The sequence below is a fragment of the Rhinolophus ferrumequinum genome, chromosome 5, assembly GCF_004115265.2.
Source record: "Rhinolophus ferrumequinum isolate MPI-CBG mRhiFer1 chromosome 5, mRhiFer1_v1.p, whole genome shotgun sequence".
NCBI lineage: Eukaryota > Metazoa > Chordata > Mammalia > Chiroptera > Rhinolophidae > Rhinolophus > Rhinolophus ferrumequinum.
Window position 1 is genome coordinate 58,739,559 of NC_046288.1, and position 452,465 is coordinate 59,192,023.

At 38.1% G+C, this 452,465-nt stretch overlaps 9 protein-coding genes, 1 long non-coding RNA gene and 1 pseudogene across 19 annotated transcripts; 6 read left to right on the forward strand and 5 right to left on the reverse strand.

The window, feature by feature from the left end:
- Positions 1–967: 967 nt before the first annotated feature.
- On the forward strand, positions 968–84,432 carry SEC24B (SEC24 homolog B, COPII coat complex component). Of its 5 annotated transcripts, XM_033106356.1 has the most exons (25): positions 1,046–1,158; positions 5,112–5,158; positions 22,834–23,580; positions 29,622–29,795; positions 39,343–39,444; positions 47,951–48,031; positions 50,945–51,168; positions 60,184–60,368; positions 63,300–63,402; positions 65,344–65,470; positions 66,195–66,304; positions 68,020–68,132; positions 70,804–70,922; positions 71,268–71,323; positions 71,568–71,774; positions 73,736–73,859; positions 74,268–74,426; positions 75,075–75,248; positions 75,877–75,987; positions 77,335–77,510; positions 78,261–78,398; positions 79,315–79,419; positions 80,250–80,342; positions 83,231–83,334; positions 83,564–84,432. In XM_033106356.1, the coding sequence occupies exons 2-25, from the start codon at positions 5,149–5,151 to the stop codon at positions 83,676–83,678; spliced, it is 3,657 nt and encodes a 1,218-aa protein (XP_032962247.1). In that variant the 5' UTR covers positions 1,046–1,158; positions 5,112–5,148; the 3' UTR covers positions 83,679–84,432. The 5 variants fall into 5 exon arrangements, with proteins under 5 accessions (XP_032962243.1, XP_032962244.1, XP_032962245.1 ...); XM_033106352.1 differs by lacking the exon at positions 5,112–5,158 and having other exon boundaries at positions 968–1,158; XM_033106353.1 differs by lacking the exon at positions 5,112–5,158 and having other exon boundaries at positions 968–1,158; positions 60,187–60,368.
- Positions 84,433–87,316: 2,884 nt separating this feature from the next.
- MCUB (mitochondrial calcium uniporter dominant negative subunit beta) lies at positions 87,317–173,740 on the forward strand. Its single transcript, XM_033106063.1, has 8 exons — positions 87,317–87,560; positions 156,543–156,618; positions 157,143–157,313; positions 160,804–160,907; positions 169,443–169,604; positions 170,788–170,991; positions 171,572–171,688; positions 173,140–173,740. Exons 1-8 carry the CDS (start codon positions 87,465–87,467, stop codon positions 173,215–173,217), a joined length of 1,008 nt encoding a protein of 335 aa, XP_032961954.1. The 5' UTR covers positions 87,317–87,464; the 3' UTR covers positions 173,218–173,740.
- A 4,632-nt stretch (positions 173,741–178,372) lies between these two features.
- Positions 178,373–191,469, reverse strand: CASP6 (caspase 6). Its single transcript, XM_033106060.1, has 7 exons — positions 191,024–191,469; positions 187,669–187,711; positions 186,997–187,143; positions 186,183–186,259; positions 183,968–184,143; positions 180,281–180,440; positions 178,373–178,998 (listed from the first exon to the last, which is right to left on the reverse strand). Exons 1-7 carry the CDS (start codon positions 191,310–191,312, stop codon positions 178,760–178,762), a joined length of 1,131 nt encoding a protein of 376 aa, XP_032961951.1. The 5' UTR covers positions 191,313–191,469; the 3' UTR covers positions 178,373–178,759.
- Positions 191,470–193,911: 2,442 nt separating this feature from the next.
- Positions 193,912–209,426, reverse strand: PLA2G12A (phospholipase A2 group XIIA). Its single transcript, XM_033106062.1, has 4 exons — positions 209,052–209,426; positions 198,040–198,116; positions 196,886–197,051; positions 193,912–194,880 (listed from the first exon to the last, which is right to left on the reverse strand). Exons 1-4 carry the CDS (start codon positions 209,257–209,259, stop codon positions 194,762–194,764), a joined length of 570 nt encoding a protein of 189 aa, XP_032961953.1. The 5' UTR covers positions 209,260–209,426; the 3' UTR covers positions 193,912–194,761.
- A 2,890-nt stretch (positions 209,427–212,316) lies between these two features.
- LOC117022213 (uncharacterized) lies at positions 212,317–268,697 on the forward strand. Its single transcript, XR_004423005.1, has 5 exons — positions 212,317–212,410; positions 252,939–252,992; positions 256,632–256,780; positions 267,679–267,862; positions 268,170–268,697. It is a non-coding gene; the product is annotated as an uncharacterized LOC117022213 (long non-coding RNA).
- CFI (complement factor I) lies at positions 216,801–261,689 on the reverse strand. Of its 2 annotated transcripts, none has more exons than XM_033106059.1 (16): positions 261,637–261,689; positions 261,206–261,340; positions 251,745–251,792; positions 241,057–241,336; positions 239,422–239,575; positions 236,345–236,547; positions 235,399–235,512; positions 235,141–235,251; positions 230,923–230,946; positions 230,739–230,759; positions 228,061–228,096; positions 226,122–226,225; positions 225,853–225,956; positions 222,186–222,463; positions 218,546–218,650; positions 216,801–217,132 (listed from the first exon to the last, which is right to left on the reverse strand). In XM_033106059.1, exons 2-16 carry the CDS (start codon positions 261,260–261,262, stop codon positions 216,915–216,917), a joined length of 1,857 nt encoding a protein of 618 aa, XP_032961950.1. In that variant the 5' UTR covers positions 261,263–261,340; positions 261,637–261,689; the 3' UTR covers positions 216,801–216,914. The 2 variants fall into 2 exon arrangements, with proteins under 2 accessions (XP_032961950.1, XP_032961949.1); XM_033106058.1 differs by having other exon boundaries at positions 261,529–261,661.
- LOC117022209 (heterogeneous nuclear ribonucleoprotein C-like) lies at positions 249,646–250,711 on the reverse strand. Its single transcript, XM_033106061.1, has one exon. The coding sequence runs from the start codon at positions 250,528–250,530 to the stop codon at positions 249,646–249,648; it is 885 nt and encodes a 294-aa protein (XP_032961952.1). The 5' UTR covers positions 250,531–250,711.
- Positions 268,698–270,976: 2,279 nt separating the features above from the next.
- LOC117022632 (H/ACA ribonucleoprotein complex subunit 1) lies at positions 270,977–298,780 on the forward strand. 3 transcript variants are annotated; one of them, XM_033106764.1, is made up of 11 exons: positions 271,505–271,623; positions 271,989–272,235; positions 273,732–273,886; positions 274,800–274,859; positions 278,211–278,349; positions 289,452–289,642; positions 291,814–291,913; positions 292,446–292,599; positions 293,503–293,671; positions 296,890–297,068; positions 298,319–298,743. In XM_033106764.1, the coding sequence occupies exons 2-11, from the start codon at positions 272,001–272,003 to the stop codon at positions 298,431–298,433; spliced, it is 1,497 nt and encodes a 498-aa protein (XP_032962655.1). In that variant the 5' UTR covers positions 271,505–271,623; positions 271,989–272,000; the 3' UTR covers positions 298,434–298,743. The 3 variants fall into 3 exon arrangements, with proteins under 3 accessions (XP_032962656.1, XP_032962655.1, XP_032962657.1); XM_033106765.1 differs by lacking the exons at positions 271,505–271,623; positions 289,452–289,642; positions 291,814–291,913; ... (2 more) ...; positions 296,890–297,068; positions 298,319–298,743 and adding exons at positions 270,977–271,463; positions 279,865–279,945; positions 280,316–280,620; XM_033106766.1 differs by lacking the exons at positions 271,505–271,623; positions 271,989–272,235; positions 273,732–273,886; positions 274,800–274,859; positions 278,211–278,349 and adding an exon at positions 284,050–284,302 and having other exon boundaries at positions 298,319–298,780.
- A 1,693-nt stretch (positions 298,781–300,473) lies between these two features.
- On the forward strand, positions 300,474–316,210 carry LRIT3 (leucine rich repeat, Ig-like and transmembrane domains 3). The gene is made up of 4 exons (XM_033105371.1): positions 300,474–300,589; positions 303,346–303,818; positions 313,308–313,613; positions 315,048–316,210. Exons 1-4 carry the CDS (start codon positions 300,474–300,476, stop codon positions 316,208–316,210), a joined length of 2,058 nt encoding a protein of 685 aa, XP_032961262.1.
- A 31,144-nt stretch (positions 316,211–347,354) lies between these two features.
- On the forward strand, positions 347,355–436,672 carry EGF (epidermal growth factor). 3 transcript variants are annotated; one of them, XM_033105271.1, is made up of 24 exons: positions 347,355–347,881; positions 366,245–366,444; positions 368,488–368,669; positions 369,078–369,305; positions 370,065–370,267; positions 383,008–383,130; positions 384,197–384,319; positions 393,974–394,096; positions 394,967–395,092; positions 396,236–396,372; positions 398,046–398,194; positions 402,799–402,903; positions 404,284–404,507; positions 407,940–408,107; positions 408,801–408,950; positions 411,668–411,784; positions 415,750–415,866; positions 416,578–416,703; positions 419,940–420,062; positions 421,934–422,078; positions 426,191–426,358; positions 429,697–429,814; positions 432,601–432,706; positions 435,236–436,672. In XM_033105271.1, the coding sequence occupies exons 1-24, from the start codon at positions 347,752–347,754 to the stop codon at positions 435,484–435,486; spliced, it is 3,642 nt and encodes a 1,213-aa protein (XP_032961162.1). In that variant the 5' UTR covers positions 347,355–347,751; the 3' UTR covers positions 435,487–436,672. The 3 variants fall into 3 exon arrangements, with proteins under 3 accessions (XP_032961162.1, XP_032961163.1, XP_032961164.1); XM_033105272.1 differs by lacking the exon at positions 366,245–366,444; XM_033105273.1 differs by lacking the exons at positions 366,245–366,444; positions 368,488–368,669 and having other exon boundaries at positions 347,750–347,881.
- On the reverse strand, positions 391,585–393,197 carry LOC117022576 (60S ribosomal protein L30-like; annotated as a pseudogene).
- Positions 436,673–452,465: the final 15,793 nt, after the last annotated feature.

Genomic DNA, 452,465 nt, shown 5'->3' on the forward strand with positions numbered 1-452,465 from the left:
AATGTTTCTGAGCAATTTCATTTCTAACACAGGACAATGGTGACATACTCAAGATTCCAAGACTGAAAAACCACGTGGGTAAAATGTAGTCCAGGGCTTGCCTTCCTGTTAGCATACTAGTACAGGAAGGAGATTGCAAGATCAGTAGCTTCGATAAAGCAAGCTGAGTTCTGGCTTTGGATGTTACAGCATCTTCTGAACACCAATCAGATGGGCCAACCCTTGGCAAAAATCATGAGGAAGATAGTTTGTCTTCTAGTTTTCCTTACTCTATTTTTCCCTTCCACTTACTTAGATTTATGTCGGTGGGAAAAAAAAGTTTTGACTAATGCAATTCTTATTGAGATTCTTGTCTTTATCATAATGTTTCCTCTTCTTTTGCCCAGAATTATAATTCCGTACAGACAGGGGGCTTGAATGCCCTATTTCCTTTGGAATTAACATTAAGAGGGAAAACATTTCAAGATTCAAAACCAAAACCAAACCCAGGGTTCTTCTTCCGAGTAAGGGTGGGGGGGGTCACTCCGGTCTGGGCTCCGGATGTCACCACGCAGCCGTCGGATCCCCTATCAGCACTGCGGATACCCGGCACTGCGCGTTCCAGCCTCCGACCCGGGTGCAGCGGGCCCCATAGCCTCTTCTCCCACGGTGCTCTGTCCCTACGGTCCCGGGTGACAGTGAGGCCCACGCCCCGCCCCGCCTCGGGCATCGGTGAGCGGGCTCCCGCCTGCAGGGGGCGTGGCGGCGGCGGCGCCGGCGGCGCGAGGCCTGCGCCCACGGGAAGCTACCGGGGGTGGTCCCGCGGCTCGGGGCTCGGGGCCGGACTGGGGCAGGCCGGGTGGGCCAGGGTCCCGGTGCCTGCGGCGGCCGAGCGAGGCTCAGCGGCGCAGCGCGAGGCCCCCAGCCGCCGCCCCAGTTGCCTCCCTTCGTGACGCCGGCGCGTTCCTTCCTCTTCCTCTCGCCTCGCCAGCCCCGCCTTCCCTTCCCTCCGCCCACCTCACAGCCGCGGAGCCGCCGCCGCCGCCAGTAACTCCGTCATGTCGGCTCCCGCCGGCTCCCCTCATCCGGCCGCCAGCACCCGCATCCCGCCCAAGCTTGGCGGAGCCGCTGTCTCAGGAGCCGCGGCGGGCCCGGGCCCGGCGCCGCACCAGCAGAACGGTGAGGCGAGAGGTTGGGCGGAGCGCGGGGCCTAGGCCGGCGGGGCGGCCTGCACGACCGGATCCCCGGGGCGGGGCAGGCGGGCCGGGCCGGGGGCGTCGGGGGCCTGGGCTGCGGGGTCTGGGGGCGCCGGACCGGGGCCAGCGGGGCGCGGGGGGAGGGACGCCCTGAACAAGGGAGGGAACCGACCTAAAAAGCCGGGGCCGGGGCTGTTTACGTAATGTGACCCTAGGCCCGAAACCGCCGGGGGCAAGGAGGAGCCGGGAGCGGTATACAATCCCTCCGATCCGGCCCGGGCGCGGTGAGTTGCCTCGAGCGACCCCTGCCATGAGAGACCCGGGCGAGAGCCGAGGCCGCCGAGTGCGTGGTCTAGGGAAGGCTGGAGTGGCCGCCGAGCTGGGTGCATTGTGCCCTTTCCGACTCAGGAAAACTGCTTTGGTTTCTGCAGTCCAGCGAGCACGCTGCCTTGAAGGGAACCGAAGTTAGCGCTCAAGTTTGTAGACAAAGGGAGTAAATATGCAACCTAAGTGTAACTGTAACCCTGACCCAATTCAGCCTCGAGATCTGTCATTGCTACTGCGGCTGCTGCTCGAGGGTTTGGGGGTTTGGAATTCGCTTGTCTTCGTGTTTGAAAGGGGAGCAGGTGTCTAACGGATTTAAACGAATACCTTTAGATTGGATGTTTTTCCCCCCCACCTTCACTTTCAGAAAGAGAAAAACGTGCCAGAGTTGGCCCTGCTTTGAGGGCAGGCTTTCATACAGGCAGCAGCCAATGCAACGTGAAAGCCGCTTGGCTTTGAGTATGCGGGAGTTTCGGGTGAAAAATGATCATCTCTAGGATATCCATTCTCTAATCTTGAGATGTGGAATGTTCGTGGATGGGGCCGAGGAAGGGGGAGACTCTCTTTATAGAATTGATAATATTTCAGAAGAGAACCCTCGAAAGTCATCAACTGAAAAGTTTAGAAAGATGTCTGTCCTGTGTTTCTAAGAGAACAAAACTACACTAGTACTCTTAAAACAATTGTCGGGCTGACCTATTTTATCCAAGTTGTCAGTGAAAATTCACTGGGCTTTATGAATCAGTTCAGCCAACATCTAATTTTTACCACTGATGGCTTTTCTCTTTTTTTTTTCTTTTGTCAAATTCTTTTTTTTTTAATTTATTGGGGTGACAATGGTTAGTAAAATTACATAGATTTCAAGTGTACAATTCTGTAATACATCATTTGTGTATCACATTGTATGCTCACCACCCAGGGTCAGTTCTCCTTCTATCACCATGTATTTGACCCCCTTTACCCTCTTCTTCCATCTCCCCTTCCCTTCTGCTAACCACTAAACTGTGTCTATGGTTTTTTGGTTCTTTGTCTTGTTCCTTTGTTGCTTTCAGTTTTATATCCCACATAGGAGTGAAATCATATGGTTGTCGATTTTTTCTGTCTGACTTATTTTGCTTAGTATAATAATTTCAAGATCCAACAACTGATGCTTTTCAAACATGAAGTTTATCGTTTATCCCGAGAATCAGAGGTTGAATTTTTTTTCTAAGTCAAAAGTGATGGCTTAGCCTTAATATCCTTTGGATCAGCCATACTTGTCAGTATTGCATGCTTTAGTTCCATTAGTTGTCGTTTAATGGGTTTGAATGTGAACAGTGTGTTAGGTTTGTTTCTTACTCCTGTCCTGAACATAAACCTATAGATAATTGTGAGCATTTTTTCTTCTTGTAACAAATTCTTGTTTTTGTTTTGTTTTTAAAATAGCTTTGTGTATGAAGGAACTGGAACACGATAATTTAAGAAGCAATCCTAAGCCTTTCAGAATATTGTAAACCCAAGTGGTCCAAGGATCGTGTCTTTTCTTGATTTTCTGAATATGCGTTATTGTCTTAGTGAACACGTTTTAAAGTGGCAAATATTTATCTTAGCCTTACAGATATTGTGAATGTTCAAGGAATGCCAGGATATCAGTTGTAATCAGGATGTTAAATCTGTAAGAACCAATTAATATATGTAGAAGCCAAACATAGGTGATGCTTGATTTCTAATATTTATAATCTTTCCTTTCCTTTCAGATAATCAGTTCATTTCAACATTTTTGCCTGTTTACCAGTTGGGTACTCAAGATCACCCCAGTAGATACGACAGAGTCCTTTCTCCTAAATTGACGTATTTTTTTGGTGACATTCGAGCTGGGTTTGATCTTGAGGGATTTGATAGGTAGGGGTAGGAGGGCAATGTACTCTCCATGAAGTTTACATTATGAACAAAAGGAAGTATGAAAGTGCAAGGCATATTTAGCAACGAAGCAGTCAAGAGGCAAAAAAGGGTGTTGGGTGGTAGGGAAAACCCAAGGCATTGGAGCTGAAAGGAATACTTATAAGGGCCCAGGTTGCAAAAAGCCCTTACATGTCATGCTAAGGAAATTAAGTAAAGAATTAGGGTCAGTTTGGTTTTTGTTGTTGTTGTAGAAGGAAGTAGTTTAAGCAGAAAAATAATAAGATCAAATCTGTTTTTGTTTTGTTTACTAATCTTAGGAAAAAAAGTTTTTGCTACATGGTGTTGTCATCTATAGATAAGTATTAAGCAGTCATTTGTGTTTGTGGTTTATTTTTTTGCTCTACATAAACTAATTTGCCTTTCAGTATATCTCTGTAGAATTCCAGACATGGTGAAAAAGAAATAGGTCAAAAGTATGAAACATAGAAAACAGAATTGTAAAACTGGAATGGTACCTACTGATCACTTAGTTCACTGGTTATCAAACTTTTCTAAAAACAGATTTATTTTCCCACAGGAAATTGTGTATAGAGCCCCGATTGAGAAAGCAATAAAAAGCAGAGCTGTGGTTAAAATAGAGGTGGAGGTCCAGGGGTTTTTGCACTGCAGTCTGAAAAACACCTAGTCTACTTCCCTAATTTTACAGATGAACTTATGATCCAGAAAGGTTGGTGGGTGTTTTTCACCAATTCCTGTATAAGCTTCATGAGGGTAGCAGTTTTGTCTGTCTCTTGTTCACTGCTATATATTCAGGGCCCGGAACAAATTATAGGTATTCATTAAACATTTGTTAAAGGAAGTCTAATTCAGTCTTCCTAATCCCAAGTTCAGACCTATCAGCGGACCATAAGAATTTTCTTTTTAAACACTTTTAGAAACTTTGACATTGGAAAGTGTAGGGAATAGATAGGCAGAAAACTGAGACTTCATTATAACTTTAACTTGTGTTTTAGTTTTAAAACAAGTTAACATGCTTTCCCCCACTTATTTGAAGATAGAAGTTGACTTTTTTGAATCTGTAACGTGTTTCTCTTAAACGTCCTTCCTTGGAGTTGTAGTGCTATACTTTAGTTTTTTATTGAGCAGAATATGGGCTTTTATTTGTATTTCCATATGAAGTATTAGATGAATATTTTTCAAGTTTGACTTTTGAGAGTCCTTCCAAAAGTGAATCCTCAAACAAGGGAAGATTGAGTGAAACAATATCCTGGTAATGATAGTGTTAACTCCAAAATTTCTCCTAATTGACTTGAATTGAAAGGGGTCTTAAAAATTTTTTTTTTTGTGGGGGAGACACCCAGATTTAACAATAAACCACGGCTTTTTAATTCTACTTTTAGGAAGCCATTGGTGCTTATTTCCAAATGAAGATGTATTTTCTTCCTTCCATATTCCTTTTCCAAGAATGGTGATCACTGACAGCGTTATCATTTTAATTGTCAACAATGTGAGAAAGATGAGATAGTAATGGGAATTATTGGAATTCATTATGGAAGAGATAAATAAACATCCCATTCACTTAACAATACTACCTGGTCAGTTATAGGAAACCCGTAACTTTGAGAGCACATGCAAAATTTAAAATGATACACATCTCCCTAGTGTGTGTGAAGTAAGTTCCTTTTGATCAGAGTGGCACCTGTGTCTCAAGTTTCTCGTCTTCCTTTATAGCAGCCAGAGCATCAGGTCCTGTCTTGAAGATATTGCCATGGTATTATGTAAGTCTGAATACATAATTTCCTTCTAAGTTGATTAATAGATACCTCAAGAGTCTTAAAAAATATTCACTCCCCTATGTAAACAAATGTCTTTCATCTAGGTTTAATTTTTATTTTGTGTTGTTATACACATTGCTTTAGTTATTTGGAGTGTCCTTTCATTTCTACCCACTCCCTCCCCTTCGGGTTTCTGAGATTGTATCTGTAATAATTTTTGTAAACCATATTCATTGCCACTGATCCAAGTATTTCAGTTAACTTTATCTTTCTAATCCATCTGTAAACCCTGAAGTGTGAGAGCCTAAAGTCATTGGAATAGAACAGATTTCGAGCCAATCTTCAATGGACTTTCCTAGAAATGAGAGCATCTTCACACTCAGCACTGGGTTTAGAGCAGATCATGTTATATACAGCCTCAAGGAAGCCACTGTTTGCAGTAGGCTAAGCATACTCAGAAATGTCAGAAGGTAGGGGCTAGTGAAAAGGCTGTAGGCTTTGATACAGCCTGAGGTTTTGTGGAGAAAATCATTTAACATCTCTGAGCTTCAGGGGATAATAATACCTTCCTTGTAGGATTGTTGGGAGAATTACATTAAATAAGGTACTATTTTTAACTCTTTTGCCGCCAGGTTCGTTTATATCCAAATGAATATATCTAAAATTTTTATGCATAAAAATAATGTCATTTATATACAAAGCAGCTTAAATTGTTTTTATTAAATGCATAAAATAGTCAAAATATCAACTTTTTGGTTTTTGTGGATTTCTGATACATTTTGGGGAAAAAAACTTGAAATCAACGCAGCGAAAGAGTTAAAGGACCTGGTGCTTAGCAAAATGAGGTGCTTAGCAAATGAGTGCCCTTTCATTCGGTTTCATTCAGAACACCAGAATATAAATTCTTCGTATGGTAGGAACCATGTGAGTTTTCCTCATCATATTCCCAGTGGCAGCATGCAGTAGGCTCTCAATTGAAAAGTGAACTTGGATTCCTATTATTACTTTTTAAGATTGGCCACTGAAAGGATCTGTGTATGGCCAGCTCTCCCTATCCCTTTCTTGTATTGAAAGCTCAATGACTATTTTAGTCTTTTGTTATTTTCTTAATGTTGTCCAGCTCTCTGTCCTTCCGACTAATCCAACTCTTGGGAGGTTTCCTTTAATAGGCCATCTACCTCAGCTAGCTTGCTGGCTTGCTAGCAGATGGATTTAATAGGGTTCAAGTTTTCTAAAATTGTGTGCGGAAAGCTGCTTATACTAGTGACTGAGCAAAAGCAGAATGAAGTAGGGAGGGGAGAGGGAGTAGTGAAATGCCTTGCCTAGGCGGCAGCCAAGTCTTAACTTGCTTATTTTTCCTAGTGTTTCTGAGAAACGGGTATTGTGAAATGAGCTTTGGAACCCACAGTGCCTGGCTTCTATTCTACACTACTTACTATTTGAATTTGTGTGAATTAGTGGTAAGCTTTCATGCCCCCATTTACTTGTAAAATGACGACAGTGATACTTCACAGGATTGTTGTGAGAATTATCTAAGATTATGTAGAGACAAAGAAAGTCCCTGGTGTGTATTAGGTTCTCAACCAGTATCAGCTTTCTTTTGGCCCCTTAACTCTTAGTATTTGTTACCATGGCATCCAAAGAGGACCAACTGATGTAGTGGCAGGAAAAATCTAAATGCAATGAGATTTTATCCAAATGGTTGCATAGGCTGTATCTGTAGGCTCTTGTCTGCCAGCAGTGACTGGATTAGTCTTCGATTAGACAGAATAATCCAGGGTATCCAGATGTGATTGGAGCTCCCCATTTTTAAAACATCACTAGGATTTCTAATTGTAGATTTCCTTCAGTCTGTGTGTACATATTTTTATGCTTGTAAAATCTGTTTTAGCAATATTGATACTTTATTGGCAGTGGTAGTGTATTTCAAAATATTGATTAACCAGTACTTTGTGCACTGACTACTGAATGGATACCAGCCTTGATACTAAAGCAAGATTCAGTTAACCTGTAATATGCCAAGCATTAGTCCTGTAGTTGCTGACATGAGGTCTTATAGGCCCGGGGGAAGGGGCCAGCATTGTGGGGCATACTAGGGAGGCAGTGTCAGGGCTGTGGCTATTTACTAACTGGTTCAGAAGTATTTCAGTATTTTATCAAGAATGATTGTTAAAATGCATGCTGGCTGAACACTGACCTACTTCTCGGTAGTTCAGTAGTGAATGAATTACAGTCTTAAATCTGAGTCTGCCTCTTTATAGGATAAAGGAGCTTGACTTTGTTGCCCTGATGTTCTTTTGAAGGTAATGAAAACCTTTAACTTTTAAAAAAAGTATTGAAATTTAATTCAGAAAAAGAATGAAACAAATATTTTTGATATTAAAAATACCAGGGGTGCCAAAAAAATGTATACAAGTGGACACTTTGGTCAACATTGCTCAAGCAGTTGTTTGCCGTAATCAGAAGTGTCTGGTGGTAACCACTTTGAGCACCTCTTGTAATTGCAGAAGTCAAACATGATTTGTATTCATCTTTTGTTACCGGTATATATTGAGTATTACAATTAGTAGTTTTCCTTTCTTAAAATGTGGATACATTTTTTTGGCACCTCTGTATTGCTTCTCTGTTAAGTGTGGGTGGGGTGAGGAAATTCATTTATTTCAAGAGATCCTATGATAAATTTTTTGTATAGTGCCTAGATGTTCCATTACATACTTGCCTTGTAAATTTTGATTTCCATGTCAGGTTTGCTTAAAGCAGGAATAGAATCAATTTTCTTTGACGGAAATCTAGGCTCTGGAAGGAGATTATGTCACTGAGGCAGATAACCTTTGGGTAGATCTTGTGATACTGAGTTTCGCCAAGGAGGATACCATGCTAATTGAAAATCAGAGGCTGTGTCTAGTGCTGTGTGGTATCAGGCTGACCAGCCGTGCAGCTCCATTGAACAAGTATAATAGACTATTTGTTAAAAATCTATTGTTTGCTTCTGAAGTCAGATTGGTACCAGTAAGTAGATAAGGTGTTAGAATCTGTTTCCCTCTTTTATACAGACATACCCAACGTGAAGCTAAGAATTTAAAATTATTTCAGATATTGTATATAACCTGATTTTTTGGGTGTCACTATTTAGGCTGTTTGGTGGATGCAATGATTAAATTACTTCATTGATTCTTAACACTTGTTTTTTTTTTTTTTACATTTTTACCTCTGAAATTGGGGTGCATCTTAGAAGTGGTGGAATTTCAAAGGTGGTTTTACTGAAGTGGAAGTCATAATATAATTGTGTGAAAACCTGCCATGTATACTTGAGTAATGGCCTCCTCAGATATGTCCCCATTCTTCTAATCTCTGAAAGCATTGCGGCTGTGATTAAGAGTTGGGATATTATCCCGGATCTCAGTGGGTCTTATAAAATCACAATAGTCCTTATTAGAAGGAAAAAGGAGGCGTCAGCGCACAGAGAAAGTAATGTGACCACAGGAACCAAGAGGTTGGAATGATGTGCTTTGAAGATGGAGAAAGGGGCCAGAAGCTTAGGAATGCAGTGGCCACTAGAAACTGAGAAGGCAAGAAATTGAATTTCCTCCTCAGAGCCTTAAAAGGAACTAGCTCTGCCCATGACACTGTGACCTTAGTTCAGTGAAACCAATTTTGGGCTTTTGACCGCCAGAACTGTACAAGAAGAATACATTTGTGTTATTTTAAGCCACCGAGTTTGTGGTAATTTATTAACTAGCGGTAGGAAACTAATACACTTGGTAAGATTAAAAAAAGGTGACAGTATCAAAACACCTTAGATATAGCGATATAGAGTAGATTTTTTTTGTTTCCTTTTATTTCAGATTTTTTATACTTGAACTACTACAGAGGGTAATGTGTAAAATGCTCAAGAAAAAAAAAATCAGACCTATTTGTTGTACTAGGCATAAATTACTTTTCATAAGTGGAAGCTCTTAAAGTTTTGTGTTCTTTCTTTTTAAGTGTCATATAGTGTTTGTTGATACATTATGATGAGGTAAATGCCTGATGTAGAAATATTTGATGATGATTTACTAGGCTGCTTTTTCAGAATATGGTTATGGTTTCCATGAACGAGGCACTATGCTAACCCTTACAGATATGATAAAGCTGAGAGCAAATTTAGACCCAAGTTTTTCACTTACAGAGTTTGCAATTAGTCATTTACAGTTCATGTGAAAAGTGCTGTCGCAGTAGTTCAAGATACTATAGATGCAACATTAAGCAGGCATTCACTTATCAGGTTAGAATGTTTTCTAGAGGAAGAGCTGAGTTGAAGTCTGAAGAATGAGTAAGATTTGGTTAGATGAAGGGAGAGGAGGGGATTTTTGAAGTCTCCGGGTAAAGGGAATAGCCTGTTTGAAAGCTCAGAGGTGAAGCATGCCTTGAGAAAAATTTAGTGTGGTAAGAGTGTGTGCAATAGTGCTTCTCGGCCTTTCCATACTCAGAGCTACTTTAGTGCTAACATTTGTGATGGCATTCGTAAAGGAATTAAACTTTGAGCACCTGTATTTACAAAAAAAAAGTAAGTTTCAAAAAAGAATCTTAACTGTATTCTGCCCTAACCAACTTCTTTGATGGCTTCTTGAGGCAAAGCTCTAGCATACACTCTTACCTAAAATTGTGCTGTGGCTTCTTTGGTTTTATTTATTTTATTTATCTATTGGTGTCAAGTTATACCTCTTCCTACCAGGTCGGCATTCAGTGTCGCTTCACCATAACAATTAGCATCCTTAGTTGTAGCAAAATTATATTTCGTTTACTGATCAAAACTTTGGTAGCTCCACGTGAAGGACTTGCAGTATACAGTATATGAAGGCACGCCTGTTGAAAATCATTGTGAGAAGGAGTGGTGAGCAATGAAGCTGGGGAGGTAAGTAGGGGTCAGATCATGAAGGGAAGGGCCTTTACATTAGTTTTCTCTTCTCTATTGTAACAAATTGGAGGCTTAAAACAACATGAACTTATCATATGTGGGTTAGAAGTCAAACTGGGCTAAAGTCAGAGTGTCAGTAGGGCTCCATTACCTTCTAGAGGTTCTAGGACAGAATCCCTCTCTGCCTTTTCCAGCTTTCAGAGGCTGCCCCCATTCCTTGACTCCTGGCTGCCTCTTTCCATCTTCAAAGTTAGCAATACTGCATTTCTCTGAGAAGTCTTCTATAGTCACATCTCCCTCTTCCACTTTTAAGGACTGTGTTGATTACACTGAGCTCACCTAGGTAATTGCAGGTAATCTTCATCTTTTAAGGTCAGCTGATTAGCAACCCCAATACTATCTGCAACCCTAACTCCCCTGTGCCCTGTGTCCTACTGGTAACATAGTCACAGGTTCCAGGGATTAGGACTTTGTGACTATGGGGTGGGGGAGATGGGATGGGGGAGGGATTGTTCTGCTTTCGATTGTCTTATTGGCCATGTTAAAGAATTTGAATTTTTCCTGATGGCAAAAGAAACCATTAACAAGCCTTAAACAAGGAAGTAACAATCAGATTTGCTTTTTAGGAAAATCACTCTGGCTATGTTTGGTATAGTCATTTGTTTAAAAAATTGTGTCATACAATCAATTTAGCAGTTCATTTCCAGCACTCTTTTCTGGTGTTTTAAAAACTAATGTTGCAGTAATTTTAGATTTGCAGAAGTGATGCAAAGATGCAATACAGAAAATTGCAATACCCTCACTCAGCTTCCTCTAAAGTCTTTTATCTTTTATCTTCTTCTCATGTCTTAATATCTTACAAAACCATGGTATATTTATTAAAAGTGGAAAATTAACACTGGTGATATACACTTAACTAAACTGTAGATTTTATTTATATTTCACCAGTTTTTCCAATTTTTTTTTTTTTCCTGTCCCTGAATCCAATCCAGGATATCATGTTGCATTTAGTTGTCATGTTTTTTTATTCTTCTCTGGTCTGTGACAGTTTCTTAGTGTTTTTTTTTTGTTTGTTTGGGGATGCCTGACAGTACTAGCTATTTTATAGACAGCCCCTCACTTAGACTTGCTGACGCTTTCTGATGGTTAGACGGGGATTATGAACTTTTAGGAAGAATGCTACAGACGTGAGGTGCCCATCTTACCGCATCAGATCAGGGGTTGCACGACATCACCTTGTTTCATTGTTAGTCATGTTAACCTTGGGCACGTGATCCAGGAGATGTCTTAGCTTGAGTTGCTGTGACAAAATACCATAGATGGGGTGACTTGAACCATAGACATTTTATTTTTTCACAGTTTTGGAGGCTGGAAGTCTGAGATCAGGATGTCAGCATGGTTGGGTTCTGATGAAGATCCTCTTCCTGGCCCGCATATGACTGTCTTCTCGCTGTATTCTCACGTGGCTTTTCTCGGTGCATGCGTGTAGGGAAAAGAGATCTGTTCCTCTTTTATAAGGATACTAATTCCATCATGAGGGTCTTACACTCATGACATAATCTAGACCTAATTACCTCATAAAGGCCCTCCCTCTTAATACCATCAAGTTGGAGTTTAGGACTTCAAAATACAAATTTTGGGGGGACACATTCAGTTCATAATAGGGGCAGCCCTCCCTGCAGTTTCCCCTACTGGAAAGTTACTGTTTTTTTCTTTTCCTACTGTGTTTATTAGGAATAACTCACTTCAGTCTACATTTAATGGAAAGAGAATTAAGCTCTACCTCCTAGAATGAATATATCAGTTTGTGGCCATATGTTAAAATCAGCACAGTAATTAATAATTAATAAGTATGCTTGGGGAGAAACTTTGAAATTACTATCCTGTTTCTCTTTAAATTTTTACCCACTAATTTTAGCGTTCTTCAGTGGCTATTGCCTGCAGTAATTATCACTGCAATTCTAACGGTGATTTTTCTCTTTCCCTCATTCCTTCTACATTTATCATTTGGAATTTTTCTGTAAGGAAGATTTGTCCCTTTTCTCCTATTATAAAATTTATTAAGTCTTTTATATTATGGACTCATGGATATTTGTTTTATTCTTTGGATTATCATCATTTATATCTGCTACTCAAATTGTTACAGCTCTGGCCATTCAGAGCTCTTTCAGATTGGCTCTTGTGCACCTTAGCTCTCATCCTTTTGGGTTTTGAGCACTTCTGTACTTTCTTGCATTTATAAGAGTCTTCATCTTTTACTTGCCCTACCTTAGCACTAGAATCAGCTCTTTGTCCAAGGAGCCCTGATTCCTTTTGTTGGGGCTTACTTAGTATTTAGAAACCAAGAACTGTGCCTTGGATGTGCTCAACTGCCACCAGGTGTCACTGCTTCTAGGCTCTCGCAGTAGACAGCTAGGAGATGTATATACTCGTGTGTATACTATTAATAATTCATATATGTAAATGTGTCTAATATGTCTGCATCTGTCCATCTTGCATGCGTTTTACCTAAATATTTTTCAGGTAGTTTATCATACTGATTTGTCATAGTCTGTATTCCACTGCATTCTATCGTAGATTTTCTTGAAATCCTGGTTGATTTTTTTAAAATAAAAATTTGCATATAATAAATTTGCATTTATTCTTTGTAGTGTACAACTCTGTGGGTTTTGGCAGATGCGTGCAGTCAAGTATCCACCATCATGCTACCATATAGAAAAGTTCCATTACCATAAAAAATCCTCATGGAGTCCCCTTATAGTCAACCACTCCCTTGTCCTCTGAATCCTGGCAGCCATTACTCTGTTTTCCATCCCTGTCATTCTACCTTTTCCAGAGCATCACATAAGTGGAACCATAAAATATATAGGTTAGATTCACCTACAAGTATTTATTATCATGTGGCTTAATGTTTTAAAAAAATTGAAAACAACCAAGTGGCCAATAATAGAGAATTTATTCAATAATAGAGAATTTAAATCCATGAAATGAATACTATTCAGACATTAAAAATGATAATGGAAAGATATTCAAGTCATGCTAAATACAGAAATCATATAAAAGCTCATTAAATTAAGTAGGTATATGCAAAAAGTAAATTCTGGGTATATATACCCGTACATTAAAATGTTACTAACAGTTATCGCAGGTAGTAAAATATAGATGATTTTTATGTGATCATTTTCTATACCTTTTTGCAATGACTATATCACCTTTGTAATAAGAAAAATGCTTATAGAGTTTTTTTCAAAAATTTGACTATTCACATCTGTAACTAATTTATTCTCTCCTGCACAACTTTTGTTGCTGTCCATTTTAGAAGTATTAAAATACCAGCTGTTTTCCTATATGCTGTAAAATCATTTTGAATCTAAAGAAAGATCCTAGAAAGTGTTGTTTTTCCCTTTTTCTTAGAAATTAGTAGCATTAATGAAATTTGGCAGTACCTCAAAATGCTTGTGTAATTCATGTTTCTACTAATGTCTACTTTAAATATTTTGGCCTAAGTTGCTGTCATTAATTCCTTTTATCTTTTTATATTTTTCTGTCTTATAGCAGCGTTCAATAGGAATTTAATGCAAGCTGCATATGTAATTTTAAATTGTCTAGAAGTCACATTAAAATATCAAAAAAAACCAAGTAAAATCAATATATCCAGTTATCCCAATATATACAAAGTAATATCATTTAAAATGTATTCAGTATTTAAAAAATGATGAGATATTTTACCTTTTTACATAGTATTTATTCAAAACCCATTGTATATTTTATACTTAGAGCACTTCTCAATTCTGATTAGCCGTATTTCAAGTGCTCAGTAGCCACATGTGGCCAGTGGCTGCCCTGTTGGAAAGTGCAGGTCTGTAGCACATGTTATGATCCCCGTTGTTTTTACCTCTCATGATAGACACAATTTTCAGCTCTCAGTTTTTTTCTTTCATTTTTTTCTAGCATATCTTTCAATTCTTTTTCCATATTTTACTTAGACTATACAGCTCTCAGATTGTATTCTAGAAAGGAACTATTTTTCTAACAGAATAGGACAACTTAGTGCATTCTGCATATACATACGTGTGTGTGTGTATATATATACACACACAGACACATACACACGTATATATGTATGCATGTATATGTACATATATATGTATCTATATGTTATATTTAACTTTAAGATAACATGTAATAATTGAAACTGATGTCTAGACTTTTAAGAATATAATACATCTTTATGTTAGGTAAAGATGGATGTATTTGAGTTTTAGAATCTGGATTCTGAATATTTAAAAATAGTAATTAATTGCTGTTTCAGTTGCTATTGCTACATAACAAATTACTCCAAAGGTTGATGTTTTAAAAGACAATTTTATTATGCTCACAGATTCTGTTGATACAGAATTTGGACAGGGCACAGCAGAGATGGCTTTTCTCTCCTCTAGGAGGTCTAGGGTCTTAGCTGAGAAGACTCAAAGGTGATTCAGTGGCTGGAGATTGGAATGACCTGGAAGGCTCACTTATTCCCATGTCTGGCACCTGGACTAGCATCAGAGAAGGATTTCAGACCAGAGCACCTGCCCATTACCTCACCATGTGGTTTGGCTTCCTCAGACCATGGCAGCTGTGGAGTAATTGGACTTCTTATGTGGCTGCTCAGGGATCCACATGCAAATGTTCCATCAAACAATTGTACGACTGGTTTGCCTGTGACTGAGCTGGGAAGTCCCACAGCTTTGCCCCTGCCATTCTTTATTGGTGGCAACTGTTGCCTGCTCATATTCAAGGGGAGTAGACTTAGATCTCTACCTTTAATAGCAGAGTACCAAAGACTTTGGGCGCCGTGTTTTAAAACTGCCTCAATTGCTCAGGGAATTATAGGAAACATAGGCAAATTAAAATGCTAATATTAGTAAAATTCCCATGGTTTACAGTACTAATTTAAAAAAAAAATGAGTATAGGTGTATGTAAACTACTCATTTGTAATACTTGCCATGCTCAGTTTTTAGTATATGCAGAAGAAGTAGAACTTTAATTTTAGTTTGGTATTATGTCCTGAGAGAAAATTAGGAGAGTTAAAGTTGAAGAAAAGGAAATGCATTTCTTGTTAGGTAACAGTAAGACAAAATTTTTTAAAGACTTGTTCTAGATGGTATTTTCTTTCAATTCAAATTGAATCTTACGTTTACTTATGTATTTTTTTCAGTTCAGGCTTTAAAAAATTCGCTTAAAATATTTGAGAGGAAACATTTTGCTTTCAAAGGAGTCTTCATTTATCATTTTTGGTGAAGTTATTTTCGGATCTTCATGCTTTTAGAACATTTAAATATTAATAAAGAGTAAGGAATGGTAAGCATCGACATATAATCCCCCCTTCCACACCTTCACCCCCGCTTACCCCCTCCTAAAGTAATACCTTTCTTTTCTTTGATGGACAGAGAATAGGCTTCCTTTGATGGGTAAATTCACTTCTGGTAAATTTCAGCCAATAAAACATTTCTATTATTTTTAGAAGAATGACATTTGAGTAACTTGGTTGTTATGGTTATTTCCCTATTTTCAGATCAGGCATGCATGCGCCAACTAATTCATTAAGTGGGAAAATATCTAAACAGATTTATCCAGCTCTGACTTGGATCTCCTCTTGATTGATAAATTCATACCAGTAGAATTTTCTGAGACTGTAGTGAAGAGTAGCAAATCCATCTGTTTATATATTTAAGTGGGGGACGGAGAACATTGCACTTTTTTTTTGCCATGTTAACGAAAGATTCCTATTAGACTTTTTTCCTTTTAAGTAAGTAAATTCTTTCAGGTGAACCACGACCATGTAAAATATCCTGTAAGAAAAACAAAATTTTTTTTACAGTTTAATCTGAGTTTTCGTTCTCTATATACTTCTCAGAATAGTGTGAGTATTCTTTCCTTACGGCTTGATTGTGTAAGTTATCTTTGTGTCTGTCATAGAATATATATTTACATGATCAAAGATCAAGGTTCCACTATATTATTTAGTAGAAATTGAAAGCAAAATAGGAAATATTAAGCTTTATTCATATGTCTTTTATAAGTAAATATTCTTGTACTTATTATGGCAGGGAATACAGTGACACTTCTCTGGTGTCATTGAACTTGAAACAGCTTGTGAATATTTGTTTTTGTTTTCCTTTCATTTGAGTATGGCACAGATACCTATTTCCTCCACAAAATAGAAAAATTAGATTTTTGGATAAGGTTTGCCCTTAGTTGGAACTGAGGCTAGAATTCCATTGTTTGGGACAATTGGCTAATATTTGCTGGGCTAAAGAAAGCCAGCTGGATATTAGCTTAGTGAGGGGCGGCTGATCATTGTTTAAAACTATGGACTTTAGCCAGATTACTTGATTCATATCCCAGACCAGTTACTTCCTAAGATGGTGACTGTATTAAATGACAATATCTGTGCCTCATTTATCTTATTTATAAAGTGGGTATTATGATACTGTTTACTTCTAGAGGCTATGAGGAAGATTAAAGAAATTAATATATGTAAAGCATTTAGTGAGTGGCAAATAGTGTAAAATGTTTAATAAACTATTAATAAAATTAATGTTATGATTAATGTTGCTTTTAATGATATTTGTAAAATAAATACCTTCTGATTATTGATCAAAGATATAAAAATATAAAAGTGGAAATATAAAACTGGAATGGGGAGGGTTCTAGTAAGAATGATTTTAAAATTTATCAAGCATGAAAGATTTTACTAAATAATGAGAAACTATAGCAAAAGATACCATGAACAAAGTCAAAAGACAAACAGTAACTTGAAGAAAAATATATACATCGTGTAAAAATAACATAAGGTTAAATTTCTTAATATACAAGAACATTTATAAGTCATTAGGGGAAACAACGCCCTGTGGAGAAATGGCAGATAACAGAGGGAGACACCCAATGTGTAAGGAATATTTGAAAAGATTCTCAGCATCAAAGTAAAGTACTGCAAACTGAAATGTTTTTCATTTATCCGATTGGCAGAGATTAAAATGTTACTCAATGCTGGGAAGATGAGGCATTATTGAGTCTTATTGTTGGGAGGTATAAATTGATAGACATTATTGGAGAGATATTTGGCAATAATGGTCAATTTTAAAAGCACAAACCCTTTGAACCTGCAGCTTCACTTCTAGGAACTTTCCCTGCAGATTCATCACAGATGTTGACCTCGTTAATACAAATTAGTTCACTCTCTGAAATAAATACTCATCAATGGGGATTTAGTAAATAATGTTATAGCTCTACATGAAATACTGTAGGTTTTTTTTTTTAGAAGAATAATGATTTATTTATGCTAACACAGAATGATATCTAGGATAGAATAAGTGAAAGCCAACTGTACTATGATCTTTGTATGTTTAAAAAAAGTGTGTGTGTGTGTGTGTGTGTGTGTGTGTGCGCTTATATATACACTACATATACACATAGGTATACAAAGGATACAAAAGAAACCATTAGCTGTAGCTGCATTTGGGAAGTTTGATATCAGAGAGAGAGAGAAGGGGACTTGTACTTTTCACTTTTTTTTTTATTAGTTTCAGGTGTACAAGACAATGTAATAGTTAGACATTTATCATTTATATCCCTCACACAGTGTCAACCCCTCTCCCTCCATCTACTACCCCTCTGACATCGCACACAGCCATTACATTTCCACTGTCTCTATTCCTAATGCTGTACTCCACTTCTTGTAACTATACATATACATAAAATTGTAGTTGACATTCATTATTGTTCAGCTTCAGCTTCAGGTGTATGGACAGTACAGTGATCAGGCATCTACATCATCCCTGAGGTGGTCTCCCTAACGACACAAGTGTCCACCAGATACCCTACAAAATCTTTACAACATTATTGATAACATTCCCCAAATTGACTTTCGTATCCCGGTGGCAATTTTGTGGTTACTGATTGTGCTTTCTAATCCCCTCACCTTGCCTCTTATCCCCACCCCCGCTTCCATCTAGCAACCCTGTTTTTCCTTTATGTCTCTGAAACTGTTTCTGATTAGTTCATTCATTTATTCTATTCTTTAGGTTCCATATATAAGTGAGATCATATGGTACTTATCTTTCTCTGTCTGACTTATTTCACTTAGTATAATCTCTAGGTCCATCCATATTGTTGCAAATGGTAAGATTTCATTCTTCTTTATGGCTGTGTAATACTTCATTGTATAAATGTACCACAGTTTCTTGATCCAGTCATCTACCGATGGGCGTTTTGGTTGTTGCCATGTCTTGGCTATTGTGTATAGTGCTGCAGTAAACATAGGGGTGCATAAATTTTTTTGAATTAGAGTTTTGGATTTCTCTGGATAGATACCTAGGAGTGGAATTGCTGGGTCATAAGGTAGTTCCATTTTCAGATTTTTGAGATACCTCCATCCTGTTTTTCATAGTGGCTGCACCATTTGCAATCCCACCAACAGTGCACAAGGGTCCCCTTTTCTCCACATCCTCGCCAGCACTTGTTTGTTGATTTATTGCTGATAGCTGTTTTGACTGGGGTGAGGTGGTATCTCATTGTGGTTTTTATTTGCATTTCTCTAATGATTAGTGTGGTGGAGCATTTTTTCATATGTCTGTTTGCCATCTGTATGTCCTCTTTAGAAAAATGTCTCTTCATGTCCTCTGCCCATTTTTTAGTTGGGTTGTTTGTTTTTTTTTGGAGTTGAGTTGAGTTTTTTATAAATTTTGGATATTAAGCCCTTATTGGATATTTCATTGGCAAATATCGTCTCCCGTTCATTAGGATCCCTTTTTGTTTTATTGACAGTTTCCTTTGTTGTGAAAAATCTTTAGTTTGATGTAATCCCACATGTTTGTTTTTTCTCTTAACTTCCCTTGCCTGAGGGGATATATCAATAAAGATCTTACCCCGGTAACATCTGTAAACTTTCTTCCTGTATTTTCTTCTAGCAGTTTTATGGTTTCAGATCTTACATTTAAGTCTCTAATCCATTTTGAATTTATTCTTGTATATGGTGTAAGGAGGTGGTCCAGCTTCATTTTTTACCATGTGTCTGTCCAGGTTTCCCAGCACCATTTATTGAATAGACTGTCTATGCCACTGTAAATTCTTGCTTCCATTGTCGTAGATTAAATGACCATATAGGCATGGATTTATTTCTGGGTTCTCTATTCTGTTCCATTGATCTATATGTCTGTTTTTATGTCAGTACCATGCTGTTTTGATTACTGTAGCCTTGTATTATAATTTGATGTCAGGTATCATTATACTTCCCACTTTGTTCTTATTTCTCAAGATTGTCGAGGCTATCCGGGGTCTTTTATAGTTCCATATAAATTTTAGGATTATATGTTCTATTTCTGTGAAAATGTCCTTGGTAGTTTGATAGGAATTGCGTTGAATCTGTATATTGCCTTAGGCAGTATGGACATTTTAATGACATTAATTCTTCCTCTCCATGAACAAGGTATGTGTTATGTGTTTCCATCCATTTGGATTTTTTTTTTTTTTTTTTAAGATTTTATTGGGGAAGACGAACAACTTCATTGGGGAACAGTGTGTGCTTCCAGGACTTTTTCCAAGTCAAGTTGTTGTCCTTTCAATCTTATTTGTGGAGGGCGCAGCTCAGCTCCAGGTCCTTTTGCTGTTGTTAGTTGCAGGGGGCGCAGCCCACCACCCTTTGAGGGAGTCGAACCGGCAACCTTGTGGTTGAAAGGACGCACTCCAACCAACTGTGCCATCCGGGAGCTCAGTGGCAGCTCAGCTCAAGGTGCCGTGTTCAATCTTAGTTGCAGGGGGTGCAGCCTACCATCCCTTGCGGGAGTTAAGGAATCGAACTGGCCACCTTGTGGTTGAGAAGACGCAGTCCAACCAACTGAGCCAGCCCGGAGCTCAGCGGCAGCTCAGCTCAAGGTGTCATGTTCGATCTTAGTTGCAGGGGGCGCAGCCTACCATCCCTCGCAGGGGACGAGGAATCGAACTGGCACTCTTGTGGTTGAGAGCCCACTGGCCCATGTGGGAATCAAACCGGCAGCCTTCTACGTTAAGAGCATGGAGCTCCAACCGCCTGAGCCACCGGGCCGGCCCTAATTTGTATCTTCTTTAATTTCTCTCTTCAGTGTCTTATAATTTTTTGAGTACAGATCTTTTACTTCTTTGGTTAAATTTATTAGCAGGTATTTTATCGTCTTTGAAGCAATTGTAATTGGGACTGTTTTCTTAATTTCTTCTTCTGATATTTTATTATCGGTATATACAAATGCAACTGATTTCTGAATATTAATTTTGTATTCTGCTACTTTACTAAATTCATTTGTCAGTTAAAATAGTTTTTTGGTGGAGTCTTTAGGGTTCTCTATATATGGTATCATGTCATCTGCATAGGATGACAATTTTACTTCCTCCTTACCAATTTGGATGCCTTTTATTTCTTTTTCTTGTCTGATTGCTGTGGCTAGAACTTCCAGCACTATGTTAAATAGAAGTGGAGAAAGTGGGCAACCTTGTCTTGTTCCTGATCATAAGGGGAATGGTTTTAGCTTTTCCCCATTGAGTATGATGTTAGCTGTGGGTTTATCATATATGGCCTTTATTATGTTGAGATATGGTCCCTCTTTTCCCACTTTCTAAAGAGTTTTTATCATAAATGGCTGCTGTATTTTGTCAGATGCTTTTTCTGTGTATCTATTGATATGATCATATGATTTTTATTTTTCATTTTGTTAATGTGGTGTATCACATTAATTGATTTGTAGATGTTGAACCACCCTTGCATACCAGGAATGAATCCCACTTGATCATGGTGTATGATCTTTTTAATGTATTGCTGAATTCTGTTCACTAATATTTTGTTGAGGATTTTTGCATCTATGTTCATTAGGGATATTGGCCTATAGTTTTCTTTTTTTGTAATGTCTTTGTCTGATTTTGTGATCGCGGTGATAGTGGCCTCATAAAAAGTGTTTGGGAGCCTTCTCTCCTCCTGGATTTTTTGGAATAGTTTGAGGAGAATAGGTGATAATTCTTTTTTGAATGTTTTGTAAAATTCACCTGTAAAGCCATCTGGTCCAGGGATTTTGTTTGTTGGGAGCCTGTTGATTACTGATTGAATTTCCTTGGTGGTAATCAGTCTATTCAGGTTTTCTGTTTCTTCTTGAGTTAGCCTTGGAAGGTTGTATGCTTCTAGAAAATTGTCCATTTCTTCCAGATTGTCTAATTTGCTGGCATATAGTTGCTCATGGTAATTTTTAAAAATTTTTTGTATTTCTGTGGTGTCTGTTGTCACTTCTGTTTCATTTCTGATTTTATTAATTTGGGTCCTCTCTTTTTTTTGATGAGTCTAGCTAAAGGTTTGTCGATTTTGTTTATCTTCTCTAAAAAACAGCTGTTGGATTCATTGATCTTTTGTATTGTTTTTTTGGTCTCTTTTTCATTTATTTCCACTCTGATTTTTATTATCTCCTTCCTTGTACTCTTTTTGGGCTTATTTTGCTGTTCTTTTTCTAGATCTCTTAAGTGTAAAGATAAACTGTTGATTAGTGATTTTTCTTGTTTTTTTTTTTTTTTGGTAGACCTGCATTGCTATGAATTTCCCTCTTAGGGCTGCTTTCGCTGCATCCCATAGGTTTTGGGCTGTCGTGTTTTCATTTTCGTTTGTCTCTGAGGTATCTTTAGATTTCTTCCTTGATCTCGTTGACCCATTCATTGTTTGGTAACATGTTGTTCAGCCTCCATGTATTTGTGTGTCTTCCAGTTCTTTTCCTGCAGTTGATTTCTAATTTCATAGCACTGTTGTAAGAGAAGAGAATTGGTATGATTTTAATTTTCTTAAATTTATCAAGAATTGTTTTGTTGCCTAACATGTGGTCTATCTTGGAAAATGTTTCATGTGTACTTGAGAAGAACGTGTATTCTGCAGCTTTGGGGTGAAATGCTCTGATAATATCGATTAAATCCAGCTAGTCCAATGTGTCATTTAAGGCTGTTGTTTCCATATTGATTTTCTTTCTAGAAGACTGTACTTTTCACTTTATATTTTTCATTGTTTGAATTTTTTTTTTTTACACTGAGTATATTATCACTTTTGTAGTTTTTTTTTTTTTTTAAAGCTAATAAAAAAGGTTTGAACTTCTTCCATGCTGGGTATGTTAGTTATCAATTGCTGCATGACAAAGTACCACAGAACTTAGCAATTTAAAAGAGCAAATACTTAATCTCAAAGTTTCTGAGGGATGTGAACTTGGGAATGGCCTAGGTGGGTGGTTCTGGTTTAGGGTCTCATGAGACTGTAGTCAATCTATCGATTGGAGCTGTAGTCATCTGAAGACTGTACTAGGTATGAAGGATCTGCTTCCAAGCTCATTCATGTGGTTGTTGGAAGGCCTCAGTTTCTCTTGGGCCAGAAAATTCCATTCCTCACTCCATGGAGCTCTTCACAATTTGGTAATTTGTTCTTCCAGGCTGAGTGATCTAAGAGAGCTAGCACCCAAGACTGGGCAACTCTTGGAAGTGATATATCACTTCCTTTGCTATGTGCTATCGGTCATGTAGACCAATTCTGGTACATTTTGAGAGGCTGTGAATACCGGGAAGTAGGGGTCATTGGAGGCCATCTTGGAGACTAGTATCACAGTGGGCCTATAACAGTATATGTCTTTTGTAACAATTTGGGATTGTAGAGAAGCAAATTAATTAGAAAACAGTTGGGTGGGAACTGTGCTTAAAAATTAGTTATCTCCTTATCAATCCCTGTAAATATTTGCTTTTCTTTTTCAGGTCCAGCACAAAATCAAATGCAGGTTCCACCTGGGTATGGATTGCATCCTCAAAACTATAATGTTCCCTCAGGACATTACTCTCAAGGACCTGGGAAAACGACCTCATTGCCATTGGATAGCCAGAGTGGTGGTTACTACTCTGGTGTCTATACGATACCAACACAAAATGTGGTGACTCCTAACACAGCAAACCAACAATCAGGAGCACAGCAGATCTATGGCAGGGGTCCTCCTGCCCCTCACATTGTGGGATCCACTCCAGGATATTTCCAAGGTGCCGCATCATCATCATCCCATTTGCATACGAGTGCCTCCCAGCCATACTCCTCTTTTGTGAATCACTACAATAGTCCAGCCATGTACTCTGCCAATTCTCCTGCTGTTTCTCAGGGATTTCCCTCTACTTGTGGTCACTATGCTGTGTCAACTGTTTCTAATGCTGCATATCCTAGTGTTTCATATCCCTCTCTGCCTGCTGGTGATCCATATGGGCAACAAATGTTTACCTCACAGAATGCTTCAACTATCAGGTCGGTTAGAGAGAATTCATTTTCTGGTCAAAATACCGCTGTCAGCCATCCATCACCACTTCCACCTCCACCTTCACAACAGTACCACCAGCAGCTGAGTCTTTCAGGATACAGTCCTCTCTCGTGGTCAGCTTCAGGCCTTCCATCAACCCAGGACAATCTCATCCGAAACCACTCTGGCTCCCTGGCTACAGCCAACAACAACCCAAATGCTGGTAGGTTGCATGAAAAGTTCACCAAAGCATGGCTGAAAATCAGTGCATTTCCCATCACATTTTTATTTGCATCAAAGTTAAAATGATATTGCCAACAGAAAATTGGAAATTAGCTTACTTTTGTAATTAATTTGCTTTATTTATTGTGGTATTACGCATCACTTCCCTGGGCCATTCCCCTTCACTTATTCACAATTAGCCACCCAACCATCTGCCTCATAAAGCCTAGTTCCTTGCCATGATTGGGATCTCAGTCAATATTTTTTGATGTTTTGTGCCTCTACAATAGTTGTCTTTAATGTGAGTTAGGTATAGAGCAAATGGAAGGGTCCATTTGACGATGTGCTTTGTTAGCCATTACTTTTATCTTAATACTAGCTCCACTTTGGGATAGTTACTATACCAGCCAGAGCCCCACTCACTATAGGAAAGATGATGGCCTGCAGTATAACACTGGTTTCTCTAAGTTAGCTCCTACTAGTGACTTTGACAGAAGACCTATTTCCTATACATTAAAGCTGATGTTTTCTTATTCCCAAATTGGTAAGTTAGGATGAAGGATGGGGAAGGGGAGGAAAGATGCATAAAGAATAATACCCTTGTAGTTAGTCTTTGTGATCTTCCTAAACCAAGATGTTAGATTTATTCGTTGAAAAATTATGAGTGTAAGCATATAGTTTTTTCAGTGGGGGGTTCCTATAGAATATGCTCTTTTTCATTTTTACTTTTATTTTTTTATTGGGGATCAGTGTGTTTCTCCAGGGCCCATTAGCTCTAAGTCATTGTCCTTCAATCTCGTTGTGGCAAGGCGCAGCTCAGCTCCAAGTCCAGTTGCTGTTTTCAATCTTTAGTTGCAGGGGGCGCAGCCCACCATCCCTTGCGGAAGTCGAACTGGCAACCTTGTGGTTGAGAGGATGCGCTCCAACCAACTGAGCCATCCGGGAGCTCAGCGGCAGCTCAGCCCAAGGTGTCGTGTTCAATCTTAGTTGCAGGGGGTGCTGCCCACCATCCTTTGCAGGACTCCAGGAATCGAACTGGCAACCTTATGGTTGAGAGCGCACTGGCCCATGTGGGAATCGAACCGGCAGCCTTCGGAGTTAGGTGCATGGAGCTCCAACCGCCTGAGCCTCCGGGCCGGCCCTCTATCTTCACTCTTAATCCCAATACTGTACTGTGAAAGCCATAATAAATATAATTTTAGAAGTTAATTTGTTAAGAAATGTTTTTTGTGTTTTTTTTACCTTTAGGTTGTTAAATTACTTTTAAATTGTATTTTAGAAGTTGACAAATATATCTCAGGTTAATATGTCAGATGCTCTTCGCCATTTCAAAAGAAATACAGAGGTTCCTTAAAATCTACTTTAAAATTAAATATTACAGAAGTTCCCAAACTTTCTCAGTTGATGTATCTCAGTGTTTTTTCACAGTACCCCAGACAACTTAGTAATAATAGTTCAGGTGTTTGCCAGATGTCAAGAAACTCTGTTTCTTTTGAAAATTTAAAATGTCCTTTGGAACCCTGTGAGTTTGTTACAGGGGCTTCTTGTATACCTAAGTACAAGGTTTGGGAATCATGGGAATATTGATTTTAATTTTTTAGGAAGACAGGCAACTTAATTGCTTTCTCTTAAACTGTATTGCCATATTAAAATGAGAATCTTAGATATTAAACATAGTTTTGTGTGAAATTCATCCTTTGAGGAATAGAAAAAATGGTTGCATTTTTTATTGCTTGATTATACTGATTTCATTTTCAAGTATAATAAAACTTCTTAAGCAATTTGTAAAGGCCTGGAGATCCAGAAGCATAAACCTGAGTTAAGTGATTATCAAAAATACTGTGATGGATACAAGCTGTTATTTTTTAGGCAGTTGATGAATTCAAACTCAGAAACATGGTATAAAAGACCTTCAAATGTTACCTCATTTGTCTCTTTATTGTAGAAAAGCATATTAGTATAATTTAGTACTAGAACTTCAGATTATTTTATTAGAAAGCATCCAAGCATGTATATTTTAAGTGCTATATTTGGTTGTTCACTCGGTAAAATTTTGGCTACTGTTGAAAAGATGTCATTTCATTAGGCCATTTAAAAAATTTTAAACTGTCACTGTAGTTAAATCTCTCAAGGTTTCAAAACTCTGTTTTAGATTGAGGTGAAGTTGGTTGAGTGTGTGACTTTGGGATATAAAGGTACCAATCTTTGATAGTAAGATAAGTACTGAAACTCGAGGTTAATTTAAAGCCATTTTCTTAAAATTTTTACTACCCTTTGTTTTGAAAAGTACATAATTTTAAAACTTAGCAAGATAAATCTTGTTGCCAAGATCTAGAATTTTGTCAGAAAAAATATATATTTAAAAAATTTTTTTTAAATTGGGGAATATTGGGGAACAGTGTGTTTTTCCAGGACCCATCAGGTCCATGTCAAGTCTTTCTTTTCAATCTAGTTGTGGAGGGTGCAGCTCACTGGCCCATGTGGGAATTGAACTGGCGATCTTGGTCGCCAGCAGTGTGCTCTAACCACTGAGCAACCAGCCGTCCCAGAAAAAAAAAATTTTATTAAAATTATTTTTACTATTCCTTGCTTAATAAGGATCACATCTTAATAGCATATTACACAATAGTACTCTGTAATTAGTAATAGTACTATCTGATTATTGCTGTTTTACTATGTATAATTTTATAAAACAAGAAGCATTTAAAAGGCTACTTATAAAAATAATAATAATAAACATTTATATAATCATTGTATAAAAATCCACAACATAAGTGACACTAACACATAGTCACTAAGTCAATATTATATGTATTATGTCAGGGTGGTGATGTGCCTGAGGAAAAGCAAAATAAATACTCTGTAGGAGATGATTATCTGGACAAAGAAATACAAGCAAGTTAGAAATGAAGTAGAAAACTACATTGGAGGTGCAAATAGTACAGTAGAGAAAAGCTTTGGAAGCTTGTAAGGTTGCAGAATTGCAAAATAGGAATAACATAATTTAGCTCCCTCACATTCATACTCCTTCAGTTTTTCCAAAGCTACTCTTGAACCTTATCATCTTCTCTCAACTTTGTACCTCCCACTTGTAAATTTTTCTACATTGATTCCTTCTCTAAACTCCTAAGATAAGATGTTCGTCTTTGTGATCACTTCCTTCAGGTCTTGGCTTTATCAGGTATCCCTTTTCCTGTGTTAACAATTTCTTAGGTTCTATCAGGCTATTATAATACTATCAGAAAGGTGAGAGGAATTGATGAAGGAAAAACATAAGCTTGGTCCTGTGTGGTCCAGCAGCCATCAAAAGTTTTTAAGCAAGGGGTGACACTATATGATTTATGTTTCAGAACTTTATGAGCAGTGTGGTAGGTAGACTGGAGGAGGAAGAACTTGGAGACAGGAAGACAAGCTAGGATGGAATCACTACAATTATCTACATGCAGGATGGTGACTTGGGCTGGGACTTGTTTAGACATAAGACAGATAACAGAGATGATTTTGGGGATTTGTTGATTCAGTTTATGAACCAAAAGGAAGAATAAAAGATACCTTTTAATTTTTCTAGCTTGAATAACTTGAATGTGTTTGTGGTGCTATTAGCTGAGGATTATTTAATCTCTAGTAGTTCTGAAAGAATTTTGTACACAATTACTAAGGAGCTACAAGAACGAAGTAGGAACTACCTTAATACAAGGGGGGGAAAAGACATGATTTATTCTTGAATCGTGAGTTCTGTCTCTAAACATCCCATACCTGCAGAAATACAGCTGTTCATTTTTCATAATGCCAGTTTTATATGTTATTCTATCAAATTCTTTGTGAAAGGGGCACTTTCTTTTTGGCTGGCATGCTTCTATGGTCCTTAATGTTCGTAGAACTTTTCTCCATTCGTTTGACACATTTGAAAGCCATCTATGACAGGCATTGTTTTAATGCTGGGAGATGAAATAGTGAGTAAAAATACTTGATCCTTGTCCTCATGAAGTTTGCAAATCTATGTGGGGAAGCAAACATCCAAATAAACACACATGAATATAAAAGTTATTTAAGTATTGTGAAGCAGAGATATATGGTGCTTGGCCAGCGCACTCTAGGTATATCTATTAGTCATGACGCTTGGAGAAATTTTCCCTGATACTCAACATCTGAGCTGAAATCTGAAGGATGAGTTCTCTTATGGCTTCATTCACATGTCTGGCAGTTGGTGTAGACTGTTGACGGGGCACCTAAGTTGATTTCCACTTGACTAAACTACCTTACACACCTTACACGATGTCGGCACATTGCAAGAGTGGAAAGGCATAAGTTGCAAGGCCTCTCGAGACTTGAGGTATGGGACCTGCACACCATTACTTCTGCCACATTCTGTTGATTAAAGCTAGTCAGGGTTAGCCCCAAATTTGGGGATGGGATAATAGAATCCCCTTCTTAAGGAACAGCAAAATAATGCAACTGTGTTTTTAGTCTCCCACGATGACGTTTGTTCTTCCTGAAAATGATGACGTAATCAGCATACTTAGACTCCCTTCCACCTTCTTTCCCCATTCCCCATGTTTATATCATTTGTACATTATAAGGACACATTTTGTTCTGTCACTGTAGTTCTACATTTGTTTCAGTCTTAGACCATTTGTTTCCGTCTTAGACCACATGCACCACACACACACATCATGCATATATACACATACATAACGTGTCTGTCTGTATATGTGTGTATATACATACCTATGTATGTATATATTTAGTATATATTTATCCAATGCTTACTACTAGTCTTTTGCCTTAGGTTTTTTACCCCAGATTTGAGATATAATTGACATATAATGTTGTATAAGCTTAAGGTGTACAATATGATAATTTGATATACATATGCTATAAAATGATTACCACAGTAGAGTTAATTGATACATCCATCACCTTCACATAATTACCTTTTTTATGCGTGTGGTGATAATATTTATGATCTATTCTCAGCAACTTTTAAATATATAATACAGTATTGTTGGCTATAATCAACCGTGCTTTACATTAAATCCCAAGAATTTATTCATTTTACCAGTTTGTACCCTTTGATTGGCACCTCCACATTCCCCTCCCCTCTAGTCCCTGGCAACCCAGTCTGCTGTTTCTGAGTTCAGCTTTCTTAGATTCCACATATACGTTGGATAATACACTATTTGTGTTTCTCTGTCTGACTTAACCTCACTCAGCGTAATACCTCAAGGTCCATCCATGTTGTTGCAAGTAGCAGGATTTCCTTCTTTTTTATGGCTGAATAATATTCCTCTCTGTGTGTATCTACACCACATTTTCTTTATCCATTCATCTATTGTATGTTTACACATATACACACACAATGTGTATATGTACCATATTTTCTTTATTCATCCGTCGATGGACACTTAGGTTGTTGCATAGATTTTTCAGTTATCTCTTGGTTGGCTGAAGATTACCCTCTAGGTCAGGCAATTGGAACTATCACAAAGGCCCACTGTGAATCACATGTACTTTATTCCACAAGTCCAACCTAGTGTTACCATCAGGCCCTTTGTTAAATGTGAAATAAAGTGTCTGATTAGAAACAGCAAATGAGAAGTGTTTATTCTACACTGGTGCAGTTTACAATACAAAATGAGATCTGAGCTGATACTGGGAACGTTTGTGGAGTTCATGAACCACATTACTGCAGAAGCACATGCCTCTATTAGTCGTCTTATCTGAAGTACCATTGCATAGTATAGTAATTAATGACAGTGATTACCAGTTAGTAAAGAAAATCTGTTTTGAGTTTATTTTAAGAAAGTAAGGAAGCTTGTGAAATGTTTTAGGACATTTTCTATTAAAGATTATCAAAACTTGGGTAAGTTTTTGGTTGTTTTGAAAATAATTTCTTTGGACCACCTTATTTTCTAGATATAGATTACTAGGTAAATGTGTTGCTAGTGAAGTTTCTACAAGAACTTCAAATAAACTGTATTCTGTTGGGTTTTAATATATTTCAAGTGTATCACTGTGGGTGAGATAGTTTCTTGTCTTCAGTTGCAGAGTCTTCATCCTGTCCTGTGATGCAAACTGTTCAGCCGCCCGAGTCCAGCCCAGTGGTATCCACTGTGGTGTCAGGAGCCTCATCAGCAAGAGCACCTCCCACTGCAAATCACCTTGTTGAGACTGTGGCCTCAGTTACCCAGCCATCAGAGCTGTTACAACAGAAAGGTACTGGAGAACTTCATTCTACTATATGTGTAGCACATATGTACACACATACTGGATTCAAATTGCTGTTTCTCAGAAGTCAAACTGTGTAACCATAATTTTTAGAAAATACGAAAAAAGTCATTTGCCGTATTTCCCCGAAAATAAGACCTATCTGGAAAATAAGCCCTAGCATAATGCTCGTAATAAAAGTCCTACCCCAAAAATAAGCCCCAGTTAAGATCGTCAGTCAGATGGACACATTTAGTCCGTCCATTGCAACACACGACAGACCTATTGAATTATAAAATAATATATAATTAAATACAAATAAATAATAATATTGACATTAATACTTAAAATAAATGATAATATAAATTATAATTAAGTATTTGTAAATACCCAAGCGGGCACATTTGGATGAGAGGTAAATGCATATGTAAACAGATGAACTCGAGACTTAATGCCGAATGACCAATTGGAGTACAGATACAACGCACGAATAATATGCGCACTGATAATGAATGGACGTGGTTGTGTCTAATCTGAATCTTCATAATTCAGTACATTGTGTGTTGTAACAGACATACTTAATGCACTTGTGTGAAATAAACGTTTTCTGAATTTTGGTGCCTGCAATTTTTCGTTGCTTTTGTGTGGACCACCATTCTTAACTGTCATCCCTTTTTGTTGCCATTCCTGTCTTGTAAGTCTTCAGTTAACACTTGATTTAGTGGTAGATTTAAAGGGAATAATATTTTGACCCCCAGACAAGATGAGTGCAAAAAGAAAGAGCTATTCCGTCGAGTACAAGAAAGGAATTGTGGAGGACTCCCGGGGTAAGAATCTTAGGGCTTTTTGCAAAGAGAAGAAGTATCTCTGAATGGTCCGAAAATGGCGAGCAGAGTACGATAACCTCAGTCAACAGTTGGACGAGGGAAACGCTAAGAAGCGCAAGTGTGGATCAGGTCGGCAACCATTATTTCCTGAGCTGGAAGACATCATCTGTGAATGGATTGCTGACAGGAGAGCAAAGCCTTTGGTTGTGTGCAGGGCTGATATTCAAGCATTTGCCCTTGCAATGGCACCACAGTTAGAAATATCCCAGAAGAATTCAAAGCATCACAACACTGGCTGGATGGCTTCTTTCGGCGATATGAATTGTCTCTAAGATCAACAACACTGTTCAAGCTAGAAGATACTGAAGTTATTAAACGTGCACTTGCATTCAAGTCCTTTGTTGATGGCATCGACTTTTCTAAATACCAACTCTCCAACATGATTGCTATGGATGAAACTGCAGTGTTTATGGGCTAGGGATCTCAAACGACAATTGAGCAGAGGGGCGCCTCGTCAATCTGCATTCACTCCACTGGTTACGGAAGTGTACGTGTTACCTGTATTTTGGCAATTCGTCTGGATGGAAAGAAACCTCCACCTCTAATCATCACTAAGGGCAAGAAAGATAAGGTTAAATGTGTTTCAGGCATTTATGTTCTTGAAACTGAAAAAGCCTGGTGCACATGAGCAGTTATAAGGAAGTGGGTCGATTTAATGTTGCCACTTGTTTCGTGAGGTGGCCAAAGAGGTCTGCTAGTCTGGGATTCAGCCAGCACTCACCGCACTAAAGACATGAAGAACTTCCTTGCAGAGAGAAGAATAGATCAAATAATGATTCCTGCAAGAATGACTGCCTATCTCCAGATTCTTGATATTGCAATAAACAAGCCATTCAAGGACCATTTGCGCATGGAAATCAATGACTACATTGAAAACAGAATGGAGAGAAATCAGTGTAGAAACTTTGTGAAGCCTAGACTGCAAGAGGTCGTGACTTGGGTGAAGAATTCATGGGATAAAATCACTGACAGCTGTGTTGCCAATGCACTACGAGCAGGCTACATGGACGAGAAGTACTCATTTAAGGAGAGCTCTATTGCTGGACATGAGAGATTGGGGCCAATGGTTCTACAGGAAATGGAGTCGCAAGAAATTCAAGCCGGAATTTGGGGTTTGGAGAGTTACGACAATGTTCTAGAAGAAGATGACATGACTGTATTTGAATAAATGTAGATTGTTGTACATGAATAAATGAATAAATGTAGATTGTTGTACATGAAAAAATAAGGCACCCCCTGAAAATAAGCCCTAATGCATCTTTTGGAGCAAAAATTAATATAAGACCTGGTCTTATTTTCGGGGAAATATGGTATAATCAATTCAAACATAACTGTTTTCTTTTTTATATATTAACTTCCAGTCTCTAATTATGAGTTTATATTTTACGTAATTGCAAGCATAGTTTAAATACTATTTTGTATTTTGCTTTTACATTTATTGAATTATTCAGTTCTTCATCTATCTACATAGCCTTTATAGTCATTTTCCTGACTAACAATTCATTGTGTCAGTGTATTATATATTATAATGTACTAATCTATCCCTCTACTATGGATCATTTGTTTCCTATTTTTTAAAGATTATAGCTTCTTTTAGGATAATGTACCCAAGATTTCCTGATTTAGCGTATCTCCATATCCTATTTGATGATTTCTGTGCTTGTCATCATTATTAATGGGAAGTAACCCTATTTTGGGAGTGAAATTGTAAACCACATTCACAGCATTGACAAACAATACAGTTTATTTGTTTGCTTGTTAATATTCTCATTGTGCTAAATAAGTGACAGGCAACTAAAATGTGTTGTTTTGAGCTTGTTTCCCCACACTGTCATTTTTGGGGGCAGTATTCATGGTTATTTTCTGTCTAGCTAAAATTCCAAATCTATGGATGTTTCAGATTAATATACTGAATTTTTCATTTGATGAGAGATACCTGCTTTTAGAAACCTATAGTTTATATTTCCAGAGCAACCAGTGTTTTTAGGGACTGTTCTCATTGTGTAATGACAACCTGACCTTGAATATGAAGAACTCTCTTATGTTCTGAAACTTGGAAAAAGCATCATAAATCCATAGGCTCATTTTGCTGCCTGTTACCTGCTGAGTGTTTATGTGATCAACAGAAGCCTTTCTGTAATTTGATCAGATTATACATTATAAATTTTCTTGTTTGGATTTATAGGAAAACCAACTGCAGCACCCAGGAGTGTCCATTGATTCCCAACCAGCTATATTGGGACTAGAATCTAGTTATTATAAGTGTTTACCTTCAAAGTGAAAGGCTGATAGGAAAGTTTTGCTTGTCATGAGTAAGGGTAGATTGAAGCCCTAACTGAATGAACGGTGTCTTTCCTCTTCATTTATGACTCCTTCCATTTTTTTTGGAATACCTTGCTTGTTTTGACCCTATGCATTGCTCCTGCTGATTTCTTTTTTCCTATAGTATTTTTCTTTTTGACCACTTTAATACACTTAAATACCATGTTGCCACCTTACTGTAAACTCTCACTCAATAATCATAATTGTTTTATTTTTTCCTTACTAAAAAGATAGTTTTGAAAAGAGAAGGAGCTACCATTTATTGAGCACTCACAATGTGCCAGATACTTTATATTAATTATTTTATCTAATCCCCATATCAATCCTACGATGTAGATATTATTTCTGTTTTATAGAGGAGGAAAATTAGATTCACAAAAATTAGGTAACCTGACCAAATGATAAATTAGTAAGTAGCAGACTCAAAGATTTTAACTCAGGCCTTTTTATCTTGTGCTGTTTCTGTAAAATGTGGCTGAATTTTTTGTTGTTGGCTGATAATAAACTCTTGATTTACCTAAGATAAACTGCTTAAATAAGTTACAAAAAGACAATACTGGAGACATTTGAATTGTTTGAATTGTAGCTTTTATTATTCCTTTTTCTAAAGTAGGGGTTTGGCTTCTTTGTGGCATCTTTGCTTTTGGATAGATCTGGGGTATACGCCTGAATGTTTGTGTGAGTTAGGGCTACCATGTATGCTGTGCAAGTTGTAGTTTGTGTGAATGGTGCCTCTTACAGTTGTGCGGTGTATGGCCTGCATAGGGTATGCTATGGGTCTGATGTGACTACTAAAATAGTACTACTTAAAAGAGGTAAGTCTTTTTGTCCCAGCTTCAGAGACACCCTTGTTTAGTTATTCTCTCAAGGACTCAGCATTTTTACTGGTTTTTAGAGGAGAGGCTTTAATTTTTTGCTTGCATATCTCCTAAAATTTTTTTTAGAAAAACTCTGTAACTACTTTAACATTTTTCAAATTGACATCTAAAATTTTTCACAAAAAGTTTAAATAGTTGCAGTTATATAATTTTCAACATATTATATATGTTGACTTAAAACAAAGATATTACATTATTCTTTGGATCCACTGGAGTGATACCTACTATCCTCCTTTTAAAAAATACCCAAATGAGACCTTCTTTAACATTTGGAAAGTTTACATTTTTCCTTTTTCTCCTTAATGTCATATGCCCTCCCCTGAATGTAATAATATATTCTTAAGCTAGAAACGCTTTTATCACTCTTATCATACTTCTCTTTCACAATTTTATAAGTTGAAATTTTAACATTTGTTTTATTGTCTGTGACTGTAAGTCTAAGCATTAACATTTTTTCTTCTGGGTTAAGTAATCAATACAATTACTATTAATATATAGTTGGTCAAAACAACATAAACATCATGACTTTTGGTATTTTTTAATAGAAAGTACATGTTTATTGAAAATACATATTTCAGAGAGATGGGTGCCTCTCCCTCCTCCCCACCACAGTTTTGTGTCCCTGAATTGCATGATTCATTATTAGAATAAGATAAACTGAACTAAATTTCATTCATAGTTTTATTATCATACATATAACTGCTGAGAAACTTTGTTCACGTAGATTGTTGAAGGGTTTTATTAAACAATAAAAGGAGGCCTACCTTGACCAATTGGGTTTTATAGAGATATTACCCATAAATAAATGATCTACATCACAAGTTGAAGTTTTGACAAAAATACATTGAAAGGATGTGATAAGATATTGGCAATGGTATAATGAAATTCACAATATTTTGAATAATTACTGATTCAGTAAAATGAGCGCTGGGTTTGGAGGCAGGAGGTCTCCATTGGGTCTTGCTCCCACCTTGGGAGTCTGTATGTCCTCATTTTCAAACCAGTGAGACAAATTTAATTTTTTGTTGGAAAGTTTGGTGTAATTTTTTTGATTCAAGGAAATCTATTCCTAGCATTTCAAGGGGTATCATTAACTCCAGAGAAGTAAATTGTAGCATATAACTTTTAAGCCAGATTACTAAATTCAGTCAAATTTAAATGTCAAAGATTTAATACGATTTATCTTTTTTATAGTATGTTATAAAAAACTAGGTAATGAGTTTCTCATTACCAAATTTGAAATAAAGTAGTACCTAATAGTATGCTATTTATGAAGCGTGGATTATCTTGAAAAGTATTGTATTCTTATGGTAAATATATGTATTGTGTATATCAAACTCTGATATTTAACTTTTTAAAAATGTTTATATAGGAATCAAGAATAAAAATCATAAATAACTTAATTTCATTACATATGATAAAAAGGAATGTTCCCATGTATAAAAAACAAAAAAGAAAAGCATACACTAAGTACTAATAGGTTTACCTGTCAGTAAATTTTTTGTTGTTGTTAAGAGAAGGTAAATTAAACATTGCATAAAATATTATAAGGTGATAGATAATCTTTATAAATATGTTATGATAAAATAGGCTGTAAAGTACTTTATTGAGCATCTCATATTGATTCTGAAAGAAGTCATGTAAACTATTTTTCTTACGAGTTGTATCCAGTGTATCTTGAAAAAAATTAGTGGTTACAGAAAACATTCTGCTTATTTTAAAAAGAATTAATGTTACTGAGAACACTACTCAGGTTGGTGAAAGGTTTTTTTGTTTGTTTGTTTCTAACTAATTATTTGCCCTATCAGGAATAGCTGAAAATAATTGTTTTTAATTAAATACATATACACAAAGGTATATTTTAAAATAATAGCTAATACTTATATCGTATATAGTATATTTCAGGTACCATTCTAAGCTATGAAATATGTATATTAATTCATTTAATCCTAAAACAACTATATGAGGTAGTTATTACCCTATTTACAGATGATGTAAATGAAGAACAGGAAAGTTAGTAAGTAGAACCTAGAATTGAATCCAGAGTCTCCATCTTTATCCACAATGTGCTGCTTCTTGTCTAGTCAATATTTCTTAATGTTTTTGCTTTGTTCTCATGGGACTTTTTCAAAAGCAGTGGGTTTTTTGACAGTAGTGATTGGGGATCACATATATGCATATATATATGCAGAATTAGTAAATAAATTCATCATCATCCCCACCACTCTACTTTTTAATATTTTTGAATTAAGAATATTCCAGTGAGACCCAACCCTGTTTCTAACATGTTTCATCTTTAACTGAAACGTGTGGCAAGGTCAAAGAAAGTCTATAGATTTAGGATGCCTTCATTAATCATTTAACGAAGGGACAGTTTCCCTTTAGCACCCGAGAGATTTTTATACCTCAGGGCCATGTGTTACAGTAAAATTCAGGATAAGTTAAGGGAATGTGTTTTCTTTGTGATGTGAATGAAAGGCTGTTTTTAACACAGGCACTTTCTTAGGTGGGTAAGTTTTAGGAAAGAAAGGACTGTGGAAATTGATTCCCTTCAAACCATTCTTTTGTGAGAACCCATGGAAAGTTTTCTAGTATGTGTACCTAGTTTGAAGACCAGCTTAGGAAAGACAACAGGCAGAAGTCTGGACTCTTGAATTTAAGAAAGCTAACCTCCACATGAGGTTTGTTCTCTTAAAACTAGTTTTATTTATTCCCAAGGTAGCTGTATCTAGGGAACAGGGAAGATGCCTTTTCTTAAGTAGCCCAAAGCATATGGTCTCTTGGAGAGTTTTGCCTGAAGGTACTTTAATAATGGGCAGTTTAAACCGAATGTCTTTTTTAAAATATCGGGGCCCTGTTAAGTGCAGAACTCTTTATGATGTCGGATTCTACCTATGAAGTGTTTTTTGCCTCGTGGCTTACGTACCTTGGAAGCTCTGATTAAGAGAAAGTTGAATATAGCAGTCCCTTCCCATTTGGTGGTGGTGGTGGTCGCAGTTGGAGTGGAAGGTACTCCATGTACATTTTTACAGTGGGTTTCAGGCTGAGCTCTGGAGGACATGTCCTATTCTACCACCTTATAGATGCACCCTGTGTATCTCTTACATAGGTTCTGGCTCTTAAAGAGAGTCTGAGTAAAGGCTCTCAGGAAGCTCTCACAGCCGTTCACATACGGTAGAGCTGATCTTTGGCTGTTAGCCTGTATCTGACCATAGCTCAATTGTTGCGTTTTGTCTGTACTGGACCCAGTCTAGAGCAGGCCACTTAAATATGGATTGATGGTTACTCTGGAGCTCTTACCATTCCACTGTGGATTAACTAAAATGTCATTTTCTTGTGCCATTAATGTTCTCAAGCTTTTAACAAAGTTTACTTGAACAAGCAAAGAAAGGCTAAATTCTGAGTCTATTAAGAGTCACATTTGGGGAAGGGCTTAAATCTTGACACTGTTTATTTCTAGCACTTCTCAAAAAGGATTGCGTCTTTTTTCAGGAAAGTAAAATTTTGAGGATGTTGTGTGACATTCTGTTAATATAGTACATTGACAACTGCAGTATAATAAATAATATTACTCTATTCTGTCTTATTCATAGATTTGTTCGAGTGTGTTAAGTAGTTCTATAAATTTTTTTTATTATTGTATAGCCATCTCATTTGCTTCCAGTTAAGCATGGGATATTTTTCTAATAATAAGTGAAATAAATCTATTCTTATTCAGTAAATCTGGAGAATATTTATCTTATAATACGTATGGTGTGCCCTGTACTTGGGCTCTTTTGATTAAGTTACAGAGTCAACAACTTGCATATTCATTCAGTCATGGAAAGAATGGATTCTCTGATTTTTCCCCCCTGCTTATTGGCATCTCTTAGCTCAGCACAGAAAATGGAATTTTTCTTGTTTCTTCTTAACTATATGCATACACATATGTGTGCTTATTGAAGTACAATGCTAATTGCATTTTGAGAAATACTTCATTTTTAAGGAAGTCCTTAAATTGAAGAATTTCTTTTCTATAAAATCTTTTTACAGTTAACTTATTTTTAATTGTAAACATCTTAGTTATCTAGCCTAAGGTCTAATAATAGTCAAATTTTCATTTTAACTTGGCTTTTGTTGGAGGTACATGCCCCTCTGAATTTGGTCTTTCAAGGTATCAAGTTTATTTCTTGTATTGTCTGAATTTATTTAAATTGATTTTTATTTTCTCAGATGAATTTGTCTTAACTACCATTTTATATATATGTAGAAGATGTTTCAGTAAAGCTAGAAATTTTCCCATGACTTTTTTAGTCATAGTGAGGAGATCACAGCTTCACTCATGTACCCTTCTAAGCTCAAATTTTACTTTTTAATAGCTTTTTTCTTACTGCAGACATGAGTTGTGTTTATCCATGCTAATTTAAAAGGTCAGCTGAAAAAACAACGAAGAGAGCATCAGGGGACTGCCATGTGATTTTCTTGAGACTGGGCTTCATTGTGCTTCCAATATTGTGAAATGTTCTTGAAAATTTACACAGTTTCTGGGTTTTTCTTTTTTTTCAAGCTGAGTTATAAGATTTTCCTTATAGGAGGTTTATTCTTATTTTAGAAAGTATTTTTATTTTTAATTAAGATTATTTTCCCTCTTAAAATTTCTGTGGATGTGTTAATTTTTTGTCTTGATTGTATCAGATTAATTAAATAAAAATACCCAATCAAAACTTTTAAAGGGAAGTATTATACAGTTACCAGCTGCTGTGTCTTTTCTACAGAATCAGCCTTGTCTTGGTGTATTTTACAGAGGACCAGTCTCATTCACCTACTTGAGACCTACATGCAGGCAATAGGCTGAAGCTGAGATGATCAGCCATCTCAGAAAATTCACTTTTCTGTTATTGTCGCACTTGTAGAGCCACAGTTAATAAACCCTTATTTGAGCATCTACTGTGTGAACAGAAAACTATGCTGAATATAGTTCTTTTCTTTAACTGTCATTCTTTTTCCGTTATGAGAACTGAGTTTCCATTGAGGTAGCATTAGCAGAAGGAAGGTATCAAATCTCTCTGTGTGTGTTATATGCTGTATAAATTCATGTCAGTAGAAATGATCACTGCTCACCAGGAATGCACAGTCCCAAAGGAGAAGTATACCACAGGGGCCCTACAGTTAAGGAAGGGAGACGTATAGAGAGCCCAGTAAGATTTTCAGAGAACATTGTTATAGTTTCCTAAATATTCTTAGTGTAATACATGGTACTTTTTTTCACATTTAAATTAGTTAGTTCATATTAAAGCTGCTTTTACTAAAGTGCTTTGCAGAGATTTTCTAACGGTTCCAGTTTTGATAATAAATTTGTTAATATTAATATGCATGCGGGAATGCTCTTTGTAATGTCAGAGTTCTTTCTCACTTTTAATGCAATGTCAAATTTTACTTCTCATCTTTCCTGTTGGTTTGACTCTTGTGTTTGTGCTTTCCACTTTACAGGCATGCAGTATGGTGACTATGTTAATAATCAAGCTAGCTCCGCACCAACTCCCTTGTCATCAACTTCCGATGATGAGGAAGAGGAGGAGGATGAGGAAGCAGGTCTGCTTTAGCTTTACACCAGTTCTTGATCTTTTCCTATTCAAGTTTTTTTTTTTCTTTTTTTTTTTTAAATAATGTCCACAGTCCTATTAGCCTTTTTTAAAAAAGTATCTTTGCAGATTTAGCTCAATGAACTTGCTTGGTTTGGGTTATAGAAGGTTGGGGTCACTTGAAATTAGGTGTTTTGCTTATTTGTTTTGTTTTTCTTCCTTTGGACATCTTTACCATTTCATTAAGTAACGGTACATCTTTCATGATGTTAGAGTGCTTTCTTCTTTCAGAAAAGTGTTTCCTGTCATGTCACGCTAAAGAATGAGCACTGACTGAAGCTTTTCGCTGATGATTGCTCTAACAACACACTTTTAGGAATAACGTTTTATTTTCTGCTTTGCATGCTACTTTAGTCTAATGAAAATGAACCATTTGGGTTTTATAATAGTGATAGAGAAATAGGATGTTTCTTTGAGGTCCTTTTGGCACTTACATATTTAGAAAGCTCAAAATTTGTAGTTGCTTCATGAAGCAACTGCTTCATGAAGTAGTTCCCATCTTGCTAGTTGAAGAAATTGTTCATAGGATTATGTGTTGCCGCCTTTTTAATATCTTTTCTGCCTTTAGTAGAACGCTGCTGAACATTAAGCAGTTCAATTCAGTTCCTCCATTAATTCTAATAGTTTAAGACTGAACTAATAAGTTAATGATCTTTTCAAGTTATTATATAGGACCATGATTCTCCTGCTATTTTTATTATTGAGTGGAAGGATTTGCTCTATAACCAGTCCATTTGACTAAAAGTTTCTATTACCTGTGGATTTTTAATTTCAAATTCTTATGCATGATGGGTAGGGGGTGAAAAAAGAGGTTTCCAGAGGAGGAGTAATTTTTCTTATTCTAAATATGTAAATACCCGTTTACTTTTCTGAACTTTTTTATCTTAATACAATTTCAATTTATAGAAAAGTCGTAAAAAGAGGAAGAGAAACTCCCATATGCATTTTACCTAGACATTTTTGCCCCACTTGCTTTATAATTATGTATTTTTTTTCCTACATCATTTGAAAGTAACTTGGAGATATCATGAACCTTTGCCCCTAAATAATTCAGTACATATATCCTAATTATAAAGACAATGTCTTATATAACATAAACACAATACAGTTTTCAGGAAATTGGACACTGATACAATAATATCTGCTACATAGTCTGTAGTCAAATCTCAACAATTAGCTTCAATAAGGTCATTTATAGCTGTTTTCATGGCCCAGGATCCAGTGAATTTAATTGCATTGAATTTAGTTGTCATTTCTATTTAGACTAAAGGAATAATCCCTTAACCTTTCTGTTTCTTTCTTCACTTTGATATTTTTGAAGACTATAGGCAAGTTATTTTGTACAGTGTTGCTCAGTTTGGGTTTATTTGATGTATCCTTGTGATTAGATTCAAGTCATGCATTTTTGGCAGGATTACCACTGAAGTAATGTGTTATCAGTGCATTCTGAGGCACATGATGTCAGTTTTCAATTTGTTTCCATATTGATAATGTTAACTGATCACTTGATGAGATATGTCTCCCAGAGTTCTCCAGCTTGTCCTACCTCTTACCCTTAAAATTACTAAGTAATTTTGAGAAAGATTCTTTGATACTATGTCTATGTCCTGTTCTTTATTAAACTAATGCTAAACATTAGTTTTAGCATTCATTGATGATTTTCTAATTCCAGTATTTCTCCTATATTTATGAGTTGAGGTTTCATTTTAGGGGAGCATTTCCTTCTCCCTTATCATCTTTGGGTTCATATTGACTTGTGAATTCTTATTTTATTCAGTGGGTTATAATCCATTACTATCACTAGTTATTTTGATAGCAACTTGTCCTAGACATGGCCATTGGCAGCTCCTTCTAACTGTTTTTTTAAAATGTTCCCATGAATCTTTAAGCACTTACTTTAAGTACCCTAAGGCCTCAATAAGATCTTCCAAGCTCATCTTGTACTTACGTTGCTGCAACCCTTGAATGAGGCATTTCTCTAAGAAGTCCTGGTTCCTTTAGTGGAGAAGGGTGTTTTAGAAGCCAAGATCTGATTGTAATGTGTGGTCATTGCTACTGGTGGGTCATTCTTCCCAGGCCACGAATTAGTATTATTATTGAATGTATATATTACTCGGTTCTTATTGTACTTGTTGTAGATTTTCATTTGTTAAAGTTTGTGATTTCCTTGACAGCAAGTCTATCCAGCAGTCAAGTACAGGAATATTTGTTTTAAACTTTCAGTTTTAAAAGAAAACTATTTGATTGCAATTCCAATTTTACATTAAGCCATCTAATTAGATTTTTAAAATTACGTGCTACAAATAGGCTTCCTTTTTAAACTTTCCTCATGAATTCATACTTGGAAGTAAAATAGGATTTCGTATTAGGGACAGTGTTATATTTTGTTGGAAGCTTCTTAAAGTTCAGAATTGCTGGAAAATAAAATTAAAGAAAGGTTGAGCAAATAACATGCTATCAGGTTTCCATAATGGTTCTATCTTAAGTTCTTCTCTCCTTTTTGAGCTTATTCAGTCACAAGTATTCGTTCCTTTAGTTAGTGCTAGAGTGGAATTTATACCAGTTTTAGGTACAGTAATGCAGACTAGTATTGTTATGCTTGTAATAGTAATGAATACTGACTAGAAAATGGGAAAGGGAATAAGCAGTAAGAAAAATTGAGAAGTGTAATAAAAGGGGGGTGTGGGGGACAAAGTCTAATTCAAACTCCAGGCTGTGATCAGCTAATGTTCTGTCACCTGCTGTACATCTTCCCAATCACCTTTCCTCTAGGGAATTTTCAGGTTGGGAAGAGGCCAGGCAACAGGAAGCTATTTCCCATGACTCTGGTAATGAGATAGCTTGATGCTATATTTTGTGATGTTGGAAAGAGTACTTTTTTGATTTTTCATAATGAGTTTTAAGGTGCTGGTCAGTTTTTGCTTGATTTTCACACAGATTAATAGTAATTATTCAGTGCCAGGCACTACATCAGAGATAATGATATGTTTATGGTTTGCTTGGGTATGTTTAAAGGTAATACAGTTTAATACAGAACAAGTGAATCAACTCCTATAGATAACAAGACAATATTGGCGTGCTTAGCTTCAACTTCCAAAGAGAATTCTTTTATTTTTAAATTGAAATAAATAATATAGTAGTATTAAGTACAGCACCATGCTGTACATTAGATTCCCCCAAACTTACTCATCTTATAACTGGAAGATTGTACTATTTGACCAATTATCTCCTTTTTCCTCCAGCCCCCAAGAGAATCCTTAAAAGGGTTCAAACATATTTTTCCTTTTAATGAATATACTATTTTATTAAGTAAATATCTTTCAATTGAATTCAATACATATTTAATATAGTTTTAAAATTTTACAAATTTAATACATATTCTGGGTCTATGAAGCATATAAAAGGGTTTCTATGCCATCAAGAAAAGTATTAGTCGGAGAGTTTTTGGTATTCTTACACATTAAAAAGAAAATGTAGTGTATTTGTAGGTGTACCTGTTACCTGAACATCCAGGTTGTGAACATCCTGTATATATAATTTGCTATAGCTGGAAGCTCCACCTTTCTGTACAGCAAGAGGCAGCAGAGTATTTGGAGCTATAGTGGAAGAAGATTTGGTACCAGTGTTTAGAGTTAGAATTCAAAAGGTACTTTCAGATAGCAATAGTGTTCAAATGGTGATTGGATGCCTAGGCTAGTCCCAAATTTAATTTACTGTGCTTTATTTTTTCTAGCCTGTTGCAGATATATAGTATTTAATCAGTAATAATGGATTATGGATTTTATAAGTGTCTGTAAACTAACCTGGTATAACAAATACCAGTTATTTCATTATTCTCTGAAAAAGTATATCTGAGTGCTGAATAACCAATTTATAAACATTATTTGATAATGCCCCATTTGTGAACTTCATTAAAGAAGCTCACAGTCTAGTTTGGAATATAGAACAAAATTACAGTGAGTCCTATGTTAATCATAGTGTTTTCTAGGAATACATGGGAGAATCTGGAACCAAATGTAGCGTGGGATGATGGAAAATTCTCCAGTGGTTATCTGAGCTGAATCTAAAAGGAGAAGTTAGAATTAGCGAGGTGAGAGATCCGGGGAGAGGCAGAGGTATTTTTTAAAACAAAGCAAGAAGCATGAGAGAAGATGGCATATTTGGGGAACTGGAGTGAATTTGGGACCTATGGTCTGCAAAGGACAGTGGACAGAAGAACTGAGTTAGGTTGGGTAGGATGGCTGGGTAGGATCTTTAAGAACCTTGCACAAGCGGTCCTCGAATAACATCATTTTCTTATATTGATGAGATGCCATAGGAACTTAACTCTAATTTATATCCATTAGCCTGTGGTCAAATTGATTTCATTACATATACGTTGTTTCACTTAAAGTCGTTTCTTAAACTTAAAGTTGTAGAAGCTATCACCAGTGTTAAATAAGGGCTTACAGTATTTCAGTAAGTTAAGGTGTTTGGATTTAACCTTGAAGGTAGGAGGAGTCATTTAAGGAGTTTACATGGGAAAAACATAGCCAAAATTGCATTTTAGAAAGATCTCTTACAGAAGAATGCATTGGAGTATGTTGAAACTTGAGGCTCTTGGAATAATCCACTGAGAAAAATGAGTTCTTAGGCCTAGGTAGCAGGAAGGTTGGAGAGGGAGAGTATAGCATAGCATTACCAAAAGAAGGAAACCGTTTTTTACAAATCCAAGGTAATTGTATTAGCAGTGATAAATGTTAAGGAATGTTTGGTTGGAGTCTGGGAAAAAACAATTGGCTTTATCAGGAGGTTCTTGTCTTGTTTTTTCTCTTTTCCCCCATTTGTAGCATTGTTTGAGGAGAGAAGGAGGGAGGGAAGAGAGAAAATGAATATTTCCTGAGTGTGGCCAGTATCTTGTTTATTTATGTCTGTTATATCAGTTTAATTTTAACAGTAGCCCTGTGGAGTAGGTGTTGTTTTGAAATCTGTTGTTAACAAGTAAGAAGTGATTGAGAGATGTTAGGTGTCTTGTCCATTTTCTCTCAACTGATAAGTGGTGGAGATGGAATTTGAATTAGACTTTTTCCACGTTTTATGCAGGTTATGAGGAAATAAAATTTCAAAATATCTGGTTAATTTCAATTTACGACATACCAGTAGGTGCATTGGACTTCGTTGGCCCATGTTGCTTATCTTTTAGAGAGAAAATATTTAAGTCTTTTTTGAAAGGCTTAAAAGCATCCTGTTACTTTTCCCCAACTTTAAGGATTCTGAGCTATTCTTATGAACTGTTCTCCCACTTGTTACTTCCTCAGATTTCAGCTCCTCTCTTCTTCCTCCTTTTCTTCTTTCAATGTGCGACATAGAAGCCTGCAAAAGAATGAGGGAAAATTCTTCCCAAGTACTACATTCAGACTCATCCCTCCCATTTGTTCTCAGAATATTTATTATCACTAATTATAGCGTGACGTGACTGAGGTAAACTGTGCCTATGTAAGGTTTAAGAGTGGGGACAAGTTCCAAAGCTGTTCGTTCAACTGAAACCAGCTTGTATGCATGCAGAAAGCAGGATTTTACTTGGTATAATGGTTCCAAAGATCAATACAATAGTTTAGCTGTCTTCATATACTTATAATGTGTTAGGGAAGCAGATACATACATGATTACAATACAACTTGCAAAGTGCAATAATTCAGGGTTGAGAAAATGTCCCTACGTAGGAGAGGAAATGATTTTCTATGACCATGTCAAAAAGGTTTCATGGAAGATTTGAAGAATGAGTTGTAACTTGCCATATGGTGAAGGGAAATCTAGGCTATTGCGCCAACCTGTATTGTGCGTAAAAACAGGAAAAAATGTTGTGTTGGGTGTAGAGTGAGAAGTTTGGTGTGACTGAAGTATAAAGTGTTATAGAAGGGAAGATGGTACAAAAACAGGTAAGAGGGAGGTGAAAAGGACAGGTGGAAGCCGCATTTTGAAGTTATTTCATGACAATGCAAAGGCTGTTAGACCTTATTCTGTAAGGTGGTAGGGGAATTAATGAAGCTGTTTTTAAGCATGGTCAGAGTATTAACATGTAAGTTTCATAATATACCTTTAAAAAAAAGTACCTATTTGATTTATGTTGGCAATGATGGTGTGACCAAATTAGAATTAATCTGAACAATACGTTTTAGCAAAGTGTGAGTCCATTTGTTTAGTTTAGTGGTTCATCTGGATTTATAACTTTTATTATTGCTTTGATGTTTTAACAAGTCCAAAATAGAGATTTGCATTTATTCTTTTCTTCCGAAAGTGAATTTTAAACTAACAGATTTCAAATTGTTCAATAAATAAATCAGAATATTTCTATGAAAATAATACTTTAAAGCTTATTGATTATAGCATTATTATTAAAATGAGCAGTATTTTTTGAGCATTAATATTTGATTTGACATAGAAGAAGCTAAGCAGCATAATTAAGTAGCAGTATGTTTTCTTGAAATAATCTGATATGTAAATAATCTTTTATCTTTGTACTTAATTTTTTTCAAGAATAAGTATTTCTTGATATTTACATGTAAAAGTTTTTCTTGATCAGAGAGAATGCTGTTATTTTTTATAAGAGCTTATTGAGATATAATTCACAAACCATAAAATTCACTCATTTAAGTTGTACTGTTTAGCAGTTTTTATTATATTAACAAAGTTGTGTAACCATCACTGTATGACTCCAGAACATTTCATCACCCCCAAAGAGAAACTCCAGTCACTTCTTATTCCTACCCTCCTACACACACACACACACACACACACACACACACACAGCTCTAGACAACCACTCATCTACATTTTGTCTCTATTGATTTGTCTATTTTGATCATATAATATGGGATAATATGGGATTATTTGTGACTGGCTTCTTCCTCTTAACATAATGTTTTCAAGGTTCATTCATGCTGTGGCATGTATCACTACTTCATTCCTTTTCATTGACAAATAATAGTCCATTGTGTTCATATGTCACATTTTATTTATTCATTCATAAGTTGATGGACATTTGGGCTTCCACTTTGTGGCTATTATGAATAATACTGCTATAAGCATTCATGTACAACTTTTTGTGGGGGGATGTGTTTTCATTTCTCTTGAGTGGAATCACCAGGATGTATAGTAACTCTACGTCTCACCTTTTGAGAAACTGTCAGACTGTTTTCCAGTGTGGCTGTACTATTTTACAGTCTCATGATAGTTCAGTTCCTCCACATCCTTGCCCAAACTTGATGTAAACTATCTTTTTAATTATAACCACCCTAGTGGGTGTGCAGTGGTATCTTCTCATTGTGGTTTTGATTTTCATTTTCATAACGGCCAGTAATATTGAGCATCTTTTCATGAGCTTATTGGCCATTTGTTTATCTTCTTTGGAGAAATGTCTGTTTAAATCCTTTGCCCATTGTTAATTTGGTTATTTGTCTTTTTATTGTTGAGTTATAAGAGTTCTTTATATATTTCAGATACTAGACCCTTATTAGATATATGATTTGCAAATATAGTCCAAAATATATTCCATTCTGTGGATGTCTCTTTACTTTCTTGATGGTATCGTTTGGAGCGCAGAAGTTTTTAATTTTGATGAAGTCCAATTTACCTCTTCTTTTGTTGCTTGTGCCTTTGATGTTGTATCTAAGAATCCATTGCCTAATCTAGGGTCATGAAGATTTACTCCTGTATTCTAAGAGTTTTATATATAGTTTTAGTGATTACATGTAGGTCTGTGATCTACTTTGAATTAATTTTAGTGTAAAGTGTAAGGAAGGGGTCTAACTTTACTTTTCTTGTGGCTATCTTGTTGTCCCAACACCGTTTGTTGCAAAGAATATTCTTTCCCAATGGAAATTCCTTGACATATTACATGAAGTTCACATAATATAAAATTAATCTTGTAAAAGTTTCCAATTCAGTATCATTTATACATTCACAATGTTTTGCAGCCACCATCTTTATTTAGTTCTGTCATTTTGATTGTTGTGTATCCCAAGCCATAGACTTCTCTTTTATAAGGAATTTATACAGCTGTACTGTTATAAAAGTCATTAAAATTTAATTTATCTTGCAATATCCTAAAACTGATAAATTATATTTAATAGCTTGTAATTTGATAGATGCAGTTTTTAAAGTGTAACTGTATTAATACTTCTATCAGTCTAAAAGTTATATTTGTGTACTTGACTATTTTGAGTAGTTTGATATCTGTTCTTCTCTCAGATGCCATCACGTGTTTGATTAAATTTTATTTCACTCATCAGCTCTATATTCTCCCTATTCTTATGCCCTATTCTTACATTTATACATGTATTTTTTAAATGTCTTTAAACATCCGTCATTTTACTCTTTTACTAGAGTCAGCAAAAAGTCTTTTTCAAAATTGCCTAAGGCTGCTCTGGGATACATTATCATTTTAAATTTAGTTGATGCTTTGGTTTTCCTTTTAGGTGTTGACAGCTCTTCTACCACAAGCAGTGCTTCTCCAATGCCCAACAGTTATGATGCCCTAGAAGGAGGCAGCTACCCAGGTAATTTGTTTTGTGCTTATTTGATGTTTATTTGAACGGTTACTATCAGTTGCTTTTAAACACGAACATATAATATACATAATTAGTAAGCTATATTTTTAACAGGAAAAAAGGGGACATTTTCCTGGTATTTCTCAGCCTTAATTTAATAGTGTTAATTATTATATAATAACTATGAATGTTGTTTGTGGGAGGCCTAAGAAAATTATTATTTTTGTTATCAGGCTCTATCTTTTTCCTCCTTCTAAAAGACTTTTAATAATGAATAATTTTTCTCTTTTCCTTTCAACTTTTATGCTAATAACTCCTTAAATAAATTTTATATTTCTGTTCTCATGCTTAGGTACTTGAATTCCTTCCAACTAGCCTCTGAATATAAATATTCTTTGACTCTTTACTCCCCCTATGGCTCCTGGCTGCCTCCACCAGGTAAATAGACTAACCAACTTGGGTGTAGTTTTTTGGAGGCATTAATTTTAACCGTATCTGCAAATAACTTCGGTCATTACATACAAACAGGAATAGTGGATAGTACTGAAAGAAAAACAATACAAACTTAACTTTTATAATTAATAATCATTTCATTATAGTATCATGTACTGTGATTTCCTGATTCGCCTGTCTCCTACGTATCATTCCTAGCACTTCTGTCACCTGAAAACCACACCTGACCTTTCTCGTTTTCTCTTTCTTTTTCTAATGATTCCAAACTTCAGGACTAACAGAACAAGTAACTTTGCCCTTCTCTTTATTTCTTGTCACTTTGGTAATAATCCAGGATGGAAGTTGGATTGTGCTGTACTTAACTAAACACACTATCTTGCTGTCATTATCCTATGAATCAGTAAAAAACTTTAATCTTCTCAGCTTAGTGTAGAATTCCCTTTTAATATTTCAGAATACTTGAATAAACTACTTAGTTTTGTGTGGTTAAGGATATTTTTCCCTAGGGACCTGTGTGTGTGTGTGTGTGTGTGTGTGTGTGTGTGTGTGTGTAAGAAGTTGTGGACCATTCCAGGAGCAATCACAGTCATCAAAATAGGGGATAAGAATTACTTCATTCACTAAAAGATGAATGCTATAACTATATAGTATTTCATGCACTTCAAATTAACCCGAAGTGACATGTCCAATGTGCTGTAGTTAAAAGATCATGGCCTTGGAGTTAGACCTTGGTTTGCTTGTCTGTATTCGTTTATCAACAAATTTTAATCTTATGAACTGTGCTTTGACAGTACATGAGTGAAACAGCAAGTTTTCTAGCTATTTATACTGCACCAAAAATAAACAGATGTGAACATCTGTAACAGTAAGATTAAATGAATTGAAATTTACTATATATCAGGCACTAGGGTAGATTTTAGGGCTGTAGAAACGTATGAAATGTTGTCCATTTCTTAAAGAAGGGGAAAAGTTTTAGACCTCCATGTTTATGACTCTAGTTCTTTCTTATAATCTTACACTGATGACTATTGTCATGTTAAGAGACCTTCTTATTTATAGTCCCCATCACCATGAGATGGAATAAGCAGACGATCTAAGGATACGACACTGCACTGCACTGAAGCTCTTGTCCCCTTAAGAAGTCTGGGAGGTTACCAGAAAGCCAAGCCTTGCTTAGTTAACGCAAGATAATAGCAGAATGTCTAGGAATGTATGTTCAAAATTAGAGCCAATAGAGTCAGTAGAAAGATGTGATCCCTCAAGAAACTTTTAAAAAATAAATTTTTTAAAGTCGGATGCTTTTGAGAACATATTTTTTGCAGTCTGATTGCTGGTGAAGACTATAATTTTTATATGAAAAACATAAGTATTTTTCAGCAAATCTATAAAGACATCTATATAATAGATTTGACTTGAAGAAAAAACTAAGTCAGTATACCAAAATGTTCATAATGGTTACATATAGTAGAGTAATTTTTAGGGTTTCTTCTTATTATTATTCTTGTATATGATTAGTTTTTTTTGGAGTTTTAATCAAATTTTAGTTTTTATTTTAAATTTAAATAAAGGAAGAACATTCATTCATTAAATTTTAATTAGCGTCTGTTACACACCAGGCATTGTTTTAGGAGCCAGACACTATTCTAGATACTGTCCTTCATACTTTCACTTTTTTGCCTCTGCAAATAATGCAGACTTCTAGGGGACTATAGAAATATGCCACTCTTTCCATGGACTTTTTTTAATAGACAGCAGGGTCAGATAAAAGGCACGTCAAAGAGTAGTTGACACCCTTTTTATTGCTTTGCTTCATTTCCTGCTTCTAAGCCCCATTCCTGTTTAAAGAATAAAAGGGAAAACAACTATTTATTTATACACACACACACACACACACACACACACACACACGTACATACAGAGAGTGCCAAAAAATGTATACACATTTTAAGAAAGGAAAAAAACTGTATTAAAATTGTAATAGTCAATATATACTGATAACAAAAGAGGAATACAAATCACGTGTATACATTTTTTGGCACCCCCAGTAGATAAACAGATACATGGTTTTTATATTTATTATATATAGATAAGGTTTTTACATTTATATCATATTTATATATATTTATATATATGGTATAAATATAAAAACCTTATCTATTAAAAATGCAGACTTAATGAAGTATTTGTCGGTGAAATGATACAAAATATGAGGTTGTCTTGTAAATACTTCATTATAAAAAAAAGATGGGGTGGAAACATATAAAACAAGATTAGCAAAGTATTGATGATTATAAAGCCAAGTGATGGGTGTGTGGGGTTTATTATTCTGTTCTTTCTACTTTTATGTATGTTCAAAGTTTCTCATAATAAAAAGTTGGAAAAAAAAGTGGGAACACCAAAGGAGTTCCAGGAGTCAAGTCTTTATAGAGTCAGGTTTTCAGGTGTTAACCATGTTTTTCCCTTTGTTAGATATGCTTTCTTCGTCAGCAAGCAGTCCTGCTCCTGATCCCGCTCCTGAATCTGACCCTGCTCCAGCTCCAGTGCCTGCTGTCCCCCAGCCTTCAAAAACGACTAAACCATTTGGGTATGGTTATCCCACTCTTCAGCCTGGTTACCAGAATGCTGCGGCACCACTGAGTTCTGGAGTACAGCCCAGTAGCCCAGTGTATTCTGGATTCCAGCCGTATGCTCAAGTATGTATGTAGTTATAGAAAGACATTGCATTTCTAAAAATTGTGAAACTTAATCAATTCTAACAATCCCTGGTGATTCAAATGGATCATAGGTATAAATATAGATAAGCCTAGATCAAACATATGTAGAATTTGATTCCAGTGTTTCTTTGTGTGTGCATACATAGAAAAAGATAAAAAGAAATATAGGGACTGGCCCTGTGGCTCAGGTGGTTGGAGCGCTGTGTTCCTAATGCAGAGGTACTGGTTCGATTACCACCTTCGGCCAGTGAGCTATGCCCTCTACAGCTAAGATTGTGAACAACAGCTCTCCCTGGAGCTGGGCAACCAGAGGTTGGTGTGAGCTGCCGAAGGCTCCTGTGTGCTGCTGTGGGCTAATGGCCGGCAGCCAGCGACTGCTGTGAGCGGCCTATGACTGGCGACCGACTGCCTCAGCCTGGGGGTAGCGCAAGGCTCATAATACCAGGATGGGCCAGGGAGCTGTGTCCTACACAACTAAACTGAGAATGGCTTGAACCGGAGTTGGAGGTGGGAGACAAAAGAAGGGGAAAAAAAGAAATATAAATATCAAGTTTTTAAAGAGGTTATATTTGAATCAAGATATTAGCTGTGATTTTTCTTTTCTATGTTGTATTTTTATTTTCAGAGTCTCTGCAATGCACCAGTATTAATTTTATAATCAGGAAATTAAACTGGACTTTTTTTTTTTTAAATTCTATATAACTAAGCTCATTTTCTCCTAAAAAAAAAAAAAAAAAGGTATAAATGTGGTTTGGGATTTTGCTTCCCACTTTTAACTTGAAGAAACCTCCATGACCTGTAAGTGAGCTGGTGAAAGCCTCCACATACATAAATGCTTGTTAATGATTATGTTCATTAACTACTGTTATGACCCATTCTGGCGTGACCTTGTTTGGAGTCACCTCTTAACTGCCGTCTCAATTTAGTAATACAGAACAGAAGGTACAAATGTAACAGGTATTTTTAAATAACTACTTATTTTAAAAAACTGCTCTTAGTAGACTAACCTTACAGATATTTCATCTTATGGTAAACTAAGAATAAATATTAGAGGGAAATAGGAATACCATTTGTTTCTGGAGTTTAATCTTAGAATTAAGGCTATGTAGGAAGAAGAAAACTGGGCGAGCCACTGCAGAAATAAAGTTGGTTAGTACAAACTTCCCTACCTTCCATTTTGTTAGATTTTTCTTTATAGCTTTATTGGTCCAGATTAAGCACTTTTTTAGTCATTCTTATCTGACTCATGTGCTTTAGGCAAATTACTGTTTGGGATTATAATATATCATTTATTTTAATGAGAAGAAAACCAAGTTCAAAGAAAAAATCTGGTTCTTGGAGGAAGTGTTGGGCAAGGAAAAAAATTATTTTGAAATAGTAAGTGGCTTTGTATATTGATATCAGGAAAAAGTCCTTTGGGCCAACTCTGGCCTGCTCCCGTTTTTGGTAAAAAAAAAAAACAAAAAACAAACAAAAAAACCTTTTATTGGCACCCAGCCATACGCATTCTTTTATGTACGTATTATCTATGGCAACTTTGGCATTACAAGGGTAGAGTAGAGTAGTTGCAAAAGAGACCATGTGGCTCTTAAAACTTTAAAGTGTTTACTGTCTGACCCTCTACAGAAAAAGTTTGCTGACCCTTGACAAAGGAGAGGTTAAGAGATTGTCTTTGGAATAAAAGTAAAAGTTAATTTTTAATATACTAGATTTTTAATATAGCCTCATTCTATCCTTCTGTTATCACAATCTGTTTTATACTCTAGCTTTAGATTAGAGGAGTTTGGATAAAGGGGACAGAGACAGACTGAAAAAGAACTTGAGTTATTAATCACAGTTGAAATGAGCCTCATAAAGCCAAAGCTTTAGAAGTAGACTGTTAAAGATCATCTACTCCCAACTCTTATTTTTTAAAACCTTTTATTGAAATATAATCCATATTATGTAAAAGTATATAAATTAACAGCATACAGCTTGATACATTTCTACAAATTGAACACACTCCTGTAACCAACAGCCAGAAGACTCTGGTGTCTTTTCTAGTCACTAACCCTCCAAACAAGTTGACAACTGACAGTTGATTTCTGATCCCACAGATTAGTTTTACCTGTTTTTAAACTTTATATAAGTGGAATGATACTATATGTGCTGTTGTCTAGACTCTTGCTCAACAGTATGCTTATTGTATGCTTGTAGTTCATTTGTTTCATTGTTGTAAAGTGCTCCGTCATGTGAATATACCACTTTGTTTTATTGTTGATGTGCATTAGGGTAAATTTCCAGTTGGGGACTATTACAAATAGTACTGTTGTGAATATTTCTGTTCATGTCTTTTAAGTAAATAAGTATATATCTAGAAGTGGAGTCACTGGGTCATGGGGGTGTCCATATGTGCAACCTTAGCAGTTAATGCCTAACAGTTTTCCAAAGAAGACGTTCCAATTTATGCGTCACATTAACAGTGTGTGAGAGTTCCAGTTATTTCTCATCCTTGGCATCACTTGGAATTTTGACTTTTTATACTAGTCACCTTCCTTTCATCATTTAAGTAAAGAAATGGAGACTCAGATAAGGAAATCATCTCTCCAAGACCAGGCTTAGTTCTGAGAATACAAGAGTCCTTGCAGTTTAGAATTAAACACTTTTTTCCTTTCTTTAGCTGGTAGGGACTTGTGCAGAAGAAAATCAAAGGCAGATTTGATATATATATCTCTCTAAGGAAGATTACGCAGCAGCATTTTTTGTCTAATCCGAATTTAAAATAGTTTTTTGGACACTACTGCTTCAGGATCAGTGAGCAATAATGATTAAAGCTCACAGGTAGGACGTACATTTAAATTCTTACCTGTTTACTACCGTGTTTCCCTGAAAATAAGACCTAGCCAGACCATCAGCTCTAATGCGTCTTTTGGAGCAAAAATGCAGGTAAGCAAAAAGAGGAAAATAAGTATCAACCAGTATTCCAACCATTAAGATGTAAACAGCAACACTAGGAATCTATCCTTTCAAGTTTCATGCTGTGCATTCCAGGGGTGGAGTGAAAGCTAATAAAGATGCTTGTCATCCAAATGACTTGTTTAAACAAATAAAAGAAGTTGATAAATATAGATATTGTTTTAGAAATTTTTTATTCCTTTAATAGCATAAGAGGCAACCTTTTATATTATTGCATATCCTTCATCTGATAGCTGCATAATGTTTTATAATCAACCATTATTGGGCACAACTGAGTAGCAAAATCAACACACACACACGCCTTTGTGCATGTGTTCTATTCCTTAGATGCAGTTTCTTTAGGTGGAATTACTGAATCAAAACACCTAATTTTACAAGACTTTAGAACTTCTCTTTACCTATTCATTGTAGAAAAACTTATTCCATTCCTACCATGTGGCAGCACTATTCTAGGCACTGAGGATACAAGAGGAAACTAAACAAAATTCCTGCTCTCAAGAAACTTGGGGGAGCTGGATTGATGGAACAATAAAAAGTAAATCAACAAATTCATGAGATATTTCAAATAGTTACAAGTGCTGTAAAGTAGGCATGTAGAAGAAATTGCTCAGATTGGAGATAATGCAATAGGAAAGTAGAAGTTATGTTTGAATTAACATTTAAATGACAAGAAAAGCTAGGCATGGAAAAATGTGGGGGGATAGAGCATTTCAGGCTAAGGAAACATACCTGCAAAGACTTACGGCAGAAGCAATTTTGACGTTAGAGGAATAGAGGCCCAGTGTGGCTGGAACTCATCAGCAATGAGAAGAGTAATAGAAATGAGATCAGTGAACTAGGGAAGGACCATAGTCAGAAGCTTGGGTTTTACCCCAGGGGCAGAGGGGAGACACTGAGGATTTTATGTAAAGGAATGATATCTGGTTACATATTTAGAGAATCATTTTGGGGGCTGCTGTGTGAAGAACGGATTAGGGATAGAAAGTATCTGAAAAGACAAAAATGGAAACAGGGAGACAAATGGAAGCTTTGCTGTAATCCTGGAAGTAGATGATTGTATTAGGTTGGTGCAGAAGTAATTGTGGTTTTTGCATTGTTGAAATTTGCCGTTTGATATTGGAATACATTCTTAAATAAATGTTGTTATACATCATTTTGATGCGCATTTCTTGCTTTATGTTTTTTTGCTAATGACTTACTACTTGCTGTTTATTTTAGACTATGGAAAGGATGTTAGGCAAAAAGCGAATTCAAACTATTTTCATATTCGAGTTCAAAATAGGTCATAAAACAACTCACAACATAAACACATTTGGCTCAGAAACTGCTAACGAACGTACAGTGCAGTGGTGATTCAAGAAGTTTTGCAAAGGAGACAAGAGCCTTGAAGATGAGCGTAGTGGCCGCCCATCAGAAGTTGACAACAACCAATTGAGAGCAATCATCGAAGCTGATCCTCTTACAACTACACGAGAAGTTGCCGAAGAACTCAACGTGGACCATTCTACGGTCGTTCGGCATTTGAAGCAAATTGGAAAGGTGACAAAGCTCAGTAATTGAGTGCCTCATGAGCAGACCGCAGATCAAAAAAAAATCATTTTGAAGTGTTGTCTTACCTTATTCTACCCAACAACAACAAACCGTTTCTCGATTGGATTGTGCCATGCGACGAAAAGTGGATTTTATATGACAACTGGTAAAGACCAGCTCACCAGTTATCATGTAAAATCTACAGCGAAGCAGCTCCAAAGCACTTCCCAAAACCAAACTTGCACCAGAAAAAGGTCATGGTCACTGTTTGGTGGTCTGCTGCCAGTCTGATCCACTACAGCTTTCTGAATCCCCGCGAAGCCATTACATCTGAGAAGTATGCTCAGCAAATCGATGAGTTGCCCTGAAAACTGCAACACCTGCAGTTGGCATTGGTCAACAGAAAGGTCCCAGTTCTTCTCCACGACAATGCTTGATCGACAACGCCTGAATGCACGTTGCACAGCCAGTGCTTCAAAAGTTGAACGAATTAGGCTGTGAAGTTTTGCCTCATGCATTTATTCCCCTGACCTCTCTCGCCAACCGACTACCACTTCTTCAAGCATCTCGACAACTTTTTGCAGGGAAAACGCTTCCACAACCAGCAAGATGCAGAGAATGCTTTCCAAGAGTTCATCGAATTCTGAAGCACAGAGTTTTATGCTACAGGAATAAATAAACTTAATTCTTGTTGGGAAAAATGTGTTGATTGTAATGGTTCCTATTTTGATAGAAAGATGTGTTTGAGCCTAGTTATAGTGATTTAAAATTCATTGTCCGAAACCGCAATTACGTCTGCACTAACCTAGTACTTTGTTCTAAGGTAGTATTAGAGGAGGTAATGAAAAGTGGATGGATAGGGATATTATTTGATTTGTTGGATCAGATGTGGTGGGTGAAAGAAAGGAGGGCATCAAGGATAACTCTTAGGTTTTTGGCAGAGTAACTGGGTAAAGGGTAGTGTACTTATTTAAAGGGTGAAGACACAGGAATCGTCTGGGAATGAGAATCGAGTTGGCCATGTTAAGTTCAATTGCCTGACGGTAATGTTGAGCAGTAGTTGATCAGTATTTGGTGGTCTGATATGGAGAAATAATGTACCAATTTATAATTTCCAGTAAAAGTGTATATTACTGCCCACTTCTGAGTATGCCAAGAATTAGTCATTTGTTTCTTTACCAAAATCCATCCCTGTTTAGATTCTTTCACCATTCTGTTCAGTCCTTCTGGTTTGTACAAGCTATCTGTAATATTAAATAAAAAGGTATAAAAGTATATTAACCTTTTGTCTCATATATATTGCAATATCCCTGCCAGCTTTACATTTGTTCTTAATTTTAATGGTATTTTCTTGGCATTGGAGAAATACTTAAATTTTATATAGTGATAATTTGTTTTTATCTTTGTATTCTTTAAATGATCTTTTCTTTTTTTTCCCCCTGTTTCTTCCACCTCCCTCCCCACTCCGGTTCAAGCTGTTGTTTCTCATTCTAGTTGTGTAGGACACAGCTCCCTGGACCATGCTTGTATTTTGAGCCTTGAGCTCCCCTCTCCCCGGTTGAGGCTGTCAGTTGCCAGTTGTTAGTTGGCCACTCCTGGCAGCTCTCACCGGCAGCTGGCCGCTGGCCACTCATGGCAGCACAAAACAGCCCATGGCAGCTCACGCTGGCTGGGGGCCACTCACGCCTACCTCTGGCTGCTCACGGGCAGCCCAGCTCCAAAAGAGCTGTTGTTCACAATCTTAGCTGTAGCGGGCACAGCTCACTGGCCCATGTGGGAATCGAACCGGTGACCTCGGCGTTAGGAGCACAGAGCTCCAACCACCTGAGCCACTGGGCCAGCCCCTAAAAGATCTTTTTAACCTTTACATTAGGAAAATATTCCAGCTGTATATTTTTTTAAGTTCTTTTGTGATTTCAAATTTGCATCTTTCATCCATTTAAGGTTTTATTTTGGTACATAATATAAATAATAAATCTCATTTTTCCACCGGAAATAGTTAGCTCTAACTTCACTATAATTTATTAAATTTGTCTTTTCTCATTGAATATATATTCCACCTTTATTTTATATCTTAAAGTCTTATAAAGTTTGTTCTGTTTTGGGTTTTCTATTATATACTATTATTGAGCCATGCAGTTATTTTTCTCTTATCCTTTACAGCTCTACTGAAAATTCAGAATCCTTTTTATTATCTAGTAAGGGGGTTTTTTTTTCCCCCTTAACTTCATGAGCTTCAATTATTGTCAACATTTTGCTATACTTATTTTACCTACCTCACCCCACACATACACCTTTCTTTGCTGAGGATTTAAAAGCTAATCTTGGGCAGAGGAGTTGGGATGGAAAAAGAGCATTTCTTGCATAACCACACTGTCATATCCAACAAAATCAACAAGAATTTCTAAATGTCATTTAAAGTCTAGTCTACATTGAGATTTGCCCAATTGTTTCAGAACTGTTTTTCTAACAGTTGGTTTGTTCAAATCAGGATCCAAACGATAATTGTATTTGCTTATCTCTTAGTTTTTCTTTTTAATTTTAGCACAAGCCTCCAGTCCATTTTTTCTTGCCTTCAATTTTTTGAAAAAACTGGGTATATTTTACTATAGAATGTCCCACATTCTGAATTTGGCTGATTGCTTCGTATGGTGTCATTTAACTTGTTTCTCTATTCCATTTTCTATGGATTGGAAATTAGATCTAATGACTTGATTATATTCAGGGTTATTACTTCATTTATTTATTTACTTAAACCCAAGTAGGATATATTTTGGTTCTGCTTACCTCATAATAATATCAGGTGGTCTCACTTTTAGTGGTGTGAGGATTGATTAATGGGTTCATAGCTTGACCACCTGATGCCTTCATTGTGAAGTTCCTTATTGAGCTTTCACCTAGTGGCTTTACCATCTATTGATACCTGTTTATCATCTGTTCCAGGTGACCATTACCTGAATCATTTATTTCAATATGGGTTGTAAAATAGTGCTTTCCTGAATTTATGATTCTGCATTTATTAGCAGGAATTCTGCAGTGCAGTCATATATAGAGTGCTTGATAACTGTAAAAATGGATGTAGAAAATCTGTGTACAACATAAAATTATTGCCCCACTTTTTTGGGGTTAATAAAAAGGTCAGGTTTAGAGCCGTGTATACATTATTTTATATTTGTAAACAAACAATGGGAGAATTAAAACTAGTAAAAATAGATACAGGCATAGAGATCAAGAGTGAAACAAGATATCTTTGAATATACCTTATTGGAAAGTTTTGGCATTAGAATTACATAAATATTGTATTTGTTTAAAAAAACATTAAGTCAAAAAAGATAAAAGCGATCCTTAAAATGAAAAGCAAACAAAAACAAATGAACGTGTTTATCAAGTTGATACAGTCTGATACAAAGAAAAGCATTACTTTAGTTACTCTTAAAACCCAGTATTTGTATGTTCTCAGTGGGATATAATCTAAGTACAAAAAAACTGCAAAGAAATCTTGCATTTAATTTAATAACCTTACATTTATAATAATATGTTATTTTGAAACGTATTTTAGTATGTTACAGGATAAAACAAGTAATGCTGTTACCATTAAGAATCAAGATTTTCAGCAAAAGAGATACAGGTGTAAAATGAAAGAAGATAAATTAAAACTCCAACGTTTTAAATTTGAATAGGAAATGCCACTGTGAACTTATTTTTTCCTCTCTGTTTAAAAATGTATGTTTTGTATCTCTACCTGTTGTAAAATTGGAAGTAATAAAGAACACACTAGCAGTGAACACTCTTATTGCTCAGATTACAATCTCTAGATACCATCTCTATTTAAAAGGAACCAAGTTTCCTGTTTGGTATATGACTGATTTGAAGTCTGAAGGAGGAATAGTAAAAAATGTGATGCCAAAAAGCAAGGAAACAAAGATTGATAGGTCAATTACAAAAAGACACTGAGGCCAGCTTGAAGGGGCTCTCACTGGCCAAAGACTGGGTAGTATGAGCATGAAAATGAATAATTCGGTAAATCACTTGATGTTAATAAAAAGCCATGAATTCATAATACTAAAAATACAACAAAGGAAAGAAAAGTGAGCAAGGCAAAATTCATTGAACATCACTGTACATTTCTATGATACCAACTCATTATTCTGAAAATTGACAGTTGAAAAAACTTGAAAACATAAGCATTTTATCCTGCCTTTCCACTGTGAACTGTATTCAGAGAAACCAAATTCTTGATGTTGAAAAGCATTGTTGCTAAAATTTTGTTGTGAGGTTTAACCATGCTAATATGATTTTAATTTATTCAGTATTTTTGCTTTGAGTGTCTTTTTTTTATAAGAATGCTCTAAATTGAACTGCCCTGTTAAGTCGTTCTATTACCAAGCCAGATTTAAATTTTCTTACCTTCTTTTTCTATATGTTACAATCCTGTATATTTAGTCTCATAAATTTTATTCATGTTTGTTATATTGTTTTGTTTTGTTTTGTTTTGAATTGCTCTCTCAGCAGTATCCTGGTATGAACCAGCTGTCCTCCAGTTTCGGAGGACTGAGTCTTCAGAGTTCTGCCCAACCAGAAAGCCTAAGACCTGTAAACCTCACTCAGGAGAGGAATATTTTACCCATGACTCCTGTTTGGGCTCCTGTACCTAATTTGAATTTAGACCTTAAAAAATTAAACTGTAGCCCTGAGTAAGTATTTATTTTATAATCTTTAGTAAGTAATATACTTTGTCGGAAGCACTGTATATCTCTCAAAAATAGTAAAAGTAATATATTAATTCCTTGATTGGAAGTTTTGTTAATGTGGACACTTCTATTTTAGTTTGTATAGAAGTTCTGGATGTAAAATTCAATGTAAGTTGTCTGTTCCTGTCCCACCTCTGTCTCTCTCCCATCCCATCCCCATCAACTAATGCTAGGGACTTTTTTTTGTATTTGAGTGAAGGGTTTCAGGAACCCAAATATAACTATGTTTTTCTTTTTTTTAATTTTTTTCCCTCACTTTCCACCAGTAATAACTTCTGGTGTCTTTTAAATAAGGTGGCATCTTTAAAAGTTTATGCCCTTTTTCTTTGCTTGAAAAGGATACAAAGTTATGTGATCTAAAGAACAGGTTTAGATAAATGGTTTATCTGTGAATTTTCTTTTTCCACTTAGTAATGGAATGTGAAGACTGTTACTTACCGGCTGATTTATCCAGCTGGATTTAGATTTGGATTTCCTTTATTGAGTGTTTCCTCACTTGATGGGGAAAGTTTGGCTGGCAGCCTACATCTGGTGGCCATCAAACCCTGGTATATCCCCTGGGAGGATGAGCTGTTACTTACCTCGCAGAACTTTTGGCCTCCCGGACCAAAAGTTCTCTGTTCTTCCTGCTTGCAGTGCTTCTGTCCCCTAATAGGATAACTCTCTGCACCCAGAAGGCATCCTCATGCTCCTGGTCTCTCCTCTTTACAAACTAAACTCTGATTCACAAAACAACATTGTCTTCTTCCTTGCATTAAGAGTTGGTATTTTTCTTTAGAGCCAGTATTTTCCTTTTTTAAGGCAACAGATTTCTAGCTTTTTAGTAAACTACAAGCTTCTCTTTTTTCAGCCAACATCTTAGTTTCCAACACAGAACACAGAAAATGGAGTTGCTCTGAGGGTTCCCCTTCCTCTGCCACACTCTACCACCAATCCCCTATCAGTGCCTAAGGCAGTGCCAAGATCGTTTCTATAAAAATACAGAATCATTGATTCCAGATTGAGAACAACTGCCTGTCTTGAGTGTGTAAGCAGCTGTCAGGTCGCTAAATATATGCATTTATAGCCTTGTCCTATGAATTAGACGTTCCCTAAGTAGGTGAATGTAGTATATGTATATGTGTTAGAGAGTCCATAGGTAGGGAATGGTGTGTGCGTTTCTACGTTTGTGTTTTCTGTGAAAGTATCTCTCTTTTTTTATTAACTAAAGTTTACGGGGTGACAATTGTTAGTATACTTACATAGGCTTCAGGTGTATAATTCTCTAATACATCATCTATATATCACACTGTGTGTTCACCACCCAGAGTTAGTTCTCTTTCCATCACCATATATTTGATCCCTTTTACCCTCATCTACCACCCCCCGCCCCCTTACCCTCTGGTAACCACAAAACTATTGTCTGTGTCTGTGAAAGTACCACTCGTTTCAAAATAGCAAAGCAGAGTAATTAGGAGAACAGGCTTTAGAGGTGGACATACCTAGGCTCTTACTATGATTTCACTGATAAGTATTTATGAGATTTTTATGCCAATTATGTAATCTCTCAAATTTTTGATATTGTTAACTGTAAAACAGGAATAATAATTATGCTTACTATTAAGATAGCCATTCAAAAAATATTGACTGAATGCTTTAAGTGCCAGGCATTGTTTCTGGTGCTGGGAATGAAGCAGTAAATAGGACAAAGCTCTCAATCTCTTGCAGCCTATGTCCTATTAGGGAAGACATACTCTGAGCGGCCAAACCAATGAATATATAATGTAATGTCAGAGTATTACTGTGAAGTAGGGAATAGTAAGTGTGGAGGGTGACTATTTTTAATTGAGGAATCAGGACAGGTTTTCCGAAGGAGTTAACATTTGAGTAGAGATCTGAATGAAGTGAGAGCAACAGCAGAGGTCCCAGAGCAAGAACCAGCGTGGTGTGTTCAAGGAACACCACTAGCCTGGATCAGGACATACCTGGCTATCTATACATGCTTTCAACCACTCTTCTTAAAATTCCTTTCCTGGTTTCCCATACTTCTCCTTCTTACCTCTTTGGTTGCTACTTTCTTGATTCTGTGTCCACTGACCTTAACTTAGAACTTAATAAGTTATAAGCACGTACTCTTTGAGAGGAGTAGTGTGACGGTGACATAAGGACAAAATAATCTCTGATCTCAAGTAGAAAAGACAGACAAGGTACACAACCAACTAAAGCAAATCAGACTAATTGATACCATAGAAGCATAAACAGATCTCAGAGCACAGAAGAAGTCATTCCTTCTGACTTGTGATCAGGGTTGAGGGTGGTTTTAGAAGAAGCCATAACTTTGATGAGTCTCGAGTTCATCAGGTGAAAAAGGGGCAGGAACAACATTTCTAAAGATGCAGAGGTATGCCTTTTCTTCATTCAAGTTTTCTATTCCCTCCTATTTATGCCCTACATGCTAGTAATAATGGAGTAATTGTTCTTCACCATGAAAGTGCTGAGTCTGTAATTTAGGTCTTTCGACATGTAGTGTGTGTGTGTGTGTGTGTGTGTGTGTGTGTGTACATGTACTGTGAGTACCAAACAAATGTATACACATGACTTGTATTCATCTTTTGTTATTGGTATATATTGAGTATTACAGTTTTAATACAGTTCTTCCTTTCTTAAAATGTGTATCCATTTTTTTGGAGATATATATATATATATATATATATATACATGTATGTATATATACACATACCTGTTTAATCAGGATCTTCCTAGTTATAGTTACAGAACATACCCAAATGGTTTTCACTACTGCCTTTAAATGTTCTTATAATTATCAACCACAACTATCTTCAGGATATTTTTTCTGATAGCTCATGTAGTCTTTGTTGTCTATATTTTTTGCAGCTCATTTCGGTGTACTTTGACAAATATTCCACAGTCACAGGTTTTACTGAACAAAGCTAAGCTTCCTTTAGGATTGCTGTTACATCCCTTCAGAGACCTAACGGTAAAGTAAAATATTTTAAAATATTTGTGGGTACTGATGTGTGCTTATGTGCAAGGTGTTTAGATTGCATATTTTCTTAGAATTCTTTTTATGTTCTTTTATTTGAAGTTAGAAATCATTATTTCTGTCAGATTCAATTCAGCAAACATTTTCTGAGCACCTGCTTTGTGACAGGGCCTAAACCTAGCACTGATTGACCTTGCTCCAAAGAAATTCTTACCTAACAGAGGACAAAGATGTAAGAACAATTACAATGCAGGATAATTAGCACATGTAACTGATCAAACACTATAAGGTACGTAGGTAGTGAGTATAGTTTGGGCAGTAAATTCCTCTGGGTACCTACCAAAGATTTTCTACGAGTGGTGAAGTCTGAGCTGGATTTTGAAAGATTAGTAGGAGTTTTGGAAGTTGGAAAAGCCATACAGGGTTAATAAACTTTACAAATCCTTTGTTAAACATAAAGAAAGCACCAATAACAATGTCCAGTTAGGGAGGAAAACTGTATGATTGTTCCTATATTAAACAAATAACCTTCATAATAGTAATGTCTGTTGAGATAAAACATTACTTGTTTTGAGTTTCCACAGTCTATTTAGTGTAATATCTAGCTTGCTGGACTTTTACACATAGTTCTGGCATTTTATGCAAATATGTTATATTTAAACTAAAATTTCTAAACTTCAGAAATAACATGTATCCCGATACATTGTATTTATACTTTATAAGCTTCATCTCTCCCTCAAACCTTTTTACTCCTGTGGTTTCCTATCCTTCTTATTGCTACTAAGTTGTTTGTTTTGTTGTTTTTTTGCTCTCATTCATCCAAAAATATTGATTGAGTACCTATCATGATAGATGCTGAGGATATAAAAGTCAGTAAGCTTCCTCGTGGAGTTTACTTTCCTACTAAGATGTATATAAAGGAGCAAAGTGAATAGAAAATAAAATAATTATAATATGCAGTAAGGATCTTGAATTCATTCATTCATTCATTCATTCAGTGAATACTATTTGATAACCTGTAATACTATTACAACTTTTATCTGTAAACCAAGATAGTTAATTTCCCATGTACGTAAGTGAGAATTTTAATCTAAACACAGAAGCCATATGTGATACCTTCTGGAAGTGTATACACTCAATTGGCAACAATGGCTTCCTCTGGGATATAGAATTCTGAGGCGTTTTTTATTTTCTTATTTTAGTAAACTGTATTTCCTAATTTTTCCACAAATGATATGGAGTTACTTGTATAATAAAAAATGAATATGTAAAAAAAATTAATACAAAGATATAAATATTTATGTATAGATAGACCCAAAATAACCAGAAGGAAATACACTAAAATGTTATCAAGGGTTAATTCAAGGAACTGGAATAATATGTGATTTTGAAATCGTATTTCGTATTTTCTAAGTGTCTTACATTGAATATCAAGTTCCTTTCCCAGACTAAGCATAAAGAGATGTATTTTTTTAAAGGCACTTTGGGGTTGGTTTCTTGTGGCCGTGGTTCCCATCAGGATTGTGTGATTGTCTAATGAGCAGTGCCTGAGAGTCCACACCAGGTGCCATCAGGCAGCAAAGACAGAGGTGTCTTTATGTGGCATGTGTGTCTTTCCCACTGTTACTGAGTCTAGCTGATGAGTTCTGGGATATACTATTTTCTTGGCCAACTAGGCTTTTTTTGTCAGCCAATAACTTTTATTACATTTGGTTTGACTGTATTTTGGTGTGATTTTGTATATATGAAGTTTATGACAAAAGAGGGAGAAAACTTGATAGCTGCTTGTGTTGCTGAGCATATCACTGGATTTCATTAATGCTTCAGTTTCAAAACACATTTATGGTTTTGTTTTGAATATGAACACAGCAGTGTGTGTTCCATTTTTTTCCTGGAATGCTTTTTCTGCTACAGCGTCTATATTTTGCTTCCTAGCAATTACCAGTGATAACATCAAATACCATTGTGAGGTGCCGATCTTGTCGAACATATATCAACCCTTTTGTATCCTTCATTGATCAACGTAGATGGAAATGCAATTTGTGCTATAGAGTCAATGATGGTGAGTTTTAGATTCTTAAAATAAGTGTGCTTAATAATAATTTTACATTGTGACATTTTTTTCATTGTCTGATCCTTCTCTTTGCTTTAAAGTCTTTCATATCACTTTTAATGGAGAGAATATAGGCTAGGGACACTTAATTTTGGGTTAGGCAAAAAGAGGATAATTGATAATGAGGAAAAGTGACAAGGCAAAGTGAAAAGTATTCATAAAACAAGCAGTGGATGGTCAGTCACATGGGTGAGGTCATGCAGACTAATTACATGTGACCCTGACAAGTTAAGATTGTCTTCTGTTTGTACATTTGGTTCATTCACCTCAGTGTAAACCTTTGCCAGTATGTGTGGACACATGCATGCACTTGTGTCTGTTGTTCCCGTTAGTCATTTCTTAGGACATCTTAGTATAATTGTTATCAAATTTGTGTTTCTGTCTGATTTTTTTTTCCCATGTCATAAGATGTAATAAATAAAACACAAACCTAAAAAGCAAGGTTACCTGTGTTCTGGTTTCTTCAACTGATTTCAGAAAAGTTTTAATTCTTCTGATATATTTTTTTAGAGAGGGCTTAAGAAGTTAGTTTGTATCATTAGATGTTCACAGAACTATTATAAATGTCATATAAATATTGGTGATAGAGGTGTTTATTTCTAGGCGTATGTATGTGTGTTTAGTTACAAATTGTGTTACTAAATTTGTACTGGATTCCTAATTCTTAATCTAGTTCCTGAAGAATTTATGTATAACCCCCTTACCCGATCTTACGGAGAACCTCATAAACGACCAGAAGTTCAGAATTCAACAGTGGAGTTCATTGCTTCTTCAGATTACATGGTAACTATTCGGTGTTAAAATTAGTCATGGGATCAATTGTATTAGTCATTTGTAATTTGCTGTTAAGCGAATTCTTGTCCAAATTTTGAAATTGTCCATAGAATGAATTTTTTAAAATAATGCTGAAAGTTTATACTTAACAAATAGAAAACTCTTTGTAAGAGTTACTTGATCTCCTAGAAGAATGCATGTATATCACTAACAAACGTTGTAATGGTTTATGATAAGCACTAACATCTGCAGTTTGTTGCCATTCTGATTATATTACTTGCATGGAATAAATATAAATATTCTTTTGCCATTTAATATTTAAGACCATCCAACAGACAAACGCTATGTTGTTGCCAAAAACTGCTCTTAGAGATGATCTTGCTGGTTCACCCAGTACAGATAATCAAGATCAGTGGATATTGACTTCACTTTAATTTTTCTCTTTTCAGTTCATCGTCAGATTCTACCTATTCTTTAATTATACTGACTTTAAGATTTCATTCTATTTTCTACTTATAAAAATGAATTACTGGCCTAAGTTCAGCTCATCTTCTTTATCATATCTGCTCATTTTAAATATATTTATAATAACTTAGAATTCCTTTGTGTCCTTATTTCTAATCTTTGTTGTCTGCAACAATATAAATTATTGCTGGTGGGAAAAAGGTGAACATGGACAGCTACTGTGCATTAAATTTCTAATGAGTGGCCCATTTCAGTTTTATAATTTTTATGGTCCTTTGTGTCAATACAGCATCTGCCCACTTAACTATTATTTTCTTGTCTGTTTCCATATTAACTATAGTAAACTTTTTCTTGGTTACTATTACTCTCAACTTCTTACCTTGTTTACAACTTACTATGTTCCCAACTCTGTTCTAGCTCCTTAGAAATCTAATCTAATTGGAGTGATGTAGCAAAAAGTCATCTTTAATTTTTGTTGTGTGGCCTATATGATCCCTGGTTGACATTTTTTTTAAAAAAGACTGTATATCCTTGTATTTTAACTTTCTATAACAGTAGTTTTCAAGCATACTTCAAAGTAGAGAAGATAGTATAATGAGCCATCATTTACACATCACTAAGCTTCAACAATTATCAACATTTTGCTCTATAGGTTTAATCTACAGTATCCTCAGTCCACTCCAGTCCCTCGTGCCCTCACCCACTGAGAAGATTATTAAATGCTAATCCTAGCATCATATCACTTAGCCCATTCATACTACAGTACATATCTCTAGTAGATAAGGACTAAACATACTGAGACGACCGTCGCAAGGACTTCGTTTCCACTTAGCACTTAACACTGGGATTCAGCCACCACCTGGTGACTCCATAGTTAATGGTGGTCAGGTTTTAAAATATAAATTAAAAAAAAATGTTTTTAGGATTAGTGAAGGGGATATAGCGGTTGGTATTAAATAATAAATAAGATTAATTTTTCTTTGAAAGATAGCCAATACTCTGTCAGGAAAACATTTAGCCCATCTATTTAATCATTACTGTGTAATGACTGCCTCATCATACTTACTCCACAACCAGCTTTATAAGAAAAAAAGTTAAAGGAATGTCATTTTCCTTAGCACGTAAAACTTACGGAGCATCAATCCTATATGTGTGTCTTTTTTGGTATAATATACTTAGTATAATATCCAGGAGTATGGTGATATAAAAAGAATAAATTGTACCTACTAAATAAACTACATTATTTTTATTTCTTTCAGCTTCGTCCTCCTCAACCTGCAGTTTACTTATTTGTTTTAGATGTGTCTCATAATGCAGTGGAAGCTGGATATTTGACAATTTTGTGTCAGTCACTGTCAGAAAATCTGGATAAGTAAGAATTGTTTTTACTCATAATGTGTTTGTGTGTGTGTGTAAATGTCAAGTGTTTATTAGCAGTTTATGGGGCTGGTTTTTATTAAGTTTGATTTTGTTTATCATTAAGAGTACTTCCAGTCCACCTAAATAAGGGTACTGCTACTTGGATTATTATGATTTATGACACAGTGTCTGAATCATAAAATGATGAGCGTTTTAACACTTAGTAAGGAATATGGATATCATCTAGCTATCCCTCTGACTTAGCGGATCTCAGTACCGGGGCCCAAAGAACTTGACTTGCCAGGCTGTCAAGAATCTCAAAGAGAGAAATCTAGTTATAATTTATGTCTGAGCAAGTTGTTTTTCATAAAGTAGTTTTAAAGGTGCTAATGAGAGAATGAGCCAAGTAAAGGGAAGGAAGGAATTGATTTTGTGATGAATATCTTCCAGGAAACCATAAACTGAGCTGTTCATTTTGTCCCATTAGTAATGAGCTGTATTGTGAAAGTGGAAACAATACTGGATAGGTTGCTTATATCTCACTCTAATCTGCCTATGTGTCTACCAATAATAGTCATGAAGAGACCCTCAACTAGCTTTAAAAATGAACCTTCCAAATCTCTGAAAAACAAAATTCTTTGTACATTTCTTTTTTTACTCCCAATACTCACAGGAGATAAGACTGTTAGTAAGAGTGGTGCGCTACTGCAGTGGTTTTTGACATGTGCAAAGGTGTAGGATGGTTATATATGAATACTTTCTCAGAAGTACTCATGGTGATTCCAGACGGTTCTCTCCCATGTTCCATTTGAGTTTGAGAGTCCCTGCCCCTGCTCTGTTGAGTACTAACTAGTTCCCATCGCCATAGTCTACATGTCACTGGTCTTGGCCTGTGAATAAAACTGTAACAGTGAGACCTTTGAGATTAAAAAAAAAAAAAAATCCAGAGATATTAAATGATTTGCTTTTAGTTTCTGTTAGTAACTTAGAGGTTTCATATTTCTTTCCTTGATTGTAGCATTTGCCCTATTTTTAGTTACAAGTGCTTACTTCAGATACAGCTTTAGCAGTGAGGGGCAATGGAAGACCCTATGCAAAGAAATAGCTTTTAAGACTGAAGTATTAGTTTACTGGAAAAATATGAGGACAGAGCGCTAGAAATAGGAGCCAGTCCAACAAAGATGAGTGACTATTTGTGAATTAAATAGACTACCCAAAACAAAAAGGATAAAATTGGGAATGGAAAATAGTTTTGTTTTATATATATATATATATATATATAATATATATAGGTAGATGGATAGATAGATTTGACTACAGTGGAAAATAGAAGCCTTAGGAAAGTAAAGAAAAGTAGAGGTAATAGGATAGCAACAGTATAGTAACATGTCTTTGGAAAGGGCTATGGAAATAACCCTAAAGAAAGTGGAATTTGATGCTGGAGCAGTTCCAGCTCAATTCTGTGTATTTTGAGTTTGGGGTAGGGTAGGTAAGTCGTTTGCATTTTAATGGGTAATAAATGATCCCAGTATTCAATGACCTTAGAAATCTCAAAGAAGTTTAGTCTGTAGAAATATCATATATATTGATAGTAGTGATAATCTAAACAGCCACATGTTTTATTTTGTTCTATGAAATGATGTTAGACCTAGCTTGTAGACTATATCTGAGTAGCCTAATTGATCATGCATAATGGTAATAATTCTTCTTGCTTTGATGCACACTATTTTGGCATTCTGTAATAATCAAAAATATCTTAAAGGCATTACTAAAACAATAAATTACAAAACAGCAGTTAACATAGTTGGTGGTTCTTAAAAATACACTTCTATAAGGTGCAGCATTCATCTTATTCATAAGGAAAAGTTTGATGGCAATGAAATGGTAAGGCTGCAGCATTGACTTTTGAATACTGAATTCTAGCAGAAAATTAAAAAAAAATTTTATTACATTTATTGGGGTGACATTGGTTAATAAGATTATATAGGTTTCAAGTGTACAATTCTATAATACATCATCTATATATTATGTTGTGTGTTCACCACCCAGAGTGAAATCTCCTTCTGTCACCATATATTTGACTCCTTTTTACCCTCTCCTATCTTCCCCCCACCACCTTTTCCCTCTAGTAACCACCATACTGTTGTCAAACAGAAAAATTTTAAAAGATAAATGATAAAATGTCTGGATCTTCTTCAATATGCTTTTTATTTAAAACTTTATACATTAAAATCTGATTTACATTGCATTCAGTCTTTTCTAGGAAAGTACCTATTCATCATTCTGCCCTTAAAATGTTTAAACAAGATGTACTATTTTTTGTAATATTAGAACTGAAAATAAGAGAAATTATTCACTTAAAAGAGTATGTTTCAAAGGAAGATTAGCAAGAAGTCTGTTTTTTATTTTTTAATCCTGACCTTTTTAATTTTGGTTGATTATTTGAATATAGTTCAGTTTTCTAAAGTATAAACCAAAAGTGGCAGTGGTTTCATCTGAAGATGGAAGTTTCATCCTTAGTGTTCTCTGATATTGGTTTAGATAGAGATGAGAGATGACTTTTCTGTCCTCTATAAAAAGGCGTATGTAATTATTCTTAGACTTAGTTTACTATTTTATTTTTATTTTTCCATCAAATATTTTACTGAGCACTTTAAATTTAAAATTCTCATTTTTATCTTTAGGCTTCCTGGAGATTCACGAACAAGAATAGGATTCGTGACCTTTGATAGCACTATTCATTTCTACAATTTACAAGAAGGATTATCACAGCCTCAAATGTTGATTGTATCTGATATAGATGGTAAGCAGTGAATAAAATAAAAGTCTTTCAAACTACAGATTTTGGAATTAACGCAATTTTATTTGCCAATACATTTTCTCATAATGCTGGAAGAATAATTTGGTGCACTTTGACATTTGTTTAAAAATAATTGTTTCCTAGAAAATACTTGATTTTAAGTTTTTTTGCCCCTGTGTATGTGTACTTATGCAAGTACACACACGTATATAATACATACAGAGAATATATATTTATTAAAGCAGTATTATAGTACCCATTACATGTATGGCCTGATGAAAACTAAGATTTTTTTTTTATATTCTTCTGACTTGATTTATCAGTTAATTAAATATGTTTTCCCTATAGATGTTTTTCTACCTACACCGGATAGCTTACTTGTGAATCTATATGAAAGTAAAGAGGTGAGATTGATTTTTTTTTCTTAAAGTGTTAAAATATTTCTGTTATTTCAACTGTTTAGTAAAATAAATTTAACGTTTACTTCGTACATTAACATTTCAATAGACAATATAGGTAGTGTACCTATTGACTCCTCAGTTTACAGTCCCCCAAATGTAGAGGCACATGTTACACTCTGAGATATTTTAAAGAGGAATATTGCCTTGCCTTCTCAGTAATTCTACTTTTTAATCTTTGTTTTCCCAGCTTATAAAAGACTTATTGAATGCGTTACCAAATATGTTCATCAATACAAGAGAAACTCACAGTGCCCTTGGTCCTGCGCTTCAGGCTGCCTTTAAATTAATGTCTCCAACAGGTGGCCGTGTGTCTGTATTTCAGACACAGTTACCTTCCTTGGGTGCAGGACTTCTGCAGTCCCGAGAAGATCCTAATCAGAGATCAAGCACAAAGGTATTTTATGTTTCTCTGTCATATTCAGGATGGTGTTTTCTGCCTCTAGAGATTGTGTAATTTTTTATTCATACCACTTTTCTACTTCATTAACTTAAAAAAAAAAAACTAGTAAGAAAGTTAAACTCAAATTACTTGGTTTTTGTATTGCAGTGTGTTCTTTTTATTACTTTGTTTGCAAGTCATAGAAATTTAGGAATCATTTACTCCAACCCTTTCATTTTACAGATGAGGAAACAGATTTAACTATCCTGCCAAAGGTTAAATAACTAATGGTATTTAATGGTAACGATGTGACTACCTTTTCTGACTCCAGTGCTCTTTTTTGTTGCACAAGATATAACACTTACTAAATCTGAGGTATTATAATTTAAAATGCTCATACTAATAAACTTTTAATTAAAAGGTAGTACAAATCATTGTATGAAACTTGGAAAGTGGAAACAAATCCTTAATAATCTCACTATCAAGATAACAGCATTTAGTTGAACAAACACACAAATAGGCATAATTGAGCATCACACATATAAACTGTATTTTTTAACTGACTGTTTTTATTGGAGAGTATACTGGGAGCATTTTCTGAGGCCCCCTAAAAATACATTTTAGTAAATGTGGAAGTACTTGGTTTAATTAATTACCTCCTAACTATTGAAAAGTTGTCTCCAGTATTTTAACTATTAAAAACAAAAGACTAAGAGGCTGAATATTACATGAAGATTTTATCAGCATATTTTAATCCCTATTTCACATAATAAATTAACTGGAATAATCATTTTTGTTTCGGACATAAATTTTGTCTGGCTTCAACTTATGTATGAGAAAATGCCATTACAAGTAATTATGAGTACGAATTAAATCGTTTTAATAGTGTCAGAAATATTTAGCCATATATTCAGTTTTTCTTTTGGATACATTTAATTATACAAATTAGAAGTAAAATTACTGGGTCAAAGCGTGTAAACTTTAAGTTATTAATGTATTTTACTTTTTATCAACTTGTACTCTTAAAGACTCTCATCTTCTAGCCACTATTAAATATTCTTCACCAACTTGCTTGAGAAAAAATAGCACCATATTTTACTTTTTACAGAAATTGTATTTTTAAATTGTTTTTGAGAAAGAAGCTAATTTTAAAATAAATCGGGGCAAATATATTTTTTTAAACTCATCAACAAGCACAGCTAGCATTGAGCTCTTTGATCCATTGCAGCCCATTATGGAATACTGAGGTGTTTTGAACAGTGGAAGGTGTTACGTGTTTACTGAATTTTTTAATACAGTTTTGTTTTCTCATTTAACTTTTGAAATATTCTGTATCTGCCTGGGACTCAAAAGCTTAAATATCTGTGGTGTACATATTCCTTCACATCTGAGTAAATTTTAATGTAATAACCATGCACTATAATTGAGAGGATTGAAACATTTTGTTAGTCAGTGTAGCGTAGTGATTAAGAAGGTGGAGTCTGGCTCTCCCATTTTTAACTGTTTCTCCAGTGCCACCTTCTCAGCTAAATGTCCTCATACCAATAGGAGAAACCTTCCTTAATCTAGTATGCTATCCTATCGTTATGTAATAATGGTTAACAGCACTCACTCGGGAGCCAGACTTCTTGGGTTTATATGCCAGCATCCACCACTCAATAACTAAGTAATCGGTCAAGTTACTTAATCATTTTATTGCCTCAGTTTCCTCATCTATAAAATGTAGATAACATAATATGTCATGATGAGGGTTAAATAATTTATATAAACTATACTGAACAGTGCTGGCACATAATTGTTTTGTAAATATTAGCAGTTGTTATTCTTATAGGTAAATCTATACCAACTGCCTAGACATTTTTTTAAAAACTCCTAGTTTGCTAGGGGGAGAGAGGATATCCTCTTCTTTATTATGAGAGAGACATATGTGCATAATTCAAGGTTTCTAGCTCTTACTTTATGACCTGTTGACCTAGGTTGTACAACATCTTGGCCCTGCAACTGATTTTTATAAGAAGCTCGCTTTAGATTGTTCTGGGCAGCAGACTGCAGTGGATCTGTTCCTTTTAAGTTCACAGTATTCTGATCTTGCTTCTCTAGGTAAGGAGATACCATTGCGTTTATCTGTTCACATAAACATTTTTGGCATATAAATTAAATCTAATCTCTTCAGTAAGAGTTCTCAATAATTGGGGGAGAAGGACATGTGAATTAGATAGATGATATCTAAAAATTACCAGTAAACTTTAAAACACTATAGATATATACAATGCTGTTACTATTTTGTTTTTGAAATATGATTCCTTTGACATTCTGCTCAACAATAAACCTTGTCATATATTTTTTAAATATATGTTTTAAATGTTTGTGTTTTCTCAGATTTCTGACAGCTTTGGTTATCTCATTATAACTACTTAGATTTCTTTATAATATAGAATCTGTACTACTGTTGGACAAATAGGATATTATTGTTTCTGTAACTAATATTTTTTGTTTTTCTCTCTAAAGCTTGCATGTCCAAGTACTCAGCAGGGTGCATTTATTATTATCCGTCTTTCCACTATACTCACAATCCTTCACAAGCAGAAAAGTTACAAAAAGACCTAAAACGTTATCTCACAAGAAAAATTGGATTTGAAGCTGTTATGAGAATAAGGTGTACTAAAGGTATGAAATTATAAAAAAATTATGCTCCATAATTAAATTAATAAAGATTCATATACTGACTACCTATGACTACCTGTAATGGTTATTCGTCATTAAGAACGTTATGTGTGATCCAGTTAGTTATACCCTGTTTTAAATTTATATGTAGTTATTCAATAATCATTGCCCAATTTTTAAAGTAATTTGAGTAAGGGGGCAAAAGTCATGTTTTGCCTTATTAGGAAGAAGCTAAGAGAAAACCCATATTGGAGATGATTTTAGAAGGAAAATTAGAGGAATAGGGAAGATTTTACGTGAAAATGGTCAAATTAATGATTTTTGCCTTCAAAATCATTCAAATAGTCTTCCATTTACATTACCTCAGTTTTATGTGAATGTTTGCTAGAGGGATTCTTATCCATTATTTTAATTCTTAAATGAGTTTTACAGTAATCTTCATTTGTTCAATTTCGTATGTTAGATCTTTCACATAATCTGCATTGGTTCTTTTGTATTGGTATTTTAGAACCTCTACCAACCTCCAATCCTACTCCTCAGTTATCCTTTTGATTCAAAATCAGAGACATCTGTTACTTTATAAAGTAGCTTAGCCTGAGGTAAAGATACTACTGTTACTTCATGTTTTATAACAAGTGTTCTCTTCCCTAGGTCTTTCAATGCACACTTTTCATGGAAACTTCTTTGTTCGTTCCACTGACTTGTTATCCCTTGCCAACATCAACCCTGATGCTGGATTTGCAGTACAGCTGTCAATTGAAGAAAGTTTGACAGATACTTCCTTAGTGTGCTTTCAGACAGCCCTATTATATACGTCAAGCAAAGGTAATGTTAAGAGAGATGAAATACAACCTGCAGAAGTAATTCTCCCATCCTTTCACATTCTGGGGAGAATGAGAAGAAAGAATGAACATGCAGTGGGAAGTAATGGGATTTTTATCAGTTAATCAAATATATGTTGTTTTTTTCACTCATGTTTGAATCTTAAATAATATCTCCTTTGACCTGTGGAAGACTTGTATCCTCAGGATCATAGGTATCTGGTAAACAACCCATGCTAAATCCACTATGCCACTTTTAGCATTATTTCATGCCCCATAAAATAAAAAATTCTGTCTACCACTTAAGGCCTACATTTGTTAGTTGACACTCCATGTTTTCTGACATTTTACAATGTTGGATATAATTTAGAATGAGTGGTATTAAAATAAAAACCAGAACCTAATATTCAGCTATATTCAAAATATAGTATGTGTTCATAGTGTATTTTCAGATTTGGAGAGTATTTAGTTTTCTTTAAAACATGGTCATTGTAAAACTTTAGTTTTACATTTCAATATCCTGTTGGTGATTTAATCCAATCAAAACGAGAACTTGAATAATATTTTGACCTGTTTATTTCCTTCTTGATCTAATGTATTTTGCAATGACATTTGTTCATCACTCCGTTTAGGTGAGCGGAGAATTAGAGTGCATACACTTTGTTTGCCGGTGGTAAGTTCACTAGCAGATGTATACGCAGGAGTGGATGTACAAGCCGCCATCTGTCTTCTGGCAAACATGGGTGAGTTAAAAAGTGAGGGAACAGGTGAAATGCATTTTTGTATCCTAAAAACTGAAACCTGGGGTGTTGTTTTTTTTACCCTAGAAATCCCTTATTTAAAAAGTTTTACATTTTCATTTACAGCAGTGTGAATTGCTGTTTTTATATTTCTTATTAATTCTTCAGTTTAAGAATCCTTCAAGGGATTCATAATCACCAAAAGCTGGCAACAACCCAAATGTCCTTCAGCTGGTGAATCTTTACAAATATGATATATCCATACAATGGAATACAATTCAGCAATAAAAAGGAAAGAACTGTTGATATGCCAACAGATGTGGGTGACTCTCGTAATTCTTATTATGCTAAGTGAAAGAAGGTAGACTTAAAATACTACATACATATGATTCCATTTATATGACATTCTGGAAATGGGAAAATCATAGAGGTGAATAGATTAATGATTATCAGGGTTGGGGGCAGGGGGGGATTTTACTACAAAAGGACAGCACAAGGAGATATTTTGAGGGTGATAGAACTCTTGTGTTTCTTGGTTGTGATAGTAATTACATGGTTATGCGTTTGATATGGAATCACTATAGAACTATGCTCGAAAAAGTGAACTTTACTGTATGTAAGTTTTTAAAAATCCTTTGGGTATTAATATAACATTGAGTGTTTTGCTTTTAATGAATTTATCTTTTAGATGAATTTAGATATGAAATGAACCTTATTATCTCCGTTATTAAAATTGTATTTTTAATACTTGTGCATATGTGTAGGTTATCTCTATTTTATTAAAATGTATACTTGGAGGAAAATAAGTTGCATACTAAATTCCAGCTCTTTGCTGTCTGCATGAGGACCTATGTTGAGTTTGTTCTTTTTTTTTGTTGACATGGGAATGCTTTGACAAAGAAGATTATAGAGAATCACGAGGGTTAACAGATTGCAGAACTTACATTTTTTTCCAATTCTTTTTTATTGGAACTTACATTGTTTATAAATGATACTTTATACATGTGACTTTTATTTGAGTAATGGAAACATCCCCAGGGCTTTCTCAGGAGTAGGTGGATGGTATATGTCTCTTAAACCAATAGGGGGTTAGTATTTTTAAACTTGAAGACATTAAAATAAGAAGGTCCAAAACAATCTAGATTTGTTCTAATTGTCAGGTTTATTCAGATTTAGTTCAGAAAAAATATGCAATGAATCAATGCTTTTAAAATGAGGTAGGAGATGAAATGTATTTTTCTGTTGTGGAAATGGAATTTTTGTTGGTTTCTTAAATAATTCATGTAAATCTTATCTTTTACAGCATGCATTAGAATCTAATGGTTAAATACGTTTTCATTTTGATTCTAGCTGTGGATCGATCCATTTCGTCAAGCCTGTCAGATGCAAGAGATGCCTTAGTGAATGCTGTAGTGGATTCATTGTCTGCATATGGCTCAACTGTCTTAAATGTACAGCACTCTGCGTTGATAGCACCTACCTCCCTCAAGTTGTTTCCTCTCTATGTTTTGGCCCTTCTCAAACAGGTATTTCTCTATACGTTTAATAAAGTCTTTTAAAATTCTCATTATGTAGGTGAAGAAGTGAAATCTAGGTTTTCTGTGTTTTAAAAACTTATTTAACTAGAGGCTTATGCAGTTTAGCATTGAAAAGGTTTTGAAGAACAGAAAGATCAGTGGGAAATGAAGGTATACAAATATGACTCTTGTAAAACATTATGTTCTCACTCCTTAATATGTGGGAGAAGCTTGAATAATGGTGTACTGATAGCATACTCTTAATATACGAGTATGCTTCTAAAAAGAGACTGAGGAAAGGATGTAATATTCATTGAATATCTTTCCATGTCTCAGGGACCGTGATAGATATTACATATACATCATCTTAATTAACTCTTACAGCAACCTAGAGGTGAGTATTTCCCTCTTAGTATAAGAGTATACTTCTGAAAAGAGACTAAGGAAAGGATATAATATGCATTGAATGTCTTTCCATGTCTCAGGCACCATAATAGGTATTATATATGCATCATCTTAATTAATTCTTACAGCAACCTAGAGGTATTTCCCTGTTTTTATTATGATGACAATATAGGTTCAAGAAGCTAAGTAACTTGCTCATATACCTATCTATTAAATGTCAAGAGTTGAGAATTGAATGCATGTCTGTCTGATTTGAAGGCCTTGCTTTTTCCATGATGATGGTATGTATTTGCTGTAATATTTATTCACTGTATTTATGTTTTACTTAAAAAATGTGTATCTTTTTTTATGTAGAAAGCATTTAGAACTGGTACAAGCACACGCCTGGATGATCGTGTGTATGCCATGTGCCAGATCAAGTGTCAGCCACTTGTTCATCTAATGAAAATGATTCATCCCAACTTATACAGGATAGACAGACTAACAGATGAGGTATGATTTCTTTTAGTGCATTTGGAATTTTTAAATTTAAGTATATTTGAATGTCTTGATTCTATAGCTAAGGTAGCAATACATTTATTAACAATTTTTTTATCTGTTTTTCCTTTTTGGTATTAATACATTAAGGACACTAGCGATGGATTTGATTGGACAATAGGTCTATCAGATACTATATGGTTATGGAGTTTTCAAAAATAGTTTCATATGGGAAGTAAACTGTCTTGTGGGTTTTATTATAATGTTTATTACAAAGCTAAGTTGTGGAGTGGACATTTCCATTCCTGTTTTGTAACTATTGATTGTTTCTCGTATGATCAAAGCAGTTTTGATTATATTGTAAACTGGATCTAATATCCAACATGATTTTTTTCTTTTAATTAAAGTTTATTGGGGTGACAGTTGTTAGTAAAGTTACATAGATTTCAGGTGTACAGTTCTGTATTACATCATCTATACATCCCTTTGTGTGTTCACCATCCAGAGTCAGTTCTCCTTCCATCACCATATATTTGATCACCAACAGTATTTTTAATACGCAAATATGTAGTGTGTGTTTTCTTCCTTTTGTTAAAACTACTTTTTGGAATCTTCTCTGTTTAGGGAAATATAAAAAGGTAGCTTGCTTTGCAGCAGATTTAGTAATCATGCTTTTAATATAAACTGATCTCAAAAGGGGAGGAAATGGAAAGATTGTTTTACATATTTGTGTTTCACCCTTTTTAATTTGAATATATTTGAGGGTTTTGCTTCTATAGCCAAGGTGGTAATGTATTATCAATAATTTTTTGCATTCTGCAAAATTCTCAAGTGTCATTTTTCAGTATTTCTTAAAGAGCTAGTGTCCATTAGCTTCCAAAGTGTGATGATAGCAGTGTAAGCTTGTTCACGTTCCATCTTTTTTTTTCAGGGTGCAATACATGTTAATGACAGGGTTGTACCTCAGCCACCTCTTCAAAAATTGTCTGCAGAGAAGCTAACAAGAGAAGGTGCTTTCCTTATGGACTGTGGCTCGGTAAGCACACTCTACTGACAAGCCTAACACTGTTCCAACAAAAAGAGACACTTACAGCTCTGTTATCACAGAGCAGGCAGTGAAAGGTGGATTAGGAGCTGAGAGGCAGTACATTGGTAACTGGCACAAGAGGTCAGATTGTTTTAGACTTTTCTAGTTGGACATCATTTTATTATCATAGATTAATAAATTTCATCATTGTGGATCATTTACTGTCGTATATTATGTATACCTGATAAAGAGAAGTGATAAATTCCTGTCTGCAAGGACTTCACCACCTAGGATTATAAAATTCAAAGGGACCTCCAGAGTTTATCTAGTTCAACTTATATCCCTTGTCAGAAATGCCATTAATGATTAGGAGTTCAGGAAAAGTCACTGGACAGGGTGGTGGGGAGAGGTGTTAGAATGGTCAAGATGGCTTCATAAATGATACCTTATGATCAAGAAAAGGATTCTGATAGCCTGAGGAGAAGGGGTGGGAAGAGCATTTTAAAATAACAGAGGCAGTCGTAATAGAAATAGTGGATGGGAAGTATAGTGAGTCAGTTATCCTGGTTAAAATGTTACATTCCTTTTGGGGAAAAGATAAGGAAAAAGGTAAAATATGTTTTATGGGAAACCTTCAAATTGAAGCAAAGAAGATAAAAACCAGTCTAGATTCCTGGATGTAGATTCTAAGTGTACCAATTATGTTTCCTTATTATGTTTGTTCCTACTTTATTTGAAAATAGTATACATTACCTCTATTATGCTTGATAATTTTGAGAAAATAAGCTATAATGGGTTTCTGGTTAAGGAGTTTTAATATCTTGTATTTTTGTTTTTAGGCTTTTTACATTTGGGTTGGAAAAAGCTGTGACAATAACTTCATAGAGGATGTGCTTGGGTATCCTAATTTTGCATCAATACCACAGAAAATGGTCAGTAGGTTCTATACCGCTTTTAACTTTTGTGTGCTTGTTTGTTTTATAATTTTTATTAAGATAAAATTCACATAAGATTCACAATTTTAACCATTTTAAAGTATACAATTTGTTAGTTTTTAGTATATTTATAATGTTGTACAACCATCATCAGTATCTAAGAGCACTTCCATCACCCCAAAAAGAAACCCGTATCTCCCAACTCTCCCCACCTTCTTTCCCCTTCCAACTATTAATGTCTTTTCTATATCTATGGATTTGCCTGTCCTGTACAATTCATATAAATGGAATCACACAATATGTGGCCTTTTGTGTTTGGCTTCTTTCACTTCTCACAATGTTTTCAAGGTTCATCCATGTTGTAGCATGTATCAGTATTTCATTCTTTTTTATGACTAAATAATAGTCCATTGTTTGCATATACCACATTGTGTTTATCCAGTCATCCATTCGTGGACATTTGGGTTATTCCCACTTTGGAGCTATCGTGAATGGTGCTACCATGAACACTTTGTTTACAAGTATTTGTGTGAACATGTTTTCAGTTCTCTTGGGTGTATAACCTAGGGTTGAAATTGCTGGGTCATATGGTAAACTCTATGTTTAACTTCTTGAGGAGCTGCCACACTGTTTTCCAACAACTTTACCTGCTGATTTAAATTATTTTGCTGATAATAAACACATTTTTCAGTTGGCCTTTACTTATATATGTGTTAACTAATACCAAAGAAATACAATTCCAAAAGCAGTTCTCTATATTTAATTATCTTATTCTTGGATATGTAAATATGTCATTTTTCCTGAAATTAATATAATGTCAATATAATTCTCACTATGTTCTGTTGTTGTTTGAATGATTCAACAAATGAGGATAATAAGGAAAAGTTTAAAAAAAATAATATCAGCAAAGGGGAAAAGCATATGAAAAATAAGTTCTAAATAAAATTGTAGACTTTATTTTAAAGCTGTGCTTATTTAAGCACTATGATAGTAGCATAATAAACATATCAGTGGAACAGAATAGAATTCAGAAATGGATGTAATTCCTGAAAAATAGAACATGGTTAAGATTATACTTCAAATCACTGTGAGAAAAATGGAATATTAGAAAGAGAATCTTGATTATATTAAAATGGGTGAGAACTTTGTAAGTCAGTGATGAAAAAGATTAATAAATCTGAGAGCATAAAATTAAAATATTTCTATCTGGTAAAATAAAACCAAAAGACAACAAAATGGGAAAATTACCTATAACTCATTAGCCTGATAAAGGGCTAATTTCTCTGGTATGTAAAGTTCTTTTACAAACTTTTATTTTAATTTTTTTTTTTTTATTGGGGAATAGCGTGCTTTTCCAGGACCCATCAGTCGTCCCGCAAGCTCCAAGTCCAGTTGCCATTTTCAATCTTTCATTGTAGGGGGTGCAGCCACCATCCCATGTGGGAATTGAACCGGCAACCTTGTTGTTGAGAGCTTGCTCTAACCAACTGAGCCATCCAGCCGCCCCTCCAGCAGCTCAGCAGCAGCTCGTTGTCTTCAATCTAGTTGTGGAGGGTGCAGCTCACTGGCCCATGTGGGAATCCAACCGGTAGTTGTTAAGAACTCATGCTCTAACCAACTGAGCCATCTGGCTGCCCCTACAAACCTTTAAGAAGAAGAAACCCCTGTCCCTTCAAAACAAAAGAAAAATAAAAATGGATAAAGGATTTGAACAGCCAATTCATAGGGAGAAAATATAGTAGTGGCCATATGAAATGATGTTCAGCCTCGCTCATTATTAAGAAAACAAAATAAAACAACAGCATAGCATTTCTCTAATTTTCCAGATTGGCATGATTTTTAAATTTAATTAATAGGCAATAATGCAAAGGTCAACAGGCCTATCAAATACTGTTGATTGGAGTATACATTTCTACAGTCTTTTGGAGGGCCATTTGACAATATCTGTTAAAATGAAAATCACAGAGTTCATGACACAGTAAATTATTCTACTCCAAAGAATATTCCCCATAGATTTATTCATAAAAGTGTTTTTGTACACGCATGCTTGTAGCATTAAATAATGTCTATGTATTTATTAAAAATAACAGTCTGAAGAGAGAAAAGTATGCATAATATGATTTTTTTAATGTATATATATATAATAGTAGCTATACTTTTAAAATATCTGAAAAAACTCATTAAAGTAGAAATGTTTTTTGTTTTTACTGTTTAAATATTCACATAAATTACAAATATAATTAATCCAAACTTTTAAAATTTTTTACATACTGTATACTTTGAATTATTTAGTTTACTATTAAGTTGGCTTTGGGAAAAAAATACATTTTTAATATATAAAAGAGTAGACTTTTGGGGTATTTAAAAAAGTGTTTCCTATAGTTTTTAAATATATTTACACATCCACAGTGTTCTTTAAAATTTCTTTCCCTTAAATTTTAAGAACTGAAGAAAATAGGAAATTCTCTGAGAATGGCTATTATTATAATAGGCGATATAATGTATAATTGTTAAATGAATTTGGAACTTAGTGATAACCCCGTTCATTTGAATATTTTCTTCAGAAGAAACGTAAAATTGCAACACAATACCAGTGACATGCTAGTAGTCATTATGTTTTATTAATTTATCCAGGAAAAAAAAAAAGTAACATACAGGTAAAATGTCAGTGACATACTTACCATTAAACATGTTTTATTGACTTATCCAGAAAAATACACAGATTCACCAACAATTTAAATTTCATTTGTTTGGTTTTGCTGCTGTTGGAGCTGGAAATAGAGTGCTGGCAGTTTGTTGGTGGTTGTGGGAATCATGATTTAGTTATAATACTACTAAAGTCTATGAGAAAGGAAATAATTTCCTAATCATATTTCCTTTACCAGGCACATCTTCCAGAGCTAGATACGCTTTCATCAGAAAGAGCCAGATCCTTTGTAACTTGGCTTAGAGACAGTAGACCTTTAAGCCCAATTCTTCACGTGGTAAAGTAAGTATCTGTAAGTTAAACTATAAAATTGTCATATCCTGTGCAATCTATATGAAATTGCTCGTTTTCAAGCAAATTTTAAATAACATCAAACTATATACTGTTACTTAAGTAATATCCCTTATGTTCCATTTTCCTAAAGTCCTCATGTATTACATATTTTTAAATGTATAATTATTCCTGTTAACAATAAGAATTTTTAGGTAAATATCTTTTTCTTTTCTTTTAGAGATGAGAGTCCTGCCAAAACAGAATTTTTTCAACATTTGATTGAAGATCGGACAGAAGCCGCATTCTCGTACTATGAATTTTTGCTTCACATTCAGCAGCAGATTTGTAAGTGAAGTGGAATAAAATTGAGTAAGAAGAAAAAGATCCATAACCTAGGTAAAGCATAATCTGTCAGAGAAGCACATTGGAAATTTGAAACAAAGGCATTTGTTGTTACAAGACTTAATGCATAGCATAGCACCCTGTTTGAGGCTTTAGCAAAAGCTAAAGAGGAGGAAAAAGCTTGACAGATTTTCTTCAGCCTAAATTGATGGTAATGATGATGCTGTTTCACCAAGTATATTTTGAATTGGTTTCTACACATTTCCAGTAGTACAGTAGTACAGTGCTCTGTTCATTGCAAGCCAGCAAATTTATGTAGCTAATGTGGAATGGTATGTCATAATGTAAAATTAGATAAATTCTTTTTTCTTATAATATGACATTTCTGGACTTGAGCTCTGACAAGAGATGCCAAAAGGCAGTGGGTACCATGTTATTTATATGAATTACTTTTTAACAAGGAATGATTCGTATTCATTAAATGAATTCAATATTTTCCCTGTAAAAACAATAGAGTTTCAATACATGAACTATAGAAAAGATATATATATGTATAATGTACATAAATGTTACATTTGTAAAGAAAATGTAAAAATGTAACTACAGAATATGAATTGCTTAAACTGTGCTACGTTGTTGGATGACAACTCTTTTTGTCGCAGTTAGAGAATGAGGTTGACTAATGTGTATTATGAATTGAGTCCACAGAAGAAACACAAAACACTTTGTAATTCTGTTAAATCTTTTATGTGGATTTATTTATGATCAGCCTACTAATTAAAAATATTTTGCTTGACAATATGGTTTGGTGTTATTTTTGTGAGGGGGCAGTTGGCTTTCTTTGTCATATTTTTACATATAGGATATATTGAATTTACTACTTGGGCAATGATATTGAATCTATAAGTCTTCATTAGTTTGTGGATATTACTAAGTACTTACTCTGTTTATATTCTGGAAACAAATGGTACTTTCAGAATACGTATGAATATTGACTAAGTATAATCTTACTATGTCTTTCTCAATTAAATTAGGTATTTCCTCTGCACATTCATAACAAGAAAATTATCATAACATACATGACTATTCTATCCTATTTAATTGACTTTAAGATTACCATCTTGAATTTTGAGGGAGATTTTATTCTGATGAAAACTCATTTACTAACAGCTTATTTACTATAAAAACTGTTAATGATCCATTAGATTGTGGGATAGAATTTTATTTTATACGCTGTGAAAGTCCTATCGATGAACTTTGGAAGGAAAAATGCTTTTGATGTGTGTGGTAAGTGATTTTTAGTGGTTTTATGCTTTGTGGATCTCTTTTCTTTAGATAAAAATAAAAGTACTCTCTCACATTCCCTGATGGAAATGAGAGGTTAAATGACTCACCCTAAATGACATTACTAATTAGAGACAGAGCTAAGAGTAAAAGCCAAATGTTCTCCCCACCCACCGCCTACTCCTACCACACCCCCACCCCAAGACTGTACTTATACCATGCTGCCTGTATCAAGTGGGAATACTTTTAAAGTCAAACAAACAAACAAAAAACAAAACAAAGCTGGGATGATGTAGGTGGAATCACTAATAACTGAAAAAAGACAGAGGTTAAGGAAAAAAACATGCTTTGGCACATGAAACTGGAAAATAAAAATGGAGGTAGGTATTTTAAACATGAAAAAGCGGGCAGGACATGTATGTGTATATAGCTTGAGGAGAGAAGGTAGCCGTATCTAGGGGACACGAGGCTATTAACGCATTGCCTTCTGATGGGTCATGAGCTGATCCAAAAGTGAAAATGCTTTCTTTTCATGACTAAAAAGGGAAAACTCAGTTCAGTCTATCTCCTGTTTTTTCCTTATATTTCTCCTTTCCTCTTGCAGTACCACCACACTCAACATTTCTGACACCAGATGTGTTGGGGTTTTCCCCACACCAAGCAATTCTCTGTGACAGCAACTCAATCCTGACACTACCCAGAGATAGCATCAGATCCCAGACTTTAAAGGCTCTGTCGCACAAGATTGACCCCATCCTTCCTTCAGACTCCAGTTGCAAGCTCAGGTGCTTCTGACGGCTTCTTCATAGCTCCTGGATGTGCTTGTAAGGGCCCATCTTGGCTTCCCTGATGCACCAGACGGAAATGCTATCACATTTCTTTCCCCATTCATCCTTTGATGGACACTTAGATTGTTTCCATACCTTAGCTATTAGAGAAAAGGGAACCCTTGTACATTGTTGATGGAAATGTAAATTGCTACAGCGATTATGGAGAACACTATAGAGGTTCTTTAAAAAATTAAAAATAGATCTACCATAGACCCAGCAATCCGACTACTGGGTATATATACAAAAGAAATGAAATCAGTACGTTGAAAAGTTATCTGTACTCCTGTTCATTGCAGAATATTCATGATAGCTAACATACCTGTAATAAAACTCTTCTTTCATTTGGAGCACTAGCTAATAAAAGGAAAGGACTCAGGCAAATTACCTTCTCATGTGGACTGAATGTTTAATGTGTCACTATCTATCCAGGGCAATTATATTTTGAAATGCAGATGCTAGCTAACACATGAATCTGTCTTTGGTCATGATAAAGCTTTTGCTGTCATGGAAACCTCCATCTTTTTTCAATAAAGAAAGGAGATCATCAAGAGAGATTTGCTACTTGTTGCATTGTTTGCCAGCTTGGATTCATTAACTCAAACCTCTTGCGGATTTAGCAAATAAAAATACAGGATGCCTGGTTAAATTTAAATTACAGATAAACAACAAATGATTTATTATAAGTACACCTCAAATATTTCATATTTTTTTTAAAAAAAATGTGTGACCCATGTAATATTTGGGACATAACACCAAAAAAAAATTACTAGTTGTGTATCTGAAATTCAAGTGTAACGGGGCATCCTGTGTTTTATCTAACTATTGTAAGTAAGCTACGTGAAACCTTGGATTAGGTTGCTCTTAAATGGTTTGTGTTTGTTCTTGTAAACAAAAAGTCTCGAAGACAAAGCAGATTTTCCAGTTAATGGAAAGACTTAAGTTCCGTTTCCCTAGCTCCTTCAATTAAGCGTAAGAGAAGCCAATTCAGCTGTGGGAAATTGTCCCGAAAAGCTCCGGGTGGGCCACCATCTGGTGAGTAGTTGTCCTCGGGCAGGGCCGGGCCTGGTGCTGACCCTCCATCCGGCCCCTCCGCGCTTCCCGGCAGCTGAGGCCCGGCCATCGCATCCCCAGCACAGCCTCGGAGCCGATAGAGAGCTGGCGCCTCGGCCGACCCGCTTCTCTCCCTCTTTCCCGCTCTGTCGCGGGGCCCAGTTTCCCGAGGGACCCCGTTCCGCTTCCCCCCACACCCTTGCCCCGTAGGTAGGGGTGGGATGGCGAAGGCTGCTCTCATTGAGCACCAAGTGCCGGGAATTAACAGCAAGTTCCGACCTCAAGAGCTCGCCACATGCGGGTGGCCGGCTGTCGCTCACTCCTGCAAGGTCTTCGGCGGGAGGAGGGGAGGCCGCCGGCAGCGCGCCGCCCTGCAAACCGGCGGTACGGAGGGCGTTTCGCTCGCGCTCTTTCTTTTTCTTTTTTTTTTTTTCCGTCGGAGGAGAGAAAACAGCCTCGCGCCGGAGTGTGTGCACAGACCAGAAGTGGAGGAGGGACACACCCTCCTCCGCCCGCCCAGCCCGCGCCTCACAGGGAGGCGTCGGGAGGCGGGCGGCGGCGAGGCGCAGTGGTAGAGCCGGGGCGCCCGCGCTCACTAGGCCCGCGGACTGGGGGGAGCCCTGCGCCGGCCGGATGATGCTCCTCAGGGGACCCCGACCGTGGCGCCCGCGGCGGCCGCCAACCCTTAGCATTCCCGCCCGAGCAGGTCCGCGGCCGCCGACGCCCCAGGTAAGACAGTGGGCTCAGGGACAAGGTCTAGCGCGCCGGGGGCGGTGGCTGGAAAAGTTTTCGGGGGACACTTCGGCGAAACGGAAGCCGGGCTGTTGGGAAGTTCACTTCGTTTCCGCGCGCCAGGGGATCCGACAGTGGTCGCCGGGCTGCAGACGTGGGCCCGGGGGCCGCGCCCGGGGCCGATGACAGGAAAGGCCAGGGACGGTGAGGGTCGCGGGCCATCACCCGGGCCGGGGTGGGGTGCGGGGACTCCGGGGCTGCGGCCGGGGAAGCAGCAAAATACCCGGCGAGGCGGTTTTTCCGCGTCCCCACCAAGGTCCGGAGTAAGTTTCCAGGGCCGCTGTGCCGCCGGCTTGGTGACCGATGCTCGAGGGGGCTAAGAGAAGGATGGAGTCGAGCGGAGTGCCTGCCCCGAGTGTGGACTGTCTGTCGTAAGCGAGTGACATTGCCGTCCTGCGAAGTGCGAGCCCCTCCCCTCCCTTGAAGAGGGAAGAAAAACTCGTGTTTCGTTCCAAGAGCCGAGCCGGGTGAATCATGAGCGTGTGCTTGAGTAACAGTTGGCCTGACACAGCGGTACCGTGGTCTGCGTTGGAACCGTTGCTTGGAGAAGGGAGGAGGGAGGGGAGTGGATGTGCACTGAAAAAGACAGAGAAAGCCGGGGAGGGTGCTACGTGTGACTGGGGCTGTGATGGAGCCTGGCCGGAGCCTCGGCAGCGTCGCTGTCTCAGCGCGCAGAGGAAAGGGCCTTTTGAACAGAGCCTTCCAGGTGTGTGGTTCGGGAGGGCGTAGTTTCTGAGTTTTAGTTTCTACTCCCATCCCCCACTGCCCCCATCCCCTTAAATTAGTTTTAGATTGGTAAAGAGAAAAATATATATTTTTAATCTTTTAGTTGTGTTGTTGAAAAGAAAAGCGGAAAGTAAGGAATGCCCTGATATTGTCACTTTCACTTCCTGTTTATTTTTTCCCCTCTATCTCAGGGCTTCAGAGTTTACATTGATGCAGGAAATATTTAAATGCATTGATGCAGGAAGTATTTTAAATGCATCAAACACTCCCCTGAGTGTTTCAAAGAGAACGAAGAAGGGCATTATGTTACTAATACCTAGGAAAAGGGACAAACTCAAAAATGTAAAATGGTTGATTTAATAGAGTAATTGGAGAGAGACGCTTTTTCCACTTTGTAAATTGTACTTTTATTATAGGTGTAACACTTTACAGTCAAACATACACCGAACAGTAAAACAACCCAAGACAAGGAAATCCCTTTACCATACGATATTTAAACAATATATGAATGATTCAGGTTTTTTAAAAATTAAATCCATTTAACATTTTGATTAGAATTTTTATGGATCCCAAGAATGGCTGCCCTTTCTCAAATGATCAACTCTAAGCTCTTTTTTTCAGATTTCCACTTGATGCTCCCTAGGGTAGTGCCATTGCAAACCCTCAGGGAGGTGGATGCTCTTTTAACAGAAGTAAAAAATGATACAGTGGGGCCTAATGATACTTACTAGGCCTAATCATAGGGGAACAGTGGTTAGTACTTTGCCCCTCAATAATCATCTTGAGAAGCCTTACATTTGACTGTTTCTAATTTGCTGATTTTTGAATCTTGACTGTCCATACAGTTAAGTCAATTTGCTAGACTTTAGAAGTGGATATGCTTCCATCATTTTATTTGTCTGATAAAAGACCCCCAAGGAATTAAAGACAAACCTGTGAATTTGCTCCTTTACGTGCCTCTTTGAAATTGTATGAAGAAACTGACAGAAATATTTTGGCTACCTAAGAGTTTTAGCTAGATTGCTAAACCGTATCATGGAATCAAATTAACTGGCTGTAGAGACATTTTTAATTCTAAAGTCTCACTGGTTTGTGGTTGCCTCATTTGATATGAAAAGTCCTGTGGCTAAAGGCAAGTATTATTTCTATATATTTTGCCACAAATTCTGAGCCCCTAGAGCCTATGAAAACAGCAGCATGACAGTGATGTTTGCAACCTGACAGCTCATAAAATCCTAGCCTCGCAAGGACTTGTGATTAATAGTATCTCAAGTGAGTATTCCAAATTATATTTGGCCTTTTCTGAAATTATGAGTGTGCCTTGTAGGAATTTAGTAACTTTGAAAAATTGTACAATTCTCATCCTTCATATGGTAGGTAAGTGATTGTCTGCCAGTGTTTCGTGGGGAAAGAAATTGTCAAAATGGATATGTTTGGTGTAGCAGAATTGCGTTTTTAAAGAACATATTTCATCTGAAGCTTAAGAGAGCAGGAGCATGTTATATTACCTTTGGCCAAGGCTGGCCTGGTGTACACAGTCACGTTCTGGTGGCGGCATCTCTGCTTGTCAGTACTCTGGCTGAGCGGTTGTCAGGGCAGTCTGTGGCTCCCGGTGGTCTCTCTGTACTCCAGGACTCAGCTTTGTGAGCTCATGGTGTCTCTAAACAGAAAGCTCTGGCCTCCCTGTCTTAGTTTTAATTTTTTGCTGCTTAGTTTGAGAAATTCTCTGATATGATTTCAGGCCCCCCGTATAGCATTTGAGTCCCTATGTAAGCCATGTGTAAAGCTTTAAAAAAATCAAGTTTACTTTGCAGAGAAGTCTAAGTATCGAGTATTTTTTTTTAGCTTCTACAAAAAAAGCATATACCTGTTTGAATCCTACCACTAAATATTAATTTAAAAATTGTTTCATTTTTTGGAATTTCATAGACATGTCGTTGTTTGACACTTTCCTACTCTACCTCATATTTGTAATTGGTGCATTGCATTCTCATCTGAGGAGAGCGAGCGGTTGTATGTTGGCAATTGTACTTACACTATAGAAAAGACATTGAGGCTGTGGTTTCAAAGTAATTCTAGACAAGTTTGTCTATTAAATATTAAGCATTACCATCCTCCCAGCACTTAGGTATTAGTGCTGGGTGTTTTGTTTTGGGTTTTACTGTTTATTGCAATTTAATAGTATTAGTGCTGTTTTATAGCAAACTTGCAGCTACGAAATCATTTTGTATCTTGGCAGATAAATATTTGTTGAATGAGGTACCAGTGAAACTAGGATAGAAAACCTGAGGCTAACATTGGTTGATCTAATAGCTGTGTAAACTAAATGTGTTTATGTCATAGAATAGAAATAAGCAACTAAGTTAATTGGTGTTAGGCAATGGGATCATCTGAGTGCTGAACTGGCCTTGTCACCATTTACCTCTGTGAACTTGTCAAGTCTTTCAGTCTATCTGGGCCTGTTTTATCCCCTTTTCAAAAATAACGGGACTTGGTTAATTGGTCTCAAAAGCTCTTTCTATCTCTAAAATTGCCATTTTGTTATTTTACCAGGGGAGATACGTATACCGTTAAATAAAATATTGTCAGTGTCAGAATGGTTGCCTGAATGGTTGAAAAGTCCTCTTTTATGATCTTATGCAGTCAGTAGAGTGGCAGTTTTACCTAGTGGTTGTAATAATTTTTCCCGTACAATAGAAATTGAAATTTATTTGATGGGGTGAGCATGTCATAATTGAATAAATTGTCTCGTTCTAATACTTCATTCTGTCATTACCAGTCTTTTCTTCTGTGAATGTTGCTTATTCAAGAGTATCTAGCATTAAAATCCTAAAACCGTAGTATAATAGACATCTTGAGCTATCATACAGGCTATAAACCAAAGGATAATTAAATAGCATTATCTCAGACATATTCTAGTATCTTCTTTTGATCCTGTTTAATTTACAACAGGATCAAAATGCTCTGGTTTTAAAACACATACTAGCTCTCTGTTCTCTGAGCTGTGCATTTAGACTATGTAGTATGGGATCCCCCACCCAAATGTTTTCACTGAATTGTCCACATTGGCATACCTTCTAAGAAACAGCCCTATGAAACACGGTAGGCAATTAAAACGTGCTTTTTAAAAGGATTCATGGGAGAAATTGCTGTCTAGTATTAGAATTGTTGCGTTTCTCCTGAGCAGATGTGGGGTTTATTGAAAGAGATGGAGCTAGAGTTGAAATTTCTGTAGTCTGTGAGCAGAAACAAAAAGGGACATAAAACATTAGACCTCATGTCAAGAAACTGACAGGTGTGCAAAGCTTCATTGTGTCAAACTTCAGGGAGGAAAATCTTTCAGATGGGCAAGGGTCACCCGCAATGTGAGTTCTACCTGAGGGTCTTAGGATATTTACTAGATTGAGTAGATGGTTTGATTTGTACAATTGCTGTGGACACAGATGGTAATCCTATTATATTCAATTCTACTGGGAACTCGCAATTATTTGGTTGTGATAGTGTTTTTATAATGACTACATTTCTCAAATCACATCTCTAGGACCTAAAGATGAATTAGCTTATTTTCAACCTCTTAGGAATAACAGTAAATAATAAATGCCCTGAGCCTGACTGGAGGAAGGAAGAAGGTGTCATTCTTGACAATTCCCTGTTGTTGTTTTCCTGATTTGTGTACGCATGCACGTGAGTACTCATGTGTGACTCTTTTTTTGCTAAATATTTTGTTTGTTTTTGGCATATGCATTTCCCATAATAGGCTGAATAGGATATTTAAAGAGGGAATTTTAAAAGGTGTTGATAAGTAACTGCTCTTTTTTGCCGGTAATGCAGCTAGAATACAAGCATGCATTTTTATTAGAGAGACTGATGGTAACGTGACCATAAACCTTGAACACAATTTGTTTTAGAAAATGTTTCCCAAACAGATCAACATGGCATTGGCTTTCTAAGCCCTTGCCAGAGGATATTTGTTGTAACATTTTATAGTCTGATAATTCATTTCTGCAACTCTGCTTTGGGAATGTTTCAAGTAATACATAATAAAGCAGTGTTTACTTTTCGGGAGAAAGTATGGTTTCTTTTGATCTTGTCAATATCCTGTTATGGGTTTGTTATCAGTGAAACCAAGTAAGAAAGCTCTGAAACAAGCTACAGTTGATCCAGAAATCATGTTCCGGCCTCATCCCTCCAGTCCCACTTTCTGTTTCAGGCCTATGGGTCCCACTCAGCCATCATACCTCTCCTTGTGGCTGATGATGTATTTTCACCCCTTCCTCTTGTTGTTTGTGCTGTTCCCAGGCAGCATTGTCTCCCTCCCGTCACTCTCTTGAATTCTATTCAAAGTCCCAGGCTGAATTCCAGTACCCACCCACCCCACCCCACCCCAGTTTTGATGAAGTCTCTGCCAGCAGAATTAATTACACACTTCCTTTTTCACAGCCACAGCACTTACAGCACTTACCTCATTCTATACCATGCATTAGAGGTAGTTGTGCTGGTCTGACTTTCCCACTTGGATTCTCTCAGTACCCTGTAGTCAGAACGATGTCTGCTCATCTCTGATGACCTCTGACCTGCTACAGTGGGTGCATAATAAACTGTTGTTGGGAAGAGGAATGAATGAATGGGTGAGAAAGAACCAAATATTATCTAGACTTCCTTAATGGTGTGTCTCCTTCAGATCTGACCTTCTCAATTTCCTCTTCTCCACATACTCGAGCCATGGGATCACCTGAAGCATTCTTATCTACTTTTTGTGATATGAGCCTTGAATAATTGAAGATCTTTAAGAAGTTAACCAACATAATCTTTACACGTATTGTGTTTTCTATTAAAAGAAAGCAGTAGTTTTAAATCATATTTTGGTTAATTGCTTTATTTCCACATCAGGATTTTGGAAGACATAATTAACATTATTTAATGCAACAAATTCTGTAAGGACAACTTTTTGGATGAGTATTTTCTTGGCTGTTTTAAAGTGTGATGTTGATTTAGGATGGTTGCTCACTTGTGGGAAAGGCAGCACTTGTCTCCATAGATAAGGACTTCTCTCAATGGGATTCTCAGAATATTAGATCATATTGGTTGTAGATTTGTGAAATGCTGTCGTGATTGCCAAAAATTATTTGTGTTAGTACTAAAAGCTTAACCATTAAAACTTAAATAATTTAGAACATTAATTTAAAAATCAATTATAAAAATGTTTATTTATAAGATACAACTTCTGGGCAAAATATAAAATTAAGCTTATGGAAAATAAACCAAAACAGGAATATAAAATTTGATATTAGGAAACATGCAGGTCTTTCCCTGTAATAATGCCTCCATTATCGTACAGCAGTGGGACATACTCTCCTGTGGCGCTTGGAATGGCCATGAGTGGGATTATCATCCATTGGTCCTCCAGTGCTTGGGAACCGTTAAGGGAGGTCCTTAAGTGTGCCCCACAAAATTTGTCAAACACTACTGAATGTTCAACTACTGGATACACAACCTTGTACAGAAGTTGCCATTCATCCATTTTACTTATACAGCCTAAAATCTGAGGTCTTTGAGCATGAAGAGGGACTTTATGTAAATCTAGAAGGTTCATGCAAGTACCGAGGCCATTATGCCAATATTTCTGGACTTTTGGGGCAGAGTAGATAAGCAGGATGATAAAGGAGGTTCCAGCTGCTCCCTGAGCCTTGCTGCTACTTGTGCTGCTATCACCCTCACCAACTCCAAGAGCTGGTTCTAGCTTGATTCCTAAAACTGTTTCAACTGCAAGTTTGGCTTCTCTTTCCCTCACCCTGGTTAGGTTGGTCTATTCTGACATGTAGACACCACTCCTCATGTTTTTGGTGTTTCATACCTAGGTCCTCGTCTGTGACGTTTTAATTACTCGTAGTTCCCTTGCCCCTAGAGTGGGTTTTGCCGTTTATCTAAGCCCTGAGACCTTAGTTTCAGTTGACTCGTGAGAGTTAAACAAATATCAGAGACAGTAACTACTAAAAAAATTCAGAGAAGGAACATTAGAAATTGAAAAGATGAGAAGTGAGATTTCATCTAAGCTCAGATAGTAGACTAAGGGGTTAGCAGACATATTTGAGTGGGAAGAGTGAGCATAAGCACAGAAAGTGGAGTCTGAAAGGGGTCTAGTAAGAATTCTGATCAGGTTGCAGGAAGTATTTCCTGTGAAGTGTGCTCCTTGATCTGACTGGGATTAGAGTTTTATGCATCATATTAAAATCTTACAGGAGTTATGTTTATTGAATTAAACTCTGTCACAAACTACTATCCTGCAAAGCATTGTTTCCAGAAGAAACAATTCTCTGTTCTTACAAGTTGGAAGAATTCTGGGCTAAGCCATACCAAGTTAAATGGATTCCTTTCCTACAAACTTTTGGGAACTTTACTTTGCTAATAAGCAGTGGGACAATCTGAGAGTGGGAAAGAGGTTGATCATAGACCTCTTTGGTTCTGCGCATTGCCAGTAACTTAGCCTAGAATACTGGTCCACAGAATACAATTTGGGAAACACTGCATTAACAAATTAGATTGGGGATGGATTATGTTGAAAAATACATGAACTCCTATTGTTTTCTAGTTTATTTTCCCTGGCATAACTAGTATTGCCACTCTGGCTCTACTGTATTAGACCATTCTGAAATGCTACATTCTTCAGCCTTCTTTGGAGAAAGCATGCGACCAAATTCCGGATATCCTATATGATATGGAAGTACAACTTCTACTCTCATCCTTAAGTAGGAAACTGATTTCTCTCTTCTACCCTGTTCTCACTCCCATGGGCTGGAATGCATATGTGGAAGGGGTGAGCCAGCCTGGTCCCTGCAGAGGCAAACAATTCTCTAGTTCGTGGTGGAACAAATAGACGAAGGGCCCTGGATCCCGGGATGACCTTAGTGTCATCTTACTCACCTTCAACTGCCTACCAACTAGAAAAGCAAGCACGTCTCTTATTTAAGTCCCATGTATTTTTAGGTCTCTTTGTTAAAGCAGCTTGGCCTCTTCCTTATTTTTTCTAGTGGAGGACCAACCAGCCCAACCACAAGTCTCTGAATAGAGAGATTAAAGCAGAAGAGCAGATATATTATGAGGTGGATGCTATTGGCGCTTCTCAGAAAGCAACACTACAGAAACCACAGGCATGAATCTGAAAAAGGAAAACAACAAATACCTGGATTTAATGTCTTGTATAGAGCATAACAGTTCACCTTGTGCTATCTCCACCTGTCATCCACCCATTCTATTCCCAGTTAAAGCCTTGATTTGACTTTACCACTTCCATAAATAAATCCTTTCCTGATTGCTAGACAGCAATCATCTTTCCTTCCCGTGTCTGCCTATAGTTCACTCATTTTACTCTTCGTTTGGTACTTGTGTACTCCCTTGTATTAGGGCTTTTGTGTTTCTGTCTTACCAGCGAGCCTGCCTCCCCCATGAATATTCTCTTTCTCTGTACATTGTTTAACTCCCAAAGAGCAGGACTTTTTGGCGTTTATATTTGGGGGCATATTATGTCTTTGTGTTTCTCATTCTGCCAGTACAGGTGCTTGTCATAGTGCTAAATGAATGTGGTATAAGAAGATAGCTGCCATTGACTTGATGAGAGATGATGTTGGTCTTGTAAACGTCTCCTGTAAAGATCCAGATAGTACACGTTAGGCTGTATAGCCTAAGGTCTCTGTCACAACTACTCAACTGCCATTGTAGTGAGACAGCAGTTTTAGACGATACGTAAATGTATGGGCGTGACTGTGTTCCAAGAAACTTGATTTACAAAAATGATAATAGACCAGATTTGGCCCATAGGGGGTAGTTTGCCAAGCCCTAATCGATAGACTCTGTACCAAGGTTTTGTCAGTAGTAGCAGATTCTGTTCTAGAAGGTGAATCTGGATCGGGCAATCCCGTGAATCATGGTCACTATACATGGACCTGGAATAACAGAAATGGGTACAGTTGAAAATCGAAAAGAAGAATGTGAAGATGTATAGGGATTTCAGCAGATCAGGGTTATACCTGACCATGGGGCCACAGTGCCTAGCAGGTATCAAAGAAGGAAGAGAATGGGAAGGCTGGGACTAAGAAAATAAGTTGCTGCCCAAAGTCAGAGGAAGAATCAGAATCCTATGGTGAGTTCTAATTACTGTGGGAAAAGTGACATCACGATGGGTATAAAGGTAAAGACTTGGGTAAAGACTGTTAAGAGGCAGTACACTGGCATGGACATTTATTCCAATAGGTTTATTTCTCTTTGGAATTGTCACTAAATTATGGAACCATTTGTTTTTCATCTGAACCCAGCATTAGAACTTAGTGTGTATGTTTTTCCTCCCTTTTCCTTTCCCAAACCTTTTTATAAAAAATGAATTTTCTGGGAGCATTTGACATCTTGCTTCCCGGCATATGTCATCAGTTTGGTTCAAATACTCATAAAAATTTTTTAAAAAAGAATTTTCTATTTCTATTGGTTAAGAGTACACTATGTCACTGAAACAAAAGACACATCAATAACTAAACTTCCATAGTCTTTAAAGCCAGGTTTTTCTCTCAGGAAGTAGTTCTGAGGTGAACTTTTCAGATCAGCAGGAGCTGTGCTCCACACACTAATTCAGGAATCTAAGCTGATGAGTTACTCTGTCATCTTCAGTACATGCCTTCCAAAGTCAAAAGAGCATAGAATATTTTTTTTAGGCTTGCAAGGTGTTATGGGCTAAGCCTGGAGATGTGCTCATGTTTCATTTTATATTTCATTGACTATGTCAGATGGCCACATTTAGCTGCAAGGGGGCTAAGAAATGTAGTCCTGGCTGGGAGCCACATTCCAGCTAAAACTTAATTGCTGTAGAAGAGAGAATGGATTTTAGTGGAATTGAGCTGTCTGCTGCAGTCCCTTTGTCCAGAAACAGGACAGTTTTGCTTTTTGTGGGCATTGAATTTCTACGACTCCATTGAGCTTTGTTTATATGTGTTCCTTAGCAATAGAGATTGGGAAACCAGGTAAACTTTATTTCTCCCTCAGAAACTTAAAAAAGAAATGGTGGAAAAGCAGCATTTTTAATTTGGGCTAGAATAGGAACATTTGAAGCCTTGGTGGGTTCATTATAAGCTGCCCTCCAGGCTGTAACTTAATTAGGACAGGGTGTAGTCTCACTTGTACACTTTAAGCTAAGAAAGAGAGAGAAATAAATTCTAATGCTTCAATTAGAATTTGAAGCCAGAATTCAAATTTATGTAATGACACCTGATAAGTAGGAAAAGAAATATAGTTGAGAGAAGATGCTGACTATATGGTTTTAGGGAAGGATTTACCTTACAGGAATTGTGGTGAGAAATAAAGGAGCAAAGTAAAAGTTAAAAATGTATCATGCATATCTAGTATATGAATTTAGTGGCAGTTTGTAGGCTAGCCCATTATAAATATGGTCTAAGAAAAAAGGAAAACTTAGGATGCTTGAAAGATGCTACCTAACTGTGTCTTAGGAGAAATGGTGCCTTACTATTTAACATAGTACTGAGACTAATTCACTGTAGTTAAGGGCATATTCAGAAAGATTTATTAATATAATCTTGTATAATGTCTCTTCATCACATTATTAATCACATCCTTTTGGCTTATACACAGGCTTTTTAATTTTAATTTTGCCAGACTTTGGTATCACTATTGATCAGATTTAAATACTTAACTTTGATTGACTTTGAGATACTAGAAATGTTTTCCTTTCCATTGCTTTTCATGTACTTCAGTATTATTGTTTTATATAATGAAATGGCCAGATTGCCATAAATACATTCCTTGAACTTGGACACTATATGTAATTGTCCATGAGACATTTATAGACTTTAATAAAAGAGTTGTCCAAAGGGCTATTTTATTTACACACACACACACAGACACACACACACACACACAAACACACACACACACACACACACACACACACACGAGTCTGACAATTAAGTTCGTGAACTTGTCCTAGAAAAAGTGCTACATATCATTGCTGAATATCACTACGGTCACCTTCAAAGTACTCCCCTTGGGAAGCTACGCACTGACACCAGCGCCTAGTCCACCCTTTAAAGCAATTTTGAAACTCTATTTTGGAATGGCCATCAGAGCTGGTGTCATATTACCCTTGATGTCCTGATGTCATCAAAATGTCTTCCTTTCAATATTTCCTTTATCTTCAGGTAAAGAAAGAAGTCTTCTGGGGCCAGATTAGGTGAGTTGAGTGGCTGTTCCAATATAGTTATTTGTTTGTTGGCTAAAAACTCTCTGCTTTTGTTTGTTCATCAGTAAGCTGCTTCGGGACCATTTTTGCCCACACATTTCTCATGCCAAGATTTTCAGTTATGATTTTCCTGTTTCTCAGTCAACGTTTACTTGCTCTGCTATGTTTCTCACAGTCAGCTGATGGTTTTATGCACAATTCAATGAATTTGTGCAATGTTTTCATCAGTTTTGCTGGTTACTGGCTGCCCTGATCTGTCTTTATCAGTGACACGTTCTCTCCCCTCAGAAAAACGTTTAATCCATTTGTACACTGCCGTTTTCTTCATGGCATTATCCCCATAAACTTGGACTAATATGTCCCTTATTTCACTTCCACTCTTGCCAAGTTTAACAAGAAATTTAATGTTTGTTTGTTGCTCTAATTCAAGCTCTGACGTTCTCCCGACGGCACACAAAAACATGCAACAACAATAATGAACGCCACGCAGCGAGACAAGTCAACAGGAACACAGCTGTGAGACACTGATATACCCAGGTTATGAAACCTCACCGAGCTGTTCGTACAGTGCTGCCAGTGTAAGCGCACGGTGGCAAGTTTGTGAACTTAATTGTCAAACCTCGCGCGCGCATGTGTGTGTGTTCAGTATTACATAAAATATATAATAGGAAATACAGTGGTTCCTTGGTTTTCCAATGTAACCCGTTCCGGAAGACCGTTCGAGTTCTGAAATGTTCGAAAACAGCCGACAGCTAAGCCTCAGGATCTTGCACTCAGCGGAAGCCACGTGACATGTTCGACTTCCGAGGTGTGTTCGAAAACCAAATCATTTACTTCCGGGTTTATGGTGTTCGTAAACCAAAATGTTCGTCAATGGAGACATTCGAAAACTGAGGTACTACTGTATATATAATTGGAAATATGTAATATTTTTACTGATATGAATGTATTATGATCTTATGAACTGTGCCTGGTAATGTAAAAATATAAAAGATTATGCTAGATCCCATGGAACTGTGTTTTTCTGAGGCATATTATGCTCATTCCATACCCCAGCAGATTAATCTGGCCTTGGTAAGCATGTATCACCATTGCTGTAAGAGTAGTAGAAGAAAACCAAGTGAGCAATGTTAGGAGAAGGCAAAGTGTCTCTTAATCAGGGGAAAAAACTACAGGATGAGTAAATCCTATCTTGGAAGTTAGTTGTGAGCAATCTAGAAGTTTCAGTTGACCCACAAGCCACCTATGAACGCTGGATTTCCAGAACACTAGTGTGACTCCTGATTGATTGAAGGGAGATGCAACATCCTGATCAAGTAATAGTCCCATTACATGGTATCTGGATTGTCACATATATCAGGGTCGTTATGTTTTGTGACTGGGACAGCACTTTAGCAGGGACTCTGACAAGTTGGTGGGGAGGGAGGTGCATCCAGAAGGCAATTAAGATGTTAAGGATTTATGTAGGAGAAGATTAAAAGTGGCAGGATATTTTTTAATCTGATGAAAAGAAGGCAAAGAAAAAGCAAAATATTTGTTTGCAAATATCTGAGAAGGTATCATGTGAAAGAAAGTTGTCATTCTGTGTTGCTTCAGAGCACGGATATCACTCCTAAGATGGGGCAAAATGGGTAGGCAGAAATTCAGCTCAGTTTAAGAAGCTATTAGTGTACAGCCCTTTCACCAACTGATAGACTACTTCTTAAACCACAGGACTCTTAAGTTACTGGAAGAACTCAGGGAGAAGCTAGAGAAGCACAGGAGAAGTCTCCAGTCCTGCAAGAGCTCTCCCAGTGAATGTAAAAGAACCAGAGCAAAATTCTTTCCCTCTTCAGTTTCTCTCCAGTACCCGCTAACGACAAAACTTTAGTGCCAACCAGAAAAGGGAAAATATTAAGGGGCCCAGATCCTTTTTCACAGAGAAGTCAAGAGGGGTGGATTTGAAGCTTACAGGGAGTAAATTGATAACCATCACGGGAGGGCTGAGGGAGCACCTGTGCAGTACTTGGAAGTGGCAGCTGTGCTCATAAGCACGGCCAGCCTGGGCCGGCCACAGTGGGATGGGAGACAGCGGCCGGACTGGCTGGGGCACAGGTGGAAGAGTGGTAATTTTGAATACAGTGCTGTAGTCTAGACCAGAAACCAGGGAAGCCACACTTGACTGTTCCAGGAACAGAGAATCTAATCTAAAGGGAGAGAACTAAGATAGAGATTAAAAAACAAAAAAGATACGATACGTATAAGTGCATGAGGAAGTTAGACTGAGTGGATAGGAAGATAAGGGGTGGATCCCTAAGAGGCCAGGTAGTAGGCTTAAGTAGGTGTCACGCCGGGTGTCATGCAGGGTCTCAGCTCCCATTCCCCACATGACGCAGGATATGGTGAGACCAAAAAGGAACACCCATGGAGCCATAGATAGGGGAGTCATACCATTATATACTCGCTGGCGGCTGGGTTGGAGACACAGGAAGCAGGAGCCACACGTCCGCTTCTGCCGTCCTCTTCTCTGCCACCGACCCCACTTGCTAATTGCAATCTGCGCCTCTCTGCAATCTGCAATCCACGCTTGCTAGTGTAGCCACAGCAGTTATATCAGTGGCCAATGGCTAACTGGTAACAGCTGATGGCCAACTAGTCACAGCTGGTGGCCATCTACTACCCAAGCAGCACCTTTCCATGTGAGGCCGAGAGCCTGGAAACTGCTCTCTGGGACTCTGTCCCCACAGTACAGGTAGTGGGGACCTGGGTCAGCGTCAGGTCAAAAATGGGAGGTTAGCTGAGTGACCTCCGATTCTTTTCATCTCTTAATGCTCTGGGAGGTCTCGTAGGGACAAGCCTTTGACATCCATCACAAAGTGAGACACTGCTGAAGTCGTGATGGATAAACTCATGAGCTGGCTAAAACTTAGTCACCTGCTGTAAGTCCCTTTCTGCCCACCCCTTACCGTCTGCCTCCCCCATTAAGAAAAAGCTTTGGATTGTTTATGGCATAATAACTATTTAAATGGGGTGGTTTGTGTTATAGCCTTTTATTTATATACTTTCTGTCAAAGTTTGGATTTAGAGTGTTTGCTGTGAGGTTTTGCCTGAAAGTGACACAGGCGTGTTTCTCATAACTGTTGTCCATTTGAGCTTAAGCACAGGTGGTCTGCATATAAAATTCACTTTATAATGAATCCAAGCAGTTTTCATTTAATTTGTTTATTCCTCTTAGTGGGATTTAATTAGTGAAATCTGAATTTGTGCCAGTAACTAAGCATTGTAATCAACAGTTGTTGTTATGCTTGCAGTTGGTGTGGAAATACCAAAGTCTAACTTCTCTTGGACAGAAATTATATTACTTGAATAGACCTTTGGAACTAAATTAGGATTAAACGTCTCAATATTTATAATTATCTTGCTTATTTAAAGCTGTTAGACATTAGACAAGGTCTTTCATAGGCACAACAGTGACCATTACAACTATTACATTTTAGCATAGTAATATTCTTGGTTGTGAAACTTTAGAAAACACCTTTGTGGTCGCTACTAGTCATCTTGCTTTTTCTAGTAACTTAACCTCTCTTACCGTGTTTCCCCGAAAATAAGACCTAGCTGGACAATCAGCTCTAATGCGTCTTTTGGAGCAAAAACTAATATAAGACCCAGTCTTATTTTACTATAATATAAGACCCGGTGTTATATAATATAAGACCGGGTCTTATATTAATTTTTTCTCCAAAAGACGCATTAGAGCTGATGGTCCAGCTAGGTCTTATTTTTGGGGAAACGGGGTAGATACATGGTTACAGCAGAATTGGCCATCTTAGTAGGATATGACTTTCATTCAACTGGCCACCTGACCTTAAAATTTGGAGTTGGGTCTAGGATTGCCATCTCTGCGGGCTGTTCTTTTGAATAGTGGAGTTGTACACTTGGAGCTGTGTCCTGCAAGATCTCAGCTCCCACTCCCCACACAAGAACACAGGACATGATGAGGCCAGAAAGGAACACCCACGGATCTATAGGTAGGGGAGTCTTAACCACTATATTCTCGCTGGTGGCTGGGTTGGAGACACAGGAAGCAGGAGCCACACGATCCGACCCCGCCGTCCACTTCTCTGCCAACCAGCCAACCCCCTATTGTAGCCGCAGCAGTTATATCAGTGGCTAATGGCTAACGGGTAACAGCTGATGGCCAACTAATCACAGCTCATGGCCCTCTACTACCCGAACCAGCACCTTTCCATGTGAGGCCAAGAGCCTGGAAACTGCTCTCTGGGACTCTGTGCCCACAAACTATTTGGTAATGATCACTTTCCACCTTGTGGACCGGGAAGAAATGCAAATCATGTTGTAGTGATCAAACAGAATAATGTTAACATGCAGAAAGAGGAGAAATGAACTATGGATCAAGAGGACTTCCTAACCTCAACATGTCACTCCATTACCTAGTTCCAGCCCATTGCTGAGGCTTAGTTGATCCTTCCATTTAGGTTCCATGAAAGACGCCCCTATGTCCTTCAAGTAAATTTCCATTCTTGCTTAAACTAAGTCAAGTCGGTTTGTTCCTTTCATCCAAATAACAAATATGTATGAACATCATTCAAACTTATTTAAAAAAACAGCTCTTGGTAGAGAAATAGACAAAGGGCATAAGTGGTTCTCAGAAAAGGAAATTAAAAATGCTTAATAAAGGTATGAAAAATAGTTTAAGTATCACTGATAGTCAAAGAAATGCAAAAACAGTGCAATAGATTCCATTTTTCTTTTTCTTTTTTTTAACCTATCAAATTGTCAAAGAAAAACAAAGATAATACTCAAAGAATAAAGCTTGTCATGATGTGGGAATGCTTCTGGTCTGGTAGTGAGAGCGTAAAGTGATTGTGTGATTCGTAATCCTAACAGGAAACATATGGGTCAGTCAGATAAGGATAATCAGAGGAGCGTTTATATACAAAGGAGGATTTCCAGAGGCACGGGTGCAGGGGAACCACAGGGTGGTGCAGGAACCTGGGGTGTGGGTGGGGGTAATGGATCCAAGGCCACCTCGAGGGACACAGAGACCCTGAGTTGAAGGACCCAGCCAGATAGGCACTCAGAAATCATTTCCTTATTCTTCCTTTAAATGTTAACTTTCATTAAAACTGAAATTGCAAAGTCCAGGTGTCGGGACCCTGCTCGCTGCGCCATGTGTCGTGCGGGGTGGCCTGCGGGGTCTCTGCTCCTGCTCCCCACATAAGAACGCAAGATATGGCTAGGCCAAAAAGGAACACCCACAGGGCCATAGGTAGGGGAGTCATACCACTATAGTCTCACTAGAGGCTGGATCCATACGACCCACAACCTGCTGTCCGCTTCTCTGCCTGCCAACCAACCAACCAACCAACCAACCAACGCAGCCGTGGCAGTTATATCAGTGGCTAATTGGCTAACTGGTTACAGCTGATGGTCAGTTAGCCACAGCTGATGGCCATATACTACCCGAGCCAGCACCTTTCCATGTGAGGCCGAGAGCCTGGAAACTGCCCTCCAGGGCTCTTTTCCCACACCAGGTTAAGACTTTACTTTATTAAATCATTTTTAATGAAGAAGTGTGGGGACAGATCCAGGAGAACAGTTTCCAGGCTCTCGGCCTCACATGGAAAGGTGCTGGCTTGGGTAGTAGATGGCCATCAGCTGTGACTAGTTGGCCATCAGCTGTAACCAGTGAGCCATTAGCCACTGATATAACTGCCGTGGCTACACTAGGAGGTGGGTTGGTTGGCAGAGAAGCGGACAGCGGATTGCGCATCGTGTGGATCTTGCTTCCTGTATCTCCAACCCAGACACCAGCAAGAATATAGTGGTATGACTCCCCTATCTATGGCTTCGTGGGTGTTCCTTTTTGGCCTCACCATATCCTGTGTTCTTGTGCGGGGAGCGGGACCAGAGACCCCGCATGACAAGAAGCTAATTTTTTCAAAGTCAAACTTCTAAGATTGTTTTTCCTTTTTCTTTTCATACCAGCAGCTATTAAGGTCAGTTCTCCTTTCATTTGATTAATATACCTAATGATAGCTAATGCATAGCGTGTGCTGGACACTGCCATCTTTTCTTTCCAGGAGTTACCTCCCTCAGTTTCTGCAATAAGGATCAAAACTCAGTTTTCCACCTTCCTATGTAAGGAAACACCCAGTTCTTCCCTACTGTGTGTTTTTTCCCTGTGACTCACCTTTAGTACTGCTGACACAGAACTTCATTTCTGACACTTATGGTCTCCAAATGTGTGGGGTTTATCCCCCCACAATGACAAGCAAGTCTCTGACACTAGCGGGGTGTCCAGTTTAACTCAATTCGGACACTCTCTTCCCAGAGATAGTGTCAGACCTCACAGGTGAAGGGCTCAGCCGCATAAGGCTGCCTCCCGTCTCCCTCCACAGACACTTCAGACGCCATTCACAAGCCTCTGTTATCACCTGTGCTGCTGACCACCCGCCTACAGGTCAGAGGCGTCAAGCCTACGCTCCTCAGCTTTGATTAATTTGTTAAAGCAGCTCACAGAACTCAGGGAAGCACTGCCTTATGTTTACCAGTGTATTAAAGGACATGGTAAAAGGTACAGATGAACAGCCAGATGAAAAGAAACATAGGGCGAGGTCTGGGAGGGTCCCGAGCACAGGACTTTCTGTCCCCATGGAATTGAGGTGTGTTATCCTCTCTGTGGATGTGTTCACCTCTCTGAACCTTGTACTTTTGGGAGTTTATGGAGGCTCCTCACGTACTACGATCAGTTATCATCTCCACCTCCTCTCCCCTCTCTGAAGTATGGGGTAGGGTTCTTGGCTGAAAATTTCAAGCTTCTAATCATGGCATGGCCTTCTTGGTGACCAGCCCCCATCCAGAAACCATCCAGGAGCCTACCCAGAGTCGCCTCATTAAAACAAGGGATGCTCTTAGTGCTCGTGTCACTTAAAACTTTGCAAGGGTTGTAGGAGCTCTGTGCCAGAAACCAGGGACAGAGACCACTGTACGTATTGTCATGCAGGGTGTAATGCTGGGTTTCAGCTCCCGCTCCCCACATAAGAACACAGGACATGGTGAGGCCAAAAAGGAACACCCACGGAGCCATAGATACGGGAGTCATACTACTATAGTCTTGCTGGCAGCTGGGTTGGAGACACAGGCAGCAGGAGCCACACTATCCGCAACCTGCCGTCCACTTCTCTGTGCCAACCAACCCCACTTGCTAGCTGCAATCCGCCATGCTAAATGCAATCCGCGCTTGCTAGCTCGGCCACCATCTTCTTGCTAGCCCCCCATTTTCCTGCTAGCATAGCCACGGCAGTTATATTAGTGGCCAATGGCTCACTGGTTACAGCTGACGGCCAACTAGCCACAGCTGATGGCCATCTAATCACAGTTGATGGCTAACATTTACTACCCGAGTGAGCACCTTTCCACGTGAAGCCGAGAGCCTGGAAGCTGCACTCCTGGCTCTGTCCCCACACGTATATATTATACTTCCTGTTATCTGACAGCCCCCTCACTGAAGCCCTGGGAGACAGGTGTCCACATTACCCATTTACTGACGGTAAAGCAGAGGCTCATTCCAGGCCTGTTGCCTCTAAGGCCTGTGCTGGAAACAGCTCAGCTGCTTTATTGTTGGTGTATCTTCTCTCTTACTTTGAAAAAAAATTATAAAACAGTATCTTTTTAGGCTTTCATTATGCTGACTCAGTTGAAAAAGAGCTTTGAATACACTTGATTGTTTCATGGTCTGCAGTGGATACTTGAGTTCTGTAAGAGCTATGAGATTAAATTTTAAAGTGTACCACAAAGTTGACCTAGCCATACTAGTTTCACATGGAAATTTGTTTGTAATGTTAAAGCATATAGTTTTCTAAAACATTTTTAAAAAAATTTCCAAGTAAACTTCTGAAAAAAGTTCCAAATAAACTGCTTTTTTCCCCCCTCCAAAAGAAGCAGTTGGCTTTCAAAAGAGGAAATTAAGTTAGTTCAGGAGACTTGTAATGCTTTACAAAGTCAGTCAGTGATTTCAGATAATCCAGGAATATTGGGCTAGGAACTCCAAAAGACTATTTGGGTCAGCATCATGGTTTGGAGCAAGATTATAGCAAAATTATAAACTATAGTGCATAGCTATCTCCTGTCACTTAAAATCAATCAGTCAATCAATTTCCCTCCCCCCAAAGGAAATAGTCTAGTGTCTTAAATTTTAAAGTTATTCTCTTAAATGCTCGTAAACTAATGCATAGTAAATAGTTATGGAAATCTTAATTCCAAGATGGTTGATGTATGAAAATTTGATAACTCATTAAGAATAACTTATTACCTAAAAGTTTAAAAGTACTTTGTATATACACAATCTCATGTAATTTCTATAGCCTTGTAATACAGGTATTACTCTTGAAAATGGGAACACTGAGGCCCAAAAAGGTTAAATAAATTATTCACAATTAGTGGTGGAGCTAGGACTTAGATTTCAGGTCCTCTTGCTGATGAATCCCATACTTTTAGTAAACTATACTGCCCCAGTTTTTTCCTCTCTTTTGGAGCATAGAAATAATAAACTAGACTTGGGCAAAGCCAAGATTAATCCTAAAAAGGAAATTCTCAATTTCTGGATGGTAAAAGTGAACAAAACAAGTAGCAAAGAAAAAGCACCTTGATGTTTGAAGGTACCCGGATTTTTGCACCCTAGTTTCCCTCCACTTGCTTATCTAACTCCTGCCCAACTGGTGTCCTGCCGCCAACATTCCTTAACGGTTCTTTCACACATCTTAGCTTTTGTTGGTAGAATGACACTTACCACTTGATTACACTGTTTTTATTGTTGTTGATGATATTATACAGAGTCTCGATTTTCCCCAGGATTCGTACCTGTTGTGTGGCACTTTCGTACCTTGAAATGCATTGTTCTGGGTTAGAAACAAAGTGAGTGGTTGAGTTCCAGTTTTCCTCTGTAGCAGAGTTTATGAGGTGTTGGCACTCTGATTAAAACTTACGTTTAAAGCAAAGCAGGACCACCATGTAGACTTTTGGAGGCTTTGTACTTAGTCAAGGATGCTGCATCCAAGAGGTGGATGCACACTGGAGATGCTGTGGACAGGTAAATTTATGGCGAGTGTTTCTGAGGAGGGGGAGCTGACTTCTAAATTTACTCAAAGGCAGCCATGTGCAAAAACCTCACCACTGCCACAAAGAAGAGATTTATGTATTTTAGTCAACTTGAAGTTTATTCAGAAATTGAGTCAAAATAAAAATGATACTTAAAGCTGCTGAAACGGCAGATCAGAGGAATAATGAGCCACATCCCTGTAAAGAAACAGACAACTTTTTAAAAATTACTTTCACAACAAGTTTGAAAAAGTTTATGGGTAAAGAGAGTATTCTCTTATGATAGAGTTCTAGATTTTAATAAGAAACGGTGATTAAATGACTAATCTATCAAGCTGTTTTAAGTGTTGCATAATTTTTGAGATCATAGTCTTAACTTTTTTCTAAGAAATGAGCACATATGAAAATAATAGATATAAACGTAGGTTGGAAGCTTTGTAATTAAATTCAGAAGTATTTCTTTCTCAATAGAAATGAAAACTTGTTAGCTATTTCTTGTTAGTAGATTTGAAATAATTAGAAACAAAATCCTACGGGTTAATGGCTATTATATGATCTAAAATACAGAAATTTTTAAACAGTTACATCCTATACCTAAGGGACAGATCTAAAAAGTTCATTTCTCATTTAAGGAGTTGCTTTTTTAAAAACTACTTAGTTTAGCAGTAACCTTTACCTTTGCAGTCGTAGAAACCAAATTACAATTTTGTAATGGCCTCTTCACCTTAATCCCTTAACTGTAGGGCAAGGTGGAATTGTGGCTGAACTGGCAAGAATACGTCTTAAAAATTTATCATTTAATTCTCATCTTTAAATATATTCATGCTAAAGGATGACAAATCAAAGTGAGGGTGAAATTTTGCAGCCAATAGACGTGTGTTTCTCATTTTTGCTATGGCGATGCAAATCGTAAGGTAACTCATTCTGTTTCTTTGGGTAGCAGCCAAGCAGTTGCTGTGTGACTGCAGTGACAGTGAGCTTGGGGTTTGAGTCACTGAACTCAGCTGTGTTTTACTATGTTAGCTAAACTGACATTCCTGTTTTCTGTTGAGCTTTTGATGTTTGCACTCTGATGTGAAATCATCAACATTTAGCAAAGCTTGATGTTGGAAATGGCCAAGTGAAAGAAAATCTTGTTTTACCCCACCTCCTCAAATTGAAGATTCCATCTGCTATTTTTATCCTTTATGGAAGGTTACATTTTTCATTTCAATACTAGCAAAATTTCTCTCCTGACAAACTGATGCCTTTCTGCTAGGTAATGAGTGCAAAGTACCGCATTTCCCCGAAAATAAGACCCGGTCTTATATTAAGTTTTGCTCCAAAAGATGCATTACGGTTATGTTATCCTGAAAAATCATGCTAGGGCTTATTTTCCGGTTAGGTCTTATTTTCGGGGAAATACAGTAAGTCATCCTGACCTTTTTCCCTGTCATGCCTATCAGAAAAGATAAGGGCCACGTTTTATGCCTCTCTCTGTGAGCTTTCCATAGCCCACGCCACCATTCTTGTTTCGTTTTCTAACACCTGTTTTAAGTTGTATTGTTTTTGGTAACTCTGTATATTTGTGGGAATTGAATGGGATATATAAGAATGCTTGATAAATATATAAAGTCAGGGCAATAAGATTTTTCATGGAACTTGGTAACTAATTTTGAAATTCATTTGGAAAAGGGTCAAATAGTCCAAAATTTGAAAAAGAACAATGACAAGGGACTTGTCCTAATTAAGACTGTGTGGTATCAATTCAGGAATATCTAAATAGATATGAGTAGATAAAATGTAATGAGCAGAGAAACAGACTATATGTTACTGGGAATTCAGTATTTTATAAAAGCAGCATTTCACACCAGTAAGAAAAGGATAGATTATTTGGTCAGTAATTTAGGGGCAATTGTTATCCATTTGGGAAAAATAAGTGTAAGTTTGTATTTCATATAGTCACAAAAATTAATTTCATATGATTTAAAGAACTCAATATGAAAAAGCTTTGGAAGTACTAGAAGAAAACGTAGGAGAATATTGATAATCTTGAACATGAGATATCAATGAAAATATTGATGTTTCATATTAAACTGGTTACACCAAAGTAATCATAAAGTTTTTTAAAGATTTGTGCAGTTATCAGTATGTTAGTAAAACTCTTAAACAGTTTATAATGGTTGCATAATATTCCATAATGCAGCTGTGCCACTGTTTACATAACAGTTCTCACTTACACTTCAGGTTCTCACATAAAATTGTTTAAATCCTTGAATGACTTATATTTCTTAACAGATGAAACTCTGAATTGATTCACGTCATCCAGGAAAAACATTAAATTATATCCTCTTGATTCAGACACTTTTCTACCTTGGAATTTCATATTTGATTCTGATTAACTTAAAAAATGCCCTTTTACATTTGTTCTTTTTAAAAAGTGACTTGTTAAAGTTGCATTTTAACACCACTCTTTTAAAGTTAGTTTGTTTTTAGAATTATTACCAATTTGTTTGCTCCCCTACTTTTCTTGTGACTTTATGGTAAGCCATCAGGAATCTAACAAGGTATAAACAACCTAGAATTAAAAAATTTTCAGATTTCAGTAGTAGAATCTTGTTTTCAAGGGCTGTGTTTGGATGAAACCCAAAATATAAAACTTAAAATGGACATTTGTGGCAAAAGGTGTTGAGATTCCACCGTCCCCACCAGGTTTGTGGGGCTCCTCTGCAGGTTTCTTGGAACACACTTTGAAAACCTTTGATTGATGGTAACAATGCTTGGGTGGAAAAGCAGAAAGGTGTAGTGGTTAGAGTAATAGACATAGTGAGATTTCCAGAATTTAAGTGCCAAGTCGTCTTAAATGTGAATATATTGTGATTTCAAAGTTATTTTTGTGTACGTAACATTATTTTAATAGTCTCCCAAATGACAGCTACTGATGCTCGTAAATGTCTTTGGAAGGAGGAGACTAAAGTATCAGGTCTTGAGGTACTTTTCTGCTTCAAGGTGAAGGCCGTGCCTGCCCAACAAGTCCTCCTGTGTGAATGAAGGAGCAGGTCTGATGTTCCCGGAGAACCCTGTTTGTCAGAAGGCCCGACAGAGCCGGTTTTACTCCTTGGTCTAGCTCGTTGTCTACACACTGGCATATATCTCCCTTCTTTCAGGGGAGTCTATCTGCAGAAAACACTTGGTTCACTCTAACCCAGGAAGTGCTCAGAGCTTCTTCAGTAAGTGCTTTCTCTCTCCCTGCAGGTATGGATCCTGAGCTGGATACCTCTGCTTTCCCTCCACTTGTTTTAGTTTAAAGCAGTAGAGAAAGCCCTTAGTTTAGGCATCTTGGGCAGAGTTCTACAAATAACCTTCATGTTAGTCACCATCCCCCATTCTGGGATATGGAAACAGACATAGGCACCTACTCTCTTAATGCATTGAGTCTCTTCACTGGTGTTGCCCAGATTAATTCCTGGGTGAACGTTAATTGCTGCTTACTGAAATCAGCACATTTCAGATGGTGGTTTCTTTCTTTTATCTTTGCTTATCAGTAAGGTTGATAAGGGTGGGGATTATGTCCCTTTTGTATCCCCAGGGTCTGGCATTGTGCCCAGCACATAGTAGGTGCTCAGTACTCATTACTTACCTGACTGACTTCTGTACATCTGCCTGATCGTGTAGGAATCCTCATTTTTCTTTCTTAGGCATGGCCTGTATTCAGAGCTGCCTTATATCTTAGATAAAAAAACGTTAGGCACATCTTGTGTTTCTTCCCTCTATACAGATCCAAAAAATTACCATCAACCAGTTTATCTGGTGGTAGAGTCCCTGCATTGCTTCTTTCTTTAACAATTGAGGTAGAAGTACCCCGCAATTAAGATAAATTAACATCAGTTGTCTGTTTTTTTGTTGTTGTTGTTAATTTTGTGAGGAGAGCATATTCTTAAAAGATTTTCTTTTGGAAGGCTATTAGAATTATGCTACAAGTAATATCATAAGTCTCTTTTTCCTCACAATTCTAAGAGTAAGTTAGTAACCTTCTGATACTCAGTTTCTTTACCTATAAAAAGACTTTGGAGATATATAAAAATAGGAGTACATTTGAAAGTATTTTGTAAGCAGTAAGTTGCTTACATTTTTGTTGCTCTGTAATTGTCTTCCTTTTGCTTTTGTTTGCTTGTAGTGTAAGTCCTTTCTAATCCAGTTTTTAAATATGGTTTGATCAGAACAGTGAAAACTACATCTAATATATTAGTTGCCATCTTTTTTTTAAAAAAAGATTTTATTGGGAAAGGGGAACAGGACTTTACTGGGAAACAGTGTGTACTTACAGGCCTTTTTTCCAAGTCAAGTTGTTGTCCTTTCAATCTTAGTTGTGGAGGGTGCTGTTCAGCTTCAAGTTGTTGTCCTTTCGGTCTTAGTTGTGGAGGGCGCAGCTCAGCTCCAGGCCCAGTTGCCAGTTGCAGGGGGCGCAGCCCACCAGGACGCGCTCCAACCAACTGAGCCATCCGGGAGCTCAGCGGCAGCTCAGCTCAGGGTGTCGTGTTCAATCTTAGTTGCAGAGGACACTGCCCACCATCCCTTGCGGGACTGGAGGAGTTGAACCGGCAACCTTGTGGTTGAGAGCCCATTGGCCCATGTGGGAATCGAACTGGCAGCCTTTGGATTTAGGAGCATGGGGCTCCAACCGCGTGAGCCACCGGGCCAGCCCTAGTTTCCATCTAATCTAGCTGTTTTATGGGATTTAAAAATAGAACTTCTTTTTTACCGGAAAGGCCATATAAGAAGAGTAAAGGGGAAAAAAAAACAAATTTTTAAAATTTAGCTTTTATTTTGGATTCATTTTGGTTTTTATTTATTGGATTCATAGGTACATACATTATGAATCAGTAGTTTTACAAATTGCTATGAAAAGCAAGCTTTGTCACTCCCTAAAAGCAAGCACTTAGTACTCTTAGCTGATAGGTTATATTTACCAACATGGCTCTAAATGATACGCTTATACTGCTGTCACTTGGTATTTCAGTTTTAGACAATGTGTTGACATCTATGAAAGATGAGGATTTAGGTCCCTTTACTCCTTCCCCATACTTCTTGTCTTCCCATTCTCTCTATAAAGTTACAGTCTTAGCTCAGTATTCAAGGTTTACCTTTTTGTGACTACAGAAATGCTATTCACAGTTGAGCCATGTTCAAAACCTTGATTACTTCTCCTTTTCTGTATAAGATTCATCTTGTCTGAAGTTAAAATTGTTGGCCTATGTACAACTGTGCATGCACACACACTTGCTCTTAGTTTTCTTTGTACCACTCAGGAATTCAGTCTCGGGCTTCCCTTCAGCGTGTAAATCTTTTCCTAGTGCATTGAAACTAATTACAAATCCTTTCAATCCTATCATCATGAGGAAGTCTTTCCTGGAGGCTCTGCCTGCCCTGTCTGCTGCTGCACAGCTGCCTGTGATCTCTCTCCTGTTGTATTTTGATACCTGGAGAGCTTTCGTCGTTTATTCACTCAATTTGGTAGAGCGCCTCTTACAGTAGATTGGGGGAAAGAGGGTTAGCTATGTGAATGATGTATGTTTTAAAGACATCACATGGGGTAGTTTGGTTGCATTGGCTGCAGATTGAACTCTAGATAGCAGAACATTTTCTTTGCAATTTTGGAGATATATAGATATAGATATAGATATATCTATATCTATCTATATATCTATCTATATCTATGTATCTATCTATATATAGATATAGATATATAAAATACGGTGAATGCTGCTGCTGAGTGTCATCCAATGGAAAGACAGGGATATTCCATCCGGGAAGCGGCACATTGAACCTTAGTAACAGTGTGTGACAAGTTTCAACTTGTTCAGTGCAGTCTGTCCAGGTGTGAGCTATGGTTGAGCGAAGATGTGTTTTAAAGGGTGCCGTAAATCATCCTCCATCATGACAACTCTCCGTGTCACACATCGCTTCTGGAACACGGCAATTTCTGTCAAATAAAAATATTACAGTGTGTCCTCATCCACCTGATTCACCAGATCTGGCACCATGCGACTTCTGGCTCTTCCCCAAAGTCAAAATGATTCAGGACATTGAGGCAGCCATGATAGCGCAACTAAAAACACTCACAAAAGGACTTCCAGAACTGCTTCAGAAAGTGGTAAGGACATTGGGATAAATGTGTTTGAAGTGAGGGGGTGTATTTTGACGGGGATTAATGGCAGTGTGTCTTTTTTTTAATCACACCTCGTATATATATTTAAATGTTATTTAAATGTATTTTGTTTTATATATTATGTATATTTTATAATTAAAAATATATTTAAATATCATTTTTGTATATTTTATAACACACTGTATATAGTTTATAACACACTGTATATATTTTATGTAACACACCTGCCATGAGTTCATATTTGATACCAGCCATTTCAATCCAACACCAAAGTTTACATCTCTAACAGTGCAGAAATTCTCTGCGTTATTTCAATATATTTAATCATTTGCTCAAGCCTGGAATATACAGAAATAGTAGTTTTAAAAACAGTATTCTGTGCCACTGCAAAGCTACTCACTAGAGTTCAATATTTATTTATAGTTTTTTCATATAAAATTTACATACAATGAAATACACACATCCTGTGTGCACACTTTTGTGAGTTTTGACAGTGCCCAGACCTGTGTGACCTATACTCCTACAAAGATATAGAACATTTCATCACACCAGGAAATGCACTCTTGCTTTTTCTCCATCAATGATGGGAAGAATTTACAAATATATCCATGTATGTACATGGATATATTGAAAATAAGAGAGTCAGGGAAAAACATTTTTAAGGTATGTTCTGTTATAAATTTAGTCCTTTTTAGGTATTTACTTGGAAGGTTCCACTCATGGTTTAATTTTTCTTGAGTTATTTCTACATAACCAAACTAATGTTTCTTTTAATGCTGAAAGCACCAATATCACTTCAAGGCTAGAGTAAGTTGGCTCTTTATGCGTATACAAATATAAACACACATCTTTCTCGTCGGAGGGTGGCATTCAAAAGGGGCAGTCTGGATAATACCCAACAGTATCTCAGAAATATTATTTCATGTCAATCAGTATTTCCCTACATAATAAAAAATGGGTGTTTTTCCTAAAGATTGGGAACAGTGCGCAGGGAGTCACTAGAGTAATAAGAAACACTGTCGTCAGTCTTTTGTTGAAAAGCAGACTTGGGGAAAGATACCCAACGCCCTTTATTTCCAATTTTCACAGAGAGTTGGGTAAAGTATTGGAACTTTAAGTCCCACTTGGTGTGGCCCTCTTGGCTTTTCAAGCACATTTAAGACGGAGAGACTAAATGATTATTTGAGGTCACTTAGGGCATTCTGAGAAGTATGTCCCATTTTTTTCTATGTCTTCATGTATAATGATCAGCAGGTAAAGTGCCCAAATTATGAAATGATTATTTTTAGTAGACTTTATTTAGAACACCAAAGTGAATGTTCTTACTCAGAAAGATGGAAAAGACTTATTTGAAAACTGGCTCTGTTGCGAAAACTTGATTATCTTAAAATTGTCTATGCAATATACACTTAATATTTCCTATTTTGGATCTAGGCATAAAGTAAGCTAATAATGCCACAGAAGTTTTAGCCATTTTGAATTTTTTTTTAATTTGTCATCTTTAATAGTAAATATTTACAGTAAATATTTTTTCTAGATCGTTTACCTCAGTTACTTCCTGGCACTATATCAGAGAGATGAAGTCTGGGAGGCAGAATTTGAGTCCGTGTAAGTTTCCCTGGTGCTGCCTCTCCACCTTTTGAATGGCATGGTCAGTCCAAAGGTAATGTCAGCCCTCTAGAAGTACTTGTCAGCTTGACTTATTCCCAGACACTGTTACTGGCCAGGTGTAGCTCAGTCACTGCATGAGAAAAGCCTGAGGAGAGAGGTGTAGCCTTACTTCTTCCATTTATAGTTAATGGCATCTGCTGCTTAGTAGCCTGCCATTTCTAAATTCAGCACATCCCTGAGAATTTCTAAAACAGAGTACTGACCACAGGACACAATTTTTGTGGATTTTGAGCCCCCAGTAAATATCTGCTTAAAAATTGCTTCATAGATTCTGTGCAGGTTGTTTGAAAATGTGGTTCTGTTTTGAGGGTTAGAGTGGGGTGCAGCTTCCATGCGTGCTTCAGGAATGTCACAGCCCTCTACGTGGTGTCCTATTTGCAGGAGATTCCTAAGCTTTTTAGAACTGGGAGAGGTGCTGTGGGGCTTTTTATCAGGTTACTAGACATTGGCATTAAAGAGAGATGGAAAGGCAGCCCCCTGACTAGCACCTGAAGAGAATGCCTCACGATGACAGAGCAGCTCAGCCTGAAGTGAAGGTAGGGGACGGACAAGAAGAGTGGGCCGGATGGGGACAAAGACGGGGGTGCTGACGGAGGAGTGCCACTGTAGTAAATATGGAAAAGAGTCCTCTGGGGTGAGTTTAAACCTCAGGAAAACTGGGTCAGTTCCCTTTTAATGATGGTCTGGGCCCTTGATTTCCCATATTGCCAGGGAGGCTTGATGAAGAAGGAGATTTGTTTGAGAACTCAAACTGACATTTCTCTCATTGAATTCCTTTTACTGTTAATATATATATATATTATACGCAGTTTTCTTTCCATAGCCAAATGGTTAATTTTATTTTGTTCTCTGAATTGGCATCAAAAGAAATAATTGTGCAAGTATTTTAATAGACGAATATATATTCAGCTGTTCGGAATATAGTCAGTCAGCTTTCCTAGCTCAGCCAAAAGTTGTGTCAAAATAAATAGGCTGGGCATTTATCATCTCTGAGGAATGCTTAAATTTTAACTTTTGGATGAAAAAGCATTGACTGTCCTTGACATTTAACAAGTTTTTCAAAAAGCACCAAAAAACCAGCTATCATTTCATTTGAGGGGAAATGTGAAAGGAGAGAAGGTAGGGGCACTCTTAATGATGGGTATTTAATTAAGTCCTGTGGTCCAAGAACAGAAATGAATATGACGGCTGACAGTGAAATGTGAAGCCTTGGTTAAGTGCTGAGCTTTGCTTGGGATTGAATGTCAAGTTTGGTGAAACTTGTTTTACATAGTTTCTTTCAAAACCCCCTCATCCCTGCCAGCTTTGTGTGATCTTCTTCAACCTCTTTGGCTCTATGTCTTATGAGATAGGAAAACCTTGGGAATTATGGAAACTACAGGAAACTACAGGAACTACAGGAAACAACTTTGTAGACTTTACTCTTTTTCTCTGAAGTGAAGTATTTTTAGAGTAGCTAAGGTCTTACACTATGGTGGTGTTGACGGAATGCTGTCTAGAAGGTCCTCGGAGGTGGCTGTGCACTAGCGTGTTTTTCTCTGCAGCATCCTGGGAGTGGTCTCGAGGATTCAAAATGCTGGCTTTGTCAGTTCACAGGGCTACTCCAGCCCTAGGGAGACCTGAGCTGTGCTGGCCACACTCATACCTCTTATTAAAAACATGTTAACATCAATTTGCAGTTGGAAATATATGTCACATGCAGGGCAGTCTTTTCCTGGTGTGGAGGCATCTTGGAGGTGATCGTTGGATAAGAATTTGGGGGTGTATTATCTAGGTTGTGATGAACAACCCATTTCTAATATAGGAAATGCAAATTTTTACTGATTAAATAGCAAAGAGACTTTATTGTGATTCAAGAGATCTGGATTCTAGATCTGGTTCTGCCCCTGCCACCTTAGCAGATCTTTTACTTTCGGGGGCCCTTGTGCCCTCGATCGAAAAAAAAAGGGGGACCCAGAATCTGTAAGCCTTTGTACCTCATGCAGAATTTTCCTTTCCTTACTAGTAGTGCTCAGTGTCTGTGATAAATCCCAACCCTCAGATGCCATGAATATCCTATATTTTTCACTTTCTACTTTTCTGTGCTGTTTTAGTGAAATGGTAGATTCATAAATTCAAAGCTATTTTAGAGATAAGTCCAACACAATCCTTTATCTGATGCTTGGGGGACCCACACTGACTTATCAGTGATCAGCTCTTTGGGTCTGAAACATATGTCTTCATATGTTTCATATGCCCTTGGACATCCCTGGGTCCCCGTCAGCTAGTGGTAGCAGAAGGTCTGAGAGGGCACAGAGACAAACCCCAATTCCTGAACTTAGCTTGGAGAACAAGATCGAGTTAAGATGGGCTAGAATTGAGAGGCCAGTGGTTCCTCCATCGGGGAACTTGCGGAGTTTTGATACATGTTTTTTATTATATCCTTTAATCTCATGATCCCATGTGCATCTCTTCCTCTGAGGAGGCTTTTTCTCTAAGACTAATCTAAAATGTATTGAGGAGTCTTGTTTGCTTCCTAGTGGCTATTCCGCTTCTAACTTGCTTGTTTGCGCTTATGTTTGCTGTTCCCCATTGTTTTGTCAAGAATTGTGATGGGTTTAAGATGTTAGCCGACTTGTACAGGTATGTGATTGATATACTGGCTCTCGTTGGCGATATTGTGGGTTGGGTTCCACAATAAAGCGAGATGTGATCTTGTGGTGGAGGGTTTTGCCTGCGATTTTCTTAAAAAACAAACAAAAACCCACAACATCTGTTAAATGCAGTAAAGTGAAATGTGATAAAACAAGATATGCCTGTATATACATGTACATATACATACGTGTGTGTGTGTGTGTGTGTGTGTGTGTGTGTGTAGATGAGTACTATAGAAAGATGAGGCATCTGGTTCAGGGAAAAGAGTTCTTTATTGATACAACAGATCAACGGGTAGAGTACCATCGCAGCATTGGTCCCCCATACCTGCATCCACAGGCAACCCGAGGAGCACTTACGGAATTTCTCTATGCAGATATCAGGTTTTACTCCATAACCAAGAAACAGAGAACAATGTTTTTCTCCATTTGTATAAGAAAAGGGAGGAGAAAAACCTCTGCTCCTTTGAGATAGGATGGAAAGGATCCTGGGTTCTTACCCTAACCTTTTGGAATGCAAATACATCTTTTTGAGGGCGAAATAAACATCCCTGTCTTCAGGTTTTTATGACTAGGAGATGTTTACAAGCTCTGGACTCTGTAACTACCTAGGGAAATAGCTATTGTTCTGTGCAGATAGCTCTCCAGTCTTCTTCGCACTTTGGGAACTTAGCCTCAGGGCCCAATCTGGGCTGTAACCATGGGCCCTCTGGTGGAGATAAGAGAAGTTTTATTATCCTAATCTAATCAGAGCAATAAACTAGACAAATGGCTGTAGATCTAATCCTCAGGGTATGTGAAGAGTAAAAGGCATCTAGGGGAAGGGAAAGCAAAAATTCTTTGTATCTATCTTATATGTATTTCTATGTCTCAGGAGGCAAGGGCTTTTTACAGGAGCACTGAAAAATTCAGGGAAGTTTTATTTCCCCATATCCACCAAAGATGCTTATATAATTCTGACATTCTCTCTCTCTCTCTTTTTTTTTAAAGTAGCAACTTAATAGAGAAGCAAAGGGGGTAATTTAGTTGCTTACAGATCATATGAGTGAGGATTTCTGGAAATTAGGGCCAAACCTCACTATGACTCAAAGAGAACACAGTCCAGGCATGTATTTCTTTTTTTCTGTGTTAAAAAAAGGCCAGTGGTTTGAAGACTATTTCTTTTTATTGGTATCACTCATGCTGGTACAAATGAAGCAGATGGCAAACGGGAGCGTTTTAAATTCCACTGCTCGCGAAAACGATAAGAAGATAAAACCCTGTGATGCTGCTGCATTGATCAAGCGATTAAAATGAAAAGAGTGCGTTTTGTAACAGACATTCTCCCCATCTCCTTGACTAGACTCGTGATGTGAAATTAAGAAAAAAAAAATTAAATTGCTATCATTTAAAAGAAACTGTTCATTAATTTTGTTCGTCTGGTGCTATGTTAGTCTTTTCTGGCTGCTATAACAAAATACCATAGACTGAGTAACTTAAACAGTAGACATTTATTTCTCACAGTTCTGGAAGCTGGGAAGTACAAGAGATTTGGTAGATTTGGTTCCTGGTGAGAGCCTGCTTCCTGGCTTTCAGACAGCCACCTTCTCACCATATCCTCAAGTGGTGGGGAGGAAGCTGTTGTCTCTTCCTTTTCTTACTAGACCCACCGTAGGGTTTCCACCCTCATGACCTCATCTAAAGCTAATTACCCCCCAAAGGCTGCACCTTCTAGTAACATCACGTGGGGGCTAGGGCTTCAATGCATGGATTTGGTGGGAGAGACACACACATTCAATCTATAGCAGAAAATTTGAGGGCGACTTCCAGTAAAAGACGGAAGGTTCAACAAATGCATATGCTTTCCTTCCTGAAACCGTAACAAAACAAGAATACAGGAATAAAAAAGATATATAAGCCTACAAGAATAAAGAGTTTGGGAAAGAGATACCAGGAATAAAATATTGAAGCTCGAAAACAGAGGGATAAATAAATAAGCCTGTATCAGTTATCTACTGTTGCATTACAAAATACTCTAAAATTTATTGGCTTAAAATCACGCAGTTTACATGCGTCAGGATTTCAGGCATGCTTCAGAGTCTTTCTAGGCTGAAGGCATGGTGTTGGCTGGAGCTGTAATCATGTCTCAAGGCTTCCAAGCTCACATAGTGTTTTTTGGCAGGATTCAGTTCCTTGCAGGGGAATGGGTTTTGGGCTTTGCTTCTCACTGGCTATTGGCCAGACGTTACGCTCAATCCCTTGCCACATGGGCCTCTCTAACGTGGCAGCTTGCTTCACCAAAGCATGCAAGCTGAGAGGCTGCAGGGCCAGCCAGTCCAGCAGACAGAAGTCAGTCTTTTGAAACCTAATCACAGAAGTGACATTTCACTACTTTTGCCATCTCCCATTTGTTAAAGCAAGTCACTGGGCCCTGCTCACACTCAAGAGAAAGAGTTATACAAGCGTGGAAATGCCAGGAACAGGATCACAGAGGACCATCTTTTTTTTTTTCTTTTTTCTTTTAATGGAAATACTGAGACAATTGCAGAGTCACAGGTAGTTTGTAAGAAATAACACAGAGAGATCTGGTGTACACTTCACGCATTTCCCCCTAAAGGTAATATTTTGCAAAACTAGTGTAATAACACAACCAAGATATTGATATTAACATTGATACGAGTACACTCCATCAGCCTGTTCCTATTTTCCAGTTCCACTCACATTCATTTATGTTTTACATGTAAAATGATGAATGATAGACCCACAATGCCTTGTCGTTCTCACTCAGCAAACGTTTTCGGAATTAGTAAATGAATGAATATTTTCATATATGTTTTTCCCCTTTATTGCATATTTCTAGATTATCTTTATAATTAACTTATTTCCTTTCCCAGTAACCAGCTTTGCTTAAATTGTGACTACCTTGTGCTAGAAAATGTTGTGCTATTTTTACTGCTTTAATTAGTAGTGAAAAAAACTTTTAGGTCTTTATTATGTATACTGCCCTAATAAATGTACCTTTTGCTTCTATGGATCTTGCAAGCCATGAAGGCAAGCTTTTGTAACACCTCACCTCTAGCAGAGTGTGCACCGTGGGTCTGTACTGTCCACTGCTCAGCCATTTATTACCCAACAGAATAACCAACTGAGAGGAAATAACATAGCCCTAAATTTTACTGTCCTTCCTTTCATCAGGCCCAGCTTTGTTTTGCTTTCATTGGAACCTGACACTCACCTTAAATATGTGTGACTTAGCCTCTTTTGCTGACTTTTAGATTTTCTTTAGGGAGTTGCAGATTTATGTCTTTTTCATTTAAGGCACTAAAATTTCAATAAAGAAGACAATGAAAACCTCTGGTAATTCCTCCACTAAAAAATAACCATACTAATATTTTGATATTTTTTTCCTTTCAGTCTTTTCTTTGTGCATAATCATGTTTGCACATAGTTGTTCTTAAAAATATGTACCAAAGTCAAATTGTAGCCATGTACAATATGCTTTATGTAGATTTGTTCTCCTCCAAAAAAGCAAGAACATGTTATAAAATTGCAAATGATACCTCATTTTTTAAACATAGTGTATGATTTCCAATATTTAGAACACGGTCTTTAATTTTGTTCTTTTGATTCATAATTGAATATATACTATTCAGTTGGCAAATACATACGTATTCAATTTTAAAAATACAATTTCCTATTAAAATTTCACCACTCTTTGCACTTCTGTTGATGTCCTTCTTTATCCCAACCATGTTGTTGTATTCTCTCTGCTTTGTAACACAAGTTATTAGCATTTTGATGTACTCACCTTAATGCAGTTTTATAAAATAATAGTGATATATGCCAATTAATAGTTCAAATTTGCTTCAACTTTCTGGCACAGATGTTTGCAAAACTGAGCTGTTGTCTGGCATTAGATAATTCTAGGTGTTTATTCCTTAGTTTATCATTTTTACTGTTGGCATTTTGGTAGGGAAATTTTTTTGTTGTTGTTCTGCTTTGTCTATCACAGAATGTTTAACATCTCTGGCCTTCTTCACCCTATGTTTGTAGCACCTACCAGTTAATATGACAACCCAAAACAACACCTATTCTTTAATTCTATGTCAACCTGTGAGGTAGGCACTTTTTTGTGAGGCTATCCCCTTTGTATAGATGAGGACACTTGAGGTTGTGAAAAGTGAACATACCTACATCACATAACTACTGAGTGAAGTTTGGATATACATCCCTGTCTGCCTAACTTAGTTCTGCCTTTAAATACTTCATACTTTATTTCTCACCAGACAGTTTCTGAGGACTTTAGGGACTGACATGATATCCCTGAGGTCAGTGTTACAGCCACTGCTGGATAAATTCATGGTCAACTACCAAGCATTCTGTTCCTTCACTTTTTGTGAACAGATGTCCGGGAAATGCCAGACAGATGCTTGATAACCTCTAACACCAATGTAAATTTGAATTCTGGAATCCCACAGCGGAGGTTTATACAGTGACTCCTTCTGGCTCCCCATCCCCAGTAACACATCAAGAGTGAGGTTTGCCCAGGCCAATATCCCTGATGACTGAAAATGCAAAAATCCTCCATAAAATATTAACAAATTGAATGCAGCAAACATTGAAAAGATCATACACCATGATCAAGTGGGATTTATTCCTGAGCTATAAGGCTGGTTCAATATCCACAAATCAATTAACATGGAAAAACACATAGATAACAGGAAGGATAAAAATTGTATGATTATATCAATAGATGCGGGAAAAGCATTTGACAATATAGAGAATCCATTTATTATTAAAAACAAAACAAAACAAAAAACTCAGGAAAGTAAGAATACAGGGAACATACCTCAACACAATAAAGGCCATATTGACAAACCCACAGCTAACATCGTACTCAATGGGAAAAGCCAAAAGCGTTGTCCTTAAGATCAGGAACAAGACAAGATGTCCACTTTCATCACTTTTATTCAACATAGTATTGGAAGTCCTAGCCACAGCAATCAGATAAGAAACAGAAATAAAAGGCATCCAAATTGGAAAGGAAGAAGTAAGACTGTCATTAGTTGCAGATGACATGATACTATATAGAGAGAACCCTAAAGATCCCACCAAAAAAACTATTAGAACTGATGAATTCAGTAAAGTAGCAGGATATAAAACTAACATTCAGAAATCGGTTGTGTTTTTATACACCAATAACGAACTATCAGAAAGAGAAATTAAGAAAACAATCCCATTTGCAATTGCATAAAAAAATAAAAACAAAAAACCCCTAGGAATAAGTGTAATCAAGGAGTTCAAAGACCTGTGGAAAATTATAAGACATTGAAGAAAGAAATTGAAGAAGATACAAATAAATGAAAGGACGTATCATGCTCATGGATAGGAGGAATTAATATTGTTAAAATGTCCATGCTACACAAAGCAATCTACAAATTCAATGCAATCCCTATCAAAATACCAATGTCACTTTTCACAGAACTAGAGCAAATAATCCTAAAATTTATATGGAACCAAAAACCTTGAATAGTCAAAGCAATGTTGAGAAAGAAGAACTTTGTTCTTTCTCATGCTACCTGATATCAAACTGAACTACAAGGCTATAGTAATTGAAACATCATGATACTGGCATAAAAACAGATATATAGACTAATGCAATAGAATAGAGAACAGAAATAAACCCATGCCTTCAAGGTCAATTAATTGATGACAAAGGAGGCAAGAATATACAATGGGGTAAAGACAATCTCTTCAATAAATGGTATTGTGAAAACTGGACCGGCGCATGCAAAACAATGAAACTAGATAATGTTTTACACCATATACAAGAATAATCTCAAGATGGATTAAAGACTTAAGTGTAAAACCCCAAACCGTAAAACTCCTAGAAGAAGACATAAACAAAGGGGCTGGCCCGGTGGCTCAGGTGGTTTGAGCGCCATGTTTCTATCACCGAGGTCGCTGGTTCAATTCCCGCATGGGCCAGTGAGCTGCGCCCTCTACAGCTAACATTGTGAACAACGGCTCTCCCTGGAGCTGGGCTGCCCTGAGCAGCTGGCGGCAGCTGGAGGTCGGCGTGGGCTACTGTGCACTGCCATGAGTGGCCGGTGGACAGCATGAGTATGGCCAGTGTGAGCGGCCACGAGCTGCTGTGAGTGGCCGACCGGCAACCGACTGCGTCAGCCGGCTCATAATACCAGCATGGGCCAGGGAGCTGTGTCCTACACAGCTAGACTGAAAAACAATGGCTTGAACCAGAGGTGGGGGGAGGCGGAAAAAGGGGGCCAAACAAAAGAAAAAGAAAACATAGGCAGTAAACTCTGACCTGGCTCTTAATAATATTGTTTGGATATGTCTCTTTGAGCAAGGGAAACAAAAGAAAGAATAAACAAATTAGACTACATCAGACTAAAGAGTTTTTGCACAGTGAAGGAAACTCCATCCACAAAATGAAAAGATAACCTACCAAATGAGAGAAGATACTCGCCAATGGTACATCCGAAATACGGGGTTAATATTCAAAATATGCATACAACTTGACACCAGGAAAACACCAATCTAATTAAAAAATGGGCAGAGGACCTGAACAGGCATTTCTCCAAAGAGGACATACAAATGAAAAGATGCTCGATGTCACTAGTCATCAGAGAAATACAAATTAAAACAATGAGATATAACTTCATGTCTGTCAGAATGGCTGTCACCAATAAATCAATAAACAAGTGTTGGTGACGGAACCCTCGTGACCTGTTGGTTGTAAATTGGTGCAGTCACTATGAACATCAGTATGTAGGTTCCTCAAAAAATTAAAGAACTACCATATGATCTAGGAATGCCATCCTGGGTATTAATCAGAAGAAACCCAAATCACTAATTCAAAAAGATGTATGCATCCCTGTGTTTGTTGGGAGCATTGTTTACAAGAGCCAAGATATGGAAGCAACCTAAGTGTCCATTAATAGACAAATGGATAAAAAAGTGGTACATATATACAAAGGAATATTACTTGGCCATAAAAAAAATGAAATTTTGCCTTTTGCAACAACACACATAGACCCAGAGGGAATTATGCTACCGTGTTACCTGAAAATAAGACCTAACCAGACCATTAGCTCTAATGGATCTTTTGGAGCAAAAATTAATATAAGACCTGGTCTTATTTTAATGTAATATAAGACCAGGTATAATATGATATATGATATGATATGATATGATAGAATATAATATGTAATACCAGGTCTAATACAGTATAATATAACATAATATAATACCGGACCTTACACGTATGAAAAAACAGTCATGGGGACATAAGTACAGCATAGAGAATATATACCCCCAATAATGTATAACTACAGAGGGTGCCAAAGAAATACACATTTTAAGAAAGGAAAAAATTGTATCAATGTATACCGATAACAAAAGATGAATACAAGTCACGTTTGGCTTCTGCAATTACAAGAGGTGCTCAAAGTGGTTACCATCAGCATCCAGACACTTCTGATTTCTGCAAATTACTACTGCTTGAGCAACGCTGACCCAAGTGTTAACATCTCTTAAAATGTTTTTACATTTTTTTGGCACCCCCGGTATATATGGTGTCAGATGGGACTAGACTTACCAGGGTAATGACTTCGGAAGTTATATAAATGCCTAATCATTATATTGTACATCTGAAACTAACATAAAATTGTATGTCAACTGTAATTGAAAAATTTTTTAAAATATTTAAAAATGATGGCCGCCCATATCCTACTGATTTGTTTCTTTATTGCACATTGGGGACAGGAAGCAATTCACTATTAGTGCTAATTATGATAAGTTATTGTATAGAATTATCTTTCTTTCCTGGCTTTTTATTCAAAGTTATATCATCGGGAGATTTTAGTTGGAAGAACAAATCCAATGGAAGAACATTTTTGTAGCTTCTAGAAGGAATAGATGAATGCTTGTCTTCTGGAGAGTTAGGAACCAGAGCCACTTTTTTGTGAACTCAGCAACAGGGATTCATCTGTCTCTCTAGGGCACCACCATAAAATGATTCAGCAACTTTAGTCACTTCCTACTTGTTCAGGTTTTCAAATTCCCAGGAGAAGTTGATTGGCCCAGCTTGAGTCTGTCAGCACTGGCCAGCTAAAAGGACCAGAGAGTCTGACCATTGGGAAACCACTCTAGACAGGACAGCTGCCAATTTGTGTCTCTTCTGTATAACATTTGAAGTAAGTTTGATTACAAATAGTCCCCCAATATAATTTGTTCTTTACTCCCCCCACCATCCCAATTTTCTTAGAAGAACTCTACATCTCTTTTTTTATTAAGTGATGGTTTTATTTATTTACACTGTGTTTTCTGTATCTATTTGTAGTATTGTAATTATTTGGGAATTTTCACAAGGACAGAATTTCAAAGATTATAGTAATGTTAGAAATCACTTTGTCCCATTCCATCTTCTTCGCATAAATAAACTGAGGCCCAAAGTGGTTAGGCGGTTTGTCCAAGTCATGCATTTTGCCTCAGAGTTAGGATTGGTGCTCAAGCTGTTATTTATTTCAGTCCAGTCTCTTTCAGAAATTCAGCCTTTCCTCCTTCATATATGAAAACTTTTAAATAGTTTGGGATAAAGATATGTGGAGCATGAATGAAAGACCTGAAATAAGTAGGTATAGCAGATACTGAATTTCTCTGGAAAAATGCTTATACCATTCTTAGCTACTATGATTAAATGGTCACCTCATTTTTTAAAACTAATATAAGCTTTGATCTTAATACCTGATATTTTCTTTAAGAAATCATGACCGTAATACATGTAAATGACATTATATTATTTACCAAATAGATGTGTAGTTATTATTTCAGGTGCTCAGACTTAACTATGCTCTCAGTGTCGTATATGAGTGCTTTAATTCCTTTTCATTTTGTAAGCTAAAGTTTGGGTTTCAAAAAACAGCTAAAGTAAAGAAAGGGTGGATGCTCTTGTTTATAGCTATTGGAAGTAAAGCTGGATTTTAACGTAAAGTAAAATGGAAGCTGGCAGAAGTGTTAGGAATTTGCTGTTAATTGTGTTTCCAAGAATTCCATTTTGAGGAAGCCTGGGGCACATTCATACTTGGAAGATTGTACTGAACAGTTGAGGTGCATTTGCTGTATTTATTATGTTGTGATTAAAACAGGCTGAATTTTTTCCCCCTCCACAACAAATCCTTGGGGATATTTGTTAAACATTAAAAGGTAAAGAAGAGAAAAGAAGAAAGAACCATGAGGGTTACTATATGAAAAAATAATGCTAATGTTACATGTTGAAGTAATGGTGAATGATTCTATTATGCAATTTTCTAGGGAAATTAGTGATTTTTATTTAATTTCTGATAAAATTAACATAGCTCAAGCTACACCACAGCTTTCAATTCTAATCTCCTAACCATTATGTCTAAATTTAGCTTTTTCAGATTTTAAAATTTTTCTTCAAAAGATACAAAGTTCATCCTCTAACCTTAATTCTTCAAGTTTTTCTGTGACTGATAGAAGATGACCAGTGTTTACTGGCATGTATATGGAAACATTTTGGAAGGAATGACAAAAGAAGTTAATTTTTCTTTGAAATATTTAGCATATCTAACAATGCCTAAGCGTGTTAAGGAAGAATTAAATTCATTTCAATAGTTATTTAAGTACAAGGTGGCATGCTGCATGATTTGGGAGAATTAAAGAGTCTAGGCTTTGCCTCCTGAAATGGAATCCATCAAGTAATTTAGAAAATGAGTAGCTTTTGATGCTTTTTGTTGACCCCGAGAAGGAAAATACCTGCCAAGAAGGACTCTTGGTGGTTAATGGGCCCAAATTCATAATTGGAGCCTAGCAACCATTGTTTGTAGAGACCTGTCATGCATATTGCGTATCAGAAAAGCCACAGGCTGAGCTGTGAGCCTGCTCACTGTGCTTCTGCCTTCTGGGTTGATCCTTATAAGAAAGCCATTAGGATCTTACTTCAACCAACAGGACTAAGACTCTCCCCCATCCATTCAGAGCTGTACAGCTATACCCTTGTTAGCATCTGCACTGACCAATCAGAGTGGCTCCATTCTGACCAGTCAGGACAGTGCTTTTTGGATCAATCACACTGAGGATTTGAAGTCCTCCTTTGCATGAGAATGGACCAATCAGGGACTGGGGATGGGCACTATTCTCTATATAAACCAGCTTTACCTCTGCCTCATTGGAGCACACCTTCCCTTTCCACGAAAGACTGTTTCCCCCGCTGGAGCTGTAACACTAAAGTCTCTCTGGAGCGGAGGGGAGTGGAGTGGACTGGAGCTATCGAACAGGAGAGGACTCAAGCTGCATCACTGGGGTGGAGCTCTGCCTCCACAGAGCTGTTCCATAGCCGAACTGTATCATAGCTGAGCTGTTCGCACTGAAAAAAGTCTCTCCCTTCACATCTCAAATTGGGGATTCCTGCTTTGCTTTGAATTGGTGGAAGTGACCTTTGATTGACAGATTTATGACACACTACTCCAGAGATGTGGCACCTTGGATTAAATATCTTTATTTTTTAAATCGTAAATGGATGTTGTATCTTGTCAAATGCTTTTTCTGCATCAATTGATATAATCATATGATTGTTGTCCTTTATTTTCTTTATGTGGTGTATCACATTAATGGATTTGCGTATGTTGAACCATCCTTGTGCCCCTGGGATGATTCACCACTTGGTTGTGATGAATAATCTCTTTAATGTATTGTTGCATTCAATTTGCTAGAATTTTGTTTAGGATTTTTGCATCTGTATTCATCAGAGATACTGGTCTGTAGTTTTCTTTTTTTGTGTTGTCCTTACTAGGTTTTGGAATCAGGGTAATGTTGGCCTCATAAAATGAGTTAGGGACTATTGTCTCTTCTTCAATTTTTTGGAAAAGTTTGAGTAGGACAGGTATTAGATCCTCTGTGAAGGTTTGGTAGAATTCACTAGTAAAACTATCTGGTCCCGGATTTTTGCTTTTGGGAAGGTTTCAGATGACTGATTCAGTTTCCTTACTGGTAATCGGTCTATTTAGATTTTCCAGTTCTTCACGATTCAGCCTAGGAAGGCTATATGTTTCTAAGAACTTGTCCATTTCTTCTACGTTATTGAATTTGGTGGCATATAATCCTTCATGGTATTCTAGGATAATCCTTTGTATTTCTGTGGCATCCGTGATAACTTCCCCTCTTTCATTTCTGATTTTGTTTATTAGTGTCTTTTCTCTTTTTATTTTAGTGAGTATAGCCAAGGGTTTGTCAATTTTATTAATCTTTTCAAAGAACCAGCTCTTTGTCACATTAATTTTTTTCTATTATCTTTTTTTCTCTATTTCATTTAATTCTGCTCTGATTTTTTATTATTTCCTTTCTTCTGCTGACGTTGAGTTTCATTTGCTCTTTTTTTCCCTAGTTCTTTAAGGTTTAACGTGAGGTTATTTATCTGGGATTTTTCTTGTTTCTTGAGATAGGCCTGTAATGATATAAATTTCCCTCATAAAACTGCTTTCGCTGCATCTCAAAATTTTTGGTGGGATGTACTTTCATTCTCATTTGTTTCTATGTATCTTTGGATCTCTCCTCTTATTTCTTCTTTGATCTTGTCATTCTTTAAAAGTGTGTTGTTTAATCTCCATGTATTTGTGGTTTTTCCTGCTTTCTTTTTGCAGTTGTTATCCAATTTCAAAGCCTTGTAATCAGAGAATATGCTTGTTATGATTTCAATCTTCTAAAATTTGCTGAGGCTAGTTTTATGTCCCAGTATATGGTCTATCCTTGAGAATGTTCCGTGTATACTACAAAAAATTGTATAGTCTGATGTTTTAGAATGAAGTGCTCTATAAATGTCAATTATGTCCATTTCATTTAATGTGTCATTTACTCCTGCTATTTCTTTATTTATTTTTTGTTTGGATGATCTATCCATAGCTGTCAATGATGTATTTAGGTCTCCTACTATAATTGTGTTTTGGTCAATTTGTCCCTTTAGTTCTGTTAGTAGTTCCTTGGTATATTTCAGTGCTCCCTGATTGGTAACTCCCATAAATATTGATGACTGTTATGTCTTCTTGTTGTATAGTTCCCTTTATCATTATGAAATGTCCATCTTTGTCTGTCGCTACCTTTTTTATCCTGGAGTCTGTTTCATCTGATATCGGTATGACTATACCTGATTTTCTCTGGATACCATTTGCTTTGAGTGTCAATTTCCACTCTTTCACTTTGAGTCTATGTTTGTCCTTGTAGCTGAGATGTGTCTCTTGGAGGCAGCATATGGTTGGGTTTAGTTTTTTGATCCATTCTGCTATTTTTTGCCTTTTTATTGGTGAGTTCAGTCCATTTACATTTAGGGTGATTATTGATATGTGAGGATTTCCTATCATTCTATCTTTAGTTTTCTGGTAAGACTGTGTTTCCATTGTTTTTCTGCCTTTTTGTTGTTGTCTAGTATTTCTGTGTGATGGTAGTCTAGAAACAGATTTTTCCCTCTGTTTCTTCTTTTATTATGTTATATATTTCAGTTCTGGATTTTTTTTTTTTAATGTTTACCATTAAGTTTATGTAAAAGAAAGTTTGATATTTAGAGTCCATTTTCTTCAGCATGCTTACTTTCTCCATTCCTATATTACGGTTCAGGCGTTTAATCTTCCCCCTTTTATGTTTTGGTTGCCACAAATTATCCCTATTGATGCTGGTCAAATAGCCTCCTTCAGTATTTCTTATAGTGCAGGTCGTGTATTAGAAAATTCCCTTAGCTTCTCTATGTCTGGAAAGATCTTTATACCCCCTTCATGTCTAAAGAATATGTTTGCTGGATATATTATTCTTGGCATAATTTCTCTCTTTCAATAGTTTGAATATTTGGTTCCATTCCCTCCTGGCTTGTAGAGTTTCTGCTGAAAAATCTGATGATATTCTAATGGGCTTTCCTTTGTAGGTTACCGTTTTCTTTTTCCTGGCTGCCTTGAGGATTCTTTCTTTGTCATTGATTTTTGACAGCTTCAATACAGTGTGCCTTGGAAAAGGCCTGTTGGTGTTGAAGTAATTAGGTGTTCTGTTTGCTTCTTGGATTCGAGGATGCAGTTCTTTCCACAAGTTTGGGAAGTTCTCATCAACATTTGGTTGAATATACTCTCTGTTCCTTTTCCCTTTCTTCTCCTTCTGGTATGCCCATCATTCTTATATTGCTGTTTCTGATGAAGTCAGAAAGTTTTTGTAGAGGTTCTTTCATTTCTTTTAACTCTCAAGTCTCTCTCTTCTTCCATCCGTGTCATTTCCAGGTTTGTATCTTCGATGTCACTGATTCTTTCCTCCATCTGGTCAACTCTACTTCCTAAGCTGGCTATTTCATTCCTTATTTCTTCTATTGAGTTCTTAATCTCCAGAAATTCTATTTGGTTCTTTTTTAAAATTTCAATCTGTTTGGTGAAATGTTCATTTTGTTCTTTGATTGTGTTTCTGAGTTCATTAAACTACCCATCTGTGTTTTCTTGCATCTCATTGAATTTTTTAAGAACTGCAATCTTGAATTCTCTGTCATTTAAGTCACATATTTGCATATCTTTAAGTTCATTTTCTGGAGACTTTTCATTTTCTTTCTGAGCTGTCTTGTTGCCTTAGTTATTCATGGCAATTACTGATTTATTATTTCTCTTCCTAGACATCTACAGGAGTGGGTTCTGCAACAGGTTGATAGAGGTCTTTCTTTTGTTTTCCAGTAGGTGTTGGTAGAATGTTTTATTTTCTCTCTGACTGAAACCTTTTTTTCTCTCTCACACTGTAGTGTCATGTTTTCTCTGCACTATTCCAGCTTCTCACACAATGGGGGGATTCCCTGGAAGGAGGGGTTCTCCTCTGTGAACAGTTCACCTGTGTCATAGGGTGCCACGTCCATGTGGGTATGTGGAGAGCTTCTGAAGTTCGAAAGTTCTTCCTGCACCAGATTCAGAGCCCGTATGTTTCAGCAGTTCTGTTTACTCCTGCAGTGTTCCGCCCAGATAGGTGGGGCGAGGGGTGGGGTGAGTTGTGAGAGGTGGCCCAAAGCAATGGCGGCGACCACCACCACAGCCGGTCCTGCTTCCACGTCTCCCTCCCCTTTGCTGGAACTAGTTGGGCTGCGAATCTGGGTCTGCGGTCCACAGTTCTCAGAACTGCAAATATTCTGTTCTTTGATCTGACACTGCTACTGCTCCGCTTCTAGCACCGGGCAGGTGGGGGCGGGGCGAGCTCTGGGAGGGCAGGGAGGGGGCGGCTATTCTCAGTGCCTAAGGCTTCCGTTCTCTGCTCGGCAGGGAGGCCTTAAACCACCGTTTTCAGCCTTCTCCCCTCAGTCTTTGCTCCGAGGTCTCTGCCGTGAGTGTTGGGTTCAGCCGTGTTATATGCTGCCCCCTCAGCCCTGTGGGCCATAAAAAGAGCCCTAGCAGTCCGAGTTCTTCCCTCTCCCGCAGCTGCGGTCGTTCCGGGATGCAGCGAGCTCGGAGCACTGAGCTGCATGTATGTGCTGCACCTGCCTGGCCCCGTCTCCGCACTTCTCCCTTCCTTACTCCCCCGCTCGCGCAATTTGCCAACCTTTAGATGATTTCAGTAGTGAGACCCTTCGTCTTGCCTGTCTGCTGTGCAAGGAGTCCTTTGTAGAGTTCTAGTTATTCAATTCGTTGTAAATTCCAGGGTAGATTTCAAGAGGCTCACCTCACGCTGCCATTTTTATGATGTCTGGATTAAACATCTTAAACCGAAGAATTTTTTTTTTAGATGGCAGAAGCGGAAAGGTCATGCTGACCTCCTCCCTTCCCCCTTTTTGTCTTGTCATAAAATTCCCATATGAAAGGTATCTTCCCTGTACAAAAGGAGGGAGGACATTCTTATGACCAAAAACTGGAAATTTGGAGGCAGGAAATCTGTACAAACAAACCATGTTAAATTAATCTTTATCTTCCCAGTTACTTCTTCACCATTTACCACCCCTAGTCCAAACCCTTTTATCTAAAAGGTATAAAAGCTTCCTGCTCTGGTCACTTCTTTGGGTCTTCATTCTCTTGTGCAGGTTCCTATGTACATGTAAAAATTAAATACAATTTGTATGCTTTTCTCCTGTTAATCTGTCTTTGTCAGTTTAATTTTCAAACCCAACCAGGGGCCCTAAGAGGGCCAAGGAAAGCTTTTTGCTCTCCTACACTTTCTCCTTTTGCTCCCATAGCATTTCTTTATAACTTTATTAGAACAGCTATCATGTTGTATGATAGTTGTGTATAAAATCACTCATTCATTTAACATATTTTTATGAGTTCCAGCCACGTGCCAGATGAGGTCCCTTGTTCTGGAGATAGTGGTGAACACAAGAGAACACAGGAGTCAAGATCCCTGCTCTCTCGAAGCCTTGGTGGTGAGAGGCCGTAAAGAAGAGAGTACACAAATAACTGATGTAATTGCAGATTGAGATAAGAACTAGGAGAAAGTGAAAACGGGGAGTGGCATGGGACAGTCATGTGGCAGGGACAGTACTGGCTGGGGTGACGGGGAAGGCCCCCTGGAGGAGGCAGCAGTTGATGAGAAGGAGGCTGCGGTGCAAAGACTCCATACAAAGGTATTCTAGGCAGAGGAAGTGGCAAGTGCAGAGTCCCCAAGCAGGAGTGAAATTGCTGTATTTCAGGAACCGAGAGGAGGCCTGTGTGACGAGAGAGGACAGAGTGAAGGAAAGGAAAATAGGGGATGAAGTCGGAGAAGTACTAGGCAGAGGCCAGACAAGGGAGGAATTTAAATTTATTGTAAGTGCAGTGGTTGTTTCCTGAGGTTTACCAGGGGATTAACAAGATCGACTTTATGCTTTTAGAAGATCACTTTGGCTCTTACATGGAGAATAGATTGCAGAGGGCAGGAGTAGAAGCCAGGAAACAAGTTAGGAGGTGCTTACAGCAGCCAGGGAGAGCTGGTGGCTTGGAGCAAGGTGGTGTCAGTGGAAACAGAGTTTGATCGATTTGAAGTTTGGAAGTAGAGCTGATAGCACTTGCTGAGGGAGTGTATGTGTGAAAAGAAAGAGGAATGAAGAATGACTCCTCGGTTTTGACTTGAGCTGCTGAGTGGATGGTGGGACCATTTACTGAGATGGGAAAGAGTCGGGAGGGACTGATATGGGAAGAAAAACAACTTCTGCCCTTCTGCTAAATTGGGGTTTTCTTGAGGGAGAAGGAGAGGAAGGTGAGGTTCAGAAGGCAAAAGAAGCTGGCCCAGGGTCCTGCAAATAGAACCAGGACTCAAATTCAGGTGGTCTGGCTCTGACCTTTGCACCCTTGTTTGGCTTTTGTGGCCAGAATTGTAATAGGACAGAGCCTACGAAGAGGGCAGTGGAGGCAGAGGAAACCGAGGGCAAAGGTGTAGAGCCAACAAAGGGGGAAGCACGTGGAGCGCCGTCTGAGACTTGTTGCTGCAGAATTATCTGTGGGTCCTGTTTGGTGGGGTCTAAAAGAGACTTAGACCCAGTTTCCTTCTTGGTCTCCCTAAGTTAAAATTCAGTCTGTCCTCTTGAGAACTTTTAAGAGCTTAAGCTCGATTTTTTTTTTTTCCAGCTGAGACTGTTTACTAGAAATTTGATTCAGGGAGCATGGCTTCTTTTTTTCTTTCATCAGATTAAAAAAGAATCTTCTAAAAACTTTCTTCTTAAATGTTATTTTCAGTCAGAAGATGCAATTTTCAGATGCAAAAGCTGTCCCCTTTTTCTCTGCATTATATGAACTGCCTTCCCTGGACTCTCCTATTTGATGAGTGAGCTTGTTATTTGACGAGTTACTAAGCTTCACCATTTCACAAATTTCAGAGCATATAGAATTTCTTTTAATTCTTTATATAATAGTTTGTTCTCTTTATCTTTTCTGCCTAATATTCAATCTCCAGGTAGAGGTCAGTGGCATCACAAATGGGACCAAGCTGGTATAATTTGCCATAGTGGATATTCTTTCAGAGGAAGCATGTTGTATAAATAATTTCTGCTAAGTAGCTGAGTGCACGCCCAGTCTGTAAAACTGTTTGGTATAGTGTTTACGACCACACTACACACAGGCACTTGATTTGTGGTTTTTGATGATGAATAGTACATTTCTAGTTTGTGAGTGTTATCCAGTTTCTTATTCTTTGGGACTCAGGAATTTGGTTTTCATCTATCACACTTCCTTTTTTGTTGTTTTCCCACATTGGATAACTAGATGGGAATGTGAAATTCCTTCAACTCCCTATAGGTCTTTTCTACTCAGAAAATAAGTTCCATAATAGAATGAAATTGAGTGTCTGGCATGTTTGCTAAATATAGTGACAAATACTGAATCTCATCCTATACTTTGGACACAGCACATGCTTTTCCTTAAAAAATGCAGGACAAAATGGATGAGAAAAAGGAAGTATAATGTCAGTTATTAATTTATTATATCTCAGCTCCTATATCTCAGCTCCAAATCGACCCTTCTTTGCTCTGTGATGTTGTAATTGGACCCTGTAAACATTTCCCTTTTGCCAGCTGGTGCAATGTTAGCCTTTGTCCTAACTGGGGAGACCCTGCAAGGGGACAGCAGCAGGAAGTACTCCCTTCCCACTTCTGGTTCTCCTGCCTCAACGGAGAGCCCAGTGGCCCTCACACAGCCTAAGCAGCACTCTCAGGCCGTTCTGTCCCCACGTGCTGGCTGTTCTGAGGTAGCTCCCGCTGTACCCTCGCCTGCCTTCTTCCCACCGAGAGTGCTGGTCTCCAGACTGGCTCACACCCTTGACAAACAGTCCCTTGTGCAGCCCAGCGCTGGCTGGAGCTGTCCTGCCAGTTTCTGTGCCACCCGCTGCGTGTTTCTTGTGTAACCAACAGCTGCACCCTCTGCAAAGGCATCTGAATCTCAGCCTTTAGGGAGAGAAGCCTAAGTCTTCTACTCTTTCTCAGCCTAGATAAATGTTATCAAAGGACAAGCATGAAAGAACACCTCCCTCTGTTATTGGAGTTTGTTTAGAACAGAGATCAGCACACTTTTAACAACCTTTTAAATGTGTACAAAACATTCTTAGCTCATGGGTCGTAGTTTGCTGACCCCTAGATTTGGAGTACGAATAAAGTAAATTCTTGCTTTTTTAAACTGGGGAAGTCTAACCTAAAACAGACCTAAAACAGCAAGAAGTCTGAATTGTTGCATAACAAATCACCCTAAAACTTAGTGGCTTAAAACAACAGAATTTATTAACTTTAATAGTATCTGTGCGGCGGGAAGTGGGAAGCAGCTTGGCTGGGCAGCTCTAGCCCGCGTGTCCTGTGAGGCTGCAGAGCCGGCTAGAGCCATAGTTCCCGGAAGACGCGCAGAGCTGGCCGCTGCGGGCGGCCTCCGTTCCTTTGTACGAGGGCCACTGACCTGCGTTTCTTGAATATCTTCATAGCATGCGACTGGCTTCCCCCAGAGAGTGACTCAAGGGACCAGAATGCCTTTTATGGCCTAGCCTCATATGTTTCACACTGTTACTTCTCTGCTTTTATGTTGGCCACACAAATCAGCCCTAATTCAGTGTGGGGGGCGTTACACAAGAGTGTGAGTACTAGGAGGTACGATTATTGGGGACCATTTTGGAAGCTAGCTAGCACAGACTTTTACATGTAATTGCTTTTAAATGTATTTGGTGATGCTTACTAAGTTAATAAAGCATTGGCAAGTAGAGAATCTTAAAAACCCAGTGCTTCAGAAATTCGATTAATGAAATAATGTATAATTAACACAAAGTTACATATAAATGGCTTCTAAAATGCTTCAGTTAGGTAGAATTATGTACAGTAAAAATGATCTCTACCATCCATTTAATCAAATTCCTCTTAACCAAATTCCACTTAAACCTCTTCCTTCCATCTGTAAAACATCCAAGCATACTAAATTATTAAGGCTGTTCTGTCAGTCGAATTGTCGTCTTACCAAGATTCTACTGTTGGTTCCCAAGCATGTTTATATTAGTTGTATGTGTTATTGTAATTGTGTATTTTAAATAGTATATAAACCAAAGAAATGTTAATATAAGAGTTATCTCTGTGAATGTTAAGTGAAGTACTTTAGATAATTTGATAAATGAGCTACTCAAATTTATTGAATTAGATGTGAGCGATCCAACAGTGCAAGTCCAGGAACAAAAACTATAAAAATCTAGAAAGATTCTGAACTCAGATTGCTTCTCAAGTGTTTTAAAGGTCTTTCTCTAAAGAAACAGAAACTGGAGATGCCAGGTGATCCCTTATGGATATGTTCTTTTTGCGGAATACCAATCAATGGATTTCCTCTCAAAAATAAAGACTTGAACCTTAAAACAAAATAATGGCCAATGAATGAACATTCATTTGTTTTGGATTAAAATTAAAATCTCTAAGGTATGTTTGCATTACTTAGCATGTTTCCTCTCATTACCAACTAACTACTCGTCATAATTGCATTTAATAAGACAAACCCGTCCTTAAACTTGGCAGGTCTTTGGAAATGTGTAGTACAAGGATTTGTAACTGGTGTTCTGGAAGGCTCTGGAGGTTTGGAAGCTGTTTCTGGGGTTACATATCACGGGGAGGGGAAGTGGTGATGGGTGAGGAGAGTGGCGGGGCGCCCCTGGGACGGTGGTCTTCCATAGCAGCTTCTCATGTGCCTGTCTTATATTTTACTCCTGTGGAGGAGTGCATTTGGGTATTCAGGGGTTTCACAGGGAAGAAAATATTTGAACCCACTTTTTAATTCAACTTCTCAATTATGCACTTGGACAGACACTGGAAACGCTTGTGGGATTTGCCCGAGAGACTATAGCTGGAGTCAGTTATGAGAGAACCAACAGGGTGAAAGGCTCAGTGAACTAATGCCCCCACAATATTTTCTTGCTTCACTGTGTTCTCAATAGAATATTTTCTGAGAAAATTGTTTGTTTTTGCCATTCTTTCCTTTGCAAACCCTTTAATCTTATGTTGCATTTAAATGACTTTAACTGAATCGTAGTAAATAAATTCAAAATGAAAGAAATCTAATGAGCTTTTACTATACTGAAAACATTAAGTTTCTGTTGTTTAAAACTGCTCTTTTGACCTATGATAGATGAAACTTAAAGTTGATTATATTTTTCTAACTACTTTATGTCATCTTTTCCTGCATCAGAACCATGAGTTCAGTTCTATAGTCCCTCTTTGTGAAGGCCGGTTTCCCATCTCTTGGCTCTTCTGCCGCTCCACCCACACACATCCCCCAGGCCTTTTTTTCCCTTTACGCCTCTGCCTGTCTTCAAGGCCCAGCACAGTGGCCTCCAACACCGTCAATGACTTTTTTTCTCCTCCAAAGGACAGTTGCAGTATGTAATCTGCCCCGTGCACTTTGGCAACCAGTGACACACTTTTTTTTTCTTCTGAGGTTGTGTCATCTTCACAGCCAGAGGGCTGACTTCTTGAGGGCACAGAGAGCAGTCTGTCCTGTTGTGGTTCCTCCTGTGGACCGGCGGCAGAGCTTCTGCTCCTCAGGGAGCAGTCGCTTCCTCGACTACAACAGGGTGGGTAAGAACATGCAGTTCTGTGCTTGCAAAAGAAAGCCAGATGTGCTCTCTTTGCATAGTGCCCATTGGTTTTCCAATCTGGAGCTGTCACATTTGTCAGGCAAAGACCTTCAGGTACTTCTGCAATAGAGAAACGTTGTGACTATAGATATGTGCACAGATTTAAATAAATGCGTGTGTATGTATATTCTAATGCGTTTATATTTATGTGCAATTTTGATCATATGTATTTAAATAAACATTATCTTTAGTTTGGAAAAATAATGTATTGACTTTGCAAAATATTATGACTGCATTTTTAGAGTTGTTTTCAGACCTTGAGCCACATTATTTTGAATCGTTGATGGTGATAAAAATTCATCTTTTCAGGGGAATTTGGTTGTTTTGAACAGCCAAATGTTCTTAGGAACCAAGGCTGTTGCTTTTCCTTATCTGATTTCTAACTTGTGTCTTAAATCTTCGTAAAGTAAATTACATGATCTAATGATATCTGTCATTACATTGATCTAATGACAATTGAACGATAACGATCCCTGAACAGAGCAATAATGGAGTTCTCACTTGTGGATGTGGAAAGGGCAAATCGCAGCACCATGTTGTTGTTAAAAGCCTCATGCTGAGGCAGGTGTCACATGGAGTGCTTTTGTAGCAAAGCAATTAAAGTTGTCCTAAAAAGGCTTATATTTAAAAGTACTCTGTTTTAATTTATTTTTCTGTATCAATGTATCACTGTTGCCTTTCAACCAGGAGATTTAAATATAAACTACTATTCTCTGATTTATTCATTATGCAAATTATGCTAGTTCCTGCTGTTGTCCATTATACATCAGTCCTTATCTCTTCTTCACCCCGTGTCAAAAAATCCTGTTTCCTTTTTGCAGTAATGCTGCTGCTGCTGCTGCTGCTGCTTTTTCATTTTTAGCTAAGCTAGACTTCTTTTGAGGCCATACTTTCTATTGCTTGATACTTAACATTTTATTAATGCATCTAGAATGTTTAGTTGAATCCCAAAAGGCTGCTATTCCTATTTTAAAGGGATGAAAACAGTGAATTTTTAAAAAATCAGGTTTTCTTTCAGTCACACTCCCTGATGTATTATTTTTAGTTAAATGGCATGTAGTGGGGGTTATTCATATACTCTCTATAGGACTTTAATACTAAAAGTAATTTATCATTTGTTAACATCCAATATATCCATATTTGGATAGAAGTTTATTTTACAAACAACTGATGCTGTTCTGGAAATGTGAATCTCCTAACTGGATTAGTAATTGACAGACTTCTCAAGATGGGGCATAGATGGGATGTAAATTGAAAGAAGGAGCTGAGTTTGCGTGAGTGAATCTCAGAATAGTTCAGTTGTGCATGTGTGATGGGTTTGTGTAAGATTTTCAGAATGGTCTTTTAATAATATCGCTCTAAGAAAGGGTTGTTATAGGGTAAGTATGATTGTTTTTCTTTTACTTTACTAACATATCAGAATGCCAATATTCTAGGAGTTTCTAAACAAGAATTTGTGAAGGACACATGAGTTTCTGGTTTTTTCCCTTCTAATTTTTAACTTTTTTTCAATTCCCTAAGTAACCATAGTTGATGACTGGCGTGCAAAAAAAGTTTTGTTTAATGTTTGACCCTCTTGTTAACAGGTCACTTCTCTATAAATGGTCATTTTAGTGTTTGTCTAAACCTGTTGTTTTAGCATTGTTTTATTTTGAAACAATCACAAACTTACAGAAAGATTGTAAATGCAGTAGGAACAATGTTTTGTTTCTTAACTATTTGAGAATAAGTTGTAGACATGATGCCACTCCCCAGTAAGCACAAGAACATTCTCCAACTTAACCACAAAACAACCATCAAAGTCAGAAAATTAACACTGATACATTACTACCATCTAATTCCTAGACCCCAAAAAGTTCTGAGTCGCAATCGAATTTAATTGTCATGTCTCCTTCAATCTGGAGCAGTCACATTCTTTCTTCAACTTTCAGGGATTTTCACTCTTTTGAAGATTACAGTTATTCTGTAGACTTTCTGTTTGGATGTGTCTGTGTTTTCTTATGGCTGGATTCAGATTATACATCGTTATCAGGAATATCACATAAGTGTTGCACGTATTCTCTCTCACTGCATATTTTCGCTTTGCCCCATTACTGACAATGCTCACCTTAATCCCTTAATTAAGGTGGTGTCTGCCAGACTTCTCCTCTTTGAAGTTACTGTTTTTCCTTTGGTATTAATGCTTGTGTGTGGAGCTATATTAAAACTATGTAAATATCTTATTCCTTATCCAACTTTAAGTTCATTTCCTAATTATATCAGGACGAACCCATGGTTTCTTATTTTTTTCCAGTGGATTAGTCTGTTGCTATCATTTATTTTAACGGTCAAGTTGAAATGTGAGGACTGCCTTCAGGCTTACGTCTGCATCCTTTTGATATGTCTCCTATCCTTCACCGAGCACTTCCTTGCTTTCTGGTACAGCAAAGTGTTCCAGCCTCATCTGTCCTTCCCATGCCCCAGTCCTGGAATTAGCCATTTCTCCAAGGAGCTCTGGTTCCTTTTGGATAAGAATGGTATTTAGAAGCAAAGATCTGGTGCTCGATATGCTCATTGTCAGAAGTGTTACTGCTTCCCCTGAGTAGATGTCTTCCGCACATGATTTGGGCTCTAACACCTTGTTCTGAGCCTTCCTTCGATGCAGAAGCCTCCTTCTCCTCGTTCAGGTTCTGCTACTCATACTAACCCCCTCCACTCTGTGGACACCCTCCCTGCCATGCGCAGGCTCTCAGGCCCCATGCTGGCAGCCCCTCTGCATGGATGCCCTCCAGTCACACTAGGATTCAGACTCCCCACCTCAGGCCACTCCTTTCCCCCTCCGGCTGTGCCCTTCTCAGAATGAATTCTTAGAATGAAGAAGTTTTATGTGTTCTAAGCAAGAAAAATAAAATTAAATCTGTGCCTGACACACTGGTGAAACTGCAGAACCCCAGAAGCAGAAAGATGGAAGAAAAATCTTTAATTTTACAGAAAATCTTAAATTTATAGAATATTCGTTACTAAAGGATAGAAGGCAAAGGAATGTCTTCAAGATTCTGAGTGGAAATAACAATCAACCTGGAATTCTATATCCAGTAAACTATCATTGCAACAAAATAAAGTCTGAGACACTAAAAGTCTTATTGAAAGTTCTTCTCTGGAAAAATAAAATTGAATACATATAAAAACAGGATGTAAGAAGAAATGGAGAGCTAAATAGTTAGAAATCTTACAGATGAGTCTAATAAACAATTACTGTATAAAACAGTAGTCATGATGACAATTTGGGGTTTCTAAAAAATATAATAGAAATAATTCTTTATTAATTGTTATTGATACAGTCTATGATCCTTATCATTGTTCATCAGTAGAGAAATTTACTTTATACCCTAAGCAAATAAGAATGTTTCAGAATGTACAAGACAAACATTAAAAGGATAGAGAAACAAACAAACATCAAACCAATAGAGAGGGTAAAGGAGTATAAAAAACAAGTAGTTAAATTATCAGAAGACAAAAAAGAAGAAGGAAGGAAGGAAGGAAGGAAGGAAGGAAGGAAGGAAAATTTGGGAAAAATAGAAAGCACAAAATAAGATGGCAGATATCCAAATTTATCTGAAATAACAAATGTAAACAGATTAAGTTCAACAGTGAAAAGGACAGAAATTGTTGAATTTATTAACATAGACCAAGGGTTTACTACCCATAACAGGCTTTCACTGAAAGCACTATTCAAAGCTATAGTGAGCAAAATTTAACACGGAAGGAAGGAATGAGAATGCAGAAGAAATATTGAAAAACGAAATGGGTAAAATATAAGCATTAAAAAATGAGTAAAAACTCAATCATTTTAAACTGTGTTTTATGTACCACCTAATGTGGAGTTCTTCTGTGGAATGTGTGAACCAAGCAAGTGAACTCCTTGGTTAGATAATTGCTTTTCTTTGAAGGTTATTCTTGGATTCATTAGTTTTCCACCCTGTGGTGTGTCATGATTTTTTGTAGAACCTCATACTGAGCTCCAAGCTTTTATGATTTCTTTTTGCTTCTCTGTTAAAGAATAAACAGAGAGCTAGATAGTAGCTCTCTTTGGATGAACTCTTCTGACTTCCCATTCATTAATTATAAATAATGTATTTTTAAGCCAATATACTCTAATATTTCAATATATTTTATAACACTAGAGTGGGGCAAGCAAATTAGTCTAATATCTTCTCTCTGGATTGTGATCCTTCATTATTTGCTCTCAAAACCATTTCCTTGTTGAAATGAAGAAAGGAAAGTGGGAGGGAAGGAAGAAAGAATGGAAGAAATATACATTTACAAGAACATAATTTCAGGGGTCCTGCAGAGATCAGTGCTGAGAGTGAGGGAATGACTGGCTTAAATGCTGAGTGTTTGGAAGGGATAGAAATGTAACCTGCCTGAGAGGAAGATGGCTGAGACACTACACTCAATATGTGGAAGTTATTGTTGGTTACTAGCCAGCTGCTGCATGGATTACTTCTGTTTCTCTTCTATTTTAATCATGTCGTTGGATTGACTACTCTTCTTGGACTGTCTAGATCTAAAAGAGAAATTTATTTTAACAGTGATGATTCATGTAGTACCTGAGAGAGACTAAAGTATTAATTAAGACAACTGCCTATTGTGTGTTACAAAATGTAATTTTTGTTGGGCAGATTTAAAATATAAATTTTCAAGTCAGAAGAGTTCATCAAAAGAGAGCTAGTATATAGAGTTTTATAGATTTTATGGTGGGAGATGAGAGAGAAGAGTGAGAGCTGGCCATGCAACTTACCGTGTTTCCCCGAAAATAAGACCTAGCCGGACAATCAGCTCTAATGCATCTTTTGGAGCAAAAATTAATGTAAGACCCAGTCTTATTTTACTATAATATAAAACGGGGTCTTACAATATAATATAATATCATGTCTTATATTAAGTTTTGCTCCAAAAGACGCATTAGAGCCGATTGTCCCGGTAGGTCATATTTTCAGGGAAACACGGTAGGTACACTGGGCAGGGCTTTCCACGCAAGGGTGGGAATAAGTGCAAATGCATGGACGCATACAACAGTGTGCTATATTCAATAAATTGCTATTTGTTACACATCTCTGGAGTCCAGGGTTGGCAGGTAGGTGGTGCTAGAGATGATATGGTGAGGCTGGAGAGGTCGACAGGAATCAACTCATGGAAAGTTTTATTTGGAATTGGACAGCAAATAGAGATCTTTCAATCTAGAAACAGTTTGACTTTATGTGATTTTAGAAGATTGAAATACATCTTAGTCTAGAATAGATTGGTGGGAGAAGCCAGTTAGGGAGCTGGTACAGTGATTAGATGAGAGGGTGAGGATGAGCTAGGGCAGTGCTCATGGAGCTAGAAAGTAGAGGTTGGGTTTGCGAGCTCTGTGTGAAGTAGAACCATGCAGTGACAATTCTGTTTTAGTGACTGGTCTACCAGTTGATTTTATGGTATACTATTAATAGTTGTTTAAGATAACTCTCAGGCCTCTAGTTCTAAAAACTGGTAAGAAGTGGTGTGAGTTCATCAAGATAAGGAATAAAGGAGAGGCTTGGGTCTATGGTGGAACAAGAAAGAGCTCAGTTCAAGCGGTGTTGAGCTGAGATACCTGTAGCCTCTCCTAGGGGGATCCTCCCCCAGGAAGCTTGTTGCTCCAGCGATCCCCAAATGTGTCTTCTTTTTGAATTCTGAACCTTATGAAGGTTTGCTTGTTTGGGTTCAGACTGCTACCAAATCTGGGGTTGTATTGAGTAAAACAACAAGAAGCAAATAAAATATTCCCCAAAGAAGTTTGAAGATATATTTTCAGGATTCTAAAGCAATTACTAGTTTATGATCCAGTCATTCTGCAGCCTACCCTAAAGAAAAAAGCATAAAGATTTATGTGCAAAGATGTTTAGAATCAGTTTAGTTGTAATATAAAAAATTGAATACAATTCATAGAAAATAAACGAAGGTATACATCACTGTTAACTATAATAATTTCAGTTGATGGCATTATTGATGACTTTTGTGTTCTTTTTTTGCAAGTCTGTAATTTACAGATTTTCTAAAATGATCATGCATTCCTTTCTGACAAGGGAAAAAATGTAGAAGTAGTATATAAAATGAAAATATCTAACAGTATGTAAGTGGTTACATCTGGTACACCCGTAGGAGAAGTAGTTATAGAGCTATTTAAATTATTTTATGAGAAGTTTTTAATGAGGTAAGTAAATCTATAAAACTTTAATGATTGGCTCCCAGTGGATTATATGATTATATGAACATACGTATCTATAGAAATGCTTGCATAAAAGAATTTGGGTTGATGCGATTGTGGATGTTATTTTTCTCCAAGTTTCCACAATGATTTTTACTATGTTTCTTATCCTCGTCTTTTTTTTCTTTTTAAGTTTCCTTGTTTCTGTAGGGCTTCTTCTTTTTTCTACTTTTCATGAAAGTTTTTTCTACCTTTTTTTCTACCACTTTAGAAACTGTGATTGAGTGGTTGGTTTCCTTTAAGTGTTTAATACAGACACATGTTTAATTATAACTTTTCGAACAAAGCCTGAAGGTTTTCAATATCTTTGCCCTCCTCCTGAACATGACAAGGATATTCACATGTTCTAAGAATCCACTGAATATAACATGCCAAATATTGTGTAGCATTTTCCCACTCATTTTAACACACTGAAAAAGGTTTAAAATTTATTACAATAAGTAGTTTATTTACCAACATATTTCATAGCTTTGGTGTTTGTATTAGTTTCCTAGGGCTTCTGTAAAAGTACCTCAGTCTGGGTGTCTTGAACAGATTTATTTTCTCAGAATTCTGGAAGCTAGAAGTCTGAGGAAAAGGTGTCCACAGTGTCGGTTTCTCTCGTGGCTTCTAGATTGTCATCTTCTCACTCTGTCCTCATATGGTCTTCCTCTGTGTGTGAACAAATGTCTGTGTCCAAATCTCTTCTTATAAGGCCACCAGCCATATTGGACTAGGGCCCACACTCTTTACCTCATTTTAGCTTAGTTATCTCTTTAAAATACAGTCATGTTCTGAGGTACTGGGAGTTAAGACTTCAACATATGAATTTGGGGGAGACACAATTCAGCCCATACCAGTGTTCTCTTGCTTCCATCTGGGCTTAGTTCCCTTCTTCCTGAAAAGTTCCTTAAGAAAGATCTGGGGGAAAGAAGCTATGATCTCTATCTGAAAATCTCTTCATTTCCTTCAGCCTAATTTTCCTGAGTATAGAGTTTTAGGTTGGTAGTTATTTTCCCCTAGCACCTTGAAGATATTCATACATTCATTTAACTTATATTTTTTTGAGTCCCGTATTATTTGTCAGGTACTATTCCAAGTGCTGCAGATATAGCAGTGAGCCAGACCGAACCCCCCTTCTCCCAGGGAGTATGACTGTAGTGAGAGGAAATGAAATAACATTTGTACAAGTTGTGTACAACATTTGTACAAAAAATGAAATGTTTTCATTTCTCTAAGGCAAACAACCAGGAGGCGGATTGCTGGGTGACATAGAAGTGTATATTTAACTCTATAAGAAACTGCCAGACATTCAGGTGGTTATATCATTTTACATTCTCATCAGCGTGTATGAGGATTAATTGCTTTTTGTATTCTGAAAGTTTCGGTATCTTTCTGTACCTGGGTGAAATATTGTCTAATTATTTTTTTTTTCTATTGACTTTATTCAGTCTAGAATTTAGTCCATTAAGCTGGCTGGTTTTTTTTTAATGTGTATGTAGATTTTTTTTTCATTTCCAGGAATCCTAAATAGTTGATCATAATAACTAATTTTTGTTTCATTTCTATTAGGTTGGTGCAAAAGTAATTTCAGTTTTTGCAATTTTTAACCTTTTAAACCGCAATTACTTTTGCACCAACCTAATAGCAGTTTTAGTATTAATTTCTTGTTCATTTCCTAGAAGCAGATTCTCCCTTTTGTGTCTTTCAAGACCCTACATATAATTTATGTTAAATTCAGTTTTAGAGGACTCTTACTTTCATCTTCTCTAAATGGAATTAATCTTCAAAATACATTTGTTGGTTCCTACTTAGTATTTCATTCATATTAGAATTTTGGATTACAGACTGTAAGTAGGAGTTTATCTTTCATTCTGTACTTACCCCTTTTAGCTAGTAGTAAAACTGGAGGGTAACCGAGTCCAGAGCTCGCACTGCCTGCGCCGCTCAGCCAGTAGATTGACACAGGAGTTGTGCCAGAATAAGCATTTCTTGTCAGAGCACTGGTGGTCTGAGAAGGCAGCAGGTTAACACCTTCAAAAACTGCCCTAACGTTCTCTGACCATCTTGGGGTATTTCAGGGAAAATCTAGGTGGTCCCCTAAAGGCCTGAGGGTTCCTAGGGTCTGCGTGGAGCCTTCCCTCGGGCAACGTACTTCCGTACTTCCGTGCTGGTGTCAGCAACCCAGGAACAAGGATGGGAGTAGCCTGGAAAGGATGCTGAACCACAGAGATTGTGATCAATAAGCGTAAAGGTATTAATCATAAGTTTCAGGGTAATTTTCTAAAACAGGGAACTGGGTGGGACAGGGGACATTCCGAGCTCAAGCCACAGGGGGATGATCTGTTGTTCACCTCTAGGGAGATCAAGGAAAGGTGAGGCCGGGGACGTGGCCAGGCCTCTACTATGGGGGTCCCAACTGGGCCCTGCTTCAGTATGTTTTTATAGCCTCCAACTGAGTTCCTGTAGCCCAAGCCCAGAATCAGTTCTTAAATTGCCCAACATGACGGGCCCTGTCCTGGGAAGTTGCAGTGATACTGGAAATATCACAGGGCAAGTCATCACATCACTGGAAGGGTCGGCTTGATCTTGCCCTGGGCTACTTTTAGTCTTTCCTTCCTCAAAAGAGTCAAACTCTCAGTTACTTTTTCTGTTTTGGATTGTTGAAAGATAATTTTCGGGAACAGGTAAAATCATGGCTCTCATACAGTTGTAAGAATGAACACATGTTAAAGAATTTATTTTAGAATTTAGAATTTATTTAGTCTTGTCAACGTAAGGATGTCCAAACATGTAGAAAAATTTTGTAAGAGTTTATTAGAGTTTATTTGAGCCAAATAGAGGACATGCCTGGAAGCAGGATTTCAATAGATTGAGAAAAATGCTTCCCAGAATGACAGTTTACAGTTTCTTTTTATGCATTTGGAATAAGGAGGGGAAGTAAGGAAGATTACATGAGTGAGAGAAAGCAAGGCAGGGAAATCTCTATGAATGGATTACGGGATAGTTAACAAGCTGATGTGCTCTCTTAAGGGTGGTCTGAAAAAGAGGCATTTCTCAGGTGTGTTAAACTAGGTGCACAGAAACAATGGGCGGAGCTTGCTTAAAGCAAAGATAACCTTTTACTAGGGAAGTTACAGGCCTGAGGCATGACTGACTACCCACTGTGACCTGCCCAATGCGGAATTTATGATTGGTTTACCCTGTTAGGTTACTTTCCCTATATTTCTTACAGAGCTCCTTTTTCACCCATAGTCTTGTTATATGAAGGAACCAAGTAGATGTTATAACCAGTTAAAAGGAAAAATCAAAACAGCACATATTTACAAAGGTGTGACAATTAAGTTCATGAACTCATCCTAAAAAAAGTGCTACACACCTCATTGCTGAATATAACTACAGTCATCTTCGAAGTACTCCTATTGGGAAGCTATGCACTGAAGCCAGTGCCTAGTCCAGCCTTCAATTTTGGAACTCGTTTTCTGGAATGGCCATCAGAGCTGTCGTCGTATTACCCTTGATGTCCTGAATGTCATCAAAATGTCTTCCTTTCAATATTACCTTTATCTTCGGGTAAAGAAAGAAGTCATTGGGGACCAGATCAGGTGAGTAGGGAAGGTGTTCCAATACAGTTATTTGTGTACTGGCTAAAAACTCCCTCACAGACAGTGCTGTGTGAGCTGGTGCATTGTCATGATGCAAGAGCCATGAATTGTTGGTGAAAAGTTCAGGTCATCTAACTTTTTCACGCAGCCTTTTCAGCACTTCCAAATAGTAAACTTGGTTAGCTGTTTGTCCAGTTGGTACAAATTCTTAATGAATAATCCCTCTGATATCAAAAAAGGTTAGCAACATTGTTGCAACAAGTTCGTGAACTTAATTGTCAGATCTTCATATATGGAGAAAGGAATGTTGAATATTAAGATGAATTGCAAATAGAGTTAAAACTGGTGTTTCCACAGTGGGGGAAAGTCACTTATATCACTACCAGATTGGACAGAATTTACATACCTATCAGTTCCCTGCAGTTTACAAATAGTCGCAAAATGCCTCCAAACCAATGAGGAGGGCTAAAATGTGATCTCTTGGAAAACTGTGCTGTAGACAATGCATAGGTTTCCACTGAAATACTAGTTACTACAGGACTTAGAACCCCACTGACTGTCCACTTGAGCTTTGCTTATCCCATTGTGTTTCTTTCTTTTTTAAAAAATTATTAAATTTATTGGGATGACATTGTTTAATAACATTGCATGAGTTTCACGTGTACAATTTTATAATATATCACCTGTATATTGCATCGTGTGCTCATCACCCAAAGTTTAGTCTCCTTCTATCACCATGTATTTGATTCCATTTACCCTCATCAACCTGCTCCCAAACTCCCCTTCCACTGTGGTAACCACCATACTGTTGTCTGTGTCAGTGAGTTTTTTGTTTGTTTGATCATTTGTTGCTTTCAGTTTTATATCCTGCATATGAGTGAAATCATATGGTTCTTGTCCTTTTCCTTCTGATTTAATTCGATCTCAAGATCCATCCATGTTGTCGCAAATAGCAATATTTCATCTTTTCTTATGACTGAGTAATATACCATTGTATACATTTACCATATTTTCTTTGTCCGATTATCTATTGAAGGACATTTTGGTTTCCAAACAACCATGTCTTGGTCACTGTGAATAATGCTGCAGTGAACATAGGGGTAAATATATCTTTATGAATAAGTGTTTTCAAATTTTGGGTGTAGATGCCCAGAAGAGAGATTGCTGGGTCATATGGTAATTTTATTCTTAATTTTTTGAGGGAACTCCATACTGTTTTCCATAGTGGCTGAACCAATTTAAATCCCATCAGCAGGGTATGAGTGTTCCTTTTTCTTCACATCCTCTCCAACACTGGTTATTTGTTGTCATGTTGATAATAGCCATTCTAGCAGGTACAAGATGGTAACTCATTGTGGTTTTGATTTGCATTTCCCTTACAGCTAATGAAATTGAGCATCTTTTCATATACCTGTTGGCCATTTTTATTTTTTCATATACCTGTTGGCCATTTTTATTCTTGGGGAAAGTGTTCAGGTTTTCTGCCCATTTTTGAATTGTTTTTTGTTGTTGTTGTTCAGTTGTATAAGTTCTTTATATATTTTGGGATATTAGCCCCTTATCAGAGGTATGGTTTACAAATATCTTCTATTCTGTTGGTTGCCTTTTTGTTTTGCTGGTGGTTTCTTTTGCTGTTCAGAAGTTTTTAGTTTGTTTCATTTATTTTTGCTTTTACTGCCCTTGCCTTTGGAATCAAATTCATAAAATCCTCTCTAAGACCAAGGTTCGTAAGTTTAGTATGTATGTTTTTTTCTATGTATTTAATTGTTTCAGGTCTTATGTTTAGGTTTTTGATCCGTTTTGAGTTAATTTTTGTGTATGTTGTCAAATGGCAGCCCAGTTTCATTCTTTTTCATGTGGCTTTCATTTTCCCAGCACCGCTTATTGAATAGACTTTCTTTTCTCCATTGTTTGTTTTTGGCTCTTTTGTCGAAATTTATTTGTCCATATACATATGGGTTTATTTCTGCGTTCTCAATTCTGTTTCATTGGTCTGTGTATCTGTTTTTCTGCTAATACCATGCTGTTTTGATTATTGTAGCTTTGTAGTATAATTTGAAGTCAGGGAGTTTGATACCTCCAGCTTTGTTCCTTTTTCTCAGGATTGCTTTGGCTATTCAGGGGTTTTGTGGGTTGTAATGATGAGCAGGGAAAAGGAGGAGGAAAGACACATGCTAGAATGGGGCCAATTAATTTATTTAATATCTAATCTATTTATTTAGCAATATGCAATAGCAAAAGACAAAGGCAATTAACAGAATGTGCTAATGACAGAAAGTAAAGGTGGTTAAGACTAAATATATACATTGATAACAATGTCATGTCAAAGACGTACATATACATTTAAGAGATCCCAACATATGTTTACTACTGATCAAAAATCATTTGGCTAGATACACAAATAACATCAGTAAGGAGTATCCAAAAGCAGTAGTAAGCTCTATAAGATAGTAACTATTATAGTAGATGTCAAAAGCTCACCAAACTGGGGGGGAACAGCACTGGAAAAGTCATAAATCAAAACCTTGCCAGGTCTGTAGCTGAGAGAAACTCAGGCGTCTCCCACACTGCTGCCTGCTAGTTCCCAAGAATGCTGCTGCTGCTGGCGTTGTTGTTGTTAGAAGTCAAGGCGTCTTCTGATGTTGTAAGCTGCAAGCTGCATACAAGTTTTCTAGACGCTAACAAGTTCTCAAGAAGGCTAACAATGGGGAACAACACTGGAGAGGTTGGGAACCAGCCAGACCTCAGCAGGTCTGTGGCTGAAAATCAGGACTTCCTCTGGTGTTGTAAGCTGCATGTTGCTGGATGTCTTCAAAATGTTAGAATGATGAGCAATCACCAATGACAAATGACCAAATGATGAAATAGTAATTAATAATAGTGCCAACTGAGGTCTGTCTTATATATTTTCTCAGATGTACCTTAGAGCCAAGTTTCTTGTTCCTGCCTCCCCCTCCTGGAATGGCAAGTTCTGGGAGGGGCCGGCAGTTACTGATATGAATGCTGCCCATCCGGACAAGCAATATCTACTGTTCTTGCTTGGGACCATCAGCCCAAGGTCTTCCAAAGCCTGGCAATGTGCCTGTCACGTCGTCCTGGTATAACTTAGCTACTTCTTCACTTCATCTGTTGATGTGGGTGAAACAGACAGAACAAAGAGGGAATTCTCTCAACCCCTGATCAAGAATTTCTTTAACCCTAAGCTAACCATCACCTCACAGCACAGACAGGACTGCAAACATCATCTCATATCTCCCTTGCTTGGGAGAATGAGACCAAAGGGGGAATTTACTCAACCCCTGATTACAGCACAGAAATTACCTCACTTACAGGAACAGATAAAAGCTAATACACAAAAGCTCACATCAACCAATGAAGGCAAATTTTCTTCAACGTCTTCCCCACATGGGTCCATACAAATTTGATGATTTTTTGGTTCTATTTGAGAAATGCTGTTGGGATTTTGATGGGAATTGCCTTAAATCTGTATGTCGCTTTGGGCAATATGGCCATTCTAACTGTGTTGATCCTTCCAATCCTGAAAACAGAATATCATTCTATTTCTTGTGTCTTATTCAGTTTTTTTCAGTAATGTCTTCTAGTTTTGTATAAGTCCTTCACATCCTTTGTTAAGTTTATTCCAAGGTATTTTATTCTTTTTGTTGCAATTGCAAATGGTATTGTTTTTTCATTTCTTTTTCTGAAATTTCATTGTTAGTGTATAGGAACACAGTGGATTTTTGTACATTGATTTTTGTATCCTGCAACTTTAACGTTTAATGTTTCTAATAGTTTTTTGGTGGCATCCTCAGGGTTTCTATATAAAGAATCATGTCATCTGCAAAATACGGCAATTTGATTTCTTCATTCCCAATTTGGATGCCTTTTGTTTTTTTTCCCTTGTCTGATTGCGCTGGTTAGGACTTCCAGTACTATATTAAATAAATGGTGAGAGTGGGCATTGTCTTGTTCCTAATCGTATAGGGAAAGCTTTCGGTTTCTCACCATTGAGTATAATATTAGCTGAAGGTTTGTCACATGTGGCTTTATACTATGTTGAGGTCCTTTCCTTCCTTAGCCATTTTATTGGATGTTTTAGTCATAAATAGATGTTGTATGTTGTCAAATGGTTTTTCTGCACCTATTGATAGGATCATAGATTTTTATCTTTTATTTTGTTAATATGGTGTATCACATTGATCGATTTTATGTTGAGACATCCTTATGCCTCTGAAATGAACCCGACTTGATGGTGATGTATTATCTGTTTAATGTATTGTTGTATTTAATTTGCTAGTATTTTGTTTAGAATGTTTTCATCTATATTCATCAGACATATAGGTCTGTAGTTTTCTTTTTTGTGTGTTATCCTTGCCAGGTTTTGGTACCAGGGTAATGTTGGCCTCATAAAACAAGTTAGGAAGTATTGCCTCTTGTTCAATTTTTTCAGAATGGTTTGAGAAGAATAGGTATTAAATCTTTGAATGTTTGGTAGAAATCACTGGTGAAGCCATCTGGTCCCGGACTTGTACTTTTTTGGAGGTTTTTTATTGCTTTTTCAATTTCCTTACTATTGATTGGTCTCTTTAGATTTTCCAGTCCTTCATAATTTAGTTTACAATGGTTATGTATTTCTAGGAATTTTTCCATTTCTTCTAAGTTATCGAATTTGGTGGCATATAGCTTTTCTTGGAATCTGGAATAGTCCCTTATATTTCTGTGATGTGCATTGTAACTTCTTTCATTTTTTATTTTGTTTACTTGAGTCTTTTCTCTTTTTTCCTTAGCGAGTCTAACTAGATGTTTGCTGACTTTATTACTCTTCTCAAAGAACCAACTCTTTGTTGCATTAATTTTTTCAATTGTCTTTTTGTTCTCTGTTTCATTTAATTCTAATTTAATTTTTAATATTTCCTTCCTTCTACTGACTTTGGACTTTCTTCTTTTTCTAGTTCTTTATGGTGAAATGTTAAATTATTTATTTGACATTTTTCTTGTTTCTTGAGGTAGACCTGTAATGAGATCAACTTCTCTCTTATTACTGCTTTTGCTGTATCCCAAAAATTTTGATATATTGTATTATTATTCTCATTTGTCTCTATGTATGTTTTGATCTCTTATTTCTTTATTGATCTAGTCATTGTTTAGTAGCATGTTGTTTAACCTCCACATATTTGTGGTTTTTCCTGCTTCCTTTTTGCAGTTGATTTCCAATTTCAAATCATTGTGGTCAGAGAATATGCTTGGTATAATTTTAGTCTTCTTAAACTTGTTGAGGCTAGTTTTGTTTCCCAACATATGATCTATTCTTGAGAAGGTTGTATTTGTAGTAGAGAAGAATGTATATTTTGGTTTTCTGGATGAAAAGCTCTGTAAACATTGATTATGTCTATTTCGTCTAGCGTGTCATTTAAAGGCAATTATTTTCTTATTGATTTTCTGTTTGGATGATCTATCCATAACTGTCAGTGAAGTTTTTAGGTCCCCTACTATAATTGTGTTTTTGTCAGTTTCTCCCTTTAGTTCTTTTAGTAGTTGCTTTATATATTAAATGATAAGTACTTTAAATCACGAGTCCTTTATGGTGAGGAATTATCATTATTAGTATCGAGGAAACTGACTCATAAACTGTCTTTAGCATTATACATAGTCTCTAGCTTAGAATTTAATTCATATATAAAGGTGGTAATATATAGAAAAAATGGGGAAGGATACACACCAAACTATTGTTAAAGAAAAAATTATTCCTGACACTTGTTGAAGACGGGAGAGTAGACTTTATTCAATGGGACCACAACAGGGGGTTTTGCAGTGGGGAAGAGAGATTAGGCTCAACTCCAAATACATTAAGGAAAAGTGGGATTTATATCTGAGAAACAGAGTGGGGGCGTTTAATAGATGGCAGATGACTAAGCAGGTAGGGTAATTCTGGGCTAAACTGATCTAACAGGATTCCTGCTGAAGCAGACTAGAGTGATCAGAGAATACCTGTGGGATGGGAGAGGAGGAAGAATTTGATCAAGTATTGAGGGTGGGACATTCTGGCTCAACCAACTTGACAAGATTCTTGTTAAAAGTGGGCTCTTGGAGGACATGCCCAGGGTGGGACTTAGTGAGGTTTACAGGAGCCTGACTACAGTTTGGTCAAGGAGAAAGTCTCTGTCATCACTAATGGATGACCTCTGGGGACTGTTGTGGGTTGTGCAGAAGTAAAAGGCGGGGCTTTAACTTTTACCCCCTACTTTGTTACATTTGGCCTTTACACCTGGAGAATCATTTATAGTAAAGATTTTTAAAGATGTATTTTGGTAGAGAATTAATTCTGACCTGTTTTCAAATGGTTACATTTTTCTCAGTTTCATGTAGTTTTACAAAAAGTAACAGTATTGTAATAACTTATCAAACTTGGAAAACTTATACTACATATGTTCATTTATTGAGAGTTGCATCTATTTTAAGAAATAAACAGGTTTTTCATCATAATTGTGGCTTATATTTTTAGAAATAAAATTCAAATGAACAGCCTTAATGTGACAGATGATGTTTTGTTGAAACTAATTGCCCAGGTTACATTTAACATTAGAAATACGTATTTTGGTGTTTTGTTTTGCTTATTGATCAGATTGTTTTGATTTTGAGCGTAATGGAACTTTGAGTCAGTGTCATTCTTTCTTTATAGCAGTGAACACATTTTTAACTATTTAATTAAATAGTGTACCCTCACATGAATGAAAACTTAAAAAGTACAATTTATAAAAGAATTCTTCATTGTATAATTACTGGCAAAGTTATTGTTCACAAACTACTGCAAGGTGATGCATTAAAAAAAAAACTGGATCAATATGGAACAGCTACGGTGTTGTGACTATGGTACTAATTCTTCTGGCACGAATTCATTTGAGTTCCAAATGCCTATGAAGCAGCTCTTCAGCGCCCTTTCTTTCTATAACCACCATCCTATGTTTGTTCACACACTGCACCATGCTGTCATTTGGCCTTTGTTACTAAGCACCAATACGTCTATAGACACAGACACCAGTGCAAACTCTAAACCCTCTTCCATAGTAAGGTAGCCATGCAGATGTTCTGGACCCAGCGTGGATTCCTAGAACAGGTAAAGATCCTTGTCATGTTCAGGAGGAGGGCAAAAATAATGAAAATCTTGAGATTTTGTTAGAAAAGTTATAAATATAATAAATATGTATCTATGTTAAACACTTAAAGGAAACCACTCAATCTGAGGTTTCTAAAGTGGAAGAAAAAGAGAAAAACTAGAACAAACTTTTTCATGGAAAGTAGAAAAAAGATACAAAATGCCCTATAGGAACCAAAAAACTGGCTAACTTGCTGTGACGAGGGAAGTGGTCTCTTCCTGTGCTAACACGGTGGCCACTCAGCACGGGGAGCTAGGGAGCACTTGAAAGGGGCCAAAGGTGACTATGAGAAACTAAAGTTTTAGTGTTATTTAATTTTAATTAACTTAAATTTAAATGGCAACACAGACCTACCTAGAGCACTGTTAATCAAAGTCAAATGTGCCTGAGAATCACCTGGGGATCTTGATAAAATGCAAATTCTAATTCAATCAGGCTGGGCTAGGTCTGTGATTCGGCATTTCTAATCAGCCCCAGGGGCATGCTGATGCCTCTGCCCAGGGAACATACTTTGAGAAGCAATATCTAGAATATGCTGTATCCATTTATTTTAGATAATCACCTAAAAGGAAGAACCAAATTTTAAAATTCTCACAACTCTAGGATTTTCACTTCTCACACCAGAACTTGAGAGCCCTGTCCTGGTGTCACTGCCGCAGCGTAGTACGTACAATCGTGCAGCCAGAAAAGTTTAGGGAGCCCGAGGGGTACCCGTGGGAAGCTGAAGTTTTCATTATGCTTGCCATATAAGGATAAAGGAATCTTCTGGTACAGACACTTATTTCAACTTTCCCACTTTTTCTAAAGAAAAAATAATCTTTCTTACAGGTTTTGTATATGAAGCTGTGTGAAAATCTGAAATACTATCAATCACATCTTTATAGTACAGTGGTGCCACCTGATGGTAAGCTTTCTTAGCACTTCTTTGATTCCTATGCTAATTTATTTCCAGTGTTCCAAATAGTGACAAGTGTGACTTTTGAGCAAAACAGACTTTTTTTTAGCTCTTCCCACCCCATACCACCCTACACCTGACTCTGTTCAGTTCCTCCCTTTCTGTTCCCATTATATCTCTGATGTTTTTGGCAAACTCCCACCGCTGCAATTAGAGCAATTACAGGTGAATTAGAAGCAGTTTCTGCCCTCAAGAACTTAACTCTTTACTTAGAAAGACTCTAAGACAATTATAGTAAAGTATCATACATGCGCTAGTAAAATGCCATAGAATCGTAGGGAAGTATGTCAACTGTAGTCTGATAAAGGCACTATCGGAGCCAGGCAAATGATTACAGGAATTCAGAAGCTTTGAATTCCATGTTTACGCATTCCCTTTAGAACTTTTGTATTTTAAAGTTATTTTGATAAAAAAGTAATTTTTATCTATTTCTATATTATCTTTTATCTATGTCTATCTTTTTTTCTTAACAGAAGTAACAGTTAATTATAGACACGGCCTTCCCTTGATAACACTTACTTTGCCATCCAGAAAAGAGCGCTGTCAATTTGTAGTCAAACCAATGTTGTCAACAGTTGGTTCATTTCTTCAGGACCTACAAAATGAAGATAAAGGTATCAAAACTGCAGCTGTCTTCACAGCAGGTATATATACATATTTTTTCAACTTCGTCTTTTTCTGAACCTTTGTTTTGCTTCTTTACTGTTTTAGAAATAACTTGATTCTTTAATTCTTTATATAATAAATGGTTGGTCTTTACTGAGCAATTCATTTTTATAATCAATAATATAAAAAACAACTATTGAATAAAATTAATGGAATAAATTTAATGCAAGTTTCAGTTTTATTTCATAAACTTAGACTAAAAATTTTTTCTTTGAGGAAAAAAATGTTAATGACATAGTCATTAGCTACACGCAAAATTTGAATAATTAAAAAATGAAATACAATTTCAGTGATTAAAATAGCCAGTGAATAATTAAAATACACGAACAGTGTATTTATCTTTGTTATAAAGCACTTACAGCCTAGTATGTTTTTTAACAGAATTGGTTCTCAGGAAGCATATATATGTTTTTGATACCAGCAGCGGTAGTTAATCATTTAGACATTTTAAATTTACACTATAGCTTTTATGTCCTTGTCATCTGAAATGGTCTTAGATGGACTGTTCCTAAAAGAGAATAAAGAATTGTTTACTCCAGCCCAACACACAGGGGCTACAACTATAGATAAATGAATACATTTGCATTGTTATTTTATGGTAGTATTACATGATTAGAATACTTATTTAAAAGTTGAGTAGTGTTGCAGTTTTGAAAAGGAAATAAACATTCTTCTTTCCTACCTAAATTCAGAACTAATAAAGGATAGATAAAGATGTTGGAAAATGGAGATTAAAGACTTAATTTACTTAATAAATATTTATTGAGCACCTAACATATGCTAGGCACTGATTTCAGTGTTCGAGTTGGGCAAAGAACAATAGAGATAAGAACTCCTGCTCTTATAGAGCTTACATTTTAAAAGGAGAAACAAGGTAAGGAAATAAAATATTAAAATGTTAGATAACAAGTGTCATGGAGAAAAATGAAGCAGAGTGGGGTGCAGGGAGTATATGTATAGCGGGGGGAGATGCCACCTAAGGTCACTTTTGAGTGAGGACCTGGAAGAGATGAGAGAGCGGTGTGGGTGGGAGAAGGATGCCCCAGGCACAGGCCCTGAGGTGGAAGCCAACTCCTCTGTGGCTACACAGTTGTTGCGCGGAGGTAGGAGGCAGAGTGGGAAAAGCCTTGTTTTAGGTTATTGTAAGGACTTTGGATTTAACCGGAAGGGGAGCTTTCTTCCTGGTAAAACCAGAATCAGAATAGGGTTTTAGTCCTATGGCCACAACGGCCTAATACTCCATCCCTGAACTTGACAGACATTCCCCCCTAGTCACAGGAGCACTGAACACAGATGGGCCTTCCCTGCAGGCCAGGACCTGCCTTCCTAAGCTTCTAGGGGCAGGCAGATGCAAAGACAGCATCGTGCTTGCCTGGTAGGCAGTAAGTATTTACTCACTAAGTGCTTGTTAAGTGAATGAAATAAGAGAGGTTAAAGCAATGATGAGTGTGTACCCTGCTTACTTCTAAAAATAATTTGAATGTCTTTGAAACATAAATCACAAAGAAAAACACTTGAAATGTTACTAGAAATCTTAGAGAAGGGGGGCTTTTAGACTGAGTTAAAACACTTTATTGGGGTTTAAATCAATACTTGCCCAAGAAGAGGTGAAAAATTCAACACTCTGTCATTAGCTCCTTCAAAGTGTGCTACGTGGATCTTTTGCTGTTCCTACATTAGTATAAAGAGTAATGTACCGTGTTTCCCCAAAAATAAGGCCTAGCCAGACCAGCTCTAATGTGTCTTTTGGAGCAAAAATTAGTATAAGACCTAGTCTTATATAATATAAGACGGGGTTAATATAATATATAATATCATATAATATCATATAATATAATATATAATACCGGGTCTTATATTAATTTTTGCTCTAAAAGATGCATTAGAGCTGATGGTCCGTGTAGGTCTTATTTTGGGGAAAACACGGTAGTACTTCAACTGAGTCATCATATGCAGTTGATTTCTTTTTATAGTAATATTTTAAGGACCTGGTTTTAAGTCATTTAAATGTAAATTTTTAGATGATACTTGTAAAGACAGATAAAACTATTGGTGTGTTGCTAATCTTTTTAAAATGAGGCTCTGTAGGTGGCATTTGCCTGCATTTAATTTGAGCATGAAGAATGTTTTAAGCTTGTCACAGTTTTGCCCATAGTGTGGGTTGAATTATTTGGCAGTTCCTGGGAAAATGATCTCACCCCAACTGATGAACAGGAACCCAAACAGCCAAATTCTAGGAACAGACCCAGGTGCAGACTTGACTTGCTGCCTCTGGAACAAAAGAACTACAGAGAGCCAGACAGGAGGCAGGCAGCCAGAGTCTTCCTGATTTACTAGCAGTATTCCTGCCATCGCACTTACTAATATAGCTTCGGTGACTATAGCCAAGCAATGCCTGGTCTTTATATCACGTAATTATAAGTACACTGTTCGAAAGAAGCAATGCCAGAGAAACTCCTACCCCGCACCAGTTTTTTGCTTATCATTCGATGAGTTTGCTTTCTTAACAGCTGGGTTGCATCAAAGTTTAGTTAAAAAGTGTAATAACACAAACTAGGCTATATGAGAAACTGCAAAACAGACTGAGGTTAAACTTTTCCAAGAGATTTTTTTTTCTGAAATGTTCCTATGATATTTGTAATTACTGTTAGAATCTCTCCTGCCTCTCCCCCTCCAAAAAATAAACCACAGAAATGCAGACATACTCCTTAGGTCTAATTATGTTCATTACTATCCCTGCCACCCCCACCTTTTCACAGCTTTGCCTCTTTTCATCTTTCCCAAGGTAGAAAGGGAGGGAGCCCTGTGTGTGTGGTGGTTTGTGGTGCTGTTTAACCACCGAGTTTTAACTAACACAAACCTATCACCTCTGGTAATTAAAGCTAAGAGAAAGACAGGCTTTTAAAAATGTTACTACCTGTGTGCCTGCACATACAGTCAGGCTTGGCTGTAAGCCGCAGAAAATGGATTTGGTGAGGACTGCATCAGCAGACTCTGAGATTGCACTTGACAGAAAGCCAGGCTCAGAAGAGGGCAGGAACCGGGGTAGGACACAGCGGAGACCAGGTTAGCCCCGGAACAGCCGGTGAGCCCCGCTGTGACACCCTCCACCCCACAGCTGCAGCCTCAGCTGCTCTGGCCTTGCTGTGAAGAGTTCCCATGTCTGCTGAATCTTTGCCTGACTGCAAATACAGTCTCACCAGGGACATGAGCCTGGATCGCAGCCCAGCTGACAGGGCAGGAGAAGAAGCACCCGCCGGCTCTGCTTGGTCCAGTGGAATGGACACTAACGCAACAAGGATTGGATTCCTCCCAATGGGAACAGTATTGGGTAGGGGGAGCCCCCAAAAGGCAAATGCCCACTTACTGTGTTATAAATACCTAGGTTAGTATTTCTTTATATGTTGGAAAATGGTTCTTACTGTTCTAAAACAAGGACATATTTTTGCATTATGTTTTCTCTTTCAGATGGCAATGAGATTGCAGGTTCAACCTTGATGGAAATTTTGCTAATGAATGATTTTAAACTTGTCATTAATAAGATAACGTATGATGTACAGTGCCCCAAGAAAGGTAAGAAACTCAGCTATGCAATTACCTTAACATTTCCTGTTAGCTAAGTTTTACAGGGAGCAAACTTACCTTAATCTTTTTCAATAATAAAATGACCATGAAGACTTTGGAGAACCATATGTAAGCTTTTCTATCAGTAAAAGTTGCCTAACAGGGCTTTTAATGCCATGTACTCTTTTTAGACTTTTAAGACTTCACTTCAATAACTTGAATACTTAATCTGACGTTATTCGGTTAAGAAGTGGGCCTGCAAATCATAAACTCAAGTGTGTATTGTACAGCTCTTAACTGTTTTTTTAAAACTAGGCTTTATTTTTCAGAGCAGTTTTAGGTTCACAGCGAGATTGGGCAAATAGTACAGAGTTCCCGTATATTCTTTTCCCACCTCCCGACAGACTCCCCCCCCATCAAGCACTAGAGGGCACATTTGTTACAATCCATGAATCTACACTGACACATCATCCTCACTCAAAGTCCATGGTTGACATTAGGGTTTACTCTTGACATTGCACATTTGATGGATTTTGACAAGTGTATAGTGACATATATCCATCACTGTAGTATCATACAGAATAGTTTCACTGCCCAGAAGAATCTTGGGTGCTCTGCCTTTCATCCTTCTCCCCACCCCCAACCCATGGCAACCACTAATCCTTTTACTGTCTCCATAGTTTTGTCTTTTCCAGAATGTTACGCGCTTGGAACCATACAATATGTAGTCTTGTCAGATTGGTCTCCCTAACTTAGTAGTAGTATGCATTTAAGTTTTCTCCCTGTCTTTTCATGGCTTTTCATGGCTTTTCACAGCATTTCTTTGTAGCACTGAATGATATTCCATTGTCTGGATGTATTACAGTTTATCCATACAGCTACTGAAGGACTTCTTAGATGTTTCCAAATTTTGACAATTATGAATAAAGTGGCTATAAACATCTGTGTGTAGGTTTCTGTGTAGACATAAGTTTTCAGCCCATTTGGGTAACTGCCAAGGAGCATAATTGCCGGATTGTACGGTAAGAGTATGAGTAGTTTTTTACAAAACTGACAAACTTTCTTCCAAAGTGGCTGTACCGTTTTGCATTCCCAACAGCAGTGCCTGAGAGCTCCTGTTGCTCCACGTTCTCGTCAGTATTTAGTGTTGTCAGTGTTTTGGATTTTGGCCATTCTAATACGTCGAGTGGTCATATCTCATTGCTGTTTTAATTTGCACTTGCCTATTGACATATGATTACAAATACTTAGTTGCAATCTGTATATCTTCTTTCAAGTATCTGTTCAAGTCTTTGGCCCACTTTTAAGCAGGTTGCCCATTTTCTTATTGTTGTTTTAAGACTTCTCTGTGTATTTCGAAGAACAATTCATTATCAGATCTCTTCTTTTGCAAAATTTTCTCCCAATGTGTCTCTTGTCTTCTCATTCTGTTAGCTTTGTCTTTTAGACCACAGGTTTGTAATTTTAGTAAAGTCCAGCTCATCAATTATTTCTCTCATGGCTGTGCCTTTGGTGTTGCATCCAAAAAGTCATCACCATACCTAAGGTCACCTAGATATTCTTCTATGTTATCGTCTATAGTTTCCATTTTACATTTAAATCTGTGATCCACTTTGAATTCATTTTTATGAAGGGTATTAGGGTATTAACATTTCTCAGAATACTGCTTGATAGTGATGAACTACTTTAGCTTTTACTTATCTGTGAAGCTTTATCTCTCCTTCAATTCTATATGATACCCTTGCTGGGTAGAGTAATCTTGGTTGTAGGTCCTTGCTTTTCATCACTTTGAATATTTGGTGTCAGTCCCTTCTGACTTGCAGTGTTTCTGTTGATAAATCAACTGAGAGTCTTATGGGAGCTCCCTTACGAATAACTCAATGCTTTTTTTTTGGCTGCCTTTAAGGTTTTCTCTTCATCTTTAACCTTTGGCTTTTTAATTATAATGTGTCTTGGTATGGGCCTTTTGGGTTTATCACATTTCTTTGTGTCCTTATTTTGGCTGCCTCCCTGTGTTTGTTTCTATGTATTGGGTAGATCTGCTATGCCTCTCAGTCTTGGTAGGGTGGCCTCATGTAAGAGGTGTCCTGTGGGGCCCAGTGACACAGTCTCTCTGTTCACTTGAGCCAGGTGCTTCAGGGATGGTCCTTGTGTGGGCTGTTTGTGCCCTCCTGTTATAGTTGACCTTTGATTGCTGTTGGCATGTCAGTGACTGGCTTTGACCCTCAGGCTGACTGGCTGTGAGGACTGGCTATAACTACAGTGGATGAACTGTTGTGTGGGGCTGACACCATGGAGTAGGATTTGCTTTAGTGCGGCTTTAGTGCCTGCAAGTCGACCCTCTGGATGTCATTTGTAGAGCTAATTGGGTAGTACTTTGGTGTGGTCTAAAGCTGGCTACTGGGTATGTCGGTTTCGGGGCCTCTTGGGGGCGCTTTGGTGTAGGCCCAGGTTAGCCACTGCCTGTTCCCAGCCTGGTGCTACCTGGTAGGAGCTACAAAGTGGTCTATGTTTAGTAACTGCCTGTGCTAGGCTTGTAGGCACCTGGGAAAGGCTATGCTCCAAACCGAGGCCAGCTGCTGCTAGTGCCAGGCTTGGAGCTACTTAACAATACTGTGTTTCCCTGAAAATAAGACCTAACCGGAAAACAAGCCCTAGCATGACTTTTCAGGGTGACATCCCCTGACCATAAGCCCTAATGCGTCTTTTGGAGCAAAAATTAATATAAGACTTGGTCTTATTTTCGGGGAAATACGGTAGGTACAGGGCATGCTGAGGCCAGGTGCTGCTTTTTTGGCATTTTGGACCTTTTAGAGATGTTATGAAAGTTCACAGCACAGGCCGAGGCAATCCACTTGTGAGGAATAGACACTGAAAGAGGTCTGGGTAGGTCCACGAGTTGAATCATCTCAGGGAGTTATTAGAGTGGGACAAAGTGGTGCTCGCCAGGTTGCTGTAGACTCAGATTTGGCACTCGCCTATGCCTGCAGGCTGGGTTGGGGAAGGGCTCAACAAAGGAACACACCTGACAGTACTTTAGCTCTGGAGAGCTGCCCCTCCAGCCCTTGCCCTGAAGCCAGTCAATTCAGTTCCTCCCCTTATGTCCCTGGCACTTTCCGACCTGCTATCCCTTTGCTGCAGCTTAGGGTGAATGTTTGTGGGCAAATGAGTCTGTGCTGAGGCCCTTTAAGAGGACGCCTGGGTCTCCAGCAGCCTTCCATCTCACCCAGAAGGGACCCCAGGGATTTTCACAGCCAGATGTCGCAGGGACTCCTCTTCCTGGCACTGTTGCTAAGGATGGGGAGCTCCGTGTGGGATGGGGCCTCTCACTCTTCATGGATCCCTTCCGATTCTTAACTGCCACACGTGGGTGTGGGAGCAGCCCATTCGCGTCTCCACTCCTGCTACTGGTCTCCACGTGGCTTCTTTATATTCTTAGTTATAGGAGTTCTGTTCAGCTAGTCTTCATGTGGTTCTCAAGGGTGGTTGTTACATAATTTAGTTTTAATTTTGATGTGGTTGTGGGAGGTGGTAAGTACAGTGTTTCCTACTCTGCCAGTCTTCACCAGAGGTTTCAGTTGACATCAGCTTCTGCTTTACTGGTAGTCTATTTTTTTTCTTAATCCGTTCTCTTGTTTCCTTTACTTATTTTTATTGTATTAGTTAGTCTTAGCAGTATGATTTTAAAAATAATGTTGAGAGGAGACACCTTGCTCTTTTCCTGGTCTAGTAGGAAAGATTCAGTTTTCTCACCTTTAAATATGATGTTAGATGTTTTTATCAAGTTGAAGAAGTTCCCTCTATTCCTGGTTTGCTGAGGGTTTCATCATGAATAAGTATTGGATTTTGTCAAATGGTTTTCTGCATCTATTGATATGATCATGTGATTTTTCTTTAGCCTGTTGATGTGATGGATTTTATTAATTAATTTTCAAACGTTGAGTCCGCCTTCACACCTTAGATAAATCCCACTTGGTCATGGTGTATAATTCCTTTTATGCTTTGTTGGATTCATTTTTGTTGAGCATTTTTGTTACTGTTTCTATTCATTGCCCTTGTTCTTTGTTCCTAATTTTGTATGTCCTGCTTTTTCTGATTTTTGTGGTTTTATTTGAGCATTTTATATGCTTCTATTTTTTATTCTTTTTTAGCATATGAATAATAGTTCTTTTTTTTTAACTTTTTTTAGTGGTTACCCAAACATTTTGCAATATACATTTATACTAATCCAAGTCTATTTTCAAATAACAATATATATACTGTTTCACAGGCATTGCAAGTACGTTATAATAACCATGCATTCCTAATCCTTTCCTTCCATTCCTTGTCATTCATTTCACTTATGTAAACTATAATCATGAACACATTTTTCTGTTACTATTTTGAACAAACTGCTCTGTTATGTCAGTTAAGAATAAGGAAAAACAAAACGACGTTTTGATTTGTTTCCCTTATTCGATTTTTAATGTAGAATGCCTTTCTTTATATAGATCTAAGTTGTTGACCTACATAATCTTTCTTCTTTTAAGAACTTTTAATATTCTTGCAAAACAGTTCTACTAGCAACAAATTTCCTCAATTTTTGTTTGGTTGAGAGACTTCATTTTCCTTCACTTCTGAAGGATAATTTTGCAGACTACAGAATGTTAGGTTGGTGGGATTTTTCTCTAAACACTTAAATATTTCACTCTACTCTCTTCTTGCTTGTATAGTTTCTGAGAAGTCAGATGCAACATTTTCTTTTCTATAGGTAAGGAGTTTTTTCCTCTGGCTTCTTCCAAGATTTTTTTTTCTTTGATTTTCTACAGTTTAAATATGATATGCCCAAGTTTTAGGGAGTCTGGGGACTTTATCCTGCTTGATATTTTCTGAGCTTCCTGGATTTATTTGTGGTTTGGTGTCTGATATTAATTGGGGTAAATCCTCAGTCATTATTGCTTCAAATATCTCCTTTATTTCTTTCTCTCTTCTTCGGTATTCCCATTACATGTATTTTATATGTTTTATGGTATGCCACAGTTCTTTCTATACTTGTCCTGTTTTGTTCAGTGTTTTCTTTTTTTCTCTCTCTTTGTTTTTCAGTTTGGGAAATTTCTGTTGACATCCTCAATCTCAGAGATTCTTTTCTTAGCCCTGTCTCATCTACTAATGAGCCCATCAAGGGCATTCTTTTGTGATACTGTTTTTGATCTTTAGCATTTCATTTTGATTCTTTCTTAGAATTTACATCTCTTTGCTTATATTTATTGTTCATCTGTTCTTGCATCTTGTCTACTTTTTTTTTCAGTAGAGCCCTTATCATGTTCATTATATTTATTTCAAGTTGTTGGTCTTCTATTCCTTTCTCTCTCTGTTCTCCATCTTGTAGTCTCATTATCAATGTTATAATGACCTGTTGTAAATGTCTCACGGTTCTTGGATATTCTGTTCCTTTTCTCCCATTCTTCTTTCTCTTTACCTTCAGTTTGAGAAGTTTCTATGGACATATCCTCAAGCTCATTAGTTCTTTCCTCAAATGTCTAATTCACCGATGAGCCCATCAAAGGCATCCTTCATTTCTATTATGGTCGTTTTGGTTTCTGGCAGTTGTTGTTGATTTTTTTTATTAGAATGTCAATCTTTCTGTTTACATTATATATCTGTTCTTACACGTTGTCCATTTTTTCCATCACATCCCTTACCGTAATTAAACATATTTATCTTAATTTCCTGGTCCGATAATTCCAAACTCTCTACCATATCTGATTCTGGTTCTTATGCTTGCTTTGTTTCTCTAGACTGTTCTTTCCTTGCCTTTTACCTTGCCTTATAATTTTTGTTGAAAGCTGCATATGATGTATAATAGAAACTGAAACAGGTAGGTCTTTATTGTGAGGTTTTATGTATATCTGGATAGGAGTTAAGCCTACTCTAAAGACATGAGGCCCAGTGAGCCCAGGTCTCACTGTTCTCAGGGTTGTAAAGTGCTTCACTGAACACTGACTCAGACTTTTCCAGCCTCACAATGTAAATTAAATTAGCAGGGGCTCAGTACACATGGTTGGAAGGAAAATAACAGAGGAATTTTGTATTAAGTTAATGGAAAATGAAAATTTATAAAATTATAAATTCAGAGTTTTAACAAAGTATATTTAAACTCCATTTTTCTCCTAAAGTGTTATCAAATTTGGATTTCAAAATTCAGGATATAAAAATGAAATCCACATGGAAGACACATATAAAAGGAATAAACAGCTGCTGAAGAAAAAGAAAAGAATAATTCTCATTTTTGGTCTTTGTTAGGAAATACCACAGACAAATGTTGAAATTGGTAATACAACATACGAATTCTGTGGTGCCACATTTCTGAAAGAGTATAGCCAAGGTGCTTGTCATTGAACTCAAATAAATATTTTGTGTCACTTGTCAAAGATTCTCCTTGACCAAACTTTCATCAGGTTCCTCTGAGCCCTCTTCTCACCTTGGCCTCACCGTGGCTTATAAAAACTGTAGACACTTAGCACAGTTGATTGCTCAACTCCCTACCCTCTACCACACACACTAAGAGACTTGAACAAACACCAGCATAGTTCCTAACTGCTCAAGGCCATATCCCTAGCATGACAACTCCAACCCCTCTTAAAATGCTTGTCTGAGAAAGCTCAACACTGCCAGGAGAATTGACTGTTCCAGTGCAACCTGGTGATAGGCAGATGGTCTCTGAACGCCCTCTCAGAGCAGTTACTTTAGAAAGCTCACAGGTATAAAACCTTTCTGTACTCCTTTGAAGTATAACTCTCCTACTACCCATAAGTGTCTTCTCAGGGACCTGAGAGGCTACCCTTTGAAATGCAAACACTTAAGAGGTAACTCTTGCTCACTCCCAGCCTAGTGGGCCCCTTGCTCTGACTTGAACCGCTGGTTCTGTTTGTTTCTCTTCTGGATAAGCACCAGTTAACAAACCCAAATGGCCTAGTCACATCAACCAACCCCTATTCTTACTTTTTGTAAATTTCCACTTCCCTGACTCTGCTTAAGCCCCTGATGTTCCCCTCCTTCCCTCAAAATGCCCAGCCACCACTGCACAAATAGTTGAGTTCAGTTTGCTGTAACCCTCTTCCCAGTTGGTTGCAATCATTACTGAGTAAAATCTGTCTTTACCACTGTAATTAGTGTCTGGCTTTTTTTTTTTTTTTTTTTTGTCTTTGATACACTCCACGGCTTTGGACAAAATTGTGCGCCATCTATACCTTTCTCCTGTATGTAGACCTTTTAAATATCAATGTATAATTCTATCAAAACAAAGGGGCTCAAACTGTTTTGCAAATCTCAGAAGCCTAGAAGGGAACTTCTGGTTTTCACCCTTTGTGGCAGTTTTAACCTAGAATGTGGAAGGGATTAAAGACCACCATAAAGTATTGGAGAAGTAGGTGGACTGCCGGCAAAACATGGAAGATCACTGGGCTAATACTGACGCCAGGAACATAAATCTCTCTACAGTTGTTTGCTGCTGCTTGGTGGGAGGGTTCATCTCCCCATCTTCTCACCTTGTCCGCTTCCCTGAAGCTCCCACACAGGGGTGGGGAATAGTTATAACCCTCAGGAAAGTATGACGGCCCAATTTTATGTGAATTCATAGATCCACAGAGGCAAAAGGATGAGAGAAATTTATAATCAATAGAACTCTATGTGAAAGACTCAGAAATGGTGACTCCCTTTCTTGTCAGTATGAACCACGTTTCAGATCTGTACCTTGTTGTAAAGAACTTACACTTGAATTGCTTTTCAAATGTATATTATACTTTAGTTTGCATGTTTGTACACCAGCTTCCCTCCCCTGTGGATCCTAAAATAATTTTTGGATAATTGGTTGGAGGGTGATGGGGAAGTGTTTTTTGGTTGCGCTCAGGTATAAAAGTGCGCACATAAACTAAAGTGTTGTGTGTTGGCGTCTTTTCTAATTCTCTGTAGAGAACCAACTCATGCTATGTTCAAGCTCCAGAGATCAGTTTGTATGGTGTCTTAGTGACCTAGCTAATTCCTCTCTTTAACTTTGTGTTCCCAACTTATTGAGTAAACCTTTTTTTTCTTTAAATAAACTTTTCTGTTCTTGCCAACTGCCTATTTAATAAAATGGCCCATTTGTGCAAAACACACACACACATACATACACACACACACACACACATATAAAGTGTTACAAACTAAGGTGAGGTATTCACCTGGATTCTGATAGATGGATATTCCCCTAACTCTTCCTGTATGAAAATTTTTAAAGAAACAGCAACAGTCATGTTACAAAGGAAAAAGAGAAACAAAAACATAATGAATTTTAAATCTGCTGTCTAGTAATTTATCATTCCAGATTGTCTTTATATGAGAGGGACTAATGGAATCACCTGAGACTGGAAGGAAAGGCCAATACAAAATACCTGCCTAGGAGTTGGGAGGGCTCAGAGTCAGCCACAGTAGCCGGACCCTGGGACTCAGATTTGGTTCCTTGGACTTAGACCCTGGAGGAAAAAATGTGGTGACTGCCTTGTGTTCCCTTGTGTTTTTTTCTCAGAAAACTGAGTAGTGAGCATGCTACTGAGATGGAAAACATGAAATCCTTGGTTAACAGACTGTTTACAGCCTTGCATTTAGAAGAGTTTCAGAAAAAGAGAGAGCATCATTTACTGGAGAAGATTGACCACCTGAAAGGACAGCTGCATCCCCTCGAAGAGGTTAGGAAGCATCACAATTGAGTCTGTTTGAAAATAAAATGCAATGTTTATTGAGCGTTCTCCATGTGAGCATTTTGTGAATGCTTTACATGGTCTCATTTTTTCCTTGTTATCTTTCTCATGCTTCAGATGGGGACACTGAGACAGTGAAGGTACATAGCTAATATGTGGTAGAGCCAGAACTTGAACTCTGGTGGTCTGACCCTAGAGCAGTTATCTGAAACTCTGTGCTCTGCTTCCTTTCCATGGATGGGCCGTAATGTCTCTGTAAATGCGTATAATATGAGCGGGGATGCACTAGCTGCAGTAGTACCACAGTCTTGTTTGTAGAGAATAGGCCCATGGCCCCAGCTCTGCCTAACAGAACTGCAACTGGAAAGTTAGTGGTGGCTTCCTAATGTCTGAAGTTAATCAGTGGTGGAAAAATAAATAACTTCGGGGAAAAGTAGAGCAGGAGTCTGTTTGTTTTAATTTAAGGGAAAAAACTACATCTTTTAAACCTGTGATCCCATTTGTGATTTTTAAATATGAGTAGGTGTACGTGTATCTTTGTATATGAATAGAAAGTTTCTGAAGATAAAAGAAACTTTTAATATTAACTATCTCTTAGGATACTTAGGGGATGCCTGAGAAAAAGACTTTTATTTGATTTGTTGGATTGTGTACCTACATTTTTTTCTTTACTTTTTGGAGAGTTTCTGATATATTTACTTCTATTAAGATTTAAACAATGAAAAAGGTGGCCAATGGAAAGTTTTCCTCCCACTGCCCTCCCAATACCATATCCTCACACCTGTCAACCATTTCAGATTTTCTTTATCTATGTATAGATGCAAATATGTTGTATTATTTTTCCTTTTTTCAGAAAAGGGCATGGGCTATTACACATTGTTTTCACCTTTTTTCACTAACAGTATACAGACATATCTCATTTTATTTCTCTTTATTGAGCTTCACAGATATTGCTTTTTTTTGTTGTTGTTGCAAATTGAAGGTAAGCCCCTCCACCAGTAAAAAGATTATGATTCGTTGAAGGCTTAGATGATGGTTAGCACTTTTTAGCAATAAAGTTTTTTTTTTAATTAAGGTACGTACATTGTTTTTTCGTAAATCTACTGCCAGTGTGCATTACTTTTGTTCCTTTTCTTCTTGTAAACTGAACTAACAGTATTTTTTTTCTCAGATGAAAGCTACAATCGAAGCTCGCTCAGAATCCAAAACCAGTGGACTCCTGTGGGGTGGATTAGCGCTGCTGTCAGTTCAGGGTGGGGCGCTGGCATGGCTTACCTGGTGGGTGTACTCCTGGGATATCATGGAACCAGTTACATACTTCATCACATTTGCAAACTCCATGGTCTTTTTTGCATATTTTCTTGTCACTCGACAGGTGAGTAATTTGTTAGGAAAATGGAAGTTAGAATGTCTTGTGCAAAGAATTCCTTATACAAATTATGTAATGAGCAATAAGCCTTTCTATTTACTGAATTACTGCTATATGGGTTTTTATAAGCTGGTTTGTTGTTTTTTCATGAGGATGGAGATTATATACAGCACAGAGAAACTATATATAACCTCTATATAAATAAATAGTACAACGCACAAATTCCTCCGCTGAGATAAACACATCAAATTTATGTTCTGTGCCTTCATTTATAGAAAAAAATTGAATTTGTATTGCAAAACACCTAGTAACTTTAGCTTTTCTCATGATTATTTTGCTAAAATTCTCCATTTCCCTTTTTCTCCCTTCTATCCCAGTGTATGTGATTTCTTTTCCCAGCTTGCTCACTTTCGAAAGGAGCATCTATCTAAAACGAGACTAAATATTTTACTTGTGTTGCCTTATACTTCCTCCAATGGCCACTACAAATACCGTACTCATCTGCCTTCCTTTGCTTTCGTGTTGCTAAGGCTTTCTTGTGGAGGCATAATGTTCATTTAAAACGTATTCTGTTTTTTTTTTTTAGGATTATACTTACTCAGCTATTAAGAGTAGGCAGTTTCTTCACTTCTTTCACAAGAAATCAAAGCGACAGCATTTTGATGTGGTGCAATACAACAAGTTAAAAGAAGATCTTGCTAAGGTACTGTATTACAACACAACATCTTATAGCTGGTCTTGTTTGGGAGCCGGAACTTAGTGTCAGGGAAATACAGTTGGGGCTTGTCCTCACATGTTAAATCTTCCGGTATTGGGGTTTGTTTAGTGAAACAGTTGACTTGTCTGAAATTTATCCTAGTTTCATATCCTGCAGTTTCATTGTCTTCTATATGAGAAATGTCTGTGTGAAAATGTCTTAAATGACTTTGAGATAGTAAAATAGTAGTTGTCAATAGAAATCTATTTCTAAGTGAGTGTATTTTTAAAGAAAGCAGTCCAATAGCAAGCTTATTTGCAGATTTGTAACTATTAAGAACATAAAAGAAAGTAGAATTTCAGGAAGGTGAATAGTGTGATAAAAAATTTCAAGCTCTCTTAAGGCATTGCAAGTTTCTTCTCCTTGAAAATACAAGAATAAATATGGTATTCCTCATTTAATAATTTCCATCTTTCATATGAGACAGTGGAGGTGCTTAATGTCATACTGTTAGAAAGTGGGGAAACCAGGATATGAACCCAAAAGTTTGTCTCCAGATCCTGTGCTGTTAAGCACTTTCTCACAATCTGTTTCTTAGGCAGCTTTTATCTCTGGCCTCCCATTGGACTCCTTAGCTTGTTCAGATGTTGACTTCTCAAAATATAACTAGATTTTTTATTCTTCTTAGTAATTTTACTAAAAAGTTTTGGTAAAAATAGCTTCCATTGGGAATGGCCGGTTAATTCAGTTGGTTAGAGCTTGGCACTGATAATACCAAGGTTGCCGGTTCGATCCCCGCATGGGCCACTGTGAGCTGCGTACTCCTTAAAAAAAAAAAAAAAAAAAATCTTCCATTGCTCAATGAATGCTCACTTAAGAGCCAGTAATCAATTATATCCTTTGTTACCTGTACCTTCTAAACTACCCTTTCTTAACAAAATAAACGATATTACTAAAATTAAATTTGTAAACCAAAAATTGGAGTTAAAGAGCCTTGAATTTTTTTATTATTATTATTACATATAATCACTACTTAGGAAATAGATAACGATGCTTTCTGTGGAAACTTTTACATTTGAATAATCCAATCCAAGAAGGCTAAGGAATGTTCTTCCAACTAGGTTATAGCACTGGGCTTTAAGACTTAAAGTAGCACTCAATGAAGTATTTTTTTAAGGTAATAAAGTTGAGAAAATAAGGGAAGCTGACAGGTCATAGAGTTTTGTTTTGAATATGAACTGGAAACACAATTATAAAGTGGAAGACTAACGTAACAGGAACTATAAGGATGTATTAGAAACCTTAAACTCACCTTTTAAGAAAGGATCCACATAAATTGAAATATTATAGACGTTTGTCACTAGTAGTTTAGTATATGTGTTGACATTCCTCTCCAGCAGCCATACTGATATGTTTTAGTGCTCTGATCAGGGACTTTTTCTTTTCCCCTCTGACAGACTAAAGAATCCCTGAACGAGGTGCGCCGCTCTCTCTATTTGCCAACGCAAGTAGAGGAACTCAATGAAAAGAATTAATTCTACATTTTTAAATGTCACTGAATTTTTCCATTATGTGTTGATTTTGCAACTTGGAAACTGGAACTTTTTGAGTCCCATAGTTCATTTGAATTTTTCTGTTTCAGTCTGTTGTTATTAAAAAAAAAAATGCTCGCAAAACACAGGTATTCTTGGGAGTTCTCACTTGAAATTTTTTGGTTTTTGGATTTTCACGACTTGTTGAGGTTTAACACTGAAAGGAGTTTGGATGCGTCCATCAAAATCAAAGTGTCTGCTGCTGCAGTTTGGCCTTTAGACTATGAATCCTCATCAGCTGTCCTGTGTTCATTCCCTATGAGGAGGTGAAATGGTCAGTGTGCTTGGCATTCACTTTCGTTCTTAAGCTTTATTTAGAATCATCTTGTCATTAATTTCTTTTTAAAAATGTATTTATTATAGTTTACATACAATATTATATTAGTTTCAGGTGTACAACGTAATGATTCAATATACACCTTATGAAGTGATCACCACAATAAGTCTAGTAACCATCTGTCACTGTACATTAATTTCTTTGTAAATACATAGTAGTTGGAAGATTTTTATCATTAAATATAGCTAAAATTATTATAAAATATTTTAAATGTTTCATTTTAACTAATACTTATGGAGATATATACTATTTATCATATGTTGTCAAATACTATTCTAAGCACTTTACATATATATTATGTAACCCTACGAGGTAGCTGTTTTTTAATCCCAATTTAATAATAAGGAAACTGAAGCTTAGCGAGTTTAATTAGCCGCAGTACACATAGGTAGAAGATTTAAGCATCTACTCATAGTAGGTCATAAATTTTTGTAAATTTACAACTAATGGTATTTAATCTATTATCCAGGATTTCACTGTTTGACACATGTATTACCCTGATATCAGAGATTTGCTTCAAACAAACAGCTCTCAGTGTTTTCAGTGTATATCTTTCAATCAAATCCGATTCAGACTTTCCACACCTTAACTAGAAAAACAACAGTGATCACTTGCATTTGTATCAATATCTCTGAAACAAGGAGATTCTGAATTAGCAATATATTAGTGTTTTATTACTAAGCTATGAATATTCACGTATATATTTTTATAATGAATATCACCACATTAAGTATAATGACAACTGAAAAGGGTTCCCAGACCCAATTCGTGTGCACGCGCACATTTCCCCACACCGAAAAGCAATTCTCTGAAGCTAGCATAGTGTCTGAGAATTCAGCTCAGTTTGGACACTGTTGACCTGGAGATAGAATGAGATTCTGCAGGTAAAACGCTGAGTCTTACGAGACTGCCTTCCATTTCAGATGCCAGTCGCAAGCCCAGGTTGTCACCTGTGCTTCTGACCAACCAGCTATAAATCAGAGGTTCTGCAAACCCCTCCTCAGGTTACACTAATTTGCTAGAGCTGCTCACAGAACTCAGGAAAAACTATCTACTCATTAAATCACCGATGATTTATTACAAAGAATATTAAAGAATATGAATCAACAGTCAGATGAAGAGATACATGGGATGAGGTCTCAACAAAAGAGCTCTGTCCTCGTGGAATTTGGAGCCCAGCATGTGGCAGGCACATGGGAGTTCTGCTTCCCCACCGTGGAAGCTCTCCCAAAAAAGCCAACTAGCTCTCCTCCTGGGTTTGTATGGAGGCTCCTTGGCATAGTCATAATTGACTACGTCATTGCCATTGGTGATTGAACTCAACCTCCAGCCCCTCTCCCCTCACAGGAGGTCAGAGGTGGGACTGAAAGCTTCAAATCTCAAACCACACGGTTCTGGCAGCCAGCTGCCACCCTTGGGTGGGATCTAGAACTTAACTCATTAGTATAACAAAAGGTGCCTTTATCAATTTCTACACTTAGAAAATTCTAAGGGTTCTGGGAGCTGTGAGGATGAAGACCAAATAAATATAACTTGCAATATTGCAATAAGCCCTGAGTACATGTTCTGCCTTTAAGGAACTCTATACCCAAGAAGAGACAAAACCATCAATACAATAAAAAGGAAGAGAAACCAGTTGGGAAAGGTGGGCCTTGCCTTTTGGGTGGAATTTGGAAAGAGGGAGGGCTTTTCAGTCAGGGAGAATACAATGGGGTGGGAGGAGTCCCAAAGCAGATCTTGGCTGTGTATTGGGGGGATATTTCTCTAACTACAGCAGAGGACATACAATGAAAAGTTGACTTCTTGAAACAAAGTGGAACTGGGAGGATGGGGTCAGATAATGGAAGCAAGATGCTGGGTTTAACATAGAAAAGAGTAAATCCAGTGTGGGATAGAAAAATGTAGGCTTTGGGGTCGGGCAAATTCTGCCACTTACTAGTTGGAGACACTAGGCAATTAACCTGACTAGTTCAGGGGAGGCCAGCACGGCAGGCCCTACAAACTCAGAGACTGAAATTAACTGGAGGATGGTCTAAACATAAAAATTCCTCATTAAAAGTGTGTCATGGTGGGCAGTCACACCCTGGGCCTGTAGCTTTCTTGACAAAGGTCAGTATTTACCTTAAGTAAGGCTGTCTATTGTCTTTTTGCATCTAAGATAACATACCCTTGGAATGTCAATAATCCCTCCCAGCCCACCCCACCCCACCCCACCCCTCAGGGCACAACACAGGGCCCAAGACCACAGCACCCCACCCCCACTGTTATCTTGTTCCCTCAGACCATCTCTGTGCTATGTTTAGTATTACTGTGCACTCACCAATGTAAAAAGTGTCTCTCAATTTTACTTTTTATCCAATATGAGAGTCCTCTCCCCCCACCTTGCTTTCTCCCACTTCCTTAATCTATCCAATGGATTTCATGTAACCCTCATGTCTCCTCCTTTGATTCTAATGTATAAAACAAGCTGCAAAACTGCCATTCTCTGGAGCATTTTCTTAATCTGAGATTTTGCTTCCCAGCAATTGTTGTCAGTTTGGTTCAAATAAACTCATTAAAATTCTCTACAGGTTTGGATGGTTTTTTTTATGTTGAAACCATTGACCTTCATGAGAATAAAGTATTTTGAACATGTCTAACCCAAGGCAGATACCCTACAAATGTCACACCCGAATGTAAGTCCAGGAGAACGGGGATTGTTTGCTTTGTTCCCTGATGCATCCCTCCCAGTGGCAAGAATAATGCCTGGTCCATACTAGGTACCCAAGAAAGACAGGGGTAAGGCCCGTGGTGTTTTCAGGTATAGTGCTGGAGAGAGTCTAGACTAAAAGTGGAAAGGATGGCTTCTGAATTCTTGCAAACAGTCTAAAGGAAAATTGGAAAGATGGGATGGACTAGAGCAGGAGTTGGCAAACTAATACCTGTACCTGTTTCTGTAAATAAAGTTTTACTGAAACACAACAGTGCTCACTTATGTATTGACTGGCTGTTTCCTTTGCCCTGTAGTAGCAGTGTTGACTAGTTGCAATAGACGGTATGGCCTGCAAAACCTGAAATATTTACTCTCTGGCTCTTTACAGAAAAATTTTGATTACCCCGAACAAGAATATGAGACAATTATCAAAGAATAAGTCTATATTTTCAGGACTTAAGAAAATTAGTCATGTGAAAAATGAATTAATTTTTAGTAAAGATAGCATTCTTTGATTTCTATCTTCCTACTTCACAGAATAAAATAATTTTTATTCGTCAGACAAGCTGTGGGTAAGTCACATTGTATTTTACGACAGGTGAAACTGATTTCTGATACTGCAGCCACAACAGCTCAGTGATAATAGGCCAGACACTGACCTTTTTAATATTTAAAATGTAGTTTCTCCAAATAGCACATCATTTATGTTAAAACTTTATAGACTAGTTATTTAAAAACATAAACAGCATATGCTTTTTCTATTCATATTCCAAGTTTTAAGTCTACAGGGATTGGAACCAAAATTAAAGGAATCCAAACACACTACATGTTAATTTTATTACAAAAGGATTCTTATTCTGAGACAACTACCGTGTTTCCCCAAAAATAAGACCTAGCCGGACAATCAGCTCTAATGCATCTTTTGGAGCAAAAATTAATATAATACCCAGTCTTATATGTTTATGTTATAGTAAAATAAGACCAGGTCTTATAGTAAAATAAGATGGGGTTTTAATTTTTGCTCCAAAGGATGCATTAGAACTGATTGTCCGGCTAGGTCTTATTTTCTGGGAAACAGGGTATTTCATACAGGATTCAGTTGTGCCCCCATTGCTTCCACAGACTCAGATTTGATGGCAATTTGATGCCTAGGTATGTAGGTACCAATGTCACTGCTTCTGAACAAAAAGATTTTTTTAAATAAACTCTTTGGTCACACTCAAGGGAAACAAAATGTGTTTTATTTGTTTTGTTTTGTTTTAGAGCTTTTTAATAATACTAGCTTATTTCTCTTAGGTAACCAGAATTGTATAATGTTTGCCTAGAAGGCCAGCCAATGTTCATCAGGTGAACTGAGGGGCGTTTTATAGTCATTAGCTCTTGAAAGGAGAAGCATGGCAATGGCAACACCTGTGGTAAGGAGTTAAAGGAAGTAAGAAGTTCACCTGACAGTGAAGGCCCTGTTGTGACCATAAAACAAGGTTATGAATGTCCCACCAACTGCAGCACATGGCTGGCACGTTTTTTGAACTGCAGGTGAAACAATAATATGCAAACTATTGCTTTTGAACTAGCAACTCACAAGTTCAGTTACGAAAAGTCCAAACATGTAACCATCTTCAGCCTCTGGCAGGTTATTAACAAAACAGTATTACTCAAATTTTGTATATCATATTAGTAAGAATTGAACCTTAAAAGTAACATCTATCCCATTAACAGGATGGTCTGTGAGTGGGAATGATGACTACTGGACAATATATAGTAACTTAACATGGAAGATATTGACAGAATCAAATTTTGCAAATACTTAGCCCATAGTAAGTAAGAATTGATTGTTCTATATTTCTTCCTTAGAATGCCATATAACACTTTTTAAGGCTCATTTAAGTGAGAGTTAAAGTCCTATACAAAAGGGTAATTCATATGTAGATAAATTTATATGACCAACAAACAAGTCTATAAAATTACATAATGAATAAAAATGCAAATTAGAAAAATTTGGTAAAACATGAATTTCAAGTATTTTATTAAGGGAAAACTATCAGGTTGGTGCAAAAGTAATTGCGCTTTAAAAGGTTAAAAATAATTGCAAAAACTGCAATTACGTTTGCACCAATTTAATAATTCTTGAGTTTCAAAAACCTTAAAAACATTATAAACTTTTATTTAAAAAATTCACAAAATACAAATTAAATCAGCCAGATATTTTGAGTAACCTTACAAATTATAAAAATCAACTACTACAAATGTTTGTGGATTTTTATAGATATTCCCTGAGGATTTAATTTCTACATATATCAAATCCCCTTCACTATGTCCAATATGAACTATTTACTTAAAAGTTCTCATTAAACCTTAAAACATTTTAAATTGCTGTACCATAAGCTTCAATCTAATGATATTTATATAAAAAGAAGGGAAATCCATTTTGAATACAAATACATAAAACAGCCCTATCATTTATATTTTGGAGAGAAGTACAGCTTTTTAGTTAGCATGGAGGCAAAGCAAGGGACCTGCTTCTTTCCAATTGCACTTCGGTCTTTGCAAAAGTCCACTCGGCGCTGAGAAACTTTCCTGTTCACCAATGTGAGGAGCTCTGTGAACTCCAAAGATGAGCCGAATTTCCTGAGCATCTCACACAAATCTTGAATGTACCATGAACCGTTCACAGTTTCCCGATGAGAGTAATAACCTACAAAAGATAGGAAAAAGGACACTGAAGTTTTCTGGCTTTCAGTTATTAGGACTGAAAAACACCTTTATAATTCATTGTTACAGAAATATTCTCCAAAATCCTTGGGGAAGACTAAGATGTGTCCATGATACAGTTTTTACATGTTTCTCTGTTGACTATTCTCATGTGGGAAAGGGATTAATTCTATATAATTCTATAAAAATGGGGCTAATTGTGAGGTATGATCAAACAATACAGTGAATGCTTAAATTAAAAAATTTTATTACCGTAAAAGACATATTGCCTTTTATCTGTCTAAATATACTCCCTCTCGCTTCAAAACACTTATCTCGACGTTCTTGCCACTTTCTGAAACAGTTCTGGAAGTCCTATCTTGTCTACTTCATCCTCCATCGTAGCAATACTTTGTGTCACATATCACATCTGGCATACGGCAATTGCTGTCAAAAACATTATGGTGTGTCCTCACTGGATCTGGCACCATGTGACTTCTGCCTCTTCCCCACAGTCAAAATGACCATGAAAGGTAAACGTTTTGAATCGATTCAGGACATGGAGGCAGCCATGATTGCACAACTAAACACACAAAAGAGGACTTCCAGAACTACTTCAGAAGGTGGCAAGAACAATGGGATAAGTGTGTTCGAAGCGTGGGGGACTATTTTGAGTGGGTTTAATGGCAATGTGCCTTTCACTGTAATAAATTTTTTAAAATTTAAACATTTGCTGTATTTTTTGATCACACCTCACATATGTAATTTCCTCTATTATCTAAAAGTTCCCAAGATGGTAGGTTGGTGCAAAAGTAATTGCGGTTTTTGCAATTTTTAACCTTTTAAACTGCAATTACTTTTGCACCAACCTAATAGTAGCCAGGCGATGATTTTGAGACAAGAGATTAGAAAGAAGAAAAACATAAAATTACTGCAAAAGAAAAGAACAATCGTCATCAAATATTTGTCAGCAAAGCTTCCCATGAATATGACAATGACACTATCACCAGGAGTAACTGACAGCAGGCTGCTAATATTCTATATAATTAGACTTAAAGCTTTAGACTTTTAGTTCTCAGGGATGATTTTTCCATATGGTATTTTACAATGTCATGTATCACTTTGTGCTATGTGATCAAAGAAATCCACTCTAGGCCTGTGAGCTTCAGGACTAACTAAATCACTGTGTCCCAATAGAAAGATAGGATCCAAATCAAGCCAAGGTGAAACTTACAGGAACTTAGCCAGGAAAGCCAATTCTATATTTGTATTAAACACAGACACACCTTCTGCAACAGAGTAACACATGAGGAAGTCTGCTCCAGCAGGCAGTGTGTAAACTGAGGCCGCATCCACCTGGGTGACATTGGCATCCGGCCTGGCTGTCTTATGATCCACTACATCCAAAGGAATGACTGGCACATCATGCTGGTTCCCCCGACATGCCTACGAGACAAGGAAGAAAACCACCTCCTTTACTTATCTCCTCTTTTCTTCCCAATGCTTAATGTTTACAGCGGATGTGTAATTCAGTACCCCTTCATGTCAACCTCAACAGAAGCCACTATATAGGTACTTCCAAAACAAGGCTCTCAGGTTCAGAGCAGACTAAAGCTGACAGTTGTTTCCCTACTTAAGTTTTCTTTTGGTTAATGTTTTTTAAAAATTGGCATCTTCAACTATACACTAAATTATGTTGATTGAAAGGTATGCTATAGAGAAGAAAGCTGCTGTGGTTTAAAAATTCCTAGATTAACTACACCACGGTGCCAAGAGTCATCCTTTTACAAGCTATAGTTTTTGCCTAAATGTTTCTATTTAATCAGATAATATGTTCCCAGATCAGGTTTCGCTTGCCTACCTGCTGCCATATACTGTTAAGGTTCAAAATGACACCACCTGACCTGAGAAGACAGCTATTAATATGCCTTCTTCCTTTTGCTCCTACTTGAAAGTGAAGTCTCACATTCCTATCCACTAATTCTGACTCACACAAAGGCTAACATTAATTTCTACTCTTAAATGACTATTATGGGCTCTATTTTGTTCTTCCCCTCCCAAAATTTATATGTTGAAGTCCTAACCCCCGTACCTCAAATGTGACTGTATTTGGAGATACGGTCTTTAAAGAAGTACTTAAGGTAAAATGAGGTCATATGAATGGGCCCTACTCCACTATGACTGGAGTCCTTATAAGAAGAGATTAGGAAAGCCATTGCAGTGCACTGGGCTCCATAGAGACAGTGCCGGGGCAAGTGCGAGTCGGACGGGCACTGGGCGACTGTGCGCGCTGAGGAAAAATAATTAAACCTGGGCAAAGGAGATCCTAAGAAGCCGAGAGGCAGAACGTCATCATGTACATTCTTTGTGCGAACCTGCCGGGAGGAGCACAAGAAGAAACACCCAGATGCTTCAGTCCATCTCTCAGAGTTTTCTAAGAAGTGCTCAGAGAGGGGGAAGACCACGTCTGCTAATGAAAAAGGAAAATTTGAAGACATGGCAAAGGCGGACAAGGCCCGTTATGAAAGAAATGAAAACTTACATCCCTCCTAAAGGGGAAGCAAAAAAGAAGTTTAAGGATCCCAATGCACCCAAGAGGCCTCCTTCAGCCTTTCTCTTGTTCTGAGTTTCGCACAGAACTCAAAGGAGAGCATCCTGGCCTACCCGTTTGCAAAGAAGCTGGGAGAGATGTGGAATGACACTTGCAGATGACACGCAGCCTTGAGAAAAAGGCTGCTGAGCTGAAGGAAAAATACGAAAAGGATATTGCTGCATACCGAGCTGAAGGAAAGCCTGATGCGGCACAAAAGGGAGTTGTCAAGGCTGAAAAGAGCAAGAAAAAGAAGAAAGAGAAGGAGAACAAGGAAGATGAGGAGAAAGATGAAGAAGATGATGATGAATAAGTTGGTTCTAGCGCAGTTTTTTCCTTCTTGTTGATAAAGCATTTAACCCCCTGTACACAACTCACTCCTTTTAAAGAAAAAAACTGAAATATAAGGCTGTGTAAGATTTGTTTTTAAACTGTAATGTCTTTTTTTATATAGTGACCACACTACTGAATGTGTCTTTAGATAGCCCTGTCCTGGTGGTATTTTCAATAGCCACTAACCTTTGCCTGGTACAGTACGGGGGTTGTAAATTGGCATGGAAATTTAAAGCCGGTCCTTGGTGCACAGCACAAATTAGTTATATATGGGGATGGTAGTTTTTTTCATCTTCAGTTGTCTCTGATGCAACTTATACAAAATAATTGTTGTTCTGTTAACTGAATACCACTCTGTAATTGCAAAAAGAAATTGCAGCTGTTTTGTTAACATACTGAATGCTTCTAAGTAAATACAATTTTTTTTAATTAGTAAAAAAAAGAAGAAGAAGAAGAAGAAGAGATTAGGACACAGATACAAAGGAAAGACCATGAAAAGAGAGGGATAGGACAGTCACTCGTCTACAAGCCAGAGAGAGAGGCCTAAGTAGAAATCAACTCAGGTAACACCTTGATCTCAGACTTTTCTAGAACTGTAAGAAAATAAGTTTCTGTTGTTTAAGCCACCCAGTCTGTGGACTTTGTTCTGGCAGCCCTAGTAAGTGCAATACACTGACCTAACAGATCCTGTTTTAGTATTGTAAATGCAGCCATCGATTATGAAATAGTTAAAGAATTATAAAGTTTAAAAAGAGTCCTGAGTGATTTCAAAATTATCAGATAAACAGAAGACCCCTAATATCCTATTTTTACAAGGAGATTTTAATCTTATTTAGAAGCATCAGTCTTATTTTCAGACCTTGTTTTCCACCGTCTTCCTAAATATCATGTAGAATACCTGGAACTTGATGCCATCAATTGCAGTGACAGGAGCTGGCCTTTCCCTGAGGGGCTTGCCATGTGCTAGGCACTATTCTAAGTTTCTCATTTGTTAGGCCGGGTCATTTTATCCTCACAACCACGCCATGAGGCAGATGAAATTTTATCCCCATCTCACAGATGAAAAATCTGAGGCATAGAGAAATCAAATAACTTGGTGAAATATTTTCCTCCTTTGTGGCTATCATCTCATAGGAGCTCATTCATTATTTCCAATTCTCTTGTCGTTGACAGTGCTGGCCCCTCCCTTTGTCACGAAGCAATCAATCATCTTGTCATTTTTCTACTTCTTTGGGCCATCCTCGGCAGCGTCTTTCCTCTGCTCATTCCTCACTGGTGTCCCTCAGTCGCGTTTTACATTCACTTTTCAGGCTATACTTGACATGGGGAAACCCATCGCTCCCATCACCATCCGTCGCCTCATTACTCCCACGTTTGTGTCTCCAACACTTAGGTTCTAGACCTGTACCTCCAACTGCATTTCCCACAGACACCCCAATGCAGTTGTCCAAACAAGAAACCAGGGAATCATGCGTAACTTCTTTTCTTATAGACCCCCTACTTCCCTCCCCTTAAGGCTCTAGGTCAGGAAGGAGTATGTGGTCTCTTCCTCCAAACCATTCATGGAAATACAGGAATTCTCTTCTCTGTTCGAAATCCTTATTGATGTACTAAATGACGTTCGTTATTCAGGCCAAAAAATATTTTTACCCCTAATACCAATTTGGTGGGGGACAGCATCTTGCTTCAAGGGAGACTGGAAGGATGAGGGAAGCTAGGACTAGAATTTTTTATGCCTCCACCCTTCCCACTGGTTTACAGGCTCAACAGCTCCCAGAGAACCTAACCAGCCTGGGCCACGGAGTAGCACATTGGTGATTTTGAGTCATTTCAAATATCAATCCAAGTAATAAAGACACCAAGAATCTTTATTCTTTTTATGTTAAAAATTACTATTACTAATTCAAATTGCAACTCTGATTGGCTAGAATTCAAAAAGGGCCTTTCCAGTTACCGGAGAAAGTTACTTTCAAAATTGGCTTTAGTTCTTTATAATCACATACACAGACCCTGGGCTTTATAATTGAGATTATAACATTATCAGTCTTACCTGAATGATAAATATTTTGGGTTTTCCAACCAGGCTCTGACACTTGTCTCCTTTGAACAAGCCAGTCAATGTCTGAATTTCAATTTTGGCGTCATATGCATAAATGTGACTGCCTTCACCATGACTCAGGAAGACACACAAAAAGCAATCGGCATCGACATGGCTAGAGGTTGATGCTATAAAGGCCCCCAAAAGTTCATATAAAAGTGAAAATAAGATGCTTATTAGCTACATATAACAATTCAATTTACTAATGCTGGAATAAAGTTACATAATACGTATGATTGAGGGAGAAAATTTGTTATTCTTATAGTAAATATAAAATGTCTGTAATGAAACACAACTTATTTAAGTCTATAATCAAACAATTTATCCCATATTGTATCTGATTAAAAATCAAAATTATTGAAGTTCAAAATAATAGAATTTGGACAGATTTCATTCATTTTTCTAAACCAGACAATGACATGTAAAACACAAAGGGATTATTATGGGAAACCGCCTTCAAGATCCGTCATTTTGGCATTAAAAGTTCTCTGCATCAGCAGACCGGAGAGGCCCAGAACCTACAACCCTCTTTTTGTTTGCACCTCCAGTGAGTACAGCACCTTCAATATGTCTACAGCACTTGGTGCTTCCAAGACTATTAAGACATGAGATGGATGTCCTCCAAAGCTTATGAGCAAGCAAAGTAGAAAACCCGGTAAACAGCCAGTTAAAATGATTTCCAGATTAAAGAAGAGCTCTAGTATGGAGGTTCCTCAAAAATTAAAAAAAAAAAAAATACCATATGATTCAGCAATTCCATGTCTGAGTATTTATCTGAAGAAAAACACAAACGTGAAAAGATTTGTGCACCCCCATGTTCATGCAGCATTATTTACAAGTCTAGATATATAAACAACCTAAGTGTCCATCAATGAATGAATGGCTAAAGAAATTGTGATTGGAGCGGACAGTTGGCTCAGTTGGTTAGAGCGTGGTGCTCTGAACAACAAGGTTGCCAGTTCGATCCCCACATGGGCCACTGTGAGCTGTGCCCTCCACAACTAGATTGAAACAACTACGTGACTTGGAGCTGATGGGTCCAGGAAAACCAAACTTAAAATAAATAAAAGATTTTTTTTTAAAAAATTGTGATACACAAAATGGCACAGACGGAATAATATTCAGCAATAAAAAAGAATGAAATCTGGCCATCTGCAACAACATGGATGGACCGCATTGAGGGAATTATGCTAAGTAAAATAAGTCAGAGAAAGACAAATACTGTTATGATCTCACTTAAATGTGGAATCTAAAACAACCAACCAACCAAACAAACAAACAAAAAACCAAAACTCAGACACAGAGAACAGATTGATGGTTGACAGAGGGGAGAGGAGGGTGGGCAAAATGGGTGAAAGGAGTCAAAGGTACAAACTTCCAGTTATAAAATAAGTATGTCATGGGGATGCAGTGTACAGCATGGGAATAGTAGTTAATAATACTGTACTGTATATTTGAAAGTTGCTAAAAGAGTAAATCCTCTCTTAGGATTAATTTTTAAAGAAAAAAGTCCTCATCACAAGAAAAAAATGTTTTGTAATTTTGTATGGTGAAGGATGGTAACTAGACTTTTGATTATTTTGGAATGTACACAAATATTGAATCATGTATATCTGAAACTAATGTTATATGTCAATCATACCTAAAAAAAAGCTCTGAAGAAAGTTTAAGTTATATACATATTATAATAGTCCATTGGCAAATGACTTAAGAATCCATGGATGGCATGCAGTGATTACTGTGATAAACGTACCTGCTGCATAATGATGTAGAAATTACGAGACAATGTATGTAAATCAACAGTATCTTGAAGCCAATAAAAAAGTTGGGTATGGAAGGAGTCAATTAAAAAATGACTGTCCAGCATCTATAGTGTTTGCATTTTAGACTTTTAATTGTAAATGAAAAGGTCATTTCATTCACTTCTAGAGTAATAGACTGTAACTAGTGGTATGCTAAACATAAACTTGAGGCATAATACTTTGCAAGGGGCTCTTAAATGTGGTGGGTAACATATAAGCAGAGAGGCACAACCAAAACCTATAACCCATGCCAAGTTAACTTATAAAGACTTTTTACAACACAGTTCATTATTTGGATCTGTCTTTACAGGTAGGATAATTAAAGTACTCAGTCCCATCAGAAGAAGGATAGGAAAACTACTTACCCTCATGAATCGTGAGCAGTAATTCTTCTGCTTTAAGATCATCAAAGCATTTCACTTCAAATCCTAGATCTAAAAACCTGGTGATAGATTAATTGAATATTAGCTTATGAGCTATTCAAAGTTGTCACATACCTTATTTTAACTGAGGAATCTATATACATTTTGACATGTAAAATGACTTTTCTTTAGGGGGAAAGAAAAATATGACGATGATTTTCCCTGATCACCCACGGTAGGAAAGGATTTACTTGTAATAACTGATTCAAGTTAAAATACTGCTGTCTACTATGCAAATACAGGTGACCCTTGAACAACACAGGGTTGAACTGTGAGAGTCCACTTATATGTGGATTTTTTAAAAAAAATACCTGCACTGTTTATGATCACCATCAGTCCACGGATGCGGAGGGCTGACTACATCCATTGATCTATGACATTCTATACATGGGACTTAAGCATCCATGGATTTTGGTATCTGTGGGGGTCCTGGAACCAATCCCCTGTGGATACTGAGGGACAACTTAAGTTTTGGGGGCATCAAATTTACATGTGGATTTCTGATTATGCACAGGGTTGGCACCCCTAACCCGGGTTGTTCAAGTATCAACTGTATATTTGTAACAATGCAAAGCCTGCTAACATTTAATAGTACAGGGTTAGGAAGAAAACAGGCACGTTCTTAAGGGAGGCTGTGCCCAACTGAGGCTCACCCTCCCAATATTCTTGCTCTGTTATTTCATTGGTGGGGACAAGGTTTCATAAGTAGTTGTCACTTAAGTATCTTATCACCTTGACATGTAGATAAAACTACTACCTGCGCTTAAGATTGTCTCTGTCTGCACTGGTGCCCCGCCTTTCTGGCAGTGTTAAGTGCCAGAAGAACCTCTCGTGATTGAAGATTAAAGCAATTCCTCTCCTCTTATGGTCCATTTTGTACTTTTCTGCTGGATCAAGTATTTCACTGTTAATGAAAAGTTTAAAAAAAACAATCACTTTAAGTCACATTAAACAGTGAGCTCCTCCAAGCCCAAGGTCAATGTGCAGGGCAGGCAAAAGTCTGCTGCTTTGTCCTCTGCCAAATTGACAGGCCACTGGTGTGCCCTGCGAAAGCCTCCTGGCCATACCAGTAAGGAAAGTCCGGAATATTTCTGTACCAATTGGTAAACAGCGCCCATCATGAGTACCCACCCCCGATCCATCTGCCTGGGTGTCTTTCCTTCTCCTAACATCCAGCACCCAAGGACAATGGTCTGGCCCAGGCCAGGCTCCAGCTCTGGGGCCCATGCCACATCCACTGTTAAACATTTTGAACATCACTCTAGGTCCTTTCACAACCAGAGACAGAAACTGCATCTCTTCAAATGCTAAAACCAGACATACTCGGTTCTATTTTCTACTGCCAAGGTCCCTTTCTTGCTTTGATTTCTATAGTCTAATTATAACTACCAAAGGAAGAGACCTTTATTAGAAAAGAGCACATTTTTACCTGCTAGAGAAGGCATCTGTTTCTGTCATGTTTTGTTCCTCACCTGTAAAAAAAAAAAAAAGGTTGATTTTTGTTAATTAATTTACTTTTTGACTTATGGTAGTGGAACACAGCAGAAACTCCCATACAACTTTGACGTCCACACTCTAAGATTCTTCTGTTTTGGTTAGTTTAAAAGTATACGAAAAGGATGGTAAGGGAAAAGGAAGGGAAACCGCTTAATATAATAATAAACAAATGAAATATAAATTAATAACTCAATTCTTTGTCATCCCCAACTCTTACCTGCAAAATAGCAAAGAATATTATAAAGAGAAATGGAGAAAATATTACATAAACGCATTAATTGCAAAATATGCTCAAGTGACAGTTCTGTGATTATGGAACTCAAATGAAATATTGCTTTGTTTTACAGAAAATGTGTTTGCAAATATTCTCTGAAACAGAAGGAATTAAGTCATATAGAACGAAACACAGTATGTGATTAATACTGGATTACCCTACGACCCCGAAGAGGTTGAAGTTTGGGTGGAGGAAGGGAAGGGGCAGCGCAAAGGCTTAGATTTTGGATCTCCTGATTGACACATTTGTGTTTATAACCCTATAATGGAGACCCTCTGCTCCCAACCAGTGATCAGACTTCTCCACCCTCTGGACACCTTTTCACTGAATCCCTCTCCACTCCCTAGAAGAGTGCTGTGCAATCGGACTTTCTGTGGGGATGGAATTGTTCTATACCTGTGCTTTTGCTGTCTCACAACAGCCACTGGCCACATGTGGCTCTTGAGCACCTGAAATATGGACAGTGTAACCGAGGAACTCAATTTTTAATTTTATTTAATTTCAATTAATTTAAGTAACCACATGGGGCCAGTGGCTTCTGTATTGTAGAGCACAATGAGTCCAGCATCTTTTACAATAAGGACCCATGTGCCCATGAATGTTTTCACCTGACTAACTTAACCGCTTAAAGAGGAGAAAGTAACGAGTAAACAGAAATAAAAACAGTACAGCAAGATGCACCTCTAAATTGAGGTCTTTGAGGAAGCACCACAGGCTCCAAAGCACAGACTCCTCCCTACCCATCACCTCCTAGCCAAGAGGGATGTGTTCCTCCTCTCCTCAGTCTCTCCCTCACACCTGATTGTTCTACCCTCTCTGTCTCCTCAGACAAAATCCACCCTGGGAGTGGGGTGGGTTGGGGAATCCTAAATTCCAATACTGTCCTGGAGTTGATAAATTTTACTCAGGTTCCGAGAAAATAATACACCATGATTGCCCGTCACTGTAAGCTGTATGTACCAAGCAGACAAGCTTTCAGGAAGGGTGCATTTTAAAAAGGATTATACTGCATGAATACCAATAAATTGGCCAAGAGGGTAAACGGCTTTGTTGATTTGGAGAAAATAAATTTTAATGAAGGAGATACCCTGCATTAACAGATGTATAGATTCCTGTTGATAAGCACCTATTTATCAAAAACGGGTCTGTTGTTAAACCTGACTCTTGGTATTCGACCATTGTGAAGCCAGGAGCAGACACCACCTCAAAAGCCATCTTGTACCTTGTATACCCGCAAGCTTGTATTTGCCATAGGCCTGGAGAAACCGCCTGGAATGTAGGAACCATCTTATCCTAAAAGCCATCTTGTCTTGCTTTGTACCTTGTACCTGCTGGCTTGTGTTCGTCTCTTAGGGACTTATGATCAGCGGGCCTGGGGGGGGGGGCATGGTCACACCCCCAAAACCCTTTGTTGCCAGACAATGCAACGAAAAGCCCCTGAAGCACTGAAGGGGACCAGTCTCCTTTACTCCCCTCCCCCCCCCATTAACTCCATACCCCTTTTTGCTCCGGGAGATTATGGTCTTTTCTAGCCGGACCTCCCGCAGCTCACACACAGGCAGTAAATTCTAATAGACCAATTATGGCCTCCCCTTGACTCCTTCCTCCAGCTAACACTTGGTCTCTTCACACTTCTCCTTTGTACCCACCATCTCTTTGCTCCTTAAACTAGTTTAATTTTTACAAAACAAATCATTCCTTTTTTTCTCGTCACCTTAATTTGATATCTCTCCAGATAATCCTACCAGCTCCCATTTGTTGATGCCCTGGCCCTTTAGCTATATTACTTTCTGTCACTCAGCTCCACAGCTCCATGAGGCCGGAGAAAGTGCACCAGCCTTGTCCAAGGTCAGCGCAGTAGTGTTGGGACTGAAAGCCAGGTCCACCTATGGATTCCAGTCTGCACTCTGTCACCATGCTAAACCCTCTCCTACGTGAGAGAGACCAGCTTCTTTCTAAAGTAAGTGTTCATTTCTTCAAATTTCTACAGCATCCACTGTCACTGTCTTTATTCACTACAGTATCTAAGAAAATTTACCCATACTACCTATCAACAATCTATTTCATTATCCTATCTGAGTAACCCACGTCAGCCTAGAACACACTGGAAAAGGGATAGAATGGAGAAAGACAAGAAAGGGAGCACACAGGAAAAGGAACTTGACCAAAAGAATGGAGGGGGAAGTGCGCTGCCTAGGGGTTGGGCATCCTGGATCCCTGCTGCGGTTTCCCATCCCCCGCCACTGGTTCCAAAACGGAAATGGCCACTGGACCCAGGGCAAGGCTGCTCCCTGATCGATCGTGACTCTACATTTTGGCCCTGGGGCAACGCTTGTTCTGTGCATCAAGAATAAAAAGCTCTGAAATAAAGGCATTATGCACAGACTGCTAGCACTTCAACTCTGAAAAACAAAAAAAAATTAAAGCCAGGCTCGGGAGTTTCTCAATCTAATTAAGCGACAGGAAAGAACATTCTAAAGTACACGTGTAGCAAGTTGCTTTATTTTGTAGAGAAAAGTTGCTGTGGTTTCAACCCAAACACACAAACAGTTGCAGGTTTCCTGGAGGCAGGACGATCCTGGGCTGCATAACCGCGGAGGCCCGGCTTTATCTCCACGTTCAGTCTGGGCACCCCAGGGGCCGGCCGGTCATGCTTCCATTATTATGACTGCATGCAACCACTTCTTTAACTTTTTACTTAGAAGTGGGAAAACAAAACCAGATTCAACTTGTAAAAGTCAACTTTCCATGACCAGGTGCAGTGGGAAACCCGGACCCGCCGGGCCACCTGTCAACGTTTACGTGGCCCGACGCCTGGAAGGAATTCACCTCCGGAGGACAAAGGCGGCGGCGGGACCGCCAGGCGGCGGCGGCAGGTCCCGCGTTGTTTACCTGGACTGAGAGATACGCTGCCCCCACCGCACCTGAGCGCTTCCCTCCAGAACCCGCAACTTCCTGGGCCGCCCGGCAAAGCTGGCGGAACCCGCGTCCCGCGCCCTCGCCATCCCCCTACCTGCAGGGACAGCCCCGTGGGGCCCCGGCGCCGAGCTCATCGCGACCCAGCGCAACACTACCGCCCAGGGCGCCTCCGCTTCCTGGAGCAGAAGCCGCAGCGCCCGCCCCTTCCTCCGCACAGTGAGGGCGCCTTCCTTCTCTAAGCTTGCGGGTCCAGAGCGCCCTGAGAAGGACACAGTCTTAGTCGCCTGGTACCTGGCGATACGGACACGCCCTCGGGAAATGCCAGCTGCCACCCCGAGGACACGGGCGGCCCGGGTAAGAGCCCGCAGGCAACCAAAGACCATCTGCGGTGAGCTGACGCTCGCTCAATCCCGCCCCAAACGTTTGCACTTCCCCACTTGCTCAAAAGTTAAGGATTGTGTGTGTTGTCTTCCTGTTTCACGTGTAGTCTTCTTCCCAGTGCGAGTTACTTTGTAGGACTTGTACAATTTGTTTTAAACAGTCAGTTTGCTCTTTTTGTGTAGGGAATTCAGGCCAAAGTTAACTGGAGGCAACGGCAGGATTTTCAAGTCTGGCTTTCGTAGGGAGAGCTTGTGCAAAGTTGACATAAGTGGAGTTATTTTAAAATAGAGGCAGAGCAGCCATTCCAGAGGAACTGCTTGCACCTGAACCTTTGCAGTGTTTGAACTGGGTAAATTCACCTTTGGAGTGGGCCAGGCAACGTTGCTTTACTCACAACTGTTTGTAAAGAGATAAAGACCAACTGGAACTTGAAGCAATCAGTTGGGAGGGCTTATGGGAGCAGCTAGGGTTTATGGAAATTTCTTGCAGTCCACTTAATCCCCAGAACCCTACAGGAGGAACTCTCTTGATGATAAAGCTCTATAGTTCTAACTTCCTTTCCCCCTCTATAAATACCCCTCCATCTTGGCATGCAGGCCAGAGTGGGTACTTGGCTTGCAATGTCTGCATGCACCAGGTTGTCACCCCTTCTTTCGCCGGAATAAATCCTTTTTGGTGATGAAACACCTAGTTGATATTTTTCAATTGACAAAAGCTATCCGGAAAGCAGACCTCCTGACCCTGAGGACGGATGATTACGGACAGCCTTTGAAATCTGTAACCAGCCGTGTACAGGCACACCTCAGAGATATTGTGGATTCAGTTGCAGACCATCACAATAGAGTGAGTAGCACCATAAAGCAAGTTGCAGGAATTGTTTGGTTTCCTAGTGCAAATAAGCCATGTTTCCACTATACTGTAATCTACTAAGTGTCAGTCTCCTTATGATGTAGGAAATTTCTGAGTGCTGGGATCGTGTCTTGTGAAACTGAAGAATGGAAGCGCGGACCAAGGAGAGGCGAGTTGTTAAAGAGCATAGTTTATTAAAAACAAAGAGTCACAGCTCTCAGAATGAGAAGGGGTCCCTGACTGGGTGCCCAACATGGGGCAAAAAGGCTCTTATTTTTGTATCTTCCCTTATCTGCTTGGAGAAGGGAGCTGGCACCCTATCAGGTTCATTCTGTTTGTCCATCCTGAAGGGATTAGCGAACCCATTTCTATCTATCAGATCTGTTCTGTTTGTTCTGGAGTTTTAGGATATGGCTGTTCTTTGTTTAGTCCACCAGGGACCTTCCTGTCTACCTAACAACATACTAACAACCCTGTCTCAGTTACACTTAAAACACAATGTGCATACCTTAATTAAAAATTTCTTTATTGCTAAAAAATGCCAACCAGCATCTGAGCCTTCTGTGAGTCATAATCTTTTTGCTGGTGGAGGGTCTTGCCTCAATGCTGATGAAAACGCAGTATCTGTGAAGCGCAGTAAAGCGAAGTGCAGTAAAACGAAGTATGCCTATATAGCTAAAGAGTAACTTCACTTGTTATTACCGATAGAAATTCCTTTCTCTTATTCATATAATTGTTTCCCATTTCTCATAAAAATGCATTGCCTTCATCTTGAAATTGGGACAAAATTTGGGTTTCTGCCTGAATCTGTGCTTCTGATTGCAATTCTGTGATCTCAATGCTGCCACGAAGATCCATGAATTTATTTTAAGTTTCAAGTTACCTGGTCAAGTATTTCAGTAGTAAATATTGATAAATATTAAATATTGACAATGGCTTATAAAATGGTACCTTTAAAAAAGTCTGAAAAGTATCAAGAGTTCGAAACATTTTGGAGCCCAGTTTACTCAGCCATGAGGGATACACTTGCCTTGCCTAACAGAGGACACATCTCTTAGCAGAACAGCTGCCACCATTTCTGTTTGGGAACCTATTAGTTCTCAGCAGTGACATATATAGTAAGTCGTCAGTTAACATCGATGGTAGGTTCTGCAACTTTAAGCGAAACGGCGTACAACGAAACCAGTTTTATCACAGGCTAATTGATAGAAATAAGAGTTAATTCCTACGGCACCTCATCAATGATACTGTTGAATGAAACAATATTATATGAGGACTTGCAGTATTCAATTAGGCCCTTTCTCCAGAACATATTTTTCTTCCCACTTCTGCCTAAAAAGAACAACTTCTCCTGGTGTTGTCTTTCTCTGACTTTCCAAGCAGTTGATCTAAATCACTCTGGCCACAGGTTACCCAAAAGATATATAGCTTGGAATTCTGGGCTTGGGAAAGTCTACAGCCAGTGGTAAGGAAGGAGCAGGACAGGAACACAGCTGAGCTTTCCAAGGAGTTGAAATGCTTCTAACACTCACAGACATTTTCAGAGGCAGCCAAATTTCTGGGATTTGCTCTTAAACCTGTTAACAATTGTTAATGTAAATAGAGATCTATAAGTGATAGTTCTTTGTATTTTGCTTTTCCATCCCTTTTGGCCCTACAGATAAAGACTTAAAAAAAAAAAAGCCAACAGTATCAAGAACAATTTTTATTAAGACTACCACTAGTAAAGGGTTATAGTCTTTTAAAAACATCCCAGAATCTATTATACTATGAGGAGCAAGTGCTAGAAATAAACACCAAAGCATCACAGCATATAGTGCTCTGATGTGTATGTTAAACAACTTTGCATTTGTCTCGTTAATCCCATCTTTTCTCCAGTCTAGGCAAAGGTTATAGCAAAATATGACATTTGTCCTATGAGTGGTTCATAAAATGAGAGTGGCTGTGCTTCTGAATTTTGTTCATGTCACCTTCTAAGCATATTGCATAATACCTAGATATCCTGGTTTTGTTCCCTAAGAGGTTACCAGCTGATGGTTCCAATTTTACAACAGAACAATGGAAACCTTGTCCTTGTAACTAGTCCCATCAGTAGTGGAAGTGTGACTTATTCATATGCTCAGTGGGCTACAGAAAAACAGCTTCTTATGTGTTAATTAAAATAGAGAAAAAATAGATCTTTCCAGGTATAAATGTATATTTAAAATTTTATAGTAAACAAATATACTTCTGAGTGAAGATCTCCCCATATTTCCAAGCAAGATATGTTGAACATACCTTATAATGAATTTGACCTCATTTGTTTTATAAATAATGTTTGTGAAAACGAAGTTACAGACTCTTTCTTTAAAAAAATTGTCCCCTTAACAAAATGCAGCTCTCTCTGACATTGGACAAGACAATCTCGCACACTAAGGCAGCAACGTCCAGGAACATAAACTTCCCCACTTGTTCTTTAGTTTGAAGTTTTAATGTCAAAATAAGGTCTTAAAATAATCCTTTCACAGAAATAAGGCAGCTTTATGTTGTGAAAACCTTAGTTCTTTGCCAAAGGTTATGTTCTTCCATCCTCATCTGCTGTCACCACCTGGCAGCATCTTCTTTAAAGATCAGTTTTTTCTTCGTAGCGACACCTACAGGCGGCTCGTTGGCTGTCCAGGTATGGTTTACAGCCTAAATGTATAACACTGTCAAACAAGAGCTCCACTGTTGTTTCACATGCTGCAAAGTAAGAAAGTGCTATTACTGTGGGGCAGCTGCAAAGCATCACTTTCTTCACATAAATCACATGTTACAGCACAGAGTCAAGTACATCCTTCGTGGGCACTTAAACATGTCAGGTGAGATTCCTCCCAAACCTTTATTGTCTCTCTCTGTCTCACACACCTACACACGCTTTCAATTTCAGCCTCTTTACCATGTATAGACTTTTTGTTTGCATGCAATTGTTCAATATAATTTTCTGTACTAGATAAATGAGTCTCTCAATAGCACTGATCAATCAGTTCATCACTGTTAATTTTCCTTTTATCTGAAAAATGTCAGTATTAGACATGCCTGATAACACTCTTAAGTTTGCATTTCAAAAAAAGGTTTTTAGGTGTAGAAAAAATAAAGTTTAAAAACAGAGAAGTCTCAAAACATTTAATTCTGGCCAATGGCTTCTAAGAACTGATCACACATCATTTAAGATGTGTAAAGTAAATGGACCCAAGTCTCTTCCTTTGACCAATATGCAAGTTTAGCTTGGGAGGGTAGACATAGGAATAAAAGGCATTTTTTTTCTGGTAGGGTTAAAAAATATTTTTTAAGACTATAAAAACGAAAATGGGTTTACTTTACCTACTCTAAGAAACCTGGAACACCAAGGTGAGATTATTCAATACATTACAGTTACAGAGACATAGCACAGAGTGCCTCTTAGTTGTCCAAATACTTCTGGTGTCAAATATTCATGTTAAGAAACTTCACTACAAAATCTTGGCATTATTCAAGTTCTCCAAAAGACTGTGCCATTAAGGAACATAACCCATCACAGAAGTGTAAAGGCTGTGATTATTAAATAAAAGGTTGCAAGGGAATGGGTTTCATCACTTAGCTACATTAGGATGACCTCAGGTCAGAAAACAGGACATACATCAACCTACGCTTCAGCTGTACAAGTTTACTGTAGCTGAGAGCTTGCAAGGGGACTCAGAGGTTGTGAGTTCAAGCTTCACCGCGAGCAGAGATTTCTTCCTTGACAGCTATTAACTAGGGTCTCAGAATCAGATCTGTGAGACTATTTGGGGAATACTGTCATAAACAGAACACAAGTTTTCATGTCAGAAGTATGTATCTTGGGGCAAATGACTTCTTTCTGAACCTCAGTATCCTTCCTTGAAAAATGGGTATAAAGCCACCTATTTGGGTTTTGTAAACATCAATGAAAACATGTCTAAAGTATCCAGCACAATCTGTTACGGAAAGTGCTTAAAAATGTTAGTTTCCTTTCGTGCCCCTCCTCATTGCCCCTGCTCTTTTGATTTCAGTGTATGGTACATTCTTTGGCTTGACAGTAAGGAAATCTGGTAACTGACTGTATTTGTACAATGATGTGCATGCCCGCAAATATCTCATTTTACCCTTAGGACAACTCTCCGAGATAGGAGTAATCATTCTCATATGTAAATGAGGACAGCGAAGCGCCTTTTCCCTTTGCTGACTCTGCCTTGGATCCCATCCCTGCACTGTAATAATCATTACCATGACTACAAATATATGCTGAGTCCTGTAAGTCCTCCTAGCAAACCACTGAGCCTGGAGTGGTTTGGGGGACCTTCCTGACACAGACACATATGAAGAGACAGTTAAGATTCAAATCTCCTAAGAACTTCCTACTTTAAATCCAACGTGCTTTACTCTTAATTCACTGGATCCAGGGTCTCACACTTTAGGGTCAGGATAATTAGAAACATACTTCAGGGCACAAGATGTTGGGTGGATTCTTCTCTGCCTCACATACCCTCCCTCTCATGGTTCCCTAACACTTTTTGCTTCCATGACCGAATCATTTTAGATTACAAAAACGTCAGCTGCTTATGTCAGAAAATTGAGGGGCCGTGTCACAATAGATACGGTACGATAGAGTGAAAGATTTCTGTTGGTAAATCCTGTACTGAAACATAAAGCATTCGATAAAACTGGACAAACTGCACCCATCCCCGTCCCACCAGGCCATCCTCACCCTGAACGTGCTGAGCCAGTCCCAGCGTTTTCTGCACCTCTCGGCAGATCGTGGACAGGCAATACTGGAAGTCCTCGTCACAGTCGTTCTTGCTTTTGCCACAGGTCTCGTAGCACCTGTCGTGGTGGTTGCAGCACTTTGTCAGGGAAGGGATGCCGATGTTAAGCTAAAAGAGGTATTTGTGTGGGTTATTGATGATGATATTCAAAACTCTGCCGACTTGCTGCATTCAAATTGAGGAATCAGTGACAATGACTGCTGTATAGATCATTTCTAAAATCCGTTTCTGCCTGCAAATGCTTTCCACGTTACACATCTCTCCATGACTCTCATGGCACCCACCCACTTTAGTCTGTAATCTCCCTCTCAATTATGTCTTAAAGCTCCCCATTTGACAATATTTGAATATTCACAGTTACCTGCTGGTAACAAACACAATTGTCCAAACACAAAACATAGTTTTAAAAACAGAAAGGTAAGGCTAAGAGCATTAAAAGATTTCTCCAAGGGCTAGGCAAGTATGAGTTTTGAATATTCCAAAATATTTTGTACCTCCACCCCCAGTAAAATGTACTTTATATGAAATGTCACTGAAAAATTTTAAGGTTCTACAACTCTAATTTTGTTTGTTGTTTTGTGGTTTAATCTTTAAAGGTTCATCCATTCCCTAAATATACTATTCCTTTGAATCTATAATTTATCTTCAACTATTTTGAATAACTTATATTCAAAACTCTTGTGTCTAGGAATCACTCTCATAAACATTTTTTTCCAGCCTCCTCTACCACAAACACACAGCTATCCCACTTAGCCTGGTTTTAGTATAGAAAATATTATGCTTAATCTATACTTTTTCACCCTAAGTAGGATTACTACTATAATCCAAAATTTTAAACCATATTTATGACATGAGTAAATATTTAAATAGTATTAACATCTACAAAATTAAAAAACATGAATTTTACTACATTTAGTTTTGTTAGGACTTATTAAATGTGTTTTTTTAACTATAAAAGAATATAATAAACCGGATCACAATTACAACAAGCAAAATTATTTGTGAACCTGAGAATGCATTGATAGTTTTGCATCATCAAGAGAATTACATAGCCTACCAATCATACAGCTTATCAAATAAAAAAATACATATTTACATGAACACCAAATAGTGGAGAGCCACATCCATTCGGCGGGGAGGGCTTAAAACCATAACGTGGGAAAGGCTTAGATCCTATAAAACATAAATGGGATCATAATTAATTTTCAAATAACATGGAAAATACATATGCAAAAAGGTCTACAATGTGCTAGACTAGCCTAGAAAATACTTACTATTGGGATGATGACATAAATGAGTATGGTTTTATTCTGATGAACATTAAGAATACTAATTTGTCCACCTAGTTATTTTTATTTCTCCTGCAGTGAAACACATATAAATGTATGCATATACACAAATATGGTGGTTCATAAAATATATGCTGGTTTATAAAATGTAATTATATTTATAAGCCTATACCATACAAAACATACAAAAGCTTATTCTAGACTTCTGGAGATTTCAGAGATTGTATGCCATGCCATATTGGTCCATATGTAGGAAAGAAATCCACCATTTTCCTGTATGTTCTAATACTTATATTTTTAGGTCAAAACCTATAGGGCAAAAACTGTATCTTCCTAACCTTCATCCAGTGCTTCATTGCATACAAATCTCCATAACCATTAACCAGTTTACTAAGCTACAGCCTGAAGCGAGGGAAGACAAGGTCATCCAATGGCCATTTAATTTCGTGGTCCCCCCTTATCCGTGGGGGATATGTTCCAAGATCCCCAGTGAATGTCAGAAACCACAGATAGTACTGAGCTATATGTATCTATGTTTTTTTCTATACATGCATAGCTATGATAAAGTTTATAAATCACACAGTAAGCAATTAACTAGACAATTATAACAATATGCTATAATAAAAGTTATGTGAATGTGGTCTCTGTTTCTCAAAATATCTTACTGTACTCACCCTTCTGTGATGATGTGAGATGATACAGTGCCTATGCGATGAGCTAAGAGTGAGGTACTCAGAATGGCATGCAATTTAAATCTTATGAATGGTTCATTTCTGATAGTTTCTTCTTTTAAGATTTTTATTAAAATATAGCTAACATACAATATTATATTAGTTTCAGGTGTACACCATAGATATTCAACATTTATATGTCTAAAGAAGTGATCACCATGATAGTCCGGCAACCATCTGACACCGTACTATGCTATCACAATATTATTGACTGTATTCCCCATGCTGTACATTACATCTCCATGACTTATTTGTTTTATACCTGGAGATTTGGCCCTCTGATTACCCTTCAACTTTATCCCCCTTTTAAAATTTCTCAATTACACTTTACATTTAATATTATTTTGTTAATTTCAGGTGTACAGCGTAGTGGTTAGACATTTATATAATTAAAGAAATGATCCCCCTGACTAGTCTAGTACTCACCTGGCAATATACATAGTTATTACCATATTATTGACTATATTTCCTATTCTATACTTTACATCCCCATGACTATTTTCTAACTGTCAGTTTGTACTTACTTCCTTCACCTTTTACACCGTCCCCAAACCCCTCCCATCTATCACCCCAACAAATCTAGTACCCATCTGACACCATACATAGTTATTATAATATTATTGACTATATGCCTTTATGCTATACCTACATCCCCATGACTACTGTATAACAACCAATTTGTACTTCTTAATCCTTTCCCCCTTTTCACTCATCCCGAGCCCCCCTCCCATCTGGCAACCATCAAAATGTTCTCTGTATCTTTGAGTCTCTTTCTGTTTTGTTTGTTTATTTTGTTCTTTAGATTCTACATATAAACAAAATCTCATTGCATCTGTCTTTCTCTGTCTGACACTCCACTCAGCACAATTCCCTCCAGGTCCATCCATGCCGCCACAGATGGCAAGAACCCAATCTCTTCCATGGCCGAGCAATATTCCATTGTATATATGTACCGCCTCCTCTTTATTCATTCATCCATCAACAGACACCCAGGCTGCCTCCACATCCTGGCCATTGTAAACAATGCTGCCATGAACATATGGATGCACATTCCCTTCGAAGTAGCTTTTGGGTTTCTTCACATAAATACCCAGAAGTGGGATCACTGGGACCTCCTTTGTCTCTTATGATAGCTTTTCTTTTAAAGTCTATTTTGTCTGGTATAAATATTGCTATACCAGGTTTTTTGTTTGTTTGTTTGTTTTCCCAATTAGATGAAATACTTTTTTTCTATCCCTTTACTTTCAGTCTGTGTGTCTTTCAATCTGAAGTGAGTCTCTTGTAGGCAGCATACGTAAGGGTCTTGTTTTCTTATTCATTCAGTCCTTCTGCGTCTTTTGATTGGAACATTTAACACATTTACATTGAAAGAAATTGTTGATATGTAGCTATTGCCATTTTATTATTCATAATTTTGATTTTTTTTTTCCATCTTAAAGAAATCCCTCTAACATTCCTTGTAATACTGGTTTGGTGGTGATGAACTCCTTTAGCTTTTTCTTGTCTGGGAAGCTCTTTATCTGTCCTTCAATTCTAAATGATAGTTTGCTGGGGAAAGTAATCTTGGTTGTAGGTCCTTGCTTTTCATCACGTTGAATATTTTATGCCAATCCCCTCTGGCCTGCAAAGTTTCTGTTGAGAAATCAGCTGACAATCTTATGGGAGCTCCCTTACAAGTTACTAGTTGCCATTCTCTTGCTGCTTTTAGGATTCTCTCTTTGTCTTTAACCTTTGCTATTCTAATTACAATGTGTCTTGGTGTGGGGCTGTTTGGATTCATCTTGTTTGGACTCTGTGATTTCTGGGCTTGTGTATATCTATTTCCCTCACCAGGTTAGGAAAGTTTTCAGTCAATATTTCTTCAAATAGGTTCTCAATTCCTTGCTTTCTCTTTTCTTCTGGTACTCCTATGATGTGAATGTTGTTACTCTTGATGTTGTCCCAGAGGTCTCTTCAATTATCCTGATTTTTTAAATTATTTTTTCTTTTTTCTGTTCTGATTAGGTGTTTTCTGCTACCTTGTTTCCAAATTGTTGAATCAGTTCTGTGCTTCATCTAGTCTGCTGGTGATTCCTTCTGGTGCATTCTTCATTTCAGTTATTGTATTCACTTCTGACTGGTTTGTTTTTATGGTTTCTATGTCCTTTTCTATGCTTGATCTCTTTGCTGAAGTTCTCACTAAGTTTCTTTAACATCCTTATAACAATTGTTTTGAACTCTGGTAGGTTGCTTGCCTCCATTTTGTTTAGTTCTTTTTCTGGAATTTTCTCCTGTTCTTTTATTTGGAACATATTTCTTTGTTTCCTCATTTTGCCTGCCTCCCTGTGTTTGTTTCTATGTATGAGGTAGATCTGCTGTCTCTCCCAGTCTTGCTGGGTGACCTTATGTAGTAGGTGCCCTGTGGGGCTCTGGCACACTCTCCCAGGTCACCTGCTCCAGGTGTGTCCCTTGTGTGGGTTGTGTGTGTCCTCCCGTTATAGTTGAGCCTTGATTGCTATTGGCACATCAGTGGGTGGCATTGGCCCTCAGGTTGACTGGCTACGGGGTTTGGCCACATCCACAGCTTACGGGCTTCTGTGTGGGGGCTTATCCCACCAAGTGGGATTTGCCCCAGCAGGCTCTGCTGCCTGTTGAGACCACCCATTGTGTGTGCCACTTGTGGGGATAATTGCGAGGTTCTCTACTGTGGTCTAAAGCCACCCTCCAAGTATATTGATTCTGGGCCTGTTGGGAGGGACTCTGGTGCAGGCCCAGGTCAGCCACTGCCTGTGTCCAGCTGGGGACTACCTGGTAGGAGCTACAAAGTGATTCATGGTTTTTTGCTACCTGTGCTAAACTTAGAAGCACGTGGGAGAGGCCATGCTGCAAACCAAGGATGGTTTGCAAACCAAGTACAGGGTCTGGGCTTTGCACGAAAGCCAGGACACCCTGAGTCCTGCTGCAACCTGCCAGCTCCCTTAAAGTTCAGCCACTGACAGAGCCTCATGTGGTATACAAATTGGTTAAGTCAGGATCTCAGGGAGCCACTAGGGTGAGAAGAGTTGTGGTTACCAGGTTAATGTGGTCACCAGGTTAATGTAAATTCTGGTTTGGTGCCAGTGCTGAGCCTGGAGTTAGTTACTCAGCAAAAGTCTCAAGCACACTGAGGCCAGTCATCACCCGCCTGGGGACTCCCGTAGTTTTCCAAGAAAGCACAGAATTCAGGTGGGGCTGGCTGCTTATGGAGAAAATGCCTCTGGCATTGGGGGAATTGGGTGGGGCAGGGTCCCAGAGAGTTAGCAGGGCGAAGCCCCAGAGCTCACCAGACCAATCAGATTCAGATTTGGCCGGAAGCATAGGGGGAGGGCTCAACACATTAAAGATGGCGGGTGCTTGCCGACTGCATGGCAGGAGGACCCCTCTCAGGGAAAATGGTCCCTGTTCTCCATTCCTGGCCTCAAAGCCACACACCTCAGTCTGCTCCCCATATGCCTCTGACACCCCTGAGTCACCATCCATCCACTGGAGCCCAAGGTATGTGCCTGCAAGCGAGTATGTGCGCGGGCCCTTTAAGTGGAGGTCTCAGTTTCCCACAGCCTTCTGTCCCTCCCAGACGTTTGGAATCCCCACTGTTTTTCACAGCCAGATGTTGTGGGGTCTGGTCTTCTCGGCACCAGTACTCTGGGCTGGGGAGCCTGGAGTGGGGCTGGGGTCCTTTGCTCCTCTGGGGGGAACGTCCATGGCCGAGGTATCCCTCCTGGTTCTCAACTGCCACACGGAGGTTTGGAACCAGCCCGTTCGTGTCTCCGCCCCTCCTACCAGTCTTGACGTGGCTTCTTTATATCCTTAGTTATAAAACTTCTGTTCAGACAGACTTCAAATGGTTCTCCATGTTGATTGTTTTATACTTTACTTGTAATCTTAATGTGTTCACAGAAGGAAACAGGTACAGTGGTTACTCTGCCGTTTTGGGTCTCCTCTCTGTGTGTCTCAATGTCGTATATTCAGACAACAGCAACACTTCTATTCTTCCTTCCTTTTGTATTTCATATAAGTCCTGTTTTTTCAATTTTGGATTGCTTTTTCATTTTTGAGTCTATAAAAACACTTTATAATATTTTGATGTAGTTGGTAGTGATATATGCATATGTGTGCATATGTATATATTAATATGTATAGAGATTTCTATACATGTGTTCACAGAAGGAAACAGGTACAGTGGTTACTCTGCCGTTTTGGGTCTCCTCTCTGTGTGTCTCAATGTCGTATATTCAGACAACAGCAACACTTCTATTCTTCCTTCCTTTTGTATTTCATATAAGTCCTGTTTTTTCAATTTTGGATTGCTTTTTCATTTTTGAGTCTATAAAAACACTTTATAATATTTTGATGTAGTTGGTAGTGATATATGCATATGTGTGCATATGTATATATTAATATGTATAGAGATTTTCTCATCTTGTAAAAGATAATTACCTTTGATTGGGAGAATAGTCAGAAGTAAATGAAATCGGGGAAAACAAGCAAACAAACATGCGCACCGTAGGGGAATAAAGAGGAACAGGGAAAGCACAGAGAAAACTAGCTGACAAAAGTGAGAATGGAGGCATGAGGATGGAGGAGGAGGTTGTCTCAAACAGGGCTAGGGCTTAAAACTGCCCTAAGGAGAGAGGTTGATAAAATGGAATAATAAAGAACTAAGTTCTACATGTGAACTATTAGATAATAACACCGTGAAATAAATACTGATAAATTGGCTCCCCAGTATAAGTAGTAAAAGGGGCATGTGTTTCATTTTTGTTTCTTTTGAAGGAAACTGTTAATGTCACTTCCTCAAAGAGGCTTTTCCTGCTCACTCCATCTAAAACTAGTATCCCTTCCCTTCCATATCCATTCCATACACCCTTAGTTGGTTTTATTCTTCTTTCTAACATTTATTGACCAAATTAACATAATTAGTCAGTTTCTATGAGGACAGGAACTTTGTCTTGCTCAATTAGAAGATGCAAATAGTGGACACCTAAGAGATTACTGGATGAAAAAAATGGTAAGCATTTCTTGCTGAAATTAAAATATTCTTTATCCACAGCAAAAGCAAACAAGCAAACAACAAAAAACTAACAAAAAAACCCCCAGAAAACTAGGAAGTAACTAGTTTCCTGAAACATTGTAAAGTGTTTTGATACTCTAAATTCACCTTTAAAATGAAATAATTATTTCTGAACCAGACAAGTTATACAGAAATTTGTTAATTAAAGATTAAGTTGATACAGATACCAAAATTACAAATGTACTGATATCTTTTTAAATGTTGTTATAAATGGTATTATAAGCTGCTGAAAATTTTTAAAAATTAGCATTCCTACTGGTGGATTTTACAAAGTGCTATGAACTGAACTGTGTCCCCCAAAATTCATATGTTGAACGTGTAACCCCCAGTGTATTTGGTGATGGGCCTTTGGGTAGGTAATTAGGTTTAGAGGAGGTCATGAGAGTAAGTCCTTCATGATGGGATTAGTGCCCTTATAAGAAGATACCAGAGAACTTGCTCCCCCCTCCAAATCCCCCACCCGCATAGCAAGAAGGCAGATATCTGCCAGCCAGGAACATAGAAGTATTGGCCAAACCTTGATCTTAGATTTTCCAGCCTTGAGAACTGTCAGAAATAAATTCCTGTCGTTGAAGTCACCCAGTATATGGTAATTTGTTATGGCAGCCTGAGCAGACTAATACACAAAGCAAGCAAAAACTCAGAAGAAACAATATCAGTGTCAAACCATTGCCATGATTGGGGTCACTGTCCCCTAAAATTTGTAAGCAGGTAAAGAAAGAAGAGGAAAAACTGGATGGGAAGAAGTATTTATAAAACAAAATAAATCCACTATGCACATCTACATGGAAATACTAGTCACTGATTTCACTTTTTGACTTAAGCAACTGCTCCTCTCTTGATGCTTTATGTTTTATCACTTGTTGGACTGTTGTCACATAGCAGCCTGGTCGTCTGTCTCCTTTAGCCTTTCCTTAGGAAAGAGGGTCGCAGGGTTGTATGCCCTAGGGGTTGAGTTAATAAGTCTCTTTTCTAGGTCCCAGTATGCAGGGTCTGCGGTTGAAGACGGGTAAGATTCCTCTAGGGAGGGACGACTTAAGCCAGATGGGACCCCGGGGACCCCCATGAATATTGCTCTAAGGCTTAGAGGAAGCAATCCTCTTAAAGTTCCATCACAGGTTGCTGACGCATGGCTCATGCGGCAGAGACCTTGATGTGCAAGGAACAATAGTGAAGCGGAACCTCCTGGCTCCTCGTTTATCTCATGGGAAAGCAATACAGAGACCCGTTCCCCCCTAGGCTTAGCATACCGCACCAGCGACCACCTGGGGACAGTTTGCTTAGGTTGCTTTGGGACACAATGAATGGGTATTGGTGATAAGGTGATTGTCTTAAGCGGTGTTTGAGATGTAACAGACCCTGCCCAGAGTCACGTAGTGCCTTTTGGAAAAATCAATAAATACTCAGGAGAGACCCGATTCGGGGCTCCAGTCTCTTGTGGCTGCGAGTCCCTTGGTCCTCTGTGATTTCTTGCTATAAGTGTTTGTGTCTTTATTTCTTAACCTAGCCCTCGCCGCCTCCCTCGTTTCTTCCCACTGCTTGTGTTGTGCAGGTCGCAACAGTTGGACAGCTGAAATCTAAAGATTTGCCTGAACTGAGACAACAATAGTTCTTTTCTATACGTATTTTTCTTAATTTGATGTAAATACTTCCAAGCAGGCCAATGTCTTTCATCTGAAAGACACCGAAGCAGATGAGAAGCATAAGGGGAAGGCTATTGGGTCACTAAAGATCTTACCACTGTGTTTTGCAGAAAATCGTGAGGAATTTCAACCTGCTTTCCCAAACACTTGAGACTTTAAATTCATGATTATTAATCTCCATAGGGCCCTTAGGCTACTTTATTTTTCTAGTCCATTCACTTTCCTATTTTCCTCAAATCTCCAACACTTCCATTCCAATTTTTTCTCTCAGCTGATGACTTTGATTCCTACTTCACTGAGGAAACCAAAGCAATCAGAAGATAACTTGAACATCTGTCCACCTAATGGACATCTGTGCCGATGTCCTCTACCTCTGCTCCTATTAACAGGTATACGTCATCTGTGTTCTTACCCAATCTCTCTATTTACAAACTAGAACCCACTCCTCTCACTTACCTAAGGATGTGACTCTAGTCATTCTCCTTCCTCTCTCTTCAGTGTTTTTACTCTCGACTGAACCATTCTCAAAAGCACACAAATGCGCTGTTATTTTTCCTGACGACCTGAAAACTGTTTTTTCCATGGTCTTCCCCATTTCAGTTAATGGCAACTCCATCCTTCCAATTATTCAGGTCAAAAACTTTGGAATCATTTTGCAATCTACTCACACCCTCCTTCCAGGCCATCAGCAAATCCTTTAGGCTTTTTCTTCAAACTACGTCCAAAATTCAACCACTTCCCACCACCTTTATTGTTACCAACCTGGACAAAACTACCACCATTTTTTTGTCTGAATTCCTGCACCTGTCCCTCTGCCACCATTCTTCTTCCCCTACCTCCCTTGACTCTTTTTTATTCTCAGCACAACAGCCAGAGAGATCCTGTTAAAATATAAATCACTGAATAAATTAATGACATTCACAATTCTAAAAATTTTACATGACAGGTTTTTCTATTTTTCAAATCTTGTCTACTGTCAGGGAGAGAAAGGAAAAAAAAGCAGTGACTATCTTATTTGTTGCCCTGAATAATGTTACTTCACTCTCAATAAAGCTTTGATGGCATCCTAGGAAGGGTCCCAGAGCAAGTATCCATACTGCCAGTCCTTCCTGTAAAGCAAGGATAAATGAATGCAACAAGCCTGTGCTCTGTGTCACCTTCTTCCTACCATTAAGTCTTTTTGTTAAAGCTCCTCTGACCTCTTTATTACCACTATTGAACACCCCTTAACACCATGTTCCTCTAGCTTTGGGATTTGTCTGTTTCTTTTTCATTCTGATTTGGTCACTTGCATTCCAAACTATAGGAAAGGTTGAACCGGTTCCAGGGAGACTTCACAAGTAACAGCAATTAAAGAATAATTTTCAGTATGTTGGAATTACCAACGTGGTGACTTGGAACCGCAGTTCTATGGAGACTCCTTACTAAGACACAAAAGGATTTTCACTGAGGCATACCATTTCCTCAGTTCTCACGTTCATTTGTGTTTTTATGCTGGAGACCTTGCTCTAAATGCCAAATGGTAAATTTAGTTAGGCTTGTGGAAGATAAAAAGGATTAAATAAAAGGAAAGATTAAAATAATTCTTTTAATAGGAATAGTATCCATTCAACCTCAGAGCTATTTTAAACGTAAACTCTAGAATCCTCAACTCATAATAAGCTTATGAAGACTGCTTCTTCCAAGTTTTCCTATTTCCGTAAATGGCAACTACACCCTTCTTCTGTTTCAGGCCCAAACCTTCGGAGTCATCCTTGACTGGCCTTTCTCCTTAGGTCCTTCACACTTGCTGTTCTTTGCCCGGAGTGTTCTTTCCCCAGATCATCGCAGTGTCACCTTCTCCATTTTCCAATTTTTTCTCAAATCTTATCAGTGAGGCCTGAACAACCTATTTAAAAGAGTAAACTGCCTCACAACAGTGCCACTGCTGTTTCTCTGCTTTATTATTCTCAAAGCACTGGCACACCTCAGACCTACATACACTGCATTTGGCTTATTTTACTTGTTCATTAGTTTATTGATGGTCTCTCCCCACCAGAATGTAAGCTCCATGGACAGGAATTTTGTCTGTTTTGTTCATTGCTGAATCTCCAACTGGTAGAACACGTAATACACAGCAGACACGCAAATATTTGTATACTTAATGGGGATGACTAAGTAAAACTGTGACATCTGCCTCAGGAAAGGCAATCATTTAATCTTCAAATCATTCACTTATTCCTCCTAACAAACTGTGCAAGACAAAAACATCCTTCCTGATTGCATACTGGTGGTAATATTTAGGCATAAATTTAGTAAGGAATGCAACATTTAGAACTTCATAACATATAAGATAATAGCTCATTCTGTACCTCCCTTAACATAAATTATTTTGAGAATTACACGCAGCAGGTGGCATCAGAGTTTTACATGATATAGGCTCCTTTTACGTTTCACCTACATACAATCTGGTTTCACCATTAAAGTCACTGAGGTCCCTATTAATTTTGAGCTGCCAAGCATTAAATTACCTAGTCCCAGACCTTGTATACTCTTACTGGAAACATGATCTCCCAAGTATTATCTTATTTTGAATTTCCAAAGAGAAGCCCAAGTACTTTATCGGAACTATTACAATATTTAAATAGTCAAAAAAGTCAAATGCTTCAAAAGATCTCTGCCCAAAATATTGAGTTTATTATGACCAACAATGCCAGCAAACAAGTTCTCAGATGCAAACAGAATTAAAGTTAAATATGAAAAAGTAAATCAAAACAATTATATCATTAACCAAGAAAGAGGGGGCATCACTGATATCCCAAATTACTATGTCTTGATAGACTAATTTCTAGGCGAGTTACCAGAACTCTTTCTCAATAGAGTACACCAAAAGTCTGTACAAAGGTCACAATTCATTTTCTGTAGCTTTGCTGAAAAAAAATTAAAACCAATTCGTGAGAAAGTTAAACCATTATGACTTTAAAATTCTCAGTATGTTTTGCATGTTCAGCTGATTTAGTTAAGGTGCCAAAATATAGAGCTAAAATCAGTGTGTTCCATTCCATTCACATGATGCATATGTCACTAAGTTCTTAGGCAACTTCGTGCAATTGCAAACAACAAAAAAGTGACTGAGAAGCAATGAAAACAGAACGGACAGTACATACTCAGGCGACCTCTCACATTCTAACAATAGAGGTGCGACTTGTACGTAACCAGGTTGCTCAATCACAAGAATGGCAAGATTCTAGCAGTGGTTAAAAGTTTCCAGGGCCAGAAACCAGCGGGAAGGTCTGCCTTGCATCATACACTCCACATCCTATGTTCCCCCCGCAGCCCTGGAAGTGCAGGCCTCATAGGGCCAGGTTCCCTCTCACCGTCACTGCACTTATACTGGCAGAGCCCGTCCTCGCCTCCCAGGAGGTCCAGGGCGGCGTTCAGGTACGTGTCGATCTTGTGAACGCCATTCCGGATGGTCTTCAGGGTGGCCCTCCAGTCGGTGGGCTGGGCTTGCTCCTGGCACCTGAGCTCGCTGGTCAGGAGGAGGAGGAGGAGAGCAAGCACCGGCCGCTGGAGCAGGGCCATCCGCGCAGCGCCTGGCCCCCCCAGTCCCCGGAGCCGCGCGACAGGCGCGCTCCCACGGAGCCCCCGGGGCGCCCTAGGCAGCTGCACCGGCCGGGCGCTGGACAGTCGTGGCAGGCTCCATGCTCACGCCTCCTTCCGGGATGGGAGGCGGGCCCTCGCCACGGTCACTGCACTCCCGCGGGAGGTGGCCCCCCCTTGCGCCTGCGCCGGAGCGAGGGGGCGTGTGAGGCGCGACGGTCTCCGGTCTCCGTGCCCATGTGGGTCGCACGGCGTGTTGGGTTCCCGGGCGCCCAGCGCCGCGGCTCTGGATAGCACTGCCTGCGTGGGTGCTACTAACTACTCATGCAGGACCCCATTCCCCCGGGGGCAGTGGGCATTAGTATTTTTTTAAAAGCCAATGTTGTAGGGTGTCGCCGGGTGGAGAACCCCTGTGAGCTCTACAACCTGCCTGGGTTTTTTAGTCCAGGCACCCCGAGGGACAAGCTTATCTGGGTGTGGACAATGTCGGAGAAATGGACCCCCGTGGCCCTGTGCAGAGATTGCTGCGAGGGTTCCAGCAGTTTCGGGTTTGAACGACGGACTCTGCGCGGTACAGGGGCGGAGTCCGGGTCTCACCTGCTCCTGCGCGTCCTCATCGGGTCCTGCTGACCCGGGTGACAGCGGTCGTGGGAGCAGAGTGCCCAAACATGTCAACCCAAGGCCGAGGTGGTGCCCGACTCCAGGGTGAGCTGATGTACAAATTCTGGAAGAAGAAAATGATTTGACAGTTTAAAACCGTGTGTTCTTCCCTGGTAAGGAAGAAGCACTTGAATGCTACACTTGAATGCAGTTTTTTTGAAAAAACTCATGGAACTCAAACTCTTTTCCTACTCCAGATACCTTGTAAGTTGATAGTTCCAGTGACGTTTCTCTTTTTCCGAGCGCTGTGCAGAATACTTAAAAAACAATTGCAGTAATTTTTACCAGAGCTATAAATTTCTGGTTATCTTAGTAGCCTGGCAGTTTCCAAGAATTGTATGGTGAGATCCAGGGCAATATTGCAAGTGTTGGGAAGAGATGCATCCTTTATAAGAATTATGGATAAATTCTAGTTTGTTACAAGCTTCATGAGTTTATAATAAATGTGCAGTGCAGAGTTCTTGAGAATTATATCCCTCTTAAGAATTATATCTCAATTATATTGGGAGCTTACTCTGTGCCATGCACTTCACGTTCACGATCTCTCACATACAGAGCACCACTTTACAGGGATGCAGCCTTTGGGCCAGTCAGAAAAAGGCACCCCTCCCAGCAGATGGATATAGCCTAACCCGGGGCCCCAACTGTAGACCGTACTCAGACCTTCCGTTAGGTGCCTTTGGACTGTGATCAACTCGCACCATAGTGGAGGAAGAGGAAAAATGTGCCCTGGCGGTATTATCCTTTTTTTTCCGTGGAGTGGAGGTGCGGAGAAGTCACGTGACAGTATCGAGTGAAACCAAGACCTCTCTCTGCCTTCATGAGATGCCAAAGATTTTCTTCTTAATTTTGGACAGCACCTTTCAACACATTTGGAAAAGGGAACATAGAATTCTCCTTTTTAGCTTTCTGGAGCATTGGTTTTTCTTGTCTCTAACAATGTGGATTTTGGACGAGATTACTTCTGAGGTCCTACCTAGCTGCACTACCTGAACCTGTGAACCAGGCTTGGTTCTTTCCAGTCTTCAGAGAAACTGTCTGATAGGGAATAAGGAGAGACAGAACGTAGTAAGGTAATCTGGTTCCAGCCTTCAGTTACAGAAGGCCTCTCCTTTTTTTCTTTTCTCTATACATTTGCTCCTTGGTGATCTCATCTAATTTCTTATACCTTAATGACAGCCTCTGCTCTGAGCACTCAGACTTAGTCTTCTCTGTTTCATCTCTCCTTAGGGATTAAATTCTCAAACTCCAGTTCCTCAGGTTGATAGACCTGTTCTCTTTTTCTCTCAAACAAATCTTTTTATCCACTGTGTTCCCCAGGGGAAACCATCATCTCTCTAGAAAATAAGATTCAAAGTTTTATTTTCACATTTTCTTCATATTCAATCATTAGATATTTGTTGTTCTGCTGCAGAAATCCCAAGATTTGCTTTTTGCTCTTAATTCCTGCTGTCAGATACCAGAGTTTGGCATTGACCACAGAACCAGCTACATGATTTTCAGGGCTCAGTACAAAATAAAAATGCAGGGCCCTTTGTTCAAAAATTATGAAGAATGTCACGACAGTGACAGAAGATCAAGTGTGGAAGCTTTCTGGGTTCAGTTAGGGAGCAATGGAAATGTGAAAAGTGATCACATCCTAAATATAACTTAACAGTAGAGCCAACAGGATTTACTGATGGACTAAATATGGTGTGGGAGAGAAAGAGAGGAATTAAGGATGACAATTGAGGTTTTGGCTGAAGCAATGAGAAGGATAGAGAATTCTCAGTAACTAAAATGAGGATTCTAGAAGGATCAGATTACAAGGAAAATTTAGGAAATAAATTTCAGACATGTTTGAGAAGATTATTCCGAATTTGTACTTCAGAGGTGGGATAAGGGCTAGAAATAAATTTGGAAGTTGTCAGCATTGAAATGGCTTTTAAACACACGGGCCTAGATGCTGTCCCTAAAAAGAGTGTAAAGAGGTCTAAGTCACAGGAGGTGGGGGGACAAAGAATTGGTTCCCCCGAAGGAGACTGAGAAGGAGCAGCCAGAGCAGCAGGAGCGTGGATGGAAGACAGACAGAGCCATCTATTCGGCTCACGTGGAGGACTAGATATTGATCACTGGATTTAGTAACGTAGAGGTAATTGGTGAACTTCACAAGGAAAGTTTCAGTGGAGTACTGGGGACAAAACACAGGTGTAGTCAGAGGAAGAAACAAAGGAAGAGGAATTGGGAAAAGCAATTACAGTCAATATTTTCAAAACGAAATTACAAAGATCTAAAATATGCTGTATTTGTGCTGATTTTTGTCTGAATGATAAGAGTGGCTTAGAATTGGATCTTCCGGGTGGCTGAAAGTAGGCTCTGTTTTCTTTATAGCGCTTCCCAGTACAATTGTAAGCACAATCAGTCAAATATTCCTTCTGGAAACCCCTAATGATCACTGTATGTGGACATCGTGCAACATGATTGTATGAATGAGGTAAGAATTCAAAATTTATTGGCTTTAATGTAACATATTAACTCAGAATGCTTGGAAGCTAGAATATTATGCAATCCTTTGTGTTATTTGAAATGACACAAAATCAACAAAACACAAATTATCAAGGGCAGTTTCTATGTTTTAGTCTTTTCCAACATCTCATGAAATGGTGTCAGCAGTGTTATTGTGATGAAAATAAATGCGACGTGCTGAAGCAGCTCCAACCATAACAATTTATCTTTGCCCGGCGCTAAGGCTGGAAGGTTAGTTTCTAAAAGGGGCTCATACTAAGGGGCTATAAGTGCTACGTTCCAGCTATCAGTAGCGTGAATAGCTTTCAAGCTGGGGTCGAAGTGAAGGACAAGAGATGGCTGCACTAGGTCCCTGAACACGGTTTGTTTTCATGATATGTTGAAGATAATGGCTCCCTGCTTGGGGAGGTTTACCATCAGGCACATTTGATCAGCGACTCAGTCCCTTTGCTCTTCTATAATAAAATGCCATAGACCGGGTGGCTTATAAACAACAGAAGTTTATTTCTCACAGTTCTGGAGGCTGGAAGTTCAAGGTCAGAGTGCCAGCATGGTTGGCTTCTGGGGAGGGCCCTCTTCCGGGTTGCAGACTACTAACTTCTTGCTTTGTCCTCACATGGTGTGAAAGGTTTGGGAGCTCTGGGATCTCTTTTATAAAGACACTCATCGCATTCATGAGGGATTCACCCTCATGACCTAAGCAGTTTCCAGAGACCCCACTTCTGATACCATCACATCGGGCATTAGGATTTCAACATACGAGTTTGGGAGCGACACAAACATTCAGACCATAGCAATTGGAGAGAGATTTTCAAGTGATCTTTGTGGGTAGAATGTAAGATTACTTCTCACATAGAGAGGAAGCACTAGAGAACATGGAAGGAACCACTTCGGTGACATTGCAGGGTTTTAGAATATCAGGATAAATTCAGGTATGTGTTTTTTCTAGATAGGGTTTCTGGCTATTTCCAAACCGCTGGTTGATTTTCAGCTTCATATTTCCTACTTCATACTTCATCTTCCCTAGGTTCCCATAGAGAGCACAGCTTCAAAATACCCTTGACTAAATGTACTTCTGTTCCTCAATTCCCTTTATTTCTGCAGTGGCAACACCAATCACATCATTATCCAAGAGAAAAGCTGGGAATTATCCTAGACTCATCTCTCTCCCTAGTGCCATGTCATCTCTTCTGTCCCCAGGGCCATCTATTTCACTCCTTAGTATATCTAGAATCGGTGCCATCCTCTTTAAAAGTACCCTGCTTTAGTTTCTACCTTCATCATTTTTCATTTGGATTTCTCCAATAGTCTCTTGACTATCTTCCCTACCTCATCTTACCCTCCTCCAATCCATTTTCCTCAATGCCTCCAGCATGAACTTTCCAGAGTCCTTCAGTGGTGCCAACTCTTTGGCATGCTGCCTTCCCTGACTTGGCTTTTTCTCCCTCTCCAGCTACACCCTGAGCTCCAGTCTCGCTGAGCTGCTCTCTGTCCCCTTGTGTGGTTGGCTCCTCAAGTCACAGGGCCTTTGCATTGGCATCTGTCGAGAAAGTTCTTCCATAATTCAGATTAAGCTCACCTCTGGGGAAGCCTTCTTTAACACTTCAGGCTGATTTATGAGTCTCCTTTGAGTTTTCCTCACCATTGTACCTGGCAAAATGCAGCTGTATAATTTCTTTTTCTGTCTCCCTCATGAGATGGTGAGCTCTGAGGCCAGGGTTAAGTAAGACATATCAGAGTGCCACATCTAGTGAGCTCTGTTCATTGACCACGTTCAGGGAAGACCATGCTAACTCACAGAAGCAGCAATGGCAGAAGGCCAAGCAGTAGTGTCCCGTGTCCGGCCTCTGCAGCACAAGCTGAACATGAAGCCTGAGACAAGAGCTGGTGGCAGTGAGAGTCACCGCGGTCTTATTCCCAGAGGCATAGCCTCCAACTCTCTGGCTTTCCTGGAGATTCTGTAAACTGCATAATATCTTTTAATAAATCTACTTTAAAAAAAATTAAACCAATGAGATTGGCTTCTGTTGTCTGCAACTAGGAGCCCTCACAGAGTACTCTAAACTGGAAGAGGCGTGGAGCCAGGTCATCCCACTCCTGCTGTTCCCACTCTCTGACACGCGGAACCACTGTGGATGAGCTGGCTCTTCACTTCAGGTCTTCATGCTGGTCCACTCTGCTGCCACGCCTCCAGTCCCAGGCCACTGTGTAGACTCTCAAAGGACCAAGTAACCTTTGAGAGATCTCGATACCACTCCTTTCTAGATCAGCCGAGGGTACCCCATATGCCAGGTTTCCCAGCTTGTACCCCTTAGTATTTTTCTCTTTTTGTCTCATGCACATATATCTTCTAAAGTGCCACATGCTCCAGGTTTGCTGGGTCAGGACAAGGTGGCAGTTTGAAAACATGCCACAGATTCTTTGATACCCCTGCCATCAAGAGATGAATTACATTTCCTCCCCTTGAATCTGGTCAGGTCTTTGTCACGGAGGGCTAAATGACTTTCAAGGCTAGGTTTAGAAAGGCTGTGCAGGTTCTGCACGTTCTTCTGGGACATTTGTCAGGTACTATGTAAGAAGTCTGGCAACTCCAGTCAGCATGTTGAGAGCCGTGTGGAGAGACCACGTAGGGAGAGATGTCTGAGAAGCCCCATCTCCCAGCCCAGGCACCAGACAAATGGGTGGAGAAGCCTTTACCATGACTCTTGCTTCAGCCCTGACTGACAGCAAGTGTATGACGAGATGAAAGAACTGTGCAGCTGAGTCCAGTCAGTCCCCAGATGCATGAGCAAAATCTTAAACCATTGTTATTTAAATGGCTATTTTAGGGCTCTTATACAGCCATAGATAACTGAACACTCTCCTGTATTTGATGACAAAAGAAATTAAACATCTGGGTAGGCTGGGAGGGGCGGAGGAGTTAATGGTTAATGGGTACAGAGTTTCATTTTGGGAAGATGAAAAATTTCTGGAGATGGAGAAGGTTGCACAACACTGTGAATGTACTTAATGCCACTGAACTGTATGTGTCAAAATGGTTAAAATGGTAAAATTTTTATGTATATTTTATCAAAAATTTTAAGAAGAAAAATATTGGGTCAGTAACTGATTTTGGAATATATGTAGAAATAGGCATTTCTATTATCAAAATAATTGTGCGCTATTCAGGGCTGAACCCCAGGAACTGAAGGTTGTGTTTATGTGAAAAACGTACCTCTGCCTTCAGGATGATAGCTGTGCTGTAGAAAAATAATAATAAAAGCAGCTAATGTTGATTCACTGAGCATCTTTTATGAACCAAGTACCAGGGATGCAGACAGAAGGAACAGTCTCTCTTCTCACGTGTCTTACAGTATAATGGGAAGAGGCAGACAAACTGATAAAAACGGAGTATCTTGGGTAACAACAATGCTATGCTGAGATTAAAGCAGGGTCACGTGATGGAGGCTGGATGCCTGCTGTACACTGAGTACACAGGGGAGCCCTGAGTGAGTGTTGGTCCCATCTACTGAGGAGGGAGGAACAGATTGAAGAAGGAGCAGAGTTTTGGCGTGCCTGTGTTTCTTTTGAAATGCTATGAGTGGAGATGGTAAGTGCTCAATGAGATGTACAACTCGGGAGTTCTAGAAAAGGTTATGGCTGGAGATATGGATTTGTGAGTCATTGGACTGTGGGTGGGATTTGAAGAGGAGATCACCAGGGAAGTGCAAAGTAAAAGAAGTGACCGGAAGGAAGAGGCTGGGAAGGAGGCAGCAGGCTAGGAGGAAGAGTGTGATGCCCTGAGGGGTTGGCTGAGTCTACTACCCTGGGGACAAGGAAGGTGAGCATGGTTAGGTGACTGTGAGGTTGGATACTGAGAAGTCAATGGTTGTGGTGTGGTGTCTGTGGAGAGATCTAAAGAAAGGGTCAGGGAGAACTTGTGAAACGAGGAAGTAAAGACAAGTTTTTTGAGAACTTTTAATCCTTAAGGAAGCAGAGAAATGGGGCAAGAGCTGTGAGGTCAGTTATTTTCCTATGACAGGTACTGTGCCAAATATTTCCGTTCAGTATGTAGTTTCGTTTTCTCAAAATTCCCAGTTTCCTTTTTAAAGGTTGAAAATGAGACCAAAGAAGATAATAAATTGCCCAGGGTCAAGCAATTAGTAGGTGGTAGATTTGGGGTTTGAATGTAGGCATATGTGACTCCAATGTCACTCAACGAAACAAGCCTTTAATGTAGTCAATATATCACTCCTGTATGAAGGAGATAATTTCATCACATTTCTAATAAATAAAATATGTATACTTGACTAAAATATTTGAGAAGCATACAGCAAAATTCCAATATGGCATAAACTTTGTAGAGACCTTTAAAAATATCCAATAAAATTTGCTTTATTTTTTTCCTACAGCAATACTAATTATGCAGTATCATTTCAAATAAAATGGAACTCTTGAGAGAAAAAAGTAGAAAGAAGAGAGAGATCACAATTTTATACATTGTACTGAGAAATAAGAGACCTTCCCACATGATGGCTAATCCAGTCAAAATAATTGGCCACTTTGGTGTAAACGCCTGGGAACTCTGGTTGTCCACAGTTTTCACCCCAACTTACTACACCCCAAACATAAGTCACATTGTTATCATTTTTACAGATTAAGGGGCCTCCAGAGTCCCCCTTACAGGCATCGATGGAACCGTCATCTGTACCTGAGAAAGACACAGGAAAAAGAAAATCACACATTTACTTATATTTGTCAAGTCCCCCGTGCCGCCTTCCTGCCTCTTCCACTAATACGGTGAAGGACTTCGGCTTTCTAACAGGAAATAACTCCTGCTCTCCCTCGCAGGCCTCTGCTAGACCCGCGGAGTTATAGTGATGCAGGTTGGGAAATATTTTATCTTCTACTCATTCTCCAAATTTAGTAAGGGCTCTCCCTGCTTTCTCTACTTTATGCAAGTATGTATATACCATGATGTGATTATATGCTGAAAATAGCATCAAATGCTGACTGGGAAAACATGAATACCTAGTCCTTATTGAGTGCGTAGAATGTATTAGTCACTCATTGCTTTAATCCTCATCACAACACTATTGGGTAAGTATCATCATTATCCCTATTTTAAAGTGAGACACATAAGCCACAGAGAGAGAGGTTATAAATATTAACCTCTCGTCCAAGGCCATACAGCTCATAAGTGGCCGAGCCTGGATTTAGGCAACCACACCTCAGAGCTTGTCCTGTTAACTGGGATATTGTCTCCTGGTAGATTTTGTGCTGTTCTCCTTTTTTGTCCTCTATTATCCTGAACTCCATTTTAAGTGGGGAGGACACAGGAAATGGTCTATTTACATTCATCTCACTCTTATGACTTTCCAAGATTTTTAAGTCACTGTATCCAACAAGTTATAGGATGTCAATAACTCTGCCTTTTTCTGTAATATACTGCTTAGAAGTGGTTTAAATAAAGCATCCTAAATGTACTGCCCTGGCTGGTCACCTGCCTTTGGGCCCCCGCTAGAAGTAGGAACTGCTGTCTTTGTGTTAGTAGGGGCACTGGCATCTGTGGTATTAAAGCAGACAGACAGGTATCGTAAGAAGTTCAACGGGATTTCTGAGGAAGGAGAATTGAATTACAACTGGATGTATTTGAAATGAGATCATTTGGATTTTTATTTATAAGAACTTTAGGTTTTGATCCTTGGTATACCACTTCTTGTCTGTTAAGACTTTGGGCAAATTATATAACTGCTCTGCAGTGCCCTTCTCTATTAAGATCCCCAGTTTTGCAGGTAAGGAAACTTGCTCACGCTCACATGAGTAGTAATTGGATTAAAACAGGAATATAAACCCAGGTGGTCTGGTTCCAGAGTCTGTGCTCTTAGTCACCTGGCTATACTGCGGTATATACCACTATACTGCTTAGTATTTTCCCCCTTAGTATTAGAATGAGGGAACTTGAGCTAAGGGGAAGGGACTGAAGGAGTTTGATAATGTAGTAGCCAGGAGACCAAATGAAAGGGTTCAGGGCCCAGAGCTGATTTGGGCCCTATTTGGTGGGGAGGAGGAAACATGTTTGTTAGGGATAATGTGTGTGTGTGTGATAGAAATCAGTGCTTACCTGCACATTCCATTTCTTTTTCAAAGTAGCGACCTGGGTAAAATCTGGAGCAGTTGCTTTTCAGGTAAACTTCACCCCACTGAAGTGAATAGACTTTTTGGTTATCTAAAAAAAGTGAGAAAATAAATAGATATTTAGAAGTCACAAATGAGAAATCTAAATAAATACTTAGTCTCATAGTTTAGTAAACCATTAGGAATGCGTAAGAATATATATATTCATTAATACATGTATAAACTTTTGAGGACAATTCATTAGCATATTTAATCATACATTACTCATATCCCCAGTTTCTATATTTGTCTTTCTAAAAACACTCAAGGGTCATTCTGAAGTCCTACTTGTTTAACAAAGAACTGGTTACTCTGAGATGAATGAGATAAACTCCTTCTCTTCTCACTGCTGAGTCCAGTGGGGAAGTTGGGTAGGAATCACGGATCAGGATCTTCCACATAAATAGCTCCTATTTTCTTAACAGTCCCTTATTTCCTTGAAAGTGCTTGTTAGAGTGAAAACAACTTTTTAATGTGAGAAGTTAAAATGAAGAAAGAAACAGACAGAGTTATCGGTGTGTATGTGTTTTTGTGTGTCTGTGAGGAACTCTCTCCTAAGTGATTTGAAAGTGACTTGAAAGAATTTAGGATCTCCTTTCCATTTAAGTTAGAGATTTGGGACTTGAACATTTTGGTCCAAGGAAAGAGAAGGGCCAGTACTGTTACTGATTGACAGTCCAGGGAAGATGAGAAAAACCTAAGAATACAGGTTGAGATGTCTCAGGTATAAGGAGTAAATCTTTGCCCCAGCACCCAGCCTTCTTTTTCCTAGTTTGCAGCAATGTTTATGCTGTAGGAGGATAGGGGCCAGGTCTGACTCATTCACTGCTGCTCCAGCACCCAGCCTCATGCGAGCACACAGTAGTTGCTTAACAAATATTTATGTAACGAATTAGTCCATGAACCCAGTAATTCAATTATAAATACCTTAGGCCAAATGACTTACCTCCTCAATTAACTTATAAACTACCCAGGGACAGAGATCTCTGGCTTATCCGGAGAGGGCAGCCCCACAGACCCTAGCATAGCAGTGAGCATAGTATATTTAACTGTAGAACTAGTATTCCTCTCTTCAGGGAAGCAGAGGGAGAAAAAGATCCACCAAGGTATATGGCAAATCTGGAGAGAGTTTCTTTTTTTCTCCTTCAAGTGCTACTTCAAGTTTGTCTCAAGATGGCTACCCTCCTCAGGATAAGAGCTTTTTAAAAAATTAGTGATTTATTGTTTCCTCAAACTCAGGACAAGCCTATAGACACTGGGAGCTCCTGTACTGTGTGAGAAGTTTTTAATGACTCCGGAGATTGCTCCCTTCCCTGAACTCTTGTTTTACATACTTCTTGAGGCACTTGTCACATTCTGCTGTCTGATGGTGGCATTCATGACTGATGGCTCCTACAGAAGAGAGGAGTCCCTTGGGAGCTATAAGTCCCTTGAGAGCTGGTTTTTGTCTTTCATCCCGTAGCCTCTGCAGCCCCCGTTTTTTGACTGGGTCCATACTTTGCATCAGTGAAATCCTAGCACTTTAGCATTACTCTCTTATACTCATAATAAATGCGTTAAATCATTTTTGATTAATAAATAAACCAATGGATAAGAACATATTTACTATTTATATAAAATACATGGAATAGAGAACATGTTAAATTCCACATCAAGGATACAATCAGCCAAATTCAAGGTGTAGAAGTTCTAAAATAGGAATGACCCAGTTTATTTAATAAATACATTTAAATGAAAGGAAGGGGTAACTGTTCTAGATTAAAAGAGATTTAAGGAAAATAACTCCCAAGTGCAATATGTGGACTTTGTTTGGATCCCAATGGAAATAATTTGATTGTAAAAATGTTTTGTAAATAATTAAGGAGTATTAAACACAGGCTGGATATTAGATGATATTACCAATCACGTTCTTTTTGTTGAGTATGAAAGGTGTTGTGTTTTGCTTTGTTTTTTTAAGTCCTTACCTGGTAAAGATATTTACTGGAGTATTCACGGGTGAAATTACATGATATCTGGGATTTGATTTAATATATTCCAGGAGGAAAAAACAAGTGTGTGTGGGGAATATGGTGAATAGCTCCTGATTGTCCTTAAAGGCCATTCTCCACCCCTCAGTGCCCACTCCCTGCCCTAAGAGCCTGCCCTGGAGGTATTGCCTCAGTAGGAATCCCTTAGCCTTTGGTTTCCAGCTGGTTTCCAACAGAAGACCCCAGCAGAAGGGAGGAAGGGAAGGAGAAAGGATAGCAAAATTGGGGCTCAAGGTCATTGCTTCTCTCAAGGCAGCCTGCTCTACCTAAGGCTCTTTCTCCTTCTGGTAACTTCTCCTTCCCTTTACACCTTTAGCTCTAGGAGAGGTCTCAGTGCTGTTCGTCCTGGGTTTCTGCAAGATCCTTGTGGCCCCCCAAACCTTACCTACATCTTTGTAATTAACCCCTTTATAAATAAACCTTCCTAATTATGCTATTTGAGATAGTGATTGATTCAGGGAGATAAAACAAAAGTGGTAGAATGTTGATAGCAGTGGAAACTGGTTAGTGACTAAGTAGGTTTCTTATACTTTATCTCTGCTTTTGTGTATACTTGTAAATGTACATAAAAATGTTTTTTGGGTTTTTTTGAGAAAACACAAATATAAGGACATAATGCCTTCTGTATGAATTAATTACTAATAAAATTTAGTATTTTGTAAGTCTTGGGTATTCAAACATACCATAAATTCAGGTTGATTTATACATATATTTTATATTTTTCAATGTGGCAATTATAAAGAATGTGTTGGAATATGACTCTATAAGACCAATGCAATGAAGTTATTTACAAAGAGAGCTTAAGATGTCAAAAGGAAGCTAAATTTCAAGGCTAACTCTTTAAGACAAGGAAAAGCACTGGCTAATTTAATTCTAATCCAGCTTCTAATTTAGCAGGTATTTCTAATAATTTGTTCCTAAGTGTTCTACATCTCTTATTCATATGAATGTGCACCTCAAATCTTCTTAGAAGCTCAAAGAACAAATTCTTTATGTTATCTTTGTCTTTATGGGATGTGGGGGTTTGGGGCATGGAGAATGGGAGAGGGGAGAAGAGAGAGCAGAAGGGTTGTGGGATCACTGACTCAGCATATACTGTGACTATCCCTTCGAAAACCTGTTTATCTTCCACCCATATCTCTTCAACAAAATCCCAATGCCCATGCTATATGTTCCCCTGTCACTCTATTTTTTTCTTGGTAAATGGTTACCCCTCAATGGATGCTTCAGAATTATAGAGTGTCGGTATCCTTTGAAACTCTGGATCATGATCAGCTACATAATTTGCAAAGCCCAGTGAAAAATGAAAATGTCAGGTGGATCGCCTGCAAAAATTATTAAGAATTTCATGATAGTGACAGTAGAGCAATAAACCAAGCATGGGCCCCTCGGGTACTGGGCAGCTGCACAGGTCCCACACTCAGGAAGCCAGGCTCGCTGATATTCACGTTCCTGGATCGGTGCTATGTTCTCTCTGAGCATTAGATTAGCTCCTATGCATCCCTAATCCCATTCATTTTCAACCCCTGGATTCTGATTAACAAAGAGTAGAACATGTACCTTTTTCTCGACCCCAGCCAGAAATGATGCATTTATCGTTAGGTCGGAATAAATGTGGAGACCAGGGAACACAGGCAGGGACGGATTTAGGCAGCACACATTCTCCGAGGTTTGGGCGCTTTTTCAGTTCAATCAAAGCTATGTCATTTTGGTAGGTGGCTCCATTGTAGTTTTCGTGGATAATAATTTTATTGACCCACTGAACGACTATCTCAGAGTTAAGTTTTACCCAGTCTAGTAATGATGTCCATATTTGGTAACGGTGAACTCTACTGACTCTATAACAGAAAAAGGAAAAGGGAAATATATTGAGAAAAAAACCAACTATAAACCTGGATTTCTGACACTTCATCTTTAAATTCTTCCTTCTAAAGGACACTTTTCATTTTCCCAGATTTTTTTTTAACCCTTGCTGTCATGAAGCAGTGCAGTTAAGTTTACTTAGGGCAGAGTTAAAGCCAATGGGTAAATGAAGAGAGGAATAGGCCGTCTATATGCACCAGAGCAGGGACATAAAGAATTCGCTGCCGACTAGAAATGCCTAGAAGTGGAGTGAGTTGGCTGCCTCTGGAGTGAGAGCACGACCACGGAAAGTGGTTAAACAGAGACCAGATGGTATCCAGCCAGCAATAAGGTTGAGGAAACGGGGAGTCACAGCACACACTCTCATCACTCTGCTGACCCCAGAGGTTCTCAGAGCCAAGACCACAGCAGTCGTTATCCTGACATTTAACACCGACTTCATCCTAACGTCGCACTGTATTTATCTGCTCACAAGCCTTTCTTCCTGTTAGACGGTGCTACTTGCAGTCAAAGATGGGGTCTTATTAATCTATGGATAGATGCCTGTGCCTAGGGTTGTACCTTTTTTTAAATCTGGTTGAAATGGTGAATGAGCTAAATAGTGCCGGTTCTTATGCCTCACTCCATTTCATACCAATTTTCACCTCATGGTTTCCAGCAAATTGGGCATCTACCATCATTTTCTCAGGTCATCACCTTACAGTTGAACAGTGATGTCCTAGGAGTTAATGAGTTATTCAGGATGCTTTTGTTTAATGTTTAGTGTTCCAAGAATGCTGTGTTTCATATTAATTTTGGTTATTTTTCAGGATCAGAGATCCGGATATTGTTTAAAGTCAATGCTGTTTATGCATTCAATTTACTAAACAAATACTTACTGTGCACCTACTATATACCAGGTACTGTGGTAGCCACTGGGATACAGAAATGAACAAAAAAAATCAGAAATAGTTCCTGCCTTCATGGATTGTGGGGTCTAGGGAAAGATGTAGCATTAAATAGATAATCACACTAATGAAGAAATGTATTCTACTGTGATAAGTGAGAGGAATGAATAGCACATGGGCTTTGTCTTAAGGGAGTCAGGGAGATTTCTCTGAGGAACGGAAGACTGAGCTGAGATCTGAATAGCGAGTAACACTAACCAGGAAAACGGGGTAGGAAGAATCATTTCAAGCAAACAATATATGAAGGTCTGTGCGGCTGGCAGAGAGGGGCATGTGAGTAGGTGGAAGAAGTCCAGAGTGGGTGGAGCAGAGAGCAGAAGGTGAAGCTTCAGGGCAAGATGAGATGGACCAATGTAAGTAGGGCTCAGGTCATATGGGGCCTAATGGGCCATGTTATATTTTTGTTTAGTTTTTTATCCAAAGAGGAATACACAGCCATTGAATGTTACATAATAAGTGATCAAAACCAAGTATGGAAATATTACTCTTGCTGCACAGTAAAGAATGGATAGATGGGGGTGGAGGTGGGCAGAGTAAATGTGGGTAAGGCAATTAGGAGGCAGTTGGTATAATCCAGATAAAAGACAAAAACAGGGTAACTGGGGAGATGGAAAGTTTGAGAATTAAATAATTAGACATTAAAAATGCCACTTAGAGTTGGTGCTATATTGCCTGGACTATGGTAGGGCTGAGGGAGTGAAATGTGATGATGCTTAGATTTCTGCTTTGTGTAACTAGATGAATGGTGTTGTCATTTGCTGAGACAGGAAACCCTGGCACAGGACCATATATATCTGGGGCAATGGCCATACAATGAGCTCAGTCTCTGAGATTTTGCATTCGTGAGCCAAGATGACAGGCAGTTGACTGTAGGGCCAGTGGCTGGAGGTCATTGACTGTGTCAGCACATAGCATTTTAAAGCAGATAGCTTTAAGAAGAAGGAGGGAGAAGAAAAGGGGAAACCAGGCTAAATACTGAGGAATGTCAGTATTTCTCTTGAACAATAATACTCAGTCACAGGAGGGTGAAGCTGCAAAGAAGGCAGAGAAGGTGTGGCCACAGAGGACAGTAGAAAACCAGAGAGTGTGTATCACAGAAGCCACGAGAAAAGGGTCATTCAGAAGGAAAAAAATAAATTTGGCTCATTGCTCCAGCCTATGAGGGTTTTTATGGGTGTCAGCCAACATACTTAATCATTCAACATGTTTCCTTCCCCTCTCTACTTTGGGTCTCCTGCAGATTTGTTAAATAGGCCTTCATCTAAGTTACTGTCAGATATGTCGAACTTGATTTTATCCTGGCTCTGCTAGCAACTAGTAGTACAGCTTTAGCCAAGTCATATAACTTCTCAGTTTCAGTCTGCTTATCTAAATAATGGGAAGAGTTACATTTACTTCTTAGAACTATTGAGAATATTAAAACAAAATAACGTGTGAAAGTGCTGAGCACACTATTTGGTGTGTAAGAGGTGCTCGATAAATGACATTTCATTCATGCTAATGATCAGAACTGAGGCCAGAATTCTGAACTCCGTGCTCCACCAAGCTGACCTTTATTCCTTATGAATACCTTTTAGGTATTGCCTTGCAGCCACTGTTATGGACTGGATGGTGTCCCCCTAGAGTTCACATGTTGAAGCCCTAAACCACAGTGTGACTGGGTGTGTTTGGAGATAGGGCCATTAAAGAGGCCTAACTAAGGTTAAACAAGGTCATAGAAGTGAAGCCCTAATCCGATATGACTGGTCTCCTCATAAGAAGAGAAAAAGACATCAGGGATGCAGGCATGCTGAGTAAAGGCCATGTGAGAACACAGCAGCTGTCTACAAACCAAGGAGAAACTAGCCCTACTGATATCTGGATCTTGAACTTCCAGCGTCCAGACTGTGAGAAAATAAAGCCCCCCACTCTGTGGTATTTAGTCATGGCAGCCCTTGCAAACAAATACAGACATTTACAACTTGCCTTACTGGCACTGCATCAAATTTGTATTTCCCATCTGCAGGTAATTATGAGACATCGTATCAAATGCTAATGTGAATCCAGACACACTCTGCCTACCCCACTTCTCTGACTTGAGAATCTCAACCCTTTCAAAGGGGAAGATAAATGTAGATAATACCTATTTTTTCCCCACCCTGTAAACAAATGAGCCACATCTAGTAAGTTAGTACGGATGGGTTTGATCTGGTCTTGCCAGCTGAGATCAACAATTTGGCCTATGGGGAACACAGTAGGTTCTGGGGATTGGCCTCTGGGGTCCCCATCGTGAATATCAGAGGGTATTTCACAGTTAACAGAGTGGAACTTGTCAATGACTTTTTCTCAGATATGTTTTTATTTATTATCTGCCACAATCTCTATTACCCACTTTCATTGTTTCAGGAAATCCAAAATCTATCGGAGACATTTTTTACCTGACACAATGTGCAGCAGTCAGGATCCAACAGCCACCAATATAAATTCCTCCACAGGTGATTTTCCCGTCCTCCCTAATTGCCACTTGCCATGGGAAGTCTCCCTGTAAAGACATTTGTATGGTCACTGCCATTCTACAAACAGATGTCTCTAAGATATTTCCATTGCAAGACTCCTAGCCTCTTACAATCACACATCCAACCCCCCTTTTCCCTCAAACTCAGGCTGTTCCTGGGAAGTAACAGTAGGACTTTTTGTGCAGGTTTACCACTTCTGCCGGCTTTCCTCCTACGACTCGTTTCCTTCTAACGGAACCGCTGTTTTTAACTCCACAGGATAGTTTAGGGAAAAATGACTTTATCCGTTTTCTTTCTTCAAGAAAAGAGAGAATGTATTATCATTTTGAACCATTACCTTTTAGGCAAACACTTCTTGATTATCTCAGCAGAGGCACCGCTAATATGAAAGAGGCCATATTCTTTAGCAAATTATTTTGGATATTAAACTGTACTATTCACCTTGTTTAAAAATTCTGTCTTAATATTAAAGTTGACTTGATTCTTTCAAAAATTTTCTAAAGGTGGTCTAGTGACAGAAAGAGGCTGGCTGAGGGATTAAACATTTACCATCCTCCGGCTGATAAATGATGCCACATGCCCAGGCATTACCACTAGGACAGCTCAGGGGGGGTTCTCAGGGAGAACTCTTGTATTCTCACTTTCATAGGTTTTACTTTTTAGAGGCTGTTTGTATGGAAATCTTTTCAATAATATTAATAGTAACATTAGTGATGTTAATATTAAGTACTTTCTATTTGTAAGACCCCATGCTAAATACTTTGTATATAGTTATCTCATTAAATCATCATATTAACCCTGAGAGGTAATGTGCTGGGAACCCCTGGACAATCCAGGGTCAGTTGGCCAGGCGAGGGGCTGTGTTTTTAACCACTTGACATGTGATGACGTTTCCTTCCTCTGTGAGCATTCAGATATGGCACATATGGCACTAGGAAAAAAACATGGTAGAGTTAGGTTTAAGACATGAGTTTGCAAGAGAATGCTTGACCAAGGATGACAGTGAAATGTGTCAGATGCTCTCCTTATTCTCTCTCTATACTTTACCAGGTCATGAAAATTTTTGCAGGCTTTCTTCTTTGCCCCAAGTGGAAAGGAAAATTAACATCACTATCAGTTACTCTGAGCATATTAGAAGGAGGTAAGTCCTCAAGGGAGAGAAGTTGTGAACAAATGTGGATAGATTTTTTGGAGGGTTCCCACCCCTCCTAAGGTAGGGGGAAGAGTGTGATGGTAAGCTTTAAATTTCTTCATGGACTTTTGAAAGAAGAAAGACTTCATTTATTGACAGCTGTGAAACCAGGTTGGGTAATATCTGAAAATTATTGTTGTCTTGAGTAAAGAATAAAGGACCTATGTTGAAAATCCCTTCTGAGTAGCTATAGCTTTGAGATCAAAATCTTTCACTCATTGCCTGATTTTTAAAAAATGTTAATTAACTTTGTGGTCTGGCAATTAAAAGGGAGTCTTACATGAACTTTAAAATGCCCCTAAAATAGGGAGCTATTTTATTCCTAATTTGTGTTTGAGGTTAAGTTACTCACCTAAGATAAGTAACAGTCAGGATTCAACACAAGTCAGTCTGACTTGTGTTATCAATTACTTATCAATTACTATCTTCCCAGGAATTTAATACTTTAATTTAATTTGGCTTTTAGTACACAACTGGCCAGGGTACAGATCTTCACAAACTTTCTGTTATCATGTTAAAACATTGCAAAAACACCAGATTAATTCAATCAAAATCTATTCTTTTTCTATTTCAATGTATGTCCTGAGTCATGATTGAAACCTGGTTGGTTTTTGGCAAAACTTACCTGACAAAACTCATAACAAATAGAAAAACTTTGTGTAGGACTAGAGTATTGTTTTCACTTCAAAATTAGTCATATGCATTAATCCATTTTTAAAGCAGGGCTTAAGAAGCACTTATGCTTGTTTTTCTTAAAAGTGATAATGAAAGGAAAAAAGTACGTAATGTTATTTTTTTTCTATTTAAATTGATAGTAAAGGTCATTGTTACTCAAATTAATTACGTGTATGTTACATACACACATGCATACACGCACAACATTGAAATGCAAATTTAAACCAGTGAACCATTAGTAAAAAGGAATAATGTTAACTTACCTGCATCCATATTAGCAGTCAAAATTTCTGTTTCTTCTATAATAAAACAAAAGTTCCAATGTTTAAAGTTGTGTTTATAGTAAAAATTAAATCATTAAAATAATTTAAACATTGATAATTTTTCATTTAAAACTTGTCCTCCCTTTAAAAAGGACAACACAAAATCCCCAAAGCACATCATCTGATTTCTTTTTTTTTGGCTAGGTAATTGTGAAGGCTCAAGATGAATTATGTAGAAATTTTGCAGGCACAAACTAGAGCTGTCTGTTGGTACAAGTGAATGGTGGACTCATGGTGCTGCCATTTGCTGCATTTAGAGCAGTCAACATGCCCAGATCAGAGAACAAGCTTCTCTTTCAACTCTACATTCACAAGGTCCTTACAGAAGGGAGGAACTAGTCACCGACACTGACCAAAAGAGTCCTGAGCTGATATTAAAAAGGCTCTTCTCCTTCTGTATGTAATCAGGCACTTCTTTCAAGGGTCATGCAAATAAAGACATTTCATTGGTTTCAGTATCAGGGGTGGTTAATATTAGACATCTGGGATGCAGAAGTCAAAAGCAAAAAAGAAAAAAGATTCTCTCTTCTTCCTTTCTTCCTTTGATTTTGCTTGAAGTGATCAGGGATGATTCCACCATCAGGCTGCTGTCCTACAGCAGTTCAGTCCTGCACAGGATACTGATTTCTTTGACCAGAGTTCCCAAGGTGGGTTCCCACTAACATGTGGCTCTGCCTTGGATGAGATTGCCGCCCAGAGGGCAGTGTTACTTTGCCACAGCAATCCTGTGTCTTAGCCCTGCATTTCCTGAGTTCTTTTTGGGAGACACATACATGTATCTGTCATGCTACACATGTAGGTTATTTTCTGAGGCAGAGAGAGGCTCTGCTCAGAGCTTTCACAAAAGCACCCTCATGGATCAAAGAGAAGACTCAGACATTCATACTGAATGCTCAAAAAAGGAAGATGGGGAAAGCCCAGTGTAGCTGAGGTATACTAGATATTAGAAGAGCAGCACAAAGCTCTGAAAGCAAAACCCATCAGAAAAACAATCAATGACTTTGATTGTATAAAAACTAAAGATTTATATTCAACCCACTATGGACAAAGGTAATAGATGGGTGGCAGAATGGAAGAAGATATATTCGATGTCTAAAACTGAAAATGGATTACTATCTAGAATGCAAACCAATAAAAAAGAAGACTGCAATCCCAATATGAAATGAGAGCAAAGATGTGAACTGGTGAAAGCAAAGAGGAAAGAAAAGGAAAAGGCAACTCAGAAGCTTAGTATGTGTATAAAGAGAGACTCAAAATGATTGGTTATTACAAAAATTCAAATTAATAAATGATGCCATATCCCTTGACAGTATGAGGCAAGCAAAATTAGGAAGCGGGGTAATACTAAATGCTGGTGCGGTTGAGGAGAACCCTCAGGTGTGTTTGGTGGAGGTGAGGACAGTACAGCTCTGCCAAAGAACACACAGGCACCAGTTAGTTGAAGTAAGTAGATGTGCACCCCGAGACCCAACAACTCCTTGCCCGGCTGGATGTCTTGAAGAAATCCTGCCACACATCCCTAAGGAGAGGACATTCATCACATGTGATTATGGGCTAAGAGTCCATTATTGAGAAAGCAGACAGTATATTGTGAAAGAGGAACACCACAGAGTATTTTATGCAGCAGTTGGAAAAAACAGATTCAATGGGCACATAGCAACATGGACAGATCTTTAAAATGTAATGCTTTGTGAAAAGAAAAAAAAGGGAAATATGAGCGCTACAACAAAATATGAAGTGCGTCAAAAAGGTATGCTCACAAGATGGCAATACCCATTGGATAAGAATGCATACAAACAAAAAGACATGCATGTTAAATCACATTAAAATGGTTGCTATGGGGAATGGGAGTAAGGTATAGGGATGAAAGAGAATCAGTCAAACAAGAGTGGGCCTTGCCTGGACCAGTGATGATCGTGTGCAGTGCGCTGAGGAGTATCGTAAATGCATCTCTTTGCCCCTGAGGTTCAAAACTAGGAAGGAAGGGAAAGAAGGAGGGAAGGTGCAAAGGAATAATGAGGGGTGGTGGTGGTGAGAACAACAGCAGCTTTGGAGGACAAGATGACAAGAGAGGGGCATACAGAGAAACAGTCGAGATGAGGCACTTAGACAGGGTGACCTTGAACATCTAAAAATCCCCCAGGAATCCTAAGAAATCTTGAGGGGATCCTGAACTTCTGGTAGTCATTTTATATGAATAATAAAAGAGTGATCCTAAAAAGCCAGATTTGGAAACATCAGGCTTACAAAAATAAATGAGAAAATACCTATCATGCAAAGAGGTATCTTTCCTCTGGCAGCAGTTTGGTCAGGAGCTGCCTCAATTTTGAGGGAAAAGTGAAGGAAGAGGAGAAGTGTATTCGGCAAAGGTGGAATGAGCAGGGGGCCTCCACGTTGAGTAGTTTTGGTTAGCAGACTGTATGGGAGTGTGAGAATGAGAATCAAAGTTTATCACAATGGAAAAAGGCCTCTGTGCCTAAACTAACGGTAAAGCTGGGTTATTGGGAACACATGGTCATATGCTCCTCAATTAATAGTTACATTAAAATATAAGAAGACAGCAGTACTTAGTTTTGTTTCAAGTCTGTAATCTCCCAAGAATTTAATAAAATGTTTACCTTGAGCCGTGTGTAAAAGTCCTGAAAAAATAAAAAACAAAAATTTACCACAGCAAAGGATAATTTTTATTTGAGAAAAATGCACACTATAGCAATATATTGTACATATATCATAAAAGTTATAATACCTTATTCTTGTTTTCAATTCTGTAATATAAATTTTCTATTATAAAAATACACTTACCTTTAATTTTATGTTGTCCAGCTCCTAAAAACAAAACAAAACCTCACTGTAGCAGAGATAATTTTCACTTGCATAAAATATACACAAATCATTAATATCACAGACCTAGTATAACAGCTTAAATTAATATTTACAAAAAGATAAAAGGGATCCACAGTATGCCAGCTTCCTTTGATTTTTAATACTGCATAACAAATGTTTCATCTTTCATTTGAACACATACCAATTTCACCACAGCAAAGAAATCATTTTAACTTCTGTTTTAAAAGGAGATTTGTATTTTAGATGTATTTGAACATATGCTCAACAGCGAACTTACTGTACAGTTATCCAAAATTTATAACCCTTTAATGTATATTAATAAAAGGTGGGCTTATGAAGGATAAATGACATCAAGATATACTTCAAGCCTCCCTTGGTTTAGTGATTTTGATCTGTCCATGGAAAGGAGAGATCAATGAATATATATACCATGTTTTCCCGAAAATAAGACATAGCTGGACAATCAGCTCTAATGCATCTTTTGGAGCGAAAATTAATATGAGACTCAGTCTTACTTTACTATAATATATAACCAGGTCTTATATTAATTTTTGCTCCAAAAGACGCATTAGAGGTGATTGTCCAGCTAGGTCTTATTTTGGGGGAAACACAGTATATATTTATTTTTACATCTCTGCTCTCACTTGCTTTTTCTTAGAGGGGGAAAATTAGACCCATTACGGAAATAGAACGGTAAACTAAAATAACAAGGACAGTTGGCTAAATGAATTTTTGATAGAGATTCAAAAACTCGATAAGAAAAGTAAGCTTTATGTTGTAGTTACTCCCTTGCAGTAGGATTTTTTTTTTAATGAACTAATAAATTGTGTTCTTTGATCTTAGTCTTTAGCATTTTGAATCTGGAGGAGAAGGAGGAGAGGGAGGGAGTAGGGAAAGAAGAGGAAGAGGAGGAGGAGAAGAAACCCAAAATATTATTTTACTGAAGAAGTGAAATCAAACTATAGAGCCTCAGAAAAAAGACAAATACTGTATGATCTCATATGTGGAATCTAAAAAAGCCAAACTCATAGACATAGAGATCCAGTTTGTGGTTACCAGAGGCAGGGGATGGGTATGGAGAATTAGGTGAAGGTGGTCAAAGTGTCCCACATAGTTATGTACTGGGATGCACTGTACGGCATGGTGACTAAAGTTAACACTGCTGTGTAGCATATTTGAAAGTTGCTAAGAGAGTAAATCCTCAAAGTTCTCATCACAAGGAAAAAGAAACTTTTTGTAACTATATGAAGTGATAGATGTTAATTGAACTTCATGGAATCATTTCACAATATATGTGTCAAGTCACTATGCTGTACACCTTAAACTTATACAATGCCATATGTCAATTATATCACAGTAAAACTGCAGGGGAGTGCGGGACTGTCAAGCTTCACTGGCAAAAGCCGTGGTTTACTGTCCTCCTCCCTGAAACATTTTTTGAAATTTCTCCCCTCTCTTTACAAAGGGTTTAACTACATTCAATGAACATAAAAGCATTTTGCTCACTTGCTTATATACCCTTCAAAAGAAATGATGTGATTTGAAATCCTAAAAAGTGTGTTTTTTAATTTAAGAAGTGATAGCAATGGAAAATTAAACAAAATTTAGTAAAGTCAAGTACTTGTCATACCAAAATAGAATTAATATGAATTCATTTATCCATATGTGTCTTCAACATTTATTTATGCTTATGTGTAAGGTGCTTTACCTAGGACGTTTGGAATACAAAAATAATGAGATAGATTCTGTTTTCAAGGTGTTTACTATTGAGAAGGGAAGATAAGACAAGTACAAAAAATTACAATAAACAGTTTACAGTAATTCCGTGGTGTCCTGACATGGACTCCAGCACTACAGGAGAGGCTGTTGTGTCCCTTCCGAGCTTGTGTTCTGTGACATCATGTCAATAGTATGAAATCCCCCATGGTGGAAGTATTTACACCAGAAATTAGCGAAGGCTGCACATCAGGGCTTCCCTCTCCTCTCAAAGCCAGTTGTTAAACATTTACCAGCACACCACCGGGTAAGTCCCATGCGTGAGGTGGATCTATGCACTCCTCCTGCAGCCTTCCCCATCTTTGTTGAAAGCAGCTCCATCCTTTCAATTCTGAGGCCAACACCCCAGACTCATCCCTGACTGCTCATTTGTTCTCACACCCCCATACAATCTATCAGCAAATCTTTTTGGCTCTAGCTTTAAAATCGATCCAGAATCTCACTGCTTCTCATCTCCTCCATTCCCGCCCACTTTTCCTAGTTACTATTGTCTCTTCCCTGGATTATTGCTGTGGCTTCCTCATCTGTCTCCTTGCATCTCCCTGGACTCTTGTACAGACTATTTCCCACCCAGCTGCCAGGGTATCTTGATTTAAAATGTAAGTCAGATCGTGTCACTCCTGGAAGTCCCCACTTCACTCACTAACAGGCCTGATCTCCCCCACCCCACCCACTCTCCAGCCTCTCCTACTGTTTGTCTAATCTCTCACTGCCACCACCTGCAACACCTGCCACACTAGCCTCCGGACTGCTTGTTCCTTCAACATACTAGAATGTTCCTGTGTTAGGAATACAGCACTAGTTATTGCCTCTGCCCGGAATGCTCTTCACAGATATCTGCATGGCTGGCTCCATCATTTTCTTCAGTTCTTTATCTAAAAGTAACCTCAGTGAGTGTGTCTTCCCAGGCCACCGTATCTAAAATTTTAGAACTTACCCTTGACATTTTAGATCAGACTTCCTTGCTTTATTTTTCTTCTTCGTGCTTTTTTTTTTTTTACTAGATATTTTATTTACTTCTCGTGTTTATTGCTTCTGTCCCCCACTAGAATGTAAGATCTATGAAGGGACAGGGACTTTTTAAATGTTATTAACTATGGTAACCCCAGCGCCTAGAACAGGGCCTGGCACACATCACTTAGTAAGAACTTAATCAATATTCGTTGAGTAAATGAATGAATATAACAATTTAGAGAATTCTTTTTCCTCTAGAAACATCGATGGGAGCACGAAGTCAATTTGTGTGGCACAGAGTAGGTACCTAGTAAATATTTCTCACATTGGAGGTTTTTCAGTGAGCAACAGAAAGCAAAGACCATCAACTCATTGCTTTGAAACTTGGGATGTAAATGGAAAGAATTAAACATGATTCTGCCTTTCTGTTATGAACTGTATTTCATGGAAACAAAATAGTTGATGAAGGAAAAACTATACAATTTAATAAATGTAGAAAGAATGTTGAATAGAAATTGCCATTATATAGTCCCTATTGATAAATTGGCTCTAAGCAACACAACCACTAAGTCTGCTAAAAACCATTAAAGTGAAAGGTTGTGGGGTAACTGTTTTAAAGGAATGATCAAGCTGATCCAGTGATCAATCTTAGCAGCACTAGAAGTGGGATAATCAGACAAGACACTCTATGTAATAGGAATTACACAGCACCACCCATCAAGAATTCTTGCCTGAAACATTGAATTTTATATCTAATCCAGAATAAGTAACATCCTGTAGGCAAATGACCCAGTTTCTCTAGAAAAATCAATGGCATATAAATAAAATAAAATAAAATAAAATTTAAAAATTGGGGATGAATGGGTAGGTAACTCTTAGAGAATAAAAGACTTCAAAAACTTAATAACCGAACACAATGTTAGATGCTTTTGGATCCTAATTCAGAAACATTAATTCTAAAAAGACATTTTTGAGACAGTTGGGAAAATTTGATTATGGGCTGTTATTACAGAATTATTATTTTTAGGTTTACTAATGAGATAATGGTTGTATATATAAAGTGTTATCTTTAGAGATATATATAGGCAAAGTTATGTGATATCTGAAATTTGCTTTAAAATACTCAAACAATAAACATGTTGAACAAGACTGGCAAAATATTAATGATTGTTGAAGCTGGGAGATGAGTACATAAGAGTTCTTACTAATAGTCTATCTATTTCTGTTATGTGGGAACTTTTCTAATAAAGAGTTCTGAAATAACAAAGAAATATTTAATACATGAAAACACAAGAGAAGAACATTTTATAGTTCTTCAAATGCCCACTCAACAGTACTCTTACTGCTGGACCCTCCTATGGTCACTGACAATCACAATTTGCCTAAAAAAAGTTTCAGAGTCCCTGGATCAAATAATGAGAAAAAGTAATCATAAAACGAAATTACCTTCACAACCAATTTCGTCGTCTCCTGTAATGCAGTCCACCTCACCATTGCACTTATACTGGTTTGGAATACAAACGCCAGATTTACAAAGGAAACTCTCGGGTTGGCACCCTATGCAAACATAAATGGAAGAGGGTTTTTGTTTTTGTTTCATTCTTAAAACTGAATGAGATGGAATCTTAAAGTCAATGGTAAAGTTGTTTCCACTGTTTTAGTCAGCAAATGGGGGGGGGATTTCAAGGCTGGATTTCTCTCTACCTTTACAGCACAGCTCATCACTCTGGTCTCCACAATCATTGACACCATCGCAGGCTCTCCTCTGAGGAATGTATTTTCCATTCACACACTGAAAGGAGTTCTTTGTTGGAGAAACTGTAAAGTAGGAATTACCTTTGTGAAATTTATGGAGTTGTGGGTGACATTTTAATCACATTTTTGGCATAATGGGGACATTAAGATAAAGTCGGGCATAAAATAAAAATGGATAGAAAATGTATGGGTAGCACCAACATAGTATCTGTGGTTCATAAGGGGAAAAAAATGTCCAAACTGGCTTATGGAGGCCCTTTCTTTATTTCTGAAAATGTATGTATTTGTGGAGGTCTGTAGTTGCTGAGATTGGGGGAGGGGGTTCAGGAATCAGGCACCCTTGCTGATACAGGCAAACACTGGTGCTCATCCATTCCTCCCATGCTGACACGTTAATGAGACCCCCACACCAAGACTTACTTGGGCAGTGTCGTTTACATTTTGATGGTACATTTTTTAGCACCATAAAAGGCTTTGACCTTTAACACCATACATATGGCTAAAATGTTCCAATGGAAACTGAGGCATCGATGTGGTCGCTTAAATATTTTAAAGCAATGTATATATAGGCTGTATGTCTCAAAGGAGATACTGAGGTTTCTTCTGATGTGTGATTGACTTGTGTTTGCCATATTAACATTAATCCAGATGTTCAAGAAAGCAAAGGGTAGTCAAGCAACTTTGCTTCCCATATAGGAAACTAGATAGAGTTAATTTTTGAATGGCAAAGAGGTATAATTGGGGAAGAACACCAATTTAGGCTCTAAAACCCAAAACATGATTTCGCCTCTGTGACTGGCAAATGGGTATCCATTATTTGTTTGTTTACTACAGACTTAGTGTGAAGTAAACAAACTTGAAGTAAGGGAAAACATCAGGCAAGTACTCTACCAACCTTCATTCTGTGTGTAACACACCACGCTCGCTAAACCCTGGTAACTTTCACTTATTCTCTTAGTAAAAGTACATTCAGCCAAAGTGGTCTCTGAGCCTCGACACTGCACATGCAGACATTCACTGGAATTTATATGGAAATCAGTAGAATTTGTATAGAAATCTTCAGGTAAATGAAACCTTCCTTGAGTATCATGAGCACCTCTGCAAACAGAATAAATGAAGCATTAGAGTAGAATAATTAGTACTTTGCATTGGTAACCTCATTGTAGAGGTAAGGGAATAGAGTTAATTTCCTCTTATTAGATAGGGCAAGATGCTTAATTCTCTGAGTCTTAATATCCTTAACTGTAAACGGGAATATAACTATCTCACCAAGTTTTGTAAAGATTAACAGTCAATTTAAACTGACTAGCCAAAGTTCTAAACATGGGAAGCACTTATCAAATATTGGTTTCCTCTCCTCTGTTTCTTGTTAGGAAGGATTGCTTTTTCTTCCTCTCCTATGTTTCCTTCCAACTTGACATGTGTCATTCTTGGCCTCTCTCCATTTTTTAATTCCTCTTCTTTCCAGGAAAGAGAGTGAATTAATTTGGTCAGGGAATTTTGCAAATATAAATCAGGCGAGCTCAACCTGGCTTTTCCTTTTTTTGGGGGGGAAGGGAGGTCGGGGGGAATCTTTCCACCTGCCCCATGCTGTAAGCCTTACCAGGTTGGCCCCATTGTTGCTTAGGATTTGGGAGATTAAGTTGGTTACATTCTAGGAGGTCCATTTTGCTTTTACACTAAGTGACATCCCTAATTCATCCTTGACAGTAGTAAGGTGATAATTTGGCATCTATACACCATTGCTTGGACTTCTTAATTTGTGTGGGCAAGAGGCTACCTCAATGACCTAATATCCTAGATGTGATGAGTTACCATGAACTATTCTGCCAGGACATTCACTTGCTCCCTGCTTCTCTTTAGAACCAAATGAGAAAAATGGGTTTAAAATATAAAGTTGAGCAAAGATATGGGTACATCAGGTAAATGTAAACAAAAATAAAGCAGTAATGGCAATATAAATCTCAGCTAAATTAGGAGGAAAGGCAAAAAGAGAACAATTAACGAGAACAAGGAGGGTATTTTTAATTATTTCAGATCCATATTGAGGACATAGTAGTCATGAAACTGTGCCAAACAGCATCAAAATATAAGAACAAATGAGAACCATTTAGGGAAATCTGACAGGTGAATCATCTGAAAAATCTCTCAACCTAAAACTATCTAAAAATGTGAGATAAGATATAATAAACGCCCACAATGCGCTCTTAAGAAAGTAAGGGAAATACCGACTGGCTCAAATCAGAAAAGTCTGTCCATGAGCTTATGCAGAATATGATAAGGGCAAAATACTGAAAGATCAACAAGACTGAGAGAGTTTATCATTAGGCTGCAGGTCACAAACTATTGAAAATCATAATTACCCTGTAGCTCAATTGAATGATTACAGACTCTCATTAATGATCACTAGCAGATGTGGTTTAGGAAGAAGAAAATTAAATCCAGAATTATGGAGTGAGATGCAAGTAGTAACAAAACCCATGAAGTTGGTAAACATCGAGTAAATCTGAGTAAGCATTGACTGAACAACAGTAATCATAATTGCTTATTATATGATGATAATAATTAATTTCAAGCATAGATTAAAATAAGATGGAACTAAGTACTGGAAACTTGATAGGGTAATGACATTCTTTGTATTATTCTTTCAGAAGGTGAGGACTTGCTAAATCAAGGAATCATGGTATAAATGTAAAGATAGCCACAAAAGGAATAAAAATAGAATGTATAATTTCAAACCACATAGAAGAGGAAAGGAGCGGGGGAGATTAAAAGAACAACAACTTTATTAACCTAATAGAAATTAGAAAAGGAAGAAACAAGAGCATAGAAAAACCAGGGTATATAATAAGCACAAAATAAGATAGGAAAAAGAAACTCAACAATGTAAACAATCACAGTAATGTAGATGGACTACACTCTTCAGACAGTGATTGTTATGTTGTTTTTTTTAAAAATCTAGATATATGCTGTTTGTAAGGGAACTACTTAAAAAATAAAAACACAGAAAGCTTGTAAGTTAATAAATAGGAAAAGATTTGAACAAGGCAGTTTGCAAGCTTGCTTATTCTAATAAATAACATACCTATTATATAGAATCCTACACATGAAGCATTTAAAATATACGCAGCACAAAGCAAGGCTCAACAAATATTTAACAACTGTCATCATATAGAGACATTCTTTGACTGTAATACAACTAAATAGAAAATCAAAAACAAAAAATTAACCAAAGAAAACTAACATATTAATTAAAATAGCAAAAACCAAAACTAACAAACAAAGACAACTTCTAAATTATGTATGGGTCAAAGAGGAAATTATATTGAAAATTAGGAAATATTTTGAACTGAACAATAATAAAATATCACTTATGGAGGCTTATGGCATGCAGGTGAAGCATTAGCTGGGGGAAATTTGTATCCTAAATGCTCATATTAGAAAAAAAAAGAAAAATTGAAAATTGATGAGTTAAACATTTAACTCAAAGAATTAGAAAAAATACAATAGAGAAAAGAAGAGAGAGAGCCAAAGATAACATCAAAGGTTAATGAAATTGAAAATAAGGAAGCAAGAGATAATTTACAAATATAAAACTCAAAAACACTAATCAAATAGACAAATCTTCGCAAGGTTGATCAAGAAAAAAAGAAAAGGCATACATAAATAATATTAGGTATGAAAAAGTGGACATAATTATAGATGAATAGAAACAGACAGTATTTGCAGTTCTAATCAGCAAAGAATTTGTATCCAGGTACTTGAACAAACTTGGCTGCTCTGTGCTCAGCCGTGTTCTAAGCACTAGTCAATGAGTACATTTAATCCTCGTAACAATGCTATGAGGCAGGCAGTTAATATTCTCAGGTTACCTATAAGGAAATGGAGGCACAGAAAGATTAGGTAATCAAAAAACAAATAGTTGACACAATAAAATCGATCCTGGGAAAATCCCCCGACACAGGCACTCACAGTTGAAATCCGAGGTCACGGCAGGCCACATTGGCCTGTGTCATGCTCCAGCTGCTGTTACATATGAACATTTTCTTATCTTGGTCTACAAGTTTTACTGCAACAATTCCCTCTGATTCTCTATTTCCATACTTCAAGGAAACATTAAAATGTCCTAACATAAAACCAAAAGAATGAGCAATATTTAGACATTCACTTTCCTCTTCTTGATTAAAAGCCTTTAAAATAATAAAATACATAATTTCAGATTAGCTTGAAACACCATGCAGAATAATGGTAAGCAATTATTTTGTGAGAGCTTATTATGTGTCAGTAGCTGTGCCACCTAGTTATACAGAATATCATAAAATCTTCGCACCAACCTTATGAAGACTAGGCCGATATTTATCCCCATTTTTACACATATGGAACCTAACTTCCTCCGTTTTTATAAAGGAGGTTAAGTTACTCGCTCAAGTGGTGAAGTCAGGAATCAGAGCCTGCTCTATCAGTCTCACTCCAAAGCCAAGCCAAACAAATAATGAAAATGTAAGAAGGGTTTGTGTATTCTCATGTATTAAGGCGTTTAAGTTTCAAGAAAACAAAAGTCTGACACTAACAAAAATCATCTTCACTATTGCTTTTCCTCCTCTGCAACAAGTAATAGAGATGAGCTCAAATAGGGAGCTTTCTTTCTCCTTTTCCACAGTACCTCAACATCTTAACTCAGCATCACAAACATATTTAGGCTTCTGTGAGCTGGTGTATATCATGGTGTCTTTAAAAAGAATATTTTAAGCTATCCTCTGTAAATTCATCGAGAGCCTGTGATAATGGATATCGGAAGACAACAAACTGGAGGCTTGCTGTCCTAGCTAAAATTTCATAAGCACAAAACTGTGTGAAGGGCTTTACGTACATCATTTTATTTCATTTCCACAAGAGACTTATGAGTTAGGAGCTACTGTTACTCACATCTTACAGATGTGGAAACTGGGGCCCAGAGAGGTCCATAACCAAGGTAGTGCTTGGAGGGGCCTACAATGAAATCTGACAGACAGTGAGAACCACTCCACTGATCCACATATTAGCTTCCCAGCCTCCTCACTACATTAGGCGTATGGATGGAGTGTAGACAAGGTCTCAGATCTGATGTGCCAAGTGTGCTAGGTTGGAGTACGTCCTAGGTCAGCAGTGGCCTGAGCTCCCCTTAGATCAGGGCCAGTGGGGTCGAGGTTAGGGAGAGGTGTAGAAGCTGGTTGCATAAATGCTGGAAGAAATTATTGAGGTTAGAGATCCAGAGAGAGGCTCCATATCAGTACCAATTGCATGTAAAGACTTTTTCACTGGGTTCTGAACAAACTCAATGACCCTTTAGCTAAATAGAAGTTAGGGTGGGGACAATTTTGAAAAGCTGATAGACAAAGCATGGCACGAGCATGGAGGGGAGGACTGGCCTCAGGTCCTTGGGCCCTGGACCCATGGTCTGACTACATTCTGGTGACTCCTAATGTCTTTAGTTATCATCCCAATTACTGTTGAGAATCTAGAGAAGGATTTTGAGTTGTCATCATGACATTTTATGGGAAAAGTATTTTCTAATAGAAAGTATGGCAGACAATTTCCTTTTTATGTCATAAACTTGGCTTTTCCTACCTCCAGGTATACATGTTCCATTATGTAAAAACTTTGCCTCTGGACGAAGACATTCTAAACTCTTTTGCTGACAGTAAGTCAGGTAGCTTTTCCCGTTAGTTGAACACACTGCAGTACCATTCTTTGGGCACTGATAAGGGAGTTTACAAATGCAAGTCCCATCGATGCATTTCTGCCATGGTTGGCAGAAGACTTTATGGCAGGAGAGATGTGTATATTTTTCAGTTAAGCACTTTTTGTCCACCAGATTCTTGTGAGCCATGTTTGATGACAAAGAGACCTATAAAACACAAAATAAATATTAACTTAGCAACAAGCTAAGATCTTTTTGAAGATGAATAAGTGATGGAAAGGAACAAGACAGGCTCACCTATCCCATGGTACAGACGAGCGGGATGTGGTCTGGTTGTTTTTAGAATTGGATTAACCTGGCACCGAGTCTCAGCGTATGCACTTAGTTATACGCGTATGGTCTTGGGCAAGTTACTTATCCTCGTGAACATGTGTTTCCTCATTTGTAAAATGGGGATACCATATTCTCTTTTGCAAGGTTATTGCAAAGATGAGTCATAATATGCTTGGCAGGTACTAGACATGAAATCAGTGGGAGCTATTATTATTCAAAGCCAGCATAAAATTCTGCCTTTGAAGAAGTCAGTGAGTCTCATGAGTCACGTTAAAGAGTAACAGATTTGGTGCTAAATAGAGTCTCATGGAGCGACTTGACGATTAAAAATAATTAATTCTATTAATAATTGCAAAACTATTTGTTAAAGTCTTCCTGTGTGTACAATCGTGCTAAGATGACCATGACATGGGCTCTGTCGTCTAAGGGCTTGGTATCTAGGTGATAAAATAGAAATGCACACGATAACTGGGGTGCAAGGCAGACTGCGGTAAGTGACATAACAGTGGTACAAATATGACACGGTGCTCTTTGAGGTCCTGAGTGGGAGAGAATAAATCTTTCGAGGGGGATTTCAAAAGGCCTCATGGAGGTGGAAGCATCTGAGCAAGGAGAGGCAGGACAGGTGCTAGCACAGGGCTGCTGCTAACAAAATGCAGGCGGGATGGTGCAGATGTGCTTCGGGACTATGAGCCATCCCAACTGGTGGGCATGCAGGGGGTACGTGTGCTTCAAATGGGGTGGCCATTGGTCAGGCACCTGGGGAGGAAGCGCGGCAGCAGTGGAGCATGAGAATGGTTTGGAAAGACATTTGAGCAAGCAAAAGCAATAGGATTGGACAATTCATTCCATGTAGTTGAGGGTGGGTCCTAGGCTTTGAGGTGAATGATAGTAAGGATGTATAATGTATAATGCCATTAATCAAAATAGATACTAAGTTAGAGCAGGGCATTAGGAATTTGATTTGGGACCTGCTGAGTCTGAGGTACCTGAAGGCTGTGCATCTGGAGATATTATGTAGGAAAGGGAAATGTGAAGCTTGGAAGACAGATCATTAGCTTATTTATCAATTAATTCAATCCGTGAGTTGGGAAGCATCACTCTGTGCCAGGGAGTGGCCTCGGCCAGAACCAGAGGAGTCAAAGCCCCGGTCCTGATGAGCACACTGACCTGAAAGGAGACAGGCAAGCCTGACTGACGGTTCTCTGATACTTAGGGCCAGGGTGCCGTTAGGACAGTGTTCTGGGCCCTCACTGACTAGGACACGTGGGAACATTTCCAGGAACAGCTCATGTCTGGCTGAGTTCTGAGGGTGCTGAGGGTGGTGGGTAGGCACTCCAGGCAGGACTGTGGTGAGAAAGAGAATGGCAGGCTTGAGCCTGGAGAACAGAGTGAGACCGGGTGGGGATAAGGGAGCAGGACCAGAGGGAGCCGCTGAGGGACTGTAAGGGAAGCAATTTTGCATTTGAGGAAGATCTTTCTGGAGATTGGATCAGACAGGAAGGAGTCCAAAGAGATCTGTAGGGATCCAGAGAAATAGGATGTGGGCTGGGAACAGGCCAATTGGGTCAAAAGTCTGTTGTGGAAAGGCAGCGCTCTCTGTGTGTTCTACGGGGTTTCCTCGAAAATAAGACCTAGCCGGACCATCAGCTCTATTGCATCTTTGGAGCAAAAATTAATATAAGACCCGGTCTTATTTTACTATAAGACTGGGTCTATAATATAATATAATATAATATAATATAATATAATACCAGGTCTTATGTTAATTTTTGCTCCAAAAGACGCATTAGAGCTGATGGTCTGGCTGGGTCTTATTTTCGGGGAAACACGGTAGTGACCCCTCTGGAGGATGGGCATTCTGTCCTCTAGTCCCCCCAACCCCTAGCAATGAGAACCCGCCTATCTTCTTAGTGCCCTCCAGCTGCGGTAACAGCTGGGGCAGAAACAAACTGAGCAATCTTTAAGTGCTATTATGAAGACAAATAAAAACCAGTCAATTAAAGCCATGCAAAAATTTGCAAAAGTGGTGAAAGTCATTCTATCCAATGTACTTTTCAATAAATTTTATTAAATAGGTATAGAAGCAAGACAAATTGGTGACAAATTGGTCATTCACTACAATGGCTTTTGACACACTGGTCTAGAATGAAATCTACCAGTTACATACCTTTCATGGTTCCATGTACCACTCACTAAATTTGAAATTTTTGTAATTACTTATCTTCTGTATTTTCTACTGACAAGACTGTAAGTACCCTGACAGCAGAGACTGTCACCCTTTTATCTATCACCCTTATATTGAAAGAGTGATATTTCAGTTGAGTGCAAGGATAAAACAACTTGATTCTTTCCTTCCTCTATCCCTTTAAATCCTTTCTGAGATCTCATTTTCCCATGATCTTTGGATAGAAACTTGGGCAAGTGTCATAGCTTTTCAGTCCCTCTTAGATTGGGGCAAAACCAAAAAAATTAAAGGAATTTTAGTCCCAGAAACAGTCATATAACAATTATAATGTCCTGCCCTGTATAATCATTGAAACTCTAATCTTCATTTTAGTTGAAAGCTTCTCCTTCCCTCCCAGCTCAGACTTGCTTCAGGGACATGGTGGCTCTGGTATTCATGAATGAATCGTGAAAAAAACAAAAAACAAAAAACAATAACAAAAAAGCCCCAACAAAGACAGAACATATAGGAAAATTTACATTTAAGCAGCTGAAGATACAGAGCAAGCAAAAGAGACTTTGCTTCCCTTGCTTAGTGTGTATAAAGCTGCAGAAAGCTTCAGAGGATGAAGACTGAAAAAAGGCCACTGAATTTAACGAGCAAAGTTCATCAGGATCCTTTGAAGAAGTAGTTTTAGCTGAGTGGTAGAGGCAGAAAGCAGACATTGGTGAGTTGAGGCCAGAATGGAAGTGAAGAAATGGAAGCAGAGTATAGGTTAACCCTTTTCATTGGTCTTGTGCTTAGACATGGAAGACTAAACACAGGCTTTAAAAATACAATCTCTGCTTTCTCTGCAAGCACCAATAAAATGAGAGTAAAAGAATTTTTAAAAAAAGACATAACCCATGAGGCCAAAGATAGTGGGGAGAGGACTCGAGACTCCAGATGTTATCAAAATATTGGAAGTTGGAAAGCACAATGGCTGGTGGTAGGAATTTAGCAGACCAGAAGGAACTGAAACCCAAGAATCATACAGGAAGACCATAAGAGTAAGGCAAATTCACCCCACAGAACTCCCAGAAAAGCTTAGGAATTGGGACACCTATCACCTCTGAAGAAGATGGAGTGGCTAAGCAACGAGGGGATTGGTTAAAAGAAATGGTTGTATGAACATGTTATTAAGGAATCTGATGTAAATAATAAAAGAAACAGCAAAGATTTGAAAATGGTTGTCACTGGACAGAGAGAACCGGGGGTGAGGAGGGATATGATCGGGGGTGTTTTATGTTATAAGCAAGGATAATTGGTTGATGATCTTATCTGACTGGTCAGTATTCATGCCCAACCAATTGTTAATCATTTTCAATATCATTATGGTTTTAAGCCCTTATGGTATTATTTGCCTTTGTAAACTATATACATGACTTAATTTGATAAAAAATAATTAAATGAAAAACAATGCTGTTTTCATTGAGAAAATGAAAGAGAAAGGATTAAGTGTTAGGCTTTGAAGGAGAAAAAGGGGATGGGATAGTGGCATAAAGGAACACAGAGTAAAGAGAGATTTTTGTTGTTAGGATAGAAGAGATGTCATCATGATTATAGGCAAAAGTCAGGACTCTAGAAGAATGGGAAAGATTGAAACTTTAAGAGAGAGGGAGCAAAATTGTTGAAACAAGGTTGAGGAGGTGCTAGGAAAAGATGTAATCAAAGCATTGTGGAGCAGATTGCTTTAGAAATTTATCAATTTCCTATTCCTACAATTTCTTATTGTAAATTGGAATAATTTTATGATAATATTATCATTTTAAACTTCAAGTCGACGGTAATAACTAACACCAACACGGTGGCTGTTGATAATAATCAAAAGAGAGATAGAAATTATTGGGGGGCACTTGCTGGGGCAGGTAAAAGGAAGGTTTGTTTTTACACTGTGTGAAACATGATGACAATAGGCTTTAACGCGAAAGGGACGGGGCATGTCACACGTGCCTATGGGTCCTCAGTGTCTAGATCAGTGAGCTGAAGAGCTTTGAGGCTGTTATTAAAAGGGTTTGCAAATGCGTTTCTATACCAGTCTTTGCCTGAAGACAGAAATAAACTATGCCTCGTGCCCTTGTGTACAAGCATCTTCCCAATGTGTGGAGATGCTATTAAGATTAATGAGAAACAAAATTATTTAAGTCGTCACTGATTTAACTTTGTCAATCCCTTCCCTTCCACAATAACATAAACTAAAATAATAATCGCTATTATGTGTGTAGTTGATGGTGTAAGATGCGGTGGTAGATCTAAGTATTTTTTAATGCTTATCTTTGCTGTAAATATGAGTACTATTTATGAAAATCTTATTTTACTCTGCTTCCAGGCAAATGGGAACATTTCCTTCTTGAGGTTGGACATAGTAACTTGCCATGGTGTAAGGCAGATGTTGAGGAAAATTTGCCTTCATTTGTTGATGTGAGCTTTTGTTTATTAGCTTTTGTCTGTTCCTGTAAGTGAGGTAATTTCTGTGCTGTGATCAGGGATTGAGTAAATTCCCCCTTTGGTCTCATTCTCCCAAGCAAGGGAGATATGAGATGATGTTTGCTGTCCTGTCTGTGCTGTAAGGTGATGGTGAGCTTAGGGTTAAAGAAATTCTTGATCAGGGGTTGAGAGAATTCCCTCTTTGTTCTGTCTGTTTCACCCACATCAACAGATGAAGTGAAGAAGTAGCTAAGTTATACCAGGACGATGTGACAGGCACGTTGCCAGGCTTTGGAAGACCTTGGGCTGATGGTCCCAAGCAAGAACAGTAGATATTGCTTGTCTGGATGAATTGGCCCTTCGGCCGGAAGGACAGCATTCATATCAGTAACTGCCGGACCCTCCCGGATCTGGCCATTCCCAGAAGGGGAGGCAGGAACACAAAAACTTGGCTCTAGGGTGCATCAAAAGAGATATATGAGACAGACCTCAGGTGGATTGATTGATTGACTGATTGCTGTATCAAGAGATGCTATTCAGAAGATTTGCTGTTTCAGGACTGTTTTTCAGGATGGATTGTTTCAGAGTAAGAGATCGGAACTTGCCTCAATGGACAGTAGAGACTTTGTTGGTGAATTGTCATCATTCTAGCATCTTTGGGAACTTGTATGCAATTTGCAGCTTGCAGTATCAGAAGGCTTCTTAACTTCCAACAACAACAACAACAACAACAACAACAACAACAACAACAACAGCAGCAGCAGCAACAGCACCAACAGCAGCAACATTCTTGGGAACTAGCAAACAGTGGTGTGGGAGACGCCTGAGGTTCTCCCAGTTACTGACCTGGCAAGGTTTTGATTTATGGCTTTTCGAGTGCTGTTCCCCAGCCTGGTTTGGTGAGCTTCTGGCATCCACTGAAACATATGTTGCAGAGATACCATAGAATCAAAGCAGCCTAGGATGCTGGGCCACCCCATGGAGGACAGTTTCCCTCGAGAGTCACCCAGACCCGTAGTGGACTTTGCATGAGCAAAAATTAACTTTTGTTGTAGTTTTGAGAGTTTGGGATTGGTTTTTATTGCTGCACCACCTAGCCAATACTGACTGATATAGACTAGATATCTAGATGTAGTAATCCAAAACCTTGAGAACCACTTGGCTAGGGAGCTTGAGACCAAAATCATTCTGTGTGTGAGCTGATTGAGGCATACTATAGACATTTTTTTTTTCATTTTTCTTGAGCCTGGAGTTAGATGCTGAAAAAGGAGACTACCAATACGTGAATCGGATAGTCCCAATTATGGCTCTAGACCATGTGCATCAAAATCACCTAAGGTGCGTCAGCTTATAAATGCAGATTCTTGGACCCAAATAACAAACCTCTGCATTAGAATCTCTGAGAGAAGACCTTGGACTCTACTTTAAACAAGCTCCATAAGGATTCTTATTCTCCTCATAGACTGAAAACCATTCCTGTTGGCCAATAATTTTCGAAGTGGGTTACATATACTCTGGGAGTGTACAGGTAACTCAGTGGGTAAAATAATATAAATTATATTAATTTATATGTTTTATTGAAAGCTTAAAAAGAAAGTAATCTTTACTAATATTTAAACATGGGTTGGTGCTTGTGACTACACTCACAGCATAGTCATTCAATATTTATTGACAGCCTACTATGTGTAAGGCAGTGTTCTATCTCCTGGGGATACAACTGTGAATAGCAGAAAGTCATAGAGCTTACATTTCTAATAGGAGAAGATAGAAAAAAAATGAATAAAAATATAAATACATACTATGACATAAGGTGACAAACACTATGCAGGGTGAGAGAGACAGAGATTGTGCAGAGAGGGGGGAGGATTGCTATTTTGTACAGGGTTGTCAGGGAAGAAAGACTTTGGGAAGAAGTTTACTTTGGAGCAGTAACCTGAAGGGGAGTGAGCAAGGCATGCAGATATCTAGATACCTAGATATCTAGAGGTAAAGTGTCATGCTCAGAGGAAACAGCCAGGGAAAAGCTGGGGGCAGAAGCTTACGTGTGGTGTGCTTTTGGTCTGAGGGACTGGTGTGGCTGGAGGGGAGTGAGTGGCTGGAGAGAATAGGAGGAGATGAGGTTTGAGTATTGGAGGGGCAGGCAATCTATCATGGAGGACTTCTTAGACTATTGTAAAGCCTTTGGCTTATTCTCTGAATGAAATATACAGCACTTGGAGGGTGTGAACCCTCCAACATTTAGAGTTTGGGCAGATGTTGAAGAATTAGTAAAGGAGATGAGAAGATGTGGCCAGTGAAGTACAAGACAAAAAAACAGAAAATGGTGGCATGGGCAAAGAAAAGGAAGGAGCGATCAGCAACTGTGTCTAATGCTTCTCCAGTAAGATGGTGACCTTGACAAATGGGGGGAAGGTGGGAATGGTGGGAACTCAAGCCTGGCTGGGTTCAAGAGAGAATGGAGAAAGAGAAATTGAGCATAGGAAATTTTTGAGAGTTTAGATGTAAAGGGGCACAGAGAAATGGGGTGATAATTAGAGGGGGTTATGGGGTCAAGAGAGGGTTTTGTTTTAAGATAAAGGATCACGTGCATGTGCCTGGTAAAGGAACGTTATGGATTATATGACCTAGTTTTAGCTAATGTAATCTTCACAAGAGGACAGCGGTTTAGGGATTTGTATAGTGAAATGAATGCTGGATGGGAAATAATGCCAAAACGCAAGGCCAATGAATAAGAAAATGGCAGTCCACACTTCTAACCCCAGTAGAAACTGTTCATCAGCCACCTCATGGGTTTAAAAACAATGAAATACTGATCAGATACGAGAGGAAGCCAGCCCTGTGCCCCAAATCAGTAGTATTAAAAAGACTATTTGACTATCCATTTTTCCCCCCCTGGTTTAATAAGGACGTGTTTATTTTGAGAAAAAAGGTCCCAAACATCAGGCTGTTCACAAAAATCACCCACAGTATCAACTTTAGAAAACAAATCTTAAGACTATTACACTAATTATTTTCCTAGAGGATGCATTTGACATGCCAACTCTCCTTCACAAGAATACATTGTTACGTTTGTGTTGAACAGCCCCACACAGCACGCTCGCTCATGTGGGGTGGAACACACATACCTCTAACTCACTGCTGCTCTCAGGTGCGACTCAACTAATGAGACTGCAGGTAGGGAAGCAACTAACTACTGAACTCATGCATCAATGGAAAGAACTGTACTCCCTGCATAACAACAGATTATTTTGGAGACAGTTGATAAAAACCATACATCCTTTTTATTGTTAAGTCATAAAGAGGTATCAAAATTAAAAGCAAAACTTACGGATAAGACTTCACATAACTACTGGGAGCGCCAAAGGAAGTGAGAATGGGACTAGGCGCAGGGCAGTATGAATGAATGAACGTGGGAAGGGCAAGGATGGATGGGGTCATAGTGAGCACGTGCTGAAGATACTAGGAGAGAGGATCTGCTGAAAATTTTGATCTTAGACAAGCGCCTAGGTAAAGAAATAATGGGACAAGATGTCTAAACCCCACTATGTGCTTAAGAGTCATCCTCGCCATCGGCGCTGTCTCTGCCATCCTCTCCTTCCTCAGCCTCTTTTTCATCATCGTTGATCAACTCCAGCTGGTCATCCCCCCGATCTTCATTGTCATCATCACGCAGCAGGTCCCCCTCCTCAGCAGAGTCATCTGCACCCCCCTCAGCCTCCATCTTCACATTAGGCTCATCTTTCTTCAGGGAGCTGCTGCTCTGCTCCTCTTCTGACTTGTCATTCTTCAGCTCTACTCCTTGTTTGCTCTGTTCCTTTTCAATTTTTTCCAGGCTTTCCAGTAGAGAATCCACTTTTTGTTTTCCGTGGGTCAATTCCTTCTTAATAGTCTGAAGGTCATCTCCTTTCAACTTTCCAGGCTTGGAAGAAGAGCCTCGCTGTCCACTCTTAGACTTGAAACCACTTTTGCCCCGCCGTGAGGTGTTTCCTGAGACACGCTGGCATTTGGAGGGCCCTGCAGCCCGAGCAATAGGAGGAGGAGGAGGAACACATGCTGGGGAACTGTACATCCTGTCATAAGAATCCCGTTGAAAGTCATAGTCCAAGGCACAAGAGGAGCCGTACATCTCCGCTGCAGATCGTTTCACACCTGCTTTTCCTCGGTTCGCTTTTGGCTCTGCAGCCAGACTAATATCTAAAACCTGGCCAGCAATCATTCTGCCATCCTCTCCTGCCACAGCAGCCCGGGCATTTCTCTCATTAACATACTGAACAAAGGCAAAGCCCTTATGAACAGAGCAACCCACAATTTTGCCATATTTTGAGAAGATTGCCTCCACATCAGATTTCTTGACCACAAGAGTATTGAGATTTCCAATGAATACATGGGAGTTCATGGAGCGAGGATCTGTCTTGTTGGTAACATTGCTGGCCATTGTCTTTGATGATAAGGTTCCTCACAAAGCCAAAAAAATGTAGCTGATGATCAAAAAAACCTCACTCAAGCAAAGTTCTACTAACTTATATATTTCAAGTGATTTGTAACCCGAAGGGGGAAGAGAGAAGAGATTCGATTCTGAATCTCCTACTCCCGGGTTGTACGTGAAGAAGCCAACTGCTCTGCGAGGTCGGCAATGTGGTCGCAACCTCTCTTCACAAAAAAATCGACTATCCATTTTTGTTTGTTTGTCTTCTTCCTTTGTTGCTTTCAGTTTTATATCCCACGTATCAGTGAATTCATATGGTTCTCGACATTTTCTGTCTGACTTATTTCGCTTAGCATAATGATCTCAAGATCCATCCATTTGTCTCAAATGGTACTATTTCATCTTTTCTTATGGCAGAATAGTATTCCATTGTGTGTATATACTATGTCTTCTTTATCCAATCATTTATCATAGACAATAGTTTAGTGGTTACCAGAGGGTAAGGGGGAGGGGAGAGGTAGATGAGGGTAAACGGGATCAAATATATGGTGATGGAAGGAGAACTGACTCTGAGTGGTGTACACACAATGTGATATCTAAATGATGTATTACAGAACTGAACATTTGACGTATTATAGAACTGAACATTTGAAACCTATGTAACTTTACTAACCATTGTCACCCCAATAAACTTTAATTTAAAAAAAAAGACTTTGAAATACAGATTTACACCTAATATCATTAATGATGAACCTCTCCGTATGTGTTTAACTGTGTATGTTGCACTTTGTGAGGTATCTTCTAGCTAATACGCCATGAAAACCAAATGAAAATTTTCAAAAATAATGAAGTGTGTTTAATGACATTATTGCATTAAAGATTAATGGTGAAAATTATTAAAATATTATTTGTGTTTAAAATTATTTATTTTTAAATGAATATATTCACATACACTGGGAGTACGTGTTCAAAAATTTTTTGTAATCACTACTATGGCCTATTCATCTATAAAACATGATTTGACTTCTTTAGCTGAGGCTGCTTTTTTGTGTATATGGCTTTTTTCCCCCCTTCCTCGGTATTTGTAATGATGTAGCAATTATTTTGAGGTGAACTTTATCTTTCTATTCTAGGCAAGACTACAATGAAATCATTTTAGACAGATAGTTGGTCATTAGTAAACAACAAAAAAACAATCTCCTATTCAACCCAGTAGGCTTTACCTTTGGTTTCTTCCACTGCTTCTGTTTTTCTTGTCCACCTTTGCTCCCCTGTAAACAAAGAAAAAAGAATGATCAACTATGACCAAAGCTAGGAAAAGTCTACCACTTTTCCCTTCTACTGCTTTTTGTAAAAAGGTAGAAAGTCCCCTTATACAGCAAACTAACTGTGTGATCTTAGGTAAGCAACTTTACCTTTCTGATTCTGTTTCCTCTTCTATAAAATGTGGAAAACAAAAATAATATCCCCACAGAGCTGTTGTGAGGATCAAATGAAATGAAAAATACACTGGCAACCACAAATAAACATTTGAGATCCTACACAAATGTCAATATGATGATGATTGCAGTAGATCGCATATAGATCGCATATGGCCACAAGTCTTCTATCCTCCCTTCCTCCCAGTCCTAAACTGTGCCTCAGGGTAGGGTGTATTTTTCTACTTCTAGAGTCCAGGCCTGGCCATGTGACTTGCTTTGGTCAATAGGAAGTCAGAAGATGAGACACAAGAGATGCTTGGAAAGTACTTGTGCAACTGGGTGTGTCCTTGTGCCTCTGCCATACCTCTGAGAAGAGCATGGCCTGTCTAGAAAGAAGAACCATTCCAGCTGAGCCCAGCTTTGATCAGGTGACCCCTAGCCAACCAGAAGACGACTATAGTACTAATTAAGTTCTATGTCACTGAGATTTTGTGGTGGTTATATTATTATAGCATTAACCAACTGGTGTACTCATGATTTCCCTGGAAAACTTTGAGAGAAAAAAAAGGAAAAGTTTCAAAAATAATAAACAATATGAAATTCTGTCTTTCTTTCAGAAGTTAATAAAAACTCATACCCTGAAAGTTAACAACCACATCAGAAGCCTTTCCACTGAAAGAGTTTTAGACCCTCTATGTCCTTAGTTCCTTCTCATCATGGTCTTTCCTAGCAATCTTTTTTGGTCCAATTTTCCCCTCTCCTTTGATCTGGCCATCTTGTATCATACCTGCTTCTGATATAAGGCTATGCCCCCAACACTGCGAAAACCAGCTCCTTAATCAGCAGCCATTCTATTCAGATAAAAATAATAGAGAATCTTTCTCTACTAATACCTAGTATTGAATTGTACCAATTCACATAAAAACTGATAAAGCTTATTGTTATTTTTGTTGTTGTTTATTTTTATTTTAAAAATAAATATCTCATTTTTCCTAGGACCAGTGTGTTATTGTTGGAAATGGTGGAGAAATGGTTGTATGGTGTGTGCAGGTAGGATGGGCTCTTATACCCTATTCTCTTTTAAAAATTGGAAATATTGTTTTAGGGTCGATTCCATTATTTTTGCCTCAGAGATAAAAAAATATCATTGGCCCAGTTTCTTGATCTTGTTTTTGTTATAATGAATGTAAGATGGCTGAAATTTTGTTGTTGTTCTCAGTTTTTATTGATTTTAAAAAAAATAAAAAACAGAACTGTTATAAACAGATTCAAAAGGATGCCTGTAAAAATTACATATCCTCATTCCCTTATCCATTCAACCCACCCAGGCTCTACCTCAGAGCCAACTAGTTAATAGTTCTTTGTAAGTCTTTCCATCATTGTATATGTGAACCCTTATTTTACCCTCTGTCCCCCAACACCAGTGCAATTTGCAGCCAGTAGCCCTGTAACTAGCCCTTGAAAGGGCATTTATATTGTTTCCAATGTTTTGTTATTATAAACAATGTTCAAATTAACCTCTTTATATAACACAAGTCATTTCCCACGTATGCTAAATATATCTGTCAGTACTTACGTAGGAGTGAAATTGCTGAATCAAAGGAATGAATAGTTTTAATTTTGAAAAACATCGCCTAATTTCTCTCTATCAAGGTTGTTTTAATTTGCATTCTGATCATCAATGTATGACAGTGCCTGTTTTCCATACTCTTGACCATAGAACATATACCTTATTAAACTTTTTTATCTTTGCAAACTCGATATATAAAAGTGTTATCAGAGTATAGTTTCATTTGCATTTTTTCCCCAGTGAGTGAGGTTGAACATTTTTCAATATGCTTAAACTTAAGAGAGATTTTTACTTCTTTCTATTCATAGTAACCTTATTTTTTGCTGATGTATACTGGATAATTTTCTTTTCTTTTTTTTTTTTTTGTAGAAACTCTGTTTAAAAAAGCACTTTGCATGGAATATGAGTTGCAAAAATGCTGTCTATTGACTAATGGCAAGCCTACTATGTTTGTCACATAGAGCAGATACTTTTTAAACACTCCCTTATACAACAAAATTATTTTCAGTAAAAATCTAGAAAGACATGAATAATAAGTTATGCAGAAAAAATGTACACAGTAAACATTTTCTTTTATTGGAACTCATATACAGCACGCCACCCTCATCTACAGTTTCGCCTTCCATGGTTTCAGTTACCCACGGTCAACTGAGGTCCCAAAATATTAAATGGAAAATTCCAGAAATGAACAATTCATAAGTTTTAAATTGCATGCTGTTCTGAGTAGTGTGATAAAATCTTGTGCTGTCCCACTCAGTCTTGCTTAAGATGTGGATCAACCTTTGTCCAGCATATCCACACTGTATATGCTCCCTGCCCGTTAGTCACTCACCTGTCAGTGGTATTGGGCTTCAAGTAATGCTTTTTTACTTAATAATGGACCAAAGCCATTCACATAATTTTTATTATAGTATAATGTTATAATTGTTCTATTTTTTGTGCCTAATTTATAAATTAAACTCTATCATAGGTATGTATGCATAGGGAAAAAAACATAGTATATATAGGGTTCAGTACAATCTGCCATTTCATACATCCACTGGGGTTCTTGGAGCATACCTCCCACAGAGAAGGGGAGACTACTGTATGTGTGTATATATACATATATAAAATCATTCCCTCTAACAAATATATATATATAATATATATATAAATATATAAAATAAATATATAAAATCATGCCTTCTAACAAATAAAACTGTAAAAAGTAAAATACATAGTGCAGTACAAATAAGGATAAAATAAATAAATAAATATTTTTAAATTACATTAATGTATTTAATGAAAAAGGAAAAAATTATACCCATATGTAGCTCTGTTGCAGTAATGAATAATAATATTACAGTTTAACAACAATCAAATCCATTAATAAAAAAGAAGAAACTTCATTTTAAAGATATTATTCAATTTTGGTAAAATACTTCCTGCGTGAACTACTGTTTGCATTTAACAAACAAAGATATTACACCTTTCAGTCTGCCGTTTTACTATTTTATATTTTGAAAACAAAAATTCCAGATGACAGAACTGAAAAACTTGAGTTTTGTTTTTTCATCCTTACAATTCATTGTGACAACATTGTTTATTTTGAGTCTACTTAAATTCAGGAAAATGTAATAACAGAGTTTGAAGACAGGAACTGTACCTGATGTGAGTTTAAATAATTCCAACACATAATGTATATGAGGCTGCCTATATCAGGGCTGACCTGGAAGTTGACGAAATTAACTTACGTTTATAATACAATGTCTGTTAAAGAATACATTTTTAAAAAGTGCCCGTTGCAAGTTTACATTTGTATTTTTAAAAATCAACTACAGCAGCCTCAGCAATTGTTAACTGTATATCTCAGGGGATGGCCACTAATCAAATGTGTGTATTTAAATTAAAATTAAATTAAATGGGAATTCCGTTTCCAGTCCAGATAGTGTAAGAGGGACCAGATTTATCCGTCAGCCTAATGTAATCAAGAATGGGTGAAATATAGAAAACAATGATTATCAAGACACTGGATGTTAGGTGACAAAGGACAGTGATCCCTGGGAACTGAGAAACAAATGAAGTGAGCCTTACAATTGTTCCATTTGATTGCCTTGGGGGAGTTTCCAAACAAAGAGGGAGAACTTGGCATTCTAGAGTTAAGGAGACAGGACTGAGAGTCTACCAAAGCAACGATAGTTCACAGACTAAAGTACTGGGAAAAAGTGAGTGGCATAGAGAGAACTTTAGAGCTCTGTAAAAGATCCCCTTTGAGCATTCAGCTGGGTATTTACCAGCACCTGGGTATGAAGAAACTACCAGGGACTGGGGAAAGAACCACCCAAAAGAATTCTACCAAATAGGGCCCATGCTCAAACAGGGCCATGAATAGTGCTTGTTCTCACCACTCAGACTGGAATTTCATGATTCATGGGGCATAGGCTGGAATACACAGAAGGATCTTGCCTCAGTAGTGTGGAATAATTAATTAGCCCTAGACTGAGCACTCTGGTCCTACCTAAGAATCCTTAAATGCAAGATCTGAAAGAATCAAACTGTTTTGAAGTAACTTAATTGCATCTCACAATAAAGCTCAAGAATATTTATAGGAATACAAAAATACCCAGCATCTAACAGGTTAAATTCATAATATCTGTCATCTAATACAAAGTACTAGGCATATTTTCAAAGGTACAGGAAAATATGACCCATAATGAGAAGAAAAATCAATTGAAATTTACTGAGAATTCTAATACATATGTTAGAATTAACAGGCTAGGATATTAAAGTATTTATTATAACTGTATTCCATATATTCAAAAGAACTTCTAGGGATAAAAATTACAGTATCTGGAAATAAATAAATAAATAATATACTGGATGGAGCTAATAGTACAGTGCAGAAGAAAAAATGAGCAAACCTAAAGATTTGTCAATAGAAACTATCCAGAATGAAGTATGGAAGTAACAGAATAAAAACAAAACAAAGAGTATGAGTGAACTGTGGGTCAAGTTCAAGTGGCATAGTACGTGTGTAATGAAGTCCCAAAGGAGAGGAGAGTGAGATGGAAACAAAAATCATGTTTGAAGAAATAACGTGTGAAAAATTTCCAAATTTGATGAAAGCTATAAATCCACAGATCCAAGAAAATGAATGAATCCCAAGCAGAAGAAACATGAAGGAAATTCCACCAAGGCATGTCATATTCAAATTACTCAAATACCGGTGATAAAGAGAAAATCTTTACAATAGTCAAAGAAAAAAGACATTATGTGCAAAGGAACAAAGGTAAGGGTGACAGCAGAGGTCTCATCAATAATGCAAGTGAGATGACAGTGGAACAACATTTAAAAAATACTGGCAGTGGGGGATCCCTGTCAACCTATAGTTCTATACTATACAGAAAAATATTCAAAACAATTGAGGCAAAATAATTTTTTTAGATATACAAAAGCTGAGAGAATTAATTGCCAGCATAATTGCACTAACATTAATGTTACAAAAAAGTCCTAAAACAAAAGAAAAATTATCCTAGATGGAAATCTGGATGTACAGAAAGGACTGAAGAATACTGTAGCTCTCCAGGCATTTTTGATGGGGGTGGGAGGTAGCTCTTATCTCTGCTTTGTACCCTTTCTTGTGGTACCTCTCTCTGAGTTTGATACCAGAGTAATATTATTGACTTCATATAATGAGTTAGGAAGTATTCCTCCTTTTTTTTTTTTTCTTGGAAGAATTTGAGAAGGGTTGGTGTTAATTCTTTAAATGTTTGGTGGAATTCACCAGTGAAGACATCTGGTTCTGTACATTTCTTTGATGATGTATTTTTTTATTACTGATTTAATCTCTTCTTTATATCTGTTCAGATTTCCTATTTCTTCTTGAGTTAGTTTTGGTAATTTGTATATTTCTAGGAATTTGTCCATTCATCTAGGTTATGTAATTTGTTGGCATGTAATTGTTCATATTATTCTCTTATCATTCTTTTGATATCTGTAAGGTCAGTAGTAATGTCTCCACTTTCTGATTTTTATTTATTTGCATCTTCTCTTTTTTTTTTTCTTTGTTTAGTTAAGTTTGCCAATTTTGTTGATCTTATCAAAGAACCAATTTTTGGGTTAACTGATTCTATTATCTTGCCATTCTTTATTTTTCCGATTTCCAATCTAATCTTTATTATTTTTTTCCTTCTCCTAGCTTTGGATTTAGTTTGATCTTTCTTCTTTTTTCTAGTTCTTTGAAGTATAAAGATAGGTTATTGATTTGAGATCTTTGTTATTATTTTAATCGTAAGCATTTACTGGATTTACGGATTTCCCTCTGATCACTGATTTTGCCAAATCCCATATGCTTTGGTATGTTGTATTTTCGTTTTCATTCATTTCTAAGTATTTTCTAATTTCCTTTGTGATTTCTATGACTATTGGTTCTTTCAGAGTATGTTGTTTAGTTTCCACATATTTGTGAACTTTCCAGTTTTCTTTCCGTTACTAATTTCTAGCTTTATTCCATTGTCTTTAGAAAAACTACTTCATATGATTTCCATATTTAAAAAATTTATTGAGACATGTTTTGTGACCTAACTTATGGTATATCCTGGAGAATGTTCCATGTGAACTTGTGAAAAGTATGCATTTTGGTGTTGTTGGGTGGAGTGCTCTGTATGTGTCTAGTTGTTAGATCATGTTGGCTGATAGTGCTGCCACAGTCTTCTATTTTCTTACTGATCTTCTGTTTAGATTTTCTATTATGGAGAGTGGGGGATTAAAGTCTCCAACTATTATTGTAGTTGCTTTCTAAATTCCTGAGTATACACAGGGGCTTTGGAATGCCCCAATGTCCCATAGATACTCTCTCCCTAACTTTTCTTCTCAAACTTTGGCACTCTATTGTGTGCCTCAACTGTAATCTTTTGTCTCAGGGGGCTATCGTTTGTTTGTTTGCTTTACAATGCTTTTGAGGAATGCCTGCTGCGTTTCCACTCTGAGTTTGGTAAAACAAAGACAAGTACATTGTGTCAGACTTTCAAGCAGCCTCCAGGCAGGTTAGAATAGACAATTATTTTTAAAGTTTGCTCTGCTCTTTCTAGAGTTAGAGACTAGAGTTCCACACTGGGAATACGGACTGTCAGCTTCAAGACAGCCCCTGAGCTGAGGACAAGGTGGGGTGAGGACAGGTAGAAATGCCACAAAGCTTTCCTACCATTTTAAAGTTGCCTTTTCTTTCATTCAGAGTTCACTCGGGTGCTGTAGGCCTTTGAGTGATAATCGGAGTTCAGATTAAGTTAGTTCTGACAGTCTGCTTGGTTTTTCTGTCTCTTTGTGGAGGGACAAATTGTTTGCATTTGCCCTCTGTGCCCTTTTTCCTGACCTCACTCTGCATTGCAGGTTGCCTCCTGTGCATATTCTCTTCCCAGCATCTTGTCACTCTACTGAACTTCATTCACCCTAGTTCTTTCTCTCCAAAATACTATGCATCTAAACCTAAGTTTGTAATAAACTTCCAGGGTAAAAAAAAATTTTAACTTTCGGTGAGGGATTATGTCACAGTACCATACCATCACAGTAGACAACTATATAGACTGAAACATTTGGCTTCCCTGTTCTTTAATATCTCTTTGTTATTAATACAGCAGCCACTCCCTCGGTGCTCTGGAGTTTTCTTTGCTGAGTCCCCTTACCTATTTTTCCTGGGCAGGTTCAGTAAAACCGGAATTCTCATTTCATCATTCAGAACAACTTAAATCTGTCTCACTGCCAACCACCCCTGTCATTAACATAATCTATGTCCAAATCAGCGCATTAAAATATTTTGATATAAAAAACGAGTGGGGCTCTTTATTCCCTAGAAAGAAATCTGCTCCCAACTTTCAAATTAACAAAAAATTCTCTCAGCTGTATATATGTTATTTCATTTTGAAAATGTAGATACATTTTAAACTTCTCTGAACACATTTATGTTGTTTCTATGGTAACCTCCATTTAAAAATGGTTATTTCTCAGATTCCATTTTCTTTTATAAACTAATATTTTAAGAAGTCCTGAAATTTTCACAAATGTGACATTAACTCCTCTCAAAACGCTGTTTGTTAAAGGAATGAAGACAACTTTATTGTTGGATGATTGTTCAGTAAAAGAAAGAGGTTCTTTTTCTTTCCATAAGTGAAAACTACTATTTCCAGTTTTATTTTTTATTCTGTTTTTGTTCCAGCAATTGAAAATGTGGCTGAAATGTCTTTTTTCCCCAAAAACCAGTTTCTTCTTTTTATAAAGTAACACACATTTATTTGGTATTTAAAAAAGAAAAATGAAGAATGAATAAAACAATTTCTAAATTCTGAAAATTCATAAATCTATAAAACAGAAAACAGAAATCATCAGTAATCCCATCACCTAGAGATACCAACTATTTGATATATATCCTCCAAGAACTTTTAAATTGCCATTTATATAAGCAGTTCTATGTGTGTAATTTGTGTGTGTGTGTGTACATACATACACACAGACACATACATGTGTGTATGTATTTTTTCTTTAACAAAAATAAGATTTTAGTAAGGTCTTTTTTCACTAACTATAGAATGCATCATTTTAATGGCTGCAATGGGTGCATGATAGTTCATTGATGGGTGCACAATAACTTAATCAATTTGAACTTAGTTTATCAATGAGAACTTAGTTTATTTCCATTTGTTCTCTATTATAAACATTGCATCTATTTTAGAAGTTACAAGAAATTTAAAGTACGTAATTCAGAATTCTTAAGTAATTTTCTTTAAATATTTGCTTCTACAAATTGGCATTAAGACAAAACAGTTTTTGGAATCCTGTTTGAAAAGGCTTTGATCACAAAAGTAGGCAATCATCAATAAATATCTGAAATGTCTTAAACATTTATAAACTTAATAGATGACATTCCAACCTGGCTACAATCTGTCATTTCAGATTTAACTCCCTGAGTTGCCCACAAGTCTCCATTCTCAGTAAATGGATTTATTCATCTGGAGAAGCCTAATTTGTTATCTTGCTACCATAGCACTTGCTGCTTCTCCAGGCTGGAAAGGCTGGTCCTCACATCCTCTTTTTCTCCACTGACCAAATCTAATCCAGAATTATGGGTCTAGCTCAAACCCCATTTGGTCCGTAAAGCTCTTCATGACTACCTAGCAGGAAGGGATTTTTTCCTCTCATTAAAGTCCCGTGGCACATGATATTTGCACCACTTTTTGGCAATTAAATATATACTGTCTTCTGGCTTTTAACAGTTCCTTCTCTTGTGTTTTCAACTGTTATTTAAATCTTGCTTATTGTTTCCTCATTGGCATATTTATATCATCTTGCTACAACTGTATGAAAAGATTACTGAAGGAAGAGATCAGTTTTGCCATTTGCTCAGCACTATACTTTGCACACAGAAGGAGCTTGGCAAATGTTTATTGATTTAATATGATTACTGCAAATTACAGATCTATATTACTGAAATCCTCCTTCAGTTTAATTTCTATGCATAGATAAGAGCATACGAAAAAGCAATTTCTTAAAGCTCTTTTATCAAGATATTAACAAACACTTTGGTATTGACTGTATACTGCCACTGTTGGTAACTGAACTATGTAATCTTTACATCAAAATAGTATCTCAAGATTTAAAATATATTTTTATAATATTTAAAATATTTACTTAAAATAGTTTGCATAAATATTGAATTACTTACCTTGCAAAAACTTAAGTAGAAGCACAAAAGGAACAGAATAACATGAGTGAGCTTCATGTTGGAGACATTCAGGGTCTGCGTCTCTACTGTGGACACTTCAGCCAAGATTTTCTTTTGAAATTTAATGTTTAACCTCTGAAAAAATATTTAAAAAGAGCGAACCTAAGTACAAAAGAGCTTTGTACTTTGGCTCTTGTAGAGAATTTGGCTTCAATCCAAAGAGTTTACCGTAACTGAAACCAAAGAAAGCCTTCCCAGTAAATGACTGAGGGAGGCAACCAATAGAGACTGTGCTTCCCCCAGCGGAAACTGCTTTTCCCCACCTTGGTACTGATAATGCCTCCATTCTGTTTTCCAGGGAAGACAGAAACTATACTGGAAGAAAATTTTTTATGTTTTTGGTCAAATAAAATGATAACATCTTCCCTTACGGTCGAAGACAAGGCGGTGGCAAGAGGTACATCAGATTGAAGGCTATGCTGAATACATTAACGATCCTCAAGAAAACAGTTCCTTTGCCAAGCATTAGCTGTGCTGGGATCAAATTACATTCTCTGAGTGCAAGAAAACTTCCCAAACTAAATATTCTTGCCCTTAGCACCAACCATAGTGCAGGATTCATTTTTATTTATAAAATAAATTTGTGACAGCAAAAATGCTGTCACAGTTTGGGTTCTCCTGACGCAGACGTGAGACAGTTTTGGGTGCAAGATACTAATTAGGAGTCAAATCCTGTGAAAGGAAGGGAGAAGTTGGACTGCAGTGCAGTTGGCCAAAGCGCTGGCCAGCTCATGGGGAGCGCTGGAATGAGTGTGGCCTGTCACAGTACCCCTGGGTCAGGCAGAAATGTGTGGACCACTAAACCCTGCCTTGCTCAGTCACCTGGTGGGGGTTGCCCAGGAATGACACATCCTTCGGTCAGGCAGTTTTCTGTAGCTAAGACAGACCAGGAAGGAACGGATGATTCCTTTCTGTCAGAAGGTAGTGTCTGCTGCACCCACTCTTCACAGCTGGGCAACAAAACCTCCCTTGAAGGGATGAATCTGGGAAATTCACCTCCCTGTTTTCCAGAACCCACCATCTGCACCTTTTAGATCTACATATGCTGCAAGAGTGGCTAACTCAAAATTGCAGTGGGCCTTTTTTCCTGAGGGAAAATTTAGACGAAGGAGGTGATGGGAAAACTACAGCCCCTGCCCTCATCATTGATCTTGGGCCCGCTGTTGATACTCATCCTCTGCCTTCTTCCTATTTATACTAGATTGCTTTTACCCTGAGCTTCCAGCTCTGCTAGCCTCAGGGGCTTACCTGATAGCATGACCTATAACCTCTTCCAGGAGTGGTCTGAGCCCCTGGTTACCGTTCTTTTCTAGTTGCTGTCACAAGAGGCACCCAACTAGCTCACCTGGTTCCATGCATAGTGTATAAGAGCAGCCCTACCTCTCTTAATGATCAGGGTCAGTTAACCCTGTCAAGATGGCGACTCCTCATGTTCCCTGCTGGTCTCTAGACACCAGGAGCCCAAAGTGCAATAGGCAGAAGGCTTAGCTTATAATTCAGTGTGAGTCTTGCTGTGCCCCTTGGCAAAAGTATGCTTCCTGTGGGAAATAAGACCTCTAACCCTGCAGAATCCACAGTTGTGGGGACAGAAAGCAAAAAGCCCCCAACTAGTCATTGGGAGTGATGGTAAATGTGGTCATCCTGATTCTATTCCTTGACTGCCAGACCTGTGTCTCCCCTCTCTTGGGGATACAATGCTACATGAAAGTCTTTGATTTGAGGCATATACTACTTCCTAGAGTGTAGCACCCAATCTTCACAGAGTATTGCCTTTAAGTAGCACCTCAGCTCTGCCTTCAGCGGGTGCTCCAATGCTCCACAAAGCTGCAGGTTCTGCGTGGTACAGTATGTGACGACCAGTGAATTGCAGGGTCATAGGCACACTCTCACATCTCCTTTGCTGTAAAGTGGCTCCCTTTGTCTGACAGGATGTTACATGGAATCCCTTGTTGGAAGACGAAATACTCTGTAATCCTTTGGATCATGATCTTAGCTGAGGCCTTGCCGCCAGAAAAGGCACATCCTAACCTAGGGTGTAAGTCTATTCCTGTAAGAACATACCACTGGCTCTTTTAAGATTGAAAGGACAGACTGTGTCAATTTATCACCAAATGGCTAGTTGGTATCTTTGGTGAATTATGCCATCTTGGGGGCTCTGCACTGGTGTCTGTTGCTGGCAGATTGAACATTTATTCATCAATAATAGCTAAATAAACCTTAGGGGTCCATGCTGTTGGCCTCATGGGTAGCCTCCATCTCTGCTCCCATGGCCACTTTGTTCTTGTGCCCAGTGGGCTAGCACTGGGGTGGTTGGTGACTGAGACTGGCTGATACCACCTGGCTGAGTCATTTTGTTGGTGATTTAGTGCCTTTTCTTTGGTGTATATTCTCTGGTAGGTGGGAACATGTGAAACAAAGATTTTTACACTTCATTCCCACTCCTATATGTGCATTCACATGTTTCTACCCCAGACCTTCTTGATATTAATTTTTGGATATTTTTCATTCTAGGACAAAAGATGGTCAGGCAATCACTATTGCCTGTGATTTCACGTATAGTCTAACGTTGAGCCATTCATTTTTGCACATAAATGGACGGCCAGGTATACTACTGAAGCTCTTCCCATTGGGAGAACTTTCCCTCACCACGTCTTTCAAAACCACTCCTAAGTGTGGTTGTAATGAGCTGTTGTCTGTTTTTAGCTTGTGTCAACATATTGAGCCAACCCATCGGTAAACCAAACACAGGGTTTTCTCTACTCTTTCAGCGGGCCGTACCAGATTCCCCACGGAGCCGTAAGTGTGAGCTGAGAGAGGGGCACGGGTGCAGCAGTTTGGATTCAGGGCAAGGAGGGGAAAATCTGGGCTCCTTGCTCATGCACTTTGCTTGTGCCCTTTGATCCTGTTTGTGTTTGTTTCTGGATATAACACTTCCATCTTACAATACATTTTTACTGGGTATGCTCAACCTTATGCTTCATGGGTTTGATAGGACCCAGCTTTTAATGGGTATTTCTGGCCACATGGTGACATAATGTCCATGTTCCGTTATTCCACATTTACCAGGGTCCAGAGGTGAACAGTTGTTTCTCTGCTGTGGATGGCATGGCCTTGCTCCAGAACCCTAGGGTCTGTACTGTATTTCTCCCGTTGGATTTTCCTCGAACACTATGCAATGTTTTTTCCACCACTGACACCTCCAACACCACTGGGTCTGCTGGATCACTGAAGAACCCCTTCCTGCTCTGGCAGCCAGAGCAGTGTTCCTCAGGGTGAAATATTTCACCCAAAAGCAAATATTCCCCAGAGGAAAAATTCTCAAAAAGGCTCACTAGGTTTTGTGCTTCCTTCTTTAGGTAAGGAAGTACAAGATGAAATAATTCGTCTTTTACTTTAGAAAGTATGTCCTGTCAGGTTCCTGAGTACTGGTTTCCTAAAAATTTTACTGATATGCCAGGCCTTATCTCCTGCCCTCTGGAGTATACATGTCTTAAGGCATTCACGTTGCTAGGCATTGGAGAAAGGGCTGGGGCAGCAAATGTGTAAGTCAAATAGAGACATCTTGTGTAAGATAGCAAGAAAACTATCAGAGGCCAGTGACATAGGTCCCAACTTGAAGGGATTCTCACAAACCAGAGATGAAACAATTAAGCATTAAAAAGAACAATACAAATAAAGGATTGAAATAACAATAAATATTTTTAAAATGATGGAAAGCTATTTCAGCTAATAATTGCTGAATAAATTATAAAATTAGCACGTCACCATTTTGCAGCCCCCTGTGAACCAATGGATCTAAACGATGATCATCAATAGCTGCCAAAACCATCAGGTGAAAAGTTGGCAGGGAACTTCCTACCAGACGGATCAGGCTGATACTCTAATCTCACTGATCCATCTAAGACCGACAAAAGAGAAACAACCAGACATCATGTGATGTTATAGGAAGTACTTTTGCAAAAAAAGCAAAAATTGAACTGGAGCATCATCAGTTTTCTAGATATCACTACCAGTTAGCTCCCAGTATACAGGAAATACGGAGGATAGAGAAACATGGTTTATGCCACCAACAGGCAAGAGGATGGGGAATTCTACAAGACAAAAGACTCAGTTTCTTTAACAAGTAAATGCTATGAACACACACACACACACACACACACACAAACACAAACAGGGAAACTGATAAGGAATAAAAGACAGTTAAGAGACATATCAAGCAAATGTAATACATGGGCATAATTTGGATCTTCACTTGATAAAACCAATTATGAAGACATTTTGAAACAATTTGGGAAAATTCTACATGGATTATAAGCTGTTTATAAGATGATACTAAGGAATTATTATATTTGTTAGGTGTGATAATGGTATTGTGCTTATGTTTAAAAAGTCCTCTGCTGGTATTTATGGATGAAATGCTATCTGGAGCTTACTTCAAAAATACTCTAGCAGAAAATATATAAAATAAAATAATAATAATAATATAATAAATGAGGCAAGATCTGCGAACAGCTGATAATTGAAGCTGGATTATATAGAGGTATATAGAGGTTCATTAGACTGCTCTCTCAAGTTTTGGGTTGAAATTTTAATAAAAATTTTTTAAAAAGAAAGTCATGAATTCATATTAATGTTCCCAATCTAAAGGCAACTTGGCTACATCCTTTTAAAATTTTGTTTCAATGTAAAGGCTTTCATCCTTTTCTCGTCATTTGCAGTATCTCCTTACCAAGTATTTTAATTAGATTTCCCAGCTTCTCAGTAACACAATTGGATGTATACTTTCATAGCTCTTGGATCCCCTCATTTGAATCATTTACACCCTTTCTCTGCCCCCGCCCCATCTCTTTTAAAATCTCTTCGTTGATTATTTGTTGGCAAGCAAAACCTTAATGGATGTGTAGAAATTCAAAATACAGAGAAGAGTTAAGTGCAATGACTACTTACTGGGCATCAATTTTGTTTGTTTTTTTACAGGCAGTGTGTTAAGTACTTAGGATACCAAAACAAGTTAAGATGTAGTTTCCACTCTTCAGGAGCTTGTAGTGTAGTGCACATTTCTCAGCTGGGCTCTGCAGATGTCATTAGGGGTCTGTGAGAGGTTAATAGGGGTTCCAGAAGAGGTTGGAAAACATTTTTTTTGAGTTTCCTTCTCCATGCAATGTCAGTACTTGCAGTGACAAATAGTGACCAAGCAGCCCTGTCAGTTTTGCTAGAGGTCATTCAGCTACATGCAGTGTATATGCTTATTTGGTTGAGTCTGTTCTCAGTTTTTGATGGGAGACAGGAGAGACTGTTGATAGTCGGTGCGTGCTGAATTGTACCGAGGGACGGAGGATAGGTTGAAGGCATCAGCCTCTCCCCGTTGAACTCTATCTCCTATCTATCCTTCCCAGCCTCCCTCAGCCAACTGAGAGCAAACAAGCTTTCCTGATATGATACCAAATCACGGGGTAAATTTTAATTCTAAGGAAAGACTTTGTAAGCACTGTGCTCAGATACCTCCCTGTTATTTTGTCATGTTGTAAATATTGCAAAACCTGGAACTTGTAGATTAAAAGTGACCTGTATTTTTAAAGATTTCATTTTTATTTTGTGATTTCCTTGTTTAGTTTGCTTGTTTTACTTTTAGCACCTGTTTTACAAACATAACTTAGAGTCCAACGTAATTTTTGAAGTCGAAGTGGGAGATGGAAGAGAATTCTAGGCCTGAGTAATTCTGATCAAGTTAGTAATGAAGAATCACAACTTAATGGCTCCAGCAAAATTGAAGAAACTTAAATACAAATCAGATTGAAAGAGCACATAATTTTAAATGGCCTTTGAAATCCCAGAATAAAAAAATTGTTAAAAAAGGTCAGTTCTGTAAAAAGGTTCAAAAAGCAAGTTATTAAGTAGCAGAACTTTTTGACTAAAAAAGTAAAATGCTCTACAGTTGCTAAGAACCTCACAATTCTAGTATGTAAATTTATAGAGAGTAAAATGCTACCATAATGTATAATGTAAGAAACTAAAAAGGTTTCAATCTCAAAGCTTGATAAATTGATGTAATTGATAACATGTCACATGATACTGAAGATTTTGTATAATAAACCAAAAAACTTTTTATCCACACTAATGGATCAACAGATTTCGATAATAAATGTCATATGGTAGCATTTGTGAGATATGTAAATTCTAATGAAATTGAAGAAACATTTTTCTGCGATAATAAAATGCTGCCCCAAACAAAGGCCAAGATACATCTACTGTTTTGTTTTCATATTGGAAACAAAAAGTATGTCTTGGAGGAAGTGTGCTGGCATCTGCGCTGATGGTACCCCATCCATGATTTGAGCATTGCTCCCTGAAAAGGTTCATTCTCACAAAAAAGAAAATCTTGATGTATTCACAATATACTGCTCTCCTTCCAGAAAAAGTGCTGGCGTCAGAAATTTTTGGAGCTGAAATGACAAAAATTCTGAACGATGCTACAAAAATGGCTAAACTTATCAAAGGCTGGTTCACTGAAGAATATTTAAAAAACTACGTGGAAATCTGGACAAAGACCATATAAATGCAGAAAATCTTATGGCTTAGGAGATCATTTGTTCTAAGGTAAGCCAGCTGCCATGTCATGAAAATGCGTAAGCGCTCTGTGAATAGGCCCATTTGGCAAGGAACTAGGTACTCGTAGCAAGAGACAGCATTAGCTTGCTAGGTACATGAGTGAGCCACCACATCTGCAGTTGGGCATTCAGTTGACTGCAACCACAGGCAGAATCAGAACCACCAAGCTAAGCTGCTCCTGAGATTCTGACCTACAGAGATTATGCAAGATAATGTTTATTGTTTTAAACCACTAAGTGTTGGGGTAATTTGTTACACAGTAAGATAAACTAATACAGACTTTTGTTCTTAACAGGATGTTTGAGCTAAAAAGTGAAATGTGGGAGTACTTTCAAGAAAATAGTAGGCTACATTTTGCCAAATGCTTTGAAGACCAAGAATGGTTACAGACTTGCCTACTTAGTAGACATTTTTCATCACATGAACTAGTTGAATAAGTATCTTGAAGGGGTTGGAGAAAATATTTTAATTTCAAGTGACAAGATTCTTGGTTTTAAACAGAAATTGACTCTTTGGAAAAATCATACGGCAGAAAGAAACCTTGAAATATTTCCACTGCTGCTTACATTTCAAAGTGAGGCAGTCTCAAGTGTCAAGTTTAAACCAAACCACCTGGGGAAATTGCAGAACAACACAGAACATATTTTCCCTCTCTTTCAACACAAGTGTATGACTGAATGAGGGCTCCTTTTTCTGAATCTTCTTTTCAGCCTGAGCACCTGACTTTTGAGAGAAGAGAAAGATCTTTGTTAGTTGGTTATAAACGTAAGATGAAATTTACTGATCTGCCTTTGTACAAGTTCTGCATTTCTATGAAAGAGCATTCTGCCACTCATAGGAAAGTAATAAACATTTTATTGTACTTTTCAACTTCTTGTGTCAGTAAGCCTTTTCTTGTCTAATGGGCACTAAGAAGAAATCATTGCATTTTGGTTTAAAATGAAATCTGTGTATGCCAGTTTCAAGATCAACATAGAATTGAGAATATACACAGCAACAAATAAGCAAAGATTTCATACTAAATAGGTACATTTCATTATTTTAATTTCAAAAAATAGCACTTTTATTTATATGTAGGCCTATAAATAGATTAACACTCACTAAAATCAATTTGTAACCTTTACTAAATTAAAGGAAAAACTGAAGTTTCCTGTCTCAATTTGCATCAGAACTGACATCCTTTGTGAGGAGAAAACTACAGAATTAAGCTAATAAGTTGAACAAAACTAAACATATTCACAGAGAAATATCATTCTCTACTCAAAACAGCACTGAGATGCACAATAATGTGAACCAATAAACTATACACTTAAAAATGATTAACATGGTAATGTTTATGTTACATGTATTTTACCAGTTAAAAGACAGCATTGACAATTATTGGGTCATTATGTCTACAACTTGCTGATCATGTTAACATGTAGGTTAATTTATATATATGTTAATATATGTGCGTTATGTATAGTATATAGCATTTGTATATAAAATATAATTTTATATGTTTATATATAAATTAATTTGTTTATATATATAATATATAAATTTTTATGCAGGGGTTTCTGAGACATGAACATTATTTAAGGGCTCCTCCAGTATAAAAAGATAGAAAAAGGCTGGTCTAGTTGATGGGAAATGGAGCTTTTCCAAGTAGGAAGTGTTCAGCTATGGAAGAGAAAGATAAACAAGGCAATGGTGCTGGCCTGATGGGGCAGAGGGAAGGCATACAGCACAGGAAGGAAAGACAATTATATAGAAGGCCCACTCAGTGCAGAGAGTTTACTTCAGATTTGTTTTTAAAGGAAATGGGGAGTTACTTGGGGTCCTGTGATGGCTATGGTACAAGAAAATGGTTTTAGTAAGGTATGTCATCACAGGCAGTACAGATGGGAGGAAGAAAAGTTAAGCCTGGAATTATTTATTTTGAGGCAACAAAGAAGCTCAGAATGTGAGAAGTTGTAGTTCACTGCTATTATTTCTCTACTTTTAATTCTTGTAGATTACATATTGGGTGACTTAGGGTAGCAATAACAGAAGAAAGTATAGTAGTGACAACAGGAGGCCTGTAATGACAGTAGAAAGCTACCTTAGAAGGAATTAATAGACATGAATAGCGCTGGATAAAAGAGATTGCAACCAAGGCTGAGGTGGGGATGGCGATGATGATAGAGAAGGGGAGTGATCAAAAGTCTGAGTCCAAAGATTCAGAAACCAAAAGTATTATGCTACCATCAGGACAAACAGAACTGGAATGATGAACAATTTGGGAAGAGGAAGGAAGGGGCGGGGGGGGGGGGGCGGCGCAGAAAAGGACTAAAGACTGTGAGAATACAAAGTTCTAGGTTGTCCCTCTGATTGGCTGGGGAAGTTACTTCATTTCTTTGAATGTCAGTTCCTTTCATGTAAACTAAAGGAGCACCAGGTAATCTTGAAAGTCCCATAAAAGTTCAATGGTTTCATCAGTGAGTTGAAGATGATAGTGGAACACTAAATGGAGAAAAACACTGAATGTAAATGTTAATGTTGTATGACAAGCAAAATAGAGCGGGACAGTTACGAATACTTCTACCTGTACGATGTATGGAATTTAAAGTAAATTGATCAAATCTGAGTGAAAATACATATATCAAATTCCTTTTATAAGGAGGACTGCTAGGTACTTTCTCGAGCAGCTTATACTTAAGTGTAGAAGGCATATTGTGATTCCTACCATTCCCATAATTAAATTTGAAAAGTGCTTTCAAGATCAAAATAACCCTCTGAAACACCAACCCTCACACTTTCAGAGGAGGTCGACTGTGTCCAATACAAAGGTAAGGTCTCAGAAAATTCGGGTGTAAAACAGACCAACCAAATTTAATAAATAGGAGGGCACTAACTTTCTTCGGAAGAAGTTTCAGCAGAAGCTGAAGTCAGGTATCAAGGGCTTGAAGCAAGAAGGGGTGAAAGGCTTGTAGTATAGACCGTGTACAGCCTGGCGGTGCGTAAAACCTACTTGACAAATGAATAAACTATCCCGGTACAAAAGATAAAAATACGGTTTGGCTTTCGACCAGATAACAGTTTATTTAACAGTACGCGCGCGCGCGCGCACTGATTCCTTCCTTGAACTAGTGAAACCATAGGACGGACGTTCAGCCCATCATCACGCGTAGTTCAAGACACGGAAAAAGCGACTCGCAAGAATGCAGACGAGCCCTCCCACTGAGTTTCGCCGCGACCACATCCACCTCTGGCCGGAGCACGGTTCAGAGCTCCTCAGATGTGGGCTGGAGCTGGCAACGAACTGATGAGCGGGCAGGGTCATCTCGCAGCCTGAAAAGCAAGGCCACTCGGCACGCACTCGGCACCCGCGGGGCCGCCGCCAGAGGGGCCGGGCCTCTCACCCGGGAGGTCGCCCAGGGCAACACCGCGGCGGCACTTCCTGCAACAGCGCGACGCCACGGACGCCGCAATTGGACGTCACTTCCTCGGCTCGTTGGGAGGCACACCGCCCTAACTGTCATACAGCAGTGGTTGACGTTAGATGTTATTGCAACTCTTCCAGCGTTGAAGGCTGTTTTGGAAAGGTGACAGGTCGTTGGTTCCGCCGGTAACTGTTTTTGTTATGCTTTTGTAAAAAAGTTATTGGAGATTTTGGTCTTTCCCCCGCCTCCGCTTGGTGCCGGTACGGTGGCCGAGGAGTATCGCGTGCGGCGGAAGTACCGGGCGGGTGGGTGTGCGCTCCCGGGCCTGAGGCGCACGTGGCGCCGGTAAGTGGCAGTAGGGAGAACGCGCAGCCGGGCATGCTGGACGCGGAGCCCAGCTGCGGGAGGGACAGAGGAGGGAAGGAAGGGACAGCGCCGTGAAGACCTTGCTGCCTGCTAGGGGAGGAGGTACTAACGATGGGGACGAGGCTCGTGAGGGTCGGTCGGCGCTCAGAGGACTGTGGGGCGGGAGGTGACACGCCTCATTCGCCCTTAGGGTTCGTCGCCGGCGGCTTGGCCGTGGGTTAGGTGTCTGGGTTGCTTTTATTATTACTGTTCTTTGTTAGGGTGTTCTGACCGAGGCCCAGAGGGGTTAGCTGGTGCACCCAGAGGCTGCGATGACCAAAAGCACACACTGTTTTTCTCTCCAGGTAGGAGCGAGCATGTCTTTTCGAGGCGGAGGTCGTGGAGGCTTTCATAGAGGTGGTGGAGGTGGCGGCTTTAATCGCGGCGGCAGCAGCAACAACAATCACTTCCGAGGTGGAGGCGGCGGTAATTTCCGAGGCGGCGGCGGTAATTTCCGAGGCGGCGGCGGCGGCAGAGGAGGATTTGGACGAGGGGGTGGCCGCGGAGGCTTTAACAAAGGCCAAGACCTAGGACCTCCAGAACATGTAGTTTGTATGTCGGCTTCAGCGCTCAGCCTGCTTTGGGGTCGGGGTGGGCTGCGGAGGTGGTGGGTTTGTGTTACCAGTAAGTTTGACTGGGAGTCAGGCGCTGTAAGATGCAGCTACTCACATAGGCGGTTGCTGCTTGGTTGGGAGTCAAATCTGTGGAGATGCTGTAAACTGACTTACAGTCCTGCTGTGGCAAGTAAGGGGGAGAAGAAGGAAGCTGAGGGACACTTAGAGTGCTCCGTGGGGGTGGAACTTGAGTTTGGGCTGAAAGGAAGATGTGAAATAGATAATATTGTGTGCTTACCCTTACTGCCCCCGTTTTACAGGTAAGAAAACTGACTCAGAGTTTAGTTTCTTTGCTATGGTCATAATTAGGAATAAGTGTTCAGTCAGTGAATGATATATTTGAGATACAAAGCAAGTTTTCTGAGTCCAAAGCCCAGGTTTTCAATTGCTAGTAAGTAAGAGAAGTGAGAAAAAATTTTGCTTGGAAGGGAAACTACAGAAGTCAAGAAAAAGACCTAATTTGAGTAGTTTTGGAGTAATTATCAATGAGTGAGATGGAAGCCATGGAAAGTGAGACAGATTTGACAGTAGAAGCCTATATCAAAAGGAGAAAAGATTAACATAGTCAAATAATATGAAGAATAGGTTGGATCAGTATGCAACAAGGTTTGAAGAGGGTAATGACTACAGTCAAAGGTCCTAACCCCCAAGCCATTGCAACAGTCCATGCATGAGGGAAGCATTGAGAGCATGGTGAAAGTGAGAAGAAAAAGGAAGGGTTAGATGAGAGAGAGATTTCAATGGAAGCAAACTCAGAATAATTTGGCTGATAGTAGAAATTATTAAAAGGTTCCAGGTTTTGATCCTGGGTGATAGGGATGGAAAGTGGTTTTGCAGGAATGTGATCAGTATTGTAGTTTGGGGTGACAGTCAATCAGAAATAAAGGTAGTTATTTTGAGATTCCAGACTTCCCTGAAAAATATTGAAGAGTCATTGGTGAAGAGGTGGTAATGGGAAGGTATAAAAGGGGAGAAAAAAGACAGGAAAACAACAAAGACTCATTTTATAGTTAGGGATTGGGGAGAAGGAGGAATAGAGAGTAAAATGCAACATAGTGTTTAATCAAATAATGTTGTTATTATAATAAAATAACTGTTATAGGTTCAGTGGTCTCAATGTGCCAGGCACTTTTCTAAGCACTTGGCATTTATTATTGTACTTATTCCTCACCGTACTATATAGTAGGTGTTGGAATAGTTATCAGCCCTGTGCTAAGGATGAGGACAGTGAAACAGAGGAGAAGGTGAGACCCTTAACCCCAGGTCATGTAGCCAGTATGTTGTGGAGTTGGTGTAGGAATGCAGGAAGGCTTTTCTGCCTCTAAGAACAGAACAGGTGAAATCCCAGGTAACCAAGAGGGAAGCTTCCAGAAGAGGTTGGTCACTATCATTTGAAATTGTTTTATATTTTAATGTTTTCTTGTCCTATTTCAGTATTAGGAGAGTTCCTGCATCCCTGTGAAGATGACATAGTTTGTAAATGTACCACAGATGAAAATAAGGTGCCTTATTTCAATGCTCCAGTTTATTTAGAAAACAAAGAACAAATTGGAAAAGTGGATGAAATATTTGGACAACTTAGAGATTTTGTATCCTTTATAATTGGAAGGCTTACTGATCTCATTGAAAAGTTACTGTTTGCTTTTTCTGGAGCTAAGTATTGATTAAATTAACTTGTTTCATTAAATTGGACAGAGTATTGCTCAGATTGGACCATAAAGGAGAATCAGGAGAGGAGAATGTATTTCCATATATAATATATTGAAAGGACAGGCCCTTTTGGGAAGGTTTTAGAAATGATTGCCATTTGGATAAATGCCGCAGAATTGAGGCACTTTGCTTTTTGGATATGGTGGTGTCACTGGTGGAATTGGAAGGGTTTTTTTGTTTTTTTAAATGGATTTAACTTTTTTTTATCCCCCACATTGCTACCTAGTTGTCTAAATGCTATTTCTTTCTTTCTGCCTCCCCTTCTTCTCCCCCACCCCTTGAATGACGGTTCAAGCCATCATTTCCTGGTGCTGGTATTATGAACCTTGCTCTCCCCCTGGCTGAGGCAGTCCGTCGCTGGTCGGACGCTCACAGCACTTCTTTGAAGCTCTTACTAGCAGCTGTCACGATGGCTGCGAGCCACTCACGCTGGCTGCCGGTGCTCATGGCAACACTCAGCAGCCCACAGCAGCTCACGCCAACTTCTGGCTGTTCACGGCAGCCTAGCTCCAGGGAGAGATGTCGTTCACAATCTTAGCTGTAGAGGGCACAGCTCACTGGCTCATGTGGCAATCAAACCGGTGCCCTCCGCATTAGGGGCACGGCGCTCCAACCACCTGAGGCCCAGGAATTGGAAGTTTTAAAACAATCTTAACTTCCTCTTAGAAACTCATTTCTTACTTTTCCTAAACATTTCCATCTATTCTAACCTTGTTATTTTTAAAATTACACATGAATTCAGAAGGTTATTTTCTTTGATCTTAACTGCTTTTTCCTTAATAAAATGAATAGTATTTTTCAGTTAAATTGTCAGAAAACATGAAGGCATCTTCCTTTAAAAAACTGCAGAAGGTGAGTCAAGCTTATAATACCTAGGATCCTTAGTTTTATAAGTGAACGACCTACCTCAGGGCAGTCCTGATTGGGGCACTTGAAACTTCCTCAGTATATCACTAGTGAACCTCTTAAATCGAGATATTCTGTACTTCAGCCACCGAACTTGTCTTCTAGAGTATTAATTTAATACAGGCTTTCAGAAAGTATTCTTTGTCATATTAGCAAATTCTGTAACTGCTAGAGTATGTTTTATAGTTTATGTAAATAAACTCTCGTATTGAAAAGCCTTGCATGATCAAACATTCTAAGTAAAACATTAACTTATAGAACTTACATTATTTGGGAGAAGTCAGATATTAAATGATTTCAGAAATATTTGAGTAATATAATACATGCTATGGAAGAAATACAGGTTCCTATGAGAATGTTAGTATTGGGACCAAATTTAGTGTATTGGCTTTCTGAGAAAGTGAGCTTGGAGCTCAGACCTGAAAGTTGCCTAGTAGTTATTTCCAAACCTGGCTGCCCATCAGAATTATCTGGGGGAGGTTTTAAGATGTATTTCTGGGTCCCACACCTAGAAATTTGACTCAGTAGGTCTTAGGTAGGGACCAGGATTCAGTTTTGAAAAGGAAAGCTAGATAACTTTGATACAGTTAGGCCAGCACTTGGGACCCCTGCAATAGTCAGAGAGGAGCAGGAAGTGCATTACAAGTGGAGAAAACTGTGTGTGCAAGTCTCGGAGACAGTAGCCATTGAAGGATCTGAAAAAGGTGGAGGTATAGTTTGGACATTGAACATTTCGGAGGAGTGGGAAAGTTGTGAATTAAGACTAGAGAAGCAGGCAGGGGCTAGATTACTTAAGGTCATGGGAAAGAGTTTAGACTTCAGTTTTAGTTTTGTTTTTAAATATTAGAATATATATGGTTAAATTTGTACTTAAAAAGATCATTGGAAAAATAAAAGAGCACCTTGGGAAAGAGTCAGTACTGTATGTGAAGGGGCCAGGGTGGACGCTGCTGCATCAGTCCTGGAAGAGAGATTTTGGACTAGGACTGTGACGGTGGAAATGGATAAAAATGGCTGATTTCTGACAGAGAGAGAAGGTAGTATAGGTCTTGGTAATTGAGCTGTTGCAGTTGAAGTAATACCACCATCTTTCGGATTGTCTGATTTTAGCCTCTTTGTGGGTGGCATCACCATTCACTGAAATGAGCGACACTGGAGAAGAAGGGATTTGGGGGAAGACAATGAGTTCAGTTTTGGACATAATGAGTTTGAAGAATTTGTGAGATATTCACATAGCAGCTCAAAGTAAGAGTGGAGTCGAGATAGAATTGGGAAGTTGTCATTGTACAGACAGTATATGATACAGTCTAGGAAGAAAGAATGAGAGGAAAAGAGCTTTGGGGCAACTCCTAAATTTATACATCTGTTAGTGGAGACAGAGAAGTAACTGCCAATAAAGGACAAGGCATCCAGGAGAGTGTCATAAAAATGCTTATCAGAAGTGCTCAACTTTGGCAAAATGCTGTTGCAAGCTGTTCATTGGATTTAGCAACATGGAGGTCAGCGGGTCCTGGAGCCAGTGGACTGGTGGGCCCAGAAGCCCGCTGGAATAGGAGATGAGATGGGAACACTGCCTTGTTGCTAGCAGATGGTGCCTGGCTATAAAAACCTGACAAGTACCCAGTGGGAGCTTGCACTGCTTCCGGTGGGCGGAGGAGCCAGGCTTCTCATTTGGTGACCTGAAAAAAAGGATTTGCCTGTAATAGCCACTTACATTTCATCTGGATGCCTGCCTTTGCTCACAGCATTATTTATTTGAGGATTTATTGTGTGTGTGTGTGTGTTTAAATCACAGACGCTAAATTGGTACATTGTACCTCTCCTCGTTTCTAGATCCACTGTTCAAATTCTGACTGTCTCTTTGCAGATTAGATTATTATAATAGTTTCTAGACCAGTGCTGTCCAATCGAATTTTCTTTCTCCCCCCCACTCCGGTTCAAGCCGTTGTTTCTCAGTGTAGTTGTGTAGGCCACAGCTCCCTGACCCATGCTGGGATTAGGAGCCTTGTGCACCCCCCAGCTGAGGCAGTTGGTCGCCAGTTGTCGGTCAGGGCTGCTCACAGCAGCTCTTGCCGGCTGCCGGCCGCTCACGCTGGCTCCCGCCCACTCATGGCAGCACACAGCAGCGCACAGCAGCTCACGATGGCTGCTAGCCACACGCTGGCACGTGGTAGCCCACGGCAGCACTCAGCAGCCCACGGCAGCTCACGCTGGCTGCCGGCCACTCATGCTGGCACACGGTAGCCCATGGCAGCTCACGCCAACCTCCGGCTGCTCACGGCAGCCCAGTTCCAGGGAGAGCTGTTGTTCACAATCTTAGCTGTAGGGAGTGCCGCTCATTGGCCCATGTGGGATTTAAACCGGTGATCTCGGCGTTAGGAGCACAGCGTTCCAACCACCTGAGCCACCGGGCGAGCCCCAATTGAATTTTCTGTGGTGATGGAAATTTCTGCTGAATACAGTAGTCACTAGCCATTTGTAGCTTTTGTGCACCTGAAATGTGGCTTGTGTGACTCTGGAACAGAATTTTTGTTAATTAATTTAAATAGCCACATTGCTAGTGGTTGCCATATTGGACAGTGCAGAGCTAGACAATATTTTTGAGAGAATGTGCTCTGACGGGCACAAGAGTGATAAGGAGATAGGTAAAGAGACATTCAGACATCTTGTTATAAGTAATACATTATAGGTTTGAAACCCTCATGTGTTTTGTGTAAAATTATGAAATATACCCCATTATATATCACTATTGTGAAAAATGTCGTCTTTAACCCTAAATGTAGACTGCGTTTAGTTTCTACAAATTCTTCATTACTTTCTATGTTGAGTAAGAAGTTCCTGATTTGATTCTTTATTAAAGTTTTGAAATAGTCAATGCTTTATTTTGGATTTTAATGCTAAATTTTAATAGTTTCTTTTTTCTTTTGGTAGTTCTGTTGAGTGAAAATGTACTTAATTTTTGGAAGGCATTATCTGTTTCTAAGGAGAAATGAGATTGAATTGGTCTTGGTTTTTATTTATTTGCATATAATGCTTGTGGCCTAAGTTCAAGTGCTTTATATACATTACTTTTTTGAGCCTCACAAGGACTATGTGAGGTAGGTACTTTATAACCTTGATTTTACAGATCAGAAAACTAAGGCATAAAGAAGCTAAGTCCTTGCCTAGGGCTACACAGTAGTATGTCGTAGGGGTGGGATTGGAACCCAGGCAGTTTTGAGTTTAGTGTGTAGGTTCTCATGATTACACTATACTACCCCCAAGTCATTACACTAATTGTTTCTGTTATACTTCCAGTTTTATATAGACCCATACAAGCTGCTGCCACTGCAGAGGTTTTTACCTCGACCTCCAGGTGAGAAGGGACCTCCAAGAGGCGGTGGCAGGGGCGGTCGAGGAGGAGGCAGAGGAGGAGTTGGCAGAGGTGGTAGAGGCGGTAAGTTACTTGTGGGGAAAATTTTATAATGAGATTTTAAAGTTGCAGCTCATTCTGTAGTGCAATTAAACTGTGTAAAGGCAAACCTCCTTTATGTTTGTTTGTTTATTTTGTAAAGCTATTTTCAAATCTTGGCAGATTGCCATAATAATACTTAGTTTCATAACTTATTTAAAAAGAAAAATCTAATAAAGTATAAAATTGAGGGATTTCATCTCTTTGTGTTATTCATATTTTGTTGGGCATTTTATAAAGTATAAGATTGTAACTGAATTTAGTATCATTGAGTGTTGACTATGTACTGAGAGCTGGTCTTACATTCTCTTAATATCCAAGTATACTCTTAATAGTCAGCAAAACCTTTCAGGGCAGGTTCTATCCTTACTTTATGGATGAGGAAATGGAGGCTTACAAAAGTTAATTTGCCCTAATCAAACAACTGGCAGCCCAGAAATAAAATCTACATCTTCTAATGTCATGTCAAAGACCATTACCAATACATTATTGCTTTGAGCTCAGCATTTTGACATATTTCCCCAGAACTTTGGTGCAGTCCTCCTTGTGGGCAGTAGGTGATGAGCAGGGCTGGGCGTGCTTACATCTGTGAATGGTGTGGTGGGTGGGTGACCAGATGACGGGCAGAGCCAAAGTGGTAAGGGAGAGGAGTTGAAAATTGGGGTTGGAAAGTTTCTGTTACTGGGTCAGAAAAGAGAGAACTCTGTTTTCACCTTTGCCTCTCTCAATTATCAGTTCACTCCACAAATGTACTTTTTTTAGGTCTAGATAGCTAGGAGATACTCTCTCAACAGATCTGAACATATTTCTTTCTTAAATATTTTTGGGAGTACCCCTCTGAGAATTTGATGAAGGGAGAGTCCCCTCTTTCCTATGGTATATTTAGTCTCATACCTCATATGTAACATTAAAAATTTCACAGCTCTATTTCTTTTAGACCTTTATATTTTTATACCAGTATTTTGGAAAAGTGTGTTTGTTTCCTTTTACAATTTATCCTTTAATAATTCATCTTTCCTTACAAAGTTAGCCCCCAAAATACGTAAAAGTGAAGACTGAAATAGGAAGCTGATATGTGTTGGATAATAGAAAAACACTTTAAAAGTTTAAAATTTCAGGGCTCGTCAATGTGTGTGTCAGTCACAGTCCATATACAGCTCCATTCACCCCGAACGTTGTGTTTATTGTAGCAGTCCCCAAGCGAAACCACCATATCAGCTACCCTTGTTCTTAGGATAAAAGCCTTTGTTCAGTCAAAAGAGAATTGACCAAAACCAAAAGCTAAGGCACTCATACATTAACAGTAGGGCTAACTAGGGTTTTAGCCTGCTGCTCAATTGGGAAACTGCTACAGTTTCTCCATTTTTAACTTTTAAATAATTCTGCAAGATGAAATAATGTGTGTATTTATTATTCTTTATAAGAGTGGTGTTGATATTTGTAGGCTTATCAGAATCTGATAGACTGCCGTTATTTAATCAATGTCTCCTTGATCTTCAGGTGGTTTTAGAGGTGCAAGAGGAGGAGGAGGTAGAGGTGGGGGCTTCAGAGGAGGGAGAGGAGGCGGCGGTGGTTTCAGAGGTGAGTGTGGAAAAGATCTTTACTGAATTTCCAGACCTGGTATTGTCTTATCATTTAAAAGTTTATTTCTGTTTGTCTGCAAGTACGTAGAACACCATGGTGGTGTTTGTTCTAGCCTACTTTATAGCTTCGTTTTATGTCACTCTTCTTTGCTTTTCCCTTTGAATTTTTTCACCTACTTCTAATTTATTTTGCTGTATTTTTAATTTGAAAAATAAAATGTTGTAATATGAATGACAGTTAAATTTGGTAAAGTAGGTTTGCTAAACATTACAAGAACTAATGCTGATGTTAACGTTGAGATTTGGGTGATGGTACTATTTAAGATTCATGTTTCTATCCCTTAATACTTTCATTTTCTCTTAATCAGGGAGAGGACATTAAGTGTAACAGTTGACAGAAACTTCTCCAGCTGATTTCTGCGTTAATCTGCGTGATCTACTTCTATGGATCAGAAACTTGTTTCTTGAGCAAGTCTTGAAGAACTATGGCAGTGGCACTTACATGTCAACATCATACAGATAGTGCAACAGAATAGGCAGTTTTGCTCTAAAAGTGTATTAACAAGTGTTCTCATGTTTTATATAATTCTTGAAACTGTGATTGCTTAATAAATGGACAGTTTTCATTTGCAGCATATATGAATTTTTAAAATAAAGTGTTTTATTCCTTTAAGTTATTTGGAGCTGTGTTTATTAAACCAGAGCTACCGTGTTTCCCCGAAAATAAGACCAAGTCTTATATTAATTTTTGCTCCAAAAGATGCATTAGGGCTTATGTTCAGGGGATGTCATCCTGAAAACTCATGCCAGGGCTTATTTTCCGGTTGGGTCTTATTTTGAGGGAAACACGGTATTTTTTAAGTTAAAATGAACAACTAAAGCTTAAACCCAGTGGCTTTCACATTGACAAAATGATTTGTTTCCATGTATAACTTTTAAAAAATTGGCTAGTGGAGCAGTGTTTTACATTACATATTTATAAACTAACACCCCTTTCAAAATGTTTGCCTTTTGTGTACAAGAACATCAGCATCCTCTATTGTATTTTCCTTCTGTGTGTTAGCAGTTTCTCTAATTGCAATTAACAATTGATTAGAAAACTTCAGTATGATTATGAATCTATTAAAGTTGGGACAGCTCTGTTCAAAGTGAGAACTGAAGTCAAGAAATTTCTGAAGAGATGTTTAATTTTTCTTATTCAATGTAGATTGAATGTTGAAAGTTTTACTGAGTATTATTTTACTTTTTAAAGGAACTCTAAATGTTTAAGATGTTACTCACTGTAAGTAAATATTTGATTGCCTGCTCGCGTTCAGGTTCCTGGGAAGGGACATCAGAAATGAAATTGGTTTTGGTCTCTATTGCTCGTGTAGTATCAAGAAGTAACCGTGATAGCAAGTTAGAATACTATGAAATGAGACCATCCCTTGCCATTGATAAAATGAGACCATTTCCCATGCCATTGAAAAAAATCAATGGCATGGGAAATGGTCTCATTTCATAGTATTCTAACTTGCTATCATGGTTACTTCTTGATACTACACGAGCAATAGAAACCAAAATGTGTTTTCTCAGAAGGAATGATATTGCCATATTTTTTGCTAAATTTTCTAACCTAATACTTAGTTAACTCTTGAATGCTTGTGTGAGTAGCATATAATACTGCCTATGTCAATATTACGGGTTTTTGCTACCATTTTTGATTAATGGAATTGCAGCAGGATTAGTAAATATGGGGGCCATAAATATATATGATGAACAAATATGTTGAAAATTACTGTTTCACAGGAAGAAGGGATTGCTTTTTACAACATGGGAAAGGAGGCTATTTGATTTAGAATCCTTGCGTTGAAATTTTCAGTGCAAGTTAGGGCCAGGGTTTCTACTCTTGGTTTGTAAAATACATGGCAAGCACTAGAAAAGCCATGGCATTGTCCCAAGGACAGATGATAGTGTAACATTCCTACACTTTTTATCATTAACAAAAGTCTGAAATAGCTATGATGGAAATAGTGTGTAGGTTGGTAGACAAACCACTTGGATATTTCACCTTTTATTTAGGTATATTTTGTGGTCATTGGCCATCTTTAAGCTTTTATTTCCACATCTTATTTTTCTCTTTTCTTCCTATAGTATAATAGTTCTTTCTGAGTTTCCTTTGGTACATTCAGTTTTGAATCAAGTTCACATGTTTAGGGAGCCTAATATTAATAAGTTTGGTACTGTGGTATCACTGGGTTCCATTGTAAAAGATATTTGGATGATTATTCACATATTAAATCTTCTGAGTTTTTACTGAATAACGTTCTGATTGCATCGTGTTAAAATGCACTTACTGCCTTAGCAGTTAAACAGTTGATTGGAATATAAGCAATGTTTCCTGGTATTCCTGAAAATTTGGGAAGAGTTATGAAAGGAGGATTGACTTGAGGCAATTGAAGTTTATGAAATTAAAGAATTGTGAGCTGTGTAAACATTTTGATTTGAAAGTTATGTTTCTTAGTATTCTAAGCCTCATCCCAACATAACTCTTCTGTATCATTCATGAAGGAAGCACGAATAAGTACTTTGAATGCACCTACCACCCTCATATCTGTAAAACTTACCTACAGTAGATAGTTGGCCATCTTTGGAATTATTCTTCATTTTTTTAATAAATAAAAATAGTTATTTCTGGAAAGTTTAAATGAAGGCTACAACTAGGTATAATTCATTATAGAAGCAGAAGAGACTATGATCCAAAGCATAGTCAAAATTTTTTTGTTTTATTCTGAATACTGAATGCAAAAAAAAGTAAAAAGATTTAAAAACCAACAACCCATAGATTTTTAAAAGGGAGAGTTCTACTTAGGTTTTATGTTCATTGCTTTGGGGTTGTTTGAAAATATTTTGGTATTGGAGTACTGATGAGATTCACTTTACTAGTATAGCTACTCTGGAGTATTTATTAAAAATTTGAATTCTGGGAGCTGTAAGATCTGGGACAGGGCAACCAACTTGGTTCAACTTTGTCAGTTTATATAATAGCAGAGAATTGAGGCAAAAGGATTCTCTTGAGTCCCTTCCTGCTACGCCATTCTAAGATTTATAAAATTAACTTAAATGGGTAAATATAGCCCTCTAGTGGTTCTGTTATATACTTACACTTAACTTTGGTGCATCTAGCATTTCTGTAACATTACTGATTTTAAGAAATTCACTATTGAGAAGAACCTGATACTACATGGCATTAAAAATACGGGTAAAAAAAGATGCTGAGGGTATCTTATTCTAATAATAAATGTTCATATTCGATTGCAACTCACTTATGTAACCCATTTTTTGAGTTATAACAAGGTAGTCCAGAGTATTAGAATTGCCCTGTACTTTACAAACGAATGATTGAATCCAGGTACTTGACTGATAAATGCTATGATTATTATCAGATAATTACTTGCGCATATCAGTGTAGGGTAAATTAACAGGTGGATTGATAAGTAGATCATGCTATATCCATGCTATGAAATGTAGAGCTGTTGATAAATTAGACTTATGTTTATAGACCTGGAATTTATGATAAGGCTTTAGGGAAAAACAAGTTACAGAATGATTTATATATGCATATCTCCTCACTTTTATTTAAAGTGAGAGAAATCTCAAACCCATATGAATATATATGTTTGTATAAGCAAAGAAAAACAAAGGATGTATACCAAACAATATTACTACCTTTAGGGATGTGAGATTTGGAAGGATGGAGGAAGATTACTTCTTTTATTAATAGATATATTGTTATGGAAAAAACAGAAGGAATCAAAATGGAAAAACTTGAAAGAGTCAACTGAAAGTGGACTCTAATCTGAATAGTTTTAGAGGACCAAGTCTGGCTCTTAATTTCAGAACTGATTTCTAGCAGAAAACAGTTAACTCAGCTCCTGCACTTGATTTTCTGAGTAGGTTTATTGTTTACATGGAATGTTTGCACTTGATAATCTCCTTAGATATAAGGCTGATGCCCAAATTGGTTAAAATGTGTGGCTTGGTATTTCTCTTTATTTTGCTAATAAGCTTTCCCCTTGTTTTGGGAATTAAAATCCTTTTTAGCCCAGTCACAATTGTTATAGAAGGGCCTCTATGAAAAGGCCATTCTTTGAGGTCTCTAAGTGGAAATGATTGGTTCTGAAAATTCTTAACTCAGTGGCACTTAACAACATTTCATAATTATTGAAGGCTCTTATAGTGAAGGCTGTCTCAATATCTTCCCTCCAAAATGCTAAGGAATAATTTAGGCAACAGTTCAGACATTAAAAGTGAAGGTGTCTCCGTCTTGTCACAGACTGAACACAATATTGTTGCAGCTTACTTAATTATGGCAGGTATGTACAATTATTTTTACTCCATTAAACAGTAATTTTGCTTTCGAATGGGTGAAGAAAAACAGGTTTTCAGCATGAGGTAGTAGGTAGAGCATGGGTTTAGAGATAGTGCTTCACGTTCCATGTTGTTGGCCAGCCTCAAGAAGTCACTTACCCTTTTTGAGTTGGAGTGCTCCTCTAAATAAGGGTAATGATACTATACTTGCTCTGTTTCCTGGCTGTAAAGATCAAGTAAGAATGTAGGTGAGAGGATAAATGAAAGTATTGGTATGGTGGTTAACGTCCCCAATTACTTTGAATGTGAGAGCAGTTAAGTGGGGCTGAGAAAAGTTTTCTATAAAATGAGTAATTCTTTTATGCTCATATATTTGCTTATTACATTGTTAAGTTTTAACGGGAAGACTACACCATGGCAAAAGTGTAATTTTATTTCATTTACGATTCTCGTAGATCTTTTTTGTAGTTTTGTCCTTGGTGGTGGAATCGAGTTAAGATTGAAATGTCCTGGAAAGAAAAAGTCATAAAAAGAGAGCGGAGCGTATTGTCATTGAGGACAGAGGGTAAAAATTCAGCTGTTCCAGAATGCTGTATTGAAAAACCCTTGAGCTTCGGATTTCATCATTTAGTATCTTTGCAACAGTGAACAAGTTCCTTTATCTTTTTGTTCTTCTGTTATCTGTAAAACAGGGATAAGAATAAGCTACTTGTCACAATTGTTGTGAAGAGTAAAATTAAATGACACATAAATGCATCTAAATTACACAGTAGGTGTTGGACTAATATTTGTATCTTCCTCCCCACATATACACACTCATTGATGCGTATATTGGATTAAGGTAAAGACTTGTTCCCTGAGGAAAAAAAAAGGGGAAAAAGACAATAGAAGTTCTCTGATTATCTTCTTTATGTATAGGTTTAATTGTATAAATTTTATACTGAGCAGTCACTTCCTTTTCAACTATGCTCAAAAATGCATTTTATTAGGTTGGTACGAAAGTAATTGCAGTTTCTGCAATTTTTAATCTTTTAAACAGCGATTACTTTTGCGCCAACCTAATAGGAGTAACTGTTATATTGGGTTATTTTATTTTTTTGATGTAGAAAAATTTTCAAATATATTCAAAGCAGAGTGAAAAGCATTACAAATTTTACTGTACCCAGTTTATTTATAATTTATTAGTTTCCCCGTAATTCACAATTGTATTACTTGTGTGCCAGAAACTGTGGTTCCTCAGTTAATTTTTGTAAATTTTAGTGATATGCTAACTTGTTCATTTGAATACCTCTATGATAAGTACTTGACAAGTTCTATTTTTAACTTTTTGTTCTTGCAACTCTATGCTACTTAAAGAGAAAATCTTACTACAATTACATAGAAATATTTTGTGTACAAACTTTTGATTTAGTTTTTTTGTAGATGACCAAGAAAAGCTATCATTTGTGAACTGGTTATGAAAATAGCCTGCAAAGAAAATTTTCTGTTAAAAAAATGTTCTCTCGGGTTCTGACCTTTGTAGCATTAATAATGATGATCTTGTTACTATTACGCAGATGACCACTACCACCACCCCCACGCACTACTACAGCCGTGACTACTAATGTCATTTGAATAGTTGGTATACACCAACCATTGTTCTGAGTACTTACATGTGCAGAATAATTCTTATACTAATTCAGTAAGCAAATGCATGTCATTTTCCCCATTTATACAGATGAAGAGTTTAGGTAGCTTGCCCAATACACAAATCTACTAAGTATTTATGCCAGGATTTGAACTTGGGCATTTTGGTTCTAGAGCCTTCACATTATAGCCACAAGGGTCTGTTTTATCAAGGAATACTGTGAGTATGTGTTTGTATTTTTGGTAGTTGAACTGAAGGGAGCACATCTAACCTCTTTATGCTTTTGTTCAAACATTTATTCTTTAGTTCCCCTAATTTTTTCCCTTTGATAAAACCCACTTAAACTTCCAAATCAAACCCAAAGCTATGAGGAAAACAATTCAGTGAAAGCATTTATTTGTTGCTTTTACCAAAAGCCTAGAGTTTTCATTTTTAATTTCATTTTTAATTTACTATTCCTCTTAGATTTTAGCTCTTATGAACTTTTACCAACTTGAGCAGCCTCCTTTTCTATAATTAAAGCTGGGAGGCAGGCAAGAGGGCATTGTGGATTAAGGACCTGAAATAAACTCATTATGAATTAATTGTAAAACGAAGGGTGAGAGCTATTAGGCTGGAGGAAATGGCTGTGTACCACGTAGTGAAGAACCACCTAAGTTGTAAAGACAGTAGGAGTCACTGAATGACATGATATGTTTTGCACTCAGGCAATGTGCTGCATACAGTGGTAGCTAAGGGACCAGGTGGGAGTCTCTGTGATGAAGATTAGAAAAGCCTAAGGAGGGAGTAGCAGCAGTGGGGACAGGAAGTAGTAGACACATTCAAGAGCTAGAAGTTCGACTCATCGGTTGGATGTGGAGATTGGGGGAGAAGGAGAGGGAGCGTCAAAGATGACAACTAGGTTTTCTTTTTGGGGTACTGGATAGATGACAAAGCTATTCTCCAAATTAGGAGCATACCTGGGCAAGAACAGTTTGGGAGCAGGAGAAGTTTCGGGTTCAGTTTGAGCGATGTCCAGTAAAAAGCTGGACACATGGGTTTGAGTTTTATGAGGTCGACCTGCAAAGGATCAGCATAAAGCCTTGGATAAGTAGGAAAGCACAAAGAGTATGTGTTGAATATGAAAAGAAAAGGGGTGTAGGACAGAAACTTGGACAATGCACATATTTAATGAGGTAGGGATGAGAGAGGCCAGGAAGAAGGATCTGCCAAAGATTGGAGAAAAGCCACAGAAGCCAAGGGGAAATAAATTAACTTAGACCTAACTATTAAATGATCATTGTCTATTTGTTAGAAAACATTTACAGTAAGGGAAACGAAGCAGTGTGTTTGAAACAGCAGCAGAGAAAACAGAGAAAAGGGCTACATTTTTTACCTCATACCGCAGTAAATGGTTACTTTATTCTGGTTGCACACTTGGTAGGCAGCAACTTACTGCACTGTGTTTTATCTGATTTTTTTAAATCATCAAATTTGTAGCTAGCCTAAAAGATTCTTCATTATGCTTTTTAGAATATGTGCTGTGTACATGCTACAATACTAGATGCTAAAATTAGAGCCAAAGAATCATCAAATTTGTTGTCATTGTGCCTTAATTATGCTTTGCAAGAATAATAGAAATTAAGCAATATGAGTTTTAGTTGCGGTCTGTTTATTAAATAAATCTATATGTCACATAGAACACAGAAATCATTAGGCATCTGAAATCCTGGGGTTGCCAAAAAATGTATACACATGACTTGTATTCATCTTTTGTTATTGGTATTAAAATGTGTATACATTTTTTGGGCACCATCTGTATACACGGTGAAACTAGAAATACATAAAAGAGTTAAATAATATATCATCACGTAAGATTAAGTATAATATAAACAAGTTCTTCGGGAATTTAGAGAGTATTCTGTGGGTAAGAGAAGGCTTTGGGGCAGAACTGGGCTTGAACAGAATTTTGAAGGATGGGTAGCATTTGGATAGACAGAGGAAAGAAGTAGGATGTTTCAAGTGGGAGAAATATGAGTCAAAATTTACAACAAGCCTGGTGTATTTGATAATTAGAATGGAGGGCATATTTGACAAGTGTGGAAATTTGCTTGGAAAGGGTGAAAACAGATTGAGGCAAAGAGCCTGGAATATCAGGCTGGGACATGTGGACTTTTATCTCACAGAGTGGAGAGTACTGAAGTTTGGGGAAGAGAAGAACTGTGGTTAATTCTATGTTGTAGCAAGTTCATTCTGCCAGCATCATGGAGGGGGAAAGAACAGGAATTTGGAAGCTTAGGGTAACAGGAAAATAAATGGAAATTTTAACTGAGGTGCCAATCTCAGAAGTTTTTCCTTAGCTGATACTTTTGTGTGCTGGTGCTTGGAAACCTTCCCTCTCTCAGACAATAGTGGGGGTGGTGGGGTGGTGGTGGTGGTGGTGGTGATGGTGGTGGTGGCAGCTCACTAGTTTCTCTTCACCATGGTGAACACAACGCTATTTCTTTTGCTGTTCACCCTCCTTTCGCCCCTAGGGATCCAATGATGGCTCAAGCATTTGTCTATTCATCCCCCTCCCCCATTGTTAGGACCTAGTATGGCTCACATGAGGGTTATGGGAAACTTACGCATACTTTGCAGCATGTAGGGGGTGTTAAGTAACACGCACATGTGGTCCACTCAACAATATTTCTGATTGTAAATTAATACATTGGCATTCTGATTAAGAAGTTTAGTCATCTGTCTACCCGAGTTCAGTCAATTCTGGGACACCAAAATGGAGTTTCTGCACACACAAGGGTAAGAGTCAGATACCAGACTGGGAATTTGAGGGTGATCACCTGTGAGGCATCTCAATGTACCTGAAAGCCAGCCTGACTTCCTCTCTGGATAGCCAAACCTTGCAGTGTGTGTGTGTGTGTGTGTGTGTGTGTGTGTGTGTGTGTGTGTGTGTGTTGGATGAAGAACTCAGATTTGGACATGTTAAGCTTCAAGTAATATTGGAACAGTCATTTCATCTTATACACATAGATTCTTAAATGTTTAATGACAATTAGTTGAATGAAAAGGGATATGGAACTGGAGCATGGGTCAGGGCTGGAAAGTGATAGAAGAGCTTGTAGGATAGTATGATAGTTGAGACTCCAGAAAGGAAACTATAGAGAAAGAAGAGTCTTGGGTTTCAGGAAGGAGGAGGAGGAAGTTCAACTGCCAAAACAGATGGTAGGGTCCTACATAGATCCCCCAAATAAGCAGGACTGGTATCATGAAAGGCAGGGGAGGAATTTCAAAGACAAAGTAATTAATAGTCATGACATTAAAACCAGCCTTCAGTGCTGGTTTATGCAATTGGCAGATTGTTTTAATTTTCTTATTTCTATTTCACAGGAGGGCTGTAAAGATATTAAACTAGTTTTAAGAATAGCTGGAACTCTTCAAATGAACTGAAATAGATTGGCTATGTTTTTGAAGGGGCTTACCTATTTAAATTTGATACTACTTTTAAACATTTAAATTAAAAGTGTTTGATGTTTTGTGTATGTTTTCAGGTATGATAAGTATTCTCAGCAACATAACAGTTCTGGGCATCTTCATTAAGTACAAGGAACTTCGGACACCCACAAATGCAATTTTCATTAACCTGGCTGTTACTGACATCGGGGTCAGTAGTATCGGCTATCCCATGTCTGCTGCCTCAGATCTGTATGGAAGTTGGAAATTTGGATATGCAGGATGTCAGGTATTGGAGATCTTTGCAATGAAAGCTAAATAAAGTAGATTAAAGAGATGTAAATTTAAATGTCTAAAAAAATCCCAAGGGTTTCAATCAAATAAGATCATGTAAGGTGATAGATATGGTGCTCTTACTGAAAGCAGCTCCAGGAGTGATTGGGAAATGTATTCTTTAATAAGAGAAATGAAATTGCTAGCCATTATTAAGTTTTCAAAATTTCCCCAACCCAAAGGAAAAAAAACAAATTAGCATTCGAGAAGAAAAGTGAAAACGTGCATATTCAAATAAAAACTTGCATATTCAAATGAAAACTTGCATATTGCAAATTCAAAGAGAAATACCCTGCTTTCATTTGAAACAATGAACAATGACATATCATAATATCTGCTATTATTTTTACTGACAAAGAAATAGATTAATTTGCATTAATTTGTAGTAGAGAAGTAAGATTTTTTGGCTTGTTTTTTTTAATAGTTTATTTTAAACTATATAGACAGTAAAATGAGAGTACATAATAGAAAATAATGAATACCCACGTATTCACCAACCAATTTTGTCAAATCTTAATGTTTTTCAATATGTGCTTCAGGTTGTTTTTCTTTTTAAAAATAGAAAACTTGACAGATACTGTTGAAGTTCATTGCATACCATCCCCAATTTTATTCCCTTATTTCCTATGAATGTTTTTCTTTCTTACTACATATTGTTTGTTGTATGAGTATACATAAACTGGATACTGTCTGCATGTTTTAAATTTTGTATAAATAGTATATTGTTTGCATTATGCAATTTCCTTTCATTATGCGATATTATGATGTTATATTTTTGAGGTTTCACCATATTGATGGATGTAGCTGTAAGTCACTCATTTTATGAACATATCTCAACATACTTATTCATTTTTCTGGTATGGAGCATTTGTTCCCAATAGGTTTCTGTGCTAAAGAAGGCTTCAATGAATGTTCTTATACCTGTCTCCTACAATATGTGAGAGTTTCTTTAGACACATTGTTTAGGAGAGGGTAGCTGGATTGTAGAAAATGTTCATCTTCAATTTTATCAGATGTGGCCAAATTGCTCTCCAAAATAGTTATGCCACTTCCTCCACGTTCTCCCGAATGCTTGGGACTGTCAGACTTTTACATTTTTATCATTTTGATGGGTGTAAAATGGTGTCTTATAATTTACATTTCTTTGAATACATAATATGTTTACATCTTTTCTTATTTTTTCTGTTTGTCTTTTCCTCTTATTGAATTTTCTACCTTCTGAATACTTTTTTTTAATTCTTTTTTTTTTTTTAACTTTTATTTATTCAAGTGTGTTTTCCCAGGACCCATCAGCTCCAAGTCAAGTAATTGTTTCAATCTAGTTGTGGAGGGTGCAGCTCCCAGTGGCCCATGTGGGGATCGAACCAGCAACCTTGTTGTTAGGAGCATTGCGCTCTAACTAATTGAGCTAACCGGCTGCCCTCCCTTCTGAATATTACTCTTTTGTTGGTTATATGCGTTATACCTAACATGGTCTGTTTTTGCACTCTGTTTATAGAGTATGTTGTGTAGAAGTTTTACTTTATGTCTTAAATTTTTAAAAAACTTTATTTTACTTAATGAAGTCCCAAAACACTTTCTATAAATGCCTTTATTAAACCTATTACAATTTGACATTGGAAGATGTATTTTAAAATCAGTAAAATAAAAAAAAATTTAATGTATTTAAAATATATTCTAGCAGTGGGATAAAAATGTAAATGTCAGGACGGCCCAGTGGCTCAGGTGGTTGGAGCGCTGTGCTCTTAACGCTGAGGTCGAGGTTTCGATTCCCATATGGGCCATTGAGCTGCACCCTCTACAGCTAAGATTGTGAACAACAGCTCTCCCTGGAGCTGGGCTGCTGTGAACAGCTGGAGGTTGGTGTTGGCTGCTGTGGGGAGGTTGGTGTGGGCTGCTGTGGGCTGCTGTGGGCTGCCATGAGTGGCCGGCAGCCAGGGAGAACTGCTCTGAGCTTCTGTGAGCGGCGGATACCAGCATGGGCCAGGGAGCTGTGTCCTACACAACTAGACTGAGAAACAACGGCTTGAACCGGAGTGGTGGGGGGCGGCGGAAGAAGGGAAAAAAATGTAAATGTCTCTTGGAGAGTGGGTAGAATGGTGGATTCTTTCCAATTTTGATTTTTAGATTTATGCGGGATTGAATATCTTTTTTGGAATGGCAAGTATCGGATTACTCACAGTCGTGGCGTTGGATCGATACCTGACCCTCTGCCGTCCTCATGCAGGTACAGCACTTTTTTCTGCTTTCTCAATGAATCCATTTCTTGTAAGTATCACTTGACACACATTCACTTTCACATATAACTGTAATGGATTACAATCATGGTCAGCCTTATTTCTCTGGCAATCCTTGCTCAAAACTTTCAATGATTTCCTATTATGCTTAGAATAAAACCCAAATTTCATAACAGCCTCCAAAGCCCTGACACCTTTCTAGCCTTGGCCAGGGCCCTCTCGCTTTGGTGTCCTGGCCACGCCCTTTCCCGCTGTGGGATCTTTGTAGATGCTTCTTCCTTGGATCTGGAAAGTGCTTTTCTCTTCTTACCCTGTGGCTGAGCCTTTGTATCATCTAGGTTTCAGGTTAAATGTCATTTGTTTTTTTCAGAATGTGAATCCATGTAGATAGGCTTTGAATGAGCTAAAGTGCTCTGTAAAGAATCGACTTGATAACAACTTTGAATCATCAGTGAAAACAAAGTAAAGATGTGAATTCCATTATTGGCAAATGATGCTCATACTTCATCTGTCTGTTCACAGGAAGAAGCATGACAGCCAGCACTTACGTCAGCATGGTTGCGGGGGCCTGGCTCAATGGCCTCTTTTGGGCTGTGATGCCCGTCACAGGGTGGGCTAGTTATGCCCCAGATCCTACTGGGGCCACCTGTACCATAAACTGGCGGAAAAGTGATGCGTAAGACACACTGTTACCCTTTATAATCAAATGCTTCTAATGTAGACATCTTCTCACCATTTCAAATTTAAACTCAGATCAAATGTTTTCCACACACTGCATGGCAAAGGGCTTCCTTGGTGGTGATAATGTGACTCCAGCATTGAATTACGCTTGTTTGCAAGTAAAGGCCATCCAGCTCCCCTTGCCCCACTTACCCTGTCACTTCTTCTCTCTCCTCTGGCAGCAACGGGGGTACAGAGTACCCTTCTGATATTTGCACCTCAGAGGGAGAATGTGAGAGGGATAAGAGAGTGTTAGTATTGTTAGACAGTGTGCAGCTTCTGCAAAAGCCCAGGCAGACTCCTTTTTCTATCTTTTCAAGACGATCTGGTGATAAAGCATCTTCTGAGAATTACGTAGCAAAAGCACCATCACTGCAAAGATTTGCTTGCTGGGTAGTAACGCTCCTCTATATTTACTAGGGGAAAGAGGATAATTTAGTTTGTTAAAGAAAAGGAAAGATTACTCAGAAAAACAAATAGAAAATTTCTAACTCTCAAACTAAATCTAAATCTAAAACATTTTCTGTAAAGGGCTGACAAGTAAATATTTTAAGGCTTTACAGGCAAGACTGTCGGCTGCAACTATTCAATTCTGCCTGTGAAAGCAGCCATAGACACTATGTAAGTGAATGTGGTTCCAATAAAACTTTATTTGCACAAATAGATGACAGGCTAGATTTGCCTATAGGCCATAGTTTGCCAACCCCTAGTCTAAATATCAAATTACTTCCTAAGCTATTTAATAATATAATGACTGCTGGATAGTGCCAGTATTATTTCTAATAATTATTCTGTTTCCCTTCCCTTTTTAATACATTAAACAACTAGTAATTTAATGATTCCATTTTCTTATTTTCAGATCTTTTGTTTCTTTCACGATGACAGCTGTTGCGGTAAATTTTATTGTGCCCTTGACAGTGATGTTTTACTGCTATTACCATGTCGCTCGATCCATTAAGTTTCATACTACTGGTAACTGCACTGAGTACCTCAACAGTAATTGGTCAGATCAGGTAGATGTAACAAAGGTAAGACATTAAAATCCTTAAAATATTTTTGTAATCAAACTCTTATGCATACATCGTCCCCTGGCCTCAGCAATCACCTCTCCCTCCCACTTCTTATTCTGGCTCTTTTTTCTGGTGTTTGTTTCTAAATGATATGCTTATCTGCTGTTTTGGATATTTTTGTTTGCTATCACTTCTTGATTTCCTACTATGGACAATGAGAATTTATTTCTCTTATACCACCAACCTTTCCCATTTCTCCCCCATCAACATTTCTCTCTCCTCATCTTGTCAATATAATGTTACTATTTGGTTAGTTGGAGTCAATTTTACATTATTGTGATTATCTAAATACTGTTTATTCCAGATCTCTGTAGGGGTCTGTGATTTGTTATTGATTTTTTTTTTTTTTTTATAAAACTCTTTTCCCCCCATGGAGTTAACAATTTTTTTTCTTTCTTCCTATTCCTCCTTTCTTCTCTCTCCCACCTCTTCTTCCCTTCCCCTTTGTAGTTTTGTTTGCTTACTGTTCTGTGTACCTGTCACTAATTCATCTCTAATCTCTCCACCAGCAGCGTCAATTTCCTCTCAGTATTTTCAAATGCATCAGAGACTGGATCGACTTTCTCCTTTTCTTGGAACTTTTCTTCCTTGCATTCCCCGGCCCCTTGCTCTGCTCTACACTGGGCATTCTCTAAAATCACTGCCCAGAAGGCTGGCATCCTTGGATCGCCTTCGTCACAATCTGGGAGTGCCTTTGGCCTGTCCTGGGCCGGATCGCCTTTTTTCTGGGTTGCATGTCTTCCTTTTTCTTGGTTACTCCCTCTCCATGTGGTGGAGTACTTTCTCAAGAAGATTCCTGAGAAGGTTACAGGGAGGTAAATGTTTAAAGATTTTTGATGCCTAAAAATGTCTTAAAATTCTACTATCATATTTGACTGATTGTTTGTCTGGTATAGAATTCTAAGTAGAAAAATGATTTTCAGAGAATTTTGAAGGCGTGCTCTATCGTCTCCTGGCTTCTGGTGTTGCGAGTGAGAAGGCTGACTGCATTCTGGTGACTGACCCTTTGTAGCAATCTGTGTGTTTTCTCTGCAAGATGGTAGGATCATCTCTGTGTCTCCAGTTTTCTGGAATTTTATAGTGATGTGCTTTGATGTGGCTTTTTATTCACCCATGTGCTGGTACTTGGAAAGTGCTTGTAGTGTGAAGACCCAGGTCCTCCCCTTTGCAAGAGTTCTGGTATTATTTCTCTGGTGATCCCCCTCTCTGTTTTGTTGTCTCTGTTCTCTTTTCCTGGAAATCCTTTTATTTTATTTCATTTCCTGGATTTATCTTCTAATTAAAAAAAAAAGAATCTTTCCTATGTTGTTCCTGTTTGGGTTTTTTTTGTTTGTTTGTTTGTCTTTGTTTCTACTTTCTGAGAGATTTTCACAACCTTGTCCAGGTCTTGGATTGGCTGAGGAGAGTGAGGCTCAAGCCTTGGGTGCAAAATTTAAGCAGGCACCTTAACACTCAGTAATGAAAAAAAAAGTAGTACTTAATGAACTATTTTAGAACATCCAAATTAATGCCAAAACCCATACTGAATGCAATATAAAATTTTAAATAAAGATAGGATCTGACCCTGCAGCTGCACATCTCATCTATCTCATTTTCCTTACTAATCATGATCGAGCTAATCATCTTGTTCAGCCTTTCTATTACATTTTTAAAATTTTGCTCTTTTTTTTATATACAGGATAAAAATAATTATTATAGATAAAAGAATCATATACTACTTTTTAATAGACTTCTCTTCTTGTTTTATATCTTCTCTCAGTTCTGTGATGTTATGATGTATATATTTACATTTTCTTTCTGTTCGTCACGTATTTTTTGTTTCCCCTGAGTTTCTGCACCATTTTGGTCTCTGCCTGTCAGTTTGCGTGTTTCCTCGATGTCTGGTGGTCAGTGACTGTACCTGCATACCGAAGAGTGATGCACTAAAAAACTGATTGTAAGCTCCTGATGGGCTCTTTTGCTGGGATGTTTCTTTGGAGGGGTTTCTGACAATCTGTATCTCTAGGTATTATCTTCTGGGCTGGTCAGTTTCCAAAAAGATTTCTTTCATGTGCCTGGGTAGGAGGTATAAGTCTGTCTACCTGTATGTTTAGGGCTCAGAGTGGGTGGTTGGGGACAGCATGCAGCACCCCTCTTCAGTACAGCACTCCAGCTCTCAGCTGAGCCCAGTGTCCCCCAGTCTGAGTTTCCCTGCTTTCCTCTCTCTTACACTGACCTTCTGGGATACTTCTGGGAGAGGAAGGAGCCGCTGCCTGACAGAGTGCAGATGGGATTCAGAAGTCTGCTCCTTTTTGCAGATTTCAATGAGTTCTCCTGTTTTAAGTTCCATGGGCAGCCCCACATTCAGAGCTAGCTGTCACCTCGAATTCTTGAAACTTTCTGTAGTTCTGTGCAATGATTAGTCTGTGTTTGGTTTTCTCTCACTGCTAGCTCTTTAAAAATTTTTAAATTTTCTTTTTAATCATTCTTGTGTCTGATAAGTAATTTGCCACTTGTCCAAGAGTTATTTATTCAGTTTTAATTTTTACAGAGTTATTGTCTATCTGTGATTCTTAGTCCTTATGGTCTGATATCTTTTTAAACCTCTTTTCCATCATTTTAGTGGACAATCAGGAGGGAACAATGTAAAATTATAAATTTGCATTTAAATGAGATGCCAGGGGAGCTCCTTTACAAAACTGTCTGCACTGGACCTATGATATGTTGAGCTCAAATCATCTGTATTTGAATTCAGTGAGTTCAGTATAGGCCTTTTGTTTTCAGATTGAGTTTAATAAGTTAGAAAGTTATTTTTAGATTAGCAGATAATGACAGTGAAGAAAAAAAGCACAATGCCTGCAGTCCATAGCACAATTACTAGAAATGGGTTAGGAATGGGTTTATATGTCCCTTTCATCAGCTTTCGTATTCTTCACTAGCACACCAAAAGAAAGCAGGGATTGTCTACATATGTGTCACATTCTATCCATTTCACAAGCTCTTGCTATTATAGATAACTTCTGTTTTTGCACATGAGCAAAGTACAACGAGGGTGAAAGATCAATTTTTCCTTTATGTCATAACCAACATAGAGTTATTCAAATTACAGTCTGGATAATTTTTCGTGCTGTTTGAGATATATTAGCTATTCAGGTATTTTAGATTTGGGGTTTGGCAAGTACTGATTTCTTTTACAGATGTCTGTGATAATGATACTCATGTTTCTGGTGGCGTGGTCTCCTTATTCCATCGTGTGCTTATGGGCTTCCTTTGGCGACCCAAAGAAGGTTCCTCCCTCAATGGCCATCATTGCTCCACTGTTTGCCAAATCTTCTACCTTCTACAATCCCTGTATTTTTGTGGTTGCTAATAAAAAGTAAGTAATGTCTAAAATGCTTCCGAATAAAATAACAGATACAGAAAGAATGTTAAAAAGGCAACAGGTAATGTTCTAAGACATTTGGGGAGGTAAGTGACAGAAACTCACTTTGAACTCATATAGAAGTTATTTGACTCATGCCACTGGAGAAACTTTAATGCCTAGAGCTCCAGTTCTGTGACAGGTTCTTCTCACATGGAAGCAAGATGATCACAGGCAACCCAAGAGCCAAGTCCTAACAGCTAAGCATCCCTGCTTGTGAATGTCATCTCAGTTGGCTCTTTGGGAGAAAAGCTGCTGGAAGGTTGTTGGTGGGTTCAGCTGGGTTCTCATGGTTACCGCCTCCAAAATACATGGAATCAGTATTCCAAAGAAAAGAGTGGTTCCGTTACCGTAAAATGGACAAGGCAAAGCAATGTGGGGTTCCCTGAGTGGGTAGCATAGTTGTATATTTACTAGAAAGAAGACATGTCATTCAAATGCAAGAGAAAAATCCAGTGCTAGCATGGAGGGCTTCAGGAGTGGGTAGTCAAGAGCCCTTTCCCCCCTTTATTGGGACTCTCGGTAAGGATTTCTCTCTTGCCTCCTCAGTGGAGCTTAGATTATTTCCTGTGGCGGCTGAAAGATATAATGAACCAATCTACTCTGCTTAAATATTTGCCAAAAATATCTCAGTAGAGAAATTGCTCAGTAGAGAGCAAGTCATTGGATCTTTGAATGCTAATGGTGCCTCCATTAAACTTATGTATTTATGTGCACATTTGGGAGAACAGCTTTAGTTACAGGTATGTGAACTTTGAGACATAAAAAAGACCAAACAGACCACATAAGAAGAGCAAAGAACAGATTTCAAATTCAGAACCTATTGGTTGTTCTTTTGGAAAGGTCAGTCATCCTCAGACTCGCCTTAATTTCAACTGGCCTTTGTTCGGAAGAACAGATGCATGAAATACACATCCTTAGTTCAAATAAATAAATCTTTGCAATTGACATAAGACGTGTCATTTTAAACACATATAATTTATTGATTTTTATTAAATGTCTTCAATGTTTATAATCAATGGCATAAAATTGGTCTTTATCCTTTGTACATTCGTAAAGATTCTCAATAGGAGATGCTAAAGTCGGAGGCAAGGATTTATCTAAAGATGTCAGTTAGCAGCAGTGGCCTCTTAGCCATGTTTGAAAGTGCTTTAAAGTTCCAAGTCATTATAGGATAATGCCAAATTTTCCCGTTTTCATTGTAGGTTTCGAAAGGCGATGTTTGCCATGTTCAAATGTCAGACTCACCAAGCAATGCCCGTCATGAGTATTTTACCAATGGATGTACCTCAAAACCCATTGACTTCTGGGACAATCTAAAATAAGAGGAAAGCAGAAGTTATCAAAACATTTCACTTACTTTTTTTTTTTTTGCACTGTTTTAATTTTATTTAAAATATAAGCCCATTTAGATAAAATTCAGACATAGATTATTGTCCTATTAGGCTTAATTCCTCAAGTGTAGTTTATATTAGGATGGTGCAAAAGTAATTGCAGTTTAAAAGGTTAAAAATAATTGCAAAACCCGCAATTACTTTTGCACCAACCTAATAGTTCTTCTGTTTCTGCGTTGGCTACTGTAGGGAACATTTCTTTATTTCATTATGTATAAACTTATTGCTCATGTCCTTTGATGAATCCAGGCACCTGAGATTAAGGCCTCTTCTCTTTCTCCCTATCATGGCAGGCATTACACTGGGTCAATGACCTGGAATCTTGCCTGCGTCCTCCATTAGACCAGAAGTAGCTGCTATGTTAATAATGTTAGAATAAATCTATAATAATAACAGTTAATAGTCTTTAATAAATAATTATATTATTAAAATTTCATTTTTAATTACCATTGTTCCGTATATGTGTTTCCATTATTTGCCACTAGAATTAAGTTTAATCAGAGTGGGGGGTTTTGTAGGTTTGTTCTTCTTTTCCTATCTTTTTTTGTTTGAAATTTATTTAACTGTGATAAGACATAAGATCCCCCTTAACAAATTTTTAAGTGTACAATACAGTGTTGGTAACTATAAGTGCAATATTGTAGAGCAGATCTCTATAACTTGCTCGTTTTGCTTAACTGAAACTTTGTGCCCATTGATTAGCAGTATATTTGTTCTTTGATGTATCCTTAGCACATAAACCCATTTTACCTGGCACATAGTAGGGATGCAATAAATATTTGTTGAATGTTGAATAAATTTCTAAACTCATATATTTTTCATTTTAAATAACCATTAAGCATAGCATGATAATACACTATTGTGTAAATAGTGGACATTTAAAATCTAGTATTTTATTTTAATTAAGCCAGTTCTTCTGATTCTATTGTTTCTATATGCATTCTATTAGCTTTAAATAGTGTCCCATAATAGTCTTATTTTTATAAAATTGATTCTTTTAAGGAAGTTTTTGGTTTAAAGATGATGGTAGAAGCACCCAATAAGAAGATTAAATGTCATATATATATATAAATATTACCTAAACCCTTGATTGTGCCTATGGATTCTCCATTTTATATTTGTAGAGGTAGTTTTTTAACCATTTAATTTAATTTTTATTTTCTGGTACAGCCTAACTTTGCTAAAAGACATGACAGTTGATCTTTAGGTATGGCTTAATGCCCATATCTTGGGAACCTAGGTTGGAATAAAATATATTCTTGAACAGAGATAATAGCCTTTGTTAGAAATAAGCGTGCAGGGAGGAGCTTACACTGCAGAGATGACCTGGGAGAGCCACAGGACACACTCTCCGGATCCTTAGTCCTGCACTTCACGGGTGGATTGAAGCATTTGACCTAGAAAATCTAGGCACTGGACTTTGCTTTGTTTTTGGAACTCGTCAATGTGTGACAACATTGATAACTATTCTAAATCTATTTTATGTCATATGCTTGTATCTTTAAAGCTAAATTTTATAAAACACTGATACACATGCTGGTAAAAAGCAAATGCACAAAATAAAATTTATAATGTAAACAATTTGCAGTATTTTCTAGTATCTGCTAAGGCATTGAATTATTTTTAACATTAAGTGTATCTTCAAGGTGTAGTAGCAATTACATCCATAGGAAAAGAATTTAATAGGCATTTCCTTGCAAATTTAGCTATGGGCAACTATTGAAATTTTCTTGACATGTGTTTGATTTTCATTTTCCTTAGAATGTGTTACTTTGCTGAAAGCATATTCAAAGGCTAGGAAGATTGATCCCCTTGCGAGATACACTTGAAGGTTAAGTAACTACAGATCTCAGCTAATCCCGTGTAATCTGTTCTTACTAAATGGCTGTTTGCATTCCAAGCTCACCAGTTTCTGAATGCTAGGGTTTGGTTTTTACCTTTTGCTAAATAACCTCTAAAAGGAACAATGCATCTCTTAACATGTCTGGGCATTGTGCTTAGTTTCTTGGAAGGAGTGAGCTCTTCGTGTCCTTCACAGTGCACCTGCGATTATCACAGTACAAACGATGGCACGGGATCAAGGTATGCTCCTCTCCTTGCTACTAAATTTCCCATGATTCTGAGAAAAAGAACTCCAACCAGACAGCCTTCTTTTGAAGCAAATTGTTGATCAGAAATCAGGGGGAAGAAGGTTTAACTTCCATAAGCTTTAACTTAATTGTGTTAGTACAGGTTGCCCACTTTGTTGTTTTCATTTTGCACAGTTTAGCTCTTAAAAGCCCCTCAAATTATTGGAGATTCTCAAACACATTCTGTGTTACAAAAAGATTCTTTGCACTTGTATTCATAAAATGTCCGTTTCAGGAGGTCAAGCTGACGAGTGTGGCCAGCTCAGTCTGATTATAGAAAACACAAGAGGTTAGAGCCTATCAGGCAATGCGAGACAAGCCCAGGTATTTATTTGCTTCTTAGGTGTTCCGTTTCATTTTGAATGTTATTCATGCCAACTGGTTAGACCTTAGAAAGTAGGAAGGAAGAGCACGAGAGTGAAGTTAGAAAGGTTCATAATTAGAATTTTTCATTTTAAGATAGTAGAATTTACAGAGAAAAGGGGTTTGAAAGATACAAATCAACCCTGTTTGTTGCAAACACTGTAGGGCCTTACAGAAGTTATTTAACCTCTACGTTGCTTTAACATCTACCTGAGAAGTGAGAATAATTACATACTATTGATATGCATGAGTCCTTTGAGATAGAAGTTAAATGCATAAAAGGAACTCTTGTTAGCTAAACATGGTAGACCCTAATTTTTCTGGAGAGGAGATTTAATAACAAAATCAGATTTTTTGTGACTTGGTTGACGTGAACAGTGAGCTTCTTAAAGTTATTTTTTGACAGAATCACCCAATTTATGCCTTATGATTTAAAACATAATAATTAAAACATATTACTGAGTAGTTTGTCTTGGTATTATATAACATTTCCTTAACCAACTCTTGGTATCATTTTGAGAGATTCACTAGGTGGTTTAAGACAATGAGAAGAGTGTAACAAATTGAAGACCTACTTGGCAAAAGATGCATAGTAGTTAATGACTCAGGCCAAGGTACTTCTGAGAAACAATCACAAAAATGTTTCCTTCTCTGTGGTGGCCTCATCATTGATGGATTTTAGAAAAATCACAGTGTATTATTCTTGGCAAGAACGCTAGAAATGATTTAGTTTGACTGCTGTCATTTTATAAATGAAGAAACTAAACTATACAGAGACTCACTGACTTGTCCAAGGTCACAGCACTGAGCTGATGCAGTGACTGGTTGATACAGACACTGGGTCTTTCAGCTTCCAATCCAGCCTTTTTTCCATTACAGCACACTGGAATGCTGACTTAATAAGTAGAAACTGGATCACTCTGGTCTAAAGTAGCACTGAAATCTGTGGTAGAGAATAGAAATGAGGAGTAAGTGTCCGTAGAGAATTCTGATGCTTCTGTTATGGTTTTATCCTAAAGTTACAGACAGGAGATGACAACAACACTAGCTGTACATTGCGTCTTTATGCTTCTTACCTCTTTTTACATTATAGGCTGGCTTTTAAAGTTCACTGATTTAATGTGATCTGTTTTACTGGATGGCCATTTTATTCTTATTATTTACTACACGTATAATGTATTATAATTTAGTCATGCTTTGCAAAACATTTCATTGTTCATTTTCAGCAATCCAATGGGAATGAGTATATGATGGGCAGCAAATAGATCTTTATTCAGGTTAAAATGAATCTAAATTGTCTGATTCTTCATACTTTATACTCACATTGAACAGGCTTGTTTTTCTATGCCTATTTTACACGTGCCACTAAGCAAGTTCACAACGTGACTGACTCAAGGTCACTTAAGCTTGTGAGTGGTAAAAGGAATAAACTTGCAATTTCTGGTTTATTCCTTGGGGTAGAAGCAATACACGTGTCACATTGTTAAAACAGAGCTCAACTTTAACATCTAGTGTGAAGATTTGCTCTTTCCTTCTTCCCTTCCTCCCTTATATCTTTCCTTCGTTTCTTCTTCCTTCTTTCCTTCCATTCCTTTTTAAATTGTTATCCCCTTAAAAATTATCAATTTATAACTTCAACGGGATTCTTTTAAAAATGGGTCACTATCTAAAGAGGTTAAGTGTGTACTTTGGAGTTGGACAAATGTGGCTTTGAAAGATGGTTGTGTAACCCACAAGCTATGTGACCTTGGGAAGTTACCTAATGTTGGTTGGCCTCAGTTATTTTATCTGTAAAAATGAGATTGATGATAGAAATAGCAAGCATCCACTGAGTGCCTGTTATGTCTCAGGAAGGTATAAAACTTTACAGTTAACCATCCTAACAGTGTCACAACGGGAAAATGAAGTCGAAGGCTTGGTGAAGTGGCTTTCCATGGTCAAAGAGGAGGAGGCAGAGCTTAGATTTGAGCCCAGTTCAGCCTGACTCTGGAGCTGGTGCATGTACCTATTACCCAATATGTATCTCATAGGGCAGTTATGACAATAAATAAGATAATGGATGTGATGTGTTGCACAGGCCTGACACAAAGAGCTCCATTAACAGTAGGTTGAACCACATGAACCTGTTTCTATTTGATCATTTTTAACCCACAAGAATGGCCATTTCATATGGTTCAACCTGGAAGGTGATGATGAATTATTAATGAATAGGTCAGAGAGGCTGAAGAGATACTTTGTGAAAACCAGTAAGGGTTGAAAAATTGATGCATGATTCATTTAAGTATTGTTTTTTCAAATGGGTCTCGGAAAGCAGGTTTCCTTCCACTGCTCTTGTTGTGACACTAGGTCTGTGCTATGTAATGACCTGGATATGAACGAGGTCCCTGTGAACTTGCCCGCGGACACTGTGAAGCTGCGCATAGAGAAGACCGTCATCCGCAGAATCCCCGCCGAGGCCTTCTATTACCTGGTGCAGCTCCAGTACCTCTGGGTGACTTACAATTCTGTGGCCAGCCTTGAGGCCAGAAGCTTTTACAACCTGCGGCAACTGCATGAGTTACGCTTGGATGGGAATTCTCTGGCTGCTTTCCCTTGGGCATCTCTGCTGGACATGCCCCATCTAAGGACCCTGGATTTGCACAATAACAGAATAACCCGTGTGCCAAATGCAGCAGTCAGGTACCTGAAGAACCTCGCCTACTTGGATTTATCCAGCAACAAACTGACCACACTGCCTCCAGAATTCCTGGAGAGCTGGTCCCACGTGCTTACAACATCATCCGGAAGCCTGGACCTTTCACCACGAAGAATTATTCTTGGTAAGCTCATAAGCCTCTGTGCTTCTCTCTGCGGTCCAAATGATTTGCTCAGCCCACCTTCAACTGTGACGTCTTTTCGTATTTGTTGAATTTGGTTTCTTGCACTCTACTCACACGTTTAATAGAATAGTACTTTAGCAGTTGACTTGGTCAGTTTACCCTGTGTAAGGTGTAATAGCTGTGTGTGTGTGTGTGTGTGTGTGTGTATGTGTGTGTGTGTGTGTGTGTGTGTTAGGAGGGAGGGGAGTTGGCCTCGTAAACTGAGAGACGAATGTTGCTATCAGTGAGCCTGGAACTAGGTGACAACATCTAGCAAAGTGCCCTGATTCTTCTGAGCACACCAATGCTCCATACTCCGCCACCGTCAACCTTCTGCTCTGGTTTCTTTTCAATCCTCATCAGTCTCTTCAGGAGTGGGACAGGGACATCGCCGTCTTTATGCGGTGGCAGTGGTTTAATTAGTCTGGGAGAATAGCCGCCAAATTTTCTTAAACTAAAAAGAAATGATGAAGACACTTTATTTTACTGGCCCCAGATAGATCTATGGATTTGGTCTCTTAGTTAGCTGTGATTACTGGTGTATACTTTGATCTTGACTTTGTTTGCGTTTTATGGATAGTTGTTTGGGGTTCTTAAAATGTAAACTCCTTCCAGTAAGTCTCTCTATTCTTTTTTCGTATCTTCCCACAGTGCTTTGCACGGTGCTCCGCACACAGTGAATACCCAGGAAATGCATTGGCCTGATTGAAATCAGTGAACTGAGAACCTTCTCAGGGGGCATCTGGAGGCAGGGAAGCACTTCATACTTATGTATGAGACACAAGCCTGGGCCTTTGGGCAATCAGCTTGATTTCCTAAAATTTTGTTGACCCAGTAAGGCCCTGTTGCCAATTCATAAGTTATGTCCATCAGGGCTGCAGAAGAGGTTGTCCTTCTAAGAAGGATGAAAGAACGGAGTGTTTGGCCAGTGAGATGACTTCTAAGCCTTTTGAAGTGAGAAGCAACTAGATGCTAAATTTGTGCCAGGAAACCCTGCTGACCATTATCACACAGTCAACTATTTGCTGACATAAAGTATAAAGAAAAGATAAATTTGAGATTTTTTGATAAAAAAGGAAATGCTGTGACAGCACTTACCTGGTTTAGCATTGCTTTTGTTTAAATGTAAATACATTTTAGTGCCTATGAGACCAGAACTATGAGAAATAAGAATAAGATAGAAAGAGGAAAAATCACATAAGCTTTTCTTATATCGCTACTGTTTTTCCCCAAAAATAAGACCTAACCGGAAAATGAGTCCTGGCATGATTTTTCAGAATGACATCCCCTGAACATAAGCCCTAATGCGTCTTTTGGAGCAAAAATTAGTATAAGACCCGGTCTTATTTTTATTTATTTATTTATTTTTTAAATTTATTGGGGTGACAATTGTTAGTAAAATTACATAGATTTCAGGTGTACAATTCTGTATCACAACATCTATAAATTACATTGTGTGTTCACCACCCAGAGTCAGTTCTCCTTCCATCACCATATATTAGACCCCCTATTTATTTATTTTAGCCACTAATTTTTACTCCTTATGAGTAAGTCTAATAGCTAAAAATTGTCTTAATTTAAACATTGAGCTTCTAATTCTCTACATATTTTTCCAAGTTTCTTTGGAAGCAATTTTTGTTTCTAATAGCCTTTGCCAGTGAAATAAAATCAAATTAATAAATTGCTATTAATAGGTCTCTAATAATTAGTCACTGATATTACTATGAAGGAGTAATACATAGGAGATATACATATTTTTTGTTTGTTTGTTTGTGTTTTTGTTTTTTTGTTTTTAATTGGGGAATGTTGGGGACAAGTGTTTCTCCAGGGCCCATCAGCTCTAAGTCGTTGTCCTTCAATCCAGTTGTGGAGGGCGCAGCTCAGCTCCAAGTCCAGTCGCCATTTTCAATCTTAGTTGCAGGAGGCGCAGCCCACCATCCCAAGCGGGAATTGAACTGGCAACCTTGTTGTTGAGAGCTCGCGCTCTAACCAACTGAGCCATCTGGCCACCCCTCCGGAAGTTCAGCAGCAGCTTGTTGTCTTCAATCTAGTTGTGGAGGGTGCAGCTCACTGGCCCATGTGGGAATCAAACCAGCAGCCCTGTTGTTCAGAGCTTGCGCCCTAACCAACTGAGCCATCCAGCCGCCCAGGACATCAATATTTTTCACTTGTGTGAGTTAAATCTAAATGAGAACTTAGGGATCAAATGGGAAAGGGTTATGAAATTTTATTGTCCATGGAGGTAAACAGCTTTATCTATGTTTTGGGGTTTAGATTCTTTAAAAACAGACTATTTAAAGGCAGTAACATGAAAATATTTTTGGTATAACATTAAATTAAAAAAGCAGGATTTAATTTACATAAAGCACAATTGTAACTATTTTAGAATGTGTAAAGAAAAAGATAAAAAATACAGTAGTTGATTAACTGTTGTTCTCTTTGAGCAGTGGGACATCTTTTCACTTTTTTATACTTTTAAAATATTTTGCAATGATCATGCATTACTTTTAAAGTAATGATAATGTCATCATAACGAGTAACAAAAAGATATTTTGAAACATGCCCATCTGGCCTTAACAAAACCATGCCTGCTATGTAACAACAGGAGGAAGAAGGGCTAACTCTTCTTTGTGTGAGTTAGTTACACACAGAAAACTCAGTTTCTTCATCCAGAAAATGGAGATGGGAGGACTGACTCCTTCTTGCTGGTAGGACTGTAATGAGAATACATATAATGAGACATTTTATGGGACAGTCTTTAGAAGATGAGGTGGAAAGCCTCTGAGGTTATGATTCTAGATCAACCATAACCCACAGCTGCTGTGACCGAAATGGGAGTGTCTTATGAAGGAAGACTTCTCTACTTTGGTGTTTTTGTAATTTTAATTATATTTGAGTCTTCAGATTTCATCATTAAAATACAGTGATGAGGACCAGTTCTAGATTTTCTAGAACTCCATGTTTAACTGTAGTAATTATCTTTCTAGGTGCTTTGTGAAATTTACTCTTGTACTATAATAAGTGGGATACATTCTGCTTTTATTTAATTTTTATTGTCTTGTGTTTATGATTGTTAAAAGGTGGAGGTTCTGTTTATAATAATAGCAATGGTAATATTGATGGAGGGCTTACTCAGGGCAAAGCCCAGCTCTTATACTTTACAGATATATCTTCTTCCAGTCTCACATTCACCCTGTGGTAAGTACCATTTCATCCCCCTTTTATAGGTGAGGAACCGAGGCACAAGTTAAGCCGCTTGCCCATATTCACTCACCATATAGTGATGGAGCTGGGGTATGATTACAGGCTCTTTGGCCCCAGAACCCATGCTCTTCCGTACTCCTTTGTAATTCCAGGTTTGGTATGTAATAATACCCAACATGGGCTGCTACCCACCCTCAGGTCAGCCTGCTCCACGCTTGGAGTGCGCTTTCTTACAAATAAAACTTGCTTTCTGCAACTTGCTTTTTAAAAAGTGAATAAATACATATAAAAAAATAATAATACCAGACTTATTTTCCTCACATGTGCATTACTTTACCTAGCTCTCTAAATCCTGTATTTATTTAATAAAAATCTAGGGACAGGCTTTTCCATTACTCTCTCTTCTACATGAGTGAAAATTTCAACTTCACAAAATTGTCCTTTAACGTATCCATAAAAACATAATCTGGTGTCCTGCAAGTAAACATTTAAATTAACTATGAAACTAGATTAGACTTCTGATTTGCAATACAGGTAAATTTCCATGGCTTCTTTCTCCGGAAAAAGCAAATATTTACACAGGCAGACTCCATAAGGCCTGACACTGTTTATCTTGGAGGAAAATGTCTGCAGTAGGAGACGTCATAGAATGCTTTTGTGGGTGCTTTTTCCTGTTACCCAAATTACTCAATTGCAAACGTGGGCTTTTCTCCTATTCAGATTGGAGTTCACCTGAAGGGCTGTGGCTGCCCGAGTACTCCCCCTGAATTTTCACAAGTGGCATTAATTTAATTCAACAAACACTTCTCAGTCCCGGTGAGTGTGCTTGTCCTTTGCTAGGCCATGGAGGAGACACGTGGCACACAGCTAAAACTTACTCCTGGCCAGATGCCCTTCTGAGGTCTCCCCGTGATACCTCGGCCTTCTGGAAAACCCCATGAGGTGGGTCTCCAATCATCACAACCCTCTTTTGCAGCTGGTAAAGAGGCAGAGTCAAGCTTCAGATTTACTCTATCTCCAGAGATATCATTCTTTTATTCTTTAAAGTTGTTTTTTTTTTAATTGAGGAGTTGAGGTGTAATTTGCATAGAGTGCATCTTAAGTGTATGATTTGGTAAATGATGATAAATGTGTCCCCCCACAAAACTCACACTCTCATCAAGATACAGAATAATTTCACCACCCTGGAAAGATCCCCTGTGACCCTTCTCAGTCAATCTCCTCCCATCCCAGGCAACCATTATTTTTATTTCTATCCCCATATGTTAATTTTGTCTGTCCTAGAATTTCATATCAATGGAGTCACATAAGAGGCACTTTTGTGCCTGGGTTCTTTTAGTCAGCGTTGTATTTTTGAGATTCATCCATGTTGTTGCGTGTATTGGTGGGTCCTCATTGCTGAGTCATTGTATTCAGTTTTAGGAATGTACCAGTTGTTCATCCTTTCTCCTGTTGTTGGACACATAAGCTGTTTCCAGTGTTTAGCTCTTATGAATTAAGCTGCTATTCACATTCTTGTGCAAAGCTTTTTGTAGCATATATTTTCATTTGTCTTGGATAAATTGTTAGTATTGAAAGTGCTAGGGAATAGGAAAACTACATATATACTGTGTTTCCCTGAAAATAAGAACTAGCCAGACAATCAGCTCTAATGCGTCTTTTGGAGCAAAACTTAATATAAGACCCAGTCTTATTTTACTATAAGACCAGGTCTATAATATAATATATATAATATTGTATTAAGTTTTGCTCCAAAATACGCAATAGAGCTGATTGTCTGGCTAGGTCTTATTTTTGGGGAAACACGGTACTTTTTAAGAAACTGCTAGTTTTTGAAGAGGTTATACCATTTTACACACCCACTGGCACTGCCTAACAGTCTACTTGCTCCATATCCTCACCAATACAAGTGTCTTTTTGGTTTCAACCATTCTTGGCGGGGGTGGAGGAGGTGGTTTGGGAAGCAGTAATTCATTGTGATTTTAATTTGTGTTTCCCTGATGACTACAGATTGTCCCAATTTATGGTGGTCCAACTTATGATGGTTCAACTTACGATTTTTTCACTTTACCATGGTGCAAAAGCAATACAAATTCAGTAGATACTTTGAATTTTCATCTTTTCCTGGGCTAGCGACATGTGGTAGTAAGATGCTCTCTCATGATTCTGGCCAATGGCAGCGAGCCACAGCTGTCAGCCCTATGCAGTCACGAGGGTAAACAACCGATACGCTACAGTGTACTGTGTTGTTAGCGTTTTTAGGTACTATTGTGCTTTGTGTTTTCTCATCCCATCATGTCTACAAAATGTCCATCTGTGTCTCCTGCCTCTGGTGGGAGGAAGAGGAAGGCAATTAATCTTGAGATGAAACTCAAGATAATTGCCCAGCTATAGGTTAATGTAAGTGTTCTGGACATGTTTATGGTAGGCTAGGCTATGCTGTGATGTTTGGGAGGTTAGGTGTAGTACATGCATTTTTGACTTACAGTATTTTCAGCTGACTATGGGTTTATTGGGATGTGACCCCATTGTAAGTTGGTGAACATCTGTAATGGTGTTGACCAAGGTTTCAGTGCTATTAGCCACTGGTATATTTCTTTATAATTTTTTAAGGTTGGTTTTCTTTTTTATTATTGAATATAGTTCTTTTGCCAGCGCTATGAATATTTTCTCTGAATCTGTGGCTTGTCTATTCATTTTCTTTATGGTGTCTTTGGTAAGAGAGTTTTAAATTTTGATGACATCTGATTTCTCTGTTGTTGTTTTTTTTCTTAGTGCCTCTGTGTCCCATCTAAGAAATATTTGCCTACCTACAGATCACAGAGTTACTCTACTTTCTTTATCGTTTTAACTTTTACGCTTTACATTCACAGCTTTCATGCTTATGACTGTGATCCATCTCAAAATAGTTTTTAGTACAGTGTAAAGTAGGGGTTGGGGTTTATATTTTTCCAAGCAGATGTCTGGTGTTCCAGCACCATTTGTTGAAAGACTTTCCTTTGCCCCTTGAATTGTTGAACACCACTGCCTCCACAAAGCTGATTAGTGCATGGTCTTTGCTTTCAATATCTTATAGTTTGCAGAATAAATTTTGTACAGGAATTTATTGTTGACTTTTCACAAAAAAAATTAGCCCGTTTAATCCAACTACTGTAATGCCTGGAAAACATGACCTTTTTAAAAAAGGGATAAGGCAAAGTTCACCTGCCCCTCACCAAAAATATCATATAAAATTAATTAATACAAGCTACCGTGATTGTGATTGGTATATTGCCTTGAAGGAATGCAGTACAAGTAACACTTTAACTTCAGATAGTTCTTGTACCTTTGTCCCCAGAAGAAAAAACACTTGATAAATATCTTTAGCACTTAGATCACTGTTATTTGGGTTTTAAAAGTTGTGCCTTTCACCTTAGATATTTTAAAGCTGGAATAAATACGTTATTTTATTTTTGCGGGATTTAAAAATATTTTTCTGGTTTACATAACTTTTAGATATAACCAGTTGGATTGATTTTAAAAAGAATTTAGTTTCATTTTTAGCACATTTTTATAAGAGTTTCAATGTATGAAATTATTAATGTTCTAGTTACTTGGATCTTTCCCTACATAGACACTTATGCTCCAGACATCACTGCTTTGACGTTTGTTATTTGTAGATGACAGCACTTATAACTGTCAGCCAGAGCTCTAATGTTGTCAGGTGATGAAAAAATGAGTCATGGTGGAAGGAGTATTAGATGAGGAGGCTAAAACCTCTGGGACTTAGTCAGGTCTCCTTACAAAGTCAAGACAGTAATCTCTGGGTGCTTCAGTGTCCTCTGGAGTGAAATTGGAAAAATCATACTAGCTTCCTGAGGTGAGTATAAGACATACACAGGGTGGTGGAGAATGAGAGCTTTAAGATCAGCGTACTGAGATTCAACTCCTGAGTGCATCCAGTTGTGTGACCTTGAGTAGATCCCTTAACCTCCCTGAGCCTTGGTTATTCTCCTCTTTAGAGTGAGGATGATACTAATATTACCTACCTCGTGCTGTTATAGGCTTGAGGTAGACAAATCCTTTAAGATGTTTAGCGTGGGTGCGGACAATTTTCCACGGTTTCTCACATCCATGCATGTCTTGTGAGCAGAGGCAGGCACTGACTACCTTTTGTTCTGTACTATCTTTTCAAGGATGTTTGTGTAGAGAGCTGCTTTAGAAGGTAGAGGTATGTCTCCCTCCATATCCAAGGGTAGGCATGCTTACTGCCCTGTGTAATAAAGATAATGTCTCCCTCCAGAGCTGTGAGTAATAAGCTATCTTTCATCTCTGGCCAGAAATCTTGTGTCTTTCTGTCACCATCTATAAAACTGGCAAACTGGAATGAGTAGCTCACCCTAAAGTAGGGTAAAACTTAGACCCTTTACGAGTCTTGACAAGTGCAATATTTACAACATAGGAAGCAACCAGTAACCATCAACTTGTATTATTTTATAAAGAAAAAAATCTGGCATAGCAAGTATTTTGAAAGTATAAAGTATTCTACACATATTAGTTATTACATGATAGAATGAATTTGATGTTCGTTGGCAGGTTGAGTAGAATTCAAATCAATATTAGAGAACTGGTCATACATTCACAGGAGTACATGTAAGAAGAAGTTCAAAGTAATTCATCCATGAAATAAAAGAAAATTTTAAAATAGAAGATTTAAAAAAACCCAGTAAACTTTTACCAATACTGGCAGAAAAATATGAACCAGTCATGAATTGCTATTAGAATGAAAATAGACATAAATAGAAATCTAGAATTTATAATAAACAATTAAATCTTCCACCATGTTTAGAATTTTTTAAAATTACGGTTCTGTCTTTTCTCCTTAGAAATCACTGTATAATCCACTCCATCAGTAAAGAGCCACAACCACAAATCTTTCTGAGATAAATCCTTTCAACCTTGGGCTTTATGGGAAGCTGCTATGGGACCTGACCCTTAAGATCCTAGTGAGACTTCTCTCTGCCTGAAGGCTCTGAAGCCCCATCTTAGTGCCTCCAGAGATCTCAGCAACTGCTGTTATAGTCCTGTGCACCCTGGATTTGATTTTCACTCTGAAGCCCTTTCTTAATTTGAAAATTTTGGAGAGACTGGGAGGAAGAAACAGTTTTATTATTGACCCTGGCAAGTTTGGGCTCTTTTATATTTAACAGTTCGTCCTTTAGCTGTTGTCTCTCCTTTCCATTTTACTATGAGCAGCAAGAAGACACCAGGCAGCCCCTCAACACTCTTGTGTGGAAATATCCTTAGCTAGACTATTTATTGCATTGAGTATGTTTTCTACTTTCCACGGTAAGCGCAGGTGACAGTGTTGCTAAACTTCCTGCCACTCCATCACAAGGGTCCCCTTTCCTCTAGTTTCCAGTAACGTTTTCCTCACCTTCCTTTAAGGTCTGCCTGACAGCCTTCTTGAAGGACTAACACTGCGGCTTGCAACTCTGAAAGCTGAGGCAGATCCTGAAAGCACTTGGAACTGGAGTCTGTCAGCCAGTGGTACTCCTGGTTCTCGATTCTCTGTTGAAGGGAGATTTAGACAGTGCACCTGCATGGCTAGCACTTATGACATTCACACCAAGCCATGTCCTAATCTTTACCAATCTTTCCAATCTTATCTCCTGACATTGCTTGCATCTCCTTCTATGCTTTGCGACACAGAATGTGTACTACCTCCATAGTCTTCAGATCACAAACCATAATGCAGGCCGAGTTAGGTGTCTCTCAGTATCCTATACTATTTATAATAATATAAGTACTTTCAAAGCACCCTAGAAATGTCTCTATCACTATATTTATGGCATTCTGTGGCACTTGGTTTCAAATCTCGGCTCTGACACTAGCTATGTCATCAGATCATTTGGGTTCTCTGTATCTCAGCATTTTCATTTTTAAAATGGGGAATAATAATACTCTCCTCCTTATAGGATTGTTGGGATTAAGAGATCATATACAGACAAGTGCTTAGAACAAGGCCTAGGGCAGAGTAAATGCTCAGTGACTTAGCTGTGATCATTAATGAGCTGACCTGACAGGAAATGTCCAATCCAGTGGCAGGATTAGAGGGCAAAACTGACAGAGAGCTGACTCCGTTTCATCCCTCAGAGCACTTCTGTTTTAGGGAGACAGTGCAGACACCTGCTTCCCCAAGAGGCTGTGATGTGAACTGAAGCCATCAGCATAACCTTTATCAGCTTCTTCCTCCTTCTGGCTTAGGTCTGCAGGACAACCCTTGGTTCTGTGACTGTCACATTTCCAAAGTGATCGAGATGTCAAAAGTTGCTGACCCTGCCATAGTGCTTCTGGATCCGCTGATGGTGTGTAGTGGGCCCGAGCGCCTGACAGGCATTTTGTTTCAGCGCGCTGAGTTGGATCAGTGTCTGAAACCATCGGTGATGACCTCGGCCACACAGATCACGTCTACTCTGGGCAGTAATGTCCTGCTGCGGTGCGATGCCACTGGCTACCCCACCCCCCAGCTCACGTGGACGAGACCCAGCAGCTCGCCAGTTAATTACACAGGTATTTTCTTAATTCAGGCCTGTATTGAAACAAGGAGTTTTCAGAGGTCTGAATTCAATCTCATGTTTTTGGGGAGATTTGCAGTTTGTTGGTTAATCCTAAGAAATTATGCCAAGATAGTTGGGTGAAAGGAATTTGAAAGGTTCATTTTATTGGTTAATATTTTCCTCATTTTATCTGACTACATAGATGAAAATAGAGAATCTGTTTTTTTCCTTAGACAAAAACATGCCCCAGTGCATGGGTGGTTGCACGTAAGGCCTTTGTCTTGCTGTATTATCTTGGATACGGCTCACTCTAAAATGTATAACCATCACAATATTATCAAAAAGGATTTTCATACAAGATTCTGTTTTGGGGATGATTATTTAAATAACAAATTACATACAAACTTTATTATGAAGCAGAAAGTATAATTTTTGGAAATATTGGTTACATAGACTTTTCAAATTCTGCTCATACCAAGTCAATGCGTTGGCCTTAGTTTCAATAGTGATATTCTGAAGATTAAAGCAACATATTTTTAAAACTTTTAAAAATTAAATTAAATCTAGATTGAAATAATGAAACCTGATAGAATAAAAGAAAAATGTCAAGGCCTAATATTCCTACAAACTGATCATACATGGTCCATACCTTGAGGGAGTGAGTTAAATTGGGAGCTATTGGGAATACTTCTCTGTGCATTATTATTCTTTAAAAAGCTTCAGAAATCAAGATAGAATGTAAATATTTTAGATTTTAGTGTTTAGGAAAGTAAAATTCAAATTCTGCAAAAACTATATATTATTCTGCAAATAAAAGAATCCATGGCTTAACAGTTTATCTAAATTAAATACAAAATGAAAGATTGAGAATACAAATTATGACACCTTCATGGCAGAAAATGATCTGCTGTGCCCTCTGCAGATAGATGGTGTTTTATTACAACGAAAAAATATTTGGGGAAATATTTAAGTAAGGCCTTGTGATAAATGTTTTATAGAACTACAGTAAGTTAAATTTGGAAGGGATCTTTGAGATCACTTGGTCTTATTCCCTTATTTGAAAAGTACAGAATCAGAGGCCTAAAAATACTAATTGACTTATCTGAAATCACATACTACTTAGTGGACAAAAGTATAATAAAACAAAGTCTCCTAATTCTCAGGCGCATGTCTTTTAAAAATAACATTCCCCACCTGCCATATCCTAGACCTTCATATAGGTAATTTATAGAACCATCACCCATTATCAGGGATTTGCATGCGTTGTGCCATTTTCCTATTGGCTTATGGGAAAAGGATGCATGTAAAACCAAATTGTTGGCATGTTGCTTTTTTCCTTTCTTTTTTCCATATATATATATATATATATATATATATATGTCTATGTCTATGTCTATATGTATGTATGTATATGTATGTATATATGTATATATTTTTTTCCTTCCAGTAATTCAGGAATCTCCAGGAGAAGGAGTCAGATGGTCCGTAATAAGCTTGACAGGCATTTCTTACAAGGATGCTGGGGATTACAAGTGTAAGGCCAAAAATTTGGCTGGGATGTCAGAAGCTGTGGTTACTGTGACAGTGGTTGGTGTTGTCACAGCCACCATATCATCAGTCACTTCTGAAAGAAGAACTGGAGATCACCCTGACCACAAGGTTCCACCAGAATCTCGATCTGCATCTGTAACTGGTTCATTGCCATTTCCCTGGCTTTCTTCCTCCTTTTCTATCTCCCCCACTTCTGCCACTTTTCTTTCCACTCCTGCTTTGTCTCCTCCCTCTGCTGCTTCCCTGTCCTTATCTCCTTTCTTCTCCTCTATCGTTTCTTCAACTACAACACTAAGCACTAGAATGTCAACAAGCACCACTGTGGCCAGCCAGCAGTCACTCCAGTTCCACCCAGATGGGAAAAGAAATTTAAAGGTGGAGATGGGTGGCCGTAAGCTTCCCTCAGCTAGTGCAAGTAAAAAAGAAGAGCTGGCATTATTGGATCGAGCAATGCCCATGGAGACAAATGCCACGATAGAAAATCTCAGAGCAGTCAGTGAGACCAAAGAGCGTGTGACTTTGATGTGGAACATTGTCAACACCACGCATAGCTCTGAGGTGACCGTGTTATATTCCAAGTATGGTGAGAAGAACCTGCTGCTGCTGAATGCAGACTCCAGCAAGAGCCAAGTAAGCATCAGTGGCTTGGAGCCTGGTAGGCAATACATAGCATGTGTCTGTCCCAAAGGAGCACTTCCCCAGAAAGACGAATGTATCATCTTTTCCACTGACAGAGTTGAAGAAGAAAGTGATTCTCAAGGGTCATTCCTTATTGTGGTGAGCGGTACTGCCTGCGTTGTTGTCTTGCCATTGATTTTATTCCTGTTGTACAAAGTTTGCAAACTTCAGTGTAAGTCACAATCCTTCTGGGAAGATGATTTGGCAAAAGAGACTTATATCCAATTTGAGACCCTGTCCCCCAGATCTCAAAGTGTAGGGGAACTTTGGGCGCAAAGGCACAGAGATGATTCAGAAAAATTGCTGCTTTGTTCTAGGTCGAGTGTGGAATCTCAGATGACTTTTAAAAGTGAGGGTTCTAGACCAGAGTATTATTGCTAAGTAAGGTTTTATAGTTCAGGCACACATGAACCCCCAAAATTTCTTCCACAAAATTAAGATTCTGAGGGTATAGTTGACTCTCTGTTTGGGTGACTTTGAGACAGACTTTCACATCCTCCATGAAAATCACAAATGGAGTCCTTTTAACTGGGTTTTAAAAACTACCATCAGACTTCTAAACTGAAAAAACAAATAACCTTGATTTTTGTTGTGTGGAAGATGTACATAGAAATAATTTTTAAAGTAGTGCTTGATAAGTTAGAAATATAATTTTGGAAAATGTTTCAGTTCATAAAAATAAGTTCATGTGAAAATGGTCATAAAACAAGCGAAGTCTAAATTTTTAAAAGGTAGGTTTTTGTGCAGTTTAAAAAGATTAGTGTAACCAATTGCCTTGATGTTCATTCATGTTTGAAGTGCTTTACGGCATTTACTGTGGACATTTGCTGCCATTGCCTCGTGGGTGAGAATGGAATAATACAGAGAGTTGTGTTCACTCAGGTTAAATCCAACCCAATGGAGAAGAAGGGCTCCAGCTCTTGGTACTTTTATGCATTACAGTACTGTACAGTTGTATTCATATTAGAAGTAAAAAAAATTTCCCCTGTCCTTAGAAATATAGCAAAAATTAGTTTAAAAAGAGGACCATGATAAATAGTAGGGCCATTTTGAAAAATAATAGCTGTTGCATTCTAACACATTTGTTAGCAGACTGTATGGGTCTTTTTTTAAGTGTTTATTTTAAAGCAATTTCTTTAATATTTTGATATTTACTCTTCCTTCTTCCCTCCCTCTCTTTTTTTCTCCCTCCTCCTTCTCCTTTTTCCCCCTTCTGCTTTGTCAGAAGATATTCAGGTGGTCAAAGGACCACATCTAAGCTGTTTGTCTTTTGCTGTGTTATATTTTCACTTCCTAGATAAAGTGAAGAACTTTGAAAGTCTTTTTAAGATCTGATAAAGAATGTGTTAGCCTTTTGAAAGTGCAGCTTCAGTGGATTCATTGGATCAAAACTTTCTGGGTTAAAAACATCAGGGAAATTGAATTGGAGTGGGTTACATGAATAGATAGGAAAGAGGCTTCATAAATTATAAAAAAAATTTTTTTAAAGAAGTTTTCACTACCTTTACTAAAGATTATATTGAAGACTTTGGAGTATAGAACAGATTTTTAAAGGTGTGTCAGGAATCCTTAATAAATATTCTGAGAAGCAAGTTCTAAGCAAATACTGTATTTTATTATATGTAAGAAATAGATTGGCTTTAATGTAACACATCGTGGAAATTATAATACAAGCAACTGGAGAATGAAAAAATTGTTCATTACAAATGGCTCTTAATAAAAAAAGAAAAAGAATTCTAGTTTAGCCATAATTTGTATATTAGAAGAAGACCAGCATGGATGGATGGCCTGTTTGGAACTCCCAAATTTCCCCTTTTTTGTATAAGTTCCATTCCTTTCCTTTCCTTTCTTTCCCTTCCCTTCCCTTCCCTTCCCTTCCCTTCCCTTCCTTTCCCTTCCCTTCTCTTCCTTTCCTTTCCATTCCTTTCTTTTCCAGCCTGTTTGTCCTTGGTGCTTTCATCACTGAGTGCATTGTCTAATGATCTAACAGTTTTAAATTTAGTATTCATTGTTAGTGTTTGTTAGAAAAATACCTTTTGCAGACAATTTTATGTTTAGCTTCAAGTTATATTTGATCAACTTATTTTAAATTAAAGATTGCAAAACTTAACATTTCTTTACTCTCAAGGCATCATGCAATTTCATTGCCATATTTAAAAGGTTCATATAAAGAGACTGCCAAAATACTACCACATTAGAAATAATATACAGGACTGTGGGAAAATGTTACAGACTACTGAGCCAAATGGCACCCAGATTGTACAAAGACAGGTTGTTACGAAAGGAGACTTGGTTCATCCTGATGAGATAATTACCGAATACCCTCATAATTAAAATCAAGGCCTGGACTTAGTTTTGACAAACAAGGAAAAGCTAGTTGGTGGTATGGAGGGGAGAAAGCACCTTTGTCATCTTCTACTTGGTCATGGCACACGATGTGAATTGCGAATAATTTGTTACTAATAGTGAAAGAAGTAAAACTGTAAATCATCTACTCTCTTAAAAATACATACAGTTGAGTGTGGTCAAGGTTATCCTGATGATATTATTGCTCTTATGTTCTTACAAGAAGTGGCAGGGAGGGGTGGCCAGTTAGCTCAGTTAGTTAGAGCGTGGTGCTAATAACACCAAGGTTGCTGGTTCAATCCCCGTATGGGCCACTATGAACTGCGCCCTCCTAAAAAAAAAAAAAAAAAAAAAAATTGTAGCATGGAATTCTACACAATCAGCAGCCTGTTTATCAATGTTACCATAGCACTGGGAGAGCAACCATAACTGATATATAGCCAATATAGGTGGCAATTAATATGATTAATGTTTCACTTCCAGACAAAATATACTTGAGGTTTGTAAAACTTGGGGTACACGTGAGGTTGTGTCACATAGGAGACTATCGTCAGTCATGTGCTTTGACACAAAAAAGGTTGACAACTCCAAGCTAATAGTTAATGATGCCCAGAAAAGCAAACCTTGGGGATTGAGAGTCACACAAGTACCCTGGACTTTGGAGGAAATTTTTACAAAAAGTTCAAAGAAAAGTTTTTGACTCATTGACTTGAGTCTCAAAAGGGATTATGGTTTATAAAGGGAGATTAAAAAACAAACAAACAAACTTCTAGTTGAATAATTCAAATAAAATGGGAGACAGCTCAGGAAAGTTGAATGGCTGTCTCGCAATCTGAAATTTCAAATGTATGTATAAAAGATTCAAAGAAGGGAGTAAGCAAGGGTGAATGTAGAAATGTAGCAACTCTATTTTAAAAGTGTCATGAATTAAGACTCCCCATAAACTGAGGATAAAAAAAAAATGGTAAAGACTAGAAGAAACTGTAAGTCTTTTTTTGTTTGTTTTTTTTTTTCGGTTGTTTTTTCAGTCAAAAAGAACAAGGAAATAGTAAGTCTGCTGCTTAGAGATAACAGAAAGCATATTAAAGAAGTAGCAGAATCATTCAACTCCTGTTTTTTCTAGATGGGTTCTTAAACTGAATATAGAGAAGAAACTATGAAAAGTAGGAATTTTCAGCCCCAAATAGATGAAGGATTAGTAAACTAACATCAAGATGTTTAAAGTGAGGCCAGATGAATAGGTACCAGGGTGGTAACAGAATTTTCAGCCATTGTCTCAGAGCTACTATTTAGTAGTCTTTGAAAAGTCATGACAAATAGGAGAGATACCACAAGACCACAGATAGGTAACTTTTAGCTTTATTTTTATTATTTTTTTAAATTAAAGTTTATTGGGGTGACAATTGTTAGTAAAGTTACATAGATTTCAGGTGTACAATTCTGTATTACATCATCTATAAATCCCATTGTGTGTTCACCACCCAGAGTCAATTCTCCTTCCGTCACCATATATTTGATCCCCTTTACCCTCATCTACCCCCCACTTCCCCCTTCCCCTATGGTTAGCTTTATTTTTGAAGAGAGGAATAAGATAGATTATGGAAACGATAGACAACTGGATTTATGTTTGCAGATTTGACAACAGATTGTTAAAAGGCTTATTTATGAGCATGAAGAAATGAGTGTTATGGTCATTAACAAGCCAACAAATGTCAACTAAGCAGAAGCTTTGATAAACTAATACGGTTTATTTTTTTACGACGTTACTAGGAAGAGTCAAGGACCGCTTGAAAGTCAAGTAGCAGCTAGCTATTGTTATTTGCTTGACTTGATGGAGTAGTATTAGGTGCCTACTCTCAAGAATGTCTTGTAAGGGTTTTAAATAACATGAGAAAGTGTCTAGTAGGTGCCTTTACCCTATTCTATTTTGCATTTTTATAAATTACTGGATGAACACAGATGTCCCAACTCAGCAGATGACATGAAAACAGACAGGGTGTCTTAATATAAGTGCTTGTCAAGCTTTTCCCTGGAATATTCCTAATGGAAGGAAAAAGTAAACATGTACATCTGGAGAAAATAGGGCAACTGTCCTAAGTTGCTCCCAGAAGAGAGACATTTCTCTGAATTATTTTGTCTTAATTAAAAACCATGCGAATTTCCATTTTATGCCATAATTTTTAAAAAATAAAATAATTCTCCCTCTAATTAATCTCATGAGGTAAAATTGGCATTTCTGTGTCTTTGACTATCTGGGCACATACGAGGTCTGACAGTTAAGTTTGTGAACTTGTTGCAATGGTGTTGCTAAACTTTTTTGATATCAGAGGGATTATTCATTATGAATTTGTACCAACTGGACAAATAGTTAACCACGTTTACTATGTGGAAGTGCTGAAAAGGCTGTGTGAAAAAGACTCCCTGAACTTTTTGTCAACAATTCACGGTTCTTGCATCACGACAATGCACCAGCTCACAGGGCACTGTCTGTGAGGGAGTTTTTAGCCAGTAAACAAATAACTATTGGAACACACTCCCTACTCACCTGATCTGGCCCCCGATGACTTCTTTCTTAACCTGCAGATAAAGGAAATATTGAAAGGAAGACATTTTAATGACATTCATGACATCAAGGGTAATGTGACGACAGCTCTGATGGCCATTCCAAAAAAGGGTTCCAAAATTGCTTTGAAGGGTGGACTAGGCACTGGCATTGGTACATAGCTTCCCAAGGGGAGTACTTCGAAGGTGACCATAGTGATATTCAGCAATGAGGTATGTAGCACTTTTTCTAGGATGAGTTTGCGAACTTAATTGTCAGACCTCATATTATTTTCGTACATTTGTAAGCACAGTTAAGTGCTTGCAGAAAAGGAGCAATTTTCCTATCATTGCATTGTTTGAATACATAATTTATTGAGGGTGCTAGTTGTTTTTGTTTTATGGAATTTCCCAAGTGTTTAATATTATGACAGTAGTAAGGAGTTAAATTCTTGGAGTTGAAGTAATTGCATGGATCTCCATTGATGCTTAGTTCATTATCATACTTTCTATGATAAAAATCCAGAGAAAATAAAGAAGGATAGGAGTACAGAAGTATTTACAGAGAAAACATCTCAAAAAGCAAGATAGCAGGTCTGAAAGATAAGGGCGGCCACCTGAATCTGAATACCTCCATGCATTGTTCCCCCCGCCAGCAAAAAAAACTATTAGTTTAACAAAAACTACAGATAAAACCACACATGACCCATAGTTTTAACATCAGTAGGAGATAGAGAATGTCATGAACTACAAATTGCTTGTAAGAAAAATAAACATCAAGTTTCAACAAATGTCCTGCCACTGTTGCAAGCCTATGGGAATAGAAAGCAAGAGAGGAAGGCTTAAGAGACTGCAAGAAAGAGGGGAGCTGAGAGCATATGAGTATGTGAAGGAAAGACAAAAATCACACCCAGAAAAAGGAAAGGCAAACAAGGACAAATATACTGACCTCATGTCTGAGACTTGCTAGTTCATACCGTGTTTCCCTGAAAATAAGACCAGGTCTTATATTAATTTTTGCTCCTCCAAAAGACACATTAGGGCTTATGTTCAGGGGCTGTCATCCTGAAAAATCATGCTAGGGCTTGTTTTCCGGTTAGGTCTTATTTTTGGGGAAACACAGTAGCATGTGTTTCCCCTATAGGGAAGGAGAGTAAAAGTGAGTAGAACCAGAGTTGCAAACCTCAGAAAAGCGTTGCTTCTAGGGGACAAAGAACTAGAGAAAAGTGGTACCCTTCAAAGACATGGCCATAAGAGAAAAGAAAGAAGCAAGAAGCAGGGAAATTAATGCCATGCACTGACATTGATCTTTTAATACATTTAATTTTAGAACAAACACTAAAACAAAACTGAGTATGAGTAGAAGAATAGAATGTGAACATAATACATACAGAGTACAAAGAATGCAATTTAAAAAATGGGAGGAATAGGAAAAGAGAATTAGGAGAGAGGACTTGAAGAGACATTTTTCTAAAAAGGACATACAGATGGCAAACAGACATATGAAGAAATGCTCAACCTCACTAACCATCAGAGAAATGCAAATAAAAACCACAATGAGATACCACCTCACCCCAGTCAAAATGGCTATCATCAATAAATCAACAAACAACAAGTGCTGGCGCGGATGTGGAGAAAAGGGAACGCTTGTGCACTGTTGGTGGGATTGCAGATTGGTGCAGCCACTATGGAAAACAGTATGGAGGTAGCTCAAAAATCTGAAAATGGAACTACCCTATGATCCAGTAATTCCACCCCTAGGTATCTATCCGGAGAAATCCAAAACTCCAATTCAAAAATCTTTATGCACTTCTATGTTTATTGCAGCACTATACACAATAGCTGAGACATGGAAACAACTGAAATGCCCATTGGTAGAGGACTGGATTAAGAAAATGTGGTACATTTATACAATGGAGTATTACGCAGCCATAAAGAAGAAAGAAATCTTACCATTTGCAACAACATGGATGGATCTAGAGAACATTATGTTAAGTGAAATAAGTCAGACAGAGAAAGATAAGTACCATATGATCTCACTTATATGCAGAATCTAAAGAAAAGAATAAGTGAATGAACTAATCAGAAACAGTTTTGGACACAAAGAGGAAAAACTGAGGGTTGCTAGATGGGCGGGGGGGTGGGGGTAAAGGGGAAGGTGAGGGGATTAGAAAACAATCAGTAACCACAAGATGGCCACGGGGTTTGAAAATTAATCTGGGGAACGTAATTTAGTGGTTAGCAGAGGGTAAGGGGGTTGGGGGGTGGGAGATGAGGGTAAGGGGGATCAAATATATGGTGATGGAAGGAGAACTGACTCTGGGTGGTGAACACACAATGTAATTTATATATGTAATTTGTACATCTGAAATCTATGTAATTTTACTAACAATTGTCATCCCAATAAATTAAAAAATAAATTAATTAATTAATTAAAAAGAAACTACAAAAAAAAAGAGAATTAGGCGAGGAGAAAAGAGAATTAGGAGAGGAGAAAAGAAAATTGCCTGCTATGTAAGTAATATGTGGGAATCAAAGGGTACTATTTAAAAACTATAAACCAGACAGTAAAATGTAAAGTAGGAAAACAAAATTAAAGGCATTATAAAAGACCCTTTAAAACAACAAGAACAAAATCCATATGTTTCTAAAAATCAAGTGAAATTTAACAATACAAAAACCAAGCAAGACACCAAATAGAGAAAGATTAAAACTATTGGTCTTTAAAGACAAAGAAAACCATCCTCAGGGCTCCAGGCAAAAAGATAAAATTAATTCGAAGGTTAAAAAAATTAGGCTGCCATCAGGCTTCTTAAAAACATCACATAAAACAAGGTACAGCAGAGTTGCATTTTCAGGAAACTCAGGGAAAGAAAACACAAGCCAATAATTTTCTGTACAGTTATGCTGCTCTTTAAGGCTATAGAAGATAAAACACTATTTTCCCTAAGAAGTTTAAACTTAGTGGCTTGAAACTTAGTGTTTTGAAACATTATGTTTTGTGCTTGATGTGCAGGAGGAATTTGGAAAGAGCTCAAGTGGGTTTGTTCAATTCTGATCGTATGGTGTCGGCTGGGATGGCTTGAGCTGCAGGATACACTTTCAAGATGGCTTCTCTGCTCATGTATCTGGTACCCTGGTGGACAGTGGAAGTCTGGGTATAGTTGGGTCCCTCCCCCTCTCTGTGTCATTTCAGGGCCTCTGCTCATGGTCTGTAGCTGAACTGTCAGACTTCTGAGTGGTAGTTCACAGATTCAAGAATCTGAAGCAGAAACTAACAGTCCTCTTAAAAGATACACCCAGAACAACATATTCTATTGATCTAAGTAGTTACAGGCCAGTCCAAAATCAAGCGGGAAGGTAAATAGACCACACCTGTCAATGGAGGTTTGTGAAAACTGTATGGCCACCTTCAATCCACTAAGTAGAACCTCCACCTTTCTTTCTTAAAAAAAGAAAATCTATTATATAATTCTTGAATGAAAGCTGAAATATAAGCAGAAATTTCAGAATTTTTGAAAACTTGTGATAATTTAAAATTCTATATATAAAAATTAATGAGATACTTTAAAAGTGATCATGAGAAGTTCATTGTGGCAAATACATGTCAATAAAAATAAAAGTGAATAAAAATTAGTGAATTAAATTTCAATAAAAGCCCCCAACAAAACCTAGAGAAAGAAAAAAAAAGTAAACAAAGAGAAAGCCCGAAGAAATAAATAATGAAGTTAGAAGTAGACATTAATGAGGCAGAAAATATAAAAACAGATCAAATAAATCAAAATTCTGTTTTTTAAAAAATCAACAAGAGAAATGGACCACTAACAAATTTAATTTAAAAAAGGGAAAAATCACAAATATACAACGTAAAATGACAAGAGAAATAACTATTGATACACAGAAAACTTTTTAAAATCATAAAAGACTACTTTTCATACCTTTATGGAAATAAATTAAAAATCATAGATAAAATGCATAATTTCATAGGAAACTACAACTTACCAAAATGTACCCAAGTGTTGCTAGAAAGCATAAGCAGAGCAGTTATAACAGAATTAAAGGAAGGTATCAAGGAACTAGCCCACAAAAGGCATTAGGCCCATATGATGTCATAGGGGAATTCTACAAAAGAGACCACATAGTCTTAGAGCTACTTAAATCCCTTCAGAGAAAATGAAGGACAATTTCCAAATTATTCTTACAAAGCAAGTATAACACTAATATCTAAATATGCTAAAGACAATTAAAAAGGAGAATATTTCAGATCAATATCATTTATGAATATATTCAAAATAAAATTGAAGACTTCAACACTACATTAAGAAAACATCATGCCCAAGAAATTCAGGATAGTTCAATATTAAGAAATCTATTAATATAAACTGCTACAGTTGACCCTTGAACAACATGGGGGTTAGGGGTGCTGAGCCCCCAAGCAGTCAAAAATCTATATATAACTTGACTTCGCAAAAACTTTACTAATATCCTAGAAGCCCTACTGATAATCTCAACAGTTGATTAACACATATTTTGTATGTGTTATATACTGTACTCGTACATAAAGCAAGCTAGAGAAAAGAAAATGTTACTAAGAAAATCATAAGAAAGGGGGTGGCCAGATGGCTCAATTGGTTAGAATGCGAGCTCTGAACAACAGGGTTGCTGGCTCGATTCCCACAGGGGTCAGTGAGCTGCGCCTTCCACAACTAGATTAAAGGACAACTATTTGGAGCTGATGGGCCCTGGAGAAACACACTGTTCCCCAATATTCCCCAATAAAATTTATTAAAAAAAATAAAATCATAAGAAAGAGAAAATACATACTGTACTGTATTTATTGATACCATAAGTCATCTGTTTTAGGCTACATTGTAATCTGTGACTTTTTTTCAAATTCTTAATTGAAAAAAGTCCACATATAAGTGAACCTACGTACTTCAAATCCATATTGTTCAAGGGTCAATTCTATATTAATACATTAATAGTTCTGAAAAAGCCTTTGAAAAAATTCAACACTCATTACTCATTCCTAATAAAAACTCTCAAAAAATAAAAATGGGTGAATACTTCCTTTATGTATGATATTCATATATCATAAATCATTGATTAGGAAATGTCACATATCATTTATGATTATGGTTGACGTATATACACATATATTGATGTGTGCCAAAAAATTGTATACACATTTTAAGAAAGGAAAAAACTGTATTAAAATTGTAGTAATATATACCAATAACAAAAGATGAATACAAGTCGTGTATACATTTTTTTGGCACCCCCGGTATATATATGTATATATACGCACACACATGCATATATAAAACCAACATTTTACCTAATGTGAAAACACAGACATCCCCATCAAAGTCAGGAACAAGGCAAGAATGCCTACTATCTCCACTATTATTTAACATAGTACTGGAGATATCACTAACCAACTCTAATTAACCAACTCAACTAGACAAGAGAAAACAATTAAAGGTATAAAAATTAGGGAGAAAAAAGTAACACTACCTTTATTTGCAGATGACATGATAGTAATGCCAGAAAACCTAAAGAATTTTTGATTGAAAACAACTCAATAAAAGAAATCAGCAAGGTGACAGTATATAAAATCAACACACCAAAATTAATAACTTTCATATACGCAAATAACCAGTCGAAGATATTATGAAAAAGAAAGTCCTGTTTACAATAGCAAAAGATCTAAACTAGTTAGGAATAAATGAAATGTGAAATATTTAAAATCTGAGGAAAAATCACTCCTGAAAGATATAAAACTAATTTTGAACAAAGAGAAAGACATTCCTTACTCACGAGAAGGATGTTGAAGCATCATCAAGATATAAGTTCTCTCCCAGTTAATTTATAAATTTAACATTATCCCCATAAAAATACCAACATACTCTTTTTTTCTTTTTCTGGAGCTAGACACCTATTTAAAAAGAAAGGGACATAATAAAGCTTAAACACATATATCCTCTTATTCTTGCAAAGGAAACACAGGAAGGTTAAACCAGAAATAATGAAATATAAGGGATGTGTGTGTGTGTGAAGGAGTGAGGTAGGAGATGGGAGGGGAAGAGGTGATTTGGGCAGAAGGAATCAGGGAGTATGCACACTTCCTGAGTATACCTTTTGGTATAGTTTTTTTTCTTTTGGAAGCATATTATTCTACATACTCAAAAATTAAAATTGAAACTTCAAGTTTGGAGAAAAAATACATAAACTAAATGCAAACAAAAACAAATGAATTCCAATATTCCAATTCATAATATTTCCATACTGAAAGGAAGAAGGAAGAAAGAATCCAAATGATTTTTTTGTTTTTGTTGTTCATTACAATTTTTATTTCGAGATCACTGTAGACCTTCATGCAGATGTATTTGGAGAGGGGCAGGACGCCTCATGACAGCCTGGCAGGAGTGAAAGTCCAGGCTCTGCACTGGCCTTTGCTGGCATGGCATGGGGTGGGACCCCAGTTTTCTCTGTGATAGCTGACTGGAGTACAGTGGTTATTGTCCAAAAGTTTTCTGTCTTGCCAGGCTGCCCTTTCCTAGTCCTGTGGCTAAAGAGAGCAGAATTTAGTGTTGTTCTGTCTATGCCTGTTGGCATTTCTGGATTGCCAGCTTCTTCAGCTCCAAGTGTGGAATGCAGGAGAGAAAAAGAAAAGCCAGGGAGCTCGCCATCAGGTCATCCCTTGGATCTTGAGGTCTCTGACTGGTCTGTCTTCTCTCTACACTTCAATGTCTTCTTAGGTTTGTTCTATATTTAAAGTCTAGGGTTTTTAATTGTATTGAACAGAAGGAATGAACAAAAGTATGTCTATTCCATCTTACTAGAAATGGAAGTTTCTCACGAATAACTTAAATATAGTCCTTTTACTATGTATCTCGGTCTAGGGAGAGAAAGGAACCACAAACAAATCTTGAACTCTTTTTTTTTTTTTTTGGTAGATCTGTGTTTTGGAGTATGATAGGTGTAACAATTCTAAAACTATTTCCGGTGCATTGTAGGAATAAGTAAATGAATGAATGGATTGATAATCTTGGAAACAGGATTTTTACTTTGCAGAAAGATACAAATATGAGATAGGACAAGTCAAGGAAAAACACCATGGGGTCGATTGGAATTTGGAACTAAAGGTATGAACTGGTTATTTCATATCTATATCCATATCTATCTATTCATCTATCTATCTATCATCTATCATCTATTTCAAAATGTTTTCCTCTCTTAGGTCTACCTTTTGAACAAGCTATAAGAAATTACACTGCAATAGTACTGCACACACCTAGCACCCAAATCTTGCTTTCTAAATACCATTCCCCATTAGAAGGAACCAGGATTCCTTGGAGAAATAGCTGATTTCAAGACTGTGGTAGGGATGGTAAGAGTTGAACCTGAAACATCTTGTGGTGACAGAATATAAGGAGGAGCTCAAAAAAGTGATGGGGTAACGTTAAAAGCCCCCTTGAAATCAGTTTGGAGGTTCTTCTTCTGGCTATATCTGGGACAATTTGAGCATACAAACAAGTAAAGACAGTAATGAATTATAACCCACTGAATAAAATAGAAATCCATGAGTCATAGCTGATAATATATAGTAGAAAGATAGGGTAGGTAGGTAGGTAGAGATAGATAAATAGATAGATAAAAATATAGATAAGCATGATAGATAGATAGATAGATGATAGATAGATAGATAGATAAGTGAGAGCTCTTCCTTATAACAAAAAAGCTGATGATCAATCAGGAGGGAGAAAAAAGGTGGGAGTTCACCATTTTGTACTCATCATAATAAAGATTGGTTTGGGCAACTTTCACCAATGGATGTCAAATCTAGGGGGACAGTTTGAGTAGGGTCAAGATACTTGCGTGATTCTCCAAATGTCTCCCCACTGCTCAGTATTGCAATAGGAAAAAATTAGTAAATGTGCAATGGATAAGCAGAACAACGCTTTGACTGGGAAAACAAAATTAACATCACAAAATTCACATAAGAGGACAACGGACATAACCTGCCTCTATATGTTATTTCCTGGAAGGGCACAATATCACTTATGTCATATTCTGGCTGGGGTTGCATGAAACTGGATCTAGTCGTGAGAAAACAACAAACTCAAATTGAGGTACACACTTGAAAGTAACTGACCTGTATTTTTAAAAGTATTTATGTCATTAAAGATAAAGAAAGACTGAGGAATTGTTCCAGATTAAAGGAGACTGAAAACAAAATAATAACTAAATGCTCTGTTATCCATGACTGGATCCTGGACTCTGAAGAGAGAAAAAACATAAAGGACATTATTGAGATAATTGATAAAATTAGGATAAGGATGATTGATTAGGTAAAAGTATTCTAAGCATTGTTAAATTCCTTGAATTTTATAACTGTACTGAGATTATATGTAAGAGAATACAGTCCCTATTCACGTTCACAGGAGCACATGTAATACTGATGAGGAGTAAAGGGACGTGATATATTGTGACGTATGAAAACTATACTTCAGTATATATTTGGAGAGAGCAAGAAACTGATAATGCAAATATGGCAAAATATTAACAACTGGTAAATCTGGATAAAGGATATTTTGGAGTTCACAGAGTTTATGATTACAATCATTTTTCAACATGCATTGGAGGAAACACCAGAACTTCAGTGAATGTATGCAATTAGATCAACTTCCTTGGCTTGTTAGGGAACGACTAACATTTAAGGAGAAGTAGTGATAAAAAATTGAAAATTGACTTTGATATTAATGCAACGAAGGTGAGTCTTCAGATACAAGTCAATGACGCATATGCATTATTAGAATATGACGGCTGTAAGCAGGTATTTTTGGTATTTGTTTAAACATGATCTATGCCATATGTCCAAACACACCATATCACACCATATCTATAGCCAATGCCCAAACACAGCAGCAGATTCTTTCTTCTGGACAAATGGAGTAGTTTCCTCAGCCCAGGGAAACACTTACAAACTCAAAATTCATTGAATTCTCTTTCCTTAAGACTCCCTCCCTCCCGCTCACCCCACCCTTGCTAATCCTGAAACATTTTATCCTTAGCAGAGTCTTATTTCACTTTAGCAATTTGCACATTTGTAAAATTGGACACCTAGGGTTTTAATTTTCAAAGCACTGCTTTAGGGGTGTGTCCCAGCTTCTTGGCTTCTTCAAATAAATAAGCGTGTCATCTGTGTGTCATCTGTGTGTGCTTATGTGCATGCACAGCAGCCGGCTCCTTGGCAAACTGGGCCTCTAGTACTCTCTTGGAACGCAAATGTAATTCTTGACATATGGCTACAATTTTATTGGCTGTGGTCATGTTAGAGGCCAAACTCTCAGAAGGAAGGGATTATGTCTGCCAATTTGCCAGGTGTCACATACGGTTATTTAATAAGTGTTATCATGGAGACAATGCCCCTAGAAGGAAGGAGGTGAAGATTATATCCAACCCAATGCCAAGGTCCTAGTGGTTTGTCTGGGTTAGAATCTTAACTGATTGTAGCCCAGAGATCTGAGGGCTTGAGAACTAAAATTTAGAGATAGAATATAATATTGACACGATGTATTATGCATGCAACCTAGTCAATATATATTTGGAGAGAGCAAGAGATTGATGATGCAAGTGTGGCAAAATATTAGCAACTGGTAAATTTGGACAAAGGGTATTTTGGTGTTATTTTCCCACCAAGAGAATCAAGGACTCCTTATGGTCTACATGGCCAAACATTTCTTTACTATTTCAGTTGGAATTTTTTTCTTGCTGAGATTGAACATTTGCCTATATATTTTGGTGGTTTATGCTTCTTTTGTGAAGAGTTTATTGTTTTAACTTTCCATATTTTTCCATTCCATTGGTAGTCTTTGCCATTTTAATTTATAAGAATATTTAAGAATATTTAAATATTAAGTATATTAACTGTACATCAGCTATATATATATCGCAAATATTCTTTCCTTGCTTTTCATATGTCTGTTGGCTTTATTTATGCTGCACAGAGAAGTTTTACAGCTTGTGCTTAGTCTCTTTGTTGACCCCTTCTTTGTCCAGTGGCTCCCAAGGCTGAAGCCTTGTTTTAGCCTTATTCCAAAGCATCGTTGCTAATCCACCTTCACCAGGTTGTCCTGTGAGATTTACTCCACCTCCAGGAATAAGGCTGTCCCGGTGATATCTGTGTAGGTATCAGTGGTTTATTTTTATGGGCTATTGGAGCAAAATCTGGAAGGGGAATAGAACATGGAGCAGAGGAAGAGTCAATTGTTGGTTTATTCCCACTTCTCATACATTCTCCTAGAAGCCCTGCATGCGGCGGTGTCATGCGGGGTCAACAAAGAGACTAAACACAAGCTGTAAAACTTCTGCAAACAATTATGAGGAATCTACCATGTGTCAAACACTTTGGCGTAGGCAAAGTACCCACAGAGTTCACAATCTAAAGTGTGCATAAGTGCCTGTGGGGGTGAGCACGTGTGTGTGTGTCTGCACATGTGTGTTGCTTAAAGCTGCACCCAACTAATCATAATGCAATGTGGTAGGTGCTACAGAAGATATCAGCAAAGAGCAAGGAGAGCAGAGAGAAGGGAACACTTGTGGCCTCTCCTCCTTGGCTGATGTCAGACGTCCGTTTTCAGTAGATTGACAGCTGTGTTGGCAGCATGTTGTTGAAGAAGCTTGACAACACATCAAGAGATTTGGGTCTCAGCCTCTTCTGCCACTAACTACGTAGCTGGGTATGGGGACAGAGCCAGGAGTGCAGTTTCCAGGCTCTCATCCTCACGTGGAAAGGTGCTAGCTCAGGTAGTAAATGGCCATCAACTGTGATTGGATGGCCATCAGCTGTGGCTAGTTGGCTGTCAGCTGTAACCAGTGAGCCATTGGCCACTAATATAACTGCCATCGCTACCCTAGCAGAAAATGAGGGCTAGCAAGAAGATGGTGGCTGAGCTAGCAAGAGCGGATTGCAGTTAGCACGGCGGATTGCAGTTAGCAAGTGGGGTTGGTTGGCAGAGAAGCGGATGGCAGGTTGCAGATCGTGTGGCGCTTCCTGTGTCTCCAACGCAGCCGCCAGCAAGACTATAGTGGTATGACTCCTGTATCTATGGCTCCGTGGGTGTTCCCTTTGGCTTCACCATACCCTGCGTTGTTATGTGGCGAGCGGGAGCTGAGACCCCGCATGACACCCTGCATGACACTAGGACACCTTTTTTCTATGGCCCTCATTTTCCTTTTTTTGGTAACAGGATGGTGGCATTGGCTCTCCACAGTTCCACATAAAATGCTGTGATTTCTTCCCTTCAGTAGATGGACAATGAACAGTAACTGGCAGTGTCTTGCGTTACCAATCACAGCACATACTAGTTTTGAGCCAAAGGACACCTTAGAATTCATCTGGTAAAAACAACCCTCTTGACTTACAGAGAAGGAAACCAGCACCCAGAAGGATAAATGTTTTATCCAAGGTCAGAGCCATTATTTGCACCGAGGCGTTCTCATTTCTGTGCAGGTGAATTACTTAAGCCAGGTGTTAGACTAGGAAGACAGAATTTGGTTGAGTTCCTGGATTAAACGTCCAATAGAATTTGACTCCACATAATCAGCATAAAACAAATAACTGCAGGCAGTCCAAGGGGATCTCAGGTGAGATACATTCCCGCGAGCAATCAACTGGACATTCTTGGCACCAGGTCGTAAATGTGATTGGGAAAAGAGCTGTGAACACCAGGCTTTCTGTGCCCCGAGATGTCACCTTTCTCAGGAATGTGATTAACTGGGTGTTGAGAAACATAAAAAAGCATGTGAAACAGACTGCTAGGTGCTGAAAATTTTCCCTTATTTATTTCAGAATAAGTAGCATGTTTACAGCACGCTATAATTATTATTTGAACTTGGTGTTCTCTAACACTTGTTTCTTGATTTTTATCAGTAACTTCCAGGTGAAAGTTAAGCACAGGGTCAATTAGTGTGAATGCTCCAAGCAGCATGGCATGCTGGAAAAAAAGAAAGAAAGGAACAGAGACATCAAATAAAGTGCTTGTTTACACTGGATTAATTCTAGCAAAGACCGATTTGTTCAATATTAAGTGAGTCCAGCCACCAAATTCCCTTCTGTGCCTCTGACTTTGCTCTCAGTGGCCCCCCTCCTTGTCCCCATCCGAGAACAGCATGGACAGCTGTGCTACTGTAGCAAACAGGGTGTGACTCTGGCTGTGGGGCGCAGATGCCACACACTAGATTCTGTCTCTCATTGTGGCATTTGAAGTTGAGATGCACACGTTGGCTGTGCTCCTGGGCAGCTGGGAGGTTGTGTAGGGTCACAGCGCTTCTCGCATGGGTGCTCTTCCCAGTGGCCTCATTTCCTTCTAGGGTAGAAATGATGCATCTCCTTTTCCCCAGGGGATTCCTCAGAATTTTCCAAATGACCAGGTGGGGTTTTTCCTTGGATTGATGCTGTGTTTTGGGGATGACTTCTATGGAGGAAAGTCCACCATGAGCTTCAGCTTCATGTAGGGTTTTTCTTTCATTGGGTATTGGAAAGTATTTGCTGTGGGTAGATTTTTGAGTGTCTATATTTGTGTGTATGTGTCTGAACACACACACACACACACACACACACACACACACACACACACACACACACACACCACAAGATGTTTTTCTCTGCTTCTTTTTACTCTTAACCTGCTAGTCACACATGTCTTCACTCGACAAATATATATACTGAGTGTCTGCTTGGTGCCAGGCACTATCTTTGTACCAACAAGATGTGTGGTTGGTGATGTGACTTAGGAATCTGGTAGCACTTTGGAGTAGCTCCCTCTAAGACAATTAACTTTAAATAAAAATAAGCCAGTCGTCAAGCAGTAATAATTTTAGAGACATAAAAGGAAATGAGAAATTTATAATATCCAGCTTTCTTAGCTATGCGAGCATGACTTAATTAACTTAGGTGACTGTTTCCTCAGAGGACAGGCATTCTTCCACTTAGGAAACTGATTACCGTGGTGCTGCAAGGACTATTCAAACTGCACCAATCCCTTCAGATAAATACCAAGCCTGATATAAGCATTTTTCAAATCCAGAAGTTCCCATAACTTTTATACATGAATTATCACTGATAAATAAAAAATAATAATTCGAACCTATGCTTTTGGTACTCCTCTCAGTACATGTGGGAGATGAAAAATTATGTTTTTCCCTATAAATGCAAACGTTTTCCATTTACAGCCCAAAGCCCTACCTTTGTCTTTTAATCCCTAGGCAGTACAATCCAGATGTGACTACCCTCTTGGGGCTATGTTTTCTGTTCTAGGTATTTACTTTTTCCTCAAAGAATGGTGAATCATGAGACTTGCCCAAGACTCAGATGTGGATAAAGATTATTACATATCTAATACTTGCTACACATGAAACATTCCACATGGAAATTCATAATCACGTTACATTATTGCTTTAATGCTTATTTGAAGACAGGAGAAACATTTAACACTATTAAAACAGATGAGCTTGGTAGAAAGTGATGGAAAGTCCCATCTTGAAGAGACACAGTGGTGGGCCAACTCCAAATATTCTCAAAAGGAATTTTGAAGGAAATGCTTCAGTAAGTCTGTACATATACATCAAGAAATAGATGGAAGGGAAACTAGTTAAGTAAGGTATAAATATAAAATTATCAATATAAAATGGGACTGATTAAACACACGCTTCCACCCACACATGCCTCGTTTCAACCATTATGTCAAGTAAATATCTACTTTCTTAGTAATTGTCAGGAAAAAGCTATCCTGTTGAGGCTTTGTGTATCTCTTCCTATGCTGGAAATATGTAATATGTTGGCTGGAATTTAAATTGCTAACAATGGACAAGACAGAGATTTGAAATTTTAAACCGAGTATCCTTTGGAGAATCATTTTATCTCAATTTTTAAACAGAGTGTATGTTTTGGACTTCCCAGTGTTCTTGACATGAACTACTGAGACTAGATGTAAAGCCTTACCCATGAGGTCTTGAATTCCAGATGGAGTTTTGAGTAGTTGAAGTGTGGCTCTGCTGGAGGTAGGGAAACATTGTAAAGGACTTACATCCCCAAAGTAATTTTCCTTTTAATGAATGCGGCAATCAGAAGGGGAGTGCTATCAGCGGCAGCAGACCAGAGGGCAGGGTTTGTAGGTTGTTAGAGAATTGAACATAATGCCCTCCATCTGAAGGTCAGTGGATACCTTAGTAAGTCTTTACAATTGCAATTTTGAACAACAAAATCTTAAAAAGGAAGAAAAACTCATAATCTATTCAATAAATTCAAATAAACTACTTTCAATTTTGAATTTATCTGTTATACAAAATAATAAATATAATCGTAGAACAGATAAGAGTTTGCAATTTTTTCTATTAATATTGTGATAAATACTTCCCTTTTAACAATTATATCATATTCTCATAATTTCTTAACTATTTCTGTTATTGTAAATAAACACTGTTTCTAATTTCTGCTACCATGAGTAACATTACAATGCCTATTTCTATGATTACAACTTCTTTTTTTAGTGGAGAGATTATTCCTTTAGGGAGAAATTGCCAGGAGTGAGGTTACATGATCAACGCCTATGAATATTTTTATGGCTCTGAAATGTGTTGCCAAATTGCTTGCTAAAAAGGTTGTGCCACATGCAAGTTGGCTCTTAATTAAAGGTCAGATTTATTTTGATACAAGATCAACATATGTGTTACATTAAACTAACCACTTATCAACTGGCGAGAAACAAAACCTATCATTTCTTAACATATAAAATATGAATATAATCCAGGAATCATGCCCAAGTCTGCCATGCTGTGAATGGGCCAGGCCATCGTACATTCACTTCTGTTCATTTTGGTCAGAATTATAAAGTAGATCCCTTCTTCTGGAAGTTACATTTTGGACAAGCTGTGACTAAGACCCAGGTGTGAAAATCTCAATTCTTTTTCTCCCAGCACTCATGGTAGGACTGAGGCCATAATTTTTTGTATATGTACATGATGAGCTTGATTTTATTTTGTAATCTCTTTTGACAGGATTAAGAATGAAGATTACAGCAGTTCCCAAATTCCCCGGAAACAATGTAGTTTTCCTTTTAATAAATAAGGCAGTCAGATTCTGATGTATAGTTTAAAAATACAGCACACAAGTGATTTCTTTTCCAAAATGCCAGTAGCATGATTTTGTTTTCTTGGTTTTGCAGATACAGTTCATGAAAGGGCTAAAAATGAATATATGAATGCACCCAAGGAAATTGGAGCCACAGGTGACCTATGAGAGAATGGATCCTTTCCTTGACATAGATTTAGTTTAGCTAAGCAATCACAGGATCTGAGATTCAGTGTTTTAAAAATTGCTCCAGGATGTCTTGGTCTTAGCAAAAGTGACTAAATCCCTGGCTCTCATCTTTCTCCAATATACTTAAAGTCTTTGTGTAGAATTTGGAATAAGACCATTTATTAGTTATTCCACAAACAAAACACTCACTTGCATGTATTCTTGGGTTTGTTTTCTTACATTCACTTTGACTTCCCTGTCTCGAGTACTGATTTAAACTTCCGTGAAGGTCAGGACATCTACTTATCTAATGTATTGGCTGCCTCTTTTTCTTAATATCTCCAAGCACATCTTTATGGATCACTGTAAAAGATAATATCAGTTCTCAAATGACACACATTATGGCAGCCAGAGAGATCTTATCAGGTAGAATTTTAATGTTGGGGTGACACCAAAGAAGTTGGCAAAAGAAAACAGGAGAATGGATGTGACAACCCATATTTTCTTTTTGGTATCCTGGTCTCAGGACCCGGCATGGAGGATGGGCACTCATCTCAACATTATTCTTGAAATAAAAGAAGCCCTAAGAGCAGTGGTTTAGGCACATCCTCTAGAGTCAGAAAGACCTGCTGGAGTTTGTGTCCATTTCCATCACTTAATAGCTCTGAGACTTTGGACAAGATCTTTAATTTCTCTAACCTCAGATTTACCTCCAATACAATGGAGTTAATGTCTGCTTTTTGTAAGGATTAAATGAAATCTTTCCAGTCTTCCTCTTGATGGTGGCTCCTGACGGATGGCAAGCAATGGTAGCTGATGTTTGAGAATCAAACATGACTTTGTATCACCTTTTAATTTTACCTTTGGTATTGTGGATTTTGTGGAAAAAACTCCTTCTATAATGAAATGTTTAGTAAGTTTGCAGCATACAAAGTCCACATATAAAACTCAATTTTATTTCTACAAAAGAGCAACAGACAATTAGAAAATAAAACTGAACTATTCATTTATAAGGGCATTCAAAAACATAAAATACAAATAAATTTAACAAAAGATATGTAAAGCTGTACACTGAAAAGTTAAAAACATTGATGAGAGAAATTAAAGAAAGCTTAAATAAATGGAGAAATATATAATATTCATAGATTGGGAGACTTATTATTGTTAAGATATCAGTTCCTCCCAAATTGAATTATACATTCAGTGAATATATATGTGGAGAAAAATAAACTTCCACTCCAATCTCACATAATATACAAACATTAATAAAGATGAATCACAAACCCCAACATAAAAGCTAAAACTCTAAAAGTGCCCAGGAAAAAAATAGGAAAATATATTGAGAACTTCCAGTAGGCAACAATTTATTAGAATACACACACACAGTGTAACCATAAGAAAAAAATTGATAAGTTGGACTTCATCAGAATTAAAATCTGTTCATCAAAAGACACTCTTAAGAAAATAAGTAGAAAAGCCATGGACTGGGAGTAAATATTTTAGATCTGACATACATATTTACATACCATGTTTCCCCGAAAATAAGATCTAGCCGGACCATCAGCTCTAATGCGTCTTTCGGAGCAAAAATTAATATAAGACCCGGTCTTATTTTAATCTAATATAAGACCGGGTCTTATATAATATAAGACCCGGTTTTATATTAATTTTTGCTCCAAAAGATGCATTAGAGCTGATGGTCCAGCTAGATCGTATTTTCGGGGAAACAGGGTATTTCTAATACATATATCTAGATTTGTATTCAGAATGTATATAAAGAACTTCTACATTAATTAATTACATCAATAAAATATTAAAAGACCCAATAAAGAAATGGGCAAAAGATTTGAATAGACATCTCACAAAAGAAGATACATGAATGATCTTATTAATTAACACATGAAATGATGGTCAAATGCCATTATTTATCAGGGAAAGGCAAATTAAAATTGCAATGTGGTATTAAGTCACACGTATGTAGTAAAATGGTTAAAATGAGAAAGATTGACAATACCAAATGTGGGTAAGGATGTGGAACAATTAGAACTCATATGTATTGCTTGTGAGTATAAAATGAAGCAGCCACTTTGGATAAAGTATTTTGCAGCTTTTTATGAAGTAAAACATATACTACACTATGAACCAGCAATTAGGCCTTAATTGAAGAGAAATGAAAACATTGAATTAAACCTGGAAACAATCCAAATGTGCATCAACAGGAGAATGGATAAACAAATTGTGATATAGTCATATAAATGCATATTCCCAACAATAAAAAAGTAGTATGATATAGACAACAATATGGATGACTATCAAAAACGTGTCGAACAAAAGTCAGACACAAATGTGAACCTACAGTATGATTGTAGACAAAACTAACCTATGATGACACAACAATGATTTCCTGTGGATGTGGGTAGGGTTTGACTGGTGGGAGCACAATGGAAACATTTTATATCTTGGTTAAGGTATTGGTTTAATGTGTAACATTTACCAAAACTCATCAGATTTTACATGTAAGACTTGTTTACTTTATATAAATTTTACTTTAATAAAAATAAATGAATGCATCTCACTTTGCGGTCAGGCTGGGAAACCAAATGAAAGCAACTTAATTTGTTTCTCTGGTATTTGAAATTTAAAAAAATATATTATTGACTGAAATATTTTCTCTCCACCATCTATGTTATACATCTTTGCAATTTTAAGTGGTAAACTGTGATTATTTTTACCCAAATATTTTCTGTCCTTGAAGGTAGAACAGGGAAAGAAGATACTAAGAGCAATGGAAGAGCAGCAAACTATGGTTGAATAGTTTCAACCATATGAATCTCATTTTCGTTAATTTCCAGGAAGTAGTTTTAATCACATGATATTTACAACATCTCTGGTACTCTTGTCATGCCTTCAAATGCTGTATACTTAATGGTATTACGCTTCCTATAAATTCAGCAGAATCAAAGGTCAGGGTAGAGATTGTATTGTGGATGATAGAAGAGCCAGTTAGTTCTTTCCCTAAACCTTGACATTTTCCAAGTTAAAATACCTGAAAGGACAAGGAAGGAGGCATTGTTGGAGGATCACCAGTTGAACTGTGAGCTGGTCCCCTGCAATCAGAGACTCTTCACCCCCTCTTCTATCCTTGAAATGTACATTCCCCCATCACTTCCACACTAAGAGCTGTCGCGAGGACACAGCCTTGTGAGAATAATGTGTCGCTGAGCCCATCTGACAGTCAAAGTGACTACATCCCATCAAGGCCTCCATACAAATTTTTTAAAAAGAGATTTTTATTAAAATATAGCTAACATACATATTATATTAGTTTCAGGTGTACACAGTAGTATTCAATATTTATATACCTAAAGAAGCGATCACCATAAGTCCAACAACCATCTGACACTGTACTATGTTATCACAATATGATTGACTATATTCCCCATGCTGTACGTTACATCCTCAGGACTTATTTGTTTTGTACCTGGACATTTGAACCTCTTATTCTTTTTAACCTTCCCCTTCCTTTCAAAATTATTCAATTGCAGTTAACATTCAATATTATTTTATATTAATTTCAGGTGTAGAGCACAGTGGTTAGACATTTATATAATTTAAGAAGTGATCCCCTGACTAGTCTAGTACCCACCTGGCACTATACATAGTTATTACCACATCATCGACTATATTCCCTATATTTTAAATCCCTGTGATTATTTTTTAACTACCAATTTGTACTTCTAATTCCTTCACCTTTCTCACCTTGTCCCCCAAACCCCTTCCCATCTATCACCCCAATAAATCTAGTACCCACATGGCACCATACATAGTTATTACAATATTATTGACTATATCCCTTATGCTATACCCTATGTCCCATTGAGCAATTTGTAACAAGCAATCTGTACTTCTTAATTCCTTCCCCCTTTGCACCTATTCCTAACCCCCTCCATCTACCGACCATCAAAATGTTCTCTGTATCTATGAGTTTGTTTCTGCTTTGTTTGTTTGTTTATTTTATTCTTTAGATTCCACATATAAACAAAATCACATTGCATCAGTCTTTTGCTGTCTGGCATACTTCACTCAGCACAATACCCTTCAGGTCTATCCATGCTGCCATAGATGGCGAGAACCCATTCCCTTCTCTGGCAAAGCAATATTCCATGTACCACCTACTCTTTATCCATCCATTGACAGACTCCTAGGTTGCCTCCACATCTTGACCATTGTAAACAATGCTCCAATGAACATATGGATACACATGTCCCCTCGAAGTAGCGATTTGGGTTGCTTCAGATTATTACCCAGAAGTGGGATTACTGGGTCCTTCTTTGCCACTTGTTATAGCCTTTGTTTTAAAGTCTATTTTGTCTGGTGTAAGTATTGCTACCACAGCCTTTTGGTTTGTCAGTGTTCATTTTCATGAAATACCTTTACTTTCAACGTGTGTGTGTCTTTTATTCTGAAGTGAGTCTCTTGTAGGCAATATATGCAAGCATCTTGTTTTCTTATCTATTCAGCCTCCTAGCGAATAAATATTCAGTGGAACATTTAATCCATTTACATTTAAATTAATTGTTGTTAGATATCTAGTTATTACCATTTTATTTATTTATTTATTTATTTATTTATTTATTTATTTATTTATTATTTGTCTTAAAGAAGTTCCTCTAACATTTCTTGTAATACTGGTTTGGTGGCGATGAACTCCTTTAGCTTTTTCTTGTCTGGGGATCTCTTTATCTGTCCTTCAATTCTAAATGATAGCCTTGCGGGATAGAGTAATCTTGGTTTTAGGTCCTTATTTTCATCACTTTGAATCTTTCCTGTCAATCCCTTCTGGCCTGCAAAGTTTCTGTTGAGAAATCAGCTTATAGTCTCATGGGAGCACCTTTACGGGTACCTAACTGCTTTTCTCTTGCCGCTTTTAAGATTCTCTGTTTGTCTTTAACCTTTGGCATTTTAATTATGATGTGTCTTGGTGTGAACCTCTTTGAGTTCATCATGTTTGGGACTCTCTATGCTCCTTGGGCTTGTCTATTTCCTTCACCAGGTTAGGGAAGTTTTCCTTCATTATTTCTTCATATGGGTTTTCAATTCCTTGCTCTCTCTCTTCTCCTCCTGATACCTCTATGATATGAATGTTGGTGTGCTTGATATTGTCCCAGAGATCCCTTAAACTTTCCTCATTTTTTTTTACTTCTTTTTTCTTTTTGCTGTTCTGATTGGGTGTTTTCTGCTACCTTATCTTCTAAATCACTGATTTGATCCTCTGCTTCATCTAATCTATTGTTGATTCCCTGTAATGTATTCCTAATTTCTGTTATTGTATTCTTTATTTCTGATTGGTTCTCTTTTATATTTTCTATCTCCATTTTTGTGTTTCCTGTCTCTTTGTTAAAGTACTCCCTGAGATCATTAAGCATCCTTATAACCAGTGTTTGGAACTCTGCTTCTGGTAGATTGCTTGTCACCATTTTGTTTAGTTCTTTTTCTAGAGCTTTGTTCTTTTATTTGGGAAATATTTCTTTGTCTCCCCATTTTGGCTGCCTGCCTGTGTTTGTTTCTATGTAGGGCTGTATGCTTCCCGACCTTAGTAGAGTGGCCTTATGTAATAGGTGTCCTGTGGGATCCAGTGGTATAATATCCCTGGTCACCAGATCCAGGTGCTCCAGGTATGTGCCTTGCATGGATTGTGTGTGCCCTCCTGTTGTAGTTAAGACTTGATTGCTGTTTGCATGTCAATAGGAGGGATTGACCCTCAGGCTGATTGGTTGTGAGGACTGGCTGTGATTACAAGTGGAGGAGCTGTTGTGCAGGGGCTGACCCTACAGAGTAGGGTTCACTTTAGCATGGGTCTGGTGCCTGCCCAGTCTGCCCTTTGGGTGTGTCATCCTTGTGATGCTCTGGCCCAGTCTGAAGCTGGCTACTGGGCCTGCCAGCCCCGGGCCTCCTGTGAGGGGACCCACTGCAAACCAAGTTCAGCCGCAATCTGTGCTCTGCCTGGAGCCACCTGGCATAAGCTACAAAGTAATCCAGAGATGGCTGCCACCTGCATTGTGCTGGAGGTGCCTTGAGAGGCCAATCTGCAAACCAAGGCCAGCTGTTGCTAGTGCTGGGCTTAGGGCTGCTCAACCAGAGGTACAGGACATGCTGAAGCCAGATGCTTGTTTGGGTTTTGTGAATCTTTGAAAGGTTTTAGGAAAGTCTGCAGCATGAGCCAAGGCAGGCCATTTAGATGGAGAAGCCACTGGACGCAGCTTGGGTGTACCCGAAAGTTGGGTGGGGCATGGTCAGGGAATCACTAGGCTGAGGCAGACAAAAGGTGATAGCCAGTTTGATGAAAACTCAGATATGGTGGCTGCCTGTATCTGCACGCAGAGGGGGAAGGGCTCAACAAAGAAACAATGGCTTCCACCAGCTCCTCTGACCAGGAGAAAGGTGCCCCTCCAGCCCTCATCCTGATTCCAGATAACTCAGTTCCTCACCGTAAGTCCTTGTCACCTTTCAAGCTGATGCCCCAGCACTGGAGTTCACAGTGAGTGAGTCCATCAGCAAGTAAGTCCCTGTGTGGTCCCTTTATGAGGAGTGCCTGGACTCCAGGTGCCCTCTGTCTCACTCAGACACAATCTCTGCTGGTTTTCACAACCAAAGGTTATGGGGATTTCTCTCCCCAGCACTGAAACCCTGGGCAGGGGAGGTGCTGGGACCGCTTGCTCTTCAGAAGGGAGCTGCACAGCTGCAGCTGGGGTATCCCTCCCAATTTTTAATGGTCACGCATGGGTGTGGGATGAGCCCATTCCACACCTCTGCCCCTCTTATCAGCCTCAAGGTGGCTTCTTCCGTATGTAGTTATTGCAGTTCAGTTCAACTGGACTTTAGGTGATTCTCAATAATAGTTGTTCTGTGGTTTAGTTGTAATTGATGTGGTCCTGAGAGGAAGTGAGCACAGCATTTACCTACTTTGCTATCTTGACTGGAAAGCTGTCAAGGCTTCTATATAAACTTTTAAGATTCTGGCGGGTGAGTGCAGAGATCAAATCTTTTTGCAGCCACCCAAGACAAGCCTTGTATGTAACTTCCCTTGATTATTAAACCTGCCACCTACCTACTTTGTCTTAAAATGTGTTATAAAGCAGGTATTTTATGATAAAATTGTTGTGTAGTAGATGCTTTGTGTGGAATTCAGAGGAAAACTCAGATTTAGTGATTAACAATGACAAAAAATGCAAATAACTTGCCATTGTGCAAATAAGAGTGGTGCTATTTTATTTCTCTTTTGTGGCCTCTTAGACTTCTGTTGCCCTAAAATTCCATTTTATTGGGAATCCATTTTTTACCTGGTCTTTTTTGGCAGGCTTTTCTTCCCTCCCTCCTTCCTTCCTTCCTTCCTTCCTTCCTTCCTTCCTTCCTTCCTTCCTTCCTTCCTTCCTTTCTTCCTTTCTACTTGAAACAGTTTCTAAGTAAAATTCTGTATTTCAAGAGTGAAAAAAAAAAACCAAGCTGCCGCCTACCAATCTAGGCTGGTCTGCCTCTTTTGTCTCTCCATGGCCATTGGTGTTGGGGGGAAAGACAAGGGTAGGGGGTGAGGGAAAGTTTCAGGTTTCACCTGGGGAACTCCCAAGGTTGCAAACCAACAGACCTGCTGAGATTATGTAAATAAATGCAACGTAGTCTAAAATTAGCTTTTTTCCCCCTAAAAATGTAGCTTTTGTTGCTGCTTCACAGAATTATAAATTATATATTATAAATTATGTATTCTTTTTTATATATCCAATTTCTGAAGTCTTGTTTCTTCCTCGTGATCAGAGAAAATTTTCTATTTACTGGGGTAGATTTAGCTGAAAAATAGAGCAATAGCAAGATCCTTCTTTTATGACTTATTTAGCAAGTACTTTTAAAAATCTGATTTCATTTGGTAGAAGCATGGCATTACTTAATCTATGAATTATTTAATTGGGTAACTTACCAAGGGGAACAACTGTCCTTTTCCCATAAAATGTTTACATCTGGTATTGATATCTTGCTAAATTATAATTTGCCCTTTGTAGCTGACTCCTGTGTCTGTGCACCACCCAGTTTCTTTCCCTTAGCACCATTGCAGTTTCTTCCACATATGAATCATAGGGATGCCAGACACATGTCAACAACTTTCTCTCTAAAAAACAAGAAAATGTTTTAAAATCTTGTAAGAAATGCCATAATACACTTGATATTCATTGATAGAAGTGGCCTATGTAATAGCCTGTGTACTGTTTCTGCAGGTGGATGTTAAGTGCTAATAGTTATTCCTACAAAAATGCACTGTCTTGTTACTTCTGTTTCCTGCAGTCTTATCATATGTGTGGGATAAGTTTTGTTTTGTTTTATTTTTTGATGATGCCCAACCTGTTTTTTCTGATCAAAAACACTGTTGAATGAGGAGAGAATAATGATTTCAGAGTTTATATTCTCCATAACTGTGTGAGATAGTGGGAAAATTTCTCAGCCTTTTTGATCCTCAGTGTCCTGTGTGATGGACAATAACACCCACCTTGCAAGGTGGGTGTTGAGGATGGGAGGTGATGTGAATAAAGCCTAACACATTGTGGGCAATCTGTTAATGGTACGGTGGTGGTGATGATTAATAACAGCTGTGTGGACAGCGAACATATCACCCAGGAGAATTAGGTGCTTTGTATTTCAATAGGGAAATTTTATCTGAAAAGTAAGAATGATGACCAGCACCCATAGACATGTCTCCCAATAGCCTCCCTTCTATTGATGTCTACTCACACTTTAAAGCATTCGCAGCTGTCCCCGTGCCATTAATGTCTATCTCTCTTACCTGCCAGCAGGATCTCCTCTCATCCAGCTGTGTCCTCTCAGGATCTAAGGATCTAATAAATAAGCATTTCTTTCCTTTGTTAGTTTCTGTTCCACATCCTATTGTCAGCATGGCCTTCCTCCTTCTCCATGCTTATGTGAGGCCTCCTAATTATTACAGGAAGTTTTGCTGCATGCTCCAGTCCACAGCGTTTGTTGCAGTTCTTTCTTTTCTGACACCCCCCCAGAATACGTAGTGAATGGCCATTCATTAGGTTATAAGCTTGTTGTTAGTCAACTTAAGCAAGCTCCTGAACTTAGGGGACCATGACTTCTATTTCTTGTACTACATACAGTGTCCTATCACATATAGATGTTTAATAAATCATTGAATTTGTTCATTTGAATCAATCCCAGAAACTAAAATATATCTGGCAGCTCAAACCCGTAAAGCTGTAATAGATTTCTGAGCAACTTTAAAATAAGGAGGATGCTTGTTTACCCAGGTCAGGTTTATTTTTATCTGGAAGTAAGACTGTGGGCTATAGGTATCTCTGGAAGTCCTTTCTAGGCGGGTTGCTCTGACCTATGAGTTTGCTATCCACGCAATCTGGATTGTTTGTGGATTAGCTGGGACTGATCTTTTATATCAGTCACCAGTCTTGGCATCTACCACAGCCGTGTTGAGTCCATCATCCCTAATGCTCAACATGAATGACATTAGCCCAGGTGACATGTTATTAGGAAAGTGTGCCTTTTTACAACTGAAAATAGTCTGAGAGATTCCAGACCGAAATAGAATATAGCGGTGGACTATTTCACATTTGTATTCCTCTCCACTAATATAGGCTCCTCACTCCTCTCCACTAATACAGCTTCATGCTTGCCTGTCTTCTAAGCCCCTTCTATTGCTGTCACCTGTGACACTGGCAGTGCGTTTTGCTGAAGGGGAAGCTTACTAACAAGGTTAGTGACGTAGTATAGGTTATTTGTAGGACACTCATTTGGAGCCTTGAGTCTGAGTGAGTCCAGAATGCAATGGAATATTCCACGTGTCCCCCCACACGATTTCTGCTGCCCCCAGGGTCTGTTTCTCCCATAAGGGATTGGACGCTGCCCGGCAGAGGCCGGCTGCAATCAGAGAAATCCTGACTTTAGCTGTTTCAGAAAAGTGACCCAGTATTTGAGGAATGATGAGGACAGAATTAAATATGAGTAAAAGGCTTGGAGTTGTTCCCATTCTCCTCCATAATGGGTGTTCACTGGTGTGACTGTTATTTTTGTGACTATCGCTTTATCTACGTTCTGACTAGCACTTGGAACACTACCTCTGGGCAACTTAAATGAAAGCTTGTTTTCCAGGATGAAGTAAACCGGCAGAAATTTCCATTGTTCATCAAATCTGGTGTAAATAATTGGCCTGAGCTAGATAGATATTTTTGGGCCCTGGAGAAATAACTGCTGCTTCTCCAGGTAGAAAGTGGTCAAGGAAAGGGCTAACTGATACTTCAAGTTTTTATTTTTCTATCACTGTGTGAAAATATGGCCTAAATTGTTTGGGAAGGAACAGAAGTCAGCTCTGCTGGATTTTTAATATTTCCCAGATTTTGCACTATTACCGTATTTTTTCCAACACGGCTCTATAATAACAATCCACACCTTCCCCTGCACTCCTGGCCCCTCACGATGTTTTATTATGCTCATGCTGAAAGAAAAGGTGTCTGTGCATACTGTATCTCCTCATTTGGCTCTGGGGATTTCCCTTTGATTTGGAAAGAATAATCTTTCAAATTCCGCTATAAAATATACAGGAGAGAGAAAAAAATAGATTAAGTTCCAGGAATGTGCACTGGTGTTGGCATTTCACTCTAATAATGATCTGAAGGTAAATTTTCTTTAGTATTGCTCAAGTGAATGATCAATTACTATAAGTGTGAATTATCAGCAGGGTGGTTCACCATTGATTTATACAGCATGGTTTAACTTTTGTCCCCATCCTTCCAGATATTAAAACATAGCTAATATTCAGCAGGTACCTCCAGGGCACCAGGAGCAACTCCACAGCCCCCCTAATCGCTCTCTCCGTGGTTCTGCCTGGAATATTTATGGCGAGTGGCCAGTTATCTCCTCTTTGGCAGACAGCCCCGTTTTCCTGTAGTGTGGAATTGCCTTCATTCGCATTTGCAGAGGCTCACTCAAGTGTCACTAAAGGAAGAGGAGGTGGAGCCTAAAGGGCTTTAAAAAGGGGAGTCATTCTACTTTTCAAAAAGAGAAACTGTGTTTGGGGAGGAATTGTATCTCTGTATTTCTTCTTTCAGCTTCATCAGCGGTCGTGATTGGAACTTTCCATCAATTCTTTCTCTCTCTCTCTCTCTCTCTCTCTCTCTCTCTCTCTCTCTCTCTCCCTCTCTCCCTCTCTCCCTCTCTCCCTCTCCCTCCCTCTCCCTCTCCCTCTCCCTCTCCCTCTCCCTCTCCCTCTCCCTCTCCCTCTCCCTCTCCCTCTCCCTCTCCCTCTCCCTCTCCCTCTCTCCTTCTGTCTCCCTCCCTCTCTCCCTCCCTCTCTCTCCCTACCCTTTGCCCGTTGCTCTGCCTGTCACAGTGAAGTCAGCTGCAAGCCTCCAGAGTGGCTGTTAAACAGTGGCGAAATTTGTCAGAAGGGTGTCAGGTATTTCTTACTGGCTTCCAAAAACTGAGATAAAGAAATCTTTCCCAGTGTGTCCCTTTCAGAAAGGCTGCATTTGGACACCGTCTGGAATTGAAGCAGGAGGAGTTGGAGGGCAACAGCAAAAGAGCAGAGGAAAAGATGCCCCAAGGCTGCAGGCCAAGCCGGTTGAACACGCCAGGGGTCAGACGTACCCACCTTGCCCAGGCTATGCTCAAGCAAAGCCAGCTTATTTTCTATTGAAAGTTCAAGCCCATCAAGATCATGCTGCTCTTCCTTGTCATCCTGTTGCCAGAAGTCTTTCAATTTGGTTTTGTTAGTAGTCTGTCAGCACTGCCTCGCTGGAACTGTCCTGCAGGTTCTCCTTCTGGAAATGGGAATTCCACTTGTGTGGGTAAGTAATCCCGTTAAAAGGAATTCACCTCTTTCAGGAAACTGCCCTCAGATACCTGTTCAGTCCGTCTTGTAAAGCTGGGCATTTTTTTCTGATTTGTGTTTGGGTATGTATATTTGCTTAATTTTTGCTTTCTAACGTTTAGATAGTTCCTTGCTGGCTCTTAGAGCTAATCTGCTACCGACTATAAAAATTCTCAGTTCTCAGACTTCTTCCATGTGTGAGTGAATGTGTTTCATTTTACACTAGCTGAAAATTTCATGTAAACCTACCTCTGTCTTTATTCTGACATGAGGAGTAAGTAAACACCTAGTTGACCAGCCTTTTATTGGAAACTGGGGAAACAGATGGTGCTTTTTTATTTTGGAACTGTCTCTATTTAAGGCATAAAGAAAAAAAAATCCTTCCTCTGATAACTTTGTGAAAGAACTCAGAAGTTGCTACAAATGCAGTGAAAAATGGGACAGGAATTGGGAACAAATGTGATTCTATAGTGAAAGCCAAGCTAAATTTCACGTTAAACCTCTTGCCCTTCCTCCCCACTCCTGCCATTTCTGAAGCTCTAATACAGCTCCAGTTTTTTAGTAACAGGTGCGTTGTAACTTTGAGAACTGCTAAGAGATGACAACGTGTCACACGCCCCTCCCACATTAAATGGTTTTTAATCAAAAAGTGAGAATTTTACCGAATGCAAAATAACAATCCTGCTTAAGGATTTTGCCTGAAAAACACCTCCCTCTCTCTCTCTCTCTTCTCTCTCCTCTCTCTCTATTCAGTTTATTTAGTCCTTGGGTGGGTCTCCAACCTGCAGCTCAAACAATGCCATTTCACATCATTACAGAGCATGAACTGCCCTGACATTCTGTTCTTGTCATTTTTGGCCTTTTGAGAAGAGATTTGGCTCCCCAAAGAGGTAAACTGAGGGAAACACCATTAAGTTTCCAGAAGAGAAACCTCTGGAAGACAACACAAAGTAGTGGGAGTAAAGAGAACTGTTCTGAGCCAAACTGCTGAGTTGGGCTCCTGCCCTGGCTCTCTCATGAAGGAAGTAATGAGTGAGGAAATCAGGTGCTCTCGTCCAGAGTCTCAGGGCTGTCTCCAGGCTGTACTCCTTGTAACAGGTGAGCAGAACCCTCGGGTGTTGGAAGAAAGGACTAAATTCTAATGATCTCTATGACGCCAGCACCCGGAACATTTCCGCTTTCATGTTATGTACTCAGTCAAGTCTTGCTGAGGAGTCTTTGAACGAGGAGTCTTTCCTTGACTTGCTGATTCCATAGTCCTAGAGAATAGCAACAAAAAAGGGTGACAGAAGTCTATAAAACAACCTCACGAACCTGTTGCTCAGCTGTTGAAGGCAGAAGTAAAAGCCTTTGGACAGAGTTATATCAAATGGACTGGAGCCTCTCTGGGGTGGGAGAATTGTCCCGAGAGTAGTTGGCAAGGGACAAGAGTCAGGCACTGGCATTTACATGGGACACGAAGGGGAGACTGTGGGAGCCAGTCCAGAAGCAGGACCCAAGAGAGGGAAAAGAGACCCCGCAGAAACGAACTTGTAAATAGCTTTAGAGTCTCAGAGAACAACTAGATTCCTGCTGGCAGCAAACCTGTGCCTCCTGCTCCTCACCGCCCTGCCCGTGGCTCAGAAGTGCCTGCACAAAACTGACTGCACCAAATAAACTTGAAGCCCAGGACAGAGACAATGAGTTAAGGAACAGAGTGGAAGGAACACAGGTTTTAGAAGCAAAGCCACCTCATTTCAAATCCATGCTACCTACTTAATACTTGAGTTACATTGGAATATTGCAGGAAAATAATAATACCCCTCTTTCAGGATTGTTGGGATCACATGAGATAGCACGTGAAACGTACCTAGCACAGAGGCTAGCAGACTGTGTTCAATGAATGTCCTCTTGGCTCCATGCTTTGGTCAAGTCTCTTTGATCACATCACACCCTGAGATTCCTTATTTGAACAGTGCAGTGTCATGGCATAGACCCCACGTGGTGTGGAATGTCTGCATGCCACTTCGTGACTCTGCCTCTTTGCTCCCTGGATCCTTGCAAGTCACTGGTTTAAATCCTCTACTTTACACTCCTCTGTCTCACATTAGCTGATAATTGCCTGGGTCACACCCTGTGCCCTCTGCATTTCAGAGGATAGTATTTCTCCTCTGTGAATAGCTATGGTGTCATCATCTATTGCCCCTCCCCCCCAATTAAATTCTACTTGCCTTATTTCTTCCCCTTGGCATCGAGACAGACCACCTCTGGCCAACCTGACCCAGCAGAAAGAATGCTTTGTGGTCTGACAAGATTTCAGGTAACTTTATGCACGGTTGTCACTCATGTGACTGCTACCCAGATAAACCAAGTGATAACAACACAGAACTGGGTTTCTTTTTATTTCCCCCTCCTCCACCCCTTCTGCTTTTTTTTTTTTTTTTTTAAATCAACTGAGTATTCTATTAGCTTCTATTTGAGCTATAGTAGATGAGGGGAGTAATAAAGAAAACTGCTGGTAAGTGGCTTCTGAACTTTCAAGCCTGTTTGCCCTGGAGGAGAAATATCAGTTGAAAAAAGAAGCAGTTCCTGTTTGCTGTCTATACCTGCATTATTTATATGAACTTTCTTGGTAAATAAAGGGTGAGGAAGAAGTACAGGCCCAATCATAGAGAGCTGGCTGCAGGAGGGATCTTGGGGCACTAAGTTAACCAATGGGGAGATCACTTTTAGCAGTAAACAGTGAAATTACTGATTTCAGCACCGGCTAAGGCTTGGTCAGCTTCCCAGAGTAATTTCATGATCGAAATCTTGTTTGTTTTTTGAACCAGGGTTATGCAAAAGTTTTTTTTTTTAATTTAATTTCAAAGAAATTACAGAAATAATCTTTTATACATACCATGTAAATAAAACCATCCCTCAAGTACCCAGGAGTTTGTGGTCTTTGAGGGGTAGTAGTGTTGAGTGGTAAAGAGCTTAAATTTTGGAGACAGACCTGGGTTCAAATCCCAGTTTTGCTGCTTGTGGATGTGTGTCTCATTTTCCTCACTGTACTACAAATAATTACCCTTCTCTCCTAGGATTGTTGTCAGGACTGTGTTAATGTGTGTTTTCAATGTGGGCTGCACCTTGGAATCATCAATGTCCAGGTTACCACCCAGTCCATCTGAGTTAGCGTCTCTTCTAGGGGTGGAATTCAGGCAGCACTTTCTCTGTTACATTCCCTTGGTGATTGTAATGGGCATAACGGGAAGTCTGGGTTTAAGATCACTAAATTAATGCATGTCGAGTGCATAAAATAGAGCCTGGCATGTAATAAGCTCTCAGTAAGTCTTAGCTGCTATTAGTATTTTTATCATTGTTAAGATTAATTTTATCGGTGGTAATAGTATGAGTATTTTCTAAATGAGGCTTGGTTTCTTCTACCATAATTGAATATTTTTTTTTTTACACATTGAAAAACCCGATGAGTTTTACAACATTAAAAACTGTAGTCGAGAGAATTTCAACATACATAGCTTATATTTTTGTAATCAGAAGAAATGTTTGTTAAAAATACAAAAAGACATCAAACTGATTTGAGTGCCCTTGTGAAACTGCAGTTCAGTGTTTGTCTTTCTGTGACATCAACTGATAAAAAATTCCACTGACTACAAATTAAATCTGCTCATTAGATTCCTTACCAGTGATAATTTTATTTTAACAACAGCAAAATACAAGGCACTTGAAAGTGAGAGTGATTATTTAAATTTCGTGTGTAGTTTTCCTTATGTTTGGAACCAATTTTTCTAAGATTTTTAAAACTGTGGACAACATATAAAGGAATTATAAAATAATTCTTTAAATAAATTTACGTTTTTGGGCTAGTTGGTGGTTGTTCAAATATATGACATTCAATTTAGTAGTTGGAAGGTGAGAATTCTTTGCTTGTGTTCCAAGTACAGCAAATAATTGATTGTTTACTAGCAAAAGTAAATGAACTAGTAATTTGGCTCAAAATTTGCTTTCATGAAAACCCATTTGAAAGAATTTCTTGTTTAGCATGAATGTTTTTTTTCTTTTTTGCATCAGTACTTGCCAAACTCCATCCCATGTATAAAACAAAATTAAAATGAGGCCATATGCTCTCAATATGTATGTTTATTTATCAGTTACTTACATGTTACATATACTATTATGAACATTATACAACACATAATATTTCTTTCCACACAATAGTATACAATCTATAAGTGGTACACATTGTACTTGGGAGAGACTGTTCTAGAGAAATAATGTAATGAGGAAATAAATTCTTTATCTTTTTTGGCTATTAGCTTAGCTCCTTTCACTTAGGCATGAAGAGATAACCAAAAAGATTGCTTTTTTTTTTTTTCAAGTAAAGGGAGGTTATTCATAATGAATGACTTTTCTCAGAGTGTATAATGGAAGAAATAAAAATGCAGTAGGACTGTGCTGAGATTCTTCCATAAGGACCAGAAAGCCAGACCACATCCCTAAGGATGGGCTGGAGTTTCAGAAATTCCAAAGCTTTATGGCCTGCTGGGTCACTATATCTTAGGATTTTAAATAAAAATGGCCTGTGCTTCCATTCTATGTTCTGAGGAAACTTAGTGTGTCTCTCCTAAGACAGAGGATTCCTGGGCATGAGAACGGTGATGTGGAAGGGAAGGTTCTGTGTCTCTGATTGTCCTTCCACTGAATTAGTGATCTGCTGTGCACTTCACTTTCCTCGTGTGCTGTCCGTTTCCCACACTCCATCACCTCACGCCAGAAACCATCCTCCCTCTTCTCCAAAGAGCCAGCGCTATGAACCATGAGGGGACAGACTTTAACTGAAAGCCTGGGGGGAAAAAAAGTCCTGGCCACATCCTGATCCAGCACATCAAACAACTAAAAATAGTTTTCATTCTTGTTCTTAAAAGTTAAGTGATTATTCTCTGTGGGAAGGCTTATCAGCCATCTCTCTCTCAGGTATTAGTCTTCTGCCACCTTGGCTGGCCTTGGTTAGGTTGACCTACACCTAACCCACTTTTCTGGACCTCCTTGATCTGTTTCAGACAACCTACATCCTCGTGCAGAACATTTTATATTTCCTCCTCCTCCAATTCTGCTTTCCTGATCATATCCTGGGTCTTATTTATTTTTTTATTTTCCCTTTTTTAAATTAAAAAACACACAAAACTACTAAGTAGCATACTGAAATGCGTTAATAAACAAAACAGTTGTTTCTCAGAAAAGAAATTCTGGGCACAGGTTTTAAACAAATTTTTTCTCTTTTCTCTCCAAAACAGGAGATATTTAATTTTGAGACAGAAGTTAAACTTCTTGGAGGCAGGTCCCAGTTGGTGGGAATACTAGCTGGAGAGAAGACATTTTTCTGCACTGTCAGGCTAGGAAGGAATTCCAGGGTTGGGAAGGGGCTTTCATTGGCCTCATGGACACAAGTCAGAAATGAGGCAGGACACGGGCATCAAAGGAGACTGTCATAGGGCTGGCCTTGGTCAGCGATTGTAAGGTATTCTGTGGGTTATTCTTTCTTGTTATCCCTCATCCTTAAAGAGGGCCTTTTAAAAATTAGAGTTTGATCTTACTTGCGCTGAGGAAAATGAGAAGAAGGCCAATCCCATGTTTCAGGTGAAATGGTATAATCAGTGGCAGGTAGGAGGGACCATCTTCTAGAAGAACCATGGTCTCCCAGTGGTGTGGCCAGAGGTGGAGGAGGTCAGATGAAGGGCACCAACGGATGAGTATGAGGCAGAATATTCCCCAGTCAGTGGTCAACTATTAGGAATATCAAATAGTTTGGATTATGAATCAATTACTGCATCTCCTCTCTTATTTTTGTCATTGACTTATGGATTTCATTGTAGTAATTTATTTAGATTAATTTACATGTTCTCTTAATCCAGATAGTTAAAAAAATCAAACATTAGATCTCAGATAAAAGGTAAAAATTCCTTACCTGGTAAACAAGCCTTCTAAAATCTGTTCAATATTCTTAAACCTTTAGTCACTTTGGTTATAGTGGAGAAAGCTAGAAGAAACCAGCAATTTTGCAATATGTGTAAATTGCCTGATCTAAAATATTTCAGCAACTACTTTGATAAGGTAGGTTTTGTAAACTTGTTATGAACATAAAAATGAAAGACTCAGTTCCTGACCTTAACAGCTGCAAGCTACAGCATTGGAGAGCTTTTTTTTAGAATGTCCAGGTCAGTTTTAAAAAATGTACTTTCTTTCAAAGAATTCCTAAATATTTAAATATTTTTCAAGACATTTTCAAATTCTGTGAAGTAGTTTAATGTTTAGTTTAGCTTTAGTTATTACTCCACATTTGAGCAATCCTACAGCTAGGGGACAATCCTACAGTTAGTTTTATTATTTAATAGTTTCTAATGTTAGAATTAGAATTAACTTTCAGAAGAATCCAGGGACAAGGGCAACAAAACCTTGATCATCGGGACGTAATTGTCCCCAGTGTCTATTTCCTTCTTGCCCTCAGGTCAATAATTTCATCCAGAATGATAATACTACTCACCATGAAGGAAGTATTACCTGGATATTAGGTGAACTAAGAATATAGGTTCATTTTGTAGAGATTCTTTATTAACAATAATGCTAATAAATAATGGCTTTGCACACAACCTTTCCAATCCCATTCCCAGCTGTCCCATTTGCTGGGGCCCACAACGAGAAGATGCCTGAGATCCAGGCCTCGGAAGAAAAGTATTGTTTTTGTCAGGTATAGAAGAAGAACAAAATTAAACAGAAGGGACCTTTATACTTCTTGAAAGATCTCAGTATAGCTGAAAACGGACTTTTATTTTATTTTATGTGGCCAATGTTACTAACCTTTGAGGGCAATTGTGGAATAATGCATGTAAAAAATGTCTTTCTTTAGCAGTTCTTTTCCTTAACATCATCATTCAAAGCTTGCCTTTGATGCTGGAAACTAGTTAATGTATAGAAACTTCAGTCATTTTAGCCAAATACAAGGCAGGAACTTCTGCTCTCATCACCTCTTGACCTTCTTCCTAAGCCTGGAGTTTGAATTGGTGTGTGTGTCTGTTTTCACTTATGACCTTGATTTTCTGATTCTTCCAAGCTTGGCCAACCATGCTAATGTCTCCCAGGGTCTGGATTTCCCAAGAATTTCACAGGATACTTAGTACACTGGAATTTGTGTGAGTGTGATGGAGTTTGAGAGCCAGCAGACTTCGGTGACAGTGATTCATGGTATACACTGATTCATTTGCAAAGCTCCCTCTCAGAGACAGGATAGGAAAAGCCTTTCAGAGAAAAGTACTACCTTCTTCTTTCATTCAGAACAGCCTATCAGGGTTTAGTAAGTAGATTTCATCATGAGGTGGTTCTTTTGTGGGTAGATGGTTGCTAGGATACAGATAGTCCTAACATCATGGCAGCTACCTTGTTCTTCAGCACATGGCGTGTCAGTTAAGAAACTGTGTTTTATTTCATTCCCTTCAATACTCTTCTGGTTAAAATTTCAAAAGCTTGAAGAAGGATCTTTCTTCTTCCATAGACTCTATCCTTGTATAAACAGATCAAAGATGGAAGATCAATCCAACTCAACACTATCATAATATATGGCTGTTGATACCAATCCCATATGTTCCCTTATAAGGTTTAAAAACATGCCCAGAAGCAGAAGCTATCAGGAATCCTCTGGTGTTTTTCTGCCTTTCTCTGAAGTATACAATTATTGTTTACTATAGAATTTTCAATACAAAGGAATTTTTAATCTCTCCTTGGTGTGCAGGGAAATTGGAAAGGTTACTGTCATTAGTGTTAATTTACCTAGTATGTGGAAATGTATATCTTTTAGAGTTCAAGCAACCTTGTTGAGAATATTTAAAACTCTAAGTGGATCAAAAGGCTTATGTTTTGAAAACAAATCTGAGAAATCGACTGCAACTTTTATATTTCTTGGCTATTCTAATGATGGAAAAAGATTTCATGTAAGGGGGGGACAGGTATATGGAAAAAATGTCCCTCTAGAATCTCAATGCATTTAAAAAGCAACTGACAATGTTCAAGAGAGGATGATGGGTGACTGTTTTTCAATATTGAGATATTCTGGAACAGAAAGCTAAACAGAAGCACTCTGTACCTGGATATCCCTCCTTAACATAAGCTATGTTGATGCATGTGAAATGACCTGTTTTATTACTTCCAGCAGACAGGATGAAATGCCATTTTTGAAACAAAGGATACATTTTAAACAATGTGAATTGTGGTTGGTGCTTGATATAATGGGATTGATCTTGTCACAGGAAAAGTGGAGTGGTTTTGGACAAGTGATTCTGGTGTCACACCTGCTTGTTGCCTTGCCTTTGCAGGAAAGTGTTCTCTTACCCTTAGTTGATGCACTATTGCCTACAGGTTGTGTTAGGCCTCAGCTTTGGAAATTAATAAGGTCCAGTTAGATAGCTGAGATGAGCTGTTCGCACTTACCTCATAGGATTGTTATGAAGACTAAATGAATTAATTCACATAAGGTGCTTAGAGTCTTGCCTGACATAGTGAGTTCCTAGTAAATATTAGCTATGACTCTCTACCAAATACCATAGCCTAGGCATTAGTGATACCTTTGCTTTGAGTAATTTTTCTAACCCTGTTTTTCAAATTTTCAGGGATGCTTCGAGAAATCTAAAGTTGGTTTCTTGGGATGAGCCAAGTCCTAACAGTCATCTTACTTAGGGGGTTCTCCGTGATTTGTTATCCTTGACAACAAACTATGGCACAGAATCTCCAATTAATTATTTTTTCTAAGGAATTATTCTTAGATGACTATTTGTCACATTTGCCCTCAACATCCCAAGCAAATTATATAAAGTATTTTTTCTCTATATTTATATAGTTCTACTTACAGCTGGGGTGCTGAACTTTGTGCTGATCAGGGTGGGATTAATGAGAACAATGGAATTGGACTCAGGAAACATCTAGACTTCAACAATTCTTATTAGGTTGGTGCAAAAGTAATTGCAGTTGTAAAGGTTAATTGCAAAAACTGCAATTACTTTTGCACCAACCTAATAATTTCTTTTGTTTTCGTCTATTTGTCTAGGAACATTTAGAATGTAGTATCTACAGGCAAATATTTATTTGTTTAGCCTTTCTATTTGAGCAACATTATTGTAAAGGTAGGAAAAGGAGAAAGTAATTGTGTTAGTTACAAATAAGACCTGTATCAAATTTTGTACCTCTAATATATTTTTTGCAGATTTAATCACTTGACTAATTTTTTAGATTTCCTTCAGAGAGTTGAGCGTTTAGTGTCACTTCGGGGGGTTGTTTGTTTTAGGTTATTATTTAGATTATTGTTTTATTTCCTTTAGCAGAGCTCAGAATGACACATTATTTATTTGGTATTTGAAATTTAGAGAAGCAGAGAGAAGGGAACACTTCACAGAAAATAGGAGTTAGGATGAATAACAAAGATTTATGAATTTACCATAATCGTAGGCTTCTTTACAAAATGCCACAAACAAAGAAACTATTGAATTCTGTAAGACAGGCAGGATAGAAATTAAACTGCTAAATGTTAGATTAGAAAAGACCTTCAAGATCATCTAACCCATCTCCAGGGAGACGAAAAAGTCAACATGCTCCTATCCAACCTAGAACTCAAAATCTACCACACACGTGCCACCTGCCATGAATGATTGTTGAAAGCCCACCAATGTACTGACTAGTCCTTCCTACCAAAAAGTATTCATAATGTTAAATTGGTTTAGGGAAAGTCTCTTAATATATCTACTTCTTTATGTTGAAAGTAAGACTGAGATTTCCTTTTATATAAATTATACCAATAAATTAATTCAAATCAATTCAACAAATATTTATGCGACATCAATTATGTGTTTGGCTTGTCAGTGGTGATGTCACTGATCCAGATGCCCACGGCGTCCTAGAGGACGGGGAGATTGCCAGCTCAGAGGGCCAGGAGTGGGGTGTGCTATAGTTTACCTGATGACTTATGAACTGTATTAGTTGGGTTTATCAAAACTAACTCTTAAAAAATTCAACAAGTGGCTTGAAAACCTTCCTTCAAAGGAACTAAAGATTGCAGACAATGCTAATAATGCAAGCTCCGGGGGACAGACAACACTGACCATTCTCTTAATCCTAGAAGAAGCACTTTGTTACAGTGTAAGAGGTAAAAACAATGTAAATCTCTTTAGATTTGACAGAAAGTAGGAAAAAAAGAGAGAAATTAACAGGAAGATAGCCTGAAAAATGGACTTACGCTCATTATGATTAGTAATGAACCTTATAACAAGTGTAAAATTTGCCTCAAAATGTTAGCTAATGGTAATATGAAGCCATCAGGACAGGCAAGCTGTTTAAAAATGAGTACCCAGAATGTGAAAACAATTTTTATGATTTTTACAGTTGTATTCAAAGTTATGATATTTAAGACTACGTTTGCTAAGCTTAATGATAAAAACTTAGAAGGCTCCTTTGAGTTTTCTGACATTATAGCAAAATGGAAAAGCCTTTTACTATTAGCAAAATATGTGTTCCTCCTGCTTTCTGCTGTGGTAAAACATAGCTAAAAGAATACGTGGAAAACCACATGATAACAGATTACAATGTGTGCCTGTGTCACCTAAGTCTATTGAAAACGTCACAGAAAGCATTGTTGAAGTTTTGAGGAAATAAGTATTAGAAAAATTGCACAGCTGAGTGAAAGTAAAGGTGTTTTCAATATATCTCAGCTTATGGTATTTTCTAGAAATTAATAGTCAACATTTACTGAGAGGTCAGTATATGTGAGAAAAAATTCTAAGCACTTGGCATGAATTGATTTATTTATTCTTCATAATAATTCTATTAGGCAAGTACTATTACCATTTCCATTTTAAAGATGAAAAAATTGATACATAGAGAGGTTCAGTAATGAGCTGAAGGTCCATAGAAAAAGGGAAGAATTCCCCTTCCATCCTCTGGTTCTTTTGGCTGGTCGAGTAATTAAATTGACATGAGATAAGAGAAAATCAAATTTAATTGTGTGCTCACGGAAATCCTACTTACATGAGTCACAGACCCTGCATACATGAGCAATTCTGATGCAGAAAGTTAAAATGAGGTGGATATGACATTCTGAGTAAGGGTGAGTAAGGCTTCTTAGGACTTCAGAGGGTCATTGCAGGATGATAAGAAGAGCAGATTCTCAGTAATTAGTAGTTTTCCCTGCCATATAGATGGGTCAAAAAGGTTATCTCTGATAAACTCTTATTATGGGGAAGGCCCCTAATTCAAATTCTTCTAGGTAGTTAAGGGGAGGCAGAGTTTCTCTTGAGCCTGCAGGGTTTCAGTTGCCTTTAGCTCAAAAATAATCTGCATGCCACGGAGGCACATCTTGTGTTGACTTGTTCTGGACTTCTCCAGTCACACAGCTAATAAGTAGTGAAACCAGTAAAGAGTCAACATGGGCGTTCTGTGTCCAGGGCCAGAGATCTGTTTTACTCTTGTACTTGCCTCTCTATTTCAACAATGAAATGAGCAAAGAACTGTGATACTTCTTCATTAGCCAATAGAAGAAAAATGCATCAGAGAAGAAATTTTCTCAGCAGCCCCTGACGTCTATACACATTAACAAAGGTATTATGAAGAAAAAATAGTATAAGTGTACCCAGTGGTGATGGAGCCATTGCATTTACTGGAACATCAACAAAAAGGGTTCTTGAGTGAGATTACAGGGGGCCCTCCATGCAGTTCACCGGTCTCACAGGGAAGCAGTGCAGCAAAGAAGTTGAAACTGGAATTGTACAAAGTGCAATGGGACGTCATGGATGTCATCACTCATAAAAACAAGAATAGACTAGATTCTTTATAATACTTCATATTGGGTGGGGAGTAACCATGGAAATATGTGTCCCACATGCTTCCCATAGAGTATCTTGAATCAAAGCACTTAAGAGAGCAGGCAAATGTTACATCTTTTTCTTTTTTTAAAAAGGAGAAATGTTTCAAGTTTTTTACCTTTTCTGTGATAACAAACAGGTGTCACTCGTATGCTACTGAAAAAATTATTAAAGCAACAGAACTTTCTCCAAGTGAAAGGTGACATTCTAACAATGAGTGAGAAAGTGACCACTGATTCTAAGAAATTTGGGTGTGAAGAGAGCAGTTTGAAAACAGATGTTGGCAATTGTTAGGTGATTAGGTTGTTGAACAATGTCAGTATGTTGCCTATTAAAAACTCTCATGTTTACAGTTAAAAAGCAACAACCCAGTAAATGAAATTTTCCAAACTATTTTTTAAAAACTTCTAAATAAAGAATTTTTGTCCGTTTTAATCTATTTGTTAAAAATAGAAAATATAACACCTTCTGGTTAGTTTGCATTTACTAACTAAAATCTAGGAAGATAGAAATTTGCTAGTCTAATTCAACAAAATTTGTGAATAATTGATGGATGAAATTAAAAAGTATATTTTGTGATTTTGTACATATAGCCAGTGAAGCCCTTCTGTCATTCGATGCAGATATAATTGTGAAATATCTTTTTGTCTATGACAGCGATCAAAGACTAAATATCAAAACATATTAAACTTTCAACCAGATATTTCAATTCCTATGTCAAAAGCAATCTTTTCAATAAATGCAAACTCATCAGAAGTTATTGCATAATCTCAATTTTTAACATGCAGAGGGACTTTTGGGGTTATAGGACATGCTCAGCTGGACACAATCAGCAGAGAGTAGAAAATACAGTGACAAAATTCAGAAGACAGATTTCTGAGTCTGTGTGTGTGTGTGTGTGTGTGTGTGTGTGTGTGTTTGTATGTAACATCTGGAAAAACTTTTCTAATGCTTTAATGCTGGCAAATGTATTTTAGTCTGGTAGCAGTAATCTTTAAATAAAATTGAGCATAATTTATGCTGACAAGCTGAAGGACATTTAAACATGTTTACATAAAATGAAAAATTACCTACAGCACAAGAACCTTAAAAAAATGGTTCACTGTTCTGCAAAACTGCATTATTATGAGTTGTTTTAAAAGTTATACTGAACTGTGGTATTAGCCAAGAGATAGAAACATAAATTAATGGAATAGACTCAAAAGTCCAGAAATGGACTTATACAAATATGGTCATTTGATCTTTGACGAAGGTGCAAAAGCAATTCAATGGAGAAAGAATAGTCTTTTCAACAAATGATGTTGGATCAATTAGATATCCATGAGCAAAATAGTGAACCTTAACCTAAACCGCATACCTTATACAATGATTATTTCAAAATCATAGATCCAAGTTTAATCTATAAAACTATAAAACTTTTAGAAGAAAACATAGGAGAAATCTTTGTGTCCTGGGGTTTAGTAAAGAGTTCTTAGGAATGACACCAAGAGCATTATATACAAAAAAAATGGATAAATTGTGCTTCATCAAAACTAAAACTTCTGCTCTGCCAAAGGCGATGCCACGAGAATAAAAAGATATACTGCATGCTATTGCAAGAAAAACATTTCTTTTTTGCAAGAAAACATTTGCAAATTATACATCTGACAAACTACTTGTATCCAAAATACTCATATATTTTAAAAGCCTTTCAAATGCAACGATAAGAAAACAAATAACCTAGTTAAACACGGGCAAAGGATTTAAACAGATACTTCACCAACGAGGATATAAGGATGGTACATAAATCCATGAAAAGATGTTCAACATCATTAACTGCTGTGAGCTGAATATGGCCCCTAAATATGTTTACATCTTAATTTCTGGGTCCTGTCAATGTTGCCTTATATGGCAAAAGCGACTTCTCAGATGTGATCTGAGATGGATGATTATCCTGGATTATCTAGATGGATCCTAAATGTCCTTATAAGAGAGAGGCAAGAATATCAAAGAAGGAAGAAGGTGATGGAGGCAGAGAGAGATCTGAAGATGACCCACTGCTGGCTTTGGAGATAAAGAAAGGGGCCACAAGTGAAGGAATGCAAGGAATACATTATATATGGGATGCAATATCTCATAGAATTAGATATAAAATTATCCAGGTGATGTAATTATAGGAATCCACTTAAAGGGACCCACTTCTAATCAGTTCCTGGAACATGGGTGCAAAGAATCTGGCCTTATGGAGAACTTCCTTAGAACAGGGCTTCCTGAGGTCGGTTCCTTGACGCAGTTAAACTACAAGACGCTAAACAGTAAGAGCTCCTTGTGAATTCAGTTTGGAACAAGCAGAATGGTGTTTATAGATTAGAACCTGTGATCAGAGAGACATGGCTTTCAATCCCCACTTTGTTATTTATTGGCCTTGTGACTGTGGCAAGTTAACTGATCTAAACTTCAAGTTCTTTTTCTGTAATGAAGGTGCTGAGAGCCCCTACTTCCTATACTGTTTCCCAATTAAACGAAATAATATCTTCAATGTGTGAACTCAGAGGCAGGTAACACAAAAGATATTGGCTATTACTCTTCTGATGATATTCACCACCCACCTTCTTGGCGAATCAAAATGTGTAATAGCATATTAAAGCATCTGAGAAATCCTGTTAAAAAACAACTATTGTGTAGAACCTGCTATTCTCAGTTACTCTCTTGAGGACCTCAGGACAAAGACAGTGAAAAGCGAGCTCTGGACCTTCAGATGTCAATGACCCCGTGAATAAAGAATGTCGATTTAAACTGATGGACCTGAGAGCCTTCAGTATGTCTCCAGATTTAGAGCAGAAAACTTGTGCTGGTGAGAGCAGGCGGCAATGTTGGCCTGAGAGACACTAGGATTTCTTGTTAATCGGGTTGCTAGTATGGTTTATGTATTAACTAGGTCCCATGAGCCTGGGCCTCAAGGCCCGCAGAAGCTAGTCCATTTCTTTTCTCACTTACCTGTGTGGGGCCACTCCTATAGACTCAGAGCAGATGAAGAGTTGACTGTTGTGAAATATTCTGTGTCTGCCACTCACTCCAATAGCAACCTGCTTTTTGTAACTAAACTCTGAACCACGCAGGCCCTGGTTCTTGGTAGTCACTAATAAAAATCTTCACTGTGCTCCAAATATTCTGGACTCCTTTCTAATTCCTGAAGATCCCTTCCTAATCCCCAGGTTGAGAAGTTAGAGGTTCCATTTTATATCTTGTGACCCGTTTGCTGTCTTTGTGGTTGTATTCCTTAGAAATGTTTGATTTTCTATGTACTTACCTCTTACTGAACTGTACCCAAAATAAACGCTGTAGGTTTTGACGTGGGAGAGTTTAGCTGTTCAAACATGCACACCCTGCTGACATTTAGATCCCCACACTGTACCATTCACCAATGTTTATAGTTTTTGACAGATCTGAAAAAACACTAACTTATTTATCATTTCCAGTAGTAGTATACGATAGTGATTATTCCACCATGCCTAATTCTCAGTTTTTCATTTTCTTTTAGATCATATTACATTTCATGTCTACAAATACTCAGCCCAGGCCCTGGTTTACAGAAAATGATACAGTATAGGTAAAAAATGAACAGTATTTTTGAGGGAAGTGGAATTAAAATCTGTTACATAAATAAAATGAAGATTGTAACATCTTGACATATGTCAACCCAGATCAAGGCAGGAAAGAGTATTGGATTGGGAGGGTGGTATCTGGGTTCTAATTCCAACTCTACCACCAACTAATGGTGGGACTTTGGGAAACATCATTGAATTTCATCTGAGCTAGATCTATGATTTCCAAATTCACCAAGATGTAGGGATCACCTGGAGTGTTTCTATTCAGCCACACTGAATTGGAATCTCAAAGGAAGGGATCTACAAAAGACACACACACACACACACACACACACACACACACACACACACACACACACAGTACCCTGTGGGACTCTTTCGAACAAATAATTTTGGGAAACACTGGATTAGGTCATGTCTGGTGTCTTCCAGTTCTAAGTGGTTATGATATGATAAAGCCTGACTGCTTTATGATTCACCAGTGAATAGTAAAAATCTGAGGATAAAATTTGTTAATTCATACTTAGTAGTTTATAAATAGTCCAGATTTGTTTTTTGCAAAGTTACTAAAGTTAATGCTATGGTTTTTGTTTTATAGATCTCAGTATTCTTCAGATTTCTCTTTTCTCTTTGATTTATTGACTGTCAAATCTGGCCTGTCAAGCTCACAGTGTTTCATTAAGGATAAATGAGATCAGGATGTGAAAACCTGTTGTTGTTGTTATTATTGTTGCTGTTAGTAAAATAATGACCAAAGGATAGATTCTGCTTTTATGAATTTGACTTTCTGCCTATTGGTAAAAGTCCACATAAACAATACACAATTAATTCTTCATTGATTAATCAATTTATTTAAAAAATTTGAGTGCTTGTCATTTGCAAAGCATTATGCTACGTTCTGTCTAAAATGTTTAGAGTACCTTTCCTTGCTCCTCTTTTCAAATCTGGAAACCTCCCATTTTAGCTATACTTTTAAATGAAGAAAATGATTTTTTGATCTCAGCAATGTATCAATTCATTAAGAAATTAATAATATGTGTTGGGAACATTTATTTAATTTATAGAAAATGCCCAATTCACATTTCAAAGAGAGGACTCCACAGTCATCTGTGGTCCATAAATTAGTAGCTATTGGTTTAGGGTGCCTTTTCCTGTGCTCTCCTTTCCTCCATGATAAACTGCTATAGGAGAGATGAGCTATGCCAATATTCTAGTCCCTGGGTTCAAATCTGAACCGTGACACAAACCTACGGTAGTGAGACCTTGTCTGTGGGAATAAGCAATGATGAATTACATTTGTATAGTGTTCTACAATAACAAAATTCTTTGACATATATTATTTCATTTATTTCCCCAATAATCCTCACAGGCACGGAGGTCCTGTAAGATGACCAGGGAAGCTGGTGGAGTCAGGACTGGAAACCAGGCCTGCTGGCTTTCAGTCTAACGCCCTTTTCATTTCTTCTATGATTCCTCCTAGTCTACAAGTGGAGTGACAGTGGGCTCTACTACACATCTGTGCAGGGGGGTCTTACGTTGTGGAAAAGATACAGAGAGTGCTTTGTGCTAATTCTCTTAGACATTTTTGCTGGCACCTATTTCAAATGATCACAATCTTACACTTCTTCCTTCCTCTTCTGTCTCTATTTTGAAAGAGCCTCTGAAGTGGAGTTAATGTTTTCTGACTGTGGAACATAATTCCTGAGTAAAGAGTTGTTAATCTATCATCTTGTTTAATCGTTACAGCAATAAACACATACGTTACAAAAGGCACGCAAGTCTAATGTGAAAACAGAACAGAGTAAACCCAGCAAGGAAGCGAGAATATGTTAGAATTGTCTCCAATCCCCCCACTCATCCCAGCGGCTCCATAATTATCGAAAGGCAGCTGGCTGGAGCCTCCTCACCCTCAGACAGAAGAGAGCAAGGGAACTAACCTGGCTGCAGGGGATAAAGGGATCCCTTGGCAGCATCTTGGAGCATCAAAGGCAAGCATTGTGTGGAGTCAGACAGTAATTTATGCTGAGGTTTCCAAAGAGAGATATCAGGTTCTCAAACAGGTGTTAAGTTCTTGGGAGTCAGAGTGGGTGGGTGCCCATCACCTGGAACCCCAGGTATAGGGTTAGGTAGAGTACATGGCAAAGCCCTGCAGGAATGAAGATACCCGGGGAGGTCCACCACCCAGATTTAGCAAAGAAAAAGATAGAGCACCTAGGGAAATTTGAATTTCAGGTAAATAGTGAATACATTTTTAGTGGTAAATATGTCCCACACCATATATATGCAATTAAAATTTCACTGAGCATCCTGTATTTATGTGGCAGTGCTAACAGGGATGAAATATTTCAGAGCTTTCACAGGATGACATTTCAATTTTTCCTGCTTCCACTTAAGACATCTAATTTTCACCATCTTCTTCCATGTCATTACCCTGATGTCTCTGTTAATAAGTAAGACTAGAGGAGCGGGGGTCCATTTTGAAAATGACAATATCTGTAATATTATTTCCAACTTATATAATTAAAATTTACATTCATACAGACCCTTTCCACAATAGAATACAGTAGGTGTTTTGTTTTCTTTTTTGAACATAAAATGGCATTGTATAGAAAAGAGAAGAAAGTGCTTTTCTCTTCAAATAGTTCTTTTTTTTTTATAATTTGGCTATGTACGTTTCTTACAATCAATTTATGCAGAAGATAATTTACAAAATTAATTGTGAACATCTGCAGGAACTCTTTATGCTCTACATAAAATTCTTTATTTAAAATATAAAACCAGGAATTAAAAAATGAATTCTACTTGCATTGGTTGTATTTTGTCTAAATCAGCTAAATATCATTGAAAATACACAAGTTTGGTTTCTTTCTTCCCTTTCAGGTCCTGCACCCTTCTTAATTTTCTCTCACAGAAATAGCATCTTTAGGATTGACCTGGAAGGAACTAATCATGAGAAATTGGTGACAGATGCTGGCGTGTCAGTGATCATGGATTTTCATTACAATAAGGGAAGAATCTATTGGGTAGATCTAGAAAGACAACTTTTGCAAAGCGTTTTTCTGAATGGGACAAGGCAAGAGGTATAGTACCATTTTCCAAGGTATTTGAGGGACTTCTGTATAGGCTGACAAGCATGATATAGTTAATTTGTAACATATAGATAAATGAAAATTACATTACAATTCAAATATGCATCTGGCATTTGTAGATATTTATTTAATCTGCATCTTTGGCACATTATTGAGCAAGCCCATGAAAGTGGCACTGATATTCAGAAGTTCCCAAAAGTAGGAAGTGAAGATGTCAATGTAATTTTGAAAATATGTAAGTTTATTAAGTCAGATCACCATTTTATCAAAGCAAAATACTCCAGTGGTTCTCAGCTGGGGACAGTTTTGCCCCTTGGGGGATCTTTGGCTAAGTCTGGAAACATTTCTGGATGTCACAACTGGATTGGGGAGGAGGGAGGATGTGCTACTGGCACCTAGTGGTAGAGGCCAGGGATGCTGCTAAACTCCTAGGGTGCCCAGGACACTCCCCACAACAAAGTTATGTGGCCCCAAACGTCAATGGTGCTGAGGTTGAGAAACCCTGTTTCATCTGTCTAAAATCGCTGTCGTAGGTGTTTTTAGGAAAACAAACTTTTTTCTTTTTATTCTCAAGGTGTTTGCACTCTAAAAAAAAATAAGTACAGGACAGATATAAAATATTTTGCTTCAAGTACATACAAAAGATCTTTAGTGTTTCTTTTGAACTGGTGGCACCCTTAAACGAGTCCCAGGAGGAATGTTCTCTATTCCTAGGAGACAGATTACAGAGAGCACGTAACTAGAGAAACCGTAAGCACTACTCCCAGCACAAAGTACCCACTGTTTTTCTTGAGTGTGTGTGTGTGTTTTTAACCAAACCTTCTCCTCCAATTATTCTTAAAAGCTTCAGTTTAGAGGTGTTAATCTCTTTTATCACATCTTTAATACTTGCTAATCTCACTTTTAACACGGATGGCTACTCATTATTCTCCAGCCTTCTGTAGAATAGTTTCAAAATCTTAAGTCTGAGAATCTGGAGGGTTTCCTGTCACAAAATAGGAAAGAAATTAAACAGTTATGAATATATGTTAAGTCATTAGGAAAGGATTGGCCTAATGCCTGAAATCCACCATTTTAGTCCTTTCTTTGGGTTGAAACATTGTTTATAAAGGACAACCATTCAAATGTGAACAAATTTACCTGGTGATCTATATACTAATATATTAGCAATTGGTTAATTAGATTGGCAAGAATGCTCTGTTTGAGATATAGGAACAGTACAGTCTCATGAGAATATTCCATCTCTGTCCAATCACGTTCAATGACATCAGGTCAGTAGCTGGAAATCAGTGATGGTGGGAATATTTACACCATGGGAATCTGCAACAGTACAAGTCAAAGCTTCTGCCCCCTCCCACGCTTCACCCTCCGTGAGGACCAGTTAACCTGTATATGCTGGAATTAGGAGATAACCAAGGTTTTTGTCAGGTTATTTTGAAGGAGAGGGCAGGAAACAGTACCTGAGAGGCATAAAGAGAAGTCCTGCTCTTCAGGTCATCGAGGCATAGTGCCAGGGCACTGAAGATTGTAGAAAGGATGGGGCCTCATGGAGAAAGGGCCAGAAGAAAAGTGGGGGCCCTCAGGAGAACTTCATCAGCTTCAGAACTCTGTGCATAGACTCCAAGGGAATCTTGCCAGAATTTGGCAAAGCTTGGAACTGGGTTCATATGAGAATCTGCAAAATTCCATTACCAAGTGGAACTGAATAAATTCTCTTTAAGGTAGCATTGAAATTGCACTATTTCTATAGTTGAAATTATTAATACATTATGGTTGATTGCCTAATAAATGTAGGATAACTTTCCATTTTGAAGTTATGTTATAAATACTATGCCCAGAAATATTCACATGGGAGGGTTAACATTATTGCATGAAAACACTAGCACTGTAGCTGTGATTATTTTGTCATTAAAATAATATTGGGAATGCACAGAAATGACAAGGACTTAAAGAAATAGACTTATACATAAAAATAAAAACAATTTTATTGTGAATGAGGACTATTAATAACAATTTTGAAATTTGATTTTACAGAGAGTATGCAATATAGAGAAAAATGTCTCAGGAATGGCAATAAATTGGATAAATGAAGAACTTATTTGGTCAAATCAACAGGAAGGAATCATTACAGTAACAGATATGAAAGGAAACAATTCCCGTGTTCTCTTAAGCACCTTAAAATATCCCGCAAATGTAGCAGTTGATCCAGTAGAAAGGTAAATTCTGCTGTTTTCAGACACTGAGATGTATTTCAAAATATGGTGAAAATTCATAGAAAATTCATAGAAGGTCAAATGGACCTTCTCACTGAGAGTCAAGCCCTCTTGTACAAAAACACCATTTCCAATAGGACACTTGCCTGAGTTTGAACCATGGCAGGCTCCCTCTACAAATAGCACTCCTAACTACATGGTTTCCTGCTATAGAAGCATAATTCTCCTCTAACTTGAAATCATATGAAAAATTTCATAATAGGGCAATAAATGTTTGTTGAATCAAATTTTCATTCAAAATAGTCAAACTTGTCCTGTGCAGACATCTGGGAACTACTGAAACCCTGAGAGAGTTGGCCATCTAAGTGACCTGACATTCGTTACATGTCTATGTCATGTGTTTGCCCTCAGGTTTATATTTTGGTCTTCAGACGTGACTGGCAGCCTCCACAGAGCACATCTCGGTGGTATGGAAGAGAAGATTCTGTTAGAGACATCAGAGAAAATAACAGCTGTGTCACTGGATGTTCTTGATAAACGGCTCTTTTGGGTTCAGTACAACAGCGAAAGAAGCAATTCTCGTATTTGTTCCTGTGATTATGATGGAGGTTCTGTCCATTTCAGCAAATATCTTACACAGTAAGTTTTGCTTTTGGTGTAAAATAAAACAATTGTCATTTGAAGTTTGTGTGATAAATTAATTTCACATTTGCCAGTTAAACCTATACAATGGTTTAGCACAGATTCGGGAGTCCAAAAGACTTGAGTTCAAAGTTCCAGATTTACGATTTATTAGACAAGTGACTTTGGGCATGTTACACGACTTCTCTTCATTTTTCTTTAATTTGGGGATAATGATAATAGTACATATTTCTTGGGGTTATTGTCAAAGTTAAGTAAAGAAACACAAATAAAAATAATTAACAGAGTATTTGGCATAACTAAGTTTTCACGTGTGGGTTATAGTTATTCTTTTTGGAATTATTATGTCATATAGTTCTGAAACACCTAGCTTTCATTTGATTTGCTATTTTGCCAGTAACCTACTCTCCAGCTTATATGGCAAGAGGCAGAAATTAGTCAAATGTAAAACAGACAAAACCAGAAGTCCACTCTTATCCTTTTCCTATTTTCTTCCCTATTTTATTTTCATCACATTTATGTACTGACGAGCAAAAGAATGAGACAATGAATCTGAAACTAGAAATTGCATCCTATTAATTCAGATTACTACTACATAAATAAAATTTTAAACTTAATACCTGTTTCTTCACCTAAATGAAAAACGAATGTAAAGGTAGGTGATTAAAATTCAGACAGTAAATTGAAGTGAAACTTTGATAAGCCCGGGAAGAAATGTTCTACCATTCTTTGTGTCTTTTTCCTGTTGTTTTTTAGGCCCAATTTGTTTGCAATTTCCCTTTTTGGTGACCGAATCTTCTATTCAACATGGAGAAAGAAGACAATTTGGATAGCTAACAAATATACTGGGAAGGACATGGTTAAAATTAACCTCAACCCATCAATTGTACCACCTGGTGGAATTAAAGTAGTGCACCCGCTTGTACAGCCCAAAGCAGAGGGAGATGCTTGGGCGTCTGGTGAGTTATCTTTGACCTTGAACAGGGTCTGGTAATGAGTCCCCACCCATCCACTAGCTGAAGCCACTTAGGGGTTTATCCTTGATTTCTCCCACTGCCTCACCCCCAATTTCCCATCTACTGCCAAGACTTTTCCATTTTAACCTCCTAAATACATCTCTAGTGTCTACTCTCTACTGCCACCACCATAGTCCAGACAACCAGCATTTTCTTGCCTGGCCTATTGTAGTAGCCACTCAACTAGTCTTTCTATTTTCCCCATTCTGCCTTTAAATCGTTAATCTGATCCATCAGCTCTCCTGCTTAAAATCCTTCCAAAGGTTCCCTTTGCATGCAGGTGAAATGCAACATTTTACCAGGCCTATCAATATTTGACCACCCTGATCTAGAACGCTCTCTCCTCCTCCTAGCTGGAATCTAACACAGGTCTTTCTGTAGTTCCTCAGGCATGCCCAGGCTTTTGCAGTCACTCTTCTCTCTGCCTAGACTTCTCTTCAGTTCTGAGCTTAAGTGTCTTGTCTGCAGATAGGCCTTCTCTGGGCATCCAGTCAAAGCAGGCCTCATCTTCTATTTTTCTCTCGGTACACCCTTCATTGAAGTCATCGAAGGGTGTAACTACATATTACTTTGCTTTCTTTTTGATTTTCTTCCCACTTGATGATAAATGCCATGTGGGCAGGGACCATGGTTTTTATTTATTTATCTGCTTAAACCACTGTGTATTCAGTGATTATTTAACTTTTAGATATTATTAGTACAATGAATGGATTGACTGAATCTAGTCACAGTCTAAAATTTCTATTTTTAAATGTGGACTTCTCTGTTTGAATTCTTTAGCATATACTTTTTTAAAAATGTAGACTCCTCAATACGGCTTATACCACATAAATGATATTATACTAACATTTGCTTTATTTTAAGAAGGCTTTACAATATCTTTATTTTTATCCCCAAGTAGCCTCCTGAAGTTTGGAAGCAAAGACGGAATGGTTTCTTTTCTCTTCTTCCTCTCTGTTGGATGCCACTGGGGTTTGGTAATAGTGTGGAAAATGAGAGGGACTATGAGTCTGTGCCACAATTAGTGTGTAAATGTGTCTGTACCTGCCCCAGACATAGCTCCTGAAGAGAGCCGTGAAAACTGCACAGGAAGACAGGCATGAGATTTCTGAAGGAAGGCTAGAATCTAGGGGAACTGATATTATTACTTCTTATTTCCTCAAGGAGGTAACAGTGTGAGTGCTTTTTTAGTCACATTGGCTGCTGCATAGAAAATAAAATAGAAAAGCGCCACAGGTTGTATTGCCTGTAGAAGTAATAGAAATAGCCATAATTATAGAGTGTGTACAAAATTATCCACTCTGGTCTTTACCTATATTATCTCATTTAATCTTCACAAAACTGTATTAATTAGGTGTGATGATTAGTACCATTTTATAAGTTAAAAAGCTGAGGTTCAGAGATGTCACAGTTCAAGGTCAAGGTCACACTGTGGTGGGATTGGGATTTGAACCCAGGCAGAGGGACAGCACGCTGCCTCCCCAACTCACTCTCACTATTACTTCTCATTTCATATCTTAGATTTTGCCTTAGTTTTTGGTGGGGAACTTGTAATTCGGCATATTATTGTCTATCAACGGCCTTCCTCTGGTGGTTAAATATTTCAGTTTGCACAGATCATGGGGTTAAATCGCATTTCTCTCTCTTTAACTTTTTGTTTTCCATTTCAGGAACTAAGAAAATCTCTCTGTCTGTCTGTCTGTCTGTCTCTCTCTCTCTCTCTCTCTCTCACACACACACACACACACTTCTCCCCTGGCTGTCTTAAAACAGACATAGAATTGATCTCACATTTTTGCTGGCGTGATTAAGTTGATGAGGCAATAGTGCTCTCCTGGCTGCCTGCCTTGACAACCATATTATTATTTGAATCTCAGAGCCAGTGTGGGAACATTTCTATACACAATCTGAATGACATTATTTCAACCTCAACTTCTGGGGATTTTATAGCTCACAGACATTATCTTTTTAAAGGCACATTTTTGTTTTCTCTGGATTCCTTTAAAGGTGGATTTCAGTTTTAAGCTCATAAAAGAGTTTCAAAAGCATATCCTTTGGAAAACGAAGGGTATCCATCATGAACACAGTGCAAAACACTTTGCACTCATTTCATGCACAAAAGTATTTCTGAATTTCCTTAATTCTGGGAGTCCACAGAAGAGAATTGCCTTCACCTGGAAATGTACCTGTTTATGGACGTGATTAGTGTAGCTAAAACTGCCCAGGTGGGACACTGATTCATTTTGATTATGTTATTGCTGGAGTGTCTACTGTAAACCCTTGGTTATTTGAAAACCTCCAGAAAAGAATCATCCTAGATATATGAGCATTTCTTCTCCACATGATTTCTTTTCTAAATTTTTTTTATTGGGGGTAAAATACATATAACATAAAATTTACCATCTCAGCCATTTTTTAAGGGCACAGTTCAGTGGCATTAAGTACATTCACATTGTTATGCAAGCATCACCACCATCCATCTCCACAACTCTCTTCATCTTGTAAAACTGATATGCCCGTTAAACTATAACTCCTCCCAGCCCCTGGCAACCACCATTCTTCTTTCTGTCTCTATGATTTTGACTACTCTAAGTACCTCATAGAATACAATCATCTAGTGTTTGTCTTTTGTAACTGGCTTATTTCTTTTAGCCCGATGTCATCAAGGTTCATCCATGTTGTTATATATGTCAGAATTTCTTTCCTCTTCAAGGCTGAAATAATACCCCCATTTTATGCATATACCACATTTGGCTAATTCGTTTATCCGTTAATGAACACATGGGTTGCTGCTATGTTCAGCTACTGTGAATAATGTTGTTCTGAACAGGGCATGTCGTGGCTGTTTCTTGTTCTTTTTGTGATCAAGGTTTATCGGCAGTTCAGGTTTTGCCGGCCTGGTCCACCCATTTGCGACCCTGCTTTCAATTCTTTTGAGTTTATACCTTAAAGTGAATTGCTGGATCATATGGTAACGCTGCTTTTCATTTTTTGAGGAATCCCCATACTGTTTCCCACAGTAGCTGTGCCGGTTTATAGTCCCACCAGCAGTGCACAAGAATTCCAGTTTCTTCTGTTTTATATAATTTAAAATTATCAATTCAAACAATGAAAATCTGTTATTTTTAATAGAAATCTTAGCAAAGCATGGATTACTATATCTTCTTAACTTATCTATAGATAGTTATTGATATTTTCTTAATGACTAGGGTCACATTTACAAAGATACATGCCATTAGGGCAAGCATGGGACTGTGTGGGGACAGAGTCCCAGAGAGCAGTTTCCAGGCTCTCGGCCTCACGTGGAAAGGTGCTGGCTCAGTTATTAGATGGCCATCAGCTGTAATCAGATGGTCATCCGCTGTGGCTGGGTTGCCATCACCTGTTACCCGTTAACCATCAGCCACTGATATAACTGCCGTGGCTATGGGGTGGGATGGTTGGCAGAGAAGCAGAAGGCGGATTGCGCATCGTGTGGCTCCTGCTTCCTGTGTCTTCAACCAAGCCGCCAGCGAGACTATAGTGGTATGACTCCCCTATCTATGGTTCCTTTGGTGTTGCTTTTTGGCCTCACCGTATCCTGCAGTCTTTTTTTATTTTTATTTTATTTTTATTAGTTTCAGGTGTACAAAACGATGTACTAGTTAAACATTTATCATTTATATCCCTCACTCAGTAATAACCCTCTGCCCCCATGCACTACCCCTCTGACATCGCACACAGCCATTACATTTCCACTGTCTCCAATCCTAATGCTATACTTCACTTCTTGTAACCATATATATATATATATATATAATATACAAATATGTATATATGGATTTATATACATATAAAATTGTAGTTGACATTCATTATTGTTCAACTTCAACTTCAGGTGTACAGTGCAGTGATCAGGCATCTACATCATCCCTGAGGTGGTCTCCTTAACGAGACAAGTGTCCATCGGATACCCTACAAAATTTTTACAACATTATTGATAACATTCCCCAAATTGACTTTCGTATCCCGGTGGCAATCTTGTAGTTACTGATTGTGTTTTCTAATCCTCTCACCTTCCCTCTTATCCCCACCCCGCTCCCATCTAGCAACCCTCAGTTTTTCCTCTATGTCTCTGAGACTGTTTCTGATTAGCTCATTCATTTATTCTAAGTGAAATAAGTCAGACAGAGAAAGACAAATACCATACGATCTCACTTATATGTGGAATCTAAAGAAAAGAATAAATATCCTACGTTCTTGTGTGGGGAGCGGGAGCTGAGTCCCCGCATGACAGAGTGGTTGGAGGCAAAGATGAATTATTAATACAGGTTTGTCCTGACACCAAATGGCTCCCACTTGAAATGCCCTTTCAACGGTTAGAATGGCTCTTTATCATTTTTCTGTCACCTTTCTTACTGTTGTCTCTCACTGCTGGTTTCTGCATGCCTGGCTGTGATCTCTGTTTATCTCCTAATCTGGGGCTTTTTCTTGACATTTGTTTATTGAGGAAACCAGATCACCTGTCTTGTAGAATTGCCCACATTCTGGATTTTGCAGATTATATCCCCACAGTGTCATTTAACATGATTCTGTATTTCCTTAAATAGGTAGTTTAGGCCTAGAAGCCTGATCAGATTCAGATTTTTTGCAAGAATGCTTAGTAGGTGGTACTGCAGGTGGTATTGTATGCTTCCCACTGACCACACCAGGGGGCATATAGTGGTTGGTTTTTGTTCTTTTTGTGATGTTCAAGATTTGTCAGCAGTGTGCTGTTGCCAGCCTGGTCCATCCATTATGAAGTTTCTCATCAGCCTTTCGCATAATGGCTTTAGAAGTTATTGTTTATCATTGCCTAGAGCCATTTTTTGGTTAAAGGTTCAAAGTGATGACATTCCAAGTCTATCATCGTTTACACATTTATTAACTAAAGAACTTTACCACATAAGCTATATGATTTCCCTAAGAAGGATCTTTTATAGGAAAGGTAAATTAAATGCTTGATTCTTTCCCCAATTTATGTTTTCAGAATAAGGGTTGGTCCAGCCTCCAAAGGTAATCTTTTTTTTTTTAAAGCATTTTTATAAACTCATGGATTTAAAAAATATTTGCCATGTTTTTATTTATTGCAGTTATCATTTTGACACTCAAATTATACCATCTTTTTTCTAGGAGGAGCCCTGATTTGAGGCTGTTAGTCTTCATGGGAGAGATGACCAATAGGGTCACCTCTCCTGCTGTCTCCCAGTAACTGCCTTGGGAGGTATGGAAGCTGGGCTGAGGCTATGTCTGGGCTCAGCAAGAAAGACCACTGGAATCATGTAGCCACTTGTGCCATCAGGGAATGCAGTGGGGGTGGAGATGGGAACAATGGGAGAGAAGAATACACACCTTGCATTTTCATGTTCAAGTAGTGGGCTGGCCAAACTTGTCAGAAATGGGTATAAAATAGGAAAGACTGAGTGGGCACAACCAGCTCTATTGAGAGTAAAAAGCATTTATTTTTTAATTGCTAGGAGGCTGTTGATTTGTTTACTTTATTATTCTTAGAGGGGTTTAGATGATTAAGAATACCAAGTAGATGAATTCTGGCTAAGTAATTTTTTTAAACTGTGATTACAAATTCTAGTAGCACAAAATGATCACTCTTGTATTTTCTTCCTCGTTATTTTCTATTAACAAAAGAAGAATAAACTTCTATATTATACAGTTTGGGAAGTGTTTTGAGGATTTTTTGCAAGAATGCTTAGTAGGTGCTTAGTAGGAGGGAGTAATTTATTAGGGAACTCACTAATGAGAAAGACAATAAATACACAAAAATATGACTATGGATTATAGAAAAAATATATTATTTATATGTAACTTTATATATTTTATATTCATCTATTATATATAATATAATATAATTCATATATTATATATAATATTGCACATGTTACATATAACATGTACATTATATGTATCATAGAAATATAGGCATACTTCAGAGATCCTGCGGGCTCAGTTCCAGATCACCACAATAAAACAAATATCACGATAAAGCGAGTCACACACATTTTTTAGTTTCCCAGTGTATATAAAAGTTGTGTTTACACTATACTGTGGTCTATTAAGTGTGCAATAGCATTAAGTCTGAAAAAAACAATGTGTATTCCTTTAATTTTTAATTAAAACACTTTATTGCTAAATAATGCTAATTATCATCTGATTCTTCAGGGAGTTGTAATCTTTTCCCGTAGAGAGTCTTGCCTCAATGATGATGGCTGTTGAGTGATCAGGATGAGGTTGGCTGTGGCAATTTCTTAAAATAAGAATGAAGTTTGCCATATCAATTGATTCTCTCTTTCACAAATAATTTCTCTGTAACATGTGGTGTTGTTTGATGGTGTTTTACCCACAGTAGAACTTCTTTCAAAATTGAAGTTAGTCCTCTCAAACCTTGCCTTTGCATCATTAACTAAGTTTATGTAATATTCTAAATCTTTTGTTGTCATTTGAACAATCTTCACAGCATCTTCACCAGGAGTAGATTCCATGTCAAGAAACCACTTTCTTTGCTCATCCATAAGAAGCAACTCCTCTTCTGTTCATGCTTTATCATGAGATTGGAGCAATTCAGTCACACCTTCAAGCTCCAATCTAATTCTGGTTCTCTTGCTATGTCCGCCATATCTACAGTTACTTACTCCACTGAAGGCTTGAACCCCTCAAAGTCATCCATGCGGGTCCAAATCAACTTCTTCCAAACTCCTGTTAGTGTTGATGTTTTAGCCTCTGCCCATGAATCATGAATGTTCTTAATGACATATAGACTAGTGAACTCTTTCCAAAAGGTTTTCAATTCATTTTTCCCAACTCCATCAGAGGAATCACTATATGGCAGCTATAACCTTACAAAATGTATTTCTTAAATAATAAGACTAGAAAGTCAGAATTACCCCTTGACTCATGGCCTGCAGAATGGATGTTGTATTAGTAGGCATGAAAATAACATTAATCTCATTGTATATCTCATCAGAGATCTTGGGTGACCAGGTGCATTGTCAGTGAGCAGAGCCTTTTTGAAAAGAATTATTTTTTCTGAATAGTATGTCCAATAGTGGGCTTAAAATATTTAGTAAACCATGTTGTAACAGATGTGCTGTCCTCCAGGCTTTGCATTTTCATTTATAGATCACAGGCAGAATAGATTTAACATAATTCTTAAGACTCTAGGATTTAGGGAATAGTAATTGAAAATTGGTTTCAACTTAAAGTCACCAGCTGTATTAGCCCCTAATAAAAGAGTCAGCCTGGCCTTTGAAGCTCTGAAGCCAGGCATTGACTTCTCTCTAGTTGTGAAAGTTCTAGATGACATCTTCTTTTAATGTAAGTCTGTTTGGTCTACATTGAAAATCTGTTGTGTAGTATAGCCACCTTTGTCAGTTATCTTAGCTAGGTCTTCTGGAGAACTTGCTGCAGCTTCTATGTCAGTACTTGCTGTTTCATCTTGCACTTTTATGTTATCGAGATGGCTTCTTTCCATAAACCTCATGAACCAACCCTCTGCTAGCTTCATACTTTCCTTCTGCAACTTTCTCACCTCTCTCAGCCTTCCTAGAATTGAAGAGAGTTGGGGCCTTGCTCTGAATTAAAGCTTAAGGAAATGTTGTGGCTGGTTTGATATTCTACCCAAACCACTAAAGCTTTCTCCATATCAACAACAAAGACTGTTTCACCTTCTTCTCATTCATGTGTTCACTGGAGTAGCACTTTTAGTTTCCTAGAAGAACTTTTCCTTTGTATTCACAACTTGGCTAACTGTTTGGTGCAAGAGGCCTAATTTTGACCTATCTTGGCTTTTGACATGCCTTTCTCACAAACTTAATCATTTGTAACTTTTGATTTAAAGTGAGAGACGTGGGACTCCTCCTTTCACTTGAACACTTAGAAGCTACTGTAGGGTTGTTAATTTGCCTAAATTCAGTATTGTTGTGTCTCATAGAATAGGGAGGCCCAAGCAGAGGGATTGTTCACTACTGTTTACTATTGTAAACAATTACGATGATATTATCAAAAATCCCTAATCACAAATTACCATAACAAATATAATAATAATAATTTAAAAGTTTGAAAAAATTGTGAGAATTATCAGAATGTGACACAGAGACATGAAGGGAGCAAATGCTATTGGAAAAATGGCACTGATAGACTTGCTTGATGCAGGGTTGCTACAAACCTTCAGTTCATAAAAAATGTAATGTTTCCGAAGCACAATCAAGTGCAATAAAATGAGGAATGCCTGCAATATATATTTTTCTATAAAAACTCATCTTTTATATATAGATGCACACATAAGAATACATATATACATATACACAGATAATATATATATATATATATATATATATATATATATATATATATATAGTAAGGACATGGGTTCTACAATTGGAAGACTTGAGCTTGAGTCCGAGTCTTACCACTTATGACCTATACATGATCCTTAAGGCACTATTTCCTAATCTGTAAAGTAGAAGTTAATACTCACTCTGCATGGATCAAAGGCTTGTTATGAAAATTAAATGTGATCATGTAAATGCTTTATAAATGTTCAAATTTTTTATTGAATATGCTAAATATTGAGGGTGCGAAATACTTAGTTACAAAAATGAGTAAAATGAATGGGTTCAAATGCAAGAGAATAGTAAGGCTTTTTCGATGAAGTAAGTCTTACAATAAATTTGATGTACAAAAAAAGGTGTGATCAGCAGGAAGAAAGCAGGATAGGGGATCCCATGTGCATTGTTTCAGAACTGGGCCAGGGTAAAATCCATAGATTTATTTGGCTGTAGCAGAGCTCCTGAGAGCCTGTGTGTTAGCCAGGCAGTTACTGAAGGCACAGTTGGTGGTGGACATTAAACTCTGTGATTAGGAGCTTTAATACGATCTCAAAGGTAATTAAGCCCCACGGCTGGGATCTGGGAGGGGGTATTATTTGAGGTCAGCAACAGCGTTTTGAGTGCTAGCTTTGGCCTGATTTGAAGCTCAAGAACAGCAGAAGATTAAGGAGAATAAACAAACAAACAAAAATAGCCCTTAATCCTCGATGTTTTGTCACTTCCTAAAATGACCTTTTGAAGTGTTCAGTGTCTGAATTCAGGTCACATCATCAGTACTACCATTCAGAGGAGAATGGTGATTGCTTTCCGGCCTATGCTCATCTTTGAAAAGTGATGTATATTATTAATAAGTGTCATTAAAACCATTAGCAGCATGGTACAATGGAAAGGGTACTCGGTAGCATAGTCTGACCATCTGTTTGAGTTCTAACTCTAAGGTTGACTGGAAATTGAAGGAGAAACCAAATAAAGGAGTTAAGTTGCAGGTGACACAACTTTTTGTGCATGTGTTCCAGATGTCTGTAGTACACCTATGTTGTAAAAGGCACCATGCTAAATGGGACTTTAAATGTGAATGGAATATATATATATATGTGTGTATATATATATATATATATATATATATATATATATGTGTGTGTGTGTGTGTGTGTATACACACACACATATATACATAAAATCTGTATATATATTATATATGTATGTGTATTATATATATGTATATTATCTGTATATATATGCCTTATCTTCAGAAGCTTATTGATTAATGAAAGAAGACACATACTAGTATACATAATTGTGATGATGGTGATGATGATGATAAGAACACACATAAAAGCAAGTGAGAGGTAGTGGAAAAGTAACCCCCCAAAAAAGATAATATTGGATCTAGATGGACAGAACATTTACTGTACCTTAGAAATAATTATTTGCTTCATTAATCAGTCTGAATCTCCATTAACATATTATAAGCAGTAATTAAGATTAGAGAATCTTTAGAAGTATAAACTTAGAAGAATGTACCACAAACATCTGATTGTGTATAGAACCATAATTTTTTTTTTCAAGTGAGGGGTCTCAGAGAATATGTACTTCAACCCTTTAATTTCATGGATTAGGAAACTGAAATCAAAAAGAAAAGTGATTGGATGTAAAAGGCAGAACCAGGACAGAACTGAGTTTCCTAATTCTTAATCCAGTGGCCATCTATCACACTGGGTTTGGAAAGGTTTTTATAAGGGATATTTACAGGAAGTGTAACCATTCAATTTTTTGTCACCTCAGGAAAGTGGAAGCACTTTGATGCTATTAAAAGGCTGAGTCAAACACTTCTGGATATTTGTTGTTGTTCACTTAAAAACTTTATAAAATTAAAGTTAAAAAATTATATGCTCTTTTTTTTAAGAAATTTGCAGTGAATGTATTTTTGTCTCCAATAAATTTACAAGTTTCTAATTTTAGTCATTTACTTTAAAATTTACAGTCATTTTATTTTTAATTGTGTTTAATTAAAATTTTGATAGGTGAAGCATGTAGGAACATGAAAAACCATGTAACTATACATGTGTAATTGCCATAGAAAACATGGACAAGAAACAAAATATTTGGAATCAATATCCAAAAAACTTTTCAGGGTAAATCTTAACTGATTTAGTAGGTAATGTTGCAACAGTACTGAATAATTGGTAAGATTACTTGTGCATTTAATTCTGTCAAGAGATCTGAATAATCACATTTAAAATAAGGAAAGAAATAATACAGACTAGGTTAAAGGAGGTAGCCATAACTGAGATGAAGGAGGGATGTCTCATTAGGACATGAGGCTGTTGTTTCTCAGAGTGTGGTGTGAAGATTCCCAGCTTCAGAATCACTCTGATCCTGTGAGAAGTGCAGATTCCTGGGCCATTCCCTTGATTTACCAAATCAGAATCTCTAGAGTGTGACATGCCCTCCAGGTCTTGATGCACATTAGGGACATTTTAAAGAGGCAGGAATATGTTTCTAATGCGTTATGCTGTTATTGGTCACGAAAAGTGTTTAGTGACTTAAAATAGTAGGGAACAGGTAGAGTCAGAGTGAGGAAAATTTATAAGTAGATCAACAGAGACCTACCTGGAGAGCGGTCTCAGCCCCTCACACTGCTGTGCTCAGCCCCTCGCTGGTTTGTTTCTTGTGCCCTTCATAGCAAGACTGTTTTTGGTAGTCCTGCCCTTGGCTCCTCAGCTCCTCTCATTATTCACAGGCTCTCGCTGACCTCAGCCATGTCGTGACTCAGAGTCCATTACCCCCATCTTTTCCCTTAGAGGTCTCCTCTTGCCAGAGCTCTGGCCTCCATATCTACCTGCATCTGCCCTCAGACTCACGCTTAATTCTGTATTTTCCAGGGTATTTTACAAAGATTCTATCATTGTTAAAACTGGCAAAAAAAAAAAAAAGCAAAATTTGAACAGGGATATATGTGTTACTAGTTTAGCTCTTGACTCTGGCTCTGTATGGAAATCCAAGTTACCACGTTGGCCATTTGTTGTTCAATACATTTGGCTAATTCAACCCAAGCACCTACCTCACTGAGCAGATTTTGCTATACACCCTGTGCTATTTTGTAAAATATGGAACACTGGCAGCAATAAACTCAGAATTTGGGGATAAAATATATGGTAATGGTATATATTAAGTCTGAAAGATGCTCTTTAAATAATGATCCTAAAAACAGTTAAGTATATAGATCTGACCTATAAATATTATACTTAAGAAAAGATGTTCTTCCTCATACACTGTTGGTGGGAATGCAGATTGGTGCAGCCACTATGGAAGACAGTGTGGAGGTTCCTCAAAAAATTACGAATAGAATTACCATATGACCCAGCAATCCCTCTCCTGGATATCTACCCAAAAAATCTGAAAACATTTATCCATAAAGATATATGTGTTCCAATGTTCATCGCAGCTCTATTTGTGGTGGCCAGACATGGAAACAACCAAAGTGTCCTTCCATAGATGAATGGATAAAGAAGTTGTGGTATATATACACAATAGACTACTATTCGGCCATACGAAAACATGAAATAGGACCATTTGTGACAACATGGATGGATTTGAGATTATAATGCTGAGCTAAATAAGTCAGACAGAAAATATAGAGAACCATATGATTTCACTGATATGTGGTATCTAAAACTGAAAACAGCAGAAGAACAAGACAAACAAATGAAAAAAAAAAACACCTCATAGACACAGACAATAGTTTAGTGGTTACCAGAGGTAATGGGGTAGGGGCCGTTTAGAAGAGGGTAAATGGAGTCAAATATATGGTGATAGATAGATGACTCTGGGTGGTGAACACATAATGTGAGATATAGATGATGTGTTACAGAATTGTACACCTGAAATCTATGTAAGTTTACTAACAATTGTCACCCCAATAAACATTAATTAAAAAAAAGAGAGAGATGTTCTTAGGTTTCAAACTTTTTTGTTTCTTAAAGAGATATTTCATTTTCAGAATGTACTTTATTTTTTTATATATAAAAGTAAATCAGAATGAAAAGCTAAGTTGTGCTTAGTGTTTGGAATGACATCTCCAGCTGATTAGGATGCCCTATCCTGAGAGCTTTCGTAGGAGTAATACAATTAGAGAAATAAACGGGCTTCTGACAGAATCCAGCTAAAACTATCTGACCCTAAATCAGTGCCACCACTGTGAAAGACAACACCCCTGTTGATGTCACAGGGAGATTAGACATCTTAAGAACCATGAAGGGATCAAACATTGTCCCCTGCCAAAACACACCTCTGCTTCAAACAAACTATCTTTTCTTTTAGATCAGAAACTCTGCAAACTGAAAGGCAACTGCAGAGGCAGCGTGTGTGGACAAGAACCTAAGTCCCACCTGTGCACGTGTACGGAGGGATATGCTTTAAGCCAAGATGGAAAGTACTGTGAAGGTAATTTGCAGGCGCTACCTGAAGCAAAGATAGACACCCGAGCCAGCGGCTGGTCTTTAGTGGGCCATCGGAGCCTCAATGTGAAATGACTCCACTCCCCTCCACTTCTTTCCCCAGAAAAACAATTTTATTTTCCCCGTTTTTAAAGCTTTCGTAATACTTTCAGGCCTTCTTTATGTCTTGTGTTCCTAGACCAAATGCTTTCAGAGGCTACGCAGGGTTGACATAAGGCAGAGCTTTGCTGAGTGGACTCCATGGACCTCTGTGGTTTTGACTGTGTGTAAAATGTCAGCATCTGCAAATGTTTTAGGGAAATAGTTCCATAACTATCATAAGATTCTCAAAGAGTTTGTGACTCCACATCACATGCCATCAAGGTCTAGTGGGAATCTGTAGGAAATGTGTGGCAAGCTGGTCACCTACGGATCCTCTTATTTGAGACTCCAGGCCAAATTTAATGAGCCCAGGAGAAATTCGGGTCCTTTCTCCCGGGAGCCCCAGTGAACGACTGAAGAAAAGAATCCAATGGTTATAGTCATGGAAGTAATTGGGGTGAGACTTCAGGTAAACTTGACATCTACCTGTTAGGTATAGTCCCCTGCTTACCTGGGACTAGTTGGAGGGAGACATCTCATAGAACTGACCTGGAAGGCTGGGTGTCAGCCAGTCAGACGCTGCTGGGGGGTGTGCCCACATTTACGTGTGGGCTCCTGTCAGCATGGTGAGGCTGAAGAGCAGAGAAGAGATGTACCATCCTTGTCAAGAACTGTCAACAGTCCTGCCTTAAGTGGCTCTATCTTTTCGGGAAAACAGTACTACTTTTTCCCAAGGGTAATTCTAGTATGAAAATCCTTATTTGAAAGTATACACTACAACAGAATAAAAATGGCTTTTATGATAATTGAACTGACTTCTTTCATCCTTTACTAGCAAAAACAGTCTTTTCATGGTCAGGTACAGCTGATACAAGTGTGAGATACCCTACTTTGGGCAGATATATTAGTGATACTACAATTTATTTTCAAACATAACCACCTGACTGTGTTGTGCTGCTGTGATTGTGCAGATGTCAATGAATGTGCCTTTTGGAATCATGGCTGTACTCTGGGGTGTGAAAACATCCCTGGATCCTATTATTGCACATGCCCTAGAGGATTTGTTCTGCTTCCTGATGGGAAACGGTGTCACCGTAAGTCACAATAAGTATTTACTATGTTATTTCCTTCGTTTTCACTGATGTTTCTAAGGTGCCTGTGGTCCGGGTTGGTGGTCCTCAATTAGCAGTATGCATCAGGATTACTTTGCAGTTTTATTTTGTTTTGCTTTTTAAAACATGAATGACTACATTCTACCCCACACCTGTTAAATCAAAACCTCTAAGGTTGGGAACCATGTGTGTGTATATATATGTGTATATATATATATATATGTATATATATATATGTATATATTTATTTCTTTATCCATATTTTATATGTCATTATATATCACTAAAAGATAAGCATGTTAAAAACATAATCATGATATATTATTATGTCTGAAAAACTACCTGTAGCTTCCAAATATCATCTTATATCCAGTCAGTTTTCAGATATAATCACAATACCATTATCACATCTAAAAAATAACAATTCCTTAATAACATCAAATATTTAGTCAATTTTCAAATTATTTTTAACAGTTTTTTAAAAGTTTCTTTGTTTGAATAAGGATCCAGACAAGTTCTATGTGTTGTGTTAGGTTGATACACCTGTCTTTTGTTCTTCAGATTCTCTATCCTCTTTTTTTCCCCTTGCAAGTATTTGTTGAAGAAACCATTTTTTTCCTGTAGTTTCTCACATTTTAGATTTTACTGATGGTACTTCTGTGATGTCCCTGTTCTTCTTCTTCTTCTTTTTTTAAGCTAAAGTTTATTGGGGTGACAATTGTTAGTCAAGTTACACAGATTTCAGGTGTACAATTCTATAATACATTATCTATATCTTACATTGTGTGTTCACCATCCAGAGTCACTTCTCCTTCCATCACCATGTATTAGATCCCGTTTACCCTCTTCTAGAGTTCCCCTGCCCCCTTACCCTCTGGTAACTCCTAAACTATTGTCTGTGTCTATGAGGTTTTTTTTCCCCTTCATTTGTTTGTCTTGTTCTTTTGTTGTTTTCAGTTTTATATACCACATATCAGTGAAATCATATGGTTCTTTATATTTTCTGTCTGACTTATTTCTCTTAGCATTATAGTCTCAAGATCCATCCATGTTGTCGCAAATGGTACTGTTTCATCTTTTCTTACTGCCAAATAGTATTGCATTGTGAATACATACCACAACTTCTTTATCCATTCATCTATCGAAGGACATTTTGGTTGTTTCCATGTCGTGGCCACTGTAAATAAAGCTGCAATGAACACTGGAGCACACACGTCATTATGAATAAATGTTTTCAGATTTTTTTGGGTAGATACCCAGGAGAGGGATTGCTGGGTCATACGGTAATTCTATTCGTAATTTTTTGAGGAACCTCCACACTGCCTTCCATAATGGCTGCACCAGTCTGCATTCCCACCAACAGTGTATGAGGGTTCCTTTTTCTCCACAGCCTCTCCAACACTTGTTACTATTTGTCTTGTTGATGATAGCCATTCTAACTGGGGTGAGGTGATATCTCATTGTGGTTTTTATTTGCATTTCTCTGATGATTAGTGATGTTGAGCATTTTTTCATTTGTCTTTTTGCCATTTATATGTCCTCTTTGGAGAAATGTCTCTTCAGGTCCTCTGCCCATTTTTCAATTGGGTTGTCTGTTTTTTAGTTGTTGAGTTGTATGAGTTCCTTGTATATTTTGGATATTAGCCCCTTACCAGAGGCGTTGCTTGCAAAAATCTTCTCCCTTTCAGTTGGTTGCCTCTTTATTTTGTCGATGGTTTCTTTTGCTGTGCAGAGCTTTTAAATTTGATATAATCCCATTCACTTATTTCAGTTTTTACTTCCTTTGCCTTTGGAGTCAAATTCATAAAATGTTCTTTGAACCTAAGGTCTATAAGTTTAGTACCTATATTTTCTTCTATGCAGTTTATTGTTTCAAGTCTTATGCTTAGGTCTTTGATCCATTTTGAATAAATTTTGGTACAAGGTGACAGCAGTCCACTTTCACTCTTTTGCAGGTGGCTTTCCAATTCTCTGAGCACCATTTATTGAAGAGGCTGTCTTTTCTCCATTGTATGTTTTTTGCTTCTTTGTCAAAAATTGTCTGTCCATATTTATGTGGGTTTATTTTCGAGTTCTCAATTCTATTCCATTGGTCTGTGTGTCTGTGCCAATACCATGCTGTTTTGATTACTGTTGACCTGTAGTACAAGCTAAAGTCAGGGAGTGTGATGCCTCCAGCATTGTTCTTTTCTCTTAGGATTGCTTTCGCTATTCGGAGTCTTTTGTGGTTCCATACAACTCTGATGATTTTTTGTTCTATTTCTTTAAAAAATGCCATTGGGATTTTGATGGGGATCACATTAAATCTGTATATTCCTTTGGGTAATATGGCCATTTTAACTATGTTGAGTCTTCCAATCCAGGAGCACGGAATGTCTTTCCATTTCTTTATGTCTTCTTCAATTTCTTTTAAAATTGTGTGTTAGTTTTCAGCATATAGATTTCTCACACCCTTGGTTAGGTTTATTCCTAGGTATTTTATTCTTTTTGTTGCAATTGCAAAAGGAATTTTTTCCCCCCTGAGATTTCATTGTTATTATACAGGAATGCAATGGACTTTTTTATGTTGATTTTGTAGCCAGCAACTTTACTGTATTCATTTATTGTTTCTAATAGCTTTTAGGTGGAGTCTTTAGGGTTTTCTATGTATAGTATCATGCCATCTGCAAAGAGTGACAATTTAACTTCTTCATTCCCAATTTGGATGCCTTTTATTTCTTTCTCTTGCCTGATTACTCTGGTGAGGACTTCCAACACTATGTTGAAAAGCAGAGGTGATAGGAGACAGCACTGTCATGTTTCTGAATGTAGAACAAAGGGCTTCAGTTTTTCACCGTTAATTATGATATTAGCTGAGGGTTTGTCATATATGGCCTTTACTATGTTGAGGTATTTTCCTTCTATACCTATTTTATTAAGTGTTTTAATCATAAATGGATGTTATACCTGTCAAACGCTTTTTTCTGCATCAATTGATATAATCATATGATTTTTGTCCTTTATTTTGTTTATGTGATGTATCACATTGATAGATTTGTGTGTGTTGAACCATTCTTGTGCTCCTGGGATGAACCTCACTTGGTCGTAATGAATAATCTTTTTAATACATTGTTGCATTCAATTTGCTAGAATTTTGTTTAGGATTTTTGCATCTGTATTCATCAGAGATATTGGTCTGTAGTTTTCTTTTTTTGTGTTATCCTTACCTAGTTTTGATATCAGGGTAATGTTGGCCTCATAAAATGAGTTAGGGAGTATTGTCTCTTCTTCAATTTTTGGAAGAGTTTGAGTAGGACAGGTGTTAGGTCCTCTTTGACTGTTTGGTAGAATTCACTAGTGAAGCCATCTGGTCCCGGACTTTTGCTTTTGGGAAGGTTTCAGATGACTGATTCAATTTCCTTACTGGTGATCGGTCTGTTTAGATTTTCTAGTTCTTCACAGTTCAGCCTAGGAAGGCTATATGTTTCTAAGAATTTGTCCATTTCTTCTAGGTTATCGAATTTGGTGGCATATAGTCCTTCATAGTATTCTTGGATGATCCTTTGTATTTCTGTGGCATCCGTGATAACATCCCCTCTCTCATTTCTGATTTTATTTATTAGTGACTTTTCTCTTTTTATCTTAGTGAGTCCAGCCAAGAGTTTGTCAATTTTGTAAATCTTTTCAAAGAATCAGCTCTTTATCACATTAAATTTTTCTATTGTCTTTTTGTTCTCTATTTCATTTAGTTCTGCTCTGATTTTTATTATTTCCTTGCTTCTGCTGACCTTGGGTTTCATTTGTTCTTCGTTTTCTAGTTCTTTAAGGTGTACCGTGAGGTTATTTATCTGGGATTTTTCTTGTATCTTGAGATAGGCCTGTAATGATATAAATTTCCCTCTAAAAACTGCTTTCGCTGCATCCCCAAAATTTTGGTAGTATGTATTTTCATTCTCATTTGTTTCTGTGTATATTTGGATCTCGCCTCTTATTTCTTCTGTGACCTAGTCATTATTTAAAAGTATGTCATTTAATCTCCACATATTTGTGGTTTTTCCTGCTTTCTTTTTGCAGTTGATATCCAATTTCAAAGCCTTGTGATCAGAGAATATGCTTGGTATGATTTCAATTTTCTTAAATTTGCTGAGTCTAGTTTTATGTCCCAATTTATGGTCTATCCTTGAGAATGTTCCATGTATGCTACAAAAAAATGTATAGTCTGATGTTTTAGGATGAAGTGCTCTATAAATGTCAATTATGTCCATTTCATCTGATGTGTCATTTAGGGCTGCTATTTCATTATTTATTTTCTGTTTGGATGATCTATCCATAGCTGTCAATGATGTATTTAGATCCCCTAGTATAATTGTGTTTTGGTCAATTTCTCCCTTTAGGTCTGTTATTAGTTGCTTGGTATATTTCGGTGCTCCCTGATTGGGGGCATAAATATTGATGACTGTTATGTCTTCTTGTTCTATAGTCCCCTTTATCATTATGAAATGTCCATCTTTGTCTCTTGTTACCTTTTTTATCCTGGAGTCTGTTTCATCTGATATCAGTATGAATACATCTGATTTTCTCTGGATACCATTTGCTTGGACTGTCAATTTCCACCCTTTCACTTTGAGTCTATGTTTGTCCTTGTAGCTGAGATGTGTCTCATGGAGGCAGCTTATGGTTGGGTTTAGTTTTTTGATCCAATCTGCTACTCTGTGCCTTTTTATTGGTGAGTTCAGTCCATTTACATTTAAGGTGATTATTGATATGTGAGGATTTTCTATCATTCTATCTTTGGTTTTCTGGTAAGACTGTGTCTCCATTGTTTCTTTGCCTTTTTGTTTTGTCTATTAATTCTGTGTGGTGGTATTCTATGATTTTTACCTCTGTTCCTTCTTTTACAATGTTATATATTTCAGTTCTGGATTTTTTTTTTTTGAGTGGTTACCATTAAGTTTATGTAAAAGAAAGTTTGATATTTAGAGTATTCCATTTTCTTCAGCATGCTTACTTTCTCCATTCCAATATTCCAGTTCAGGCCTTTACTCTCCCCCCTTTTATGTTTTGGTTATCACAAATTATCACTATTTTTGCTGTTCAAATAGCCTCCTTCAGTATTTCTTGTAGTTCAGGTCATGTGTTAGAAAATTCCCTCAGCTTCTGTATATCTGAAGTATATTCTAAAGTATATCTTTGCTGGATATATTATTCTTGGCTCATGATTTCTCTCTTTCAATAGTTTGAATATTTGATTCCACTCCCTCCTGGCTTGTAGAGTTTCTGCTGAAAAATCTGATGATAATCTAATAGGCTTTCCTTTGTCGGTTACTGTCTTTTTTTCCCTGGCTGCTTTGAGGATTCTTTCTTTGTCATTGATTTTTGACAGCTTCAATACAATGTGCCTTGGAGAAGGCCTGTTGGGGTTGAGGTAATTAGGTGTTCTATTTGCTTCTTGGATCGAGGATCCAGTTCTTTCCACAAGTTTGGGAAGGTCTCATTGACTATTTGTTTGAATATACTCTCTGTCCCCTTCTCTCTTTCTTCTCCTTCTGGTATGGCCATTATTCTTATAATGCTCTTTCTGATGGAGTCCGAAAGTTCTTGTAGAGTTCTTTCATTTCTTTTAAGTCTCTTTCTTCTTCCATCCATGTTATTTCCAGGTTTTAATCTTTGATATCACTGATTCCTTCCTCCATCTGGTCAACTCTACTACCTAAGCTGGCTATTTCATTCTTCATTTCTTCTACTGAGTTCTTAATCTCCAGAAATTCTATTCGGTTCTTTTTAAAATTTCAATTTCTTTGGTAAAATGTTCATGTTTTTCTTTGATTGTGTTTCTGAGTTCATTAAACTACCTTTCTGTGTTTTCTTGCATCTCATTGAGTTTTTTCAGTACTGCAATCTTGAATTCTCTGTCATTTAAGTCACATATTTCCATATCTTTAAATTCATTTTCTGGAGACTTTTCACTTTCTTACTGATCTGTTTTGGTACCTTGGTTATTCATGGCAATTAATGACTTATTATTTCTCTTCCTAGACATCTACAGCAGTGGGTTTTGCAACAGGTTGATAGTAAGAAGTCTTTCTTTTGTTTTCTAGTACGTGTTGGTAGACTGTTCTATTTTCTCTCCGACTGCAGCCTTTTTTCCTCTCTCACACTGTAGTGTTATGTTTTCTCTGCACTATTCCAGCTTCTCACACAATGCGGGGATTCCCTGGAAGGTGGGCTTCTCCTCTGTGAACAGTTCACCTGAGTCATAGGGTGCCACGTCCATGTGGCGGGAGATGCGGAGGGGATGCGGAGAACTTTTGAAGTTCCAAAGCTCTTCCTGCACCAGATTCAGAGCCCGTGTGTTTCAGCAGTTCTGTTTACTCCTGCAGGGATACGCCCAGATAGGTGGGGACAAGGGCGGGGTGGGTTGTGAGTGGTGGTCCAGAGCAATGGTGGCGACCACCACCACAGCCCGTCCTGCTTCCACAGCTCCCTCCTCTTTGCTGGAACTAGTTGGGCTGTGAGACCGGGCCACAGTTCTCAGAACTGCAAATATTCTGTTCTTTTGATCTGACACTGCTACTGTTCCACTTCTAGTACTGGGAGGTGGGGGCAGTGTGAGCTCTGGGAGGGTAGGGAGGAGGCGGCTAGTCTCAGTGCCTAAGGCTTCCATTTTCTGCTCGGTAGTGAGGGCTTAAACCACCATTTTCAGCCTTCTTCATCAGTCTTTGCTCCGAGGTTCTGCCTTGATTGTTGTATTTAGCCGTGTTATATGCTGTCCCCTCACCCCTGTGGGCCATAAATGGAGCCCTAGCAGTCCGAGTTCTTCCCTGTCCCGCAGCTGCGGTAGTTCCGGGATGCAGGGAGCTCAGAGCACCAATCTAGGTCTTCGTTCTGCATCTGCTTGGCCCCATCTCCGCACTTCTCCCTTCCCTCCTCCCCTGCTTGCGTAATTTGTCCACCTTTAGGTGAATTCAGTAGTGTGCCTCTTAGTCTTGCCGGTCTGCTGTGCAGGGAGTCCTTTGTAGAGTTCTAGTTATTCAATTTGTTGTAAATTCCAGGGGAGATTTCAAGAGGCTTGCCTCATGCCTCTATTTTTATGACGTCATCCCCTGTTCTTCTAAAAACTTATAGTTAGATCTAAAGGCTTGATCAGACTTGGCTTTGACATTTTTGGCAAGAATACTTCATAGGTGTGGTTATATTTCCACCTGGAGACACATCATAAACTTCCCCAATAGTCTTTCTTTTTCTTTATTTTAGAAACAAGCTCTGGCCTATTTTACGACTAAAAAAAACAAAAAAGAAAGAAAGAAAAAAAATTGAGTGATTGGCTTTTTACCAGCCTGTTCTATCATGCTTCTAATGATACCGTTTTCCCCAAAAAATAAGACCTAGCCAAACAATCAGCTCTAATGCATCTTTTGGAGCAAAAATTAATATAAGACCGGTTTTATTTTACTATAATATAAGGCCCAGTCTTATATAATATAATATAATATAATATAATGTAATATGATATGATATGATATGATATGATATGATATGATATGATATAATATAATAAATACTGGGTCTTATACTAATTTTTGGTCCAAAAGACGCATTAGAGTTGATTGTCTGGCTGGGTCTTATTTTCGGGGAAACGGTATAGAATCACCTGGATCAATGATAGCCAATGTGCATGTTCTGTGGTATTTTCCAAACACTGTGCCCAATTCACTATTATTAACATTGTCACGATGGACCCCAATTTGGGCCAACATGGTATAGTACTCTATTTCGGATTGCCATAATGCTGGGCAGTTGTTATCAAGGATGACCAGCTTCCCTTTGCTATGTCAATCATTTTCAGAGTCTGCTTGCACCCTCAGCACCTACTTTGCACCTTTTGTAATGAGTCGGAGCCTAGAGTTGACTCCAACAACCTTTTTTGTCTTCTTTTCGGCTACCGTCTTCCTTCTTTAGGTACAAGACTGCACCAACTAAACACACCTTGGAGCTGCCAAAATGGCTGGAGGCAAGAAATAGCCCAGTAATCTCTCAGGGAATGGCCGTCATTAACAATCATTTCCTAGATTTATTATTTCAGCAAGAGTTTCAAATGGTGATATCTAGTTCTAGTATTTCCTTTCAATTATTAATTGGAATACCTTTATAAAGAAAACTTTCTCTCGTAACTCTTTGGTTACTTCAAGATACAATTCTTATAGTGAAGGCAGCATAAGTGTTGGATTTTTAAAATTTTTTTATATGTTTCCACCCGCTGCAGTTGCTATCCTTACCGATGAGCACACTATCTCCTCTTTGGCCAGTAGGAGCCTCTGCAAATGGGCTCCTGACCCTAGTCGTCGTTGGTAGTTTCCTTGTTACCTGTAGCACATATTTGCCAGGCTTGTCTTGTACATTCTGTGCCCTAGAACTGGAATTAGCAGTCTGTTAAGGAGCGCTTCTTCCTTTTGATGAGAAACTGTATACAGAACATAATCTGAGACTAAGTAGTCATTGTTTCTAGGCCTTTTGGGGGATCAGGTCTAGGAATACACTATTTAAAAAAAAAGTACATTATGAGTTGATATGGATATTCTCAACTCAGATTTAGGGTTACATATTCAGATACCTTCTTGTAGAATTCTTATTGAATCTACTAGTATAGCTAAATAGAAAGGAAAAAGCTAGGCAAACATTGATATTGTATAGTCTTGTGTCAGAGATAATGGAGAATAAGCCAGTCTGGATGCCATATGTGTTTATGAAATCAGGCACATAAAAATGGATGGATGGTAATGAAGTTCTTGGAAATTACCTATTACCTTTGTGCCTGCCTATGAGACTTGACCTTCTTCTAAAACAATGTGGTGTACCTGTTGGCAAATATACTCAAGTGCATAGTGTTAATGTGCTATGGAGTCCACTATGTGCCAAGCATAACAACACATAATCTCACTTGATTGCCAAAACTTCTAGAACTTCTATGATATATATTTTGTATTTTAATCTTTGATTTACTTGGCATTTATTTTGGTATGTGATGTAGGTTAGGAATTTAACTTTTGCCCTAATCCTTACTCAGTTATTTCTTGACCATTTATTATATCATCTTTCATATGCTCAATGATTAAAATACCTTAATCACACACTACATTCTTATGTGTACTTGAGTCTTTTCTAAAATAAGCTTTCCATATGGTTCTATTCTCCTCTCTTCTCTCACTTGTTACCCACTGTTTTAATTATTGTACTTTCATGATACATTTTGGTGTTTGTTAAGAGTCTCTCATTCTCTTTTTACACCTAACAACAGTAATACAGTATTTTTAGTTTTCCCTACACATAAAATCAATTTTACAGATGAACTTGAGAATCATTTGCCCAAGTTCCATTTAAAATATTTTGATGATTAATGACTTTAAAAATATTAGTTGATATAAAAGAAACTTAATGGAAACTAGAGTCATTTTCCAAAATCAGAGTTTTGCTTTAATTTTTTTAGATTTGAATTTTTTTCTTTCTGTTAATATCTCCATTACCACAGCAATTCATAAATGTTTGATCTTTATTTAAGTTACTCTTTTCAAAATAACGTGTTTTTATTTGCACTTGATTTTACTAAATTTCCACAAATCTGATTTAACACTAATCTTAACCTTATTTTTCATTCATTAGAATTAATTTCCTGTCCAAGCAATGCATCTGAATGCAGCCATGACTGTGTTCTGACTTCAGATGGTCCCATATGTTTCTGTCCTGAAGGCTCAGTGCTTGAGGCAGATGGAAAAACTTGTAGTGGTAAGTTTATTTTCCTTTTGTTTGTTTGAAAATAATCATTTTCTAAGTGACACCTAAAACTTGCATCTTATTGACGAAGAAGAACAGATTTTCCAACACTACACAATGAAAGATATTTGTGCAGTAGATTAACATAAATTTAAATAAGATTTTGGGGTTTTGTTTGTTTGTTTGTTTTTAGATAGCAAAGTGTAGTGGTTATGAGCAAGGGCTTTGAAATTAGTCAGCCTGACAACCATTTACTAGTAGTGTTATTTTGGACTAGTTACTTGCCCTGTCTTGGTCTCAGTTACCTCATCTGTAGAGGTTAAAAATACCTGCCTCCTGGATTATACAGGTGGTGGATGCACAGAGCTTAGCCTGCTGCTTGCACCTGTAAATACCTCTCTACTTATATCTTCATACACTTAAGCATACAGAGTGCTGGATGTAATTCAAAATTAGCAGAAGAGTTATATGTGGCTTTTTTTTTAATAAAGAAAGCAAAAGGAGTTAAGAGACCAAAAATATGTGAGAGAAAAAAATATATACGTATTACTCACTAAGAACTGTTAGACCAGCTGCCAAACTCATCAAAATGTATTTCAGATTCCAGCCAGTGCCAGTGCACTTGTTCTGGGACTCAGTGGTAGAACAAGAGAACAAGGGCCATTGGGACGTGAAGGGTTCAAGATAACAGGTTATAGGGAAGTACAGTAGAGTGACATTTTGCTTCTAATCTCTGAAAAATTAAGTTGATTGTGGCAGTGTGAATGACTGCGGAAATGATTTTAAAAATCAACATATATTTGGCTCACCTCAATATTTTGATGAAAAATTGTTATATTTATGAGTGATATAGCATCACTACCAAGCAATTTTTTTTTGTAGGCTGTTCATCACCTGATAATGGTGGATGTAGCCAGCTCTGCCTTCCTCTCAGCCCAGTGTCCTGGCAATGTGATTGCCTTCCTGGGTATGACCTACAACTGGACAAAAAAAGCTGTGTAGCTTCAGGTTAGTGCTATGGGTATTTAAAAGTGTGTCTCTGCAAAAAGGTTATATGAAAACAAAGTTTCATTTAAAAGATAGAGCATTAAATTGCTTTTGGTTTCTGGGTAGAAAGTCTAATTTTTTATATATCTGGAAGTGAACACAAATCACATTATGAATATAAATGATATTAATAATAATATATATTATTATATATATGGCACCTTTTGGAAAAGGAACTCTTCTTGTCTGTCTAAATATAAATAATAATCATTTTTTTGAGGAATATTTAGAAGTTAATTAGTATTCAGCAAAGATTTGCTATAACATCAAGTAGGTGTTCCAGTATATGTGAAGACCATGGTAGACTTAAACAAGAGGAATTTAATAAATATCTCTTGATTGATTTGATTTTCAATTCTCCAGTGAATGTGATAATAATAATACTTTGACAAATTCTGTCCTTTCCATGTCAAAATTTAATATAAGTTTGTATGCTTTAACTATTTTTTATCTTCTGATATCATATCTCTTGTGTCCTTCAACAGCCTTGGAAATCCAAGATTTATGCCAAATTGATTTCATCTTTCCTAAGGTTCATCATGCTTATAATCGGGGATAACATAATGATGAGCCTGCAGAGCTTGCCTTAGTCAGAGCCCAGTACACTTATCTTCTCAGGGCCTTAGTTAATATAGCATAATCTGAGTTCTGAAAATTAACAAGGGTCTTGTTAGTAACTCATACAGTCATGCTTCCCTTTCAGAAGTGCCCAGGCCAGAGAAGGGTATTTATTTGGACGTAAATTAATACAATCTGTTATCTGTTAATATGTTTCAATATGTGTGAATCAAGGAGGTTACAGAACTAAAACTTGCCTCATTTAGTGATGGTGTTGGTTATTTAATACTGGCTCTTTTTATAAGTAATTTGCTTTTTAAAAGCAGGCACCTAGACAGAGAGGAATCCAGTGATAAAATTGTGGCAATATGGCACCTCCTGGAACAGGAACTCTTCTTGTCTGTCTTAACCTATACTGGTGAGAAATTAAGGAAACAAATACTGCAGCAATTAAGGAAGAGGGTGCAAGGAAAGGGAAGAGTCAGAAGTACCTCTTGGGTTCCAAAGCATATTTTAAATGAAGCCATATTTGAATTTGGTTATCAGGACCACAACCGTTTTTGCTGTTTGCCAATTCTCAAGATATTCGACACATGCATTTTGATGGAACAAATTATGAAACCCTGCTCAGCCAGCAAATGGGAACAGTTTTTGCCCTAGATCATGACCCTGTGGAAAATAAGGTATGGTTTTGTCACTTAAACAAATGTGGCTGTGCTTGCTTTAAGGAGAGAGTAGAGGATTTTATCCTAACAGATGAACTGGGCTGCTTGAAAATCCTCTTCTAGATCCATTCACAACAGAAAAATTTAAATATAGACTTTGAAACATCATTTGATAAATTTTAAGGATTTTCTCTTATCATAACCCTGGTCCTTGATATAATTCAGCCATTTTATTGGAGATGATTGAGCAAAATGTTAAGTTTAGTTGCCTTTCTGGAGATGGGGATGGTTGCCTCACACAGTGCTATACACATAGGAGACGCCCATAATTAGGCTTTTGGTTATTTGCTGGTAGTGGGAGAATTGGGAGGTTGAGGTGGGGCACAGGAAGTATGGATGAGTAATTTACATTTAATATACGTGTATACCACTGAGAGGGATCCAATGATCTCTTGACCATGAAAATCAGGAAACGTAAGTTTATGGCTCATGTGGGAATGGCAATCTAATGCATGACATTATTTACATAATAATCAATTTTACATGAACTTTTTGTATATAACTTAGAATTTCTATACTATCAACCTAATCAGCTCACCATTTGGTCTTTAATTTCTTAGTTGTATTTGTGCTAAGTTAGAATATGCTTGAAATAATTTTACAGTATCTTCTGGAGATCAATCACCCAATATTTATAAATTTACATAGTTATTAATCTCCTTCCATAATTATTTAGTTACTACTAGATTAATTCCTAGAATTTTAAACTTTGTGCTTTTGTTTCTTCCTGATTTGCAGCTGTCTGGCCAGTTTGTGAATACTCTCATCACTGATTATAAGTTTATGTACATATATGTACTCACAGTTAAAATTCCACAAATGCTGTCATTAAATTACCAACTAGCGGTTTTCAACACTCTCATGAAATACTTGTAGCTGTTTGATAGACCCATAGTGGTTTTCAACACTCTCATGAAATACTTGTAGCTGTTTGATAGTCTGGATACTAGACTGAAAAAGAACTTTCAAGGTATATTCTGTTGGACAATATCCAAATATGGATTATTAAAATGAATTTACATAAGATAGAGATGGGAAAAAAAACTTTAGCAAACATCTAGTTTTACTTCATCATTTTTGCAGTTGAGAAAACTGATGTTCAGTGACTTGGCCAAGGCAATCAAACAAATGTGTGGCAAAACCGGAAGGAACCTGTGTCTCCTGACTTGCAGCGAAGTGGAGTGCTGTGGACAGGACAGTAGAATGTACAGCCCAGCATGTAGTTCCCATTAAACTGCAAATCATTGCTCCCTTTTAGGCTTTAGAAGGCTAGGGTTCAAGTACAGGGGCTTAGTTACTGACCAATGATCAAAGATTAATAAATTACCAGTAGCAACAGAACTATGTGCCAGGTACAAGGCTAAGGAATTTTATATATAAAACTAATGTGCTTGGTATTATTATAACCATTTTACCAACGAGGAAACTGAGACTGCAACATTGACTAACTTGCCTAAGTTTACACATACATATCTGGGAAGCAGCATGGTTGGTGTTCAATTGCAGGTGTGTCTGTGTCCAAAGCCAAGCTTTTAATGATTCCACTGTATGATACTCAACCCATTTGTATATATTCCACATTCATTTTTAAAAAACAAACCAGACAGAAATGCCTATGTTCTCTTTTGTAGGTATACTTTGCCCATACAGCCCTAAAGTGGATAGAGAGAGCCAATATGGATGGTTCTCAGCGAGAAAGGCTTATCGAGGAAGCAGTAGATGTGCCAGAAGGTCTTGCTGTAAATTGGATTGACCGTAAACTCTATTGGACAGACAGAGGGTATGTTTCCTCCTTCAGTTTTTAGCCACATGGGATGGGAGTGATGGGATAGAGCTGGCTTTATCGTCCACTTTGAACACAGAAAAATACGGCTGGGGACCTGGCTGGGGTTGGAGGAAAGATGCCCCCAACGCTGTCCACACTCCCCCAGCACCCCTCCAGAAGATCACCAAACAGTATGTTTCTCTTTTCGTCAAGATTGGATCTTTATCCATAACAGAATTTTGAGGACCAAAGAGTAGCATGTGTTTTTGTACTTCAGGCTGTTGTAATCAGAGAAATGCAAACCCTGCCTGAGTGCAGTCAAACAGCATTCTTTGAGCATCTGCTATGGAAAGGGCACTCTCCCAAGGAACACGAGAGATACAAAGGAGGCTGAGGAGTGTTCTACCTTTTCAGGTGGTTCACAGTTCAGCCATGAGATAGGTGCATATACACAAGAAAAACTAATGCAAATGCTTGATACAAGAAATGTCTTAAAAAAATAATTGCCAAGTGAAGAGTGTACACTCCCAGAAGGAGTGCTGGAAGAAGCTTCAGGAATCAACGGACCCATCCCCCTCATTTTACAGATGGAGAAACTAAGGCTCAGAAAGGCTAAGTCATTTATTCAAAGTTACACAACACACAGTGACAAATCTTAGACTAGAATCTGTACGCTGGCTCTCTGTTAAGTCACTTGAAGGAAGGAGAGAGAGCTTCATGCTGGAGTTGTGAGGAAAATCCTCGTGAGATCAGAGAAATGGTCTGTTTTCCCTTTGGTGAGAAACAGCAGAGCCAGAGAGAAGCTGTGGTGTTTCTGTCCTCTGGCACACTGCTCTTAGGGATGCAGGAAGGGCTGCTGCACTAGGGGTGTGTGTGTGTGTGTGTGTGTGTGTGTGTGTGTGTGTGTGTGTGTGTGTGTGTGTTTGTGCATCCTGTGTGACCCCTAGGAATGGTGGGATGGGAGGAAGGTGGAGGAAGGAAGTGCCTGCACCCCTTATGCATGCTGTGAGAGCTTCCTGCCCTGCTTCTGAGAGAGAGGAAGCTAACCACAGAGCACCTCACAGGATAGCGTCAGAGATGCTCTGTGCTAAAAGGATCTTTTCCCAGTCACTTAAAGCCATAAAGTGAAATGGTCGCCAATTTGAACATCTGGTACCTATGCAATCCCTGTTAAATTAAAAGAAAGAAGAGTTAATTAGGGTTTCACCTCCATGAAATTAGCAGTCCCATCAGGGAGTGGGCTTATACTCCTATGCTTGGGGGTAGGCTTTCTGTGTCCCAGAAAATCTCATTTGGTCTGGATAACCCATGGGAAACAAATGCATTTTTAAAAATTAGTCATATGTATGATGTGATGGACAGTTATAAAAAATATGGCACATTTATATCCAGAGTGAGTTTATTTTCATTCATTCATTTGTTCATTTAAGTAAACCTTCATTCTTTTATTCTTTGGATATCTATTTATTGAATAACTGAAATGCTCCAGATACTGCACTAAGAGCTTTATATCCATACCATTGAATCCACAAAAAGTAAGTTTTCTTACTCCCCAACCTAAAGATTAAACAATTGAGACTCAAAGAGGTAAAATAACTTTACCAAAGTCAAACAGCCAGCAAGTAGTAGACCTGGAATTTGAACTCAACAATGACCATTTTCAAAGATTATGCTTTTAATAATTATAGATACATATTGTCTCCCCTAAGCAGAGTTGGTTAAAATGTGCTTGACCCAGAGTCATATAACAAATGAAAATCAACTTCAGTTGTAATAATGACAAAAATCGTAATAACGGCCTCCTCTGTGTTAAACCTACTTAAAAGGACATTTCAAATGTCAGCTGTGCATAATAACAGAGCTTATATGTGGCTGTTCTCAGAAGAGTAAACCTTGATCAGGACAGCAGATGTCAGCCGCTGTCGACCCCTTTAAAGATGCTGGGTCTCCTCATATTTCCCACGTTTGCCTGGCACCTCTAATTGTAACAGTGTTTGATTAGTAGCACCATGGGACCTAGTGCCAAAGCGATGCCTCCAGGAAATAGCCAGACACTGTATCCTGGAAAAGCAGACCTCAGATTTCCTAGTTCACTGTCTTCAGTAATAATAAGCCCTTCTTAAGTCCTCTTTCCTCTACAGGCAGCTGCTAAAAGAAAACCTTTAATTTGTCTGGAAATGAAAGGTTTCTGGTTTAGAAACCTTGATATTAGCTAGAAATTGGATTTAAATAACTGAGATTCCAGGCTTGTGATATTAGATTATATGGTAACTCTTAACCAATGAAAGGACCAGAGTGGGTGCTTTTAGTTTACATTGGCTGAGGAAAAGACAGATTTAAATTAACATCTAGCAGTAGGAAAGAAGCTAATTGATAATTCGACTGGCAATGCTATTATTTAGTACTGAGGAATCCTGATTCCTAAAGCCAATTGTTCAGTAAAAAAGAATTGAGAGGGTGAAAATATATAAAATATCTGTTGGCTCATTCTTTTGAGGTATCAAAAATGACAATGAGGTAAAAATCACTCTTCCAGGGTTCAGGATGGACAACTCTCATGCTGGAAGGAAGGGCACTGGCTCTTAAAGGACCCCAGTGACAGTGGCCCCAATTAGGTAGTGGATATAAAGAGAAAGATGTTCCACCAGATTAAGGGTTATGCTTGAACTCATGTCACCTTTGCTTTTTCATTGCCAACGCTGGAGTTTGAGATTTGCTCTCTGGCTAAATCAAATAGAAGTATATTAGTGGGTGAACCCTTGGGGGAGCTTTGAAAGTAAATTCCAGCAATCCTGCCTGAGACAGCTCCAGAGTTGGGAGTTTATGTTGGTCTCAATTCTTAACACCTCACTCCTGTTCACAACAGTAAGAAGTTAGGGATGCTGTAATGATGAGAGCAGACCCGACTGCCACAAGCCTCAGCCATCCTTCCCTCTCACCAAGGGAGCAGGCATAGGGACAGTGGTCTCTGAGTGAATTTGACACATTGAGTTCAAAAATACCTTCCACCGAGCAGGACCCTTCTGACGACCACTTCATTGGGGAATAAAATTACCTTTTGAAAGTGGCACAGGAGTATAAATGGTTTCCAATTATTCTCTGCCCTGAGCTGGTAGTTTGTAAAGCATATTTGACCCAGCACAGGCCCGGACCCAATTTTGCCTTTACCTGCCTCCTGCGTTTAGCCTGTGAGGAGGGATTTGTAAAGCCCCTTCCCATCCCACCCACCCAAAGGCTGGAAAGTGCACTCTAGGAAGCCACCTGCAAAAGGTTTCCTTCTGGGACGAGAGAATGGTCCTGCCCATGTTTCTGGGCAGGCTTGTCTCATGCAGACATTGCCTCCAAGAATAAGGAGGTAAATCTTTACTGGATGTTTGCTGAATGAATTAAAGATAGGGAAACAAGGCCAGCAGGCAGCATGAGCACAATGTGGTAAGCCCTCACCAGAGTTTGTTGAATGCGTTAAAGATAGCTACACTCTCTAGTTTGTGTGGGAAAACAGGAAGAACAGACAGCCCATGGTGGAGAGGGGCTCTCCTCTTACCGCTTCTGCCTGTGGTTCTGCTGGCTTCAGAAGCTGCTCAGAAGCCAAGGTTACCTCAGGCCAGTGATGGGGTGGGGGCGTGACAGAATCGATTTCAGCGTTTGACTCCACTTTTGTCCTTCCTGCGGGCACCACCCTAGCTCAGTCACCATCATCTCTAGACCACCTTGTCGTCTCCACACCAAAGCTACAGCCAACTTTCTAAACTGAGATTATGATTGTTCCGCGCTCTTTAGATCTCCTGGGCTTTGCATTTGCTGATTCCTCTGCTTAGGGTGTTCTTTTCCTCTCCACGTCCCCTCTCTCTTCCTCCCCTCTCCCTGGCTTTCCTGCTGAACTGTAAGCTCTGTAAGGACAGACAACCTATTGTGTCTCCAATGCTTAGACCAATCCCTGGCGTACAGTAGGTGTTTGCTCAGGAAAAATTTGTTTGATAATAAAGATTTGTTTGACAAATACATGGACACATTAGGAAACAAGAATTTTCTCCTCTGCTGGATTCCAAAGAGTTATTTTGCTTTAATGTAAAGTTTAGCAAATAATAGTTCAGTACTCTCACTAGTCTTACAATCAAGTGGAAGAAAATTAAAGTCAACATTAATCTCCCCTACTGTCCTTGTGCTGGTTGTCTCTGTGGCCCTTTGGGGTCTACTCTCCCTCCTCCCGGATCTGTGACCACAAGGCTGACACCTCCACTGGCTTCCAGCAGGAGACAGGAGGTGTAAAGAGAAAGGGATGGCAGTATTTACCATACTGGCTTAGTCCCTGCCAGACCACTGACACAATTCCCTCTTACCGTATCCTTTCATTGTGTATTTTAATTGCCTGGGATAAATATTGGAATGCTAATGAAAAGACTATGTTTAAAAAAATAGAATTCATGGCCATCTGGTCTTGATTTGTGTGTGTGTGTGTGTGTGTGTGTGTGTGTGTGTGTACACGTGCACGCACATACGTACACGCAATGGAAGTAGAGTGCCTATATCTGCATTCAGGTAGAAACAGGGAAAAGGAGTATCTTTGTTTAAACAGTAAAGTTGATGTAACAAGCCCCTTTATATTACATACATTTTAGGAAATCTCTCATTGAAGGCAGTGATTTAAGTGGAAAACATCGTGAAATAATCATTAAGGAGGACATCTCTCAGCCCCGAGGAATTGCTGTTCACCCAATGGCCAAGTAGGTATTTGCAAAATTTAGGTGCCTTTCTGCAGAGGCCATGTGACCATTCATGTTCGAAATGCTAATGTCCAAGATTTGCCTTAAGGCTTCAGGTGGTCAGTGGAATCAGAAACCAAGAAAATCCACTAGATTTGTTCACATCTTCAGAAATGGTGCAGCTAGTATGATTTCTCCACTTTTAAATGTCTTTTGATTTTCTATTCTTGTATAAAACATTTATTGTTTAGATACCCTTTCATTTTAAGCAAATTCAATTTCTGAAAATAAATGGGCTGTAATTCATTAACCAATTAGACGTAAGTCCATTAAACTACTTTCTTTCTTTAAAAATCTATATTATTGCTTTCCTGAGCAGAGGATGATATTTGGATTGTATGACTTATGAATTCTATTTAGAAAAATCACAAGATGAGTTCGAATCATAGGTCATTCCTAGATTTAAATAACAAGAGGAAATAGTATTCATGAAAGATTAGAAGATTCTATGTTTTAATTATGAATTAGTGACAAATGTTTGTTTTGGTTCAGAGAATTAAGGAGAATCACAGATTCCTTCCTAGTTTTAAAAAAACAGGGTAAAAATCAACCCTATTTTATTTATGATGGCCTATGGGAAATAATATATTGGTAATAATTGATAATTGATTCAAAGCCAGCCATATGATTAAAACAGTGAGAATATAACTGTCTCTAAGCAGGCCAGAGAAAAGATATTGAGCCATATTGACCTCAAAAAATGTTCCTCAGCTCATTTATGAAATGTGATTTAAAGAACTTAAAATTAACCAAGTCACCCAAGTACATTGTATAAAGCTGGATAATAAATATGCTCTTCCCTTTATGTTGCATTTTTACCTATACAGTGCGTTTTACACATGCATAGCAGAGGGACAAACTAGCAAGATTTCATTGCCTTATTCAGAATATGCATTTGAAAACACTTTCAATTAGTAATATACTGCAATTCTTTAATTAATATTTATTTTTTTATATTAAATGTATTGGAGTGACAATGGTTAGTAAAATTACATAGATTTCAAGTATATAATTCTATACTAGTTATCATCTATACTAGTTATCAACTATACTTGTTATCATCTATGTATCACGTTGTATGCTCACCACAATAATTCCTTTTTTATCTAGTGATCTGAGCCTTAATTTAGCATTTCCTGTCCAAGATGCTCTACATAGAAGTTTTTGTTTTTTGAAAAATTATTCATGCAACAATACAGTGCTATACTTTCTCCTTCTATGTTCCTCAGTGGTACCACTATAGTTTATCCTAAAGTGACTTACATTGATGTTTCCAATGATGAGAAAATAGAAGAATTTTTTTGTGCAAATTTTATTTGTTGTATGCTTTCTTGATTAAAGGAGATTATTCTGGACTGATATGGGGATTAATCCACGAATTGAAAGTTCTTCCCTTCAAGGCATTGGCCGACTGGTTATCGCTAGCTCTGAGCTGGTCTGGCCCAGTGGAATAACGATTGATTTCTTAACTGATAAGTTGTATTGGTGCGATGCCAAGCAGTCTGTGATTGAAATGGCCAATCTGGATGGTTCGAAACGCCAAAGACTTGCCCAGAACGATGTAGGTGAGCCTTTGGGATGGGTGATTTTTTCATCTTGACTGAGAATTGATGAGTGTTAAATACAAAATGTGTTTGCATGCACGCATGCGCGCGTGCACACACACACACACACACACACACACACACACTTAACCATGTGGTGAGAAAGGAATAGACATAAACAGACTACAGACTTCTCCAAGGATTACTGAGCTATGAGGATTACCTTAACATTGGAATTTTGGGTAAAAACTAGTGATGCATAAACATTTCTCTTTGCCAAGATTTCCCAAGATTAGAATGAAAATATTAAAATTTTAAAAACTTCTTCAAGACCAAGAACTTTGTTCAGCTGTTATCATTTCTTATATTTTAGAAAATGTCATTTTCATAACAGTGATATTATCTCCTTTAGGCATTAATGAATATCTATTGATAACATGTGCAAAGATTAATATAGTTTTTTCCCCTATTATGTTTTCAGAATTTACATTGGTGTATCATGTATTTTCTTAAATATCTTTAAAACATTGTGGTCTAGGCAAACTGTTAAAGTAGAAGTACAAAAGCCTATGAGATTCACGGGGGGATTCATTTTGATTCAGGGGATCTGCAAAGACAGCATTTGAACTGGGCCATGTGGTAAATAGATGGTAATAAAACTTTGTCGTTGAAAATAAGGCTGCAAAAATTGGTCTTTGTATGTTAGTATTGCCAAGATATGTTGATGAACTTGATTTTGAACATGCTGGGGAGCCATTGCATGTTCTTGAGCAGGAAATGTATATAAGATTGGTATTTCAGAATAATCACTTAGGTAACAGTATAAGGGTTGGATTGGAATTTGGAGAGAAGGAAATCAGTTAGGAAACTACAAAGATTGTCCAGCTAATGAAAGCCTGAGCTAGAACATTGCCATTTAACAGTGCAATGGAGGATTAGAATATTAAAAAAATAATAATTGTGAATAAAAAAAAAGATAGTCTATGGTAACTGATTGGATATAGAAATGGAGATGTTGAAGATGCTTCAGAGATTTATAAACTGACTGGTTGGGAAGATGAAACATGCATAGTTTCTTTCTTTTAAAAGAAGCTAACAAACTGACAATCTGTATAAAATATTTATTTTGCCTATTCTCTTTGGTTTTAGAGGTAGTGAATTTCTAGATTTGTAATATACATTAACTAGATCAAGAAAGCTATAACTGAATAATTTACATACTGCCTAGTTTCTTTAAAAATTAAAGAGATGTTTCATAAGAAATGATAAGCTTGTGTACAATTATAAACTTTATTCATCCACGCACTTAATAGATATTTATTGAATCATTATAGGAAGTGGAGAAACAGTAGAGAGTTCAACAAATATGGTTCCTGTGAAGTCACGGGGTCTAGTGGGGGAGACATACATTAGTAAAAAATATGTCTCCCAAATAAATGTAAAACTGTAGCTTTGATATATGAGCGTGTAAAGGGATTTGAAAATTTCTAACCAGAATATAGACAGACAATATTCTGAACCCCAAATCATGGCATGCATATATATATATTACAATAGCAGGTTACAATATTTTAGATTGTATAAGAATTCAGAATACAATAGCAGTACAAATTATATATATATATATTTAAACAATTTGTACTGCTATTGTAATCTGTGACTAATGGAACTTCCCATTAAAGGTCATTATCAAATAATTGAAAATTAAAATGTCTAAATAACCATTCCCATCACTACAGTGCCATCTACAGGCATGTAAGTGGTGGCTTCTCAACTGCCAGTTCAGGATTTTTAATGTAAAAGTTGAAGGAATGTATTCTTAATTTTAAATGCAAGTGTGACTCTTCTATGACAAAAAAAAAATAAGAATGATTATGTCTGGTGTGGAGTATTTGTTGAAAAACTATCGCTAATTCGGACATATGCTAACTACCACATGGATAGATCCAGAGGATATTATGCTAAGTGAAATAAGACAGTCACCAAAGATAAATATTGTATGATTCCACTTATTTGAGGTATCTCGAATAGTGAAATTCACAGAAACATTAGGTAGAATGGGGTTTGTCAGGGACTTGGGGGAGGGGAAAATGAGAAGTTGTTTAATAGATAACGAGTTTTAGTTTACAAGATAAAAAGTTCTGGAATTTGGTTGCACAACAGTGTGAATGTACTTAACACTACTGAACTGTACACAGGTTAAGATGGTCAATATTGTGTTACATGTTTTTTACCAAAATGAAAAAGAAACCAATAGCTTTATAAAAAATTCCCTTGCTGCATTTATGGCTTTAATTTTGGACAAAGGGCTAGAGGTCAAAATAAGTCTTAATGGCTTTGGTCAGTAACGACGGGTGGACTCAGTCACCAGGACAAGCCGTTTGAGTTTGCTGCCAGGAGAGGGAGACATTCATTCTAATACACCAAATCTATTGCTCATTGGCAAACAGACGGCCTGTGAAATGTGACTGGACATCATTAAAGCTTCTAAACTTGGGCCTCCTTAGCTTTAGCCTCTAACCACTTGAGATGGTCTGATACAACATTTCCCCACTTATTCAATGCTGGAATATCTTATCAGAGCAGTTTCAGTGGCCTGGAGAGGTGGGTTTAGTTGAGGTGGGGTCTGAAGGGCCCACCTAAAGGTCAATAGCCATAAAAATGGAGGAAGCAGATAATAAAGGACTTTCAAAAAATTTGGCTAAAAATTTTTTAGCCAAAAGAAACTAGAGGGAGTCAAGGGGATGAGGAAATTAAGATGGGAGAGACCTGAGGCTAGTCATCGGTTAAGGGAAAGAAGTTAGTAGAATGAAGAAAGTTAAGATGTAAACGAAAGGGGTAGTTGATTGAACAAGGGCCTAGAGAAGGCAGGAAAGACAACACCAGGAGCACAGGCCAATGGATTCATATTAGATAAGAGGCGAGATAGGAAAGGAGATGGGTGTCCAATGCAGGGAAATGTGTGGGTGGACATGGGAATTTGAGGAGACTGTTACTCGGTTACCTTAAATTTTTAAAGATCCTTACAACAACCTGTGAATTTAGTGTACCACTTATTGGTGCCATTCAAAAGATAAAGAACCAAAGACAGAGAGGGATAAGATAACTTACTCAAGTTTAGTCTATAAATAGTGGCAGAATCACTGAACACTGAAACTTTCCCGCCAGGCCTCCTTCCCCTTGGTGCCGTTTTGTCCATCAACTTGCATTCTCGTTTTCCAAATCCTGAGCTTCCCTAGGGTATCATATCACCAGGCTCCCTTTCTAAGACGAGGTTACCCCATCATGTGGTTTCTCCCTGATGCATCTGTAGGTCGTGGCTCATACCTTGCTTAGCAGCTATAGTCAAGAATTGCTTTAGTGTAGGGATTGTGCATATGTTTCAAGCCTTGTCCTTTAAACAATATTCATGGCAAAGACAAGATGTATGTAATGTATTGGAACTGCTTCCAGGTCGACCATTTGCTGTGGCTGTGTTTGGGGATAACGTGTGGTTCTCGGACTGGACTGTGCCATCGGTAATAAGGGTGAACAAGAGGACTGGCAAAAATAGGGTACGTCTCCGAGGCAGCATGCTGAAGCCCTCATCACTGGTTGTAGTTCATCCATTGGCAAAACCAGGTACACTGGACATGTTACACAGTCTTTCTTTGGCTGGAATCTGCAACTCTTTTAATTGATGGTAGGGGAGGAGGGAAGAGGGGGCATATTGCAGTTCTCACTAATCTCGGTAGATGTTAAGATTTCCTGAGATTCAGATTTCATTTAAACTAAGACAATCTGGTAGTGAATCTGGGCTTTATTCCTCCAATCTCATTCCCCCTCCCCCCCCCCCGCCCCGAACACTTTCTATTTACCTATCTGCTCTGTTTAAAAGACTTTTGGGTTAAAAGCACTAAGGGTGTGGGTGGGGGAAGGGTAATTTAGACACCTGCAATGGAAGCTTCTAGCTACACTGGGGCCTTTCTCCACCCCCTCAGAGTGCAAGGGAGTAAGCAAAGAGAAAAGGCATCGAGTGTCCTACAGTAACTCTTTTTTCTGAATTGCCCTGTGTCAGTTTGACTGGATCATGAGTTAGGAAGTAGGAATCTCATCTGCCTAAAGTACTGGTTATACTCAATAGGTACTCGGGAAGTAATAACATTCTGAGCTTACCTTAGTGGCTCTTTATAGGGACCATCTGAAATAGCTCTTGATTTAGGCTCCATTTAGATACACTGCGTTTCTCTCCCCCAAAGCTCTACACTGATTTGCATCAGTGGCACCCTTTTGGTCTCCAAGCCCATCTGTGAATGCACCTCTTTTCCCTCCTAGGAGCAGATCCCTGCTTATATCAAAATGGAGGCTGTGAACATATTTGCAAAGAGAAGTTTGGAACTGTTCAGTGTTTGTGTCGTGAAGGTTTTGTGAAAGCCCCAGATGGGAAAATGTGTCTGGCTCTAAATGGCCATCAGATATCAGCAGGTAATACAATAAATTATGTGGCTAAATTATCTCACCTTGGCTCAGGAATGTAGTTCTATTCTGCATTGAACCCTATGCTTTTGCTGATTTTTAATGTTTTGTGTAAATAAAAGCTCCCCTGATTTTAGGGATGCCAAGTGTTGTTTTTTTAATTCCTCTGATGAGTTTGGTTTCCTTATTAAAGACTAAATTCAATTGACCTCCCCTAGTTGTAAAATTAGTGCACGAAAGATAATTTTCAAAGTCTAGTCCTCCAGCCCCCTATTTATGGTAGAGTAGCCCAACCTTAGAAATAAATGCCAGATTTTACTTCCTCAGATAATGTTCAGAGACATTTTATTTACAAGTTTTATAGCCTTATTGTTAGCGGTAGTCATATACAAACCCCTACTACACGACTAGTTTTAATGTGGAAAGCAAGGTCCTTTTTAAAAAATAACATTAAAATATCAAACAAGTGTGGGGAATTCAGCCTGAGAAGCCTGTGATCATGTTTTTAAACACTAACTATGACTTTGAGCATGAATCGATCTAGTTTAATGTAAAGTCAGTAGCCCTGACTTGCTTCCCTTGAATGTGTATCTAAACAATTATGGTATATTTGGATTCATCTCTGGATATCTTTGTACCAAAGACAATTTAAATTTTATTAAGAATGTTTTTTAAAAATTCATATGCATCTGATAATTGTGGTGTCAGATAGATGACAGATTGACAGCAAATAAATGGATTAATCTCTCCATGGTCTGGAACTGGGTATCTTGGATTTTCAGAACTTTCTATGAATTGTTTCCTTCGGACAACAGCTCTCAATCTTCCTGGTTTCAGGTCCCCTTTACACTCTTAAAAATGATTGAGAACCCCAAAGAGTTTTTGTTCATGGAGGCTATAGCTTTCAATATTTATGAGACTAGAAATTAAAACTAAAAACTTCTAAGATTATTTCTATTAAAATTAGTAATACTCCATTACATATAAACATAACATATTTTATGGAAGTAAATGAAATAATTATATTTTCCAGAACAAAAAATATGTAGTAAGAAGAATTGCATTGGTTTACCTTTATATCTTTAATGTCTGATTTAATAGAGGGTAGCCAGATTCTCATATCTGCTTGTATGTTAAATCTGTTGCTGTGTTGTTTGGTTGAAACATATGAGGGAAACCTGGCCTCACAGACATAGAGTTGGAAAAAGGAGGAATATTTAATAGCTTTTTCAGATTCCCGTTTTTGTATTTCTTCTTTAGGTACTATATCAGAATTAGACAATTGGTAGTTTCTTAGAGCTTAGTTACAATGTGGAATCTGAACCCATATCAATGCACTGTTTGTCTTCTGATACATTGAAATCCAGGGGTCTATTTTGTACTTTGAGTGGATCTTTCACCTTGTGATTTTGTAGCATTAAGTTTTGGTCATTAGAAAATATTGATTGACTGAGTCATACAGGTCTTTCAAATGTCACATTAATATACAAAAAAAATCACATTAATTAATTATTATAATCAGACTCACCAGAAAAGTCTTTGAGTATTGGGATTTTGTTAGGCTCATAGTAGTGGAAAAAATTTTCCAGAATTCTAGTTTTCACTCAAAAGCTCGAATTTTATCATTGGCAACAAGTACTGTGAGTTGTTTTCCTTGAAGTGACAGGCTCACTTTATTCATTTTCCAAAAAAATGCTTGCCAAATCCTCAAGTGTTAATAACATAGTTTCTCAGTCATTCTTTCAAGTAAAAATCATGTGAAAAAAAGAGACTAGCTGCAGTTCACAACTCAAAGAGTGTACAAGTGCTTTTCCTCCAGAAAACCATCATAATTAATATCAGCGTTTTATGTATACTTCCCATTTCATTATACTATTATTAAGAGCCAAATATTCCATGGTTGTGATTTAAAAAAAATTAATTCTTACTCTTCATTATGGATCTTATTAAGTGAAATGGAGTGTGTGTGTGCGTGTGTGTGTGTGTGTGAGGAGCATGACCACTAGTAGAGTTTGGTGCCACGGCCTTGATTCCTGCTAAGGCACTACACCCATCATTGCTTTTGCCCATCAGTATCAATGTAGACACAGTGAAAAAAGGCAAATAACTTTGATGTTATTTGCCTTTTATGAAAACAGTTGTTATCTTATGGACTCCATACAATAGGACCCCAGGGATCCATGGACCACACTTAGAGAACACACATTTCTCCCACGTCTGGGGAGTTGCATAGGTCTCAGGCCTATGTTAAATTATGGCTTGTTTATGCCCCTCCACACTTCTAAATACAAGTAAAATCAGGCTAAAATAAGTGTTTAAAGTATCCTAAAGGAAAAGGAGTGTGTATGAAAGGCAGGAGATCTTCTCAGTAATTTTCCCTTGTAATGGCAGGCTGTGATTGTGAGCTGATTATATTCATAAGGATTTTGGTATTCTACTCTTACAGTTTTTTGCAGGTACCTAAAAAAATCCTGTCTTCCTTTCCCACTGGCTCCCCCCACCCTCAACCATCAAGTTACACAGAGTTAAGCTGGGAGGGTATGGTAGAGCAGGTGAGGTTACCCTGAACCAGGGTGACTCTCAGTCACCCCAATAGTTTCCCTGAATCTTCTTACTGTAAGTATGAGTCTGAACTCAGAACCAACAAAGAGCCTCAAATATAAATTAAATCAAACTTTTCTTGAATCATAAAAGATAAATTAACTATGTCTGTTGACCTTCAATAGGTAGTGGAACAGATCTAAGTCAAGTAACGCCAACGGACATCTTATCCAGCAGTCAAGTGTTTGAGGATAACATTACACAATCTCAACATATGCTAGTGGCCGAAATCATGGTGTCAGGTATGAATAATGAGTTCTCCAGTACAGCTTTGTTTCCAACAATTTCCATCCTACCAATTAGAAATTCTGTATTATCTCTCTAACTTAATGTTGGCTAAAGCTACACAAAGCTATTGAAGCCAAACTTTGGACTCCAACTTTGGTCCTTCTTCTCTTCTGAACTGTGTGCCGAGGAAGATGGCTCCATATTAGACTGGACATGAACTTTTCTCTCTGAGACTCTTTGGACTGAACCTTCCTGGAAGAAATCTAACTTGGAAACAAAGGTGAAAAATAGGACAGAACAGATCGGAGTGTATTCCCTCCACACCTATTATTTTTGGTATTTGACCCATCTAACAATACTTCAGGTAGTGTAAAAGTAGACAGTAATTGATAAGCAAATATAGGTCGTTTGCTTCAGCTGTTCCAGAAAGCCCCAAAACAGCAAATGTTAGTTTTTTTCCTTCTTTATGGCACATTTACCCTGTTTCCCCGAAAATCAGACCTAGCCGGACCATCAGCTCTAAAGCATCTTTTGGAGCAAAAATTAATATAAGACCCAGTATTATATTATATTATATTTTATTGTATTGTATTATATTATATTATATATCTGGTCTTATATTATAGTAAAATAAGCTGGGTCTTATATTAATTTTTGCTCCAAAAGACACATTAGAGCTGATGGTCTGGCTAGGTCTTAATTTTGGGGAAACATGGTGTCACCAAAATGCTGTTATTTGCTCAGCATGTAACAACTTTAGGGAACCTAATTCTTTTATGTTTTATATTCACTCATGTGGCCAGTGGTTTTCAAAGGGGTTTAGTTCAGCCCTAGGTCTTCTGCAAACTCTACCCCTTCTCCACTCCAGGTCTCTGCCCTTCAATTAGTGCAACTATACTCTGAAACATTTTATTTATTTATGTTTCTGAGTAAGATTTTCACCAAAGTGTAACTAAAAATAAGTTTGAAAACTCCACAGTAGTACATTGCATACACTTAACAAAGTGCTTGTCCAACTTTTGTGATCTACAGACTACTTTGACAATGTACGAGTCCTTGGACCTCTTACCCCTCCTTATAAGAACTTATCAGTGTGATTTTTGATAAAATAAAAGAAGTGGATATTTTTAGTAATGATAATTTGTATGGAGCTTTAGAATTTACCGTGTTGATCCTATCACAACACATCATTTTACAGATTTGAAAACTGAAACTAAGAAATATTGTTAGTGACTTGACCAAAGATTTTTGAAAATTATGACCAAATAATTAATTCATCTGAAGAAAAGAAGTACTGGAAAACATTGTCACATTAGGAATATTATTCATTTAATGATTATTTATTTGCCAAACACCATGCTAATTGCTGGGTATACTGTGATGAGCTAAAAAAAAACCCCACAGTCTCCAAGGTCGCCCTTTGATGTGGAGACAAAAAGTATTATGGAATAAAACAATATAAATAAATATTAGCAGTACAGAGAAACTTTCAAAGTCATTAGGGATCCCTAGACATTCATAAAGACTAATGTTTGGGAGACTCAAAGACCAACATGAATGACAGATAGTCAATTAGGCACATGGGTCGGATAGGGGAGTGTTGAAATGGTCAAAATTTGGAATACATATATAATAGGCTGTGTTTGGCTTCATACCTGGAGACTATACTTTGCTGTGTGAAGAATAGACAGAATTGATTGCCTTGGTGAAAATTACCTCATCTTTTCATACCTGGATTTTGTTCTATTTTGTCTTTGCCTGTAAAGTAGCAGTTCTACCTGTGTTAGGCTAAAGGGTCTTACTTCTATTTTGTAGTGAGATTTCATTTCAACAAAATATCTATACTGAAAAGAGTTTGAAAACTCTTTTGTATTTTAGGTCAATATATTCTTATTCCCTAAAGGTACACAGACATATAGCCAGTAGGTCTGTGTGCAATATGGCAAAGGGATTCAATCATAAAAAGCTTCATGGTCAAATTCATTAATAAAATAAAAAATTCTTACTGTGGCCTATTGGGCCCTAGATGAACTAGCCCTTACACATCTCACCAACCGAAATTTGTGCCCTTCTGTCCTCCACTTTCTATGGCCTGGTTCAGTTACCCTGGCCTTACCTGTAATAAGCAGGTATTATGTTCTTGGCCCAATGCTCTTTCTAATCCCTCCAAGTCCTGCAAATTCTTCAGATCTCAGCTTCATATGCTCTTGCTCAGAAAATCTTTCTTAGTCTCCTGACTAGGTGAGGTAAAAGCTACTTTAGCAGTTCTCTTAGAACTAGGTATTGTTTCATGATAGTGCTTATCACACCCGTATTTCAATAATTAATTTTGCAAGAAAGCAGAGCCCGTGTCTATATTTTCTACCACTGTATTTTTGGCCCTCATTAGGATCTGGTATGTAGTAGGTACTTTTGATTATAATTAATATTACTAACAGGCCCCAGAATTTTTTCTGGTATGATAAGGTTAATTATGATTCAGGCTGTCACAGCATTCTTCTCCATCATCCTTATTTTGATACGCATAATATTTTATAATTCTCAAAGGATTTTTTTTAAATCCCTTTCTTCATCAATATTCATGTGACATAGACTGGACAGAAATTGCCAACCTGTATTTTAGAGAAGAGGAGTGTGAAGCCCAGCATTCCTTCTTTCCAGAGCTAGTTTGTGGCAGAAAGAACTTTGGCTATCACCCATCCCTCCAACAACTACATATGCATGCTTTCCATTATGCAAAGCTGCCTTGGATTTTGCAAGTTACCAAATAAATCCTAAGTCATATTCCAATTTAAGGTTTAAGTGATTTAAAATGTCTTGAGTGATTGGATATTGTCCACCACACACTCTGAACAGCGTTGTGATTTGGGAGCTTGCCCTCCAAATAGATGCCGAAAAAACGGGTCATCGATTAGTCTGAAGTTATCCATCGCCAAGAGTCATGAGTGACAGATGACTAAGCAAACCTGAAAGGCCTGTTTTCCCATAAGAGAAATCTCACTCAAAGTACTAAGCAAATCAAACGCAGTTCCCCAATGTCTGCATTCACATGGCACTGAACCCGAATTAGATCATTTAACTTCCTTTAATTTATGGGAAAGTTTGAAGGGCTTCTTGACCTCTTCTATACTCATATGAGCAAACTTACTAGTGAATAGACAGATGACAGTTTATATCCTACTGTGGTATGTCAGATCTCCCCAACTCTAAAAGAGAGAAGGCATTTGGAGAATGGTTATATACATGAGGAGTTAAAGGGGGAAAAAAAAAAAAAAACCTTGCTCATGTTTATGATTCAGCATACAACTCTGTCCCCTGGGGCATTTGCATTTCAGTGGAGTATGAAATGAAATGATCCATTTACAGCATTTAGTTTGTATGGTTCATGACTTTGTAAAAGTGCCTTGAGGTTTGCAAGTCACTGCATAAATCTTGATAATAAACATGCATTGTGACATACATATTCTATTATATGAAACATAATTTTAGTTAATTGATAATAAATCTTTGTGATTGAATCTCTTTGCCATGTTGGTACATAGAGCTACTTGCTATATATTATCCTGTGTGTCTGTGTGGGATAAAAATATACTGACCCCTTTTGTATGTCATAATGCTTGGAAAGTCTCAAATAAGTAACAAACCTTTTGAAATTTGAGTCCATTTACTCTTAGCAATTTTATAATTCAAATTTTAAATGCTTTTAACAATTGTAGATAAGGTCACACAGGGCTGTTCGAACTCCAAACAGTTCTTTAAAACTAAAGATTTGTTGAGTACATGTAAATGGAAACATATGGCTTGCAGATCCTTTAATATCGACATAGCTTACAGGTCAATAGTGTTTCTATTTGGAGGTTAACCTGTCCCAAAACTTGAGAAGAGAAGTGCTGGAATGCTCTGTAGAACCGAGAACATTAACGCCCATTTTCTCCTCTGAGGTCTGGAAATAATCTGATGGGGTTCTCACTGTTTGCAGATGACGACGACTGTGGTCCTGTGGGATGTGGAATACACTCTCAATGTGTGTCCGAGGGAGAATTTGCTATGTGTCAGTGTTTGAGAGGATTTGCTGGGGATGGAAAAGTATGTTCTGGTAAGAGCAAAGGCCAATACACATAATTGTGGAAAATAGTGAACCAGAAACATTCTCTCAGATCATATGGGTTCAAAATCTCCAGGAGTTATGTAATCGGCAGGGTTGAATAAATTATTTGGTATTAGTTAAAAAGCTTATGGATGACATGTATAGTAAATATGAAACATATAATGTGTCGTTACATTACTTTGAATTTATATTAAAATTGTGTGATATAAGCAGTTGCCATTAAGGAGAAGAATGTATCATCAATTTCAGAAGAGTGAATTTGAGTTTAAGTCAAATTTATAAATTCAACAATTCCAATAAAAAAACAACTTTTTCCTCCCCAAAAGCTTAGGTCGTAAGTTTTAGTTTGATGAATAGGTTGTGATGAATAGCTTTCTATTTTATATTGATAGCCTCAAAATTTTAAGTAGTGATTACTGTAAAAATCTCAATTCTTATGGTCTGACAAACTTGTGGTCTTATGGTCTGACACTCTGGCAAAAAAGTGATTTATTTACGAATACTTAGCTAATCAGACATGTGAGAAATCTGTAAACACTGATTCAGATATGAACTTCATGTCCACGACACAGGGTTTGCATTGCATTTGCAAACAGTCTCTGTAAGTGGCTGAATGATCGTATATAAGATTATACTTATGTTTTCCTCGTTTATACCAGGATTGCTTATATATTTCATTAGTTCATCATTTGCCCGCAGATATAGATGAATGTGAGATGAGTATCACAGTTTGCCCACACCCCGCCTCCAAGTGCATCAATACTGAAGGCAGCCATGTCTGCCAGTGCTCTGAAGGCTACCAAGGAAATGGGACTCACTGTCTCGGTAAGAGGACATGTGCCAAGGTGGGTGGGTGGAGGCAGGCCTCGGAGAATCACGAAACGCTCTGGGTGTGGTGGGCCAAGAAAAGACATGTACATTAACATGGGGTGATGTACATGTTACGACTAAAAGAGGAGTTGGGTGACTTGTTTAAACTGATATATTTCAGTTCTTGGTGCATAGTCAAGTTTGTGCCCTTGTGCTATTCTTGCACTAATCAGCATCGAGACCCTGCAGAAGTTATTTACCCCTCTGCCTTTCTAATTCTTTCTCTGTGGCTGAATGACACCAATGCCTCATCAATATTCCACACCTTGAGCCATCCTGGGGGGAATTGAATGACATTTTCTTTGTCACTGAATTTGACACTTGAGCTGGGGTGATCTGTAGAGCTGATGTAGGTTTTACTGTGCGTGTGGAAAGGAAAGGAGGTGTGGTTTTGTGAAAGGTCTCCTCATGTGGCTCTTGATAAGTTCAATAGATGAAAGATTCAAGCCACTGACAAGTTAGATACAAAGAAAGAATGATTAAGACCTGTTTCATAATCACCGTCCTCTGCCAAGGCCTGGGTGTGGCTTGCTGGGTGGGAGTTCACTTAGGAGATGTCTTGTCCTTTTCCAGGTGTCGGTAGCATGGTATCACCTCACAAGTGAAGACCTGCCTGAAGCTATTGTAGCCCAGGGAAGTGGTTATCTGAAGTTTTACAGGGCTTTAAAATGTCTCTGTCAGTATTTTCTTTTCCTTCTGAAAACATAAAATTCTTTTCACAGTGAGTGGCAGATGCCCTGATAAGAAACTAAAATTGTACTGCTTTCTCCTACATGTTGAGGTTAAAGATGAAATATCAGTCATAACTACCAATTTTCTGGATCTGGTCGGTTTAAATCAGACCTTTATCAGATTAGTTTTGTGGAGTCCACAGACATCTGTAAATGCTCTTTTTAAGCACATATTTGGCTGTCAGTCAGGAAAATGTCATTGCTCTAATTAAGCAGGCTCGTAGATAATTTAGACAAACAGGCTCTATATTTAATTTACTTTGAAGAGAAAGAAAGGCATACTTTCTTGGATGTTTAAACTCATTAGATCCTGGATTTTCACTCTGTTACTAAACCACCTCCTCCCAGTAGCAAACATGCCATGGGGTATCATGACCCAGCCTGCCCCATGGTAGCAGGGAGCTTGTTCCTGTCCTCTTCTCTCCCCCTCCATCTCCATTTCCCTCTTCCTCTCTCTCCTTCCCTCCCTCTCCATATATATAAAAGTGCTGCTTTTATTTTTATTGTTAAGAGCCGTTGTGTTTCTTGGCCAAGAGTATGTCTTTGTTTTTGTTTCTTGCAAAAGCTCTCTCTCATCCTCAAGGTGATAGTTCATAGAGATAAAAATAGGAAGTCAGTAAAACAAACAAACAAACAAAAACTCAGTTTGAACCATTCAGGATAGCAATTCAATGTGACAAATATTTAATTGGTCTCTATTAGTGCGAAGGCACAGTACTAGGAACTATGAGGAATAGCAAGATGGTGAAGGCAGTCCTTGCTTGCGAGGAGAATATGATCTAAAAGAAACACAGCTATGGTAAGTGGTGAAGAAAGGTATGCATCATAAGAAAAGTAAAAGCTACAGTGGAAGTTCAGAACTGGAAGAAATATCTGTTTGAGGTAGTGGGGAAGACTTCATGGAGGAAGTACCATTTTGGATGGACCTTGGGGCATGAATAAATTTTTATATGGTGGAAATATGAAAGGGTAGAGAATAGTCTAATTGAGCACTACAAGTAAGTGTTAGGTTGTGTGTGAGGGAAAATAGAAACTGAGGCTGGTAAGATGGTATCTTAGTCTGTTGTATAGACTGGGTAGCCTAAACAACAGACATTATTTTTCTCAGTTCTGGAGGCTATATGTCCCAGATCAAGGTGCTGGCTTATTTGGTTCCTGATGAGGACTCTCTTCCTGGCTTACAGATGGCTGCCTTCTTGCTACATATACACATAGACTTTCCTCTGTGACTCGGGGGGCGGGGGGAGAGAGAGAGAGAGAGAGAGAGAGAGAGAGAGAGAGAGAGAGAGAGAGAGAGAGAGAGAGAGAGAGAGAGAGAGAGAGAGAGAACAAGAGAGAAAGAGAGATATCTGGTGTCTCTTCCTCTTATAAGGACACCAATCCTATTGGATCACGGCCTCTCTCTTCTGACTTCATTTAACTTTAATTACTTTCTTATAGGCCCTTTCTCCAAATATAGTCATATTGGGGGTTAGGGAGTCAACATATGAATTTTGGGGGATACAATTCAGTCCACAACAGGTGGGTTGGATTACATTTGTGGAAGACTGGAATCATTGGGGTTTTCCTTCGCTAGACCACCCCGTCAAATAGAAATATGTCAGTCCCATATGTAATTTTAAATTTTCTAGTAGCCACATTGGAAAAAGTAAAAAGAAAAAGGTGAGATTAATTTTCATAATATTTTATTTATTCCAAAATATCCAAAATATTAACATTTTAATATATCAAAATCTGGTGTGGATTTTACACTTAGAACACATCTCAGTGTGGATTAGCTGTGGTTCAGGTGCTCAATACTCACAGAGCAGTGGCTGTCACACTGGGCAGCACAGCTGGAGGCAACACAGAGCAGCTGGCAGCGTTGGAGTCAGGTGGGACAATGATGGGTGACATGGCTCAGGAAGATTAATCTGACACTGGTGCTTAGGAGTGCAGTGAAGGCAAGTGGGAAGCAGGGGATGTATTAAGGCTAATCTTATCATAATGTCAAATTGAAGGGAGGAGGGAGCTACCTCTTAGGGTGGTGCTAACTAGGAAGAAAAAGGTGGGTAGTTCGAAAAAAGTGATGAGCTAGTTTATGTTTATATTCAAAAGGCAAAAATGTTTTCTTTGTTATGATCTGAGCTTCTAAATGTTTGTCTAGAGATAGTTCATCAATCTCTAATTTTCTCACTTTGCTGATCGTGTTGGGAAGTTTTCTTTCCTCCCAAGCTGTCAGGAGTTTACCTGACCGGGCATGCAGCCATGGGACCCAGTTCATCTATGTCACCAACACTCATGATAAAACTTTTGGATCTAAAAATCCAAAAGTACTCAGTGTAGAGCTCTGAGTCATACAGCATGACAGAAGTTGAAGGGGCTCCCCTTCTAGGATGTTGGGTTTTCCAATTGTATGACCCTATTTCCTCCTCTACACCCCCATTTTTCTCTTCCTTATCCCCCTTTTTTTTCTGCCAGATATTGATGAGTGCCAATTGGGCATGCACACCTGTGGGGAAAATGCCACGTGTACAAATACAGAGGGAAACTACACCTGCATGTGTGCCGGCAGCATGTCTGAACCTGGACGGATGTGCCCTGGTATGTTGCTGGGTAATCTAGAACCACGTGGAAAAGCTTGATTCCAGAAAATTCTGTACCCCAGTGTATTTGCAGTAGTGAGTCTAGAAATCATTTGGTTCAATCAGGCTGGAGAGTTTGCATTCCTGATTAAGTTGATGCTGGGTTTGAGATGTGAAATGGTCCAAGTTTTTTTTAAATTTAATAACATCTGCTATAAATCCTATTTTATTACTCACAATTCAGTGAAGGTAGGAACACAGGTGGTTCTCCTTAACTATGCAGCTAATGTCTTGATTTGTAATGTTGATTTCTTGGGCTGCTGGAAAAATTCTGCAGAGCTAGATAGGTTGGGGAGGGTGTCTGGACTTTTAGCATTTTGAAGCACTTAAAAATATTACTTTAAAAAGTTGGTATTTCTTGATCTGATTTAGAACTCTAGCTCTTTTTTCTTTCTATTTAAATGTTCCTAATGGTTGACTCCTGCTTCCTGAACCCTCTCTCCATAACGCAGTATCTTCTCACCATCAGCAACCCAGAAGGGGACTGGCTTCACCGACTCCGGACACCAGAATCTGGGGCTTTTCTCTGCTACTGCAGGCTATTTACCTCTGAAAGCAGAAAACATCCTAATAAAGGAAAATTCTGTGCTCGCTTGTGTCTCTGTTTTTTTAACACATTATTTTCTCAAATAATTTGCTCTTCTAAAAATATTGAAAACCTGCTAATATTTATATAGTCAGCTACACACCCTAATGTTCTCCTTTTAAAGAGCAGTGAACCGTTTAATGAAAGGGACTTTACCACTATGGCATTTCCTGTGTATGGTAACATTTCTTTTCTGTCAACGTGACTCGTCTTGTCTTTGAGGGTTCCCCTGAAAGTTAAATAGTTTTTAGAAGAAATCACTGTGCAGGAGAAATTTTTGAGATTCCCACGACACGGGGGGGGGGGAATAGACTGTATATTACTGGGTGGTTTATAAGCCATAAAGACATACTGTGGTTCAGTGAGACCCTCTTAAAGCTAGCTGTCATTTCACAGTTAGTGTGTGTTTGTGGATGACAGATGTGCTTTTATAATGAGATCAGTGACTCGGCATTCATTCGGTGTCTTAGGATTGACCATTCTCTTATTTGCCTCCAATATGCTTTATGTCAAATAATACTGAACCTAAAGAAAGAATGGCTTGCTTCCTGGTGAATAACATAATGTCTGGTTAGGAAAGCGAAACTACTGTTGCTTTGACAGTTCTACTGTCCTTAAAAGATACCAAATCACAAATAGTTCACAGAAACTAGTTCTGATATTGATACAGGTTTTCCCTGGTATCCAAAAGTAGAGCGTTCCTACGAAATCTTTCATAAGCTGAAATGGCGTAAAAGTGAAGGAGCAGTTACTGCTATTAATTTATATGGAAAAAATTTTTGAGTGTTCCCAGACCCAAAAATATAACCTACCAAATATGCTTAATTACGTCCAGTTTTACAGTAAGTGCAACACCCTTACAAGCTCTCTTCGGCTTTTCTGATACCTTAGCACACATCTTGCTAACAGAGGCACAAAATAAATGGAGATGAAGCCCAGGTGCTCACAGACAGTTAAACAAAGCTCTGGTAGCGTGCTGCTGAGGTGCTGAGTGTGGTTCCTAGGGAAGGAGCTTGGTGGGGCCACTCTCACTGCTGGGGTGCTGCCGCAAATGCCAAACACTGTTTCCACTTTTCAGCTTTGTTTTGTAAAAGTGAAAATCCTCTTTGGTTTTGTTTGAGTTAGCGAAAATGAGCATTAATGTAGGTCTTTCGTAAAGCGAGCTTTTGAAAAGCAGGGAATACCTATACCCAAAGGCCCCTGATTGCTTCAGAAAGTAAAAGTAACATCTTTGATTGTTCTAGACTCGACCGCCCCCTATCATCGCAGGGAGGATGGCCGCCATTCTGTGCGAAACAGTTACCCAGAATGTCCCCCGTCCCATGCCGGGTACTGCCTCCATGACGGAGTGTGTATGTACATTGAAGCCGTGGACAACTATGCATGCAAGTAAGTCTGGCTGTCCTGACAGTATAGCGATGTGACATTGCATCCCATTACTTTCAACAAATTTGCAAAATTTATATTAAGGAAATGTTTCTATAATTAGGTTTCTCCTTAGGGAAAAATGTAATTATACATATGTAAATTGTGTGTGTATTGCACCCTCTCTGCATATCGTCTCCCACCCCCACCCCTTGCAGCTGCTGCCAGGGGTAAATATAAATTTAAGGAATTGGTGATTTTTCCCTTTTACTTAAGTAACTTGATGTTGCTACTGGTACAGTCTGGGGATTAAACTTCTCACTTTGGTTGAAAAGCTTAGGTTTGTGAAAGAATTCCTTGAAATGTTGGTGTATTTTCTGCCAAATAGATGGAGACCATCCACAATATGTTTCTGAATTTATGAAAGTGTTGTGTATATTCACACTGGACTTCTTGTCTTCAATTCTCAAAACTAATATACATGTGTTTTTTTCTTAATTTTCTCATAGTTGACATTTGTATTTTGTTGTTTAGTGACTGCTGGATGCAGCCACTGCTGCGTTTTGCTCTTTTTTGTTGTCGTCATTGTTTGTTTGTTTCCATGATGATTTCACGTGGGCAGTGTCGAATGGAAAAGTAGGTTCAAGGAAGCCCTGAAACCATGAGGCCCTCCTGCTGTCCTCACTCAGAAAGCCTTCCCCTTGGAGTCTTTCATAAAACGACACTCCCATGTCTAGTTCTGCATCAAATTTTACTTTTTCTTACTTTTATATTTTGAAGGCAATATGAGGGAATTTAATAGGCCCCCTATGGCTAGACTCCTGACTCACCTGACAGTTTTCTCTGTGCCTGAGGAAGGAGTGATAAAATATTCTGATCCTCATGAATAGATGCTATAAGCTTAAAAGCTTTTATTATTTTTATCAATGGTAATCAGCATAGTCTAAATTATTAGAAAAAAATAAGTTATAATCTGTGACAAACTGTATGGCTTTGCATTACAAATTATGTCAGCCTGACAAAAATAATGAAAATGTTTATGAATATTAGCAAAAATGACTCAGTTCTAATAGACATCTACTTTCATATTCATATCTGCATGCTGTAATTTTCTAACCTCAGATAAATCTAGTACTAGTTATCCTTGATTTTGATAATAAGAATCAAATTGTTTAACCTGTTCATGGGTTCTTATTATCCCAAATAATGAAATTATGAAAACAAATGTCCTAGTTTATTAGGTCACTGCTTGTTTTTCTCTAATACTTTAACTTTGGGTTAGAAAAGACTTTATGATAATATGAAGAGTACTGCAGGGTTATATACCGGGTTTCCCCAAAAATAAGACCTAGCCGGCCAATCAGCTCTAATGTGTCTTTTGGAGCAAAAATTAATATAAGACTCGGTCTTATTTTACTAGGACATAAGACCCAGTCTTATATTATGTAATATAATATAATTATAAGTTATATAATTATATTATATAATATAATATAAGACTGGGTCTTATATTAATTTTTGCTCCAAAAGATGCATTAGAGCTGATTGTCCAGCTAGGTCTTATTTTTGGGGAAACATGGTACTACAATTAGTACGTTATTTTTATTTGGACCTGATAATGTCAATTTATTAAAAGATTTATGAACTCTTTAGCAGACTATTTTTCTTTCTGTCATTAAATCCTGATGAAAATATCATAGTCCTCTGACAATGTTTTAAGCACGTGATGCTACAAAATGACAAACTGGAGGTAACACTCAAATTTAAGGACCTTTAATCAAAAGCAATTGAAAATATTTCCAGAGTTCCCATTAGTCTGGGTCATAACATAACTTTATTTTTGAATTTAATAAACATGTGGTTTAATGACGCAAACATTCAACACTTGCCTCCTCCGACCTGGTGACCTCACCTTGTATTTTTTAAATTCCATAATAACACATCTCCAGGGAGCTTACTAGTCCAACTTTAATTAGAAACACTTCATAGGCCTCATTCCATGCAGAGTGTTCCTAATGCTGCAAGCAGGTTTATAAAGGGCGCTCTTCCTTCCTTGCTTGGGGGCAGTGGACGCTGCCCTCTGAAACAGGGACTGCTGCTGCCCAGGGATGCAGGGATGTTAGGACTGGAGTCTCTATGTTGAGGATCTTCCCTCAAGGTTCCCTGGATTGGCAATTCTCAGAAGATTCCAAACCTTCTGAGCTCAAAAGAGGCCCTCACTCACCCTGGTTTAGCTTTGAATCAACCCACACCTTCCTGGGGACGTCTTCTCCAGACCTCAATTCCACAGCACTGGTGCTGTGAAATGTTTCATGATAAAAGGGACTTGTGGTCAAATCATTTTGAAAAAGGCTTCACACTCTAGTGTTCAATTCTTGATTCATGGTACACCACATCATGTGATAAAGGCTTGACCTTTATTTAGTCCATAATTTCTTGAAATTATTGGACCATAGAAACTGAAACATATTTGGCCAGGGAATCTTTTGTTTGTTTTAACAGAAGAACTCATTAATAACCCAAAGAACTAGTAGTATGTGGTCCACCCTTGTGAATTTGTGAACTCACATAGGCTCTGATTTGCCCACCTGCCTTGGCCTCCAGGACTCTTGCCGGGTAATTGTTATATTCCTCAAGATCCTAAAATCTCTGAGAGGCATGGCTCATTAATATCCAACAATTTAAAAATGTCCACTAGGCATTGATAGTAAATATCTGTAACCACAGATAGCTAGCATTAAAACAGTATCCAGAAAATCCTGGAATCACTTCATAGTCCTTTATGCTGCCTACCGTCAGATCTTTCCATCTCTTGCATGGTCAGTTCTAAAAGAATAACTTTTCAGAGATGCATGTTGCTTAAAACCCTTTTTGGAAGCAGCCCATTGTCATAGTAACACAGGCTTTGAAATTAGGGAACGATTTGAGCAGAAACTGCCACTCATGAGTTGTGTGACCTGGTACAAATTGTGTAACCCCTTTGAGCCTCACTTTTCTCATCTGTAAAATGGAAATAGGTCATCGAAAATAAAACGAGTAAAAGTGCCCCTCACAGTATTGGACAAATAAATTGCTTAACAAATGCTAGATCCTTCCCCACCTATCTCTGACTCTCCAAAGCTCCTAAAAGTAAGTCAAGGTAGAACTATGGCAGAATCTACATCTTCTGGAGTTTCATCTAAATCTCTTCTCACCATAGGGGCTGGTATCAGTTCTCTGTGTATTCAGTCCTTCAAGTCCTTTTGGAATAAGGTGGGGCCATGAATAAATGAATAGTTGATCCAGGGCCAAATGGGAGAGATTCCTAACAAGTGAGGGTTACAAAATATTTAATAGGATTTTTTAAAAAGATTTATGCTCTTGTGAAGAATTATAAACTACAGTTTTTCTACCCAAGATCCTGATAGTTTCTAGAAGCATGCTTCCCAGTAGATGGCAGCATTGTTTCATTTACTTTCATCTAAAGATTCACAATGTTGGCTGTAGTAATTCTAGTAACAATTTCACTAATGAAGCCGCAGGATGTTTGCCGGTGAATGCCTCTTTTTTCCTCCATTTAGTTTTTCTCCCTGCAAGAAAGTAGGTAGATGCTGAGAGCTTTTCTCTTGGGCCTGTGATGATTAAAAAAAAAAAAAAAGAAAAGAAAAGAAATGTTTCCTCCATAGACTAGGCTTTCTTTTTCACATTATTTTATAGCCTGGTCTCAAGTGAAGGACTCTGCTTTCAAATTCTTCCTTCCTTTGAATTTAGATTTCATTGCAATCTGACCAAACATTTGTTCAAAAACTCTCTTGGCTCTTAGGGCAGAGTTGCTTTGTGTTGGTCTTAAAGGTAGCTCCTCAGGATTTTAGCCTAAGAGTGATTGATCTTTAATCAATGTTCTGCAATGCCTTACAGAGGCAGCATGCAAATAATCCCCCATCAATCCCAGGGCAAACAGACAAAAGGGGAAGTCCATGCAGCATTAACTTGTAAAGCAGAGTGCTTTCAGCTGACCCCTAATGGATTTTCCATGTGCTTCCAAAAAGCTGAGTCTGGAAATGCAGAGGTTGAGAAGCGGCTGGATATTGAGTCTGAAACATAGAGGAGCTTTTGGCCAGGGCTTACAGCCGACCTCTGTTTGTGTGTTGTCACAGCTGTGTCGTCGGCTACGTTGGAGAGCGATGTCAGCACCGAGACTTGAAATGGTGGGAACTGCGCCATGCTGGCCACGGCCGGCAGTGGAACATCACCGTGGTGGCTGTCTGCCTGGTGGGGCTCGTCCTGCTGTTGCTCCTGGGGCTGTGGGGCGCTCACTACTACAGGTGATGCTTTCTGCCCAGTGGCGCTTTCAGCCTCTTTCTAGCCCCTCCCAGGAGAACCCTGCTTCCTTCAGAGGAATTTCTTCTACAATCTTACTACGTTACGTGTAAGAAGCGGAGTAACAGTTAAAGGAAACAACAAATGGTGTAGGATTCTTGTGTTCTAAAACATCAGTAGTTTTCCTCTTCTTGTTCCATTCCAGTCTTTGGGCACACACCCCTGTAGTGTATGGGGTTGTTATTTAATAATGCATTTTTGTACTCTGCTTTTTTTCTTCACCCACTCACCATCACCTGCTCTTTCCCCATAGCCTGCATAACTGTCTTTTTTTTTTCATGATGGCCCTCCATTGGGTTGATTTCCCACAAAGTATTAACGTTTGATCAAGAAAAATCAGTATCTTCCCCAACTTTGAAGGAAGTTTCCAGTCCTTGGATTTTGTTGTTTTCAGTAATTTCAAGTTAAAAGTTAGAAACTGTGGAACAATATTTATACATTTAATTTTTTAAAAAATTAGCACTACGTTAGGGTGAAGGTATAAGCATCACACTGCTCATTTTCCGTTTTCTTAAAAAGTAGGACAGCATCCTCCACCCTCCAAATGTTGGAAAACATTTTATGTACTGCTACAGTTTGTGCCGTACAAAATCAGTGAGTCATGACTCTTTGGGGCTGAAAGGAACTTTATTGAATTATCTAATTTGATCTCATCATTTTATGGCCAAAGAACCTAAGACCCACTTAACTAATAGGTTCAATTCTCTGGGAATATATGGAATACCTACCACCATCTGCTGGTAAAAATCCAACCACACTTACTAGTTCTACACAACCACTCGGGTGGCAACTGTCTTGTATTATGGAGGACTCAACCTATCATCCAGCATCTAAAACCCTGCTATATCCTAGTGTAGTGGTTAACAGCACAGGCTCTATAATCATACTGCATAGGTTCAAATCCCAGTTCACATTTAAATAACATCAGGCATGTTATCTATTATATTCATTAATTTCTTTTGCTATAAAACAGAGACAAGAGTAGTACTAAAATGTTATTGGGAGATTAATTGAGTTAATCTAAATAAAGAGCTTAGTATGTCTGGCATATAGGACTTTATAGATGCTATCTGTTGTTATTATTATGATTTTCCATGAACTGTAATCTTCCCCCAAAGAGTCACTTGTTCCAAACCCTTTTCCATCTGGAGACACAAGATTCTCAGGCACAATTTGAAATTTTAATTCAGAGGTCCATCAGTAATCATTGTATCAATACTTTGTAGCCTGATATTCAATCAATATCTTGGATGTCTGTAGAAAAAATGTTGAATAATCAATGCTTCATCTCATTAGACAGAATGCCAAAAGAAAAGTAAATGCTTGGCAAATAGTGTAGAAAAAAAATGGAACAAGAAACTATGTGTGCCAAGAAATTATGTGTGCCATAATTATTAAGCATTTTTTTCTTACTCTATGCACTGTGGAATAGTAAGTATGTTTTATGTTCTGTTGATGTTCTTCAGAGCTCTGGATTGAATGCCAAAAGCCAATTGATGGCTTTTTTGACTTAGAATTCAAAGACCAGCTCAGGTGAAAGATGACTGTAGATTTTATACACAAATAAGTATGTCTTTAGCCTCTGACATTCATATGCATAAAATCAAAATTGATAAGGATTACTTCTTCAAAAAGAAAACTCATCACAATCCTGTTTTTCTTGTTGCTGAAATGCACTAGAGTTATGAGGTTCTTTCTGAACAAATCTATGGTTATTTACCGAGCAGTTCTGGTCAGTGGAGCTGCTTACCCCACCACAAATTTTCAACTATGAGTTTTGACTGTATTTGTACTGTAGCTGTATCAGTTCTGATAAGATAAAATTAAAACTGCCAGTCCAAATATTGCCATGTCACTAAAGTATGCCAATAAATACAGCTCTAGCATTGAGTTTTTAAGTTAGGCATGAGAAGTGACTTTTTTTTTGTATCAGCTCTTGCCTGTTTTGTCTAGATTGTTTGACACTATTTGTCTTGTATATCTCTCAAAAGATTACTGTTTGTGGAATTAAATAATTGTTAAGATATTGTAATATTATTACTTCATAAATCCAGATTTCTTGGAATGACCCACTAGTTGGAAAATCAAAATGAAATAGTCTGTTACAAACTGTAACTTTGCAACTTTGGAACTGATTATATTAGCTCTTGCTTCAATTTTTCCTTGATGCCTTTCATTAAAAATAATAATAACCCACACCATTTCCTGCTATTAGCCATTACATTGAATTCACACCTCCTGGGACAGGGCTTTCACAGCAGCCCCTGCTTCCTATTGCAGCCTACTGGACAGAGGTTTGCCCTCCTAGAGAGAACTGGGCTGCTGTGGGCCCAAGACAGCAGTGCTGTTTTGGAATCTGGATGATGATTTTCACCACCATGCTTCCTTCGTTGCCTTCCTTATATGGCTGCTCCGTATGTTATGTACCTATCTCTCTTCCTCTAGAAGCCAATGCTTTGAGCACGGGGATCCCACCTTAATGCTCGATCTCCCTGCCTTTCACTTTTTCCCTCTAGTGCATGACACCATGCGTTATATAGACTTAGTGCTTAATGTTTGTTAAACAAATAAGTATTTATAAAACTGGATTTGGAGTCAGGAGACCTAGTCTATTTCCTGGTGTGGCAACTGTGTGACAGTGTGCTCTTGGGTCTTCCACTCCTTGTGTTCTTGCCTGTAATGCCTGTGAACAGGATTGCAGAGGGCCAGTGGAACGAGCCGAGGCATTGCGTCATTATAACCCAGCTCCTGGGCTGCCCCTGCTAGGTATGCATCTTGGGTGAGTCACTGCCATCTTGCAGCCCCAGGGGCTTCACTTGTAAATGTAGCTAATATAGTGTGTGTCACACAATTGCTGTGGTACTGTTTTCACAGACCCTCATCCCCACCAAACTCGAAGTCCATTAGGGTGAGATTTTCTTGTTGTTTTTCCATTGCTCTATCCCCAGTAGTAGGACAGTGCCTGGGACATAGTTAGTACTCGATAGATCCGCCCATGGATGAATGCATGGGTCACCACTCCCCCACTTGTGTCCCCACCCCACCCGCCTCGCAACTCACCGAACCTTGGGAAAAGAGAAACATTATCTGGAAAGTTCTATAGAAAATAGGCCTTAAGAAAACCAAACTTATGTTCCTGGTTTTTAAAAATATTTCTTCTCTCCCGTGCATTTTAAGTACCTAAATTTCAATAGCAAACATAATTGTCCCTGACCATCACTGAGTGGGTTACTGTTGGTTTTGTTTTGTTTTGAGATTATCTCCCATTTTGTTTTTACTGCAGGACTCACAAGCTACCATCAAAAAATCTAAAGAACCCTTATGAAGAGTCGAGCAGAGATGTGAGCGTTAGCAGGCCTGCAGACAGAGAGGCTGCGATGTCCTCCTGCCCCCAACCTTGGGTAATGTGACCAAAGTACATGAAGCAAGAAATTGGCCTTATATTAATCCCAGTTCATTTTTTTCTCGTGCTTCACTGACTTCAGAGACACTGAAATCTGTTATAGCTTTCAGCTGGTGTTAATGTTAGTCAACACCACAATAACTGGGGTGGTCCTGGGTGGATGGTGGGGTTAGGGGAACTCTGCCCTAAATTAATGAGGCAGGCTAAAATAGTGCAAAAATATAATGGCACAAGACATTTACGGAATCTTCTTTTCTATTATGTAGTTTCTTCTTGTAACTTATATTTTCATATGTATGCGAAAAGTCTCCCAATTTTTAGGTGATTCCCTTTCAGATGGGTGTCTTAAAAACCGAAGATTATGCTCCCAATCTTCATATTTCTTTTCTCAGAAACATGTTAAGTTCCTAAACTCCAGCAGCAAAATAGTTGCCAGATTAGCAAATAAAAATACAGGACACCTAGTTAAATTCATACTAATATTGAAAGTTCTAATTTAAATTCAAATTTAACCCTGTGTCCTGTATTTTACCAGGCAACCCTGTGTACTCGAGTTCAAATTGCTTCATAGCTCACCCCTTGAGGAATTGGTGCTAGAACACTAGAGGGCAGACTTGGGACGGGCTAAACTCTCTTGAAACTTGGAAGTTTTGTTTCCAGAAACCTGTCCGAGATAACTTGACGGGTTCTCTGTGTACTGTACTGTTGGTGTTATTTGTGGGATATATTGTGGGAGAGGCTAGAATATATGGTAGGTCCATGGGGAATTTAAACCTGTGGGCAAACAGGGAAAAGGTTATTAGGGTGAGGTCCTGGATGGGGAAAGGCAACATCATTTCATCCATTCCCCAGCCTCCACTTCACGTGCATTCCCAGAGAAGAGCTTTCCTTTAGCTACACTTTTGATTAAGAAGGCATCATCTGTTGCTGCCTGTTAAAGTATTCGGCATATACTTATTTTTGGGTTGAACCTGAATATGGAAATCCAATAAGCAATGTGAATTCTGGCCTTACCTCCCACCACCAATCGGCTGTCTAATTTTCAGCAAGTCACTTAACCCTTTTTACCTCTCAGGACACCAAGGGATTTGGATTAGATGAACTCTAAGATTCCTTCTGTCTCTAGAGATTCCATAAGTGTGTGATTCTGGGTGGGCGTAGCTATAGGATGTCCTCAGTTCTTGGAGGCCTCACGACTTCGTGGACTTCTAAATGATCCACATTGCACTTGCCAGTCTATATGGCATTTCATTCAGGTTTTGGGTAGCAGGTTTAATTCCTCTCACTTAAATCTTGGGAGAGAAGAAGACACAGTCTGCATGTATCTACGTTTTTTAAAAAATCAAAAACACTTGCTGCTGTCATGAGCAACTTGTTGGCTCAGCGCTGTGTTCAGCAGACTGGGGCTGCCGAGCTCAGCCCTCCTCACTGTCATAACTGATGCCGACACCAACTGCTATGGCAGATATCAGTGAGAGCAGGAGAGAGCTGAGTACCCAAACTAGGAGGAGAAGCAGCAGAAACAAATCTGGTTCCATCAGCTGCCATCAACATCTCAGTCCAGAATTCAAGGACCTATGTTTTCTTCTGACAGAGAGACATGTGGTTGGAAAATTTGCAGTGCAGAGCACTGCATTTGGACTTAAGCCAAAAATAATGGGCACCTGCCCTTAAACAGTGGGTCATGTATTGATTTTGCAAAATCTTGCTGTAGGGACACCATTAATGAGAAGGAAGATGATTTGTGCTGTGAAGAAAAAGAAAAGGAGAACACGTGTTCAGGGGATCCACCCTTCCAGGACCAACACTCCTCTCCCCAATCGGCTCCACTCATCATCCTTTTCTACACTTCCCTCAAAGAGAAATATGAGCACATTTCTTCCATTCCCTTTTCCTCATTGTATTTCTGAGTTACGGGCTCCTTCCTACCTGGGGTTGCTGGAGCGGGGGGCGGTAATTTCTGAACCAATGGAGTATGATTAGCCAAAACCTTGGGCAGTCCCTCCTCTGAGTCACTGATCAGCAAGGAAGGACTTCATCAAACTCCATCCTTTATCCTGGAGCATGGAGTAAATTCTTTTCTTTCCTTTTTATCATTGATTGATTTTAACATCTAAATCGTCCGGTGTGAATGTGAGCCAGTGAACTCTGGTCAGCCTGCATTACCAAGTGCCCGATCAATTGTGGATAATAGAAATAATGACAAAAATATCCATTTTGTTGACCAAAAAGAAATGCTGTTTTCTGGGCCTGCCTTTAGAATTCCAGTTTCCAAGCTGTTCAACCATGAAAAAGCATTTGGGGGAATCCCTGCAAATAGTAGTTGCCTATTAGTTACTATTACCCATGAATAACTCCAAATTACTCAGCACTCGGCAGCATGTGTCAATGAATCTTATTAACTGAACACACACGAACACATTTGAAAAGTTGGAGCATGTACATAGATGAGATATTGTTTTTCTGGCCTATTGGCAATGCTTACAACACTTAAGGAATTCTTGGACTGCTTAAAGTAAAACAGAAGACACCCGAGATCCATGATCCAAAAGATGGGATTCTAGAATCCATAGATGGGGCCTGGTTGCTTTAATAGAGAGTAACATAAGGTTGCTAATTGAAAGCTGAATTTTTTATTAGCCAGAGAGACACATTTGACTGGGCCTTTCTGTCAGCTTTTGCCTTCCATAGGACGAACGTGAAGCTGTAGACTTTGATTTCATGGATGTTGAGATAATTTGTGAATCGCAACAACGTCCTTTCTCTCCCTTTTATTCTCTGTAGTTTGTGGTTATAAAGGAACATCAGAACCTCCAGAATGGGAATCAACCTGTGGCCCTCCAGGACGGCCAGGCAGCAGATGTGGGCCAGTTTTTCTCCCCGGAGCCTGGTAAATGGTTATCGTTACTGGATCTTGAATGTTTTCCTGAATGTGAAAAGTCTCACCTAGGCACAGAAAAAAAATAGTTTAATTGTATAAACTACGTGAGAAGCTGAGCTGTGTTGGAATGCCATTGAGCTTTAGAGAAAGGTATTTGGACCGGATTCCTGTCTTCGTGAGGTTACCATGTTCACTCAAAACTCTGGTCACATAACAGTCGGCTACATTGCTGTGAGCAAGCACACAATGAGTGACTCCTTATTTTGAACTAGGCTGGGTTTTGAGGTCACTTTTGGGGTTTGGATTTATATCAGTAGCTGTAGGTATAGTTCCAGTGAAATTGTCAATGACTCCAAGAAAATGTGTTCCATGTTTTAGTAGGAAAGTTTCCTGTGAATTTAAGTTTATCTGGTGGTTCTCCTAAGGACTGGAGAATATTCAAGTCTTATCAGGGGCTGGCGCTCAGCTTCATGCCTGGCCGTTTATGAAATCCAGCCAAGCCGCTGCAAGAAGGGCCGTAAAATCAGTCCAGGTCCTCAGGCTGTTCTGGAGCTCAATCTGCCTCAGGTAGAAATGGAGTTAGATATACTTTGACATAATACTTTCGACATAAGTTGTATTATGATGAACCTCTTGGGCTTCGGCCTCAGATGTCACAAGTCGTAACTTGGGGAACAAGGTTGAATATGATTTGTGTCTTAAGCCTTGAGAAAGGTTCAGAGTAACTTTCAGCCAACAAAAACAGTTCCTCTGCTGGTGAGAGGGGTATTAGTGCACTTACATTTTCTGATATTTGCCCTTCAGAGATATGCATATTACTATACTGTCCTTCTAAGATTGCCTTGTAGAGAGAATAGAGGCTTCTTATCTTGAAAAATTCACTCTAAATTCACCTCTCATATATATGCTGCCATGTAACCCAAATTCAGTAGAACTCTATTTCCCATTTTGAGGAAGGCTCTGGATATTAAGGCACATTTAAGAATTGAATATTAAAAGTACAGTAAATATTATAGTGTTATATATACTGTTACCAGTTTTATTACCTCGATAATGAAAACATTTAGCATTTTCAAAAGTTGCCTGGTTTGTTGTGATTAGTAGCATTATTAGGAAGTACGAGGTTAGACAATTAAGTTTGTGAACTTATTGCAACAATAAGTTCTACCTTTTTTGGTATCACAGGGATTATTCATTATGAATTTGTGCCAACTGGAGACTAACCAAGTTTACTATGTGGAAGTACTGAAAAAGCTGTGTGAAAAAGTTAGACGACCTGAACTTTTTGCCAACAATTCATGGCTCTTGCATCACAACAATGCACCAGCTCACATGGCACTGTCTCTGAGGGAGTTTTTAGCCAGTACAAGTAACTGTATTGGAACTGCCTCCCTGCTCACCTGATCAGGCCCCCAGTGACTTGTTTCTTTACCCAAAGATAAAGGAAATATTGAAAGGAAGACATTTTGATGACATTTAGGACATCGAGGGTAATACAATGACAGTTCTGATGGCTATTCCAGAAAAAGAGTTCCAAAATTGCTTTGAAGGGTGGACTAAGCACTGGCTTCAGTACATAGCTTCCCAAGGGGAGTACTTAGAAGGTGACTGTAGTGATATTCAGCAATGAGGTATGTAGCACTTTTTCTATGATGAGTTCGTGAGCTTAATTGTCAGATCTCGTAATGGAATGTCTTATAGTTACATACTGCTTTTTCTTGAAGACCTGAAAATCATAATTCTTTATTATAAAGATAATCCACTTCAGAGGCACATATGATATAATTTTGCAAGTTAATTAATAGCACAATTATTGGACCAGAATGTGGTTAAATTCAGAAAAGAGCTAAGGACTCAGCTGAATACTCAGGAGTAGATTAGAATATCTCTCATTTTGCTCACTCTGCTGCAACCAGTTTGACCCATTCTCTGTGGACCACTCATATAACTGTCTCCCAATATGAGTGATCACATCCCGATCACGTCCAGCTGTCTCATAAATGCCTGTGGTGAAAGTATACACAGAGATTGGAGGTGGGGAGATAGAGTGGAGAATGAGATAAAAAATCAAGATTGGCTCTTAGCCAATTCCTTCTCTGCTCCTGGAAAAGCCATTAAAATTCAGGCTGTACTAGTGGTAGGCCCATAGAACCATATTCATTGACCTCAGCCAACATCAGTCGGTGCAGGTTAAATGCAGAGCACCACATGGGGAGTGGAGGGCCATGCTAGGGGATAGGAATGTAAGTTTGTTCAAAGCCTAAGCTCTGTTCTCAAGTCATTTTATGGTCCAGATGGGGAGAGAGGACATACACAGAGAAAGCTAAAGAGCAAGGTTGGGTAGTAGAGTCCTTTGAATCATCTTAACCAACCAAGACTGTTTTAATTTTTTAAAAATTGGGACCAAAATGGTTTGGGAATGGGTTCATTTTGTGTCTCATATTTCAGGCCTGTTCTCCAACCACTACAAGTAGGGTCTCTCTTGTTAGACATTGTGAATGATGTGAATACTGAAATTTTCTTTTTTCTTTTGTGTAGGGTCAGTGCAACCAGCATCATGGAGGAAGGAGCCCCAGATGTGTCTGGACACAGAGCAAAGCTGCTGCAATTCATCACCCAGTGATAATGGCTCTGGTCCCCAAGGAAAGGAGTGTAGCTTTTCTCTCCCCTCCTATGGAGTGAGGCCCATTGTTGTGGGGGTTGAGAAGCCCCATTCTCTCCTGTCAGCTAACCCATTATGGCAACAAATGGCCAGGGATTCACCATACCAAAAGGAAGTGACTCAGTGAAAGCTAGAATTGAAAAGGAAGTTAAAGAAGAACAAACTGTATGTGTAGACATTAATACTTTGTTTCAAAAAGTAGAGGGAAAATACAAATTTTGTCTCCATAATTTCTACAACTAATCACCTGATCAGCATCCTGAAAACAAATATGTATTGTGCTTTTGCTTCTTCCTTCAAGAAGTCCCACTGCAGATTTTCAAGTTAGAGTAACGGAGAGAAACACTATGTATCTCATTAGAAATCAAATGGGGGAATATACACTGTGGTGTCTTGAATAAGCAATAGATCCCCTCCTCCTGCCCATTCCTCGGCCCTAGAAGAAATCTAAGGTTAAAGCAGGCAGTCATACTGGTTTGATCAGTTATAAAATAATTTCTTTTATTTGGACAGAACATTTAGCTCAATCTCATGAAATGGTTAGAATATTAAAATTACTGTATGATACATTGTAGGTATTTAACTTATCATTGGTGTGGTCCATGCTGGTAATTTTACAGAATGAGTTATGATAAATTAATGAACCTGATTTCTTCAGAATTAGATGGTTTATTTTTTCTATTTTAAAATCTTTAAATGAAAATATTTTTAAAACATTACCCAAGAGACTTCAGGGTTTCTTAGTCCTTATATCCTTCACTCCACAGAAGTTTTTTTCTAATGAAAATGGTAAAATCCCCTTTTATGTGTTTGCACAGAATTTTTACTTATTTTCAAATATGAGATTGTAAGCAAATTGCAGATTTATTTTCATTATGAATAGCAATCAAATCTTCTAATTGAAATAAAGTCACCATAAAACATGATCATTTTTTTGTATACCTGGTTAAGTCATAAATTATAGTTTATGGGGATGTTAGAGTTGAATCAAAGTGAATCACCAAGCTTGCTATTGTTACTTCTTAAAAAAATAAGAAGAAAGAAAGAAAGAAAAAAGAAATCTCCTTAACTTTATAAATTTCACAAGGTGTTCTAAATAAATTTCATTGTTGCAGCCCAGACATTGTTACTACAATTTGCACAACCTAATGCAGGAACTGGGGATGGTTCAGGGTTTTGGCTTGTTCAGTTCCCTTTATTCATCTTTTTTTCATTTCTCTTCAACTCCTTGGACTTTGGTTATACCAGAAGTCAGCATGAAAAGGAATTGAGGTACATCTCTTCAAGTGGATACTCCTTAGAAGTTTTGGTAAAGGTTTGGTGGTGGGGATATTAACCTATATTAGTTAAATATTCAGTATGACTCTTTTCATCCGTTAATTTAGATTTTCCTGTATTCAGTTTTGCTTTAATTGACAGTTGATACCCTGGATGATCAGAAGACCCATCTTTTATTTCTGATGAGAGAACTGGCCTCAGAAAAACAATAGTCATAGTTTTCCCAATTATGGAAAAATTATATTCTTAAGTGTGAATGTTTTTTTCTTCTTTTAAAAGGGAGGATTTTTGAAGCTTTAAGGGTTCAGATTGTATTTTTTACTTTAGTGCTTCATTCTTTTAGGATTTCAATGATAACCAAAGAGATGATATGTGACCACAAAAGCCCAAAACAGAGCATTACCTTTGAACCAGGAAATCCCCATTTACTTTGAGCTTGTCAATGACTCTGATACCTCATGAACTGTCCTTGTCCAATCCTTGACCAGGCTCTAGACCAGCTCCCTCCTTGGTCAAAGTACTAAAGAAAAAAAAAAAACAACTGCTTTCATTCTTTAGTCAACAAGTCACCCTGAAGAGGTAGCTTCCTTTCTTGTGGCTCCAAAACTCCACCAGAAATACCCTCCTTTAAAAACTTAGTTTTAGAAAAAACATTTGCATCTCAGATATTTGATTTGCATGTTTTCCAGACTGAATATTCTTATTCTCTAATTCTCATGATCTCATTGTGCACAATGCCTGATTGTGATTCTATTTGACTAAATGTCACCTAGTACATATAAAATGAGTGTTGTGCCCTCTTTTCTGGCACCTAATGAAGGCTTGATACACTGCATTCTTTTGAAACCGTATGGATCTAATTTCACCTCGTAGCCTTGATTTCCAACTGATATCCTTTTTGTGTGTATAAATAATTACTGTGTGATTAGTGAAAATGTGTTAGAAACACTAAACAATAAATCCTTAAAAAAAAAAAAGCCCCAAACCAAACAAAGAGACTGGGAGAAAGGGAAAATATCTTGGTCAATTTAAGTACCTGTGACAAGCAAGATTGTATTGTTTTATTTTACATTTTCTTATTTTTTGAACTCCTTAAATGAGAAATGCTTCACTGCATTGTTTCATCCTGAGCTCTTTAGCCCGGAGCCTGCCTGAAGCAGAACACTTTGCTATTTGAAACTTGGCAGGGTTTCTGTAGCTAGTAGCCATATGGCTAGAAACAACACAGCTCAATAGGAAAATGTGGGAGTGATTAATGTAAGATTAGATATCCATCATGTATCTGAAACAGAGACTTTAAGAGCATATACATTCCTAAACAGGAAAATTTCCTATTTGGTGGTCATTTCCTACCCCCCCTCCACTCCCCCAGTGAATGTTTGGCCCTTCTGACGTGGTTCAGTTTCCATTTCTGGTAGACCAGAAACGTTAAGATGTGTCCCCACTCAACAATCAAGTCTTCAGGAGGCATTCTAAACTAAGAGCTGTAAATCCCACATTAATGCCTAAATTATTTGGGCTCTTACTTTCTCATTTATACCACTCGTCTGCCAAAATAATGAAAGTATAGTAAAACTGTTACTCAGAATTTTAAGGAATCATTTTGGACATTGAGCCAAGTGGTTGCATCTTGGTCTCTTTTGCTCTAACATGAGGTTTCCTTTGTGTGAAGCAACTTAAAGTCACAGCAAGCACCAATAGAAACTAAGGTTTTCTTTCTGCCACTGAAATTTGAGATGCTCAAGGCCTTACTGCTTTCAACACCAAATATTCTTTTATCAAATTGGATCTCCCACTTTCTCTGCCATTGTATAAAACATGTTGAGCCTAATTATACATTATATTGATGATATAAGAGCTTCATTACACATCAACCATAGAAACACACTACGTGATACTGTGACGATCAGAGCTCCTTCACTGCATCTTAAAGGTTCTTAGACTTTGAGTCCAAATATGTTAACCTATTATTTGTATTACTTTTCTTGTGGAAGCTCAAGCTGTCAGCTTTCCTGCTTCTCATTATCTTCCATAGGAGCGCCTCATCACTTTCCTTGTTGCTTCTGTTTTGTAAACTTGGTGTTGAGATAACCAAGCAAGTTAGCACTGCAAATAAAATGAGAATAAACATCTATTGAAGGAAAGCTTAAGAATATTTCCTGAGGAAACTATGGCAGTTTTAGCTCCTAAACTTTTAGCATTGCATCCTTTTATTTTTTTTCTTACTGTTCTCAGCTGCCTCCTGCAGGGATTCCAGCACAATGTACTGGTTAAGGAGATGGTCTCTGAAGTCAACAGAGACTATAGTGGTATGACTCCCCTATCTATGGCTCCGTTGGTGTTCCTTTTTGGCCTCACCATATCTTGCATTCTGGTGTGTGGAGCGGGACCAGAGACTCCACATGACACTTAGACATATGTGTTTGGGACATGTCGTTTATTGATTAACTTTTATGCATTGGATAATGAAAATTAACAAGAACATTAATTAATGACTATATTAATTAATGACTATGAGACAACACTGTGCAGCTTATCCATGCTTACATAGAGCCAGGAAAAGTAGTTTTTGTTTTCACCTTTTTTTTTTTTTTTTTGTAAGGCCTGGTACTTATAAGCAGAAGAGGTCCTTGAGAAACCATCATAAGGTTTCTTCTGAAAATCTCAGTTCACTTTCATAATTCAAATAGTAACTAAATATCCCATGTGTCACTACAATAACCCCTTTGTCTATATATTCTAGTGAGATAGTTCTCTAACATTTGTTGGTAGCTATTAAGCCAAAATAAAAATAACCTGTAGCAATTCTAGTCCGAGGCGTATGTCCTAGAGAAACTCTTAACTCCTGTATATCTCAAAGCACACAAAAGAGAGTTCATACTGTGTTTCCCCCAAAATAAGACCTAGCCGGACAATCAGCTCTAATGCGTCTTTTGGAGCAAAAATTAATATAAGACCCGGTCTTATTTTACTATAATATAAGACTGGGTTTTATATAATATAATATAAGACCACGTCTTATATTAATTTTTGCTCCAAAAGACGCATTAGAGCTGATTGTCCAGCTAGGTCTTATTTTTGGGGAAACAGGGTAATAGCATAAACCTGGAGACCACATAGATATCCATCAACAGTGAGTAAGAAATTATTGTATAGTTTTATTATGGAATACTGTATAACCATTAAAATAAGTGCATTATACATGAAAGTAGATTAATCTGAAAAACTTTAATCTGGATTAAGCTGTAAAACAAGAAAGAAAGCTTTACATCCTAAAACAATTTCATTATATAAAGTTTATAAATAGGTAAAACTAAGCAATGTATTATCTGTAGGTGCAGGCTTACGTGATATAACTATGAAGGGAATCACTGACAAAAATTCTGGAGGGCAGTTGTCTTTGACACGAGGAGATGTGTTCAATGATGGTATCCAGGGCTTCTGAGAGCCTGGTCACGTTCTATCTCTAAGTCTTAGTGGTGGGCACAGAGGTTTGGTTTTTTTGCTTTTAAACATTTTTGGCTTTTTCCTGCAAACTGCCCATGTCATACAACAAAGTAAAAAAAAAAAAAAAAAAAAAAAGTGTACTTCGCTGTTAAAAAAGCGAAAGAACACAAATAAATTGTCCCTAAATTCTACTGAGCACTCCATGGATTCCAAAGCAGAATTACTCACATTCCTTGCGTTAGTCTGGGCTGCATTTGCTGAACACTGGATCCTCGAAGCTATGGAGCATGCATGCTGGATTCACATGTTTCTGAGCTGGGGATTTTCCTCCACAGTAGGAACAGCCTGAAGAGAGGCAGAAAATGCTGTTTGCTGCACACTTTGAAAAGCTCTAATGCGTCTTTTTGGCAAAAAAGAGGGGTGAAAAAGAGAAAGGAGATAGTGGAGGTTATAAGGAAAGAAAGGCTGTGTACAACCTAGGAGGCAATATATTAAAAAAAAATTAAAATCGGGATCTCATAAGAAATGATATCGTTTGCGGGTGGTAAAAATGATGTTCGTAATTATGATGAGAAGGGGCCTTCAAATTCTGGTGCCTGGATTTGCTTCGATCATCTGTTCTATTAACAAATCTGACCTTGGCAATCCATTGTTCAGGATTTCCCCCTTAACTTTCTACATTAAGTGCTGCTTTTCAAATCTTTGTGCAATCTTCTGTGTTTGCTAAATTATTCAGCAGATTCATACAGTAACACATGTTTGTCCTGAGTGGACATTATAACAAAACTGCATGTACTTCCTGCGTTCATGAGCTGATGGACGGGGAAAACTTTTTAAGCAATTAAAATAGAGAGGAGACTAAGGTCACAAACGAAAGATAGCAGAAGCTTCAAGGTGCTCTGCCTCTAACTTTTTAACTCTCTGTCATGTTAGAACTCTTGGAACCAGCTTTGTTCTTTCTCATTCCAAACTCATAGATTCAACTTTATCTTCAGACTTCAAACAACTTTTTATTCCCTCACAATTGTTACCATCTTCTTACCAACTGTCATAAACTCAGCAGAGTTCTCAGAGAATCAGGCAAATGGAAAAATCTGGATGTCAGTGACCACTCAGATCGCTACAGCAATCACAGCTCATGATCAGAAGCGAGAAAAGAGCCTTTATAATTCCAGCCCTGAAACTGGACAATCTTAGAGATACACATGTTCTACAGGTCGTCCAGTTCCAAGCTCAAAGCAGCATTTCCTCTTCCAAGTCTCTGAAGAGGTCCCTTTGCCTTCAGCTTTTGACCTAACACTTGTAGTCCCAGGGAGCTTGGTACCTCCCAAAACAGCTGTTATGCCATTGGAGTTGTAAGAAAATTCTTCCTTCTAGTGACCTGTAATAGCCATCTACTGGACTGGCTCTGACATCAGAGGACCAGTGCTTCATTTCATCCTTAAGTTCTGAGAAAATAGTATCTCTTTGTTTCAATACATACTTCCTGAGAATCCTCCCTCTCATAAGCCAAATACCCCTGCTTTTGTTGCCCATTCCTCTATGGATTACATTTTCGGGCCTTTCAGACAGTTTCTGATTATACCGGAGCCTCTCTGTGGAGCTCTGACTCTGACGTGTCAGGGTCCTTTTCAAAGTGAGATGTCCAAACTGAGCGCTGTGCTCTGGATGTGGCCCAGACCCTGTGGAGTCCTCCGTGATTTATTTCCCCTTTTACATGAAACTTCCCCAATTTGTTTTAGTTTTGATAAAAGCTCCATCACCCAGGAAGCTCATATAAAAACAATCAGGGGTCATCAGCAGACTCCCACTGAAGCTACTAGCTCTAAAGAAGTTTTAAATCTAATGTTGTCACAGGTCAAAAGGCTTGGTCAAAATCCAAGATGCGAAGTGCGAGTTCTCTGGGTCCTACGACTGGGCAGGATCATAAGGAGTTGGGATCACTCCCTCAGTCCCTGGCCCCAGGGCCTCTTGTCTCTGATTCTTTCTGACGGTCTGCTCGGTTCTCCCTCTTCTCTTGACAACATGGCCTTTACATGTCATTGTAACTGGCTTGCCTGCACTCCAGTGGGCCACGAAGCCAACCCGGCCCAAATTTTACACAACTTTTCATTTCAAGTGCGCCCCATCCCATCATTTAGCTCAGTGTCTCACAAACTTTAATGTCCACAAAATCAGCTGGAGAGCTTGTCAAAATGCAAATAGTGGTTCCGTAAGTCTAGGGTAGGAAGTATATATTTTTAATAAATCCCCAGCTGACATAGGTGCTGCTGGTCCACAGATCACCCTGAGTAGCAAATGAATCAGAACGCAGCTGATCCAGTTTCCCAATTCCAAATTCCTGGGAAAGGAAATCTGATTATCTGGGTCCAGTTTTTTGGTTTGCTTACCCTGTGTCACACTGCTCCATTCAGCCATTGGCAGGAGAATAGATGGACATAATACAAACATGGCCACTTTGGTTGGCCCTGTCAGCAGAAGCTATGGGTGGACTGGGTAGTTCAGAACTCTAAAACACATCTAGAACACAGCCCAGGGGTCAACTAAACCCCCCAGACCGTTATTATAGAAATGGCTCACTAAACCAAATTTTGCATATCATAAACTTGTGCAATTTTTCTAATGGAAAAGACTCATTTTTCAACATAATTGACATGGTTCTGATTTCCTTTAAACCCTGTCCGTACAGTTAAGTTAAACTTGTTTCTGATGTTTGTCTGAGGCTTGTCAAATTAAAATATTCCAGAAAAATATTATGAATTATCTTCTTAAAATAAGTTTTCGTATTTTAGATTGATCACCGTATTTTAGATTGATCAAGAAGTGATCACCGTGATAAGTCCAGCAACCATCTGACATGATACCACACCATCACAATATTATTGACTATATTCCCCATGCTGTACATGACATCCCCATGTCTTATTTGTTTTATACCTAGAAATTTGAGCATCTTATTTCCCTTCACCTTTTTCCTTCCTTTTTAAAATTTTTCAATTACAATTGACATTTAATATTATTTTTATTAGTTTCAGGTGTACAGCATAGTGGTTAGGCATTTATATCATTTACGAAATGATCCCCCTGACTAGTCTAGTACCCACCTGGCAATATACATAGTTATTACCATATTATTTGCTATATCCCCTATGCTTTACTTTACATCCCATGATTATTTTCTAACTACCAATCTGTACTTCTTAATCCCTTCATCTTTTTCACCCTGCCCCCAAACCCCTCCCCACCTGGCAACCATCAGCTGTTTCCTGCATCTATGAGTCTGTTTCTGTTTTGTTTGTTCTTTTATTTTGTTGTTTTGATTCTACATATAAGTAAAATCATATGGTATTTTCTTTCTCTGTCTGACCTATTTCACTTAGCATAATACCTTCCAGGTTCATCCATGTTGTCTCAAGTGGTAAGATTTCATTCTCCTTTTTAGTGGAAAGAAAGGCATGTTTATTCAAAATGAGATTTCATTCTTTTTTATGACCAAGTAATATTTCATTGTATATATGTACCACCACTTCTTTATCCAATTGTCTACTGATGAGAGCTTAGGTTGCTTCCATATTTTGGCTATTGTAAATAATGCCTCAATGAACATAGGCTGTGCATGTATCTTTTCAAATTAGTGCTTTGGATTTCTTTGGAGAAATACCCAGAAATAGAATTGCTGGGTCATACGGTAGTTCTATTTTTAATTTTTTGAGGAACCTCCATAACGTTTTCCATAGTGGCTACACCAATTTGCAATCCTACCAAGAGGGCATGAGGATTCCCTTTTCTCCACATCCTCAACAACACTTGTTTGTTGATTTATTGATGCTAGCCTAGCCATTCTGACAGGTGTGAGGTGATATCTCACTGTGGTTTTACTTGCCATTTCTGTGATGATTAGTGACATTGAGCATCTTTTCACATGCTCATATGGTGCTTTCCCATTCTAATTGGCTCCAATGTTTTTCTATGTTCCTGTTCATAGGTAATTTCTAGAGAGTGAAGGACTTGAAGGAGTGTGCAGTGGAGAGAAAAGGACAGGAATGGATGAGACAGGATCATGAGAAAGTTCTCTGGCATGATACAGGGGAGGGTAAAAATATTATTCCAGCTTGGGGAGCTTAAGAAGAAATCCTCTAGCAATTCATTTTAGCCCTGGATTGCCAGAGTTGATTCTATTGTTCATTCACTTCTTAAAAACTAGTCCTAGAAAAATTATATGATCCATTTGGGATTTGTAAGAGGTCTTCCATAATTCAGAGAGCTGGCACATTAATTTGATCAGAAACTTGCCTTACTTGCCATCTCTTCATTTTGTCAATTAAGAGGCATAACCACAATGGGTAGATTCATTTTGTATGCAAAGAAAATCAAAGTACTTTCAGAGATTTGTTGGGCCAAGGAGACATTCACCTGGGACCACTTTAAAGATCAGTTTTCCAAACCCATGAAAAATAAATGGAAGTATCCTTGTGTGAGTCTGGTTAGCATCTGTACCACTGCATTATTCATGATCCTGGCCATGTTTGTGGTGCGTCGATTCATCACACCATTTCAACACGAGTTTTCCATTTTTGCCAAATGGTAAATATCAAGACCAAATTTATAGATGCCTTACTCTGTTTTTTTTGGCAGGAGCCTCTCTTGACCTTTTTAAGCTATCTGCAATTTATGTTTGGTATAGCCATAGAGGTTTGGCCTCTTCCCTTAGGGGGCAATTTGAAGATATTTTCCTAGTCTTAATATTTGATCGATAATTTTCCTTTTTGCATCACTGCCATTTTTTAAATTCAAATAAACTTATCAATAGTCTGTCTAAAAATAGATCTCATTTAAGTAGTTAATAAATATGACTCTCATGTAGATATTATACGAAAAAAACAGATTTAATTCCTACTCTGTTAGCTTACACACATATACACAGATATAAAGCAAACAGCATTGCGGGGTTTCTTTCCTAACAGCAATTAATTTATTCATTTTAATGCTAGAGTATGTAAAATGGAAGCTTGCATTTGAATTACAATTCCAATAAACTGAGTCATTATGAATGCCTAATTATTGATAGAATGATTTCTGCACATTATAGCCATTGAACTTTTGGATACCATAGCAAGTAGAAAGCCCAAGTGCCATTTTCTTTTCTTCCACAGATTTAACCTATGCTAATAGCTATTCAAACTCTTTCAGACTGCTGAATATTTGTCTTCAGGGTTTTCTTCCCCTTGATCAAGATAATAATTGCCACTACTAAAAAAAATAATTCATTTTGTTTATTCTGACTGTACTCCAAATCTCCTATGCTGATTTGTTTTATATTGATTGCTCTGCTGTTCTAGGCGTTCTCAGTTTCTTCTAATTAAGAACTATTGTCTAAACCTTGTGAATGACTGTCATTAATTTGTCAGAAAGAATATTTTAGTCCAAATCCTATTGATGTAGGTTGTCACTGGATTCAAATATTGGATAACTGCATACTACTGAACCCTTCCTGCTGAACTTTAGCAGTATCTCAGACAACGGATTAAGTGGTGGCACTTATGAAACATATGAAATTCTATAATTGTCAGCTTTAATTTTTTCCATCCTGCCCTTCAATTGGAGACATATTTGTGTAGTGACCAAGCCTTCCAGAAGTCAAATCCCTCTCTTTTCCTAAAGAATGACTTTCCTGAATGAGAATAGGGCTCATTTACAAATTTTAGTCAGTTGTTCTTTGTTTCGGAAAAGCTTGGAATTGAGACGAATTGGAGGAAATGTGTAATTTTTGACATGAAAAGTGGAAAGATTGATATGAACCTGAATCATAAATTTTTCACTCAGCTTTATAAGCTTAAACAGAGCTGGAATAACGTTCTTTTGCAACTCTAGACGGCAGGAAAAGCAAGTCTCTGCTATAGCAGTGTTTGCAGGCTGTGAACCTGTACTAGTGGTGGGAGGTGAAATGCTTTCAAGCATTTTATGACAACAGTTTATTTTAATGGTTAGATGTTTACTTTTCATCCAACATTTTATTATGGAAAACTTCAAAATACAGCCAATTCTACACTGAACACCCAAAAACCTACCACCTAGGTTCTCCCACTAGCATTGTACTACCCTTGTTTTATCGAGTATCTAACCTTCTGTCAGTCCCTTGATACAGCCATCAATTCATGTATTTTTAATGTGTTTCAGATATCAATGCATTTTTCCTAAGTCCCTTCAGCATACATGTCATTAATGAGAGTTCTATTTGTTTACAGTTTATTTTTCTACATGAGTAAAGTTTACTGAGTATGAAAAAATACTTTCATACACCTGTGTAACCCAAACTGTTATAAAAATAGACAATATTACTATTACCCCAGAAGCTCCCTTATGCCTGTTCTTCCTTAATCTCTGTCTTTACCCCCATTCTCAGGCAACCACTGTTCTGATTTTTTTCACCATAGATAAGTTTCCCTACTCTAGAACCTAGAATCAAATAAATGGAATCACATGGTATGTACTCTTTTGTGTAAGGCTTCTTTTACTCAGTCTAGTTTTTAATTCATCCCCGTTGTTCTACACATAATAGTTCATTCCTTTATATTGCTGAATAATATTCTGTTATATGAATATATCACAGTTTGTTTCATTCTCTTGATTTCCATTTTGTAGCCATTATGAATAAAACTGCTATAAACATTCTTATACAAGTCATTTTGTATATAGATATTTTCATTTCTCTTGGGTAGGATTGTATGTGTCAGGTCATAAGGTAGGTATATTTTTTAGTTTTATAAGAAGCAGACAATTTTCTCTAAAGTGGTGGTACTATTTTACATTCTCACCAATGAGTGATTGGTTGTGCTGGAGTCAATTTTTTAAATTTTATCATTCCTGGCAATATGAGTATTATTTCACTGTGATTTTTATTTGCTCTCCCAGGTGTTTACTTTTAATACGTTTTAGGAAAAAGATAATTAGAACGTCAAGTCCATGATTTCAGGCGTATCAGGCTTGAGTCAGAGCTAAATAAAAAGTGAGTAAATTTAAGATCAAGTTAAATAAAAATACCAGGTAAATAATAGCATGATATATGGATGTAGTAAAATTTGTGAAGTTGTTTGTGAATAAGTGAAGTTTGAGAAACACTGTTATAGAGGAGGGCATTTTTCAGACTTTTGCTATTTCCGTGGCTTTTTTGGTCAAGTCAAAAAATTCAACATGTGAAAATCTTAAGAACTTTCAATTACCATTATCCACTACAGAGTCACTGAGCTCTGAAATTAGAATTCAATGTAAACCTGGTGTGAAAAAGATTTTCAGGTATCACCCTTGCTTTTGAGTCCATGCTTTAAACAGTCTACAGTGGTACCTCGGTTTTTGAACGTAATCCACGAGCTCTGAAACACTGGAAAACTCCCGACAGCTGGGCCTCAGGATCTTGCACTCAGGGGAAGCTGTGTGACATATTCGACTTCTGAGTCATGTTCGAAAACCGAAGCATTTACTTCCGGTTTACGGCGTTCATAAACCAAAATGTTCATCAACAGGGATGTTCGAAAACCGAGGTACTACTGTAATTGTATAAAATGGAAACAAAACTATTACAAAGGCAAAATAGCAAGATGGATGGTACCTATTAGAGCCAGTCTGCTGGATTTGCCCCCTCCCACCTACCCTGTTCTGCCACTTACTAGCTGTGTGACCGTAGCAAATTACCTTACTTCTCTGTGCTTCAGGCTCCTCATCTATAAAATGTGGGTAATGACAGTATGGAGTTGTGATGACCATATGAGTACAAACATGTGATGAGCACATAGTAAGTACCATAGAAGGGGTGAGCTATTGTTATTGTAGGAGAACCAATGAGGGAAAGACTGTGGGCTGTCGATATAAAAAACATCCAAACCTGTAGAGAATTTTGAGTTTATTTGAGCCAAACTGATGACAATTGTCAGAAAGCAAAATCTCAAAAAATTGAGAAAATGATCCAGAGAATGGCAGTTTTGCAGCTTATTTTACACATTAGGATCAAAGGAGAAGATGTAAGGAGAGTTACATAGAATCCATTGGTGGCATATTAAGGGGGCGGGAGAAAACAAAATGGGAACATCTCTGGGATTGGATAAAAAGTAAAGTGGAGAGACAAATACTTCTTTCATGTTGGTGGATACAGGGTAAATAATAACTAACATTTACAGCACATAGAGATAGTATTTGAGGAACAAGATGACAATGAGGGGTTCTCCAGTCCTGTGCTCTGGTGTGGCTGGTGTGCCCTTGGGGGTCTGGAAAAGGAGATTACTCTGACATTTGAAAGGTATGTTATCTTAGATGCAAAAAGACAGTAGACAGGCTCACTTAAGGTAAAGATTGACCTTTATCAAGGAAGCTACAGGCCTAGCATGTGACTACCTGCCATAACCCATTTTTATTTAGGAATTTTTATGTTCAGTCTATCCTATGTGGTTATTTTTGGTTTCTGAGTTTGTAAGGCCTGCCATATAGGCCTCCTGTGAGCTTGTCAGGTTTAGTATATGGCCCCATTTTTGTCCACAGGGCCAAAATATCCAACTGAGGGATGAAGCAGGGAAATAAATATCTCCAGAGTAGAAAGACCTGTGCCTCCTGGAAAGGACACATCTTATCATCCTGGTGCTCATTTTCCCTTATCTGGTACAGCAAACTGCTTTTCCTTAGGGCAACAGCCTTTCCCAGTTCTAAGTGTGGGTGAGGCTGACCCCATTCTTGGTCATGTGATCCAAGCCTGACCAATCTCACCCCTTGGTTTACATTAATTTATTCAGAGATGGACACTTGATCCCAATCAAAATAATACTCCATCATGAGATTTCTGCTAGTGCTATTGAGAAAGAGTAACTCCCTTTCTCTGTCAGAGTTATTAAGCTGATAAGACATAAGAATGATGCAGCTGTGAGTCATTTTGCCACTCCCTGGGAAGTGCCTGCCTGAGACTGAAACCCACAGAGAGAAATGTAGAACTGGAGACAGAGAGGGAAAGAGAGAGGAAAAGGGAGACAAGCAGAGAGGAAGGGGAAGAAGTAGGGAGGGAGGAGAGAGAGAGAGAGAGAGAGAGAGAGAGAGAGAGAGAGAGAGAGAACGCGCGCGCTTAGGTCATTTGAGCAACTGGCTCCAGCTATAATGATCCGACCTTGCCAGCATCTGTGGACTAACACAGTACCTTTTTTGCCTAAGGCAGTGTGAGTTTGGTTTCTGTCATTGTGAGAATCCTGATGAATACATCTTTTATAATCAAGGGCACATTTTTGCAAGGTAATTTCCTTGAGTTAGGGGGACTTTGCTGTGCTAAAGTAAATGTCTTCCTCCCTGAAACTTCAGTAGGTGATTTGTATAGATGATATGGAGACACTGGCAGAGCCAGGTTTAGGAACTCCTCCAACAGATCAGCGGCAGGTTTGGAGAGAAATGATGTCAACCAGTTTATTGTGTAGTAGCTGTGGGAAGTGGAAAGAGACTGGTTCTCAGAGCCATCTGATTCCATGGTCTGTGAGATGGAATTGAGTAGGGTGGGGGAGTGGGGGAGTGGGGCAGGGTAGGAATCTTGGAAAAATCTATGCTCTGTAGTTATTTCCCTGGTGCTGCAAATGGGATGGGGAGAGAAGAGATCTGCTGCTTTTCTTTCCTTTTCGTTTTCTAAGTCTGCCTCTCTCAACTCTTGCTACTGCAATTACCAGACCTCTGCCTCCAGTTCTCAATACTTTTTGATAACATCTCTTGTAATAATCCTCCTTTATATCCCAGACTAAGACTCATAAAAACATGATGTAATTATCTGATTTCAATTGGCCCAGTCTTCTGGAAAAGGGGCCTTTCAATCGTCTGGTTGTGCTGGAACTAAGCCTAAGATTATCACGTTTATATTTAGTGACTCCCCAGTCAGAGTATCAATAAATATGGCTTCTCATTGCAAAGCTGGATAATTGTATTTATTCTTGTTAACATCTCATGTGCCTCAAAGAGTAATTACAGATAACGAGAAAGTTTAGGTTAAAGGATTGTGCATATTATTGAATAATGAATGGAGGGTGCTTGAAAGGTGTCACAGGGTTAATCACTGAGGGCTGAAACTGCGTGCTCAGGCACAGTTGAAGGAGAAGCAGCATGAGCTCTTCCATGGTAGGCAGCCATTTGCAACTCTACCCAGGCCTAAATCATGGAACCCTAACCACTCAGGAAAACAAAGAGAAGTGGTGCTAAGGAATAAGTGGGTTCAAGGTGGGGGGAGAGAGAAGCCAGTAATAATAACCTGTGATAATTAGCCAGAATTTTCTGGCTATGGCCCATTCTCTCTTCATTTATTCATTTACAGTGGTACCTCGGTTTTTGAGTGTAATCTGTTCCAGAAGACTGTTCGAATTCTGAAACGTTTGGAAACTGAGGCACGGTTTCCCCATAGAAAGTAATGCAAAATGGATTAATCCTTTCCAGACCTTTAAAATCAACCCCTAAAACTTCAAGTTTAACATGAATTTTACTATCTAATGATACTATAGATCCATAAAATTTACAGCGTTCGTAAACCAAAATGTTCGTCAGCAGAGAATGTCAACTTCGGTTCAAAAACCGAGGTACCACTGTATTTTTATGTTCAGTCATTAGGAAAAAATATTGCGACTCATGATGCAGAGACTGTACAAAGTGGTGGGTATAAGATGGGGCTGTTCTCACAAAGCATATAGTCCATCTGGGGAGACTAATGATTACTACAGAGCAAAATTATAGTGTGAGACGTTGGAATCTAACCTAGTCTGCAAGGTACAAGATAGACTTCCTCGAGGACCTGAATTGAAGCTGAGATAAGAAAGAGAAGAACAAAGTTATATCAGAAGGAAGCAAGCAGTTGAGAGATGACTTCTGACCACAAGAACAAGTGAATGTGAAAGTCCTGTGATGGGGAGCAACTGGCTCCTTGGGACAACTGAAAAAACAAACAAAAAACCAAACATTAAAATGGTTGAAAGAAGGTAAACAAGGCAGGTGTTGTTACCAGAGAACAGGCCCTTCTCTGCTTGGTGTCCAGGTTCTTGGCGTCTTGAGCAAAGAATTGAACAAGACACAGAAATACAGTGGTGGAAGAGCAGTTTATTAGAAGCGAAAGTACACTCCAAAGAGATAGGTGCAGGCCTGAGCAAAAGAAATGGCTCAAGGGCCCCGACTAACGGGGCCATGGTGATTTTCTTTTCATTTCTCTAGGATGGGCTACTCCTCTCCAGGTATGGGGCCATTTGATTGGCACCTGTGATTGACAAGAGGCTATAACCTTGTCTTTTCAGACTGTGCATGTTCCTTCCCAGAATTCAATCTGTTGTAATGATATTTGTGGGGACAGAGCCAGGAGTGCAGTTTCCAGGCTCTTGGCCTCACATGGAAAGGTGCTGGCTCACGTAGTAAATGGCCATCAACTGTGATTGGATGGCCATCAGCTGTGACTAGTTGGCCGTCAGTTGTAACCAGTGAGCCATTGGCCACTAATATAACTGCTGTGGCTACGCTAGCAGCAAATGGGGGCTGGCAAGAAGATGGTGGCTGAGCTAGCAAGAGTGGATTGCTGCTAGCAAGTCCATCGGTTGGCAGGCAGAAAAGCGGACAGCAGGTCGCACGTCGTGTGAATCCAGCCTCCAGTGAGTCTATAGAGGTATGACTCCCCTACCTATGGCTCCATGGGTGTGCCTTTTTGGCCTAGCCACATCCTGTGTTCTTATGTGGGGAGTGGGAGCTGAGATCCCGCAGGCGGCCCCGCACGACAATATTAATGAACTTCCGGGCATATGCATGATTTTATAATGATGGTATAATGAGGCTAAGGTGAAATGAAGGTCGTTGTAGCCTTTACTGTGCAGGTGTGAGTGATTGGTCTAATCTAGTTAAGTAATTTGTGTGTTCTAGTGTCTTCATAATGGTTAATGGTTATGGTAAATAAGGGAAAAATTGGGGCATAGAGCGGAGGTTTCGGGGAGGTCTCTGGGTGGTTCTCTATGGGCCATGTTGAATATGCAGGAATGTTTGGACACCCCACTCCTATCTCTAACTGCCTGTAGGGACGGAGTCCCAGAGAGCAGTTTCCAGGCTCTCGACCTCACGTGGAAAGGTGCTGGCTTGGGTAGTAGGTGGCCATCAGCTGTAACTAGTTGGCCATCAGCTGTAAGCAGTTAACCATTAGCCACTAATATAATTGCTGTGGCTACGCTAGCAAGCGCGGATTGCGATTAACAAGTGTGGTTAACAAGCAGATTGTGGATTGCAGATCGTGTTGATCCTACTTCCGGTGTCTTGCCTGGCCGCTAGCGAAATGGGGGTGCAGGAAGACCCCTCATTAGGGTACTGACAGATGTTTGTTTTTGTGTCTCGACCAGTTTGTTTTTGTGTATA

Coding starts and splice junctions, on each gene's coding strand:
- SEC24B (XM_033106352.1), top strand. CDS start 1,038: ATGTCGGCTCCCGCCGGCTCCCCTCATCCGGCCGCCAGCACCCGCATC. Junction 70,923..71,267: donor GATTGTATCTGATATAGATG/GTAAGCAGTGAA, acceptor TTTTCCCTATAG/ATGTTTTTCTACCTACACCG. Junction 78,399..79,314: donor TAGACAGACTAACAGATGAG/GTATGATTTCTT, acceptor TTTTTTTTTCAG/GGTGCAATACATGTTAATGA.
- MCUB (XM_033106063.1), top strand. CDS start 87,465: ATGATGCTCCTCAGGGGACCCCGACCGTGGCGCCCGCGGCGGCCGCCA. Junction 156,619..157,142: donor TACAGTGGTGCCACCTGATG/GTAAGCTTTCTT, acceptor TTTTCTTAACAG/AAGTAACAGTTAATTATAGA. Junction 157,314..160,803: donor TGCAGCTGTCTTCACAGCAG/GTATATATACAT, acceptor TTTCTCTTTCAG/ATGGCAATGAGATTGCAGGT.
- CASP6 (XM_033106060.1), bottom strand. CDS start 191,312: ATGGTCTTTGGTTGCCTGCGGGCTCTTACCCGGGCCGCCCGTGTCCTC. Junction 184,144..186,182: donor ACTGCTCACGATTCATGAGG/GTAAGTAGTTTT, acceptor GGGCCTTTATAG/CATCAACCTCTAGCCATGTC. Junction 180,441..183,967: donor CCAAAATATTTATCATTCAG/GTAAGACTGATA, acceptor CTTGTCTCGTAG/GCATGTCGGGGGAACCAGCA.
- PLA2G12A (XM_033106062.1), bottom strand. CDS start 209,259: ATGGCCCTGCTCCAGCGGCCGGTGCTTGCTCTCCTCCTCCTCCTCCTG. Junction 198,117..209,051: donor CCAGTATAAGTGCAGTGACG/GTGAGAGGGAAC, acceptor TATGTTTTATAG/GATCTAAGCCTTTCCCACGT. Junction 194,881..196,885: donor ACTGGCTCAGCACGTTCAGG/GTGAGGATGGCC, acceptor CTTACTTTGCAG/CATGTGAAACAACAGTGGAG.
- LOC117022209 (XM_033106061.1), bottom strand. CDS start 250,530: ATGGCCAGCAATGTTACCAACAAGACAGATCCTCGCTCCATGAACTCC.
- CFI (XM_033106059.1), bottom strand. CDS start 261,262: ATGAAGCTCACTCATGTTATTCTGTTCCTTTTGTGCTTCTACTTAAGT. Junction 235,513..236,344: donor GTGTTACACACAGAATGAAG/GTTGGTAGAGTA, acceptor CCTACTTTACAG/TTTCTCCAACAAAGAACTCC. Junction 225,957..226,121: donor GAGGAAAGCCGGCAGAAGTG/GTAAACCTGCAC, acceptor ATGTCTTTACAG/GGAGACTTCCCATGGCAAGT.
- LOC117022632 (XM_033106764.1), top strand. CDS start 272,001: ATGTCTTTTCGAGGCGGAGGTCGTGGAGGCTTTCATAGAGGTGGTGGA. Junction 273,887..274,799: donor TTGGACAACTTAGAGATTTT/GTATCCTTTATA, acceptor TAAAATGAATAG/TATTTTTCAGTTAAATTGTC. Junction 289,643..291,813: donor TTGGATATGCAGGATGTCAG/GTATTGGAGATC, acceptor TTTGATTTTTAG/ATTTATGCGGGATTGAATAT.
- LRIT3 (XM_033105371.1), top strand. CDS start 300,474: ATGCATCTCTTAACATGTCTGGGCATTGTGCTTAGTTTCTTGGAAGGA. Junction 300,590..303,345: donor AACGATGGCACGGGATCAAG/GTATGCTCCTCT, acceptor TTGTGACACTAG/GTCTGTGCTATGTAATGACC. Junction 313,614..315,047: donor CTCGCCAGTTAATTACACAG/GTATTTTCTTAA, acceptor TTTTCCTTCCAG/TAATTCAGGAATCTCCAGGA.
- EGF (XM_033105271.1), top strand. CDS start 347,752: ATGCTGCTCTTCCTTGTCATCCTGTTGCCAGAAGTCTTTCAATTTGGT. Junction 370,268..383,007: donor GGGAGATGCTTGGGCGTCTG/GTGAGTTATCTT, acceptor CTTTTCTTTTAG/ATCAGAAACTCTGCAAACTG. Junction 432,707..435,235: donor GTTTTTCTCCCCGGAGCCTG/GTAAATGGTTAT, acceptor TCTTTTGTGTAG/GGTCAGTGCAACCAGCATCA.